General features: G+C 37.3%; 2 protein-coding genes across 9 annotated transcripts; one reads left to right on the top strand and one right to left on the bottom strand.

Moving 5' to 3' along the window:
* Nucleotides 1–24,272: 24,272 nt before the first annotated feature.
* Nucleotides 24,273–143,809, bottom strand: LOC150084520 (transmembrane protein 216-like). Of its 6 annotated transcripts, none has more exons than XM_090375276.1 (6): nt 143,723–143,755; nt 113,341–113,357; nt 95,538–95,631; nt 73,475–73,567; nt 60,804–61,005; nt 24,273–24,337 (listed from the first exon to the last, which is right to left on the bottom strand). In XM_090375276.1, the coding sequence occupies exons 1-6, from the start codon at nt 143,739–143,741 to the stop codon at nt 24,328–24,330; spliced, it is 435 nt and encodes a 144-aa protein (XP_090231402.1). In that variant the 5' UTR covers nt 143,742–143,755; the 3' UTR covers nt 24,273–24,327. The 6 variants fall into 6 exon arrangements, with proteins under 6 accessions (XP_090231402.1, XP_090231401.1, XP_090231400.1 ...); XM_090375275.1 differs by lacking the exon at nt 24,273–24,337 and adding an exon at nt 34,022–34,482; XM_090375274.1 differs by lacking the exon at nt 24,273–24,337 and adding an exon at nt 35,020–35,418.
* Nucleotides 143,810–144,078: 269 nt separating this feature from the next.
* On the top strand, nt 144,079–457,667 carry LOC150084519 (staphylococcal nuclease domain-containing protein 1-like). Of its 3 annotated transcripts, none has more exons than XM_090376405.1 (18): nt 144,079–144,466; nt 178,945–179,094; nt 179,275–179,398; nt 217,847–217,925; nt 228,210–228,459; nt 261,211–261,366; nt 264,687–264,793; nt 288,063–288,242; nt 295,972–296,175; nt 315,123–315,306; nt 341,062–341,203; nt 353,278–353,387; nt 378,113–378,301; nt 391,631–391,766; nt 403,231–403,421; nt 419,556–419,663; nt 428,048–428,296; nt 457,157–457,667. In XM_090376405.1, exons 1-18 carry the CDS (start codon nt 144,419–144,421, stop codon nt 457,220–457,222), a joined length of 2,673 nt encoding a protein of 890 aa, XP_090232531.1. In that variant the 5' UTR covers nt 144,079–144,418; the 3' UTR covers nt 457,223–457,667. The 3 variants fall into 3 exon arrangements, with proteins under 3 accessions (XP_090232531.1, XP_090232532.1, XP_090232529.1); XM_090376406.1 differs by having other exon boundaries at nt 295,969–296,175; nt 403,231–403,367; XM_090376403.1 differs by having other exon boundaries at nt 295,969–296,175.
* Nucleotides 457,668–460,643: the final 2,976 nt, after the last annotated feature.

Below are 460,643 nucleotides of genomic sequence, written 5' to 3'. Positions count from 1 at the left end.
CTAGTTCCTCTTTTTAGGAACCAGCCATCACATTAACATTTTAACCACCCCTTGGTACCCTTTTTTTTTTTCACTTCTTTTATATCATAATGGAATCTTCCCTCTCCCCTGCTCTTCACTTTAACTACCAAAAGTATCTGGGAAATAGTTGATGAGAGTGCAAGAAGTGTACTTTAACACTCATATTGTAGCTTTGTCTTTCGAACTTCATCAGCATGTCACTCATGATTGTCTCATAACTTAGGTGTTTATTATTTTCCAAAAAAATGTGTACTACATTTTTGAAGCTAGTACAAGCATCTCTCAGTTTGGTTTATGGATTCTTCAAAAAGAGTAGTAGCAGCCTGCAGATTTGAAATCCAGCAAAAAATTCCTGATTTAATTTTTATCATATATAAGCAATGGGCATTTAGTGTAAACATACTTGAAACAATTTTTCTCTTTATTCAGAGATTGGACAAACTGTTTCATTAAACCTAGCTTTATACACAAAGTAGGTCACAGTACTTTGTTTTGATCTACTAGTTGCTCATCTTTAATATTCTTTAAACCTGGTGTTAGAAACTTCCTCAGTGGCCACACCTTCCTTCCCCAGTGTTCGCTTCTTGCACAACCATTTCACTCGCAGAGAAATCAAGGTATTTTTGTGAAACCAAGTTTTTAGTTGAGTAGCAGACCAATAACTAAAATCTTCACACACTAACCAACCATGATCCTTTTACTAAATTTTTTTCCCAAAAGAAACAACATTTTTTCAGTTTTCTTTTAAGCATACTGAATGGGAAACAGGAATGGATGCATGCTTGTTTCCATTAATGAGAATAATAAACAGCCCTCAGGTTGAAAATGTTTTGATGCCACAGCTAATCGAAGACCACAAAGGTGGTTCCATAAAAAATCCAAAAAAAGTTTTTTGGAATTTTTTAGAAAATCCAAAAAAGATCATAACTGCAGTAATTTTATTGCAATACATCATTGAACCTTCATAAAAATGGAAAACCAATTTCACAATATCTACACCAAAAAAACTTGCGGGATCCAGCACATCCTTTGATTTCAGTCTTGACTCTACAAATCCTTTTGGTAGAATTTCTTCATCACAATAATTTATATCATCCTCTAGATCACAAACAGCAGATTTGGGATCTGTTGGATATGTTCAAGAATAACTGGAGGAGGTGGTACGGATAGTTAAGTCCATGGGATCTCAACCATACAGCTGAAGTAATGCTGTTGGTACACAATGCTCTGCATATTCTTTGCATTATAACTTGCTCCATTAAGGAACAAAAGTTGCAGTCAGTAATATGATCCCAAGGTTCCCTCCACACACCATGCAAATGTTATGGCTTTCATTTTTCCATAATCACAAGTCCTCCATACGTGTACAGCACACTTTATGGTGGAGCTCAAGATTTATCTTGGTTACCTAATTTAATTTCAAAATAAGCAGCATATACAGTAAACCCGACAGGGTTACGTTCCTGAGAAATGCCGCAAATACCGAAAACGCAAATACTAAGTTATAGCTCCCATAGTAATAAAGGGGTTCCATTCCAAAGTATGAAATATATAAGAAAAACTAGTCTAAAATTTTGTCTATATATATATTATATGTACCTTCATAATATTACATAGTGAAATGCAAGCATATTTTTCTTCCAGCTCATGTATTAATGATCTTGGCAAAACACCTCCCACCATTCCCAACACGCTCCATTCAATGCCTCCTGTGGTCTTCCATCAAAAGGATATCAGAAGGATTTTGATGAATCTTGATGCTAAGAAAGCTCCAGGTCCTGATGGTATTTCTCCACTTGTTCTCAAAACCTGTGCTCTTGAACTTACTCCCATTCTTTGCTGCCTTTTTTCACTTTCTTATTCGAAAGGTTTTTCCTTCTGCTTGGAAATTTGCTCATATTCAGCCAGTTCCTAAAAAGGGTGACAAATCCCTCCCATCAAATTATTGTCCCATTGCAATTACTTCTACTCTTTCTAAAGTAATGGAGAAATCAATTAACCGCCAACTCTTAAACTACCTAGAAACCTTCCGTCTGATCAACGATCACCAGTATGGATTCCGTCAATGTCGATCCACTGGTGATATTCTGGCTTATGTTACCCATTTATGGACTAATTCAATGGAAAGGTTCGGTGAAACACAAGTAGTTGCTCTTGACATCTCAAAGGCTTTTGATCGTGTTTGGCATAAAGGTCTTCTCTAAACAAGCTTCCATCTTATGGTTTGCGAACTGTTTTTTGTAACTGGTTATCCAGTTTTCTCTCTGATCGCTCACTGAGGGTGATGGTAGATGGCTCTCTGTCTTCTAACTTCTCCACTAATGCCGGTGTCCCCCAAGGTTCAGTTCTTTCCCCCACTCTTTTCCTCTTGTATATTAATGACCTTCTTCCATTGACTGGAAATCCTATCCATAGTTTTGCCGATGATAGCACATTGCATTCCACTTTCCATTTTGTCCTGCTCAATCAGCTTCAACTTCTCGAAAATCTGCTATCAATTCCTTAAATGCCGATCTTCAGGTAATTCTCCAGTGGGGCAAAGACAACTTAGTTGATTTTAACCCTTCTAAAACTCAGTCTTGCCTTATATCTTGCAAAAAGGATTCTTCTGCTCCTATGCTTATTTTTAGTGACACTCCGATTTCTAGGCAAAATGATATATCTCTTTCGGGGATTACCCTGACTTCTAATCTCTCTTGGCACAAGCACATTACAAATATTGCTTCCTCTGCATCTAAAAAACTTGGTTTTCTCTTTCGCTCTAGGTGTTACTTTTCTTCCAAACAGCTGCTCACTCTGTATAAATTGCAAATCCACCCTGCCATGGAATATTGTTCCCACATCTGGGGTAGTGCCCCCAAAACCTCTCTCAGGCTTCTTGATTCCATTCAGAAGAGGGCAGTTAGGTTAATTAATGATTCATCTCTAACAGAGTCTCTCCACTTGCTTTCTCATAGATGTACTGTTTCTGCTGCATGCCTCTTCTACAGATACTTCCATGGGCACTGTTCTTCTGCATTGGCTTCAATAATTCCCACTCTCTCTTTCAAAACAATCCGAACAAGCGCCGCCACCAGCCAACATCCATTTACTGTTCAACTTCAAACCCACAGAACCAACTTTTCATCTTCCTCGTTTATTCATTCAACTGCCGTTTTCTGGAACAACCTTCCTTCATACGTATTTCCTGAAAATTACAATCTACAGAAATTCAAGTCCAGTGTCAACAAATATCTTCTTTCATCTTCTCAACCTCCAACCCAAGCACAGTACTAAGTACTACAGGTTCAAATACCTCTCGTGTTTAGGGTTCACATAAAAAAATAAAAAAAAAATATGGCATTGAAATGAAAATAAGAAACAATTTAATATTAAATGTAATATTTATTAGAAATTTCAAACAAAAATCTTTCAAACCAGCACCTTTGCTAGCTAAAAAAAGTTATCCCGCCAGTGTTATCACCAGTTTTGCAAAAGTGTTGATAAAGGAGTTTTGCCTTTTCACGAATGATGAGTGAACTTAACGGAATTTTATTTTGAGTTCGGTCTTCTATCCACAGATTTAAAGCTTTTTCCATTTATTCTAATTTAACATCATGAGTTGCAGAGCAAATTTTTGAAGCAATTAGCGTGATTTCACGGACACTACAGCGGGTTTTGTCTTCCGATTTTTTGATTGATTGTACCGTTGACTCATTGATTTTATAATGTTTTGCCACTGAGGAGACACTTTCACCATTAGAAATTTTGTCTCATAACTCAATTTTATTTGCTAATGTCATCACCTTTGATCTTTTCACATTTACCTTGTTATTCGTAGCCATATTTTTGTACAGGTTAGAAAGAACTTGTCCACAATAAAGTCACTTTCTTCCGTTAACACACTCGAAAAAGTCTGTTTTATACTGCAAAATGGTAGATTTATCACTTTTGTAAGCATATCAATTTATATATTGATAAATTTATTCAATTTATAAGCATATAAATTAAAATCAAAAGACGAAACCTTCCATGACAAGCGCATAACGCATACTGCACAAAGATCAGCGAGAAACATCCAACCTCGCGATTTTGTCACTCCTCTCCCCCCCACCGAGCGCTGTTTTGACCGAGAAAGATGATTTTAGCCACGCCTATGTTTTTTTATGGCGGGAAAATGTTCATGGCGCTTCAAAATTCACATTTTTTTAGGTTTCATTTTATATTAAATCAGTGACCGTGAATAGCAGGGGTTTACTATATATATATATATTTTTTTTTTTTTTTTTTTTTTTCACAAATGATGTTATACTGTGCTTTTGTTTGGCCACAACACAGTTACGGCAAATATAACAAAATATATTTGGATTATTCACACAACCAGAAGTTTCCACTGTCAAGGAAACTTCTGGTTGTGTGAATATGAAAATTATGACTGAAATAGATTCAGTTAGTACGATTACAATAGAAAACAACCGAATGCAGAAAAACCTTGCAGGTCTCAACATGTGGAGGCAATATGCATACTATTTACATAGTATACACATATTGCACATGGAATATGAATCTAAGAAAACAATTCTTATTGTTTGTAAAAAGCTGAACGTGATAGGTAAAAGTTTTGATTTTTAATTAGTATTAAAAGTACACAGAGAAACACTAATTTTTCAAATGCCAAAATCTGTGCAGACCACTTATTTATTTGGCTGAATGTCAATTTGCATTATTGTTCAGGCTGAAACAACCTGGAATAATGCATGGGAGACTATTTCCTGTAACAGAGATTGGCTAACTACAACCTCAGTTGAAGAAGACTAAAAATTTCTTCTATTATAAGGAATCAAACTCAGAACTCTCCAAATAAGTAGCGGAATAATGTCTCATAATAATTAAACTGACACAGAGGACTGGTTCTCAGTCACAGGTATATTACACAAACGAAAAAACCAAGTTATATCAAAAATATCAAGTTATTCATATATATATATACACACACACTGAGTGATCACTGAATTATGACCACCTCTATGAAAACTGAATGCAGCCCACTGACCTTGTGAGATACGAGAGTGCGGAGGTCGACCTATGTAGCATAGATCAGGTGTCAGTGGTTCAGTAGGTAGTAAAATTCCGAGCATGATGGGTAAAAGTAAGGATTTCTCACTGATAAAGGGCAGATTGTGGGTGCCCGACAAGCTGGTGCCTTGATTTCCCAAACGGCTGAACTGGTGGGGTGTTCAAGAGCTGCCGTACTTAAAGTGTACCAGGACTGGCGTCAAAATGGTCAAACAACGACCCGATGGAAAAACTGCAAAGGTCCGCGAAAGGTTGATGTTAGAGGTGAGCGCCGGGTCCCACAACTCATACAGGCAAACATGCACAGTACTGTTCAAGAGTTGACTACCCAATACAACATGGGCCAACCCAGAACAATATCTGGCATGACCATGCATTGCACATATGGGCTATACCAGCAGGCAACCCCTATGGCATCCTCTCCTAACCAAGGTTCATCAGTGTAAAAGAGTTGCCTGGTGCAAAGAGCAAGCAAGTTGGACAAGCAAGACTGGAAGGTGTGCTGGTCTGATGAGTCATGTTATTTACTCCACACCGTGGATGGTCATGTACGGATTTGGTGTCAACAACATGAGGCTCTTGATCCATCATGCATGGTATCAAAAGTGCAAGCCGGCGGAGCCAGTTGTAAGGTGTGGGTCATGTTTCACTGGCAGAACTTGGACCCCTGGTGCATGTGGATCGTATCAGTGGTCTCCGCTAATGTCACCTGCTTGCTGGCTGTGTACACCCTGCTATGTTACACTTTTTCCTGAATGGTGATGGTGTTTTCCAAGATGACAATGCACCGAGACATTGGGCATTTGTTGTGGAATCGTTTGAGGAACACAGTTTTGACTTCCAGCATATCGATTGGCCTCCGAACTCCCCCGATATCAATCCCATAGAGCACTGTGGGACACTATGGAAAGGATATCAGGCATCTGGATACACCAACACCTCCATACCTGTATTACTGACCGCATTGCACACAGCTTGGTTGGCCATATCTCCCGAACGCTTGCAACATCTTGATGAATCAATTCCACGTCGGATAGCTGCTGTACTGAAGGCAAAAGAAGAACCTACTAAGTATTAGGTAGGTGGTCATAATTTATTGATCACTCTGTGTGTATATATATATATATCTGAATTGTCGAAAATTCTATTTGCAGGAGTGTTCAGAATGAATTGGTAAAATGGCAAATGCACAGAAAAAAAATGAAAAATTCTTTAAGTACTGTGCATATTGAAACTATTTGAAGAGCTTTGAATTTCCTAATAGGGTTGCCAGGTCCTACTTTTTTCCTGTAAGCTGTATGTTTTTTGGTTGATTTTACTATTTACATTTTTAATTTTCCTGTAAGTAGGTTTCTTCCTTATTTTTCTGTTTAGGATGAAAATCATGTTTTAAACATCCCAGTAAATATAGTTAAAAGTTGGTTGCTAATACAACCATCAGATGTTGCTGCAACTATTCAAAAACTATTGGCAACAACATTTTTTCAACAGTTGCCTACCATGAGAGAGATGGAAGAAGAAGTCGTAGAACACATTGTTCTTTCGCTTTCATTGTCCATCATGTGGGAGAAGGATGCAATGTAGTTTATCACATGTTGAAATGTGAAGTTGTTAATAAGTTAAAGTAAGGAATATTGAACTTTATAAAAATTTAATGTACAGTGTACGCTACTACTGGTATTTTTAAATATAAAAACACTTGTGAGCATTATTCCTTCTTAATAGTTCTTTCTCAAAATGGGAGCAAGATCCTAGGAAAGAGGTGGGCTTTCGATTATTTGTTGATGAGGTAAAATAAACAAATTATTATATACTGTTAATTTAATTCTCTTCACATTTGAAATACATTGTCAAGCTGACAGACAATATTTGATATTTGTGCAACTTTTACTATTAAATATTTTTTATTTTAATTATTGTTTTCAGATTACCATTGAATAAATTTTGATAGAATGAATAAAGAATCACAGTCCATTAGTTCTCTCAAGAAAAAGAAGAAATTGCAGTATAAGCAAGTCTACTTAAAGAAGTGGGAAAAAACTTTTGCATGGGTGGCTCCAGCTTCTTCAGGGGATCGTGCCTACTGCAAATTGCTATCAGTTTTCTATCAGTAGTCATTTTTCTATCAGTATCATTTTTCTATCAGTGGTGGTGTTGTGCAATGGCACACAACAATCAACACAATGCACTAAAACAAACTAAACATTTGGTCTCTTTTTTTTTTTTTTTTTGAGCAGTGGGTTGCAAAATAATTGGCACACTAATCTCCCAATGACGGCTTATAACGCCACTTCTTGTTGCTTATTTACGACTTGCAAAACATCTGTTTATACCTATTCTGGTTATTACTTGAATTTTATGATTTTTGGTCAATTTATTTATTTTTTTAATTGGAGTCTTTAAGTGTCCCAGTTAATCCACTTCCCAGTTAATCCAATCCCGGTTAATTGAGAGTCTGTTTAGTACCCTGGGGTGGGGCAATACTATTGCCTTTGGATTCCTTAAATTATATAAAGAATTCCTTTGCTCATTTTGTTCTTCAAGAATATTGTTCAAATTATTAATAACTAAATTTAACTTCAGTTTCTGAACCAGATAAAGCATATTATAATTTAACAAAAATTGCCTTCTCTTACACAAGTCATTCCAAATATCCTTTTCCATTATATGTTTCAAAATTCCATTAATTAAATTATTTACCACCCTTACTTCAGATAAATTTGATCTTGCCCATACATTAATTTCTGAGGATCGTGCCTACAGCAAATTGTGCAACAGGAACTTTTTTATCGGTAGTCACGGTGGTCAATTTGACATTAAGCAGCATGCACAATACAAAGGGCATCAGCAAAAAGAAAAGGGAAATGTGGGTGTAAGCAAGATATCAAGCTATTTTGTTAATTTTAAAAAACCAAAATGTGACAGCATGTGAACTAGGGTTAATATAATACAATATGAAACATAATCATAGTTATAATAGTTTGGACTGTGGTAACAAACCGGCATCATTCTTATTCCATGATTCTGATATTGCAACAAAATTGTGTTGTGGAAGAACTAAATCAGAACTATTAGTTAAAAATGTTCTAGCTCCTAAAAGTGTAGAAGACTTTGTGGACATTCTTAATGATCCAACTAAATGCCGTCAGTTCTTTTGTGTTGCTACAGATTCTTCAAACAAGGACAACAGAACGCTTTTTCCCATATGCATTAGATATTTTGAACCTACTAAAGGTATAGAAAATAAATTGTTAGGTGTTGTTGAAAGGGCTGATGAAACAGCTATTTCTATATCTGAAATGTTGTTAGAAAAGCTTGAGGGTTTTCACCTTAACCCAAAATATATTTCTGCGTACAATGCTGATAATGCAATGTAAATTTTGGAAAATATCACTCTGTTTTTCAGTTGTTAAGGGCAAGTAATGCCAATATTGTTAAAGCTAATTGTGCTAACCATATATTGCATAATTCCATGAAATATGCCTGTGACAGTTTTGAAGTAGATATAGAAAACATTGTACTGAAAACTTGCAATTTATTTTCTGTATCAGCTAAAAGAAGGAAAAACTTAGAATCATTTTTTGATTTTGTGGAGCTGGACTGGTCTGAATCGGTACGCCATATACCAACGAGATGGTTGTCCTTAACACCAGCTGTCAAAAGATTACTTCAAAACTAGCCTGCTATTAAGAACTATTTCCAAAGTATTAATGATTGCCCCAAATTTTTCTCCAAATTATTTCAGAGTGAGAATACTGATTCAGAAATAAAATTGCAAGTGGTTTTTAACTTTTTTGTCAATGTTGGAGAATTGCTAGATGTTACTACTAAAATTCTTCAGAAAAGTGACTTGAGTATTATGGATTCATACAAATCAATGACAATGATCAGAAATAAAATAAATCAATGAATGGTCAATACTTCGGAAATTCCACAAAGAAATTTTTGAAAAAGTTACCACAATGCAAACAGAAAAAGATTGTTGATGAATGTTGTGACTTATATTCAAATCTATTGCAATACCTAGAAAAAAACTGACTTCAGTGAGAAAAATAAGAGTTCTAAGTTAATCAACTTTTCTCTGGAAACAAGAAATTAAGTATCAAGATTTTGAAATGGCAATTGATATTTTTCAACTCCAAGAATGTGTAAAACTGGACATGTTGTATGAAGAATTTTGTGAGAATACGCTTAGGCTGACGTTGCTGGGAAGTGTAAGTGTACAGGAAGTGAAGTGCACAAATGGCTTGATATTTTTTCCAAAGTTCCTAAAGAAAATGTACCCAATATCAGGTTTTTTTTTTTTTTTTTTTGTAGTTGTTGGCACATCGGCTTCTGTGGCCATAATGCACCTCCCAAGGTTTTTGCAGTACTTTGATCCAAGCCTGAGGCAGGATTCGAACCCACGACCTTTGGGTTGCCAGGCAGGCACTTTACCCACCCGGCTAGCCCGGTCGGCCCCAATATCAGTAGAACAGTAGGATATTTGTTAAGTGTTCCTCGCCCAAATGCTGTAGTAGAAAGCGTATTTTCATTAATGAAATTAGCATTAGCATAGGTACATGATGCAAGAAAGCAAGCTTATATAGCATCACCCAAAAAAAAAAAAAAAAAAAACCCTTATTTCACCCATCCACTTTGCTCCAAATGCTTGTCAAGTTCTGCCTTGAATCTATTTAAGCTATCAACTTCTACAACAGATGGAAGTTTGTTCCAGCACTCAACCACCCGCTGGCTAAAGGCAAACTTCCGCACATCTATCCTACAACCATCTTCCCATAAATTCAATCTATGCCGTCTCAGGCGATTATTCTAAGCAAGAGGAAGAATCCCATCAGCATTAACTGTGCTCAAACCATTTAAGGCTTTATACACCTCAATCAGATCACCTTGCAGGTGCCTAGTCTCCAGACACTGTAATTTGCAAAACTTAAGCCTTTCTTCGTAAGAGCAACCCTTTGTTCCATTCACTAATCTTGTTGCCCTTCTCTGTACTTTCCAACAGCTCTACATCCTTTTTAAAATGAGGCCTCCAGACCTGTATACAGCACTCAAGGTGTGATCTGACCATTGCCTTATACAAGGGACATTGCCTTATTCTATACAGTGGGACCAACTGATGATGTTACCAACAGCAAACTCAAAATGGGAAGCATTCAAGGAACTAATCTTGGAGGCTACCAGGCTTTACATACCATCTAAGAAATATTGTTCAAGGTTTAGGCCTAAATGGTTGTCAGATGAACTAATGAGACATGTGGCAGAGAAGAAAAATGCATGGGATACATACAAATTAATGGGTGACATGGAAGCCTATGATAGATATAAGTTGGTCTGTAACCAAGTCACAAAGGAGATTAGGCAGGCAAAGGCAGACTACAAAAAATCCTTGGCAAAGGATGCAAAGAAAAACAGAAAAGAGTTCTTTACCTATTTAAACTCAAGAAGGAAAGGGATGAATCAGATTGGTCCACTGGATATTGATGGCTCAACAGTTGAGGATCCTGCTCAGGTGGCTAACAATCTAAACGAGTATTTTGTATCTACATTCACGCATGAGGAGTTATTCAGGAAGGAGAATGATGTAGGTAAAGTAAACATTGGCAGTGAGCTGGATGATTTTGTAATAACTGAAAGGAAAGTGGAGGAGAGATTGTTGAGGATAAACATAAAAAAGGCACCTGGGGTGGATGGAATCTATCCAGTTATATTAAAGGAGGCAGCAAAGGAAGTAAGCAAACCCTTAGCCATAATTATGAGAGCTTCTTTGGACTCAGGGGAGGTACCCATAGACTGGAGTTATGCAAATGTAACCCCAATTCACAACGGAGGATCAAAGGCTGACACAAGTAATTATAGACCTGTTAGTTTAACTTCTGTTCCAGGTAAATTAATGGAGGCACTGGTTAAAGAAGCACTGCAGGATCATCTAGACAAGAATTCAGTTATAGCTCAGACGCAGCATGGTTTTCTTAAGGGCAGGTCTTGCCTGACCAATTTGATTGGATACTATGATGTAGTCACAAAAGAACTGGATGCAGGGAATAACTTTGATATTATATATTTGGATCTTAGAAAGGCTTTTGATACTGTTACACATGGAAGACTGCTGCACAAATTGGAGCAGTGTGGCATTGGAGGCAAATTGCTGCTATGGATAAGGGGATGGTTGAGTGGCAGAAGATAGAGAGTGGTAATCAATGGACACTGCTCAACGTGGACTAATGTTATTAGTGGAGTTCCTCAGGGTTCAGTGTTGGGTCCGTTGTTGTTTTCGGTGTTTATGAATGATATTGATGATGGGATATCAAGTTTAATGTCCAAGTTTGCAGATGATACAAAGGTTGGCAGGGTTGTTAAGGACACCACTGATGCTATGCTGCTGCAACAGGATCTGGAAAGGTTGAACAGATGGGCTGAGAGGTGGCAAATGAAGTTTAACACTGACAAATGTAAAGTACTACATATGGGAAACAGTAACCCCAGAGCAACGTATCAACTCTGCAGTACTGACAGTGGTGGAGAATGAAAAGGACCTGGGGGTAATTGCGCAGGCAGATATGAAGTTCTCTGAGCAGTGCAGACGAGCTGCAAGAGTAGCTCATGGCATCTTGTCAATGATATACAGGAATTTTTCTAGCAGGGATAAGGAGATGATTATTCCCTTGTATAAGGCAATGGTTAGGCCACATCTTGAGTACTGTATACAGGTCTGGAGGCCTCATTTCAAGAAGGATGTAGAGCTGCTGGAACGGGTACAGAGAAGGGCAACAAGATTAGTGAATGGAACAAAGGGTTGCTCTTACGAAGAAAGGCTTAAGTTTTGCAAATTACAGAGTCTGGAGACTAGGCACCGGCGAGGTGATCTGATAGAGGTGTATAAGGCTTTGAATGGTTTGAGCATGCTCAATGCCAATGGGATTCTTCATCTTGCTCAGAATAATCAGCTCAGAGGGCATAAATTCAAATTGAGGAAGGATGTATGTCGGATAGATGTGCGGAAATTTGCCTTTGACCAGCGGGTGGTTGGTTGGTGGAACCAACTTCCATCACTTGTTGTTGAAGTTGATAGCCTAAACAAATTTAAGGTTCAACTGGACATGTATTTCGAGCTAACGGAGGGGTGAAATGGGAGTGGTGTGTTTTTTTTTTTTTTTTTTGGCTGATGCTGAATAAGCTTGCTTTCTTGCATCATATGCCTCTACTAATGCTAATCCCTGCTAGAAAAATTACTGTATATCATTGACAAGACACCATGAGCGACTCTTGCAGACCGTCTGCACTGCTCACAGAACTTCATATTTGACTGCACAATTACCCCCAGGTCCTTTTCATTCTCTACCACTGTCAGCGTGGTACCATAGAGTTGATACGTTACTCTGGAATTACTGCTTCCCATATGTAGTACTTTACATTTGCCAATGTTAAACTTCATTTTCCACCTCTCAGCCCATCGGCTCAACGTTTCTAGATCCTGCTGCAGCAGTGTACTGTCATTAACAACCCTGTCAACCTTTGTATCGTCTGCAAACTTGGACATTAAGCCTGATATACCATCATCAATATCATTTATAAATACAGAAAACAACAATGGACCCAACACCGAACCCTCAGGGACTCCACTAATAACATTAGTCCACGAAGAGCAGTGTCCATTGATTACCACTCTGTCTTCTCCAACTCAATCATCCTTTTATCCATAGCAGCAATTTACCTCCAATGCCACACTGCTCCGATTTGTTCAGCAGTCTTCTATGTGCAACAGTATCAAAGGCTTTTCTGAAATCCAAGTATATGATATCCAAGTTATTCTTTGCATCAAGGTCCTTTGTAACTACATCATAGTATCCAATCAAATTAGTCAGACAAAACTAATTTGATTGGATATTATCCCTTAAAAAACCCACGCTGTGTCCAAGCTATAACTGAAGTCTTGTCTAGAAGATCCTGCAATGCTACTTTAACCAGTGCCTCCATTAATTTCCCTGGAACAGAAGCTAAACTAACAGGTCTGTAATTACCTGTCTCTCTCTCTTTGATCCTCATTTGTAGATTGGAGTCACATTTGCACATCTCCAGTCCATGGGTACCTCCCCTAAGTCCAGGGAAGCTTTCATAATTATGGCTAAGGGTTTGCTTAGTTCCTCTGCTGCCTCCTTTAATATAACTGGATAGATCCCATCCACCCCTGGTGCTTTCTTGTGTTTATCTTCAACAAATTCTCCTCCACTTTACTCTCAATTATTACAAGATTATCTAGCTTACTGCCAGAGTTGAATACACCTCTGGCATTCCCCTCCCTGAATAACTCCTCATGTGTGAATGTTGATGCAAAATATTCATTTAGTTTGTTAGCTACCTGAGCAGGATCATCAACAGTTGAACCATCGATATCAAGTGGACCAATCTGATTCATCCCCTTCCTTCTAGAGTTTACACATTAAACAAGTAAAGAACTCTTTGCTGTTTTTCTTTGCATCCTTTGCCAAAGATTTCTCATAATCTCCCTTCGCCTGCCTAACGTCCTTTGTAACTTGGTTACAGACCAGCTTATATCTATCATAGGCTTTTGTGTCACATGTTAATTTATATGTATCCCATGCATTTTTCTTCTCTGTCACATGTCTAATTAGTTCATCTGACATCCATAGGCCTAAATCTTAAACAATATTTCTTTGTTGGTATGAAAAGCCTAGTAGCTTCCAAGATTAATTCTTTGAATGCTTCCCATTTTGAATTTGCTGTTGGTAACATCATCAGTTGGTTCCACTGTATAGAATTTAAATACTATCTCAGACCACCGTAGTCACCATTACAAAAGCAAAAACCCTTCCATTAACCTGAAGTGGGATTTACTCAGAGGTAATTACCTCTGTGTAAATTCCACTTCAGCACACTGCCACCTAGTGGTTCCTTTATCTGCAGATTCTTGATGCATGAAAAATCATTACTGATAATCAGATCAAGAGTATTACTCCCTCTAATTGCCTCCCGAACACGCTGCTATAGAAAACAATCATCCAATAAATCCACAAAAGCCTTGCTAGTGTGTGAGTGACCAACCCACAAATTCCAGTCAGTATCCGGGAAATTAAAATCCCCCATTATAAGACACTAATTTACTGCCCCACTCTATTTCTCTGCATAATTGCTCATTATACTCACAGATTCATTAGGCCTATAACACACACCTACTCTCATTTTTCCTTTCTCAGTGCTTATGCCGTACAAAACAGATTCAACATTGTATTGCCCAACAACATCAATTGGATGCACTTTCTTAGATTTTGTGTGTTTCTTAATTAACAGCATAACCCCTCCTCCCTTCTTGTCCTGTCTATCCTTTCTGTACACATTGTACTCCCCAAATTCCAGTTCTGCACCGCTTATGTCTGTGTGACACCATGTCTCTGATATCCCAACAATATCTGCCTTTAATGTCTTGACTAGCATTTCAAGTTCATTGAATTTATTAACGTTGAATTATAAATTTATAAATTTATTAAAATTTATTAACTAGCATTGGTGTACATGCACCTGTTTCTATTCTTAGTTACCCAAACACAGCCCATGTATTTTCTTGTTCCACTATGACTCCCAGCAGTCCTGAAAATTCCCATTGCCTTGCCTTCCAGGCTGCTGCTCAATTGCATTTCAATAGAAGTAGTGCAAGAATCACTTTTACCTCTGCCAGCAGCTACTGTTAATCTATCAGTCCGTGTATCCCCCCAAGCTAGCAGTTTTCCGACCCACCTAACTCTGCCTCGATAGCATCGGCAAATATTCTTGCACCCTTTCTATATAAGTGTATTCCATCCCTGTAGAAGCAGTCTTTCCTGTTAACAAGCACAGAGCAGGCTGAGAAAAATTCTACCCCTTGAGCCTTGCACAATCTCTCCAGGGCCGAATTGATCAACAAGGCTCTCATCATATACTCCCTCCTATCATGTCTGAACTGCAGACACTTTCAAATTCAACCCTAACTCACGGTTTTTTTTCAGCATTGTCTTGTACTTGTGAAGTAAAAAATTTATGTGGACACATGTCAGAAACAGAAGTCACTGAGAATTAATCGAGGCAGAGTTGCAGATTGTAACGAATTTTTCTTTACATGTAAAGAGTTCCTTCAGTATGTAAAACAAGATAAAGAATTGGTTAAAAAGAGCAAAATGTCAAAATAAGTACAATTTGAATATTCTTGTATTTTTTACAACTAATTTTATCGACAAACATCTTCCTTTTTTTTTTTTAGGAAAACCTGACATCCCTATTTCCTAAATATATAAATAACAAATTATCATTATTTAAATAATTATAATTTTAAATTAAAAATTATTAAAGCTTAAGAGGAAATAAAATACATTACAGAAAATTCAGTGAATGTTGAGGAATGTTTGCTAAAGTGAAAATAATTACATTTTATATATTAGACATTACAATATTTGCAGACCATAAGATTGAGAATTTTATTTTCTGTAAAATGTTGGCTAGGTATTTAGTGATATATATATATATATATTTTTTTAAATCATATTGCATATTACAGGTGGTGTGTTTAACCCTGTGGTTCACATGCAGTCCTTGTACATACTCAAACTAAGAAAAGCACAGAAAATGTCAGCCATGTGCAAAAACAAAATTTTGCTATTCCAGAAAGTTACAGTTAATGCTAGGAAGAAATTGAGCTTGGGTTTTGAACTTGGACAGTAGTAGGTAAAACAGACAAAGTTCCCCAAACTTTTCATGTTTCATCAAACAAGACCAGGAGCATTAAGGATGCTAACACTGTCATGATTTAAACTTTTAGCAATGCGAAAACCCACTACTCCACTATGTTATTTTGGAGTGTTGTGTCAATGGCACAAAACTCTCTCCCTTTTTAATATTCAAAAGGATGATTAAATTTCAAGAAATTTTCATCCACATTCACTATAAAGGATGGACAGAAAAATGGAATGAAGTTGTGGCTGGAGTATGATTGAGACAGCAGGATTCTGGCAGCCTTACGAAAAAATGCCAACTCTTAGTTTATGATTAGTTCAGATCACACATAACAGAGGCAATCCCAGGAGGAATCACAGCTAACTACGATTCCAACAGGTTTCACTTCATCCAGTGAATGTCAAATGGTAATTTTATGGCATAAAACTACAATCTGATGCTAACAAGACAAAGCATCTAACCTTTGATCTACGAAAACTCCAGTGTTGATTATCCTTAAAAGGGTCTGGTCCAAGGAGATTAAAAATTCGATAAGTACACCTATTAGATTGTGTTTTGGAGAGGTTATTTAACATATAATTTCTAATACTTCTGGCCAGGACCCAAGCTATAGTGCCCACAATAAGATGTGTCCCTTATACAGGTGTCTGTTAAGGGAGGTTTCACTGTATTTTACAGCACAACACCTGTTGGTGAATTATACAATGTAAAATGGAAATTTACCACCAAGTTATTCATTTAATTTCCCTACTGCGCAATTTTTAGACCCATTCATAGCAGGAACTATGCTGGTTATCAAACATTTATTTAGTGAAGTTTATATCTGCTTAGTATAGTATCTACCTCCTCGAAAATTTCAATTGTCATCCCATTCATTGGCATTAGCTAGAAAACTTCTTCCGTTGCTACAAAATTCTGGCATTAAGGGCAAGTTGCTGCTATGGATGAAGGAATGGTTGAGTGGGAGAAGACAGAGAGTGATAATCAATGGACACTGCTCTTCATGGACTAATGTTATTAGTGGAACTCCCAGGGTTCGATGTTCGGCCCATTACTGTTTTCTATATTTATCAATGATATAGATGAAGGTATAACAGGCTTAATGTCCAAGTTTTCAGATGATACAAAGGTTGGCAGGGTTGTTAATGACAGTATGCTACTACAACAGGATCTAGAAAAGTTGGGCAGATGGGCCGATAAGTGGCAACCGAAGTTTAACATTGACAAATGCAAAGTGTTGCATATGGACAGCAGTAACCTCATTCTGAGATTACTGCTACCCATACCAACTGTGAGATACAACACTTAGCTAGTGGAGAATGAAAACGACCTGGGGGTAATTGTGCAGTCATATATGAAGTTTTCTGGGAAGTGCTGCCAGGCAGCTCATGGGGTCCTTTCAATGATATACAGGAATTCTGCTAGCAGCGATAAGGAGGCGATTATTCCTTTGGAGAAGGTAATGGTCAGGCCACACCTTGAGTACTGCATACAGGTCCGGAGGCCTCATTTTAGGAAGGATGTAGAGCTGCTGGAATGAGTACAGAGAAGGGCAATGAGATTGGTGAGGGGAACAAAGGGTTACTTTTACCAAATAAGGCTTAAGTTCTGCAAATTGCAGTGTCTGCAGACTAGGCACCTTTGAGGTCATATAATTGAGGTGTATAAGGCCTTGAATAGTTTGAGCAAGCTCAATGCTGATGGAATTCTTCCTCTTGCGATCACACACCTGAGGGGCATAAATTGAAATAAAAGAAAAACAGTTATAGAACAGATGTGCAGAAATTTGTCTTTAGCCAACAGGTGGTTGATTGCTGGAGCAAACTTCCATCTGTCGTGGAAGTTGATAGCTTAAATAAATTCAAGGAAGAACGGGACAGATTTTTGGAGTGAATGGATGGGTAAAATGGGAAGATTTTTTTTTTTTCGCTGATACTGTATAAGCTTGCTTCCTTGCATCATTTGCCTCTACTAATGCTAATTCATGATGCAACCACAAAAAAAAAATAAGCGCAAGCTAAGCTACATCTTTGGTATCTATGCTTTTTTTTCAATAGCCATCAGGTAAGCTATAAAATCTGTACTAATAGCACCTTAATTGTCTCTTAATTAAGATCATTAACTATGTCACTGATAAGTTCAGCTATTGAGTCTATAATAAGATTAATGGTTTTGAAAATACGTTTTTAAGCAAATCATTTTTACTGTCTCAGTCAAAGATTTTTGAAATTGGTCATTTGTGAAAAGTTATGAATGAGTTTCAGTTAAATTTTCCAAAGCGTAACTCGGTTTTATTACTTATTCTATTACATAAAACTGATTCTTCAATTTTATGTAATAGAATATTTTGTTGCCTGTGAGGAAATGCTTAAATTCATGTAATTTATCAGCTCTAAACATACCCATGAACAAGTTGAGTCTTCCCCTTGTGAGTTTCACAATAATGCCTAATGATGTACTGCTACCCATACCAACTGAGATACAACACTCAGCTAGTGGAGAATGAAAACGACCTGGGGGTCATTTTCATTCTCCACTGTTTACAAATCAAACAACAATAGTGTGTTTTGTTTGTGTACAGAAGTACATTCAGTGCTCGTATAACACGGTAGTTGTGTTCCTAGAAACCATTGTGCAATATAAATAATAGGCTTTACTTTATGGGAAAAATAGGGTTAGGTACCGACCACCCAAGATTGAACACACATTTGTAATCAAAACGTTACCAAATGCAATAAACAGTCATAATAAAATACATATTTTATTACAATTTTTACGTAATAATAAAATATTGCTAATGCTTTTATCATAAGCAAACTTGTTCTTGATCTCTTCTACAAAGAAGAGATCAGAGATTTGATCTTCTATCCAAACAGATAACAGAAGTTCCATCTGTTACAATTCTTTGTGTCTTGATATAATGTCTTTTATTACACTTTGAGTTGTTTCTACTATAAAAGTTGCTTTTATTTTCTCTGCATTCTTTCTAATTGTTCTCAGCGGTTAAGTTATGTTATTTCCTAACCTAACTTTAAAGGTTAAGTTAGTCTAATTGTTCTCAGCGGTTAAGTTATGTTATTTCCTAACCTAACTTTAAAGGTTAAGTTAGGAAATAAGGTTTCCTAACTTTGTCTGTCATGCTGACATGTCAATCAATATATCATTCATTCTTGACTTCTGCTGCCACTACCAATAACATGCATTGTCTGTTTACCGAGAATGCAGGAAGAAACTGCAGTAGCGGAAAACCAGTTTGTCCAGCAGTTACCCATAGTTTTCTGTGGTTCTTATGTTGGCTTTCTTTACCTTAGCTGCTTTTCTTTTTCTCTCTCTGAACCTGCGGTATCTTCACCAGCACGCTTCCTTTTTTACACCATTTTCAAATATTTTACTCATTTTTAGGGAATAAAGCACAATTACAGTATAAAAAGAACAAAAATAAGGAGGCATGTTTGATACACACAAACAAAGTAGCACGTGTTGCAACTGAGTAAAGGACACAGTAAGTGCTGCGTTCAGCTGTTGTGATTCCACTGCTTTCAACTGCCATTTCTTGTAAATGCAAAGCCAAATCGTGCATAAGCGAATTCGGTTTGTATTATATGTGACATCATTCCCCTATTTATAAATCATGTATGATCGAATTTGTGTAGTGTAAATGCGTGTTATACAAGGACTGATGTAGTCCTCTTCCCCCACATCACTCGAAGTACAAATCCCTCATCTTGTATCTTGCACTTTCTGTGACAGTTTACTTTGATTCAAACGTTTTTAAGGGTTAATACACAAATAACTTTGAACATGCAAATTTAAAACACTTGAATACTGAAAAACTTTACCGTTTGCAAAGGTTTAACAATAAGCCCATACTCCATATTACTGACCATGACTGTAACTAGAGTTATACACAATTGTATGGAAATTTAAAGTACATCTTTTCATTACCAAAAGTTTATTATTATGAATGTTAATTTTACATTGTGACTTGTTTTCTGCATATTGATCACACAATACCTGCTCCTCTGAATGGCACCGTTACTGACAAAAATATATTATAATGTAAAACAAATTTCAAAATGCAGTTTAAATTCAGTTGTCCCTGCTTATTTAGTAAATAGTTCTCTGATGAAGAGATTAAATATTTTTGAATATTTAATTTCTTTGGGTTAGAGAAAGTAAAACAATTTTCAGGTTAATGTGAATGGGTGGTTTTATTTTAATGTTTATCCATATGGTAGAACAATGTCAGTTTAATGTGACGTATGGCAGGTGGTCAAATTTCACACTTGTAGTGGGGTGGGAGCAATATAGTATTCCTTGAACACGTAATACTATATTGCTCAAGTAAAACCTTAACCTTATACACAGGTAATATGTTTATACAAGTAAATTGTTTCCTGGCAAACTAATTTTCTGATGGTTGCTCACTGGAAACTTTGACATGACTTGCGAACCAACTAATTAAACGCTTTAATGCATGATAAAAAATTAATGAAGCACTCTGATGCGTGATTTAACCCTGATAGATATGTTTTTTATTTTTTTATTTATTTTTTGATGGTTTGGAAGGTATTCTCAGATGACTATACTATACAGGCAACCCCCATATAACACGGTACTTCTACAACACGGTTTTGCTCTAACACGATTGATAAATTGCAGCAATCTTCGCACAACACGGTTTCGTTCTTTTATGCTATTATGTTAGTTGTTGTTATTTGGTTTTTAGGAGCATTAGCAACTAAGGCCGTATTGCTCTGGGGATATGCAGTGGTCATTCCGTGATCTTTCCGCATCCTCCATATTTGGTGATCACGGGCTTGAACCCCGGTCTAATTAAGAAGTGTGTGCTATGCACTGCTACTCCTGCCCACCTGGCTACGGATGCACCAATATTATGTTAGATGTAATTTTCAACGTTTCCATTCCCTTTTGTGAATCCCTGCTGTTGACTTGCTAGTAGTTATCGCCTTCATGATATTTTTCTAAAGCCCATTTCTGGAGGTCACTACCATAAAACAATAAAAACAATTTGCAGTTTCTGGTTTATTGGTCTTTTCTGTTAGTGTAATCAATTATAAACGGATAGTAAACTCAATCTTCTTGCATTTGCTATTGTACCAATAGTTGGGAATTCTGCGGGTTTTTCATGTAATAACATTTCACCATAATAATGGTGAAATGTGTTTCCCTTTCCATGAAATATTCAATAATATAAAAAAACATAAATAAATTTCAGAAACTCTGTATCTCACTTGTGAGTATCATGTTTGTTGCAACTTGTGCGTGCCCTTGTTCTTTGTTATTAATTGCTTATAATTTTTACTGGTTTAAATTTTACAAAAAAAAAAAAAAAAAAAAAATGCCAGTGAACAGAAATATCAGTGTTAGTACGTATAAATTAAGCTATGTATGTAAGCGTAATTTATTTTTATTTTGCTAACTGGAAAATACAGGCATACCTCGGTTAACGTTACCTCTGATAACGAAGCTTCGATATAACGAAGTCCGCAATTTCAAGCCCTATTTAACATAAAAAAAATATTCCAGTTTAATCACCTGAAATCTAAACAAACTGAAGAAATTACGGAAACCTTTGGGGCTTCTCGTGGTTGGTTCGAGAAATTTATAAAACGGGCCAGGATTCATAGTGTAAAATTAACAGAAGCTGGAAATAAGTTTCCAGGAAAACTAAAGGAAATAATTGAACGTGAAAATTTTCCACCAAATTTGGTGTTCAGTGTTGACGAAAGCGGTTTGTTCTGGAAACGGCTACCAACAAAAAGCTTCATTTCTATTGAAGAAAAATGAGCTGCTGGGTTCAAAGCAGCCAAAGACCGTTTAACGTTGCTCTTTGGATCAAATGCCTCTGGCGATTATAAATTAAAATTGTTATTAGTTTACCATTCAGAAAATCCGAGGGCGTTAAAAGGTAACATAAAAATAAATTTACCTGTAATATGGAAAGCAAATAGAAAAGCGTGGGTTACCAAGGAGTTATTTACTGATTGGTTTGTTAACCACTTTTGTCCTGAAGTAAAACGGTATTGTCAAAAAAACAACTTTGAAGAAAAGCTCTTCAAAGTTGTTCCGGGACATCATACTGATCTTAACACGTTGGACACATGCATTCCTGTCAAAGTTGTGTTTCTTCCAGCAAACACAACTTCCCTGATTCAACCATTGGATCAGGGAGTAATAGCATCATTTAAAGCTTATTATCTGCGTCGAATATTAAGCAATTTAACTGAACTAGAGGATAAAGAGGAAATGACAGTTAAAACTTTTTGGAAAAACTACACCATTAAAAACGCAATTGAAAACATTGATAGTTCTTGGAAAGAAGTCACTAAGAAATGCTTAAATGGAGTTTGGCGCAAAATATGGCCAGAAGTTGTACTAGAAGAAGAAAATAACATCCAAGAAATTAGAAATGAAGTTATCCATATGGCTCAACCAATAGGTTTCGAAAATGTCGATGAAGAGGATGTTAGAAATTTATTGAATGCAGAAGATGATGGTTTTTCAGTGGAAGATTTAGAAAACCTTGTTAGCAACGAAGACAAAGATAATGAAGACGAAGTTAAAGAAGTTCCTGCCGAAAAAGTGTTAACCAAAGATTTAAAAAGGTGCTTAAATGACATTGAAAACGTTTTAAAATTTTTTAGTGAATATGATCCTGATTTAGGAAGAAGTTTTATTGTTAAGCGATCAGTGTTAAATGCAATAACTCCTATAGGCAATTGTTAAAAGAAAGAGAAAAAAAGCATAAGCAATCAACTTTAGACTCATATTTTAAAATGTGATTTCACTTTGTATGTAAGTTGACTGTTTATTTAATAAAACTTTTCTTAGTTCGAAAAAAAAGCTTTTCATTTTCGTTACGTAGGAACGTATCCCTATTCCGGCCATAGTATTTTTACCTCTGAAAACGAAGTTTCGCTTAACGAAGTAATTTCGTGGAACGCATCCTATTCGTTATTCGAGGTATGCCTGTATTTCGATTTTCACATATCATTTAACTTTGTTAATTGGTAAGGTAATAAAGTTAAATTTGTGCTTTATATCTTTGAAGTGGGGGTCCACTGTATTTTGCTGGGAGATCCCTGGGTTAGGTTCTGTGCTATCAAATTTGTGTTTGTTTGAGACCATAAAAAATTGTGACTTCGAAGCTTGCAGATTGTGAATTTGATTGATAGAGAGCAGACAGTACACGAAATCTAGATGCTGCAGAAGAGATTGCGCTTAGCAGCGATGAAGAGGAAGAAAATTAAATGAACATACATTATCTAACATATATCACAGTTTGTAAAGTAAGACATTTGTTCACTTATTACTATTTAAATTACTACTATTATAATAATAAAGTTAAAATATTAGGTTATTACTACTATAAAATTAAGTTTCTGATAGTTATAAAAAAAATGGCATACTTTTGGAATGTAACCCCCCCCCCCCCGCTTTTTGTACTGGTTCTTAAGTCGCGTATAACATGGTTTTGCATTACACGACATTTTGTATGAACTAAACTACCATGTTATGCGAGGGTTAACTGTATTTATATAATTTCCGTGCATTGCTAATCACAGCAGTGATCTGCCAGTGTGGGGAAGGGTATCTGGTGGCTCTGATTTCGTATGGATCACATATGGAATTCGTTGAGCAATCTCGCGGGGATGGTATTTATAGTTTTGCCACTGAATCACAGGATCAGATTTGGTGAAATCTATAACTTCGAAGAATGAAATTATACATTTAGGAGACTTGCGCCAAAGCGCTTTGCACGAGTAATGATGCCAACAAGTGCTCTGCTTTTTTTTTTTTTTTTTTAATTTATACTCCAGCACAACCACTAGGCCAGAGAATTTACAATTTCGACAATGAAAACAATCATTAACCACATTTAGCAGTCATATGAGTTTGAGCCATGATCTACTCAATACTGCACTAATGTGCTTCACCACGTTTTGATAATTTTGTAGTGTTAATCCTGACAAAAGAATGTAAAGTGCCTGAACAACTCTTGTATATGAGTTGTTCAGAAATTTTGTCCTGTGAAATTTTGAAATCCATTGCATTACTTTTAGAATATGAAAGTATTTATAATTTTGCTTTCTCGGCAGTCATGTTAATCACTCATGTCTGCAACCTGCTAACCTTAAAGTAGGTGCTTGGCCTGTCACCAGCACTCCATACAATTTCTGTGCTAAGATTTAAACAGCAATTGCTGCAATTTATTTTCACCTAACTCTTTGCAGTACTCCGATTTAACATGAGCTTCCTGCTGAATCAACTTTTATCTGGATATCCACCTGCATTCTTAAATTTGCACACACTTACGGTTGCCTGCTTTGAAAATCCCTGCTGTCAGAATTTGCACCACTTCAGTCCCCTTTTTTCCTGCTAACCAGTAGCTACATCTTGGGCAAAAAAAATTTGAAGTCTCTTTTGATTTTCTTCCCTCTTGACATTCTTAACCACACCTTGAATATTTAGTGCATGATACTTATCACTTACTCATAGGGTTTGTCAGGTTTCCCTAAAAAAAAAAAAAGGAAGATTTTTTGTCGATAAAATTAGTTTTAAAAAATACAAAAAAATTTAAATTGTCTGATATTTTAATTGTACTTATTTTGACATTTTGCCCTTTTTAACAATTGTTTATCCTGTTTTACAAATAAGAATTAGTAAAAAATTCCAGAGCTGCAAGGCTCAACTTCCACGATTTTTCAATATATTAAAAAAAGTAAGAGATTATCTGAATCTTTTTCGTGGAATGCTTCCAGTCAATTCTCTCCAAATGTAATGAATAAAATAAGATGAAAAAACGAATTAATGAATTCCCTCACTCATAGAGATCCGACAAAATTCGACGCGTGACGAAGCCCCAATCCGACCCCAAAATACATCAAACTACCGCAGCAAGACATTGTGAGAAGTGTGAGAAGACATTGTGTCAAAAATTCAGTGTTTTCACACTTATACAACATCATTAAACCATTTTAGATGGTTGATAAAGTTTGGCATAAAAAATTATGACCCTTTTTTTAATAGTATTAAAGCTTGGCGTTCATGATAAATTATTTTTGTTAGATGTTACCTCCTTGTACACCAATGTAAATGTAAACTATGCTCTCAATGTAGTTTGGGAACTGTTAAATAACGATACTATCATGATAAATTACGCTAAATTACCCAAAAAAAAAATTTTTAAATTAATCAAGCTTCTTCTTGAAGCTAACTATTTCGCGTTTAAAGATACTATATACAAACAGGTTTTCGGTTTACCGATGGGTTCGAACCTGAGCAGTCTTATAGCAGAAATCTATCTTGCCAATACTGAGGACATTCATTTAAAACTGTTTCTCCCCACGCATTACTTACTATGGGAGATATATTGACGATATACTTGTTTGATTTGATTTTATTGGCGCAAAAACGACTGTGGTTATACTGCGCCATGATATACTTGTTATAACAGATCATAACACTACTCGGGTCATTCTACTGGTATTCAACAATATTCACACAAGACTACATTTTACACTGGAGGAAGAACAGATAGAAACAAAAGCCCTGAATTTCTTAAATTTCATTCTACACGTGACATGCAAAAAATCCAATTTAGCATTACTGAAACCCCACCAATTCGGGGATGCACCCGCATTACTAGAGTTATCATCCATTCACGTATAAGAGATCCATTACGTTTAACCAGTTTTTCAACGTTTACAAATATTCCACCTCTGAACCCACCTTACACTTTGAAATTGTGTAAGTTTCAAATTGTGTAAATCTCACTCCGTTATAAATCAAATCAGATTACAGGCTAAAAATAAAACAGCGAATACGATACTCATTAATAAAACCAATAAAAAACACTATTTACATACCGTACATCGAACAATGGTACAGGCAGTTCAATAAACTCTTTAGAAATACTGAATTCAAAATTATAACCAGGCCCATGCAGAAGCTCCATAATATATTAAAAAAAATCACACAGTTCTTCCTTCTTGCTCGGCACAGGTAAATGATCTTGTATACAAGATTTCGTGTAGTCAGTGTGATTCATCATACGAGGGGTCCACTCACTATAATTTAGATTTACGTGTCAAGCAACATGCTGCTTCCCGCCGCACATTGCACACAAACACGTCAGAGTTGGCCTTTCATGCGTTCAATGATGGTCACGTATTCCTATTCAATGAAGCAGAAATTTTAAACATACAACACAATTACATAAAATTATTGATTGATGAAACGCTTGAAATAAAATTACATGAAAAGTCTATCAATGTACGATGTCCTTACCTAATTTCGGATTTTTGGTCTTTTTTACACATGCCTCAATACAAATAATCTATCTATTTTATGAGCCACACACAAACACCTCGCGATATTCCCATCCTGTGAACACGGCGATCGGCTGAAAAGCATGGTCTGCTTAAGGAAGGGAAACAGCTGGGCATTTCGTTTAATTTGAGTGTTCATCCAAATTTTAATAGTGATTTTAATATGTTTAATCATGATTTTAATTATTTATTATCTTAAACAGTTTTAATTATTTATTCTGACACAATGTCTTCTCACACTCATGGTCTTGCTGCGCTGGTTTGATGTGTTCGGGATCGGGTTGGGGCTCTCGGCTTTTGATTCCATTGCGTGTTCAATCTCTATGAGTGAGTGAATCCACTTCATTTTTTCATCTTATTTTATTCGTTACATTTGGAGAGAATTGACTGGAAGCATTCCATGAAAAAGATTGAGGTAATCTCTTACTTTTTTTAATATCCTGTTTTACATATTGAAGGAACTCTTTACATGTAAAAGAGAAATTCATTGCAATCTGCAACTCTGCTTCGATTAATTCTTGGTGACTTCTGTTTCTGATATCTGTCCACTTCAATTTCATTAATGAAAATGCCCTTTTTACTACAGCAGTTGAGCCAGGAAAACTTAACAAATATCTAATTTTCTAACGTTTCAGATATAGAAATAGCTGTTTCATCAGCCCTTTCAACAACACCTAACAATTTATTTTCTATACCTTTAGTAGATTCAAAATATCTAATGCATATGGGAAAAAGCGTTCTGTTGTCCTTGTTTGAAGAATCTGTAGCAACACAAAAGAACTGACGGCATTTAGTTGGATCATTACGAATGTACACAAAGTCTTCTACACTTTTAGGAGCTAGAACATTTTTAACTAATGGTTCTGATTTAGTTCTTCCACAACACAATTTTGTTGCAATATCAGAATCATGGAATAAGAATGATGCTGGTTTGTTACCACAGTCCAAACTATTATAACTATGATTATGTTTCACATTGTATTATATTAACCCTAGTTCACATGCTGTCACACTGTCATATTTTCGTTTTTTAAAATTAACAAAATAGCTTGATATCTTGTTTACACCCACATTTCCCTTTTCTTTTTGCTGATGCCCTTTGTATTGTGCATGCTGCTTAATGTCGAATTGACCACTGTGACTACTGATAAAAAAGTTCCTGTTGCACAATTTGCTGTAGGCACGATCCTCAGAAATTAATGTATGGGCAAGATCAAATTTATCTGAAGTAAGGGTGGTAAATAATTTAATTAATGGAATTTTGAAACATATAATGGAAAAGGATATTTGGAATGACTTGTGTAAGAGAAGGCAATTTTTGTTAAATTATAATATGCTTTATCTGGTTCAGAAACTGAAGTTAAATTTAGTTATTAATAATTTGAACAATATTCTTGAAGAACAAAATGAGCAAAGGAATTCTTTATATAATTTAAGGAATCCAAAGGCAATAGTATTGCCCCACCCCAGGGTACTAAACAGACTCTCAATTAACCGGGATTGGATTAACTGGGAAGTGGATTAACTGGGACACTTAAAGACTCCAATTAAAAAAAATAAATAAATTGACCAAAAATCATAAAATTCAAGTAATAACCAGAATAGGTATAAACAGATGTTTTGCAAGTCGTAAATAAGCAACAAGAAGTGGCGTTATAAGCCGTCATTGGGAGATTAGTGTGCCACTTATTTTGCAACCCGCTGCTCAACAAAAAAAAAAAAAAAAAAAAGAGACCAAATGTTTAGTTTGTTTTAGTGCATTGTGTCGATTGTTGTGTGCCATTGCACAACAAAAGGACAAATTTTGTCTCTTTATTTATGTCAGTGAGGTCGGATGCTTTTTTCTTTATAGTAACTATATATTTTTTTTCTATTTAGAAATCGCGAAAATGATGGGAAAATGCAAGAGTTGTGCTTTCAATTAAACAAAAACTTGAAATTACTCAAAAGTTTGAAAACTGTGCATCTGTTAAACCTCTAAGGAACCATTATAATGTTGGTGACCAAACCATACGCGACATCGTAAAAAATAAAGGAAAGCTATTAGATTTAAAATCAACATTGTAAAAAATAAAGGGAAGCATCATATTGGACATGTGGATAGTGCGTGGTAAGTTTTGTCGTTTTTTATTTATCACCATACTTTTTAAGTAGGTTGCTGAACATTTTTTGATACGGTAAATCCTCGACTTACGTAGCTTCAGACTTACGTTACGTTATTTATATATTTTTTATATGACTGAAGATTTGGGGAGTACAATGTGTACAGACAGGACAGGACAGGAAGGGAGGAGGGGTTATGCTGTTAGCTAAGAAACACATAAAATCTAAGGAAGTGCATCGAACTGATGTTGGTGGACAATGCAATGTTGAGTCTGTTTGTTGTAACATTAGCACTGGAAAAGGAAAAATGAGAGTAGGTGTGTGTTATAGGCCTAATGAATATGATGAGTATAATGAGCAATTGTGCAGCGAAATAGAGTGGGCCAGTAAATCAGAGTGTCTTATAATGGGGGATTTAATTTCCCAGAGATTGACTGGAAATTGTGGGTTGGTCACTCACACACTAGCAAGGCTTTTGTGGATTTATTGGATGATTGTTTTCTACAGCAGCATGTTTGGCAGGCAACTAGAGGGAGTACTACTCTTGATCTGATTATCAGTAGGTGATTCTTCATGCATCAAGATTCTGCAGATAAAGGAACCACTAGGTGGCAGTGATCACAGTGTGCTGAAGTGAGATTTACTCAAAGAGGTAACTACCATGAAGGGGAAAGAGAAAGGTTTTTACTTTCATAAAGGTGACTACGGTGGTCTGAGACAGAATTAAAATCTATATGGTGGGACGAACTGATGATGTTACCAACAGCAAATTCAAAATGGGAAGCATTCAATGAATTAATCTTGGGAACTAATAGGCTTTTCATACCAACTAAGAAATATCGTTCAAGATTTAGGCCTATATGGATATCAGATGAACTAATTAGACGTGACAGAGAAGAAAAATGCATTGGATGCATATAAAATAACAGGTGACACAGAAGCCTATGAATTACAAGTTATAAATGAAGCCTCATTTATAACTTGTAACCAAGTTATAAATGAATTTAGGCAGATTACGAGGAATCTTTGGCAAAGGATGAAAAGAAAAACAGCAAAGATTTCTTTACTTATGTAAACTCTAGAAGGAAGGGAATGAATCAGATTGGTCCACTTAATAACAATGGTTCAACTGCTGATGATCTTTCTCAGGTAGTAGTAGTAGTGGCATGTGATGCAAGAAAGCAAATGTATGGAGCTTATGCAGCATCAGCCAAAAAAAAAAAAAAAAAAAAAACACACCATTCCCTCCAAATGCCTGTCCAGTTCCTCCTTAAATTTATTCAACCTATCAACTTCCACAACGACAGATGGAAGTTTGTTCCAGCAATTAACCACCCGCTGGCTAAAGGCAAATTTTCGCACATCTATTCTACATCTGTCCTTTCTTAATTTGAATTTATGCCCCCTTAGGTTCGTAATCTGAACAAGTGGAAGGATCCCATCAGAATTCAGCGTGCTGAACCAATTCAAGGCCTTATACACCTCAATCAGATCACCGCACAGGTGCCTAGTCTCCAGCCACTGCAATTTCCAGAACTTAAGCCTCTCTTGATAAGAGGATCTCTTCATTCCCCTCACCAATCTTGTTGCACTTCTCTGTACACGCTCAAGTAAATCTACATCCTTCCTAAAATGAGGCCTCCAGAGCTGTACGCAGTCCTCAAGGCGTGGCCTGACCATTGCCTTATACAGAGGGATAATCACCTCCTTTTCCCTGCTAGCAAAATTCATATATATCATTGACAGAACCCCATGACCTGCCCTGGCAGCCTGTAAGCATTGCTCAGAAAACTTCATATCTGCCTGCACAATTATTCCCAGGTCTTTTTCATTTTCTACCACCTTAAGTGTAGTACCACACAGTTGGTACGTTCCTCTGGGGTTACTTCTACCCATATGCATTACTTTGTATTTGTCAAGGTTAAACTTCAGTTGCCACTTCTTAGCCCATCTGCCCAAATTATCTAGATCCTGTTGCAGTAGCACACTGCCATTACTGTGATTAACAACTATGCCGACCTTTGTATCATCTGCAAACTTCGACACTAAGCCTGATATACCTTCATCAATATCATTGATAAATATACAAAACAACAGTGGACCCAACACCGAACCCTGTGGAACTGCACTAATAACATTAGTCCAAGAAGAGCAGCACCCATTGATTACCACCCTCTGTCTTCTCACACTTAACCATCCTTTTATCCATTGTAGCAACTTACCCTTAATACCATTCTGCTCCAATTTGTACAATAGTCTTCCATGCGCAACAGTGTCAAAAGCTTTCCTGAAATCCAAATATATGATATCAAAATTATTTTTTGCATCCAGTTCCTTTGTAACCACATCATAATATCCTATCAAATTTGTCAGACAAGACTTTCCCTTAACAAACCCATTCTGTGTCTGAATTATTGCTGCAGTCTTGTCTAGATGATCCTGCAATGCATCTTTAACCAGCAACTCCATTATTTTACCCGGAACAGAAGTTCAACTAACTGGTCTGTAATTACTCGTGTCACCCTTCGATCCCCCTTTGTGAATTGGGGATACATTTGCACATCTCCAGTCCGTGGGAACCTCCCCCGAGTCCAAGGATGCTCTCATAATTATGGCTAAGGGTTTGCTTAGTTGCTTTGCCGCCTCCTTTAATATAACTGGATAGATCCCATCCACCCCAGGTGCTTTTCTTACATTTAACTTCAACAGTTTCTCTTCCACTTTGCTCTCAGTTATTACAAAATCATTAAGTATCCTGCTACAATTTGATAACCTTCTGCCATTTTCAAACCTTAATAATTCCTCACGTGTGAATGTAGATGCAAAATACTCAAGGTAGCTAATAAACTAAATGAATATTTTGCATCTACATTCACACATGAGGAGTTATTCAGGGAGGGGAATGCCAGAGGTGTATAAACTCTGGCAGTAAGCTAGATAATCTTGTAATAAGTGAGAGTAAAGTGGAATATAAATTGTTGAAGATAAACATAAGAAAGGCACCTGGGGTGGATGGAATCTATCCAGTTATATTAAAGGAGGTGGCAAAGGAAGTAAGCAAACCCTTAGCCCTAATTAAGAGAGCTTCCCTGGACTCAGGGAAGGTACCCATGGACTGGAGATGTGCAAAAGTCACCCCAATCCACAAAGCAAGATCAAATGGAGACGCAGGTAATTACAGAACTTTTAGTTTAACTTCTGTTCCAGGAAAATTAATAGAGACACTGGTAAAACAAGCATTGCAGGATCATCTAGACAAGAATTCGGTTATAGCTCGGACACAGCATGGGTTTTTAATGTCTTGTCTGACCAATTTGATTGGATACTATGATGTAGTCAGAAAGGAATTGGATGCAAAGAATAACTTTTGAAATCATATATTTGGATCTTAGAAATGCGTTGGATTCTGTTGCAAATGGAAGACTGCTGCACAAATTGGAGCAGTGTGGCATTGGAGGCAAATTGCTGCTATGGATAATGGGATGGTTGAGTGGGAGAAGACAGAGAGTAGTAATCAATGGACACTTCTCTTCGTGGAATAATGTTATTAGTGGAGTCCCTCAGTGTTGGGTCCATTGTTGTTTTCTGTATTTATAAACGATATTGATGATGGTATATCAGGCTCAATGTCCAAGTTTGCAGATGATACGAAGGTTGGCAGGGTTGTTAATGACACTAATGACAGTACGCTGCTGCAACAGGATCTAGAAAAGTTGAGCACATGGGCTGAGAGGTGGCAAACAAAGTTTAATATTGACCCCAGCAGTAACCCCCAGAGTAACGTATCAACTCTATGGTACTACACTGGCAGTGGTAGAGAATGAAAAGGACCTGGAGGTAATTGTGCAGGGAGATATGAAGTTTTCTGAGCAGTGTAGACAGTCGGCAATAGTAGCTCATGGTGTCTTGTCAATGATACATAGGACTGTTTCTAGCAGGGATAAGGAGGTAATTATCCCCTTGTATAAGGCAATTGTCAGTCCACACCTTGAGTATTGTATACAGGTCTGGAGGCCTCATTTTAAGAAGGATGTAGAGCTGTTGGAATGAGTACAGAGAAGGGCAACAAGATTATTGAATGGAACAAAGTGTTGCTCTTATGTAGAAAGTCTTAAGTTTTGCAAATTACCGTGTCTGCAGACAAGGCACCAGCGCGGTGATCTGATTGAGGTGTATAAAGCCTTGAATGGTTTGAGCATGCTCAATGCTGATGGGATTTCTTCTCTTGCTCAGAATAATCGCCTGAGAGGGCATAAATTCAAATTGAGGAAAGACATTTGTAGGATAGATGTGCGGAAGTTCACCTTTAGCCAGGGGGTGGTTGATTGCTGGAACAACTTCCATCTGTTGTTGTAGAAGTTGATAGCTTAAATAAATTCAAGGCAGAACTATACAAACATTTGGAACTAGTGGATGGGTGAAATAAAGGTTTTTTTTTTGGCTGATGCTATTATAAGCTTGCATCATGTGCCTTTGATAATGCTAATGCTAATTTCAGTGAAGGGAACACACATTTCAGCATAATAAGATAAAAACCCACTGAATTCCAGCTATTGGTATTATTGCAAATGCAATGAAATTGAGTTTACTACCCGTTTAGAATAGATTGCATTAACAAAAAAGCCCAGTATCCCGCAAAATGCAAATTGTTTTTATTGTTTTATGGTAGTGACCTCTAGAAATGAGCTTTAGTAAAATGTGAGCTCGCGTGGGGTGATAATAGTGAGTTTTCCTTAACCCTGTGAAAATCATCATTGTCCTCTTTTTTGGTGATTCCCTTCTACTCTCTCTCTCTCTCTCTCTCTCTCTCTCTCTCTCTCTCTCTCTCTCTCTCTCTCTCTCTCTCTTGAGGGTACTCAAATTTTCTTTTTGCCTGGTGCAGCATAAGCCTCTAGCTTCCTTGCACCATAAGGCTAATAATAAGTGAAAGTGCTACTAGTAAAAATTTCTCAAGAAAGGAAAGCGATCGATTTGGATCAGAAAATTAAAATAATAAGGATGTATGAAAATGGCCAAACGTTAACAAGTATTGTGCGGTATTCAGATTTGTCAGTAGCAACGGTGAACACACGGTAAAGCAATCAGCACTAATGAGGTCAACAAATAATAAGGGCTACGGAAAGACATATCAGATTTTACCGTACAATAACATGCGTTTTTACTTCCTTTTATGTTTTCTTTTCTTATGTGCCATTCTGGCTGTTTCACCGTTGTCCCCAGATAAAGTTTTTAATAGAACTAATTAAAAATATATAATTATTTTTCTTCATTCTTCTGGGGATATTACGTAGTTTTTGTAATTTTGGCATATAAGGGATATGGTTGCAATATTTTATTAGTCATTCCCGAGTTACGTAAAACTCAACTTATGTAGAAGTCCTGGAACATATGTCGAGAAGACTGTATTTTTGGAAAAACCAGGAAGTTTTTTTTACCATCTATACCGGAAAATCGATAGTCTACTGTACTTACAAATTCAAATATTTAATTAGATTTTTGATTTTCAATGATCCAGTAGATTAGATTAAATTTACATATTTATTATACTATGTTTACAGTGTGGAATGTATTACGTGTAATAATTTCATTTCTTTCTTTATTATTTTATGTTTGGAAAAATGTTTAAATTTGTTGAATTCTAACTTGTTGGAAAGGAATTTAATTTTCTTAACAAGTTTATTTATTGTAAACAAAAACCTTTGAAGAAGAAATTGTATTGTATTGTACTGTATTATTACTATCCAGGAAAAATAAGTTTAAATAAATGAATAAGTAACACAGTGTGACTTTTATATATGGATAAGAAAATACATCTTTGGTAGGAAAAAATAAATGCCACAGTTAACTGATCATAAAACACACACACAAATTTAACCCTCTGGTGTGATCTCTATTTCCTTTAAGGGTCACTCAAGCACCCAGAAAGAATAACCAAATTTACATCATTAAAAATCAGCAAGAAATATTCAAATCTTTCACTTTTTTGATGCCACCTTTATCAATTGGTTGTGAACACAATTCTGAAAAATCGAATTTTTTACAGAGAAAACTTATATTTTTAAAATATTTTTTTTAAAAATAAAACTTATCTGGCATGCTTTAGACATGTAAGATTAACTGTTCTTTATCACTACTGCCCACATTTGGGCATTAATCTGCATTGTTGCTATGTGAAGAAGAATGCTTTGCTATGACTAGCATCACTCCCGATCCCTAAGAACATAACCTGTAAAATGAAAAGCCCATGAGTTTAAACAATTGGGCATCTGGCTGTGTCCAATAAACCAGTATACTTTTACAATTACAATTGAAGACACTGCTATGAAATGTCAAGCTAAATTGCTTCAATTATTCTGGCTGTGAGAGATACCAATAATTTTAAATTCTCATTTTATAATAATTATCAAGAATAGGTTTAAAAATGCATACTGTTTTATTTTTTATGACCTGACTTCTTCAATAAGAAAACAAATAATAATGTAGATCAAAAGTCAAACCAATAATGAAGGCAAACTACAATTATCATTGATATCACTTTAAATTGGATTCAAACTTCTATCATATTGTGGAAATGGGTAGTTGAAATAATTTTAAGGGCGAAGTGGACAAATTCTTAGAAGCAATGGATAGGTGGGCTTTTTTTTTTTTTTTTTTTTGCTATGCTGTATAAGCTTACTTTCTAAGAAAAAATATTTATAATTTTTTTAAAATTAATATTTTATTTTTAAATTTAACTCATTTTGGTAGACATCACTGTGCAGCTAGAGGGTTAAATATATGAGATGTTAAAAAAAAATTAATAATAAAATAACTATCTGAACAAGATACAGTGATTCAGTGGGAATCCACCAAATGTTTCCAGCAACAAAAATTTTGAATTTAAAATACAAAAATAAGCTTTATTATAACAAGTTCTGAATTCCCTTCACACATGTTATCATACGTGTTGCTTGACATAACATGGGTCACTCCATCTGGAAGAAGCTGTATCAGGGTAACTTGATATGTATCTTTTTGATTCTGTTATTTTTATATGGAGGAAGAAAGAATATATATTTACTTGCAGCAAACCTTATTCGTCCAGGCCTCATAATTTTGTTTACACCAGTCATATCAATTCATGAAGATGCGCAAATATATTTATCATCTTAAATATGGTGCTCTGTGTGGGACAATAAATCACATATTATTCAATACTACCAAACCCTTTTTCAGTCATTTTACTCCTTAACTGGTATGCAGTCTCTCAGACTGTGAGAGATTTAAATTTTCCACTCATGTCAGTTTTATTTTACTCATAATAATAAGCATTTTGGTCCATATTTACCATATATTCAAAAGTATTTTTAAAAATTTGTAACCTGCTGACACATTTCTGTTTTGTATAATCAATTTTTAAATTTTGCTGGCAGTCTGATAGCCTGCACCATTTACATGACATTTTTGAATATGTAATAATTAAGAATGTAATTAATTTTTTAATTTGTAAATAATTTTTTCTTATTACATATATTTCTGTTTCTTTCATTTTTAAAAAAACTGGTAATATTCTTTTAAGTTTCAATAAAATTAGTAAAATTTCAGAATATTTTAATTTTTTCATCCTTTATTAACACTTTCTGTAAAAAGAAATAAAAAGTTTCTATAAAAAATATTCAGTGTCATTTTATATTGTTGAAAATATAGGCTGTCCCAAAAGTCACCATCTATTAGGCTAAATAAAGCCAAATTTCAAAAAAATGTTTTAATGCCAATATTATATGTATATTTGTATAGATAATACAGAAAATGAAATGAAAAAATCATTACATATGTACATAGCTCAAAACTTGAATTATTACATTCTGCATGTGTACCATTGGTGTCTCTATAAATCTCAAACCAGTCAGCTGCATTGCAAAACACATTTACAAGCATTTCGGGGGTCATTTTTGAAATTAATTTCCTGCATAATACGATTTCTAAGATCTGGTATATCCATAATTCTTCCTTTGTAAACATTCAATTTAATGAAGTCCCATGCAAAGAAATCTAATGGTGTTAAATCAGAAGACCATACTGCCCATGGCCGAGGTCCTCCACGCCCAATCCACCAGTTGGGAAAACGATTGCTGAGGGTAGTAGTCTTGAACAATGGCATGGTGCCCCATCCTGCTGAAATACTACAGTTCTGAAAATACCATCCTGTTGAAGTTTGGATTCAAGGAATTGTTGGAGCATGTCAAGGTAAATGGTTCCTGTAACTGTAGCCTCTGCAAAGAAAAAAGCCCCATAGACTTTTTGATTTAGCCATACCAAGCTACACATTCACTCTCAGTGAGTCTCTTTCCCATTCAATGACTTCAGTTGGTTTCTCCTCTGACCAGATTCAACAGTTATGTCGTTTGACCTTGCCACAGGTGTGAAAGGTCACCTCATCACTGAACAGAACGTTGTCCATTAGATTCTCATTTTCAATTAGATCGCAAAGATTGGCACACATTGTTGCTCTTTGTGGATAGTCCTCCTCATGCAAGTTGTGAAAAATTTGAACATGGTAAGGCTTTTTATGCAGGTTAGAATGCAAGCTTGTGTGAACTGTTGTTTTTGGAATGCCCAATCTGCACGATGCATCCCGAATGAATAATTGTTGATTCTCCTCAAAGACATGCTGTATAGGTTCAATGCTTGCACGGGGTCTTCCTGGGCTGTCCCAGATCTTATGGTGTTGTGCACAGATCTAGTTCGCTTAAACTTGACCAGGAGGTCAGAAATTGCTTTGTCTGTAGGATCCATTTTGTGAAACTTTCTTGCAAACTTCTTCCTAATTTCATTACATCATTCCTCTTATCCTACATGTTACTACATAAATACATTCTTGCACAATCATCACGAATGCTATGGATCTGGAAAGAAAAAATAATTCATAAATTATGAAAAGTTGTAGAAGAATGTAAATACCTATATTTTGTATAAAAATATGCATATAATCATGTCATTTGGACATTTTTATGAAATTCATCTTATTTAGCCAAATAGATAGTAACTTTTTGGGCACCCTGTATATTACTATTGTACCAAAATTTTTTTAAACAAAAACCTGAAAGTATCAGATATAAAAATCTACAGCAGTCTATAAACTGTGCCATGGAACAGAAATCTGGGTTAAATAAATTTAACTAATACTTGTACTGATATTAATTATATTGATATTAATTACACTAGCCAATAAAAAAATATTTTTGTCATACTTCCAATAATGAAAATATGTGATTCTGGAGGAAATAAATGTACTGATTCAGAAAATCACCATAAAAAGTTTCTATCACATCTACATCAAAAGATTTATCAAAGTTTAAATTTAAAATAAAGGGATATATATATATATATATATATATATATGTATAATTCAAGTTTGTAATACAAGTGAAAAAAAATATACATTCTCTCTAACTCATTTAACTTTGGAAAAAAAAATATTGCAAAAATCATTGCGAAATATTATAGTTCAGTAATATGTGATCAGCATACCTGTAATTGTCCTTAAAAATGTTTGCTACTAAGGGATTTTCTCTTGTATTCCTGCTTACTCCCCTCACAAGGAACCAGCAGTAATCCTCCATCGACCAAGATCCCAGCGACCTTGGTACCGCTTTTCCAGTGAGGAAATATCTTGGTGAAACTGCTCTCCTTGTTCATCACTCACATCTCCCAGATTTTCAGGATAAAATTTGAGATGGGAAGGGAGAAAATGAATTTTCAACAACCCACATTTTTGGAACACTTGAGTAAATTACACACCAACATTTCATAGTTTTTTTCTTTCCTATTACCCAAAAAATCACGTACTACTGCCTTAAATGATTGCCAAGCTTCCAATTCAACCTCCTTTAACTGGGTTTCAAACGCATCGTCTTTCAGGAATTTCCTAATTTGGGGTCCTATAAAAATTCCTTCCTTTAAGTTTGGCATATGTTAAATTAGGAAACACTTCTCAAGTATACAAAATCCATTACCTTTTTTATCTAGTCCCTTCACAAAATTTTTCTTCAATCCAAGTGTGATGTGCAGGGGTGGAAGAAAACCCTGTTTGATTGCACTAAAGGAATATATTTGACATTACATTTTCCTGGTATGAACTTGCCCTGCTTGTCCAATGTTTCACAACCTAATGTTCTTCTGTCCCATAAACACAAAAAAACGTTTTGTGAATCCCCCCCCCCCCCCCGCAAACCAATAATCTTAAGATCACTCCATATGTTCCAATCATAATCCTGGTATTTTATAGCATTTAGAACCTTTGACATGCTTTCATAACTTTCTTTAAGTCCAACAGAAAAACACAGGAACTGATGGAAATTTGTTGCAATTATGAAACAAAACTTCTTTTAAACTTAATTTTGAGGGATCTGTAAATAAACACCATTCATCTGACTTGTGCACGACACCTAGTTCTTTCAGAAGTCCAATAATGTCTTTGCAAAAACACATACTGTACTCCATAGCAAAATATTTCAAAAACTTTCCATGTCTTTTATGAAACTGAAATCTTTGTTTCTGCTGCTAGTATATTCCACTGCTGTAACCTGGAACAGGCACCTCCGTAGCCAGGTGGGCAGGAGCAGCAGTGCGTAGCACACGCTTCTTGATTAGACCGGGGTTCGAGCCTGTGACCACCAAATACGGAGGATGCAGAAAGGTCAGGGAATGACCACCGCATATCTCTCGAGCAATATGGCCTTAGTTGCTAATGCTCCTTAAAACCAAATAACAAACAAACAAGTAACCTAGAACCTAACAGTTCAGCTTGTTCTTTCAGCAAATTTAAATCTCAAACCAAATCATTCGACTCATCTTGTTTTATTAAATGTACCTCACTACCTGAACTTACTGGCTGATAGTCAACATCTTGTGAAGTGGTAGGAGAGCCACACCCTCCTACTCTCGAGGGGCTGTTTATGTTTGGAGGATAGATTTACAACCTCAAAAACACATCACGATCAGTTAATACTTGGAAAACCTTGGCACAGCCTAAAAATAACCTCACCAAAAATGCTAAGTGTGCTTTCTTCAAATTGTAAATTATTGCATTGGAATTTGAACCTAAGAACCACAGGTAGAAGTCTGATTATGTTTATCACAAGAAAACCAAAGCCAGAATCGACTGCTAAAATTCAGAGAATTAGCTTACATCTCTTAAAATAAATCAGTATGTCATACATTACTGGCTAGATCAGTGGTCTCCAAACTTTTTTGGTCGTGCATTCCTTATTTTACTTTAAAGGACTAGCATGCACCCTGGAATAAACAATTAAATACATAAGTTTAATATATTTTTTTATTTATAAATCATTTACATGGCAGGCATTATATCTAAAATCAAATATAATTTTAAAAGATTACAAATAAAAATATACAAAATAAAATTAAATCGAAGTTCAAGCACAAAATGCATGTCCTTAAATGTTCATAATCGATGGCATTATCAAATAAAGCCACGTGATCAAACAAAGTCGCACATTGAAGTATTAAAAAAATATTTATTTATAATTTTTATTTTCAATTACGTTTCGAAAAACTAAAGTTTTCATAATTAATAAATATTGGTTGCGGATTATCTTGTGCACCCCTAAGGGTGTGCACACCCAACTTTGGAGACCACTGGGCTAGATTATGCGAAATTGGTATATTTTGATAAAACGTAACTACCTCTATATTTAATAACTGTGACATAATGTGTGATGGTGATTTTTGAAATCTACACATAAAAATTGGTTAAAAACAGCATTTAAATTCTTTGAGGTAAAAATCACGTTGGCTATTGTTATCAATACAATTAATACTTGTATTAATAATTAATATAACTGTGTTAATTATTAATTATATTAATAATTAACATAAGTTACATTAATACAAGTTAACTAATACATGTTATTAATGCAGTCCCCCCCTAGGTTCAGTGCTGGGTCCATCGTTGTGATCAGTATTCATTAATGATATTGATGAAGGTACATTAGGGTGGTGACAGTAATCAGGGTGAGATACTGTAACACGATCAAGGAAAAATTAGGCCTAAGAAATGGGAGCTGAAGTTTATTTGATAACTGTGACAAGTTATTAAATAAACTCCAGCGTGAAAATAAACTCCAGTGTGAAATTAGGGCTAAGAAATGGCAGCTGGAGTTTATTTAATAACTGTGACATGATGTGTGATGGTGATTTTTGAAATCTACACATAAAAATTGGTTAAAAACAGCATTTAAATTCTTTAAGGTAAAACATTGACAAATGCAAGAAATCCCAGATCAACATACTAACCGTGTACATTCGGTACTACACTCAGAGTAGTGGAAAATGAAAAAGACCCTGGGGGGGGGGGTCAATTGTGCAGTCAGATATGTTCTCTGAGCAGCGTAGACAGGCTGCCAGGACAGCTCATGGGGTTTTTGTCAATGACATACAGAAACTTTGCAAGCTGGGATAAGGAGGTAATTATCTCTTTGTACAGGATCATGGTTAGGCCACATCTTGAGTAATGAATACAGATTTGAAAGCCTCACTTTAGGAAGGATGTAGATCTGCTGGAATGGTGCAAAGAAGGGCACCCAGATTGGTGAAGAGAACAAAGGGTGCTCTTACCAAGAAAGGCTTCAGTTCTTTGAATTGCAGAGTCTGGAGACTAGGCACCAGAGGGGAAAATCTGATTGAGGTGTTTAAGCCCTTGAATGGACTGAGTAAGCTAAATGTTGATGGCATTCTTCCTCTTGCTGAGACTACACACACATGGGGGCATAAATTAAAACTGAGGAAGGATGCATGGAAGTTTGCCTTCAGGCAGCAGGTTGTTGATTGTTGGAAAAAACTTCCATCTGTTGTTGTAGAGGTGGGTGGTTTGAAATTCAAAGAAGAACTAGACAAATTCTTGGAGGATACGGATGGGTGAAATGTGTAGGCTTTTTTTTTTTTTTTTTTGGCTGTGCTTTATAAGCTTGCTTTCTTGCATCATTTGCCACTATTAATACTAATACAGGCAATCCCCGTATAACACAGTACTTCTATAACACGGTTTCGCTCTAACATGATTGATAAATTGTGGCAATCCTCACCCAACACATTACTTATATAACAAGGTTTCGCTTTAACACAGTTTGAGAATTGTGGAAATCTTGCATAACACAGTACTTTTCAGCTTTTGTGCTGGGAAAGCCCTGCTATAATGTTAGATGTAATTTTCAACGTTTCCCTTCCTTTTTGTGAATCCCTGCTGTTCACATGCTAGTTGTTATTGCCTTCGTGATATTTTTCTAAAGCACATTTCTGGAGGTCACTACCATAAAACAATTCGCAGTATCCGGTTATTGGTCTTTTCTGTTAGTGTAAACAATTATAAATGAGTAGTAAACTCGATCTTCTTGCATTTGATATAGTGCTGATAGCTGGAATTCTGTAGGTTTTCATGGTTTCCCCTTCCATGAAATATTCACTCATATAAAAAACATAAATAAATGCTCAGAAACTGATTACTCCATATCTCACTTGTGTGTATCATGTTTGTTGCAACTTGTGCGTATCGTTCTTTAATTAAATGAACGTACATTATCTGAAATATAAGTATCACAGTTTGTAAGGTAAGAAGTTTGTTCAGTTATATTACTAATTAAGTTACTACTATTATAAAAATAAAGTTAAAATTTTCAGTTATTACTATAAAAATTAAGTTTCTGATAGTTATAAAAAAAAATGGTGTATTTTTGTAAACTTTTGGAACGAAACCCCCCCTTTTGTACTGGTTCTTGATATAACACAGTGTCACATTATACAAGATTTTGTAGGAACCAAACTATTGTGTTATACGAGGATTACCTGTACTAATACTAACATCATCCACAGATATTTGTAAATCTCTTTCTCTGTCATGGCTTCAATCTCTTCACTGGTCTTCAGTTGGTAGTTTTGGACAACTGGATGTCCTTGATGCAATCCATGGGTCTTGCATTTATCTAGGCCAAATTGCATCCTGATATCAGTGAAGAACTTTTCGGTGACCCACAGTAGCTGTTGGAGTCGATTCTCAGTTGTAGCATAGAGTTTGATATCATCCATGAACATCGGGTGAGAGAGGGTGCACAGATTCTTCCTTCTTTTATGGCATATCCATACTTGCTGTTATTGAGCATGGTAGATAGTGGGTTGAGTGCTAGTCAGAACCATAGTAGGCTCAGGACATTTTCCTGGAAGACAGTAAGTACTCGTTTAAGTTCCTATAAGTACTCGTTTCAAATGTTAGAATATTGTTGGGAAGAGGGAGGTCATTGATGGTGATCAACATGGATTGGGATGAGCGTAGAGTGTGTTTAGTGTCAAACAGCACCAGGGGTTCCCTTATCTCCGTGTACTATACATTGTGGGTGTGAAACAGAACACTGTCTATGCAAGAAGTTTAAAGGTGTATGGATTTTGTATATGTGTAGTGTCGTGTACTGTTGTTCCTCTGGTCATTTAGCCACTGAGCCCCTAATGGGGCCCAATGTTGTCCACACTCTGCCCCGCGGAGGCAGACCAGGTACACCAGTATTATAGTTATTTACTCTGGCAGGTCCCCAAAATCAGTGGAGCTGGCCCATGCCCCACCAGGGGGAAAAGAGGGGTAGCAAGGGGAGCCTCCCCCTTCTGCCCGGGGAGTGGAAGCAAAGGACTATGCAAGGGAACATGGCTAGGAAGGCCTAATGGCAGCAGCTGAGCTGTGCTGGTGGTTGAGGTAAAGTTCGTTGCCTGGCAAAAAGGTCTTGGCAAACTTGGAAAAGGTGCAGTAGTGTTGCTCATTCCAGAAGATGGTTTTCTTGATCCTGCAGAAGGTAATGAATCTGTGTAATGAGAATGCGTCGGAGATCTTCATAAAGTGGGCAGTGGTACATATGGCAGTCCCAGGTTACCTGGGATCCACAGTTACACAGAGGGTTGTCCATTATATGGAAGGAAGTCAGTTTTGCATGAATGGAACCGTGTCCTGTGAGAAGGAAGGTGGTTTGTAGGCCCGGGAAGAACCATGTCGGGCATTTGGGATAAAGTGTTTGGATTTCTGGAAGAAATGTTCAAGTTATGGTCCCCTTTGTAGACTCCATCCACCTAGTCTGCCAGACCTGTGTTAAATGGGCGATAAGTCTCTTCTTCTGCAGTCCTGTTGTTGAGTAGATCAGAGGTGAAGTCTAATATGTCTGATTTTCCTTTGGAGAGTTGATAGAGTAGACCTGTGCAGACAATTTCTAGGTCTAAAGGTAGTACACCTGCTATTACTTGCAGGGCATGGTTGAGATTGTGTGACAAGCTCATGTTATTGTTAGGAGGATAGAGCGCTGGATGGTTTCTAGCTTTCGGTGATGGTCTGCATCTTTGCAAACCATATCCCGGAGGCATAAGTGATGGCAGGGATGAAAACTGCCTTATAGAAGAGCGCCAGGGTGCGCTCTTTGAGGGCCCCAGTCCCGCCGAGTTACCTTGGCCACTAGGGCAGTGTAGTTTGTGATTTCTTACATAGGTTGACAAGATGCAGTAGGAAAGATAGATTTTTGCCGGTGATTACTCCAAGGTATTTCATTTGGGCTTGCAGTTGGTAGTTTGCAGTTTAATGGTAGTGCCATAGGTCTTTATCTGAAGTGGTCTGGTTGGTGCAAGCGTGCCCCTCAGTAAGACAGAGCAGGTCTTAGCAGGTGAGATGTTCAGTTGGTTATGAGTAGCCCATTCTTGAAGCACTGTCAGCGCACGATTTGCATAGGTCTCTAAGAGAGAGAGCCCTGGAGTTTGCCCCTAGCATCAAGATCAGGTCATCCGCGTATGCTTATGATTGGACTTCTCCAAGGTCGATGTTCAAGAAGTCATCCAGCCAGGACATAGTTCCAGAGCAGGGGCCCTAGAACAGAACCCTGCGGGCAGCTTTAGTATATATATGTCTTGAAATGTGACTGTAGGGGGTCTTCATCATAATGTTTCTATCTGAAAGATAGCTACCGATGCAGTTATATAGGTTCTCGGAGATCTTGTGTCATCTGAGTCGACCCAGGACTCTTGGCCACCACAAAGCGTCAAATGCCCCAGCCAAGTCCACGTATATTGCCAAGAAGTATTTATTGTTGCAGTTTGTGGCTGTGACTATAATATTTACCAGTGCATCAACGGTTGATTTTCCTGGCTTGAAACCAAATTGGTTTGGAGCAGCCAGCCCTGCGGTTTCGTAGTGGGTTTCTAATCTCTGGTGAAGAAGCTGCTCAAACAATTTTCCGCAGGATGCACAACAGAGCAATAGGCCTATAGGATTCTGGCAGTTCTAGTGGTTTGGACGGATTCTTGAGTATTAGACAGACTAATGCAGTTTTCCAATCTGTGGGGAATGCCCCACGTTTCAGGCAGTCGTTATAAAGGTTTAGAATGACATCGGGTTCACACTCAATAACTTTTTTTGGCAATTAGGTCTTTTCCGGGAGATTTCTTATTTCTGATTTTGTATGCTACAGCAGTGAGCTTCTGAATAGTGAAGGGTGGTTCTACCACTGTGGTGTGATACTGAGCATTCTCCCTCTCCAGTTGAAGTTGTACAGGGATATCTGGGTATAGTTGCCTAAAGGTGACGTCCAAGATATTACAGATTAGCATTAGCATTAGTAGAGGCATTTGATGCAAGAAAGCAAGCTTATGCAGCATCAGCCAAAAAAAAAAAAAAAAAAAAAACCCACTTCCACTTCACCCCTCTGTTCGTTCCAAATACCTGTCCAGCTGAGCCTTAAACTTATTTAGGCTATCAACCTCCACCACAAGGGATGGAAGTCTGTTCCACCAACCAACCACCCGCTGGCTAAAGGCAAATTTCCTCACGTCTATCCTACATCTGTCTTTCCTCAATTTGAATTTATGCCCTCTCAGGTGATTTTTCTGAGCTAGAGGAAGAATCCCATCAGCATTGAGCTTGCTTAAACCATTCAAGGCTTTATACACCTCTATCAGATCACCTCGCTGGTGCCTCGTCTCCAGACATTGTAACTTGCAAAACTTAAGCCTTTCTTCGTAAGAGCACCCCTTTGTTCCATTCACTAATCTTGTTGCCCCTCTCTGTACTCGTTCCAGCAGCTCTACATCCTTCTTGAAATGAGGCCTCCAGACCTGTATACAGTACTCTAGGTGTGGCCTGACCATTGCCTTATACAATGGAATAATCACCTCCTTATGAAATGAATGAAATTATGAAATTATTTTGAAATTATGAAATTTCAATTTAAACTCCTTATGAAATTATGAGATGAAATGCTGCCATGTCACTGTCACCTGTCCTTGAGGTGTCTTCATGGAGGGAATGACCTCTCCCCTAGTGAGTTTTCTAGTTGTTATCCTATAAACAATCTCCCATGGGTCAGTTGCCCACAGCGCAGACAAAGTGCTCCCAGGACAGTTTTTTCCTCTGCCTGATCATTACGATATAGGAATTCCTTGCCTCGCTGTATTGGTTCCTGAGGTATTCTACTTCTGCAGCAGGCCAGGACCTCCTGGCTCTCTGAAAGATATGCCTCTTTTCTAAGGGTTTGCAGCTCCCGGGACCACCATGGCACTGCACCTGGTACTGGGTTTTTCCGCTTAATGGCGACATTGGCTGCATTAACTATAGTATCAGTGATTTTATGCTGGTGGGAGTCGAAGTTAGAATTCATCAGAGTGACAGTTTGGAGGGCTCTGGCATAATTGCGTAGGGTGTCCTTGAACAGTGGAAAATCCACCTCCTGCACTGAGTAATGGTGAAGTATCTGCCTGGAAGAGGTTGTACAATGTAATGTTCTGACCGTGTTGAACGTAATGGTGTGGTGGTCAGAAGTTGTCCATCCGTCATGAACGGTCCAGTTTGTGATGTATCCCATGAAGGATCTGGTGGCGAGGGTAACATCTATTGTCGCCTCCCAAAGCATACTGGAAAGGCGGGAAGATTATTAGGTCTGTTAAGGACTGTGAGGTTGCTATTGGCCAGGAACTCCTCGAGTCTGTGTCCATTTCGGGCTCCTCTAAGTTTGGATGTTTTGATGTGCCAAATGGGGGAGAGCAACAGTTTACATCAGATCCTAACAAAATTTTTGCTCCATGGAGCACCATGCTGAGATTGTGCAGGTACTGGATGGCAGGGGTGATATTATCTCCTGGGCGACAATATAAGGAGATCACATAGAACTCACCCAAAGAGCTAATTATTTGGGTGCAGGCCACCCAGGCCAAGCAGAGATGGGAAATTTTTGTCACTGTGAGGTTGGGGTTATGCACAACTACTGCGGCCCAGAGGGTTTCTCCAGCTGTTTGAACTACCTTATAGATTAGGGGATAACCCTGCACCTCATTAGCATAAGTGTAGGGCTGTTGAATGAGAAGTATGTCATAGTTTTCTTCCTTAATCTTTTTTCTTATCTGTTCAGTGACGGCTTTGGCTCTGTGCATTAATTTTCAGGGAATTTTATCTTGTGATTATACCGCTTAATTTGTGTTCCCATAACTGAGTGTCATCTGGAGTGGACACTTTCCGTCAGGTATTCAATGGGTATGTTCCATTTCCTGACTCCTACATTACACACAAACTGGTTCTGATGTTTTGTTGGGACATGCATTATAGCTGTGGCACTTTTTTTGGCACTGTACCCACATGTCTACTCAGTCTGGATTGGAGGTATAGGAGGTGTGTCCAAACCTGCAAAACTTAAAAAACTTTGGCACTGGAATATGCTCCCTGCATCTGTGGCATCCCCAGCCTATTGAATGAGTGTAGCCTTGTGCAGGCAAAGTTTTTACGGCTCAGGAAAATAGAGAAGTTTTTTCTGTTTTATTAACTTAAATTGGCATATTAACTTATTTTCTAGAGTAGCTTTATATTCCTAGTTACGATACTTAGTTCAAATTTTAACTTAGAGATTTTGTAGGTTATTACTTAGTATCGGTAAGGGTATCCAATCCATGTGTTTTACAAATTTTGCAGAGCTGGCGAATGGGAAGTTTTCTGGCTATATTTAGCTGCTTTATGACTAATTGTTATATTAAATTATTTTCTATAAGTAGCTTATAGACCTAGTTAAGATCCTTGGTTTATTCTGAATCGAGACAGCAAAATTTTGGAAGTTAATTAATACTTAAGTGTCCAGAGATTTACCGTTCGTAACTTGCCGCCATTGTTATACAATGCAACGTATTATCCCGAACTAGATAGCGTCAGCTTAGTATAGTATAGTATATAATATTATCAATTAGTCAGTAAAATTTATTAATCTTGTTGAACTTCATTGTCAATTGAACCATAAATTGTCAAACTAACAGAGCAAGCTTATCTGCAAAAAAATCTATACCTCACAAACACTTCCTAATTCATTTCACAAATATATGTGGTCGCAATTCTAATCTCAACGATGTCCATTTCCAATTGCAGTCTGCCAAACCCCATGTACTTTTTCTAACAGAATCTCAGTTATCGGTTAATTCAACTACTGCTCATCTCAGTGGCCCAAATTATTCACTGTATGATTCCTTTTGCCTCAAAGGTGGTACTTGTGCATATGTCCATTCTGATATTCCCTGTCAGATAGAGGAGATTCCAAATTTGGCAATTTGGAATCTCCTCTCTTTGATCTTCTCTGGCTTAAAATCTCCCTACCTCATTGTGTCAAATTCATCTGTTGTCTCTACCGTTCTCCCAACAACACTAATCACTTGGAGCTCTTTGACTTCCTCTCTTTGCAACTTCACTTTCTCCAGTCCAACTTTCCTAACAGTGAGGTAATTTTCCTTGGTGATTTTAATGTTCACAACTCGAGCTGGCTTCTGTTTTCTAGTCACACCGACCCAGCTGGTCAAGATGCTGAGGCTTTTGCTATTACTAATGACCTAGCACAGATTGTTCATATACCTACAAGAATACCGGACAATCCTAATCATATGGCCAGCACGCTTGATCTTTTTCTCACAAACAACCCTTTTAAGTACACGGTCGAAGTGAGGTCCTTTAGGCACTTCAGATCACAACTTGGTGATTGTCTCTTCTCCAATGGAGCCTTTATCTCATGTCTATTCCCAACCTCGTGTTGTTTGGCATTACAAGAATGCAAAATGGGATGACCTGCAAGATTACTTTTCTTCTTTCATTGGTCGGATTACTGTCAAAACTTCTGATGTCAACGTTTGCTCAGATCATGTAGTGAAAGTATTCTTGCAGGAATGGAATCCTTTATCCCACACTCCACTTTAAAATCTCGTCCTTTATCTAAACCTTGGTTTTCAAATAAATGTGCTAAGGCTGTTCAAGAGAAGAATGTTGCATATCGTAATTGGCTTGTTTCTAATTCCTCAGTTTCATTTTCTGCCTACACCAAAGCTCGCAAAAATGGTAAAGCAGTTATTAATGAGTTCAAACTAGAGTTTGAACAGGCTAAGAGTAGAAAATTTGCTTCTTGCCCTAATGGTAGCCGAGCATTCTGGTCTCTTGCCAAAGCTATTGGCCGCAACTTTTGCCCATCTCTGCTCCCACCTCTGTCCAAACCAGATGGTTCTGTTGTCACTTCAGCCAAGCATAAAGCTGACCTGCTAGCATCCCATTTTTCTTCAAGCTCATGTATTAATGATCTTGGTAAAACACCTTCCACCATTCCCAACACGCTCCATTCAATGCCTCCTGTGGTCTTCCATCAAAAGGATGTTAGAAAGATTTTGACAAATCTTGATGCTAAGAAAGCTCCAGGTCCTGATGGTATTTCTCCACTTGTTCTCAAAACCTGTGCTCCTGAACTTACTCCTATTCTTTGCTGTCTTTTTTCACTTTCCTATTTCAAAGGTGTTTTTCCTTCTGCTTGGAAATTTGCTCATATCCAGCCAGTTCCTAATAAGGGTGACAAATCCCTCCCATCCAATTATCATCCCATTGCAATTACTTCTACTCTTTCTAAAGTAATGGAGAAATCAATTAACCGCCAACTCTTAAACTACTTAGAAACCTTCTGTCTGATCAACGATCGCCAGTATGGATTCCGTCAGTGTCGATCCACTGGTGATATTCTGGCTTATGTTACCCATTTATGGACTAATTCAATGGAAAGGTTCAGTGAAACACAAGTAGTTGCTGTTGACATCTCAAAGGCTTTCGATCGTGTTTGGCATAAAGGTCTTCTAAACAAGCTTCCATTTTATGGTTCGCCAACTGTTTTTAGTAATTGGTTATCCAGTTTTCTCTCTGATCGCTCACTGAGGGTGATAGTAGATGGCTCTCTGTCTTCTACCTTCTCCACTAATGCCGGTGTCCCCCAAGGTTCAGTTCTTTCCCCCCCACCCTTTTCCTCTTGTATATTAATGACCTTCTTCCATTGACTGGAAATCCTATCCATAGTTTTGCCGATGATAGCACATTGCATTCTACTTTCCATTTTGAGAAACTTTGCCCTGCTCAATCAGCTTCAAGTTCTCGAAAATCTGCTGCCAATTCCTTAAATGCCGATCTTCACGTAATTCTCCAGTGGGGCAAAGACAACTTAGTTGATTTAAACCCTTCTAAAACTCAGTCTTGTCTTATATCTTGCACAAAGGATTCTTCTACTCCTAAGCTTATCTTTAGTGACACTCCGATTTCCAGGCAAAATGATATATCTCTTTTGGAGATTACCCTGATTTCTAATCTCTCTTGGCACATGCACATTACAAATATTGCTTCCTCTGCATCTAAAAAACTTGGTTTTCTCTTTCGCTCTCGGCGTTACTTTTCTTCCAAACAGCTGCTCACTCTGTATAAATCACAAATCCGCCCTGCCAAGCAATATTGTTCCCACATCTGGGGTGGTGCCCTCAAAACCTCTCTCAGGCTTCTTGATTCTATTCAGAAGAGGGCAGTTACGTTAATTAATGATTCATCTCTAACAGAGTCTCTCCACTCGCTGTTTCATAGACGTAGCATTTCTGCTGCATGCCTCTTCTACAGATACTTCCATGGGCACTGTTCTTCTGAATTGGCTTCTATAATTCCCGCTCTCTCTTTCAAAACAGTCCGAACATGTGCCGCCACCAGCCAACATCCATTTACTGTCCAACTTCAAACTCACAGAACCAACTTTTCATCTTCCGCGTTTATTCATTCAACTGCCGTTTTCTGGAACAACCTTCCTTCATACGTATTTCCTGAAAATTACAATCTACAGAAATTCAAGTCCAGTGTCAACAAATATCCTCTTTCGTCTTCTCAACCTCACACCCAAGAACAGTACTAAGTATTATAGGTTCTAATACCTCTCGTGTTTGGGGTTTACATAAAAAAAAAATAAATAAAATAAATTTTACTTTTTAACTAAATACACATAACGACTTAGATTTTACAGACGTAACATAATTAATGAATACATAACTTGATATGGATGTTATATAAAGAAACTCGAAGATAATACTTGACACTGAAAAAAAATATATAGATATATAATGTTATAACTGCGTTGGGATACAAGTTAGGGTTATAATTTTGTACTGAAATTGAAATTTTATTGAAATTGAATCGAAATCATGACTCAGACCAAAGCAGAGCAGCAAAGCAAAAGGCTCAAGCTAAATAGAGTGCTGTGGCTCAGGGGAGAACTGACGGGACAGTTGCCCTCTGAATCACAGTCTTTTAAAATGTACTGCTTGCTTGATGTTTGTGGAACAATGAGGTAGGGACATCATATTGCCAAGGGGGATGGATGTCTTTGTGTGTGTGTGTGTGCGATGTAAGGAGTGTTGGGAAGTGAGCCAACAACTCAGCATTGTTATGGGCCTATATGAGAGCTTGAAGGACAGGGTGGATGCCCTCGAAGGATCTAAAGGGGTCCATCAAGCTCTCAGCTGCCCACATCAACACCACAGCTTGCACTTGATCATCACGCAACACAGCGGCAACCTCCAAGGCAGAATGCGCTGGTCCCAAAGGAACTAGTAGTTGTTGGTGATTCTATTGTCAGGGAAATGGGGAACATGCTATGTAAAAAGGATAGGTGGAACAGAACCAGGGTATGTCTGCCAGGGGCAAAGGTTATTGACGTTCTAGAGCGGATATCAGCTTTTAAGGGCACAAAAGGTGATATTGTTGTACACGTTGGCACTAATGATATTAAGAGTGGGAGACTGGCGGAATTACTTAACAAGTACAGGACACTGTTGAAAAAAAGCGTGAATTAGGGTTGAATTTGATAGTGTCTGCAATTCTGTCCAGACACTATAGGAGGGAGTATATGATGAGAGCCTTGTCAATCAATTTGGCACTGGAAAGATTGTGCAAGGCTCAAGGGGTAGAATTTTTTTCAGGTTGGTCTGTACTTGTTAACAAGAGAGAGAGCTTCTACAGGGATGGGATACACTTAAATAGAAAGGGTGCAAGAATATTTTCTGACATTATCAAGGCAGTGTTAGGTAGGTCGGAAAACTGCTACCTTTGGGGGGGATACACAGACTAAAAGATTAACAGTAGCCACTAGCAGAGGTGAAAGTGATTCTTGCACTGCATCTATTGGAATGAGCAGCAGCCTCAAAAACAAGATGCAGGGTATTTTAGAGACTGCTGGGAGTCACTGCAGTACAAGTAAACACATGGGTTGTGTTAGGGTAGCTAAGAATAGGAACAGGTGCATGTATACTTGCATGTACACCAATGCTAGGAGTTTGGTAAATAGATTTGATGAATTTGAGGTATTGCTCAAAACATCAAAGGCAGATGTTGGGAAATCAGAGACGTGGTGTCACACAGATATAACGAATGCAGAACTGGAATTTGGAGAGTACAATGTGTATAGGAATGATAGACAGGATAGGAATGGAGGTGGGTTTATGCTATTAGTTAAGAAACACATAAAATCCACGGAAGTGAAGCCAGTCAACATTGCTATACAGTGCAGCGTCGAGTCAATTTGGTGTGATATAAGCATTGGGAGATCAAAATTGAGAGTACGAGTGTGCTATAGGCCTAATACTCTGATGAGTATAATAAGAAACTGTACAGGGAAATAGAGTGGGCCAGTAAATCAGAGAGTCATATAATGGGTGATTTTAATTCCCCAGATATTGACTGTAATTTGTGGGTTGGTCACTCACAAACTAGCAAGGCACTCACAAACTGCAGTTATGGAACCACTAGGTGGCAGTGATCACAGTGTGCTGAATTGTGATTTACTTAAAGAGGTAACTACCATCAGGAGTAAAGGGAAGGGTTTTTGCTTTCGAAAAGGTGTAGATTCTATACGGTGGGACCAACTAATGATGTTACCAACAGCAAATTCAAAATGGGAAGCATTCAAAGAATTTATCTTGGAAGCAACTAGGCTTTACTAAGAAATATTGTTCACGGTTTAGGCCTAAATGGATGTCAGATAAACTAATGAGATATATGGCAGAGAATAAAAATGCATGGGATACATATAAATTAATGGGTGACATGGAAGCCTACAATAGACATAAGCTGGTCTGTAACCAAGTCACAAAAGAGATTAGCCAGGCAAAGGCAGATTATGAGAAATCTTTGGCAAAGGATGCAAAAAAAACAACAAAGTGTTCTTTGCCTATGCAAACTTTAGAAGGAAAGGGATGAATATGATTGGTCCACTGGATACTGAAGGTTCAACTGTTGATGATCCTGCTCAGGTGGCTAACAAACTAAATAAGTATTCTGCATCTACATTCACACATGAGGAGTTATTCAGGGAGGAGAATGCCAGAGGTTAACTAAACTCTGGTGGTGATCTAGATGATTTTGTAATAACTTAGAGGAAAGTAGAGTACAATATATTGAAGATAAATATAAAAAAGGCACCAGTTATATTAAAGGACGCAGCAAAAGAAGTAAGCAAACCCTTAGCCATAATTATGAGTGCTTCTTTTGACTCAGGGGAGGTACCCATGGAGTAGAGAAGTGCAAATGTGACCCCAATTCACAAAGGAGGATCAAAGGGCGACAAAAGTAATTATATACCTGTTAGTTTAAGTTCTGTTCCAGGGAAATTAATGGAGGCACTGATTAAAGAAGCACTGCAGGATCATCTAGACAAGACTTCAGTTATAGCTCAGACACAGCATGGTTTTGTTAAGGGAAAGTCTTGCCTGACCAATTTGATTGGATACTATGATGTGTTCACAAAGGAACTGGATGCAGGGAATAACTTTGATATCATATATTTGGATCTTAGAAAGGCTTTTGATACCGTTGGACACGGAAGACTGCTGAACAAATCGGAGCAGTGTGGCATTGGAGGCAAATTGCTGCTATGGATAAAGGGATGGTTGAGTGGAGAAGACAGAGTGGTAATCAATGGCCACTGCTCATCGTGGACTAATGTTATTAGTGCAGCCCCTCAGAGTTTAGTGTTGGGTCCATTGTTGTTTTCTGTATTGATAAATAATATTGATGATGGAATATCAAGCTTAATATCCAAGTTTTCAGACGATACGAAGGTTGGCAGGGTTGTTTAGGATGTGGTTACAAAGGAACTGGATACAAAAAATAATTTTGATATCATATATTTGGATTTCAGGAAAGCTTTTGACACTGTTGCGCATGGAAGACTATTGTACAAATTGGAGCAGAATGGTATTAAGGGTAAGTTTCTACAATGGATAAAAGGATGGTTAAGTGCGAGAAGACAGAGAGTGGTAATCAATGGGTGCTGCTCTTCGTGGACTAATGGTATTAGTGGAGTCCCACAGGGTTCGGTGTTGGTCCACTGTTGTTTTGTATATTTATCAATGATATTGATGAAGGTATATCAGGCTTAGTTTCAAAGTTTGCAGACAATACAAAGGTTGGCAGGGTTGTTAATGACAGTAATGGCAGTTTGCTACTGCAACAGGATCTAGAAAATTTGGGCAGATGGGCTAAGAAGTGGCAACTTTTACCTTGACAAATGCAAAGTACTGCATATGGGTAGAAGTAACCCGAGAGAAAAGTACCAATTGTGTGGTACTACACTTAAGGTGGTAGAAAATGAAAAAGATCTGGGAGTAATTGTGCAGTCAGATATGAAGTTTTCTGAGTATTGAAGACAGGCTGCCAGGGCAGGTCATGCGGTTTTGTCAATGATATATAGGAATTTTTCTAGCAGGGAAAAGGAGGCAATTGTCCCTCTGTACAAGGCAATGGTCAGGCCATGCCTTGAGTACTGCGTACAGGTCTGGAGGCCTCATTTTAGGATGGATGTTGATTTCCTTGAGCATGTACAGAGAAGGGCGACAAGATTGGTGAGGGGAATGAAGGGATCCTCTTACCAAGAGAGGCTTAAGTTCTGCAAATTGTAGTGGCTGGAGACTAGGCACCTGCGCAGGGATCTCACTGAGGTGTATAAGGCCTTGAATAGGTTAAGCACGCTGAATTCTGATGGGATCCTTCCACTTGTTCAGATTACGAACCTAAGGGTGCATGCGGAAATTTGCCTTCAGCCAGCGGGTGGTTAATTGATGGAACAAATTTCCATCTGTCGTTGTGGAATTTGATAGGTTGAATAAATTTAAGGTAGAACTGGATAGGCATTTGGAGGGAATGGTGTGATTTTTTTTTTATTGGCTGATGCTGCATAAGCTCATACACTTCCTTTCTTACATCACATGCCACTACTACTACTACTAATGACAGTACGCTGCTGCAACAGGATCTAGAAATGTTGAGCAGATGGGCTGAGAGGTGGCAAATGAAGTTTAACATTGACAAATGTAAAGTACTACATATGGGAAGCAGTAACCCCAGAGTGACGTATCAACTCTGTGGTACTACACTGACACTGGTAGAGAACGAAAAGGACCTGGGGGTAATTGTGCAAACAGATATGAAGTTTTCTGACAGTGCAGACTGCAAGAGTAGCTCATGCTGTCTTGTCAATGATATACAGGAATTTTTCTAGCAGAGATAAGGAGGTGATTATCCCCTTGTCTAAGGCAATGGTCAGGCCACACCTTGAGTACTGTACACAGGTCTTTAGGCCTCATTTTAAGAAGGATGTAGAGCTGTTGGAATGAGGACAGAGAAGGGCAACAAGATTCGTGAATGGAACAAAGAGTTGCTCTTACGAAGAAAGGCCTTAATTTTGCAAATTACAGTGTCTGGAGACTATGCACCTGCGAGGTGATCTGATTGAGGTGTATAAAGCCTTGAATGGTTTGAGCATGCTCAATGTTGACGGGACTCTTCCTCTTGCTCAGAATAATCACCTGAGATGGCATAAATTCAAATTGAGGAAAGACAGATGTAGGATAGATGTGCGGAAGTTTGCCTTTAGCTAGCGGGTAGTTGGTTGGTAGAACAGACTTCCATCCTTTGTTGTTGAAATTGATAGCCTAAATAAAATTAAAGCTGGGCTGGACAGGTATTTGGACCAACGGAGGGGTGAAATGGGAGCGTTTTTTTTTTTTTTTGTTTTTTTTTGCTGATGCTGTATAAGCTTGCTTTCTTGCATCATATGCCTCTACTAATGCTAATGCTATGTAAACTCTGTCTTGACTGGCAATGGACTTCCAGCAGATGGGGCCAGTTCCACAACTCAATTGGTCATGTGTCTGGCTTTGAAACTTGACTGATATTTGGGGAAAATTAGGTCTGATGGTTCATTATCTGGGAAGTCCTGAAGGTTACAGAGGAAGTTCACCTCGGTTGCAGCAGGGTTAAGATCCTTTGACACATCATAAATCTGGAAAGAGGGTCCTCTGTTTTTTGGGGTTTCACTAGTAGCCCTTAGCTAGGTATCTTTGAGTTGTTTAGTATATTGTTTGCCTCCTCATCCGTCTCTGTCTCTGTCTCTATTATCACACTCATGTTGTACATTTTCCTAATAGAATTAATTCTTGTGGATTTAAAGTCCTCACTCAGTGAAGTGACAACTGTGTTCTTTATTTCCTCGCTGGTTTTCGTGGCATCCAGTGTGGCTGGCTTCAAAATGAAAAAGTGGGACTTCTGCAGAAGCATTTTGACATTTGGTTTGTGTTAGCTTCTGGTTGATTGGGCACTTGCTGTATTCCATTCCTCAGTGCATCTGCAAAGGAGGTGATGCACTGTTGCGTTTGGTTGCCCCTCTCATCTAGATAGGCATCAAGCTTTGCGACGACAGCCTTTTCTCTTTCCAGGTTGGCGTTCATCAAAAGATGCTTCATTTTCACCAAGATGGTGACTATTTCTCCCTTAAGTGCCGTTGCAGTTCTACTGCTGGATTTCACCATCAGAGCTTCCAGGCTCATCCTTAGCATATCCTTTATTAAATTGGGTGGAATACATGCTGCAGTGGGAAAGGTGGCATTAAGTGGGAGTCAAGCAGCAGTTTGGGAGGGGAACTCAAGGTTGGGTGGGAAGGGCTCCCTTGCCCATTCTCCGGCTTTTTTCGGCAACAGTATGCAATGAATTTCGCATGGGCTGTGCTTGATAATTTTTTCAGGCTTATGTGGGAAAGGCCTGAGCAGCTCTGGCAAAGTTGAAATTTGCATTTGGAACTTTTAATGCATACACCTTTGTTTTCTTTGTTAATTTCTTTTTTGCATAATCTGATGATATCTGTACTTTTAAAACGAGTCACCCCTTGCATAATTAACAAAATAAATGAAAGTGAAGACTACATATTTGGTGGCCACACCAAACTTAACACTGTTAGTCACTGCTGCAAAACAAAGCTTTCTCCAAATGTGCATGGGACCTCCTGCTGTAGAGTGATTGCTACAGACAGGAAGGTGACATGAAATGGAGAGAGAGTGAAGGGAAATGTTATTGGTCAGCAAAGCTAGTGTCCGCTAACTGCCATTATGCTATACAAGAATAACTACAAGCTAGCATCCATCTTGGAGAAGTGCACTGTCACAAGCCAAAAGGAGAAATATACAAAATACTTAACTTTTGCTGGAGCAATGCAGCTGAAAATTCATGCACCAGTAGACGGGCATTTACCAATGGTTACTGGATCACTAGAATGGTCGAGCATTTAATATAATTCACATAAATTACTTTTGATTAAGAGCACTAAACGCACACGGTATACTACTAGGCACTACTTGGCGATTTCCCCAGATTGGGATGAATGGTCTCATTACCTTTGACTTATAATGTTTCCAGCAACTGATTTTGGATAGTATCTTTCATGTTATCAATTTTGCTATTTATACCACGTAAAAAGACCCTGAGTCCTTTTCTCATCCCATTCTGGTTCATCTACCTGTCACTGAGTGTGCAAGCCCTTTCACATTCTACTTTTAACTGATACTACCATCTACATATTATGTGACTTCTGGGATTAACTTTACTTCTCAAGGTTGAGTTGTCCCGATACATGCTGGGGTATAGGTGTATATACTGTATATATTGAAATAAAACATACAAAAGTCAGAACTTAGCATGTATACTAATACGGCGTAAGTATCTGAAACTGCAAGTGATCTCAAATGCCATTATAATATTTAAACACTACATACACGATCATTAATTAATAAAATAATTTTTGTGGAAGATAATTATCTAAGTAAAATCAGAAACATGCCAGAAGATAATCATAGTTACACTTGTGGGAACAACATATAATTTGTTGATGTGAAACCTGTTTTTGAGGTTAATAAGAGATAATAGGGTGGTTGAGGGGGAGAAGACAGAGTGGTAATCAATGGACACTGGTCATCGTGGACTAATGTTATTAGTGGAGTCCCTCAGGGTTCAGTGTTGGGTCCATTATTATTTTCTGTATTTATAAATAATATTGATGATGGTATATCAAGCTTAATGTCCAAGTTTGCAGACGATACAAAGGTTGCCAGGGTTGTTAAGGACACTACTGATGCTATGCTGCTGCAACAGGATCTGGAAAGGTTGAGCAGATGGGCTGAGGGGTAGCATATGAAGTTTAACATTGACAAATGTAAAGTACTACATATGGGAAACAGCAACCCCAGAGCAAGGTATCAACTCGGTGGTACTACACTGACAGTGGTAGAGAATGAAAATGACCTGGGGGTAATTGTGCAGGCAGATATGAAGTTCTCTGAGCAGTGCAGATGGGCTGCAAGAATAGCTCATGGCGTCTTGTCAATGATACACAGGAATTTTTCTAGCAGGGATAAGGAGGTGATTATTCCCTTGTATAAGACAATGGTCAGGCCACACCTTGAGTACTGTATACAGGTCTGGAGGCCTCATTTCAAGAAGGATGTAGAGCTGCTGGAACGAGTACAGAGAAGGGCAACAAGATTAGTGAATGGAACAAAGGGTTGCTCTTATGAAGAAAAGGCTTAAGTTTTGCAAATTACAGTGTCTGGAGACTAGGCACCGGCGAGGTGATCTGATAGAGGTGTATAAAGCCTTGAATGGTTTGAGCATGCTCAATACTGATGGGATTCTTCCTCTTGCTTAGAATAATCCCCTGAGAGGGCATAAATTCAAATTGAGGAAAGACAGTTGTAGGATAGATGTGTGGAAATTTGCCTTTAGCCAGCGGGTAGTTGGTTGGTGGAACAGACTTCCATCCCTTGTTGTGGAAGTTGATAGCCTAAATAAATTTAAGGCTCAGCTGGACAGGTATTTCGAACAAACGGAGGGGTGAAGTGGAAGTTTTTTTTTTTTTTTTTGGCTAATGCTGCATAAGCTTGCTTTCTTGCATCATATGCCTCTGCTAATGCTAATGGAATGACAAGAAATAATGGAAGTACACAACATTCTGTGTTAAAAATGAATGAACAGCAACACATGGAATGAAAATCTTAAATTGTATGTTCTTCATAAGATTAAATGTGGTTATACCTAAATTAAGTGGAACTACATTTAACCTTGTGAAGATATGTCAAGAGTGAAAACATGAGAAAGAATATGGGTAACGAAAAAAAAAGCTACATATGATTGAAGTCCGCTGAATTCCATAAAAGTTGGTCTATGGTGTTATACTGAATTGTAGAATCATCAATCCTATTTTTACAGAAACAGTTAATGCCCATGATATCTGGAAATGTTTGAAAGGTTCACAGACAAAGTGACAATGGGAACACTGGGAAGGATATTTTCAACAGGCTGATACAATTGCATACACATCTGCAGTGGCATTGCAGAGAGTGAAATCTGTCTGAAGATCATGTAATCTCATTAGGAATTCATTATATTTTACTTTTCTGATTTTTTTTTTTTTTTCTGTGGTGATATATTTTAGAGGGCAATTGTGAACAATTTACACTCAACTGAATTAATATCACCACAAGTACATATGCAACTGTATGACATATGAGACATATGCAACTGTATGGGTTTGGCAACATTATAAAACACTGTGTGTGTGTGTGTGTGTGTGTGTGTGTGTGTGTGTGTGTGTGTGTGTGTGTGTGTGCGTGCGTGCGTGCGTGCGCGCGCGCGCGCGCGCGCATGTGTGCGTGCGTGTGTGTGTGTGTGCGCGCATGTGTGTGTGTGTAGTTCTAAATTGCATTATTACTTCCAAATATATAGTATGCAATGAACTGCATGATTAACTATTAACATGTCTCAGTATCCTTGGATAAAGGGATGGTTGAGTGGGAGAAGATAGAGAATGGTAATCAATGGACACTGCTCTTCATGGACTAATGTTATTAGTGGAGTCCCTCAGGGTTCGGTGTTGAGTCCATTGTTGTTTTCTGTATTTAAAAACGATATTGATGATGGTATATTAGGCTTAATATCCAAGTTTGCAGACGGTACAAAGGTTGGCAGGGTTGCTAATGACACTATGCTGCTGCAACAGGATCTAGAAAAGTTGAGCATATGGAGTGAGAGGTGGCAAATGAAGTTTAACATTGACAAATGTAAAGTACTCCATGTGGGAAGTAGTAATTCCAGAGTAACGTATCAACTCTGTGGTACCACACTGACAGTGGTAGAGAATGAAAAGGACCTGGGGGTAATTGTGCAGGCAGATATGAAGTTTTCTGAGCAGTGCAGACAGTCTGCAAGAGTAGCTCATGGTGTCTTGTCAATGATATACAGGAATTTTTCTAGCAGGGATAAGGTGATTATCCCTTTGTATAAGGCAATGGTCAGGCCACACCTTGAGTACTGTATACAGGTCTGGAGGCCTCATTTTAAGAAGGATGTAGAGCTGTTGAAACGAGTACAGAGAAGAGCAACAAGATTAATGAACAGAAGAAAGGATTGCTCTTACGAAGAAAGGCTTAAGTTTTGCAAATTACAGTGTCTGGAGACTAGGCACCTGCAAGGTGATCTGATTGAGGTGTATAAAGCCTTGAATGGTTTGAGCATGCTCAATGCTGATGGAATTCTTCCTCTTGCTCAGAATAATCACCTGAGTGGGCATAAATTTAAATTGAGGAAAGACGGTTGTAGGATAGATGTGCGGAAGTTTGCCTTTAGCCAGCGGGTGGTTGATTGCTGAAACAACTTCCATCTGTTGTTGTTGAAGTTGATAGCTTAAAAAGCAGAACTTGACAAACATTTGGAGCGAGGGGATGGGTGAAATAAGGGTTTGTTTTTGGTTGATGCTATATAAGCTTGCTTTCTTGCATCGTGTCCCCTTGCTAATGCTATCACAGACAATGCAATTTATGACTGGTACAACATCTAAAACATGTTCTTACCTTACAAAAGTGACTATACTGAAGGCACCAAAAAGAATTTCCAAACCCTGGAAAAGTAACTGTATGACACTCAAGATAACTTCAATTCTCAATACATAAGTTTGCCACAAAAGAAAATAGACAACTCCAATGACAGCTGGAACTGACAGACAATTCGATAAGATGATTGGCATTGTACGCTCTGTTAAGTTACCTTTCTGGCCTTTAAAATAAAAGATACAAGAATAAAAATTATACTGTATAATATATAAACAATAATTTTAACATCATTTCAGAAGTTATTCAAGTTAGTTGAATTTTTCCATATATTTTTAAATTATCTATAAGTAGCAAGATATATCTTAAATGTTCTGAGCTGGATATCATCATTCTTCTCCTTCTTGATGAATCCTTTCTACTTTTGATTTTTTCTCTCTCTCTCAGGGTAACTCGGGAATTTTTTTTTTGCTGGTGCAGTATAAGCTTCAGGCTTCCTTGAACCATATGGCTAATAATAACAATAAAAATACAGTGTGTCCACAGAACTTTAAATCTCGATTCTATGACAGTAAAATGTCGTTACAATAAATGTCACTTTAATGAAAATACAAATGGAACTGTGGAGCCCATACTGGACATGGAAACAATTCCTTAAAGAAAAAAAAAAAAAAAATGGAAATTTTAAAAGATGAGGCAAAAGAATTCATTAACACATTTTCCACCTTTTTGAATAACTATTTTTTTTCTCCTAACTCACATGTTTAACCACATATTTCTGATTGCACAAACTAAATTTTTGGTATTAATGAGGGGAGAAAAAAAATTAAAAATGAAAAACTAAACTAGTGTATCATTAAGTGAAAAGTAACAATAAGTTACATCTGCTGTTCTATATTTCTGAATGTGTGGCATTGCTTATGTCTTATAAATGAAATAGGCTTTTAAAATGACATTCACTGAGCAAAATATTTTTGCTTTTGTAGTATATGTATTATCATTATTTATAATTGATTTTAAATTTGGTATTTAAGTAAAATACAATTAAAAAAAAACCAGTTATATAATATATATATAGAGGGAGTCCCCGATATCCGAGTCCCCTCAGTTATGAGGATTTGAAAATTGAAGAATTAAAGCTTTTTTCTTTGAGAAAATTGACCAAGCACTTGAATATTTTTTGTGACAACGATCTTCATGATCGTGCAACAAATGTTAAGTGCAAAGTTAAAGACATCACTAAATGCTACGACACAATTTTATCTGAAAAAATACAAGAAAAAAAAAAAAAAACAACAACGAATGACTCTGGATTCATTCTTTTCATACAACTGAAAAATAGCGTAACTTCAATAAACTTTACTTAACCTTACATTGTGTAACATATTATAATAAAAAATGTCTAATAAAATAATTTTCTCACTTTTCAGTTCCTTCATCCATTTTTTTACTATGTAAAAGTATAATAAACATTACTATATAATATCGGTGTAGATATACCATATCTACTCATCCTTCACAAGGAGTTGCCGATGTATGGCACTATCTCGAATAAGTAACACTTCACTTGCAATACCAGAGTACCTGGCCACCTGCCGATGAAAAGCCAACTAGATTTGAAACAGTGCTGTCTGGGTGTTGGCGCCCACCGAGAATAAGTAACAATAGTCTTCTCTAATAGTGAAACATTACTTATTCGAGGCAGTGCAATTCGTGGGCAACTCGTTGTGAAGAATGAGCACAATATGAGATACAGATGAAATGATGCTTTTCACACTACTATCATAGTTGTCTATGTTGTATCTACACCGATATTATATAGATATAGAATCTTAAACTCTTAAAATATTATGCCTAGTTGCACTTAGTTTTATTTAAATAATAAGCATTAGGAAAATTGGTCCCCGTTTTAAGCGGAATTTTCTGGAACCGATTATCCTCGGATAATGAGGATCCCCTGTATAAGTACAGGGGATAAATAAAGTCTACAAGTACAATAGACTTTATTTATACAAACAATGACTCTTTTGAAAAAAATTTAATGATATTCATTAGAACAAAATGATTTGTGCATCCCCAAGAAGTTCAATGTAACAGAACTTTTCTTGATGACTTTTTCTTAATTTTTCATGACAATTCCCTTTACACCATTTTTCTGTCGTAACCTATAATTTAAATTTACCATTTTCCTTGATTTGTGACCAAAGTACAAAAACTCTGCAACTTTGTGGAATGTGTGCACACAGGTGTGTGTGTGTGTGTGTGTGTGTGTGTGTGTGTGTGTGTGTGTGTGTGTGTGTGTGTTTTAAAATTAAGACTTGACAAAAATTTAAAGCTTTTTTTTTTTGGTGAACTGCATATGTTGTATACACACAAGCACCTATGTTGTTACAAACCTGTCCTCACTTCCTGTAGTGATGTGAACAGAGAATTGTACTAAAGAACTCATCATTCCAATGGGACTGAACTGCAAAGGGAAAATCTTCCTTGTGTTCTGCAAACCACTCTTTCACATGTTTAGCTTAGTGGAAGGTTGCAGTGTTATCTTGAAACCACACAGAATATTGGAATCATACATTTCATACTGACAGTGCATGCTGTAGAAGGAGATGTAGTGGTTTTTTCCACATATGCACTCTTCCATTGGTGTCAAAAAACAAACTGGTCATCAGATCACATGACTTGCTTCCACATCTATCCTTTGTGTTCCTAGTTCCAATGCATTAATCTTTTCTAGCTGTTGTCAAAGTTCAATGATTTTCATGAAGTTCTCCTACTTCTACAGCATTATTTACAAACTGACGCCTACTATTTACAAACTACTTATTTACAAACTGGGTACTGACACCTTGTGTTCCTACATTAAATGCAGAGATTAACTGTTCCATCATATGGTTATGATTATATCCAATAATCTGCCACAGATATCAAGCATCTTGCTCTGTCACCTAACATTTTTGGTTACAGTTGCACCTGATTGCAAATGTTTTCTGGGAATTTTTACATTTACTGAAGACACAAATGACAATGATCTTTGAACACTTAACAAGTGCAACTGTCTTCTGTGCTTTAACACCTAGTAAATAAGCATCAACAATGATACTTCTTTGGAAGCAAGTGAGATCCATTCCATCTTCCACTGCTGGCAAATCAGTTTGGGCACTAGTTAGGTCACATAGATTAATAGCATTCCCAGCATGTATGACTCACAATGCAATGTCATCAATTTACAAATTTTATGCAGACTGCTGCATGCAGCTCAAATCTCCATTATCCTAATAAAGTGGCCAGACAGCACAGTATTAAATTAGTTAATTTTTAAAATATTTTCGAATATATTCAGCAGCTGAAAAACAGTTTCAAAACAGAATGGAATCGTAGGCAAAAACTATATAGGGCAATATCTTTTTTTAGCAGATTCTTTTCTATGACACATGACAGCATAATAGGATGAAAGCTGATATCAGATCAGATCCTGCTGGCTCAGTTTAGGTTCCAATGGTTGGTTTGTTGTGTGTGTGTGTGTGTGTGTGTGTGTGTACGTGTAAAGTAGAAAAAAATGAGGGAGACAGACAGTGATAGAAGTGAGATAGAAGGTAATAAAAAAATATATACATATACAGGCATGCCTCGACTTTATGTAAGCTTTTGCTGGCCAGTGAAAACTTAAAATCGTGGAAACGTATTTTGCATCCATAAGAATAAATGGAGGTATCATGAAAATATCATATTGTTTTTCTTTTTTTTTTTTTCGGTATTTCGTTCCAAAACCTTGGAAGTTAAAATTTTCACCATATAACTAAACTGTTTATCTCTCTAAAAGATCATTTTTACAATGGAAATTGCGCTACACTTTCATCGTTTTCATATGCCTTTGTGATAATTTTCTAAAGCACATTTCTGGATGTCACAATCATAAAACAATAAAAACAATTTGCACTTTCCAGTTTATTGGGCTTTTCTGTTGGTGAAATCTATTATAAATGGGTAGTAAACTCAATCTTATTGCATTTACAATAATACCAACAACTGCAATTGTATGGGTTTTTACGTTATTATGGTGAAATGTGTTTCCCCTTCACTGAATTCTTCAATCATATAAAAAACATAAATTTTCAGAATCTTCTCTTCATTCCTATTTACTTATTACAATGATGAAGGGAAAGTGACCAATGGAAAATCCAAGTGGTGGCAGTGCTAGGAAACCAAAAAAAATTGATTTAGAAATGAAGATGAAAATGATTAAGAAGTACGAAGCAGGAAAAAGTTTGTTATCTATTGCACAGGAATTAGGTCTCCCTACTTCAACAGTGAATGCTATTTCAAAGGACAGTGAGCGTATAAAAGAACATGTTAAAGGATCAACACATTAAAGATCATCAACAGTGATCACAATGCAGTGTTCAGGTGCCATATTGAAGATGGAAAAGCTATTAATAATATGGACAGAAAATCGTATTCAGAAGCGAGTGCCCCTGAATCTAAGGCAAACCCCAAGCCAAGTTCATGGCAAGCAATAGGTGGTTTAATAGGTTCAAGCACTGCGCTAGTTTCCACAACATTAAAGTATGTGGTGAAGTCGCCAGTGACAATTCTGCGGCTGTAGAGAAATTTTGTGATATGTTGAGAAAAAAACCCCTTCTAAATCTCCATAGCCCTCAACTTCCACAGTGGTGTAATTATCAGCTGGGGAGTTATTTTGGCAGCGATGCTTGAAAGGTAAAACTTTCTAATGTTATTTATATCTGTCTCCTCTCTCTTTTTGTAATTTTGAAATATTTGTGATTTTGTACACTTTTATAATTTTTCCTACACACGAGATAAAAAAATTGAATAATTTCACGAACATTTATTTTTTGCTTCAATCAAATTCAGCATGCATAGTTGTGAGTGCTGCATAAGCATTTAGGGAAATTCCGACTTACGTAAATTCGACTTATGTAGAGTTCTGTGGAATGCAACCCTTAAGTAAGTCGGTGAGTGATGTATATATATATATATATATATATCTCTCAGGACCACCGCTGTTCAATTCCCTGCATTGGCGGTTCGATCTGGGGATCGGTGTGCCGGACTGATCTTACGATCGATTCTCCTTTGCGGCGATTTGTTTAGAGTTCGAAATACAGAGATTCCCTGACCATCATTGGCCTTGTGGTCCTCTGTCGAAATGGGGCATAATGGTCAGTTTTTTTTGTCTATTTTTGTTTCGTTTTATTGTAGTGGTTTAAATCTCTGTTTGGTGATATTTCACATAAATTGGACCTGGTGCTTGTCAAAGGGGGCACAGTTAAATTTCTATTAATTGGCTTTTAAATTTCAAAGAATTATTATTCGTACATTTAGATTTTCTAAATTAATTTAGAGTTTCTGCTGCAATATTTTTACTCTTGTTACCCATCTCTTCCCTCCCTACTTATTTGAATTTAGTTTTAATTTCGTCTTTTCGCTCTTGTCTTGCCGTACTGCTGGCATTATTTTATTTTTATTTTAATCCTTATTCTAATTTATATGGTTATATATATATATATATATATATATATATATATATAGAATATCATTAGAAAAAGTAAATCAATCCAATAATAAGAATACCATCAAGGACTTAAGAAAACGCAAAAAAAAAAAAAAAAAAAATTATTATTATCGCTTTTTACCGACAATCTAGATGACTTCAACTGGGGCCAACCACCCAGAATGAAGGCAAAAAACGACAAGAAGTTCTCTGTTTCTGTGATGATCAATATATGCTAAGTAATTTAAATCTAAACCAAATATAAACCAGTATAGGCCGAACATAAATCGAATATAAATAAATCGAATGAAGATAATTAATTAAGAAAAATTTTGAAATATTAGAATCAAAGGTAAGAAATATAAGTAAAATATAAATGTAAGCATATATTAATCATCGTTGACCCGACAGAGAACGTAATTTAAGGATTAAAACAAGATTAAATATATAATACATACTACATTTGACCGTATCTAGGACATAATGTAATAGTTGTCAAAATAATATGTGGTGCCCCCTATGTGATGGATACGGTAAAAATAAATAATTAAATTAAATTAACGCAAAGAGAAACATGCAGATAGTAAGAAGAAAAACTAAGTTAGTTTTTCTAACGCAAAGAGAAACATGCAGATAGTAAGAAGAAAAACTAAGTTAGTTTTTCTTCTTACTATCTGCATGTTTCTCTTTGTGTTAATTTAATTTAATTATTTATTTTTACCGTATCCATCACATAGGGGGCACCACATATTATTTTGACGACTATTACATTATGTCCTAGATACGGTCAAATGTAGTATGTATTATATATTTAATCTTGTTTTAATCCTTAAATTACGTTCTCTGTCGGGTCAACGATGATTAATATATGCTTACATTTATATTTTACTTATATTTCTTACCTTTGATTCTAATATTTCAAAATTTTTCTTAATTAATTATCTTCATTCGATTTATTTATATTCGATTTATGTTCGGCCTATACTGGTTTATATTTGGTTTAGATTTAAATTACTTAGCATATATTGATCATCACAGAAACAGAGAACTTCTTGTCATTTTTTGCCTTCATTCTGGGTGGTTGGCCCCAGTTGAAGTCATCTAGATTGTCGGTAAAAAGCGATAATAATAATTTTTTTTTTTTTTTTTTTTTTTTTGCGTTTTCTTAAGTCCTTGATGGTATTCTTATTATTGGATTGATTTACTTTTTCTAATGATATTCTATAGACATTGTGGGTGTATTGCATGATTGCTTGCAACTGCATTAACCCATAAATATTAGTTATTGTCTTTTAACTTTCTTGCTTTGCTTTATTTCTTGCTTTCCTTTTATCACTAATATAACTATTAATATATATATATATAAATATATATATATAATAAGAGGAAAATAATTAGAAAATTGTAAATTTGACTGCATTAGACTACTTCCACTTTTTTCCATTTTTCTGCCTTTTTGTTATTTTATATATATATATACACACACACAGTCGGACCTCTCTTTAACGAATTTCCATATAGTGAATTTTTCTATGTAGTGAACTGTTTTGATTTCCCCTTGGTCATTGCATTGAAAAAAAGGTTCTGTATAACGAAGAAATTTCCATCTAACAAACTGATTTCGAGAGACCTGCGTACGCATTGTTCACACAGCTGGCCTTTAGACAATAAAGCTGATGCTGTAGAAAGCACGAATTAAGAGCTAAAAGGATTAAGAATTACTCCCTTTAGCTCTTAAAAGCTAAAGGGATTAATTCTGCGAATTAAGAGCTAAAGCATTCTACAATTCAGTGGTGCCCGTAAAACCCTGCAGGAGGAAACTGGCCTACCACGGCACGGGATAGAAACAGTTGTAGGGTTTTGGGAGAGGCCTTTGCCCAGCAGGGGGTCAGCAATGGCTAAAAAGAAGTAAAACAATCCCTGATGGTCAACTGCTATCTATGAGTCCACAGTCATTGGAAAAGATTAAGACATATTCCTGATGCAGACATTGGCTCTGGTCAACCTATTTTCTACTGTAAGCATCCTATTACAGAATTAAGACAGAGTGATTTTCCTTTATCCTGGAAATTTATCTGATGTTTTGAAGAAATTAGTCATCCACACTTTCACTAAATTTCCTGTCTCCATTTACAAGTGGTTCCTAAATCAGTTTTGTTTTAGCTGCTGTGCAAGTAACCCTTACAATGTCTAAGAGGAAATCCTCAAGTGTAGTGTGAAAGTGCTTAATAGTGTAGATCGGGGCATTAAAAAAAAAGAAAAAGAAATTGCTTTACAATTTGGTAATCCTGCCAATAGTGTGTTAACCCTTCTGAAAAACCGTGTTTCGATTTTCAAACTGTTTGAGGAAATGGGACCCAGTCGGAAGCTTGTGAAATTATGCCTTTGTGAAGATATAGATGAAGCAGTTTTTAAATGGATGAAGTAGATTCAAGACCAAAATGTACCAATATCAGGGCCATTAATAAAAGAAAAGGCTATGTAGTGTGCATCTTTTCTGAGGCATAAACCATTCCAAGCCAGTTCTGATTGGCTGGGCAAATGTTGACTCACTAGTTGTTATCACCTTCGTGATATTTTTCTAAAGCACATTTCTGGAGGTCACTACCATAAAACAATAAAAGAAATTAAGTATATTAACACAGTTCATTAAGCATAAATTTATTATTCAAGTATATAAAAAAATAAGTAAAATGTGAGTAAAATAAGTAAAAATAATTTCATAATACAGGTTTTGTAGAATATTCCAAATTTTTATTAAGTTCTCATCCAATACCCTATGCTGACTTCTTTTCCTGCTCTTTGTATCGGTTGCTGAATGACGTTTCCGAAGCAGCCACAAATCGACATATTTTGCTCGATCACAGCAGGTCAGCAGACAGCCCACAATTTTAAGTAACAGTACAGAAGAAACTGTTTTTGTGATCAATGAAGCGCTGGTTGGTGCTCAGATTTATTTCTGAAAATCCTCACTCACATTCACTTGGTGAAACTGGTATCGTACTCAGAGCGTTCATCAAATAGTTCAATTCTTCGGAAACCTTCTTATCAATTAGGTATCCACGAATTGCATTTAACTCTAATTAACAATTTTCTAACTTCATTTTCACCAAATACCAAAAATTCATGTTTAGAAGGTTTAATACCTTCGTTGTCCTCATTTTCCTTCTCTCGTAATCGGTATTGTCACTAGTTCTTAAATTTAAATGTTTTTATTTTCTTTCTTTTTTTTTTTGAAACTGTCCAAAATATCGATATCATTCAGATATTCAGGTAAAGTAAAGTGTAAACAGAGATAGGGAAAATTTTCAGAAAAATGTGGATAATGCACTTCCGCGAAATAACAGATGATTATTTATGGGGTAAAAGAAAATCACTTTTCTAATTCTCGAACAGGGCACTTACAGTTGATTCACAGAGGTGTCCAACCTACGACTCGCGAAGAAAGTGAACTTAAATAGCATTTTAAATTTTATTTGTCAAAAAATTTTTCTCATTAAATGTTTTGTTCAGTAAATGTAATTGTGTATTGTACTTAATTAAATTTTTTGATATTTTCAATTTTACTTTTACATGCAATAAGATATCAAAAATGTAACACACTAAAGAAACTTTGAATTTTTTTGAATATGGCCCTGGTACTGGAAAAGGTTGGACATCACTGCAGTAGAAGGTGGGCCAGAGCCCATTGGGAATACCCCCCTGATCTGCTCACTCTTGACCAGTGCGACTTCTCCGTATGTGGGGCAGGTGGTCGGATAGGTTTTATCAGGTACTGCTAAGTTATACAATACTAATACTAATCACTTTAGCTCTCCTAATTCGTGCAGCAGCACTAATTGCCTGAAGGCTAGAAATGTGAACAGGCCGTACCAAGTTAATTCTCTCCTAATCCATTCGCTATATGAAAATTTTATTCCCTCAACCGAAACTATTTTAAATGTAACTTCCAAGAGGAATTCAAAATAATTAAACAGAGGTCCGACTGAGTAATTTAGAATTATAAAAATGGTTATACAGTTTTATATAGAAAATATCTTAGCAATAGACAGTAAAAAAATGCAAATTTAGTTAAATCATTTTAAGCTTATTTGAATAGTAAGTAAACATGTGAAAAAATTTACGGAATATTATAAATTTCGAAGTGCACTGCATCCAAACGTCACACGTCACTGTTAATAAAGGTGCTGGTATGCCGTACCATTGCGTACCGTCACAAAAAAAGCACTGAGTGTAATCAATTATAAATGGGTAGTAAACTCGATCTTACTGCATTTGCGATAATACCTATAGCTGGAATTCTGTGGTTTGTATGTTATCATGATGAAATGTGTTTTTCCTTCCATGAAATATTCAATCATAAATAAATTTTCAGAAGCTCATTACTCCAATCTCACTTATGGTTACTGTGTTTGTTGAAACTTGTGCATGGTTGTTCTTTGTTATTAATTGCTTATTATTTTTACTGTTTTTAATTTTACAACTGAAAAAAAAAAAAAAAAAAAAAAGTCAGTGAACAGATTATTACATGTTGTCGTTATTTGGTTTTTTAGGAGCATTAGCAACTAAGGCCATATTGCTCCAGGAATATGTGGTGGTCATTCCCTGACCTCTACCGCATCCTCCGTATTTGGTTGTGACGGGCTCGAACCCCTGTCTAATCAAGAAGCATGTGCTACGCACTCCTGCTCCTTCCCACCTGGCTACGGAGGCACCCAGATTAGTACATACCAACTAATTGATAGAAATATCAATTAGTTAGTATGTACATATTACCGTACATATTAATTAAGCTATGTATGTAAGCATATTCTTTTTATTTTTCTAACTGGAAAATATCTTCCGATTTTCATGTATCATTCAACTTGGTTAATTGGTAAGGTAGGTGCCTCCGTAGCCAGGTGGGAAGGAGCAGCAGTGCATAGCACATGCTTCTTGATTAGACAGGGGTTCGAGCCCATCACCACCAAATACGGAGGATGTGGAAAGGTCAGGGAATGACCACCGCATATCCCGGAGCAATATGGGCGTAGTTGCTAATGCTCCTAAAAACAACAATTGGTAAGGTAAATTTGTGCTTTATATCTTTAAACCGGGGGTCCACAGTATTTTGTTGGGAGATCCCTGGGTTAGGTTCTATGCTATTGAACTTGTGCATGTTATGCATAAGTTCAATAGCATAGAACCTCGAAGTCACAATTTTTTATGAGACCATAAAAAATTGTGACTTCGAGGGTTACAGATTGTGACTTTGATTGTGACAGAGAACAGAAGATACACAAAATCTAGATGCTGCAGAAGAGATTGTGTTTAGCAGCGATGAAAAAGAAGAAAATTAAATGAATGTACCATATAAGTATCACAGTCTGTAAGGTAAGACGTTTGTTCAGTTATTACTATTAAATTACTACTATTATAAAAATAAAGTTGAAATATTAAGATTAAGTTATTATTACTATAAAAATTAAGTTTCTGATAGTTATTTAAAAAAATGGTGTATTTTTTAGCTTTTGGAATGTAACCCCCCTTTTTGACTGGTTCTTAGTCCCGTATAACACGAGTTTGCATTACACGAGATTTTGTAGGAACCAAAATACCGTGTTATACGAGGGTTACCCATACTTGTATTGTTGCAATCATATTTACTGCTACAGTAACTTCAGGAAGTAGGATTGTAATGTCATACTATTCAAAAATTCTAAAATGTTAGAACTGGAGACACTATCGTATCCAGGTATCAGATACGATACCTGGATACGATAAACACTCAGAAACACTCAAAAACCTGGCCAGATGGCCAGGTTTTTGAGTGTTTTTTTTAGATAGACCTAGGAACATTATATGCACAGTTAAGGGAGGAATAAGCCCCATCTGCACCCTGAATTCGCCCCTGACTCAAGCTATCATACCAGTCACGAAAAATGCATCATGCACTCTAATCACACTACTAGTGAATGTTCAGCACAGACTACAGTGTGAGCACAGGAACGTGCCTCCAGTGGAATCCATTGATGACGTATCACTTCTGTGACCAATCACATTTACTCAGTAGGAATCCCCAAAGATGTTTCACATCAAAAAGTCAGCAAAACTGCGAGCCCATTGTTAAAATATTCACATCTTACCACTGTATAAATCACACTTCACCACTACTATGGAGATGTGTTACTTATTCAAAGTATAAGAGAAAGGTAACTAACTGTTTAGGATTTAGGATGTTTAGGATTGCACCCTTTCTATTTAAGCATATCCCATCCCTGTAGAAGCAGTCTCTCCTGTTAATAAGTACAGACTAGGCTGAAAAACATGTACATCTACAGAAAGGATAGACAGGATAGGAAGGGAGGAGGGGTAATGCTAATGCTAATTTCAGAATATGAAATGTTACAGTAATGATGCCTAATGTAAAAACTTTGGTTTGTCTTAAAATTCAAAACACCCTAAAATTTTATTAGTCTATGTTAAACCTCAAATGCATTTTCTGGCCCATTTGACTAATATATAACCTTCTTTAATATATAAGAAATCATAGAATTATCAGAAGAAGCACAAGGTGCTAGCTGAGAAGATCCACCTCTTCCCCTCAGAAAATGATTCTGAGAGCTCTCTTTAAGAAGCCTGTAGGGAGAGAGAGGGGGCTCATCTACTGACTTTGCACCCCGAGTCCCTTATAGCCTAAATTCATCTCCCCCCCCCCCAAATCACTACTAATACACTTCAAACAGAGTTGTAATCGTCAAAACAGCAAGGTTATTGACTATCTGATCTGGAAGCTTCCTAAAGTATTCCCAATAATTTCTGTCCTGCATACTATGTAGTTGCTAACCTGTGATTCCATTCAAAGTCTATAACTTTAAAATATGAGGACTGTTGAATCGCACCATAGTGCAGTGAATCTTAAAAGACACAGCTCTTATTACATGGTAATAAGAGTCATATCTCATCCACAACCTAAGGAAGTAGGAAAAAATATGTTAACAGTGTTATTAAATTTCTATTATAATATTTAGGATATTCAACACATGAACCCTAAAATTTCATTACATTTTGGAGGTAGCAAAGGGGTAGATGTAATTAATCTTTGAATCTATCCAAGCGAAAATGTAGCAAACTTCCAATGTCACAAAAGTGCTATACATTATGTCATATCTTTAACTTTTTTAGTGATACAGAATCTTACCTAGAAATGTTCTGACATGTTCCACAAAACTCAAAAAGCAGAGCAATATGAATTCTGAAACTATATTTCCTTTTGGATAAGGAAACACAATTCCTGAAAAATATAAAAGAAAAATACTTCATAATCCTATTACTCCTATCATTCATAGCTCATTAAACTACTTGGCTAATGAGAAAACAATTTCAGCTGCTTCATTTTTGCCACTTATATATATATACATATATATATATATATATATTAAGGATTTTCAATGTAACTCTTTAAAAGAAAAGTTTAAAGAGTCACATAGAAAAGAGGTAAACAGTAGATGAAATAGTTTCGGTGAAAGCAAGATTAATAAATTAGGTATGACAGATGCACCTAAAAGTGCAAAGCAGCATTAAAGGATGCAAGAGCATATGTAATTTGTATTAATATTAAATTAAATTAAGTAAGTATAAATGGATGTGAAAGTTAACTATAAGGGTGAAGAAAGTAGAAATTAAAAAGTACAAATTATATATATACACAATACATACACACACATACAGTGGATTCTGGTTATTTCGGCCACTGGTTAATTAGGGTGGCTGTTTATTTGGAACAATTCTTAAAGAACAGAACCTAATTGAAAAAATAGCCCGGGTTTTCTTCGCTTAATTGGGAAAACATTCTGTTTAATCGGGATAGGAGACTGCAGCAGTCGAGATTACCCTATGATTGTCTCCGACCATACCATGTGGTCCGGTCAGATTTCTGGAGGTCAAAACAATAAAAACAATTAGCAGTTTCTGGTTTATTGAACTTTTCTGTTAGTGCAATCTATTATAAACAGATAGTAAACGTGATCTTATTGAATTTGTGATAATTATACTGACACCTGGAATTCTGTGGGTTTTTACTTTATTATGGTAAAATGTGTTTCCCCTTCCATGAAATCTTCAATCATATAAAAAACATAAATAAATTTTCAGAATCTTCTCTTCATTCCTATTTTTTAATATCCATAACTTGTTATTCCATTCACACTTGCGTGTAATCATGTTAGTTGCAATTTGTGCGTGCCATGTTCTTTGTTATTAATTGCTTATCTTTTTTTTACTGTTTTAAATTTTAACCTCCCACCCAAATGTCAGCAATAGAAACATCAACTAATTAGTACGTACATATTACAGTATGTATTGAGGTGCCTCAGTAGCCAGGTGGGCAGGAGCAGCAGTGCGTAGCACACGCTTCTTGATTGACCAGGGTTTGAGCCCGTGACCACCAAATACAGAGGATGCGGAAAGGTCAGGAAATGACCACTGCATATCCCCGGAACAATATGGCCTTAGTTGCTAATGCTCCTAAAAAAAAAAAACAAATAAATAATAACAGTATGTATTTATTAACCTATGCACATAAACGTAAATTTATTTGTATTTTGCTAAACTGTGGAAAATATTCTTCCGATTTTCACGTATCATTTAATTTTTTAATTGGTAAGGTAATAAAGTGCAAATTTGTGCTTAATATATCTCTACTTTTATAGCCTGTGGATAATATTCCTCATATTTTCCCTTATTAGAATTGCTGTTTAAAAGAATTAAAATTCAATTCACAAACATGATCACAATGACAAGCGCTTACTACATATCATATAGTGAATGTACTTTACAATGGTGAGTCCATCATAATGTGATTTGATCGTACAGAGAATCAATCGTAAAAAATGGCTCCACTGTATTTTTAACTATTTATGTGAAGCTTCACATAATTGGGGCAGCCACTTAATAGGGCCAAAATGCACTATCCCGACGTGTCCCAAATAACCGGAATCCACTGTATTATATATAAGCTTTATAAGTGTATTAATAACTGTTTATGCATTGTCAAATGTACTTCAGTTTCAATGCTGATAACAGGTCTTAACATCAGACTTAAAACTTTCACATATATAATTTATTTCACTGAATTTTTTAAGTTATAAATGCAAAGTATTCTTTCATAATGAGAAAACCAAACCAAAGCAAAAATCATCAGTACTCTGATTAGACTTTAAATATGTACTGTTCTAAATGGAAAGTTTTTCAGGCAGTAATAAAGCCAATACAACCTTCTAAAGAGGATTCTGAAAGCTTACACATGAATGAGATGTAATATGTGAGCATGCTTATACAGAAAAGCATTACCAGGGAAAATGGAATTCAAGTATGTTATGTGACCAAAAGTATTCAGAAACCACTTCATGAATATTGCATATTCTGCCAGTAGTCCCCACACATGAATATCAGCTCAAGTATACCAACATAAGGTATACTAATATCTTGTGGATCTGCCTGGAATTTACATATGTTCAACAAGGGATGTTAGCTGAATAGCATTTCAGTACCCTGCCTGTATGCAAAACTCTGACTCATTTGTATCTCTAAAATCTATGACAGTAAATGTTATGCAAACATAGAAAATCATATGTGATATCTCAATTAATATATGTGTGAAAGCCTGACAAATTATATCATCTGTGGAATACAGGCAGTACTCGCTTTATGAGTTCCCGGGTTTACGAGCTTTTTTTTTTTTTTTTTTCCCAAGTATCAATAAAATTGAAAATATGAACATTAATTGCAAAAAAAAAAAAAAAAAAAAAAGAAAAAAAGAAGAATGTTAAACATTCATAAATACCGCATTTCAAACCATGCTCGTAGCTATACAATACAGTGTACCCGCTTTACGATATCAATCCGTTCCATAGACACCATCGTATCGTGAAAATATCGTAATGCAAACCAATAACACATTGTTTTTTGGTAATTCGTACCACGACCTTGGAAATTGAAATTTTCTAATATGAAATTATATAACTGTCTAAAAAGTTGCTTTTTTAGTGTAAATTGTATTAGTTACCAATTCAAATCACTAAAATGCACTACACTTTCATCGTTATCATATGTTCTGTTATAAAAAACAATTTTGAACGGCTTTGTGATATTTTTCTAAAGCACATTTCTGGAGGTCACTACCAGAAAACAATTTGCACTTTCCAGTTTATTGGGCTTTTCTGTTAGTGCATCTAATTATAAGCAGGTAGTAAACTCAATGTTATTGCATTTGCAAAAATACTGATAGCTGGAGTTGTGTGATTTTTTACGTTAATATGGTGAAATGTGTTTCCCCTTTACTGAAATCTTCAATCGTATGAAAAACATAAATAAAATTTCAGAATCTTCTCTTCATTCCTTTTTTTTTAAGCTTTGTAAACTTGCTATTCCATGCAAATTGTGTTATTTCAATTTGTGCGTTCTGTTAAAAAATGCTTATGCATGCTATTGAAATTTATTAAGAAAAGAGAAGATTATCTTGGAAACAAATGCCTCTTGAAGCATTTCTGAAGCAGACGACTCCAACAAACCAACGAGTGCCAAACCAATAATGAGTGATCAACGAGTGTGCATTTAGTCGATGATAATAATGATATGACTTACAAATGTTAACCCCTTCATGGATTATCCCGAGATATCTCATTTTTAGTTTTAAAAGTTATTTGGAACCACACAAAATATCTCAGGATACAATAATACCCAAAGCAAACAATAATACCACCAAATTTAGGACTGAAATGTATTTTCTCGGGAATTTATCTTGCTAATTTTGCATTAGCCAGATATATCCCGAGACTTCTCAGGATTTTCTTACATCTGGCAGCAGATGGCTGGCTTTCATTTTACTTATATTTACTTATTGTACAGCAATGTCAGAACAGTAGCGCATGTTCCTATGTATTGCCAGTAAGCAAAATAAAATTTGCCGTCCTAAAAGCTGAATACTGATAAGCATTAACCAATTAGAAAACTACATCAAAAAATATTTCGGTGCCCTCTTGAACTGCTGCCCATAAGTGACACTTGCCTCGCCTATCCACTTGCGGTGGCCATGTGTAAGAATGTAGTTATTTCATGATTATTGCTTGTGGTGGGAAGTTACTGCTTGTGTGTTCCACTTGATTTTTAAAATTTATTTATATAATGATTAGTGAAGAGTGTTTTTCTGCTCCTTTCTTTTATCTGAAGCGCTAATTTATTAAAAAAATCTGTATAATTTGCAAACTTTTTGGAATATACAAGATAACTCAGGATAGCCCAAATGGGTTAATTACTCCCATGTATTTTCTACTAAAATTTTTATAAAAAACACAAAAAAATATATAATGAGTATTTGCATGATGCATACTTTTAATCTGTAAAATAAAAAAAGTCGATCCGTTACGGCACATTTTCCGTAAAAAAATGTTCTGGGAAGGGGTTAAAGAATGTTTGAATGTTTATTCAAACATTCAAAGACTTTTATTCAGACGTTTATTCAAAAGACGTTTATTCAGACATTCAAACACTCAAAGGTTAAAGAATGTTTGAATGTTTATTCAAACATTCTTTAACATTTGTAAGTCATAAATAATTTCTTTATTATTATAATTTGCTTTATTTCTTTATTATTATAATTTGCTTGATTTTACAAGCTACGATTTCATTTCTTTGTATAAATCAATCATTGTTTAAACATAAACTAATTTCATTGTTGAGAACGTAACCCCTATTTTTAACATTATGTCTATGGGAAATAAATTCCAGCTTTACTAGTTCTCACTTTACGGGTGCACGCTAGGAACGAATTAACTCGTAAAGTCGAGAACTACCTGTACATCATGGAGCATGTCCAAGCGTCCAGAAGAATATTCATTAGTATGTCAACCATTCACAGGGAGTTACACAGCCTTAACATAAATGACAGGACAGCTGCACATAATCACTAATGAGGAACATTTTTTTCCAAAGCCTTCTTTTTATATGCAGAGTAAAGAGCATTATAGGGGAGTGAACAGTTTTAGTCCAATATAGATTGCAAATGTTTTTGTAAAGGACAATACTGCCAATCTGTGCTGTGACTCTTTTTGTGTGTTCATAGAAAATTTGGTTTGTAACTATATTCTTCTCCTTTATAGAAGTTAAAGTCGTTGAAGCGTGAATGAAGTGGAAGATGAATGAAGATAGCCACTGTTGAGAGAATCAAGCATTGTGAAGTCATTGAGTACCTTCATTTAAAGGGAATGTTATCAAAAGATATTATTCATGATAATATGCAGCAATAATTAGGGGAATCTTGTTCTTCATACACCATGATCAAACACTGGGATGCAGAATTTAAGCATGGATGAGACAGTGTTGAAGATGCACCCCACAGTGGGAGGGCCTGTTACTGTGTTGACACCTGAAAATGTGAAGGCTATATGTTATCTGATCATGCAAGGTTGCAAAATAACCTCAAAGCACATTGAGACGATATTCAACATCTCCCTATGTAAGCTCATAATATTGTGGTGAATGTTTAGGAATGAAGGAGGTTTCTTCGTGGTGGGTCCAGAAAGAAGCACTAAATGCAGATCAGAAGCAGGGAAGGAGTGAGTGTGAGGTGTTGTCAAGAGATTCTGCAATATTTTGAAGCGCAGGTGCTTCACTTCAACCTTGAAACAAATGAACAATAGAAACAATGGAAGCATCCCTCTTCTACCCTCTGCTCCTAAAGTATGAGTACAGAAGTCAGCTGGGAAAGTCACGGCATCTGTCTTCTGTGATGCAAAAGGAGTTTTTTTTTGGTTGATTTCCTAGAACAAAGTGCCGCTATCAATGCCTGAGCATTATTCTGACCTTCTAGGACATTTTCATGAAGAATTGAAGCTCAAGAGGCACTAGAAATTGGCCAAAGGAATCATAATACATAAATGCACCAGCACACACAGTGTTTGTGACTCCCGTAACACTGTAGGATGTGGATTCGAGCTATTACAGCATCTGCCCTGCTCATCAGATTTGGCTTTACTGGACTATTTTCTATTGAAATAATATTGCATCGACTGATGAACAGATAAATAAGAGAGGTTTACTAAAATAAAGTAATACAAATAAAAATTAGTATAATAAAAATAGACAATCATACAAGGAAAGGAGGGGGTAAAGGGTTGAAATATATAACTGAATAAAAGCAATAAAATAAATAAATCCACAAAAAGTAAGTAACTTTCAAAGTGATGTGCCTCTTTGTCAACTTAATGATGTTTACGACAGTAGGTTAAAATATAATGCAAAAGTAAAGTTTTGTGTACAACTTGCACTATGACTAACTAGTTGCAGATTGCAGTCAATGAAAAAGGGAGAGAGAAAGTATGAGTATAGGAAGAGGACATCAACCATCAGACTCTTGTGTTATTGTTGCAACTTATGTCAGACACATTATTAGTTCGCCACTTGTCATCCCAACATAAAATAAACAGCCTGCATATGGGGGTTCCAGAAAATGATTAATGGTGAAAACCCACCACAGCTATATGGAAGGCCTCCAACCACAACAGATGGTGAGGATTATGTGCCTGATCTATTATCTCAATGTTGGGACACAGTTTGTACCTGAAGTGCTGTTCATTCCAATAATGCTCAGAGATGGCTTAATCAGCATGAAGGATAGCCACTTCAGACATGAGGAGGGACTATTTGTCATGCTTCCATGCTTCAATATTTTAAAGTAATTTTCCAACTCTTTGAGAGTCGGAAAACTGCTAGCTTGTGGGGGGGGGGATTCACTGACTAAAAGGTTAAAAGTAGCCGAAGACAGAGGTAGTATTAGTAGTGGCATGTGATGCAAGAAAGCAAGTGTATGAGCTAATGCAACATCAGCCAAAAAAAAAGGATTACAAAACAATTCCCTCTAAATGTTTGTCCAGTTCCTGCTTAAATTTATTTAACCTATCAACTTCCACAACGACAGATGGAAGTTTGCTCCAGCAATTAACCACCCGCTGTCTAAAGGCAAATTTCCACACATCTATTCTACATCTGTCTTTCCTCAATTTGAATTTATGTCCCCTTAGGTTCATAATCTGAACAAGTGGAAGAATCCCATCAAAATTCAGCATGCTCAACACATTCAAGGCCTTATACACCTCAATCAGATCACTGCGCAGGTGCCTAGTCTCCAGTCGCTGCAATTTTCAGAACTTAAGCTTCTTTAGGTAAGAGGATCCCTTCATTCAACTCACCAATCGCGTTGCCCTTCTCTGTACATGGTCAAGCAAATCTACATCCTTGCTAAAATGAGGCCTCTAGACCTGTATGCAGTACTCAAGGCGTGGCCTAACCATTGCCTTATACAAAGGGACAATTACCTCCTTTACCCTGCTAGGAAAATTCCTGTGTATCATTGACAAAACCCCATGACCTGCCCTGGCAGCCTGTCTGCATTGATCAGAAAACTTCATATCTGACTGCACAATATGCAGTCAGATATGAAGGTCAGATACTCCCAGGTCTTTTTCATTTTCTACCACCTTAAGTGTAGTACCACACAGTTGGTACGTTTCTCTCGGGTTACTTCTACCCATATGCAGTACTTTGCATTTGTCAATATTAAACTTCAGTTGCCACTTCTCAGCCCATCTTCCCAAATCTTCTAGATCCTGTTGCAGTAGCACACTACCACTACTGTCATTAACAACCCTGCCAACCTTTATATCATCTGCAAACTTCGACACTAAGCCTGATATACCTTTATAAATATCATTGATAAATATACAAAACAACAGAGGACCCAAGACCGAACTCTGTGCGACTCCACTAATAACATTAGTCCACGAAGAGCAGCACACATTAATTACCACACTCTGTCTTCTTCCACTCAACCATCCTTTTATCCATTGTAGCAACTTACCCTTAATACCATTCTGCTCCAATTTGTACAACAGTCTTCCATGCGCAACAGTGTCAAAAGCTTTCCTGAAATCCAAATATATGATATCAAAATTATTTTTTGCATCAAGTTCCTTTGTAACCACATCATAATATCCTATCAAATTTGTCAGACAAGACTTTCCCTTAACAAACCCATGCTGTGTCTGAATTATTGCTGCAGTCTTGTCTATATGATCCTGCAATGAATCTTTAACCAGTGACTCCATTATTTTACCAGGAACAGAAGTTAAATTAACCGGTCTGTAATTACTCGTGTAACCTTCGATCCCCCTTTGTGAATTGGGGATACATTTGCAAATCTCCAGTCCATGGGGACTTCCCGAGTCCAAGGATGGTCTCATAATTATGGCTAAGGGTTTGCTTACTTCCTTTGTCACCTCCTTTAATATAACTGGATAATAAATCCCATCCACCACAGGTGCCTTTCTTATGTTTAACTTCAACAATTTCTCCTCCACTTTGCTCTCAGTTATTACAAAATCATTAAGCACCCTGCTACAATTTGAAACCTTCTGGCATTTTCAAACCTTAATAACTCCTCATGTGTGAATGTAGATGCAAAATACTCATTCAGTTTGTTTGCTATCTGAGCAGGATCATCAACAGTCGAACCATTGATATCAAGTGGACCAATCTGATTTATCCCCTTCCTTTTAGAGTTTATATAAGTAAAGAAATCCTTGCGGTTTTCTTAGCATCCTTTGCCATAGATTTCTCGTAATCTGCCTTTGCCTGCCTAACCTCCTTTGTGACTTGATTACAGACTAGCTTATATCTGCCATAGGCTTTTGTGTCGCCTGATAATTTATATGCATCCCATGCATTTTTCTTCTCTACCACGAGTCTCATTAGTTCATTTGACAACCATTTAGGTCTAAACCTTGAACAATATTCCTTAATAGGTATGAAACTTTTAGTAGCTTCCACAATTAATTCCTTGAATGCTTCCCACTTAGAATTTGCTGTTAGTAACATCATCAGTTGATCCCACTGTACAAAATTTAAAAACTGTCTGAGAGCACTGTAGTCACCTTTACAGATGCAAAAACCCTTTGCTTAACCCCTGATGGTAATTATATCTTAAGTAAGTGTCAGTGAAATTATTCTTGCAGGAATCCTTTATCCCACACTCCACTTTAAACTGTCGTCCTTTATCTAAACCTTGGTTTTCCAATAGATGTGTTAAGGCTGTTCAAGAGAAGAATGTTGCATATCGTAATTGGCTTGATTCTAATTCTCCAGTTGCATTTTCTGCCTACACCAAAGCTCGCAACAATTGTAAAGCAGTTATTAATCAGTCCAAACTAGAGTTTGAACAGGCTAAGAGTAGAAAACTTGCTTCTTGCCCTAATGGTAGCCAAGCATTCTGGTCGTTGCCAAAGCTATTGGCCGCAACTTTTGCCCATCTCTGCTCCCACCTCTGTCCAAACCAGATGGTTCTGTTGTCACTTCAGCCAAGCATAAAGCTAACCTGCAAGCATCCCATTTTTCTTCCAAATCATGTATTAATGATCTTGGTAAAACAATTCCCACCATTCCCAACACACTCCATTCAATGTCCCCTGTGGTCTTCCACCAAAAGGATGTCAGAAGGATTTTGACGAATCTCAATGCTAAGAAAGCTCCAGGTCCCGATGGTATTTCTCCACTTGTTCTCAAAACCTGTGCTCCTGAACTTACTCCTATTCTTTGCTGCCTTTTTTCACTTTCTTATTCGAAAGGTGTTTTTACTTCTGCTTGGAAATTTGCTCATATCCAGCCAGTTCCTAAAAAGGGTGACAAATCCCACCCATCCAATTATCGTCCCATTGCAATTACTTCTACTCCTTCTAAAGTAATGGAGAAATCAATTAACCGCCAACTCTTAAACTACCTATAAACCTTCCATCTGATCAACGATCGCCAGTATGGATTCCGTTAGTGTCAATCCACTGGTGACATGTTACCCATTTATGGACTAATTCAATGGAAAAGTTCGGTGAAACACAAGCAATTGTTCTTGACATCTCAAAGGCTTTCGATCGTGTTTGGCATAAAGGTCTTCTAAACAAGCTTCCATCTTAGGGTTTCCCAACTGTTTTTAGTAATTGGTTATCCAGTTTTCTCTCTAATCGCTCACTGCGGGTGATGGTAGATGGCTCTTTGTCTTCTAAATTCTCCACTAATGCCGGTGTCCCATCAAGGTTCAGTTCTTTCCCCCACTCTTTTCCTCTTCTATATTAATGACCTTCTTCCATTGACTGGAAATCCTATCCATAGTTTTGCAGATGATAGCACATTGCATTCCACTTTCCATTTTGAGAAACCTTGTCCTGCTCAATCAGCTTCAACTTCTCGAAAATCTGCTATCAATTCCTTAAATGTCGATCTTCAGGTAATTCTCCCGTGGGGCAAACAGAATTTAGTTGATTTCAACTCTTCTAAAACTCAGTCTTGTCTTATATCTCACAAAAGGATTCTTCGGCTCCTATGCTTATCTTTAGTGACACCCCGATTTCTAGGCAAAATGATATATCTCTTTTGGGGATTACCCTGACTTCTCATCTCTCCTGGCACAAGCACATTACAAATATTGCTTCCTCTGCATCTAAAAAACTTGGTTTTCTCTTTCGCTCTCGGCGTTACTTTTCTTCCAAACAGCTGCTCACTCTGTATAAATTGCAAATCCACCCTGCCATGGAATATTGTTCCCACATCTAGGGTGGTGTCCCCAAAACCTCTCTCAGGCTTCTCGATTCCATTCAGAAGAGGGCAGTTAGGTTAATTAATGATTCATCTTTAACAAAGTCTCTCCACTTGCTGTCTCATAGACGTACTGTTTCTGCTGCATGCCTCTCCTACAGATATTTCCATGGGCACTGTTCTTCTGAATTGACTTCTATAATTCCCACTCTCTCTTTCAAAATAGTCCGAACACGTGCCGCCACCAGCCAACATCCATTTACTGTCCAACTTTGAACCCCACAGAACCAACTTTTCATCTTCCTCGTTTATTCATTCAACTGCTGCTTTCTGGAACAACCTTCCTTCATGCGTATTTCCTGAAAATTACAGTCTACAGAAGTTCAAGTCCAATGTCAACAAATATCTTCTTTCGTCTTCTCAACCTCCAACCCAAGAACGGTACTAAGTACTATAGGTTCTAATACCTCTCGTGTTTGGGGTTTACATAAAAAAAAAAAAAAAAAAAAAGAAAGAAAAAAGTAAATCCCACAACAGTACACTCTGATCAGTGCCACTTAGTGGTTAATTTACCTGCAAATTCTTAATAACGAATGATCACTGCTGATAACCAGATCATGAGGATTACCCTCTCTGGTTGCCTCTCGAACATGCTGCTACAGAAAACAATCATCCGATAAATCTAGAAAAGTCTTACTAGTGTGTGAGTGACCAACCACAAGTTCCGTCAATATCTGGGAAGTTAAAATACCCCATTATAAGACATTCTGATTTACTAGCCCACTCTATTTCTCTGTACAATTGTTCACTGTACTCATTCAAGTCATTAGGCCTATATCACCATCCTACTGTTATTTTTGCTATCGCAGTGCGTATGTCACACCAAACCGACTCAACATTCATCTGTATCAACTGGATGCACTTCTTTTGATTTTATGTTTTTCTTAATTAACAGCATAACAACTCCTATTTCCTATCCTGTCTATCCTTTCTATACATATTGTGCTCCCCAAATTCCAATTCTGCATCCCTAATATCTGTGTGACACTACGTCTCTGATATCCAAACAATATCCGCCTTTGATGTCTTGACCAACACTTCAAATTCATCAAATTTATTCACTATACTTCTAGTTGGTATACATGCAAGTATACACGCATTCTTATTCTTAGTTACCCTAACACATCCCATATACCAACAGTTTCACAATGACTGCCATCAGTCCCTGAAACCCCTAGAACCCCTCACTCCAGGCTGGTGCTTATTCTAATAAAAGTAGTGCAGGAATCATCTTCACCTCTGCCTCTGGCTACTTTTAACCTTTTAGTCTGTGAATCCCCCCAAGCTAGCAGTTTTAAGACCCACCTAACACTGCCTCGATAGCATCAGTAATATTCTTGCACCCTTTCTATTTAAGTGTATCCCATCCCTGTAGAAGCAGTCTCTCCTGTTAACAAGCACAGACCACGCTGAAAAAAATTCCACCCCTTGAGCCTCAAACATTCCCTCCAGGGCTGAATTGATTGACAAGGCTCTCATCATGTACTCCCTCCTATAGTGTCTGGGCAGAATTGTAGACACTTCAAATTTAACCCTAACTCAAGACTTGTTTTTTTTTTTTGCAACATTGACCTGTACTTGTTAAGTAAATCTGCAGATCTCCTACTCTTAATGCCATTGGTGCCTATGTGTACAACAGTATCACTCTTTGTACCCTTAAAAGATAATATATACTTCACAATGTCATCAACTTTTGTCCCTGGCAGACACACCCTGGTCCTATTTCATCTATCCTTTTTACACAATATATTCCCCGTCTCCCTGACAATAGAGTCACCAACAATAACTAACTACTGTGGGACCAGCGCATTCTGCCTTGGAGATTGCCACTGTGTTGCCTGATGCCAGGAGTGAGCTCTGGCATTGAGTTGGGCAGCTGACAGCTTGAAAGGACCCTCATATTAATTTCTTCGAGGGCATCTACCCTACACCTCAAGCTCTCATAGACGCCCATTAGAACACTGAGTTGATGCCTAATTTCTAGACACTCTCTGCATCTGGCACACACAAAGACATCCTCCTTGACTAAATCATGTTTTGTTCCAGAGAGTGCGGCAAACATTTCACAAGTTGCACATTTTTTTAGGCTGTGATGTGTTGGAGAATCTCCCCCGAGTCACACCACTCCTGCCACTTTGTGCTTGTTGCTTTGCTGCTGTAGTCTGGGGCATAATATTTTAAATTAATAAGATCAATAAATTTAATTAATTAATTGTCAATACTACACTAACTAATAGAATCCTAAATGCATTGATGCGTATTACGGTATATATTTTTAAGTTAGAGCTACCTAGTTACCACAATTAAAAATTTGAATTCCCTACCACTCTATACAAAAACAATGGTTGCAAGATTCGAACGAAACAACGGTTTTACGTATATTAAGTAGTAATCCACAAAATCTCTTATCTAAATTAAAAATAAAAATAACCAACATAACTAGAACTATAAGGCTACTTATAAAGTACAATATAAAATAACAATTAAATAAAATGGCAAACACATTGCTTTTACTGAGCTTGTAATTCACAGTTGTAATTTTTAGAGAGTCAGCGCCTTCTCTTTTAATGTGAAGGTGATTTTTGCACTATTTCTATTAGAATAAGCAGCGGCATGGAGCGAGGGGTGCTGGGAGGTTTCAGGGACTGATGGTAGCCATCATGAAACAAATAAATACATCAGATGTTAGGGTAACTAAGAATAAGAATAGGTGCATGTATACTTCCATGTATACCAATGCTAGAAGTAAGGTAAATAAATTTGATGAATTTGAAGTGTTGGTCAAGACATCAAAGGCTGATATTTTTGGGATATCAGAGACATGGTGTCACACAGATGTTAGGAATGCAGAATTGGAATTTGGAGGGTACAGTTTGCACAGAAAGGATAGGAAGGAAGAAGGGGTTATGCTATTAATTAAGAAAAACATAAAATCAAAGGAAGTGCATTCAGTTGCATAGATGGACAGTGCAATGTTGAGTCAGTGTGGTGTGACATGTATACTTGCATGTATACCAATGCTAGAAGTATAGTAAATAAATTTGATGATATTTTTGGGATATCAGAGACGTGGTGTCGCTGGGAAAGCAAAAACAACAGTAGGAGTGTGTTATAGGCCTAATGACTCTAATGAGCACAACGAACAATTGTACAGAGAAAAGAGAGTGGGCTAGTAAATCAGAATGTCTTATAATGGGGGATTTTAACTTCCCAGATATTGACTGGAACTTGTGGTTGGTCTCTCGCACACTAGCAAGACTTTTGTGGATTTACTGGATGATTGTTTTCTGCAGCAGCATGTTCGAGAGGCAACCAGAGAGGGTAACATTCTTGATCTGCTTATCATCAGTGATCATTCGTGTATTAGGAATTTGCAGATAAAGGAACCACTAGGTGGCAGTGATCACAGTGACTGATGTGGGATTTACTTAAAGAAATAATTACCATCAGGAGTAAAGGAAAGGGTTTTTGCTTCCGTAAAGGTAACTACAGTGGTCTCAGACAGTTTAAATTCTGTACAGTGGGACCAACTGACGATGTTACCAAAAGCAAATTCTAAGTGGGAAGCATTCAAGGAATTAATCGTGGAAGTTACTAGACAATTCATACCTATTAAGAAATATTGTTCAAGGGTTAAGTCTAAATAGTTGTCAAATGAACTAATGAGACTCGTGGCAGAGAAGAAAAATGCATGGGATGCATATAAATTATCAGGCGACACAGAATCCTATGGCAGATATAAGCTAGTCTGTAATAAAGTCACAAAGGAGATTATGCAAGTGAAGGCAGATTATAAGAAACCTTTGGCAAAGGATGCTAAAAAACAGCAAGGATTTCTTTACTTATATAAACTCTAAAAGAAAGGGGATGAATCAGTTTGGTCCACTTGATATCCATGGTTCAACTATTGATGATCCTGCTCAGATAGCAAACAAACTGAATGAGTATTTTGCATCTAGATTCACACATGAGGTGTTATTAAGGTTTGAAAATAAAAGATTATCAAATTGTAGAAGGGTGCTTAATGATTTTGTAATAACTGAGAACAAAGTGGAGGAGAAATTGTTGAAGTTAAACATAAGAAGGGCACCTGGGGTGGATGGGATCTATCCAGATATATTAAAGGAGGCAGCAAAGGAAGTAAGCAAACCCTTAGCCATAATTATGGCTAAGGGTTTGCAGGAATTTTGCTAGAAGGAAAAAGGAGGTGATTATCCCTTTGTACAAGGCAATGGTCAGGCCACACCTGGAGTACTGTGTACAGGTCTGAAGGCCTCATTTTAGGAAGGATGTAGAGTTGCTAGAATGAGTACAGAGAAGAGCAACAAGATTGTTGGGAGGAACAAAGGGGTGCTCTTACCAAGAGAGGCTTACGTTGTGCAAGTTACATCATCTGGAGACTAGTCACCTGCAAAGTGATCTGACTGAGGTGTATAAGGCTTTGAATGGTTTGAGCAGGCTCAATACTGATGGGATACTTCTGCTTGCTCAGATTAAGAACCTGAGGGGGAATAGATTTTAAGGTGAAGGTGATTCTTGCACTGCTTCTATTAGAATAAGCAGTGTGGTGTGACATAAGCACTGGGAAAGCAAAAATAACAGTAGGAGTGTGTTATAGGCCTAATGACTCAAATGACTCATTAGGCCTATAAAGGAAAGACAGGTGTAGAATAGGTTTGCGGAATTCTGACGTTAGCCAGCGGGTAGTTGATTGCTGGAAGACTTCCATCTGTTGTTGTGGAAGTTGATAGCTTAAATAAATTTAAGGCTGAACTAGACAAATATTTGGAGTGAATGGATGGGTGAGATGGAAAGGTTTTTTTTTTTTGGCTGATGCTAAATAAAATGCTGCTTTCTTGCATCATATGCCTCAACTAATGCTATCCATCTCCAAGGATCAAAATATAAAAATTTTAACAATTATAACAGTTTTTGTGAGTGACCAAAGAAGGAAAAAATGTGAAAATGGCACAATGGAAATGGACACAAACACATGTAATGTTAATTTCCGACCAGCACATACCATCAGGAAAAAGGTTTATTATATTTTATTGTTGCAGCGAAATGAAATTCATATTCCCTGCAACAAACTCAAATTTACCACACTTTCGGCCAATTTCCCACTTATGATGAATAACGATAAATTCACCAGTATACTGTGTACCCCACCCTGGGTACACGGTACACAGGTGAATTTATAAATTTCATCAATTTGTAAATTGTAGGCAATTGTTAATTTATATTTGTAATTTGTTAATTGATACATTCCCATCTACAATCACTCTTTAACAGTAACAAATATATGTGAAGTGGTGAGGTGTGATCAAAAAGTTATTCCAGTTTACTTTATCTTCTACTGGACCAAATTTAATGAAATTTTGCACAGAGCTTCACCTTATCTCTATACTACAGGAAAAAACTTTCAAACCTCTGAAATTTGCAGTAGTTTTCTGATTTGAATTCTTCTCGCAGCTTTCTGTCACTGTTTGGTAAACTATGGAAACGGCCCCTGCTTGATGCAGCTGTTTCATCACAAAAGGGGATGGAATGGGGATGCTGGGAATGTGCCATTAAAAGAAAGGGTGATTGTTTATGGGGGAGAGAACACTGTCGTCTGGTTGTGTATCACTCTAAAATAGCTCATCTCAAAAAATATTAAATGACTTCACATTTCCTTTGAGATGTCATCAAAATGTTGTGTGTCACGTCTGATTTAAAATAAAGTCTAGTTGATCTCACATGAAAGAAACTTTCTCGTTTTGTCCTTTTATCGCCACTCAGCCATGCTTTCGTTTTTTTTCTTTACAATTAAACTCTGAGGCTGGAAAAGAGTTCTGCACATTTATTTTGAAAAACATCCTACTTTAGTCATCACAGACCAATACTTTCAGTAACCGATGTGTAATTATTATTAATAAAATAAAAACATTATTATATTATTATCCATGAATTTTATTAATATCTGAAAATTAAAATGTTTTTAATGCCTGCATATGACTCGTAAATGTAAAACACGTTAAATATGCTAGCAGCAGGACAAATTATGTACCTGGTACAGAATTTTTTTTAAAGTTTAATTATATAAGCCTTTTTAAAACCGACCTTTGCCAATTTCACAAGCCTGGGTTTGGGCAACCTATCTTCAGCTCCATGATTTTCTATATTATTTTATTATTTTTGATATGTAAACATCTACGTTAGCACTAGAGTAAAATTGATTGGTAACAAAATTTTCTTGTAATGGAAATGATGCAATTGATTGGTAATGAAGAAAACTGAGATCGCATTTAGATTTTAAATTATGCAAATGATGCCACTTCCTAAATGGTGCTAACGATGCCAACTCAGTCACTAACATTGATTCGGTAGGGTAAGTAGCTGATTCAGTAGAGTAAGTTCATACTAAGATATGGAAATGACATCACTTCCTAAAGGTCACTAACTCAGTCACTAAGGTTGATCCGGTAGAGTAAGCAGCAGGTAGTAATATTATGCAAAAATAAAAGCTTCAAAGCCAGCGAAGAAGCCTCTTGTGTCGAAAAGGAACGAGTTCAAAAACATGGAGAACAAAAAAAATGCAGACCTTAATAAAATCTGCAGATTTTATTAAAGGATATTCTTCCAAGAATATTCTTTCACACAAGACCATTTCATTGCTTAAAATTTAAAAGCTTTAATTCAAGAATGCAACAATAAAACAATCACTTCAACAAACTTCTTGCAGTAGTTTTTGGTTATGATATCATACTAGTCTACAAATGAATTTCGCTAACTATTGAATTGTAAAAATACATATAAAAGTATTTTAAAGATGGTTAAAACTCCAGCTGAGGGAAATTGAGAAGTATGCAAGAATAAAAGCTTCAAAGCTACTGTAGAAGCTTCCCATGTTGACGAAAGAATGCGTTGAAAAACATATAGAATGAAAAAAAATGCAGAGCTTAATAAAATCTGCTTCTCAAGATTTTAATCAACATCAATTTCTCATCAAGAAGCTGGAGTGTTGACATCACAAAATTATATTCAAGATCTTCCTGAAGATTTCAATCCAGAAGATTTGAGTTCAAATGAATTACCTGAGGATTTTCAATTGATTCCTATACCAGCTAGACAGGGTATACTGCAACACAACTAGCTTCGACTTTGAGGTGACCTGCTAGAACAAAGGTGTGTTGGTTTTCTATGGCTAGAGAAATCGATTTAGAAGCTGTACCGATCGCAAGAAGAAGTACGAGTGTTTCATTGAATAACAACAGAACGAGCTTGGCTAAAAAAAATCATTTCCCACTAATACTGGCTTGTGCTATTACCATCCATGAATCTCAGGGAGGTACTTGTGATTCTGTAGTTTATTAATGCGAGAAATGTCATGAACAACAACTAGTTTATGTTGCATTATCTCAAGTTACCGATATCAATGATCTTTACATTATTGCTGCAAATAGAGAAAATAAATTTTATCATGGACCGAGAAACACTACATCCACTCTTGCATTTCAAGCTGAAATGACCACGTTGTCGAGTAATCCTCTATTTACGATGCAAGATACTTTATACCAGTTCATCAGTAAACGACAAGATCTTTCCATTCTAACGTTAATTGTCAAAGTTTACGTGCTCACAGTGACGATCTCACTGATGCAGCCACACAACAATCCAATTTACTTCTACTTTCTGAAATGTGGCTAAATAACAAAGAAGAAGTAAGCATACCTAACTTCGACTGTGTCGTTCAATTCAAATGAGAAGATCAACAAACTGGTGGTGTAGCAGTTTATCATAAGAGAGAGAAAATTGTACTCGCGTTGTTGCTTCTCATATGGAAGTGATTTATTGGCAAAATGTTGGCAAATCCATGAGTGTTAAAGACCTGTTAGAGACATTTGTGCAGCTGAATGCCTTCTTCCTGATGGTCAAATAATATTGTTGGTAGTCATTTACATTTCACCTAACCAAAAGATCAAACATATCAACGAATTCATCCATTTCATTTTACTTCCTTACATGATTGAAGGAGCTGTTTTCTACAACAATTTTCTCACAAGAAATGTGACCAAATACCAATGATACTTAGTGGAGATTTCAACGTTAATTTTACAAATACTCAATCCAAACCTTTGACTGATTTCTTAGAAAATAAATTTGAACTAATGTTATTTGGTTTTTAGGAGCATTAGCAACTAAAGCCATATTGTTCAGAGATATGCGGCGGTCATTCCCTGACCTTTCCGCATCCTCCGTATTTGGTGGTGACGAGCTCGAACCATAGTCTAATCAAGAAGCATGTGCTATGCACTGCTGCTGCTCCTTCCCACCTGGCTACGGAGGCGCCTTGGACTAATGTTAAATGCTTCTAGATCTGTATCGACTACTAATCATGGAACTATAATTGATGCTCTGTTTCAAAGACATTTACACTCTTTACAATCTCAAGTGTATGTATCATATTTTAGCTATCACAAACCCGTTGTAAGTAAATTACCTATTGAACATGTATTGCAACTTCAAATTCATGAAACTGTTGAAAAAAATTATCAATTATCACTTCTCTCACTTGTATGTCCTCATAAATAGCTTATAAGGATGAAACATTAGACTCAAGCATTTAGGGCATAAGCCTCAAGCTATGAAAGAGTCTAGACTATGTATAAATATAGTGCAAATGCATCAGAAATACATAGCTATATCTGAATAGATCAGAATATTGGTAAAACGGCATCGTTTTAAGTTATATCTCATATTGTGAATACCTTCACAACGAGTTGCCATGATATTGCACTACTTCGAATAAGTAACGCTTCACCTAAGGAGAAGACTAATGTTACTTATTCTCAGATGGATACCACCACCCAGACGGCACCGTTTCAGAGCTATTTGGCCCTTCTTCGGTGGGTGGGTAGGTACCCGAGTGATGCAACGATGGCAAAACAGTTATGAAGTATAACTCCACAATATGAGAGATGCCTGATGGTGTATCATGTATTTAGACTCAAGCATTTAGGGCATAAGCCTCAAGCTATGAAAGAGTCTAGACTATGTATAAATATAGTGCAAATGCATCAGAAATACATAGCTATATCTGAATAGATCAGAATATTGGTAAAACGGCATCGTTTTAAGTTATATCTCATATTGTGAATACCTTCACAACGAGTTGCCATGATATTGCACTACTTCGAATAAGTAACGCTTCACCTAAGGAGAAGACTAATGTTACTTATTCTCAGATGGATACCACCACCCAGACGGCACCGTTTCAGAGCTATTTGGCCCTTCTTCGGTGGGTGGGTAGGTACCCGAGTGATGCAACGATGGCAAAACAGTTATGAAGTATAACTCCACAATATGAGAGATGCCTGATGGTGTATCATGTATTTAGACTCAAGCATTTAGGGCATAAGCCTCAAGCTATGAAAGAGTCTAGACTATGTATAAATATAGTGCAAATGCATCAGAAATACATAGCTATATCTGAATAGATCAGAATATTGGTAAAACGGCATCGTTTTAAGTTATATCTCATATTGTGAATACCTTCACTCGGGTACCTACCCACCCACCGAAGAAGGGCCAAATAGCTCTGAAACGGTGCCGTCTGGGTGGTGGTATCCATCTGAGAATAAGTAACATTAGTCTTCTCCTTAGGTGAAGCGTTACTTATTCGAAGTAGTGCAATATCATGGCAACTCGTTGTGAAGGTATTCACAATATGAGATATAACTTAAAACGATGCCGTTTTACCAATATTCTGATCTATTCAGATATAGCTATGTATTTCTGATGCATTTGCACTATATTTATACATAGTCTAGACTCTTTCATAGCTTGAGGCTTATGCCCTAAATGCTTGAGTCTAAATACATGATACACCATCAGGCATCTCTCATATTGTGGAGTTATACTTCATAACTGTTTTGCCATCGTTGCATCACTCGGGTACCTACCCACCCACCCACCGAAGAAGGGCCAAATAGCTCTGAAACGGTGCCGTCTGGGTGGTGGTATCCATCTGAGAATAAGTAACATTAGTCTTCTCCTTAGGTGAAGCGTTACTTATTCGAAGTAGTGCAATATCATGGCAACTCGTTGTGAAGGTATTCACAATATGAGATATAACTTAAAACGATGCCGTTTTACCAATATTCTGATCTATTCAGATATAGCTATGTATTTCTGATGCATTTGCACTATATTTATACATAGTCTAGACTCTTTCATAGCTTGAGGCTTATGCCCTAAATGCTTGAGTCTAAATACATGATACACCATCAGGCATCTCTCATATTGTGGAGTTATACTTCATAACTGTTTTGCCATCGTTGCATCACTCGGGTACCTACCCACCCACCCACCGAAGAAGGGCCAAATAGCTCTGAAACGGTGCCGTCTGGGTGGTGGTATCCATCTGAGAATAAGTAACATTAGTCTTCTCCTTAGGTGAAGCGTTACTTATTCGAAGTAGTGCAATATCATGGCAACTCGTTGTGAAGGTATTCACAATATGAGATATAACTTAAAACGATGCCGTTTTACCAATATTCTGATCTATTCAGATATAGCTATGTATTTCTGATGCATTTGCACTATATTTATACATAGTCTAGACTCTTTCATAGCTTGAGGCTTATGCCCTAAATGCTTGAGTCTAAATACATGATACACCATCAGGCATCTCTCATATTGTGGAGTTATACTTCATAACTGTTTTGCCATCGTTGCATCACTCGGGTACCTACCCACCCACCGAAGAAGGGCCAAATAGCTCTGAAACGGTGCCGTCTGGGTGGTGGTATCCATCTGAGAATAAGTAACATTAGTCTTCTCCTTAGGTGAAGCGTTACTTATTCGAAGTAGTGCAATATCATGGCAACTCGTTGTGAAGGTATTCACAATATGAGATATAACTTAAAACGATGCCGTTTTACCAATATTCTGATCTATTCAGATATAGCTATGTATTTCTGATGCATTTGCACTATATTTATACATAGGATGAAACATTATTAAAAAAAAAAAACTTGGCTAGATTATTTATTAGCCAGGAGCAAAAAGTTGTGCCAAGGTTTAAGAAATCTGAAGAACGTTTAACTCTTTTTCTAAGAAAAAATGTTGCAGGAGATTTTAAACTTAGAATAATGCTAGTTTACTACTCCCATTAAAAGGGCTATCTGGGAACAAGTTTGTTCTTTGGAAAATAAAGTAAGAATCAGACAATTTTTAAGAATGGCATGTGTGAAATATGCTTCAGATTTTAAATATTTATTTTAAAAATTTCCATTATCTTGCCTCCCTCTAAATTATTACTAAATAATTTGTTATACATTAATTTTACCAAGAATTTCTGTATTTCAGTTAACATTCATATAAAAAAGGTAATGTCATTTTTGATTCCCCCAAATCAAGTGTTGCCAACAGAGGGTTTCATGTAGAACATTAATAAGTTTTTAACTTGGTAAGAAGGACATTAAGACCATTTTAAGTAGATGGCAACACCCCATGTGAATATTTAGCAAAAAATAACTGCATTTTTACTTATTACATTCAGTTTGGTCCAAATACTTCCTTACCTTTAAATATGATGAGAAAAACTTCCATCACAGCATAAAACATGTAATAATATCCTCCAAAGATCAGAAGTATTTGATAGCTGAGAGAAGAAAGCTGAATTCACGTTAGGGATAAATGGGAATAAACTATTTACTGCACTTTCACATATTCTCTACATCACATTTAGTTTGAATATTTGGGGGGAAAAATATACATTTAACTGAACATTTGGCAAAAATATTGAGACAAATAAATTCAATTATAAAACATTTTAATGAGCTGCTGACGGTTATTCCTTTTCAACATAACCTCAATATAGTTCAATACAATTAACTCATCTCTCTAATCATTTCAGAGAAGCCGTTCTTTGAGAGAGAAAAAACTTGAGTGACATTTATTAGCTCAATGTCCTATTAGAGATAGTGACCTCTTAGCTCACCCTTGAGACTACAAATATAAAAAAAAAAAAAAAAAAAAATCAAAAGGGATAAAATCTAGACAACAGGAAGGGCAAGCAACTGTTCTGATGAGTACCCATGTAGCATTTCCTTCACAAATGAGTCTGACTGCACTTGATGCAATGCAATAACATTGTGATGAACCAGCTATCTGCTGCCAACATTTTCAAATCAAGTAATTTCTGGTACTTTCTAAATGAATCTCTTCAGAACTTTGCTATACATAGCACATTTTTCCACAATATGACTATAACCAAAAAGGCTTTTCATAATGAAAAACAGTGATGATCACATGCTTGCCAGTAAACTTCTTGAACAGTACCTTCTATAGAGGTTAAGATATTACACTTCAACTGTGAATTTTGCTGTTTTGATTTAGGATCATAGTGATCGAACCATGATCATCAACAATGTTTGTTCTGTTTAAAATACAATTTTTCAAACATTTTATGGTAAATGTTTTGAGGTGAATGCAGATGTCAACTCTAACTTGCCTTTGTTCAGGAATAAGAAGTTAAGAAACTCAAGATGTAAAAAACATGCGCCATTCCAAAATGTTCTTTATAACTAATAGCCACAAGTTTTAAAATTTTAATTCACTTGTCTTCAAGGATAATAGTAAATCTTACACAATTGTCACATCAGTTATTGATGCCGGTGGATATCCTGGAATAGGAACATGTTCTGAGCTAGTTCACCCATCTCTAAACCACCTCTGCCATCTAATTACAATAGATCTGAGTGCAGCAGTACCTCCTGTAAGCGTTTTGCAAAAGTTCTAAAGTTTCCGTTGGTGTTTTGTTTAACAGGACACGGAATTTCATATTGGCTTGCTGTTGAATCTTTGTTTTCCTTGCAAATATATTATCCTTGTTCAAGTTTTATACTGATTTTCAAAAATTATTGCAACATATGATAGGTTTATTGCATACAGCTTTCATTAATAAATGTACTACATTTTGTGTAGTAAAATTACTCAATCTTTTTCTGATCAGCCTTCACTCTTGACCAAATATGGTTTCTGATGGCCAATAAGCCTCAAATCGCATATTATAAAATAACTGATTTACACTCCATTAACAGAAAGATATATCACTTGTATTAAAATAATATTTATAGTTTGTTAGTTAGCTTGTTTCATTATATGTGATACTTAAAACAAGAAGATATGTACTTAGATATACGAAATGGGATCAAAAAGTTTGGCGACTGCTTTTGTATTTTGAAACTGTGCACTATAGCAAGTTGCGACCTGTCACAACATGTCTGGTGACTCATATAGATGTAGCAATGCATGATTTGCCAATTTATTTAGTCTGACTGAATTTCTGATACTATCAGCAGTTCACAGTGAAAATTTATTTCATGTTCTAAAGGATTGTATCCAGCACTACTTGGTATTGTAGGTGATCCAGGATGAGCAACTGCAGATGACACCTCGAAGCAAGATGGATAGGTACCAGTGGCAAGTCTTTCAAGTGTTCACTGCTAACATAGCAAAGTGGCAAGTCAACAACACTCCAACAGAATCAAACATAATATATGCACAAACTACAACTACTACTAGTTGTTCAGGCATACAACTACTAGTTGTAATCTAGTTTTCTGCATAATACCCTACACAAAATATATTTACATATTCTCTAATTCTGTAAATTTCAGATTTCAACATTCAGAGCTACTTCAGGAAAATGCATGTAATTAGCTCACTTGAGACAGTTGTGTCATATACAGAATTCTGAATTCATATTAATGTAATCTTCTGAAAGAAGCTAAAAACAATTCAGTATATGACTCTGTTAACTACAACAAAAGTCGGCCACATAATTTAAACTCCTGCCATCCAAGTCCTTGTGGCAATCCTCCCACTGGATTTAAAAGTCATCTATAGTGTTCTTTCCTACCATCTGCGCAAGAGCATTCCACCTCTTGCACAGATGGTAAGAAAGGACTCATATCTATGGTGATATCCAGGATATCACCACAGATATGAGATCCAACATATTAGCATTAGAATTAGTTAATAGAGGCATACAATGCAAGAAAGCAAGCGTATGCAGCATCAGCCAAAAAAAATCTCCCGTTTCACCTCTCCATTTGTTCCAAATGCCTGTCCAGCTTAGCCTTAAATTTATTTAAGCTATCAACTTCCACAACAAAACATGGAAGTCTGTTCCACCAATCAACTACACGTTGGCTAAAGGCAAATTTCCACACATCTATTCTACAACTGTCTTTCTTCAATTTGAATCTGTGCTCCCTCAGGTTCTTAAACTGAGCAGGAGGAAGAATCCCATCAGCATTCAGCTTGCTCAACCCATTCAAGACCTTATACACCTCAATCAGATCACCTCGCAGGTGCCTACTCTCCAGGTGCTGCAATTTACAGAACTTAAGACTTTCGTGGTAAGAGCATCCCTTTGTTCCCCTCACCAATCTTGTTACCCTTATTATTATTATTATTATTATTAGCCATATAGTGCAAGGAAGCCTGAGGCTTATGCTGCACCAGCCAAAAAAATAAAAAAAAATTCCCAAGTTACCCTGAGAGAGAGAAGTAGAAAGGAATCACAAAGAAAGAGAAGAATGATGATGTCCAGCTCAGAACCCTGGGTTTGCCAAGCCCATACTCAAAAGCTGTGAGCCCCTGATGTTCTCTGTACTCATTCTATCAACTCTATATCCTTCTAAAATGAGGCCTACAGATCTCTACACAGAACTCTAGGTGTGGCCTGACCATTGCCTTGTATAACAGGATAATCACCTCCCTGTCCCTGCTAGCAAAATTCCAATATATCACTAACAAGGCTCCATGACCTGCCCTGGCAGCCCATCTACACTGCTCAACCAACTTCATATTTGACTGCAGAATTACCCCCAGTCTTTTTCACTTTCCACTTCCCTGAGTGTAGTACCACACAGTTGGTATGTTTCTCTTCAGTTATTGCTATGCATATGCAGTACTTTGCATTTGTCAGTGTTAAACTTCAGTTTCCACTTCGCCCATTTGCCCAACTTATCTAGATCCAGTTGGAGTCTTTACTGTCGTTAACAACCCTGCCAACCTTTGTATCATCTGCAAACTTGGACATTAAACCTGATATACCTTCATCAATATCATCGATAAATATACAAAACAACAATGGGCCCAACACCGAACCCTGGGGAACTCCACTAATAACATTTGTCCACGGAGAGCAGTGTCCACTGATTACCACTCTCTGTCGTCTCCCACTCAACCATCCCTTTATCCATTGTAGCAACTTACCCTTAATGTCGTAGCTCTCCAATTTGTACAGCAGTCTTCCATGTGTGCAACAGTTTCAAAAGCTTTCCTGAAATCCAAGTATATGATATCAAAATTATTTTTGGCATTCAGTTCCTTTGTGACCACTTCATAGTATCCAATCAAATTGGTCAAACAAGACCTCTTACTGCAGTCTTGTCTAGATGATCCTGGAATGCTTCTGTAACCAGTAATTACATTATTTTCCCCAGAACACAAATGGTCCTTGAGGTTGTCACAGACATTCTCTCAGATATGCCGGACAAGCTGTACTTTACTGTCTTTTTACGTGGGAGTCTAAAACGCTGATGGAACTGATATTCGGGTGACAATGAAGTCAAGTGGACACAATTTCGGCGAAGTCTAGACGGTCTGTGACAGCCAAATCCTCTGCTTGCACCTTCACAATGGTGGGACTGTTAGTAATCCTGGGTATAACCTCCATGCACAAGTACATGGTGGGTGACCGCCCAGGTGTGAACCAACGTAAGCAGGGGTCGAGGTGTGGCACCCACACTACATGGTGGAACGCCACCCCTCTATGTCACCAGGCAGTACTAAGTGGTAGATGACTCTCATCAACTGGTGAAATACCACCACTTTGCTTATTGGAAGCTTGAAGTGGTGGAAACCATGCTTTATCTCTAGAGCAAAGTTCCGGTCAACCCTTCCATATCTCTTCCATCATGCAGTATGATTGATGACTTTTGAGGTTATGATGAACGTCGTGGCGAAATCCAATATTCCTTACATTTCGAGGGTACAGCACTAAAACGCTGTTCGCAGGCCGGCCACTAGTTAGTACACCGGACTGAACCTATTGGCAACTTTATAGGAGGCTTCCGGATCAGCTAGTGTATAATCTTGCTACCTCTACTCTGCCAGATAGTGATTGGAGGGAGTCCGAGTAGTGTGTATGCGGGGAGCATTGTCGAGGCCACGTTATGTCAAGGATCAGGGTATATTCTTACCACATGTACGCCATATCCAAAAATTTCTTTACTTCATACAGCATGTCCCACCCACTTTTTCTTACTATTGAATACACCATGAATTGTCAAACTAATAGAGCAAGCTTATCTGTGAAAAGATCTAAACCTCCCAAGGACTTCCTAATTCATTTCACAAATATACGTGGTCACAATTCTAATCTCAATGATGTCCATTTCCACTTTCAGTCTGCCAAACTCCATGTACTTTTTCTGACAAAATCTCAGTTATCGGTTGATTCTACTACTGCTCATCTCAGATGCCCAAATTATTCGCTGTATGATTCGTTTCGCCTCAAAGGTGGTACTTGTGCATATGTCCATTCTGATATTCCCTGTCAGAGACTTGACAATTTGGAATCTCCTCTCTTTGATCTTCTCTGGCTTAAAATCTCTCTACCTCATTGTGTCAAATTCATCTGTTGTCTCTACTGTTCTCCCAACTCCACTAATCACTTGGAACTCTTTGACTTCCTCTCTTTGCAACCTGACTTTCTCCGGTCCAACTTTTCTAACAGTGAGGTAATTTTCCTTGGTGATTTTAAATGTTCATCACTCCAGCTGGCTTCCGTTTTCTAGTCACACCGACCCAGCAGGTCGAGATGCTGAGGCTTTTGCTATTACTAATGACCTAGCACAGATTGTTCATTTACCTACAAGAATACCGGACAATCCTAATCATACAGCCAATACGCTTGATCTTTTTCTCACAAACAACCCTTCTAAGTACACGGTCGAAGTGAGTGGTCCTTTAGGCACTTCAGATCACAACTTGGTGATTGTCTCTTCTCCAATGGAACCTTTATCTCATGGCTCTTCCCAACCTCGTGTTGTTTGGCATTACAAGAATGTAAAATGGGGTGACCTGCGAGACTTCTTTTCTTCTTTTCCTTGGTCGGATTACTGTTTCAAAACTTCTGAGGCACTGACACGATCTGAGCAAACGTTGTTTGCTCAGATCGTGTCAGTGAAATTATTCTTGCAGGAATGGAATCCTTTATCCCACACTCCACTTTAAAATCTCATCTTTATCTAAACCTTGGTTTTCCAATAAATGTGCTAAGGCTGTCCAAGAGAAGAATGTTGCATATCTTAATTGGCTTGTTTCTAATTCTTCACTTTCATTTTCTACCTACACCAAAGCTCGCAACAATTGTAAAGCAGTTATTAATCAGTCCAAACTACAGTTTGAACAGGCTAAGAGTAGAAAACCTGCTTCTTGTCCTAATGGTAGCCGAGCATTCTGGTCTCTTGCCAAAGCTATTGGTCGCAACTTTTGCCCATCTCTGCTCCCACCTCTGTCCAAACCAGATGGTTCTGTTGTCACTTCAGCCAAGGATAAAGCTGACCTGCTAGCATCCCATTTTTCTTCCAGCTCATGTATTAATGATCTTGGTAAAACACCTTCCACCATTCCCAACATGCTCCATTCAATGCCTCCTGTGGTCTTCCATCAAAAGGATGTTAGAAAGATTTTGACAAATCTTGATGCTAAGAAAGCTCCAGGTCCTGATGGTATTTCTCCACTTGTTCTCAAAACCTGTGCTCCTGAACTTACTCCTATTCTTTGCTGCCTTTTTTCACTTTCTTATTCCAATGGTGTTTTTCCTTCTGCTTGGAAATTTGCTCATATCCAGCCAGTTCCTAAAAAGGGTGACAAATCCCTCGCATCCAATTATCGTCCCGTTGCAATTACTTCTACTCTTTCTAAAGTAATGGAGAAATCAATTAACCGCCAAATCTTAAACTACCTAGAAACCTTCCGTCTGATCAACAATCGCCAGTATGGATTCTGTCAGTGTCGATCCACTGGTGATATTCTGGCTTATGTTACCAGGACTAATTCAATGGAAAGGTTCGGTGAAACACAAGTAGTTGCTCTTGACATCTCAAAGGCTTTTGAACATGTTTGGCATAAAGGTCTTCTAAACAAGCTTCCATCTTATGGTTTCCCAACTGTTTTTAGTAGTTGGTTATCCAGTTTTCTCTCTGATCGCTCACTGAGGGTGATGGTAGATGGCTCTCTGTCTTCTAACTTCTCCACTAATGCCGGTGTTCCCCAAGGTTCAGTTCTTTCCCCCACTCTTTTCCTCTTGTATATCAATGATCGTCTTTCATTGACTTGAAATCCTATACCTAGTTTTGCCGATGATAGCACATTGCATTCAACTTTCCATTTTGAGAAACCTTGTCCTGTTCAATCAGCTTCAACTTCTCGAAAATCTGCTACCAATTCCTTAAATGCCGATCTTCAGGTAATTCTCCAGTGGGGCAAAGACAACTTAGTTGATTTCAACCCTTCTAAAACTCAGTCTTGTCTTATATCTCGCAAAAAGGATTCTTCTGCTCCTATGCTTATCTTTAGTGACACTCCGATTTCTAGGCAAAATGATATATCACTTTTGGGGATTACCCTGACTTCTAATCTCTCTTGGCACAAGCACATTACAAATATTGCTTTCTCTGCATCTAAAAAACTTGGTTTTCTCTTTCGCTCTCGGCGTTACTTTTCTTCCAAACAGCTGCTAACTCTGTATAAATCGCAAATACGCCCTGCCATGGAGTATTGTTCCCACATCTGGGGTGGTGCCCCCAAAACCTCTCTCAGGCTTCTTGATTCCATTCAGAAGAGGGCAGTTAGGTTAATTAATGATTTATCTCTAACAGAGTCTCTCCACTCGCTTTCTCATAGACGCACTGTTTCTGCTGCATGCCTCCTCTACAGATACTTCCATGGGCACTGTTCTTCTGAATTGGCTTCTATAATTCCTGCTCTCTCTTTCAAAACAGTCCAAACACATGCCGCCACCAGCCAATATCCATTTACTGTCCAACTTCGAACACACAGAACCAACTTTTCATCTTCCTCATTTATTCATTCAACTGCCATTTTATGGAACAACCTTCCTTCATACGTATTTCCTGAAAATTACAATCTACAGAAGTTCAAGTCCAATGTCAACAAATATCTTCTTTCGTCTTCTCAACCTCCAACCCAAGCACGGTACTAAGTACTATAGGTTTTAATACCTCTCGTGTTTGGGGTTCACATAAAAAAAAAAACAAAAAAAAAACTAACAGGTCTATAGTTACTTGTGTCCCCTTTTGAACCTCCTTTCTAAATTGGTGATACATTTTCACACCTCCAGTCCATGGGGATCTCTCCTGAGTCCTAGGAAACTCATAATTATGGCTAAGGGTTTGCTTACTTCCTTTGCTACCTCCTTTAATATAACTGGATAGATCCCATCTACTCCAGGTGTCTTTTTTATGTTTCTCCTCCACTTTGCTCCCAGTTATTACAAAATCACTTAGCTACCTGTTAGTTTGATAAACTTCTGGCACTTCCCTCACTGAATAATTCCTCATGTGTGAATGTAGATGCAAAATACTCATTCAGTTTATCAGCTACCTGAGCATGATCATCAATATTCAACCCATCTATGTTAAGTGATCCAATCTGATTTAACCCTTTCCTTCTGGAGTTTACATAAATAAAGAACTCTTTGCTGTTTTTCTTTGCATTCTTTGCCACGGATTTCTAGTAATCTCGTATATCTAGAAAGAAGAAGGTTATCCAAGCTATGGTACAGCAGAGGATGCAGTCATGAGGAAATTTCTGCCTGACGTTTGTTTTAACAACAGCAGACTAGAGCAGCAAAGCAACAAACACAAAGTAGCGGTAGTACTGTGGCTCGGGAGAGAATCTAAGGAGATGATTCTCCAATGCATCACAGTCTAAAAAATGTGCGAAATGTCAAATGTTTGCAGAACTGTCTAGAACAGGACATGATCTAGCCAAGGAGGATGCCTTTGTGTGTGCTAGTTTCAGAGATTGTGAAGAAATTGGGCACCAACTCAGCATTCTGATAGGTTTCTATGATAGTCTGAGGTTTAGCTACATGAGGTGTAGGGTACATTCTCTAGAAGAAATTAATATGAGGGGGCCCATGAAGCTCTCAGCTGCCCAACTTAATGCTAGAGCTCACTCCTGTGCATCAGCCAACACAGCAGCAATCTCCAAGGCAGAATGTGCTGGTCCCACAGGAGCTAGTTATTGTCGGTGACTCTATTGTTAGGGAGACCGGGAATATATTATGCAAAAACGATAGGTGGAACAGGATCAGGGTATGCATGCCAGGGGCAAAAGTTGATGATATTGTAGAGCAGATATCATCCTTTGATTCCGTTTAAGTACAATTTAATTAACAATGAAATTTAATAAGATTAATAAATTTTACTGATTAATTGATAATACTATACTATACTAAACTAACAGATCTCTAATACAGTGCTACGTGTTTCGCTATCTAGTTTTGCGTTAAACTTTACATTATCTAGTTCGGGATAGACGTCGTATCGTATAACAATGGCAGCAAGTTACGAACGGTAATTCTACGGACGCTAAGTATTAACTTTCAAAATCGCTATCTAAATTCAAAATAAACCAAGGAGCTTGTCTAGGCCTATAAGCTACTTACAGAAAATAATTTAATATAACAATTAAATCAATAAAATGGCTAAATATAATTAAAAACTTAACGTTCGCCGGAGCTGCAAAATCTTGTCCAACATGTGGATACCCTTAGCGATACTAAGTAATAACCTACAAAATCTCTAAGTTCAAAATAAACTAAGTATCGTAACTAGGAATACAAAGCTACTTCTAGAAAATAAATTAATGACAATTTAAGTCAATAAAACAGCAAAAATTTAAGAAAAACTTCTCTATTTGCTGGAGCTGTAAAAAACTTCGCCCACACGGAGCTACTCTCGTTCCCCTTTTCCCAGTATTTTAGCATAATTCTGCATTTTACTTTTATTTATTTATTTTTGAATTATATTCTTGTTATTCCTTCCTTTTTGGCCTCTGTCGGGTCAGCTATGATGAATACTTTTCGTATGTATACATCAGAAACAGAGACCTTGCTTATTGCTGTGGTTCCTTCAGTTTTGGCTGCTGACCCTATGAAGACATAGTTAAAATCTTAGTACCTACAGCATTAAATATTATTTTATTACCTTCATGTTATTTTTATGTTAATCTTAATTTTATTATTTATTTTCAGGTAAGCTACTTTTACTTTGCAGGAGTTCCTAATTTATTCCCTTGTAATTACATTTAACAGGTTAGCAACCCTACTCTACTCAATACTCTGATCAAATACATTTTTCTATATATACCCTCTGGAATTCATTTTTCTATATATACCCTCTGGAATAAGCCTGATATGCACAGTATACTCTGCTTTTCATAACATTCACAGAATATACCTTCTGCTAATTTTACAATTACAGCACTATTCTCTACCACCCAGAATGTAGTACCACACAGTTGGTACATTTCTCTGGGGTTACTTCTACTCATGTTTGTAATCTTAGCAAGAGGAAGGATTCCATCAGCACTGAGTTGACTCAATTCACTTAAAGCCTTAAACACCTCAATCAGATCTCCTCACAGTTGTATGGTTTCCACATGCTGTAATTTTCAGTACTGAAGCATTTCCTGGTAAGTGCACTCTTTTGTTCCCCTCACTAATCTCGTTGCTCTTCTATACACCCTTCAAACACATCTACATCATTGCCTTATACAATGGGATAATCACTTCCTTATCACCACTAGCAAAATCCTGATATCACTGACAAAATCCCATGAGCTGTCCTGGCAGCCTGTCTGCACTGCTCTAAGGACTTAATATCTGACTGCACAATTACCCCCCCCCCCAGATCTTTTTCATTTTTCTCTACCCTGAGTATGGTACTACTCATAGTAGAGAAAAATGGTATGTTAATCTGGGATTTCTGCTCCTCCATACGAATTACCTTGCATTCATCAATATTAAATTTCAGTTGCCACTTCTCAGGCATCTGCCTAATTTGTCTAGATCTTGTTCAGTTGCATACCCTGATTACTGTGATTAACCACCCTGCCAACCTTCATCAATATCATTAAAAAATATAGAAAACAACAATGGACTCAGCACTGAGCCCCGAGGAATGCCAGTAATAATATTATTTTTTTGGAATGAGAGCACGTTTTTAAACAGATTTGTGGATTCCTGACAACAAATGTGATTGCAGATACGAATGCTAGAATCCTTTCTTATTATTTTTGAATTGTAAAATGTTTTTTTTTTTTTTTTTTTTGTAACGCATGCTGGATTTTAGTTTCTAATATAACAAAATATCTTAAGTTTTATACAGTTTTCATTCACCTTACATATAATCTTCAAGTATATATTTGTAGTTGGAATGAGCACTGAAAATGAAGATTATTCTTCTTTGCTGCAAGAAATATGTACTTAGAAATATGTTCTTCTTTGCTGTTAACATCTTCCTCTGAAGAAGAAGATGCCTATAAAGATGGTGATCTTTATTAACAGAATTCTTTAAAGCCTTAGATGAAAATTTTTTTATCATTGTTGTAATCTGGAAAGGGTTCTTCCAAAGGCAGAAAATTTCACTATCAGACAGATTCATATTTCTGCCCATAATTACTATGAACAAAACATAAAAATAAAATAAAAGCAAACAAAATATTTCTTGAAAAACAAAAAATACTCTTACTTCCAAAAAAAGAAAACAAGTTTTTTTTTTGGCTGATATATAAGCTTGCTTTCTTGCATCGTATACCTCTACTAGTGCTAATGCTAATTTAAATTCTATTAGGGTGCAATGGACAACAAACTGCATCTAACAAGAGAAGAATAAACATTGCAAATGAGAAAGCAGCACACCAAGAGTTGAATCTTCAATACTTCTAATACCCAGATACAGAATGTGGTCTGACTAAAACTTAATATTACAAGCAAAGAAGAAACTGCTGGAGTATGACAGATCCCCAATGAATTAGGGGGTTAAGATTGTTTTATCCTTTACATCAAAATCTAAATAATGTTGGTGAAGATATACCATAGATAATTCTTAAGAAACTATGATAGTAGTGTGGGAGGCATCATTTGCTCTATATCTCATATTGTGCTCTTCCTTCACAATAAGTATTCAATGTATTGCACTACCTCGAATAAGTAACATTTCACTAATAGAGAAGACTGTTGTTTATTTTCAGTGAGTACCACCACCCAGATGGCACCGTTGCCACCTGAGCGGTGGTAGTTTAATAGATTTAAGCATAGAAGCAAACTCCTTAACATTAAAGTTCAAGGTGAAGCTGCCAGTGCAGTTACAGCAGCTACACTTAATTTTCCTGATGAGCTAGCCAAGATCACTGTTGAGGGAGATTATTCTGAAATGCAGATTTTTTATGTTGATAAAACCGGCCTCTACTGTAAAAAATGCTTTCAAGAACATTTATAGCAATGGAAGAGATGTCAATGCCAGGATTTAAAGTAGCAAAAGATAGGCAGCCCTTTTGTTAGGTTCCAATGCTGCAGGTGATTTGAAATTAAAGCCTATGCTAATTTATCATTCAGAAAACCCAAGAGCTTTAAAGAATTATGCAAAATCCAGTCTTCCTGTTCATTGGAAATCAAATTCAAAAGCATGTGTTCCTGCATCACTTTTTGAAGAGTGGTTTTCACATTACTTTGTGTCTGCAGTTAAGGAATACTGTAAGAAAAGAAAATTCCCTTCAAAATTTTACTTCTTTTGGATAATGCACCTGCCCACCTTAAATCATTAGATGACCTTAACTAATTAACTAAAAAAATTAATTTTTCCTCCCTGCAATTCATTGCTTCAACCAATTAGAAACCAACTGTTATAAAACAGGCCTTGTGCGTCGGGTTGCATTATATCATAAAAGTTTCTTGCGACAACTGACTAACTGGTTAAAATAAATATAATAAAAGCGTTAAAATACATAGATAGTAGCTTTCAAAACGGAGTGCCTCATGAATCCTTGTGAATTGGACGAGGGAAGTACACTTACACCCTATTATAGTACTGTATTGCAGTGCAATGAGCGCTGGCGATCATCACGTGTACGTAATTCTGCTTTATCGACACCAGACTCGTGATACATGATCATGCCCAGCTGACTTGTGCTACTGTAACCATTAATATATACTGAAGTACACCATTCACACACTAGCTGATGAAGAGGCACTCTGCTTCGAAAGCTACTATCTACGTATTTAATGCTTTTATTATATATATTTTAACTCTCTTATCTTGTTGTATTTTAATGCTTTTATCTTATTTTATTTCTGTTTTATCTTATGTATATATCATTTTTATTTTAATAAAATTTATTTTAACCAGTTAGTCGGTTGTCACAAGAAACTTTTTTATTATTATTATTATTAGCTACATGGTGCAAGGAAGCCTGAGGCTTATACTGCAACAGCTAAAAAAAAAAAAAAAAAAAAAAATCCCTAGTTACCCTGAGAGAGAGAGAGAGAGAGAGAAGAATGATGATATCCAGCTCAGGACCCTGGGTGTGCCAAGCCCATACTCACCAGATGTGAGCCCCCGGGGTTAAACTTTGATGATATAATGGACCAAGGTATTTGCTAAGGCTGTAGCTGCAATAGACAGTGAATCTGAAAGTATGCCTAGAGCAAATGTAGTAAAAGAATTCTGGAAAGGCTTCACGTTCTTGGATGGCATCAAGACTATTAAGGATGCATGAGATGAAGTGAAACAGTCAACCCTTAAAGGTGTTTGGAAGAAGTTGTGTCTCCAGTTTACTACTGATGATTTTGAAGGATTTGAAAATCATGTTGAATAGGCTACTACAAATATGGAAAGGCAGTTAGAGCTAGAAGTGGGGGTCTGACAATGTTACTGAACTGCTTGGGTCACATTCACAGCCCCTAAGTAATGAAGATCTTCTAGAACTTGAAGAGCTTAGAAGGAATGAAGAGGATTCTCATCCTGAAGACATACAGAATCACATTCCTAAAGAACTAACTTGCAAGAAATTTTCAAATGCATTCAGGCTTTTAGAAGGAGCTATGTCCATTTTTGGAAAGGTGGATCCCAATTTTGAAAGACGTTCCAAAGTAAATGCTGGGATTTTAGATCAATATGCCTGTTATAGGGAAATTGACAGAGAAAAGAAGAGCCACAATTCAAACTTCATTGGATTTCTACATTCATAAAAGACCAGCATCCTCTCAAATCTTAGATCAGCCTTCAATATCAACTGAAAATCCTTCTCAAGCATCAATCAGGCTTACAAAACGTCCAAATTGACTGCAAGAAAGCACTTAGCTGTAGAAGAAGATCCAGATGATGATAGAATTTGTGCTATCCCCTTCAGATTTACTTCAATAAATTTATACTCTACACCTAGTAGAGTGTACAGACAGTGAATGTATTGAGATCATTTATTTTGTCAAAAGTAAGGTTTTAAAATGATCAATCGCTCTAATCGTATCTGCAACCTCCTATTTTTAAAATTTTCCTATCTTTTACTCTTACTCATTTTATCCCTTTAATGCTGCCAAACATAGTGTTTACATTTTATGTCTGAAGGTCATAAGCCTTTATGTAAATGCAGAGTGGAGGGATTTTCTTTCACAATTTTGCAAGTTGTTGCATTAATATTTATTTGCAGTGTTAATGGTAAATGCTATGCTTAATTTTGTGCGACTTTCGATCATCACATGCATCTGTGAGTAAAAAAAAGGTAGCAATCCACTTTACGACAAAAAGCCCAGAAAAAAATTACCTGTCGTAACTGCAGAAGAATTAAAACTTACCTGTCTTAACTGCAGAGTACGCCTGCATTATAGTTTAATTTTGTTACATTATTCCCTACTACTCATATTTAGGTAAACAGGTGATGACATCATTTTTTTCTAATGTATCCCTCCCTCTCCACAAATGAGTTGCATATAGATAATAAAAACATGTAAGAATTTAAAAGGAAACCCCCCTCCTACAATAAATTAATGTAAATGGAAAAAATGTTCACTTCACAATCTCACTAGTGAAAATTTTTGATACTGTAATTTTCAGAAGTTAGTAGTAGTAGTAGCATGTGATGCAAGAAAGCAAGTGTATGAGCTTACGCAACATCAGCCAAAAAAAAAAAAAAAAAAAAATCACACCATTCCCTCCAAATGCCAGATCCTCCTTAGATTTATTTAACCTATCAACTTCCACAACGACAGATGGAAGTTTGTTCCAGCAATTAACCACCCGCTGGCTAATGTCATTTTTCCGCACATCTATTCTACATCTGTCTTTTCTTAATTTGAACTTATTCCCCCTCAAGTTCGCAATCTGAACAAGTGTAAGGATCGCATCAGAATTCAGCATGCTCAACCCATTCAAGGCCTTATACACCTCAATCAGATCACCGCGCAGGTGCCCAGTCTCCAGCCACTGCAATTTGTTCACACTCAAGCAAATCTAGAACCTTCCTAAAATGAGGAGGCATTAGCATTAGTAGAGGCATATGATGCAAGAAAGCAAGCTTATGCAGCATCAGCCAAAAAAAAAAAAAAAAAAAACCCCTTCCACTTCACCCCTCCATTCGTTCGAAATACCTGTCCAGCTGAGCCTTAAATTTATTTAGGCTATCAACTTCCACAACGAGGGATGGAAGGCTGTTCCACCAACCAACTACTCGCTGGCTAAAGGCAAATTTCCGCACATCTATCCTACATCTGTCTTTCCTCAATTTGATCACCTCGCCGGTGCCTAGTCTCCAGACACTGTAATTTGCAAAACTTAAGCTTTTCTTCGTAAGAGCAACCCTTCGTTCCGTTCACTAACCTTGTTGCCCTTCTCTGTATTCGTTCCAGCAGCTCTACATCCTTTTTGAAATGAGGCCTCCAGACCTGTATACAGTACTCAAGGTACAGCCTGACCATTGCCTTATACAAGGGAATAATCACCTCCCTATCCTGCTATAAAAATTCCTGTATATCATTGACAAAACACAATGAGCTACTCTTGCAGCCCATCTGCACTGCTCAGAGAACTTCATATCTGCCTGCACAATTACCCCCAGGTCCTTTTCATTCTCTACCACTGTCAGTGTAATAACCACAGAGTTGATACACTGCTCTGGGGTTGCTGTTTCCCATATATAGTACTTTACATTTGTCAATGTTAAACTTCATTTGCACCTCTCAGCCCATCTGCTCAACCTTTCCAGATCCTGTTGCAGCAGCATGGACTCAGTAGTGTCCTTAGCAGCCCTGCCAACCTTTGTATCATCTGCAAACTTGAACATTAAGCTTGATATACCATCATCAATATTATTTATAAATACAGAAAACAACAATGGACCCAAAACTGAACCCTGAGGGACTCCACTAATAACATTAGTCCACGATGAGCAGTGTCCATCAATTACCACACTCTGTCTGCCACTCAACCATCCTTTATCCATAGCAACAATTTGCCACCAATGCCACCACTGCTCAAATTTGTGCAGCAGTATTCCATGTGCAACAGTATCAAATGCCTTTCTAAGATCCAAAATATATAATATCAAAGTTATTCCCTGCATCCAATTTCTTTTGTGACTACATCATAGTATCCAATCAAATTGGTTAGGCAAGACCTTCCCTTAACAAAACCATGCTGTGTCTGAGCTATATCTGAATTCTTGTCTAGATGATCCTGCAGTGCTTCTTTAACCAGTGCCTCCATAATTTTCCGGAAACAGAAGTTAAACTAACAGGTCTATAATTACTTGTTTCAGCCTTTGATCCTTCTTTGTGAATTGGGGTTATATTTGCATATCTCCAGTCTGTGGGTACCTCCCTTGAGTCCAAGCAAGCTCTCATAATTATGGCTAATGGATTGCTTACTTCCTTTGCTGCCTTTCTTGTATTCTATATTCAACAATTTCTCCTCCACTTACTCTCAATTATTACAAGATCATCTAGCTCACTGCCAGTGTTTACTTCATGTATGGCATTCCCCTTCCCGAATAACTTTTCATGTGTGAATGTAGATGCAAAATATTCATTTAGTTTGTTAGCTACCTGAGCAGGATCATCAACAGTTGAACCATCGATATCAAGTGGACCAATCTGATTCATCCCCTTCCTTCTATACATAGGTAAAGAACTCTTTGCTCTTTTTCTTTGCATCCCTTGCCAAAGATTACTCGTAATCTGCCTTCGCCTGCCTAATCTCCTTTGTAACTTGGTTACAGATCAATTATATCTATCATGGGCTTCTGTATCACATTTTAATTTATATGTATCCCATGCATTTTTCTTCTCTGCCATATATCTCATTAGTTCATCTGACATCCATTTAGGCCTGAACCTTGAACAATATTTCTTAGTTGGTATGTAAAGCCTAGTAGCTTCCAAGATAAGTTCTTTGAATGCTTCCCATTTTGAATTTGCTGTTGGTAACATCATCAGTTGGTCCCACTTATAGAATTTAAATACTGTCTCAGTCCATCATAGTCGCCTTTATGAAAGCAATAACCCTTCCCTTTACCCCTGATTGTAGTTACCTCTTTGAGTAAATCCCACTTCGGCACATTGTGATCACTGCCACCTAGTGGTTCATTTACCTGCTCCCTCTTGTGTGAGTGACCAGCCCCCCCAAATTCCAGTCAATATCTGAGAAATTAAAATCTCCCATTATAAGACTCTCTGATTTACTGGCCCACTCTATTTCCCTGTACAGTTTCTTATTATACTCATCAGAGTCATTAGGCCTATATTACACTCGTACTCTCAATTTTGATCTCCCAATGCTTATGTCACACCAAACTGACTCGACAGTGCGCTGTCCAGCGATGTTGACTGGCTTCACTTCCTTGGATTTTATGTGTTTCTTAACTAATAGCATAACCCCTCCTCCCTTCCAATTATGTCTATCCTTTCTGTAGACGTTGTAAGTTGACAACCCTATAAGTTACCCAGAATATTCTGATTTGTGATTTTGACACTATTTTCAGTTACCTTAATATTTTTCATTTCATTTCTTCTTTTTTGTATTAGAATTCCATATGAAAATGAATGGAAATTTATGCATCTAGGCTCTGTGGATTACGTCAAGACCTAGCTTTGCAATTAGAAATTTTGGTATTTTATAAGCTATTTGATAAGAAATAAACAATCTGTGAATTAAAAAAATAAATAACCTTAAGTAACAAAGTACAAAAAGTGTTATACCTTTCTATTATACTCTAAAAGGATACGGTTTTCTCATTTTCCTCTGAAAAAAAAAAAAATTACATTACTGCTATATAATTGTATATAAAAATTTTTATGAAATCATCAGATTATTTTAAAATTTCTAGAATGAATAGTTTTTTCCTCAGCTATAATATTTAATCTTGTTGGGGGCTATTCTCCCTCCAGAGACCAGTCATAAAGAGATGGCGGATGTGGTGTGGGACTAGACAAACATTTTTTTTATTTGGCTGATGATGTATAAATAAGCTTGTTTTCTTGCATTGTATGCGTCCATTAATGCTAACGCTTCTGTTATTTTATTCAGTTGAGCTGCATGACTGCTAGCATACTCTTCAATTCTCATATTATAAACCTTAACTGATCAATATGACATCAAGGGGCTAAGTAATGATAACAATAAGATAACAGTTTCCTTCTTTCACTTGTTTCTTAACTACTTTTATCAACAATCTATTCTTTCACTAAAAATATATTAGTTAATATATAATACATATTAGTTAGCATTAGCAAGGGCGCATGATGCAAGAAAGCAAGCTTATACAGCATCAGCCAAAAAAAACCCCTTATTTCACCCATCCCCTCGCTTCAAATGTTTGTCAAGTTCTGCCTTGAATCTATTTAAGCTATCAACTTCTACGACAGATGGAAGTTTGTTCCAGCAATCAACTACCCACTGGCTAAAGGCAAACTTCATCACATCTATCCTACAACCGTCTTTCCTCAATTTGAATTTATGCCCCCTCAGGCGATTATTCTGAGCAAGTTTTGATTGATTGATTGATTGATTGATTGAGTTTTATTGGCGCATCAGATTCTGAGCAAGAGGAAGAATCTCATCAGCATTGAGCATGCTCAAACCATTCAATGCTTTATACACCTCAATCAGATCACCATGCAGGTGCATAGTCTCCAGACACTGTAATTTGCAAAACTTAAGCCTTTCTTTGTAAGAGCAACCATTTGTTCTGTTCACTAATCTTGCTGCCCTTCTCTGTACTCGTTCCAACAGCTCTACATCCTTCTTAAAATGAGGCCTCCAGACCAGTATACAGTACTTAAGGTGTGGCCTGACCATTGCCTTATACAAGGGGATAATCACCTCCTTATCCCTGCTAGAAAAATTCCTGTATATCATTGACAAGACACCATGAACTATTCTTGCAGACAGTCTGCACTGCTCAGAAAACTTCATATCTGCCTGCACAATTACCCCCAAGCATGGGCTTCCACAGAAAATTTTCTGGGGGGGGGGGAGAAAGCTTGGAGACAAATAATTACATCAATAAATTTTTATTTAATTTTTTAAATAATTATTTAATTAAATAAGTAGATTATAGAATACAGTACTGCATCAATACAAAAACACATACATAATGTATTTAAATTTACAATATAAAGGAAACAAGAATTAATATATATAATAGTTTTTATATTTAATTACAATACCAACTAGATAAATTGGGGAATTTAGCATAAAAGTATTAGGGATGCAAACAGAAACCTTCAGCTAATTATTGATGGGATATACTGAGTGGAGCTAGCCTTAACGTTCCATTCAATGTATCCATATATCTATAATTAGCTATATTATCATTTTAATTTTACTATTTTATATTATTTTATTTTATGTGTTTATTTATTGGGTACAACAAAGAAGTCCAACTTAGGTTACCTAAACTTGGCCACTTGAACTAATGAGTATAGTTTGCACCCCTAATATATTTATGCTAAATTCTCCAATTTATCTAGTTGGTATTACAATTAAGTAAAAAATTGTTACATACAGACAGATGTAATTGTACAATCATAAATTTGATGGCATTAATCCGTTCCGTCACTCTTTCTCCTTTTCTATTTCTTATATTCTTTTACATAACTTCACATATATATAGATAATAATAATTTCAATAATCACATATCGTATAAGAATTGAATTCCCCATCAATCACTTAATGACATTTTCAATAAATTTCTTCCTGTGCACACTAATCATACCTAAACCTTATAGGCGAGTTTCTGAGATAGTGGACACCTTAACCATGTTTTCACACATCTCAAGGTGCTGAAACTTCTTTCAATGATACAGGTCGTAACAGGTAATGTCATACCAATAGTTATTGCCGAATTAATAGAAGGGAAATAGTCACAATGTTCCAAAACTTATGGTAAAGTTTGGGGAATATCAGTCGATGAACCAAAAACAGGAACTCTGTTTTATTGCTGCAATAGCTGAAACACATGTTTTATGGTTACCCCACTGAGGGCCGAAACTGGCCAACCAGTAATAAAATTTTAAGGCAGACAAAACATCCCATGGCCGAGGGTGTAAAGTTACATATCTCAATCACTTTTACGATTATAATTTGTGGAATTTTTTACTCGATCCCAGGGAGGGACAAGTGCCCCGTTTGCCCACCTCTGGGGACGCCCATGCCCCCAGGTCCTTTTCATTCTCTACCACTGTCAGTGTGGTACCACAGAGTTGATATGTTACTCTGGGATTACTGCTTCCCATATGTAGTACTTTACATTTGTCAATGTTAAACTTCATCTGCCACCTCTCAGCCCATCTGCTCAACTTTTCTAGATCCTGTTGCAGTAGTGTACTGTCATTAGTGTCATTAACAACCCTGCCAACCTTCATATCTTCTGCAAACTTGGACATTAAGGCTGATATATTATCTTCAACATCGTTTATAAATACAGAAAACAACAATGGACCCAACACTGAACCCTGAGAGGCTCCACTAATAACATTAGTCCATGATGAACAGTATCCATTGATTGCCACTCTCGGTCTTCAATCACTCAACCATCCCTTTATCCATAAAAGCAATTTGCCTGCAATGCCACACTGCTCCAATTTGTGCAGTAGTCTTCCATGTGCAACAGTATCAAAGGCCTTTCTAAGATCCAAATATATGATATCAAAGTTATTCTTTCCATCCAGTTCCTTTGTGACTACATCATAGTATCCAATCAAATTAGTCAGACAGGACTTCCCCTTAACAAACCCATGCTGTGTCCGACCTAAAACTGAAGTCTTGTCTAGATGATCCTGCAATGCTTCTTTAACCAGTGCCTCCATTAATTTCCCTGGAACAGAAGTTAAACTAACAGTCTGTAATTACTTGTGTCTCCTTTTGATCCTCCTTTGTGGATTGGGGTCACATTTCCACATCTCCAGTCCATGGGTACCTTCCCTGAGTCCAGGCAAGCTCTCATAATTATGGCTAAGGGTTTGCTTACTTCCTTTGCCGCCTCCTTTAATATAACTGGATAGATTCCATCCACCCCAGGTGCCTTTCTTATGTTTATCTTCAACAATTTCTCCTCCACTTTACTCTCAGTTATTACAAGATTATCTAGCTTGCTGCCAGAGTTTAATACACCGCTGGCATTCCCCACCTTGAATAACTCCTCATGTGTGAATGTAGATGCAAAATATTCATTTAGTTTGTTAGTTACTTGAGCAGGATCATCAACAGTTGAACCATCGATATCAAGTGGACCAATCTGAATCATTCCCTTCCTTCTAGAGTTTACATAAGTAAAGAAATCTTTGCTGTTTTTCTTTGTATCCTTTGCCAAAGATTTCTCGTAATCTGCCTTTGCCTGCCTAACCTCCTTTGTAACTTGGTTACAGACCAGCTTATATCTATTACAGAGTTCTGTGTCACATGTTAATTTATATGTATCCCATGCATTTTTCTTCTCTGTCAGATGTCTAATTAGTTCATCTGACATCCATTTAGGCCTAAATCTTGAACACTATTTCTTTGTTGGTATGAAAAGCCTAGTAGCTTTCAAGATTAATTCCTTGAATGCTTCCCATTTTGAATTTGCTGTTGGTAACATCATCAGTTGGTCCCACTGTACAGAATTTAAATACTGTCTCAGACCACCGTGGTCACCTTTACGAAAGCAAAAACCCTTACCTTTACCCTTGATGGTAGTCACCTCTTTGAGTAAATCCCACTTCAGCACACAGTGATCACTGCCACCTAGTGGTTCCTTTATCTGCAGATTCTTGATGCATGAAGAATCATTATTGATAATCAGATCGAGAGTATTACTCCCTCTAGTTGCCTCCTGAACATGCTGCTGTAGAAAACAATCATCCAATAAATCAACAAAAGCCTTGCTAATGTGTGTGTGTGACCAACCCACAAATTCCAGTCAATCTCTGGGAAATTAAAATCCCCATTATAAGACACTCTGATTTACTGGTCCACTCTATTTCTCTGCACAATTGCTCAGTATACTCATCAGATTCATTTGGCCTATAACACACACCTACTCTGATTTTTCCTTTCCCAGTGTTTGTCACACCAAACAGACTCAACATTGCATTGTACACCAACATCAATTGGATGCACCTCCTTAGATTTTATGTTTCTTAACTAACAGCATAACCCCCACCTCCCTTTCTGTCCACATTGTACTCCCCAAATTCCAGTTCTGCACTGCTTATGTCTGTGTGACGCCATGCCTCTGATATCCCAACAATATCTGCCTTTGATGTCTTGACTAGCACTTCAAGCTCATTGAATTTATTAACTATACTCCTAGCATTGGTGTACATGCAAGTATACATTCACCTGTTTCTACTCTTAGTTACCCTAACACAGCCCATGTATTTACTTTTTCCACCATGACTCCAAGCAGTCCTGGAATTCCCCATTGCCTTATTTTCCAGGCTGCTGCTCAATTGCATTTCAACAGAAGTAGTGCAAGAATCACTTTTACCTCTGCCAGCAGCTCCTGTTAATCTGCCAGTATGTGCATCTCCCCAAGCTAGCAGTTTTCCGACCCATCTAACTGTATATATTAACATATTAGTTAATATATATATATTAACTAGTTTCTTTACTTTTTTATCAATAATTATAAATATATTAACTAATATATATACATATATGCATCCTGCTTGATATGCTCTGCAAGGTGCATTATGAGAATATTCTCTAATTCAGTTGTCAATTCAATGACACTCACTGAATTGACAACTCCCATTTTAACTGGACCCAATTATCTTGTTAAAAAAATCCATTTACAGTGGTACCTTGGTTTGCGAGCATAATTCGTTCCGGAAACGTGCTCGTAATCCAATGCACTCGTATATCAAAGCGAATTTCCCCATAAGAAATAATGGAAACCCAGATGATTTGTTCCAAAACTCAAAAATATTCATATACTGTAAAAATGATTAATACAAAATACATACCTTTTTATATTTTTAATATTTAAATTTAATATACATAAAGCAATCGAATTTATTAATTATTGGGTAGGACGACTTTCACTGTCTCTAACGGAATCACTGCTATCTGTTGATTTTTTCTTTTTGTGCGACTTTAACAAGGAATCTTTCCAATGACACTTGCTTTTGCCTCCTTTTGAGGATTTCACGGAAATCACATTCATCGCTCGCCCTATTACAAAACGAGGAGGCACGCTTGATACACATAAACAAAGCTGCGCGCGTGTAGCAACTGAATAAACAACACCATAAAGGCAGAGATACACTATTAACACCTCACATTTTACTAAAGCACATTTCTAGGGGTTACTACCATAAAACAATAAAAACAATTTCCAGTTGCGTTCCTGCTAGTGGAATCTGTTATAAACTGGTAGTAAACTCGATCTAATTGCATTTGCGGTTATACCGATAGCTGGAATTGTTGGTTTTTACGTTATTATGGTGAAATGTGTTTCCCCTTCACTGATATAAAAAACCATAAATACATTTTCAAAATCTTCTCTTCATTCCTATCGGGTTGCGTTCGGTTGGGGTGATTCTGCGTTCGACTGCCATTTCTTGTAAACACAAAGGCTAATTGTGCATAAGTGAATTCGGTTCGTGTTATATAAGATAACGTTCCCCTATTTATAAATCGTGTATGATCGAATTCGTGTAGTTTAAACACGTGTTATACGAGGACTGACTGTACTCGTATTGCAAGACCTCGCTCGTTTATCAAGTTAAAATTTATTAAAAATTTTTGCTCGTCTTGCAAAACACTCGCATACCAAGTTACTCGTAATCCAAGGTACCACTGTATACTTCTCTATTGCACTAAGAGAACAGAGCAGTTCCCAACAACATAGCAACTGCTTTACTGCAGCTGATATATGCACAACACTACAAGCTGTACATTTTTTGTAGTAGAATATGGGCTTGCTACCACAGCCAGCATCCTATAAAGTTAATCCAAGATAGTAAAAAATTTAACTGTTGCAATGTTTTTTTTAACACACGTCTTCAATTGCCAAAAGCAACTATCCATTGTCTATGATCAGAAGATTACTCATGGCCACTAACAGCGCTACTTTCACATTTCCAGTCATTGAATGCATCTCTTCTCCAAGTTTTCTTGGGAGTGCTGTGGCTTGGGGAAGAACCGAAAGGGGCAATTCGCCAATGCATCACAGCCTAAAAAAATGTGCAACTTCTAAAATTTTTGTGAACCTTTCTGGAATGGGACATGATATTGCTCTTTGTGTGTGCTCAATGTAAGCAGTGTGAAGAAGTTAGGGGCCAACTCAGCTTTGTTATGGGCCTTTATGAGAGCTTGAAGAACAGGGTAGATGCCCTCGTAGGACTTAAGCTGGGGGGGGGACATATCAAGCTCTCAGTTGCCCACATCAATACCAAAGCTTGCTGCACTTAATCATCAAGCAACACCAGCAACATTCAGGGCAGAATGTACTGGTCCCACATGAGCTAGTTATTGTCGGTGACTCTATTGTCAGGGAGACATTGTGCAAAAAGGATAGGTGGAATAGGACCATGGTATATCTGCCAGGAGCAAAAGTTGATGCCGTTGTAGAGCAGATATCTTTTAACGGCAAAAAGGGTGATATTGTTGTACACTGGCACTAATGAAATTAAAAATAGGAGATCTGAGGACTTACTTAATAAGTATGGGTCAATGTTGAAAAAAAAATCTTGAGTTAAAGATAATTTGAAAGTGTGCAATTATGCCCAGACACAAAAGGAGAAGGTATATGAGGAGAACCTTGGAGAGTATGTGCAAGGCTGAAGGGAAGAATTTTTCTCAGTGCAGTCTGTGCTTGTTAACATAAGAGACTGTTTCTACAGGGAGGGGATACACTTAAATAGAAAGGGTGCAAGAATATTTGCTGATGTTATCGAGGCAGTATTATGTGGGTCAAAAAACTGCTAGCTTGGGGGATTCACAGACTAATAGATTAATAGTAGCCACAGGCAGAGGTGAAAGTGATTCTTGCAAAGCTTCTACTGGAATGAGCAGCAGCCTGGAAAATGAGGTACTTGGGATTTCAAGGACTGCTGGGAATCATCACGGTACAAGTAAATACATGGGTTGTATAAGGGTAACTAAGAGTAACAATAGGTGTATGTATACTTGCATGTACAGCAATGCTAGGAGTATAGTAAACATATCTGATGAATTTGAGGTGCCAGTGAAGACATCAAATGCTCATATTGTTGGGATATCAGAGACATGGTGTCACACAGGGATAAGGAATGCAGAATTGGAATTTGGGGAGTACAATGTGTACAGAAAGGATAGACAGGGAGGAGGGGGTGATACTGTTAGTTATGAAACACAAAATCTAAGGAAGTACATCCAGTTAACATGAGTGGACAGTGCAGTGTTGAGTCAGTTTGGTGTGGGAAAACTGACTCAAAACCAAGCACTGGGAAAACCAAGTTGAGAGTAGAAGTGTGTTATAGGCCTAATGACGCTGATGAGTACAATAAACAACTGTACAGGGAAATAAAGTGGGCCAGTAAATCAGACTGTCTTATAATGAGGAATTTTAACTTCACAGATATAGATTGGATATTGTGGATTGGTCACTCACACACTAGCATTACTGTGGATTTATTGGATGATTGTCTTCTACAGCAGCATGCTCGAGAGGCAACCAGAAAGAGTAATACTCTTGGTCTGGTTATTAGCAGTGATTCTTCATGCATTAAGAATCTGCAGATAAAGGAACCACTAGGTGACAGTGATCACAGTGTACTGATGTGCGATTTATTAAAGATGTAACTACCATCAGGGTCAAAGGGAAAGGTTTTTGCTTTTGTAAAGGTGACTACAGTGGTCTCAGAAATTTTTTCAATTTTATAGAGTGGGACCAACTGATGATGTTACCAACAGCAAATTCTAAATGGGAAGCATTCAAAGAATTAATCTTGGAAGCTACTAGGCTTTTTGTGCCAACTAAGAAATACTGTTCAAAGTTTAGGCCTAAATGGATGTGAAATGAACTAATGAGGCTCACGGCAGAGAAGAAAAATGCATGGGATGCATGTAAATTATCAGGAGACAGACTGTTGTTGTCGTTGTTGTTATTTGGTTTTTAGGAGCATTAGCAACTAAGGCCATATTGCTCAGGGGATATGCGGTGGTCATTCCCTGACCTTTCCGCATCCTCCATATTTGGTGGTCACGGGCTCAAATCCCAGTCTAATCAAGAAGCATGTGCTACGCACTGCTGCTCCTTCCCACCTGGCTATGGAGGGGCCAGGAGACAGATGTCTGTGATCAAGTCACAAAGGACGTTACGGAAGCAAACACAGATTATGAGAAATCTTTGCCAAACAATGCAAAGAAAAACAGTAAAGACTGCTTTACTTATGTAAACTCTAGAGTGAATCACATAGGTCCACTTAAAATTGACATTTCAATTTTTGATGAACCTGCTGAGGTAGTTGACAAACTGAATGAGTATTTTGTATCTACATTCACACGAGGAAGTCTGTCGGGAAGTGGAGGCCAGAAACATATTATACTCTGGCAGGGCACTAAATGATTTTGTAATAACTAAGAGCAAGGTGAGGAGAAATTTTTGGTCTGGTTATATTATCTGGTTATATTATATTCTTATGTTTAATTTTGAAATTAAACATAAGAAAAGCACATAAGACATAAGAAAGGGGTGGATGGCATCTATCCAGTTATATTAAAGGAAGCAGCAAAGGAAGTAAGCAAACCCTTAGCCATAATTATGAAGGCTTCTTTGGACTCAGGGAAGGTCCCCATGAACTGGAGACGTGCAAATGTGTCCCCAATTCACAAAGAAGAATCAAAGGTGACAAGTAATTAAAAACCTATTAGTGTAACTTCTGTTCCAGGGAAAATAATGGAGTCACTGGTTAAGGAAGCGATGCATGATCATCAAAACAAGACTGCAGTTATTATTATTAGCCATATGGTCAAAGGAAGCCTGAAGCTTTTGCTGCACCAGCCAAAAAAAAATTTGGAGTTACCATGAGGAAGGAAGGGAAAAAACAAGAGCCAGAAGTAGAAGGGAATCAACAAGAATGATGATATCCAGCTCAAGACGCCGAGTGTGCCAAGCCCATACTCACCAGATGTGAGCCCCTCGAGTTATTGTTCAGACACAGCATGGGTTGGTTAAGAGAAAGTCTTGTCTGTCAAACTTGATTGGATACTATGATGTGATCACAAAGGAACTAGATGCAAAAAATAATTTTGATACATACTTGGATTTTAGAAAAGCTTTCGATACTGTGGCAAACGGAAGAATACTGTACAAATTGAAGCAGTATGCCATTAAGGGCAAGTTGCTACAATGGATAAAAGGATGCTTGAGTGAGAGAAGACAGAGTGATTGATTATCAATGGATCCTGCTCTTTGTGGACTAATGTTATTAGTGAAGACCCCCAGGGTTCGGTGTTGGGTCCATTGTTGTTTTCGGTATTTATCAATGGTATTGATGAAGGTATATCAAGCTACAGGCCTCCGTAGCCGAGTGGTCAGGAGCAGGAGTGCAGTAACACATGCTCACTGAGTAGACCGGGGTTCAAGCCCCTGATTGCAAAATAGGGTCGATCTGCCAACCCGCACTGGACCAGCATGGCAGATTATGGTCCATTTCCATCAACATGAATTGTTGAATAGGCTTCCATCCTGCAGTGGGTTGATAATGGCTGCAGGTTTTTTTTTTTTATATATCAAGCTTAATGTCAAAGTTTTCAGATGATAAAGGTTGGCAGGGTTGTTAATAATAGTAATGACAGTATGCTGCTGCAAGAGGATCTGGAAAAGCTGGGTAGATGGCTGAGAGGTGACAACTAGTTTGACACTGACAAATGTAAAGTACTTCATATGGGTAGCAGTAACCCAAGGGTAACATATCAACTGGGTGGTACTACACCCAGGGTAGTGGAGAATAAAAAGGACCCTAGGGGAAATTGAGCAGTCAGATATGAAGTTTTCTGAGCAGTGCAGACAGGCTGCAAGAGTAGCTCATGGTGTCTTGTCAATGATATAAGGGAATTTTGCTAGCAGCGATAAGGGGGTGATTGTCCCCTTGTATAAGGCAATGGTCAGGCCACACCTTGAGTACTGCATACAGGTGTGGATGCCTCATTTTCGGAAAGATGTAGAGCTGCTGAAACAAGTACAGAGAAGGGAAACGAGATTGATCAGCGGAACAAAGGATTGGTGTTACCAAGAAAGGCATAAGTCCTGCAAATTGCAGCTTCTAGAGACTAGGCACCTGCAAGGTGATCTAGCCGCTTGATTGAATATTTTTTACATCGAATTATTTCTGTAAGTAGCTTATAGACCTAGTAAGGATCATTAGTTTATTCTGAATTAAGACAGCGAGATTTGAAAGTTAATTAATAGTTAAGTGTCCGTAGATATAAAGTTCGTAAGTTCCCGCCTTTGTGATACGATAGTTATATACCGTACTAGATAGCGTTAGTTGAGCTTCGTTAGCAGTTAAATTGTACTTTTAAATAAATACATATAACAACTTAGATTACAAACGTAACATAATTAATTATATTTAACATAATTAATAACATAACATAATTAATTATAATTAATTAATAAATTAACAGAATCATGACTCAGACCAGAGCAGCAAAGCAAAAGGCTCAAGTTAATAGAAGTGCTGTGGCTCAGAGCAGAACTGAGGGGGGCAGTTGTCCTCTGACTCACAGCCTTATAAAATGCACTGTTTGCTTGATGTTTGCAGAGCAATCGGGTACGGGACATGATACTGCCAAGGGGAATGTCTTTGTGTGTGTGCGATGCAAGGAGTGTATCGATATCAGGCAACAACTCAGCATTCTTGTGGGCCTATATGAGAGCTTGAAGGACAGGGTGGATGCCCTTGAAGAAACTAAATTGAGGGGCCCATCAAGCTCTCAGCTGCCCACATCAACGCCAGAGCTTGCACTTGGGCATCACATGACACAGAGGCAACCCCCAAGGCAGAATGCACTGGTCCCGAAGGAACTAGTAGTTCTTGGTGACTCTATTGTCAGGGAAACGGGGAACATGCTTTGTAAAAAGGATAGGTGGAACAGGACCAGGGTATGTCTGCCAGGGGCAAAGGTTGATGACGTTGCAGAGCGAATATCATCTTTTAAGGGCACAAAAGGTGATATAGTTGTACACGTTGGCACTAATGATATTAAGAGAAGGAGACCGGCAGAATTACTTAAGAAGTACAGGTCACTGTTGAACAAAAGCCGAGAATTAGGATTGAATTTGAAAGTGTCTGCAATTCTGCCAAGACACGATAGGAGGGAGTATATGATGAGAGCCTTGTTGATCAATTCGGCCCTGGAAAGATTGTGCAAGGCTCAAGGGGTAGAATTTTTTTCAGCCTGGACTGTACTTGTTAACAGGAGAGATTGCTTCTACAGAGATGGGATACACTTAAATAGAAAGGGTGCAAGAATATTTGCTGATGCTATCGAGGCAGTGTTAGGTGGGTCGGAAAACTGCTAGCTTGGGGGGAGACAAAGACCAATAGATTGACAGTAGCCACTGGCAGAGGTGAAAGAGATTCTTGCACTGCTTCTATTAGAATGAGCAGAAGCCTGAAAAACAAGATGCATGATATTTCAGAGACTGCTGGGAGCCATTGCGGTACAAGTAAACACATGGGTTGTGTTAGGGTAGCTAAGAATAGAAACAGGTGCAGGTATACTTCCGTGTACACCAATGCTAGGAGTTTAGTAAACAAATTTGATGAATTTGAGGTATTGCTCAAAACATCAAAGGCAGATATTGTTGGGATATCAGAGACGTGGTGTCACACAGATATAAGGGATGCAGAACTGCAATTTGGGGAGTACAACATCTACAGAAAGGATAGACAGGATAGGAAGGGGGGAGGATTTATGCTGTTAGTTAAGAAACACATAAAAACCAAGGAAGTGAAGCCAGTCGACATCGCTGGACAGTGCAGTGTTGAGTCAGTTTGGTGTGACATAAGCATTGAGAGATCAAAATTGAGAGCAGGAGTGTGCTATAGGCCTAATGACTCTGATGAGTATAATAAGAAACTGTACAGGGAAACAGAGTGGACCAGTAAATCAGAGAGTCTTATAATGGGAGATTTTAATTTCCCAGATATTGACTGGAATTTGGGGGCTGGTCACTCACACACTAGCAGGGCTTTTGTGGATTTATTGGATGATTGTTTTCTACATCAGCATGTTCGGGAGGCAACTAGAGGGAGAAATACTCTTGATTTGATTATCAGCAGTGATTCCTCATGCATTAAGAATCTGCAGATAAATGAACCACTAGGTGGCAGTGATCACAGTGTGCTGAAGGGGGATTTACTCAAAGAGGTAACTACCATCAAGGGTAAAGGGAAGGGCTATTGCTTCCGTAAAGGCGACTACGATGGACTGAGACAGTATTTAAATTCTATACAGTGGGACCAACTGATGATGTTACCAACAGCAAATTCAAAATGGGAAGCATTCAAAGAACTTATCCTGGAAGCTACTAGGCTTTACATACCAACTAAGAAATATTGTTCAAGGTTCAGGCCAAAATGGATGTCAGATGAACTAATGAGGCATATGGCAGAGAAGAAAAATGCATGGGATACTTACAAATTAACACATGACACAGAAGCCTATGATAGATACAAGTTGATATGCAACCAAGTTACAAAGGAGGTTAGGCAGGCGAAGGCATATTACGAGAAATCCTTGGCAAGGGATGCAAAGAAAAACAGCAAAGAGTTCTTTACTTATGTAAACTCTAGAAGGAAGGGGATGAATCAGATTGGTACACTTGATATTGATGGGTCAACTGTTGATGATCCTGCTCAGGTAGCAAACAAACTAAATGAATATTTTGCATCGACATTCACACATGAGGAGTTATTCAGCGAGGGGAATGCCAGAGGTGTATTCAACTCTAGCAGTAAGCTACAGAATCTTGAAATAACTGGGAGTAAAGTGGAGGAGAAATTGTTGAAGATAAACACAAGAAAGGCACCCGGGGTGGATGGGATCTATCCAGTTATATTAAAGGAGGCAGCAAAGGAAGTAAGCAAACCCTTAGCCATAATTATGAGAGCTTCCTTGGACTCAGGAGAGGTACCCATAGACTGGAAATGTGCAAATGTGACCCCACTTCACAAAGGAGGATCAAAGGCTGACACAAGTAATTATAGACCTGTGAGCTTAACTTCTGTTCCAGGAAAATTAATGGAGGCACTGGTTAAAGAAGCACTGCAGGATCATTTAGAAAAGCCTTCAGTTATAGCTCGGACACAGCATGGTTTTGTTAAGGGGAAGTCTTGCCTGACCAATTTGATTGGATACTATGATGCAGTCACAAAAGAACTGGATGCAGGGAATAGCTTTGATATTATATACTTGGATCTTAGAAAGGCTTTTGATACTGTTGCATATGGAAGACTGCTACACAAATTGGAGCAGTGTGACATTGGAGGCAAATTGCTGCTATGGATAAAGGGGTGGTTGAGGGGGAGAAGACAGAGAGTGGTAATCAATGGATACTGCTCATCGTGGACTAATGTTATTAGTGGAGTCCCTCAGGGCTCAGTGTTGGGTCCATTATTGTTTTCTGTATTTATAAATGATATTGATGATGGTATATCAAGCTTAATGTCCAAGTTTGCAGACGATACAAAGGTTGGCAGGGTTGTCAAGGACACTACTGACACTATGCTGCTGCAACAGGATCTGGAAAGGTTGAGCAGATGGGCTGAGAGGTGGCAAATGAAGTTTAACATTGACAAATGTAAAGTACTACACATGGGAAACAGCAACCCCAGAGCAACGTTATTGTTTTCTGTATTTATAAATGATATTGATGATGGTATATCAAGCTTAATGTCCAAGTTTGCAGACGATACAAAGGTTGGCAGGGTTGTCAAGGACACTACTGACACTATGCTGCTGCAACAGGATCTGGAAAGGTTGAGCAGATGGGCTGAGAGGTGGCAAATGAAGTTTAACATTGACAAATGTAAAGTACTACACATGGGAAACAGCAACCCCAGAGCAACGTATCAACTCTGTGGTACTACACTGACAGTGTTAGAGAATGAAAGGGACTTGGGGGTGGTTATGCAGGCAGATACGAAGTTCTCTGAGCAGTGCAGATGGGCTGCAAGAGTAGCTCATGGAGTATTGTCAATGATATACAGGAATTTTTCCAGCAGGGATAAGGAGGTGGTTATTCCCTTGTATAAGGCAATGGTCAGGCCACACCTACAGTACTGTATACAGGTCTGGAGGCTTCATTTCAAGAAGGATGTACAGCTGCTGGAACAAGTACAGAGAAGGGCAACAAGATTAGTGAATGGAACAAAGGGGTGTTCTTACGAAGAAAGGCTTAAGTTTTGCAAATTACAGTGTCTGGAGACTAGGCACCAGCGAGGTGATCTGATAGAGGTGTATAAAGCCTTGAATGGTTTGAGCATGCTCAATGCTGATGGGATTCTTCCTCTAGCTCAGAATAATCACCTGAGAGGGCATAAATTCAAATTGAGGAAAGACAGATGTAGCATAGACGTGCGGAAATTTGCCTTTAGCCAGCGGGTGGTTGGTTGGTGGAACAGACTTCCATCCCTTGTCGTGGAGGTTGATAGCCTAAATAAGTTTAAGGCTCAGCTGGACAGGTATTTTGAACGAACAGAGGGGTGAAGTGGAAGTGGGTTTTTTTTTTTTTTTTTTTTGGCTGATGCTGCTTAAGCTTGCTTTCTTGCATCAAATGCCTCTACTAATGCTAATGCTAATTGAGGTGTATATGGTCTTGAATGGTTTGAGCAAGTTGTCTTTACAATTGTCTTTCATCAATTTGATGAAAGACTATTCTACAATTGTCTTTCATTAAATTGATGAAAGACAATTGTAGAATAGATATGCAGAATTTTGCCTTTAGCCAGCGGGTCGTTGATAGTTGGAACAAACTTCCATCGGTTGTAGTTGAGGTGAACAACTTAAATAAATTCAAGGCAGAACTGGACAAACATTTGGAGTGAATGGGTGGAATGGGAGGGTTTTTTTTTTTTTTGGCTGATGCTATATAAGCTTGCTTTCTTGCATCATATGCCTGCACTAATGCTAACACTAATTTTACAAATGAGTTTTCAAACATCTGGTTATTAATTAAAAAATTAGCAATACCCATTCTTTGCACTTGGCCACAGGGAAACTTTAAAAGGAACTATCCTTCTGAAAAGCATTCTTGTCTTATCAGTATACATCTGAGACAGTTTGGAAAAGTATACATTTAGATCTATGAAATGTGGAGGAGTAATAAACAGAAATTATAAATGTACTTATTTCACACATTACAATCACAGTTGATTTTGAAAATATATTTTGAAAAGCACCATAAAAATTCACATACTTGCTGAGAAAGTGTAGCCTCCTTTGCAATTGATGCTTCAATCACACAGGGCAGGAAAGTTTGTAAAGGAAATAAATTTGAGTGGACCATGGCTCAAGCCCATATAACTGCTAAATATATTTATATTTAGCAGTTATAATAAATATATTCATTGCTAATAAATATATTCATTGTCAAAATGATTAATTATGAACTCCGCTGATCTAGCACTCATATTAAAATGTATACTAAACTTTTTTTTTTTTTTGGAAGAATACACCGTATGCATTACCAGAGTAATTTTAAACCCCCACCAGAATTTTGAAATTATACCGTGCCATATTTTTTGTTCCTTATCTTTAGTTGAGAGTAAATGCAACATCCTTTGTTTCAAGCTAAAAACATGTAAAGAAGAGAGAGTGCAATACTAAGCACAAGCTTAACTAAGAGCTTTTTAAAATTGACTCGGTAAGTTTAGTATCAGATTAGTAAAAGTAAATATGCAAGGAAGCAAGTTTATGCGGCATCAACCAAAAAAAAAAGAAACCTACCCACTCCACTGTCCATCCATCCAATAATTTGTCTGATACTTCCTTAAATTTAATCAAACAATCCACTTTCGTAACACCAGATCGAAATTTGTTCCAAAGATCCATTACCCTTTGGCTGAAAGCAAATTTACACACAGCTATCCTGCAGCCATTCTTTTTCAATTTCCCCTTATACATGTTGTCTGACAAAGAGTAACAATTATGCATCAGCATTTAGTTCATTCAACCAATTTAAAGCCTTAAATATTTCAAGTGAGGTCTCTTCACAGGCCCCTAGTTTCCAAGTGAAACAATTCCCAGAACTGAAATATTTTATGGTAGGAGCTCCCTTTGAGTCCTTAAATAATCTTCTCTGTACCTGTTCCAAGAGACTGGCATCCTTCTTAAAATGAAGCTTCCAGAGCTGTATGCAGTACTTAAGATGGCCTAATCATTGCCTTATACAAAGAATAATCATCTTGTTCCTGCTCACAAAATTCCCATATATCATTGATAGAATCCTCTGCATTATCCTAGCACCTGTATCCACTGCCCACAGAATTTCATATCACACTACAATTATCTCTAGGTCTCTGCCACCATGACTGTGGTGCCACTTAAATGTATGCTATTTTGGGATTACTGCTGCTCATATGCGTATTTCAGTATTAAACTTCATTTACCACTTCTTATCCCTCTGCCTAATTTTTCTCTAGGTTGTGCTTGTCTGTAGTATGCCTTGATGCCTGTCATTAACCACCCTGCCATCATTTGTACCATCTGAAACTTAGTCAATGAGCTTGATGTGGCATCATCAGAGAAGGGCAACAAGACTGGTGAGGGGAATGAAGGGATCCTCTTACCAAGAGAGGCTTAAGTTCTGCAAATTGCAGCGGCTGGAGACTAGGCACCCGTGCGGTCATCTGATTGAGTTATACAGGGTGTTTCAGTTAAACGTTTCAGAACTTCTAAGAGGGGTAGGGTACATCCTGACAACTCGAAATCATATAGAAATGTGGGGTCGGAAATGCTTTCCTGAAGCGGTGTTGTACACAGAAGCACCATAAAAAGAAAAGAGACCGTAAGTGAGAAATCGTTTTAATAATACATGAAAAGAAGCAAAAGGTACATGGATTAAAGTAAGTGTTCGAAGTTTCTTCCACGGGCTACAATGCACGCCTCACATCTCCGACGCATGGACATCCGAACATTCTGGAATACTCCAGGCGAATTTCGAATTTCTTCGGCAGCTACTGCGATTCTTGCAACCAGTTCCTCAGCATTGTCAACAGGGGTGTCATAAACTAGCTATTTCATATGACCCCAGAAATAAAAATCAAGACATGATAGGTCGGGTGACCGAGCAGGCCAACGCACGGACCACCACGTCCGATCCACTGTTGACCAAATGTGACATCCAGGTAGTTACGAACATCTCCGCTATAATGGGCAGGGGCTCCATCGTGTTGGAACCACATTGTCTGTTGCATCGATGCAGAAATCTGTTCATCTCTCAAAAGTTGTGGCAATACTTGCTGCAGAAAGATCAAGTAGATAGGTCCGGTTAGACGACACGGTAACAGGTAAGGTCCGATGAGGTGATCTCCCATAATACCGGCCCATACATTGACCGAAAATCGAATCTGTGCTGCACGACGTCGTATTGCATGCGGGTTCTCGACCGCCCAGATATGGTCGTTATGCGTGTTGAAAATTCCTTCCCTTGTGAAGGATGCCTCATCGGAAAACAAACTTCAGCAGGAAAAAGGGGATTTGTAGCACATTTTCCAAGGTACCACTGTGCGAAAGCAATACGAGGTTGAAGAAACTTCGAACGCTTACTTTAATCCATGTACCTTTTGCTTCTTTTCATGTATTATTAAAACGATTTCTCACTTACGGTCTCTTTTCTTTATGGTGCTTCTGCGTACAACACCGCTTCAGGAAAGCATTTCCGACCCCACATTGCTATATGATTTCGAGTTGTCAGGATGTACCCTACCCCTCTTAGAAGTTCTGAAACGTTTAACTGAAACACCCTATATAAGGCCTTGAATGGGTTGAGCATGCTGAATTCTGATGGGATCCTTCCACTTGTTCAGATTACGAACCTAAGGGGGCATAAATTCAAATTAAGAAAAGACAGATGTAGAATAGATGTACGGAAATTTGCCTTTAGCCAGTGGGTGGTTAATTGCTGGAACAAACTTCCATCTGTCTTTGTGGAAGTTGATAGGTTGAACAAATTTAAGGAGGAACTGGACAGGCATTTGGAGGGAATGGTGTGATTTTTTTTTTTTTTTTTTTTTGGCTGATGCTGCATAAGCTCATACATTTGCTTTCTTGCATCACATGCCACTACTACTACTACTACTATTAACCCTCAGTAACTCCACTGACATTAGTCCAAGATTGAAGGTGTCCATTTATAACCACCTTCTTTCTGCTGCCCTTTATCCACAGCAGTAATTTGCTCCTAAAAAATAAATTTTCTCTTTATACTCAGGGATGACCACACGGTCAGATGAGTTCACAAGGTAGAGAGAATACAAGAAATAGCACCGTATTCAGCAGTCATGGACTTGAACCCGGGTCGCTCAAGGCACGTGTACTTATGCACTCGCGCATTTAACCACTCGGCTACAGCAGCCTCACTGTTCCAATTTGTATAGTAGTCGTGCATGTGGAACAGTGTCAAAAGCTTTACTGAACAAGTATATGTCAAAATTATTTTTTGCATCCAGTTCCTGTGTTATTGCACAATAGTACATAATCAGATTAGACCTCCTCATAACAAATCCATGCTGTAATTTCCACGTAACTCCACTCCTGCCAAAAAGATCCTGCAATACTTATTTAATCACAGCCTCCATTATCTTCCTTGGAACAGTGGTCAAGTTTCATCATCATCAGCCATTTTCAATCCACTGCAGGATGAAGGCCTCTCTATAAAATTCACAGTTCCTTCTGTTTTGTGCAATGGCCATCCATTTACTATGCACAAACTCATGAATTTCATCTGTCCATCCCTGTTGTTGTCTTCCAGATTTTCTCTTAGCTCCTCTTAGGTACCATTCTGTTATTTTCTTAGTCCATCTGTCACCATATCTTCGAGCATGTGTCCTGCTCAAGACCACTTCTTTAGTTTTGATAAGAATGTCCTTTACTTGAGTTTGCTGCCTAATCCACGTTTCTCTTCTTATCTAACAGTCTGATTCCCAATATAATTCTTTCCATTCTTCGCTGTGTAGTTCTCAGCTTCTCTTCCATTCTTTTGGTGAGTGCCCAAGTTGGTTGTTATTTGGTTTTTAGGAGCATTAGCAACTAAGGCCATATTGCTTCGGGGATGTGTGGTGGTCATTCCCTGACCTTTCCGCATCCTCCATATTTGGTGGTCATGGGCTCGAAACCCAGTCTAATCAAGAAGCATGTGCTACACACTCCTGCTCCTGCCCACCTGGCTATGGAGGGCCAGAAAGTTTCACTTCCATAAGTCATGGTGGGGAGTATACATTGGTTCATTATTTTATGTTTCAGACAAATTGAGATATTGCTCCTCAGTATGTGACTATATTTCCTGAATGCTATCCATCCAAAATTTATTCTTTTCTTGACTTCCATCCATTTATCATTATTACAGCTAATGACTTGTCCTAGATAAGTATATGACTCCACCTTTTCAATTACTGCTCCTTCAATCATTATATCCCTTTCTGTGGAATACTTGTTCATCATTACTTTTGTTTTAGCCATATTCATCTTTAGTCCAAAATCCTTACTAACTCTGCATAACTGATTAAGATTTTCCTCTAATTCTTTGGGATCATGGCTTATGACCACAATGTCATCTACAAATCACAAATGGTTTAGGTCCTCTCCATTCACATTGACTCCTTTCTGCGCCCAGTCTAATCTTCTGAAAGCTTGCTCAAGGGCAGCAGTAAACAACTTCGGAGATATTGTGTCTCCTTGTCAAACTCCTTTCTCAATTTTAAATTTATTACTGTCTTTCTTTTGATTTCTTCAAAATTGTAATATATAGGGTATCTATGCCTTGTCTTTCCAGTGCCCGAAACATTGCCTTATGCTGTATGAAGTCAAATGCCTTTTCATAATTCACAAATGCCAGGCATAATGGTGTTTTATATTCATTTGCCTTCTCCATTAGCTGTGACATTACATGAAGGTGATCCCTAGTTGAGAATCCTGTCTTAAAGCAAGCTTCACAAGCAATTAAATTGATACACCATCCGTATTGTATTAAAATAATAATTTAATACTGCAAAATAAATGTAAATAACATAGATATTTATTAAAACAATTAAAAATATTTACAATAAAATAATACAAATAAAATAAAATAAAAGCGATAAAAGCATTATAAAACATTAAAATATGTTAAAATACGTAAGCTTTCCGAGGCTGTTGTTTGTTTGTTTGTTTGTTATTTGGTTTTTAGGAGCATTAGCAACTAAGGCCATATTGCTCCGGGAATATGCAGTGGTCATTCTCTTGACCTTTCCGCATCCTCCGTATTTGGTGATGACGGGCTCGAACCCAGGTCTAATCAAGAAGCGTGTGCTACGCACTGCTGCTCCTTCCTACCTGGCTACGGAGACGCCTGCTTTCAGAGGCATCCGCCTCCTTTCTCAACAGTACATTTTTAATTGTAACACATCCTTAAATAGCAGGTTCACGGCTCATGTGGTTCCACAGGCACATGGGCAGTATTCCCCTCATGCGTACTAGAACCGGAAATGGCTCGGGAGCGTGCTAGGCGGAATCGATCATCCCGTCCGAGTACTACAGCCCCAAGGAGGGGATGCATACAAACTCCCCTGTATCTGTTAATGGTATTGTTCTCGGATGAACAAATTCGTAAGCTCTAAAGCCATTTGCGGTCTCAAAATCTATGAGCACGGTCGACGATGACAGCCTCGTCTGAGGAGATCTGATGATGCTTCTCCCAAAAATGTTCTGCCACAGCAGATTTCCCATAATCTGCGGTCTTTATGGCATTCATATATTCCCCCAGACGGTCCTTGAACCGGCGCCTTGTTTCACCAACAAACATAACACTCCCCACAATCTGGGCACTTAATCTCATAGACTACCCCACTACTACAATCTTTTGTTATGGGTTCCTTAACCTGGGACACCACTGTGTGCAGCCTCCGTCACTATTATTTTAATACAACACGGTTGGTGTATCAATTTAATTGCTTGTGAATATGAATTCTCCAAACCTCATAGGCCTATTTGAAGAAGTTAAAGCAAGCTTGCCCTTTCGGTTGATTCTCATCAAGTATTCTTTCTAATCTGTTAGTAATGACCCTTGTGAACATCTTGTAGATGTGGGATAACAAGCTAATTGGTCTATAATTTTCCAATTTGTGATTTATCTCCTTTCTTATGCAGCAAAACTATGACTGCATTATTCCACTCCTTAGGCACCACACCTTTTCTAATGTATTTTGTGAAGAGTCTTGCCAGGTTTTGTGTCATGTCTCTTCCTCCCAATTTTAAAAAATCTACAATAAATTCATCTTCCCCTGGAGCCTTCTGATTCTTCATTTTCTTCAACACATGTTCTACCTCAGCAGGAAGGATATCAGTTATGTTGTATGTGTTAATAATTTGCGATCCATCTTCCCCACTGCTGGCATCATTCCTTCGCTCCTTGTAAAACTCTTTATAATAGTCTTCTGTTATTTCAATTATGCCTTCTCTGCTATTCATAAGTACACCATCGCTATTCTTCAGTTACAGTATCATTTGTCTTTCTGTATTACTGCTCATGACTGCTGAGTTAAATCCTTTGTTTTCCCTTAATGCTTGTTCTACTTTTCTTGTGTTAAATTTTCTTATGTCCTCTCTGAGTCTCTCTCTAATAGCTATGCATAACTCAGTGTACTCAATTTTCTTCCTTTCAGTGTTTTTCTTGCTCTTCATTTGTCGTCTTTGGTTCATCATGACAAGTGTTTCTTGACTGATTTTTTCTTCTTTGGATTTCTTTTTCCCTATAGGTTTCTTGGGCTTTATCACTTTCAAAAAGTTGTAATATTCCTAGTCGATATCTTGGTCCTCAGCAGTCTGCAGAAGCTCAAACTTGTTCTTAAGTTGCAGTACATACTGCTTTTTCTCCTCTTCTGTTATCTCAAAGACCTTTGTACTATTTACTCGAGTCAGTTTTTTCCTTTCTTTTCTTACATCTATATCAATTGTGCATCTTACCATTCTGTGATCACTTCCAACATTTACCTTGTTCAGGACATTCACAATATATCTTCTGTTAGTGAGAATGAAGTCAATTTCATTAGTTGTTAATCCATTTGGGCTCTTCCATGTCCACTTTCTGTTCACCCTTTTCTTGAAAAAAGTGTTCATTACTGAAATTCCTCTAGATTCTGCAAATTCCACAAGTTTACAAGTCTCTAAATACTCACTTTGCTACATGATCCATCCTTTGTGAATAGGAGAGACATTTGTACATTTCCAAACCATAGGGACCTCCCCAGAATTAAAGGATGCTCTCATAATTTGGACAACAGTTTACATACCTCTTTTGCTGCTTCTTTTAATATAATTGAATAGATTCCATCAGGTCATATACAGTGGATCAATGCGGTTAAATAAAGAATTATTTGCTACTTTTCTTTGAATTCTTAACCAAAGACTTCTCATAATCTGCCCTACCATGCCTAATCTCCTAGTGACTTGACTGCAGTTATAATCATCTCACACATTTATTTTTCTTCTATGCCACTGGTCTTATCACTTTATATTATTATTATATTTAGTCATACGGTGTAAGGAACCCCGAGGCTATTGCTGCACCACCAAAAAATTAAAAAAAATTTCTGCGTTACCCTGAGAGACAGAGAGGAACAAGAGTAAAAATAGAAGGGAATCACATACAAAAAATGATTGTTGTTGTTATTTCGTTTTTAGGAGCATTAGCAACTAAGGCCATATTGCTCTGGGAATATGCGGTGGTCATTCCCCGACCTTTCCGCATCCTCCATATTTGTGACGGGCTCGAACCCCGGTCTAATCAATAAGCATGTGCTACGCACTACTGCTCCTTCCCACCTGGCTACGGAGGCGCCTAGAAAAAATGAAGAATGATGATATCCAGCTCAGGACCCTAGGTGTGCCAAGCCCATACTCACCCTGGGGTAATATGACATCTATTTAAGTCTAAACTTTGATCAATATCTCTTAGTTGGTATACAAGCTTTTTAGTAGCCTCCTATTTAGAATTTACAGTTGATAACACCATCAGTTGGTCCCAATGAAAAGAATTTAAAAACTGTCCAAGACCCTTCTAATCACTTTTACAAAAGCAAAATCAACTCTCTTTATCCTTGGTAGTTATATCCTTAAGTAAATCTCCCCTGAATATATTATGATCATGCTAGTTGATGATTCTTTATCTGGAGATTCTTACAGCAGTTATGAGCTTTCAAAGAGAAAGGAAATGTCCAGAGCTCACTGATGTGGCCAGGGGTTCACAGGCCTACAAGTATGAAATATTTGAAAAAATTATTATTATTATTTTTTTTAAATAACCCTTTTTCAACGGTGTACATTTTCAATTTTTGGCTTAATTTTTTTAAAGCATATTATGAATATAGTTTTAAGGTGCTTATTTTTTTACTCCTATCTTTAGTACCAATACAAATGTATCGTGTCCAGATCCAGGTTTTTAAAATTCAGGCTTTTCGGAATAACTTCAATTTTCATTATTTTAATTGGCATCCTCCGGGTGCCAATTAAAATTTGGCACTCCCCTTTAAAATTTTCTTCATGTGTATGTAAGTTCTTACGAAGAAAGGCTTAAGTTTTGCAGACGGAGGTGTATAAAGCCTTGAATGGTTTGAGCATGCACAATGCTGATGGGATTCTTCTTCTTGCTCAGAATAATCACCTGGGAGGGTGTAAATTGAAATTAAGGAAAGACAGTTTATTATTATTATTAGCCATATGGTATAAGGAAGCCTGAAGCTTATGCTGCACCAGCCAAAAAAAAAAAATTTCTGAGTTACCCTGAGAGAGAAAGAAAAGCAGAAGGCAATCACAAAGAAAGAGAAGAATGATGATATCCAGCTGAAGACCCAGATATGAGCCCCTGGGGTTAAATTTGAAGGATAGATGTGTGCGGAAGTTTGCCTTTAGCCAGCGGATAGTTGATTGGTGGAACAAACTTCCATCTTTTGTTGTGGAAGTTGATAGCCTAAATAAATTTAAGGTTGAGCTGGACAGGTATTTTAAACGAACTGAGGGGTGAAATTAACATTAGCATAGGCACACGATGCAAGAAAGGAAGCTTATGCAGCATCAGCCAAAAAAGAAACAGTTCCGATTTCATGCCTCCATTCGTTCCAAATACCTGTCCAGGTCAGCCTTAAATTTATTTAGGCTATCAACTTCCACTCACAGACATTCTCTCAGATATGCCAGACAAGCTGTACTTGCTACCTGGCAATCTAAAACGCTGATGGAACTGATATTCGGGTGACACTCAAGTTAAGTGGACCCAATTTCGGCGAAGTCCGGACGGTCTATGACAGCCAAATCCTCTGCTTGCACCTTCACGATGGTGGGACTGTTAGTAATCCTGGGTATAACCTCCATGCATAAGTACATGGTGGGTGACCACCCAGGTGTGAACCAACGTAAGCAGGGGTCGAGGTGTGGCGCCCACACCACATGGAGGAACGCCGCCCCTCTATGTTACCAGGCAGCACTAGGTAGTAGATGACTCTCATCAACCGGTGAAATACCACCACTTTGCTTATTGGAGGCTTGAAGTGGTGGAACCCATGTTTAGTCTCTAGAGCTAAGTTCCGGTCAACCCTTCCCTATCTCTTCCATCATGCAGTATGATTGATGACTTTTGAGATTATGATGAATGTCGGGGCGAGATCCAATATTCCTTACATTTCGAGGGTACAGCTCTAAAACGGTGTTTGCAGGCCGGCCGCTAGTTAGTACACCGGACTGAACCTATTGGTAACTCTCTAGGAAGCTTCCGGATTAGCTAGTGTATAATCTTGCTACCTCTACTCTGCCAGATAGTGACTGGAGGGAGTCCGAGTAGTGTGTATGAGGGGAGCATTGTCGAGGCCACGTTATGTCAAGGATCTGGGTATATTCTTACCACATGTACGCCATATCCAAAAATTTCATTACTTCATATAGCATGTCCCACCTACTTTTTCTTACTATTGAATACACCATGAATTGTCAAACTAATAGAGCAAGCTTATCTGCGAAAAGATCTAAACCTCCCAAGGACTTCCTAATTCATTTCACAAATATACGTGGTCTCAATTCTAATCTCAACAATGTCCATTTCCACTTGCAGTCTGCCAAACCCCATGTACTTTTTCTGACAGAATCTCAGTTATCAGTTGATTCTTCTACTGTTCATCTCAGATGCCAAAATTATTCGCTGAATGATTCGTTTCGCCTCAAAGGTGGTACTTGTGCATATGTCTGTTCTGATATTCCCTGTCAGAGACTTGGCAATTTGGAATCTCCTCTCTTTGATCTTCTCTGGCTTAAAATCTCTCTACCTCATTGTGTCAAATTCATCTGTTGTCTCTACCGTTCTCCCAACTCCACTAATCACTTGGAGCACTTTGACTTTCTCCAGTCCAACTTTCCTAACAGTGAAGTAATTTTCCTTGGTGATTTTAATGTTCACAACTCCAGCTGGCTTCCGTTTTCTAGTCACACCGACCCAGCAGGTCGAGATGCTGAGGCTTTTGCAATTACTAATGACCTAGCACAGATTGTTCATTTACCTACAAGAATACCAGACAATCCTAATCATACAGCCAATACGCTTGATCTTTTTCTCACAAACAACCCTTCTAAGTACACAGTTGAAGTGAGAGGTCCTTTAGGCACTTCAGATCACAAATTGGTGATTGTCACTTCTCCAATGGAACCTTTATCTCATGGCTATTCCCAACCACATGTTGTTTGGCATTACAAGAATGCAAAAATGGGATGACCTGCGAGACTTCTTTTCTTCTTTTCCTTGGTTGGATTACTGTTTCAAAACTTCTGATGTCAACGTTTGCTCAGATCGTGTCAGTGAAATTATTCTTGCAGGAATGGAATCCCTTATCCCACACTCCACTTTAAAATCTCATCCTTTATCTAAACCTTGGTTTTCCAATAAATGTGCTAAGGCTGTCCAAGAGAAGAATGTTGCATATCGTAATTGGCTTGTTTCTAATTCTTCAGTTTCATTTTCTGCCTACACCAAAGCTCGCAACAGTTGTAAAGCAGTTATTAATCAGTCCAAACTAGAGTTTGAACAGGCTAAGAGTAGAAAACCTGCTTCTTGCCCTAATGGTAGCCGAGCATTCTGGTCTCTTGACAAAGCTAGTGGCCGCAACTTTTGCCCATCTTTGCTCCCACCTCTGTCCAAACCAGATGGTTCTGTTGCCACTTCAGCAAAGGATAAAGCTGACCTGCTAGCATCCCATTTTTCTTCCAGCTCATGTATTAATGATCTTGGTAAAACACCTCCCACCATTCCCAACACGCTCCATTCAATGCCTCCTGTGGTCTTCCATCAAAAGGATGTTAGAAAGATTTTGACAAATCTTGATGCTAAGAAAGCTCCAGGTCCTGATGGTATTTCTCCACTTGTTCTCAAAACCTGTGTTCCTGAACTTACTCCTATTCTTTGCCGCCTTTTTTCACTTTCTTATTCCAAAGGTGTTTTTCCTTCTGCTTGGAAATTTGCTCATATCCAGCCAGTTCCTAAAAAGGGTGACAAATCCCTCGCATCCAATTATCGTCCCATAGCAATTACTTCTACTCTTTCTAAAGTAATGGAGAAATCAATTAACCGCCAACTCTTAAATTACCTAGAAACCTTCCGTCTGATCAACGATCACCAGTATGGAATCTGTCAGTGTCGATCCACTGGAGATATTCTGGCTTATGTTACCCATTTATGGACTAATTCAATGGAAAGGTTCGGTGAAACACAAGTAGTTGCTCTCGACATCTCAAAGGCTTTTGATCGTGTTTGGCATAAAGGTCTTCTAAACAAGCTTCCATCTTATGGTTTGCCAACTGTTTTTAGTAATTGGTTATCCAGTTTTCTCTCTGATCGCTCACTGAGGGTGATGGTAGATGGCTCTCTGTCTTCTAACTTCTCCACTAATGCCGGTGTCCCCCAAGGTTCAGTTCTTTCCCCCACTCTTTTCCTCTTGTATATCAATGACCTTCTTCCATTGACTGGAAATCCTGTCCATAGTTTTGCCGATGATAGCACATTGCATTCAACTTTCCATTTTGAGAAACCTTGTCCTGCTCAATCAGCTTCAACTTCTCGAAAATCTGCTACCAATTCCTTAAATGCCGATCTTCAGGTAATTCTCCAGTGGGGAAAAGTCAACTTAGTTGATTTCAAACCTTCTAAAACTCAGTCTTGTCTTATATCTCGCAAAAAGGATTCTTCTGCTCCTATGCTTATCTTTAGTGACACTCCGATTTCTAGGCAAAATGATATATCTCTTTTGGGGAGTACCCTGACTTCTAATCTCTCTTGGCACAAGCACATTACAAATATTGCTTCCTCTGCATCAAAAAAACTTGGTTTTCTCTTTCGCTCTCGGCGTTACTTTTCTTCCAAACAGCTGCTCACTCTGTATAAATCGCAAATCTGCCCTGCCATGGAATATTGTTCTCACATCTGGGGTGGTGCCCCCAAAACCTCTCTCAGGTTTCTTGATTCTATTCAGAAGAGGGCAGTTAGGTTAATTAATGATTCATCTCTAACAGAGTCTCTCCACTCGCTGTCTCATAGACGTACTGTTTCTGCTGCATGCCTCTTCTACAGATACTTCCATGGGCACAGTTCTTCTGAGTTGGCTTCTATAATTCCTACTCTCTCTTTCAAAACAGTCCGAACACGTGCCGCCACTAGCCAACATCCATTTACTGTCCAACTTCAAACCCACAGAACCGACTTTTCATCTTTCTCATTTATTCATTCAACTGCCGTTTTCTGGAACAACCTTCCTTCATACGCATTTCCTGAAAATTACAATCTACAGAAGTTCAAGTCCAATGTCAACAAATATCTTCTTTCGTCTTCTTAACCTCAAACCCAAGCACAGTACTAAGTACTATAGGTTCTTATACCTCTCGTGTTTGGGGTTCACATAAAAAAAAAAAAACTACCCGCTGGCTAAAGGCAAACTTCTGCACATCTATCCTACAACTGTCTTTCTTCAATTTGAATTTATGCCCTCTCAGGTGATTGTTCTGAGCAAGAGGAAGAATCCCATCAGCATTAGGCATGCTCAAACCATTCAAGGCTTTATACACCTCAATCAGATCATCTCGCAGGTGCCTAGTCTCCAAACACTGTAATCTGCAAAAATTAAGCCTTTCTCTGTAAGATCAACCCTTTGTTCCATTCACTAATCTTGTTGCCCTTCTCTGTACTTGTTCCAACAGCTTTACATCGTTCTTAAAATGAGGCCTCCAGACCGGTTTACGGTACTCAAGGTGTGGCCTGACCATTGCCTCATACAAGGGGATAATCACCTCCTTATCCCTGCTAGAAAAATTCCTGTATATCATTGACAAGACACCATGAGCTATTTTTGCAGATCGTTTGCACTGTTCTGAAAACTTCATATCTGCTTGCACAATTACCCCCAGGTTCTTTTCATTCTCTACCACTGTCAGTGTAGTACCAGAGTCGATATGTTACTCTGGGGTTACTGCTTCCCATGTAAACTTCATTTGCCACTTCTCAACTTTTCTGGATCCTGTTGCAGCAGCATACTGTCATTAACTCTGCCAATCTTTGTATCTTCTGCAAACTTGGACATTAAGTCTGATATACCATCATCAATACCATTTATAAATATAGAAACAACAATGGACCCAACAGTGAACCCTGAGGGACTCCACTAATAACATTAATCTGCAAAGAGCAATGTCCATTGATTACCACTCTCTATCTTCTCCCACTCAACCATCCCTTTATCTATAGCAGCAATTTGCTTCCAATGCTGCTCTGCTCCAATTTGTGCAGCAGTGATCCATGTGCAACAGTATCAAAACCCTTTATAAGATCCAAATATATGACATCAAAGTTATTCCCTGCATCCAGTTCCTTTGTGACCACATCATAGTATCCAATGAAATTGGTCAGACAAGACTTCCCCCTTAACAAACCCATGCTCTGTCCGAGCTATAACTGAAGTCTCATCTAGATGATCCTACAGTGCTTCTTTAACCAGTGCCTCCATTCATTTCCCTGGAACAGAAGTTAAAATAACAGGTCTATAATTACTTGTGTCGCCCTTTGATCCTCCTTTGTGAATTGGGGTCACATTTGCACATCTCCACTCCATGGGTACCTTCCCTGTCCAAGGAAACTCATAATTATGGCTAAGGGTTTGCTTACTTCCTTGGCTGCCTCCTTTAATATAACTGGATAGATCCCATCCACCCCCAGTGCCTTTCTTATGTTTATCTTCAACAATTTCTCCTCCACTTGCTTCTCAGTTATTACAAAATCATCTTCAGATATTACAAAATCAAAGCGTTTTTTTTTTTTTTTTTTGGCTGATGCCGCATAAGCTTGCTTTCTTGCATCGTATGCCTCTACTAATGCTAAAGTTTCAGGTGTATCTTGAACGTTGGCGCCCGGGTGAAGTTCACCCCTTCCACCCTCGAGACCGCTCTCCCCTGAACTCCACAACAGTAGTTAAGTTGCTTGAGAGAAAAAAAAAAAAAACTTGAAGGTTAATTAAGCACACATAAACCAGAACTCCATGACCAAAGTAGCTCACGAGCCAAAAAACAGCCATTCGTTATAGTATCAATAAATAGCTTCTACATTTTGACTTGTGAACGTATAAATTACATACGTTTCGGAAATAGATGTTCAACGTAATATACTTTTACTATCTGCTATTTTAAAATCTATTTTTTTCCTTGGTCGTTATAAAGGCGGTTCAGGAATTGGTGTATGCTCATGAACAGCGATTGAAAATCAGTGCTCTACCTTGATTTTACTTTCAGTGATTTATCTGATTTAGTGCTATTTTGACGAATGACTAATCCCTAAGGTTAAAATGTATTTACTAGTTTCACAGTTTTGTAGCAAAAACCATTACAACAATCAGGTCAATTCCACGCTGCTCACCTGTCCTATTCGCAGCCATAATAAAAGACCACGCTGCTCACCTGTCCTATTCGCAGCCATAATAAAAGACCACGCTGCTCACTCGTCCTATTTGTAGCCATAATAAAAGACCAGGCTAATTTATTCTTCCTTGTTTATTATCGTATATAGCGGGTTTGTTTTTTTTTTTTCTCTACTTGAAATGATAGTTCATAGCTTATTAATTTTAAGTATATAGATTTACCAATCAGATAAATTCTTTTTTGTTATTGTAAAAGAGCAATTTATGCCGTTTAAAATATACTTCCTTTACGAATATTGGCCTGTATTTAATCTTTCGACTGAAAAGATTTCATCAATTGCCACATCACGCTCTCCGTCTGGAGTGGGGTTATAAAGCGTGGCAGGTTGGAAACAGTGATACTGATGTGCATGACCACAGCTAACGAATTTGGTATTTTGTGGAATTTGTATTGTGGGATTATAAATGCACAGCCGCGGGTGAATTCATGGAGAAAAATATGATATAATGGTTATTTAACAATATTATTTTATGTTCATTGATACTTAAACCTACCCAGGATTATCAAATTGTGTGACATTTTTTCGTTATTATAATTAAACTCTTCATTGGTATCTTTAATATTAGTTTCAGTAAATCACACGTTTCATCCTCCGTGTTTTCTAGCTTGTTATTTCGTACTCATTTCAAGAAATATGTCATCCCAACAACAGCCGGTGGTCCATCGTGGTATAGTCAAACAAGTAAGTGGGTCCCCCCCCCCATATGTTATATTAATCATTTTATTGCTAGCATTAGTGCATGTATTTAAAAACAAAAATATCTATATATTAATCACCTTTTAAGTCGCAAGAGGTGTTAATTTATTATCACATTTTCATTTTACGGCTTTTCAGTTCATGATAACGAAGAGAACTGAAATAGAATAGTTTATTCATTATTTGACCTATAGTTTCCCCTTTTGGCAATTTAAGATTACTTTTCATAGTTAATTTGTGTAATATTTAAACATGATAATGTATAGTTTTATTATTGTTTGTTGCTGTCAGTGTTTTTTTTTTTTTATTTATTATATGGAACTTTGGATTTATACATTTGCCCTCCAAGGTTATTTATAGAAATAAAATTTAAATCTAAGTTTATTCAAAACTTTTTTATTTCAAGAACTTGCTCTCCTCCATTTCTTGTTATTCCAACTCTTACTCTTTAACATTTGCACTACCAGTATATGTATTTAATTCATTGTGCTTATTGATGAACATCAACTTGATAGTATTCAGCTCCTATATTTAGTTGATAGTGGTAGTATTGATCAATGTATATGGGGTAAGTTAGAATTATGTATGAATGCTTTAAATATCATATATTGTAGAACAGAATAAACAGTATGAAAAAAAAAAATTTACAGTTAAATAAAAAATTTAGATTTTAAGAAGTCATGTTTCATCCGTGATCAACTGGTGACCCATTGAGTATGGAGAATAATCAACTAACATTTGAAGAAAATTTTCACATAAAAAAAAACAACAAATTATTATTTACCAGAGCTTGGCACTCGTATCTATATATACATTTATCTATAGATAAATGTATATACAGATACATTTAGATATAAATGTATGTATATACCAAACATTTATGTGTTCATAGGCCTATTTGAATGTGTGTTTATAGGGCTATTTGTATGTTTTACAGGCTAGAAAACTCAATTGCTCATTAAATTGCTCAATTGCCTTACTCCACTTTAGATTCGCTAACTAAAGTCTTGATGGAAGAGAACTTAAATTCTTCCATTTGCTGATAGAAATCAAATGCAGACCTCACCAGGTGATGGGCAGGTGGTGATGAATCCTGCCAACTAGCCACAGAGGTTAACATTTGAAGAAAGAACTGTTCTTAAATGGACCCACAGTGAGAAAACTTTTAAGGGGGTTCATGTGTGTGGGAATATCAATATGGGACAAAGGTACCAAAGAGCATAACAATCCCCCCGCCCAACATGAACTATTCATGAAGCATTGATAAGGAAAACTGGAAAAATACAAGATAATCACAACTGCCAAAACATCCAAACCATTGCAAGTGCATATAAAACAGGCCTCCGTAGCCGAGTGGGCAGGAGCGGGAGTGCAGTAGCACACGCTCTTTGCGTAGACCGGGGTTCAAGCCCCTGACTGCTGAATACGGTCGATCTGCCAACCCGCACTGGACCAGCGTGGCAGATTATGGTCCATTTCCCTCAACATGAATTGTTGAGGAGGCTTCCATCCTGCAGTGGGTTGATAATGGCTGCACTTTACTTTTTTTTTATAACCAGTCATCAAAAAAGTAAAAAAAAAAAAAAAATGATATTCCTGAGAGCTGCATTACAAAAATCTTAACAGACGTGAAGTTTAGCCCTTTTGTATCTTCCTAGTTGTGTATTTGCTCAGATTTTCATCCAAAATTATTGGTTTGTTGTGGAGCTGGCTGGATTAAGCTGAGGGGCCAAGCATGAGAGTGCAAAGGGTGTGCATTTGGGCAGAACATGGTTCAAGCTTACACGACTACTAAATATGTTGTATTCATTTTCGAATGTGTCAAAGGCTAAATGAAACTTTATTTTTATTTGTTTTACTTTTTTCTACTCGTTGGTGCTGAAATCTTGTACTGTTTCAAAGATCTTTCTTAGAATCTTGTTTTCAAAGCTTCCTCAGATTTAGTTGTATTCCATGATTACACTGAATAGAAAGATGTTCTGAGTATTGTTCTATAGATATCAAGCTTTGATCTGTATAATTGCAATGTAAATGAGGTATTTCATTGCAAGGTGCCTCCGTAATTGTGGGAAGGAGCAGCAGTGCGTAGCACACGCTTCTTGATTGGACCGGGGTTCGAGCCCGTCGCCACCAAATACGGAGGATGCGGAAAGGTCAGGGAATGACCACCGCATATCCCGGAGCAATATGGCCTTAGTTGCTAATGTTCCTAAAAACCAAATAACAAACAACAATTACATTGCAAAATAGAATTAGCATCCTGTTCTGTTCTAGCATTAATTTCTGTCCTCGTGTAATCATCGGTTATTTATTATAGGGCCAAAATATTTGAACTGAGCAGATCACTTGAATGTCATGTTATTGAGAGAACAGATGACTTTTTTTCTTTTTTGTTAATGACCAGTTTTACCTTCTTTTCAGAAAAACCCCATGGAGGTTAGAAAATGCTTCATAAGCTTTTAACCTCTTGTCTCCAAATATCAGTATCATCTGCATATCCCAAAATAAGAATTAAGCTCTCTGCTTCTCATCCCACTTTTTTTTACTGTCAAAAAACATTACTAGCAGGAATGAAATACAGTATTAGTAGTTGCAGATGATACCCAAAGAAGCAAGCTTATGCAGCATCAGCCAAAAAAACAAAACTGCCCACCTCATCTGCCCATCCTTTCTAATAATTTGGGTACTTCTTTTTTCTATTTATTTAAACCACAACACTAGATGGATGTTTGTTTCAACAATCAATCACTCCACTCTGATTGAAAGAAAGTTTTTGCACGTCTATCTTGTAACCATCCTTTTTCAATTTAAGTTTACTCAATCCATTTAAAGCCTGAAACACTTCAATTAGGTATCCTCACTTGCACTAGTTTCTAAATGCTGCAATTTGCAGAACTAAAGTCTTCTGTTTTAACTGTAATCTTTTATGATCTTTAATCTTTTCCTTCCCAGAAAAAGGCCAGTATATTATTGTCCAAACCCTATAAGCCACCCAACCAGCCTGTCTACACTACTCATAGAACTGTCAGACTATACAAGCATTGAGAATAAAACAAATGCTGGTTTTTTAATCTATTAAAATAATATATAATTATGTTAAGCATAAGCATTCAGCAATTTACTTAACAAGGTAATGTCAAGAAATGTCTGAGAGTTAGGGATGAGTTAGTGCCCGAGCTTTTGCCATGGCATGATAGGAGGGAGTTTGATGAGAGCCTTGTCATTTAATTCGGCCCCAGATGTATAAAGACTCATGGGGTAGAATTTTTTTCAGCATGGCCAGTGCTTGGTTAACAGATTTTATAGAGATGGGATATGCTACAGATGAGGTACAAGAATATTTGTTGATGTTATCAAGGTAGTGCCAAGTGGGTCAGAAATCTCTTAGTTTGGTGGATGCTAGCAGGGTTGTTAATAACACTGACAGTATGCTACTGCAACAGGATCTAGAAAAGTTGAGCAGATGGGCTGAGAGGTGGCAAATGAAGTTTAACATTGACAAATGTAAAGTATTGCATATGGGTAGCAGTAACCTTGGAGTAACATGTCAATTGTGTGGTACTACACTCAGGGTAGTAGAGAATGAAAAAGACCTGGGAGTAATTGTGCAGTCAGATATGAAGTTTTCTTAGCAACGACAGTCTGCAAGAATAGTTCATGGTGTCTTTGTCAATGATATACAGCAATTTTTCCAGCAGGTTTAAGGAGGTGATTATCCCCTTGTATAAGGCAGTGGTCAGACTCACACCTTGTGAATACTGTATACAGGTCATTTTATGAAGGATGTGGAACTGCTCGAACGAGTACAGAGAAGGGCGGAAATTTGCCTTTAGCCAGCGGATGGTTGATTGCTGGAACAAACTTCCATCTGGTTGTAGAAGTTGACAGCTTAAATAAATTCAAGGCAGAACTAGACAAACATTTGGAGTTAATGGATAGGTGAAATGGGACGGGGTGTGTGTGTGTGTGTGTGTGTGTGTGTGTGTGTGTTTGGCTGATGCTGTATAAGCTTGCTTTCTTGCATCATATGCCTAATGCAGGGACTAATAATTTAAACAGTCATAAGTATAGGTGGAATTGATAACTTTTTTGATATACAGTAGCAGTAACTGGAAAAGCGGATGGGCATTGCAGGGCCTAATGACGGTCCACATGAGACTAGCAACTACATGGACTGTGTAAGAGTTGCTAAAAATATAAACAAGCACACATTTACTTGCATTATACACAATGCTACAAGTATAGTAAATAAACTGATGAGTTTGAAGTATCTTTGTTAAGTCATCAAATACTGACAATTTTACTGTAACAGAAACATGGCGTCACCATTGATAGAGGGGATACAGAATTCCAATATGGTGATTACAATGTATGTAGATGGGGCAGACACAACAGTAGGAAAGAAGAGTGATTATTTTGGTTAAGAAACATAGATTCTAAAATGGTATAATGTGTAGTACAGGTGGCCAGTATAATATTGAATCAGTCTGTGACATAAATACTGGAAATACAAAAAATGAGATTAGAAGTGTGTTTATGTTAAGTGACTGTGGTAATTATAATGAACAGCTTTTCAGATATTGATTGGAACTTGGTTGGTATTGCTCTCGGTATCAAACATTTCTTGAGTTGCTTGATGACTGCTTTCTACACCAATATGTTAGGGAAGCAACAAGAGAAAGTGATATTTTTGATTTGGTTATCAGCAATGATTCATTATGTATCTTCAGGCTAAGGAACCTTTAGATGGCAGTGACCATGTGCTATTGATGTGGGAGTTATTCAAAGAAATAACTGCCAAGGGTAAAAACAAAGGATTTTCATTTTGGAAAGTGATCATAATAGGCTCAAACATTTCATAAACTCTTTTCAGTGGGACCAACTGATTATAAAAAATGCAAATGCGAAATGGGAAGTGTTCAGAGAGGTACATAATCATAAAGGTAACTAATCATTTTATATGAACTTAGAGGTATTGTTGAAGAATCAGACAAAATGCCTGTCAGATGAACTGAAGAGCTTAGTGACCGAGAAGAAAATTGCATGGAATCATTATAAATATTAAGTACAAACTAGTTTGTACAGGTTGCTGATAAACTGAATAAATATTTTGGATCAATATTTATGCAGTAGAAGTCTATTTATTGTTTAACTCTTGTTTCAGAGTTAAACAATTTTATAATAAAAGAAAGTAAAGTGTAAGAGAAATTTCTGCGGCTAAAGACAGAACAAGAACCTTGGGGGCTGATAAAATGTATTAAAAGAAGAAACTGAACCTTTATCCATAATAATGTAAACATCCCTCGAGGTACTTGCTAATTGGAAATGTTAAAATGTCTCTTCTGTTCGGAGGGGTGATTCAAATGAAGTGGGTAACTACCGACCTCTATAAGACCTCAATGTCAGAAAAAATAATTGTAGTTCGTAGTTAAAGTAGTGTTTCAGAATCCACTTGATAGCAGTGGAGCCATAAGCAGAGTTCTTTACTTATGTAAACTCTAGAAGGAAAAGGATGAATCAGATTGGACCACTTAACATAGATGGGTTGACTATTGATGATCATGCTCAGTCAGCTGATAAACTGAATGAAGTATTTTGCATCTACATTTACACATGAGGAGTTATTCAATGAAGGGAATGCCAGAAGTTTATCAAACTCTAACAGGGAGCTAACTGATTTAGTAATAACTGAGAGCAAAGTGGAGGAGAAATTGTTGAAGTTAAACATAAAAAAGGCACCTGGGGTGAATAGGATCTATTCAGTTATATTAAAGGAGGCAGCAAAGGAAGTAAGCAAACCCTTAGCCATAATTATGAGAGCTTCCTTGGACTCAGGGGAGGTCCTCATGGACTGCAGGTGTGCAAATGTATCACCAATTCACAAAGGGGGTTCAAAAGGTGACATGTAACTATAGACCTGTTAGTTTAACTTGTGTTCCGGGGAAAATAATTGAATCACTGGTTAAAGAAGCGTTGCAGGATCATCTAGACAAGACTGTAGTAATAGTTAAGACACAGCATGGGTTTGTTAAGGAGTAGTCTTATCTGAAAAATTTGATTGGATACTATGATGTGGTCACAAAGGAACTGGATACAAAGAATAATTTTGATATCATATACTTGGATTTTAGGAAGGCTTTTGATACTGTGGCACATGGAAGACTATAGGACAAATTGGAGCAGTATTGCATTAAGGGTAAGTTGCTACAACGGGTAAAAGGATGGTTGAGTGGGAGAAGACAGAGTGGTTATCAATGGACACTGCTCTTCTTGGATTAATGTTATTAGTGGAGTCCCCAAGGGTTCGGTGTTGGGCCAATTGTTGTTTTCGGAATTTTTTGATATTAATGAAGGTATATGAGGTTTAATGTTCAAGTTTGCAGATGATACAAAGGTTGGTAGGGTTATTAACGACAGTAAAGACAGTATGCTACTCCAAATAGATCTAGATGAGTTGGGCAAATGGAATGAGAAGTGGCAACTGAAGTTTAACATTGACAAAATGTAAAGTACTGCATATGGGTAGCAGTAACCAAAGAGAAATGTACCAGCTGTGTGGTACTACACTCAGGGAAGTGGAAAGTGAAAAAGACCTGGGGGGTAATTGTGCAGTTGAATATAAAGTTCGCTGAGCAGTGCAGATGGGCTGCTTGGGGAGGTCATGGAGTCTTGTCAATGATATATATAGAAATTTTGCTAGCAGGCACAGGGAGGTGATTATCCCGTTATACAAGACAATGGTCAGGCCACACCTAGAGTACTGTGTACAGGTCTGGGGTTCTCATTTTATGAAGGATGTAGAGTTGCTAGAACAAGTACAAAGGGCAGCAACAAGATTGGTGAGAGGAACAAAGGGGTGCGTTTACCAAGAAAGGCTGAAGTTCTGCAAATTGCAGAGTAGGCATCTGTGAGGTGATCTGATTGAGTGTATAAGGCCTTGAATGGGTTGAGCAATCTGAATACTGATAGGATTCTTTCTCAGATTAAGAACTTCAGGGAGCTTAGATTCAAATTGCAGAAAGACAGTTGTAGAATAGATGTGTGGAAATTTGCCTTTAGCCAATGGGTAGTTGATTAGTAGAACAGATGTCCATATTTTGTTGTGTAAGTTGATAGTCTAAATAAATTTAAGGCTGAGCTGGACAGGCATTTGGAACAAATGGAGGAATGAAATGGTTTTTTTTTTTTGGCTGATGTGCATATGCTTGCTTTCTTGCATCGTATGCCTCTGCTAATGTTAAAGAAAACGAAGTGAAGCCAAGGAAGTGAAGCCAGTCGACATCGCTGGACAGTGCAGTGTTGAGTCAGTTTGGTGTGACATAAGCATTGGGAGATCAAAATTGAGAGTAGGAGTGTGCTATAGGCCTAATGACTCTGATGAGTATAATAAGGAACTGTACAGGGAAATAGAGTGGGCTAGTAAATCAGAGAGTCTTATAATGGGAGATTTTAATTTCCCAGCTATTGACTGGAATTTGTGGGCTGGTCACTCACACACTAGCAGGGCTTTTGTGGATTTATTGGATGATTGTTTTCTACATCAGCATGTTCAGGAGGCAACTAGAGGGAGTAATACTCTTGATTTGATTATCAGCAGTGATTCTTCATGCATTAAGAATCTGCAGATAAATGAACCACTAGGTGGCAGTGATCAGTGTGCTGAAGTGGGATTTACTGAAAGAGGTAACTACCATTAGGGGTAAAGGGAAGGGTTATTGCTTCCGTAATGGCGACTACGATGGACTGAGACAGTATTTAAATTCTATAGAGTGGGACCAACTGATGATGTTACCAACAGCAAATTCAAAATGGGAAGCATTCAAAGATCGTATCTTGGAAGCTACTAGGCTTTACATACCAACTAAGAAATATTGTTCAAGGTTTAGGCCAAAATGGATGTCAGATGAACTAATGAGGCATATGGCAGAGAAGAAAAATGCATGGGATACTTACAAATTAACACATGACACAGAAGCCTATGATAGATACAAGTTGATATGCAACCAAGTTACAAAGGAGGTTAGGCAGGCGAAGGCAGATTACGAGAAATCCTTGGCAAGGGATGCAAAGAAAAACAGCAAAGAGTTCTTTACTTATGTAAACTCTAGAAGGAAGGGGATGAATCAGATTGGTCCACTTGATATTGATGGTTCAACTGTTGATGATCCTGCTCAGGTAGCTAACAAACTAAATGAATATTTTGCATCGACATTCACACATGAGGAGTTATTCAGCAAGGGGAATGCCAGAGGTGTATTCAACTCTAGCAGTAAGCTACAGAATCTTGAAATAACTGGGAGTAAAGTGGAGGAGAAACTGTTGAAGATAAACACAAGAAAGGCACCCGGGGTGGATGGGATCTATCCAGTTATATTAAAGGAGGCAGCAAAGGAAGTAAGCAAACCCTTAGCCATAATTATGAGAGCTTCCTTGGACTCAGGGGAGGTACCCATAGCCTGGAAATGTGCAAATGTGACCCCAATTCACAAAGGAGGATCAAAGGCTGACACAAGTAACTATAGACCTGTGAGCTTAACTTCTGTTCCAGGAAAATTAATGGAGGCACTGGTTAAAGAAGCACTGCAGGATCATTTAGACAAGACTTCAGTTATAGCTCAGACACAGCATGGTTTTGTTAAGGGGAAGTCTTGCCTGACCAACTTGATTGGATACTATGATGCAGTCACAAAGGAACTGGATGCAAACAATAACTTTGATATCATATATTTGGATCTTAGAAAAGCCTTTGATACTGTTGCACATGGAAGACTGCTACACAAATTGGAGCAGTGTGACATTGGAGGCAAATTGCTGCTATGGATAAAGGGGTGGTTGAGTGGGAGAAGACAGAGAGTGGTAATCAATGGACACTGCTCATCGTGGACTAATGTTATTAGTGGAGTCCCTCAGGGCTCAGTGTTGGGTCCATTATTGTTTTCTGTATTTATAAATGATATTGATGATGGTATATCAAGCTTAATGTCCAAGTTTGCAGATGATACAAAGGTTGGCAGGGTTGTCAAGGACACTACTGACACTACACTGCTGCAACAGGATCTGGAAAGGTTGAGCAGATGGGCTGAGAGGTGGCAAATGAAGTTTAACATTGACAAATGTAAAATACTACACATGGGAAACAGCAACCCCAGAGCAACGTATCAACTCTGTGGTACTACACTGACAGTGGTAGAGAATGAAAGGGACTTGGGGGTGATTGTGCAGGCAGATATGAAGTTCTCTGAGCAGTGCAGACGAGCTGCAAGAGTAGCTCATGGAGTATTGTCAATGATATACAGGAATTTTTCCAGCAGGGATAAGGAGGTGATTATTCCATTGTACAAGGCAATGGTCAGGCCACACCTTGAGTACTGTATACAGGTCTGGAGGCCTCATTTCAAGAAGGATGTAGAGCTGCTGGAACGAGTACAGAGAAGGGCAACAAGATTAGTGAATGGAACAAAGGGGTGCTCTTACGAAGAAAGGCTTAAGTTTTGCAAATTACAGTGTCTGGAGACTAGGCGCCAGCGAGGTGATCTGATAGAGTTGTATAAAGCCTTGAATGGTTTAAGCATGCTCAATGCTGATGGGATTCTTCCTCTAGCTCAGAAAAATCACCTGAGAGGGCATAAATTCAAATTGAGGAAAGACAGATGTAGGATAGACGTGCGGAAATTTGCCTTTAGCCAGCAGGTGGTTGGTTGGTGGAACAGACTGCCATCCCTTGTGGTGGAGGTTGATAGCCTAAATAAGTTTAAGGCTCAGCTGGACAGGTATTTTGAACGAACAGAGGGGTGAAGTGGAAGTGGGTTTTTTTTTTTTTTTTTTTTTGGCTGATGCTGCATAAGCTTGCTTTCTTGCATCAAATGCCTCTACTAATGCTAAAAACACGGTACAAGTTAAAGGGAAATCATGCTTCACCAGTCTGATTAGCTATTTTGAGGTTGTGACGAGGGAAACTGGATGCATAGAATAATTTTTAAATTGTATATTTATTTGAGCATAGCATCTGATACTGTACCTAGTGCACAATTAGTGTATAAATTGGAGTAACGTGACATTAGGATAAAGTGACCAGATCCTTAGCATTCCAATTCAGGTCATCTGGTGGAATGGGATTTTCAACCCCCCCCCCCCCGAAACAATATGCACATTTTTTAAAATTTTTTATACATAAAAAATATTCACTTACAAAATATAAATTAAATATATTGACTTCTTTGAACTAAGCTTATTAAATAAAATATCAAACTTAACAAAACAAATAAAAAGAAAAAACAAAAGTCAAATTGCAGCTATTATTAACCCACTGCAGGATGGAAACCTCCTCAGCAATTCATGTTGAGGGAAAATGGACCATAATCTGCCACGCTGATCCCGTGCGGGTTGGCAGATCAACCGTATTTAGCAGTCAGGGGCTCGAACTCCGGTCTACTCAAGGAGCGTGTGCTACTGCACTTCCACTCCTAACCACTTGGCTACGGAGGTATATATTTATTTATTTTTTCACATAAAGGCTAAAATTCAGCTTAAGGTACCCCTTGTGTTGTTACGTAGATTATTTGGCTGCAGGACCCCTGGTGTGGACTTCACATAGCCAGCACACACTGCTAGGAGGTAGCCAGGCAGCTTATTATTCTCTGTCTTGTCTCCGCCAGATCTTCTGAGCTTCCTGGATGGGGACAAATAAAAAATAATAATAAAATTAAATAAAAAAGGAAGTAGTAAAGTTAGTGTGGGGAGGAAAGCAATCTAGAAATGGAAATAAATAAGAAGTATTGGGGATGTAGAGGAAGGAATCCCAAAAAAGATGGAGAGGACTCCATCAGGCAAGTTGGGTATAGGGATGGATAAGAAGAGTGGACAAGACTAGTTTGCCTGGTCCTAATTGGCAAGCAGGCTAGTGGCAGAACAAGCCTGTATGGATTCTCCAGGATGTACATCAGATCTTCTAAGCTTGTATCCTTCCTGGAATGGTTTACATTAGGAGATCTAATCACCTCATTAGTTGGGAAGATGTTGATGGTCGTGAAGAAAGGATCTTATCCTCATAATTCCTCTTGAATAGCTCTTGGGCAAAGCGCATGAAGACTTTATATTCTTCATTGCTATCCAAGAGGGTAGGCAAAGTCTGTGGTAAAGTTCATGAAGGTGATGTACCCATAGATAAAGATGATGGGTACATAGATGATGTACCCATAGTAAAGGAGCCCACGTTGGACCACCTGCAGTGCATGTGTACTTGCTGTACAGTAGGCTCGTGTGATGATGAGCAGGATGGTAGCTAGCTTTTCCTAATGGTTATGAGAGCAGATGGTACTAAATACTTGAGGCATAGGTTATTGCCTGTAGGAAGACTGTCCTGCAGAAGAGCGAGAACATGTGGCGGTTGAGGCTCCAATCCCTACACGTAACTCAGGCTACCAAGGCAGTGTAGTTTCTAATTTTAGATTGCAGGTATTTCAGATAGCCGACTGGGCTAGCCGGGTGGGTAAAGTGCCTGCCTGGCAACCCAAAGGTCGCGGGTTCGAATCCCGCCTCGGGCTTGGATCACAGTAGAAAATGCAAAAAACGTTGGGAAGTGCAATATGGCCACAGAAGCCGATGCGCCAACAACTACCAAAAAAAAAAAAAAAAAAAAAAAAAGTATTTCAGATGTGGTAGGAAGGTGAGACTGGAGTCCAGCACTATGCCAAGGTATTTTACCCCTGAGGTGAGCCTGATTGTAGTTCCATCAATCTTGATCTGTTGGGGGGGGGGGGTCTTCTCAGATTGAGCATTCCTTTTAGGAGAATGGAACTTGTCTTAGCTGGGGAATCCAGAGGTTATGGTGGTTAGCCCGTTCCTGCAGGAGTAGTAACTCCTGTTTGGTTAGTTCTCGAGCTGAGCCCTGGGCACATTGTGCCAGTTGAAACTGATTTGCACATTGGTGAGAAATTCTTCTAGCTGCTGGTCAGCAGTTCTGCTAAACCAAGCAGGCGATCTGCAATTAACATCAGCTCCTATAATGATCTTTTCATTGGGTAGCATTGCAAGGAAAATATACAGGTACCTTATGTAGAGTAGAATATCATCCCCCAGCCTGCATTATAAGGCTATGACATAGATGGGTCCAAGGGAGCTAATGATATGGGTGCACACAGGTCAGAGTTCCTCACCACAGTTGCTGCCCATGGTGTTTCCTCTTTGGTCTAGATGATCTTGTATGTCAATGGGGTAGCCCCTGACCTGCTTGGAATGGGTATAAGGTTCTGCAAGATTAGAAAGTCAATACTTTTTTCATTGGCCTTTATTCTAATCTGGTCTGCCACTGACTTAGCCCACTGTGTGTTTATTTGTAAGTACTTTATAACATCTGTATTAAATCGTTTAGGCCGTTGTTCCATAATCAATTCTGGTCTGGTGTAACCTCTTAGCTTTTATGTAAATCAGACATTTGTTGTCCTGGATTGAGTGATTGTATGGCATTTTTGGGGCCTTGCAGTTTGCACAGACAGACTGTTTTCTTGTTTCAGTACGAGTTTTATTCGGGGTCCTTTTCAGTTCAGTGGCCACATGTGGCAAGAGCCTGGGTGAGGTGTGTGCCCAAATCAGCAACACTTGAAACATTTTGGGACAGCCACTTGTTCCTTAAAGCAATGACTGTTGCAGTTTAGGTAGACTCTATTCTGATTGATGATTGTGTTCAAGGCAGTGGGTGCAATTACAATTACCCAGTTGACATTACTTCCACTTCTGGATTTCGTGTGATACTTGGGGTAACCAACTTGTCAGTATCGGGGAAGTTTCTTTGGAGGTTGCAGCCATACAGTTCTTCTCTAACTTGAGTCAAGCTTAGGTCTTTATACACATCAAAAACAATGATGGATGGTCCTTTCTTCTTCAGTGGCTCTTCTGTAAGCCCTAGATTAGAAATTGTTGGATTGTTAATTATTTCACTGGCTTCTTGGCTGGTCTCTATTTCTGTCACAACTCCCAGCGTTTTGGGTCTTTTGGATAGACTTAATTTTGGTCTTTTGTAGATTTATTGAGGTAGTAATAATGGTTTGTTTGACTTCTTCACTTGTCTGCAGGGCCTCTGGGTCAGTAAGTCACAAGATGACCAGGTGGGTCATCTTGAGACTTACTTGAGACAGAGTACTTAATGCTAAGAAGTTTTCTTCTTAGCATTAAGTACTCTGTTCTTGCATCTGGTTTTAGGATCCTCAGCATAGGAGAATGGGAGCCCTGTTGCATTTGTTTCCCATTCGTCTAGGCCACTAGCTCGGCAAGGACTTTATTTTCAATTTGGGTGTTCAATAGAATGAACTCTTTCTTGGTCCAGATTTAAATAATATCCCTTCTGAGAGCAGTTGTGATACGGTGATACCATGAGGGTCTCAACTCTGACCTGAGAGCCAGGGCGTGATCCATAATGGATCCCTGAGGCAGGGTGGATATGTCAAAAATAGTAGTTGATGCATTTGTCTCAGTTGGCTGACTTGCCATTTTCTGTGGGGAGGTGCATTGTCTTGCTGGAAGAGTCCATTGCTCTGTTGGGTGCATGATGATCATGAAGGGATGCAGATGGTCTGTGAGGAATCCAGTGGTGTAGGCTCTGCCAAGTCATTTGAGCTTGGAGCCTCCCTGTCAGATCTGGGGGACTGCTTTTTATTTTTTTTGGTACTTGTAGGTTCAGGTCTAATATTCTTGGGCTTTTCATTCTTTTCAGATGGTCCTTGGTTCACCTTGGTAAGCGACAGAGTAACGGCAAGCGTCTGTCCACACGATCTAGTTCTTCTTCTGCCCTATTTAATTGCAGTCAGAATATTCATTAAAGTTTGGATTATCGGTGTTATAGGATGTTAGTTTCATAGATCCAAGTTTTTCAAAATCAGTTTTCTTGTGTTCCAAATATGACAATTTAATTTTTTAATTAAAACATTGGGATAGTATGCATTATGGAAACTAATTTCTTAGTTGTTATGAAAAGTCTAGTAGCTTCTATGATTACTTCCCATTTAGAATTTTCTGTTGGTAACATCATCAGTTGGTCCAACTTCGTAGAACTTAAAAACTGTCTGAGACCACTGTAGTCACCCTTATGAAAGCAAAAGCCTTTACCCTTGACAGTAGTTATGTCTTTAATTAAATTCCATATTAGTACACTTTGGTCACTGCCATCCAGTGATCTTTTACCTGCAGATTCTTAATGCATGAAGAATCACTGCTGGCAACCAGATCAAGAATATTGCTTCCTCTTGTTGCCTCTCTAACATGTTGATGCAGAAAACAGTCATACAATAAATCTACAAGTCTTGCTAGTGTGTGAGTGACAAACCCCCAAAATTTTAGTCAACATGTGGAAAGTTAAAATCCCCCATTATATGACATTCTGATTTAGTGGCCCACTTTTTCTCTGTACAGCCACTCCCCGACTTATGTAAGGGTTGCGTTCTGCATAATGCTATGTAAGTCGAATTTTGCGTAAGTTGGAACTTCCCTAAATGCTTATGCAGCACTTATGAGCACTGAACTTGAAGCAAAAAAAAAAAAAAAAATGTTCGAACACATAACTAGAATTATGTGATTTTTTTTTTTTTTTTTTTTTTCTCTTTATCTCTTGCGCAGGAAAATTGACAAAAGTGTACAAAATTATAAAATTTTGAAATTTTGGAGGCGGAGGCATAACATCAGCAAGTTTTACATTTCGAGCATGTCAGAATTAACTCTCCAGCTGATAACACACTGCTGTGGAGATTTAGAAGGGGTTTTTTCCAACACATTGCAGAATTTCTCTGCAACTGCAGAATTAGCACTGGCGACTTCACCGCATGCTTTAATGTTTTGGAAACCAGTGCAATGCTTGAACCTATTAAACCACCCATTGTTGCCACAAACTTGGCTTGGGGTTTGCCATACTTATCCTTAATATCTTCAAAAATACTTCTTGCTTTTGCTTGAATGGCAGTTGGAGCCAGGGGCACTTGCTTCTGAATCTGATTTTCCATCCATATTATTAATAGCTTTTCCACCTTCGATATAGCACCTGAATGCTGTTTTGTGGTCACTGTTGATCTTAAATGCATTGATCTTTTAATATGTTCTTTTACACATGCACTGTCCTTTAAAATAGCATTCACTGTTGAAGCAGCAAGACCTAATTCTTAATTAATCATCTTCATTTCAAAATCAGTTTTGTTTCGTTTACTAGCCCTGGCACCACTTACACTTTCTGTTGGACCCTTTCCTTTCACCATTGTAATAAGTAAAAAGGAATGAAGAGAAGATTCTGAAATTTTATTTTTGTTTTTTATATGATTGAAGATTTCGGCGAAGGAGAAACATATTTCACCATAATACTGTAACATAAAAACCCACACAATTCCAGTTATCAGTATTATCACAAATGCAATAAGATCGCATTTACTACCCATTTGTAATTGCTAGCAGTAACAGGAATTTGGGGAGTACAATGTCTACAGATAGGAAGGGAGGAGGGGCTATGCTACTAGTTAAGAAACACAAAATCCAAGTGAAGCCAGTCGACATCACTGGACAGTGCAGTGTCGAGCCAGTTTGGTGTGACATAAGCATTGGGAGATCAAAATTGAGAGTAGGAGTGTGTTATAGGCCTAATGACTCTGATGAGTATAAAAAGAAACTGTACAGGGAAATAGTGGGCCAGTAAATCAGAGAGTCTTATAATAGGGGATTTTAATTTCCCAGATATTGACTGGAATTTGTGGGTTGGTCACTCACACACTAGTAAGGCTTTTGTGGATTTATTGGATGATTGTTTTCTACATCAGCATGTTCGGGAGGCAACTAGAGGGAGTAATACTCTTGATTTGATTATCAGTAGTGATTCTTCATGCATTAAGAATCTGCAGATAAATGAACCACTAGGTGGCAGTGATCACAGTGTGCTGAAGTGGGATTTACTCAAAGAGGTAACTACTATCAGGGGTAAAGGGAAGGGTTGTTGCTTTCGTAAAGGCGACTACGATGGTCTGAGACTATTTAAATTCTATACAGTGGGACCAACTGATGATGTTACCAACAGCAAATTCAAAATGGGAAGCATTCAAAGAACTTATCATGGAAGCTACTAGGCTTTACATACCAACTAAGAAATATTGTTCAAGTTTTAGGCTTAATGGATGTCAGATGAACTAATGAGACATATGGCAAAGAAGAAAAATGCATGGGATACATATAAATTAACGTGTGACACAGAAACCTATGATAGATATGTTGATCTGTAACCAAGTTACAAAGGAGGTTAGGCAGGCGAAGGCTGATTACGAGAAATCTTTGGCAAGGGATGCAAAGAAAAACAGCAAAAAATTATTCTTTACTTATGTATAGAAGGAAGGGGATGAATCAGATTGGTCCACTTGATATTGATGGTTCAACTGTTGATGATCCTGCTCAGGTAGCTAACAAACTAAATGAATATTTTGCATCGACATTCACACATGAGGAGTTCTTCAGCGAGGGGAATGCCAGAGGTGTATTCAACTCTGGCAGTAAGCTAGATAATCTCGTAATAACTGAGAGTAAAGTGGACGAGAAATTGTTGAAGATAAACAAAAGAAAGGCACCTGGGGTGGATGGGATCTATCCAGTTATATTAAAGGAGGCAGCAGAGGAAGTAAGCAAACCCTTTTCCATAATTATGAGAGCTTCCTTGGACTCAGGGGAGATACCCATAAACTGGAGATGTGCAAATGTGACTCCAATTCACAAAGGAGGATCAAAGGCTGACACAAGTAATTATAGACCTGTGAATTTAAATTCTGTTCCAGGAAAATTAATGGAGGCACTGGTTACAGAAGCACTGTAGTATCATCTAGACAAGACTTCAGTTATAGCTCGGACACAGCATGGGTTTGTTAAGGGGAAGTCTTGCCTGACTAATTTGATTGGATACTATGATGCAGTCACATAAGAACTGGATGCAGGGAATAGCTTTGATATTATATACTTGGATCTTAGAAAGGCTTTTGATACTGTTGCACATGGAAGACTGCTGCACAAATTGGAGCAGTGTGGCATTGGAGGCAAATTGCTGCTATGGATAAAGGGGTGTTTGAGGGGGAGAAGACAGAGAGTTGTAATCAGTGGACACTGCTCATCCTGGACTAATGTTATTAGTGGAGTCCCTCAGGGTTCAGTGTTGGGTCCATTATTGTTTTCTGTAATTATAAATAATATTGATGATGGTATATCAAGCTTAATGTTCAAGTTTGCAGACAATACAAAGGTTGGGGGTTGTTAAGGACACTACTAAGGCTATGCTGCTGCAACAGGATCTGGAAAGGTTGAGCAGATGGGCTGAGAGGTGGCAAATGAAGTTTAACATTGACAAACGTAAAGTACTACATATGGGAAACAGCAACCCCAGAGCAACGTATCAACACTGTGGTACTACACTGACAGTGGTAGTGAATGAAAAAGACCTGGGTGTAATTGTGCAGGCAGATATGAAGTTCTGTGAGCAGTGCAGACGGGCTGAAAGAGTAGCTCATGGTGTCTTATCAATGATATACAGGAATTTTTCTAACAGGGATAAGGAGGTGATTATTCCCTTTTATAAGGCAATGGTCAGGCCACACCTCGAGTACTGTATACAGGTCTGGAGGCCTCATTTCAAGGATGTGGAACTACTGGAATGAATACAGAGAAGGGCAACAAGATTAGTGAAGGAAACAAAGGGTTGCTCTTACGAAGAAAGGCTTAAGTTTTGCAAATTACAGTGTCTGGAGACTAGGCACTGGCGAGGTGATCTGTTAGAGGTGTATAAAGCCTTGAATGGTTTGAGCATGCTCAATGCTGATGGTATTCTGCCTCTTGCTCAGAATAATCACCTGAGCGGGCATAAATTCAAATTGAGGATAGACAGATGTAGGATAGATGTGTGGAAATTTGCCATTAGCCAGCTGGTAGTTGGTTGGTGGAACAGACTTCCATCCCTTGTTGTGGAATTTGATAGCCTAAATAAATTTAAGGCTCAGCTGGACAGGTATTTCAAACGAAAGGAGGGGTGAAGTGGAAGGTTTTTTTTTTTTTTGGCTGATGCTGCATAAGCTTGCTGTCTTGCCTCATATGCCTCTACTAATGCTGAACGCCCAATAAACCGGAAAGTGCAAATTGTTTTATGGTAGTGAACCTCCAAAAATGTGTTTTAGAAAAAATATCACAAAGGCGTTCAAAATTGATTCTTATAATGGAACATATGATAACAAAGAAAGTGTAGTGCAATTTCCATTATAAAAATGACCTTTTTGAGAGATAAATAGCTTAGTTATATAGTGAAAATTTCAACTTCCGAGGTCTGGAACGAATTACCAAGAAAAACATGTTATTGGGTTCGCATTACGATATTTTCACGATACCTCCATTTATTCCTACGGGATGCAAAATACGTTTCCACAATTTTTTTGTTTGCACTGGCTGGCAGAAACTTGCGTAAAGTCAAGTATTGCATAAGCCTGAGAATTCCTGTATACTTATTTGATATACTCGTCACAGTCATTAGGTCTATAGCACATTCCTACTCTCATTTTTGTTTTCCCAGTGTCACACCAAACTGACTCACCATTGCATTGGTCATTCATGTTGACTAATTTGGGGATTGGCACTGTATTACTGCACAAGTGTGAGCTCTGGCATTGAGTTGGGTAGCTGAGAGCTTGATGGGCCACCATTTTTTAAATTTTTGAGTGGCATTCATCCTACTCTTTAAGTTCTCCATAAACACATCCATCAGAATTCTGAGTTGGCATCTAATTTCCTAACACTCTGCACCAAATTTACACAACTTCCCCCTTAGCTGGACCACAGTGTTCCAGAAATCTGGAAACATTGCACATTTCATTAGGTCATTATTTGTAGGAAAATTGCAAGCCACAAGCACTCCCACTATTTTGTGCTCATTTCTTTGCTGCTCCAGTCTGGGGCATGATTTCCATTTAAATGCAATATATACAATAATTAATTAACAATAAAAATTAATTGATACTACCACACTAAACTAATAAATTCCTAAATATGGAACAAAGGATTGCTCTTACGAAGAAAGTCCTAAGTTTTGCAAATTACAGTGTCTGGAGACTAGGCACCTACGAGGTGATCTGATTGAGGTGTATAAAGCCTTGAATTGTTTTAGCATGCTCAGTGCTGATGGGATTCTTCCTCTTATTCAGAATAATCGCCTGAGAAGGCATAAATTCAAATTGAGGAAAGATAGTTGTAGGATAGATGTGCGGAAGTTTGCCTTTAGCCAGTGGGTTGTTGATTACTGGAACAAACTTCCATCTGTTATTGTAGAAGTTAATAGCTTAAATAGATTCAAGGCAGAACTTGAAAAACATTTGGAGCGAGTGGATGGGTGAAATGAGGGTTTTTTTTGGCTGATGCTATATAAGCTTGCTTTCTTGCGTTATGTGCCTTTGCTAATGCTAAATGCAATGATACATATTTCGCTATCAAGTTTACATTATACCTTATGCAATTAAGTTATATGTTACATTATACCATTACATTCACAGTTTTAAATTAGTTATATCCTTACTAAAATTTCTTAGGGTTCTGCAGTTACATGCTACGATATTCATACCAACACAAACGCACTACAAACAGTAAGTTGTAACAAAATCTCTACTAAATTTAAAAATAAGTTGAGTGTGACTAAGACAATTAAACTATTTGTCAAATAGAATTTAATATGTTAATGAATTAAAGATGGTAAAAATTTCCAAAAAACTTATCCATTCCCATAAGTTAAACTCATTGTCTGCACACACTTTGTAATATCATCAGTGAGATCTACAGATTAGATGTGCAGAAATTTGCATCCAGCCTAACAATAGTCAGTTGTTGAAATAACCTTCCATCTAGCATTGTGTATGTGGATAGTTTAAGTAAATTCAAAGCAGTTTTGGAGACAAATTAATTGAATGTATGTGAAAATGAGTGGGTATTTTTGTTGTTGATGATGCTTTTAAGGTTGCTTTTTAGCATATTATTGGCAGTACTAATAGGTACTAAAGTTATTGCAGGGGAAAGATTCCAAATTAAAAAAAAAAAAGCCAATCCTGAATTAGGTTAATCAGTATGTTGCACTTTATATATAAATAACAAACAGTAAAGAAAGTAAACATTTCACTTGTGAAATTCTTTTATTTAATACAGTTGAAGCTCTATATAATGACTCCCCTAGGGGAAATGAGAAGAACAGGCTTTATATCGGAAGGGTGTTATATTGATCATTCATAAAATCAGCAGAAAACAAATAAAAGCTTAAACATTTAACGTAATTCTACTAATGCAGTATAGTGTAATGTTATTTATAATATGCACCACAGTATTAAACAAGAAAATTATAATTGGAAATTTGCATTGATTGTAGAGTGCAGTCAGGTTACAATTAAATTGTAAATTTCACTACATACCTATCAAGACCTAACAAGAGAATTGTTTCATACTTCATAAAATAATCTGTCAAAACACACTGTTTCAATCATAGAGCATGTTTTAAAAGAGAATTATTAAGGTGCATTATAGCAGTTTTTTTCACTTTTGCAGTTAGGATTCGCTTGAAAAAATCAACGTACAAGTTCTAATCCTTGATGAGCATCTTTCACTGAAACTTCTTGTTCAACCACAGTAGGTTCCTCATCTTCATCACTGCAAATTTCAAAAGATTCCATTAGACTGCAACGAGTTCCTCTTCTTTCGTGCATATCCTAAAACATTGTGTCCACATCCACTTCTGCATAATCTTTGAAGCGTAAGTTTAGGTGATGACACGCAAGCTCAAATATGTATTCCATGTTATTGGACAGTTCTTTGTAATTAATATAGGAAGAAGCATGCAAAACTTCACACATTGCATCATTTAAGGCAGTAAATCTGCATGTATGAAGCAGTTGGCAATCACTTTTTCATCTATGTCATCCAATGCTAAAACAAATAAATACATTTCCTGCATGATGTCGATTTTGCATTGAATTTTGCTTTTAGGACAGCACAATTTTGTTTAATAGCATTCTTTGGTAGTTTTTTTAAACACTGGATTACACCTTAATCAAGTGGCTGAAGAACTGATGTCATATTTGGTGGTAGGTACTTGACAGTGATTGCACGTAGGTCGTTTACTTGACAGTGAGGGATGCAGTTAACCCCAAACCATTGTTTCCAGACATCTTGGCCACCCCGATCACCGGACCTTACCACATGTGACTTTTGGTTGTGGGGTTTTTTGAAGAACCAGTTGTATCGGGAAGGATGTCAAACTCTGGCAGATCTGAAGGACAGCATTAGACGTCATGTGCTGGCTATTCCAGTTGACATTTTATGTTCTGCTGTAGAAAATGCTGTTCTTCAAATGGAAACTGTTATTGACCAAAATGGAGGACACACTAAACAATTGTAGTGCTCTTAGAGTGATTTGTATTGCCACGCACCATATAGTGACAAATTTTGTAACTAATTTTTTTTCCAATAAATGGCGAGCGCATTCTTTATTGTACCTGTTGTCCAAATTTCTCTTCGGTATGAGCCTTAGAACTCTCTCCAGAGCCCTCTACAAGGGATACTTTAATTTTAACAACCCTGTATTTGAAGCATTCTGTCATTTTTAAATAAGAATATTGCAACAGGATCTAGAACAGTTGAGCAGATGGGCTGAGAGGTGGCAAATGAAGTTTAACATTGACAAATGTAAAGTACTACATATGGGAAGCAGTAGTCCCAGAGTAACGTATCAACTCTGTGGTACCACACTAACAGTGGTAAAGAATGAAAAGGACCTGGTGGTAATTGTTCTGGCAGATATGAAGTTTTCTGAGCAGTGCAGACGGTCTGCAAGAGTAGCTCATTGTGTTTTGTCAATGATATACAGTAATTTTTCTAGAAGGGATAAGGTGATTATCCCCTTGTATAAGGCAATGGTCAGGCCACACCTTGAGTACTGTATACAGGTCTGGAGGCTTCATTTTAAGAAGGATGTAGAGCTGTTGGAACAAGTACAGAGAAGGGCGAGTGAATGGAACAAAGGTTTACGAAGAAAGGCTTAAGTTTTGCAAATTACAGTGTCTGGAGACTAGGCACCTGCGAGGTGATCTGATTGACGTGTATAAAGCCTTGAATGGCTTGAGCATGCTCAGTGTGGATGGAATTCTTCCTCTTGCTCAGAATAATCCCCTGAGAGGGCATAAATTCAAATTGAGGAAAGACGGTTGTAGGATAGATGTGCGGAAGTTTGCCTTTAGCCAGCGGGTGTTTGATTGCTGGAACAAACTTCCATCTGTCATAGAAGTTGATAGCTTAAATAGATTCAAGGCAGAACTTGACAAACGTTTGGAACGAGTGGATGGTTAAAATAAGGGGTTTTTTTTTTTTTTTGGCTGATGCTATATAAGCTTGCTTTCTTGCATCATGTGCCTATGCTAAATTCAGATTAAGAGGTAGAAATTTATGGTTGTTATAGAGAAATCCTTTTATTTTCAACCTCATTATACTGAATGTAAAATAGCATTAGGTTAATGAGAAATTGGCCAGGACCAACCTCGTAGGATGTTATAATGTTTCAGGACATTAGAAAGGGGGTCACTATAAAGAGCTTCAACCATATATTGTTAATCATTAACGTTTTTTTAGAATTTGGCAACAGGATGCACTTTAGTCCCAATTTCATTTTACTTCACTCTAGGATAAATACAGATCCTTTCCTATATAGTTTCCATTATGATATTATCAGCAGAATCATTTGCTTTCTGCCTCATAATTGCATTTCACTTAGTGACTGACAAGAGAAGTTGTCAATCAGTTGCTTGCAGGTGTCATCTTGGTTGCCTCAGGGTTTGACTCGTGGAAGGGATTCAGCAACAGATGTTGTGATATGCTGATCAGGTCTTTTTTTTTTTCCTTAATATTTTAAATCACATTTTGCACATTTTATTTTTAAATGTAATCAGAATGCTAACACAACTGATCAGAACAAAATCCTTTTGTTCAAAAATGATTTCAAAAATGCCCATATATTTTAGTACGTCATGGTACACACTGCATTTCCAATTTTGTGTGTAGTTTTACACTGTTCAAATGGAACATGCATGCTACATGCAGAATTTGAATGCTCCTATAGCATTATTCTTAGAAACATAAGACATATCAGCTTAGACTGGAAAACTTCAAGATAATTCATATGTAAACATATGAATTATCTTGAAGTTTTATTTTGAAATTTAATTGAAATGACCTTGAAAAATGTATATGTAGTGACAAAAGATGCAAGAATGCAAGTTTATACAGCAATATTAATCAGCTGAAAAGAAAAGGAAAAATTCCAACTCCCTCTTATTTGTCTAGTCCTTCCTTAAATTTAGCCAAACTATCTATTTCAAGAACACCAGATGGAAAGTTATTCAACAATCAATTATCCACTTGCTGAAAGTGAATTTCTGAACATCTGTACTGTAACTGTCCTTCCTCTTTTTAAATTTATTTCCCCTCATGTGTGCTGTCTCAAGGGTAAGGATACCATCAACATAGAGCATACTTACATACTCATTCCATTCAAAGCCATATACACTTCATTCAGATATACCTGAAGGCCCCTAGTTTCTAAACATTGCAATTTGTTGCAATGTTTAAAAAACTAATCTTATTTCAAGCTTCCAGACCCGTGTACAGTACCCAAAATGTGGCCTAAAAATTAGCTTATTAGCATTAGTAAAGGCACATGATGCAAGAAAGCAAGCTTATATTGCATGTCAAAGAAAAAAAAAAAAAAAAAAACCCTTATTTCACTCATCCACTCACTCAAAATGTTTTTCAAGTTCTGCCTTGAATCTGTTTAAGCTATCAACTTCTACAATGACAGATGGAAGTTTGTTCCACCAATCAACCACCTGCTGGCTAAAGGCAAACTTCCGCACATCTATCCTACAACCGTCTTTCCTCAATTGGAATTTATGCCTTCTCAGGCGATTATTCTGAGCAAGAGGAAGAATCCCAACCGCATTGCGCATGCTCAAACCATTCAAAGACTTTATACACCTCAATCAGATCACCTCGCAGGTGCCTAGCCTCCAGACACTGTAATTTATAAAACTTAAGCCTTTCTTCATAAGAGCAACCCTTTATTCCATTCACTAATCTTGTTGCCCTTCTCTGTACTTGTTCCAACAGCTCTACATCCTTCTTAAAATGAGGCCTCCAGACTTGTATACAGTACTCAAGGTGTGGCCTGACTGTTGCCTTATACAAGGAGATAATCACCTCCTTATCCCTGCTAGAAAAATTCCTGTATATCATTAACAAGACACCATGAGCTGCTATTGCAGACTGTCTGCACTGCTCAGAAAACTTCATATCTGCCTGCACAATTACCCCCAGGTCCTTTTCATTCTCTACCACTGTCAGTGTGGTACCACACAGTTGATACATTACTCTGGGATTACTGCTTTCCCATATGTAGTACTTTACGTTTGTCAATGTTAAACTTCATTTGCCACCTCTCAGCCCATCTACTCAACCTTTCTAGATCCTGTTGCAGCAGAGTATTGTCATTAATAATCCTGCCAACCTTCGTATTGTCTACAAACTTGGACATTAAGCCTGATATACCATCATTAATATCATTTATAAATACAGAAAACAACAATGGACCCAACACTGAACCCTGAGGGACTCCACTAATAACATTAGTCCACGAAGAGCAGTGTCCATTGATTACCACTCTGTCTTCTCCCACTCAACCATCCCTTTATTCATAGCAGCAATTTGCCTCCAATGCCACACTGCTCCAAATTGTGCAGCAGTCTTCCATGTGCAACAGTATCAAAGGCTTTTCTAAGATCCAAATATATGATATCAAAGTTATTGTTTGCATCCAGTTCCTTTGTGACTACATCATAGTATCCAATCAAGTTAGTCCTACAAGACTTTCCATTAACAAACCCATGCTGTGTCTGAGCTAAAACTGAAGTCTTGTCTAGATGATCCTGCAATGTTTCTTTAACCAGTGCCTCCATTAATTTCCCTGGAATAGAAGTTAAACTAACATGTCTGTAATTACCTGTCTCCGTTTGATCCTACTTTGTGGATTGGGGTCACATTTGCACATCTCCACTGCATGGGTACCACCCTTGAGTCCAGGGAAGCTCTCATAATTACGACTAAGGGTTTGCTTACTTCCGTTGCCGCTTCTTTTAATATAGCTAGATAGATTCCATCAACCCCAGGTGCCTTCCTTGTATTTATCTTCAACAATTGCTCCTCCACTTTACTCTCAGTTATTACAAGATTATCTAGCTTACTGCCAGAGTTGAATGCACCTCTGACATTCCCCTCCATAAATAACTCCTCATGTGTGAATGTCAATGCAAAATATTCATTTAATTTGTTAGCTACCTGAACAGGATCATCAACAGTTGAACCATTGATATCAAGTGGACCAATCTTATTCATCCCCTTCCTTCTAGAGTTTACATAATATGGAATAATCATTTCTTATCCCTGTTTGCAGAATTACTGATTAACATCCACCCCCCACCCCCATTGTCTTCAACCTCTGCTAGATATTCATTCTTAAGTTTGCATATAGTAGATATCTAATGTTTTACATGGGTTCACTTTCCATAATGTACTATCACTTTCACATTAGATTTTGACTCATATTAATTATTTTGCAAACTATTTGTATTTTGGTCATTTATACCTTAAATCTTATCTACAGGTGCGTTAACCCTGTGTTGTCTCTGTGTATAACTAAAATGATATCCATGCACCTATAGTTGATATTTGTTTTTTTTGGGGGGGTGGGGTGGATGTCATATATAGGTGTGTATATATACACTGTGATTCACTACCAGTGCGCCAAACTTGCAGGAGGTGTAGGGGGCACAAAGACGAATCGGAATCGCATAGCATTGGAGGGTCCGAAATGCCTTCGTCATGCGGTAGAGGACGTTGAACAGGAGGTCGCGTGAACAGCGATCCTACTGGAAGTCAGCATTTGCAAACTGGTTCCCGAGGCAGTAGGATGGACGAGTATTCAAACGTTGAACTGGCCGACATGCACATCGCGCATGGAGCTGCGGACTGTAACAGGCACACCGCTCTGCACTTGTACCAGGAACGTTTCCCGCACAGGCGTGCTCCTCATCATACGATTTTCACACGTGTGCACAGAAGGTACGTGAGACTGGTTGTTTCACGAGAGGTACTATGAATCAAGAGCGAACGACGAGGACGCCAGACAATGAGGAGAATGCCCTACATCTTGCAGAAGGCAATCTGAGTAAGAGTACTTGAGCGATAGGCCAACAATTGGTATTTCCCAATCCACTGTGTGGAGGATACTGTCAACAAACCAAATGAGTTCATACCATCTGCAATGCGTCAAATCATTGGAGCCTGCCGATTATCCACTCCGGAGGACTTTTGCTACTTGGTTTCTTTAACAGAAACGGTTCGCAAATGCTGACTTCAAGTGGGATCGCTGTTCAAGCAACGTCCCGTTCAACGTCCTCTACCGCATGACGAAGGCATTTCGGACTCTGCAATGCTATGTGATTCCGATTCGTCTTTGTGCCCCCTACACCACCTGCAAGTTTGTCGCACTCGTAGTGAATCACCATATATGTGTGTATATATGTACACACACACAGGCGACCCCCGATTAACAAGGTACTTCTACAACACTTTCGCCCTAACACAATTGATGAATTGCGGCAAACCTCTTATAACACGGTGTTTTTGAGCAATTGTGCAGAGAAAACCCTATTATTGTGTTGACTGCAATTTTTCAACATTTCCATTCTTTTTTTGTGAATCCCTGCTGTTGGCTCATTAGTCGTTATTCAAAAATATACTGTATATTGGGAAATTGCTGTATTTTGTTTCTGTGCTATTCAACTTATGCTTGTTCAAGACCACAAAAAAAAAAAAAAAAATTGACTTTGAAGCATTACTAAACTTTTTATTCTTAAGAACCACATTGGAATGATTTCTTTGTTGTGAATTAAATTCCAGCCCTAAATTATTCCTAAGGAACTTAGGCATAATTTAGATAACTGTTGATTTATTTAAAGAATGGTTTCTAAGTTGTTTTGTGCCAGCTGTGGAAAACTATTTAAAGCTGAAAAATCTTTAATGAGGTGTATAAAGCCTTGAATGATTTGAGCATGCTCAGTGCTGATGGGATTCTTCTTCTTGCTCAGAATAATCACCTGAGAGGGCATAAATTCAAATTGAGGAAAGACACATGTAGGATAGATTTGCGGAAATTTGCCTTTAGCCAGTAGGTAGTTGGTTAGTGCAACAGACTTCTATCCCTTGTTGTAGTAGTAGTAGTGGCATGTGATGCAAGAAAGCAAGTGTATGAGCTTATGCAGCATCAGCCAAAAAAAAAAAAAATCACACTATTCCCTCCAAATGCCTGTCCAGTTCCTCCTTAAATTTATTTAACCTATCAACTTCCGCAACGACAGATGGAAATTTGTTCCAGCAATTAATCACCCGCTGGCTAAAGGCAAATTTCCACACATCTATTCTACATCTATCTTTTCTTAATTTGAATTTATGCCCCCTTAGGTTCGTAATCTGAACAAGTGGAAGGATCCCATCAGAATTCAGCGTGCTCAATCCATTCAAGGCCTTATACACCTCAATCAGATCACAGCGCAGGTGCCTAGTCTGCAGCCTCTGCAATTTGCAGAACTTAAGCCTCTCTTGGTAAGAGGATCCCTTCATTCTCCTCACCAATCTTGTTGCCCTTCTCTGCACACGCTCAAGCAAATCTACATACTAAAATGAGGCCTCCAGACCTGTATGCAGTACTCAAGGCGTGGCCTGATCATTGCCTTATATGGAGGGACAATCACCTCCTTTTCCCTGCTAACAAAATTCCTATATATCATCGACAAAACCCCGTGACCTGCCCTGGCAGCTTGTCTGCATTGCAAAGAAAACTTCATATCTGACTGCACAATTACTCCCAGGTCTTTTTCATTTTCTACCACCTTAAGTGTAGTACCGCACAGTTGGTACGTTTCTCTGGGGTTACATCTACCCACATGCAGCACCCTGCATTTGTCAAGGTTGCCACTTCTTAGCCCATCTGCCCAAATTATCTAGATCCTGTTGCAGTAGCACACTGCCATTACTGTCATTAACAATGCTGCCAACCTTTGTATCATTTGCAAACTTTGACACTAAGCCTGATATACCTTAATCAATATCATTGATAAATATACAAAACAACAGAGGACCCAAGACCGAACCCTCTGGGATTCCACTAATAACATTAGTCCACGAAGAGCAGCACCCATTAATTACCACCCTCTGTCTTCTCCCACTCAACCATCCTTTTATCCATTGTAGCAACTTATCCTTAATACCATTCTGTCCCAATTTGTACAATAGTCTTCCATGCGCAACAGTGTCAAAAGCTTTCCTGAAGTCCAAATATATGATATCAAAATTATTTTTTGCATCCAGTTCCTTTGTAACCACATCATAATATCCTATCAAATTTGTCAGACAAGACTTTCCCTTAACAAACCCATGCTGTTTCTGACTTATTGCTGCAGTCTTGTCTAGATGATCCTGCAATGCATCTTTAACCAGTGACTCCATTATTTTACCCGGAACAAAAGTTAAACTAACTGGTCTGTAATTACTCGTGTCACTCTTCGATCCCCCATTGTGAATTGGGGATACATTTGCACATCTCCAGTCAGTGGGGACCTCCCCTGAGTCGAAAGATGCTCTCAAAATTATGGCTAAGGGTTTGCTTAGTTGCTTTGCTGCCTCCTTTAATATAACTGGATAGTTATATTCAGCCCAGGTGCCTTTCTTATGTTTAACTTCAACAATTTCTCGTCCACTTTGCTCTCAGTTATTACAAAATCATTAAGCACCCTGCTACAATTTGATAACCTTCTGCCATTTTCAAACCTTAATAACTCCTCACGTGTGAATGTAGATGCAAAATACTCATTCAGTTTGTTTGCTATCTGAGCAGGATCATCAAAAGTCGAACCATCAATATCAAGTGGACCAATCGGATTCATCCCCTTCGTTTTAGTGTTTACCGTATTTCCCCATGTATAGGACGCACCTTTTTTCGAAAAATTTGGGGTCTAAAAATTAGGTGCGTCTTATACAGTGTTTGTAGATTTTTTTTTTTTACTTGCATTTCCTGCTTTTTAACGCTTGTTGTCTTTGCACTCGTTGTTTCGCACTTGTTACCGGTATATTAGGTTAGGTTTTGCCACGTTCTGCCCAGAAATGGCTCAGAAAAGATTTTCATACAGTGCTGAATTCAAGTTATGAGGAGTTGTATGAATTTTATGATGAATAAAACTTGTTCAATAACTTTATGTAATACATTTTTTTGAAATTTCGGGCCCCAAAATTAAGGTGCGTCTTATACATGGGAGCATCTTATACATGGGGAAATACGGTATATAAGTAAAGAAATCCTTGCTGTTTTTCTTAGCATCTTTTGCCAAAGATTTCTCGTAATCTGCCTTCGCCTGCCTAACCTCCTTTGTGACCTGATTACAGACTAGCTTATATCTGCCATAGGCTTCTGAATCACTTGATAATTTATATGCATCCCATTCATTTTTCTTCTCTGTCACGAGTCTCATTAGTTTATTTGATAACCATTTAGGCCTAATACCTTGAACAGTATTTCTTAATAGGTATGAAACTTTTAGTAACTTCCATGATTAATTCGTTTAATGCTTCCCACCTAGAATTTACTGTAGGTAACATTAGTTGATCCCACTGTACAGAATTTAAAAATTGTCTGAGACCACTGTACTCACCCTTATGGAAGCAAAAACTCTTTCCTTTACCCCTGATGGTAATTATATCTTTAAGTAAATCCCACATCAGTACACTGTGATCACTGCCACCTAGTGGTTCCTTTATCTGCAAATTCTTAATACCCGAATGATCACTGCTGATAACCAGATCAAGAGTATTACCCTCTCTGGTTGCATCTTGAACATGCTGCTGCAGAAAACAATCATCCAATAAATCCACAAAAGTCTTACTAGTGTGTGAGTGACCAACCCACAAGTTCCAGTCAATATCTGGGAAGTTAAAATCCCCCATTATAAGACATTCTGATTTACTAGCCCACTCTATTTCTCTGTACAATTGTTCATTGTACTCATTCGAGTTATTAGGCCTATAACACACTCCTACTGTTATTTTTGCTTTCGCAGTGCTTATGTCACACCAAACTTACTCAACAGTGCACTGTTCATCTATTAAACTAATAATATATATTTAACTAATAACAACATTGGTAGATTCTTTTAACAGAACAGCAGTACACACTGCATAAGTAATTAACAACATTCTACTTCATTTATATGAAGATTGTAAGCAGTATAGTTTTGAATGATGTGGTCTCCCTCTGCCCCAGTACAAGTTTTTAACCAACATAATAAATTAGAATTAACATTCTCTAGGATAATGCTGTTAATTTCAGCACATGCATTACTTACTCTCCTTTTGGGATGGTCTGAATTGCCTGTGAGTCATATGTACACTTTTGCTTTAATAAAACCACAAAAGAAAAACCTAAGGGGTGATATTAGGTGAAAGCGGTGGCCAATCCACATCACCTCCATATCCTATGCACTGCTGTTTATATATGCATCATATCTAATGTTGTACTGCTGCAGTTTTGGGCACTGGGGGTGCACTCTTGCCGGAACCAAAGATGTTGTTGGGCTTCAATGTTTGCGGAAATTTTTAACCAATCAAATACATTAATGTGAAATAATTTGTATTAGTCAAGGCATATGATGATGCAAGAAAGCAAGCTTATACAGCATCAGCCAAAAAAAAAAAAAAAATCCTTCCCATTTCACCCATCCATTCATTCCAAATTTTGTCCAGTTCTGCCTTGAATTTATTTAAGCTATCAACTTCTACAACGACACATGGAAGTTTGTTCCAGCAATAAACTACCTGCTGGTTAAAGGCAAATTTCTGCACATCTGTTCGACAACTGTCTTTCCTTGGTTTCAGTTTATACTGCCTCAGGTTTGTAATCTGAGTAAGAGGAAGAATCCCTTCAGAATTGAGCCTGTCAATCCATTGAAAGCCTTATACACGTCAATCAGATCACCTCACAGGTGCCTAGTCTCCAGAAGCTGCAATTTGCAGAACTTAAGCCTTTCTTCATAAGAGCACCCCTTTGTTCCCTTCACCAGTCTTGTTGCCCTTCTCTGTACTGTTCTAGCAACTCTACATCCTTCCTAAAATGAAGCTTCCAGAACTGTATGCCATACTCAGGGTGTGGCCTGACCATTGCCTTATACAAGGGGATAGTCATCTACTTATTCCTACTCTCAAAATTCCTGTATATCAGTGCAAGACCCCACGACCTCCTCTGGCAGCCTGTCTGCACTGCTCAGAAAACTTCCCATCCGACTGCACAATTACCCCCAGGTCTCTTTCATTCTCCACTACCCTGAGTGTAACACCACAAAATTAGTACATTTCTCTGGGGTTACTGCTATCCATATGCAGCATTGCATTTGTCAATGTTAAACTTCGGTTGCCAATTCTCAGCCCATCTGACCAAATTCTCCAGATCCTGTTGCAGCAACAAACTGTCATTACTGATATTAACAACCCTGCCAACCTTTGTATCATCTGCAAACTTTGACATTGAGCTTGATATACCTTTGTCAATATCATTGATAAATACACAAATACAAAAAACAACAATGGGCCCAACACCAAACCCTGGGGGACTCCACTAATAACTTTAGTCCGCAAAGAGCAGTGTCCATTGCTTATCACTCTGGCTTCTCCAACTCAACCATCCTTTTATCCATTGTAGTGACTTGATTAGACTGGGCGATCCCGTCACCACCAAATACAGAGGATGCGGAAAGGTCAGGCAATGACCACCGCATATTCCCGGAGCAATATGGCCTTAGTTGCTAATGCTCCTAATAACAAACCAAATAACAAACAAACAAACATTGTAGTGACTTTCCCTTAATGCCATACTGCTCCAATTTGTACAATAGTGTTCCATGTGCATCAAAAGCTTTCCTGAAATCCAAGTATACGATATCAAAATTATTTTTTGCATCCAGTTCCTTTGTGACTACATTTTAGTATTCAACCAAATTGGTCAGACAAGACTTCTCTTTAACAATTCCTTACTGTGTCTGAATTATTGCTGTAGTCTTGGCACCTCCGTAGCCAGGTGGGCAGGAGCGGCAGTCCATAGCACACACTTCTTGATTTGACTGGGGTTTGAACTCGTGACCACAAAACACAGACGATGTGGAAAGGTCAGGGAATGACCACCACATATCCCCGGAGCAATATGGCCTTAGTTGCTAATGCTCCTAAAAACCAAATAGTTAATTAACTAACTTAACTTCCTCTTAGAGTTTGATAAACATCTGGTCCTCTTCTCTTTGAATAATTCTTCATGTGTGAATGTAGATGGAAAATACTCATTTAGTTTCTCAGTTATCTGAGAATGATCATCTACAATCAAACCATTGATATCAAGTGGACAAATCTGATTCATTGCCTTCCTTTTAGAATTTATATAAGTCATCAGAGTCATTAGGCCTATAACAAACTCCTACCTTCATTTTTGCTTTCCCAGTGCTTATGTCACACCAGACTGATTCAACATTGCACTGTCCAGCTGGATACACTTCCTTGGATTTTTTGTTTCTTAACTAACACCACCAGCATAACGCCTCCTCCCTTCCTATCCTGTCTGTCCTTTCTGTACACATTGTACTCCCCAAATTCCAATTCTGCATTCCTTATATCTGTATGACACCATGTCTCTGATATCCCAACAATATCTGCCTTTGATGTGTTGACCAGTACTTCAAATACATCAAATTTATTTACTATGCTCCTAGCATTGATGTATATGTGCACATGTTCTTACTCTTAGTTACCCTAACACATTCCATGTGTTTACTTGTTTCATGGCTCTCAGCAGCTACTTGCTTTCTGGACTGCTGCTCATTCCAATAGAAGCAGTGCAAGGATGATTTCCACCTCTGCCTGCAGCTACTGTTAATCTATTAGCCTGTGAATCCTCCCAAGCTAGCAGTTTTCTGACCCACCTAACATTGCCACAATAGCATCAGCAAATATTCTTGCACCCTATCCCTGTATCCCATCCCTGCTTCTACAGGGCTGGTTAACTAGTTAACCAGCCTTGCAATTAGGTTATCTTACAGTTTTTTGTAGTGATCGTGCACAAAGAAATGAGTCACTGTGACACCATATCAGAATCTTCCTTGCCCATTGAAAAGCAGGGTTCCCTGAATCTTTACTTGCATAGTACCTGATATATCTCAGACTCATCACTGTCTTTGAATTACTCATTCTCAGATTGCCAGTAACATTTTAAAATTGCTTGTTTTGCATTGTTCAAACATCAAGCATCTAACTACTGTGTTGTTTATGCTCTTCACTATGGGTGTCATTTTGCTTTTGTTCTAAGAATGTAATGGTTCCTTCCCCCAGCAAATCATGCTAATTAAAGGAAGACGAAAATGACATTCTCAGATTCTCTAGTCTCTCCATTTTGTATGTCTTGTCAGCTAATACTAATTAGGATATATAGTTTGTGGGGATATGCCAAAAGAAATGCTGGATTTTGAAGTCTAGTAAATAATTGATCTCAAAATTTGAAATGAAGTACTCTGCTGGAATAAGCCATATTGAAGGATAGAATAGGATCTGTGTGTAGAAAGAATTTATGTAGAGAAAGAAGGGAATTAATGGAAACAGTCAGTGTCAGTTTCAGAAAAATACTAACAACATGAAGGTTCATCTCCAGATTTTATTGATTGATAATCCTGAGTATCAACCACTGAAATCTGGAGAAATCATGTTATTACCCTGAATATATCTACTGAACCTGACTCAGTTTCTGTTAATTCCCATTGTTTTCTTTATAGTATAGGTTGGTCTTTTGCTAAAAATTTGGGAAAAGTGACAAAGCATACATATTTCTGTTTAACTGAATAGAAAATGGTCAAACATTTGACACTGGTATGTTCGTGTTAGGCATAGGAATTGCAGTACTTAAGCCAAGAATTCTTAGTTCTGACAGCATTGTTGATCAGGACAAAGAAGACATCACTGCAATAGTTACTAGTAATTATTAGGCATAATTTATCTGCCTAGAGATAGACTATCAGTTAGATAATTGATTTATAATTGCAAGCAGTTCTTTTTTGAGGCTACTGATAATGCTTAGCATATCGAATCATCAGAGATGTTAACATTTAATTCCCTTGTTAAGCAGAAGCTAGAATAGGTGGGATACTTTAAATTTCTGTATTGCTTTTAATTGAGAAATGTAAGAAATATTCTTGGGTTTTTTTGTAATTCTAAATATCTCATCATTGAAAGGAAATGGATTGATTGTACATTCATTTTAGGTTTTGTCTGGTGATGCCATTGTAGTTAGAGGACAGCCAAGAGGTGGACCCCCACCAGAAAGACAAGTATGCTTGTCTAGTATTATTGCACCAAAGTTAGCCCGTCGAGCAAATCCTAATATAGAAGGTTCTCAAGACGTTAAAGAGGAGGTAGTGTGTTTTTGATATTTTAAATTAAAGATGTTTATTTTAGTTTTATTTTGTTTTATATAATAAAGCCTGATTTATATAATAATAATAAAGTCTGTTTTTTATAATAATAATTGCCATTGTTTTCATTTAAAAAAAAATTTAAAATAAAGAAGTTTAAGTTTATCTTTTAATGTTTAGGCATATGCATGGGAGGCAAGAGAATTTCTGAGGAAAAAATTAATTGGAAAAGAAGTGTGTTTTATAGTTGAACATAAAAATCCTACAACAGGAAGAGAATTTGGTACTGTCTTTCTTGGCAAAGGTAATGGTTTTTTTTTTAAATCCATAATTAAAATGCAATTTCAGTACAATACAGTCTCTGTTTTATATTATTCTGTATATTAATAAAATAAATGATTACATTAGTTAATGAAATAAAGGGAAGTTCAGATTCTTATGCTTGAAATATAGATATCCATTATTGATCATGGTTTTGCTTACCCAGATTTTCTTACTTTAACTCACTAGTGAACTTGTTTGAAAACTGATTTTTTTATTGTAGAAAATGCCAAACTGATATTCAGGATTATTTGACATTGGCAAAATGATGCAAGACAGCATCATCAAAAAAAAGTATTTCTGTATTTCTCTTCTAATAATTTGCCCAGCTTAAATTTATTAACTTGCTACTTCCACAACACTGGCGGGAAGTTAATTTCCTACAAACAGTTATCCTGAAGGCAGATCTCCAGATCTCTGTCATCGAACATCCTTATTCAATTTAAATTTATGCACCCATGTATTACTTTTTAGTTTAGTGTATACTCAGCACTTTTAAGTCCTTAGGCATCCACACTTTGGTCTCTGTGCATGTCCTAATTTCCACACTGCAGTTTACAGTCTTTTGTGCCTTTGACTAATCTTGTTGCTTTTCTCTGCACCTGTTATATCTTTCCTAAAGTGATACTTTCAAGCCTGTCGAGTATTTGAGGTAAAACCAAACCATTGTGAAACAAACAAGATAATCACATATTTGTTGCTGGAAAAAATTCCTGTTTATCATAGGAAAAACACTCAGCTGTCCTAGTAGCCATTGAACTTCATCAGACTCTAAAATTACTGCCGGGTCATTATTAACTATCTAGAGCAGGAGTTCTTAACCTGGTGCTCACGAGCACCATTGTGCTCTTTAAAAAATAAATTTTGCTGACTACCAATCCTAAAATCAGTGCTCACAAGCACCTTTGCTTAAGCTAAAAAATTTATATATAAATCTTTGTATTTAAAAAAAGGTGCTTTCTGTTTCTCAACTTTCTGCGATAATTTACAAAAATCCATCCAATCTTCGCTAGAAAATCCTTTCTTTTGTTAGTGATTGGAGGAAAATTATATATTTCGCGACGTTTTAATCCCAAAAACGGTCAAGGTTTGACACTTTGACGGTATTCTTAAATTTTTTCTTATTAATTATTGTTAATTTGACATTCATTTAGTAAGAAAATTTTTTACAAAATACTTTGTTGAGAGTATGATAATTTTTTCCGTAGTGTTGCTACACACTGGGAATACTCCCTCATGCAATTCTCAATTTACTAGTTTTAACAGGTTTCTTCTAGGTTTCACTCAGTTGCATTGCTGCAGTAGGTACTTTAATGTATATTCCTGCATTTAAAGGTGATGAAAGTGTTATGGTAATAAATCTTTTGATTTTGTGTGTAAATGCTTAAATGTATTTTCTTTTAACAGATTTAACTAAAGTTACGAAACCCTTTCAAAATGGATAAGGTTTTAAAAAGAAACCGAAATGAACATGATAAGAGGGGGGAAAATGATGCATTAACACTACCTTCTCAGTCGTCTGATGTAGACCTACATGTTTCAAATGCAAAGAAATAAAAAATGGAAAAGTATGCATTTCAATCCTCTTGGGAATATGATTATTTGGTAATAGATAATAGCAGTGGAACTGGTGTAATTTGCTTATTATGTCAGGCTTGTTTGGCCGGCTATCGGAAGTTGAATTGCGAAAGATATTACTAAACATGCCATAGGAATTTTCATGAAGCTTTTCCCAAATTTAGTGATACTAGAAAAGCTAAACTTCCAGAAGGAAAAAAAAAAAAAACTTGAAAGACAAAAATATTTTAAATTTAGGTCAAGCTAATATTAGTAAAGTGTTAGCGAATCAAGTTTCATTTATTTATCAAATATAATTACCGATAATTCATTGCCTTAATCTAGTGGAGAAATAAAAAAAATTGTGTAGTGTCATCATTAGAAGTGCTTGCCAGAGTGTTTCCAGAAAAACAGAAAACTACTTTGATTAGCTAAACCAAAAATATTCCTTTCAGTAATGATATAGTTTCAAATACAGTTCATAAAATGGCAGATGTAATATTCAATGAATTCTTAGGTAGAATCCAAAGTTGTGTTTTTTTCACTGGCACTTGATGAGTTGACTGATGTTTCGGGCATATCACAACTCGTGGGCTTTGTTCGTTTGATTCAATACAATGGCAGGGGGGAAGCTCCGATTTCACCCCTCCATTCGTTCCAAATACATGTTTAGCTCAGCCTTAAATTTATTTAGGCTATCGACTTCCACAACAAAAGATGGAAGTCTGTTCCACCAATCAACTACCTGCTGACTAAAGGCAAACTTCCGTACATCTATCCTACAACTTTTCTTTCCTCAATTTGAATTTATGCCTTCTCAGGAGGTGATTATTCTGAGTAAGAGGAAGAATCCCATCAGCATTGAGCATACTGAAACCATTCAAGGCTTATACACCTCAATCAGATCAACTCGCAGGTGCCTAGTCTCCAAACACAGTAATCTGCAAAAATTAAGCCTTTCTTCGTAAGAGCAACCCTTTGTTCCATTCACTAATCTTGTTGCCCTTCTCTGTACTCATTCCAACAGCTCCACATCCTTCTTAAAATGAGGCCTCCAGACCTATATACAGTAATCAAGATGTGGCCTGACCATCACCTTATAGATGGGGATAATCACCTCCTTATCCCTGCTAGAAAAATTCCTGTATATCATTGACAAGACACCATGGTCTACTTTTGCAGACCGTCTGCACTGCTCAGAAAACTTCATATCTGCCAGCACAATTATCCCCAGGCCCTTTTCATTCTCTACCACTGTCAGTGTAGTACCACAGTGTTGATTCGTTACTCTGGGGTTACTGATTCCCATATGTAGTATTTTACATTTGTCAATGTTAAACTTCATTTTCCACCTCTCAGCCCATCTGCTCAACTTTTCTAGATCCTGTTGCAGTAGCATACTGTCATTAGTGTCATTAACAACTCTGCCAACCTTTGTATCATCTGCAAACTTCGACATTAAGCCTGATATACCATCATCAGTATCATTTATAAATACAGAAAACAACAATGGACCCAACACTGAACCCTGAGGGACTCCACCAATAACATAAGTCCATGAAGAGCAGTGGCCATTGATTACCACTCTGTGTTCTCCCACTCAACCATCCCTTTATCCATAGCAGCAATTTGCCTCCAATGCCACACTGCTCCAATTTTTGCAGCAGTATTTCATTTTAAAGGCTTTTAAAATCCAAATATCATATATTTGGATTTTAAAAGCCTTTTTAAAATCCAAATATACGATATCAAAGTTATTCCCTGCATCCAGTTGCTTTGTGACCACATCATAGTATTCGATCAGATTGGTCAGACAAGACTTCCCCTTAACAAATCCATGCTGTGTCCGAGCTATAACTGAAATCTTGTCTAGATGATCCTGCAGTGCTTCTTTAACCAGTGCCTCCATTCATTTCCCTGGAACAGAAGTTAAACTAACAGGTCTATAATTACTCATGTCGTCCTTTGATCCTCCTTTGTGAATTGGGGTCACATTTGCACATCTCCAGTCCATGGGTACCTCCGCTGAGTCCAAGGAAGAAGCTCTCATAATTATGACTAAGGGTTTGCTTACTTACTTTTCTGCCTCCTTTAATATTGCTGGATAGATCCCATCCACCCCAGGTTCCTTTCTTATGTTTATCTTGAACAATTTCTTCTCCACTTTCCTCTCAGTAAATACAAAATCATCTAGCTCACTGCCAGAGTTTAGTTCACCTCTGGCATTCCCCTCCCTGAATAACTCCATGTGTGAATCGAAATGCAGAATACTCATTTAGACTGTTAGCCATCTGAGCAGGATCATCAACAGTTGAACTGTAAATATCCAGTGGACCAATCTGATTCATCACCTTCCTTCTGAGTTTACATATGTAAAGAACTCTTTGTTATTTTTCTTTGCATCCTTTGCCAAATATTTCTCATAATCTGCCTTTGCTTGCCTAACCACCTTTGTCACTTGGTTACAGATCAGCTTATATCTATTTTAGGCTTCCATGTCACCCATTAATTTATATGTATCCCATGCATTTTTCTTCTCTGCCACATGTCTCAGTTTATCTGACATCCATTTAGGCCTAAACCTTGAACAATATTTCTTAGTTGGTATGTAAAGCCTAGTAGCATCCAAGATTAATTCTTAGAATGCTTCCCGTTTTGAATTTCCTGTTGGTAACATCATCAGTTTGTTCCACTGTATAAAATTTAAATGCTGTCTCAGACCTCTGTAGTCGCCTATACGAAAGCAAAAACTCTTCCCTTTACCCTTGATGGTAGTTACCTCTTTGATTAAATCCCACTTCAGCACAATGTGACCACTGTCACCAAGTAGTTCCTTTATCTGCAGATTCTTAATGCATGAAGAATCACTACTGATAATCAGATCAAGAGTATTACTCCGTCTAGTTGCCTCGCAAACATGCTGATGTTGAAAACAGTCATCCAATAAATCCACAAAAGCCTTGCTAGTGTGTGAGTGACCAACCCACAAATTCCAGTCAATATCTGGGAAATTAAAATCCCCCATTATAAGACTCTCTGATTTACTGGCCCACTCACTCTTTCCCTGTACAGTTTTTTTTTTTTTTTTTTTTTTTATACTCATCAGAGTCATTAGTCCTATAATTTCCTAGTGCTTATGTCACACCAAACTGACTCGACACTGCACTGCACTGTCCAGCGATGTCGACTGGCTTCACTTCCTTGGTTTTTATGTGTTTCTTAACTAATAGCATAACCCCTCCCCCCCTTCCTACCCTGTCTATCCTTTCTGTAGACGTACTCCCCAAATTGCAGTTCTGCATCCCTTATATCTGTGTGACACCACGTCTCTGATATCCCAACAATATCTGCCTTTGATGTTTTGAGCAATACCTCAAATTCATCAAATTTGTTTACTAAACTCCTAGCATTGGTGTACACGCAAGTATACCTGCACCTGTTTCTATTCTTAGCTACCCTAACACAACCCATGTGTTTACTTGTACCACAATGACTCACAGCAGTTTCTGAAATCCCCTGTATCTTGTTTTCCAGGCTGCTGCTCATTCCAATAGATGCAGTGCAAGAGTCACTTTCACCTCTGCCAGCGGCTACTGTTAATCTTTTTGTCTGTGTATCCCCCCCTCCCCCAATCTAGCAGTTTTCCGACCCACCTAACACTGCCTTGATAGCATCAGCAAATATTCTTGCACCCTTTTTATTTAAGTGTATCCCATCCCTTTAGAAGCAGTCTCTCCTGTTAACAAGCAAAGACCAGGCTGCGAAAAATTCTACCCCTTGAGCCTTGCACAATCTCTCCAGGGCCGAATTGATTGATAAGGCTCTCATCATATACATTCTCCTATCATGTGTAGGCAGAATTGGAGACACTTTCAAATACAACACTAATTCACGCCGTTTTTTTCAATAGTGACCTGTACTTGTTTGATAATTCCGCCCGTCTCCTCTTAATATCATTAGTGCCAACGTGTACAATACGATCACCTTTTGTACCCTTAAAAGATGATATCTGCTCTACAACATCATCGACCATTGCTCCTGCAGACATACCCTGGTCCTGTTCCACCTATCCTTTTTACACAATATGTTTCCCTGACAATAGAGTCACTGATAACTACTAGTTCCTATGGGACCAGCGCATTCTGCCTTGGGTGTTGTCGCTGTGTTGCGTAATGTTCAAGTGCAAGCTGTGGAATTGATGTGGGTAGCTGAAAGCTTGATGAGTCCCTCAATTTAGATCCTTCGAGAGTATCCACCCTGTCCTGCTCTCATATAGGCCCATAACAACTCTGAGTTTTCGCCTGATTTCCTCACACTCTTAACATCGCGCACACACAAAGACATTCCACTTGGCAATATCATGTCCCATACCTGATTGCTCCACAAACGTCAAGCGAGCAGTGCATTTTAAAAGGCTGTGATTCAGAGGGCAACTGCTCCCCTCAGTTCTCCCATGAGTCGCAGCACTTCCATTAGCTTGAGCCTTTTTATTTGCTGCGCTGGTCTGAGTCATGATTTAATTTCATTTCAATAAAATTCAATTTCAGTACAAAATTATAACCCAATGCAGTTATAACACTATATATATATATTTTATTATATATTTTTTTTCAGTATCGAGTATTATCTCAGAATTTCTTTATGTAACATCTGTATCAAGTTTTGTAACATTATTAATTAATGTTACAAACGTAACATTAATTAATAATGTTACGTTTGTAAAATCTAAGTCGTTATTTAGTGAAAAAAGTACAATTTAATTGATAATGAAGTTTAACAAGATTAATAAATTTTACTGATTAATCGATAATACTATATACAGGTGACCCCCGCTTAACGCTGATCATTCGTTCCGGAAAAACAGAGCGCTAAGTGAATCCGCGCTAAGCGAGCGCCGCTTTCCCATAAGGTAACATGTATCTGTGAGTTGCAGTCAGTGCCATAGGATATTTCCTAATCAATAATAAACAGTAATGAAAAGATGCACAAACGTCGGTCAAAATATTTAATATTCAAATATTTGCACATATAAAATATTCTGCATTACATACGTATAATTATATGGTAACTACTTGCGTATCAAAAGTAAACTTAAAATTCTAATTAAAATAATGAATTTAATTGATTTAATTTAATGGATGAATTTAATCATGAAAAATGTGTGGGTTTGAGTTGAACTTTGGCCCTCTTCCAAATAAACTAAAAGGGGTATTAATTTTAAATGGCCCGCAGCGTTACCACCCAACAATAAAGTCAACTGATCCTTCGCCGCTTTGAAACATGGCATGTTTTTTGTTCTTTCAATATGAAACTTCTTTTAGGCATTCGTTTCCACAAAAGTCCCGCTTCATCTATGTTAAAAACTTGTTGAGAAGTATAACACACATAATACCCCTTTTCAATAATTTTAACAAGTTCTTTTTTGAAAGTTTCGGCTCCTTGATCTGCACTAGCGGCTTCTCCCTGGATTTTAAATCTATTCTACCAGCCCTTACCAGTTTTAAATGGTTCCAATTTTTTTTTTTTTTTTTTTTTTTTAAGGCGAGTTTTCTTCAGATCATCATATTGGCTAATCTCTCTCTCTCTCTCTCTCTCTCTCTCTCTCTCTCTCTCTCTTTCTCTTTTTTTTAAAAAATATTTAACTTAACTGAATTCTGCATTGGAATATTATCTTCAATAAAATTAATCTTTCCATTTCAATCCTAATAGCCGGCCTAGTCCTAGTTGCTTGCAGTGGAACAGCTATCTTTCCCGCTGCTAAAATTAATTCTTTATTTTTTTATAATTGTTCTTACAGTTAAAGTTGCAAGTCCTAAATTATGGCACACATCCGCTTGTCGTTGACCGGAATCGATTCGCTTCAAAACGTCTAATTTAATTTTCAAATTCAGTCTTTTTCTTATATTTATAGTCTTCGTACTGCGCCCAGACGTTGTTGCTTTTTCATTCCTGTCGGTCATTATTAGCTTTTCGAAAATATAACTGCGTTGGCTGAATTAATTATGATCCAATGTTCAAGTAAACTTTCCGTTACGCACGATGTCTAATACTGTACTGAGCGATGACTAGACTTCGGATAAATGCATGTAACGCAAATATTACAAACAATATATTTGATCATTTTTTAAAATTTTGATCTCAGAACTACGTAACAAGTGACTGTACTGCAATTAAATTAGCGTGAGAGAAAATTTCACTGAGCGTGGGAAAATTCCTCAAGTCGGCGTGGGAAATGTTTTAATGCTGTTTTGCTATTCATTTTCAAGCTATCGACTCCATCAAATGAAACGATTTCGTTAAATATGTCAAAGTGTAATCTGTAAAAGAGCGTTATAGTGATCTGTGACAGCGTTATAGTCAGATACGGGTTATAATATAAGAACAGCGCTATAACGGGGGCCTGCTGTACAGTCCATTCCGGTTATTTGGACACATCGGGACTAGTGCATTTTGGCCCGATTAAGCGGCTACCCCAATTATCCGAAGTTTCACATAAATAGTTAAAAATACAATGGACCCCTCCCCTTTACAATTGGTTCACTGTACAATCAAATCACGTTACGACAAACTCGCCATAATAAAATACCGTCCACTATACAATGTGTAGTAAGCACCGGTCATTGTGATCACGTTTATGAATTGAATTTTAATTCTATTAAACAGCGATTCTAAGCTGTTTAATAGAATTAAAATTAAAGCTTAGAGAAAACAGGAGGAATATTATCCACAGGCTATAAAAGTAAAGATATATTAAGCACAAATTTACCCTTTATTACCTTACCAATTAAAAAATTAAATGATATGTGAAAATCAGAAGAATATAAGTGATAATTGGAATAATTAATACGTACTGTAATATGTACATACTAACTAGTTGACATTTCTGTTCACTGACATTTGTGGGTGGAGGTTAAAATTTAAAACAGTAAAAAGATAAGCAATCAATAACAAAGGATGCGGCACACACGAATTCACGATACGCGCAAGTGAGAACGGAGTAACGAGTTACAAAGCTTTAAAAATAGGAATTAAAAGAAGATCTGAAAATTAATTTGTTTATATGATTGAAGATTTCATGGAAGTGTAAACACATTTTACCATAATAACCCACAGAATTCCAGCTGTTGGTATTATTGCAAATTCAGTAAGATCGAGTTTACTGACTGTTTTATAACAGATTTCACTAACAGAAAAGCCCAATAAACAGGTAACTGCTAATTGTTTTATGGTTGTGACCTCCAGAATTTCGACCGAACCATGTTGTACCATTGGAGACAATCGTAGGGTAATCTCCAGTGCTGCGGTCTCCTGCCCCGATTAAACGGCATGCTGTCCCAATTAAGCGAAGTAAACCCTGGCTGTTTTCTCGATTGGGTTCTGTTTTTTTAAGATTTTCCCGAAATAAATGGCTGCCCAAATAACCGGAATCCACTGTATTATACTAAGCTAACACTATCTAGTGTGAAGATATAACGTATTTTATAACTATGGCAGCAAGTTACGAACGGTAAATCTACGGACACTTAAGTATTAATTAACTTCCAAAACTTCGCTATCTAAATTCAGAATAAACTACGTATAGAAAATAATTTAATATAACAATTAAGTCAATAAAGCGGCTAAATATAGCTAAAAACTTGCATTCACCAGAGCTGCAAAACTTGTAAAACACATGGATTGAATACTCGTACCGATACTAAGTAATAACTTACTTAGTATCGGTAAGATACTAAGAATTAAATTGAGAGTAGGAGTGTGCTATAGGCCTAATGACCCTGATGAGTATAATAAGATATTGTACAGGGAAATAGAGTGGGCCAGTAAATCAGAGAGTCTTATAATGGGGGATTTTAATTTCCCAGATATTGACTGGAATTTGTGGGTTGGTCACTCGCACACTAGCAAGGCTTTTGTGGATTTATTGGATGATTGTTTTCTACATCAGCATGTTTGTGAGGCAACAAGAGGGAGCAATACTCTTGATCTGATTATCAGTAGTGATTCTTCATGCATTAAGAATCTGCAGATAAATGAACCACCAGGTGGCAGTGATCACAGTGTGTTGAAGTTGGATTTACTCAAGGAGGTAACTACCATCAGAGGTAAAGGGAAGGGTTTTTGTTTTCGTAAAGGCGACTATGATGGTCTGAGACAGTATTTAAATTCTATACAGTGGGACCAACTGATGATGTTACCAACAGCAAACTCAAAATGGGAAGCATTCAAGAAACTAATCTTGGAGGCTACCAGGCTTTACATACCAACTAAGAAATATTGTTCAAGGTTTAGGCCTAAATGGTTGTCAGATGAACTAATGAGACATGTGGCAGAGAAGAAAAATGCATGGGATACATACAAATTAATGGGTGACATGGAAGCCTATGATAGATATAAGTTGGTCTGTAACCAAGTCACAAAGGAGATTAGGCAGGCAAAGGCAGACTACGAAAAATCCTTGGCAAAGGATGCAAAGAAAAGCAGAAAAGAGTTCTTTACCTATTTAAACTCAAGAAGGCAAGGGATGAATCAGATTGGTCCACTGGATATTGATGGTTCAACAGTTGAGGATCCTGCTCAGGTGGCTAACAATCTAAACGAGTATTTTGCATCTACATTCACACATGAGGAGTTATTCAGGAAGGAGAATGATGTAGGTAAAGTAAACATTGGCAGTGAGCTGGATGATTTTGTAATAACTGAGAGGAAAGTGGAGGAGAGATTGTTGAGGATAAACATAAAAAAGGCACCTGGGGTGGATTGGATCTATCCAGTTATATTAAAGGAGGCAGCAAAGGAAGTAAGCAAACCCCTAGCCATAATTATGAGAGCTTCTTTGGACTCAAGGGAGGTACCCATAGACTGGAGATGTGCAAATGTAACCCCAATTCACAAAGGAGGATCAAAGGCTGACACAAGTAATTATAGACCTGTTAGTTTAACTTCTGTTCCAGATAAATTAATGGAGGCACTGGTTAAAGAAGCACTGCAGGATCATCTAGACAAGAATTCAGTTATAGCTCAGACGCAGCATGGTTTTGTTAAGGGCAGGTCTTGCCTGACCAATTTGATTGGATACTATGATGTAGTCACAAAAGAACTGGATGCAGGGAATAACTTTGATATTATATATTTGGATCTTAGAAAGGCTTTTGATACTGTTGCACATGGAAGACTGCTGCACAAATTGTAGCAGTGTGCCATTGGAGGCAAATTGCTGCTATGGATAAGGGGATGGTTGAGTGGCAGAAGACAGAGAGTGGTAATCAATGGACACTGCTCAACGTGGACTAATGTTATTAGTGGAGTTCCTCAGGGTTCAGTGTTGGGTCCGTTGTTGTTTTCGGTATTTATGAATGATATTGATGATGGGATATCAAGTTTAATGTCCAAGTTTGCAGATGATACAAAGGTTGGAAGGGTTGTTAAGGACACCACTGACGCTATGCTGCTGCAACAGGATCTGGAAAGGTTGAACAGATGGGCTGAGAGGTGGCAAATGAAGTTTAACATTGACAAATGTAAAGTACTACATATGGGAAACAGTAACCCCAGAGCAACGTATCAACTCTGCGGTACTACACTGACAGTGATGGAGAATGAATAGGACCTGGGGGTAATCTGCAAGAGTAGCTCATGGTGTCTTGTCAATGATATACAGGAATTTTTCTAGCAGGGATAAGGAGGTGATTATTCCCTTGTATAAGGCAATGGTTAGGCCACATCTTGAGTACTGTATACAGGTCTGGAGGCCTCATTTCAAGAAGGATGTAGAGCTGCTGGAACGGGTATAGAGAAGGGCAACAAGATTAGTGAATGGAACAAAGGGTTGCTCTTACGAAGAAAGGCTTAAGTTTTGCAAATTACAGAGTCTGGAGACTAGGCACCGGCGAGATGATCTGATAGAGGTGTATAAGGCTTTGAATGGTTTGAGCATGCTGAATGCCAATGGGATTCTTCATCTTGCTCAGAATAATCAGCTGAGAGGGCATAAATTCAAATTGAGGAAGGACGGATGTCGGATAGATGTGCGGAAATTTGCCTTTGGCCAGCGGGTGGTTGGTTGTTGGAACCGACTTCCATCACTTGTTGTTGAAGTTGATAGCCTAAACAAATTTAAGGCTCAACTGGACAGGTATTTCGAGCGGACGGAGGGGTGAAATGGGAGTGGTGTTTTTTTCTTTTTTTTTTGGCTGATGCTGAATAAGCTTGCTTTCTTGCATCATATGCCTCTACTAATGCTAATGCTTACACAATCTCTATCGAAGTTAAAAATTAAACTAAGTATCGTAACTAGAAATATAAAGCTACTCTAGAAAATAAATTAATATGCCAATTTAAGTCAATAAAACAGCAAAAGTTTAAAAAAAAAACTTCTCTATTTCCGGAGCCGTAAAACCTTTGCCTGCACAGGCTACTCTTCATCAAATAACTCGCCATCTTCATTATTCATTTTTCGTTTATTTGAAATAAAAGAAACGCTCTCCTCAACCTCATTCACAATGGAATTTCTCACAAAAGGATCCATTGAAATACTTCCATTTCTAGGAAGGCCCCCATCGATTCAAATAGTCATTGCAGATTTGTTAAAATGATTTAACTGATCCCTTAAATAATTTTACCTCAACCTTGTTTTATTTTTCTTCTAATTCTGAAATGATTTTCTTAATTTTCATTGGTAAAAATTCTTGATGAGTTCCTTCACTCAACTTTAATTTCAATTAATTTAAATTGACAAAAGTTTCACACAGAAATATCTTGAGATTCAATTTTAGAATATGTTTTATGAAAAGCTGACGCTTGACTATGAATGAAAAATAACCACAATTCAGCTAACGGATCATTAAAAAAGTTTTGAAAACTGTGGGACATCTTTCTTGTTCCAAAAAATACAAATTTAGCGGCTTAAAAAGTTTCAAAATCCCTTCTAAAGACGGTAGAAGAGTCAACCATCGTTTTGCTGTAACCTAGTAGTTTTTTATACATCACATATTTCCTTAAATTTTTCAATTCTAATTGTGTAGATGTAAAAGTATGAATAAATTTTCACTAATACAACTTCAATATCAACTGGGAGGCATTCTACACCAATACTAATGCAGTTGTTGCATACATGGCTGACACAATTGACACTAATCAACTTATTGCCAAAGGTTCTTTGAATTTTATGGAAAACGTTTTTGCCTTTTATTTGGGGACCACCAAAATTACAATTGATATTGTCCACACATAAAGCAATTAAATTTTCAGTAGTTTCATATCTGTCCAGTGATTTGTTGATGCAAGTTGTTATTATGTCAGAATTTTCACCTGGTAGTTGCTTTACACACAAAACCTTAACTTTAACACCTTGGTTTGGTAAAAAATTACCTTACAAGAATCGAGCACAACTTTATATTACCATGATTAGAACAGTCTGAATAAATGGTAACATCATTTACGTTAGATAAATCAGCTTTGACTAAAGTAACAGAGTATGGACCAAAAACATTTTGAACAATAACTTCCATTTTTACCCTAACACAAGAATATTTTTCATCAAAACATTTTTGATTAATTTTGAAGGGCAGTCATTTGAACGAAATGTATGATTATGTTGCACTGAGTGATAACACCAAGTTGCTTCTTTAAGGGCCACTTTGTCATCAAAAGTTTTGCTTCTGAAGGATAAGGTTATCAGTTTACTTGATGAAGCCCTAACATCAGCTTCTTTGTGTTTTGTTGTGTGTAAATGCTGTATAATTGCTGTTTTGCCACTATTTCCGATACTAAAATTAGCTGAACATTTCTCACACCTGACATAACTTTGCACACTATCTTTTTCAATGAAAGGAAACTTTTCCTGCAACTTTTTGTTGAAATCGCATTTTCTTTTAGATGCCATATGGATAAAAAATTAAAAATTAATTTAATCAAATCTCATGATAAGAGTATCACATTGCAAAAGTACCTAATTATACATTAGCAACACTCTTACCCCAAATTCTAATTGTTTAAGCTTTGCATGTACTTTTTACAATAGCAAAAGCAGAATAGATATTTTCAGCAGCAGATAACTAACTCAAAAGTCTTTTCCACGAGAATATTCTCTCTACATCAGGTCTTCCCCAAAACACTTGTGTCGTAAATATACTATAAAACACCAATGCATTTTAAGTGAGCCATGATGTTATAAGAAGCAAATATTAGTAAAGATTTTGTGCAATCAGACCATGTATTAAGTGGTTCCATTCGTACAATAAAAATTAAATGACTAAACGAAAATAAAGGACAAAAGTGGGTGTTTTCTTGAAATAAAGGACTGTTCTTTATAACAAAGGATGTCTGATCACCATACCTATAGTAGTAATTTGACTCTAATGTAACACTATTTGTGGGAACCTGAGTGAGGTCTAAGGTTCTGAGAGGGGATAGTAAAATGAAACCAGATAATTTTCACTTTTATAAATGATCCCAGAACAGCCATAAATGCAAATTAAGGGCAAAGAAGTTTTGACTGGATTAGCGAAGGAGTTGTAACCTATTATTAGCAAAATGATGCAAGGAAGCAAAGCTTATGCAGCAGAGCCAAGTGTGTGCGCGTGCGCACACGCACACACATTCCCCTATTCCTTACAATAATTGTTCCAGCTGTTTCTGGAGCCGGTCATGGGATTTTTGAGCCCTGCACGATTTCAACAATTTCATGCTCTTTTCTACTTGGTCACACACAGGGGAAACTCCCAATATTGAAAATTCAATAAATCTCTGTTGGTTATCATGCAAATGAAAAACGCAGGATCAAATTAAGTGTATTCTCAAAATTTATACACATGTTGAAAATCTGCATCATCTGTCACATCCATGCATTGAAACGTACATGCCACTTCTTTATGGCAACATATCCAATTGTGCCATTCTCATGGAAAAGTGTATAGCATCCAATTTTTTGGAGCACACTGGTTTTTCAATTGACATTTAGTATTAATAGTGGCAAGTGATGTAATAATGAAGTAAACTGGTATAGCATCAGCCAAAAAAAATAAATAATAAAACCACAACTTATTTATCCCCACTGATAATTGGTCTAATTCTTCCTTAAATTAATTAAAGCTGCCCAATTCACAATCCTAGATGGAAGTTAATTCCAACAGTGAACTACCCTCTGACTGATCTGAAAGAAAATTTCCACACATCTATCCTGCAACCATCCTTCCTCAATTTAAATTTATGCCTCTTTATGTAGTAGTAGTAGAGCGGCATGTGATGCAAGAAAGCAAGTGTGTGAGTTTATGCAGCATCAGCCAAAAAACAAAAAAAAAAAAAAAAAATCACACCATTCCCTCCAAATGCCTGTCCAGTTCCTCCTTAAATTTATTCAACCTATCAACTTCCACAATGACAGATGGAAGTTTGTTCCAGCAATTAACCACTCGCTGGCTAAAGGCAAATTTCTGCACATCTACCCTACATCCTTTTCTTAATTTGAATTTATGCCCCCTTAGGTTCATAATCTGAACAAGTGGAAGGATCCCATCAGAATTCAGCGTGCTCAACCCATTCAAGGCCTTATACACCTCAATCAGATCACAGCGCAGGTGCCTAGTCTCCAGCCTCTGCAATTTGCAGAACTTAAGCCTCTCTTGGTAAGAGGATCCCTTCATTCCCCTCACCAATCTTGTTGCCCTTCTCTGTACACACTCAAGTAAATCTACATACTTCCTAAAATGAGGCCTCCAGACCTGTATGCAGTACTCAAGGCGTGGCCTGACCATTGCCTTATACAGAGGGACAATCACCTACTCCCTGCTAGCAAAATTCCTATATATCATTGACAAAACCCCATGACCTGCCCTGGCAGCCTGTCTGCATTGCTCAGAAAACTTCATATCTGACTGCACAATTACTCCCAGGTCTTTTTCATTTTCTACCACCTTAAGTGTAGTACCACACAGTTGGTACGTTTCTCTGGGGTTACTTCTACCCATATGCAGTACTTTGCATTTGTCAAGGTTAAACTTCAGTTGCCACTTCTTAGCCCATCTGCCCAAATTATCTAGATCCTGTTGCAGTAGCACACTACCATTACTGTCATTAGCAACCCTGCCAACCTTTGTATCATCTGCAAACTTCGACATTAAGCCTGATATACCTTCATCAGTATCATTGATAAATATACATGGACCTAACACCGAATCCTGTGGGACATCACTAATAACATTAGTCCACGAAGAGCAGCACCCATTGATTACCACCTTCTATCTTCTCCCACTTAACCATCCTTTTATCCATTGTAGCAACTTACCCTTAATACCATTCTGCTCCAATTTGTACAATAGTCTTCAATGCGCAACAGTTTCAAAAGCTTTCCTGAAATCCAAATATATGATATCAAAATTATTTTTTGCATCCAGTTCCTTTGTAACCACATCATAATATCCTATCAAATTTGTCAGACAAGACTTTCCCTTAACAAACCCATGCTGTGTCTGAATTATTTCTGCTGTCTTGTCTAGATGATCCTGCAATGCATCTTTAACCAGTGACTCCATTATTTTACCCAGAACAAAAGTTTAACTAACTGGTCCGTAATTACTCGTGTCACCCTTCGATCCCCCTTTGTGAATTGGGGGATACATTTGCACATCTCCAGTCCGTGGGAACCTCCCCCGAGTCCAAGGATGCTCTCATAATTATGGCTAAGGGTTTGCTTAGTTGCTTTGCCGCCTCCTTTAATATAACTGGATAGATCCCATCCACCCCAGGTGCTTTTCTTATGTTTAACTTCAACAATTTCTCCTCCATTTCACAATTCACAATCCTAGATGGAAGTTAATTTCAACAGTCAACTACCCTCTGACTGATCTGAAAGAAAATTTCCACACATCTATCCTGCAACCATCCTTCCTCAATTTAAATTTATGCCTCCTTATGTGTATTGTCTCAGCACGATATGGATGCCATCAACATTTAGTTTTCTCAGTCCATTGAAAGGCATAATCAAATGCCTCAATCAGATCTCCTTGAAGGTGCCTAATTTACAAACGTTTCAATTTGCAGAACTGAAGTCTTTCTTCATGAGATTACCCTTTTATTTCCCACACTAACCTTGTTACTATTCTCTGCTGTTTTTTTTTTTTTTTTTTTTTAGCAATGATGGATATGTTCCAACAGATCCGTCATTCTTAAAGTGAGGCTTCCAGACCGTATGCAGTACTCAAGATGTGGCATAACAATTACCTTATACAGCAGCAGCATAATTATCTCTATTTCTGTTGGCAAAATTCCTGTATATCATTGGCAAAACCCCACACGCTATCCTAGCACCCATCTACACTGCTCAGAACTTCATCTCTGATAGCACATTTACCCACAGGTCTTTTTTCTTCTCCACTACAATGAGGGTGATATTACACAGTTAATATTACTCCTGGATTACTAATACCCATATCTTTGTAGTGCCATACCTTGAGTATTATTATTAGCCACCCTGTCAGCAGGATATGCCTTCATCACTATCATTAATAAATATTTGAAACAATAATGGACCCAGCACTTGAACTCTGGGGGGGACTCTACTAATAACTTAGTCCAAGAAGATTAGTGCCCATTAACTCACTGTCTTCTTCCAATCAGCTATCCCTTTATCCATAGCAGTAACTTGGTCCTAATGCCACTGCTCCAATTTGTCTTTCATGTGGAACAATATCAAAAGATTTTCTGAAATCTCAGTTTATGATGCCAGAATTGCTGTTTACAACCAGTTATTTTGTTGCTGCATCATAGTACCTAGTCTTCTTGGTCAAGAAAGATCTTCCCTTAATAAATCCATTCTGTGATTGCTGTATAACTGTATTCCTGTCTAGATGCTCCGGGATTACTTTTTTAACTAGGGATTCCATTATTTTCCCTGGATCAGAAATAAAGCTAATAGGTACTTAATTACTGATTAAAACTTTTGATACTGATTTAAACTTTTGATAACCATTTGTGAATTGGAGAGATATTCACACCTTTTATGAATGCTTGCATAAATGTCTAGAATTTTGCTTACGTCTCTTATATAATTGGATAGATCCTACCCACTCTAGGAACCTTATTTACTTTTAGCTTTACCAGCTTCTCTTCCACTTGTTCCTTCTTCTGGCATTCCCATCCATGAAAAGTTTGTAACATATGAATATAGACTCGGATTACAGGCAACTCTAGGTTTGAACGAGTTCTGTTCCAAGATGTTCATTATACATTTTGTTCGTTATGTGTATCTTGCATCTTTTTACAATACATATCTTATACATTAGCAGCCATTTTAAAGCATTAAAACCATGTACTAAACGTCGAATGGTCTATACAATATGTTTTATTATAATGTACGTATGCATTATGGTTTATTGTATATGATATGTAATGTAAAATAAAGTATGAAAATAATAAAAAACAAGATATAGTACTTGTTAATTTTAATTAAAAACATAGAGTTACAAAATAGAAATAAAGAAAATGAGTACAGTACTAATATAATATATGTACTGTACATACATATGTATTCAACTTTTATTCGTCAATATCTTCATCAGAGTTCAATATTCTCCACGTAAGTGACACTAGGTGCAAATGAGGTAGATGGAAGGACATCTGATAATGAAGAAACAGCTGGGTTTTGTACTCTTTTAAAATGTTTTTATAGAAGATTGCACAGTTACTTTTTTTTTTTTTCTTCAAAAATCTCACTGTAGCATGCTATAGACAGTCATAAATGCTTCTTTCATTTTTGCAATTCTTTCCATATTTGCGTCGTCTTCTTCAAAGATTGCCATTTCCTCAGAAATTTATTTAAAAGCTGCAGTCATTTTCTGCCCTGTAAATGTTTTGGGAAGCTTTGGAATATCAGGTTCTTCTGTTACTTCAGAATTTTGATGTCTCTATTTCAATTATTTCATCGGTTGTTAATTCCTCAAAATGTGAGTCCAAAAGCTCTCTCACATCGGTCACATCAAGTGGTCACATATGTATTCAACTTTTATTCGTCAATATCTTCATCAGAGTTCAATATTCTCCACGTAAGTGACACTAGGTGCAAATGAGGTAGATGGAAGGACATCTGATAATGAAGAAACAGCTGGGTTTTGTACTCTTTTAAAATGTTTTTATAGAAGATTGCACAGTTACTTTTTTTTTTTTTCTTCAAAAATCTCACTGTAGCATGCTATAGACAGTCATAAATGCTTCTTTCATTTTTGCAATTCTTTCCATATTTGCGTCGTCTTCTTCAAAGATTGCCATTTCCTCAGAAATTTATTTAAAAGCTGCAGTCATTTTCTGCCCTGTAAATGTTTTGGGAAGCTTTGGAATATCAGGTTCTTCTGTTACTTCAGAATTTTGATGTCTCTATTTCAATTATTTCATCGGTTGTTAATTCCTCAAAATGTGAGTCCAAAAGCTCTCTCACATCGGTCACATCAAGTGGTCACATATGTATTCAACTTTTATTCGTCAATATCTTCATCAGAGTTCAATATTCTCCACGTAAGTGACACTAGGTGCAAATGAGGTAGATGGAAGGACATCTGATAATGAAGAAACAGCTGGGTTTTGTACTCTTTTAAAATGTTTTTATAGAAGATTGCACAATTACTTTTTTTTTTTTTTCTTCAAAAATCTCACTGTAGCATGCTATAGACAGTCATAAATGCTTCTTTCATTTTTGCAATTCTTTCCATATTTGCGTCGTCTTCTTCAAAGATTGCCATTCCCTCAGAAATTTATTTAAAAGCTGCAGTCATTTTCTGCCCTGTAAATGTTTTGGGAAGCTTTGGAATATCAGGTTCTTCTGTTACTTCAGAATTTTGATGTCTCTATTTCAATTATTTCATCGGTTGTTAATTCCTCAAAATGTGAGTCCAAAAGCTCTCTCACATCGGTCACATCAAGGTAGAGAGGTCCATAAAATGGACCTCTACCTTGATGTGACCTCTACATTTTATTGTCCAATTCAACAATTTCCTGATAATTGAAAATTGATACTGTTTGCACCTGGAAGACTACTGTACAAATTGGAGCAGTATGGCATTAAGGGCAAGTTGCTACAATCGATAAAAGGATGGTGGAGTAGGTGGGAAGTTTTCTGAGCAGTGCAGACAGGGAGAAGACAGAGAGCGGTAATCAATGGGTACTGCTTTATGTGGACTAATGTTATTAGTGGTGTCCGTCAGGGATCAGTGTTGGGCCCATTTTTGTTTTGTATATTTATCAATGATATTGATGAAGGTATATCAAGCTTAATGTCAAAGTTTGCAGATGATACGAAGCTTGGCAGGGTTGTTAATAGCAGTAATGACAGTATGCTGCTGCAACAGGATCTGAAAAAGTTGGGTAGATGGACTGAAAAGTGGCAACTGAAGTTTAACATTGATAAATGCAAAATACTGCATGAGGGTAGCAGTAACCACAGAGAAATGTACCAACTATGTGGTGTTACACTCAGGGTAGTGGAGAATGAAAAAGATCTGGAGGTAATTGTGCAGTTAGGTGGGAAGTTTTCTGAGCAGTGCAGTCAGGATGCCAGAGTAGGTCATGGGGTCTTGTCAATGATATACAGGAATTTTGCTAGTAGGGATAAGTAGGTGATTATCTCCTTGTATAAGGCAATGGTTAGGCCACACCTTGAGTACTGTGTACAGTTCTGGAAGCCTCATTTTAGGAAGAATGTAGAGTTGCTAGAATGAGTATAGAGTAGGGCAACAAGACTGGTGAAGGGAACAAAGGGGTGCTCTTATGAAGAAAGGCTTAAGTTCTGCAAATTGCAACTTCTGGAGACTAGGCACCTGCGAGGCAATCTGATTGAGATTTATAAGGCCTTGAATGGATTGAGCAGGCTCAATGCTGATGGGATTCTTGCTCAGAATACAAACCTGAGGGGGCATAGATTCAAATTGAGGAAAGACAGTTGTAGAATAGATGTGCAGAAGTTTGCCTTTAGCCAGCAGGTAGTTGATTACTGAAACAAACTTCTGTTGTTGTGCAAGTTGATAGCTTAAATAAATTCAAGGCTGAACTAGACAAACATTTGGAATGAATGGATCAGTGAAATGAGATTTTTTTTTTTTTTTTTTTTTTTTGGCTGATGCTGTATAAGCTTGCTTTCTTAGATTGTGTGCCTCTACTAATGCTAAAAAAAAAATTATTGCAATAAATAAATTTTTCAAAAGTTTATTTATTTAAATCTTAGTTATGTTCACTGTATGTTTGGCATTTTGTTTTTTAAGGAACTCTGTCTATTAGCGACTAAGAAATTTTGAATGAATTGCGACGTTCCTTATAGCGAATGTTCATAAATCGAATGTTTCTAAACTGAGAGTTGTCTGTAACTGTTCATCTGATAAGCAACCTGAACAAGGTCATTCAGCAGTTATACCATTCATATCTAATGGGCCAATGGATTCATCTCTTTTCTCCTAGTGTTCACATAAGTAAAAATTGTTTGGCACTTTCCTTTGACAACAATTTCTGCCTAAGCTTCCCCCCACCCCCGAATTGATTGCAAACCAATGTATACTTTGCCGACCGGGCTAGCCGGGTGGGTAAAGTGCCTGCCTGGCAACCCAAAGGTCGCGGGTTCGAATCCCGCCTCGGGCTTGGATCAAAGTACTGCAAAAAACCTTGGGAGGTGCATTATGGCCACAGAAGCCGATGCGCCAACAACTACAAAAAAAAAAAAAAAAAAAATGTATACTTTCTGTATGTTTTTGTATCCTCTGATACACATACCACATATTTTTTTTTCTCTGTTACTAGTCTCATCAGTTCATCTGACATCCATATAAGTTTAAACCTTGAACAGTATCCTTCAGTTGGTTTAAAAAGCCTAGTTGCTTCTGTGATTACTTCCCTAAATGCTTCCTGTTTTAGAATTAACAGTTGGTAATTTTCTGAAGGGATTGTTGTTGGACTATCCCCCCCCCCCCAATGAAAATATTATTTTAAACAGCTGCTTATCACTCTTACAAAATTTAAAATGTAGGAGACTGACAGTTTCATCCTTGCATAAAATGTGGACATTGTAGGGTTATCAGAGATATGGTGTCAGTCAGACGTAAGGGATGCAGAACTTGAATATGGTGAATACAGTACTTCATTCAAAATTGTGTCGAGTGCAATGTTGAGTCAGTTTGATGCAACAACGGAAGCAGTGGGAAAACAAAAATGTGTATGGGAGTCTGTTATAGGCAAGTAGTAGTGGCAAATGATGCAAGAAAGCAAGTTTATATAGCATCAGCCAAAAAAAAAAAATCCGACACACCTAACCTATCCATGCCCTCCAAGAATTTTTCTAACTCTTCCTTGAATTTATTGAAACCACCCCTTTCCACAACAGTTGGAAGCTTGTTCCAACAACCAACCACCTGCTGGCTGAAGGCAAACTTTTGCGCACATATCTTGCAAACATCCTTCCTCAACATGAATTTATGCCCCCTCGTGTGTAGTCTCAGAAAGAGAAAGAATGCTGTCAACATTTAGCTTACTCAATCCATGGCACCTCCGTAGCCAGGTGGTAAGGAGCAGCAGTGCATAGCACATGCTTCTTGATTAGACCGGGGTTCGAGCCCGTCACTACCAAATACGGAGGGTGCGGAAAGGTCAGGGAATGACCACCGCATATCCCGGAGCAATATGGCCCTAGTTGCTAATGCTCCTAAAAACCAAATAACTAACAAACAAACTCAATCCATTCAAGGCCTTAAACCCCTCAATCAGATCTCCCCACAGGTGCTATCTCCAGATGCTGCAATTTGCAGAACGGAAGCCTTTCTTGGTAAGAGCACCCTTTTGTTCCCTTCATCAATCTGGTTGCCCTAAGTGACTGTGATGAGTTTAATAAATAACTATACAGACAAATAGATGTATACCAGTCAATCAGATTTACTTTATTTAATTTGTTCAAAAGTGATGACTGTAGTCCATGTTAATGAAGAATTGATTATTACTAAGTCTTATACTGAGGGATTTTAACTTGTTAAGTAAAACCCTCAAAGTCTATGGTTAACCATACAGTGCTGGTGCCCATGTTATAACAGCTGGTGGCAGTTCTGCTAGATGATTGGTATACTCTAAACACATTTCAAAACCCGAAAAACAATTTTGTTTACAGTTAAAAAAATAAAATTACAGTCATAAAATATAAAGATGAAATTGTTAGTCTCCTATGTTTTAAATCTTGTAACAGTGATGAGTAGCCATCTAAAATAACATTTGCATTGAGGGATAAGAATTGTCCAACAACCCCTTCAGCAAAGTCTGAATGAAATAATACTTGGAAAGTTTACTTCCTTTTCAATTTATAAATTCTGAGAGGCCCAATAAATAATTGCCTCTCAATATGCTCATTGGCTTTGACAATTGCCTCAGTGGGCAAATTTAATTGTATTATATTTACCGGGCTTTCAAATTAGCAAATTTTATTCAGAAGCTTAAATTTTCAGGATGGAAAATTTACGTTACAGAATTGCATCACAAGAAAAATTTGTATTTACTCACTTGGAAGGTTTGTAGATTCTTGGGGGTTTGGTTTAGAGCATACCTGAACACAACATTTTCTATTTAATCTGAATGCAACTTTTATATCTAGTAAGATCAACTTTGTCTCCTCTGAAACTTAATTATTTGATAGGTGTCATATTTTGAGAGCAGTGGATAGTCAGAATAATTCAGCCATTCTCTTCTAATGATGTCACACTTGATTGTTTTTAATATAAATTTACTATTGGAAATTATGTCAGCAATGATACACATTTTTCTTGCAACAATATTAAAAAAATAAATAAATAAATAAAAATAATATATATGTATAATAAGAATATTAAGGTTGTTCTGTTTGAAGGATTCTATTTTCTATCAAATTTCTTTACTGCAGTGATCTGTGTTGTTGTGATAATACTGCTTGTTGAGAAATATTCATGTATTTTTTACAAGGCCTTTTCCATCAAAAACTTCAGAACTTGAATTGTGTAATTGGCAGTTTGTCCTTGCAGAATGAATTTGAGTGGGCAATATATATACAGTAAGACCCCCCCCCCCCGTATCCGCGGGAGATACGTTCCAAGCCCTACTGTAGATGGCTGGAACTGCAGATATAAGCGAACATCTTCTGACTCCATATGTAACATAACTTGATTTTCTTGTACATACATATGCATAATACAGTTTAATTGATAAATTAAACACACAGTAAGGCATTACCAACATTAAATACGGTAATAATAAAGTACAGCAGACTCTCGATTTACTGGGACTGGATTAACTGGAACACTTCAATACTCCAAATTAAAAAAAAAAAAAAAAAAAAAAAAACAGAAATCATAAAATTCAAGTAATATCTAGAATTGGTATAAACAGATATTTTGCAAGTTTTAAATAAGCAACAAGAACCGGCATTATAAGTCGTTATTGGGAGATTAGTGTACCTATTGTCTTGCAACCCCCACTGTCTTCACACCTACTGCTCAAAACAAAAAAGCGACCAAATGTTTAATTTGATTTAGTGCATCGCATTGATTGTTGTGTTCCGTTGCACCGCAAAAGGACAAATTTTGTTTCGTGATTTACATCAGGAATGTCGGATTTTTTTTTTTTTTTTTTTTTTCCCCTGCTTGGAAATCGCTAAAATGATGGGCAAAATCGACATTGTAAAAAATAAAGGGAAGCATGGTTACTGGACACGCGAGTAGTAAGTGTTAAGTTTTTTTTTTTTTTTTTTTTTTTTCTGTGGTTAACCGTGGGTAACTGAATCAGTGAATACCGAATCAGTGGTTATGGGGGGGCACAACTATATATATATTACATAAGCTCAATTTTTTTCTACGTTTTATTAATGTTTTAGAAATAAACAAGGAGCTACCTTTTTATTCAATCAATAGGATTTCTTCTTTACCAATTCTCCTTATGTGAATAAATTACGAAATAATATATATATATTATTTATTTATTTATTTATATATTTTTTTTTTTTTTTTGTCTTGAAAATCAGCCTTCCGCTGTGCCCAGTTTTCTTTGGATTATACTAAATATCCATGTTTCACCTTCTGATGGAGTTATCCAAAAGGTTTGGTTTTGGTTTGAATTTACTCCAGAAGGTGTAAAAAAATTCAAAACCTGTTCTTGTCTCAGTCATTCATGAGTAGGGTTGGGAAAAGTTGATACATATTAGAACTTTTGAATTATTTTATTTATTCACCCTTCAATTTTGCTTACATATGGACTCGAATATACAGAAACTAAAAATTCATTGCTCTCCAAATGTTAATCTTTATCTGAAACTGTTAGTAACTAAAATGCATTATTGTTATCATTTTTATGATATTACTATATTTACTGGTAAATATAGTATCTGAACTGATTCGCATGTTTTAGGATTAAATGTATTTGTTTATTTATGCTTAAGCATTGTTGCTCTGGCAAACAATTGCTTTTGCATGTGTAAGATTGTAATATGCATGAATCATAAGGTAGAGAGAGAGAGAGAGAGAGAGAGAGAGAGAGAGAGAGAGAGAGAGAGAGAGATACAGTTGGCTTCGAAGAGAGATGAATACATATCATTAAAACAAACTGAAAAAGAATCGGTGCCCTTTTCGAAGATGAATTGATTTCTCTTTAATACCAGAAAAACAAAAAAGATGGAGTATATCCAGAGAGTGATTATCAAAATGTTAGTATCTAATATAGTAAAAAATTTCCCAAGAGTTCACTGAAGAAAGAGTAGATAGGACCGAAACTGAATTTTTTAAAAGAAATTGGCAGTATATTGTCAGAATTGTTATGGTTTACTGAAAGAACTATTTAAATAGATTATTTAAACTATTTAAATTAATTTGTAACTTAGTTAAAAAGAAAAATGTTTTTAAGTGACTTTCAAAATAATTGTAAAAAAAAAAAAAATTCTCCTTATGCGAATAAATTACTAAATGATACGTTAAAACCAGATTACATAATTTAAAACTCATAATAGGTTCCTCACTAGTAAGGAACCCATTATGAGTTGATACATATTAGAACTTTTGCTTATAATGTATGCTTATAACAGCATAGTGTTTAAGTGTAAGGGCCATCAGTAGAGTAAAAAATTCAGTTTCTTTAAGAAATCTATGTTTATGCATTTTGCTTGTACCATTTTCAGGTTCTTGCCTTGTAAATGTTGTGGACAGAAATATATCTTACTTTAAATTTTTCAAGCTTTCATTGTTAAGTTTAAAAAAACAAAAATTAGTCCACATTTAATTAATAAGGCCCTTTTCGAGCAAAAACATATTCCTCAACTTATGCAATAATTGAGAGAAACCAGACTTTGCTGTACATAACTTTCTGTATATTTAAATTTTTAGAAATACCTTTTCCTTACTATAAGTTTAAAGGGGTGCAGTTCTTGGGGAATGAAAATTGTGAAATTTTTAAAAACAAGTGCCACATTTTTATATGGTTCCTTGTAAAGTACAACTCGAAAGAATTTTTATTTATGCAAATTAAAACCAGAAGAAACCACACAGTTACCAGACATCCAGAAAAATTTGGACATCTCCAGCTTTTCTTTTTGGGAAATGCATTGCTGGTACCATTCTTAATAATACACAAATAAGGAAAGGAGCCATTAAACACTTTCTTCAATATGACTGAAAAGCAGATACAAAGGTAACCAAGTTTCCTTAACAATTGCTTCCTTTCACTCCAAAATTTCTATGCAAATTATGCCAACAATTAAGAGCCAATTCCTAATGCAATGGTAGGAATGAACACTCGGAGCTGCTTCTATGTTGGTTGCTTGTCCACTTGACAGTGAAAGAAATCAGTTCAATGTAACTGAAAAGCAAATATGAAGGTAGCCAAGCTTCCACAATAGTTGCTTCCTTTCACTCCAAAATTTCTATACATGGTATACCAACCATTGAGAGCCAATTCCTAATGGGATGGTAGGAATAAATACTCAGAGTTGCTTCTGTGTTGGTTGCCTGTCCACTTGACAGTGAAAGAAATCAGTTCATCAAGAAAATAAACCTTCTGATTACTGGAGTTTAAAAAATTATTTACCGGAAATTTTTAATAATTGAACTTTTATTTTTGTTCTTTCTATGGCATAAGTTTTTTTTTTTTTTTTTTTTTTTATCACTTTGCATTTTCCTGCAAAAATGAAGGAAAGAAAAGTATAGGGAAGGGAACCATTCATGATTACTCAACATTTTAAAAGTCAGGATTTACTAAACACCAATTTACAAATAATATAGCCAAGTAATTGTAAAAAAATTGTGTAAAATGTTTTGGTAATGCTGACCAAACAGGAAATGAAATTTGAAAAGGTTAACTGAGATAGTGTCTCCTTATGTCAATTTAAAGTTTGACAACAATAATAATAATTTTAAGGAAAGCAAACAGTCTACCTATATATAAAGTATATAGGATAAATGGAAGAGCCTTCAGAAATGGGGATGGAAGTAAATTGGTGGTGTTGGTGTGCTGTGCCATATATAAAAGATATTCCATTTGAACTAACAGAGCAACCAACCAGGACCAAATTTCCTACTCGGTAGGCCCCCCCTCTCCAAAGAAGAATTGGCAGTCCAATTCTTCTCTTCATGGGGGATACTACAAGGCACTACAGCCGGTGGACAGAAGTGCACAGCAGCATAATGTTTCAATGCCCGCACAGTTGGTGTGCCATATATAAAAGTAAATGTTATATAAAACATAAATAGAAATGCCTGTTAAAAAAGTACAATAAGAAATTTGACTGTGTATTATTATTATTATCCATATGGTGTAAGGAAGACTGAGGCTTATGCTGCATTGGCCAAAAAAAAATTTCCAAGTTACCCTGAGAGAGAGAAGTAGAAAGGAATCACCAAGAAAGAGAAGAATGATGATATCCAGCTCAAGGCCCTGGGTGTGTGCCAAGCCCATACTCACCAGATGTGAGCCCCTGGGGCAAAATTCGCCATCTCTTCAAGGAAAAAGCTACAAGGCGGATGAATGTAATGTAGTTTCCACTGACATGCCAGAAACTAGACATAATTTAGACACTTACAAACATATAAGCATAAAGAAAATGCACACAGCATAGAAAGAAATGCCAAAATAGACTTCCCATTTTACAGTGAAGGTGATCTCTCATGCAGCTGTACTTTTATTCACATTGTTTATCACAGAATGAAAGATGATACAACTCCAAGGTGGAATGTAAAAATCTTCCTTAGAGTTGTACTGATTATGCCAGTGCAATGTTCAGAAGTAGCAGTTATAAAAGCGAATCCATCTTCATCCCAGTTTTATGACCGTTCCTTTAAAATAAAAAAATAACTTTTATTAAAAGTTGCTTGCTTTACAGGGTATAAATAACATTGAACATTTTCTTCTGAACAGCCTGAAAGCATGTAGGATTTTTTTCAAAAATCTGTCTCTGTTGATAATGCCCTTATTAGAACAGAGTTATTAAAAAAGGAAATTAAGTGTTTGGTAGTAATAGGCTGCCCTTGTCATCCCAATTAATTTGTGTTGAAAATGGGTTTACATGCATTCCTGTGAAAGTGAATGTATATTTAATAGTCATCCTTTAACATAGCTGCCAACTCCTAGGATTTACAACAGAAAACCAGTGTTTGCATCCTTCACCCTTTCTCCATCTTACTGAAATTGGTACCACAGAGATTCAGTCCTTTTGGAAAAAAAGGTTTTATGTCTTTTCTGCAAAAAAAAAGACAAAACCTTGTTAAAATCAGAATTTTTAAAATTGTGTAAATTTTTTTTCCTTTAATTTCATAAAGAATATGACCATGGTAAACAACTTAGAATAGTTTGCAGTAATTGTTCAGTTAGCCATAAAATATTAAAAAAAAACGTTATTTTGCAGGCTTTCATTTCCAATTTGAAGTTTATTAAGAACTAGTATAATTAAGGGTTTATTTTCAATGAAAATAATTAGGAGTTTTCTACATGTAACTTGAGTTGCTAATGGTCTCGAAATAAGAGCTAACGCACCTATCTCCCCTGTAGTAAAATCTACCTTCCTCATCATTACAGTAACAAACCACTACTGGGAGACAAGTGCAGAGATATTATGCCATGAACATCAAAACAAGTTGACATGATGAAACTTTAATCTAAGCTATGTTATATATGTGGTAGGGGGAAAAAAATGTTAATGTTAGTTTACATGATGCACTATTGAGGTGATTTGTATACTTATATAATCCAGTGGAGTATTACAACTTCAAATGTTTAATACATTCATGGCAGAAGCTTTTTGGTAAATTGCAGACTTAGTTTGGCAGCCAGCAACTTTCTATTATGAATTTTGTAGACCAAAGCATATTTCCTTATGCCAAGTGAAAGTCTGCTAACTCCAGACAGAATTCTTATATAGCAAGTTGTTCAGTTGAGTTATCAGAAGTGTTAAGTTAAATATTGTTTAACTTGTTAAGTTAAATTAATAAGTTAAATATTAAATTAAATATAATTTATTTTGAAAACCAATTTATCATTCAATAGCCCCTTCAGACAAATTTTTTACAAGTTGATTTCACAAAAAAAGTTGCTAGTATTTCTCAATATCACTTGAAGGTGAAGAAATATTTTGCAGATCAGTTCTGTGAATTTCGATGTGAGAGTGTACCAGATGCTTATGAAAGAAGAAAGAATTGATGTACAGTGGTCCTTGGTCAGGGAACTGACAAGTGCACAAGGGTAAATAAAAAATATAAGGTGTTATTCCAAGTCTTTCTTAGCATCGTAATAATTCCTTACAGCACTGCTGAGGGTCAGAGAATACTCAACCAGGTTTCAAAAAAAATAAATAAATAAAATTTCAGATCTCTTTCTAGTATACTTTTAGGAATTCTCTTGATAGCTAAGTCTGAATGAATAGCAATGCTATTGTTATAAACAAAACTTTGACTCAACATTTCTGATGCAGTATCATCCATGAAAAATTCATGATCAGTTGATGTCTAAAAACAATCCAGACAAGAAATCCATAACAGAGAAACTAATGTTTAAAGTCATATTGTACTGATAAACAATCTTATTACTGTATTTTAATGTCAGTGAAATTTAATTTTAGTGCTGTGTATACTTTAAAAAAAAAAAAGCCTTTTTTGAGAAATGTCCTGTTTTGAAAGAACTGCATTTGAAAAACCTCCCACCTAGAAATACGTAATCTCCAGCTTTTTGAAAGTCAAAAGTTGGCAGCTATGCTCTACTGAAAAGAGGTGCTAAAAGGAAAGATTTATGTAGTTTCAATTCAATTCATACATGTCACCAAAGTAAAAAAAAAAAAAAGAGTGAGGCATGTGCATGCATTGCACACAGACTTGCTTTGGGTAATTATTTAACTTAACTGGTGGACAAGTGGCAGCCCAATTTAAAAAAGTTTAGGGGTAGCGAGAAAAGCCATGTGGGCACTTTCAGATATACCAAAATTAAGGTACAAATGATTGCCAGTGAGTGGTACTGACTCGTGTCCAAGTCCAGTTCAGGAACTTTTGAAAGATGATAAATTAATGAACTCCTTTAGGGAAAAAAAACTTCTGAATCAAACTTCTTGTGAACACTATCCTAAACATGGCAAGAAAACTGATAATCAGGATGACAGAATGAATGAGCATGAATAGATCTTCTGCATGAATGAAATTCATGCAGAAAATCTGTTCATATTCCTCTATTCTGGTTTGAATAAAGCAATTAGCTTGTTTATTTTAAATGTTGTTAACCTTTGAAAATCCAGACATCAATCTAATGTACCTCATATCCATGTACAAAGGTCATTATTCCTGTGTATCTCGAATAATTTGATGTGTAAATTTGTAATACCAAAAGTTTAGTCATGTTTGTATATACAGGGTTTCTCAAAAATATTGGTACAAACGTTTAGGGGAGGAAGATAACATCTAAAGGAATGTGAATCGCATAGTAACCCATAACCGGAAACATCACCGTAAGTTGGTAGACAGCGTTGTTCATCAGTTCGCGGGAGGGAAAATTTCTGGTTTACTCATTCAAGCAGTAGTCTCCGCACGAAGAGCATGCATCAATATATGAACTGTGAGCTGGCAGACATGCACCTAGTGTATGGATTAGCAGAGGGCAATGGACGAGCCGCTCAACGAATTTATGGAAAACACTTCCCAGACAGACATGTACCGGACCACAGTTTGTTTGCGCGTGTGCATCAAAATTTGTGCGATTATGGGTCATTTAGAGGTAACAGGAGTAGTGCGGGCAGACCACGTTCGACGTGAATTTCCCGCCATGGGAGAAAATGTGTTGAATACCGTCCAGAATAATCCTACTACCAGCACACGTGCCATTGCCTCTATCTTAGGAGTGTCTCATTGCAGTGTACAGAGTGTCTGGCACGATGATTCCTTACACCCCTTTCATCTCCAAAGGGTTCAGTTTCTGCTCCCCCAAGATCATCCTGCACGTGTGGCTTTTGCGCAGTGGTTTCTCCAAGAAAGTGTTCAACAAGACCTGAATTTTGCAGCCTATGTTTTGTTCATGGACGAGGCTTATTTCACTCAGGCATTCACATTCAATCAGCACAATGCTCATGTGTGGGCTCACAGCAACCCACACGGTGTGCGTCCCCATGCGGCACAACATCGCTTTGCAATAAATGTGTGAGCAGGTATGGTCGGTGACTGCTTAGTCAGCCCATACCTGTTACCATCCCGCATGAACTCCGCTAAATATTGTCTCTTTCTTGAACAAGTTCTACCAGGGTTACTTGACGATGTGGGCGCCTCCGTAGCCAGATGGGAAGGAGCAGCAGTGCGTAGCACACACTTCTTGGTTAGACCGGGGTTCGAGCCCTTCACCACCAAATACAGAGGATGCGGAAAGGTCAGGGAATGACCACTGCATATCACTGGAGCAATATGGTCTTAGTTGCTAATGCTTCCTAAAAACCAAATAACTAACTAACTAGCTAACTTGACGATGTTCCATCAAATGTGAGACACAACATTTGGTTTCAACATGACAGAGCACTTGCCCATTATGGAAGGTGTGTTCGTGACCATTTGAACAGGGGTTTTGGGCGTCAATGGATTGGCCTTGGTGGACCCGTTGCTTGGCCCCCATGCTCACCTGATTTATCGAGCCTTGATTTCTTTCTGTGGGGGCCCTCAAATCTATCATGTATGAATCACCTGTGGAGATGGAAATGGATCTTGTGGCGAGACTCGTCTGCGCTGCTGCTACTGTCAAAGAAACTCCAGGTGTGTTCGACCGTGTCCACCAATCCATGCTGCGTCGGTGTCACGCATGCATTGCGTCTCATGGTGAAACCTTCGAGCATCTGTTGTAACATCATGAAATGCATCCATCTTGTACTCCATTGTTAATATTATGTCAAATAAATGTTTGCCACTAATTATTATTATTATTATTATTATTATTATTATTATTAGCCACATGGTACAAGGAAGCCTGAGGCTTATGCTGCACCAGGCAAAAAAAAAAAAAAAAAAAAATTCCCGAGTTACCCTGAGAGAGAGAGAGAGAGAGAGAGAGAGAGAGAGAGAGAGAGAGAGAGAGAGAGAGAGAGAGAGAGAGAGAGAAGTAGAAAGGAATCACCAAGAAAGAGAAGAACGATGATATCCAGCTCAGGACCCTGGGTTTGCCAAGCCCATACTCACCTGATGTGAGCCCCCGGGGTTAAATTACTTGTCATTTCTTGTGTCATTTCTGTTTCTTGTGCCTCTGCTACTACTTTCCTGTGACGTTTCCAGTTATGGGTTCCTATGATTCACATTCCTTTAGTTGTTACCTACCTCCCCTAAACGTTTGTATCAATATTTTTGAGACACACTGTATATATGTGATGTGCCTATTGTTTTTGCCATGTCTATCCATCCGCTTGTAATAACCTAGTGGATCGATTTTCACGCATTCTTATATTTGAGCCTTATAAAGAGATTTGTCGAATTATCCGAATTATTTGTCGAATTTATTTTTAATTTAGATAAAGAGTTTTTGTGGATTTTACTTACAATAGGTAAAACCGTTATTTCGTTCCATTTTTGTAGCCATTGTTTTTGGATATAGTGGTAGGGAATTCAAATTTTTTAATTGAGGTAGCTAGGTAGCTCTAATGCATAATTATATAGTAATACGCTTCACTGTTTCTATTTAATAGTTTCTATTCAAATACTATTGACATTTAATTTATTGATTTTATTAATTTAAACTACCATGCCCCAAACTAGAGCAGCAAAGCAACGGGCACAAAGTGGCAGGAGTGCTGTGACTCGGGGGAGAACTGAGGGGGGCAATTCTCCAACGCATCACAGCCTAAAAAAATGTGCAACTTGTGAAATGTTTGCCGAACTCTCTGGAACGGAACATGATATTGCCATGGGGGATGTCTTTGTGTGTGCGCGATGTAAGGAGTGTAAGGAAATCAGGCGACAACTCAGCGTTGTTATGGGCCTATATGAGAGTTTGAAGGACAGGGTGGATGCCCTCGAAAGATCTAAATTGAGGGGCCCATCAGGCTCTCAGCTGCCCACATCAACGCCAGAGCTTGCACTTGGTCATCACGCAACACAGCGGCAACCCCTAAGGCAGAATGCGCTGGTCCCACAGGAACTAGTAGTTGTTGGTGACTCTATTGTCAGGGAAACGGGGAACATCCTTTATAAAAAGGATAGGTGGAACAGGACCAGGGTATGTCTGCCAGGGGCAAAGGTTGATGACGTTGTAGAGCGGATATCATCTTTCAAGGGCACAAAAGGTGATATAGTTGTACACGTTGGCACTAATGATATTAAGAGTAGGAGACCGGCGGAATTACTCAACAAGTACAGGTCACTGTTGAAAAAAAGCCGTGAAATAGGGTTGAATTTGAAAGTGTCTGCAATTCTGCCCAGACACGATAGGAGGGAGTACATGATGAGAGCCTTGTCGATCAATTCGGCCCTGGAAAGATTGTGCAAGGCTCAAGGGGTAGAATTTTTTTCAGCCTGGACTGTACTTGTTAACAGGAGAGATTGCTTCTACAGGGATGGGATACACTTAAATAGAAAGGGTGCAAGAATATTTGCTGATGCTATCGAGGCAGTGTTAGGTGGGTCGGAAAACTGCTAGTTTGGGGGGATACAAAGACTAATAGTTTAACAGTAACCGCAGGCAGAGGTGAAGGTGATTCTTGCACAACTTCTATTAGAATAAGAAGCGACCTGGAGCGAGGGGTGTTGGGGGTTTCAGGGACGGATGGCAGTCATCATGGAATAGTTGGGTATATGGGATGTGTTAGGGTAACAAGGAATAGGCATAGGAGCATGTATGCTTGCATGTATACCAATGCTAGAAGTATAGTAAATAAATTTGATGAATTTGAAGTGTTGGTCAAGACATCAAAGGCGGATATTGTTGGGATAGCAGAGACGTGGTGTCACAAAGATATAAGGAATGCAGAACTGGAATTTGGGGCGTACAATGTGTACAGAAAGGATAGACAGGACAGAAAGGGAGGGGGTGTTATGCTGTTAATTAAGAAAAACATAAAATCAAAGGAAGTGCACCCAGTTAATATAGATGAACAGTGCTCTGTTGAGTCAGTTTGGTGTGAGATAAGCACTGCGAAAGGAAAAATAAGAGTAGGAGTGTGTTATAGGCCTAATGACTTGAATGAGTACAATGAACAATTGTACAGAGAAATAGAGTGGGCCAGTAAATCAGAATGTCTTATAATGGGGGATTTTAACTTCCCAGATATTGACTGGAACTTGTGGGTTGGGCACTCACACACTAGTCAGACTTTTGTGGATTTATTGGATGATTGTTTTCTGCAGCAGCATGTTCGAGAGGCAACCAGAGAAAGTAACACTCTTGATCTGGTTATCAGCAGTGATCATTCGTGTATTAAGAATTTGCAGATAAAGGAACCACTAGGTAGCAGTGATCACAGTGTGCTGAAGTGGGATTTACTCAAAGAGGTAACTACCGTCGGGGGTAAAGGAAAGGGTTTTTGCTTCCGTAAAGGGGAGTACAGTGGTCTCAGACAGTTTTTAAATTCTGTACAGTGGGATCAACTGACGATGTTACAAACAGTAAATTCTAAGTGGGAAGCATTCAAGGAATTAATCGTGGAAGCTACTAGACTTTATATACCGATTAAGAAATATCGTTCAAGGTTTAGGCCTAAATGGTTATCAAATGAACTAATGAGACTCTTGACAGAGAAGAAAAATGCATGGGATGCATATAAATTATCAGGTGACGCAGAAGCCTGTGGCAGATATAAGCTAGTCTGTAATCAGGTCACAAAGGAGGTTCGGCAGGCGAAGGTGGATTACGAGAAATCTTTGGCAAAAGATGCTAAGAAAAACAGCAAGGATTTCTTTACTTATATAAACTCTAAAAGGAAGGGGATGAATATGATTGGTCCACTTGACATCAATGGTTCGACTGTTGATGATCCTGCTCAGATAGCAAACAAACTGAATGAGTATTTTGCATCTACATTCACACGTGAGGAATTATTACAGTTTGAAAATGGAAGAAGGTTATCAAATTGTAGCAGCGTGCTTAATGATTTTGTAATAACTGAGAGCAAAGTGGAGGAGAAATTGTTGAAGTTAAACATAAGAAAGGCGCCTGGGGTGGATGGGATCTATCCAGTTATTTTAAAGGAGGCGGCAAAGCAACTAAGCAAACCCTTAGCCATAATTATGAGAGCATCCTTGGACTCAGGGGAGGTTCCCACGGACTGGAGATGTGCAAATGTGTCCCCAATTCACAAAGGTGGATCGAAGGGTGACACGAGTAATTACAGACCAGTTAGTTTAACTTCTGTTCCGGGTAAAATAATGGAGTCACTGGTTAAAGATGCATTGCAGGATCATCTAGACAAGACTGCAGCAATAATTCAAACACAGCATGGGTTTGTTAAGGGAAAGTCTTGTCTGACAAATTTGATTGGTTATTATGATATGGTCACAAAGGAACTGGATGCAAAAAATAATTTTGATATCATATACTTGGATTTCAGGAAAGCTTTTGACACTGTTGCGCATGGAAGACTACTGTACAAATTGGAGCAGAATGGTATTAAGGGTAAGTTGCTACAATGGATAAAAGGATGGTTAAGTGGGAGAAGACAGAGGGTGGTAATCAATGGGTGCTGCTCTTCTTGGACTAATGTTATTAGTGGAGTCCCACAGGGTTCGGTGTTGGGTCCACTGTTGTTTTGTGTATTTATCAATGATATTGATGAAGTCAGGCTTAATGTCGAAGTTTGCAGATGACACAAAGGTTGGCAGGGTTGTTAATGACAGTAATGGCAGTGTGCTACTGCAACAGGATCTAGATAATTTGGGCAGATGGGCTAAGAAGTGGCAACTGAAGTTCAACCTTGACAAATGCAAAGTACTGCATATGGGTAGAAGTAACCCCAGAGAAACGTACCAACTGTGTGGTACCACACTTAAGGTGGTAGAAAATGAAAAAGACCTGGGAGTAATTGTGCAGTCAGATATGAAGTTTTCTGAGCAATGCAGACAGGCTGCTAGGGCAGGTCATGGGGTTTTGTCAATGATATATAGGAATTTTGCTAGCAGGGAAAAGGAGGTGATTGTCCCTCTGTATAAGGCAATGGTCAGGCCACGCCTTGAGTACTGCGTACAGGTACAGGTCTGGAGGCCTCATTTTAGGAAGGATGTAGATTTGCTTGAGCGTGTACAGAGAAGAGCAACACAATTGGTAAGGGGAATGAAGGGATTCTCTTACGAAGAGAGGCTTAAGTTCTGCAAATTGCAGTGGCTGGAGACTAGGCACCTGCGCGGTGATCTGATTGAGGTCTATAAGGCCTTGAATGGGTTGAGCACGCTGAATTCTGATGGGATCCTTCCACTTGTTCAGATTACGAACCTACGGGGACATAAGTTCAAATTAAGAAAGGATAGATGTAGAATAGATGTGCGGAAATTTGCCTTTAGCCAGCGGGTGGTTAATTGCTGGAACAAACTTCCATCTGTCGTTGTGGAAGTGATAGATTAAATAACTGGACAGGCATTTGGAGGGAATGGTGTGTTGTTTTTTTTTTTTTTTTTTTTTTGGCTGATGCTGCATAAGCTCCTACACTTGCTTTCTTGCATCATGTGCCACTACTACTACTATCCCAAATTTCATTAAAATTGGACCAGAGTGATCCTACAATTATTTTCTTTGTTCATTTGCATGTAATAACTCAATTTCTAATGGATGGATTTTCATGAAATTTTATATTTGAGACTTTTAGAAAGATTTGTCAAGGCATTCCAAATTTTGTTAAAATCGGACCAATAGCAATCTGGAAATTATTTGTCTGTCCATCTTTCTGTCTGCATGTAATAACTCAACTCCCAATAGATTACTTTCATGAAATTTTATATTTTGCCCTTTTAGAATGATTTCTCAAGACTTTTTAAATTTCATTAAAATTGGACCAAATAGAAATTCAGCAATTACTATGTATTTTATTTTATTTTTTCATATCTATTATAAAGGCTATTCACATACCATATATTGTAGTTGAAGCACTGAATGTTAATTGCCATGCATTAAATGGAGGAATGAATGGCAGATGCACAGGAGCAAAACTGTTCTTGGTTCATATATAGAAGTAGTTGGATTTTGTTGCTTTTTTGTTTGTTTGTTTTTGTGAATAATGAATTATTTCTGTTTGCTAACACACCTGAAATGTAACACTGGTATACATTAACTTGTTCTTTAAATCTTCCACTTCCATTTGGAAGTACATTTTCCAAACTAGACAAAAATAAATTGATTGTGACTTAGTCATAGGAATTTCTACTACCACTGTATGGAGAGTCTAAAACATGAGATTTCATTCAGTGAGGAAGTTCTTTATTGCTACATGATGTGTAAGTTCCCTTTGAAAAAAGTTGTTATAAATGCCAGGCATAAATTAATTGACAGTACAGTGTCAATTAATTATTAGAACTTTTACACAAAAAAATTCAATACTCCTCAATATCATCATTAAGGATAAAGAAATTGATGAAGTATCAGTTCTACCAATTTCATATTAGAGCCTACCAGATGCCATTATGAAAGAAGGAATTGGTGTACAGTAGTCCTTGGTTGGGGAACTAAGTGCACAAGGAAGCTTGCAATATAACAGATTATCCCAAGCCATGCTTGGCATTTTAACAATTCGTTAGAACAATGCTGAGTGTGAGAGGATTTTCAGCTAGCTGAGAAAAACAAAAACCGAGTTTGTATCTTCTCTTTTTGTTGAAGCTTTGGAAATGCTCTTGATATCAAAGTCTACATAGCAGGTCATTATTAAAAACAACTTTTACTCAACATTTCTGATGAGGGCCAAGTCTGCAATAGTATCTTTCTTGAAGCCATCATAATCATTTGATGTCTAACAGATAATCTAAACAGAAATCCATAGACAGAAAAATCGTAGGTAGGCTATTGTTCGAAAGCATACTACAATAATAAACAGTGCTATGGTTTTATTATAATGTAAATTCCGTATATTTTCAGTGAAATTTAATTTGAAGTCTGGAAGCCCTCTGCAATTTTCCAAAAATCTGCAGATTTTTTCTGAAAAAGCTCCTTTTTTTTGTCCAAAAAATTTTCTTCTCTCTTACAGTTTACCCAATCTCCTGCCTTTCCAACATCAGAAGGTGGTACCTATTTTTCTGTAGGTTTTTTGTGGTCGGAGGCAAGTGAAATCTTCACATTACATTTAAGGATAAATATGTATTATTAGAAGAATGGCAGCTGCCACTTTTGCAATAATATATTACTTTTTTTTCACAAGGTTTATTTTTTTAATATATCTGAAATTTTACTTTACATGCCATGTGAAATTCCTTTTCTCAATTCTGAATTTTTCTTTTAGATACAAGTGGAGAGAATATTACAGAATCTATTGTGGCAGAAGGATTAGCAACCGTTCGAACAGGAGTCAAGTCAAATGAGTAAGTTAGAAACTAACAGTGCAAATTCTCTTGCTTAGCAGCGTTGGTTTCATCCATGTTAACTAGATTTCAACTAAATAAAAGAGACACGTTAACAAATTGAATACTTTATTGGGAGGGTCAAGACACGTTCATACGAGTTCTAACACATTGTCACAAGCTTGCGACCAAATGCATAAGAGTTGTGTGATAAACCTCCCCCCCCCCACAAACACACACACATATTCACAACGGTCTACCGCAGAAACTTCAGCTAGTTTGCAAACACCTCCTCATTCAACAAACCGACATATCAACAATTTTATCCAAAGGATTAAATTACAATTTACTACCTCAAAAACTACCTAAAAAACAATGTGTAATTGATATTGAATTTGGACTTTGTAATGTTCCACAAAAAGATTTATTTATTCAACAAGTTAACTAGGTGGTCAATAACATAAAAGAAATTAGACTTCCTAAATTGAATACATGTGACAGTTCGGCTTTACCCCCAGGGGCTCACATCTGGTGAGTATGGGCTTGGCACACCCAGGGTCCTGAGCTGGATATCATCATCCTTCTCTTTCTTGGTGATTCCCTTCTACTTGTGATTCTTCTTTTCTCTCTCTCTCTCTCTCTTTTTATCAGGGTACAGAATTTAATTTTTTTGGCTAGTGCAACATAAGCCTCAGGCTTCCTTGCACCATATGGCTAATAATAATAATAATAACTTCGGGAAAATAAAGACATTATTCAGAGAGCTGATAAAGGAGATACAGTGGTAATACTCAATAAATCTGATTATGTTAATAAGTTAGTCAGTTGCATCAGATACCTCCACTTATCTTGAAGTAGACCCTTCACTATTTACCAATTTGGTCAATCAGTACAATAAAATGTTAACCACATATCGAAAAAGCGACACGCATTACTATGACACAGTCAAAGGAATTGAAGGCCAGAACATACAATATTCCTCTACTTTTCAGTCGGGTAAAATTACATACGATCGGATTTCCTATTCAGCCTATTGGCGGTAATGAGAAAATCTATTCTCACTAGATGTTACCTCGTTATATACAAATGTAAACTTTGAATACACATTAGGTATTTTTGGGATGTGTTAAATAATAACTTGATACCGATTAATTATACAAAGCTTCCCATTAAGGAAATTTTTCACTTAATTATACTCTTAGTTGAAGTCAACTATATCACCTTTTGAGACAAAATATACAAACAAATTTTTGGTTTGCCAATGGGATTAAGCCTGAGCAACCTAATATCAGAGATCTATCTCTCAACTATGGAACGTATACATTTGATGCCTTTTCTACCCCGTATCACATTGGGAGGTATTTAGACTATGTTCTAGTCATTACCTATAGTAGCACTATCCAAGACATTTTACATCGTTTAATAATATTCATTCTAGACTGAAATTTACATTGGAGAGGGAGAATATGGATACTAAGTCATTAAATTTTCTAAATTTAACGCTTACTCGGGATGCAAATAAATCCAATATAACATCTATCGAAAACCTACAAACACCAGTATGCTTCTACATTATAACAGCTATCAGCCATTCGCCTACAAAAGATCGATTATCTTTAAGTAAATGCCTACAAATATTCAATGAAGGAATCTGCTTTGGGCTCAGAAATACAAATAGTAACCAGCAGATTCTTAAACAGAGGTTATCCCCTTGCTACAATAGACAGAATTAGGGTACAAGCTAAGGATAGAATACAGAAAAATACACCAACCAACAATAGTAATATCAAAAAATACTTTATTTCTGTCCCATATGTTGAACAGTGGTACAAACAACTTACTAGATTCTTTAAAGATACTGAATTTAAAATTGTAGCCAGGCCAATATGGAAATTACACACTATACTGAACAATCACTGTCCTTCCCTCATTTGCAACACAAATAAATGACCTAGTATGCAACATTTCTTGCAACGATTGTGATTTGTCTTATCAGGGTTTTACGTGATTTCCTCTAAATTTCCATGTTAATCAACACACAGCCACAGTTCGTGCTTCTCGTTTAGCAGCATCAGGATTAGCCTTTCATGCCGTAAATAAAAACTTTTTTCTTTAATGAGTCCAAAATACTTAGTGTCCAACGTAATTATACAAGACTATTAATTGCAGAAACCATCGAAATTAAATTACATGAGAAATCTGTTAATGTTTGCCGGCCATATCTAATCTTTGATTCATGGTCATTTATACACATGCCCGAAGACATATAATCCCTATTTAAGTTCCATGCTCACCCCTATTTGGTCATTTTCATTCCTGTGATCACGACATATAGTTGAAAAGCATTGTCAGCTTCGCGAAGGAAAATCGTTTTGCAATTTTTTTTTTTTGTTAAATTAATTTTTTACTTAATTTAATCATGTTAAGTTGATTTTTAATTGTGTTCATGTGAATTTTAATTACTGTTAATTATTTCTTACTGTAATGTAAGATTTTAAATTTTTTAATTGTTTCATTTTAATTTCTGGAGAGTATCATATGGAAGTGTTCTACATATCATATTGAAGTAAACTTCTCTTATTCTTTTTACGAATATTGATATCAGTGTAGAACTTATTGAGCATTATAGCTCTGGTTCCATACTATCAAAAGGAATTGTTAATGTAAACATTTCTAGAACAACTTATTAGCATTAGTAGAGGCATACAATGCAAGAAAGCAAGCTTATGCAGCATCAGCCAAAAAAAAAAAAAAAAAACTCATTTTACCCCTCCATTCGTCGTTCCAAATGCCGGTCCAGCTCAGCCTTAAATTTATTTAGGTTATCAACTTCCACAACAAAAGATGGAAGTCTGTTCCACCAATCATCTACCCACTGGCTAAAGGCAAATTTCCGCACATCTATTCTACAACTGTCTTTCCTCAATTTGAATCCATGCCCCCCTCACGTTCTTAATCTGAGCAAGGGGAAGAAACTCATCAGCATTCAGCTTGCTCAACCTATTCAAGTCCTTATACACCTGAATAAGATCACCTCACAGGTGCCTACTCTCCAGGTTCTGCAATTTACAGAACTTAACCCTTTCTTGGTAAGAACACCCCTTTGTTCCGCTCACCACTCTTGTTGCCCTTCTTTGTACTCGTTCTAGCAACTCTACATCCTTCCTAAAATGAGACCTCCGGACCTGTACACAGTACTCTAGGTAGGGCCTGACCATTGCATTGTACAACGGGATAATCACTTCCCTGTCCCTGTTAGCAAATTCCTATGTATCATTGACAAGACTCCATGACCTGCACTGCTCAGTGAACTTCATATTTGACTGCACAATTACCCCCAAGTCTTTTTCACTTTCCACTTCACTGAGTGTAGTACTACATAGTTGGTATGTTTCCCTTGGGTTATTGCTACCCATGTGCAGTACTTTGCATTTGTCAATGTTAAACTTCAGTTGCCACTTCTCAGCTGATTTGCCCAACTTATCTACATCCAGTTGGAGTAGCATACTGTCTTTACTGTTGTTAACAACCCTGCCAACCTTTGTATCATCTGCAAACTTGGACATTAATCCTGATATACCTTCATCAATATCATTGATAAATATACAAAACAACAATGGGCCCTACACCAAATCCTGAGGAACTCCACTAATAGCATTAGTCCACGAAGAGCAGTGTCCATTGATTACCACTCTTTGTCTTCTCCCACTCAGCCATCCTTTTATCCCTTGTAGCAACTTGCCCTTAATACCATACTGCTCCAATTTGTACAGTAGCCTTCCATGTGCAACAGTATCAAAAACTTTCCTGAAATCCAAGTATATGATATCAAAATTATTTTTGACATTCAGTTCCTTTGTGACCACATCCTAGTATCCAATCAAATTGGTCAGACAAGACATCCCTTTAACAAACCCATGCTGTTTTAACTATTATTGAAGTCTTGTCTCGATGATCCTGCAATGCTTCTTTAACCAGTGACTCCATTATTTTAGCCGGAACAGAAGTTAAACTAACAGGTTTATAGTTACTTGTGTCATCTTTTGAACCCCCTTTATGGATTGGTGATACATTTGCACACCTTCAGTCCATGTGGACCTCCCTTGACTTCAAGGAAGCTCTCATAATTATAGGGTTTGGTTATTTCCTTTGCTGCCTCCTTTAATATAACTGGATAGATCCCATCCACCCCTGGCGCCTTCCTTATGTTTAACTTCAACAATTTCTCCTCCACTTTGCTCTCAGTTATCACAAAATCAATTAGCTCACTGTTAGTATTTGATAAACTTCTGTCATTCCCCTCATTGAATAACTGCTTGTGTGAATGTAGAAGCAAAATACTCATTCAGTTTATCAGCTACCTGAGCATGATCATCATTAGTCAACCCATCTATGTTAAGTGGTCCAATCTGATTCATCCCTTTCCTTCTAGAGTTTACATAAGTAAAGAACTCTTTGCTGTTTTTCTTTGCATCCTTTGCCAAAGATTTCTCATAATCTGCCTAACCTCCTTTGTGATTTGATTACAGACAAGCTTATATCTGCCATAGACTTCTGTGTCACCTGATAATTTATATGTATCCCGTGCATTTTTCTTCTCTGCCACAAGCCTCATTATTCAAGGAGCGAGGCGATGGAGAAGTTATTAATGCTCTGGATAGATGATATGAACCAAAATAAGATTCCTGTAACACATGCAGTGGTTATGGACAAGGCTAGGAGCTTGTTTAATGAAATTAATGAGGAACTGGAAGGGACTGAATCATTTTTGGCTACAGGGGCTGGTTTTCCTGATTCAAAAACGGGACCAGAATTCACAATGTAAAAATTACTGGTAAGGTGGCTAGCACTGACACTGCAGGTGCTAAGGAATATTCTCCCATATTACAAAAGTTAATGGATAAAGGCTGCTACACTTCAGACTTCATCTTTAATGTTGATGAAACTGGGTTGTACTGGAAGAAGATGCCTGGTAGGACATATATAGCCTGTGAAAAGAGGTGTGCCCCTGGTTGTGAAGCTGGAAAAGATTGGCTTACATTAATTCTGGGTGGTAATGCTTCAGTCACTTTTAAGTTAAAACCGATGTTGATGTACCATTTGGAGAGTTCACATGTTATGAAGGGCATTGCGAAGGCTCGACTTGCTGTTTCTGCTGCTCTAATAAGAAGGCATGGGTGACCTAGACCCTTTTTAATGAATGATACACTTCATAATTTTGTGCAGAAAACAACTTGCTCAAAAGCATTATTCTAGTCCTCCACAATGCTCCAGGATATCCAGCCAACCTTGAAGGTATCTCTAACTACGTTCTAAATGTGAAGGTCGTTTATTTGCCACCCAACACAACCTTACTGTTGCAGCCAGTGGATCAGGGCATTATTACAACCTTCGAGGCATACTATTTACATACTACCTTCAAAGGGATTCTTGAGGCAATGCAGGCATCTAACTCAATGACTGTGAGGGACTACTGGGCGGTGGTCCAACATCCTTAAGGCCATAAGTAACATTGCTGCATCCTGGAAAGAAGCATTGCAATCATACATGAATAGTATTTGGAGGAAATTGTGGCCTGATGCAGTCTCATACTTCCTTGAGTTTGAGCCAGTTTCAGCACTGGCTGAAGATGTCACTCAGATGGCTTAGGATGTTGGTCTTCACAAAGTTCATGTTGATGATGTCAACTAGTTGCTTCAAAGTCATGATTGAGCCTCTTTCAAAGAAGGACTTAGAGGAGCTGGCTGCACAACTGGCTAAACCGAATTCTTAAGAGGAGGAGGAAGAGCAGGAGATTGTGCCAATTAGGACCCTCACCACAAAGACACTTTAAATCAGCTTTGGCACAAATACAAACAGGCTGTGAAACTCTGTGTAATAATGACCCAGACTGGGAATGCAGCTCTTCCATCCAAAGAACTGTTATTAACATATTGAAAGCCTACTACAATAATTTGTTAGAAGAGAGAAAATGAAAGACTCAACAGATGTCATTGCTTCAGTTCTTTTCTAAGGCCAAAGAACCTGCAGAACTGGTCAACCCTCCATGCATGTTGTGCATGGAGGTTATACCCAGGGTCCCTAACAGTCCCACCATCATGAAGGTGCAAGCAGAGGATTTGGCTGTCACAGACCATCCAGACTTCGCCGAAATTGGGTCCACTTGACTTGAATGTCACCCAAATAATAGTTCCCGCAGCATTTTAGACTCCCTAGTAGCAAGTACAGCTTGTCTGGCATATCTGAGAGAATGTCTGTGATAACCTCAAGGACCAGGATTAATCTGTGACTGAACTAGAGCCTTGTTTTAATTTTAGTTCTTTGTATTATATTAACTTTGATTTAGTTTGAATTAATACAGTGCTGAACCTGTGCACGCTTTTATCTTTGGTCACTTATTCACATATAGAAAAGACAATCTGTATTAATGAATTACGTAGTCTTATTTTTTTGACCATAGTAGAACAAATCTATTTTGCACATTCTTTTATTTATTTTATTATTATTATTTTGTTCTGTTTTGTATATGCTCAGTTGTTCTAATAAATTAAGAGCCTGTGCAATGTACATATGACTTTAAATTTTTGTGTTTATAAAGGCTGGTATGATATCAAATAAACATGATCATAACTTGAAACACATTGTGTAAGTGGCATGTTAAAGCAGATTAGCTGTGTAGAACTGATTTAAAATCAGAAATGAAGACAAGCACATGCAGTTTGAATTCTGTTTTTGTGAGAAATTAAAACCTGCATATGAATCACAATTACCTTGATGGGAACTTCATATTTACACCTTTTAGCATTTAGTTTAGTGCAGATACAGCACTTATGAGGAAAGTTCAAAAAAGATTTGTATTCACCCAGAAGTAGTTGTTGATAGAAGGTTGAAACAAACACTATGTATTACACTTTTTGAACATAATCACTCACCGGAAGAAATTACATATTTTTGCCACCTCTCATTGCATTCTGCAGGCCAATTTTGTAGAAATTATTTGATTGTCCTTCAAACCACAATTTAGCAGCAGAAATCACCTCATCAGCAGCAGCAGAGTGTTTTTCACAAAGAAATTACTTCAGAGCAGGAAAGAAGAAGAAATTTGAGGGTGCAAGTTCAGGGAAATAAGCAGGATTTGGCAATCTTTCAAACCCACATTCATGGGCACACCTAACTGCAACATGTGAGGAATGTGTAGGGACAGTATCATGGAGCAGGCACACACCTTTTTCTTCTATAGCAGCATGTAGCTTTATGAGGAGGTTGGAATAATATTTTATTGTCATAGTTTAGCCCTTTTTAGGTATTCTGTTAGGTATTACACCATGCTGATCTCAAGAAACTGAAAGCACCGTGCCAGCAATTGGTTGCCACCTTTCTTTGCCTTTTTGGGGAGGGTGGCGATTCTGCATGCTTCCATTGTTTTGACATTTGTTTAGTTTTGGGATCATAGTGATGGATCCAAGTTTCATCCATGGTCACTAGCCTTGAAAAAAATTTCTATTACTTTTCCTGGCACATTGACATTTCATGTGCATATCCTCCTTTCCTCCTCCTGGTAAGGGGTCAGAAGTCTGGGAACCCATCTAGCACACACTTTACTTATATGCAACTGTTGATGGATGATGTTCTCCACAGACCCTACACTAATTTGGAACTCTACAACTAGTGTTTGATGCTAATACAGCAATCTTCCAGAATTAATGCCTCAATTTTTACAACACTCTTTCGTTGCAGCAGTTGCTGGATGATGCACTGAGATTCTTCCACATTTTATTTATACCAATGTGTAACCTGCACTGTCTTCTTCATAAACATTGGCCACTTCTTCGTGGGTTGTTTACCCTTTCAGAAAAAGGAACCACATCACAGATCTGTATTCCACTTTATCCATTGTGACACTTCACTTTGTTCGGTGCTGCAAAGAAAAAAAAAATTAATTGCCAGATTGAAACCAAATTTGTGGTTGTTATAGAGATTTCAAGGTACCAATCCTATGTTGAATCCTATAATTAAATGGGTTGAGCAAACTGAATTCTTCTTTCTCAGATTAAGAACCTGAGGGGGCACAGTTTCAAATTGAAGAAAGACAGTTGTAGAATAGATGTGCAGAAATTTGCCTTTAGCCAGCGGGTAGTTGATTGGTGGAACAGACTTCCATCTTTTGCTGTGGAAGTCGATAGCCTAAATAAATTTAAGGCTGAGCTGGACAGGCATTTGGTACGAATGGAGGGGTGAAATGGGAGTGAGTTTTTTTGATTTTTTTTTTGGCCGATGCTGCATAAGCTTGTTTTCTTGCATCTTATGCTTCTACTAATGCTAATTCTAATGTTACATTTATTTTTAAATATAAAAATGTTTTCAGAATTTTATTATTTCAAGGGCATAGCATGAAATTCTTTTAGCAAAAATATTGTGGTACCAAGATCTTTGGGGGGGAGAGGGTTAGGTATTGATTCTTTTAAGAGCCTTAACCATAAAGTTTATATGTGGAATTTTTTTATATATATAAATAAAAAAGCAGTAACCAAAGTCTTAAATGGAGTGCAACTTTTTTTTTTTTTTTTTTTAATTTTGTTGATCAATATAGGAGTGAATACACGGTATGCATCAGAAGTGGAATAGTATGTTAACATCTAAAAACCGAAAGCTTATAGATATATATATTATGATTAAGTAAATGAATTGAATTGGAACTTTTAGTTCCAATTCCATTCATTCCTATTTAATTTTTAACGTATCCACAATTCTAATTCTGTTCTAAAGAAACCACAATTTCATTGGAATAGAAGCCATATTATATTGTTAGACTAGTATTATAATTTGTTTTATTTTATTGTAAACTGAGTTAAATCATTATGATGTATTCAATGAATTTCATTTCTTGATATAAAAAAATTATTTTCTTTACGCATTTTTCATCATTCTCTCTCTCTCTCTTTGTGTATGTGTTTCTGTGATGTCCTCAACTTCGTTTATTTCCTGCTACTGCCATAAACAGTTATAGTTTTCATAAAAACTTACTTCTTACAGCCATCTGTATTCTTGAGATAGAGTAAATTCAAAAAAAATGCCTAGTATTCAAGAACATTTAATAGACTAGAAGGGTAATATGAATCAGAGCTGTAATACTCAATATGTTCTACATTGATAATAATATTAGTAAAATAATAAGAGGAGTATACCTCAATATAGTACGTAGAAACTTCCGTATGATACCCTCCAGAAATTAAAACGGAAAAACCGAAAAAAAAAATCGACAACTTACCGGTACATTAGAGTAAAATATAAATAATTAAATAATCAATTCAAATCAATTTAAAACAATTAAAAAAATTGTTTTTAATTGTTTTAAATTGATTTGAATTGATTATTTAATTATTTATATTTTACTCTAATGTACCGGTAAGTTGTCGGTTTTTTTTTTTTTTTTTCGGTTTTTCTGTTTTAATTTCTGGAGGGTATCATACGGAAGTGTTCTACGTACTATATTGAGGTATACTCCTCTTATTATTTTACTAGAAGGGTAAAAAAAGATGAGATATTTAGGTTGTTTCTAGTTGTTTTATAGTGCATTAGCAGCTTTGGCTGTAGAATGCCACTTGTGTGGTGATTCTTTCTAGTAAGGGTGTTATTGATTACCAAAGCCTGGCGTAAAAAGATATGATGAGAGATAAATTTAGTATTGTTACTGCACTTGAGAAATAGGTTCTTGGTGTGTGTTGACTCCATCTGCAAGAACCAGTGACTTTTCTGCAGTCAAAAACTGCTTCAGATATAAAAACTGGTATATACCAACATTGTTTGATTGGGACAGTGTAGTTACTTGAAAGTATTACAGGACCATCTTTGTAAATCTCTTCTGTCAGTAACTAAGCCTAATTCCTGCCTAATTCCTAAGTAACTAATTCCTGCATCAGGCTCTAATTCGGACTCATCAGACACTAATCAGTAAAAAAGAAACCATTCTGGAGAATATCACAGGACAACATTGTGCAAGAATGACTAAGCAGAATGTTAGATTTGAGTTGGATGATGAGGAATTACATAAGTGATAAAAAAAAAAAAAACCTTTGTGAAAACAAACATTTCTGCTTTAAAAAGAAATAAAAAAATACTTTCCAGTACTCCTAATATCCTAGGTTATTATAAAAATTGGTGTTTAATTTTTATTATCTCCTTAATTTAAAACTTTACTATGCATGAGAAATCCCAACAATAGAGAAAAAGGAGTTATATTCTAAATAAAACTTTTCAATGGTTATTTTTTTTAATAATAAATTTTTTAAAAATTAAATTTTACAGGAGTTTACAAAAACTAATAGAACTGCAAGATTTGGCAAAAGCAGCAAGTAAAGGTAAATGGGCAGCCAATTCAGAACAGGATCATATTCGAGATGTAAAATGGACCATAGACAATCCTCATAATTTTATGGATTCTCTCCATCATAAGCCAGTTAAGGCTATTGTTGACCATGTGAGAGATGGGAGTACCGTGAGAGTGATTCTCTTACCAGATTTTTATAATATTACAGTTATGCTTTCAGGAATCCGGGTAAGTAAATGGATTGCATAGTTGTATCTATCTATTTATGCATGCACATGTTTAATCTGGTAGTTTAAGTAAAGATTTGAGTTACTGATTGAATGTTACTTTATACGGCAGTTTAACATAATAGCATTTAATCACTGTTGGTATTCATCATCATCGTCATCTTAAATCAGCTATTTTCAATCCACAGCAGGATGAAGGCCTCTTCAGCAGCTTTCCAGTTCCTTCTGTTTCGTGCAATGACCATCCATTTACTACCACAAACTCATGAATTTCATCTGTCCATCTCTGTAGTTTTCTTCTAGCCCCTCCTAGGTATCAATCTGTCATTTTCTTAGTCCATCTGTCATCACGTCTTCAAGCTACGTGTTCTGCCCAAGACCATTTTAGTTCTTTGGTTTTGATAAGAATGTCCTTTACTTGAGTTTGCTGCCTAATCCACGTGTTTCTCTTCTTATCTAACAGTCTGATTTCCAATATAATTTGTTCCATTCTTTGCTGTGCAGTTCTCAGCTTCTCTTCCATTCTTTTGGTGAGTGCCCAAGTTTCACTGCCATAAGTCATGGTGGGGAGTATACATTGGTTCATTATTTTACGTTTCAGACAAATTGGGATATTGCTCCTCAGCATGATGTTTAATTTTTATTAAATTAAATAGGATATCAGATGACTATATTTTCTGAAAGCTATCCATCCAAATTTTATTCTTCTCTTGACTTCCAGCCATTTATCATTATTATAGCTAATGACTTGTCCCAGATAAGTATATGACTCCACCTTTTCAATTACTGCTCCTTCAATCATTGTATCCCTTTCTGTGGAATACTTGTTCATCATTACTTTTGTTTTAGCCATATTCATATTTAGTCCAAAATCCTTACTAACTCTGCATAACTGATTAAGATTTTCCTCTAATTCTTTGGGATCATGGCTTATGACCATGATCCCAAAGTCATCTGCAATTTGTAAATGGTTTAGGTACTCTCCATTCACATTGACTCCTTTCTGTTACCAGTCTAACCTTCTGAAAGCTTCCTCAAGGACAGCAGTAAACAACTACGGAGATATTGTCTCCTTGTCGAACTCCTTTCTCAATTTTAAATTTACTACTGTCTTTGTCTAGTCTAATAAAGGAGGTAGCATTCTCATATATTTTCTTCAAAATCATAATATATGGGGTATCTATGACTTGTCTTTCCAGTGCCCAAAACATTGCCTTATGCTGTATGGAGTCAAATGCCTTTTCATAATCCACAGATGCCAGACATAATGATGTTTTATATTCATTTGCTTTCTCCATTAGCTGTGACATTACACGAAGGTGATCCATGGTTGAGAATCCTGTCCAAAAGCCAGCTTGCTCTTTCGGTTGATTCTCATCAAGTATTCTTTTTAATCTGTTAGTAATGACCCTTGTGAACAACTTGTAGATGTGGGATAACAAGCTAATTGGTCTATAATTTCCAGTTTCTGATTTATCTCCTTTCTTATGAAGCAAAACTATGATTGCATTATTCCACTGCTTAGGCGTCACACCTTTTCTAATGCACTTTGCCAAGAGCCTTGCCAGTTTTTGTGTTATGTCTCTTCCTCCCAATTGTAACAACTCTACAGTAACTTCATCTTACCCTGGGGCTTTCTGATTCTTCATTTTCTTCAATGCATGTTCTACCTCATCAGGAAGAATACTGGGTATGTCGTATGTGTTGCTACTTTGCAATCCATCTTCCCCACTGCTAGCATCATTCCCCTGCTCCTTGTATAGTAGTCTTTTGCTATTTGAATTATGCCTTCTCTGCTGTTTATAGGTACACCATCCCTGTTCTTCAGTTTCAGTATCATTTGTCTTTCTGTATTGCTGCTTATGGCTGCTGATTTAAATTCTCTGCTTTCCCTTAATGCTTGTTCTACTTTTCCTGTGTTAAATCTTCTTATATCCTCTCTGAGTCTCTTTCTAATGGCTTTGCATAACTCAGTATACTCAATTTTCTTCTTGTCTGTTTTTCTTGCTCTTCATTTGTCATCTTCGGTTCATCATGACAAGTGTTTCTTGACTAATTTTTTCTTCTTTGGATTTCTTTTTACCTATAGGTGTCTTGGGCTTTATCTCTTTCAGAAAGTTTTTTAATATTCCTCATCGATATCTTGTTCCTGAGCAGTCTGCAGAAGCTCAAACTTGTTAAGTTCCAGTACATACTGCTTTTTCCTCCTCTTCTGTTATCTCAGAGACCTTTGTATTATTTACTAGAGTTTTTCCTTTCTTTTCTTACATCTATATCAAGTGTGCATCTTACCATTCTGTGATCACTTCCAACATTTACCTTGTTCAGGACAGTAACATCATTCACAATATATCTTGTGTTAGTGGTATATCTTCTGCTGGTATTACACCTCATCAAGTAGTGAAGCTCCTCAGGCTTACTGCTATTTTGTATTTTTGCTATTGACCTTCAAACTTGCCTTATTATGTGCATATTTGTAATCCTAGTAGTTAAACTCACCTATACAGGTGAGTTTAACTACTTAATCATCATATAGTTTATTTCTCATGAAATGCCCTTAAAATGCATTGTTCCAAACTCATACTTGAGCAGTTACCACAAATAATTGATATTAGTAGTGACAAAGGATGCAAGGAAGCAATCTTTAATCAGCCAAAAAAATAAAAAGAACCACCCGCCCCAACTGTTCATTCCCACTAATAATTTGTGTAATCCTTCCTTAAATTTATTCTGATTAACCCACTCTTAAATTAAGAGATGAAAATTTTTCCAATAGTCAATTATTCTGGCTAAAAGCAAATTTCCACCTATGTATCTTGCAACTGTCCTTGTTCAATTTAAATTTGTCCTCTTATGTGTGTTACTTGAGAGAGAGTAAGGCTGACACCAGTATTTAGATTACTCAATTCAGTTAAAGCTCTAACACTTCAGTCAGTTCTCTTCTCAAGTGCCTAGTTTCCAAGGCAAGTTATCTCATTGCATAAGGCAACAAGATAATGATCTTTCCCTGCTGTCAAAGTTTCTGTATACCTTTGTCAGAACCCGAGAGGTTGTTCTTAACAGCCTGTTTGTATTGTCAGAGAATTTCATATCAGACTGTATTACCCCTTGGTCTCTTTCCATATTAATTATATTGAGTTTGGTGCTACCAGGGTACCACATTATTATGAGATTACTTTGAAATTACTGCCTACTGAAATGTAATGCCCTGCATATAATAATGTTAAATTTTAGTTGTTACTTTTCAGCTGCAACTGTTGTTTAATTTTTCTAGATTTCTTGAAGAAGCATACCCTGATTATCCATTAACCATTGTGCCCACCTTTGTATCATGAGAAAATTCAAGACATAGAGCTTGAAATACCTTCATAAATATTAAAAAACAGTAAGGGGTACTGTACTTGTTACATGAGTCCACAGAAAGCAGTAGCCATTTATAATCACTCTTTGTCACTTACCATTTAACCTTCCCTTTATCCATAATAGTAACTCGTCCCTAATTCCACATTGCTTCAATTTATGAAAGAATTGTATATGTGTGCTACAGTTTCAAATGCTTTATTGAAATTTAAGTATATGATGTTAAAATTATTCTTTGCATCCAATTCTTTTTTGACAACCTCACAATAGCTATGTAGATTGGTCAGTCATGATCTACTTTTAAAAATCTGTGCTTTATTATTGCCTTATGGCTCCACCTTTATATGAACTTGTATTACTTGTATAACTTTTGATTCCCTAGCAAAGAAGTAAAACTTAAAATCTGTTCACAAGATTGGTTCAAAGGGTGAAGTTACCCTTTTCACCCTTTAGATAGGAGAAATATTTGCACATTTCAGTCTGTAGCAACTTTTGAATCTAAGGATTCTCTCGTTATGGCCAAAGGCTTAACTAACAAACTACCTGTTTTGCAGCGTCTGTTAATATAATTAGATAGATTCCATTAGTTTCAGTGCCTTGTTCGTGTTTCTCTTCCACCTTCCTTTTTGTTGTGAAATGATTTAACTCCCAATCCATATTCTGCCAACTCTGTCTCTAAATTTCATGTGTGAGTATAGTGTTTATTCAGTTTATCAGCAATATGTACAGAATTATCAATAGTTATGCCATCTACATCACTAGATGAATGAGATTCAATCCCTTATAGTTTCATATAGAATAGCAAAGAATTTTGTTACTTTCCTCTTCATTCTTAAAAGATTTCATGGATTGCCTAACCTGCTGAGTAACTTGATTACGAACTAGTATATACTTGCCATAGGGTTCTGTATACCCTGACAACTTATTATCATCCTATACATTTTTCTTCTCTGCCACTAAGCCCATCAGTTCATTCTGGTCTAAATCTTGAACTGCATCTCTTTGTATGTAACATTTAGTGACCTCTGAACAGTTTCCATTCGGCATTTACACTTTCCAAGAACATTAGTTTTTTCCATGGAAAAGAGTAAAAAAAAAAAGTCTGAGCCCATTATAATGATCTTTGTAAAAATAATCTCCCTTCCCTTTACCATTGACAGTAGTTATTTCTTTGAATGATCCCCACATCAATAAGTTATGAGCACTGCCAACTAAAAATGAACCTTGGAATTGTTTGTTTCTAGTTCACATTAATTGAAACCAATGATTTGGAATGATTCCAACAGTCATAAATTACATTTTTGAAAGATCCATTATCATTTTTGAATAATAAACATGAAAACACGGAAATCAATATTCACTTAGGAAGGACAGAGAGTTGGCAACGTGTTAATATTCAAGTTTAACACTCCTCACAAGTGCACCAAATTCAGAGCATTTTGAAAAAAATTAAAATGAAAAGGAATAATTATATCTAACACAAAATATTTTAAAATTGTTTTTAAAACTTTATACATTTAATAAGCAGAAATATAGGCTGTTCTCGCTTTACGAGTTCCCTGGTTTACGAGTTTTTTTTTTTTCCTCAAGTATCCACAAAATCGAAAATATGAACATTATTTGCAAAAAATGAATGTTAAACATTCATAAATACCACATTCCAAACCACGTGCGTCGCAATACAATACAGTGTACCCCGGTTTACGATATTAATCAATTCCAGAGACATCATCATATCATTAAAATATCGTAATGTGAACCCAATAACACATTGTTTTTTGGTAATTCATTTCAAGATCTTGGAAGTTGAAATTTTTGCTGTATAACTAAGCTATTTATCTCTAAAATGTCATTTTTAAGATCACGAGTGTGACCTTAAGGCCATATAAAAGGTCATGAGCGTGGCTTGTAAATTGTATTAGTTAACAGTTCAAATCATGCACTACACTTTCATCATTATCATATGTTCCATTATAAGAATCAGTTTTTAAATGCCGTTGTGAAATTTTTCTAAAGCACATTTCTGGAGGTCACGACCATAAAACAATAAAAACAATTTGCACTTTCCGGTTTATTTGGCTTTTCTGTTACTGCAAGCAGTTATAAACAGGTAGTAAACTTGATTTCCTTGCATTTGCAAAAATACTGATAGCTGGAATTGTGTGGTTTTTTACGTTATTATGGTGAAATGTGTTTCCCCTTTATTAAATCTTCAGTATTAAAAACATAAATAAATTTTCAGAATATTCTCTTCATTCCTTTTTTTTTTTTTAAGCTTCGTAAACTTGTTACGCTGCGCAAATCGTGTTAGTTGCAATTTGTATGTGCCGTTAAAAAATGCTTATGCATGCAATCATGAAATTTATAATTAAAAGAGATTATCTTGGAAGCAAATGCCTCTTGAAAATTTCTGAAGAAGACGACTCCTTGGGCAACAAACCAACGAGTGCCAAGCCAATAATGAGTGATCAACGAGTGTGCATTTAGTCGAATGATGAAGAATAAAGATTCTTTAACATTTAAGTCTTAAATAATTTCTCTATTATTATAATTTGCTTGATTTTACAGGCTACGTTTTCATTTCTTTCAAAAAATCAAACATTATTTAAACAAACTAATTAGCTAACTAATTTCATTGTTGAGAATGTAATCCCTATTTTTAACCTTATGTCTATGGGAAATAAATTCCCGCTTTACGAGCATGCACTAGGAACGAATTAACTCGTAAAGTTGAGAAATACCCGTATGTGCACATGCACATATTTTAAAGGCGCCTCCGTAGCCAGGTGGGAAGGAGCAGCAGTGCGTAGCACATGCTTCTTGATTAGACCGGGGTTCGAGCCCATCACCACCAAATACGGAGGATGCGGAAAGGTCAGGGAATGACCACCGCATATCCCGGAGCAATATGGCCTTAGTTGCTAATGCTCCTAAAAACCAAATAACAAACAAACAAGCACATATTTTAAATTATGTGCATTTAACTAGTTTTTTAGCTGGAAAATGGAAGCAGCTAATAGCTTAAACTTTATTATGTCTAAAATGTTTTTTAAATTTTCAGCAAATTAATAATTTTTTATGTTTGCAAAAATAAGTTGTGAAAAATTTTTTATATTTAATTTTTTCTATTAAGAAACTAAAATTACATACAGTAAGTTTTGTAATCCATTAAGAAAAGATGAAATATTAGTATACTCCAAGCAGAATTTAAAAAAAAAAAAAAAAACTTTCTGAAATTGAAAAAGTTTACACCTCTCTTGATTACTACCACTATTTATGTTACAACTGGGAGTCCACCGATGGAGTGCAATATCATTAGTCATCGCATGAATAATAATGCTTTCTTTTCATGCCCACCCCAAAGCTGGCAGTAACTAGTAAGTAACATCTATTAGTAACATTGTCATTTGTGAGTCCCAGCAAATACACCTTGGTTGGACTCCACCTGTCCTTATTTATTTATTATTTATTTTTTTTTTTTTGGGAGATTTCATTGTCAGGTTTTCCTGACTGTGCAACCATCCAGCAAAACTAAATCCTTATTAGACAGCACAGTATACACTTGATTGTTCTGTTTTGAGGTCCAACTCAGGGGCCCGTCCACTGGCAGGTCACTAGATACTTTAGTTTCTGGGGGTTGTCAGTTTTATTTGTTTTTAGGTATCCATCTGTTTCTTCAGTGACTGAATTTCATCTAGTAAGGAACAAAGTTTTAATTCAAGATTCTTATATTGGGAAGAACAAAGTAAAGAATGATTAGTTAAACTAGAATTATTTACTAGACTGGTATACAAGTGATAAACTCATGACTTCCACATGAATTGCATATGCCATTCTCCTCCAAGTTATATCTTCAGACAAAGTTGGTCTTATAGTAACAATTATTAAGATAAGAATTAACTTTAAGTATTACAGTAATTAAACAGATACCAAAAATTTATCAACTAGCTTACTTAAGAATATAAACTTGCAATATACCAAAAAGAATTAGTTGTTCAAGAGGTAAGATTAAATTTACAAAATATCACAGAAAATAACTTTAAAAATTACCAAAATTACATTTATATAATTACAGAAATTAAATATAGAATATACTGAATTATTTTTTGAAATCTCTGACCCCATCAGGTGCTTTTTGAAGTGCATCATCCCTCTGCGACTTCCCACTCTATCATTATATTGTATATCAGTTCTATAATGATGTAGTCATTATGCTTTTCTTGTTTCATTATGCTCCTTTCACATGAACTGGTGGCTGTCTTTATGCTGAAATATGGTGTTTGTAATTAAGAGTGCATAGTTTGCACACAATTTTATTAGCCTTTTCTAATTTTGCTAGTATATTACCTGATTACCTGTTGAGAAACAGAGTGCTTCCAGAACAGACTGTGCTGGAAGCACTCTGTCTTTTTCTCAAGTCAGCATAATTAATTTAAAGTGGTGAAGTTGAAGCCACATCAAAGAAGACCCTGCAGAACTGAAGTCTTGTATGGGACTTGGATCTGCTGAAGAATTCAGCATAGCTCTTTTTCTCCAGTTTCAGTGAAAGGAAATTGGCACTTAATTCGTTTTGTATTAGTAGAGAGAAAAACAATTCATTCCCTTTTCCCTAAGAAAGGAGCTCTTGTTTTCATTACTGACAAATAGTTTAATCAATGCACTGAGTGTTGATGATCCATTGGAATCAAGATTCTTTACTGCCAGCTTGATAGGAGTTGAACTACGCAGTGGGAACATATTACCCTAATTTCCGGTCACCTGTTACTTGCACTAAAAGTAACTTACGATGGTCTCAAATTCTTGAGGGAAATAAAAGATTGTAGTATGGTGGACCCCCGCTTTACACTATTAATCCATTCCAGAGACACCATTGTATCATAAAAATATCGTAATATGAACCCAATAATACATTGTTTTTTTTTTTGGTAATTTGTTCCAAGACCTCGGAAGTTTTAAATTTTCACTATATAACTAAGCTATTTATCTCTGTAAAAGGTGATTTTTATGATGAAAATTGTACATATTGATTAAAACTAATATATTGATTAAAGCACAACACAGAAAATCACTTCAACTAAAGGATGCAAAAACAAAACACGCAACCAACACACTTACAAATGCTGCTATTGGCTGAGAGGAAAGACCAGGTGGTCCGCCGGAGACAATCATAAGCACATCCATCATAAAGTGAAATACGTAGGCACCAGCTAACATGATCACTGGTTAGTGGAATCACCTAGGCAGATATGAAGTTTTCTGAGCAATACAGACAGGCTGCCGGGGAAGGTCATGGGGTTTTGTCAATGATATATAGGAATTTTTCTAGCAGGGAAAAGGAGGTGATTATCCCTCTATATAAGGCAATGGTCAGGCCATGCCTTGAGTACTGCGTACAGGTCTGGAGGCCTCATTTTAGGAAGGATGTAGATTTACTTGAGCGTGTACAGAAAAGGGCAACAAGATTGGTGAAGGGAATGAAGGGATCCTCTTACCAAGAGAGGCTTAAGTTCTGCAAATTGCAGTGGCTGGAGACTAGGCACCTGCGCGGTGATCTGATTGAGGTGTATAAGGCTTTGAATGGCTTGAGCATGCTGAATTCTGATGGGATCCTTCCACTTGTTCAGATTACGAACCTAAGGGGACAAATGTAGAATAGATGTGCGGAAATTTGCTTTTAGCCAGCAGGTGGTTTTGCTGGAACAAACTTTCATCTGTCGTTGTGGAAGTTGATAGGTTGAATAAATTTAAGGAGGAACTGGACAGACATTTGGAGGGAATGGTGTGTTTTTTTTTTTTTTTTTTTTTTGGCTGATGCTGCATAAGCTCATACACATGCTTTCTTGCATCACATGCCACTACTACTACTACTACCTGCTTTAATTTCAAGCAACCCATTCAAATCAATAAAATGCACTACACTTTCATCATTATCCTATGCGAATGTAAGAATCAATTCTGTGAACAACTTTGTGATATTTTTCTGAAGCACATTTCTGGAGATCATTACTATAAAACAGTTTGCAGTTTCCCATTTACTGGGCTTTTCTGTTAGTGCAGTGTATTATAAATGGGTAGTAACCTTGATCTTATTGCATTTTCAATAATACCAAATGCTGGATTCTGTGGATTTTTACGTTATTATGGTGAAATGTTTCCCCTTCCATGAAATCTTCAGTCATATAAAAAACAAATACATTTTCAAAATCTTTCCATTTCTAATTTTTAAGATTCAGAAACTTGTTACTTCTTATCTTACTTGTGTGTATTGTGTTAGTTGCAATTTGTGTGCTATATTTTTTGTTATTGATTGCTTATCTTTTTTGCTGCTTTAAATTTTACACCCCTCCCACCCAAATGTCAGTGAACAGAAATATCAACTAGTTATAGGTGGTAGATGACTTTCATCAACTGGTGAAATACCACCACTTTGCTTATTGGAAGCTTAAAGTGGTGAAACCCATGTTTGTCTCTAGAGCAAAGTTTCCAGCATCAACCTCCCCCCCATACTTCCCCTTCAACCCATGCATGGTACTAAGTACTATAGGTTTTTTGATACCTTTCGTTGTTTGGGGTTTTCATAAAAAAAAAAAAAAAAAAGTTAGTACGTACACATTACAGTACATATTAATTAAGCTATGTAGGTTAGTGTAAATTTTTTTTTATTTTGCTAACCTGTGGAAAGTATTTTTCTGATTTTCACGTATCATTTAATTTTGTTAATTGGCAATGTAATAAAGTGTAAATTTGTGATCTTTACTTTTATAGCCTGTGGATAATATTTCTCCTATTTTTGTTTATTAGAATCACCATTTAATAAAATTAAAAATTCGATTCTTAACATGATTACAATGACCAGCACTTACCACATATCGTATAGTGAAAAATATTTATTATGGAGAGTTCATCATAAAGTGATTTGATTATACAGTGAACCAATCATAAAGTTTTTTTTTTTTTTTTTTATTATGTGAACCCCAAACACAAGAGGTATTTGAACTTATAGTACTTAGTACCGTGCTTGGAGGTTGAGAAGACGAAAGAAGATATTTGTTGACATTGGACTTGAACTTCTGTAGATTGTAATTTTCAGGAAATACATATGAAGGAAGGTTGTTCCAGAAAACGGCAGTTGAATGAATAAATGAGGAAGATGAAAAGTTGGTTCTGTGGGTTTGAAGTTGGACAGTAAATGGATGTTGGCTGGTGGTGGCACGTGTTCGGACTGTTTTGAAAGAGAGAGCACTAATTATAGAAGCCAATTCAGAAGAACAGTGCCCATGGAAGTATCTGTTGAAGAGGCATGCAGCAGAAACAGTACATCTATGAGAAAGCGAGTGGAGAGACACTGTTAAAGATGAATCATTAATTAACCTAACTGCCCTCTTCTGAATGGAATCAAGAAGCCTGAGAGAGGTTTGGGGGCACCACCCCAGATGTGGAAACAATATTTCATGGCAGGGCGGATTTGCGATTTATACCGAGTGAGCAGCTGTTTGGAAGAAAAGTAAAGCCGAGAGCGAAAGAGAAAACCCAGTTTTTTAAATGCAGAGGAAGCAATATTTGTAATGTGCTTGTGCCAAGAGAGATTAGAAGTCAGGGTAACCCCCAAAAGTGATATATCACTTTGCCTAGAAATCGGAGTGTCACTAAAGATAAGCATAGGAGCAGAAGAATCCTTTTTGCGAGATATAAGACAAGACTGAGTTTTAGAAGGGTTGAAATCAACTAAGTTGTCTTTGCCCCACTGGAGAATTACCTGAAGATCGGCATTTAAAGAATTGGTAGCAGATTTTCGAGAAGTTGAAACTAATTAAGCAGGAGAAGGTTTCTCAAAATGGAAAGTGGAATGCAATGTGCTATCATTGGTAACACTATGGACAGGATTTCCAGTCAATGGAAGAAGGCCATTAATATACAAGAGGAAAAGAGTGGGGGAAAGAACTGAACCTTGGGGGACACCAGCATTAGTGGAGAAGTTAGAAGACAGAGAGCCATCTACCATCACCCTCAGTGAGCGATCAGAGAGAAAACTGGATAACCAATTACTAAAAACAGTTGGCAAACCATAAGATGGAAGCTTGTTTAGAAGACCTTTCCATTGAATTAGTCCATAAATGGATAACATAAGCCAGAACATCACCAGTGGATCGCCACTGACGGAATCCATACTGGCGATCGTTGATCACACTGAAGGTTTCTAGGTAGTTTAAGAGTTGGCGGTTAATTGATTTCTCCATTACTTTAGAAAAAGTAGAAGTAATTTGAATAGGACGATAGTTGGATGGGAGGGATTTGTTAGCCTTTTTACAAACTGGCTGGATATGAGCAAATTTCCAAGCAGAAGGAAATAGACCTTTGTAATAAGAAAGTGAACAAAGGCGGCAAAGAATAGGAGTAAGTTCAGGAGCACAGGTTTTGAGAACAAGTGAAGAAATACCATCAGGACCTGGAGCTTTCTTAGTATCAAGATTCATCAAAATACTTCTGATATCCTTTTGACGGAAGACCACAAGAGTCATTGAATGGAGCATGTTGGGAATGGTGGGAGCTGTTTTACCAAGATCATTAATACATGAGCTGGAAAAAAAATGGGATGCTAGCAGGTCAGTTTTATCCTTGGCTGAAGTGACATCAGAACCATCTGATTTGGACAGAGGTGGGATCAGAGATGGGCAAAAGTTGTCGGCCAATAGCTTTGGCAAGAGACCAGAATGCTCGGCTACCATTAGGGCAAGAAGCAAGTTTTCTACTCTTAGGCTGATTAATAACTGCTTTACAATTGTTGCGAGCGTTGGTGTAGGCAGAAAATGAAACTGAAGAATTAGAAACAAGCCAATTACGATATGCAACATTCTTCTCTTGAACAGCTTTAGCATATTTATTGGAAAACCAAGATTTAGATAAAGGATGAGATTTTAAAGTGGAGTGTGGGATAAAGGATTCCATTCCTGCAAGAATAATTTCACTGACACGATCTGAGCAAACTTTGACATCAGAAGTTTTGAAACAGTAATCAGACCAAGGAAAAGAAGAAAAGAAGTCTCGCAGGTCATCCCATTTCGCATTCTTGTAATGCCAAACAAGACAAGGTTGGAAATAGCCATCAGATAAAGGTTCCATTGGAGAAGAGACAATCACCAAGTTGCGATTTGAAGTGCCTAAAGGACCTCTCACTTCAACCGTGTACTTAGAAGGGTTGTTTGTGAGAAAAAGATCAAGCGTATTGGCTGTATGATTAGGATTGTCCGGTATTCTTGTAGGTAAATGAACAATCTGTGCTATGTCGTTAGTAATTGCAAAAGCCTCAGCATCTCGACCTGCTGGGTCAGTGTGACTAGAAAACTTGTGAACATTAAAATCACCAAGGAAAATTACCTCACTGTTAGGAAAGTTGGACTGGAGAAAGTCAAGTTGCATAGAGAGGAAGTCAAAGAGCTCCAAGTGATTAGTGGAGTTGGGAGAACGGTAGAGACAACAGATGAATTTGACACAATGAGGTAGAGAGATTTTAAGCCAGAGAAGATCAAAGAGAGGAGATTCCAAATTGCCAAGTCTCTGACAGGGAAGATCAGAACGGACATATGCACAAGTACCACCTTTGAGGCGAAAGGAATCATACAGCGAATAATTTGGGCATATGAGATGAGCAGTAGTTGAATCAACCGATAACTGAGATTCTGTCAGAAAAAGTAACTGGGGTTTGGCAGACTGCAAGTGGAAATGGACATCGTTGAGATTAGAATTGAAACCACGTATATTTGTGAAATGAATTAGGAAGTGCTTGGGAGGTTTAGATCTTTTTGCAGATAAGCTTGCTCTATTAGTTTGACAATTCATGGTGTATTGAATAGTAAGAAAAAGTTGGTGGGACATGCTGTATGAAGTAATGAAATTTTTGAATATGGCGTACACGTGGTAAGAATATACCCAGATCCTTGACATAACGTGGCCTTGACAATGCTCCCCGCTCGGACTCCCTCCATTCACTATCTGGCAGAGTAGAGGTAGCAACATTATACACTAGCTGATCTGGAAGTCTCCTAGAGAGTTACCAATAGGTTTGGTCCAGTGTACTAACTAGCGGCCGGCCTGCGAACACCGTTTTAGAGCTGTACCCTCGAAATGTAAGGAATATTGGATCTCGCCACGACGTTCATCATAACCTCAAAAGTCATCAGTCATACTGCATGATGGAAGAGATAGGGAAGGGTTGACTGGAACTTAGCTCTAGAGACTAAACATGGGTTCCACCACTTCAAGCCTCCAATAAGCAAAGTGGTGGTATTTCACCGGTTGATGAGTCATCTACCACCTAGTACTGCGGCGAGAGGGGCGCCGTTCTTCCATGTGGTGTGGGTGCCACACCTCGACCCCTGCTTACGTTGGTTCACACCTGGGTGGTCACCCACCATGTACTTGTGCATGGAGGTTATACCCAGGATTAGTAACAGTTCCACCATCGTGAAGGTGCAAGCAGAGGATTTGGCTGTCACAGACCGTCTGGACTTCGCTGAAATTGGGTCCACTTGAATTGAGTGTCACCCGAATATTAGTTCCATCAGCGTTTTAGACTCCCAGGTAGCAAATACAGATTGTCTGGCATATCTGAGAGAATGTCTGTGACAACCTCAAGGGACCATCTTACTTTTATAATACATATATTGCTGTTAACCAGCGTTGTGGAGGGATATATCAGTGTGAGAAAAAATTGCATTATCTGGCCGTCTAGGATATTAAAATGGAACATGTAAAATAGTGGCTTTATTTAAAGGTTTTAAATTTAATTCAAATGTTAATCACTGCATTTATTGTCATTATGATTTACATGTATATTGATGGTAGGTAAAATGAAAAATAATTGATAAATTTTGTATAGCCAGTAAAGGTCGATGTGAGGTTGCAGTTTTTTTAAAAACATGGCTGCAACTATGAAGATGATATTTCAAAAGTTCACTATCTCTGGTATTTTTAATTTTGATAAAAAATCAAGTGGATAAAAAATATTTGGAAAATATGTGTAAAATACTCATGTACTGCTTTCTCATCAGATGACAGGAACAATACCAACATAGTTGATGATCCTTCTCCAACTTACATATTTACTTTACTGATGTCAAGATTTTGCCACATTCCTTTTTCCACAAGTATTATCTATAATTTCACTTTCTTTTTTATGCGCATTCATGGACCAGTCTGGGAATCTGCATCTGTTAGTCAACATTTCATTCACATATCAACTTCAGACTTGCTAACTTTCCTTCATTTATGCTTTTTTACTTCTGTTGTTTGGGAAATATTTCTCATTATACATTTTCTGAAACCCTTTGTAGAAGTTCATTTAATGTGATTAAATATCTTTGGTCTTTTCAACACATTAATACCACTGTTGATTCTAATACCATAACTCTTGTGTTTTCTAGTTATCGTTAAAAACAAAGAATAAGGAATACAGTCAAGTCTACTAAATTGACAATGCTGACCAGCAGATGTATCTTTCAACAGACTCTGTGAAGCAGTGAGATCTTTTGAAGTACAGGCAATCCCCATATCACTCGGTACTCATAACTATCTCCCATAGGAGTTAGTTATTGTCGGTGACTGTGTTGTCAGGGAGATGGGTAATATATTGTGTAAAAAGGATAGGTGGAATAGGACCAGGGTATGTCTGCCAGGGGCAAAAGTTGAAGATGTCGTAGAACAGATATCATCTTTTAAGGGCACAAAGTTGTACACGTTGGCACTAATGACATTAAGAGTAAGAAATCTGCGGATTTAATAAGTATAGGTCAATGCTGAAAAAAATCGTGAATTAGGGTTAAATCTGAAAGTGTCTGCAATTCTTCCCTTTGTTCGGCTCTGGAGAGATTGTGCAAGGCTCATGGGGTAGAATTTTTTTCAGCGTGGTCTGTGCTTGTTAAAAGCAGAGATTGTTTATACAGGGATGGGATACACTTAAATAGAAGGGGTGCAAGAGTGTTTGCTGATGTTATCGAGGCAGTGTTAGGTGGGTTGTAAGACTGCTAGCTTGGGGGGGATTCACAGACTAAAAAGTTAAAAGTAGCCGCTGGTAGAGGTGAAAGTGATTCTTGCACTGCTTCTATTAGAATGAACAATGGCTTGGAGGGCTGGGTGGTGGGGAGTTTCAGGGACTGATTAGCATTAGTAGTAGTAGTAGTAGTGGCACATGATGCAAGAAAGCAAGTGTAGGAGCTTATGCAGCATCAGCCAAAAAAAAAAAAAAAAAAAAAATCATCACACCATTCCCTCCAAATGCCTGTCCAGTTCCTCCTTAAATTTATTTAACCTATCAACTTCCACAACGACAGATGGAAGTTTGTTCCAGCAATTAACCACCCGCTGGCTAAAGGCAAATTTCCGCACATCTATTCTACATCTGTCCTTTCTTAATTTGAACTTATGTCCCCATAGGTTCGTAATCTGAACAAGTGGAAGGATCCCATCAGAATTCAGCGTGCTCAACCCATTCAAGGCCTTATAGACCTCAATCAGATCACCGCGCAGGTGCCTAGTCTCCAGCCACTGCAATTTGCAGAACTTAAGCCTCTCTTGGTAAGAGAATCCTTTCATTCCCCTCACCAATCGTGTTGCTCTTCTCTGTACACGCTCAAGCAAATCTACATCCTTCCTAAAATGAGGCCTCCAGACCTGTACCTGTACGCAGTACTCAAGGCGTGGCCTGACCATTGCCTTATACAGAGGGACAATCACCTCCTTTTCCCTGCTAGCAAAATTCCTATATATCATTGACAAAACCCCATGACCTGCCCTAGCAGCCTGTCTGCATTGCTCAGAAAACTTCATATCTGACTGCACAATTACTCCCAGGTCTTTTTCATTTTCTACCACCTTAAGTGTAGTACCACACAGTTGGTACGTTTCTCTGGGGTTACTTCTACCCATATGCAGTACTTTGCATTTGTCAAGGTTGAACTTCAGTTGCCACTTCTTAGCCCATCTGCCCAAATTATCTAGATCCTGTTGCAGTAGCACACTGCCATTACTGTCATTAACAACCCTGCCAACCTTTGTGTCATCTGCAAACTTCGACATTAAGCCTGATATACCTTCATCAATATCATTGATAAATACACAAAACAACAGTGGACCCAACACCGAACCCTGTGGGACTCCACTAATAACATTAGTCCATGAAGAGCAGCACCCATTGATTACCACCCTCTGTCTTCTCCCACTTAACCATCCTTTTATCCATTGTAGCAACTTACCCTTAATACCATTCTGCTCCAATTTGTACAGTAGTCTTCCATGCGCAACAGTGTCAAAAGCTTTCCTGAAATCCAAGTATATGATATCAAAATTATTTTTCGCATCCAGTTCCTTTGTGACCACATCATAATAACCAATCAAATTTGTCAGACAAGACTTTCCCTTAACAAACCCATGCTGTGTTTGAATTATTGCTGCAGTCTTGTCTAGATGATCCTGCAATGCATCTTTAACCAGTGACTCCATTATTTTACCCGGAACAGAAGTTAAACTAACTGGTCTGTAATTACTCGTGTCACCCTTCGATCCACCTTTGTGAATTGGGGACACATTTGCACATCTCCAGTCCGTGGGAACCTCCCCTGAGTCCAAGGATGCTCTCATAATTATGGCTAAGGGTTTGCTTAGTTGCTTTGCCGCCTCCTTTAAAATAACTGGATAGATCCCATCCACCCCAGGTGCCTTTCTTATGTTTAACTTCAACAATTTCTCCTCCACTTTGCTCTCAGTTATTACAAAATCATTAAGCACACTGCTACAATTTGATAACCTTCTTCCATTTTCAAACTGTAATAATTCCTCACGTGTGAATGTAGATGCAAAATACTCATTCAGTTTGTTTGCTATCTGAGCAGGATCATCAACAGTCGAACCATCGATGTCAAGTGGACCAATCATATTCATCCCCTTCCTTTTAGAGTTTATATAAGTAAAGAAATCCTTGCTGTTTTTCTTAGCATCCTTTGCCAAAGATTTCTCGTAATCCGCCTTCGCCTGCCGAACCTCCTTTGTGACCTGATTACAGACTAGCTTATATCTGCCACAGGCTTCTGCGTCACCTGATAATTTATATGCATCCCATGCATTTTTCTTCTCTGTCACGAGTCTCATTAGTTCATTTGATAACCATTTAGGCCTAAACCTTGAACGATATTTCTTAATCGGTATATAAAGTCTAGTAGCTTCCACGATTAATTCCTTGAATGCTTCCCACTTAGAATTTACTGTTGGTAACATCGTCAGTTGATCCCAATGTACAGAATTTAAAAACTGTCTGAGACCACTGTACTCCCCTTTACGGAAGCAAAAACCCTTTCCTTTACCCCTGACGGTAGTTACCTCTTTGAGTAAATCCCACTTCAGCACACTGTGATCACTGCCACCTAGTGGTTCCTTTATCTGCAAATTCTTAATACACGAATGATCACTGCTGATAACCAGATCAAGAGTATTACTTTCTCTGGTTGCCTCTCGAACATGCTGCTGCAGAAAACAATCATCCAATAAATCCACAAAAGTCTGACTGGTGTGTGAGTGACCAACCCACAAGTTCCAGTCAATATCTGGGAAGTTAAAATCCCCCATTATAAGACATTCAGATTTACTGGCCCACTCTATTTCTCTGTACAATTGTTCATTGTACTCATTCAAGTCATTAGGCTTATAACACACTCCTACCCTTATTTTTCCTTTCGCAGTGCTTATCTCGCACCAAACTGACTCAACAGAGCACTGTTCATCTATATTAACTGGGTGCACTTCCTTTGATTTTATGTTTTTCTTAATTAACAGCATAACACCCCCTCCCTTTCTGTCCTGTCTATCCTTTCTGTACACATTGTACTCCCCAAATTCCAGTTCTGCATGCCTTATATCTTTGTGACACCACATCTCTGCTATCCCAACAATATCCGCCTTTGATGTCTTGACCAACACTTCAAATTCATCAAATTTATTTACTATACTTCTAGCATTGGTATACATGCAAGCATACATGCTCCTATGTAGAGGCATTTGATGCAAGAAAGCAAGCTTATGCCGCATCAGCCAAAAAAAAAAAAAAAAAAAACCACTTCCACTTCACCCCTCTGTTCGTTCAAAATACCTGTCCAGCTGAGCCTTAAATTTATTTAGGCTATCAACCTCCACGACAAGGGATGGAAGTGTTCCACCAACCAACCACCCGCTGGATAAAGGCAAATTTCCGCACGTCTATCCTACATCTGTCTTTCCTCAATTTGAATTTATGCCCTCTCAGGTGATTATTCTGAGCTAGAGGAAGAATCCCATCAGCATTGAGCATGCTCAAACCATTCAAGGCTTTATACACCTCTATCAGCTCACCTCGCTGGTGCCTAGTCTCCAGACACTGTAATTTGCAAAACTTAAGCCTTTCTTCGTAAGAGCACCCCTTTGTTCCATTCACTAATCTTGTTGCCCTTCTCTGTACTCGTTCCAGCAGCTCTACATCCTTCTTGAAATGAGGCCTCCAGACCTGTATACAGTACTCTAGGTGTGGCCTGACCATTGCCTTATACAAGGGAATAATCACCTCCTTATCCCTGCTAAAAAAATTCCTGTATATCATTGACAATACTCCATGAGCTACTCTTGCAGCCCGTCTGCACTGCTCAGAGAACTTCATATCTGCCTGCACAACCACCACCAAGTCCCTTCATATCTGCCTGCACAACCACCACCAGTGTAGTACCACAGAGTTGATACGTTGCTCTGGGGTTGCTGTTTCCCATGTGTAGTACTTTACATTTGTCAATGTTAAACTTCATTTGCCACCTCTCAGCCCATCTGCTCAACCTTTCCAGATCCTGTTGCAGTAGCATAGTGTCAGTAGTGTCCTTGACAACCCTGCCAACCTTTGTATCGTGTGCAAACTTGGACATTAAGCTTGATATACCATCATCAATATCATTTATAAATACAGAAAACAATAATGGACCCAACACTGAGCCCTGAGGGACTCCACTAATAACATTAGTCCACGATGAGCAGTGTCCATTGATTACCACTCTCTGTCTTCTCCCCGTCAACCACCCCTTTATCCATAGCAGCAATTTGCCTCCAATGTCACACTGCTCCAATTTGTGTAGCAGTCTTCCATGTGCAACATTATCAAAAGCCTTTCTAAGATCCAAGTATATAATATCAAAGCTATTCCCTGCATCCAGTTCTTTTGTGACTGCATCATAGTATCCAATCAAGTTGGTCAGGCAAGACTTCCCCTTAACAAAACCATGCTGTGTCCGAACTATAACTGAAGTCTTGTCTAAATGATCCTGCAGTGCTTCTTTAACCAGTGCCTCCATTAATTTTCCTGGAACAGAAGTTAAGCTCACAGGTCTCTAATTACTTGTGTCAGCCTTTGATCCTCCTTTGTGAATTGGGGTCACATTTGCACATTTCCAGTCTATGGGTACCTCCCCTGAGTCCAAGGAAGCTCTCATAATTATGGCTAATGGTTTGCTTACTTCCTTTGCTGCCTCCTTTAATATAACTAGATAGATCCCATCCACCCCGGTTGCCTTTCTTGTGTTTATCTTCAACAATTTCTCCTCCACTTTACTCCCAGTTATTTCAAAAATGGGGGTCATGAAACAAATAAATACATGGGCTGTGTTAGGGTGAATAAGAATAAGTGCATGTATACTTGCACGTGCACCAGTGCTAGAAGTATAGTTTTTAAATTTGATGAATTTGAAGTGCTGGTCAAGACAACAAACACAGATATTGTTGGGATATATCAGAGACGTAGTGTCACACAGATATTAGGAATGCAGAATTGGAATATGGGAGGACAATGTCTATAGAAAGGATAAACATGATAGGAAGGGAGGAGGGGGTTATGCTGTTAATTAAGAAAAACAAAATCTAAGGAACTGCATCCAGTTGACATAGAGGTACGGTACCATGTTGAGTCAGTTTGACGTGACATAAGTACTGGAAAAGCAAAAATGAGAGTAGTAGTGTGTTATGTAGTGTATTGTCTTCTGCAGCGGATTGTTCAAGAGGTAACCAGAGAGCGTAATACTCTTGATCTGGTTATCAGCAGTGATTATTTGTGCATTAAAAATTTGCAGATAAAGGAACCACTAGGTGGCAGTGATCACAGTGTACTGATGTGAGATTTATTAAAGATGTAAATACCATGAGGGGTAAAGGGAAGGATTTTTGCTTCCATAAAGGTAGCAACAGTGGTCTCAGGCAGTTTTTTTTTTTTTAATCTGTACAGTTGAGACCAACTGATGATGTCACCAACAACAAATTCTAAATAGAACTTGTCTTGGAAGATACTACGCTTTTCATACCGAATAAGAATTATTGTTCCAAGTTTAGGCCTAAATGGATGTCAGATGAACTGATGAGACTCATGGCAGAGAAGAAAAATGCATGGGATGCATATAAATTATCAGGTGACACAAAATCCTATGGCAGATATAAGCTAGTCTGTAATCAGATCAGAGGAGAAAATAGGCAAGCGAGGGTAGATTATGAGAAATCTCTGGTAAAGGATGCTAAGAAAAACAGCAAGGACTTCTTTACTTATATTAACTCTTAGAAGGAAGGGATGAACCAGATTGGTCCACTTCTTGTCAGTGGTTTGACTGTTGATGATCCTGCTAAGATATCTGATAATCTGAATGAGTATTTCACATCTATATTCACACATCATTAAGGGAGGAAAATGCCGGAAGTTTATCGAACTGTTCTAGGAGCTTAATGATTTTGTAATAACTGAGAGCAAAGTGGAGGAGGAATTGTTGAAGTTAAACATAAGAAAGGCACCTTGGATGGATGGGATCTATCCAGTTATTAAAGGAGGCAGCAAAGGAAGTGAGCAAACCCTTAGCCATAATTATGAGAGCAGCCTTGGACTCGGGTGAAATCTCTTTCTTATGTTAAGGGGCTTAGAGGGGAACAGGTATCCTGTGTGTTATCAGACACTCAGCCTAAAACACTGATGGATCCAATATCTCTATTACAGAAGATTTAGGAGAAGTCCGGTTGGCCTGCCTCCCTAAAATCCATTCATGCACACCTTCTCGATGGTAAGCCCTGTTACGTCACTTAGGTGGCAACGAACGTGTAGAGTGGTTCTCTTCAAGACGCCTGGTCAGCGTGAAGAGGAAAAGACCAAACCCTCCAGCATATGAAAGCACGACGAAACAAATGGCCCTCAGTCCCCAGCAGCTTTCACTCTCCCTCTTACAGCAGCGAGAGGATCAGAGTGGAAGCAGAGGGTGCTAAGAATCTCTGGGTACGACCAGACTGCCATGCACGGAAACTGAACTTGGCCTGTTATAACCTAAGATCACTCATCGGTGAAGACAGGATATTAGAGCTGGAAAAGGAATTAGAAAATGTGAATTGGAATATCATCGGTTTGGCTGAAACAAGAAGAAGAAATGAATCCCTTAAGTTTATCAAGTGGAAATCTGCTGTACACCAATGGAAACAGTGAAAGGAGTGAAGGTGGAGTTGGGTTTCTGGTCAATAAATATTTTAAAAACAACATTTTGGAATTCAAAAGTACATCACCAAGAGTGTCAAGACTAATACTCAAGATTTCTAAGAGGTACAAACTAAAGATTATAATGATTTATGCACCAACATCGAGCCATGATGATGAAGAGGTTGAAGAAATGTAGACCGAAATTGTCTTCTAGATGAGCAGAAAACCCATTACACTATTACTATGGAAGACTTCAATGCTAAGGTTGGAAAAAGACAAAACAGCGCAGAAAGGGGAACTATAGGAAATTTTGGAATTGATGAAAGAGGTGAAAGACTTGTGGATTTGCAGAATCAAGGACTGTCAGTAATGAACACTTTTTTCAAGAAAAGGGTGAACAGAAAGTGGACATGGAAGAGTCCAAATGGATTAACTACTAATGAAATAGACTTCATCCTCACTAACAGAAGATATATTGTGAATGATGTTACCGTCCTGAATAAGGTAAATATTGGAAGTGATCACAGAATGGTAAGATGTACACTTGATATAGATATAGGAAAGGAAAGGAAAAAACTGACTCGAGTAAATAATACAAAGGTCTTTGAGATAACAGAAGAGGAGAAAAAGCAGTATGTACTGGAACTTAAGAACAAGTTTGAGCTTCTGCAGACTGCTGAGGACCAAGATATCGACTAGGAATATTACAACTTTTTGAAAGTGATAAAGCCCAAGAAACCTATAGGGAAAAAGAAATCCAAAGAAGAAAAAATTAGTCAAGAAACAATTGTCATGGTGAACCGAAGACAACAAATGAAAAGCAAGAAAAACACTGACAGGCAGAAAATTGAGTATACTGAGTTATGCAAAGCCATTAGAAAGAGACTCAGAGAGGACATTAGAAGATTTAACACAAGAAAAGTAGAACAAGCATTAAGGGAAAACAAAGGATTTAAATCAGCAGCCATGAGCAGTAATACAGAAAGACAAATGATACCGAAACTGAAGAATAGGGATGGTGCACTTATAAACAGCAGAGAAGGCATAATTCAAATAGCAAAAGACTACTATAGAGAATTATACAAGGAGCAGGGGAATGATGCTGGCAGTGGGGAAGATGGATTGCAAAGTAGCAACACATACGACATACCCAGTATTCTTCCTGATGAGTTAGAACATGCATTGAAGAAAATTTGATACTAGAAAGCTATTACGTGCTCGATAATTCCTATATTCTATTATATTATGAATCAACAGGGGCTTACCTTTATTTTTTGATATAGGAAGCTTCTTTTCCAACTCTCCTTGTCCAACTCGCTAATAATTCATGGGGAAGGCGATATCAATTTTGCAAAACATTGTCATAAAGTTAGATTTTGGGCTAATAATTAAGGATCGATTTTTCTTTTTGGTCCTGTGGCTGGAATTTTGAGTTAAATTTAGGGGTCTAATAATTATTATTAGACTAATATAATTATTAGGTCTAATAATTATTACACCCCTAATTATTATTTTGAGTTAAATTTAGGGGTCTAATAATTATTAGACCCCTAAATTTAACTCAAAATTCCAGCCACAGGACCAAAAAGAATAATCGATCCTTAATTATTAGCCCAAAATCTAACTTTATGACAATGTTTTGCAAAATTGATATCGCCTTCCCCATGAATTATTAGCGAGTTGGACAAGGAGAGTTGGAAAAGAAGCTTCCTATATCAAAAAATAAAGGTAAGCCCTGTTGATTCATAATTGAAGAAAATGAAGAATCAGAAAGCCCCGAGGTAAGATGAAGTTACTGTAGAGTTGTAAAAATTGGGAGGAAGAGACATAACACAAAAACTGGCAAGGCTCTTTGCAAAGTGCATTAGAAAAGGTGTGACGCCTAAGCAGTGGAATAATGCAATCATAGTTTTGCTGCATAAGAAAGGAGATAAATCAGAAATTGGAAATTATAGACCAATTAGCTTGTTATCCCACATCTACAAGTTGTTCACAAGGGTCATTACTAACAGATTAGAAAGAATACTTGATGAGAATCAACCGAAAGAGCCAGCTGGCTTTAGGACAGGATTCTCACCTATGGATCACCTTCACATAATATCACAGCTAATGGAGAAAGGAAATGAATATAAAACACCATTATGCCTGGCATTTGTGGATTATGAAAAGGCATTTGACTCCATACAGCATAAGGCAATGTTTCTAAGCACTGGAAAGACAAGGCATTGATACCCCATATATTATGATTTTGAAGAAAATATATGAGAGTGCTACCTCCTTTATTAGACTAGACAAAGACAGTAGGAAATTTAAAATTGAGAAAGGAGTTCGACAAGGAGACACTATCTCCGAAGCTGTTTACTGCTGCCCTTGAGGAAGCTTTCAGAAGATTAGACTGGTCGCAGAAAGGAGTCAATGTGAACGGATAGTACCTAAACCATTTACGATTTGCAGATGACATTGTAGTCATAACCCACGATCCCAAAGAAATAGAGGAAAATCTTAATCAGTTATGCACAGCTAGTAAGGATTTTGGACTAAAGATGAATATGGCTAAAAAAAAAGTAATGATGAACAAGTATGCCACAGAAAGGGAAATAATGATTGAAGGAGCAGTAATTGAAAAGGTGGAGTTATATACTTATCTGGGACAAGTTATTAGCTGTAATAATGATAAATGGCTGGAAGTCAAGAGAAGAATAAATTTTGGATGGATAGCATTCAGGAAATATAGTCACATACTGAAGAGCAATATCCCAGTTTGTCTGAAACGTAAAATAATGAACCAATGTATACTCCTCACCATGACTTATGGAAGTGAAACTTGGGCACTCACCAAAAGAATGGAAGAGAAGCTGAGAACTACACAGCGAAGAATGGAACGAATCATATTGGGAATCAGACTGTTAGATAAGAAGAGAAACACATGGATTAGGCAACAAACTCAAGTAAAGGACATTCTTATCAAAACTAAAGAACTAAAATGGTCTTGGGCAGGACACAGCTTGAAGACGTGATGACAGATGGACTAAGAAAATAACAGAATGGTATCCAAGAGGAGCTAGAAGAAAACCTGGAAGACAAAGGCGGAGATGGATAGATGAAATTCATGAGTTTGTGGGTAGTAAATGGATGGCCAGTGCTCAAAACAGAAGGAACTGGAAAGTTGCTGGAGAGGCCTTCATCCTGCAGTGGATTGAAAATGGCTGATGATGATGATGAAATCTCCATGGACTGGGGATATGCAAATGTATCCCCAATTCACAAAGGGAGAACTAAAGGTGACATGAGTAATTACAGACCAGTTAGTTTAACTTCTGTTCCGGGGAAAATAATGGAGTCGCTGATTAAAGATGCATTGCAGGATCATCTAGACAAGACTGCAGTAATAATTCAGACAAAGCATGGGTTTGTTACGGAAAGTCTTCTGACAAATTTGATTGAATACTATGATATGGTTACAAAGGAACTGGATGCAAAGAATAATTTTGATAACATATACTTGAATTTCACAAAAACATTTGACGCTGTTGCTCATGGAAGACTAGTGTACAAATTGGAGCTGTATGGTATTATGGTTAAGTTGCTACAATGGATAAAAGGGTCATTGAGCGGGAGAAGACAGTGGTAATCAGTGGATGCTGCTCTTTGTGGGCTAATGTTATTAGTGGAGTCCCTCAGGGTTCGGTTTTTGTTGTTTTGTATATTTATCAATGATATTGATAAGGGTATATCAGGCTTAATGTCAAAGTTTGCAGATGATACAAAGGTTGGCTGTGTTGTTAATGACAGTAATGGCAGTGTGCTACTGCAACAGGATCTAGAAAATTTGGGTAGATCAGCTGAGAAGCGGCAACTGAACTTTATCATTGACAAATGTAAAGTACTGCATATGGGTACAATTAACCCCAGAGAAATGCACAACTGTGTGGTACTACACTTAGGGTGGTAGAAAATGAAAAAGACCTGAGAGTGCAGCCAGATATGAAGTTTTCTGAGCAATGCAGATAGGCTGCCAGAGGAGGTTATGAGGGTTTTGTCAATGATATATATTTAGGAATTTTGCTAGTAGGGAAAAGGAGGTGATTATCACTTTGTACAAGGTAATGGTTAGGCCACACCTTGAGTACTGCATACAGGTATGAAAGCCTCATTTTAGGAATGTAGAGTTGCTTGCGTGTGTACAGTGAAGGGCAACAAGATTAGTGAGGGGGAATGAAGGGGTCCTCTTCCAAAGAAAGGCTTAGTTCTGAAAATTGCAGCAGCTGGAGACTGCACCTGTGAGGTGATCTGATTGAGGTGTGTGTAAGGCCTTGAATGGGTTGAGCATGCATAATTCTGATGGGATTCTTTTTCTTGCTCAGATTACAAACCTGAGGGGGGCATAAATCCAAATTGAAGAAAGACAGTTGTAGAATAGATGTGCCGAAATTTGCATTTAGCCAGCTGATGGTTAATTGCTAGAAAAACTTCCATCTATCATTGTGTAAGTTGATAGCTTAAATAAATTCAAGGATCACGACAAATTTTTACAAGGAATGGATGTTTTTTTTTGTGTGTGCTGATGCTACATATGCCTGCTTTCTTGCATCACATGCCTCCATTACTACTACAACGACTTCTATAACACGATTGATAAATTGCAGCGATCCTCACTCTAACACAGAGAATTGTGGCAAACCTCGCATAAAACTATTTTTGAGCTTTTGTGTGGGGAAAACCCCTGCTACGTTGGATGTAATTTTTCAGCATTTACATTCTTTTTCTGAATCCCCATTATGCAAAATAAAATGGGAAATCCCCATATTTTATTTAGTTGGGAAATCCTTGTGTTAGGTTCTGTGCTATTGAACTTGTGCTTGTTTGAGACCATAAAAATTTGCAACTTTGAAGCATGTAGTTCATGACTTGTAAGGTTATTTTGGTTTTTATTTGATTGTTTATAAATTTTTGCGGTTCTTTGTTCTTAAGAACTGTATTGGAATGATTTCTTTGTTGTGAATTAAATCCCAACCCTAAATTATGCCTTAGGAAATGAAAAAGTGCTGCTCAAAAGAACAGAATCAAAGATACAAATTGTGGAACGTCTTGAAAAAGGAGTAAGGTATCATTAGAAAATTAGAACTGTTGTTGCAGCAGAATCTTTAATTCCAGACTTGATTCCAAACTTGCTAACTTTTCTTTATTTATCTTCTCTACTTTTGCTGTTAAAGGTATGTTACCCTGTGCACTTAAAGTTATATGAGAGTAGTCTTGAAGTGGGTAGCATGGCAACACAATTCAAATTTTGAGCAAAATGAATTTTTGTCTTTAGTTTTATAGTGATTTATTTTAAAACACCCAAATAAGGTTAAAGGGGGGGAATAATAAACAAGTTCCTTACACTTGTGATAAGTTTTTTGATGTATAAAATGTATATCAGAATGCCATTAAATAAACAGCCACTTTAGAAGAAATGAAGGAGCAACTTATTGAATTTTTACCTAATAGTGTACTAAAATTGCAAGGCATGGGTCTTGGTGACACTAGTTTTCTCGCAGATAATAAAGGAGGAATATATAAACAACTGAGTAATGCTCCTCACAGAACTCCCATTTTCATCAGCATGTTTTACTTGAACAGACGGCACCTCCATAGCCAGGTGGGCAGGAGCAGCAGTGCGTAGCACACGCTTCTTGATTAGACCAGGGTTTGAGCCCATGCCCACCAAATACGGAGGATGCAGAAAGGTCAGTGAATGACCACCACATATCCCCGGAGCAATATGGCCTTAGTTGCTAATGCTCCTAAAAACCAAATAATAACAATAATAACTTGAACAGACTTTTCTGTTATGATGGAATTAAAAAATCATCTCTAAATTCAATTTAGCAATTAATTATTATTATTTTTTGCAATTTTATCAATTGCTCTTCATTTATATTTGTATAAAAATATATTTATGTATAATTAATATATGAAGAAAAATTGGATTACTTGTATTTTGTTTCATCTAATGTGTTTGTTTATCCCATTTGCTCAGTCATAAATGCAATGGCAAGTTTATTTCCTATAGGCAACTTTTTCTAGCTAACCAGCTACAGTTAAGTTGTTTAAAACTTAAACATGGTTTAGCAATAGAACAAAAAAAAAAAAAAAAAAAAAAGTCTCAAAATTGCAAGTACCATATTTGCGGGATGATAAGATGCACTGAACCATAAGACATATTCAGATTTTAGGAGATTGGGAGGGATGCAGGGTGGTCCATAAGTATGGAAACGTGTTTGACTATATTTTAATTAATGTTAGCACAATAGAAAGGGCAAATATAAACTTGCAAAAACCAAAAAAAAATTAACCATCAGTTTTCAATTTCATGTTCCACAAAGCAAACACATTCACTTATAAAATTAAATACCAAACTCCTCAGGTTGGATTTTTTTTTTTTTTTTTTTTAATGCCTGGTTCCTTTAAACATCTGGCCAATCAGAAATGAGTTCTCTGTATTGTACTTCTTGTATTCGTCAAGATATCTCCTAATATTTAAAACCCTTATTTTCTGTGCAAACACTACATAACATGGTAATTGACAATGTGCTTATGAAAAGATTAGTCGTCTTCTTGCCCCATTACATTTATGGAGTCACAGTATTCAGTTTTATATTTTTTTTACCAATTGGCAAGTTTTGATACCTCATTAAGAGGCGTGTTGTACAAAGCAAACAAATTCACTTATGAAATTAGTGATTAGCTGTCATTTAATTAATTAATTAATTAATTAGCTGTCAACAGGACCTTTCAGCTAAACAAATATATTGGATAAACTCTTTCAAGAGTGTGTTCAACTCTTTTCAGCTGTTTTCCTCCAGTATATCAAATCCATGTACAGTGGTACCTTGGTTTGCGAGCATAATTCGTTCCGGAAACATGCTCGTAATCCAAAGCACTCGTATATCAAAGCGAATTTCCCCATAAGAAATAATGGAAACTCAGATGATTTGTTCCAAAACTCAAAAATATTCACATACTGTAAAAATGATTAATACAAAATACATACATACCTTTTTATATTTTTAAAAGCAATCGAATTTATTAATTATTGGGTAGAACGACTTTCACTGTCACTAACAGAATCACTACTATCTGTTGACTTTTTCTTTTTGTGTGACTTTAACAAAGAACCTCTCCAATGACACTTGCTTTTGCCTCCTTTTGAGGATTTCGCGGAAATATGACATTGCATTGTCGTTAAACAGATTCATCGCTTGCACTGCCACAGCCTTATTCGGGTGGTGCTTTTCTACAAAATTTTGCACTGTTCCCCACATTTTACACACCTCCCTAATCTCATTTGAAGAGAGGGATGTCTCCATTTTTTTCTCCTCCTCCTCAGACGAGATCTCCTCCATCACCCCTTGCTGTTGCTCGCGATGCAGATCCATCAGTTCGTCGGTGGTAAACTCCTGGTCATATTCCTCCACCAGCTCATGAATGTCGTCCTTATTCACCTCCAGTCCCATGGTCGTCCCCAAGGACACAATTTCATCGACAACTGGCAGCTCCTGTTCATGAGCAAACCGCTCAACGCAATCAGACCACAGTTTTTTCCAAGCAGAATTGAGGGTTCTCTTGGTGACCCCATCCCAGGCTTTATCGATGATTTTGAGGCAGTTTACGATGTGGAAATGATTTTTCCAAAACTCTCTGAGGGTAAGGTTAGTTCCTTCGGTCACCTCGAAGCATCGCTGAAATAGTGCCTTGATGTAAAGCTTTTTAAAGTTCTAAATGACCTGCTGATCCATGGGCTGGAGTAATGGAGTGGTGTTGGGAGGAAGGAACTGGACCTTAATGAATTCCAATTCTTCCAGTAAGTCGTTCTCAAGGTCTGGAGGATGAGCAGGAGCATTATCCATAACCAGCAAGACTTTGAGTGGCAGTTTTTTTTCTAAAAGGTATTTCTTTACTGCAGGACCGAAGACCTCATTGATCCACTCAACGAACAAGATACGAGTGACCCAAGCCTTGCTGTTGGACCTCCACATAACATTTAACTGGCTCTTCTGCACCTTGCATTTCTTGAAGGCTCGTGGATTCTCAGAATGATACACGAGCAGGGGCTTGACTTTGAAATCACCGCTTGCATTAGCGCACAGCAAGAGGGTGAGACGGTCTTTCATGGGCTTGTGACCGAGCATTGCATTCTCTTCTGCTGTAATGTAGGTCCTCTTTGGCATCTTTTTCCAAAAAAGCCCCGTTTCATCGCAATTAAAAACTTGCTGCGGCAGGTAACACTCGGAAACCATGAGCTTCTGGAACTCGGCAACGAACGCCTCAGCTGCCTTAGCGTCCGAACTCGCAGCCTCTCCGTGCCTCACAACACTATGGATGCCACTTCTCCTCTTAAAGTTATCAAACCATCCCCTGCTCGCCTTGAAGCCTTCTTCGTTTTCTGTAGACGTACCTGGCTGTTTACTGACGAGGTCGGCGTACAAGGCCTTTCCCTTCTCACAGATCAAGTTCTCGGTCACAGTATCACCTGCTAGTTGCTTCTCATTTATCCACACCAAAAGCAACTTTTCAACATCTTCCAGAATACGTGGCCGTTGCTTTGATATTCTCGTGACTCCTTTTGCTACATCTAGTCCCCTTAGTTCTTCTTTAATATTGTGCAAATTGTTGACGTAGACTTCTTATAAAATCTTGCGATGGCGGCCACTTTCATACCTTGTTCGTGCTTCTCGATGATTTCCTTCTTAATTTCTACCGTAATCATCTCCTTCTTCTTACCGCCTTCCTTTTCAACCCTCTTCTTCATTGGGGCCATTTTCGTAGTGTACAGTTAATAAATAACAGTCACTAAATTTGAACACAAAAAAAAAAAAAAAATTGCTTTACGCACATACACGTGGTCACAACGCTAGCACAAATGTTCACTACAATGTTGACTGTATACGAGTGAGGTATGCCGACTGAGACCGAACATGCGAGACGATTAACCACAATCCCGAGCAGCACGTGATCACGTGACGCTCGGTAGGCAATTTTTAGGAAATAAAGCACAATTACAAAATGAGGAGGCACCCTTGATACACATAAACAAAGCGTGTAGCAACTGAATAAACAACACCATAAAGGCAGAGATACACTATTAACACCTCACATTTTCCTAAAGCACATTTCAAGGGGTTGCTACAATAAAACAATAAAAACAATTTCCAGTTGCGTTTCTGCTAGTGGAATCTGTTATAAACTGGTAGTAAACTCGGTCTAATTGCATTTGCGATTACTGTATACCGATAGCTGGAATTGTGTTGGTTTTTACGTTATTATGGTGAAATGTGTTTCCCCTTCACTGATATAAAACACATAAATACATTTTCGGAATCTTCTCTTCATTCCCATATTCCCATCGTGTTGCGTTCATTTGGGGTGATTCTGAGTTCAACTGCCATTTCTTGTAAACACAAAGGCGAATCGTGCATAAGCGAATTCGGTTCGTGTTATATAAGATATCGTTCCCCTATTTATAAATCGTATATGATCGAATTCGTGTAGTGTAAACACGTGTTATACGAGGACTGACTGTACTCGTATTGCAAGACCTCGCTCGTTTATCAAGTTAAAATTTATTAAAAATTTTTGCTCGTCTTGCAAAACACTCGCAGACCAAGTTACTCGTAATCCAAGGTACCACTGTACTTATTTTCACAAATACAGCATACATACTGGAAACAGAATTACAGAACTTACTATATATGCACATAAACCACAGGTAGATCATGCCAAAATCCAAATCCTAATTGCACTATAGAAGCATGCATTATAATGAAATAGAATATTCATACCCGTTAAATACCAGATTCCTCAGGTTGGTTTTTTTTTTTTTTTTTTAATGCCTGGTTCCTTTAAATATCTGGCCAATCAGAAATGAGTTCTCTGTATTGTACTTCTTGTATTCATCAAGATATCTCCTAATATTTAAAACCCTTATTTTCTGTACACACACTACATAATATGGTAATTGACAATGTGCTTATGAAAAGATTAGCCGTCTTCTTGCCATTACGTTAATGGAGTAAAAATATTCAGTTTTATATATTTTTTACCAATTGGCAAGTTTTGAATAAGAAGTGTGTTGTTTTTGAAGCTGTTCTAAATCATTACTACTACTAGTCATAATATGAATTAACAAAAATTTCATGTTGAAGTATTCACATGTGGCAACAATCAGTATGTATGGCCAAAAAAAAAAAAAAAAAAAAAAAAAATAGAATATTGGTCGCAAATTTAAAAAAGAAACTACTGCCTAAACAGTTACCGTATTCAAACCTGTCCAATGCTATTAACAGTTTAATTTGGTATATTTTTTTTTATCACCAAGTATGGCAGTGCTTGTGTTAAAAAAAATTCTTGTTGATGCTGGCAAGTTAATAAGCCTCAGTCCAGTTTTAGTGGACTGAGGTTTATGCATTTTTGTACATTTGAAATAAAATTTTATCTTTAACCTTTGATTTTTTTTACATACTGCTTGGAATAATATTTTTAATACTCTAGTATGGTGAATTTCATAGTTTGGTTAAAACTGGATTTCTTGAAATTCACAAGAGCTAATATTTCATTATAACATTGCACCTATCAAAATTATTATTTGTGTAGCATTGATTAACATAATGCACAAGTTCTCGAGGAACATCATATAAATAAGACCCATGATCAAATATAGGAACATTATACAAATAAGAACAATGATCACATTTGTCAAGTAATCTTGAATTTGGGTAGGTTGAACCTTTTGTCGCATTGAAATTAGATTGACCATTAGCTTTTCAAACATTTGCATAGAAATTTAATCAAATATACTTTGTGTGTGTTGATGCTTTTATGTGAAATGTTTATTTAAATTTATCTTCTTTCTAGTGCCCAACCTTTAAAACTGAAGATAAGGTCACCACTGCTGAGCCATTTGCAGAGGAAGCAAAATTTTTTACAGAAAGTCGCCTGCTCCAAAGGGAGGTGGAAGTAATTTTGGAGAGTGTATCAAATCAGAATTTTTTGGGAACAGTGTTGCATCCTGTAAGTACTATTATTTTGTAAGCATCATGGGTGTAAATTAATATATACTTTACAAGCTAATGCTTCTTTAAATTATAAATTCAAGTAAGTGTAACAATACCCTTGCATGGTATACTTTTTAGGGTGTACTCTTTTATACATTTGCTATTAATAAGTAGTGCTCAGGCTAGCACAGTGGCAATAATTGCTGTTTTTCCACACACACACCATTTTGAAAAGGAATGGGCTTGGTTCCCCCCCTCCCCCACACAGTGTGGGGGAGGGGGGAATCAAATTAGTTTGTGTCAGGTAAGGATAGCAATCCCCTTTCTCTGAAGCATTTTTATAATGCAAGCTACTAATAAATCTTAATCATAGTAAAATTATTGGTGCTGATAAGCAGGTCATATTTTTCTTTAATTACATTTTATTACTTTCGGACAACACTGTATAATGATGATTTACTACTGTTGGTCACTTATTTGGAAAGGTCAACATTCAGATCCTGCCAGAAGCTAGAGGAATTCTTAAAGGCCAGTTCATTTTGGGCTATAAGTTAGATGATCTCAGGAGGAGGGAGTAAGGCCCTTCCGCCAACAACACAAGCTATTCTATGTTTGTTTCTCAGCCTGCACAACATACAGACCAACCTGATGACAAATTTGTACAGATATAATACATTGACATAACGTAGCCTAAGATACATAAGCATCTCAGGCCATATGAAAACAATAAATATATATACGATATTAATTTGTTAAATATATATATTATTTTATGGGGAAAATTATCATGAAAGACATACATACCTGGATAAATTGGAGGGTGCATAGGTGAAGTATGTTGCATATATGCAAATGATAATATACAAAAACTTATCGCTATATAGCTACAATTTGAGTGACTTCTAGTTTATATATATGTAGCTGTAACCAATATGAGAAATAGTTTGGTGCTTTGCTGTTTTTATGACAGTGCAACTTCAAGATAAAAATAAGTGATTACCTTAGTATTAATTATTAATATTATTATTTTCATTAATTTTGTTGACAACTTCAGTTATTGGGCTAGTTTATATTAAAGATTAAAAATTCAGGTTATTGAAAACCAAAAAAGTAATAACGATTTAAGAAAATTATTAGGTAAACCATCTTATTTTTAACGTTATAGCCAATGCGAAACATGATTGCTAGACTCTGTTAATAATAAATAGATTTTAAATCCTACGCTGTTGAAGTTCTTTTATTTCAAGAGATTTTTTGAGGATAACCTATGCCACATGCTGTTCGAATGTTATATTAACTGTTTTATATTTGTCCGAATACGTGGGTGACAAAAAATTAAGTGCATCAATTATCATTTCAGTAGTGATTTATTAAACAATTTAATAAATGTACAACTTAGTAATACTGAACCCCCCCCTCTTCCCACTCAGAGGGATGTGGTTTGATAATCAAACGTACCTGAAATGCAACTGCTTGTGTTGCCTAACCCGAACCCATCTCTTTTGATTGATTTATTTTTACTTATATATATATTGTGTGTGTGTGTGTGTGTGTGTGTGTGTGTGTGTGTGTGTGTGTGTGTGTGTGTGTGTGTGTGTGTGTGTGTGTGTGTGTGTGTGTGTGTGTGTGATAAGAATAATAGGATAAATTATAATTATTAAACTGGGTTATGGATCCGGTGTATCTCTACTAGTTAGTAGAGATACCCAGTTGTCTAATTATAGTAGAGATACTGCTTTAGGTACCATTGTTATTATCACCATTATTATTTTTATGTTAATCTAATTTAATTTCAGGTTATCTCTTTTACCTTGCAGGCATTCCCAATTTTTTTCATGGCAATTACAATTGACAAATCAGCACCCCTACCCAATACACTGAAAATAAACATTTGTCTATTTATTTATTTATCCCATTGAAAGATAAGCACAACTAGCTGCAGATAAAATTTGAAAAATTGATAGACATAGGTGTTTTAAATGTTTCTGTGTTTAAGTACATATAATATATGTTATTCGTGCCACCTTGGAAAATGCATGATCCATTAACCTATGCTGCATGTAAATAAACTATGAACATTTTTTAAAGAATGAGAAGTTTACCTCGATATGATACTTAGAATACTTCCCTTTACTGGAGAGTATCATACGGAAGTGTTCTGCATATCATATTGAGGTAAACTTCTCTTATTCTTTTACAAATATTGATATCAACGTAGAACATATTGAGCATTAGAGCTCTGGTTCATATATAAACTATTAACCAACAAGTGCTTTCATCCTGTGAATATAACCCATACATATAACATTTAGTTTCTCTGTGGTCCCTGGGACCATCAAATTTATATACATCGAGTAAAAATGTGACCTAATGGAAGTGTCATCTGTCGACCTTCATCCCAATCTGCTAAGTAATATTTGTGTATAGTAGTCTAAGGCTACGATCACACTGCTAGAGATTTTGATGAATTTCTCATCATTCTATGTCTTGTGACAGTGACTGAACTTGAGGCTATAGCACTGCAAGCAGTCAATCACTGTTTTAATCACAGCTCTAGGTCATTTTCCACACAGTAAATGTCCTTTTGACAGAAGGACAGAAGCTTATTTGGCAGGTATAGAAAGAAAAGTCAGAGGAAGATTCATTACATCAATTTTTACAAATCCCTGGAAAATGGATAACTAAAATTGCCCAAAATGCAAGGCTTCCTCGTAGTTGACTGATTACAAAATTCTGTTACTTCTTTATATGTATACAAATAACAATATGCACAGATATAATTATGTGCATTGTTTCTGAATAAATATTTATTTAATAAATTCTACACTACTTCAAATGTTCTGGTAACTTTTCATATTTTGATCTCGCAAAGCTCTTCCTTCTAAAACAAGATTAATCAGCTTATCAGTATTTGTAGTTCATGCAATCAGAAACGAACCAGTCTGAACAATTAGCAATATACTGAATAAACTTGCTTACACTGACCAGTTAACAGCTTTTCATGATATCTGGAGACTTCACCATTGAAAAATTACCAGAAAATGCTTACAGGGTGACTGCAGCCTATTGTTGTTTTTGTTTTTACTGACAACAGTACTTTTCAGGAGTTCTACTGAAAAAATTTTAAAAGGTTCTTGTGTGCTCCATAAGTAATGCTTCCACATTTACTTATCAGATGCATAACGTGCTGGCAATTGTCATTCTATAAATAGTGTAGGGTTAAGCAGTTGCAATTTTATTCAAATATAATGAATTGTGTCAGCAAATGGCCTAGAAAGATAATTAAATCAAACTTTTAGTATGAGTTGTTATTAAATCACATACTTTTTTGTCTAGAATGGGAACATAACAGAGTTACTTCTAAAAGAAGGCTTTGCAAGATGTGTTGATTGGAGTATTACATTTGTTTCTATGGGAGCTGAAAAATTAAGGGCTGCTGAAAGGTACGAATTATCAGTTTAGAGGAAACTCATTCTTAATATTTGGTAAATTTCTTTTGGTAATCAAATATTTTGTGTTATGAACTGTAAATCAAATAATAGCAAACTTAAGGAAATGCAGATCAAACATAGTTTTTAACAAGGTAATATTTGAATTAAGAGTCATTATCACAGTTTACTTTGTTGGCCCAAGTATTCATCTAAATTCATATATGATCAATAATCCAGTCTGTAACTTAACAGATATCTGAAATGCAGATGGAGCTACTTTCTGGTGCTGTGCAAGAAAAATTTTGGCAATCTAGATAGTTTCATAGCAGTAACAAGCTCTGTTTACACTTGCATATTCAATCTGTCAACATCCTTTCATTTACTAAAATTCTGTTTCTATGGGAGCTGAAAAATTAAGGGCTGCTGAAAGGTACGAATTATCAGAACAGTCACAACATTGCAGAATTTCAAAAACAGATGCACAGGTTTAACAAGAACAGGCTTGCCAAAGTATGCCCGAGAGCAGAGAAACGACAAACTACAAGCAACAGACAAGCATAGCAAATAAGTCCAGATAGAACCATGGAACAGCAGTAGAGAGCTAATAGAAACAGTAGTAAGGGAAAAAAATAATCAAATTATAAACAAAAAAAAGATTAAAAAAATAAGATAAATTGTACTAGCACCCAAAGAGAAGACAACTTTATATATAAATGCCTATATGAAAATTTTCTAAATAACTTGAGTATATAGTAAGATTAATGAAAATTGGCCTAAAGAATGAAATCAGGATGAAGGGAGAGCAAGAATAGAATCACCATAAATAAAAATAAATAATAAATAAATTAGCATTAGTAGAGGCATTTGATGCAAGAAAGCAAGCTTATGCAGCATCAGCCAAAAAAAAACAAAAAACCCACTTCCACTTCACCCCTCTGTTCGTTCAAAATACCTGTCCAGCTGAACCTTAAACTTATTTAGGCTATCAACCTCCACCACAAGGGATGGGAGTCTGTTCCACCAACCAACCACCCGCTGGCTAAAGGCAAATTTCCGCAAGTCTATCCTACATCTGTCTTTTCTCAATTTGAATTTATGCCCTCTCAGGTGATTTTTCTGAGCTAGAGGAAGAATCCCATCAGCATTGAGCATGCTTAAACCATTCAAGGCTTCATACACCTCTATCAGATCACCTCGCTGGTGCCTAGTCTCCAGACACTGTAATTTGCAAAACTTAAGCCTTTCTTCGTAAGAGCACCCCTTTGTTCCATTCACTAATCTTGTTGCCCTTCTCTGTACTCGTTCCAGCAGCTCTACATCCTTCTTGAAATGAATCCTCCAGACCTGTATACAGTACTCTAGGTGTGGCCTGACCATTGCCTTATACAATGGAATAATCACCTCCTTATCCCTGCTGGAAAAATTCCTGTATATCATTGACAATACTCCATGAGCTACTCTTGCAGCCCGTCTGCACTGCTCAGAGAACTTCATATCTGCCTGCACAACCACCCCCAAGTCCCTTTCATTCTCTACCACTGTCAGTGTAGTACCACAACGTTGCTCTGGGGTTGCTGTTGCCCATGTGTAGTACTTTACATTTGTCAATGTTAAACTTCATTTGCCACCTCTCAACCCATCTGCTCAACCTTTCCAGATCCTGTTGCAGCAGCATAGTGTCAGTGGTGTCCTTGACAACCCTGCCAACCTTTGTATCATCTGCAAACTTGGACATTAAGCTTGATATACCATCATCAATATCATTTATAAATATAGAAAACAATAATGGACCCAACACTGAGCCCTGAGGGACTCCACTAATAACATTAGTCCACGATGAGCAGTGTCCATTGATTACCACTCTCTGTCTTCTCTCCCTCAACCACCCCTTTATCCATAGCAGCAATTTGCCTCCAATGTCACACTGTTCCAATTTGTGTAGCAGTCTTCCATGTGCAACAGTATCAAAAGCCTTTCTAAGATCCAAGTATATAATATCAAAGTTATTCCTGCATCCAGTTCTTTTGTGACTGCATCATAGTATCCAATCAAGTTGGTCAGGCAAGACTTCCCCTTAACAAAACCATGCTGTGTCTGAGCTATAACTGAATTCTTGTCTAAATGATCCTGCAGTGCTTCTTTAACCAGTGCCTCCATTAATTTTCCTGGAACAGAAGTTAAGCTCACAGGTCTATAATTACTTGTGTCAGCCTTTGATCCTCCTTTGTGAATTGGGGTCACATTTGCACATTTCCAGTCTATGTGTACCTCCCCTGAGTCCAAGGAAGCTCTCATAATTATGGCTAAAAGTTTGCTTACTTCCTTTGCTGCCTCCTTTAATATAACTGGATAGATCCCATCCACCCCGGGTGCCTTTCTTGTGTTTATCTTCAACAGTTTCTCCTCCACTTTACTCCCAGTTATTTCAAGATTCTGTAGCTTACTGCTAGAGATGAATACACCTCTGGCATTCCCCTTGCTGAATAACTCCTCATGTGTGAATGTCGATGCAAAATATTCATTTAGTTTGTTAGCTACCTGAGCAGGTTCATCAACAGTTGACCCATCAATATCAAGTGGACCAATCTGATTCATCCCCTTCCTTCTAGAGTTTACATAAGTAAAGACCTCTTTGCTGTTTTTCTTTGCATCCCTTGCCAAAGAATTCTCGTAATCTGCCTTCGCCTGCCTAACCTCCTTTGTAACTTGGTTGCATATCAACTTGTATCTATCATAGGCTTCTGTGTCATGTGTTAATTTGTAAGTATCCCATGCATTTTTCTTCTCTGCCATATGCCTCATTAGTTCATCTGACATCCATTTTGGCCTAAACCTTGAACAATATTTCTTAGTTGGTATGTAAAGCCTAGTAGCTTCCAAGATAAGTTCTTTGAATGCTTCCCATTTTGAATTTGCTGTTGGTAACATCATCAGTTGGTCCCACTGTATAGAATTTAAATACTGTCTCAGTCCATCGTAGTCGCCTTTACGTAAATCCCACTTCAGCACACTGTGATCACTGCCACCTAGTGGTTCATTTATCTGCAGATTCTTAATGCATGAAGAATTACTGCTGATAATCAAATCAAGAGTATTCCTCCCTCTAGTTGCCTCCCGAACATGCTGATGTAGAAAACAGTCATCCAATAAATCCACAAAAGCCCTGCTAGTGTGTGAGTAACCAGCCCCCAAATTCCAGTCAATATCTGGGAAATTAAAATCTCCCATTATAAGACTCTCTGATTTACTGGCCCACTCTATTTCCCTGTACAGTTCCTTATTACACTCATCAGAGTCATTAGGCCTATAGCACACTCCTACTCTCAATTTTGATCTCCCAATGCTTATGTCACACCAAACTGACTCAACACTGCACTGTCCAGCGATGTCGACTGGCTTCACTTCCTTGGTTTTTATGTGTTTCTTAACTAATAGCATAACCCCTCCCCCCTTCCTATCCTTTCTGTAGACGTACTCCCCATATTGCAGTTCTGCATCCCTTATATCTGTGTGACACCACGTCTCTGATATCCCAACAATATCTGCCTTTGATGTTTTGAGCAATACCTCAAATTCATCAAATTTATTTACTAAACTCCTAGCATTGGTGTACACGCAAGTATACCTGCACCTGTTTCTATTTTAGCTACCCTAATACAACCCATGTGTTTACTTGTACCGCAATGGCTCCCAGCAGTCTCTGAAATACCATGCATCTTGTTTTTCAGGCTTCTGCTCATTCTAATAGAAGCAGTGCAAGAATCTCTTTCACCTCTGCCAGTGGCTACTGTCAATCTATTGGTCCTTGTCTCCCCCCAAGCTAGCAGTTTTCCGACCCACCTTCCACTGCCTCGATAGCATCAGCAAATATTCTTGCACCCTTTCTATTTAAGTGTATCCCGTCCCTGTAGAAGCAATCTCTCCTGTTAACAAGTACAGTCCAGGCTGAAAAAAATTCTACCCCTTGAGCCTTGCACAATATTTCCAGGGCCGAATCGATCGACAAGGCTCTCATCATATACTCCCTCCTATCGTGTCTGGACAGAATTGCAGACACTTTCAAATTCAACCCTAATTCTTGGCTTTTGTTCAACAGTGACCTGTACTTGTTAAGTAATTCTGCCGGTCTCCTACTCTTAATATTATTAGTGCCAACGTGTACAACTATATCACCTTTTGTGCCCTTAAAAGATGATATTCGCTCTACAACGTCATCAACCTTTGCCCCTGGCAGACATACCCTGGTCCTGTTCCACCTATCTTTTTTACAAAGCATGTTCCCCGTTTCCCTGACAATTGAGTCACCAACAACTACTAGTTCCTTCGGGACCAGCGCATTCTGCCTTGGGGGTTGTCTCTGTGTCACGCGATGCCCAAGTGCAAGCTCTGGCGTTGATGTGGGCAGCTGAGAGCTTGATGGGCCCCTCAATTTAGTTTCTTCGAGGGCATCCACCCTGTCCTTCAAGCTCTCATATAGGCCCACAAGAACGCCGAGTTGTTGCCTGATATCGATACACTCCTTGCATCGCGCACACACAAAGACATCCCCCTTGGCAGTATCATGTCCCATACCTGATTGCTCTGCATTTAGGATCCTTTCCTGGCTTGGGAAATGCAAGTATAGTTGCTTTGTGCCATGTATCCGGAAAATGCTCTTCAAGAAAGATTCTGTTGTAGAGGAAGAGCAGATAGTCCATGGATTCTTGTGAAAGATGTTTTATCATTTCATAATGGATTTTGTCTGGTTCAACAGCGGTAGCCTTTGTACAGGCAAGTGCTGTTTTCAGCTTGTGGTTAGTAAATGGCCCATTACACGTGTGGGAACCCTTCGATGTGAACTTAAGGGTCTGTTTCTCACTGTTGTGCTTTAAGACCAGAAACTCTGGGGAGTAAGATGATGTTGCAGAGATCTTAGAAAAAGTTTCCCAAGAGCATTGGCTATTGCAGTAGATTCTGCAATAGTACATTCATTATATTCCAGGACTGATGAAGGGTGTGCTATATATTTCCCCTTCATTTTCCGAATTTTTTCCCAGACCAAGTTAGTACTAGTAGACTGAGTAATTGATGAAGTAAAGCGGATCCACGATTCCTTTCGACTCTGATGGCGGATATAGCGTGCTTTGGCTCGTGCTCGTTTAAAGGCTATAAGGTTGGTAGTGGTAGGATATTAGCGAAATATCCCCCACGCTTTATTTTGAGCCTTTATTGCTTCTGTGTATTGTGAATTCCACCATGGTTTTGGAAACGAAGGAAACCAGGTGGATGTTTTTGGAATTGTAGTTGTAGCTGCATGGACAATATTTTCTGTTATGTACATGACTGCATCATTGATAGGCTCCTGACTGCAGAGATGTCAAAATTTGCCAGGTGTTTAAAGGCATTCCAGTCAGCCTGATCAAACTTCCACCGTAGTAACCTGAAAAGAAGACACGGTCTCCCACTGTAATTACAGACCAGTTAGTTTAACTTCTGTTCCGGGTAAAATAATGGAGTCACTGGTTAAAGATGCATTGCAGGATCATCTAGACAAGACTGCAGCAATAATTCAGACACAGCATGGGTTTGTTAAGGGAAAGTCTTGTCTGACAAATTTGATAGGATATTATGATGTGGTTACAAAGGAACTGGATGCGAAAAATAATTTTGATATCATAAATTTGGATTTCAGGAAAGCTTTTGACACAGTTGTGCATGGAAGACTATTGTACAAATTGGAGCAGAATGGTATTAAGGGTAAGTTGCTACAATGGATAAAAGGATGGTTAAGTGCTAGAAGACAGAGGGTGGTAATCAATGGGTGCTGCTCTTCTTGGACTAATGTTATTAGTGGAGTCCCACAGGGTTCGGTGTTAGGTCCACTGTTGTTTTGTATATTTATCAATGATATTGATGAAGGTATGCGCCTCCGTAGCCAGGTGGGAAGGAGCAGCAGTGCGTAGCACACGCTTCTTGATTAAACCGGGGTTCGATCCCGTCACCACCAAATACGGAGGATGCGGAAAGGTTAAGGAATGACCACCGCATATCCTGGAGCAATATAGCCTTAGTTGCTAATGCTCCTAAAAACCAAACAACAACAACAACGATGAAGGTATATCAGGCTTAATGTCGAAGTTTGCAGATGATACAAAGGTTGGCAGGGTTGTTAATGACAGTAATGGCAGTGTGCTACTGCAACAGGATCTAGATAATTTGGGCAGATGGGCTAAGATGTGGCAACTGAAGTTTAACCTTGACAAATGTAAAGTACTACATATGGGTAGAAGTAACCCCAGAGAAACGTACGAACTGTGTGGTACTACACTTAAGGTGGTAGAAAATGAAAAAGACCTGGGAGTAATTGTACAGGCAGATATGAAGTTTTCTGAGCAATGCAGACAGGCTGCCAGGGCAGGTCATGGGGTTTTGTCAAATATATATAGGAATTTTGCTAGCAAGGAAAAGGAGGTGATTATCCCTCTGTATAAGGCAATGGTCAGGCCACGCCTTGAGTACTGCGTACAGGTCTCGAGGCATTTTAGGAAGGATGTAGATTTACTTGAGCGTGTACAGAGAAGGGCAACAAGATTGGTGAGGGGAATGAAGGGATCCTCTTACCAAGAGAGGCTTAAGTTCTGCAAATTGTAGTGGCTGGAGGCTAGGCACCTGTGTGGTGATCTGATTGAGGTGTATAAGGCCTTGAATGGGTTGAGCAAGCTGAATTCTGTTGGTATCCTTCCACTTGTTCAGATTACGAACCTAAGGGGGCATAAATTCAAATTAAGAAAGGACAGATGTAGAATAGATGTGCGGAAATTTGCCTTTAGCCAGCGGGTGGTTAATTGCTGGAACAAACTTCCATCTGTCGTTGTGGAAGTTGATAGGTTGAATAAATTTAAGGAGGAACTGGACAGGCATTTGGAGGGAATGGTGTGATATATTTTTTTTTGTTTTTTGGCTGATGCTGCATAAGCTCATACATTTGCTTTCTTGCATCACATGCCACTACTACTACTACTGTGTAACGAGGTTATCACGGGAAAGTGATCACTTCCATATGGGTTCTCCTCCACTTCCCAAGTGAGCAAAGGGAGTAGAGAAGGGGAGCAGATAGAGAGATCAATGGCAGAAAACGTACGGGTAGGCATGTGGAAGAATGTGCTTGTTCCAATATTTAGAAGGGAGAGGTCATTGTCATTTAGCATACACTCTATGATTCTTCCCCTTCCGTTAATGCTAGCACTACCCCAGAGAGTATTATGTCCATTGAAATCCCCGAGAAGTAAGAAAGGGGGAGGCAACTGCGTTAGAAGATCATCAAGGTCTTCATGGGAGATGTCAGTCCCAGGTGGCAAATAAATAGAGCACACAGTTAATAGGGATCCCACTGTAGGGCAAATTGCAACAGCCTCTATGCTGGTTGTAATTAGCAAGAGATGAACAGGAGTCTGGCTGCCCACAAGGATAGCGACTCCTCCACGAGCAGGACCATCTGCAATTCTATCCTTACGAAAAATTGTTGTTATGTTGTTGTTATTTGGTTTTTTAGGAGCATTAGTAACTAAGGCCATATTGCTCCGGGATATGCGGTGGTCATTTCCTGACCTTTCCGCATCCTCCGTATTTGATGGTGACAGGCTCGAACCCTGGTCTAATCAAGAAGCGTGTGCTGCGCACTACTGCTCCTTCCCACCTGGCTACGAAGGTGCCTCAACGAACGAACGAAAAATTGTGATGTTAAGCATTGTGGGATAATCATTTTCCTTTAGGTAAGTCTCCTGCAAGCAAAAGCAAATGGGCTCGTGCTTTTGCAGGAGGGCCTTGATGTCATCAGTATTTTGCGGGAATCCACAACAATTCCATTGTAGGAATTTGGCCATTATTTTGGCTTGGTGGGTCCATCAGGCGGCTTCCAAGTTGCTGAGGGCTTACTTTTATCAGTCTTGGGTTTATCTCTTTTGGGGAAGTATGGACGCTGTCCGGTATCCATTTCTTCCTCCACAAAGAGTTCCAAGACTGATTCGTCCGATACCTCCTTGTCCTCTACATTCATTGTTTCTGTTATTATTGGTTGCTCTTTTTCATCACTTGGTTTTGGTAGTGGTGGAGCACTAGGAGGTACGGATATAGGAATGGCAGCTGGTTGTTTTTTTGGGGGGCTTTTGTGAACTCAATAAATAGCGTGCAATCGGAGTGAATGACTCTTGGTGGTAAAGTCATCACTGTTTGTGTACCAATAGTTCACTTCGCAGAAGCCTTCTGAGCATATAAAGGCTTCCTGCTATTTATTGGTTGTATGCGTTTTCTAGCCTCTGGGTAGATGTTCAGCTCCTTTTTAATTTTTGGATCTCCTTTTCGTCCTTCCACCACTGGCATGCTCGAGAGTATGCAGGGTGCTCTCCTTGGCAGTTAGTACAATTAGGCTTAGGAGCTATACATTCCTTGCTCTCGTGATCTTTAGCACCACATCGAGCACAGGCAGGGTTGCCATGACAAGCTGTTTGTGAGTGGCCATACTTTTGACATTTAAAACACCTCAGTGGGTTTGGAATGTAAATCCTCACTGGGCAGTTTAAGTACCCTGCCTTGATGGAACTTGGAGGCCGTGGGGTGTTAAATGTTAGGATGAGAACTCGGGTAGAGACGAGATTCCCATCTTTACGGATGGATATTCGCTTGACAGCTGTTACTCCTTGTTCTTTTAATTCAGAGCAGATCTCTTCTTCAGAAACGTGAAGGAGATCTCACTCTGATATGACACCTCGTGAAGAGTTCAAAGTTTTGTGAGGGGTTATGATGATGGGTATACCCCCTATAGGTGTGGCTTTCAAAATTTTTTCGGCTTGATTTGTATTTGAAGCTTCAATTAAAATATCTCCAGAATGCAGCTGTTTTACGGATTTGGTTGAACCTGCCATCCCTTCTAATCCTTTCTGGATAAAGAAGGTGACATTTTTCCAATTGACTGCTCTCCGGTGGAATGGAGAACGAGGAAAAGAGGTGTCACAGATGGTGTTTTCTCCTCAGTTCTGGCTCTTTTAGCAGAATTTCTCTCACTATCATCAGACGATCGATTAGGTAAGGGCCTTGTTGGGGCCCCAGAAGAAGAAGGATTTAAATTACCCATAGGAGTAAGATAAAAATTTCAGATGCCCTAAGTACCTCACCCACCATGGAGCCCTACGAGGGGACGCCCACTCGTGAACTAGCAGGTACTGTGTACACGAATGGGATGCCAAGTTAGCTTAGAGGCACCGTACCCACGTTTCCAATAAGCCTTGATCCCGTCCCAGGACCAAAGGGAGGGAGACTTATTGGAATGCAGTTGACCCTAGCAGTAAGAACCACCCGCCAATTGATCCCAGTCGGGCTGGTCCGGGACCACCCATCTTGTCAAAGAAGGGGCCAAAGTGGTGTATTAAGGCTGGGCCCCTCAACCACCAGGATCCCTTTCCGAATTCCATGGGTCGCTGCGCACGGTTGCACACACCGGATTCCAAAGATGCAACTCTGGAACCAAGGTATGGGCATTAGATCCCAGTGATGCTAATCTGGAAACCCAGCAGCATCGCTGGGAGGTCCCCTCACCATGTACAGGTGCCCATGTCGAGGGGCTTCATACGCTAAGACAGTTTATTAACATGGCAGTAGCAGCAGAGCACTTGACACATACCCCTCAAAAATTACATTTTCACGTAAACCGTTAATCAATGATTAAAAGTCAATTTTTTTTCTATCTTCCTAAACATAGTTAAAACCCTTACTTCTATAGTTTCTGTAGTAGTTTTAATATTGTTTTCTTACAGAAATTGGGTGCAAGAACATGTCAGGTTGCCCACCACCATTTTTGCACCCTTTTTTTGGATTTTGTTTGAAGAATGCCACAGCATGGGAAAGTGCCAATGCTGTATTTGCTTATGGTTTCAGTTGTTTTTCCTCTCCCACTATGTCAATAAACTTCTTACCCAGTTGTTTGTGAAAGATTTATTATTGTTTTCACAGCATAGGGATAACATGAAAATCAGTATTCTCTCAAAATGACACTACTCAGCAGGAAGCAACATACCGGTATGTTCACATTTTACATGCTGTGAAGGGCACCAAATTTGAAATAAGCCTGAAAATGGAAGTAACTGATAGTATCAAATATACACAAGTTTTTTTTTTTTTTTTTTAATTTATTAATATTTATGTACATAATACATGGAAATATATGGGCATGTGCAGTAGAAAATTTAACACACTTAATGGTCTTTTAAACTGGAAAATGGAAGAGACTAAGATCTTGATGTTTCTATTTTATGTCTAATAGTTTGTAATTTTTTGCAATAGTTTTAAAAACTTAAATTTGCATACAATAAGCATTGCAACCCCTTAAGAAAAGGTAAAATACTGGCACAAAAAGAAAGAAAAAAAGTTCCAAAAACTAAAAAGAAAATGGGCATTTGTCAGGTATCCTGCCACCATTTTTGCTACAAATGTGACATTTAATAACGCTGTTATTAAACTGTAAGAGGCAGTTTAATAATCTATCATAAGGCATGAAAAAGCAGCTCTGGTCACTAGGAAAATGAACAAAGTTTTAAACAACTTAATAACCAAGCTTATGAAGCTGATGGTGTAATAAGGGCAGCAAAATCTGCCATTAAAGAAATTAGAGAAGAGCCTAACAGTTATCTGTATTCTTAAAAGAATACAGATAACTGTTAGGTACAGATAAATAATATACTTTTATTTTTCTCCATAGGGTATTCTTTGCATAATACGCTCCTTGATGTTCCTACGTTAAATGTGTAAGTTAATTACATCATTTAGTAATGATTAAACTTACTAATCTGCTCCAAACATCAATCACCTAGCTCAATCTTACTTACTTTTTCTTTTTTTTTTGAGCACAGTTGTGCCCAAAAAAAGAAAAAAAAAGTAAGGTGGTTGAGCACAGCTATCCTCTCTGCTGCAGAACCTGCTCAATGCAGGTTCTGCAGAAGAGAGAGAGATCATATCTCCATGGAAGTCTGTGAGATCACTTGCACTCCATTGTGGGTAACTGATTTGGTCTCCTGGTAAGCTCACTCTACATTATAATAGTTTCTGGCTCACATCACACATGTGGCCTTATCAATTTTTACATATTTTTGTACAGTGTTGGTAGTTCAAATACTCAGTATCCTAACGAAATGGTCAAGCAACGTGTATTATACAGTCAACTAAATACATAAAAAGGTATCTATATAATATCAGTGTTTTGATACACCACAGACACTTAAAAAACTGCAAAGTAGTTGTTGTGGGCATCATTTGCTCTTTCTCATATTGTGCTCTGCCTTCACGACGAGTTGCCATGATACTGCACTACCTCAAATAAGTAACGCTTCACTAATAGAGAAGACTATTGTTACTTATTCTCAGTGAGTACCACCACCCAGACATGTTTCAAGGCTATTGGCCTATCATCAGTGGGTGGGCAGGTACCCTAGTATTGCAGACATGACGACCCAGTTGTGAAGTTAATCACACAATATGAGAGATGCCAAAAGGTGTATAAGATAATATTTAAAATAATTAAATGCACTTGGCATAATACTTTAAGAGTTTAATATCTATATAATATCGGTGTTTTGATACACCATAGACACTCTTAAAAAACTACAAAGTAGTTGTTGTGGGCATCATTTGCACCCACTGATGGTAGGTTGTGGGCACCCACTGATGATAGGCCAATAGCCTTGAAACATGTCTGGGTGGTGGTACTCACTGAGAATAAGTAACAATAGTCTTCTCTATTAGTGAAGCGTTACTTATTTGAGGTAGTGCAGTATCATGGCAACTCGTCGTGAATGCAGAACACAATATGAGAAAGAGCAAATGATGCCCACAACAACTACTTTGTAGTTTTTTAAGCGTGTCTATGGTGTATCAAAACACTGATATTATATAGATATTAAACTCTTAAAGTATTATGCCAAGTGCATTTAATTATTTTAAATAAAAAGGTATTAATAAACATTAATACATAAAAATACATAAAGCTTTTAATCTCTCTCATGTACATACCAAATTTAGAAAACTAGTGCAACAACACTAAATAATAATTTCATTATTGTTAGTTCACAGTGTGCTGAAGTGGGATTTACTCAAAGAGGTAACTACCATTAGGGGTAAAGGGAAGGGTTATTGCTTCCGTAAAGGCGACTATGATGGACTGAGACAGTATTTAAATTCTATACAGTGGGACCAACTGATGATGTTACCAACAGCAAATTCAAAATGGGAAGCATTCAAAGAACTTATCTTGGAAGCTACTAGGCTTTACATACCAACTAAGAAATATTGTTCAAGGTTTAGGCCAAAATGGATGTCAGATGAACTAATGAGGCATATGGCAGAGAAGAAAAATGCATGGGATACTTACAAATTAACACATGACACAGAAGCCTATGATAGATACAAGCTGATATGCAACCAAGTTACAAAGGAGGTTAGGCAGGCGAAGGCAGATTACGAGAAATCTTTGGCAAGGGATGCAAAGAAAAACAGCAAAGAGTTCCTTACTTATGTAAACTCTAGAAGGAAGGGGATGAATCAGATTGGTCCACTTGATATTGATGGGTCAACTGTTGATGATCCTGCTCAGGTAGCTAACAAACTAAATGAATATTTTGCATCGACATTCACACATGAGGAGTTATTCAGCAAGGGGAATGCCAGAGGTGTATTCAACTCTAGCAGTAAGCTACAGAATCTTGAAATAACTGGGAGTAAAGTGGAGGAGAAACTGTTGAAGATAAACACAAGAAAGGCACCCGGGGTGGATGGGATCTATCCAGTTATATTAAAGGAGGCAGCAAAGGAAGTAAGCAAACCATTAGCCATAATTATGAGAGCTTCCTTGGACTCAGGGGAGGTACCCATAGACTGGAAATGTGCAAATGTGACCCCAATTCACAAAGGAGGATCAAAGGCTGACACAAGTAATTAGAGACCTGTGAGCTTAACTTCTGTTCCAGGAAAATTAATGGAGGCACTGGTTAAAGAAGCACTGCAGGATCATTTAGACAAGACTTCAGTTATAGCTCAGACACAGCATGGTTTTGTTAAGGGGAAGTCTTGCCTGACCAACTTGATTGGATACTATGATGCAGTCACAAAAGAACTGGATGCAGGGAATAACTTTGATATTATATACTTGGATCTTAGAAAGGCTTTTGATACTGTTGCACATGGAAGACTGCTACACAAATTGGAGCAGTGTGACATTGGAGGCAAATTGCTGCTATGGATAAAGGGGTGGTTGACGGGGAGAAGACAGAGTGGTAATCAATGGACACTGCTCATCGTGGACTAATGTTATTAGTGGAGTCCCTCAGGGCTCAGTGTTGGGTCCATTATTGTTTTCTGTATTTATAAATGATATTGATGATGGTATATCAAGCTTAATGTCCAAGTTTGCAGATGATACAAAGGTTGGCAGGGTTGTCAAGGACACTATGCTGCTGCAACAGGATCTGGAAAGGTTGACAGATGGGCTGAGAGGTGGCAAATGAAGTTTAACATTGACAAATGTAAAGTACTACACATGGGAAACAGCAACCCCAGAGCAACGTATCAACTCTGTGGTACTACACTGACAGTGGTAGAGAATGAAAGGGACTTGGGGGTGGTTGTGCAGGCAGATATGAAGTTCTCTGAGCAGTGCAGACGGGCTGCAAGAGTAGCTCATGGAGTATTGTCAATGATATACAGGAATTTTTCCAGCAGGGATAAGGAGGTGATTATTCCATTGTATAAGGCAATGGTCAGGCCACACCTAGAGTACTGTATACAGGTCTGGAGGCCTCATTTCAAGAAGGATGTAGAGCTGCTGGAACGAGTACAGAGAAGGGCAACAAGATTAGTGAATGGAACAAAGGGGTACTCTTACGAAGAAAGGCTTAAGTTTTGCAAATTACAGTGTCTGGAGACTAGGCACCAGCGAGGTGATCTGATAGAGGTGTATAAAGCCTTGAATGGTTTAAGCATGCTCAATGCTGATGGAATTCTTCCTCTAGCTCAGGAAAATCACCTGAGAGGGCATAAATTCAAATTGAGGAAAGACAGATGTAGGATAGACGTGCGGAAATTTGCCTTTAGCCAGCGGGTGGTTGGTTGGTGGAACAGACTCCCATCCCTTAAATAAGTTTAAGGCTCAGCTGGACAGGTATTTTGAACGAACAGAGGGGTGAAGTGGAGTGGGTTTTTTTTTTTTTTTTTTGGCTGATGCTGCATAAGCTTGCATTTCTTGCATCAAATGCCTCTGCTAATGCTAAATGTCCAAAAAACTATCGTCCTATTCCTCTGACCAGCTGTCTGTGCAAAATATTGGAGTGAATGGTCAATGCTCATCTCTTATGGTATTTAGAATCGAATGACCTTCTCTCCTGCTTTCAGTGCAGCTTCCGAAGAACCCCTCGACGTGGGCACCTGTACGTGGTGAGGGGACCTCCCAGTGACGCTGCTGGACTTCCAGACTAGCGTCACTGGGATCCAACGCCCACAGCCTAGGTTCCGGGCTTACATCAATGGAATCCGGCGTGTTTGCCGTGCGCTGCGACCCGTGGAAACTCGGAAAGGGGGATCCTGGTGGTTGAGGGGCCCAGCTTCAATACACCACTTTGGCCCCTGCTTCGACAAGACGGGTGGTCCTGGAAGGCCCGGCTAGGATCAATCGGCTAGTAGGTTCGCCTGCGAGGGTCAACCGTGTCAATGCCACGCCCCTACCCTCATGGTCCGAGGGACAGGATTCAGGCTGGCGGCGGTGCGGGTATAGTGTCTGGGTAGCCCTGGCGTCCCACTCCCGAGCGCATTTATTGCATGCCGGGTAGTGGGCGTCCCTTTGGGCTCCGTGGTGGGTGGGGAGCCCGGGCACTGAAAAATTTATAAATCTCTATGAATCCTGATAAACATACTCCTTCAGGGGCCCCAACCCGGTCCCTATCAGAAAACATTGACACAGATACAGAGAGCAGTATTGCTAAAAAGAGGCAGCGAACCGAAGTAACATCAGGGCCAATCCCTCGGTTCTTAATCATGCACTCGACAAGTGAAAAACCGATTGGAAAAATGTCACCCTTCTTTATCCAAAAAGGGTTGGATGGGTTAGCAGGTTCACCTAAGTCAGTTAAGAGGCTCCGTTCTGGAGACCTCTTAATTGAAACTAAAAATGACAGGCAATCAGAACACCTACTCCGAACAACATCAATCGGAGGAATCCCTATAACAGTGACACCACACAGAACACTCAATTCATCTAGAGGTGTCATTTCGGAGTGGGACCTTCTCGACGTATACGAGGAGGAAATCTGCTCCGAATTAAAACCACAGGGAGTCATTGCCGTCAAGAGAATCACTGCGCGAAGGGATGGAAAAATTGTTAAAACCAGGAGCGTTATCCTGACTTTTAACACTCCTAAACCTCCTGATGAGATTAAAGCTGGATATATCAACTGTTCAGTGCGTCCATACATACCAAATCCTTTACGGTGTTTTAAATGCCAAAAGTATGGACATTCCCAAATGGCCTGCCGTGGAGTCCTTGCATGCGCTCGATGCGGTGCAAAGGACCACGAAACATCAGCATGTTCAGCCGCAAAACCCACCTGTATTAATTGTGAGGGCGAACACCCGGCCTACTCACGAGCATGCCAGAGGTGGAAAGAAGAAAAAGAGATTCAACGGCTGAAGGCAGAGCTTAACATATCATACCAGGAGGCAAGGAAATCGGTCAAACCCCTGAATATCAACAAACCTACCTACGCCCAGAAGGTAGCAGGGAGATGTTCCGTCGGAACTCAGACGGACATGACCATTCCTCCAAAGGAGTCTTTCACTCCCATCGCGCGGTATCTCTTAAGCTCTCAAAAACCTGCACAAAAGGACCAATCAGCTGCCACTCCTATATCGGTACCTCCTAATGCTCCACAAGTTCCAAAGGTAATTATGAAAGAAAAGAATACGAAAGGGGAAGTCCCTCCTAGTATCCAAGAAAAGATGGATGTCGAGCAGAAGGAGGTACCCGAAGATTCAGTCTTGGAACTCTTTGCGGAGGAGGAAATGGACACGGGACAGCGTCCATTCTTCCCCAAAAAAGATAAATCCAAGACTGATAAAAGTAAGCCCTCAGCACCTCGGAAGCCGCCTGATGGACCCAGCAAGCCAAAATAATGGCTAAATTCCTACAATGGAATTGTCGTGGATTCCGGCGAAATATTGATGACATCAAGGCCCTCCTGCAAAAGCACGAGCCAGTTTGCTTTTGCTTGCAGGAGTCATATCTAAAGGCAAATGATGATCCCACGGTGCATAACACCACAATTTATCGTAAGGACAGAATTGCGGATGGCTCTGTGCATGGGGGAGTGGCTATCCTTGTGGGTAACCATACCCCAGTGCAGCCCTTGCTAATTACAACCAGCATAGAGGCTGTTGCAATTCGCCTTTCAGTGGGATTCTTATTAACTGTATGCTCTATTTATTTGCCACCTGGGACTGACATCTCCCAGGCAGACCTTGATGATCTTCTAACGCAGCTGCCTCCCCCTTTCTTACTTCTTGGGGATTTTAATGGACATAACACCCTGTGGGGTAGTGCTAACATCAATGGAAGGGGACGAGTCATAGAACATATGCTCAATGACAATGACCTTTCCCTTCTAAATACTGGAACAAACACCTTTTTCCACATGCCTACCCGTACTTTTTCTGCCATTGATCTCTCTATCTGCTCCCCTTCTCTACTCCCTTCACTCACCTGGGAAGTGGAGGAGAATCCATACGGTAGTGATCACTTCCCCGTGATAACCTTGCTACACAGTGGGAGACCATGTCTTCCATTCAGGCTACCACGGTGGAAGATTGATCAGGCTGACTGGACTGCCTTCCAACACCAGGCAAATTTTGCTCTTAGTACAGTCAGTCAAGAGCCTATCAATGATGCAGTTAAGAACATCACAGACAGTATTGTCCAAGCAGCTGCTAATGCTGTCCCAAAAACATCAGCCCGGTTTCCACCATTTCCTAAACCTTGGTGGAATTCACAATGCACAGCAGCAAAAAAGGCTCAAAACAGCGTGGGGGATATTTCGCCGATATCCTACCACGAACAACCTTATAGCCTTCAAACGTGCACGAGCCAAAGCACGTTACATCCGTCGTCAGAGTCAAAAGGAATCGTGGATCCGTTTTACATCAACTATTAACCAGTCTACCAACTCTAAGGTAGTCTGGGATAAAATCCGGAAAATGAAGGGAAAATATACATCCCACCCTTCTTCAATCCTAGATTATAATGGATGCGCTATTGCAGATCCCACTGCAATAGCTAATGCTCTTGGGGAAACATTCTCTAACATCTCTGCAACATCTTCGTATTCCCCAGAGTTCCTGGTCCTGAAACATAAACTGGAAAGGCAAGCACTTAATTTTAAGACCAAGGGCCTCTATCCCTACAACGGGGCATTCACTATAGAGGAACTGAAAAGAGCCCTCACTCTTTCCAAAGCAAGTGCTGTTGGACCAGATGGCATCCATTATGAAATGATTAAACATCTTTCACCAAAATCTATGGATTGTCTGCTCCTTCTGTATAACAGAATCTTTACTGAAGGGCAGTTTCCGGACTCCTGGCGAAAGGCAATCGTTCTAGCCTTTCCTAAGTCAGGAAAGGATCCAAAAGTCACCACCAATTATCGTCCTATTGCTCTGACTAGCTGTCTGTGCAAAATCCTGGAGAGAATGGTCAATTCTCGTTTAATATGGTATTTAGAATCAAATGACCTTCTCTCCAACATCCAGTGCGGCTTCCGCAGGAACCGGTCCACTTTGGACCATCTTATTAGATTGGAAGCATCCATCCGGGATGCTTTCCTAAAACGCGAACACTTGGTGTCGGTGTTCTTCGACATGGAAAAAGTGTATGACACAACTTGGAGATTTGGCATTTTAAAAGATTTACATAACCTTGGCCTTAGAGGGCATCTCCCCCTTTTTATCCAAACGTTTTTAGCCAATCGATCGTTCCAAGTTCGTATGGGATCCTTACTCTCTCGCTCCTTTAGCCAAGAGGAGGGAGTACCACAAGGATCAGTATTAAGTGTCACGCTTTTTGCCATCAAAATTAATTCCATCACAGAACAACTTCCTCCAACCGTAAACAGTGCCCTCTATGTTGATGACTTTAGCATTTTTTGCCAGTCGTGCAACATGAGGGTTATTGAAAGACAACTGCAGAAAGCCATTGATAGTCTAAATTCCTGGGCACTTGCTAATGGCTTCAGGTTCTCGCCGGAGAAGACCGTTTGCGTACATTTTTGTCGCAAGCGTAATCTTCATCCTGAACCTGAATTAAGGCTCGGACAAAATGCTATTCCAGTAGCAGCGAATACAAAATTCTTGGGACTCATCTTCGATAAAAAATTGAACTTTTTGGATCATATCCGTCAACTACGCACAAAGTGCACACATGGGCTTAATATTCTCCGCTCGCTCTCCTCTACATCTTGGGGAGCAGACAGATGTATCCTTCTTCGGCTCTACCGTGCACTTGTGCGATCCAAACTAGATTATGGGTCCCAGGTATATTCCTCAGCCAGAGACAGTGTCCTGCGATGGCTGGACCCCGTCCATCATCAGGCCCTACGTATTGCTACTGGAGCATATCGCACATCTCCTGTCCAGAGCTTATACGTCGAAGCAAACGAACCACCGTTATCACTTCGACGTAAGCAGTTGTCTTTAAAGTATGCTTTAAAATTGAAATCCCTGCCAGACCATCCTACGTGGCCCTTCGTTTTTGAGCCACGATGGGAAAATTTATACAATACTCGTAAGACTGCCAATCGTCCTTTTGGTATTCGTTTCCAAGAGCTACTCAAAGAACTTAATATCAAGGTAGACAAGGTTGCCCAAACATCAAAGCAACCCTTTCCACCCTGGCTTGCTCGTGTCCCGGCATGCGACTTGTCGCTTAGAAACTGGGGAAAGTTCGACACGCCATCATGTGTCTACCTGCAGCTTCATTCAGCACACCGAACTGAATATTCCGAATTCGCGCCAGTCTACACAGACGGTTCGAAGTCGGAATCATATGTGGGATCTGCTGCTGTCTTCACAGACACCACTATATCAGAGCAGATTCCATCTGATTGCAGCATATTTACTGCAGAGCTGCACGCTGTAGAGTTAGCCTTGGATCATATTAGTAAATGCGAATACCAACGGTTCATTTTATACTCCGACTCTCTTAGCATGTTACAGGCTTTAATATCTGTCAGGTATAATCCTCATCCAGTTCTGTCTAGCATTCAGCAGAAGATTCACGTTCTCCATGAACGTGAATATGACATCCGCTTCTGCTGGATTCCCAGCCACATTGGGATTAGGGGAAATGATTTGGCTGACGCCGCAGCCAAATCAGCAATTCCCAATAATAACCGCTGCCTGTTAGTCCCCTATACAGACTACAGGCAAATAGTACATCAAAAGGTACATTCCCAATGGCAGGATTCGTGGAATAGACAGACTGCGAATAAATTATATCGTATAAAGCCTGTAATTGAACCGTGGCAGTCTAGTCTGCGCAGGAATCGTAAGGAGGAAGTTGTTCTAGCTCGTCTCCGCATAGGACACAGTCATCTTACACATTCTTTTCTGCTGAGGGCAGATGACTGTCCTATGTGCGAGCAATGCGACACCATTTTATCTATTCATCACATTTTAACCGTATGTCCACGTTTTAGACACGAACGTGATTTATACTTTACCGTTTTTAGTCATCTGGCTGAGCCTTATACACTCAGTCAGATTTTATCTGACAATGACCATGTGTCTGCTGTTTTTAGCTTTTTAAAATCAATAAACATTTTTACTGCCATATAAAATTTACATTTTATTGTTCTTTTCTATTGATTTATCTTTTATACTTTTGTTATTATTTATTTTGACATGGTGACCTAACTAGTTAGGTCACTGAAAGTTTAAATTTTTATTAATGACATGGTCTTGGCGCATTATAGCCTTAGTAGCTAATGCGCCAATAAAACCAAAACAAACAAACAAACAAACAAGCTTCCGAAGAAACAGGTCCACATTGGACCACTTAATTAGACTGGGAACATCTATCCGAGATGCTTTCCTAAAAAGAGAACATTTGGTGTCCATCTTCTTTGACATGGAAAAAGCATACAACACAACTTGGAGATTTGGTATTTTTAAAGACCTTTACAATCTCGGTCTAAGAGGTCACCATCCCGTTTTTATTAAAAAAATTTTATCCTTCCATTATTTCCATGTTCGTGTAGGATCCTCCCTTTTGCCAAGAGGAGGGGGTACCACAAGGATCTGTCTTAAGTGTCACGCTTTTTGCCATTAAAATAAATTCTATTTCTGAACAACTTCCTCCAACTATAAACAGTGCACTCTATGTCGATGACTTCAGCATATTCTATCAATCATGCAATATGAGGATTATTGAGAGACAACTGCAACAAGCTATTGACAGTCTTAACTCCTGGGCCACAGCCAATGGTTTCAGGTTCTAACCGGAGAAGACTGTTTGCCTACATTTTTGTCGCAAACATAACCTCCACCCGGAGCCTGAATTACGACTTGGACAAAGCACCATTCCAGTTGTATCAGAGGCGAAATTCCTGGGACTCGTTTTTGACAAAAAGCTGACATTTTTTAGCTATGCACAAAGTGCACGAGAGGGCTTTACGTTCTCTGCTTTCTCTCTTCTACCTCTTGGGGTGCAGACCGATGCATTCTACAACGTCTATACCGTGCACTTGTACGCTCAAAATTAGATTATGGGTCTCAGGTATATGCATCTGCCAGAAATAGCGCTGTTCGTTGGCTTGATCCCATCCATTATCAAGCCATTCATATTGCTATTGGTGCATTCAGAACATCACCTGTCCAAAGTCTCTATGTCGAAGCAAATGAACCATCCTTGTCGCTTCGACGAATGCAGTTGTCTCTACAATATGCCTTCAAGCCGAAGTCCCTGTCAGACCATCCCATGTGGACATCCGTTTTCGAGCCACAATGGGAAAATCTTTATAACACACGACGCACCGCCAATCGCCCATTCGTCATTCGTGTTCAAGAGCTACTCAATGAGCATAACATCTCGGTAGACAAGGTTGCTTGATCACCAAAGGAGTTCCTTCCACCCTGGCATGCACAAACACCAGCATGTGACTTCTCGCTCAAGATTGCGACGAAGTCTAAAACTCCGTCTTCTGTGTCTACCTGCAGCTCTATTCACAACACCGTGCAGAACATTTTGACTTCTTGCCAGTTTACACAGATGGCTCGAAGTCAGAATCGTATGTAGGATCTGCTGCTGTTTTTCCATATCATAGCAGATACCCCTTGATTGCAGCATTTACACTGCAGAGCTGCATGCTATAGAATTAGCTCTAGTTCACATAAGAAAACACAGATACCAACGGTGTATTATATATGCCGATTCAGTGAGTGCACTGCAGGCTTTATCAGCAGTGTCACGCACTAATCATCCGACCCTGTCCCGAATTCAGCAGATAATATACTGCCTCTATTTAGGTGAATTCAGTATTCGCTTCTGCTGGATCCCCAGTCACATTGGAAATGATTTGGCTGACATTGCGGCCAAATCAGCACCCCTGACGGATAATCTTGACCTGTTAGTCCCATATATAGACTACAGGCAAGTGATCCGTAGTAACCTACAATCTCAGTGGCAAGATTCGTGGCATTGCCTGGTTAGTACAAACAAACTATGTCGAATTAAGCCTGTGATCCATCCTTGGTGGTCCAGCTTACGCAGGGATCGCAAAGAGGAAGTTGTTCTTTCTCGGCTCCGCATAGGACACTGTCATGTGACACACTCCTTTTTTGCTGAGAGCTGATGACCCTCCTATGTGCGAGCAATGCGACACCATTTTATCCATTGAACATGTTTTATGTGATTGTACCAGCTTTAGAAATGCTCGTTTTACCGCTTTTAACCATCTGACTGAGCCGTATACACTTTGTCAGATTTTATCTGACAATGACCATGTGTCTGCTAATTTTAGCTTTCTAAAATCAGTAAACCTTTTTACTCACATTTAAAAAATCTACCTTATTATTGTTACTTGTTTACTGATATTTGTCTTTTACAGTTTATACTTGTTTTTATACCCTGACTTAGTGACCTAATTCATTAGGTCACTGAAAGTTTTACTTTTTTATGACAAGGTTTTGGCACATTATAGCCTTAGTTGCTAATGCACCAATAAAACCCAACCAACCTACCTAGCGTATGAAGCTGGTGGCGTAATAAGTATAGCAATTTGGTCACACAGGAAGTGTCACAAAACATCTGGGGATTATTTTTGTTCATTTAAAAATTGAAGAGAGATTGACTCAATGCAAGTTGAAGTTCTTAGATTTTTGCTTTCCTCCATATTGATTTACCCATGTACCATGCCAGTAAAAAGGGGAGAGAGGAAATCAGCAAAGAGAACCCTACAGAGAATGCACTGCAAGTGTAGGAAACCTTCACTGAAGCCACTGATGTTAAAAATAAATATGGCTGCATTGATACTGTTTGACACAGGACTGAAAGCAAATCATGCATGTATTGAGGAAACTGCACAAGGCACTGGGATTGTCCTGTTATTAGCTGTTATGCAGCTGTTGGAACAGATGTAATGATGTGGAGGGTGTTTTTTTTGCATTCTTATTCATGTCAATGTGGCGCCTCCGTAGCCAGGTGGGAAGGAGCAGCAGTGCATAGCACACGCTTCTTGATTAGACCGGGGTTCGAGCCCGTCACCACCAAATACGGAGAATGCGGAAAGGTCAGGGAATGACCACCGCATATCCCGGAGCAATATGGCCTTAGTTGCTAATGCTCCTAAAAACCAAATAACAATCAATCATGTCAATGTGCAAAAAAGTGGTTTGGAGAACACCTTGAGCATTTTCACTGGCCATTCTTTCCCTCATCTTAATCCCATTGAGCATCTGTGGGAATAAACTGCAAAGAAGAAGAGTACATCAGTGCAGTCCTCTGCCTTTATCACTCCAGGAATTGAGGACAGTTTTGTTCATGAATGGTTCTTATTTCTTTTCTCATCTTTTAACAAATTGTTGACTCCATGTTGCATAGTAGGAGAGATTTTGGGCCAACAGCAGTCCAACATACTATTAGTTCATGGCCCTAATAAAGTTGCTTAAAAATTGTGTATGCATGTGTGTATAATTTGTTTTATTTATATATATATATTTTTTAAAGGCTAGCTAAAGAAAAACGCTTACGGATTTGGAAAGATTATACACCAGGACCGTCTGTCAGTGCTAAAGACAAAGAATTTCAAGGAAAGGTTATAGAAGTAGTATATGCTGATGCACTTGTTTTGAAACTGGCAGATGGCACATTAAAAAAAATATTTTTAGCAAGCATCAGACCACCACGGTAAGTTGATTATTGTCAGTTTTAATTGTTAATGGTATTAATATATTTTACTCATTTTTAAATATTCTCTTTATGCTTTGGTGCCTCCACTTGTTATAATTTCTGTATGACTGTCGACATGAAAGTTGACATGACTGTTGACATACAGTTGAAATGAAAAGCATAGTAGCTTCCAAAATTAATTCTTTGAATGCTTCCCATTTTGAATTTGCTGTTGGTAACATCATCAGTTGGTCCCACTATATAGAATTTACTGTCTCAGACCACCGTAGTCACCTTTACGAAAGTAAAAACCCTTCCCTTTACCCCTGATGGTAGTTACCTCTTTGAGTAAATCCCCCTTTAGCACACTGTGACCACTGCTACCTATTGGTTCCTTTATCTGCAGATTTTTAATGCATAAAGAATCACTACTGATAATCAAATCAAGAGTATTATTCCCCTTCTAGTTAAGGCGCCTCCGTAGCCAGGTGGGAAGGAGCAGCAGCGCGTAGCACACGCTTCTTGATTAGATCGGGGTTCGAGCCCATCACCACCAAATACGGAGGATGCGGAAAGGTCAGGGAATGACCACCGCATATCCCGGAGCAATATGGCCTTAGTTGCTAATGCTCCTAAAAACCAAATAACAACAACAACTTCTGAGCCCATCTGCCCAACTTTTATAGATTCTGTAGCAGTAGCACAATGCCATTACTGTCATTAACAACCCAGCCAGCCTTTTTATCATCTGGAAACTTGGACATTAAGCCTGATATACCTTCATCACTATCATTGATAATTACAAAACAACAGCGAACAAGGGGGGGGGGGACTCCAGGAAGAGCAGCATCCAAAGAACTCTCTGTCATCTCCCACTCAACCACCCTTTTATCCATTGTAGCAACTTGCCCTTAATACCATTCTTCTATAATTTGTACAGTACTCTTCCATGCACAACAACAGTATCAAAAGCTTTCCTGAAATCCAAGTATATGATATCAAAATTATTTTTTGCATCTAGGTCCTTTGTAACTACATAGTATCCAATGAAATTGGTCAGACAATACTTTCCCTTAACAAACCCATGCTGTGTCTGAATTGTTACTGGAGTTTTGTTTGTTTGTGTGGTTTTTAGGAGCATTAGCAGCTAAGGCCATATTGCTCCGTGGATATGCGGTGTTCCGCATCCTCCGTATTTGGTGGTCACAGGCTCGAACCCCGGTCTAATCAAGAAGTGTGTGCTACGCACTGCTGCACCTGGCTACCGAGGTGCCGGAATCTTGTCTAGATGATTCTGCAGTGCTATTTTCCCCAGAACAGAAGTTAGACTAACAGATCTGTACTTACTGGTGTCATCCTTTGATTCCCTTTTGGGAATTGGAGATACATTTGCACATCTCCAGTCCATTAGGACTTCCCATGAGTCCAAGGATGCTCTCATAATTATGGCTAATGGTTTGCTTACTTCCTTTGCAATCTCCTTTAATATATCTGGATAGTTATATTAATGAGTACAGATAGTTACTTCCTTTTGTGTGAGTAATGACACGACTAACCATATGAATATGAAGCAACATCAATAACTAGCCATGCAACGCATCAAAGTTAAAGAACAAATCAGAATGCTATGTAATCACTTCCGCTGCACATGTGTGAATCTCTAAGGCAGAAAAATAATAAAAATACCGTAATGCTGATTACAATAATAGTTTTTTACTATGTACTAGAATACATCTGATTGGGACTTAATAAAATTAGTAACATTACACAAATGATAACGTCGTCCATGATTGCAATAAGCTGCATGCACTTTATATACATTTCCCTGTCAAAACATAATCACCTGTTGCAGTATGTCTTCCTGTTGCTGTCAGTACCACTGTCAAGCAGTAAAGCACAGACTTTAGGAGGCCTATGAAAATTGCAAGAGGTACATTATTACCATGTTGTCGGGGTTGTCCCTTAGATCAGGCATTTGGATCTTCCAATGCAGATCTATCAATCTGCAAAATCACAGAGATGTTCTCGTGAATTCAACAACCAAGGTTGCAGCTGGAAGTAACTTTCCTGTTCAGCAAACCATTCTCAAACATTTCAAATTAAGTTTATTACGGAAGAGTGAATGCAGAAACCTACACCTTGGAGGAGTGCCTGAAACCCTGTTATTAGGATCACCACACAGACATCCAAAACTGAATTTTTCAACAGAACTCGGAAACTCTGCCACACAGCAAAATTGGTTAAGTTTTATGTTATTTAGATTTAATGATGAGTTTGTCTTCTTGTCTCACAAGGCTTAAAACATACTTACACTGTTTTCCCTCATTTTTCTCCCTTAAGGTGCAGTCATACCTCAGAAATGCTGGCATTACAGTGTTGGACTGGCCGGGCCAGTCCAACACTGTAATGCCAGCCCAACAGCCCAGATAGATTTGAACCCTTTTGAAAATTGCTGGTACATAATGTCGTCTAAAATTGCTCAGAAGAAGCCAACAAGTAAGATTCAGCTGCAGGAGAGCATTGTAAAGGTCTGGTACCACAAAATTTGGCAACCGTATATCCATGTGGTGAATGTCTTCCAATATGCAATATTGTAAGACGTATTGTGGTGACTGTCTTCCAATATGCAATATTGTAAGACGTATTGTGGTGACTGTCTTCCAATATGCAATATTGTAAGACGTATTGTGGTGACTGTCTTCCAATATGCAATATTATATGACGTATTGTGGTGACTGTCTTCCAATATGCAATATTGGAAGACAGTCACCACAATGGGATGTACCTGATCAGCCACAATATATAGGTAGTTTTTAGCATTGACTGCAATCTATAGTACAGTGGCTTGAAGAGATTCTCAGGTAAACGTTACCCATACCAAAATACTGCTGCCACCTGCCTGTTTGTTGGACCAGGCTGTCTTTTTCCTCTCTGCAGTTTTTACCACACCCTCCAACTAGCATCTACACGGCATTGCAGAAAATGATTCTTTGGAAAAGGCTCCCCCCCCACAGTTATTAATAGTCCAATAATATCATTCAGATGCAAACTTTAGGTATCAGCAATAGATGGCTGTAAGCAAGTTTGACCTAGTAAAGTGTTTATTGTCTAATGGCCCCAGGGGTTTCCCCCATCTTCGTGTTGTGTACTCTGTGAAACACAGAACACTGAAGGCCAGAGATTTTAAAAAGTGTAAGGTACATGTTTATGTTGTGTTGTTCCTCCGACCTTTTAGCCGTTGGGCCCCTAGTGGGACCCCCCCCCCCGTTGCCCACACTTAGCCCCAAGGAGGCAGGTCAAGCATAGAGGGATCGCATTAGAAGTAAATACTCTGTCAGGCCCTGCCACCTAATTTCCTAAGATTTCAGTGGCAAGGGCCTTAAAAAAAATAAATAAAATAATAAAATGCATATTCAGTTAGAGTAGGGGGTGAAGACTAAAGAGTGGGGGACAGATAGAAATATGGGGATGATAGGGAAGGCAACCCCAGAAAGGTCAGTGGGGACTGGCCCCACCAGGAGAAAAAGGAGAGGGCAGGAGACACAGAAACATGTCCCCTCCCTCTCACTACCAGGGGAGGGGGGGTTAAAGTGAACCAAGTTAGGGTACACGGTTCAGAATGCTAGTTGGCCAAGAAAAGCAGTTGACATCTAATGGCACGCTGGTGGCATTGTCAGTCTTCATCGAGGAGATTGTCTTGTTGGTCACATCCATGAAAGTCGAAGTCCAGTAGTATACGAACCTTTTGTCTTTCTTAGATTGTCTTAATTTGTGGGTTGTCTCTATTCAAAGGTTCTTCACTTGGTAGTTATCTTTGGTGGGTGACATCTTCACACCAATGATGGTAATGCTGGTTTGACCTGGTACGTGGAAACTCATATGGAGGTGGGTTCATTGGATCATCTCCTTGGGAATGCTGCTGGTCCCCCCCCCTCTGGTTAAAGTCCATATCAGCCATTCCACTGTTTTCTGTTTATCAGCTCGCACAAGGCAGAACAGCCTATGTTCACCCTTGACCAATGATGAGCAATGTGTGCCCGTCATTGGACCAATGATTGCTGCTCTTTCCACTGCACTCACTCTTGGAACACCTTAATTACAGCACTCTAGTAACAATCCACAAGATAGGCAGTTTCCATAATACTGCTATCCTTCAATTGGTACACCCTTCATTCCTTTTCAAAGGCCATCAGTTTACATCCTTGGGCCATGTCGATAAAGTACCTTGAATGGACCACATGCCGTGAACCTGCGGTTTCACATTTACCAGTTCTCAGCAATTGCTAAAGCACTGGGGTGGTCATAATGTTGTGTGTGTTTTAAGATATAATTGTAGTCTGTATTATGTATATATAATATTAATTTGTCATAAAATGGAAAACAAAGTAGATTCAATAGCTGAAACATGAGAAGAAATGCAGTGACCACGAAATGAAAAGTATTTCCTATCTTCATATTTTATGATATAAAAACTGCTACAATTCAGACAAGTTATAGTTGCTTGCATACAAAATACTGCTTGCCAGCTGTGGGACTGACAGTTTTCTGAGGAGCACACACTACCACAGTTGACTTTCTTTTTTACTTACTTTTCAGTTTTCATTATCACTGTTGGATAATTAGCAGTATTTCATCATTTAGACCTCGGCATACAATGATGTTTCAGTCCTGGCATCGTTATTGCTGGTAAAATTTGTATTTATTTTGACATCTATTCATTCAGCCTTATTAGGTTCTTATTTAATTTTTCTGAATTTATTTAGCCACAGTTTATTTCTGTTTGCTTTTACCTATCTTTTTCTGTAGTTACGGTTTCCCACACATAGCTTAATATAGTTTAACTGTTGATGGTATTTTACAGTACAGGTAACCCCGATGATAATTCGTTCCGGAAAAACAGAGCGCTAAGTGAATCCGCGCTAAGCGAGTGCCGCATTCCCATAAGGTAACATATGTATTTGTAAGTTGCTGTCATTGCCATAGGATATTTCCTAATCAATAATAAACGGTAGTGAAAAGATGCACAAATGTCGGTCAAAATATTTAATATTCAAATATTTGTACATATAAAATATTCTGCATTACATACGTATATAATTATGTGGTAACTACTTACGTATCAAAATTAAACTTAAAATTCCAATTAAAATCATTAATTTAATTGATCTAAATTGATTTAATTTAATTGATGAATTTAATCATGAAAAATGTGTCGATTTTGGGTTGCACTTTGGCCCTCTTCCAAATAAATAAACTAAAAGGAGTATTAATTTTAAATCCCCTGCTGCGTTACCATCCAACAATAAAGTCAACCGATCCTTCCCCGCTTTGAAACCTGGCATGTTTTTTTTTTTTTTTTTTTTTTTGTTTTGTTTTCTTTCGATATAAAACTTCTTTTGGGCATTCGTTTCCACAAAAGTCCTGCTTCATCTATGTTAAAAACTTGTTGAGAAGTATAACACATAATACCCCTCTTCAATAATTTCAGCGAGTTCTTTTTTGAAAGTTTCGGCTCCTTCATTTGCACTTGCGGCTTCTCCCTGGATTTTAAATCTATTCAACCAGCCCTGGTAAGGGCTGGTTGAATAGATTTTAAATGGTTCCACATTTTTTCTTTTTTTTTTTTTTTTTAGTTGTGTTTTCTTCAGATCATCATATTAGCTAATCTCTCTCTCTTTTATAATATTTAACTTAACTGAATTCTGCATTGGATATTATCTTCAATAAAATTAGTTGAAGTCTTTCAATTTCAATCTTAATAGTTGGCCTAGCCCCAGTTGCTTGCAGTGAAATAGATATCTTTCCCGCTGCTAAAATTAATTCTTTATTTTTTTATAATTGTTCTTACAGTTAAACTTGCAAGTCCTAAATTATGGCACACATCTGCTTATCGTTGACCGGAATCAATTCGTTTCAAAATGTCTAATTTAATTTTCAAATTCAGTCTTTTTCTTACATTTATAGTCTTTGTACTGCGCCCAGACGTTGTTGCTTTTTCATTCTTATCGGCCATTATTAATTCTTCGAAAATGTAACTGCATTGGTTGCATTAATTACGATACAATGTTCAAGTAAACTGTCCGTTACACACGATGTCTAATACTGTACTGAGTGATGACTAGACTTCAGATAAATGCATATAACGCAAATATTACAAGCAATATACTTGATCGTTTTTTAAAATGTTGATCTCGGAACTACGTAATAAGTCACTGTACTGCAATTAATTCAGCGTGCGAGAAAATTTCACTGAGCGTGAGAAAATTTCTCAAGTCAGCGTGGGAAATGTTTTAATGCTGTTTTGATATTAATTTTCAAGCTATCGACTCCATCAAATGAAACGATTTCGTTAAATATGCCAAATATGCAATCTATAAAAGAACGTTATAGTGATCTGTGACAGCGCTATAGCGAATCAGCTTAAAGTGAACCGCGTTATAATGGGGGCCTGCTGTATTCGAATTCAAATCTGCCAATCAGTCTGTTTTTCAGTAGCTTCTATATTTCGTAAGGTCTTATTTGGTTTTTTTTCAGTCATTTGTCAAATATAAACAGAAATTTGTTAATATTTCTGTGTAAATTTTGCAGGTTCATGATGACTATATTGCTGTTCTAACTTACGCGCGTGCACACACACACACACACACACACACACACACACACACACACACACACACACACACACACACACACACACACACACATGGTTCAATTAAACACATCAAATTGTATCTTGGTAATTTTAAGTTTAGGCTATTTGTTATTTACCTTTTTTTTGTCATACTTGGGCTGAAATTTTTGAAATTTGATGTTGAAATTTTGCTGTTTTCAGTGGGAAAGGTGTTCCCAGTCTTCGGTTTAGTCTAAAACAGTCATCTCTTGAAATGAAGTTTGACTAATTTTATTTAAGTAAATTTGAAAAAATTAACAATAGTTCTATCATATTTGCTCCTCGGCATACATATCTTAAATGAACCTGAAGCATCTTCATGCCTCAGGTTCATTTAAGTTACCTTCAGTTCATTACACCTGAACTGTATAAACATTTGATTTATTGTATGGTATAGACCAATTTTCTTATATATGTTCACTTTGGTTTTGATTCCTTTTAGTAAAGTTACCTTCAGTTCATTACACCTGAACTGTATAAACATTTGATTTATTGTATGGTATAGACCAATTTTCTTATATATGTTCACTTTGGTTTTGATTCCTTTTAGTAACTATTATAACTATTTTTCTTAATTCTTCTGAGGATATTATGTGGTTTTTGTAATTTGGACATATCAGGGATATAGTAGCAATATTTTACTAGTCATTCCTGAGTTAAGTAAAAATCGACTTATGTAAGAAGTCCTGGAACATATCTCTTACGTATGTCAGGGACAGACTGTATATATGTATATATTAATTATATCTTTTTAGAATATAATTAACAAATATAATTTAGGAAAGATATAATTATCTTGTCATTAAATAAAATGCGATTCATCAGTAAAACTCAGCATCTTGCTTTTTTTAATGTTTGAAAATAATCTAAACCAAGATTTATATAATATCAAAATGATTGCATTCTTGTACAAGTTTATATACATATCTGTTTGGTGCTTTGAGTGTCAATTGCCATCTTGAGCGTGAACTCCTATATATGCGGTTATATAATAAGGGAAAATTAATTTAAAAACTGGTCTTTGAGTTTGTTTTTTGGAAGGAGAATTTAAATATTATTCTGTCTTTTGATTAGCAGTTCTGATGACAAGCAGTCAGATCCAAAAGACAATAAAGGGAGAGCTTTTCGAGCATTGTATGGAATTCCCTATATGTATGAAGCCCGTGAGTTTCTTCGAAAAAAATTAATTGGAAAAAAAGTTCATGTTGTGGTTGACTACATTCAGCCAGCCTCAAATGCCTTTCCAGAGAAAACATGTTGCACTATAACCATTGGTGGAGTGTAAGTATTTTTTAATTCTTTATAGTATGTGAAAAATGTGGTTTGTTAATCATTGTCTTTTCTGAGTTTGTAATGTGATAGTTTGAATAGGTTTTTGTTTTACCTTGCCCACCTAAGTGATCATGACCTACTTCCAAAAGAAGTTCAATATTTAAAAATGTTAGTATTCATATAGCAGGAAACATAATTGGAAATGTCTCTCAAAGTATTTCATACTTGAAGGAGAAGATTTTTATCTGCTCCAAGAACAACAGTGCTCAGTGGTATTTATTATTTTTTGCAACACTAATATAACTTTGGATTTTGAAGTACATTATCACTTTTTTGACACTGCCTTACTAAATTTGGGTGTGAAAAATTCAAGCTGCTCTGTAGTATTTTAATGGTTAATATAAAAGGCTGTTTTGAATGCAAATCTTTTAAGTATGGTGCTTATCAATCAATGGGTTTTAGCCTATGCAAAATTAATAATAATGTATTGGAGCTTCCAGCTCCAATCTAATCCCACTCTATAGTCATCCCGATTGTTTGCTTTCTTGAATGTTTTCGCTCTATGGCAGGATGATGGCTGTCTCGCTCTCAGCCATTTGGAAAAGACTTAAGCTTGAATATAATTGTTTAAATTTTGAATGTAGTATTTCAAATTTTTTGGGTTTTGCCATCTCATAAACAAACTGACCAGAGAACACATACAGTTTCCAGAAACAATATCCTGGTGGTTCTGAACTAGAATTGTGTTGATGCTATGTTTCTCCATTTTTACTCATGGGCTTCTAATAATTTCACATTTTTGGTAGTGGTGGTTTGTCATATTTCAGAACTGCATTGTGAATCTTGCTTTCCATAGTTATGTGACTGTCACCCCTCAAGTATCTACCATCTTTCCATCCCTGATGGCACCTCCGTAGCCAGGTGGGGCAGGAGCAGCAGTGCGTAGCACACGCTTCTTGATTAGACGGGGGGTTCGAGCCTGTGACCACCAAATACGGAGGTTGCGGAAAGGTCAGGAAATGACCACCGCATATTCCCGGAGCAATATGACCTTAGTTGCTAATGCTCCTAAAAACCAAATAACAACAACAACCATCCCTGACTCACCATTGTGTTCAAACATTAACATATATCAAGTGTGTGGAGTGCTTGAATGCCTAAACACTGTGATTTGGTGGTTACATGTTCCTGCAGATTGACTGTGCCCACTTGTACTTTTGCCACACCCTCTGAGAAGATTGCCTGTTTCTTTTGTTGATTCTAGATTTGATCTTGCCATACTTGTTCATTAATTTAATGATACACTGTTCCTTTGAACAGCTGATGTGTTAAATTAAGTGCTGTAGTATTGCATTAGAAAAAAGTTTAGAATTAACAGTATAGTTATTGCCCATTTAAGTAAAACAAAAAAAAAATTCTGTTTGAGGTGTAATAAAATTAAAGCCTGTTATTTTAAATCTTAATTATGTAATATATATTTGAAAACCACTTTTCTTCCTTACAGCAAATATGATGAAATTCAAATTAATATTATATACAGTTGAAACTCAATAGAGCAACCCTTCCTCCAGGAAGGAGAAAAACATTTGATATATCTAAAGGATGTTATTTCAGTAGTTTATAAAATCAGCAAAAGAACAAAACATTTGAACATTTAACATAATTCTACTAATAGATTGTGATGCTTATTCAGCTTGCTTTCTTGCAAGCTTATACAGCATCAGCCAAAAAAAAAACAATTTCACATCTATTCACCCAGTTCCTCATTGAATTTATTTAAGCTATCAACTTTTCCACAATGACAGATGGAAGTTTGTTCCAGCAATCAACTACCTGCTGGCTAAAGGAAAATTTCCGCACATCTATTCTACGGTTTATGCCCCCTCAGATTGATAATCTGAGGAAGAGGAAGAATCCCATCAGCATTGAGCCTGCTCAACCCATTCAAGGCCTTATACACCTCATTTGGATTACCTTGCAGATGCCTAGTCTCCATATACTGCAATTTGCAGGACTTAAGCCTTTTTTGCTACCCCCCCCTTGTTCCACTCACCAATCTTGTTGCCCTTCTCTGTACTCGTTCTAGCAACTCTACATACTTCCTAAAATGAGACATCCTGACCTGTATGCAGTACTCAAGGCATGGCCTGACAATTGCCTTATACAAAGGGATAATCACCTCCTAATCCCTACTAGCAAAATTCCTGTATATCATTGACAAGACCCCCATGGCCTGCTCTGGCAGCCTATCTGCCCTCTCAGAAAACTAAATTTCATATCTGACTGCACAATTACCCCTAGGTGTTTTTCATTCTCCACCACACTGAGTGTATTACCACACAGTTGGTTTGTGTTTCTGGGGTTAATTCTATCCATATGCAGCACTTTGTATTTGTCGGTGTTAGACTTCAGTTGCCACTTCTCAGCCCATCTGCCCAACTTTCTAGATCCTGTTTCAGTAGCATACTGTCATTAACAACCCTGCCAACCTTTGTATCATAAGCAAACTTGGACATTAAGTTTGATATACCTTCATCAATAATACCGATAAATGTACAAAACAACAAGCCGAACACCAAACCCTGGGGAACTTCTCTAATAACATTAGTCCACGAACAGCAGTGTCCATCGATTACCACTGTGTCTTCTCCCACTGAACCATCCCTTTTATCCATTGTAGCAACTTGCCATTAATGCCATGCCATATAATCTAATTCAGAATATATATATTATAGTATTAAATAAGGAAATGACATTTTAGATTTTGCATTGATTACACTCAGCAAAAAGAAAACATTCTTTTGGTCCCTGTTAAAATTTAGTGTTTGTTGTGGATTATCACTGAAATCAAATATGGCAATGGTATTGCTGTTTACACTCCCCAATTTAAAGAGAGAAGGGATTAAAGTCGAAAACTGTTTCTAGTAAAAAAGATATTTGATGAACATTTAAGAAAATGTTACATACAGGACTAAATATTGGACAACAGATCTGTTAACTTTATTCTATTTGTAAAAAAATGTTTATCTGGTAACTAAACACTTTTATATTTTTTTTTTTTTTTTATATAATCATCCATTGGTGTCTCCCATATGAGATTCCAACAATAGTTTGCCAGCATATTTGTACTCCATTTTCCTTGGTATCTTTTTCCATTTGTGAAATATCTTGGTCAAACTTTTCACCATGTTCATCAGAGGCCACTCCAAAGTTCTCAGGAAAAGGGTCTAAATGGGAATGTAGGAAATGAAGCTGAAACAACATGTTGCATCCCAACTCTCTGTACACTAAAATCAGCTCATCCAGAATTTCACCACAATTTTGTGATTTCTCATTGCCTATAAAGTTCCGGGAGACATTTTTGAATGCCTTCCAGGCTTTTATTTCTCTAGCATTTAATTTTGTAGTGAATTCCTCATCTTGGAATAATGGTTTGATTTGAGGACCCACAGAAATTCCCTCTTATCTTGGCTTCGCTGATTCGAGGAAACTTTTGCCTCGGACAGAAAGATCCTTTTTTTTTTTTTTTTTTTTTTTTCCCATTGCTTTTACAAATATTTTAATCAAATATAGATTGATATGCAATGGAAGTAAATGGATTTTTGATTTATCCACCAAAGAAGGATGGGCTAAATTTTTCTGGCCTGGTGTAGTTTCTGAACTGTCTGGCCATGGCCTTTTTTTTTTTTTTTACCCTGTAGCATTTTTTTTAGCATTTAGCATTAGTAGAGGCATTTGATGCAAGAAAGCAAGCTTATGCAGCATCATCCAAAAAAAAAAAAAAAAAAAAAAACACTTCCACTTCACCCCTCTGTTCGTTCAAAATACCTGTCCAGCTGAGCCTTAAACTTATTTAGGCTATCAACCTCCACCACAAGGGATGGAAGTCTGTTCCACCAACCAACCAACCACCCGCTGGCTAAAGGCAAATTTCCGCACGTCTATCCTACATCTGTCTTTCCTCAATTTGAATTTATAGTGGCAAACTTTGCTCCTGTGTCCCACTCGCATAAAAAGCAGCAGTATTTAGTATATCCACCTTGCAATCCAGTCAGCATAACTACCATATTCCATTTGTATTCTTGATGGCATGTTTTTTGCAAAAGAACCTGTAGGTTCTCGTACATTTCCTTCATGTGAACTTTTCGATTTCCTTCCAGTGGTATAGATGGATTCTTATTTCCATTATGGATTAAAACTACTTTCAAACTGCCTTTGGATGAAATGAAAAGTCTCCACTGCTCGGAGATGTGCTCGAGTTGTAACTCTTTCTCTAATTCCTGGACATTTGCTTGTGATAAATCAAAGTACCATCCATGTAGTAATAATAGGTTGTAATGTTACCTTGCCTCTTTCTATAAAACGACACCCTTTTCAAGAAGATTCCACTGCTGAAACCGTGATCTTAGTAATTGAGCCTTGGTTTTGGAGAGGTCTAAATCTCTGACCAAATCATTCAATTCTGCCTGAATGATTAGATATGGATTTACAGTATCAAAAGTTGAAAAGTCTAGATCTGTACTCGTTCTGGGTTCTGCATCTTCTGGAGACTCATCTTTCGATCTTGAATCAGATTCAAGTCCATAAGTTTCTGGTGGCTTTGGCACTGGTATTGTATCATAGTGAGAAACCAGCCATACAGCAGAAGGTATATAGGGGTACTTTACTTTATGCTTGGATTTCCCAGAAAACAAGAAATATTGGTCATGCAAAAGTAACAATCGTTTGTGGTCTTGAGGTTACCGCCATATCACCAGAACAGCAAACGGAATTGATTTATCACTACCTCTAAGCCAACCTGTTTTATGTCCTTAAACATGAGGTACAGGAAATCTTTGGAGCCCATACTTTATCTTTGTCTCTGACCTTACATCCAAAATAGTTTGTCGGCTTTCCTGGAAGTTGTGACAGTGGCTTTCACTGCGATTTTAATACTTCTCTGCAAATGTAGCAAAAGCTATCAGGCTTATTTTGGCAAGAATGTGACATATTTCATGTTCGGTTGAGATACACATACATAAGAACACAATTAAGAAATTGTAGATTTTTATTTCTAAATGAAATACAGTTCAAGATTTATGCTAATGCACACCAGCACTTGTTTAAATAAACTAATTCACTAAAATGCTTGTTCACTTTGTTCTCCAGTCGCTCTCTGAGACACAGACACTTTTTGAAATACGAAAATGCTTGCTTGGTGTGGAACCCACTCGTATGTATACCAGCAGAGAAGTTTCTAGAAGGCTCACAGCATTTCTAGAGAACTCCTTGGAAAGTTCTAGAACCTTACAGAAACATCCCGATCTTTCTTCCACATGTAACAATATTCTAGTACATTGCGGAACATTCTCAAATGTTGTAGAAATCTCCCGAATGTTTTAGGGAAAAAATAAATAGATAGAAAAGATGATTAAACCAACTACAGGTCTTGGTTTTCGGTCATTAACCAACAATATTTGAAAACTGAGGGTGATGAGAACTTATGAGTTTTCGAACATATTTCAACAGATTTTCTCGTAGGAAATTATTTCAGGGAGGAAATTGATGAAGACCAGTGTTACATGGTGTAAAAAAAAAATTGTAATTTAACTGTAGATACATAATTACTTCATATGTTCAGTAATCACTGAATTTGAACACCTACCTAATACCGTGTTAGGCCACTGTTTACCTAGGCATTGACTCCACTAGCTGTCTGAAGATACCCATAGAGCACCGTGGAAAATCTCCCTACCTGTAAGGCTTTCCACAGTGTCAGAATAAATGATGGTTGCATGTCTTTATGCAAACATCTTACAGGTACTCAATTGGCTTGAAGTTTAGCGAATTGGCAGCCAATCAAGATGGACGATAATGTCACTGTGTTCCTCAAATCACTGATGCACAGTGAGGGCCTGATGACACAGTGCATTATCGTCTTGGAAGATCCCATTTCTGTCTGAGAAACATGCAACATAGTAGGGTGTACATAGTTTCCTAAGAGCTGCCAGTAGACCTCACCACTATCACCTGAGAATTGGAAATCCAGAAGAAATAAATCCAAAGAAATAAATAAATTTCTTTGGACCTGACTGTTGCACCGGCAACTGAATTGAGGAGGATCCGTGACCAGTTTGTCCAAATTTGGCAGCAGAACTGGAACAATTGGTAGAGCCACATTCCACTTCATCCCTTCAGTCAGGGAGCTTAATAAACATTTCCTCTCCTGGTTCAACCCAGGACTTTATGCGACGTACATCCTCACTGGACATGGTAACCTGAATGCCAAGCTGTATAGCTTCCACCTCTCTCAAATCCCCTATTGCACAGTGGTTCCCAGAGCACATACTATTAGAATGTCCACACTATGCTGATCTTTGGCAACCTCTTCAGTTGCTAACTGAAGTTTATTCACTTCAAGAAGCACACCTCTTTGTTAGACTCCAGGGAAAACTACGATGCTTTCTCTCACTATGCCAACAAAGTCTTCAAAAAAAGAAGAAATTATCTGATGCTGAACAATACCACATAACCCTGAATGAATTCTCCTGGATATTCCGTCTTTACAGAGGATATACATGCCTTCTCACACAGATGTAACACTATCTGAAGAGACCCACCTGAACTGGATTACATCTGACAAACTTCAATACCCACATAGACCAGCAGACTCCACTACAAACATTGATCCAAAACGATACTGACCTGAGACTTCACCACCTGTAATGGCACACCCCGACTGACTGCTCACTGGACTGAAATTTTTATCCACTTCAGATCACACGGACTTGTCAACTGCTGACCCCTACCTCCACAGGTGGGAACTCTCTCCTGCTAATCCAGCTGGGTTTTGATCTTTGCTAGTTTTGATGCTCAGCTCAGAGCAGGAAGATAGACAATCCTCTTAGAGACTAGCTGACCTTGGTAGCCTAATACGGGACCCTTCTGCTGCCCCCTTTGGGGGCGAGATTAATGAACGCCACTGTTCAGACTTTTTTTCCTTTTACTTTCCTTCATTAATCTTGTAACTTCTATTTTTCTTAGGGATGTCTCCTACTTTCTCGCCACACCCATGTTTTTTTATGGCAGAAAATGTTCACGATGCTTTAAAATTCACATTTTTTAGGTTTCATTTTATATTAAATCAGCGACCGTGAATAGTGGGGGTTTACTGTATACCTATATAATAATTTTATTCTTTATATAGAGGTACTAAATAAAGATCAATTATAGATCACCAAAAGATTAAAAAGATATGGTACAATGGATATTGTACCGTACCCTTTCTATAATGAAATAAATATATAAATTTCAAAAAAAATAAATAACAATAATAATAACTTTTATTATTACATGGCACCCCAAGAATGTTGTTGCAGCACCCTAGTGTGCTGCGGCACCCCAGTTGAAAACAACTGGTCTAAAATCATCAAAATGTTCCTTTTTTTTTCTAAAGCCATTCTGCTGTCCAATTTTGATAACCAAGACTGAAACATTTTGACTGTAAGCCAAGCACTTCTATTGGCCTTATAATCACAGGGAAGTTGGTTAACTGCTTTAAAACATCTTGGCTTGGAAAACTTACCAATCACAAGTGGGCGTAGTTTTGTACTGCCATCTGAATTACAGCATAACAGAACAGTGAGTCTTTGTTTACTTAATTTTCCACCATGACAAGACTCTCCTCGAACAGCAAATGTTTTGTTTGGCAGAAAATAAGAAAATAAACCTGTCTCGTCAAGATTAAAAATATCTTTTGCCTCATATTTTTCAAGGGTGGACCATACAGAACACAACCTTTTCTTTGTCTACTAATCTAGACTTGATGCAAACATTTTGCAAAACCAAGTTATTCCTGCCTTTAAATCTTTGGAGCCAGCCACTGTTGCATTTGAAGTCACTAATTCCATGTTGCCGAGCTAGATAATTTGCTCTTTCTTGCAAAATCAGTCCTGATATTGGGAAATTAGATACACACACTTGTTGGTACCACTCAAAGTTTTGTTTCAAGCTCCTCATGTTTTGAACCAGGAATTAGTTTCATGTTTTTTTATCGCTGCTCCAGTATTGAGCACTTCAAAGTTTTCTTCATTTTTCAGTATTTTTGATAAAGTAGGTAAAGGGATGTTGTATTTCTTTGCAAAGTCCGTTTTACTTTGTTCCATCCTATCAGCCTCTTGTATAATTTTCAGTTTAATTTTCAAGGCACCTCCGTAGCCAGTTGGGAAGGAGCAGCAGTGCATAGCACACGCTTCTTGATTAGACCGGGGTTCGAGCCCGTCACCACCAAGTACGGAGGATGCGGAAAGGTCAGAGAATGACCATCGCATATCCTGGAGGAATATGGCCTTAGTTGCTAATGCTCCCCAAACCAAAATAACAAATAATCAGTTTAATTTCCTGGCTTAATTCTGTCCGTCTACGTTTTGTCGCCATAACACTGCTAGATAAGATTAATATAAACAAATTTTAAATTAATTTAGACAAGTTCCGAAAAAGACATCAGCTCAGATAAAATGACACAAAAAATAGATTGCTGTATATGATAGCAAAAGACTCTTTGAACTGGGGTAACAATTGCAACTGACTTTATTTCCGTGGAGGGCGAGGGAGTGCATGTAAACAACTTAGAAAAACTTTTTATTCTTTTGTTAATTAACAACTCATCCTTCAGAAAGATGTTTTTCAGAGTGCACTTGATGTTTTAGTTACCATAAACTGCTTTTGTTTATACAAAACTAATTTCTAACAAGTCAGTGCCATCCTTCGGAAATTAGGGAGCCAGGTGGCCAGGGGCAATAATTGGATCGCTCTGCCGAGATTTGTATTAAACATACAAAATGACAATATTTATTTCTCATGGGGTGAAAAAGAACTTTGTAATGCATATTAATCGAATTTTGTAATAAATGAATATATTTACATAGAAAAGCCTATCCTTTCGCAAGGGAATGGCATGTGCTTCATATAAATGAGTACTTTGTATAAACCGAGTTTGTATTAAAGAGATTTTACTGTAATTACATTAGTCCACAAAGAACAGTGCCCATTGATAACTGCCATCTGTCTTCTCCCACTCAACCAACCCTTTATCTATAACAGTAACTTGCCCTTAATTCCACTTACCATCTTGCTCCAATTTGTGTAGTACTTTTATGTCAAAAGTCATGAAAAGCCTTCCAGAAATCCAAGTACAGTCGAACTTGGTTATAACGAGCATCAAGGGACAGACAATTTCCTTGTAACCATTGCTCACTATATCAGTGATAGCGGAGATGGGGAATCCCATGGGCCGTTAAACAATAAACACTATCAATGCATTAAATCTACCTCCTATTTTTTTAAATTCTCAATAACTTGATAAAAAGATAGATTCAAAAAACAAAAGAAATATTAGAGAGAAAAAAATAATAAGTATATCTACGTATTATTTGTATTAATATGCTTGTATAAATTGTAGTACACTTAATATTAAACACAATTTATTTGTCTATGACTTTAAAACCATACACTTAATAATAAACACGATTTCAGTTAGTCTTTATTTATGAATATTAATATTTGTCTTTAAAGATTTTACTTTGATATTTCTTAAGTTTCCCCTTAAAACACTCGATGCGTTAAGTCTCATTACTTGCCTCAGTTCCTACAGAAAAATTTACTAATGTGTCAAATTACACCTTGAGCTTGTGAGATTGTAGGCACTGATTTTGATTCACTTTCAGTTGTCATCATATCTACAATGTCACTCCGTAGGAAGACCACTAGTTAATAAGTTGCATCGACTGAATTTGTATTGTCATCAACAATACAAATTCATCTGTGTTATCTGTATTAAAACCTACAACATTGTTACATAGCAACCATTCCGATAATGGTAAGTTGTTTTCTTTGTTTCCATCTTCATCTACAATTGAAATTTCATTTGAATTTAATTTCGATTTCTTGAAGCAATTCAATATGGTTGTCAAAGTAACGTTCTATGCATCATTCAATAAATTTATAGCATCCAATATCGATATAGACTCGGAAAGTTTCTGTTCTCTTTGACTGATCAGATGTAGAACTGGAAATATCTTATAAAATCCTTTCAAATTCTTGATTACACTTATGTTCATTGGTTATAAAATTGATGTCGCATTGGGAGACAAAAACGCTAGCTTAATATTGTACAAACTTTGAATCTAGGGATCTGCAAGACAGTTATCATCTAACAATAAAATGTTTTTCTTCTTTTTGAATAGCTCCTTATTCCACTCATTTTATGTATTGCCGAAAAAATTCGAAGTCATCCAAGCTTTCTTGCGTGTTTTTTTTTTTTTTTTTATGTAAATGCCAAACACGAGAGGTATTAGAACCTATAGTACTTAGTATCGTGCTTGGGTTGGAGATTGAGAAGACGAAAGAAGATATTCGTTGACATTGGACTTGAACTTCTGTAGACTGTAATTTCCAGGAAATATGTACGAAGGAAGGTTGTTCCAGAAAACGGCAGTTGAATGAATAAACGAGGAAGATGAAAAGTTGGTTCTGTGAGTTTGAAGTTGGACAGTAAATGGATGTTGGCTTGTGGCAGCACATGTTCAGACTGTTTTGAAAGAGAGCGAGAATTATAGAAGCCAATTCAGAAGAACAGTGCCCATGGAAGTATCTGTAGAAGAGGCAACTTGAGGTGATACATCGGGATGGAAACTAAATCCTTATTGATTGGAATGACGAACCTACTGTGTTAGAAATCGTAAATAGTGTTTATAGTATGTCGTTTGACTCTATTTCTAGTGTATTTCTAGTGCTTCAGCTGTGCCATGCCATTGAATACCTATCTAACAATGAAATTAAGCGATTGCTGCAACTACCGAACCTTCTTCTGGTCCGTTGTAGAGTTCTGATATGCCTTTGTTCTAACAGGATTTCCTATCAAACGATGGGAGTGCCAAAGAAATCTTCAACGTTGAAAGAGCTACCCTTGAAACTGAAGGATCTATTGAGGATGCGCCTCGACATCTCCTAATCCTGCTCACAGGATAGGAACTGCTAATCCTAAATTAGGATAGGATTGCACCGCGACATGTGGCTACTACAAAGGCTGAAAATTGCCTCCCTTTTTTTTTTTTTTTTTTTTCTCTCACTTTTATCTTTTCTCAATTTCTCTTAACTTCCTTTTATTACGGCGGGGCCCTTCTCTGACCCCCCACTGCTCTTCTTTACTTCCGCACCACCCTAACTTTTCCAGGTATTTTTATTTATTTTATTATTTTTGTTTTGTTTTATTTTATTATTATTATTATTATTTTATTTATTATTATTATTATTATTATTATTTTATTTATTATTATTATTTATTATTATTTTTTATTTATTTTTTATTTTTTTTTATTTATTTTTTTATTTATTTATTTATTTATTATTTTTATTTTTTTTAATTTTTTTTTTATTTTTTTTAATTTTTTTTTTTTTTTTTTTTATTATTTTCTTTTTTATTTTTTATTTATTTATTTTTTTTTTTCCGAATTTTGCCTATCCTGGAACTTTGTTCCGGTATAGACTAGCATGAAGGTAGTAGATCCTGGCCACCTCCACGTGGCGGGGATGGGGGGTGGGAAGCTGTGACCAGGTGTTGCTGCTTCCCACTTGCTAAGAGCCAGGTACCGGCCGACTACATAACAACAGAACACATCATAACATTTACACACCCAACACACTACATACAAATGGCCGGTTCTGGCGTGAACCTCAAAACAAGAAGTAGTAGCGGCTAATGGGGGAAACCCTGGGGTCCGCCACAACAACACATGAATATCCCCTGAATATCCCCCCTGTAGAAGAGGCATGCAGCAGAAACAGTACGTCTATGAGACAGCGGGTGGAGAGACTCTGTTAGAGATGAATCATCAATTAACCTAACTGCCCTCTTCTGAATGGAATCAAGAAGCCGGAGAGAGGTTTTGGGGGCACCACCCCAGATGTAGGAACAATATTCCACGGCAGGGCGGATTAGCAATTTATACAGAGTGAGCAGCTGTTTGGAAGAAAAGTAATGCCGAGATCGAAAGAGAAAAACCAAGTTTTTTAGATGGAGAGGAAGCAATATTTGTAATGTGCTTGTGCCAAGAGAGATTAGAAGTCAGGGTAATCCCCAAAAGAGATAGTGGTTCCTCGGTATACATCTGTGATCCGTTCCAGATCCTTGGACTTATACCAAACGAATTTTTTCCATAAGAAATAAAGGGAAAATGATTAATCCGTTACCATGAAAAAGTCCTATTGTTATCGGCATATTATACATTGATGGGGTTGTATAAAATAATTTAAACATTGCTTAATACTAAAATACATAAATACAAAAGCAATTACTGTAGATGAAATAAATGAAAATTTAACAAACTTTAACTTTCTCTTTTCTGTCTCTTTTGCCTACATGTACTTGGACCTGGTTGAGGATCACCAGGTTTGATGGTTACTAAAAATCTGTCCAAATAACAGGATGTTTCAGAAATGTGACATTGTCTGGTCATTCCAGACAATGCTATTATGGCTTGTTTGGGCTTTGTTGAGGTGGGACTTCTCTGCAAAGTTTTTGACATCCATCCATTTGGCAAAGATTTCCTTAATTAATGAAGTAGGGGCTTCCTCTATCTCCTCCTCCAAGCCTGAAGAGAGTGTATCCATCATAGTCTTGTGCTCCTCCTTCTCAAGTTCCTGCAGCTCCTCAGTACCACCTAGTACTGCCTGGTAACGGAGTGGCAGCATTCCTCCATGTGGTGTAGGTGCCACATCTCGACCCCGCTTACATTGGTTCACACCTGGGCGGTCACCCACCATGTACTTGTGCATGGAGGTTATATCCAGTATTACTAACAGTCCAACCATCGTGAAGGTGCAAGCAGAGGATTTGGCTGTCACAGACTGTCTGGCCTTCACCAAAGTTGGGTCCACTTGAATTGAGTGTCACCTGAATATCAGTTCCATCAGCGTTTTAGACTCCCAGGTAGCAAGTATAGCTTGTCTGGCATATCTGAGAGAATATCTGTGACAACTTCAAGGACCAAAGTTTGCAGTGTAATCCATGGGAAGGTTCCTTACATTTTTGAAACACTGAGATTTTAAGGATTTTCTTATAACAAACTTTTTTTTTTTTTTTTTTTATCAATTCCTGTCATATTTACGCATACGAGCAGTGTCAAGAGTCTGATTTTTTTTTCCACCAACACAATTTACCCTTTAAATTAGCATTAGCATTAGTAGAGGCATATGATGCAAGAAAGCAAGCTTATTCAGAATCAGCCAAAAAAAAAAAAAAAAAAAGAAGCACAACCACTACTCCCATTTCACCCCTCCGTTCGTTCGAAATACCTGTCCAGCTGAGCCTTAAATTTGTTTAGGCTATCAACTTCAACAACAAGTGATGGAAGTCTATTCCACAAACCAACTGCCCGCTGGCTAAAGGCAAATTTCCATACCTCTATCTGACATCTGTCCTTCCTCAATTTCAATTTATGCCCTCTCAGGTGATTATTCTGAGCAAGAGGAAGAATCCCATCCACACTGAGCATGCTCAAGCCATTCAAAGCCTTATACGCCTCTACCAGATCACCTCGCCGATGCCTCCAGACTCTGTAATTTGCAAAACTTAAGCCTTTCTTCGTAAGAGCAACCCTTTGTTCCATTCACTAATCTTGTTGCCCTTCTCTGTACTCGTTCCAGCAGCTCTGCATCCTTCTTGAAATGAGGCCTCCAGACCTGTATACAGTACTCAAGGTGTGGCCTGACCAATGCCTTATACAAGGGAATAATCACATCCCTATCCCTGCTAGAAAAATTCCTGTATATCATTGACAAGACACCATGAGCTACTCTTGCAGCTCGTCTGCACTGCTCAGAGAATTTCATATCTGCCTGCACAATTACCCCCAGATCCTTTTCATTCTCCACCACTGTCAGCGTAGTACCACAGAGTTGATAAGTTGATCTGGGGTTACTGTTTCCCATATGTAGTACTTTACATTTGTCAATGTTAAACTTCATTTGGCACATCTCAGCCCATCTGCTCAACCTTTCCAGATCCTGTTGCAGCAGCATAGCATCAGTAGTGTCCTTAACAACCCTGACAGCCTTCGTATCGTCTGCAAACTTGGACATTAAGCTTGATATACCATCATCTCTATTCATCTATATCATTTATAAATACAGAAAACAACAATGGACCCAACACTGAACCCTGAGGAACTCCACTAATAACATTAGTCCACGTTGAGCAGTGTCCATTGATTACCACTCTCTGTCTTCTGCCACTCAGCCATCCCTTTATCCATAGCAGCAATTTGCCTCCAATGCCACACTGCTCCAATTTGTGCAGCACTCTTCCATGCACAACAGTATCAAAAGCCTTTCTAAGATCCAAATATATAATATCAAAGTTATTCCCTGCATCCAGTTCTTTTGTGACTACATCATAGTATCCAATCAAATTGGTTAGACAAGAGCTGCCCTTAACAAAACCATGCTGTGTCTGAGTTATAACTGAATTCTTGTCCAGATGATCCTGCAGTGCTTCTTTAACCAGTGCCTCCATTAATTTTCCTGGAACCAAAGTTAAACTAACAGGTCTATAATTACTTGTGTCAGGCTAGCCGAGTGGGCAGGAGCGAGACTGCAGTAGCACACGCTCTTTGAGTAGACTGGGGTTCAAGCCCCTGACTGCTGAATACGGTCGATCTGCCAACCCGCACTGGACCAGCGTGGCAGATTATGGTCCATTTCCCTCAACATGAATTGTTGAGGAGCCTTCCATCCTGCAGTGGGTGGATAATGGCTGCACTTTACTTTACTTTACTTGATCCTCCTTTGTGAATTGGGATTACATTTGCACATCTCCAGTCTATGGGTACCTCCCCTGAGTCCCAAGAAGCTCTCATAATTATGGCTAGGGGTTTGCTTACTTCCTTTGCTGCCTCCTTTAATATAACTGGATAGATCCCATCCACCCCGGGTGCCTTTTTTATGTTTATCCTCAACAATTTCTCCTCCACTTTCCTCTCAGTTATTAGAAAATCATCTAGCTCTCTGCCAATGTTTACTTCACCTACGGCATTCCTCTTCCTGAATAACTCCTCACGTGTGAATGTAGATGCAAAATACTCGTTTAGATTGTTACCCACCTGAGCCAACTGTTGAACCATCAACATCCAGTGGACCAATCTGATTCATCCCTTTCCTTCTTGAGTTTAAATAGGTGAAGAACTCTTTTCTGTTTTTCTTTGCATCCCTTGCCAAGGATTTCTCATAATCTGCCTTTGCCTGCCTAATCTCCTTTGTGACTTGGTTACAGACCAACTTATATCTATCATAGGCTTCCATGTCACCCATTAATTTGTATGTATCCCATGCATTTTTCTTCTCTGCCATATGTCTCATTAGTTCATCTGACAACCATTTAGGCCTGAACCTTAAACAATATTTCTTGGTTGGTATGTAAAGCCTAGTAGCTTCCAAGATTAGTTCCTTGAATGCTTCCCATTTTGAATTTGCTGTTGGTAACATCATCAGTTGGTCCCACTGTATAGAATTTAAATACTGTCTCAGCCCATCATAGTCGCCTTTACGAAAGCAAAAACCCTTCCCTTTTCCTCTGATGGTAGTTACCTAATTGAGTAAATCCCACTTCAGCACACTGTGATCACTGCCACCTAGTGGTTCCTTTAACTGCAGATTCTTAATGCATGAAGAATCACTACTGATAATCAGATCAAGAGTATTACTCCCTCTAGTTGCCTCCCGAACATTGCTGCTGTAGAAAAACAATCATCCAATAAATCCACAAAAGCCTTGCTAGTGTGTGAGTGACCAACCCACAAATTCCAGTCAATATCTGGGAAATTAAAATCCTCCATTATAAGACTCTGATTTACTGGCCCATTCTATTTTCCTTTACAGTATCTTATTATACTCATCAGAGTCGTTAGGCCTATAGCACACTCCTACTCTCCTTTCTGTAGACGTTGTACTCCCCAAATTCCAGTTCTGCATTACTTTTATCTGTGTGACACCACGTCTCTGATATCCCAACAATATCTGCCTTTGATGTTTTGAGCAAAACCTCAAATTCATCAAATTTATTTACTAAACTCCTAGCATTGGTGTACACGCAAGTATACATGCACCTGTTTCTATTCTTAGCTACCCTAACACAACCCATGTGTTTACTTTTACCGCAATGACTTCCAGCAGTCTCTGAAATATCCTGCGTATTGTTTTTCATGCTTCTGCTCATTCCAATAGAAGCAGTGCAAGAATCTCTTTCACCTCTGCCAGTGGCTACTCTTAATCTATTTGTCTTTGTCTCCCCCCAAGCTAGCAGTTTTCCGACCCACCAACACTGCCTCAAAGACAAATAGATTAAGAGTAGTAATTTTTTTCAGCCTGGACTGTACTTGTTAACAGGAGAGACTGCTTCTACAGGGATGCGATACACTTAAATAGAAAGGGTGCAAGAATATTTGCTGAATCGCATCCCTGTAGAAGCAGTCTCTCCTGTTAACAAGTACAGTCCAGGCTGAAAAAAATTCTACCCCTTGAGCCTTGCACAATCTTTCCAGGGCCGAATTGATCGACAAGGCTCTCATCATATACTCCCTCCTATCGTGTCTGGGCAGAATTGCAGTCACTTTCAAATTCAACCCTACTTCACAGCTTTTTGTTAACAGTGACCTGTACTTGTTAAGTAATTCCGCTGGTCTCCTACTCTTAATATCATTTGTGCCAACGCGTACAACTATATCACCTTTTGTGCCCTTAAAAGATGATATCCGCTCTACAACGTCATCAACCTTTGCCCCTGGCAGACATACCCTAGTCCTGTTCCACCTATCCTTTTTACAAAGCATGTTCCCCGTTTCCCTGACAATTTAAATTTAATTGAAAATTAAATTTAAATGTATTGTCAGGTGTCAAATTATAAAAAGTGGTCCTGTTTCATCGGCATTTTAGATTCCTTCGTCATTGAAATCTCTCCTGATTTCCACCCAAACATGGTCAATTCATTCATTTGGCATTATTGCATCTGCAGATCAAGATTCTCCACTAATTTTTACATAAACAGTGTTATGTCGGTTTTTAAATTGATCCAGCCAACCGTTGTTACACACAAAATCGTCACATCCAAATTGTTTATCAAAAATCGTCACATCCAAATTGTTTAGCAAATTTTTCTCCTTGAGCCTTCAAGATCAGACCGTCTATTGAAAATCCAGCACTTCTTTGTGTGGTGAACCATTGAAACGATGCTTCATTAACATGTTTGTAACCTCACACTTGCAAAAAAAAAATTTTTTTTTTTCCGGTTATGTTCTTTTCCAGTGCCGATATGTGAAGATCTTTATTCTTCCACAATGTCAATACACTTGAAGAGGACAAAGAAAACTTTTTACACACTTCAACATTTTGTGCACCACATTCTAACTCATGAATAATTTAGACTTTTTCGCTAAATCAAGAGACATTTTCTTTTGTTAGTAGACATGTTTCCAAAGGAAGGGTTCGTTTCTAACTGATTTTACTTTAAAATGATAAAGTGATCTGCATAAAAAGTTCTTAGAAGCCCGAAATGCATACAAAGTTCTTAGAAGTCCTAAAATAAATTTATCGTTCAGTGAATATAAGTCAGTCTGTAAATAGGGTAATGTGACAAGCAGAATATCAATGTGCTATTGTATAGCCCTCGAAGGACAAGGTCGTAAACTAGCCAATAATCTGATGCAGGTGGTCATAAAGCTAAGTCACCCTTTTCATTTTCGTCTATTCCAGGAATTGGGTTTTTTCGACTACCCGTGCAGTTAAGAATGTTTGCATACTTACCAAAATTTGTTCGGTATATCTGTGTAGAATGTTTGTTATAACAGTGAGTGATTGTATGAGAATATGCGTAAATTAAAATCATTATGACTTTGCTCATTACAGCCATGATCTCATCATTTCCGTGCTCGTTATAACTAAGTTCAATTGAATAGTATACCAAAATTATTTTTTGCATTTTTGTTCATTGGTCATTGTATCATAGTATCCAGTCAGATTGGTCAGACAAATCCATGCTATGACTGCACTAGAATTACATTCGTGCCCAGATGGTCCTATATTACTTCTTTTAACTGGTATTTTGCCATTGTTTAGCCAATATACTGCGTTATTATTATTTTTTTTTATTTTTTGTAACTGATGTTAAGCTAATACGTCTGTAATTACTCGTGTCACCTTTTGATCCTTTGGGAATTGGGAATACATTTGCACATCTCCATTTCATAGGGATACTTTGAATTCAGGGATACTCCCCTGAATCTGAGAATGCTTGCATAATTGTGACTAAGGGTTTGGTTACCTACTTTGCGGCCTCCCATAATATAATTGTATAGATTCTATCTGCCCCAGTTGCCTCTTGTGTTTGTTTCTAGCATCCCCAAGAGTTTCAGATGATGCATTATGCCTGTATCTCTGCATTTAACTTGTCCAAAGTAACATATGTCACATATGTAACCATTTGTTTAAAATTTTTTTATCAAGCAGCTCACAACCTGTCTTGAACATGGTGCACAATTGGAGATTATGCACAGCTTTAAATTTGCACACCTGCTTGCTTTGTATTGATCTTGTACAAAATAGTATTTTACTAACTCATCATGTTATAGTTTTGCTGATGTTACCATAACTCGGCAAAATTTTTTTTTTTTTTTTCTGTTTTTTTTTTCACTTCAAAGTATCAAGTTGGTGTCTGATGGATGGGCCATCAGATGCAGATACTCAACTCTGTAAGAATTTCCCAGAAGAAATGCTGTTGTCACTGGATATAAAAAATATACTTAATTTCTATTATTCTGACAGGTTGACCGTATTTTATCTTATTTCAGAACTTGCTATTATGGTATCAGTTTAAACAAAATTTGAAATAATTAATTTAAGAAATATTCTATTCCATATTTTTGATATAGGAATGTAGCTGAGGCTTTAGTCAGCAAAGGTTTAGCAACAGTAGTGAGATATCGCCAAGATGATGATCAGAGATCAGCACATTATGATGAACTTCTTGCTGCCGAAGTGAAAGCACAAAAAACAGGAAAAGGACTTCATAGTAAAAAAGAAATGCCTATTCACAGAGTTGTTGATTTATCTGGGGTAAGTTATACTTACAACTTACATAGAGAATGCAAAGTTTAATGACTATCTGATTGAACGGTAAAACTGAAATGTATTATACACATACCAAAATCCCCCACACTTATTTTTTCTTGATTACTTTTTATCTGGAAGAAAATAGCTTGAGTGTTATTTGTAACTTGTGGAATAATTGTCTTTCACTTGACAAGTGAAAGTAGTTCTGAAAGTAATTTATACTTGGTACTTCTACAGGCCCCTAAGTGTGGAAGATTAGTGACCAAAATGATTTCTCTTAGTGATTTACCTTTTTTAATCTGTGTTTGACGCCAATGAAAAAGGCCCAGGAACTCCTCACACAAACAAATTTGATAATATATTAATTATGCCCTGCTCCCATTTGTAATACATCACACTTCTTTTTGTTTTTGTTTTTTTGCCAGTATAGCAAATGTAAATTTTATAAAGAAATTAAAAAAAAAATAATAAACATTTATATTATTACACTATTTTGATCGGTATGAAATTACAAAAAAAAAAAGAATGAGCTATTTTGAATGCAGTACTAAAACACAATGAACTACAATGTACAATAAAATGCTTGCAGACTCACTACTTGTGATTTAGCAGCTTTTCTGAATTTTTTTATTTACTGCCTCCCTTTTGTTTTTTTTAGTTTACTTAACATCCTTTCTCTGGCATGTGAAGAACATTACTAGTCTTTGTTTTGACTTTATTATATAAATTAAAATATCAATTCCAGAATTGTTTAAAATACTTCAATAAAATCTCAGCAAATTCCAAAGGAATGGGACACTAAAATAGTAATAAAAATCCATTAAAAAAAAAAAGGAATAAGTAAATGTGAAAGCTGTAGTATCATAACACTCTTGACAACAGCCTCTAGATTATATGCAGATATTTTAAAGAATAAAATAATTACATTCACAGAAATTTATATAGAATAATGTGAATTCGGCAGAGGCCACACATTCCATTTTTACAATTCAAAACAAATTATGGAAAAAAGAAAAGAATTTAACATTGCCCACTTTGATTTTATTTTAATAGCTATGAAAAAGGCATATGACAACCATGTTCATAAAATACTCTAGAAAATTCTGCAAGAAGACAGTAGACTACCATAAGTAATAGAAGCAATAAAAATCTTATACAAAGATGTCATAGAGCCAATTTACAACAGAGGTGTAAGACGGGGCTGTGGACTCCACTGTTTTCTCTCTCTTTAACATTTATATAAACAGAATCCTAGAAAAATGGAAATCATTGTAAAGAATGGAATCCAGTTAACAAAGGATCTAGAATTAAATACGTATGCAGATAATTTATTAAATCGCTTTACTTTGATGATGATTAATTAAAAAAGTAGATCAAGTATTAAATACGTATGTAGATGATGAAGTTTTAATTTCTACATCAGAAGATGAACTTCAAATTGCAGTGAATCACTTGAACAAACTAGCTAAGAACTATAAAACGAAAATATCTAAGACAAAGACAAAAGCAGTGGTAATTTGTGGAAATAATGTAGATAGAAAGATAAAACTTAATTATAGCACGTTTCAGAATTTAAGTACCTTGGAAACATACTATAAGAACGATTTAGAATCGAAAATGCAACATTACCATAGAACTAATGGGATAATCAGGCAACATTTTGAGAAAAACAAATGACTAGAGAAACTCTGCTAAGGCTTACATCAAAAGCAGCTCTAAATACAGAAGCAAAAATTGGGGTTTTGAATCAAAGAGATAAGAGAGACTTGAAGCAACACAGATGAAATTCTTATGACCCTCTTCTGGATATAACAAGGCTATATATATTGCTGTTATTTGTTTTTTTAGGAACATTAGCAACTAAGGCCATATTGCTCCGGGGATATGCGGTGGTCATTCCCTGACCTTTCCGCATCCTCCATATTTGGTGGTCATGGGCTCGAACCCAGGTCTAATCAAGAAGCGTTTGCTACGCACTGCTGCTCCTGCCAACCTGGCTACGGAGGCGCCAAACTATATATATAGAAAGAAAAACAGAGACATAAGAAAACAACTAAATATGACCAATAAAATAAATGAAATAGAAAATTATCAGAATTGACTTAACTACTTGGAAAGAATGAATAAAAATATACTTCATCGACAAGGTTATAAACTTGCAGGAAGAGACCAGATAACCAAGGCGATTAGCATTAGTAAAGGCACATGATACAAGAAAGCAAGCTTATATAGCATCGGCCAAAAAAATCTGCTACCCATCCACTCATTCCAAATGTTTGTCTAGTTCTGCCTTGAATCTATTTAAGCTATCAACTTCTACAACAACACATGGAAGTTTGTTCTAGCAATCAACCACACACTGGCTAAAGGCAAACTTCTGCACATCTATCCTATAACTGTCTTTCCTCAATTTGAATTTATGCCCTCTCAGGCGATTATTCTGAGCAAGAGGATGAATCCCATCAGAATTGAGTATGCTCAAACCATTCCGGGCTTTATACAGCTCAATCAGATCACCCCGGAGGTGCCTAGTCTCCAGACACTGTAAATTGCAAAACTTAAGCCTTTCTTCGTAAGAGCAACCCTTCGTTCCATTTGCTAATCTTGTTGCCCTTCTCTGCACTTGCTCCAGCAGCTCTACATCCTTCTTAAAATGAGGCCTCCAGACCTGTATACAGTACTCAATGTGTTTCCTGACAATTGTCTTATACAAGGGGATAATAACCTCCTTATCCCTGCTAGAAAAATTCCTGTATATCATTGACAAGACACCATGAGGTACTTTTGCAGACTGTCTGCACTGCTCAGAAAACTTCATATCTGCCTGCACAATTACCCCCAGGTCCTTGTCATTCTCTACCACTGTCAGTATAGTTGATACATTACCACACAGTTGATACATTACTCTCGGGTTGCTGCTACCCATGTGCAGTAATTTATATTTGTTAATGTTAAACTTCAGTTGCCACCTCTCAGCCCCCCCCCCCCCTCAAATAGGCCTCTGAGGTTGGGTATATTCATATTACGTTCTTAGCGTTTTTTCACCAACCTTTCATGGAGTAAAATAAAATTAAAATAAAATAAAACAAAACAAATCTTGATAACTATATTTACAATAACCTGTATTTACAAAATTAATATACGTATTACAATATTAAAAGTATTAAAACACAAGATTAAAATGCATTAAAATATACTAAGTTAAAAGCGATAAAATCCCGTAGCTTTTAAAGGCTCCAGCCTTCTTCTTCAGCAGTACTCTCTATTATTCAGTACACCTTTAAATATCAGCAGGGTAATGGTAGGCATCACATGTTTCCATTCTCACGTGTTCCGCTCTCTTGCATTGTGGAACCGGAAGTGGCTCGAACGGAAGTCGTACGGAACCGTTCATCCTTTTTTAGGATAATAGTCTCTAAAAGGGGGTGAATCCGTACACCCCTATCCCTATTAATGTTGGTTGTAGAGCTGATCCGCAAACTCTCGAGCCACTTACGGTCCCAGAACCTATGCGCCCGATCGGTGATAGTGGCATCGTCTGGGGAGATCTGGTGCTGCTTCTCCCAAAAATGTTCGGCCACGGTGGACTTGTCATATTCCGCATTTCTTATTGCTTTTTTGTGTTCCCCCAGACGATCTTTGAGACGACGACATACCCTGGAAAAGGTATGTGGATGATACGTTTACATTTGTTCGGAAGGGGAGTGAAGATCATGTGTTGAATATCTTAAATGGCTTCTCCCAATTCATACAATTTACATCGGAAGTTGAAGATGGAGGAGTTCTGCCGTTCCTGGATGTGTTGGTCTGTAGGGAAGACCAGCAGTTAAAGACAAAAGTCTTTAGAAAAACGATGTGTAAAGGGCAATATACGCATTATAATTCAGCCCTGACCAGCCATCATAGGAACAGTCTGATAAGAACGCTAATTAATAGAGCGAAATCACATTGCAGTAACTCCGATGATAGGAAAGCAGAGTATGAACGTGTCACGGCGGATCTTACTAAATGTGGTTACCCCCAGAGGATTATAGATAAATTTATTAATGAAAATCAGAGGAGAGATGAATCTTTTATACCAGTATCTACTGCATACATTCCCTATTATCCGGGCTTGACGGATTATATAACTAGAGTATTAAGAAAATATCAGACACGCTGTGTGCAGCTTCCGGGACGAAGACTGCGCACAGTTGTGTCTCAAGTTAAGGACCCCATTCAAAAAGAGGATGCTAGTGGGGTCGTAGATAATATTAGATGCCCGGATTGTGGGGAATGTTATGTAGGGAGACAAAACGTCGTCTCAAAGATCGTCTGGGGGAACACAAAAAAGCAATAAGAAATGCGGAATATGACTAGTCCGCCGTGGCCGAACATTTTTGGGAGAAGCAGCACCAGATCTCCCCAGACGATGCCACTATCACCGATCGGGCGCATAGGTTCTGGGACCGTAAGTGGCTCGAGAGTTTGCGGATCAGCTCTACAACCAACATTAATAGGGATAGGGGTGTACGGATTCACCCCCTTTTAGAGACTATTATCCTAAAAAAGGATGAACGGTTCCGTACGACTTCCGTTCGAGCCACTTCCGGTTCCACAATGGCAAGAGAGCGGAACACGTGAGAATGGAAACATGTGATGCCTACCATTACCCTGCTGATATTTAAAGGTGTACTGAATAATAGAGAGTACTGCTGAAGAAGAAGGCTGGAGCCTTTGAAAGCTACGGGATTTTATCGCTTTTAACTTAGTATATTTTAATGCATTTTAATCTTGTGTTTTAATACTTTTAATATTGTAATACGTATATTAATTTTGTAAATACAGGTTATTGTAAATATAGTTATCAAGATTTGTTTTGTTTTATTTTATTTTAATTTTATTTTACTCCATGAAAGGTTGGTGAAAAAACGCTAAGAACGTAATACCTCTCAGCCCATCTGCTCAACTTTTCTAGATCTTGATGCAGCAGCATAGTGTCATTAACAACCATGCCAACCTTCGTATCATCTACAAACTTGCACATTAAGCCTGATATACCATCATCAATATCATTAGTAAATACAGAAAACAACAATGGACCAACACTGAACTCTGAGGAACTCCACTAATAACATTAGTCCACGTTGAGCAGTGTCCATTGATTACCACTCTCTGTCTTCTGCCACTCAACCATCCCTTTATCCATAGCAGCAATTTGCCTCCAATGCCATACTGCTCCAATGTGCAGCAGTCTTCCATGCACAACAGTATCAAAAGCCTTTCTAAGATCCAAATATATAATATCAAAGTTATTCCCTGCATCCAGTTCTTTTGTGACTACATCATAGTATCCAATCAAATTGGTCAGACAAGACCTGCCCTTAACAAAACCATGCTGTGTCTGAGCTATAACTGAATTCTTGTCCAGATGATCCTGCAGTGCTTCTTTAACCAGTGCCTCCATTAATTTTCCTGGAACCGAAGTTAAACTAACAGGTCTATAATTACTTGTGTCACCCTTTGATTTTCCTTTGTGAATTGGGGTCATGTTTGCACTTCTCCAGTCCATGGGTACCTCCCCTGATTCCAAGGAAGTTCTCATAATTATGGCTAAGGGTTTGCTCCCTCCTCTAATATAACTGGATAGATCCCATCCACCCCAGGTGCCTTATGTTTATCTTCAACAATTTCTCCTCCACTTTGCTCTCAGTTATAAAATCAACTAGCTCACTGCCAGAGTTGAATTCACCTCTGGCATTCCCCTCCTGAATAACTCCTCATGTGTGAATGTAAATGCAAAATACTCATTTAGTTTGTTAGCTACCTGAGCAGGATCATAAACAGTTGAACCATCAGTTACCAGTGGACCAATCTGATTCATCCCCTTCCATCTAGATTTTACATAAGTAAAGAACTCTTTGCTGTATTTCTTTGCATCCTTGTGAAAGATTTCTCGTAATCTGTCTTTGCCTGCTTAATCTCCTTTGTGACTTGGTTACAGACTAACTTATATCTATCATAGGCTTCCATGTCACCCATTAATTTATATGTATCTCATGCATTTTTCTTCTCTGCCACATGTCTCATATTGGCCGACCGGGCTAGCCAGAGTGGGTAAAGTGCCAGCCTCGCAACCCAAAGGTCGCGGGTTCGAATCCCGCCTCGGGCTTGGATCAGAGTAGTTGCAAAAACCTTGGGAGGTGCACTATGGCCACAGAAGCCGATGTGCCAACAACTACCACAAAAAAAAAAAAAAAAAAAAACATGTCTCATTAAAATATCTGACATCCATTTTAGGCCTTGAACATATTTCTTAGTTGGTATGAAAAGCCTAATATCTTCCAAGATTAATTCTTTGAATGCTTCCCATTTTGAATTTGCTGTTGGTAACATCATCAGTTGGTCCCACCGTATAGAATTTAAATACTGTCTCAGACCTCCATAGTCGACTTTAACCCTGACGGTAGTTGCCTCTTTGAGTAAATCCCACTTCAGCACACTGTGATCTCTTCCACCTAGTGGTTCCTTTATCTGCAGATTCTTAATGCATGAAGAATCACTACTGGTAATCAGAACAACAGTATTACTCCCTGTAGTTGCCTCCCGAACATGCTGCTGTAGAAAACAATCATCCAATAAATCCACAAAAACCTTGCTAGTGTGTGAGTGATGAACCCACAAATTCCAGTCAATATCTGAGTAATTAAAATTCCCCATTACAAGACTCTGATTTACTGGCCCACTCTATTTCCCTGTACAATTGTTTATTATACTCATCTGAGTCATTAGGCCTATAACACACTCCTACTCTCAATTTTGATTTCCCAGTGTGTACGTCACACCAAACTGACTTAACACTGCACTGTAAAGCCATGTCAGCTTGCTTTACTTCCTTGGATTTTATGTTTCTTAATTAATAACATAATCCCTCCTCCTTTCCTATCCTTTCTATCCTCCTTCCTGTACACAGTGTACTCCTCAAATTCCATTTCTGTATTCCTTATATATGTGTGACACCATGTCTCTGATATCCCAAGAATATCTGCCTTTGATGTTTTGACCAACACCTCAAATTCATTAAATTTATTTACCAAACTTCTGGCATTGGTGTACACTCAAGTATACATGCACTTGTTCCTATTCTTAGCTACGTTAACACTTGTACTGCAATGACGCCCAGCAGTCTCTGAAATTCCCTACATCTTGTTTTTCGGATGCTGCTCATTCCAAGTAGAAGCAGTGCAAGAATTACTTTCACCTCTGCCAGCTACTGTTAATCTGTTTATCCCCCTCCCCCAAGCTAGCAGTTTTCCAACCAACCTAATACTGCCTCGATAGCATGAGCAAATATTCATCACCCTTTCTATTTAAGTATATCCCATCCCTGTAGAAGCACTCTCTCCTGTTAACAAACACAGACCAGGCTGAGAAAAATTCTACCCCTTGATCTTTGCACAATCTCTCCAGGACCAAATTGATTGCCAAGGCTCTCATCATATACTCCCTCCTATCATGTCTGTGCAGAATTGCAGACACCTTCAAATTCAACCCTAATTCACGGCTTTTTTTTTTTTTTTTTTTTTTTTCTTTCAACAGTGCCCTGTACTTGTTAAGTAATTCCGCTGTGCTCCTACTCTTAATATCATTAATGCCAATGCGTACAAGAATAAAATTAATTGACTTAACTACTTGGAAAAGAGTGAATAAAAATAGACTTCCACGATAAGGTTGTAAACTTGCAGGAAGAAGAGACCAGATAACCAAGAAGATGTAACACCAACTTCATCTTGAGAGCTAAGAATGGACTTTCTGAATCTTAACCCTAAACCGTTGGAAGGAAAAAGGATGCGCAATGTTTATTTCAACAGAAAAATCCCATTCTTCAACAAACCATATTATCAGTTAAATACCACAGAAATAAAAATTAAAGTGAAAAAATTAACTATATAACTAGTCCTTGGGGTTGTCACAGACATTCCCTCAGATAGGCCAGACAAGCTGTACTTGCTTACTGGGAGTCTAAAAGGCTGATGGAAACTGATATTCGGGTGACACTCAAGTCAAGTGGACCCAATTTCGGTGAGTAGCCGGACAGTCTGTGACAGCCAAATCCTCTGCTTTCACCTTCACGATGGTGGGAATGTTAGTAATCCTGGGTATCACTTCCATGCACGAGTACATGGTGGGTGACCACCCAGTTGTAAACCAACGTGAGCAGGGGTCGAGGTGTGGCGCCAACACCACATGGAGGAATGCCACCCCTCTATGTTACTAGGTGGTAGATGACTCTCATCAACTCGTGAAATACCACCACTTCGCTTATTTGAGGCCTGAAGTGGTGGAACCCATGTTTAGTCTCTAGAGCTAAGTTCCGGTCAACCCTTCCCTATCTCTTCCATCATGCAGTATGATTGATGACTATTGAGGTTATGATGAACATCGTGGGCTAGATCCAATATTCCTTACATTTCGAGGCTACAGCTCTAAAACAGTGTTCGCAGGCTGGCTGTTAGTTAGTACACCAGACCGAACCTATTGGTAACTCTCTAGGAGGCTTCTGGATCAACTAGTGTATAATCTTGCTACCTGTATTTTGCCAGATAATGAATGGAGGGAGTAAGAGTAGTGTGTATACGGGGATCATTGTCGAGGCCACGTTATGTCAAGGATCTCGGTATATTCTTACCATGTGTACACCATATCCAAAAATTTCATTAATTCATACAGCATGTCCCACCCACTTTTTCTTACTATTGAATACACCATGAATTGTCAAACTAATAGAGCAAGCTTATCTGCAAAAAGATCTACACCTCCCAAGCACTTCCTAATTCATTTCACAAATATATGTGGTCTCAGTTTTAATCTCAACGATGTCCATTTCAACTTGCAGTCTGCCAAACCCCATGTACTTTTTCTGACTGCATCTCAGTTATCGGTTGATTCTAACTACTGCTCATCTCAGGTGCCAAGATTATTCGCTGTATGATTCCTTTCACCTCAAAGGTAGTACTTGTGTATATATCCATTCTGATATTCCCTGTCAGAGACTTGGCAATTTGAAATCTACTCTCTGATCTTCTCTGTCTTAAAATCTCTCTACCTCATTGTGTCAAATTCATCTGTTGTCTCTACCATTCTCTCAACTCAATCTCAATCACTTGGAGCTCTTTGACTTCCTCTCTTTGCAACTTCGCTTTCTACAGTCCAACTTTCCTAACAGTGAGGTAATTTTCCTTAGTGATTTTAATTTTCACAACTCCAGCTGGCTTCCGTTTTCTAGTCACACCGTCCCAGCTGGTGGCAATGCTGATGTTTTTGCAATTACTAATGACCTTGCATGGATTGTTCATTTACCTAGAAGAATACCAGACAATCCTAATCATACAGCCAATATGCTTGATCTTTTTCTCCCAAACAACCCTTCTGAGTACACGGTCGAAGTGAGAGGTCCTTTAGGCACTTCAGATCACAACTTGGTGATTCTCTTCTCCAATGGAGCCTTATCTCTCTCATGGCTATTCCCAACCTCGTGTTGTTTGGCATTACAAGAATGCAAAATGGGATGACCTGCAAGGTTTCTTTTCTTCTTTTGCTTGGTTGGATTACTGTTTCATAACTTTTGATGTCAACGTTTGCTCAGATTGTGTCAGTGAAATTATTTTTGCAGTAATGGAATCCTTTATCCCACATTCCAAATTATAATCTTGTCATTTATCTAAACCTTGGTTTTCCAATGAATGTGCTAAGGCTGTTCAAGAGAAGAATGTTGCATATCCTAATTGGCTTGTTTCTAATTCTTCAGTTTCATTTTCTGCCTACACCAAAGCTCGCAACAATTGTAAAGCAGTTATTAATCAGTACAAACTAGAGTTTGAACAGGCAAAGAGTAGAAAACTTGCTTCTTGCCCTAATGGTAGCCGAGCATTCTGGTCTCTTGCCAAAGTTATTGGCCGCAACTTTACTTATCTCTGCTCCCACCTCTGTCCAAACTAAATGGTTCTGTAGTCACTTCAGCCAAGGATAAAGCTGACCTGCTAGCATCCCATTTTTCTTCCAACTCATGTATTAATGATCTTGGTAAAACACCTCCCACCATTCCCAGCACTCTCCATTCGATGGCTCCTGTGGTCTTCCGTCAAAAGGAAGTCAGAAGGATTTTGACAAATCTGGATGCTAAGAAAGCTCCAGGTCCCGATGTTATTTCTCCACTTGTTCTCAAAACCTGTGCTCCTGAACTTACTCCTATTCTTTGCCGCCTTTTTTCACTTTCTTATTCTAAAGGTTTTTCCTTCTGCTTGAAAATTTGCTCATATCCAGCCAGTTCCTAAAAAGGGTAACAAATCCTTCCCATCCAATTATCGTCCCATTGCAATTACTTCTACTCTTTCTAAAGTAATGGAGAAATCAATTAACTGCCAAATCTTAAACTACCTAGAAACCTTCCATCTGATCAACCATCGCCAGTATGGATTCCGTCAGTGTCGATCCACTGGTGATATTCTGGCTTATGTTACTGATTGAGGGGCCCCTCAAATAAATTGAGGGGCCCATCAAGCTCTCAGCTGCCCACATCAACGCCAGAGCTTGCACTTGGTCATCAGGCAACACAGGGGCAGCCCCCTAGGCAGAATGCGCTGGTCCCACAGGAACTAGTAGTTGTTGGTGACTCTATTGTCAGGGAAACGGGGAACATGCTTTGTAAAAAGGATAGGTGGAATAGGACCAGGGTATGTCTGCCAGGGGCAAAGGTTGATGACGTTGTAGAGCGGATATCATCTTTTAAGGGCACAAAAGGTGATATAGTTGTACACGTTGGCACTAATGATATTAAGAGTAGGAGACCGGCGGAATTACTTAGCAAGTACAGGTCACTGTTGAAAAAAAGCCGTGAATTAGGGTTGAACTTGAAAGTGTCTGCAATTCTGCCCAGACACGATAGGAGGGAGTATATGATGAGAGCCTTGTCGATCAATTCGGCCCTGGAGGGATTGTGCAAGGCTCAAGGGGTAGAATTTTTTTCAGCCTGGACTGTACTTGTTAACAGGAGAGATTGCTTCTACAGGGATGGGATACACTTAAATAGAAAGGGTGCAAGAATTTTTGCTGATGCTGTCGAGGCAGTGTTAGGTGGGTCGGAAAACTGCTAGTTGGGGGGGATACAAGGACTAATAGATTAACAGTAGCCACTGGCAGAGGTGGAAGTGATTCTTGCACTGCTTCTATTCAAATGAGCAGAAGTCTGAAAAACAAGATGCAGGATATTTCAGAGACTGCTGGTAGTCATTGCGTTACAAGTAAACACATGGGTTGTGTTAGGGTAGCTAAGAATAGAAACAGGTGCATGTATACCTGCGTGTACACCAATGCTAGGAGTTTGGTAAATAAATTTGATGAATTTGAGGTATTGCTCAAAACATCAAAGGCAGATATTGTTGGGATATCAGAGACGTGGTGTCACACAGATATAAGTAATGCGGAACTGGAATTTGGGGAATACAATGTATATAGAAAGGATAGACAGGACAGGAGGGGAGGAGGGGTTATGCTATTAATTAAGAAACACATAAAGTCAAAGGAAGTGAAGCCAGTTGACATCGGTGGACAGGGCAGTGTCGAGTCAGTTTGGTGTGACATAAGCATAGGGAAATCAAAATTGAGAGTAGGAGTGTGCTATAGGCCTAATGACTCTGATGAGTATAATAATATATTGTACAGGGAAATAGAGTGGGCCAGTAAATCAGAGAGTCTTATAATGGGGGATTTTAATTTCCCAGATATTGACTGGAATTTGTGGGTTGGTCACTCGCACACTAGCAAGGCTTTTGTGGATTTATTGGATGATTGTTTTCTACATCAGCATGTTCGTGAGGCAACAAGAGGGAGCAATACTCTTGATCTGATTATCAGTAGTGATTCTTCATGCATTAAGAACCTGCAGATAAATGAACCACTAGGTGGCAGTGATCACAGTGTGTTGAAGTGGGATTTACTCAAGGAGGTAACTACCATCAGAGGTAAAGGGAAGGGTTTTTGTTTTCGTAAAGGCGACTATGATGGTCTGAGACTGTATTTAAATTCTATACAGTGGGACCAACTGATGATGTTACCAACAGCAAACTCAAAATGGGAAGCATTCAAGGAACTAATCTTGTTGGCTACCAGGCTTTACATACCAACTAAGAAATATTGTTCAAGGTTTAGGCCTAAATGGTTGTCAGATGGACTAATGAGACATGTGGCAGAGAAGAAAAATGCATGGGATACATCCAAATTAATGGGTGACATGGAAGCCTATGATAGATATAAGTTGGTCTGTAACCAAGTCACAAAGGAGATTAGGCAGGCAAAGGCAGACTACGAAAAATCCTTGGCAAAGGATGCAAAGAAAAACAGAAAGGAGTTCTTTACATACTTGAACTCGAGAAGGAAAGGGTTGAATCAGATTGGTCCACTGGATATTGATGGTTCAACAGTTGAGGATCCTGCTCAGGTGGCTAACAATCTAAACGAGTATTTTGCATCTGCATTCACGCATGAGGAGTTATTCAGGAAGGAGAATGATGTAGGTAAAGTAAACATTGGCAGTGAGCTGGATGATTTTGTAATAACTGAGAGGAAAGTGGAGGAGAGATTGTTGAGGATAAACATAAAAAAGGCACCTGGGGTGGATGGGATCTATCCAGTTATATTAAAGGAGGCAGCAAAGGAAGTATGCAAACCCCTAGCCATAATTATGAGAGCTTCTTTGGACTCAGGGGAGGTACCCATAGACTGGAGATGTGCAAATGTAACCCCAATTCACAAAGGAGGATCAAAGGCTGACACAAGTAATTATAGACCTGTTAGTTTAACTTCGGTTCCAGGAAAATTAATGGAGGCACTGGTTAAAGAAGCACTGCTGGATTATCTGGACAAGAATTCAGTTATAACTCAGACACAGCATGGTTTTGTTAAGGGCAGCTCTTGTCTAACCAATTTGATTGGATACTATGATGTAGTCACAAAAGAACTGGATGCAGGGAATAACTTTGATATTATATATTTGGATCTTAGAAAGGCTTTTGATACTGTTGTGCATGGAAGAGTGCTGCACAAATTGGAGCAGTGTGGCATTGGAGGCAAATTGCTGCTATGGATAAAGGGATGGCTGAGTGGCAGAAGACAGAGAGTGGTAATCAATGGACACTGCTCAACATGGACTAATGTTATTAGTGGAGTTCCTCAGGGTTCAGTGTTGGGTCCATTGTTGTTTTCGGTGTTTATGAATGATATTGATGATGGGATATCAAGTTTAATGTCTAAGTTTGCAGATGATACAAAGGTTGGCAGGGTCGTTAAGGACACTACTGACGCTATGCTGCTGCAACAGGATCTGGAAAGGTTGAACAGATGGGCTGAGAGGTGGCAAATGAAGTTTAACATTGACAAATGTAAAGTACTACATATGGGTAACAGTAACCCCAGAGCAATGTATCAACTCTGCAGTACTACACTGACAGTGGTGGAGAATGAAAAGGACCTGGGGGTAATTGTGCAGGCAGATATGAAGTTCTCTGAGCAGTGCAGACGAGCTGCAAGAGTAGCTCATGGTGTCTTGTCAATGATATACAGGAATTTTTCTAGCAGGGATAAGGAGGTGATTATTCCCTTGTATAAGGCAATGGTTAGGCCACATCTTGAGTACTGTATACAGGTCTGGAGGCCTCATTTCAAGAAGGATGTAGAGCTGCTGGAACGGGTACAGAGAAGGGCAACAAGATTAGTAAATGGAACAAAGGGTTGCTCTTACGAAGAAAGGCTTAAGTTTTGCAAATTACAGAGTCTGGAGACTAGGCACCGGCGAGGTGATCTGATAGAGGTGTATAAGGCTTTGAATGGTTTGAGCATGCTCAATGCCAATGGGATTCTTCATCTTGCTCAGAATAATCAGCTGAGAGGGCATAAATTCAAATTGAGGAAGGACGGATGTCGGATAGATGTGCGGAAATTTGCCTTTGGCCAGCGGGTGGTTGGTTGGTTGGTGGAACCGACTTCCATCACTTGTTGTTGAAGTTGATAGCCTAAACAAATTTAAAGCTCAACTGGACAGGTATTTCGAACGAACGGAGCGGTGAAATGGGAGAGGTTTTTTTTTTTTTTTTGGCTGATGCTGAATAAGCTTGCTTTCTTGCATCATATGCCTCTACTAATGCTAATGATTTATGGACTAATTCAATAGAAAGGTACAGTGAAACACAAGTTTTTGACATCTCAAAGGCTTTCGATCGTGTTTGGCTTAAAGATCTTCTAAACAAGCTTCCGTTTTATGGTTTGCCAACTGTTTTTAGTAATTGGTTATCCAGTTTTCTCTCTGATCACTCACTGAGGGTGATGGTAGATGGCTCTCTGTGTTCTCACTTCTCCACTAATCCTGGTATCCTCCAAGGTTCAGTTCTTTCCCCTACTCTTTTCCTCTTGTATGTTAATGACCTTCCATTGACTGGAAATCCTATCCATAGTTTCGCCGATGATAGCACATTGCATTCTACTTTCCATTTTGAGAAACCTTGCTCTGCTCAATCAGCTTCAACTTCTCGAAAATCTGCTACCAATTCCTTAAATGCCGATCTTCAGGTAATTCTCTAGTGTGGCAAAGAAAACTTAGTTGATTTCACCCCTTCCGAAACTCAGTCTTCTCTTATATCTCGCAAAACGTTTCTTCTGGTCCTATGCTTATCTTTAGTGACACTCCGATTTCTAGGCAAAATGATATATCTCTTTTGGGGATTACCCTGACTTCTAATCTCTCTTGGCACAAGCACATTACAAATATTGCTTCCTCTGCATTAAAAAACTTGGTTTTCTCTTTTGCTCTCGGCGTTACTTTTCTTCCAAACAGCTGCTCACTCTTTATAAATCGCAAATCGGCCCTGCCGTGGAATATTGTTCCCACATCTGGGGTGGTGCCCCCAAAACAGCTTCTTGATTCCATTCAGAAGAGGGCAGTTAGGTTAATTAATGTTTCATCTCTAACAGAGTCTCTCCACTCGCTGTCTCATCGACGTACTGTTTCTGCTGCATGCCTCTTCTACAGATACTTCCATGGGCACTGTTCTTCTGAATTGGCTTCTATAATTCCTGCTCTCTCTTTCAAAACAATTCAAACACGTGTTGCCAACATCCAGCAACTTGGTTATCATTAATACTTTCAAGATTAGCTATCTTCATTCCTTTCGTGAGGTGAAGTGGTTCGGCCGTCAGATTAGCCATGAGAACTGAAACCTTCCCAACTAGACTTATTTTAGCCACTGAACATCTAAGTGCCAAATCTTCCCTACTTAGGTTAGAGTTAGGCTCTCTTAACCCAATTTGTTCAGTAGCAGCAGCAAAGTGATTGCAAAACGCTGTTACTACTCGCTCTGAAGACAATGCAATCAACTGCTTACTGGTTAATTTGGCTGCAGATGGTTTTGAGTTCAAATCCCGTTCCCTGACACCATCTTCCCTTAAGCAAATTTTCAATGGGACTGAGCGTATTATTCCTTTACGAATGAAAATCACCTTAAAACATTTAATCCTAATATCACATCATATTGCCTTTTAAAATTTTCTGAGGCTACCAGTACATCTCCTGAAAAATTGCATTATCTAATTTAAGATTCACTGAAACCGCAGTATGGATTGGGACTACGTAACCTGGGACACCAGTTACGGTCAAGTCTGGAAATTTCGGATTTAACGATTTATCATGCTTGATCTTATTAAATACATTAGTGGACATCATTGTCACACTAGCTCCTGTATCGATTAAGAACTTGGCCTCAATGTTCTGAACATAACCAGTAATTAATGGTAATTTTGCGTCATTATCTAGAAATATACTCTATTGTATATTTTTACCATTAGCATTTGATTTGCTAACTTTGTTCAAGTTTTTACAAGGGGAAGCAGTTCTACGATGATGATAACCTACGTTTATTCTGTCTCTGTCAGAAATACCTCTGTTTCATTTGCCACCAGCCTGATTTACTGGTCTTCCCAAAATCGGTTTAGGGTGTGTCTGATCACAAGCAGACTCATTTCTATATATTCCCCTTCTTTCCCTTGTATAGGAGTTTAAAATACTTCTGTTTCGTTCATTGTGATACGTTCTGTTTGCCTTATTATCTCGATTTCCCTTAAAATTACACTGTTGTCTGTTAGTATGGGGAGCCCAATTTTTTGGTGACGGCGTGTATTCGCACATTCCGCGACTCGGATATGGATAAGGAGAAGGATTTGGCATCTGCCAAGTGCTGCAGGAGTGGCTGCAACAGACGCTACCGTTTTCCCCACGCTCTGCACTATTAGCGGGGATTTCGCGTGCATATACCTCCTTGCATGACATGGAACAACAGGGCATCTACTAGAGAAGTCATTGTCCTCTGTTCTGACGTCACTGGCATAGCTTTGACTGTCAGACAGTGAATGCCGGATGGCGAGCACTTCTCGTGGGGGGGGAAAATGATTATCGCTCTGCCGCCGTCTTGTTACATTAACTGCCTCAACTTGCCCTTCTGAGCAATTACAGGTAGCAGTTCCTATCGTAAATGCATGGATGGATTGTTGTAAACCTTCAATCTGGTCTTGCAAAGGTTTTAAAATATTTCTAAAATAGTTTTCCTGCCGACTAAAGTCTTCGCTGCTGCGATTTTGACTAGATATAACGTTAATTGGTCTATAAGAAGATCGTTTGTTTCTTCTCGCCTTATGGTCTTAACTGCTTGAGAAAGGTTAAAGGGTTGTGAGAAAGAACCAATCTTCTAATTTTATTCGAAATTACCCTGAGAAACTGAGCCAGCATTGCTTGATCAAGAATATTTACTTTCCGTTTTAAAGGCCAAACGGGCTAAGTTCTGGACTCTAGTACTATAACTTGCTACTGTTTCTGCAGTCCCTTGAACAGCGGTTGAAACTGATGTAAACATGTTATAATTGGTTCTGTTTTCTCGAACTGAACCACGACTACATTTTTGAACAGGCTATAGTTCTTTTCTTTGCGTAATTCAGTCGATTTTGCAAGAAAATCTGCAGCGACAGAAGGGAATTTCACCCTACAGACCGCTATTAATTCTAGGTCTCGCCAAAATGCTAGTTCCCCTATGCTTTCCAAAGTTTCAAAAAAATATTGGACAGATGAGCTGTCATCCAGTTTGCCAAAGAAAACTGATACTAGTCCAAGGTAACCCACAACATTAGCCAAATGAGGCCTACTAGTTTCGGACAAAGACTGTGTCTCCTGGGTCCCAAAAAGTGGATCTGAATTTTCTAAACCTGTAGTCTGTGGACTCTGCCCCTCCATCCTGTATTTATTAATATCTTTGTAAGATTAATGTTCCCCAAAATGGCGTGAACTTACCTTTTCGTCGAGCTGCAACCAAATTATTAGTACTCAGCAATTCTAAAACAAAAAGTGTTTCAACACATAGCAACTCGTTTTCTTTTTAATTTTGATAAATTTTCTAGGTCAAAACGTTACAAGTTGCTGACTGTTGTTCGAAATGTGTGCTACTGAAGTCGTCTGTGTTATTTGTATTGCTGAAAAATAAAAAGAAATGCCTATAACTATTCTCTGCACACATAAAATATCACCGCAGTAAGCCCCTTAGTTTCGTGTTCTGTTCTCTGATTGATCCTACTGGCACTTTGCTATTCAGTCTACAACAATCAGGATCGTTCCTGGGCATTCATGAGAAATAGTTTTTCATCCCTCAAAAACATGCTTCAATCCTGGTCACGATTAGCACCAGTGTTCCGCAGGCTTTCTGTTATAGCGTGTGAGCTTACCCATGCTGCTGGTTCAATCTTGCCGTCAATCGAAGTTCTCTGTGAATTATACAACTGCCGGTAAGAATGCATGCTAATATGTGTATCCAGAAAACCTGGGTTTCATATGATAGTCCAGTAGTTTGGATTAAGACAAAAATCTTGTGCCCCCAAGACTCACTCAGATTGACACTGAGAGCAAGTTCGCAGCATCGAAGATTGCGCTGTGATTTCACTCAAAAATCTTCCTTTGTAATTGGATCTTTGAGCTTTGTAATTCTATCTTCTATTCAGTGAGTTATGTGTAGCAGAGAAATGTCACCAGGCAAAATGATCAACAAAACAAGGTTTATTACACATATTAATCATACAAATAGTTACAAAAGAACCGGTCAAAGTTTTAGCATAATTGGCAATTGATTGCTTGGAAACTAACTGAATAGCAGGTATAATCTTGCTGCTACTAGTATTACAATTTTACAGTGTTCTTCGTGTTTGCACTTCCACCATTACTCTCACGAGTATTCACAATGGCTGGTGTACAACTATTCTACTGATAGAATAGGGAAGTATGACAATTAAACAATTATAATTAGTATTTTTGACAACTAGGTCATTAAGTCTCATTACCTGTTAAATTCTAATTACTAAAAGTAGATAAACAATTGTCAGAATGTGTCTATGAGAAGAGAGGTCAATGGGTACGGATAAATTAAAAAAGAGGGGGGTGGATTAACTTTGAGTGGTCAGGTTTAGTTTGTTCTAAAAAATGCTAGTCAACTTACCCATAAATCGTCGTTCCTCTTCAGCACTTCTGGATTCGGCTCTTCGCTCCATAAGTATGGTTTTGGGGATATCTGCCCGATTGACATGATCTGCGATCTTCCTCGGTTTTCTTTATCTGGCGCTCTTTAAGGCTCTCTAGAAAAACTCTTCAAACTCGGTAAACTCTTGAATCTAATCAGCAACTTCCAAATCTCCTCTCACAACTCTGAATGCTCCAAAATCTACTCAAAGAAGCCTCGTTTTCTATCCCCTTTTCGAATATATACCCCATATATCCCCCTTCCTAAGTTTCCCATGACCTGTTCTGATTTCACGGGTTAATTATGTGGGGCAAAGAATTACACTTGGGGGCTGTCAACTTTTGGGATTTGACACTACTAAAAATGATATCTTATATGTAGAAGGGAAATATATTTGTGTAGGGCAGTTTCTTTTGTTTTACAATTGCTGTCATCGAACATAAATCGATACACTTTTACGTATGGAATTTTGAAATGACAATCAATGTGTTTTTTGCATTCAATTGCGTAAGATATCATGTCTCTTGTTCTGCTTAATCACCTTTCTCCGACAAAAGTCACATTCTCCCCCCCCCCCGTTCTTGGGGCTAATACGTGTTTGCTGCCTGCTATCGGGGGATGGACCTGACGTCACTAATTGACTGGACACTTAAAGGACGTATAATGTTTCAATGACAGCATCCCCTGGGGCGGTGCTGGTTGCACGTGTGGAAATGAAAGTGAAATGGAACTAATTCCGATGGAGTGACGCTACTTTAGTTATACAGGCCGCGGAAAAAGTATAGGGCACTATGAGGAATAAATGCTTCTTAAAATCAAGCGAAATGGATAAAAATGATAGCATTTTTACATAATTCTGTTTTACAGAATTACTAAATGTCTTCGGATTTTAGTTGGAGTAAATTGAAAGAGAATGATAATAAATTAGTATTAGTATTTCTTCACATCTATCCTGCACCATCTTTCCTGAACTTGAATTTATGCCCCCTCGTGTGTAGTCTCAGCAAGTGGAAGAAACCATTAACATTCCGCTTACTCTATCTATTCAAGGCTTTAAATACCTCAATCAGATCTCCCCACAGGTGCCTAGTCTCAAGACACTGCAATTTTTAGACCTGACGGCTTTCCCGGTAAGAGCACCCTTTTGTTTCCTTCACCCATCTGGATGTCCTTCCCTGCACTTGTTGGAGCAGATCCACATCCTTCCTAAAGTGAAGTCTCCAGACCTCTTTACCAGTGTTTCTCAACATTTTCGATGTTGTGGCACGCTTTTAAAGACTAAAATTTTACTACCCGCTACAATCACTACTATACTCATATATTCACAAAAAAGGAAGCTGTTAGGTATATTTAATAATACACTTATTATTTGTTTAGTATAGTCAACAGAGCTAGTACTAGGAATCAAAACGTGATGTCACATTGACCGCCGGAAGGCGCTTCATTCGGCACAACGTAAATAACCAAAATTTTTGTTTGAATTAATTTTTATTATTAAACATGTATTTATTAATTTTTTTCTAATTTGCATTTTCTGCGGCACACTTAAAGCATAACTGCGGCACACGGGTTGAGAAACACTGCTATATACTGTACTCAAGATGCATCCTAACCTTAAAAAATAATATATATATATATATTTTTTTTTTTTAAGGTTAGGTAAGAGCAGCTGTTAAGAGCACCCTTTTGAAGGAAACAAAAAGGTGCTCTTACCAGGAAAGCCTTCAGGTCTGCAAATTGCAGTGCCTTGAGACTATGCACCTGTGGGGAGATCTGATTGAGGTACAGTCTGTCCTCGTATAACACGTGTTTGCATTACACGAATTCGATCATACACGATTTATAAATAGGGGAACAATGTCACATATAACACGAACGTAATTCGCTTATGCACAATTCGCCTTTGTGTTTACAATAAATGACAGTCGAACGCGGCGAAATCACCACAACTGAAAACAACACAGTAGGAATGAAGAGACGATTCTGAAAATTTGTTTTTATGATTTCGTGGAAGGGGAAACACATTTAACATAATAACGTAAAAATCAACAGAATTTCAGCTACTGTATCGGTATTATTGCAAATGTAATTAGATCGACTTTTACTACCCGTTTATAACTACTCCACTAGCAGGAACCACCAATAAAAGGAAACTGCAAATTGTTTTTATTGTTTTATGGTAGTGACTTCCAGAAATGTGCTTTAGTAAAACATAAGCATGTAATATGTGAGAATAGTGTGTTTACGCCTTTACTGCATTTATTCAGTTGTACACGGGCGTCGTTTATTCAGTTGCTACTTGTTTATGTATATGAAGCTTGCCTCCTCATTTTTGTTCATTTTATAATTGTGCTCTATTCTCAAAAAAATGAGTAAAATACTTGAAAAAAGTATGAAAAGGAAGCGTTCTGGTGAAAATACTTCAGAGAGAAAAAGAAAAGCAATATCAATAGAAGAAAAATATGAAATTGTGAAACGCTTTGACCGGAATGAAAGAACATGCGATATTGTGCATGCTACAGGCCTAAATGAGGGAACGCTGAGAACAATTAGAAAGAATGCAGAAAAAATAAAAGCAACTTTCATAGCAGGAACAACACAAAGTGTAACAAAATCAGTTAGATCAAGACACAAAGAACTGGAAGAGATGGAACGTCTTTTTATCTGTTTGGATAGAAGATCAAACAAAGAAGAGATCAGGAACAAGTTTGCTTACGATAAAAGCAAAGGTATTGGCAATATTTGAAGACCTCAGAAATAAAGTTGAAAACCCTCAAGAAGTGCCTCCCTTTACTGCCAGTAGTGGCTGGTTCAACAATTTCAGGAAACGTCACGCTTTGCATAATGTGAAATTATCAGGTGAAGCTGCGAGTGCAGATGAAGCAGCAGCAAAGGCATTTCCGCCGATACTGAAAAAACTAATTGAGGAAGAGGGCTATACACTGGACCAAATTTTCAACTTTGATGAAACTGGACTGTATTGGAAAAAAATGCCATCACGAACATATCTCAAGAGAGGAAGCACGAGCTCCAGGCTTCAAGGCTGCTAAGGATAGGTTTACCATTATGTTAGGAGCAAATACAAGTGGCGACTTGAAACTGAAGCCTGTTATTGTTTATCATGCAGCTAATCCACGAGCGTTAAAAGGGATCACAAGGACTACCGCCGACCGGGCTAGCCGAGTGGGTAAAAGTACCTGCCCGGCAACCCAAAGGTCGCGGGTTCGATTCCCGCCTCGGGCTTGGATCAAAGTACTGCAAAAACCTTGTGAGGGTGCAATATGGCCACAGAAGCCGATGCGCCAACAACTACCAAATCAAAAAAAAAAAAAAAAACAAGGACTACCCTGGGTGTTTACTTTAGGAACAGCAGAAGAGGATGGATGACAGGGCAGATCTTCACTGAACTTCTACTACATGTGTTTGAGAATGTGTTTCGAAGCTACTGCAAAAAGAAAAATTTGAATTTTATGATTTTAATTATTTTGGACAATGCACCAAGTCACCCTCCAACCCTTGCTGAACTGTCACCAAACATCAAAATCCTGTTTTTACCGCCTAACACAACATCTCTTATCCAGCCACTTGACCAAGTAGTAATTGCTGTTTTTAAGCACTATTACACAAGACGGACATTTAAGATGCTGATAGCAGAAACAGAGGGCGAAAATGCACCAACAGTTAGACTTCTGGAAGCGATTCAACATTAAGAATGCAATTTACATAATTGTGGAGGCTTGGAACGAAGTGACAAAAGAATGCTTACATGGTGTTTGGCGGCTACCAGATTTTATTCGTGATTTTAAAGGCTTTGATCCTGTAAATGAGCTTCCTAAATTAAAAGCACATTGTGTTGCCCTCGCAAAGCAGGTTGGCTTTGAGGAATTGGAGGAAGATGATTTAGAAGAGTTGCTTCAGTCTCATGAAGAAGAACTTTCAACTGAAGAACTGCAACAACTTGTTGCTGGAGGGCAGGTGGAAGATGAGAAAGACGACGAAGTTGAATGCCTGAACACCACCATAAAACCGCTTTGTACTTCAGAGTTATCTTCAGTTTTAAATTCATTTGAGAAAAGTATGCAATGGCTAGAAGGTAACGATTATAATGCAGAAAGAAGCAGAAGAGCACTTTATACAATTCGGTCTGCTTTGGAGCCATATAAGCAGCTGCTTTGTGAAAGGAGGAAGACTGCGAAACAACAGAAACTAGATGTCTTTTTTATGAAAACACCCAAGAAAAATACAGAAAATGAGCCGCAGCCCTCTAGTTCTGGTGTGACCACATTTCGTCCAAAGTCTTCATCGGCATCTCCTCCACCTCCCAATTCCGATAATGATGACAACCTGCCGCCACTTTCCTCATAATTAAGCTGCTTCAACCCTTTCTCAAGCCCTTTCCCTCAAGCTGTCTTCATTTACTTTTAAGGTAAGAATCTAAATTCAAATGATTAAATTATTAATTTTACATTTTTCAACTGTAACTGTTTTATTACAATTATTTATTGTGTTTGGTAATGTTTTGGTTAAAAATGTGTGTCCAATCTTGGGTGGTCGGCACCTAACCCTATATTTTCCATAGGGCCTGTTGTTTATATTGCACGATTTTGCATTGCACGAGGATTTCTAGGAACGCAACTATCGTGTTATACGAGGACCGACTGTATTTAAAGCCTTGAATGATTGAGTACTGTACTCAAGATGCAGCCTAAACTTAAAAAAGGAGAAAATTTTTTTTTTTTTTTAAATTTTTTTATTTTATACACGACACACACAGTCGATTCCAGTTATTTGGGACACATCAGGACTAGTGCATTTTGACCCAATTAAGCAGCTGCCCCAATTATGCGAAGTTTCACGTAAATAGTTAAAAATACAATGGACCCTCGTTTTACAATTGGTTCACTGTACAATCAAATCACGTTACGATGGACTCACCATAGTAAAGTACCATTCTCTATATAATGTGTACTAAATGCCAGTCATTGTGATCACGTTTGTGAATTGAATTTTAATTCTATTAAACAGCAATTCTAATTAGCAAAAATAGGAGGAATATTATCTCCTACTGTTAGTTTTATAAATGCCTAACACAAGCTATCAAAGTAAAGATATATTAAGCACAAATTTACCTTTATTACCTTACCAATTAAAAAATTAAATGATACATGAAAATCAGAGGAATATACGTGATAATCGGAATAATTAATATGTACATACTAACTAGTTGACATTTCTGTTCACTGACATTTGTGGGTGGGTGTTAAAATTTAAAACAGTAAAAAGATAAGCAATCAATTACAAAGAACACGGCACACACAAATTGCAAGTAATACGATATGTGCAAGTGAGAACAGAGTAACAAATTACGAAGCTTTAAAAATAGGAATGAAGAAACGATTCTGAAAATTAATTTTTTTTTATGATTGAAGATTTCATGGAAGTGTAAACACATTTGACCATAATAACCCACAGAATTCCACTGTATTATCACAAATTCAATAAAATCGAGTTTACTATCCGTTTATGATAGATTGCACTAACAGAAAAGCTCAATAAACAGGCAACTGCTAATTTTTTTATGGTTGTGACCTCCAGAAATCCAACCAAACTTTGAGGTATGGTCCGAGATGATCATAGGGTAATCTCTAGTGCTGAGGTCTCCTTCCCCGATTAAACAGAATGTTGTCCCAATTAAGCAAAGTAAAACGTGGCTGTTTTCTCGATTGGGTTCTGTTCTTTAAGATTTGTCTCAAATAAACGGCTGCCCCGATTAACTGGTGGCCCAAATAACCGGAATCCACTGTATTTCATTTCAGTTGTTTGTTTGTTTGTTTGTTTGTTTTTGTTTTGGTTGGTTTTTAGGGGCATTAGCAACTAAGGCCATATTGCTCCGGGATATGCGGTGGTCATTCCTTGACCTTTCCGCATCCTCCGTATTTGGTGGTGACGGGCTCGAACCCCGGTCTAATCAAGAAGCGTGTGCTGCGCACTGCTGCTCCTTCCCACCTGGCTGCGGAGGCGCCTGTTTCAGTTGTCATTGATTTTATGATGGTGTAAGGCAAAGTAGTTAACCTGCATCATAAATACCATTTATATTCCACACAGATCTTGTTAGTGACATGCCTCCCAATGTGACAAAAAAAAAAATATATATATATATATATATATAAAATAATTAAACAAACTGATTTGAAAAATCAGAAATGTAGCTAGACATATACAAAAGTGGCTTCCAAAGAGGATGTCATCAGTTTTGTCATAACGTATTGATAATGATTTAATTATAGGAAAAATACTTGAAGCTCAGTGAGCTCTGAACATGTTCTTTTTCTGTGAAAGCTAATAAGTGACCTAGTCTATTTCAGATAGCTTAGTAATATCTCTCTCTCTCTCTCTCTCTCTCTCTCTGTTTCAACAAAGAAATTGTGTACTGTTCCATTTATCAAGGGAAAAAAAAAAAAAAGGTGGAGTGCTGAATTATTTTTGGCACATTGCATAAGTGTCATCATTTTGCCTCCAAAAATAGTTTGTAGAGCACTGACATGTTGTTTTAATTCCATTTTTATTGCAAAAAATTATGATCCAGGTTTTAGTGTGATTGGGACCTTTTTTATCTACTCATATTTACCATCTTTTAGCATTATTTAGCACAGGGACACTAGTGATCCTCTTGTTAGCAACTCTGCTACCAGTTTTATGAGGATGAACATTTATTCATTCACCTTTATTGAATTTATTTTAATAACATAAATTGTTTCAATTATTATTATTATTATTATTATAAACACTTTAGTGTAGAATTCATAGTTAAAAAAAAACATTTGGTGGAGTCAGACATATCATTGGGGAAGGGGGATATTGATTCCAGTACCTTCTGGATCCATCTCCTCGATGGCATGTGGTGTATTTCCAACATCTGTGACACACTGCAGGAAATGGTTAGCCACCCTTGATGTAAGACTATGTCAGGACTTAGTGCAAACAAGAAAATGCCACTCCTCCCCATTACATGAAATGGTTCTGATAATACTGTATTAATTTTGGCACTACCTGAATATTTTTGCCTGTTTGAATCATTTTGAGTCTTCCATCTTAATATGGACCTGTGATGAAGTACCCATATCTTAAGAATTTAGTCTATCAGTCTGCTACTATATTATAATGCAAGCTTCTTTTGTTACAGGACTTACCCAAAGCAAAACAGTTTCTTCCCTTCTTGCAGCGGGCAGGCCGTATGGAAGGAGTTGTTGAATTTGTTGCTAGTGGCTCTCGCTTACGGTTATATGTGCCTCGAGAAAATTGCCTTATTACATTCCTTTTAGCAGGTAAGGTTGATCCAGTGAAGTCCTTTCTTAGTTAACGTTTTTCCAAAGCTAAATGCCTTTGAGGCCTCAATGTAAAATTAGCCCAACCAAAAATTCTGATATTAAGAAGTTAATTCTGCTGAACTCATAATATGAAAAATGTTTTATTGAAATGTACAAAATTAAGAAAATTTTAATCTTATGCACAGTTTTTATTTTAGCAATAAACAGCAAAATGTTTATTATTCTCTTGGTCTTACTCTGTCTATAATCAGTATCGTGTGTCAATACTGATTATAGCCAGAGTAAGACCTTGTGGACTGAGTGCATACCTAGAGCAGTATGCACTCAGTCCACAAACTCCATAACACAAATTTGGTTTAACATGGTTTTTAAAGTTGGGCTAGTTTTCAACTAACACAACTGGGCATTTGGTTTAATACTATTTCTCCTTGACTTTTCCATAGCATAGAAAATGCTATGGAAAAGTCAAGAACCATTGTGCTTCTTCCACTGTGCATATTTGTTCATGTAGCTTCCCTTGCCTCTCACATTCCACAAGTCAATGCACCTCCCAGTGAGTCTTTGTCATCATGTAATTTAATTAAGAGTTGTAAGGATTTAGACACATGCCGAGTAAAGTAAGAATACCAGTGAAGTTAGAATGCTATAAGATTCCACCCACTGACATAATGTTGTTGTTATTTGGTTTTAGGAGCATTAGCAACTAAGGCCATATTTCTCCGGGGATATGCAGTGGTCATTCCCTGACCTTTCCGCATCCTCTGTATTTGGTGGTCACGGGCTCAAACCCCGGTCTAATCAAGAAGCGTGTGCTACGCACTGCTGCTCCTGCCCACCTGGCTACAGAGGTGCTGACTGACATAATGCCAAGATTAAGTCAAGGTGTGACTTTTCTAGATGCAAGCCAATATCACAGCAAAGCTCGTGATCATGTAAAATAATGTGTATGATCTGGATGAAAAATCTAGTGAGGAGGAATTCATTGACTGACCTCACTGCCTGTGAAGGCTTTAAAGTGTTTTTTTTTTTTTTTTTAAATTTGAAGAAAGATTACCGGGAGGAAATTAAGATGGAATACATGGCAAGCATTAGCCAAATGAATCACTCCTAAGGTTTGGCAACAGCTTTGCAACATATGGTTTTCAGTAGAAGCAGCTACTCAGATTGGCTGCAGAACAATTTCCTGAAAAATTAAAAAAATTTATTGAAGAAAGTAGTCATATATCAATGTGATGGACTTGTTTTAGGGAAATGCTTGTTTTGCTGAAAAGCCAAGGAAATAAAGTTCTTTCTCAAATCGCATCTTCCTATTCATTGGAGGTCTATGAAGAAGGGCTGGACTTCAAGACCAACATTTAGGGAATGGTTTACTGGACAATTACCAAGTGTGCAGAAATGCAGCAAAGCTGAAAATATGGATTTCAAGATTTTGTTAATGTTGAATAATACTCTAGAGCATCCTCCTGATGTGCAGTTGTTATCCAGACATATTAAAGTTGTTCCTACCACCAACATTGTTAATTCTTATTGGGGGCGAGGGTTCAGAAAGATTTGTAATCGCCCAAAAGTCGTGGTAGAAAGATGATTTTTTTTTTTTTTTAATTTGACACCTTGAAATCTCTATACCACACAAATTTTGGTTTTGTTGACATTTTATTTTTTTTTATTCTTTGCCGCACTGAATGAAGTGAACTGTCACAATGGATAAAGTGGAATATAGATCAGAGATTCATTCCTGTTTCTGCAAGAGGAAAACACCCAAAACAATCCACGAAAAAATGTTTCATCATTAGCATTAGTAGGGCATGTGATGCAAGAAAGCAAGCTTATGTAGCATCAGCCAAAAAAAAAAAAAAAAAAAAAAAACACTTCCCTTTTTGCCCATCCGGTCACTCCAAATGTTTCTCTAGTTCAGCCTTAAATTTATTTAAGCTATCAACTTCCACAATAACAGATGGAAGTCTGTTCCAGCAATCAACTACCTGCAAGCTAAAGACAAACTTCTGTGCAACTATCCTACAACTGTCTTACCTCAAAGTCTTTTCCCATCACCATTGAGCCTGCTCAAACCATTCAAGACCTCATACATCTCAATTAGGTGCCTAGTCTCCAGAAGCTGCAATTTGTAGAATTTAAGCCTTTCTTGGTAACACCAACCATTGTTCTACTCACCAATCTTGTTGCCCTTCTCTGTACTCATTCCAGCAGCTCTACATCCTTCCTAAAATGGGGCTTCCAGACCTGTATACAGTACGCAAGGTGTAGCCTGACCATTGTGTTCTACAAGGGAAAAAATCACCCCCTTATCTCTGCTAGCAAAATTCTTGTATATCATTGACAAGACACCATGAGCTACCCTTGTAGCCTTTTTTGCACTGTTCAGAAAACTTTATATCTGACTGCACAATTACCCCCAGATCCTTTTCATTCTCCACTACCTCGAGTTCAGTACCACCCAGTTGATACGATTCTCTGGGGTTACTGCTACCCATATGCAGTACTTTACATTTGTCAATGTTAAACTTCAGTTGACACCTCTCAGCCCATCTGCTCAGCTTTTCCAGATCCTGTTGCAGTAGCGTACTATCATTACTGTCGTTAACAACCCTACCAACCCTACCTTCATATCATCTCCAAACTCAGACATTAAACCTGATATACCTTCATCGATATCATTGATAAATTCCAAAAACAACAATGGTTCCAACACCAAACCTTGGGGGACTCCATTAATAACATTAGTACATGAAGAGCAGTGTCCATTGATAACCACTCTGTCTTCTCCCACTCAACCATCCTTTTATCCATTGTAGCAACTTGCCCTTAATATCATACTGCTCCAATTTGTATAGTAGTCTTCCATGTGCCACGCTATCAAAAGCTTTCCTAAAATCCAAGTATATGATATCAAAATTATTCTTTGTATCCGGTTCCTTTGTGACCAAATCATAGTATCCAATCAAATTAGTCAGACAAGACTTGCCCTTATGTGTGAATGTAGATGCAAAATACTCATTCAGTTTATCAGCTACCTGAGCATGATCATCAATAGTCAAACCATTTTTGTTAAGTGGACCAATCTGATTCATTCTTTTCCTTCTAGAGTTTACTTAAGTAAAGGACTCTTTGCTGTTTTTCTTTGCATCCTTTGCTAAAGATTTCTCATAATCTGCTGTTGCGTGCCTAATCTCCTTTGTGGCCTAATTACAGACTAGCTTATATCTGCTGTAGATTTCTGTGTTGCCTGATAATTTCTATACATCCCATGCATTTTCTTTTTTACCACAAGGGGCATTAATTTATCTGATATCCATTTCGGCCTAAACCTTGAACAGTATTTTTTAGTTGGTATGAAAAACCTGTAACCTCAAGGCTTCCCATTGAGAAAATCATCAGTTGATCCCACTGTTTAGAATTTAAAAACTCTCTAAAACCACTGTAGAAAACTGCCCAGGTTACAGTGGTGTTACACATTGGTATAAACAATTCAAACCTGAAGAATCTCAGTGCATCATGAAAAAATCACAGGATGCCTAGTAGCTCATGGTGTCTTGACAATGATATACAGGAATTTTTCTAGTAGAGATAGGGATGTGATTATTCCCTTGTATAAGGCATTGGTCAGGCCACACCTTGAGTACTGTATACAGGCCTGGAGACCTCATTTCAAGAAGGATGTAGAGCTGCTGGAATGAGTACAGAGGAGGGCAACAAGATTAGTGAATGGAACAAAGTGTTGCTCTTACGAAGAAAGGCTTAAGTATTTTTTCAAATTACAGAGTCTGGAGACTAGGCATCGGCGAGGTGATCTGATAGAGGTGTATAAGGCTTTGAATGGCTTGAGCATGCTCAATGCCGATGGGATTCTTCCTCTTGCTCAGAATAATCACCTGAGAGGGCATAAATTCAAATTGAGGAAGGACAGATGTCGGATAGATGTGTGGAAATTTGCCTTTAGCAAACGGGCAGTTGGTTTGTGGAATAGACTTCCATCACTTGTTGTTGAAGTTGATAGCCTAAACAAATTTAAGGCTCAGCTGGACAGGTATTTCGAACAAACGGAGGGGTGAAATGGGAGTAGTGGTTGTGTTTTTTTTTTTTTTTTTTTGGCTGATGCTGAATAAGCTTGCTTTCTTGCATCATATGCCTCTACTAATGCTAATGCTAACTGTTGTCACAGAAGAGTCTTGCAAAAATAGCATTAGCAGAGGTATATGATGCAAGAAAGCAAGCTTATATAGCATCAGCAAACAAAAAAAAAAAAAAAAAACCCCTTCCAATTTCATCTATCCATTCACTACAAATGTTTATATAGTTCTGTCTTGAACTTATTTAAGTTCTCCACAACAGATGGAGGTTTGTTCCAACTATTAACCACCTAAAGGCACATTTCTGCACATCTTTTCTACAATTGTCTTTCCCCAATTCGAATTTATGTTCCATCAGGTGAGTAACCTGAGGAAGAATCCCATTACCATTGAGCTTGCTCAACCCATTCAAGACCTTATACACCTCAATTAGATTACTTTGCAGGTGCCTAGTCTCCAGAAGCTTCAATTTGCAGAACTTGAGCCTTTCTTGGTAACAGCAACCCATTGTTCCACTCACTAACCTCTTTGCCCTTCTCTGTACTTCTTCCAGCAGCTCTACACCCTTCCTAAAAAGGGGCCTCCAGACCTGTATGCAGTACTCAAGGCGAGGTATGGCACAACCATTGCCTTATAGAAGGGGACAATCACCTTCTTATCCCAGTTAGCAAAATTCTTGTATATCATTGACAAGACACCATGAGCTACTCTAGCAGACTGTCTGTACTGCTCAGAAAACTTCATATGTGACTGCATAATTACCCCCAGGTCTCTTTCATTCTCCACTACACTGAGTGTAGTAAGAACCTGTGAGGGGGCACAGTTTCAAATTGAGGAAAGACAGTTGTAGAATAGATGTGCAGAAATTTGCCTTTAGCCAGCAGGTATTTGGTTGGTGGAACAGACTTCCATCGCTTGTTGTGGAAGTTGATAGCCTAAATAAATTTAAGGCTCAGCTGGACAGGTATTTCAAATGAACAGAGGGGTGAAGTGGAAGGTGTTTTTTTTTTTTTTTTTTTTGGCTGATGCTGCATAAGCTTGCTTTCTTGCATCATATGCCTCTACTAATGCTAAGTCAGACTTGCTCTTTACAAACCCATGCTGTGTCTGAACTGTAACTGTAGCCTTGTCTAGATGATCCTGCATTGCTTCTTTTGATCCCCCTTTGTGAATTGGAGAAAAATTTGGACACCTCCAGTCCATGGGAACCTTCCCTGAGACCAAGGAAGCTTTCATAATTATGACTAAGGGTTTGTTTACTTCCTTTGCTGTTTCCTTTAATATACTCGATAGATCCCATCCACCCCAGGTGCCTTTTTTTAAATTTAACTTCAACAATTTCTCCTCCACTTTGCTCTCAGTTATTACAAAATCACTTAGCTCCCTGTTAGTTTGATAAGCTTCTGGCCTCCTCTTCCTTACAGACATTCCTCCTGTGTGAATGTAGATGCAAAATACTCATTCAGTTTGTCAGCTACCTCAGAGGTTCATCAACAATTGAACCGTCGATGTCAAGTGGGCAATCTGATTCATTCCCTATCTTCTAGAGTTTACATAGGTAAATAACTCTTTACTGTTTTTCTTTTCATCCTTTGCTAAAGATTTCTCATCTGCCTTTGCTTACCTAACATCCTTTGTGACTTGTTTACAGGCTATCTTATATCTACCATGGGCGTCTGTCTTCTGATAATTTCTATGCATCCGATGCATTTTTCTTCTCTGCCATGAGTCTCATTAGTTCATCTGACATTCATTTAGGCCTAAACCTCAAACAGTATTTCTTAGTTTGTATGAAAAGCCTAGTAACTTCCAAAATTAATTCCTTGAATGTTTCCTATTTGCACTGAAAGGACAGAATTCATGAGATACCTGGCTCCTGTGCAACGCGTTTTTTTTTTTTTTTTTTTAAGCTGTTGGCACATCGGATTCTGTGGCCATAATGCACCTCCCAAAGCTTTTGCATTTTACTATGATCCCTGCCCGAGGTGGGATTCAAACCCGCGACCTTTGGGTTGCTAGGCGGGCACTTTACCCACCTGACCAGCCCAGTCGGCTGTGCGATATGATGCTGTCACCAGTCTTGCTAGTGCACGAACCCACCGCTTGGCAGGTATATAGGTACACTGCATCAATGAATTCGTGTAGATGGTAATTCGATGTCAGTATGGATAAACATCGTAAGTTAACCGACTTTGAAAGAGGGATGATAGCGGGTTCTCGACACATCGGTCACTGTTGCAGAAGTGGTACAGAAATTGCATTATTCCCGTTCAACGGTATCAATTGTGCGTGAGTGTGTGTTGGCGTGTTCCTGACACACTCTTGATACTATCCTTGTTCAACAGCATCAAGAGTGTGTCGGGAATACACCATTTCCAGAATAACATCTCATTGTGGACATCACTGTGGGTGGATGAACATGGTTGTCGGTGTATGTCTCGCATTGTTACAGCCAACCGAGGAGTGACAATGGCACAAATCATCGCGGACTTCAATGTAGGAGGTGCCAGAAACGTCTCCACCAAGACCATCAGGCGATCATTAGCCAGAATAGGTTATTGGGAGCTGCCGACCCTCCAGATTCCCATTGCTAACACCATGACACAGGACTCTACACCTCAACTGTTCAAAGCAACATCAGCACTGGACCTTGGATGATTGGCGGTGGGTCTCCTGGTCTGATTAGTCCCGTTTTCAGTTATTTCAAGTGGATGGGAGGGGTGCCTATCTGGCAGAAACCACACGAAGCTACGCACCCTTCATTTCAACAAGGAACTGTTCAGGTAGGTGGACGGTCGGTAATGGTTTGGAGCATATTCAGCTGGCACATGTTTGGACCTCTGGTATGTGTAAACACATCTCTGAATGGTTCAGGTTATGTGTCCATCCTTGCATCCCTTTGTGGTCATCATGCACCCACAGGGCAATGAACTCTTCCAGAAGGACAGTGTGCTTCAACACAGAGCCATGGTGACTAGAACATGGTTTGAAAAGCATTCTACAGATTTTACCACCATGGAATGGCCCCCCCACAGAGGGACAATCACCTCCTTCTTCCTGCTAGCAAAATTCCTATATATCATTGACAAAACCCCATGACCTGCCCTGGCAGCCTGTCTGCATTGTTCAGAAAACTTCATATCTGACTGCACAATTACTCCCAGGTCTTTTTCGTTTTCTACCACCTTAAGTGTAGTACCACACAGTTGGTACGTTTCTATGGGGTTACTACTACCCATATGCAGTACTTTGCATTTGTCAAGGTTAAACTTCAGTTGCCACATCTTAGCCCATCTGCCCAAATTATCTAGATCCTGTTGCAGTAGCACACTGCCATTACTGTCATTAATAACCCTGCCAACCTTTGTATCATCTGCAAACTTCGACATTAAGCCTGATATACCTTCATCAATATCATTGATAAATATACAAAACAACAGTGGACCCAACACCGAACCCTGTGGGACTCCACTAATAACATTGGTCCACGAAGAGCAGCACCCATTGATTACCACCCTCTGTCTTCTCCCACTTAACCATCTTTTTATCCATTGTAGCAACTTACCCTTAATACCATTCTGCTCCAATTTGTACAATAGTCTTCCATGCACAACAGTGTCAAAAGCTTTCCTGAAATCCAAATATTTGATATCATATATTTGATATCATAATGGGTGACATGAATAATTACAGACTGTTAGCTAGACTTACTTTCCAGGAAAATAATGAATCACTGGTTAAGAAGTAATGCAAGACCATTTAAACAGGAATGTAATTATACTAATTACTGTCACAGCATGAATTTATTAAGGGACAATCTTCTCTGACCAGTCTGGTTGGATACTATGACACAGGGATAAAGAAACTGGTGCAAAAAATTTTTACATCATGTATTTAGATTTCAGAATAGCTTTTGATGCTGTTGCACATAAAAGACTGCTTTATGAGTTGGAACAGTGTGGCATTAAAATCAAGTTGCTGCTATGGATAAAGGATTGGTTGAGTGGGAAAAGACAAAGTGGTTATCAGTGGACACTACTCTTCATTGATTAATGTTATTAGTGGAGTGTCCCAGGGTTTGGTGCTGGGCACATTGTTGTTTCCTATATTTATTAATGATTATTGATGAAGGCATATCAGGCATAATGTCTGAGTTTTCAGATTATACAAAGGATGACAGGAAAGTTAATGACAATAATCACAGTATGTTATTGCAAGATCTAGAAAAATTAGGCATATGGGCTGAGAAATGCAATTAAAATTTAACATTAACAATTGCAAATGACTGCATATGCATAGCAGTAATCTCAGAATAATATGCCAACTGTGGTTCCATACTCCGCATAGTGGAAAATGAGAGAGACGATGTAATTGTGCAGTTGGACCTGGAGTTATCTAAGCGGTGCAGAAGCAGAATTCTCTATTCAGTGCATACAGGCTGTTGGGCAGCTCATGAGACCTTGTCAGTGATATATACAGGAATTTTGCCAGCAAGGAGGTTATTATTCCATTGTATAAGGCTGTGGTTAGGCCATATCTTGAGTAGTGCATACAGGTCTGGGGGTGTTATTTTAGGAAATATGTGGATCTGTTAGAACAGATGGAGGGAAGAGTAATGAGATTAGTGAGGAGAAAAAAAGTATTATCTTACCAGAAATGTTTCAGTTCTGCAAATTGCAGTGTCTGGTGATTAGCCACCTGTGAGGTGATCTGATTGAGGTGTTTAAGGTGTTGAATTGATTGAGAGCTTAATGCAGGAGAGATGTGTGGAAATTTGCCAGCAGCTGGTTGATTGTTGGAACTAACTTCTATCTGGTGTTACAGAAGTAGATAGTTTGAGTATTAGTAGTGGCAAATGATGCAAGGAAGCAAGCTCCATACGGCTCAGCCAAAAAAAAACCGTTACTACCCATATCATATTTTCATCCCCTGTAACAGTTTGTCTAGTTCTTCCTAGAACTTATGGTCAGTATTAAACTTCAATTGCCAGTTCTCAGCCTATTTTGTCTAGATCTTGTTGTAGTATCATACTGTAACAAGATCATAATGATTATACTTTGTATTATTGTATTATCTGCAAATTTACATATTATGCCTAAATGTCTTGATCAATATTTCTCATCCCCTGCCAGCAGCAGGCGATGAGAAATATTGATCAAGAACTCCACTAATAATATTAGTCCAAGAAGAGCAGTGCTCATTGATAACCATCCAATGTCTTTTCACACTTAGTCATCCCATTATCCATAGCAGTAAGTTGCCCGTAACACCACACTGCTTCAATTTGTACAGTAGTCTTTTATGTGCAACACTATCAAAAGTTTTCCTGAAATCCAAGTATATGATATCAAAATTATTTTTTGTATCTAATTTATGTACTCCATGATAGTATACAATCAGATTGGTCAGACAAGATGACCCTTAACAAATCCATTCTGTGACTGCAGTATAACTGCATTCCTGTCTAAATAGCCCTGCATTCCTTCTTTAACCAGTGACTCCATTTTTTTATCCCTGGAACAGATGTCAAGCTAACAGGGCTGTAGTTACTGACGTTACCCTTTGTCCTTCCCTGAATCCAAACATGCTCTCATAATTATGGTTATAGGTTTGCACTCTTTTGCTGCTTCCTTTAATATAATTGGTTAGATTTGATCCACCCCAGGTGTCTTTTTAACATTTAGCTTTAAAGATTTCTTTTCCACTTTACTCTTAATTGTCACAAAATCATTCGGCTCTCTCTTAGAATTTTATACCCTTCTGGTATCCTCATCCCTAAAAAATTTCCTGATGTGTGAATATAGATTCAAAATACGTGTTAAGTTTGTCAGCAACCTGAGCAGGGTCTTGAATAATTAAACAATTCATAGCTAGTGGACCAGTATGATTCATTCCCATCCTGCTGTTTACATAACTAGCTTTTGCTTTCTATATTTATATTCATTGCCAGAGACATCTTGTAATCTGCTTAACTTGCCTAACCTCTCCTTTGTGAATTCGTTGCAAATTAGTTTACATCTACTGTGGACATCTGTATCATGATAATTTATATGCATCCCATGCAGTTTTCTTCTCTGTCAAAATTCTTATTAATATTAAAAGCCTATTAGCCTCTGTGATTACTTCCCTGAATGTTTCCCATTTAAAATTGCTATTGGTAACTTCATATTGTGTGAGGCAACTTTAGTCACTTTTATGAAAGCAAAGGCCTTTTTTTTTTTTTTTTTTGGCTTTTGCAGTTGTTACATCTCTGACTAAATCCCCACTTCAAGATAATCATCCAATAAATCCAGAAAAATTTTGCTTCTACATGAATGATCAACCCACAAGGTCCATTCATTATCTGGAAGTTCCTTGTTATATATGGCATTCTGATTTACTGGCACATACTCTGTATGTCTGTACAGTTGTTCATTATACTCATCAAATTCATTAGGCCTACAACACACTCTTACTCTCATTTTTGTGTTCTCAGTGCTTATGTCACACCATACTGAATGAACATTGCTCTCTCCACCCATATCCACTAGATGCCACTATCTTAGATTTTGGGCTTTTTAACTAAGACAACTCCCCACATCCTGTCTCTCCTTTCTGTGCATGTCATATATTCCATTTTCAAATTCTGAATCTTTATCTGAGTGACACCATTTCTCTTATATCCTCACAATGCCTGTATTTGATGAATTGACCAGTATTTCACATTCATCAGATTTATTTTCTATGCTCTTGGCATTAGTGTACATGCAAGTATACATGCATCTGTTGTTACTTTTAGTAACCTTACCACTGCCCATATATTTGCTTGTTCTGTTAGGACTCCCAGCAGATCTTAATCTCAGGCAACTTGCTCTCCAGGCTGCTATATGTTCCAATAGAAGCAGTTCAAGATACACTTACACCTCTGCCTATAGCTTCTGTTAATGTGTTATTTTGTGTGCCCCCTCACCCCCAAGCTATCAGTCTTCTAACCCACCTACCACTGCTTCAGCGCCTCCGTAGCCAGGTGGGCAGGAGCAGCAGTGCGTAGCACACGCTTCTTGATTAGACCGGGGTTCGAACCCATGACCACCAAATACGGAGAATGCGGAAAGGTCAGGGAATGACCACTGCATATCCCCGGAGCAATGTGGCCTTAGTTGCTAATGCTCCTAAAAACCAAAAAATAACAATAACAATAACCACTGCTTCAATAGCATCAGCAATTTCTTGTACCTCTTCTATTTAAGTGTATCCCATTTCTATAAAAGCAATCTCTTTTGTTAACAAGCGCTGACCACATAAGGGGAAAATTTATTGAGAGGGTTTTCATCATGCAATCCCTTCTATCATATCTGGGCAGAATTGCAGACAGTTTTAATTTCATTGTTAATTTGGAAATTTTTCTCATTATTGTTCTGAACTTGTTAATTAAATCCTCAGATATCCTCCTCTTTATTGTTATTAGTTCCAGTATGTACCACATTGAATGAAGAGCTAGACATACTATTAGAGGGGAGTTCAAACTATTAGATTATGTGGTTTTTTTTTTTTTTTTTTTATGGCTGGTGCTGCATAAGCTTGCATTGTTGACCGGGCTAGCCGGGTGGTTAAAGTGCCTGCATGGCAACTCAACGGTCGCGGGTTCAAATCCCGCCTCAGGCTTGGATCAAAGTACTGCAAAAACCTTGGGAGGCGCATTATGGCCACAGAAGCCGATGTGCCAAAAACTACCAAAATATAAAAATAAAAAATAAGCTTGCATTCTTGCAGAAAAAAATTGTCTCTACTAATACTGTTCTGTGTGTTACTGCCATGAAGATTTGTTTTCTAATTTTTAATTTGAATAATTTTCTTGTAGTAGAACAGTTGTCTTTAATATGCTTGCTTTGTAAATAAGTTAGCCTCTATTTTTAATGATCAACTGCAATTGGCATTTAAAGTTTTGCTTAAATATTATTATTTCTTTTGTATGCATTGCCATTTGATTATACAATTCCACAGGAATTAGCTGTCCTAGAGCCACAAGAGCTGGTGTTGGAGGTGTATTAGAAGGTGAGCCTTGGGGTGAAGAAGCTTTACAATTCACTAAAGAACTTTGTTTACAAAGAGAGGTGAGTTTACTGTTTAGTCAGTTATAATATGTAGATTACTTCTTCATTTGAGAGAGAGAATTTGTTTTTATTGTTGGTATATTTATACCTTTATTGCAATAAAGATTTCTTATTGTAGGGCTGCTACAATGCAGGAACAGAATCTGTTGAAGTCAGATATAACTAGCTAGACAGCACTAAGATATTTCCAGTTTAAATATTTTCTGATTCTTCTATTTATATATACAGCCAAACTCAAAGCAACATCAGAAATGACATCCCAGCTATACCATCACAATTAAATGAGTCAAGAAAAATCTCAGTATAAATTGTACCATTTTATCTTAGTTACAATGTTTCAAATTTTGGTACATCAGCTATATTATCAAACTTCCAGTGAAGTGACCAGAAATATGTATTGCTGTATATAAGTTAACACCTCCCCTTTTTGTTACAGTCACACTTTTGCATCTCACATAGTTATGCGTTTCTCAATAAAATCTGTATTGAGAACCACTATCTACTTTCATTTAGTTATTTTTAGTTATTTCTGTGCTTTTAAAAGTTTATATTGTGACATTTATTATATTTCACAGTAAACTATGAAGGAAGCAGGAAGTATATGCAGCTTCTTTATGTAATAGATCATGAAATCAAAACATCACATCACAATGTGACAACACTCTTATTGATTTGTGTGTATGTGGCAGGCTTTAATTATGTAACTGAGCCATTCTTTATGGCTTTGTCAGTATTGTGCTGAAAATTGGTTTCTCTGTAAATAGTACCTCATTATGGAATATGGAAATGCATTTGCTATTAGTAATAGTGCACGCGATTTATAATTCATAATAAAAAAATTAGTCGTTTTGTAGCAAAGTGACACACACACACACACACCAAATGTTCTGATGTTGAAAAGACATTTTTAAAGTGTTTCAGGGGAGGTACCCATGGACTGGAGATGTTCAAATGTGACTGCAATTCACAAAGGAGGATCAAAGGGCAACACAAGTAATTATAGACCTGTTAGTTTAACTTCTGTTCCAGGAAAATTAATGGAGGCACTGGTTAAAGAAGCACTGCAGGATCATCTAGACAAGACTTCAGTTATAGCTCGGACACAGCATGGTTTTGTTAAGGGAAATTTGATTGGATACTATGATGTGGTCACAAAGGAACTGAATGCAGAGATTAACTTTGATATCATATATTTGGATCTGAAAGGCTTTTGATACTGTTGCACATGGAAGACTGTTGCACAAATTGGAGTAGTGTGGCATTGGAGGCAAATTGCTGCAATGGATAAAGGGATTGTTGAGTAGGAGAAGACAGAGAGTGGTAATCAATGGACACTGCTCATCATGGACTAATGTTATTAGTGGAGTCCCTCAGGGTTCAGTGTTGGGTCCATTGTTGTTTTCTGTATTTATAAATGATATTGATGATGGTGTATCAAACTTAATGTCCAAGTTGGCAGGGTTGTTAAGGACACTAATGACAGTACGCTGTTGCAACAGGATCTAGAAAAGTTGAGCAGATGGGCTGAGAGGTAGCAAATGAAGTTTAACACCGATAAATGTAAAGTACTACATATGGGAAGCAGTAACCCCAGAGTGACGTATCAACTCTGTGGTACTACACTGACAGTGGTAGCGAACGAAAAGGACCTGGGGGTAATTGTGCAGTCAGATATGTAGTTTTCTGAGCAGTGCAGACGGTCTGCAAGAGTAGCTCATAGTGTCTTGTCAATGATATACAGGAATTTTTCTAGCAGGGATAAGGAGGTGATTATCCCCTTATATAAGGCAATGTTCAGGCCACACCTTGAGTACTGTATACAGGTCTGGAGGCCTCATTTTAACACTGTTGGAACGAGTACAGAGAAGAGCAACAAGATTAGTGAATGGAACAAAGGGTTGCTCTTACGAAGAAAGGCTTAAATTTTGCAAATTACAGTGTCTGGAGACTAGGAACGTGCGAGATGATTTGATTGAGGTGTATAAAGCCTTGAATGGTTTGAGCATGCTCAATGCTGATGGAATTTTTCCTCTTGCTCTGAATAATCATTTGAGAGGGCATAAATTCAAATTGAGGAAAGACAGATGTATGATAGATATGCAGAAGTTTGCCTTTAGGCAGCGGGTGGTTGGTTGGTGGAACATACTTCCATCTTTTGTTGTGGAAGTTGATAGCCTAAATAAATTTAAGGCTGAGCTGGACAGGTACTTGGAACAAATGGAGGGGTGAAATGGGAGTGGTGTTTTTTTTGGCTGATGCTGCATAAGCTTGCTTTCTTGCATCATATGCTAATCCAAAGGAGTAAAAATGTTCAGGTAAGTGGTCCACTTTTAATGATTAAAGCCAAACATTTTTACAAGTTATTTGGAATCAAAAACTTTGTGATCCACTGGTTGGATGGATAACTTGAAGTTGCATCACAATATATGTTTTAAAAAAATTATGGGTGAATCAAAAGATGTGAAATATGACCATTCTGTAGTGGTTAACTTAATATGGTTCAAAGTGCATGAATGATAGGCTGACAAAGACATTTTTAATGCAAATAGGACTGCCGACAGACATTAAAATTCAAAGATTAAAAGTATGTAGCTGTGTAACTATCAAGAGATTGTATCATAGTTCTCATTCATGCTAATTTGAATAACACAAAATAATGTTTGCCAGAGGAAAACCAAAAAATGTAATGTTTCAAAAAAAAGTAAGTTACTTGTTCAATATAATGCAAATAACAGAAAGATTGAATGACATCAGCCTTCTTTGAATTTGAACTGCTCTGTTGGGATTGTGAGTTGGAGACCTAATTGAAAAATTCTCCTTTTGGACAATTGCACAGCATTCAAAGTGAATGAAATCAAGGTAATAAAGAAAAGAAAAACTTGTTTCTTTCTGCACACACAACAAGCATCTTGCAACCCATGGATCAAGGAGTAATACAGAATTTCCAATCTCAATTTTGAAGTTTATATTGAAAAATAAATTTTTAAGGAGAAAAGCTGCAAAATAACATTACTGGGTGCAGTATAACATGTAGAAAAAGCATAGAACAATATCTTAGAAAATCATCTGTATTATCTTCTTGGATGCCAAATTTTGAAACTGATACTAGCAAGGAAGACATTGTTTATCAGAATGGATTTGCAAAACAAATAATTTATTTAAATCAGCAGTTCCCAACCTTTTTTGACTCGCAAACCCCTTTCAACATAATATTTTTATTGCGAACCCTTAAGCCTATATTTTCTGAAATCGTATAAAAGTATTGAATTTTGATTATAAAATATTTCCAGCATTACATTTTTATAAACGACATTGCGTAATAAAAATTAAGTATTATTTATACTTTGTAAAGCAGTTATTAATCACTCCAAACTAGATTTTCAACAGGCTAAGAGTAGAAAACTTGCTTCTTGTCCAAATGGTAGCCGAGCATTCTGGTTTCCATAGCTATTGGCCGCAATGTTTGCCCATCTCTGTTCTCATCTCTGTTAAAACCAGATGGTTCTATTGCCACATCAGCTAAAGATAAAACTGACCTACTCACAACCTATTTTTCTTCCAACTCATGTATTGATGATCTTAGTAAATCACCTCAAACTGTTCCCAGTACACTCCATTCAATGAATCCGGTGGTTTTCCGTCATAAGGATTTTGATGAATGTGATGCTACGAAAGCTTCAGGTCCTGGTCATATTTCTCCACTTGGTTCTCAAAACCAGTGCCCGTGAACTTACTCCTGTTTTGTGTCATCTTGCTTCACTTTCCTATTTCAAAGGTGTTTTTGCTTCTGCTTAGAAATTTGCTCATATCCAGCCAGTTCCTAAAAAGGGCAACAAATCCCTTCCATCCAATTATCGTCCCATTGCAATTACTTCTACTCTTTCCAAAGTAGTGGAGAAATAAATTAACTGCCAACTCTTAAACTATCTGGAAATCTTTCATCTGGTCAACGATCGCCAGCATGGATTCCGTCAGTGTCGTTCCACTGGCGATATTCTGGCTTATGTACATCTAAGCAAGAACTTCTAGAAGAGACAGAAAACGGAATGAAGACATAAGAGAGAAAATGGAAGTGAAAAAGAATATTGACACTATCAAAGAAAAGCATTTCACATGGTATGGATATGTAAAATGGATGCAAGAACCCAGATATCCAAAGGCTATCCTGGAAGAAGGAGAAGAGGAAGACCTAGGAGGACATGGATGGATGGAGAATGGGAATGCATGACAGCCCGAGGTTTAACTGACCAAGACACCTTGAACCGCACTTTATAGCGGGAAATATTTCCTACCAAAAATAACTTGTAGGCTAAGGAAACCCATTGTAAATGGAAATGCTCCTCTTGAAGAAGATGTACATCTATAGACAAATTGAATGGAAAAGTTTTTGGCAAAACTCAAACCATTGCTCTCGACATTTCAAAGACTTTTGATAGTGTTTGGCATAAGCTTCCATCCCATGGTTTGTGAGATTTGTAATTGGGTATCCAGTTTTTTCTCTGACTGTGGGTGATGGTAAATGGCTCTGTCTTCTTACTTCTCCACTAATGCTGGTGTCCCCCGAGGTTCAGTTCTTTCCACCACTCTTTTCCTCTTGTATATTAATGACCTTCTTCCATTAACTGGAAATCCTATCCATAGTTTTGCTGGTGATAGCACATTACCTTTCAGTTTGAGTAACCCTGCCCTGCTGGAACAGCAACTTCTGGAGTATCCACTGCCAAATCCTTAAATGATGATCTCCAGAAATTCTTCAGTGGGGCAAAGAAAATTTAATTTCAATCCTTCTAAAACTCAGTCCTGTCTTATATCTCGCAAAACTGATTCTTCTGCTCCTATGCTTATCTTTGATGACACTCCGATTTCTTGGCAAGATTTTGGGATTACCGTGACTTCTAATCTCTCTTGGCACAAGCACATTACTCTGCATCTAAAAAAACTTGGTTTTCTCTTTCACTCTCGGCGTTACTTTTCTTCCAAACAGCTGTTCACTCTGTACATATCGCAAATCCACCCTACCATGGAATATTGTTCCCATATCTGGGGCAATGCCCCCCAAACCTCTCTCAGGCTTCCAGATTCCATTCAAAAGAGGGCAGTTAGGTTAATTAATGACTCATCTCTAACAGAGTCTCTCCACTCTGTCTCTTAGATGTTCTGTTTCTGCCGCATCGCTTTTCTATTGATGGATGCTTCCATGGGCACTGTTTTTCTGAATTGGCTTCTATAATTCCTGCTCTCTCTTTCAAAACAGTCTGAACACATGATGTAACCAGTGAACATCCTTTTACTGTCCAAATTCAAACTCACAGGACCAACTTTTCTTCTTCCTCATTTATTCATTCAACTTCTGCTTTCTGGAACAACCTTCCTTCATACGTATTTCTTGAAGATTACAATCAACAGAAGTTCAAGCCTAATGTCAACAAATATCTTCTTTCATCTTTTCAACCCATGCACGGTACTAAGTACTATAGGTTCTAAAAAAAAAGTACCTATATGTAACAATAATCCTTAAGAATGGAAAAAAAAAAAAAAAACTAGTATGGAAAACTTTTTTATTTAAAAAAGGTTGTTTAGGCATGGATAATGCACTTTCATAATTTCTGCTACCATCCAGGTAGTATGAATGCATCGTTTATTCATATTGTGAATGAACCTTACGAATGAGTGGCCGAGGTATTGCGCTGCTTTGAATAAGTAACTTCACCAGACTAATGTTACTTATTCTCGACAGATATCACTATCCAGATGGCACTGTTTCGAAGCTTGTTGGCTTACTCATTGGTGGGTGGTCAGGTCATAACTGGGTTGTCGCAATAGCGACATATTGTGGAGTTACGAAGTATAACTCCACAATATGAGAGATACTTGATGGTGTGCATGATTTAATCTTAAACTATTTCTTGGCTAAACATCCAAGAGTATGAAAAAGGTTTTTTATGCATGGGTAATGCACTTCCATCATTTCTACTACCCAGGTTGTATGCTTGCATCTAATTATATCTCGCATTACCCATGCATAAACAACCTTTTTCATACTTTAAGACATTAAGTCAAGAAATAATTTTAGATATTTATTTAATATGATATACTGTAAGATAGTAAAGTAATTATAAGGAATTGTGGGAGATTTCTTTGGCAGTTCTTTACTTTTTATTTAATTTTAGTTTATTTTATTGTTTATTATTAGTTATATTTTGTAGTTTACAATAATATATCTATGTAAATCTAAGCAGACGCCATTATGGAATTTTTAGTGCGAATCCCCAGGGGTTCGCAAATCACCGGTTGGGAACCGCTGATTTAAATCATCAGTATGAGTTAAACGTTTATGCTATGGTTGATGACAACATTGTTGATGAAGTGAGGAATCAAATGGATGAGCAAGATGGAGATAAAAATGAAGGTGTAGCAAGTTCTAATTTTTAGCAAAGCATTACAAACAGCGGCTTTTCGACTGTGTTTATGAATACACACAGATCTAATTATCATATTTCACAAATTGAAAATTTAATATAATTTGGAAAAAAATTCTTCTGATTGGGGTGGGGGGGAAATAAAAAAATCAGATTATTTCTGTTAGATAATATGGTATTAGTAAATATGCAATACCTTATTATTTAGTATAGCTGAGGCCATAACTGTTTTATGATATGTATGCATTATATATCTCAATTAAATTTTATTATTCTAATTTCAGTATAATTTTAAAAATGTCAACCTTGGTTATAATACCAAGAATATTGCAGTTCACTCAGTGATACCATAACCAAGTTTGACTGCATATATTTTTATAATCACCCTGAGTTAACTGGGTTGCGACTGACTTGGGAAGCTAAAATAAATTTATTAAAGAGTTTTCTTGAATTTTTTTTTTTAGATATATGACATCTGTAATAATGTCATATTGTTGCCATTAATCAAACATTTGAAACAAATAAGCATAAGAACAATGTGCAGTGCTGAGAAAATAATGTAACACCTTAAAGTGAAGATGGTAATGTCAGTATGTGCCAAATGCTTATTCACATCATTTATCATAGTCTGTAATCCTCTGAGTTATATACAGGGCCAGCTGTTTTTTAGTTTTTTAGCACTCTTGGCAAAAAAAATTCGCAGGACCTTTCGTTTAAAAAAAAAAAAAAACCCTATCCCAATTAACAAATATATTTTTTCAATATGCTGTATATACTTAATTATTTATGTTATTACAAGTTCTTAAATACAGATAAACATTACCATCTGTAACTCTTCTTTTTTTTTTTTTTTTTTGTACTAAATTTTCTATATCTCAAAAAGTGGAATTTCTTGTGAAAACTCATTTTCTATAAGAGAGCACTGCAGGACTCATTTATTCTTAGCAGATCATTGAACAAATAATTTAATGAGGTTTAACTTTGAGAAACATCATTCAGCTTAAGTAACAATTGCTGGAGTTAACTTTATCCTTAGTAGATTTGAATACAGGTCTTGATTAGATTTGATTAGAGGAAATTGTTTTAAAACATACTTCTACTCCATGTTTGGCAGGAACAGTATTGTAAACAGTTTCAATTCCTCAAGAAAATAATTTATTTCAATTTTTTCAATGTTTAGCATTAATGATTAGCATTATTTGCATTTTTAAAATCTATGTTAAAATTCAGAAATATTCACCAATTGTTTAAAATTCTGAAAATGTCAAATTTTTTATAAAACTAACTATTTTTTTTTTTTTTACTGAAAAGGATGCATCTAATAATTTTTAAATTTAAATAATCTGTTTTGAATAATCATTTGCATCAGTATTAATTTTATTGGTGGTTTCATATATGAATATTTTTCCTTTTCTCTGAATAATCATTTTAAAGATCTAAATTCTGGATTTATATTCATTGCCATGATGTTTTATGTGGAGTATTTTTGAAATTCATTTGAGTGATATTTGATAATAGAAGAAACAAGACCTTAAATGCCTTAGCACCACGTCTATGTAAATTTTTTTAACACTTTTGTCATTATCTTTTTTTTTTTTTTTTTTTATGAAAACCCCAAATACAAAAAAGTATTAGAACCTAGAGTACTTAGTACTATATATGAATTTTAGGTTGAGAAGAGAAGATACTTGTTGATATATCTTTTGGCAGTCTACGTATACTTAAATTCTAAAGGTAGTTTTTTAAGTTTTGAGGTTGCTTACACTTTCAAAAATGTCCATGAGATATGCTATTGAAAGCTGAAACGTTTGGTTCATAAATGTAGTTATGTCTCTTTTAAATTCTGTTGCTTGAGGAAAATTTCCACTTCATCTTTTAGTTTGAATAATCTTGAAAGTATGTTCCTGCTCTTGAAAGTATGTTTTTGCTTCTCTTCGTGTTTGCAAGCTATCCTATGTCTGTGTGAAACAGAAGTGCTTGCAAACACGAAGAGCAGAAAAATTATCATATTTAGAGACCATTTCTTAATATAATGGGCAACTTTGATGGCCAAATTCATTGAATTGCCTGGGTCCACTAGACAAGATTACTAGCTAACACTAGTATCTGTGTGTGAAACAGTAAGTCATGTTATGGCTGGATCCCCCCCCCCCTTCTCTTTTATGAATTTCACAAATCGTGGGTTAAAAGCCAAGTATCTTTGGAGAACAATCTGTGCCATACACCAATCATTCCCCCCCCACCCCACCCCCCCACACACACATACACACACACACACAAAAGTTCATTCTGATGTTTCCAAAAAAAAAAAAAAATTTTTTTTTCCTTTCACAGTTACATTATTAATGAATCAAAGATAGACAGCATTGTGCTACATCAGTAAGTGAGATGTATCGCATAATTGTCAGAAAGTGAAATGTATGGTGGTTACTTTCTGTTTTGATACCAAACAGAATATTGATTGCTTTCAGTAAACAAAGCTTTACAAGAATTTCTGTGTGTGTGTGTGTGTGTGTGTGTGTGTGTGTGTGTGTGTGTGTGTGTGTGTGTGTGTGTGTGTGTGTGTGTGTGTGGGAGGGCAGGCGGTGTTATTGGCTTCCGCCGTGAGCAATGACATGAGCATTTGTTTTTCAAAGTGCCAGGGTTCTTCATCAAGGTTCATTCAAAATGAAAAAGTCTCAAGGCATACTATGCATAGAGGATGATTGATTCTGTTTTTTCTATGACATGGAAGCCGTACTTACACGAAGAGTAATAACTTTAACTTCAAAAGTACTTCCTTCTCTTAATTGTGGCTATAATATATTAATAAAAAAAAAATAAAAAAAATTCTGATCTGTGACTAAATTTAAGGGACAACTTAACTAGATAAGTAATTGTAAATGTTTATTTATAATTACTATTATGTACAATCTGATTCTGCTTTATGTACACCCCATCATATAATAACTCACTGTGATACAAGAGAAAGTTTGAAAGCCTTACTTATCATTCTTTGGCTTCCCCTTCTTACCATATTGGTATCCCTAATCATTAGGGGGGGGTCAGATCATACCATAAGAAACTTTTAAATTCTAAGGGGAGTGTGCTTCCCCCCCAAAGAAGTTCTAAAAGGAAGGATGGATTGAAATAGTTTCAGTAATGCATGTACACATTAATTATCTTTGGGTATATGTTTAACTAAACTGGTAGAACAGTGGAAAGTCTATTTTAAGAAGAGATTAGAATAGTGAGAAAAGTTATGAGCTTTTTAAAGTTATCAAATTGAAAATGACTACAAGCAGTGAATAGTTAGTGGCAACGACCAATGTCCAAATCCTGATCATGACCCAAAAGAAGTTCTGAAGACAAATTACCAAACTTCTCGAGTAAAAGCAAGCTAATAACTGTATGCAGGATCTCCTATAGAGAGCAAAACCAGCTTTGGAGGGATATCAGTAGTAAGTACACCCCACATATTCTTTCAGAGCACAAAATAGTTCAAACTAATCAGAGGAGTAATCTTCTAGTGGGACCTCCAGAATGTGCTAGAAAATAAAATTCTAACATACATGTTCTGGTTTCCGTTTAACGTTAAACCAAGGTGATAAACTGAAACATGCACACACAAAGAGACTATTCATTCATTCCACATTCATATTTTTTAATTAACTAGATATAACAATATATTATATCTAAAAACATTCTTACAATTTATATAACTATTGTTTTCTTTACTCAGGTGGTTTTTTTTTTTTTTTTTTTTTTTTTTTTTTTTTTTTAACATATAATAACTCACTGTCACAAGAGAATTTCCTAAAAGAAAAGGAACTGCAAACATCTTGTCTCAAATTAGCAACAACATGCATCTGAAGCTCAAAAGGAATATAGGCTCTCAAGCTGTATAATTTCTTACAGCAAAGAATAAAAAGGTTCACAATAAGAAAACTACCTCAATCAAATGTTTAGGCTTGCTTTGTGTAACTGCATTTCAGCAAATTTTCTGTAGATCAGTGAGATGTAATAAAAGTTTACTTACTTTTTTTTTTTTTTTTTTTTTTTGTTCTTTGTTTCCTTAATTATAAAGCAGTAGTTGCATGTGTGAAGAACTTCATTTAATTACCTGTATATATATATTAATCTTCTCTGCCATGTGGTTCATTTGAATGATAATAAATGAATTTCGACAAAATTCACCACAATCACAGCTGTTCTCCTGTATATGTTTACACTTCACTACGAACCCATAGGTAGTTATTTCCTAATCTCCTTGTATCCTTTTTTTTTTTTTTATATATATAATAACATGCAAACCAGTGTTGTTTTTGCGACAATCGTGTGTTCTCCCTCCCTTACTTAAGACTTGTACCAGAAAAGTTTAGTTTCCCAGTGAACTTTTGTTACAATGAGAGCATATTTCCTTTTTACAACAAGCACATTTTTGAAAAAAATCTTTGAAAAAGGATTAAACATAACTGTCTTATAAGTATAATTTTAATATAAGAATACATATTATTCTTTTGTTTAGTGATATTAATTTCACATTATAATCAACAACTAAACTGCTATCTTCACGTAATGCAACGAAACAAGACAATGCATAACAATAAATTGCCATTTTTAACTTGTGGAAGAAATTATTTTTAGCTTGAAATGTAACATTCAGTAACTGAAGTTAAGAATTCATTTGTTCCACAAAATAAAAAGAAATTAGAAACATAGGGAACGATAGATCTAAGAAGACTCACAATTTAGGTGAGATGGAAACATTGCAACAAAAAAACAGTGAAAAGCAAGCCTACTAAACTACCACATATGTGCCTGCACATCCAGCCCACTTTGATGTTTCAAATGCTAATGTTTATTCCCTCATAAACAGCATGAAGAAGCATGCATATGCTTTACTAGCATGGTCTGAAAAAAATCAGACTGACTGCTTAGTTAACAGGCCACAATGCTCCAAATGTAAAGGGCAGCATCCACTTACTCAAAAAACATGCAACAAATAGAAACAAGAAAAACTTGTCAAAGTATGATATCAAACACAAAACTTCTAAAATCAATAGAAGTGCAGACAAACCTATCCACATCCTAATGACTCATTTGCTCTACAGGAAGTCTGTTTTCGTTTCAACTGAATGTAGAAATATGACGAAACAGTAAAATATCAAACACAGAAATAACATACTACAGAAAAAAAATGGAAATAGGAAAGTTGAACACAACAGTTGACACCATTATAGAGATAGTTGCAGAAGAGGAAATTTGGGCTTTCCTTCAATACAAAAAAAAAAAAGGAGAACTCTCAGACAGATAAAAACACCAACCCTCTGGATTTATGGCCGCGTATCCATATTTTTGACTTCTCCATCTTACCATAGTAAAATAGGTTTTTTCCCTATCCCCCTGCAAAGAAATTCCAAATGCCACCTCAGGATTTTGAAAAAATTCCGAATAACAGTTTTAGTTAATGCCACCAAAGTAAAAACAGATTTTGTAGCATGAGTGTATATGTGTTTTCTGTATTTGGTTAGATCAGAGCTTTCTGAAGTGTGTTACATTACATCCCAAAGGGTGACATCAAATTTTTGCATTATATCAGCATTTTCTTTCACTCTTACTTTCTTTCACTGCATATTCTGATGTAATTAAGTGATTAAAATATTATTATTGAGTAATACATTAGAAATATGCAACCTTTATTTCTATACATGCTTTTTACTCAGCTGCCAGTGGAATCTGGACATTTTCTTTCTCTTTGAAAGCTAATATAGTCAATTTCACAGCTTGTGTTTAGTACTGCATGTATTTTGTTTCTGTCTCTTGTGTTTACGTTTTTTGCCCAGAACATAGGAAGTGATATATAACTTTCTTGAATTTACCATCAACTTATTAAGGATGAATGGAGGGGTCAAATAATTGCAAAATTCTGGGTAGGGTTGTGAATTATTTTTGGTACATATATAGTGTCAGCATCAAAAAAGTTTAGACAGAACTGGAGTAAATGTTTAAATAGGATCATAGAACTGTGGTAATCTCTGACAGATCTATTTAAAAGAGAGGCTAGAAGTGATGAGAAAAGCCATATGAACCCTTTTAAGAGTTACCAAATTGGTGTTCTCACTGGTGCTATTGACTCACATCCAAGTCCAGTTCATGATCCAAAATAAGTCTTGAAAGAAGACAAATTAATGAACTTCAAGAAAAAAAAAACTGAATTTGCAAACTTGTGGCAAAAATAATCCTGAAAAGGCCAAGCAAGCAAGCCACTAGTTCTAGCCATGTTATCCTCATGCTTAACATAACATTTAAAAGAAGGGAAAAAAAGCAAATCGCTTTATTCAAGCTAGAAGAGAGAAAGATAAGCAGATATACCAACCTTTTAAAATCTGAACGTAGCCTTTGAATCCAACGTACCTCATCCATTTGCTGAAGTCAGTTACACCTAGATATGTTGAAGGATGTGATGTGTAACATTCTTATATCAACAATTTTTAATTCTTCCATTTCTGTTTTGAAAGTACAAATTTGTAGATTCCTACACTAGCCAGAAGCAGAAGGATGATTCTGTCTAGTTTGTAATCTAGATAGAATCATCCTTCTGAATAGCTTCAGTGCTTTAGAAGTGCTCTTGACAGCCATACCTAGACAGCAACACCATTGTTATAACCCCTACGCTGGGTAACTTAAAAAGAGTAAACAACATATCATGCTCAAAATCAGCAGGAATAAATTCATAGAACTGTGAAAAATCAGTAACTTCATGGAAATCAGTGCAGTAGTCATAATTGTAACATATGTCAAGGTTACCCCATTTTTTTCTGGAATTGTCTGTTTTGGATATTTCTCATTATCCACAGAAAAAGTTTTGGAATGCTGATTTATTTCTTTTTTTCGTGCAAGGCTATTTTTCTGAATTAGATGTATGGTTAAAATTGATACTTAATTTTTAACATTACCATAATAAACAGCAATGCACATAATTTTACATCTAACATTGAGCCAAAGTACAAGGACATAGTAAAGCTTCAATGCAAACTATGTTCACTTGCTCATGCACTATTTAATGACATCATATTTTACCTTTTTCAAGAATAATCATAGTCAAACAGAAGCATTCTATGATTATTGTAATGAAAATAAAATAGATCATTGAATATTCCATTTTCTTCCCATTCTTTTATAATAAAGAATGTTATTTCTGTGCTATCCTTTTGGACATTATTCTCCTGATGGAACTCTAATAGGAGGAATTTAAAAATATATATATATCTTTCAGGGAAAGGTAAATGGTAAACTGAAGCCATTATCAATCCACTGCAGGATGGAAACCTGCTCAGTGATTCATGTTAAGAGAAATGGACCATAATCTGCCACACTGGTCCAGTGCCGATATTTAGCAGTCAGGGGCTTGAGCTCTTGGTCTACTCAAAGTGCAGGTGCTATTTCACTCCCACTCCTGACCACTCGGCTGTTTTGGCCATGAAAGAGGGGATTGGAGCCAATGTAAGCAATCACAAATCAGCAAAAAATTTTTTTCAATTTAATGTTTTGATTGTGGTTTAAAGGCCATTTTAGTAATACTTTTTACATAGTTGATTGTCTGCTTGCAGTCATGGTGCACCATAGCTTTAGTCGCTTTTGCACCAATAAAATCAAAATCCAACCAACCAAGTTCTCTGCTTATACCATTAGTGTTGTCAAACTGTGTTGTCACATTCAAAAACACGCTGGATTTTAATATATTCAGATCCTTGCAGGTAGCATAGTAGTTACAGTTATTGTCATTCTACACTTTGAGGCCTGGAAAACCTTTGAAACTCATTCAAGACGTGTGTGTGTTTTTCTTTTTGCGGCCTTTGTTTGAGACATTGTGGTTAGTTTATCTCAGGCAAGGATTGCACTGTTTTCTCTCCCAGAAACTATTCAAGTGCATTCACATATTTATGTGCATAAGTGCTTACTATCTTCACCATGTCCATCCATATGCAACACACATCTTAGTCGACTGACTTTCATGAAATTTTATATTTGGTTCTTTTAGAAAGACTGCCTGCTTTACTGATGGAAAAATGGTTAATTTATGATGATAGGGTACAATTTACATTGTGTGTGCGTGAGTTTTTTTTTTTTTTTGCATAAAGACAAAACAGCCATTTTTGCAGCATAAAGTGCTCTTTGCTGTTTCACAAATTTAGCATTTTTTTAAAGTCAGAATTTTTATCTGGTGTCTCTTGTTAAAATAAGAACATAGTATTATTAGTGGCAGCTGATGCAAGGAAACAAGCTTATACAGTGTCAACCAAAAAAAAAAAAAAAAAAAAACTACTACTCATCTCAGCTGCCCATCCCCTCTCATAATTTGTTTAATCCTTCCTTAAATTTATTCAGACTACCCACAGCCATAGCAACAGATGGATTTTTTAGTTCCAACAACTAATTACTCTCTTGCGGAAAGCAAATTTTGGTACATCTATATGTATGCGCGCGCGCGCACACACACACACACTCTTTCAGACTTGTGTGGAGTACTCAAAACCTAGTTGACTTGCCTTGTACAACAGGATACCACCTTGTACCTGTCAGCAAATTTCCCATATATATTACTGGCAGATCTTCATCAGTTTTCCTAGTAGCCAGTTCACTGCTTAGAGAACTTCATGTCAGATTGTTCAATTAACTCTAGACCTTTTTTCTCCCCATCACTTTTGAATGTGGTATTAGTAATGACCCTATGGTTCAAGGAAGCCCAAGGCTTACGCTGAACCAGCCAAAAAAAAAAAAAAAAAAAAAAGAGTAAAATAATAATAAAAGAAAAGAAAATAGACAAAATAGACAACCTATGCATTTCCCTCCTCTCATAGGTGGTGCCTCCGTAGCCAGGTGGGAAGGAGCAGCAGTGCATAGCACACGCTTCTTGATTAGACCGGGGTTTGAGCCCATCACCACCAAATACGGAGGATGCGGAAAGGTCAGGGAATGACCACCGCATATTCCCAGAGCAATATGGCCTTAGTTGCTAATGCTCCTAAAAACCAAATAACAAATGAACATTCTCTCGTAGGTAGACATTTGAATTTCCCCAAACTGCCAGCCTCTACCACCTGTGTAGATAACTTATTCCTGTAATTTATAACTCTCTGCATAAAATAAAACTTCCTGCAAGCCATTCTAAACATCTCTCCCCTTAACTTGAATTTATGGCTCATAGTTCTAGAATCATTTAAAACCGTGAAAATTTCATCCTCATTCATAGGATTTTTCCTATGTTTCCAACCTGTTCCAGCCTATAAAGTAATCGCTCATGTGAGACTGAGTCAAGTGTTTGTTGAAATCTAAATAATTTTTTTTTTTTGGCTGATGCTGCATAAGCTTGCTTACTTGCATCACGTGCCTCTGCTAATGTCAAAATTATTCCTTAAAATCCAGCTCATGAGTGACCCTGTCAAAATAGCTGACTAGATTTGTTAAACATGATTTTTTCCTTTCAAAACCATGTTGGGTAATTTATTTTTTTGATAATTTATTTATCCCTATTTTGTGTTACAATTGTTGGGAGATAACAGCAAGAAGGGAGGGAGAACACATAAGCCAGAGGCTTTTTAGGTGGTGTTCCCTTTGAAAAAGATAACAATAAAAACAGATACATCATGAATCGGACATGTTTCTACATTCCATTACAGAGACTACGTAAACCAACCACACATGTCGCGTGGTTAACAACAGTACTTATAATTACATTGTGAGTACTTTTACAATAAGAAGTATGAAAGAAAAAAATATGAAATAATTGCGTAGAGTGTTACAAGCTTTTTGACAGCTATTCCTTCAACTTGTGATTTGGGTATCTTTTAGAATTCCATTTCTATCAAAACAATCCTGAATTCCACCCTTGATCATTGCCTCCCATGATTTTCCCTACTAATGAAGTTAGACTGACCAGTTGGTAATTTCCCATACACTCTTAGAACCACCTTTATGTATTGACACTTTTCCAGTCCAACAGAATCCCAAGTCCAGCAATGCTCTCATAATTAGGTTCAATGCACTCACTTGCTGTCTCCCTTAAAATTATAGGGTATGTGCCATCAACCCCAGGAACCTTACTTACAAACATTTTTTATTAAATAATCATGTGAAATTTCAACATCATTAATTACATATTTTTAAACTTCACTCCCATAATTTCTTATTGACATAAGGATTTTTTTTTTTCTGTAAATATCAATATAAAATAACTGCTGAGTTCAGCTGGGGTATTTGATACTATCCCATGTCCATTAAATAAGGGTACAATCTGATTTTTCCTTCTCTTCTTTACATTTATATATGTGAAGAATTCCTAATCCCCACTCTTTACCAGTGATTTCTCATAATTTGCTTTTGCTAGCCTAACCTTTTCTGTGGCACTATTCCAGATCAGTTTGTAGCTGTTATAAGCTTCAATACTTTTTATTACTCTAACTTTTCCATTCTGTCTTTCTCTGCTCAATGTAATTTGGCAACTTCATTATTCATCTAACTTGGAATCCTCCTCGTGAAGTATTTTTTTAATGGTATATAGGCATTCAAGGCTTCTCTGATTAATGTTTTAAAGGTATACCATAATTCAATTGTATTTGCTCTCTGTGAGATATTTACTCAGTTAATTGAGACCATGTAGCACCTTAAACCATCATAATTTCCTTTCCTGAAATTATAACTCATTCCTTTGCCTTTAACTAACTGCAACCCCCCCCCCCCCTCTCTTCATCATCTACCATAGAACTCCATGATCACTTCTTGCTACTGGTTCCTGTACTGTCAGCCCCATTATGTCATCTGGTTCATGGGTGATGATCAGGTTTAGAATATTCGTTTTTCCCCTAGTACTTTCTCTGACATCATACAAATAACAATCATCTAGTTGTTTTAAAAATTGTCTATTTCAAATTTTCTTCCCATTTGTCCAATCAATTAGTGGCAAATTAAAATCACCCATAATATGGCATTCACACTTACTTGCCCATTCCATTTGCTCTCATCATAATCTTCACAATCACCTTCCCTATAGATTACTCCCACTCTCATTATACCTTTGCCTCCACCTCTCTCACACTATATAAATTCTATACTAGCATTTGAAAATTCTGAATCCAGGAAAGCTTTAGTCATGCTCAGTCTGCTTTTGATAAGAAGCATGACACCACCACCCTTCTATCTGCCATATCCTTCCTAAATACATTGTACATACCATATTGAAACTCTTCACCCCCCCTACTTCCGGGTGGCACCACGTTTCCGTGAGCCCCATTATGTCAGCGTTACTTGTACTAACTAGCAGTTTGTATTCACTCATGTTTTTGACACTTCTGGCATTACTGTATAAACAATTAAGACAGTGTTCTTCTATAGTTAACTACCCTGACACATTAAACTTGCTTCCCTAGCATTAGCTACCTGCTCATTTGAAACATTTCTGCCCTCAGAACATCCTGTTAATGTGATCTGTTGCAGTAACAAACTTCAAGTTGAAGATTGAAGTTTGTGGATCAGAATGACCCACAAATGAAACATTACCCAGTTGGTATTATTCTAGGTTTTCTGCTACCCATATGGAGTATCTTGCATTTATGAATTTTAAATCTCATTTGCACTTCTCACCCTACTGCCTAATTTTTCTAGGTCTTGAATGTAATATGCCATGTTTCCTGTCACCCTTTGTATCATCTGCAATATAGTGAAAAAGTCTGAGCGTTAGGAATATTTTGTGTTCCTATAAGGCAGGTGGTGGGTAACCTTTATAAATGGAGGGCCAAATAAAATGTCTGTGAGGTACACGTGGATCAAATTTTTTTTAGCTTTTCACGATTTTTAGGATTATTAAAATGGTATATAATGAAAGAATTGTCATAAACAGTTTTATGTTATTAATTGTAATATTTATACGTACACATACATATACAGGGGATTCTTGTTATCCAAGGATAATTGGTTCCAGAAAATTCCACTTAAAACAGGGACCAAATTTTCATGTTTATTATTTAAATAAAACTAAATGCAACTAGGCATAATATTTTAAGAGTTTAAGATTCTGTCTATATAATATAGGTGTAGATACACCATGGAGGCACCTCCGTAGCCAAGTGGGCAGAAGCAGCAGTGCATAGCACATGCTTCTTGATTAGACCGGGGTTCGAGCCCATGAGCCACCAAATACTGACGATGTGGAAAGGTCAGGGAATGACCACCACATATCCCTGGAGCAATATGGCCTTAGTTGCTGATGCTCCTAGAAATCAAATAAAAACAACAATACACCATGGACAACTCTTGAAGTAAAACTATGGTAGTAGCATGAAAGGCATTTCATCCACATCTCATATTGTGCTCGTCCTTCACGAGTTTCCCATGTACTGAACTACCTTAAATAGTAATGCCTCACTAATAGAGAAGACTATTGTTACTTATCCTCAGTGGACACCACCAGGGCAGTGCAAAGTTACTTGGGGTCCTGGATGCAAAAGGGGTTAAGGGGACCTCGTTTATGTATGTTGAAAGTTTGATGGCTGCCTAGATTGGGGGGCCCTGGTTCGGGGCATCCAATGTATCCCCTATTTGCATGGCCCTGGGCACCACCGCCACCCAGATGACAACGTTTCAAAGCTAGGTGGCTTTTCATCGGTGGGTGAAAAGCCAACTGACTTTGAAACCGTGCCATCTGGGTGGTGGTGCCCACCAAGAATAAGTAACAAGAGTCTTCTCTATTTATCATCATCAGCCATTTTAAATCCACTGCAGGATGAAGGCCTCTGCAGCAACTTTCCAGTTCCTTCTGTTTTGTGCAATGGCCATCCATTTACTACCCACAAACTCTTCAATTTCATCTGTCCATCTCTCTGTTGTTGTCTTCCAGGTTTTCTCTTAGCTCCTCTCCTCTTGGGTACTATTCTGTTATTTTCTTAGTCCATCTGTGATCATGTCTTCGAGCTATGTCCTGCCAAAGACCATTTTAGTTCTTTAGTTTTGATAAGAATGTCCTTTAATTGAGTTTGCTGCCTAATCCATGTGTTTCTCTTCTTATCTAACAGTCTGATTCCCAATATGATTCGTTCCATTCTTCGCTGTGTAGTTCTCAGCTTCTCTTCCATTCTTTTGGTGAGTGCCCAAGTTTCACTTCCATAAGTCATGGTGGGGAGTATACATTGGTTCACTATTTTACATTTCAGACGAATTGGGATGTTGCTCCTCAGTATGTGACTATATTTCCTGAATGCTATCCATCCAAAATTTATTCTTCTCTTGACTTCCAGCCATTTATCATTATTACAGCTAATGACTTGTCCCAGATAAGTATATGACTTCACCTTTTCAATTACTGCCACTTCAATCATTATATCCCTTTCTGTGGCATACTTGTTCATCATTACTTTTGTTTTAGCCATATTCATCTTTAGTCCAAAATCCTTACTAACTCTGCATAACTGATTCAGATTTTTCTCTAATTCTTTGGGATCGTGGATTATGACCACAATGTCAACTGCAAATTGTAAATGGTTTAGGTACTCTCCATTCATATTGACTCCTTTCTGCGACCAGTCTAATCTTCTGAAAGCTTTCTCAAGGATAGCATAAACAACTTCGGAGATATTGTGCCTCCTTGTGGAACTCCTTTCTCAATTTTAAATTTACTACTGTCTTTGTCTAGTCTAATAAAGGAGGTAGCATTCTCATATTTTTTCTTCAAAATCATAATATATGGGGTATCTATGCCTTGTCTTTCCAGTGCCCGAAACATTGCCTTATGCTGTATGGAGTCAAATGTCTTTTCATAATCCACAAATGCCAGGCATAGTGGTGTTTTATATTCATTTCTTTTCTCTATTAGCTGTGACATTACGTGGTGATCCATAGTTGAGAATCATGTCCTAAAGCCAGCTTGCTCTTTCAGTTGATTATTATCAAGTATTCTTTCTAATCTGTTAGTAATGATCCTTGTGAACAACTTGTAGATGTGGGATAACAAGCTAATTGGTCTATAATTTCCGATTTCTGATTTATCTCCTTTCTTATGCAGCAAAACTATGATTGCATTATTCCACTCCTTAGGCATCACACCTATTCTAATGCATTTTGTGAAGTCTTGCCGCCAGTTTTTTGAGTCATGTCTCTTCCTCCCAATGTTAACAACTCTACTGTAACTTCATCTTCCCCCTGGGCTTTCTGATTCTTCATTTTCTTTAACACATGTTCTACCTCATCAGGAAGGATATCGGGCATGTTGTATGTGTTACTAATTTGCAATCCATCTTCCCCACTGCTGGCATCATTCCTTTGCTCCTTGTATAACTCTTTATAGTAGTCTTCTGCTATTTGAATTATGCTTCTCTGCTATTAATAAGTACATCATCACTATTCTTCAGTTTCAGTATCATTTGTCTTTCTGTATTACTGCTCATGGCTGCTGATTTAAATCCTTTGTTTTCCCTTAATACTTGTTCTACTTTTCTTGTGTTAAATTTTCTTATGTCCTCTCTGAGTCTCTTTCTAATAGCTTTGCATAACTCAGTATACCCAATTTTCTCCCTGTCAGTGTTTTTCTTGCTCTTTATTTGCCATGACAAGTGTTTCTTGACTGATTTTTTTTCTTCTTTGGATTTCTTTTTACCTATAGATTTCTTGGGCTTTATGACTTTCAGAAAGTTGTAATATTTGTCATCAATATCTTGTCAGTCCTGAGCTCTGCAGAAGCTAAAACCTTTTCTTAAGTTCCAGTACATACTGCTTTTCCTCCTCTTCTGTTATCTGAAAGACCTTTGTATTATTTAATCGAGTCAGTTTTTTCCTTTCTTTTCTTACATCTATATCATGTATGCATGTTACCATTCTGTGATCACTTCCAACATTTACCTTGTTCAGGACAGTAACATCATCCACAATATATCTTGTGTTAGTGAGGATGAAGTCGATTTCATTAGTTGTTAATCCATTTGGGCTCTTCCATATCCACTTTCTGTTCACCCTTTTTTTGAAAAAAGTGTTCATTACTGAAATTCCTCGAGATTTTGTAAATTCCATAAGTCTTTCACCTCTCTTATTTCTTTCACCAATTCCAAAATTTCCTATAGTTCCCCTTTAGGTACTGTTTTGTTTCTTTCCAACCTTAGTATGAAGTCCCCCATAATGATAGTGTAGTGAGTTTTCTGTTCATCTAGAAGACTCAATTTCGGTGTACATTTCTTCAACCTCTTAATCATCACGGCTCGATGTTGGTGCGTAAATCATTATAACCTTCAGCTTATACCTCTTAGAATAAGTGCTTGCCTGGCAACCCAAAGGTTGTGGGTTCGAACCCTGCCTCGGGCTTGGATCAGAGTACAAAATGCAAAACCATTTGGAGGTGCAGGATGGCCACAAAAGCCGATGCGCCAACAACTAACAAAAAAAAAAAAAAAAAATCCTCTTAGAAATCCTGAGTAGCAGTCTTGAAACTACTCAGGATTTCTAAGAGGTCTTGACACCCTTGATGATGTTCTTTTGAATTCCAAAATGTTTTTTTATATCTTTATGGACCAGAAAGCTAACTCTCTTCTCTATTATGAAGCGTTACTTATTCAAGGTAGTGCAATATATGTTAACTCATGAAGGATGAGGATCATGAAGCATTGCCTATTTGGGGGGTTTGTGAGTGGTTTAGTTCAGTGAGTGAGTAGTAGTAACTGTCCCTTTCCTCTTTCTACAGCATCTCTTCCTCTCCTACTATCACTTTCCTACACCTTTTTGCTTTCCTAAGTCTAATAGGAATAGTATGTGGATAATAACAGTTTCTTATCCCATACCATTTTGCAAGTGGTGCCATCTGGGTGGCCACACTACTACTATAGTTTTTCTTTAAGATTTCCTATGGTGTATCTACACTGATATTATATAGTAATGTTTATTATGTACTTGTACATAGTAAAAAATGAATGAAGGAACTGAAAAATGAGAAAATTATTTTATTAGACTTTTTTTTTTTTTATTATATGTTGCACAATGTAAGGTTAAGTAAAGCTTATTGAAGTTACACTATTTTTCAGTTGTACAAATAAAGAATGAATCCAGAGCTGTTTGTGGTTTTTTTTTTTTGCCTTATTTTTTCAGATAAAATTGTGCCATAGCATTTAGTTACGTCTTTAACTTCGTGCTTAACTTTTGTTGCATGATTATGAAGATCGTTCTTACAAAAAATATTTCAGTGCCTGGTCAATTTTCTCAAAGGAAAAAGCTTTAATTCTTTAATTTTCAAATCCTCATAAATGCAGGGACTCAGATACTGGGGACCACCTGTAATTAATTTTATTAATAAGAAAAACGAAATATAAATTCGAAATAAAATTACAGAAATGCAATTCCAGTAATAAAAATTGCAATAATTTATTTTTATAATATTTAATGAGAGAATACTGTTTATTTTTATCAGTGAACCGATATCTGGATCAATATTTGTCACAGCAATGTGCAGAGTATTTTCTAAATTTACATCAAAAATTCCATTTATTCAAAAATACATATAATAAATGGCCCGCCATTTGTTATATATATTTTCAAAACCATTGTGGGCCAGATTACTCATATTTGCAATCCAGAGGTTGCTCATCCCTGCTATAAGGCTGTATATTAGGTCCTAAAAATCAGGACATTGTGGGGACATAGGTAAGTCCCTACAATTTGTTTAATTTTTTTTTTTTTTTTTTATCATTCCCGAAAATCTGGTCACCCTACATGTGGTCGGCCCTACTAATTCGTCATGTCAGCTGATATTTTACATCCCTTTTAAAGGTTTGTAATATATCCAGTACTTACAATTGAAAGAATAAGGTATGTTCATAAACAACAGTAGTGTGTGTTGTTGTTGTTTTTTTTTTTTTTTCACATTAAACTTTTGTTGTAAAATTTATAAAAAAAAAAAAAAAGCTGCTGCATGGCATGTGAATCTTTACCTGTATAATGGGGACATCTACACACCAAAGATGGTGTGTATATATCCCCCCCCACCCAAGACAAACAATTAGCAACATCTTAAGAAAAGTTTACTTAGTAAACTATAACACAAGTAACCCACCCAAAACCTGTGACTTAGACAATAGTTTAAAAATGAACTTTATTGGGCATCTGATATGGTTTTTAATACAGGCTTCAAATGCCTGCAAATAAAAAGATTTATAAATTTTTAAAGAGGGATACAAGTATTAAAAAATTCATCTTTGACCTAAACTCCATACTCTCTCTCTCTCTCGAAAATGAAAGTAATACTTGTTTCACCAGAGTCAAGCACTTCATTTTTGTGCAACAAAGGCAGTTTTTACACTTTGGAATGTCATAACCCTCCTATTTGCTAATAGTAATAATAAATCTTCATTATAATCTAAGGGTTGAAGATTAAGTGGGATTACATAAGGTGATTGTTTAATGCAGTGCTTTGTTCTCAATTCTGAAAGGAATTTAGGAATGCATCAACGAGTCAGTTTGGTTTGCTGAACCTGCTTATCTCTTTTGCCACTCATGTACATTCTAAGAGTGCAGTTTTGTAAAATAAAACTGAGTAATAAAACCGGTAGAGTACTTACCAGGATGAATACGTGAAAGTCAAAAGTAAAACTGAAATAAAGTATTGACGCTGTTCACATTATTTGATAACAGAGGCATCCTTGACCATGGGAGTGGTTTTATTTACAACATAACTTTTATCATGTTATACAGATTTGTATAACAAATCTTTTTTTTAAACATGTTCTTTTTAAACATAAAACATCTATGAAGCACATATTGTGGAACACAACAGTTGTTGCATTACTCATTTGCCATAATGTGATATTTGCACCATACTGATCAGTCATTACAGGTGAGAAGTGTTGTTATTCTAATTACTTTTCAAACACCCCTTGTACCTTTTGTAGTACCCTCTTGGTATAGCAAAATTACTGTGTTTGCAGGTGAAATGTTTCCTAAAACTGGAGGTGTGATATTTGAATGTATACCTTTACACCCTATTTTACTATGGAGGTTGTAGTAGAGACAATCAGAAGTTGAAGAGGACTGAGTCAGGAAACAATATTTATGCAGTCCGTTTCTCTTGATGTTTTTAATTTATAAATGTGATACATATTTCATTTCAATTCTAGAGAATATGTATATTTGCTGTTGGGGGTGGGTGGGGGGGGGGTTCTGGCATATTTCCTATACAATAAATTAAAAAAAGCAGAACTCCATAAAAATAATTGTTATCCCTTAGTCAGTTACTTTCCCTTCTCATTTTATGTATAGTACTGTGCCCATTAATTCAACACTTTTTTTTTTTATATTTAGGTTGAAATAGAAGTTGAAAGCATGGACAAAGCTGGGAACTTCATTGGTTGGTTATGGGTTGAAGGAAATAATCTATCAGTTGCACTTGTACAGGAAGGAATTGCAAGTGTCCACTTCACAGCTGAACGTAGTCTTTACGCCAGACCTCTACAAATAGCAGAAGATTCTGCAAAGAAGCAAAGAGATAAAGTTAGTAAATATAAATAAAATATTATTTCAAAGTTGGAGGTAGAAATAACAATTTTATGTATGTATGTCTGCTTAAATTTATAAATAAATCAAATATGTTAAGTGTGTAAAATATTAAATAATTACAAGGTTTACAAAAAAAAAAAAAAAAAAAACACTTTTTTTACTTAGTAACTCAACAAAGTTTAAGGCACAGTAGCTAAAAATTATCAGTTTGCAATATGCACACGTATACTATATTATAATGAAGAGTTACTGATTTGTAAAAATCATCTGTCTGTATAGTGTGCTCATCATTTTTTACTCATTTTAAAAGGTCTGGGTTCAAATCTCATCGAAGACTGGAGGAATTCTTAATAGCCTTTTAATGATCTCCCATAGCAGTACTGTCTTTGTGAGAGTTCTACACATTTTCATCTAGAGCTTTGACATTACTTTGTGTGAGTGATTAAGTTGAAAGAATGCTACTCAAGTTAATTTTAACAAAAATAATAATGGCGTTGCCATTTTTATTTTTGTAAAAAATTTTAAAAGTCACTTCATAGTTGTTGACTTTATTTCTTTGTTCATGTGAATCATCTATTCACGTCACTTAGTGGCTTTGGCATTATTTAGTTTAAGAGAAAAATTTCTACAACACATTATAAATATAATTATCGGTTAGTACTCTGTGGCTCTTCTATACCTGATATAATTATAGTACTTTTATGTGTTCTGTAAAAAGGGGTAATGATCTACACATAGAAGGTAAGAAACAGAATGGTTGTTTACAAAATTGTGCCTTGTGGGATGGCTAGTGAGTGCCTCACATCAATGAATAGAGTTACAGCCACTTCACCTTTGTGCTGATATTTATAGCAGACATACAAGTTCTCCAGTTGCAACAACAAAATGGTCATATCCAATTACATACATCATCCCCACCTTCAAAATTTATGAAAAGTTCCACTCTGATTCTGCATAGTGTATTTTTTTTAAAATAGAGAATTGTAGAACATTCAGAACTGTTGAAATATAACTGCATTTGAATTTTTGGCATTTTTGTTGACATGAAAATCCACTAAATTGGTGGGGGAGGAATCATTCATCTAACCCAGACTTTTCATATTAGCCCAAAACAGATTTTTCTTAGTTGCAACTCCAGTTATAAGTGAGGGAATTTTCTTAAAACGTAGCAGGTTTATCAGTTATAGTGTCTAAGTTACATTCCTTAATTCGAATCTAATAATGTTTTCCTTTTATTTTTATAAATGTTAATAGTAGTTTATTTTTTATGTTATTTAGTCTCTCATTGTACTGTGTTCACTGTCTGTGTAGTGATTGTTATCTTCATAATTTAAGATGTAATTTTAAAAAGAAACTACCTCAAAATGTAAAAATTATATTTTCTTAAATTGCAACTCTCTGTACTTCAAGGTCTACAGTGACCCAACAAAAGATAAAATTAATTATGTTGGTTTTTGTGTGAGATGTGGACTGCTACACATACATGTGCTAATGTTTCTATTTTCCGTGGTGTCCTGTTTTGCATTTTATTTCTTCCATTGCATGTACATAGAAGAAATAAAATGCTTCAGAGTCACTGCTCTTCATAAATTGTGGACTTGGTTCTAAATGATCACCATTTTCTATCTGTATAACTGCCTAATTTATTTTTTGTTAGAAATCTATAACATCATTGCTGTTTTCAAAATCATGTTTAATTAAAATAAAACTGTAGTGGGATGAGATACCAAATTTATATACAGTGAAAAGAATATATCCTGTCAGTTTATCAACAAGGGATTTGCTCAAAAATTTAATTTAAGAGTTATCCCAACACAATAACATGTCTTAACTTTTTTTTTAACAAAGGTGTGGATAATTGCCAAAAATTTAACAAGGAGCTTGTATAAGTCCCTTCCCTCACATCCTGGAGTTCACTTAAAATGATTTGTCAGATATTTTTTATTACAGCAAAGGTGTTACACCTTGGGTTGCCAGGGGATCTCCTCAGAAAAATCAGATAGTTATCTTTAACACATATTTGCAGCTTCCAATTTTACACATTCATGTATTATTTCAAAGTAGGCTTGTCTGATAATTTCCACAAAAATAAAATCATTGGAAGGGGTTTATTATAGTTATATATTACTAAGCTAAAATAAAATGGAACTTTAAAATTGAAACTTTAACCAAAATAAGCTACAGCTTATAATTTAATGTAGTAAGTAAAATGATGCATGATTCTAAATTTGATATACACGCAGTTATTGAATATTGCAAATGTTACTAATCACTTTAAACACTTGAACAGATAAGACTTGAAAATATCATTTCTGCTAAACAAATATGATATTGATCCAATTTTTCTGGACATGAGTAATGTCCAAAAGAGAATAAAAAAAGAAATTATGATTGTGAACCATATGTTGATGATCCCAAAAAAATTGATTTTATTTTATCTGTAAGATAATAGACATGACAATAACATCTCTCACTGAAGATTTTGGTTGTCAAAAGAACACATTGAAATATTGAACATTTCTAACATAAATTAAGAGTGGGATAAAATAAAATATTAAGGTGCACTATAAAGATTTGCATTTCAAATTGACTAATGATAAAAATGAAAAAGTGATATACACAACATGACTGTTTTGTTAACTGAAAATGTTTCTCATACAACAAGATATGAGTCCAAGCAAAGTTTTGAATTTTATATGTAAAAATAACCCGACAGGTTTGTTTTTATTTACACCAGTTGCTTGACAATCTTATTTAATACTGCTTGTGCCGGTAGCTTCAGGAGTACAAAGTTATTTCAAAATTAAATTATTAAAAAGTATTTAAGGTCCATGTCTCAAGGACACATGCCAAATCTGTAAATGATATCATTTGAAGATATTATGGGTAGTGATGATTTAATTAAAACTTTTGCAGCATTAAACATTAGAAGAGTAAAGATCTGGTTATTTTATGATTTTATTTAATTAGATATACAATAACTTTAGTTATAAGAATTATGAGTGATAACACAGGTCGGCAAGTATTTTTTATTGGACAAAAGTATGGACCAATTACATGAACATGATGAGACTGATTATATTACTCACATACCTGTTCAGCCAATCTATATGAGTATAATTATTATTTATTTATATGCTATTACTATTTATATATTTATGTAATTGTTTGAATATGTATCTATATCCCTGATATTTCATAATTTAATTATTTGAATATAAATAGTTTCAGGTAATATCCGGTGACTTAACAAAACACATTCATCATTGTGCATTGAAAGTGTAAAAATAAGGGGGAGACAGTATAATATGAACACTCAAAGCAGTTCAATACAACACTCATCATTCTCTGCATTGTTTTTTTAATTCTGTCCCAAAAGTCATTGCTATATTAATGGGCATTTAAGGAAGGCGCAATAAAATGTTGCTTCCTATGCCTGTGGGACAGCTGTTCTGCCACAGATCATTACATCAGATGTAACTAGTGTAAAAGAAGCACATATGAGCCAGGAACACGTAGTGTGCAATATGTTCCATTAGTTGATCCAATGAAGGTTTTCCTTCCACCTCTCCAAATTAAACTTGGCCTGATGAAGTTTTGTGAGAGTAGTGGAATAAGATGAATTCAAGAGGTTTTCACTACTTAAGTGAGAAATTTCCCAAAAGCAAAAGAGGGAATCTTTTTTGTGGGCCCATTGACTGCATTAAATTCTCTGGAACAGACACAGAGTTTACAAATCTGTAATTTACTCACTTCTCTTCTTATTCACCTTTATGAATAAGAAGAGACATTTGCACATTTCCAATTTATGGAAACCTCTCCTGATTCCACAGATCTGTCATAATTATGGCTGAAGGTCTGCTTACATCCTTTGCTGCTGCTTTCAGTATACTTGGATTCAAAAGCCTTAAGCTATGAAAGCTATAATAAGTCATTATACATGTAGGAGAGCCTCTTTCTGCTTCACTTACTGCATCATATCACAAATATATTTGGGTCTTCATAATGCCTTTCTGCCTTTGATCAAAACCTAGTTTGGGTAGTGGCATATACTTTCAATAAAAAGCAATATACTTCTCTATTGAAAGGGTCTTTTATTTAGATAAATAAAACAAACAAACCCAGTTTGCTCATTGCTATGTACAGAAAGAGGCTTTGCCCTCTTTCCTCTCAGTTATTAGAAAATCATTTGGTCCCTAGTTAGAAATAGGTATACTTCCTCATCTCTAAAAATATTCATTGCATATGAATGTAGATGCAGTATATTCATTTGGTTTGTCAGAAATCTGAAGAGGATTATCAGTAGCTATGTCGTTCATATGGTGAACAAATATGGTTCTCCCTTTCCTTCTAATGTTAACATAAGCAAAGAATTTCCTACTTTTCTTGGCTTTCTTAGCCAAAAACTTTGCATAAACTGCCTTAGTTTGACTAATCTCCTTACTGACTTGATTGCAGACTAGTTCATACTTAGTGTGGGCTTCTGTGTCCCATCATAATCCCATTCATTTTTCTCTTCTGCAACTAGTCTCTTTGCATCTGACATTCATTTAGAACATTCTGAGTGAATCTCTTTTCATTTAAGTCTAAATGAACTGTATGATCCTTGAGATTGTCCAGATATTCTCTCGGAAATGTCAAGCTGGGTTTGCTACCTGAGAGTCTAAAATGCCGATGGAACTAATATTCAGGTGACAATCGAGTGGACTGAATTTCAGTGCAGTCCAGTTGTTCTGTGACAACCAAATCCTTTGCATGCATCTTCACGATGGTAGCACTTTTGGTAACGGTGGGCATAACCCCCATGTTTAAGTCCCAAAATACGGCACCTAGTATACTGGAGGTAACCACCCAAGTGCAGACCAACATAATTATTATTATTAGCATGTGGTACAAGGAAGCCTAAGACTTATACTGCACCAGCTTAAAAAAAAAAAAAAAAATTCTAAATTATCCTGAGAGAGAATAAGAATCAAAAGGGAATCACCAAGAAAGAGAAGAATGATGATATCCAGCTCAAAACCCTGGGTGTGCCAAGCCCATACTCACCAGATGTGAGCCCCTGGGGTTCATGTGTTACATCCATACCACTCTGTGTTACCAGGCAATGTTTAGTCTCCAGAGCAAAGCTCCAGAGACATAGACAATGATCTAAACTTTTTCACCACAAATATACATGGTCTCAGTTCCAATCTCAATGATGTCTCTTTCCACTTACTGTCTGCCAAACCCCACATACTTTTTTCTGACAGAATTCCAATTATCGGTTGATTCAACCACTGCTCATCTCAGTTGTCCTAATTATTTGCTGTATGACTCCTTTTGCTTCAAAGGTGGTACTGTGCATATGTCCACTCTGATATTCCCTGTCAGAGACTCAGTAATTTGGAATCTTCTCTTTTCGATTACACCACACTGAGTCAGTGTAATGTAAGCTACCGAGGCAGTTATCCCCATCTCAACTAGGTGAACCCATCCTTGACTTTCTATTTCTACCACTTCTTTTAAAATAAATAAATAAATAGTCAAAAAACTTTTTTTTTTTTTTTTTTTTTCCATCAAACTGCTGTATAATTACAAACTTGCTATAAACCTTATGAAATATTGTTCTTCGCAGTATTTTATTAGTTAGGTAAAAACCATCTTGATTTTTGTCCCACATAGGACTACAAGAGGATTTTTCTCTAAGTGTAGCCCATTAGTGATTGAAAAATACTTTTTAATATATTGCAAGGTGGTGGTCATTTTTCATATATATATATATATATATATATATACAGGCATACCTCTGATAACGAAGCCTCGATATAATGAAGTCCGCAATTTCAAGCCCCATTTAACATAAAAAAATATTCCAATTTAAGACCAAAGCCCGACAATCATTCGATTGGTGACTGACGGCGACTCGTTACGTATTCCCGAGCTGCGGGCGTGTCTGTTATAACAGTTTTGCGCGTCAATCACATAATTTAGTTCTTGTTTACATGATTGACGTTGTTTCAGTGTGGCGCATTGCAATAATCGACGTAGGTTCTTTGTAGCATTACATAACGTAGATTTTGTAAATTTTAATAGAAATATTTTTGTTTTAGTTAATTAAAATGTCAGAATCAAAGAAAAGAAAAGCAATTTCTTTGGAAACTAAACTAAATATCGTACGATGTGTTGAAAGCGGCGAAAGAAAATCCGATGTGGCACATTCTTTAGGATTAGCGCAATCAACTTTAACAACCATACTAAGTCAATCAGAAAAAATAAAACAGTCTGCTCAGAATTGTACAGATGTTACAGTGGCAAAATTAACTCGCTTAAGGAATCCAATTTTAGAAAAAATGAGAAAATGTTAAGTTTGTGGATAGATGATATGTCACAACGTCATATGCCTTTAAGTCAAATGGTGATTCAAGAAAAAGCATTATTTTTCTTTAATCACCTGAAATCTAAACAAACTGAAGAAATTACGGAAACCTTTGGGGCTTCTCGTGGTTGGTTCGAGAAATTTAAAAAACGGGCCAGGATTCATAGTGTAAAATTAATAGGAGAAGCTACAAGTGCAGATGTTGAAGCTGCAAATAAGTTTCCAGAAAAACTAAAGGAAATAATTGAACGTGAAAATTTTCCACCAAATTTGGTGTTCAATGTTGACGAAAGCGGTTTGTTCTGGAAACGGCTACCAACAAAAAGTTTCATTTCTATTGAAGAAAAATCAGCTTCTGGGTTCAAAGCAGCCAAAGACCGTTTAACGTTACTCTTTGCATCAAATGCCTCTGGCGATTATAAATTAAAATTGTTATTAGTTTACCATTCAGAAAATCCGAGGGCGTTAAAAGGTAACATAAAAATGAATTTACCTGTAATATGGAAAGCAAATAGAAAAGCGTGGGTTACCAAGGAGTTATTTACTGATTGGTTTGTTAACCACTTTTGTCCTGGAGTAAAACAGTATTGTCAAAAAAACAACTTTGAAGAAAAAGCTCTTTTGTTGTTAGACAATGCTCCAGGACATCCTACTGATCTTAACACGTTGGACACATGCATTCCTGTCAAAGTTGTGTTTCTTCCAGCAAACACAACTTCCCTGATTCAACCATTGGATCAGGGAGTAATAGCATCATTTAAAGCTTATTATCTGCATCGAATTTTAAGCAATTTAACTGAACTAGAGGATAAAGAGGAAATGACAGTTAAAACTTTTTGGAAAAACTACACCATTAAAAATGCGATTGATAACATTGATAGTTCTTGAAAAGAAGTCACTAAGAAATGCTTAAATGGAGTTTGGCACAAAATATGGCCAGAAGTTGTACTAGAAGAAGAAAATAACATCCAAGAAATTAGAAATGAAGTTATCCAGATGGCTCAATCAATAGGTTTCGAAAATGTCGATGAAGAGGATGTTAGAAATTTATTTAATGCAGAAGATGATGGTTTTTCAGTGGAAGATTTAGAAAACCTTGTTAGCGACAAAGATAATGAAGGCGAAGTTAAATAAGTTCCTGCCGAAAAAGTGTTAACACCAAAGATTTAAAAAGGTGCTTAAATGACATTGAAAACGTTTTAAATTTTTTTAGTGAAAATGATCCTGATTTAGGAAGAAGTGTTATAGTTAAGCGATCAGTGTTAAATGCAATAACTCCGTATAGGCAATTGTTAAATGAAAGAGAAAAAAAGCATAAACAATCAACTTTAACCTCATATTTTAAAATGTGATTTCACTTTGTATGTAAGTTGACTGTTTATTTAATAAAACTTTTCTTTGTTCGAAAAAAAGCTTTTCATTTTCTTTACGTAGGAACGTATCCCTATTCTGGCCATAGTATTTTTACCTCTGAAAACGAAGTTTCGCTTAACGAAGTAATTTCGTGGAACGCATCCTATTCGTTAATCAAGGTATGCCTGTATAAGTTGGTAGAAAGTGAGAAAGAGAACGGGAACGAGCTAACAAAACCAGTAATCGAAACTATGGAAAAGCCAGAAGGTATATAAAAAATAGAAAGAAGTGCTTAATGCTAAAGATCCCATGATTGCAACACTGGGTTCATTCTACTGTAGAGTGCAGTGTCCCTGGTCCATAAACCATCTAAATAAATTTATTGTAACCATGCTCTACAACCTCTTATTAATACATTTTATATATATATATATATATATAGTGGATATGGCCAAAGGTTACAGCTATAAACGTAAGATAATTAAATTTAATGGTAATACGGTCAGTGAAAACCTAAACTCAGAACTTGACAAGGTAGGGAAGAGCTGATTAATGCCATCAATGTCTAGATTAAACATTACATCAGTCTTAATATCTATGAATGTTTAGTGAAAGAGCAGGTGATAACTAAGTGCTATGATAGCTGTCATAGCTGTCTCTGGTCCATGGTGCTAACCTGGTAGGGAAACATAATGGTTATATGCAAAAATGAAACATATATATATATATAAGGATAATTACTAAATAACTAAGTCGAGCCAATTGTAGTAAAGATAGATCACACATTGCAAAGGACTTTATCGAGGGCTAATCCTTACAATGTGTCCACTACATTTGGCGAGCTATCAGTTTCTGTTGTCATCTGCATGTTATACCTGACATGCAGATGACAGGTGACATTTAAGTTGACATTTAAGTTAAGGTGACATTTAAGTTAAGTTAAGATTATACTAAATATAGTGGTTGATAGCATATAATTAGTTAGGGAGGTGAAACGAATTAAGGTGGTTAACAAGCTAGATGACTTTAGCCCGACCGATAGCCCAGACGACGACATCAAAGTAAAAAGCAAAAATGGTGATAGAAAGGAACCAATACTACTATATAACAAGTTACTGGATGACATAAGATAGTCAGCTGTTGCTAAATAAGGAGAACGGATATTAAGTGATAGAAAAGTAATAGTACCTCAATCCCCCTCGAATTGCTCTAATAGTTCTTGAGGTATGAAAAGTAGAAACAGATAGCAAATAGATAAAGTGAAGGAAGAGTAGTAAGGCCAAATTACGTCGGAAAATACCGGGAGCGTAACTTCCCGTCCCTCTTAGTAAGAGAACCTGGTATTGTAATAGAATTAAACATCCAAAATTTGGAAAGTATGAATAAAATATCTTCTTGCATGAAGAAGAAGGAATGGCCAGTTCCTGATTACTTACGGCGTAGTATAACGTGTAAGGCAAACTTACCACAAAGACGAGACGCGGGAAAAATACCACGTTGTGGCGTACGTGTTAAAATATATAGGTATAGTATATGGTGCCAGCGCCCTCTTACTGGCGAAAGGTTAGATGTTAAAATTAATATTATATTTTAAACCGAGATAGCCCAAAGGCCAACAGTATGTTATGCTAGTAGTAAAGGATCTCATGAAAAATGAAGGAAGAGTGAGGCAAGAAGGAAGCTAAGAATTGATTCCTACCTTAGTAGCAAATACAGGTACAACTTTTTCAATGAGCGTAAGCTGTATTAAATATGCTACTAAGGCAGTGCCTAGTTATGTACATATATACAGGCTCTGTATAAACCGTCAATCTGATAAATCCAGTGGGAGAAGATTTACTTTCTCAAAACAGTAGTTATAATATGGTGGTGGTCAAGATTATTATGATATTTTTTTATAGCTATCAACATAGCAGTATGTAGGTTTATATTTATGAAGCATTTTGGGAATCCATTCACTGATAATTTATGCTTAAAGTCTGTAAGAGTGCTAATTATATAGCTAGCGCTATTGCATATTTTAACTAATCTCATACTTTGCGACAATATTAAATTTTTTTGAATTCTTATAGATATATTAGAATGCCAGTTTGTGAGGCTAATGGTGTTAAAGCCAAACGTGTTACGTTTGTCGTAAACGAATGTCTCTAACTTGTTATTGTTGAACTGTATATCAATATCCAAGTAATTGGCAGATTTGGTGTTATCTATGTTGGTAGCCACTATTTCTAAATCCGATGGGTAGACAACTCCATAATCAGTGAGAAAGTTGGGATGGTTGAAGACGATTAAGTCGTCAATATATCTGTAAAAGGTTATTTCTTTATTAATATTAACTTCAAAGTGATGAAGGTATAGATTTGCCACCAGGCTAGAACTGCATGCTCCCATGGCAATTCCAGTTTTTTGTTTGATATATATATATATATATATATATATATATATATGAAATATGAAAACGAAGAAGTGGAAAAAAAGGAAAAACAGGAAAAACAGTACGTGTACCTGAATGCACAAAGCAGCAAAACAGGATACATGTATATAAATAAGTGTCATCGATGAAAGTAAAATAAAATAAAAATAAAAATAAATATAGATGGAGAAGTTATTAAGCACAAAATGTCGAGCCTAGTTGAAGAAAAAAAGAATGTTAAGAACCTATATAAAATTAAGTAGAATTAAATCTGAATTAATGCCGAATTAACAGGCCAATCATATGTACAAAAGCTGAAAGAAAAAGAGGGGAGGGTAATAGAGATAAAAATTATAAAATAAAAATTAAAGAATTAAAAATTAAAAATTGGTACATAGATCAGGTATTTCATCAGGGGGGCTACACCTGATCATGTACCAAACACTGTTTCTATGCAAACTCATGCTGATGGAGAAGCTGTAGAAATGAAATGGATATAAAAAAAAAAAAAAAAAAAAAAAAATTAAATGGATATAAAAATAATTTTTTAAGACTCCACAAACATGAGTGAGGTAGCCCCAACGCAGTGTATTTAGATTAATAAATTATGTAACATAGTGTATTTAGAAATAAATTGAGTTGATAGTATGTAAGAATGCAAACGCAGTGTGTTTAGTAAATTAAGTGTGTAAGAACGTAAGTTTAAATCAAAAGTATGTAAGTTAAATAATAATGAATAACAAGATAACAAGAAAGCGGTATAGAAAAAGGAAGTAATGCAAGGTAGGGGAGGGAAAAGAAGTTAAAAATATAGAGGCGAAGATAGTGAGAATAAGAAAAGTGAGAATGTCCGAATCACCCTCGTATTACACTAATAGTTCAACGGACGGAAAAACGAAGAGTAGAATGTAGAAAGAAGTAAAGAGAAGGAAAAGAGTTTAAAGGATACTAGGCAAGCCGGGTGTGTAAGTACCCAACCTCATAGAGAAGGCCTTGGCTGTGAGAGTGTTAGTAGAAGTGGAAATTAATACCGCTAGCTTGTAGTGTATGTTTTGAGTGATAGACATGAAATATAATAAAAAATATGAAGAGGAGAGAAATTAAAAATATGAAGAGGAGAAAAATTAAATACCTATGATATTTGGCAGAAATAAGTTGAGTGAGATATAATCAAGAAATGAAGATACAAATTTGCGATCATGATTAATAAGATACAATTATGCGAATATGATTAATAAGAATGGAATGTACACAGAGGGAAAACTATGACAACGATGGTGGAGTTGCTCAGAAGAGAAGAACTGTGGGAGCCCTCTGTGGTTAAAATAGAGAAAATAAGATTGGACATAAATAAATACTGATATTAAATTACGAAAAATGAAAAGAAAAACTTAGGAAGTGAAAGAACACGAACATCGTTCTAATAGAAGTCATAATGTGTGATCACTTTCCAAGCAGTGGAAATACCACCATTCAAATGTACAACTATACAACTATACAGGTATCGAATTAACCCTAATCAAGGTGGAGCAAGGTGAAACCGAATTTTTCTTTAATGAAATCAGAGAGATTTTTTATAATAAAATTTAAAAAATTAATGGGAATGTCATTATTGCGAAGTTTGGTATAAAGATCATTTAAAGCACCAGCGAAAAGTGATTGATTGCTACTAATATTAGCCAAACGGATAATTTGTGTGTAGATTATATTTTTATGAACCTTAATCGAAATGTTCGAGTTCCAATTTGTTAAATAGATAATATTAAAATTAAATTCGCTTCTTTTGTCGAATAGTTCCAAATTGTGACGAAGAGGAGGACTATTTAGAGTAATACTTAAATCTAGAAAATTTGCATGTTGGTTGCCAAGGTTTTCTTTATTGAGAGTGAGTTCAGTTGGATATATGGATTTAGCAATCAGTTGGATATATGGATTCAGTTGGATATATGGATTTCTTCATTATTACGAACATCTATATATGCATAACAATCCGAACCTTAATTTTTATGCATTCCGCTATGTTGATGACATTCTTATTCTCAACATTCATTTTGAAAATATTGCTAAATCCATATATCCAACTGAACTCACTCTCAATAAAGAAAACCTTGGCAACCAACATGCAAATTTTCTAGATTTAAGTATTACTCTAAATAGTCCTCCTCTTCGTCACAATTTGGAACTATTCGACAAAAGAAGCGAATTTAATTTTAATATTATCTATTTAACAAATTGGAACTCGAACATTTCGATTAAGGTTCATAAAAATATAATCTACACACAAATTATCCGTAGACACTGAAAACACTTACACTTACCCATCCCCTATTTCTCTTTATTCGGATGGACTGCCTTCTCTATCTGTCCACTTTAGCTTGTTCTTCACATTCAGACCCCCTTCCTCTTGTTCCCCAAGCCTTCTCTTCTCTTCTCTTCTCTCTTTTTTTTTTTTTTTTTTAACTTGGTCTTCGTCCAGGACGCTCAGGCGACCCTGGCGGAGACCAGCCAGAGAATAAAGGGCAGCCTGGCTACCTCCTAGCAGTGTGTGCGGGCAACGTGAGGTCCCACCAGGGGCCCTGCGGCCAAATGCCAGGACACCCAACAGAACCTAACGCAATATGTCATATACAACAGACAACACTTTTCTGGCATTTACAGTAGTTCTGTATTTCTTCACAGCGTACATATGGCACAGATGTGAGAAATCACAGGTGGTGCCTGACCCTAACACTATGCACACCCTAACACTATGTATATATAATTAGCATCAGTTGTGCTTCAGAATTTAGGGTAAGCAGATATAACTTAATATGTAGAGGGCACATGATGAGTTACTTCCTGTTTAATTGAGGATTTTAGTCACAGACGTTTACATATACTTTTCATTTCCATTGTAGTACAATGGTTGCTGAACTGTGGGCCATAGTCCTCTGTGACTGGAGGTATTGCAAAGGGTCTGCAAAGTAAAAATAAAAGTGGTCCTTGTGCTAAAAGGTTGGGAACACTATTCTAGTACAGTTACTTTAAAATTCATTGTCACTAGTATATTTTAAATGCCATAAATATGAATAATTACAAATTAGAGGAAGGATTCCTCTAATTAGTAATACCTTGTTGTAGAGCATTTATATATATATTGCTTCACAATGCAATATCTGTACATAATAAAGAATTATTTTTTACTCCACTCTTATTTAAGATTTGGGCAGATTATGAAGAACCAAAAGAGCAAGAAATGAAGGAAGAAACTGTTGAACGTAAAGTGAATTACAAGTCTGTAGTAGTGACGGAGGTTCGGTCTGACTTAACATTTTATGCGCAGCATGTGGAAGATGGTAATTTACTTTTTATTTAACATTGTAATATAAAATTAATTATTATAATATTACTATAAAAATAATTTGCTATGTATAAAATTAATTATGAATAACATAAATGTCTCACTGTGAAAAAACAAAATTTTATATAATATATATGTTTTATATATTTGTAAATCTTTATAGTCCTTAAATGTTTTTAAAGAAATAAAATCCATATAAGTTATTACTTTTATTTACAAAATATAGAAGAAAAGTTTCAAAAAATTTCTTATGTGTGATAAAAACACTCATAATTTTAAATATGATTTTATTTGTATCTATTACCAACATTGAAGACTTTAGGAACTTCACCAACAAGCTTTAGTTATATGGCATGTATATTTTATACTTTACATTGACCAGACTTCCCATTTTTGACAGAGGACTTTCATTGTCCCGACAAAAATAAAAATTTGGGCAGTAAATTGGACCATTTATTCCAACAGTATCATTTTATAATACATTTATTGGGACCATATCACTTATGATCTACAAGGGATCCTTGTTATCCGAGGATAATTGGTTCCAGAAAATTCCACTTAAAACGGGGGGACCAAATTTTCATAATGTTTATTATTTAAATAAATGAAACTAGGCATAATATTTTAAGAGTTTAAGATTCTATATCTATATAATATCAGTGTAGATACACCATAGACAGCTCTTAAAGAAAAACTATAGTAGTAGTGTGAAAGGCTTCATTTCATCTGTATCTCATTTATTGTGCTCATCCTTCACAATGAGTTGCCCATGTATTGCACTACCTCGAATAAGTAACACTTCACTAATAGAGAAGACTGTTGTTACTTATTCTCGGTGGGCACCCACCCAGGTGGCACTGTTTCAAAGCTAGTTGGCTGTTCGTCGGTGGGTGAAAAGCCAACTAGCTTTGAAACAGTGTCATCTGGGTGGGTGTCCACCGAGAATAAGTAACAACACTCTTCTCTATTAGTGAAGTGTTACTTATTCGAGGAAGTGCAATACATGTTAATCCATTGTGAAGGATGGAGAAGCGTTGCCTATTCGGGAGATTTGTGAAAGATTTAGTTCAGTCAGTGAGTGGGAGTAACTGTCCCTTTCTTCTTCTTTCGCCAACATTTCTTCCTCTCCTACACCTTTTTGCTTTCCTAAATCTAATATGGATAGTATGTGGATAACAGAGTATCTTATCCTATACCATTTTGCACACCATGCCCACTGAGAATAAGTAGCAATAGTCTTCTCTAAGTGAAGCATTACTTACTTGAGGTAGTGCAGCACATGGTAACTCGTGAAGGAGGAACACAATATAAGATACGGATGAAATGATGCTTTTCACACTACTACCGTAGTTTTCTTTAAGAGTTGTCTATGGTATATCTACACCGATATTATATAGTAATGTTTATTATGTATTTTTACATAGTAAAAAAATGGATGAAGGAACTGGAAAATGAGAAAATTATTTTATTAGACATTTTTTATTATAATATGTTGCATAATGTAAGGTTAAGTAAAGTTTATTGAAGTTACACAGTTGTACAAATAAAGAATGAATCTGGAGTTGTTTGTGTTTTTTTTTTTTTTTTTTGCTATATTTTTTTCAGATAAAATTGTGATGTCTTTGTACTTAACTTTTGTTGCACGATCATGAAGAAGATCATTCTTACAAAAAATATTCAAGTGCTTGGTCAATTTTCTCAAGACAAAAAGCTTTAATACTTTAATTTTCAAATCCTCTTAACTGCGAGGACTTGGTTAATGAATACTCAGATTCCCAGGACCCCCTGTATAATATCTGTAACATTGTTCTATAATACCTATTATATAGGTAATGTTACCAGTTAAAAGTATTTAAAGAAAAGAAGTCATAATAAATTTTATTATAATTGATATTTATTAATGTTTTATTACATTAATTATTTCCTATTCCAGAAGCAAATGAAATTGTAAACCAGAAGTAAATTGATTTCAGGAAAGCTTTTGATATTGTTGCACATGGTAGACTACTGTACATATTGGAGCAGTATGGCATTAAGGCAAGTTGCTACAATGGATAAAAGGATGGTTGATTTGGAGAAGACAGAGCATGGCAATCAATGGATACTGCTGTTCTTCCATTAATAACATTAGTCTTCACGGACTAACATTATTAGTGGAGTCCCCCAGGGTTTGGGGCTATTCCCATTGTTGTTTTGCATATTTATCAATAATATTGATAAATATGCATTAATGTATATCAGGTAATAATTAATGTAATGTCCAATATACATTAATGTATATTGGACATTAAGCCTGATATGTATATCAGGCTTAATGTCCAAGTTCACAGATGATACAAAGGTTGGCAGGGTTGTTATGACAGTATGCTACTGCAACAGGATCTAGAAAAGTTGGGCAGATGGGCTGAGAAGTGACAACTGAAGTTTTAACATTGACAAATGCAAAGTACTTCATATGGATAGCAATAACCCCCGTATAAAACAGACTTGGGGGTAATTGCACAGTCAGATATGAAGTTTTCTGAGCAGTGCAAAAAGGCTGCTAAAGCAGGTCGTGGGATCTTGTCAATGAATTTTGCTAGTAGGGATAAGGTGGTGATTATCCCCTTGTATAAGGCAATGGTGAGGCCACACCTTGAGTATTACAGGTCTGGAGGCTTCATTTTAGGAAGGATATAGAGTTGCTGGAACAAGTACAGTGCAACATAATGGGAACAAAGGGGTCCTCTTACTAAGAAAGGCTTAATTTCTGCAATTGCAGAATCTGGAGACATAGGCACCTGCATGGTGATCTGGTTGAGGTGTATAAGGCCTTGAATAGGTTGAGCAAACTCAGTGCTTATGGGATTCTCCCCTTGCACAGATTACCAACCTGAGGGAGCATAAATTCAAATTGAGAAAAGGCAGTTGTAGAATAGATGTGTGGAAATTTGCCTTTAGTCGGTGGTTATTTGATTGCTGGAACAAACTTCCATCTGTCATTGTGGAATTGGATAGCTTAAATAAATTCAAGGAAGAAGTAGAGAAACATTTGCAGTGAATGGATGGGTGAAATTGGAAAGGGTTTTTTTTTTTTTTTTTTTTTCTGATGCTGTATAAGCTTGCTTTCTTGCATCATATGCCTCTGCTAATGCCAGTGCTAACCTAGCTGATGAATTGAATGGGTACTTGGCATCACTTTCTTTACAGATAAAAGTCTCTTCCTGATGAGAAGAAACTGTGATAGCGAATGTGAGCACATCAGCAGTACAGAAATTATAGAGGATTGTTTACTGAAAATACTTGGAATATGAAAGCAAGAGCCCTAGTTTGTACTCCATGATAAATTCCAGTTATTTTAAAGGAAGTATTTAGGGATGCATTAAACCATTGAGGTTAATTATAAGGGCTTAATATATTTTAGGGGCAATTCCCTTGTATTGGAAAAGTAACATTGTAATACCAATCCAAAAAACCCAAAAAAAATCCAATGAAAAAAACAACTGTACTTCAAATCAATTGTTGAAGCTTTGGAAATGCTCTTGACAGACAAGTCTAGACAGAGCCATTGTTATGAACAAAACTAACTCAGCATTTCTGAAGAGGGAAAAGTCTAATAGAATCTTCCTTGAAGCAATCATATTCAGTTGATCCCTAACATAATTCAAATGCAAATCCATAGGCATTAAATTCATGGATGAGCTAATGTTTGAAAGCATAGTCATGAGAGTGCATCACTGTACTGACAAACAGCCCTGTTTGCCGTATCTTAATATAAAATGGTTACATTGCCAAGGAAACTATAAATTATTTAAGGGCAAGAGCCTCATGCTATGAGATAGATTGACTAACGTATGGGTAAGTGTGAAAGCATCAATTAACATAGCTGTATACTAAAGTAGTTAAATTGGAATCGTTTTGTGATTATATCTCATATTGTGAATACCTTCAATACAAGTGAATATAAGTTTCCATGGTATTGTACTACCTTGAATAAGTAACACTTTGGCAATGGAGAAGACTACTGTTACTTATTCTTGGCAGATGCCACCACCACCCAGATGGCACCATTTCAAAGCTGTTGCCTTCTCTTTGGTGGGTGGGTAGGCAGGTATCCTGGTGTTGCAATAATAACAACCCAGTTATGAAGTATAACTTCACAATATGAGAGATGCCGAAGGCGTGCAGTAGTATAAACTATAAATTATTTAAGGGCAAGAGCCTCATGCTATGAGATAGAATGACTAACATATGGGTAAGTGCAAAAGCATCAATTAACGTAGCTATCTACTGAAGTAGTTAAGTTAAATGTGGGTGGTGGTATCTGCCAAGAATGAGTAACAGTTGTTGTTAGGTTTTCAGGAGCATTAGCAACTAAGGCCATATTGCTCCAGGGATATGCGGTGGTCATTCCCTGACCTTTCTGCAATCCTCCGTATTTTGTGGTCATGGGCTTGAATCCCGGTCTAATCAAGAAGTGTGTGCTACGCACTGCTGCTCCTGCCCACCTGGCTACAGAGGCGCCATGAGTAACAGTAGCCTTCTCTATTGGCGAAGTGTTACTTATTCAAAGTTGTACAATACCATGGCAACTCATTGTGAAGGTATTCACAATATGAGATATAGTCAAAACAATGCCAATTCAACAGCTACTTCAGTAGATAGCTACATTAATTGTTGCTTTCGCACTTGCCCATACAATTGTCAAGGAAATTAATTTCAAGCCTAAAATCTGGATTAAAAAAAAAAAAAAAAAACCTTGTGCTTTCCTCCTTCTTACAATTCCCAAGTGTCCAGCTTTTTGAAAGTTGACTGCTGAGATTAATGTATGTACCACAGCACACTGAACAAATGTCTACATATGCATTGTTACAAGTGGTTCTGAAACTTTATTACAGATAATGGAGACAGTATTTTAGTTGTTATTTTCTTCCCACTTCATTTTTATTCTCTCTTAATAGCCAAAATACCTGCATGTAATCAGCTGAAAATCTTCCATGACTCAGGGTAGATTTTCTACCCCGAGACACATCACTCCATGATCTAATTCATCTGCATGATGTGCTTTTCCCAATATATTTTTGAGAGACAAATGTGAAAATCTATTGTGATTCCATTGTTTTTACCTCTTCGTTGGATGGATGAATAAGGATGAAATTAGCAATGCCTATTTCTTATTTGACAATGAGAAATATGAGAACCATCTAAAAAGGTTGTTCAAGACTAAGGACTGAATGTTGAATTTAAATTTTAAGGTTAGTTAATATTGATCTTGTAATTGTTTACCAAAATTTTATGGCTTTCCTAATATCTCTCTATTAAGCATTTTTGTACAGAGCAGTAAGCCTGCTGTAATTTATTTTTGCAGCAGAGATGCAAGGTTTAAAAACTGATTTAATAAACATAGTGAGAATTTAAACAATTTTAGCAATTTAATTTATTCCTTAATGTAGAAACATGCCTTAAAGGTTGGTAATTATCTGGTGACTTGGATGTTTCTGCTCTTAACAAATTATTGTGGGACAAGAGTAGATTAATTTTTACACCTTATATCTGACATTTATAGCACTGCTGGAGAAAGGGCATTTCAGTCCTTGGGGACTGTGTTGAGAAGAGTGGAGGAGGGATTAAGTTTATATCTTTATTTTAGTCATCGCTGATTTGAAAAAAAATTAAATATTCATAAGCTTCAAGCTAAAATAAATGTCTACACACTATCACTCACATTTTTTTCAGAATTAACATGCTTGCTGATAGAGTGATTAATGCTTATGCAAGTTAGTTTCAGTGTTATTAAAAGAAATAGTTTCTAATAGTGAAATTATAGTAATCTTATAATACCGTGATAAATCTGACTAAAAAATGAATAGCAAATGCTTAAAAAATGGTACTCACCTTGTATAAATCTGCAATATATTTATTGGTAGATGGTGGCTAAATTTAGGTTGGAAGAAGCATTAAAAAGAACTAAGGTGGAGAATGGGGTAAAAATATTTTAAACAGATTTTAAAATGTGTGCAAGGAAGTAGAAGTGCAGATCTCCAATCCTTGGTTGTCATAAAGAAGTTAAAGGACGTGAATGAAAAAATGAAAATATGAGAAAAAGAGAAGACCGGTGGTGCCAGTAGTCGTTACGAGGGACGTTCATTGAATAAACCATCATCAGTTGGCAAATGGGAGAGAAGTAAGCGCGTGTTGTATTTAAAGTTTATCTATACTCTCATGGTGCTCTTTTTGACATGTGAGAACTTTAGCCGCGAGAGGTTCCAAGCTGGTGAGAGGTTGAAGGGAAGTTTATCGTTAATAATATTGAGATCGGAATGGTGTCGGTACCATTCGATGGTGAGGGCTTCATATTGAAGTATTCTGTAGCCCGATCTAAGTTTAATAATGGTGATGGCAGAGTCAACAAGGGGGGGGGGGGGTTGAGCTTGGGTTGTTAACTCAGTGCAGGATTGACTTGTCCTGAAACTGTTGAAGTGTTAGTATGCACGGGTATTGGAAGTTGTGGAGGAACTGAATTTGGTGGTAGTGCTGCCGATGTAACAGGTGTCGCAGTTTGGTTGGCATTTTATGAGATATAATATATTATTGAGATCATTAATGGGATATTTGTGTGTATCTTTATAAGAATCTTTGAATATACGCCGGAACTGTGCTGCGTGTTCACTATGGTAAGGGAGAACTATGCAAGTATTTGTCTTGTTACTGTGTCTGATGGGGTTATTAATGCTGTTTTTAACGGTGGATATTGTGTGTTGCATGAGTTGAGGGGGGGGGGGTAGCTCCTGGCTATGAATTTATCAGTAAGGTATTGAAGTTTGTTGTGTAGAACATTTTGTGAAGAGCTGAATTTGATAGCGTTGTAGATTTGGTTGTGTAGGACGGCTTTTTTTTGGTACTAAGGGGATGATGTGAAGTCATCATCCCCTTAGTCGGCTAAAATTAATTCCATTTTTTCTGTGTAGGTGTTCTTGTCCAGGATAACGATTGTGTCTCCTTTGTCAGCTTTTTGGATGATGATATTTGAGATTTTGCTTAGTCTTTGTAAATCAGAGTTGTTATTTTTTTATGTTAGGGAGAGATGTGAGTTTAGAATTTATTATCCTGTTAGACTGGTATATAAGTCGCCACTTATCAGGATGTTGATCAAGTTTAGACTGGAGTTCGATTATACAATCATTTTTTGGATTGTGTTGTTCTTTAATGGCAAAATTGAAACCAAATTCTAGGCTGGAGAGTTCGGAAGAGGTGAAGGATTTTGAAGAGAGGTTAGTGGTGGAGATTTTTTGTGGGGGGGGGGTTGAATGTGAGTGTGTTCCATTTTTTGGTGTGTTTTTGTGCTATGTGTTGGATGGTGGCATTGATATGTATTTTGTTGTGGTTAATATATTCAATCTAGACGTGCAGTAGCATGTCTCTTTTGAGAAATAATTGTAATTGGTGTATACAGTTTAAAAGCTGGTGTTTTTTGTTAAATCTTTTCTTAAGTTCTTCACGTATGATCGCGATGGACGTGCAGTGTATCATATGTGGGTATTTTTTACAGTTATTTTTGGGGAAAATGCAGGCGAATTTGGGGATGACGTTGTGATATAAGCATTTTTGTAGGAAAGCTATTTGTAATTTGTTGGAGAGTTGTATTTTCCTATCAGGCATGTCTAAGAGTATCAGTGATGAGATTAGAAATATATAAAAGGTATTGACCCAGTGCAGATAAGGTGATATAAGCATTTTTGCAGGAAAGCTATTTGTAATTTGTTGGAGAGTTGTATTTTCCTATCAGGCATGTCTAAGAGTATCAGAGATGAGATTAGAAATATATAAAAGGTATTGACCCGGTGCAGATAAGGTGTTGATTAAGACGTTAAAATATCTTATAAGTTTGACAATAGTGAAATTATAGTAATCTTATAATACCGTGATAAATCTGACTAAAATATGAATAGCAAATGCTTAAAAAATGGTAATCACCTTATATATAACCGGAATAAATTTATTGGTAGATGGTGGCTAAATTTAGGTTGGAAGAAGCATTAAAAAGAACTAAGGCAGGGAATGGGGTGAAAATATTTTAAACAGAAATTAAAATGAGCGCAAGGAAGTAGAAGTGCAGATCTCCAATCCTTGGTTGTCATAAAGAGGTTAAAGGACGCGAATGAAAAAAAAATAAATCTGCAATAAATTTATTGCAGATTTATACAAGGTGACTACCATTTTTTAAGCATTTGCTATTCATTTTTTAGTCAGATTTATCATGGTATTATAAGATTACAATAATTTCACTATTGTCAAACTTATAAGATATTTTAACATCATAATCAACACCTTATCTGCACCAGGTCAATACCTTTTATATATTTCTAATCTCATGTCTGATGCTCTTGGCACCTCCGTAGCCAGGTGGGAAGGAGCAGCAATGCATAGCACATGCTTCTTGATTAGACCGGGGTTCGAGCCCGTCACCACCAAATACGGAGGATGAGGAAAGGTCAGGGAATGACCACTGCATATTCCCAGAGCAATATGGTCTTAGTTGCTAATGCTCCTAAAAACCAAATAACAACAACAACAAACTGATGCTCTTAGACATGCCTGATAGGAAAATACAACTCTCCAAAGCACTTATCAAATATTTCTCCAACAAATTACACATAGCTTTCCTACAAAAATGCTTATATCACAACGTCATCCCCAAATTCGCCCTCATTTTCCCCAAAAATAACTGTAAAAAATATCCACATATCATCATACACTGCATGTACATCATGATCATACAGGAAGAACTTAAGAAAAGATTTAACAAAAAACACCAACTTTTAAACGGTATACACCAATTACGATTCTTTCTCAAAAGAGACATGCTACCACACACCTGGATTGAATATATTAACCACAACAATATACATATCAATGCCACCATCCAACACATAGCACAAAAACACACCAATCACAAAAAAAATCTCTACTGTTAACCTCTCTTCAAAATCCTTCACCTCTTCCGAACTCTCCAGCCTAGAATTTGGCTTCATTTTGCCATTAAAGAACAACACTATCCAATAAATGATTATATAGTCGAACTCCAGTCTAACAGGATAATAAATTCCAAACTCACATCTCTCCCTAACATAAAAAAACAACAACTCTCGGATTTACAAAGACTAAGCAAAACCCCAAATATCATCATCCAAAAAAGCTAACAAAGTAGACACAATCGTTATCCTGGACAAGAACCACCCACACAGAAAAAATGGAATTAATTTTAGCCGACCAAGATACATATACGAATGACAGCAACCACAACATTACAAAACTTCAAAATAAACTTGACACAATTCTCAGAAAACTCAGACAGAACAAAGAAATCAACCTCTTTACATTACAACAGATAGGTATTCGCAACAACATTCTGCCCCATGTTTGGAATAACCAAGTTACAGAAACCTGGCCACCCACTAAGACCTATCGTTTCTTTTAGTAGATCAGCTTTTGCTAATTTATCCACCTTCCTTGTCAAAATTATATCCCCACTCACTCGATTCTCTACATTCAAAATTAATAATACCAACCAAGCCTTCCGAAAAATCAGTAACACCACCATATCCAACAGAGACGTATTAGCTTCTTTTGACGTCATATCCCTATACACCAATGTGCATATTCCTTTCACCCTACAAGCATTACGCGTACTTCTAACAGCTGATGACATTTTAACAAAACGTACCTCTCTTTCAGTTGACCACATCCTTGAACTTACCACTCTTTTACTAGACGCTAGATATTTTAGATTTAATAATAAAATTTATCGACAAACATTCAGTTTACCAATGGGTTTAGGAATTTCTGTTCTCCTTTCTGAAATTTATCTCACCACTATTGAAAATCAAATTTTACAACATTTCCCTTCTGAAATTAAATTATACCTACGCTACGCCAATGATAACCTAATAATAGGCAACAGAACAACCATAGACAATCTCTTTTTAAAATTCAATGCAATACATGACAGGCTAAACCTTACCCTCGAAATCGCAACGGACAACCAGATTCATTTTCTTTATCTCACTATTTATACAACAGACAAATTTAAATACAAGGATTTTCAGAAAAAACACACACACTGGTAAATATCTACATTTCACTTCACATCATCCCCTTAGTACCAAAAAAGCCATCCTACACAACCAAATCTACAACGCTATCAAATTCAGCTCTTCAAAAAACGATCTACACAATGAACTTCAATACCTTACTGATAAATTCAAATCATCCAACACACAATATCCACCATTAAAAACAGTATTAATAACCCCACCAGACACAGTAACAAGACAAATACTCGCATAGTTCTCCCTTACCATAGTGAACTCGCAGCACAGTTCCTGCGTATATTCAAAGATACCGACATCTTCCTCACCTTCTCTACTTACAATAAACTGGGTTCCCTATTTAATTCTTTTAAAGATACACACCAATATCCCATTGATGATCTCAATAATATATCTCATAAAATGCCAACCAAACTGCGACACCTGCTACATCGGCAGCACTACCACCAAATTGAGTTCTTTCACAATTTCCAATACCCGCGCATACTACCACTTCAACAGTTTCAAGACAAGTCAATCCTGCATTGAGTTAACAACCCACGCTCAAACCCACAACCACACCCCCCTTGTTGACTCTGCCATCACCATTATTAAACTTAGATCGAGCTACAGAATTCTTCAATATGAAGCCCTCTCCATCGAATGGTACCAACACCATTCCGATCTCAATATTATTAACACTAAACTTCCCTTCAACCTCTCACCTGCTTGGAACCTCTCGCAGCTAAAGTTCCCACGTGTCAAAAAGAGCATCACAAGAATATAGATAAACTTTAAATAAATACAACACATGCTCTCTTCTTTCCCCTTTGCCAACTGATGTCGCTTTATTCAACGAAAGTCCCTCGTAATGGCTATTGGCACCACTGGTCTTCCCTTTTTTTCTTTTTTTTTTTTTCTTTTTTTCATTTGTGTCCTTTAACCTCTTTATGACAACCAAGGATTGGAGATCTGCACTTCTACTTCCTTGCACTCATTTTAAAATCTGTTTAAAATATTTTCGCCCCATTCTCCACCTTAGTTCTTTTTAATGCTTCTTCCAACCTAAATTTAGCCACCATCTACCAATAAATTTATTGCAGATTTATACAAGGTGAGTACCATTTTTTAAGCATTTGCTATTCATTTTTTAGTAGTTTCTAATATATTGGGACCATTTGTTAATCCATCTGGTGTTTTGTCAGCTAGTCATTGTAATTAAATTCTACATCACTATTTTAGTATTGTGGCTGTACTTAGAAATGCTACTTTTTTTTTTTTTATAAGTTGGCATTTAACATAACCCTGATATTATTTTACTTTGTTATGAAATGCATGTCCTAAGTTTGAATATTATGAAAGAAACTTAAATGCATTTTTCTCTACACATAGGACCAAAATTAGAGGAAATGATGGAACAAATGAGGCAGGAACTTCAAACTAATCCTCCTTTGCCTGGCGCTTATACTCCTAAGAAAGGTGAATGGTGTGCTGCACTGTTCACAGATAATCAGTGGTACAGGGCAAAGGTAGAGAAGACTGCAGGGGACACTGTACATCTTCTATATATTGATTATGGGAACGTTAGTAAAGATTATTTCTTTTTCATTATCAGTTTCACTCATATTTAACCAGTTACTTAATCTGAATTAGTCTTTACCTTTAATTTGAAAGAATGATATTGTTATTGATATTGTAATGAATCCCTAGGTAAGTGCGTGCACGCACTTGCGCACGCACAGACACACACACACACCAACTGATGTTACAATGCAGTTAATACCAAACAAAATGCAAATTAAAATGAATAAAAACAATTATATCAGAATACTTCTCTTAATGTATCTTTGCCTTGCCTAACCTTGACAGTAGTTACACTTTTAAGTAAATCTCATATAAATACTCTATGATCACTGCCACCTAGTGGTTCTTTTATCTGCAGATTGTTATTATATGAAGAGTTACTGTTGATAATCAGATCAATATTGTGGCCTTCTCTCATGGCCTCGCTAACGTGCTGGTGTAGAAAATAGTCATCCAGTAAATCCGCAAAAGCCTTACTACTGTGTTCGTGCGTAAATTGGTCACCCACCCACGTTTGGGTGGGTGGGTGACCAATTTACAGGTACCAATCATTATCAGATAAGACAATCATACAATGCATACTTTCTGTATGCATTGTATTCTTCTTCTTCAAGAGGAGTGTTTCCATTTACAATGGGTTTCCTCAGCCTACAAGTTATTTCTTGTTAGGAATTTTTTCCAGCCATAAAGTGCAGTTCAAGGTATCTTGCTCGGTTAAGCCTTGGGCTGTCATGCACTCCCATACTCCATCCATCCATGTCGTCCTAGGTCTTCCTCTTCTCCTTCTTCCAGGAGGTATCCATTCCAGGATAGCCTTTGGATATCTGTTTTCTTGCATCCGTTTTACATGTCCATACCATGTTAGATGCTTTTCTTTGATGCTGTCAATAATAGTCTTTTTCACTTCCATTTTTTCCCTTATGTCTTCATTCCGTTTTCTGTCTCTTCTAGAAGTTCCTGCTGAGCGTCTCCAAAAATCCATTTCTGTGGAAAGAAATTTGTTTTCCGCTTGCCTATTCAATGTCCAGGTTTCCCTCCCTACAATAGAAGACTTTGTACAATCGTTTGAAATATAACTTTCTTTGTTTTATTTAGGATATTTTTGCTCCACAGAACAGAGTTTAACATGCTGATAGCCTTTCTGCCGTCTGTAATTCTCTTATTGATCTCTGCTCGGGATGATCCATCACTTTGTAAGATTGATCCCAAATATTTGAATTTATCGACTTGTTTGATTTTAAAACCTGCAATATTTAGAACGTGTCCTGGCCCTGAAGACAACATTTCAGTCTTGCTAAAATTGATTTTTAGACCCCATTGTTTATATTCCTCAAATAATTGACGACATGCATACTTTGCATCTTCTAAGTCTTGTGCTATCACCACGTGATCATCTGCAAAAAGTAAATTGTGAATATAGGTGTTCTTATTAATCTGCAATCCCATTTTATTACATTTTTTTGACCAGGATCTTAGGCAGATGTCAATATAAATTTTGAAAAGTGTTGGTGACATGCAACAACCTTGTAATAAGCCTTTTGAAGTGTAGAATTCAGGTGACAAAGCTGATCCCAGTTTAATTCTGCATCTATTATTCCTGTAAATTTCCTTAATAATGTTAATCAGTTGTCCATCAATATTTGCCTCTTTCAGTCCTTCCCATAAGAGTTTTCTTGGAACACTGTCATATGCCTTTTCAAGGTCAATGAAAATCATAAAGATTTTTTTTTCCTTTTGATTGGCATTTTTCAATGATCTGTCTTACTGTTGAGATATGATCTATACATGACCTCCCAACTGAAAAACCACTTTGTTCTTCTGATACCTCGATTTGGGCTTCTAAATGGTTCCTGATCCATTTTCCAAGGATTTTTAACAGCAGGTTCAGGATGCATATTCCTCTGTAATTTGAACAGCTTTTCCGATCGCCCTTCTTATAAATTGATGTAATATATCCTGTTATCATTTCTTTCGGTATTTCTTCTCCTCTCAGTATACTATTTAACAGTTTTTGTATCAGAACAGTCACTCCTCTTCCTCCATATTTCAGAAATTCCATGTAAACTCCTCCAGTTCCAGCTGATTTGCCACTCCTTCCTTCCTTTGGCAGGAGTTCCACTTCCCTAACAGAAACTTTTAAGCCCGAGTCTTCTACACCAAAATCCTCCATCGTCTTGAACTCTTCCCAGTCTTCTTTTAAAAGTCCTTCATAGTACTCCGTCCAGTCTTTCAAAGGTATTAATTGCAAACCAGCATTGTGTTTATTCTGTTTTCTCAAGTCTTTAAGTACCTTCCACGATTTCGCTGATTGCTTGAAGCCCAATTTGCTATTAATAGTTGCGCATTTCCTTTCCCATTCTTCATTTTTCGCTTCTACTACCAACCGATTGGCTATTTTCTTTTTTTCAACATAAATGTTCCTATATGTATCATTCCTATCACCCAGCCATTTCTGATATGCAAGTTTCTTTTCCTCTACAGCAGCTCTTACTTTCTCTGTAATCCAGGTCTTTTTTGGTCCTTGGCTCTTCTTTTTGCCTAGGATTTCATGAGCTATTTTTTTAACAGTATTTTTAAAATATTCGTAGATTTCTTCAGTATTACCTTTTATCTCTGTGTTAATTGCAGCATCCGGTCTTTGGGTGAAGTTGTTTCTAATGCTGTCACCCTGGAGTAGGTCAATGTTAAATTGATCCACTTGTAGCATTTCTCCTTCCCTGCATTGTTGGTTGTCCACACATATTTTCTTAATCCAGTTCCACCTCAGTGTTGTTTTAACAAGAAAATTGTCAGATCCACATTCAGCTCCTCTATAAACTCTGACATCTTTCAAAAAAAAAATACATATGTCCCTGAATGTGACCTTTTGAACAAAATTCAGTGCGGCTTCCGAAGGAATCATTCCACTTTGGACCATTTAATCCGACTGGAAACAGCGATTCGCGATGCGTTTTTAAAGCGTGAGCACTTGGTATCAGTCTTCTTTGACATGGAAAAAGCTTATGACACAACCTGGAGGTACGGTGTTTTAAAAGACCTCTATTCTTTTGGTCTGAGAGGCCACCTCCCTATTTTTATCAGAAATTTTTTATCTAAACGACTCTTCCAGGTTCGTGTTAAATCCAGTGTGTCTCGCCTTTTTTGTCAAGAGGAAGGAGTTCCCCAAGGCTCTGTCCTCAGTGTTACGCTGTTTGCAGTCAAAGTTAACTCCATTACAAAACAGCTTCCTCCTTCAGTAAATAGTGCCTTGTACGTTGATGATTTTAGTATTTTCTGTCACTCCTGTAACATGAGAGTTATTGAACAACAATTGCAACAAGCACTCAATTACCTTAGTTCCTGGGCTTTAACCAATGGGTTTACGTTTTCTGCTCAAAAGACCGTTTGCATACACTTCTGCCGCAAACGGAATCTACATCCTGACCCGGAACTTAGACTGGGACAAAACCCAATTCCTGTGGTAGCAGAAACAAAATTTTTGGGACTTATCTTTGATAAAAAACTGACATTCCTACACCATGTCCGTCAGCTTAGAGCAAAATGCATGAGGGGTTTGAACATGCTCAGTGCTATCTCCTCCAACTTTTGGGGAGCAGATAGAAGCACATTATTGTGTCTATACCGCACTTGTTCGCTCTAAACTTGACTACGGCTCCCAAGCTTACTCTTCTGCTAGAATTTCTGTACTCCGATGGCTTGACCCAATCCACCATAAAGCCATTCGGATTGCCACAGGGGCTTTCCGTACTTCGCCTGTCCAAAGTCTATACGTTGAAGCCAATGAACCACCATTGATGCTTCGACGTCAGCAATTGTCGTTACAATATGCTATAAAAATAAAATCCCTGCCTGACCATCCTACGTGGACATCGATTTATATGCCACGGTGGGAAAATCTATATAATTCGCGTAAAACTGCCAGTCGGCCTTTTGGTATCAGGATTCAAGAGCTGGTTCATGATATTGGCTTCACGTTGGATAATATATCAACGTCAGTCAAGCAAGGTCTTCCCCCTTGGAATATACGATCTCCGTCTTGTGACTTCAGTCTTAGGAGTTGGCTGAAAGCTAACACATCGCCATGTATATATCGGCAACTCTTTGCAGCACACCTTGCCGAACACTCTGAATTCTTGCCGGTATATACAGATGGCTCGAAATCTGAAGAGTTTGTGGGATCTGCTTGTGTCTTTCCAAGCAAAACAATCTGTAATCGTATTCCAAGTGAATGTAGCATATACACTGCAGAGCTACACGCAGTAGAACTGGCCTTGGATCATATAAAAACCCACCACTACCAAAAGTGCATGCTATATATGGACTCTCTAAGCGTATTACAGTCCTTATCCACTGTGAGAAGCACTCACCCAGTGTTATGTCGGGTGCAGCAAATATTACACTCCCTCTTAGAGTTAAATTTTGATATTCGCTTTTGCTGGATCCCTAGCCATGTTGGTATCAGAGGCAATGACTTAGCTGATGCAGCAGCAAAATCAGCAACGCCACAAAGTCGCATCCGTTTGTCAGTCCCCTATACAGACTGTAAGCAACTTATCTACAAAAAATTATGCGTGCGTTGGCAAGAAGCTTGGAATGCATGCCCTACCAACAAACTGAATGAAATTAAGCCTGAAATAATGCTTTGGCATTCTAGTCAGCACAGGGTCCGACGGGAGGAAGTAATTCTTGCTCGGCTACGCATAGGACATTCTCACCTGACGCATTTGTATTTGCTGAGGGCTGATGATTGTCCTGTGTGTAGACATTGTAAAGCAATTTTAAGTATCTGTCATATTTTAGTCGAATGTACATATTTTAATAATGAACGCCGTTCATGTTATTATTATTATTATTATTATTACTAGCCATATAGTGCAAGGAAGCCTGAGGCTTATGTTGCACCAGCTAAAAAAAAATTTCCGAGTTACCCTGAGAGAGAGAGAAGTAGAAAGGAATCACCAAGAAAGAGAAGAATGATGATATCTAGCTCATGACCCTGGGTGGGCAATTAGGTCCACTTGACTTGAGTGTCACCCGAATATTAGTTCCATTAGTTCCATTTGACTCCCAGGTAGCAAGTAAAGCTTGTCTGGCACATATGAGAGAATGTCTGCGACAGCCTCAAGGACCAAATATATTTGAAAGCCACCAACAGAGTCTCTCATTCTCAATATCATTATCTTCATTGCTACATAAAGGAGATATGCAGTAACACATCAATCAGATCATCTGAGCTCGCTCGTTGCCATCATGAACAGAGTCACATATAAATTCTTTCTTGTCCAAGATAAATGCTGTGAAAGGACAATTCCTCTGCATGCTCATCAAACAGTAAGCTCTGTGGTACGTTAGTTTCTAATGAGGCAATTCTAAGATATTCATCATCACTCCACAATGTTTGCAGTTGGACGATGAGACTTTCCTCGATCAGAACTGCTTCGCTTATGTCATGTTTAGCCAAATTAATTTCCATGTGACCGTCATTTGATACAATTGATAGAGGCGGGTCAACCATTGAAGCCACGCTTAAACCACTCACTTTCATTCTAACACAACCAAATAGCTGGACTTGTGCATTTTCTTGCATTTTATATGCACGTTAATATACTGATTGTCGTAAATCTCCCTTGGCAAGTGATGGACCATTGTGTTGACTGAAACAAGCACATTGATCACTTGAGCCAGAATGCGTATTGTCCATATGTGTGTCTCAGGTGCTTTATTAGCATGAACAGTGAGGAGAAATAAGCCTCTCTGTCACTAAATCCAACTTCGGTAAATGCAATGGAATTTCTGGGTAGACAAAGCTGTTCCGACTTACATAGCGCTAGAATGGTGTTGTTCTTAAGTGATCCTCTGCAGCTATTATAACATACAAGAATCCCATCGACATCAACATCTGGAAATGCAGTGCATATCAATTGTACATCTATAGCAACTGGTTTCTTAGTGTCGTTTTTGAACCATATATGATCGCATATGTAGCATACAGAACAGAAATCATTTCTCACAAATATTCTTTCAAATTCTTGATGTGTGTTCTTATGTAAATAGTAGTGGTGTAAGAAAAAGGAGCTTGATCATTTAAACTCATCTGCTCTGCAATTGAAGAAATACTCCATTGTATATAATTAATACTCACTGTTTAGGGCTCAGACAGATGTTTTAACCATCTGTCTGAGCCCTATACACTCAGGCAGATTTTATCCGACGATGACAATGTGTCAGATGTATTCAGGTTTTTAGAACTGATTAATCTACATAGTTTTATTTAGACTGCCCTCATGTTTAGCATATTGTAAATGGTCTATGCCATATTTTTGTGTATAATATATTAACTAGATATGCTATTTTATATTTTATTACCCTAGACTTGGCGCATGATAGCCTTAGTTGCTGATGCGCCATTAAACGTCCAATAACCAACCAACCAACCAGTCCCTGAATGTTTTGAAATAATGTAATCTATAACTGATCTAATTTGTCTTGTCTCCTGTGACCAAGTATATTTATGGATATCCTTGTGTTGGAAAAATGTGTTGTTTATTCTCAAGTCGAACTGTTCACAAAGATTGCATAGTCTATCTCTGTTGTCATTCCTCTCTTTCTCTCCAAATCTTCCAATAATTTTGCTATTTTGTTCAGTTCCTACTCTTGCATTGAAATCTCCCATTAGAAATATATCTTTGTTCTTAGGAATTTTTTAGGACACCCCAGGGTAGGAGAAATCCTGAAAGACCTCTTGATTAAAGGCTGTGATTAGCCAATCCAGACAGAAGATTATGCCCACTTCCTTCTGATTGTTTATACAAGATTCTTCAGCCCAAACAGTATTACATAAATCATGTTACATAAAAGAACAGGCAAGTCCAAATCTGATTGTTAATTGACATGCTCACAACACCAATTAAAAAGCTGTCAACTTTCATAATAGCAGATGGAAGTTTCTTCCAGCAATCAACCACCCATAAAGGCAAATTTCCACATATCTGTTCTACAACCGTCTTTCCTCAATTTGAATTTGTCCCATCAGCATTGAGTTTGCTCAACCCATTCAAGGCCTTATACAGCTCAATCAGATCACCTCGCAGGTGCCTAGTCTCCAGATTCTACAATTTGCAGAAGTTAAGCCTGTCTTTGTAACAGCAACACTTTGTTCCACTCACTAACCTCGTTGCCTTTTTCTGTACCCATTCTAGTAGCTCAACACCTTTCCTAAAATGAGACATCTAGACCTGTATGCGTAGTATTCAAGGTGAGGCCTGACCATTGCCTTATACAAGGAGATAATCACCTCCTTATCCCTGCAAGAAAAATTCCTGTAAATCGTTGATAAGACACTGAGCTACTCTTACAGCCTGTCTGCACTGCTCAGAAAACTTCAAATCTGACTGCACAATTACCCCAGGTCTTTTTCATTCTCCACTACACTGAGTGTAGCGCCACACAAATTGGTACATTTCTCTTGGGTTACTGCTACCCATATGCAGTACTCTGCATTTGTCAAAGTTAAACTTCTGTTACCACTTCTCAGCCCATCTTCCCAACTTCTCCAGATCCTATTGCAGCAGTATACTGTCATTACTGTTATTAACAACCCTGCCAACCTTATTATCATCTGCAAACTTTGATATTAAGCTTGATATACCTTCATCAATATCATTGATAAATACAGAAAACAACAATGGGCCCAAAATGGACCCCTGGGGAACTCCACTAATAACATTATTTCATGAAGAGCAGTGTTCATTGATTACCACTCTCTGTCTTCCACTCAACCATCCTTTTATCCATTGTAGCAACTTGCCCTTAATGCCATACTACTCCAACTTGTACAGTAGTGTTCCATGTGCAACAATATCAAAAGCTTTCCTGAAATCCAAGTACAGCAGACTCTCAATTAATCGGGACACTTCAACTCCAAATTTAAAAAAAAAAAAAAAAAAAAATCAACCAGAAATCAAAAAATTCAAGTAATAACTAGAATAGGTATAAACGGATATTTTTGTAAGTCGTAAATAAGCAACAAGCGACATTACAAGTCGTCATTGGGTGATTAGTGTACCTATTATCTTGCAATCTCCGCTGTCTTCACATCTGCTGCTCAAAAAAAAAGAGACAAGTGTTTAGTTTGTTTTAGGGCGTCACATCAGTTGTTGTGTTCCATTGCAGCGCAAATGGACAAATTTTGTTTCATTTTGTCAGGGATGTCAGAATTTTTTTTATAGTAGGGTTCCCCCCCCCTCAGAAGTCGCAAAAATGATGGGTAAACGCAAAAGAGTTGCATTGCAGTTAAACAAAAACTTTAAATTATTCAAAAGTTTGAAATGGTGCATCTGTTAAATCTCTAAGGAATCATTATAATAAGGATGTATCAAAATGGCCAAACATTAACAAGTATTGGTCGGAATTAAGATTTCTCAATAATAATATAGTTGTTGTTTGGTTTTTAGGAGCATTAGCAACTAAGGCCATATGGTTGGGGGGATATGTGGTGGTTATTCCCTGACCTTTCCGCATCCTCTGTATTTGGTGGTCACGGGCTCAAACCCCAGTCTGATCAAGAAGCGTGTGCTACACACTGCTGCTTCTGGCTACGGAGGTGCCAATAATATAGTAGCAATACATTATTAGTCATTCTTGAGTTATGTAAAACTCAATGAAGTAAGAAGTCCTGGAATGTATCCTTACATATGTCGTGGAGTTTTGTATTTTTGGATTAACCAGGAAATCGATTATCTGGGATTTGTTTTTTATATCTATCCCGGAAAATTGAAAGTCTACTGTATATAATATCAAAATTATTTTTTGAATCCCGTTCCATTGTGAACACATCATAGTATCCAATCAAATTGGTCAGACATGACTTCCCATTAGCAAAACCATGCTGTGTCTGAACTATAACTGCAATCTTGTCTAAATGACACTGCAGTGCTTCTTTAACCAGTGACTCCTTTATTTTCCCTGGAACAGAAGTTAAACTAACTGATCTGAAATTTAGTTACTTGTGTCATGTGTCAATCCCCTGTTGTGAATTAGGGAAACGTTGCACATCTCCAGTCTGTGAGGACCTCCACTGAATCCAAGGATGCCCTCATAATCATGTATAAGGGACCTGCTTACTTTCTTTTCTGCCTCCTTTAATATAACTGGATAGATCCCATCCACTCCAGGTGCTTTCCTTCAGCAATTTCTCCTCCACTTTGCTCTCAGTTATTACAAAATCACTGAGCTCCCTGTTAGCGTTTGATAAATTTCTGGCACTCCCCTCATTGAATGATTCTTCATGTATGAATGTAGATGCAGAATACTCATTCAGTTTGTCAGCTACTTGAGCAGAACCATCAGCAATGGAACCATCAATATCAAGTGGACCAATCTGATTCATCCCCTTCCTTCTAGATTTTACATAAGTAAAGAAGTCTTTACTGTTTTTCTTTGCATCCTTTGCCTAAGATTTCTCGTAACCTGCCTTTATCTTGCCTAACATCCTTTGTCACTTGATTACAAACTGTCTTATATCTACCTGATAATTTATATGCTTCCTATACATTTTTCTTCTCTGTCATGAATCTCATTAGTCCATCTGACATCAATCTAAGCATAAACCTTGAAGAGTATTTCTTAGTTGGCATGAAAAGCTTAGTAGCTTCCAAGATTAATTCCTTGAATGCTTCCCATTTAGAATTTGCTGTTGGTAACATAATCAGTTGGTTCCATTATATAGAATTTAAAAACTGTCTGACACCAATGTAGTCACCTTTATGAAAGAAAAAACCCTTCCGATTATCCCTGATGGTAATTACATCTTTCAGTAAATTCCACATCAGTACTCTGTGATCACTGCCACCTAGTGGTTCTTTATCTGCAGATTCTTAATGCATGAATAATCACTGTTGATAATGAAATCAAGAATATTGCCCTCTCTGATTGCCTCTCAAACATGCTGCTGTAGAAAGAAATTGTCCGATAAATACACAAGTCTTGCTAGTGTGTGAGTTACCAACCCACAAGTTCCAGTCTGTATCTGGGAAGTTAAAATCCCCCATTATAAGCCAATCTCATTTACTGGCCCACTCTATTTCCCTGTAGAGTTGTTCATTGTACTCATCAAAGTCATTAGGCCTGTAACACACTCCTACTCTCAACTTTGCTTTCCCAGTGCTTATGTCACACCAAAGTGACTCAACACTGCACTGTCCACCCATGTCATCTGGATGCATTTCCTTAGATTTTATGTGTTTCTTAACTAACTGCAGGACCCCTCCCTTTCTATCCTGTCTATCCTTTCTGTACACATTGTACTCACCAAATTCCAATTCTGTGCTCCTTATCTCTGTGTGACACCACATCTCTGATATCCCAACGATATCTGCTTTTGATGTCTTGACCAGCGCTTCAAATTCATCAAATTTATTTACTATATTCCTAGGATTGGTGTACACACAAGTATACATCGCACCTATTCTTACTCTTAGTTATCCCTACACAACACATGTATATTTACTTGTTCCATGATGATTCCCAGCAGTCCTTGAAATCTCCAGCACCTCGCTTTCTTGGCTGCTGCTCATTCAAGTAGAAGCAGTGCAAGAATCACTTTCATCTCTGCCTGTGGCTACTAGTAATCAATTAGTCTGTGAATTCCCCCCCCCGGTAGCAATTTTCTGACCCACCTAATACTGCCTCGATTGCATCAGCAAATATTCTTGCACCATTTATATTTAAGTGTATCCTATCCCTGTAGAAACAATCTCTCCTGTTAACAAACACAAACCATGCTGAAAAAAATTCTACCCCTTGAGCCTTGCACAATCTTTCCAGGGCCGAATTGATTGACAAGACTTTCATCATATACTCCATCCTATCGTGTCTGGGCAGAATTGCAGACACTTTCAAATTTAACCCTAACTTACGACATTTTTTCAACATTGGCTTGTACTTGTTAAGTCAGTCCACAGATCTCCTACTCTTAATGCCATTAATGTGTACAACAATATCACCCTTTGTGCCCTTAAAAGATATCTGCTCTACAGCATCATCATCTTTTGCCCCTGGCAGCCATACTTTTGTTTATTGTTTCCCACATGATTTTCCTTATTGCTGAAAGCAGACAGACTGGTCAGTAATCACTCACTTCACTCTTAGATTAATTATGAGAGTATTGCTAGACTTCTGATTAGTGATGACCTCATTATTAACCTCAATTGTTCAATGCATTATCTTATCACTTCCCACAAAATGGGTATATTCCATTGACTCCAGGCAAAAGTTTTCCTAATAAATTATTTGAAATTTCATTTTTGAAATTGCTAATTTTGTGTTTTCCAGCTTCACTTTCTCCTCACATTTAGGATCTTCTGTAAATATCAATGCAAAGTATCTGTTTACTATGCAACATAAGCAGTGCTATCTGTAACTTTGCCACACCATTAATCAAGCATTCATTCTTTTCTAAGTATTCACAAACTTGAAAAACTCCTTGTCTCTTCTCCTTGTTTTTTTATTTTATTTTTTTTTTATTTTTGCTGCTCTCTTAGTCAATGATTTCTCATAATCTTTCTTTGCCAGGTTTACTGTTTCTGTGGTATTATTACAGATCAGTTTATAGCTCTTATAGGTACTTTTTATCACTCTGTAACTTTTTCCATGCCATCTTTTTTCTGCTCTGTTAAACTGGCTAGTTCATTATACATCCATCTCAGAATCCTCCTTGTGCTGTGTTTTCTTAAAGGTGTATGCTTTCTCCAAGTCTCCTTTTCTACAAATCTCCTTTAACTATAGGTTTAAAGTTATACCATAATTCTAATGCATTCATTCTATGGTGCCTCCATAGCCAGGTGGGAAGGAGCAGCAGTGCTTAGTACACGCTTCTTGATTAGACCAGGGTTCGAGCCCAACACCACCAAATACTGAGGATGCGGAAAGGTCAGGGAATGACCACCACATGTTGCCTGAGCAATATGGCCTTAGTTCGGGGGTGGGCAACAGCCGGCCCGCGGGCCACATCTGGCCCGTGACGATGTTGAATCCGGACCCCTCGGTAAATGCATAAATATAGAAAATCCATACCTGACTACACTTGCCGTAAACGTTCGGCTTAATTCGGTTCAATCGGGAATCGCGGCCAGTACAACAGTAACCAAGTGATTCTACGCAGCGTCAAAGAATTATTTCCTAATTATTATTGTAGCATCGATCGAACGAAGTTCCTTTGGATTTGACTTCTTATTGAAAAAAATAATATTGGTGCGAGATATTTTATGTTTTATGCCTTTTCTAATTATTACAATTTTTAATTTAATATAATTTATAGCCCATAAAATGAGCCAATTAAAAAAAAAAGAAAAATTGATGCTGAATGCCGCATTTTCAATGATAATTGGACATTCAGATATTTTTTTTAAAAATACATTAATAATTTGGTAATTCAAGTAATATAACATTTTTTAGGTTCTGATTTTTTTTATTAAATCGTTCAATCTATTCCGGCCCGCATCATGATGCGAAAATTTCATTCGGCCCGCTGATGAAAAAAGTTGCCCACCCCTGCCTTAGTTGCTAATGCTCCTAAAAAAACAAATAACAACGATAACAGCATTCACTCTGTCAGCAACTCCTCAGTTGACAGAAGCTATGTAGCACCTTAAGTTGTCTCCTTTCCTGAAATTGAAACCTATTCCTTTCCAATAACAACTGCTACTCTCTCCTTGTCATCCAACTTAGAATTTTGTGATTACTCCCTGCTAGTGGTTCTTGTACTGCCAGTCCTGTGATGTTATCCAGTTCATGAGAGATTAGTATTATTATGTGACTGGTACCGAGGTGTAAGAAAGCAAGCTTATATAGCATCAGCCAGAAAAAAAATAACTTCCAATATCACCTGTCCATCCGATATGATAATTTGCTTAGTTCTTATTTGAATTTATTCAAACTACCCACTGGCTGAAGCAAACTTCAGCACATCTGTCCTACAACTATTCCTCAATTTGCATTTATGCCATCTCATTTATAAAGTGATCAAGAGGATGGATACCATCAGAATTAGATTTATTCAATCCCTGCATAGTCTCCAGGCTCTGCAATTTTCAGAAATGAAGCCTTTCTTGGTAAGAGCACAAATTTTGTTCACTTCACTAATCTCCTGCTCTTCTCCTCTTGTGTTCTTTCATGTCATCTTCAAGTGCTCAAGGTGTGTCCTTATCATTACCCTATGCAGTGGGATAATCACCTCCTTATCCCTGATGGCAAAATTCCTGGATATCATTGACAAAATCCCATGAGCTGTCCTAGCAGCCCATCTGCATTCTCAGAGAACTTCATGCCCAATTACCCCCACCAGATCTTTTTCATTCTCCACTACCCCAAGTGTGGTGCCACACAGTTGGATGTTATTCTGGGATTACTGCTACCATTATGCAGTACCTTCCATTTGTCAATGTTAACTTCAATTGCCATTTCTTAAGCCATCTGCCTAATTTTTCTAAATCTTCCTGCAGTAGCTTACCCTGATTACTGTCATTAACCTCTCTGCCAACCTTTGTATTATCTGCATACTTAAACATTATGCCTGATATGCTTTCATCAGTAATCATTAATAGATATAGAAAACAGCACCAGGCCCAGAACTGACCCTGGGGAGCTCCACTAATAACATTAGTCCATGAAGAGCAGTCTCCATTGATAACCTCTCTCTCACGCTCTCTCTCTCTCCCCACTTATCCATAGCGTTAACTTGGTTCTAATGCCAGTGCTCCATTTTTTTTTTTTTTTTTTCAGCTGTATGTAGAACAGTGTTAAAATCTTTTTGGCAACCTAAGTATACAATGTCAAGGGGTAGGTTTTTTTTTTTTTTTTTTGCATCCAGTTGCTTTGTTACTGCATCATAGTATCCAATCATACTATGATTGGATACTATATACTCCTTAACAGGAGTTTGTGCAGACAAGATTGCCCCTTAACAAATCTTTGCTGTGACTACAGTATGCAAGGTACATTTGACAGGTTCATGATTAAGTATGAACGGTTTACATGAGAAGTCTATTAGCATGTTACTTTTAAACATATTCCCATCTAGAGTCAATACAGTTTTGCTATTGATCCTCAGTATATTGATTCCAACAGCAAAGAAACTTTTCTCTTCAGCCTCCAGGAATGCATTTGCTACATCAGTGATGTCATTGTCATGGGAAAATGGATGTCAGTCAGAAATTTTTCAAATTAGGAAATATATGAAAATCTGACAGCACTAGATCTGGTGAATATGGAGGATGGTCCAAGATTTCAAAGCTGCACTCGTGCAGTGCAGCCATAGCAGTGGTAGACTTATGAGTAGGCATGTTGTCCTGGTGGAACAAGACTGCTTTTCAGAGTTTTCTTTGGCATTTCTCTTTGATTTTTCATGCAAATGCCTCAAGTTCTGTTTAATATTTCCCACAACTGTCTGGCCTTTCTAAAGGTAATCCACTGTCAGCATCCCAAAAAATCTATGCCATCACCTTGCCAATAGAAGGAATCGACTTGGTTTTCCACTTTCCAAAAGCTGTGGACTCAGCTGTCCAAACAGCTGTGTTTCCACTGTTTAGACACAGTCCAAACAGTGGAAACACATGTATTCTTTTGTCTCTGGCTGAAACTGATGGAACCACATCTAATCTGAAACTGATGGAACCATGGTCATAAACCTTGCAAAGAAATTTGCTGGATCTATTTAAAAGCGATGCATATTTTTACTTGACTAGATTTTGTGCGTTTTGATCTGCTGTCAGAAACTTTGGGACATCCTTGTTCTGACACCTTTTTCTTAGCTAGAACCACTGTTATTATGTGGTATGCACATTCAGATGAGATGCCTAAGATGCTGGCAATCTAATGAACTGTCGCTCTTCAATCACTCACCATCATATCATTCACACTGTCAATAAGAAGTGTCTACATGTGCTCATTTTCATTAGTTAACTTTAATACACCCATTGTATAACCTTAAATGCATTAAGGGGTACTTGCTTTCAGTCTGTCATAGAGAGTGGTTGATTGGTTTTTTTTTTTTTTTTGGAGCATTAGCAACTGAGGCCATATTGCTCCGGGATATGTGGTGGTCATTCCCTGACCTTTCCGCATCCTCCGTATTTGGTGATGACGGGCTCGAATCCCTGTCTAATCAAGAAGTGTGTGCTACGCACTGCTGCTCCTTCCCACCTGGCTACAGAGGCGCCCATAGAGAGTGGTGAAAGGCCCAGTTCTAATGGTTGTATTTTTTTTTTTTTTTTTCCTGGAATAATTTGTAGGTTTTTTGGTTTTATTCAACTGGTATTGCATGATGATATATTGCATAATGTCTGGTATAAATGTGGTTGAGTCAGTGTAGTATAGATTTTACGGTGTCATTAGCAAACTCTTGAGTACTACTCTTAATAAATTAAAATTCTCACAAAAAATAAGTTGTCTGTAATCAAATGAGTATTTGATTTGAAACACTATAAACAAGTAAAAAATCCCCATTTTTAAGCATTGCATTCTATGTAAAAGAATTTCTAAATCTGAGATTCAATCAATAGCATAGGATAAGGATTCTGACTGGCATTTCTTTCTCTCTGAGGAGCTCTTTTTTGACATTCAAGAAATGATTGAGCACCAGATTGCAATATTGAACTTGCGACATTACTAATAATTTGTTAGGCTATCTCCATCAGTCTTTGCTTTCTTTCAGGAAAGTCACTGCTTTATTTTTTAGCTTATATAAAACCATAACAAGGGTGATGATTATTGGGTTTCCAGATCACATCCTCTTTTCTTAGTGTAAAATGCACAAATGTACAGTAGTGGTTGTCACATTTGGCAGTACTTTTCAATGAATTTACAAATTGCTTTATTCATCACAGCTCTGTGATCGTCAGATAGATTAATGGAAATTGCTCTGATATCTGGACTTTCAATGTGTCATCAAGGTACTGTCAGTTTCATAATTTAAGCTGATCAGAATTGGGGAGGGGGAAAGATTTTGGTAAATTTCTAAAAAACAGTAGTAATACCATTTCCATTGTTTGTTTTCTTATAGAAGTGTATTATGTGCAATCAGTATATTGAATTATTTCACAATACAGTACAAAACAAATATTTGTTTTTATTCCCAGAGAGAAGTAAGTGACAAAACAAAGTTAGCTGCACTTCCATCTGCCTACAGGAATCTTTCTGCAACTGCTCATGAATATGGTCTTGCATGTATCAAGCCACCAAAAGATGTAATTATTATTTAATTTTATTTTATTTTATTTATTTAAGGATAACCAAATGTACTTTAAAGCAACAAACAGTCCACGTATATATATAGAAACCCTTCTTTGTTGTACCCTATGGGGTGCAACAAAGAAGAACCAAGTATTTATATTTGGCCCTTTGAACTAATGAGTATAGTTTTCACCCCTAATACTTTTATTCTAAATTCTCCAATTTATCCTGTTGGTATATAGCGCCTCCGTAGCCAGGTGGGAAGGAGCAGCAATGCGTAGCACATGCTTCTTGATTAGACTGGGGTTTGGGCCCGTCACCACCAAATACGGAGGATGCGGAAAGGTTAGGGAATGACCACTGCATATCCCGGAGCTATATGGCCTTAGTTGCTAATGCTCCTAAAAAACCAAATAACAACCTGTTGGTATTATTATTAAAAAATGTTATATATATATACTTATATTTGAATAATGTTTGAAATAATTGAAAACTTAATCTTACATAAAAGGGGGGGGGGATAAAGCATACATCAGAGGCAGCAAAAAGCGTTTTCCTCTACATGACACTTGAGATATAAATTTAAGTGAGACTAGTGATAAAAATAAAATAAATAAAAATGCCAGCAGCATGGCAAGACAGAAGAGCGAAAATTGTGAAATTATACATAACAATCAAACCAGCAGGGAGGGAAGAGAATAAAATTATTGTAGCAGAAACACTCGAAGATAATTTGGAAGTCTAAATACAAAGATAATAAAATATAATCAATTAAATTTTGAATTGCCAATTAAATGAAATTTAATGGCACCCCCTTTGACGGGCACCAGGTCCAAATTTATGTGAAATATCACGAGCAGAGATGTGAACAACTACAATAAAATAAAATATAACAAAAACAAAAATAGACTGACCATCATGCCCCATCTCAACAGAGGACCACAAGGCCACTAATGGTCAGGGAATCGCTGCATTTCAATCACTAGACAAATTGCCGCAAAGGTGAATCAATCAAAAGATCAGTCCGCCATCCGATCCCCAGATCGAACTGCCAATGCAGAGGACTTCAATAGCGGTGGTCCTGATGCAGCGAAGATTAAAAATAGGACAGATACAAGCACTCAAATGCAAAGCCATGCCACTGACGAAAGTAATTTTAACCAGATTATATAGGCAAAACATGAACTATGTATTTTTATTTTTTATTTTAATCACTATTCTCACTTAAATTTATATATATATATATATATATATATATATAATAAAGATTGAAATCAGAATGAATTAATAAATATTCATAAAGGTGGAGCAGTATAGAACACAAGGTGCCGAGGCTAATAGAAGAAGAAAAGTTAGAAAAAGGAAAGAATGAGACATAAAAAAAAAGAAAAATAATTTTAAGAACTTAAAAGAATTACTAAATTATCTGAAATTAAAGGCTGAATCAAAGAGCCAAATTAGAAGTAGAGAAACTGAAAAGGAAAGTAAAATATATGATTAATCAGTAAAGAAAAATAGTGAGCATCAAATTGAGGGTAGAAAGATAATAAAATAACTAAGGGAAAGAAAAAGTTTGATACAAACTAAAGAAGGTTAGTACATAGATCAGATATTTCATCAGGGTACTATACCTGACTATGTACCAAATTTCTGTTTTTCTATACATACTTATTGTTATGTTATGGATTAAAAATTATGGAGGGGAAAAATCAATATTGTAAGCACATCCCAAGAGCTTACAATATTGCTAAAATTATGCCGAATATGCCTATTATGGTAGAACTTTTTATTACCACGCAGGGTCTTTGTTTGGTAGGCTTTAGAAAATGACTTAGATGAAATAATTTGTAAATACAATGGTTAGTGTTTAAACAACCATTACTTAACAGGATTTTGTTAAAAAAAATTGTTATTGAGACCATATGGGTATAATGACTTAGGTACACACATATATAAATTTTTGTAATATTCACGAAGGATATTATCATTAATAATAGCAGTGATTTTAATTTTGACATTGGTAAAACCATGGTAGTGAAAATGCAAAAGTTCTAAATTGGTATCATTATTTCTGCCTAAGGAAAGGTTTTTGCTTTTGGATCTATGTCCATTAATTTTAATATTGAGAGAGTTAGAGGTTTGCCCAACATATTTAATATTAGATTCAAAAAGTTACGCCATAACAGGCATATTCTGCATAATTTTAGCAATATTGTAAACTCTTGGGATGACATATTCTCAATGTACGTATTATCAGTCTTTTTCTTTTCAGCATTAAAAACTCTGTGCTTAAGGCATTAACTTCTTTTATTTATAATTTTACTTCAGGAATATCCAGCTTAAACATATCATTCAAGATATCTCTCTTTTTATAATAGGTAATATCACTACATGCAGTAACGAATATTACAATATTTAATTTGTACATAGATGGTTTGATAAAGTTCCTTGGCATTCTTTACTCAATAAGCACAGTAGTTTTCTTCCCTCTAATAGTAATTATTATTATAATTTCACTATTCATCATTGTTTTAGCTATGAAACTCCTGTTGGACTCAAAATTTGCAACTATAAACCATTAGCTACTAACTTAGGCAATTTGAAACTCTCAAACCTACCATGTCACTGGAATAATCCTATATATGCTTCTTTTGCGGCTCAGTATTATGGCCACATTATCACAAGCAACCTTGATATTGTCAATAACAACTTACTTAAGGCTTGCATGGAAAAATATCTAGAAAATAAACTCATACACCGACCATTGAACAAAATTTACTGTAACTAAAATTTTACAAATAGTATAAAAACAAATTATTTATAATAAACTAATAATTGTATATTACGGAATACTAAAAACTGTAATAAAAGATCGTTTACCATAAAATAAGCTAAAATATAAAATTAAAAGCGCTAAATATATTTTATCTTATTTTATGGTAAACGGTCGTTTATTACAGTTTTTAGTATTCCGCAATATACAATTATTAGTTTATTGTAAATAATTTGTTTTTATACTATTTGTAAAATTTTAGTTACAGTAAATTTTGTTCAATGGTCGGTGTATGAGTTTATTTTCTAGATATGAGTTTTCCTGACCTCGGAGGCCTCTTTCAGGATATTGCATGGAAAAAGTTTTTAAATTTAGACATCCATAAAGCCTCTCTGAAAAACATCTACAGTATAGAGATCTGTATCTTAGTCTCTTGCATTTTTGCAATAAGTTAACTTGCAATGCAATATGTGGATGTTATAGTACAATATTTCAATCTTAAGAAACTTATTTTGGAACTACAGCAGAACATCACCACAGTGGATAAAGCCTCAAATAACTTTGCTATTTTCTGTAAACAGTTCTAATGAAATTGAAAGTAGCACTACTTTTTCACGTTGTAATCTTTGCCTTAATACAACTATTACAAAAATTATGGCCCTACATAAAAAGTTGCATGGTAAAATCCATAACTCTCCACTACCTTTTTTGTATATGATAGCCAAATTCCATAAGCAGCCTGTTGGCTTCAGATTTATCACTAGTGCTAAAAATAGTGATTGTTATCTCCCAGGTAAGCAGTTTTTTAAATTACTAAGCTTTATTTTCAGTAATCTTCCATCTGCCTGTTTCATTAACAATAACCAAAATGTTATCAAACCTTTGAATCTAATATTGACATTTTTAGCATTGAAACTTATAATTTTTCTAATTTCTTCATGATGCCCAGCAATTGGAATTTATTGGTGGGTAAATGCTAATCTGCAATTAATTCCATTAATACTGTTCAGCGATGAAGCTACTTTCGCCGTTACTGTATCAACAACACTCGTAACTCTCCTAGGTGGTCAGACAAAAATCCACATGCCACGGTAGAAACATATTTTCAACATCAGTTCTCTGTAAATGTGTGTTACAGAATCGTCTTACAGGGTCCATTTAACTTAGAATTTCTGCAAAACAAACTGCCACTACTGTTGGAGGAAGTTCCCTTGGCTGCAAGGATTGGTATATACCAGGGGTGGCCAACAAGTCGATCGCGGCTTTAATTTCGGTCGATCACGACGAATTTTAAATATATATAAAAAGTAGATTGGTCAAAATCTAAATATTATTATTATTATTATGTGCTTCACTGCGTACGCTAATTACAAATCCGTTGAACTACGTAACTACTCTTTTTGCCACACAGCCACTAGGCTTGTCTAATGAAAATTCACGCAGTTACATGGTAGAGAGCATAGTGTGTGTGTGTGTGTCGAATTCTTATTTAGCTTAATATTAATAATTGGACAGTACTTATACATTAATTTAATAACCTTTGATTTAAAATGAATACTATGAAACTCACCCAGACTGAGTACACTCATAGACACAGCCAGGTTAGCCACAATAATACATCAGAAGCTAGCAAGGAAATAGAGCAAAACGTATCATCAGGAGTGGGAACTAGAATACTTTTTTTTTGTAATGATAAAAAAAAAATGCTGTTGTTTGATTTGTAATGCTTCTGTGGCTGTACCCAAAAAAAGGAAATTTAGAAAGGCACTTCAACGCACTGATTAGTAGTATTTTTGCATATAATTATCAGTTTTTGGCAATGGCTAAGGATCTCAAAGGGAAAAAATTCCAATCATTTTGCAAATATGCAAGATGAATTGCAAAAATATCCTGTTTTTGAATTTAATAGTGAGAAATATGTTTCCAAAATTGTAGATGATTTTTAAACCATATTCAATGATCTTGTCTTGTCTTCCTTCACAGATTAGACGATCTGCCTGTTCTTAAAGAGGTCTGCCCATCTTTTCTTCGGTCTTCCTCTGTCTCTTTTTCCAGATCCAGTGATTTTAAAACAATTGAAGACATTGTCAATATATTTCTTATCCATTGAATGTCGACTTAGATACAAAACAAATTGCAAAAAATAAAATATAACAAAAACAAAAATAGACTGACCATCATGCCCCATCTCAACAGAGGGGACCACAAGGCCAATAATGGTCAGGGAATCGCTGCATTTCAATCACTAGACAAATTGCCGCAAAGGCGAATCGATCGAAAGATCAGTCCACCATCCGATCCCCAGATCGAACCGCCAATGCAGAGGACTTGAATAGCGGTGGTCCTGATGCAGCGAAAATTAAAAATAGGACAGATACAAGCATTCAAATGCAAAGCCACGCCACTGACAAAAGTAATTTTAACCAGATTATATAGGCAAAACATGAACTATGCATTTTTATTTTTATTTTTTATTTTAATCACTATTCTCACTTAATTTATATATATAATAAAGATTGAAATCAGAATGAATTAATAAATATTCATAAAGGTGGAGCAGTATAGAACACAAGGTCCGAGGCTAATAGAAGAATGGAGAAAATATTACTTGAAAATGAAATTATATTGCATTGCGAAACGATATCTTCCTAAAAGCCAGATCATCAGAAGAAGACTTTTGAAAATAAGTTTGCCGAGAAAAGTACCCAAATGTTAAAAAAAAATGCAGTGAACTTTTAAATTCCTGTTTTGGTTCCACATATCTATGTGAATCGGCCTTTATGTATTTGAAACAAACAAAGATGAAGAATCGCTCTAATCTTATGGACTTGCATACAGAACATTTTTACGGTTGGCCTTGTCACGGTATATCCCCGATTTTGAAAGCTTGGCAGATGACAACGAAAACAAACTTCACATAAATTAAAATTTTAAATATGTGTGAATTTAAAATAAGAATTCTGAATTGTATTTAATTTTCAAATTTATAAACAACATTTTTCAATATGTGTTGATTAACTTTTTTAACCATGTGCAATAAAATTCTTGAGATGGTAGATCGCGGCACATTTTGAAGAAAAAAAGTAGATCGCATCACAAATTAAGTTGGCCACCCCCTGGTATATACTTTCAGCATGATGGAGCTCCTGCACATTATACTCTTCTGGTGATACAATATCTAAATCTAACTTTCCCTGAATGATGGATCAGCCGCAGTGGTCCCTTTCATTTGGCCACCGATATCTCCAGACCTGTTAGATTTTTGTTTGTGGAGTTGGATGAAAAGCACAGTATACAAAGAAAAGGTGAATACAAGAGACGAATTGCTCACTCGCATTTTGGATACTGCTGCCCTCATAAAGGAACACCAAGACGACCTTACAAGAACAACACGTCATATTACCACAAGAGTTGCAAAGTACATTGAGATTGGTGGTGGGATTTTCGAACATTTATTGTGAACTGTAAAAAATTTGTCAATTATTATTAATGTTTTGTATCATTCAAAAAGTCAATAAATACAAACAATAAGTCATTTATCATTCTTTAATATCTCTCATAATGACTTTGTGTGTGCCAGTTTCTAACAGTTGTATCTCCGTATCCATTGAGAATTGGACACAGTTTTATATGAACTTTTTTTTACTCAGAATAATTGATACTATAACCTCCCAAAATATTTACTATTCCTCCTGAATCGCCCTGTATATTTATATATATATATACAGGAACTTCCCAGTTTATGTAAAACGTGACTTACAGAAATTTGACTTTACGTAAGTTTTTGCCAGCCGGCGCAAACTTAAAAACAGAAAGGTATTTTGCATCCTGTAGAAATAAATGGAGGTATTGTGAAAATATCGTAATGTGAATTTATGTCCCCTCAGGTGAGTAATCTGAGCAAGAGGAAAAATCCCATCAGCATTGAGCTTGCTCAAACCCATTCGAGGCCTTATTCACCTCAATTAGATCACCTCGTAGTGATCTATACTTTTACATTGTTTAAACTTAAGTCATTTAGTTTAATTACAATTGTATAATGTTTATTTCAGTTCACATTATTATTATATTTTATATACTTTGTCTTTTCTCTCTCTCTCTCTCTCTCTGTCTGTCTGTCTCTAAACTATGCATTCATGGGCCTTACATAGCAATATACATGAAGTGTGCACTGTCTAAAGCTACAGTGCTGCATTAAAACCACATTTAAAATATAAATTTCTTTTTTTCATACAAACTATGGAAAAAGAAATAATAATTGCTAGTTTATTATTTCTTTATTGTCTTTACTATGTGTGTTCATCTACATGGATGGACAGACATGGCAAAGACAATAATGCTTATATATATATATATATATATATATATATATATATATATACACACAGGGTGTCTCAAAAATATTGGTACAAACGTTTAGGGGAGGTAGGTAACATCTAAAGGATTGTGAATCGCATAGGAACCCATAACCATAAACGTCACGGGAAAGTAGCAGAAGCACAAGAAGCAGAAATGACACAAGACAGTAATTAGTGGCAAACATTTATGGATGCATTTCGTGATGTTACAACAGATGCTCGAAGGTTCCACCAAGAGACGCAATGCATGCATTACACCGATGCAGCATGGATTGGCGTACACTGTCGAACACACCTGGAGTTTCTTTGACAGTAGCAGCAGCGCAGACGAGTCTCGCCACGAGGTCCATTTCCGTCTCCACGGGCGATTCATACACAATAGATTTGAGGGCCCCCCACAGAAAGAAATCAAGGCTCGATAAATCAGGTAAGCGTGGGGGCCAGGCAACAAGTCCATCACGGCCAATCCATCGATGCCCAAAACGCTTGTTCAAATGGTCACAAACACATTTTCCATAATGGGCAGGTGCCCCCCCCCCCGTCATGTTGAAACCAAATGTTGCATCTCACATTTGCCGGAACATCGTCAAGTAACCCTGGTAGAACTTGTTCGAAAAAGATCCGATATTTAGGAGAGTTCATGCAGAATGGTAACAGGTATGGGCTGACTAAGCAGTCACCAACCATACCTGCCCACACATTTATTGCGAAGCGATGTTGTGCCACATGGGGGTGCACACCGTGTGAGCCCTCTGCTAATCTATACACTAGGTGCATGTCTGCCAGCTCACAGTTTGTATATCGATGCATGCTCTTCATGCGGGCAGGTATGGTCAGTATGAGTAAACCAGAAATTTTTCCTCTCGCTAACTGATGAACAGTGCTGTGTACCAACTTATGGTGACGTTTCCAGTTATGGGTTCCTATGCGATTCACATTCCTTTAGATGTTACCTACCTCCCCTAAACGTTTGTACCAATATTTTTGAGACACCCTGTATATATGCACCTAAAAACAAATTTTCAAACAAAAGGGAAGAAAAGTCACTTCATTATAGAAATATTACTTATAATTGTGTGATTAATAATTATTTATTAAATGTGAGGTACAACCAATTTTTAGAGTTTCAAATATCCTGTGATATCCAAAAGTTTCCTTGTCATTTCTGTAAAATATTTATTTAGTGTTAATCTGTTTCTAGATACTGTCAAGATACAGTATGAATCCAAAGTTGATCCTTTGTTCATTGTACTTTTTTCTTGCACAGATGGATTTTACAGAAGATGCCAGAAGTTCATTCTTTCAAGAAACAGATAATCGTGTTCTCCTCTTAAATGTAGAATATAGATCTGGTTCAGTAGAATATGTAACACTTTTAACTTCTGATGAAAAGGATGATGTTGGCAAAATTCTCATTGGTGAGGGCTTGGTGTTAGTGGAAAACAGAAAGGAAAAGCGACTTCAAAAAATTATTTCAGATTATAAAACAGCTGAGGAATCAGCAAGGCGTAAGAGAGTAAGTGTTCATTTCCCTTTCATTTTTGTGTGTCAGTTATCAAGAATTGATCAGTTTTGTATATATTTTTATTCCATAAGTTTAATTTGATATGAAATGCAGATATATATTTTAGATTCACTTGAAACTCTTGATTCCATTTAAATTGTGGCCTTGCAGATTGACAATCATGCATGGACTAGATCAGTAGCCTATATTTATGGGTGTCAGCATTAAGCTCATCTGTGGGAAATAATTAAACTTCTGTATTATACCCTTCAAATTCTGCCAAAATTCATTTTGTGCTTCCTAATGGAGACCTCCATTTATACTAACAAAAATGTAGGTAGCATCTGTTTCTACTAAGAACACATGGCATACCAACAGAAATTTGTTTCACGATTTTAAAAACAAAGTTTTTTTTAAAACAGCTTTTGCATAATTTATATCTGGATCCGTCCAGATATAACAATACCTTGTTATATCTGGATGGAGTGGCATCTGAAAGGGCCAGACTTTTCAGAGTACTGTTAGCAATAGCATTAGTAGAAGCATATGAAGCAAGAAAGCATGCTTATACAGCATCACCCAAAAAGAAATCCCATATCGCACATCCATTCACTGCAAAAGTTTGTCCACTTCTTCCTTGAATTTACTTAAGCTATCAACTTCCACAACAACAGATGGAATTTTTTTCCAGCAATCAAATTACCTGCTGGTTAAAGGCAAATTTCCGCACATCTGTTCTACAACTGCCTTTCTTCAATTTGAATTTATTCCCCTCAGGTTGGTAATCCGAGCAAGAGGAAGAATCCCATCGGCATTGAGTCTGCTCAACCCATTCAAGACTTTATTCACCTCACAGGTGCCTAGTCTCCAGAAGTTGCAATTTGCAGAAATTAAGCCTTTCTTCTTCAAAGGACCCTTTGTTCCTATCTCCAATCTTGTTGCCCTTCTCTGTACTTGTTCTATCAGCTCTACAGCCTTATTTATCCCTACTAGCAAAATTCCTGTATATCATTGACAAGACCCCGTGACCTGCTCTGGCAGCCTGTCTTCACTACTCAGAAAACTTCATCTGACTGCATATATGACTGCACAATTACTCCCAGGTCTTTTTCATTTTCTACCATCCTAAGTGTAGTACTACCACACAGTTAGTATGTTATTCTGGGGTTACTTCTACTCATATGCATTACTTTGCATTTGTCGATGTTAAACTTCAGTTGCCACTTCTCAGTCCATATGCCCAACCTTTGTATCATCTGCAAATTTCAACATTGAGCTTGATATACCTTCATCAATATCATTGATAAATATACAAAACAACAGCAGGCCCAACACTGAACCCTGGGGGACTCCACTAATAACATTAATCCAGACGACTAATGTTATTAACGGAAGAAGAGCAGCATCCATTGATTACCACACTCTCTGTCTTCTTCTACTCAACTACCCTTTTATCCATTGTAGCAACTGCCCTTAATACCATACTGCTCCAATTTGTACAGTAATCTTCCATGCGTAAATGTATCAAAAGCTTTCCTGAAATCCAATATATGATATCAAAATTATTTTTTGTATTCAGTTCCTTTGTAACTACATATAGTATCCAATCAAATTTGTCAGGCAAGACCTTCCCTTAACAAAACCATGCTGTGTCTGAATTATTACTGCAGTTTTGTCTAGATGATCCTGCAATGCATCTTTAACCAGTGACTCCATTATTTTCCCCAGAACAGAAGTTAAACTAACTGGTCTGTAATACTCATGTCACCCTTTGTGAATTGGCGATACATTTGCACATCTCCAGTCCATGGGGACTTCCCCTGAGTCCAAGGATGCTCTCATAATTATGGCTAAGGGTTTGCTTGCTACCTTTCCTGCCTCCTTTAATATAACTGGATAGATTCCATCCACCTCGGGTGCCTTTCTTATGTTTAACTTCACAGTTTCTCCTCCACTTTGCTTTCAGGTATTAGAAAACCATTCAGCACCCTGTTACAGTTTGATAAACTTCTGGCATTCTCCTCCCTTAATAACTCCTCATGTGTGAATGTAGATACAAAATACTCATTCAGTTTGTCAGCTATCTTAGCAGGATCATCAACAGTCGAACCATCAATATCAAGTGAACCAAACTGATTCATCCCCTTCCTTCTAGAGGCGCCTCCGTAGCCAGGTGGGAAGGAGCAGCAGTGCGTAGCACACGCTTCTTGATTAGACCGAGGTTCGAGCCCGTCACCACCAAATACGGAGGATGCGGAAAGGTCAGGGAATGACCACCGCATATCCCGGAGCAATATGGCCTTAGTTGCTAATGCTCCTAAAAACCAAATAACCCTTCCTTCTATAGTTTATATAACTATAGCAGTCCTTGCTGCTTTTCTTAGCATCCTTTGCCATGTAACAGCATTTAATCCTGTTTCCATTGTAATAGAGAATTTTTCTTAGAAATGTTTTGTGTGACTATGTCATACAAATCAAAGAAAGATTTTGTATCAGTACAGTTTCAAACAACAACAACAATAACCCATTATTAGTAGCATCCTTTTTTCTTTTGCACATGAAGTAACAACATTGCCGACAGATTTTTTTTTTTTTTAAATTTTGTTTACAAGATTAAGTATAAATCCTAGAACAGTACTGTAGCAATATCATTTTCAAAAAACAAATCTGTAATCTTATTTTTTGTGTAGTGGGCAATGTGAAGTTTTCTATTTAACACCAGTTTTTGTAATATGTTATGAGGCTGCCAGCAAATTTCCTTGAAATTTTGTTAGTATATGCCACGGGTGGGCAACCTTCTGCCCGCGAACGTGCATAATCAGACTCTTGGTAGTTTTAAAAATTTATATAATAAATGGCCCCCCATTTATTATGTATATTTTTGAATTAATGAAATTTTTGATGTAAATACTCTGCTAGTATTTACTCTGTAAATACTCTACAGCCTATTGTAGGTAGCACAGCAATATCATCACTGTCCTTCCCATACCGGGTGGAAAAGACCTGGGTTCGAATCCCGTTGATGAAGCAAGGAACTTTAATGGGCTTTTTTCACACCATGACTAAGTTAGTCGGTCTCAGGCACAGATAGTAAGAGGGTTTTTTTTTTTTTTCCCCCTGTCCAGCAAACCAGGCAAATGGACCAGAGAACACACACATTTACAGACAGCGCCTCCATAGCCAGGTGGGCAGGAGCAGCAGTGCATAATACACGCTTCTTGATTAGACCGGGGTTCGAGCCTATGCCCACAAAATACGGAGGATACAGAAAGGTCAGGGAATGACCACGGCATATCCCCGGAGCAACATGGCCTTAGTTGCTAATGCTCCTAAAAACCAAATAACAAACAATAAACAGCATTTAGAGACACAAATATCAGTATAGGTAAGAAATTACTGGGTGACCCTAGTTTGGAGTTTTTTTTGCTAGTATTTTTTATAACGGGTATTTACATGAATTTTTCTATATAGCAAACTTTTTTGATTTCCCTTTGGTCATTACATTGAAAATAGTTTCCTTATAACGAAGAAAATTTCCATATAACATATTAATTTCGAGAGACCTGAGTACGCATTGTTCGCACCTCTGACTTAGCAATAGAACTTGACTCTGTAGAAAGCAATTAAGAGCTAAAGGGACTAAGAATTAATCATATAGCTTTTAATAGCTAAATGGTTTAATTCTTAAGAGCATTCCAAAATTTAGTGTTGCCCGTAAAGCATTTACTGTACCAAGAAGTTGTGCCAGGAAACTGTTATCTATGTGTCCATTGGCAAAGATTGTCATATTCCCGACATGGACATTGTCTCTGGTCAACCTGTTTTCTATTGCAATCACCCTATTAGAGAATTAGGAGAGAGTGATTTTCCTTTATCCCAGAAATTCATGTGTTGTTTCACAGAAATGAGTCATCCATACTTTCACTAAATTTCACCTATCTCTGTATGGTAGGAACAAGTGGTCCGTAACTCAGTTTTGTTTGCTGCTGTACGAGTAACCGCACAATCTCTAAGAGGAAATCCTTGAGTCTGGTGGAAAAAGTGGAAGTGCTTAATAGTGTAGATTGGGGAATTATAAAAAAAGAAATTGCTTTAAAATTCTGTATCCCTGCCAGTGGTGTGTCAACCATTCTGAAAAACCGTGTTTCGATTCTCAAACTGTTTGAGAAAACAGGACCCATTTGAAAGAGTGTGAAATAATGCCTGTATGAAGATGTGGATGAAGCAGTTTTTAAGTGGGTGAAGTTGATTCGAGACCAAAACATGCCGATGTCAGGGCCATTAATAAAAGAAAATGTTACAGAGTACGCATCTTTTCTGGGGCATAAAACTTTCCAAGCCAGTTGTGGTTGACTGGACATATTTAAAAAGCACCATGGCTTACTCGAATAAGTTGTTTCTGGTGAAAGTGGGATTGTAATTGAAGAAGACTGTACCCATTGGAAAGAAACATTTTGAAAAAAATTATGGAGGACTTCAAGCCCAGAGACATATTCAACGTTGATGAAACGGATCTATTTTTGAAATGTTTGCTGAATAGGACACTGACTTTTAAAGGTGACAAATGTGTAGGTCGCAAAAATAGTAAGGAAAGAATTACAGTCTTGATTGGTGCAAATATGGCTGGTAATGAAAAACTGAAGCTTTTGGTAATAGGCAAAAGTAAACCACCCCGATGTTTCAAAGGAGTAAAGTTGCTAGATTTGGACTACAACAAAAAAGCTTGGATGACAAGTGAAATTTTTGAACAGTGGATTTTAAATTTCGATAGAAAGATGACGAAAGAAAACAGAAAAATAGCGTTAATTGTCTACAACTACCCTGCCCACCTTCACTCGGTAATTTCGAAACTTACAAGTGTGAAGCTTGTTTTCTTCCCTCCGAATACTTCATCTAAACTGCAGCCAATGAACCAGGGCATTATCAAGAATTTGCAAATGCACTACCGAAGGTGCATACTGAAAAAAATTATACTGAGAATAGAAACCAACCAACCTATAGATTCTGTTATAGATTTGCAGATGTGCATATCAGAGTTGGTGAAAGTGTGGAGTCAAAATGTGATGGAAACAAAGATTAAGAATTGTTTCACAAAAGCAGGTTTTGCTAAAACGCCAATTAACAGCGATGAGAAGGATGAACTGCTACAAGACATTGAGCAGTCTTGGGACGAACTCCAAGCGAGAGGTTTGATCAGTGCAGAAATTGTTCTCGAAGAATTTTTAGGAGTTGATAACAATGTCATAGTAGCTGAATATCCGAGTGACTCCAACATTTTGGAGAGCATTCAAAGAAATAGTGACAATATCGATGATGAGTTGGATGAAAATGAGGGCAACGAAGGCAGTGAGTGCAATATTAAACCTTCCAAACATGAAATGCTGGCAGTATTTTAAACTTTGCGTCAAGGCCTTCAGTGTGAAGAAAATGTGCCAGAAAATATATTTGAGTGCTTAAACAAATGCGAACATTTTTATGAACGATGTACAATAAAATCCAGTGTACAACAAATATTTTGCGACACAATTCTTAAGTGTACTTATATATTGTGTGTATTATGTAATTATTCATTTCTTAATATGTGTATTAATAAATTAATTGTTTTGAAATGTTAGATAATTTATTCATTCCCACTTATTTCTGATTTATTTTCCATATTTCTGAGTTGAATTACAGTATTTTTCATTGTTGAAAAGGTCACATTTCTTTATAATGAAATTTCTGTATAATGAATTTTTTCAAGAAAACGATCGATTTCATTATATGGAGATCTGACTGTATTTAGAAAATACTCTGCTGATTGCTACGACAAATATCGATCCAGATTCACACACAAAAATAAACGGTATCAAAATTCACACATAAAAATAAACGGTATCAAATCTCTTACTAAACATTATTTTAAAAGAAAAATTGCATTTTTTGTTACTGGAATTGTACTTATATTTTGTTACTATAATTGTATTTTTGTAATTTTATCTTGAATTTGTATTTCATTTATCTTATTAATAAAATTAATTATGTGTATGTATAAATATTACAATAAATAACATAAAACTGTTTATGATAAAAATCCCAAAAATCATGGAAAGCTAAAAATATTTTGCCCGCGTGTACTACACAGACATTGTATTTGGCCCACCATTTATAAAGGTTGCCCCTGGTATTTGCAATACACTGAAGAAAGAAAGGATTTTTTTTTTTTTTTTTTTGAAAATTTTTTGTGCATCTTGCAAACTTTTATTTTTCTTCGCATACAAAGAAACTAGTATAGTGTAGTTTCTTTTCTGACCTAAACAAGTGCGAGTACACATGCATCTCAGCTGTGCAGACCAGGTACAGCTACCACATGCTAGCTAATTTCTCATTTGTTGTGATAAGTACACAAACCACTGATGCTTAAAATATTCCATGTCAGTTTACTGAGGACCACACTCACTTGCTTATTTCAGAAATAAACTAAAAAAGGCTTAAAAGCATTTTTGTACATGATTCCTACCTTTTTTTCTGTTTACTTGATAACTTATGTAGTTGTGTGGAATTTTAAATGGGGAAATCAAAGAAAGCAATTTTGTTGAAAGGTAGTGGGAGTTTCAGCTGTGTGGACAGAGTAGAAATAATTGCACAAAATCACCAAAAGTTGATCTGGGACGAATAGACTCTGGTGATTTCTAAAAAGTGAAGGTGTTTCACTATGTCTAGGTTTCCTCTTGACATTTTCTTACATTTGTTGGAAATCTTAGTTATGGACAAACTATGGGCAAAGTTTTCTCCAACAACCAGTCATAGTGGATTGCTTGATATCTTTATAGTCCTAGTCAAGCTCCTTGGTTTATTTTGAATTTAGATAGTGATTTTGAAAGTTAATACTTAAGTGTCCGTAAATTTTACTGTTCGTAACGTGCCGCCATTGTTATACGATACATAATGTATATCCCAAACTTTATAGCATAAAGTTTAACATAAAACTAGATAGTTGTAAAAGAATAAGAGACGTTTACCTCAACATGATACTCTCCAGAAATTAAAACGAAAACAATTTTTAAAAAAATCGAAAATCTCACATTACAGTAAGAAATAATTAACAATAATTAAAAATCAATTTAATACAATTAAAAATTATGTAAAAATTTAATTTAACGGAAAAAAAGTCTGAGAATAGGTTGAGGTTGTTTCGGCTCCAAGGCCTCTAATCATTTGCTTTACCGGATGAGATGCAAAACGATTTACCTTCCTGAAGTTGACAATGCTTCAGGAAGGAAAATTGTTTTGCATTTTTTTTGTTAAATTAAATTTTTACATAATTTTTATTTGTATTAAATTGATTTTTAATTGTATTCATTTGATTTTTAATTATTGTTAATTGTTTCTTACTATAACGTAAGATTTTAGATTTTTTAAAAAATTGTTTTCGCTTTAATTTCTGGAGCGAATCATACGGAAGTGTTCTACGTATCAGTACAGTTTCAAACAACAACAATAACCCATTATTAGTAGCATCCTTATCACTCCTGTTTACCTCAGTACAATTTAATCAATTAAATTGTACTGAGGTAAACTTCTGTTATTTTTTTGCAAATATTGATACCAACATAGAACATATCGAGCATTATAGCTCTGGTTCATAATTTCAAAACTAAATAGTGAAATACGTAGCACTGCATTAGAAATCTGTTAGCTTAGTTTAGTATTATCAGTTAATCAATTAAATTGTACATAAACAGAACCATGACCTAGACTAAAGCAGCAAAGCAACGAGCACAAAGTAGCAGTAGTACTGTGGCTTGGGGGAGAGTCGAAGGGGCGATCACAGTCTAAAAAAATGTATGAAATGTGAAATGTTTGCTGACCTTCTAAAACAGGACATGATCTAGCCAAGTAGGATGTCTTTGTGCTTGGTGCAGAGACTGAAGAAATTAGCTGCCAACTCAGTGTTCTGATGGGCGTATAGGAGAGTTTGAGGTGTAGAGTAGATGTACTCGAAGAAATTAATATGAGGGGCCTATCAAGCTCTCAACACCAGAGCTCACTCCTGTGCATCAGGTAACATAGCGGCAATCTCCAAGGCAGAATGCACTGGTCCCACAAGAGATAGTTATTTTCTGTGACTGTTGTCAGGAAGACAGGGAATACATTATGCAAAAAGGATATGTGGTACTGGACCAGGGTATGTCTTCCAGGGGCAAAAGTTGATGACATCGCAGAGCAGATATCTTTTAAGGGCACAAAAGGTGATATTGTCGTACACGTTGCCACTAATGACCTTAGGGGTAAGAGATCTGCAGATTTACTTAACAAGTATAAGTCAATGTAGAAAAAAGTTTGCAAGTTAGGGTTAAATTTGAAAGTGTCTGCAATTCTGCCCAGACATGATGGGAGGAAGTATATGATGAGAGCCTTGTCAATCAGTAAGCTCTGGGGAGATTGCACAAGGCTCATTGGGTAGAATTTTTTTCAGCATAGCCTGTGCTTGCTAACATGAGAGAGTGCTTCTACAGGGATGGGATACGCTTAAATAGAAAGGGTGCAAGAATATTTCCTGAAGCTATCAAGCTATGTTAGGTGGATAAGAAAACTGCTAGCTTGGGGGGGGGGGGATTCACAGACTAAAAGATTAACATTAGCTGCAAGCAGACGCAAAAGTGATTCTTGCACTACTTCTATTGTACTGAGCAGCAGCCCACAGAGCAAGTTTCTGGGGCTTTCAAGAGCTGCTGGGAGTCATCGTGGAACGAGTAAATACATGGGCTGCATTAGGGTAACTAAGAGTAACAGGTGAATGAGAGTAACCTGCGGGTACACCAATGCTAGAAGTATAGTAAATAAATTTGATGAATTTGAAGTGCTGATCAAGACATCAAAGGCAGGTATGGTTAGGATATCAGAGACATGGTGTCACTCAGATATAAGCAATGCAAAATTGGAATTTGGGCAGTACAATGTGAACAGAAAGGATAGACAGGGTAGGAAAGGAGGAGAGGTTATGCTGTTAGTAAAGAAACACATAAAATCTAAGGAAGTGCAACCAGATGACATGGGTGGACAGTACATTGTTGAGCAGGTTTGGTGTGACATAAACACTGGGAAAGGGAAAATGAGAGTAGGATTGTGTTATAAGCCTAATGACTCTGATGAGTACAATCAACAAGTTTTTGTTTTCGTAAAGGTGATTACGATGGTCTCAGACAGTTTTTAAATTCTATACAGTAGGATCAACTGATGATGTTAAAAACAGAATTCTAAATGGGAAGCCTTCAAGGAAATATCTTAGATGCTACTAGGCTTTTCATACCAACTAAGAAATACTGTTCAAGATTTAGACCTAAATGAATGTCAGATGAACTCATGAGGCTTGCAGCAGAGAAGAGAAATGCATGGGATGCAAATTATCAGGTGACAGAGAAGCTTATGGCAGATAAAAGCTAGTCTGTAATCAAGCTGCAAAGGAGGTTAGGCATGTGAAGGCTGATTACGAGAAATCTTTGGCAAAAGATGCAAAGAAAAACGCTAACGACTTCTTTACTTATGTAAACTGTGGAAAGAAGGGGATGAATTAGATTGGTCCACTTGATGTTGGTGGTTAGACTGTTCAGGATCCTGCTCAGATAGCTGAAAAACTAAACAAGTATTTTGTATCTACATTCACACATGAGGAATTCTGTAAGGAAGGGGAGAACAGAAGTTTACTAAACTGTGACAGGGAGCAAAATGATTTTGTAATAACGGAGAGCAAAGTGGGGGAGAAATCATCGAAGTTAAACATAAAAAAGGCCTCTCGGGCAGTGGAATCTATCCTGTTATATTGGAGGAGGCAGCAAGGGAAGTAAGCAAACCCTTAGCCGTAATTATGAGATCATCCTTAGATTCAGGGGTGGGCCACATGGACCGGAGAAGTGCAAATCCTGCTCAGATAGCTGAAAAACTAAACGAGTATTTTGTATCTACATTCACACATGAGGAATTCTGTAAGGAAGGGGAGAACAGAAGTTTACTAAACTGTGACAGGGAGCAAAATGATTTTGTAATAACGGAGAGCAAAGTGGGGGAGAAATCATCGAAGTTAAACATAAAAAAGGCCTCTCGGGCAGTGGAATCTATCCTGTTATATTGGAGGAGGCAGCAAGGGAAGTAAGCAAACCCTTAGCCGTAATTATGAGAGCATCCTTAGATTCAGGGGTGGGCCACATGGACCGGAGAAGTGCAAATGTATTACCAATTCAGAAAGTGGGTTTAAAGGATGACACAAATAATTATAGACCTGTTGGTTTACTTCTGTTCCAGGGAAAATAATGGAGTCACTGGTTAAAGAAGTGATGCAGGATCACCTAGACAAGACTGCTGTAATAGTTCCGACACAGCATGGGTTTGTTAAGGGGAAGTCTTGTCTAACCAGTTTGATTGGATATTACAATGTGGTCACAAAGGAACTGAACGCAAAAAAATAATTTTGATATCATATACTAGGATTTCAGGAAAGCTTTTGATACTCTTGCACATGGAAGACTGCTGTACAAATTTGAGCGGTATGGCATTAAGGGCAAGTTGCTGCAGTGGATAAAGGGATGGTTGAGTGGGAGATGGCAAAGAGTGGTAATAAATGGACACTGCTCTACATAGAACAATGTTATTAGTGGGGTCCCCCAGGGTTCGGTGCTGGGCCCATTGTTGTTTCGTGTATTTATCCAGTAAAGACAGTATGCTACTGCAACAGGATCTAGAAAAGTTAGGCAGATGGACTGAGAGGTGACAACTGAAGTTTAACATTTACAAATTAAAAGTACTGCATATGGGTAGCAGTAACCCAAGAGAAATGTACCAACTTTGTGGTACTACACTGAGGGAGGAGGAGAATGAAATATACCTGGGGGTAATTGTGCAGTCAGATATTAAGTTATCTGAGCAATGCAGATGGGCTGCCAGAGCAGGTCATGGAGTTTTTGTCAATGATATACAGGGATTTTTTCTAGCAGAGAGAAGGAGGTGATTATCTCCTTGTATAAGGCAGTGGTCAAGCCACCACGCCTTGAGTATTGCATACAGGTCTGGAGGCCTCATTTTAGGAAAGATGTTGAGCTACTAAAACAGTTACAAATAAAGGCAACGAGATTAGTGAGTGGAACAAAGTTTTGCTGTTATAAAGATAGGCTTAACGTCTGCAAATTGTAGCATTTGGAGACTAGATGCCTGAGAGGTGATCTGATTGCATTAGCATTAGCAAAGGCACATAATGCAAGAAAGCAAGCTTATATAGCATCAGCCAAAAAAAAAAAAAAAAAACCCTTATTTCACCCATCCACTCGCTCCAAATGTTTGTCAAGTTCTGCTTTGAATCTATTTAAGCTATCAACTTCTGCAATGACAAATGGAAGTTTGTTCCCCAATCAACCACCCACTGGCTAAAGGCAAACTTCCACACATCTATCCTACAACTGTTTTCCTCAATTTCAATTTATGCCATCTCAGGTGATTATTCTGAGTAACAGGAAGAATCGCATCCACATTGAGCATGCTGAAACCATTCAAGGCTTAATACACCTCAATCAGATCACCTTGCAGGTGCCTAGTCTCCAGACACTGTAATTTACAAAACTTAAGCCTTTCTTCGTAAGAGCAACCCTTTATTCCATTCACTAATCTTGTTGCCCTTCTCTGTACTCGTTCCAACAGCTCTACATCCTTCTTAAAATGAGGCCTCCAGACCTGTATACAGTACTCAAGGTGTGACCATTGCCACACCTTGAGTACTGTATACAGGCTGGAGGATAATAATAACACAAGGGGATAATAACCTCCTTATCCCTGCTAGAAAAATTCCTGTATATCATTGACAAGACACCATGAGCTACTCTTGCAGACAGTCTGAACTGCTCAGAAAACTTCATATCTGCTGCACAATTACCTCCAGGTCCTTTTCATTCTCTACCATTGTCAGTGTGGTACCACAGAGTAGATACGTTACTCTTGGATTACTGCTTCCCGTATATACTACTTTACATTTGTCAATGTTAAACTTCATTTGCCACTGCTTAGCCCATCTTCTCAACTTTTCTAGCTCCTGTTGCAGCAGCGCAGTGTCATTAAAAACCCTGCCAACCTTCGTATCGTCTGCAAACTTGAACATTAAGCCTAATATACCATCATCAATATCATTTATAAATACAGAAAACAACAATGGACCCAACACTGAACCCTGAGGGACTCCACTAATAACATTAGTCCACAATGAGCAGTGTCCATTGATTACCATTCTCTGTCTTCTCACACTCAACCGTCCCTTTATCCATAGCAGCAATTTGCCTCCAATGCCACGCTGCTCCAATTTGTGCAGCAGTCTTCCATGTCCAACAGTATCAAAGGCTTTTCTAAGATCCAAATATATGATATCAAAGTTATGCTTTGCATCCAATTCCTTTGTGACTACATCATAGTATCCAATCAGATTAGTCAGACAAGACTTCCCCTTAACAAACCCATGCTGTGTCCGAGCTATAACTGAAGTCTTGTCTCGATGATCCTGCAATGCTTCTTTAACCAGTGCTTCGATTAATTTCCCTGGAACCGAAGTTAAACTAACAGGTCTGTAATTAACTGTGTCTCCCTTTGATCCTCCTTTGTGGATTGGGCTCACATTTGCACATCTCCAGTCCATGGGTACCTTCCCTGAGTCCAGAGAAGCTCTCATAATTATGGCCAAGGGTTTGCTTACTTCCTTTGCTGCCTCCTTTAATATAACTGGATAGATTCTATCCACCCCAGGTGCCTTACTTGTGTTTATCTTCAACAATTTCTCCTCCACTTTACTCTCAGTTATTACAAAATTATCTAGCTTACTGTCACAGTTGAATACACCTCTGGCATTCCCCTCGCTGAATGACTCCTCATGTGTGAATGTCGATGCAAAATATTCATTTAGTTTGTTAGCTTCCTGAGCAGGATCATCAATAGTTGAAACATCGATATCAAGTGGACCAATCTGATTCATCCCCTTCCTTCTAGAGTTTACATAAGTAAAGAACTCTTTGCTGTTTTTCTTTGCATCCTTTGCCAAAGATTTCTCGTAATCTGCCTTCGCCTGCCTAACCTCCTTTGTAACTTGGTTACAAACCAGCTTATATCTATCATAGGCTTCCATGTCACCCATTAATTTATATGTATCCGATGTATTTTTCTTCTCTGCCACATGTCCCATTAGTTCATCTGACGTCCATTTAGGCCTAAACCTTGAACAGTATTTCTTTGTTGGTATGAAAGCCTAGTAGCTTCTAAGATTAATTCTTTGAATGCTTCCCATTTTGAATTTGCTGTTGGTAATATCATCAGTTGGTTCCACTGTATAGAATTTAAATACTGTCTCAGACCACCGTAGTCATCTTTATGAAAGCAAAAACCCTTCCCTTTACCCTTGATGGTAGTCACCTCTTTGAGTAAATCCCACTTCAGCAGGAGCAACAGTGCGTAGCACATGCTTCTTGATTACACCGGGGTTTGAGCCCGTGCCCACCAAATACGGAGGATGCGGAAAGGTCAGGGAATGACCACCGCATATCTCCAGAGCAATATGCCGTTAGTTGCTAATGCTCCTAAAAACCAAATAACAAACAAACAAATCACTTCAGCACACTGTGATCGCTGCCGCATAGTGTTTCATTTATCTGATTGAGCTGTATAAGTCCTTGAATTAGTTCTCACAATATTGGTCAAAATTTTAATACTGGTATTCCAAAAAAAAACATTTTTCGCAATAAATTTTGATGACAATTAGGTGCAATAAAGTTGGGAAAAAACAAGTAATTACTTGAATTCATGTTTTAAATCAAACTTTTATTACAATAATAAATATTCTAGCAAAAATTATTAAACATACAGTTATTCTAAAAACAGAAGAATAAGCATCCATGCTACCTGTCCTAATAAAGTGAGCTCTTAAGAAACTCAATAGTGTTAATCATTTAAACTGGATCTAATTTGGTACATATTTAATTAGCGGCAGAAAACATCCTTTTGGATTCTGTGCTGGTTGGTGCTTTGTACTGAGATAGTCCTAGATGAGTTGCAGTTTAACCCCCTTATTCCCTCATCTTCAGAAAGTCTTATTTCCTTTTTATCAAAAATAAAAAATATTTCCTTTTTGACTTTTTATGGCACTATATCCGTATTAACGAAAGAAGGGGACTGACGGTTAATCTTGGTGAGGAAACCAATTCTAAGTTGGTGGGGAGGGGTATTTATTTATTTATTAATTTTTTTATTTCCCTGTATCTTAGTATTGCCATCAGTGGCCATTTTTATATATTACCTGGTCTTGGCGCATTATAGCCTTAGTTGCTAATGCGCCAATAAAATCCAAATCAAATTCATATTCAAGCCATCAGTGGCCATTGTTATTATTTCATATAGCAGCTCCTCTCAAGCACTAAGCCACACAAGCTACCTGACTATATTAAAAAATGAGAATTTGCAGGTTCCTTCCATGGAGTGTGGTGATCTCTCTTCTTATTTGAACTCTGCATCTCTGCTGTATAGCTCTTCCAGTGCTGTCTTCTTTTGGGAACAGTTCCTTGTTAATACTGAAGGAAATTACCACAGCAGTAGTAGAAGTCAAGGCATTATCTGACTGGCTTGTTATTCAACTTCCGGATTAACTGCTAACACCAGAACGTGCCAGGTGGGGAACCCTTCACTATATAGCGGGACGCTCCCAGAACTGGACCTGAACTGAACCCAAAACTACCACTGGAAGTCTGCAAGTCCTCTGAGCAACAACCACAAACCCCTCTTTTGGTGTAGGCACCTTATTTATTGAATTGATTGCAAGTTACACTCGCCCCTTGTACTACTTTTTTTATACGCAAGCTTATGTGCAAACCCCAGCAGGGTTTGCACACATTTACCTATCTCCTCCTATCTAATTTAAACCCCACCCAATCACAGTGTTATTCTTTAAACTCACTCTTCTTCCTTTGGTAGGAAAAACAGAATATTTTTCCCATACAACGAAACGCTTTCATCTTTTACCTCAAGATCACCTGTTCACAAAACATTTGAACTGCTCCATACCGACACCCTTTCCCAAAATGCACTGAGTGTCGCATCATCAAGTGGCGGTGTAATAGAGGGATTAAACTATTGTTCAGAAGCTTTTAATTTTAACCCTTCCACACCTGCCTTACCACTGTTCACCAAATTCCTTATTTGCACTACCAGGCCTACTCCCACTAATGGAAATATTTCTGTAATGATGTTTTCGTTATTCCTTAAGTGCCTTATTTCCACACAGAAATACACTGGTGTGCAAAACTTAAGGACCAGTCAGATTTTCACCTGTAGCTTCTCATAGTGGTGGCCTGGATATGGGAAAAGCATACCTCGTGAGGTATAGAAATGATGAAGGAAACGACACCAACGCAACAGCGGAAACAAAACTGTACAAAGGGACTTGATTCAAAAATGGCAACGTAGCACTGGCTGCCATGATACAGATGCATCACCGCCAAAGATGGAACAAAAGGAAGAGGTGATCCTCAGTAGGAGATATGGCCCCCCCCTAATGTTGATGCAGGCTTTGCACTGCCTGTCCATACTTAGAACAATGTTGTTAATAAGTTATTGTGGTAACATCATCCATTCCTCTGTCATCGCCATCTTCAGCTGGTGAACATTTTCTGGTGGGTGTGGACGTGCCACTAGGCATCTCCCCAGAGCATCCTATATTTGTTCGATGGGATTTAGATCAGTGGAATAGGCAGGCCAAACTACGAAAAATGTCCTCACTTTCTAAAAGCATATCACAGCCGCAGTGCGATGGGGTTTGGGGTTATCATCCATAAACATGAACTCGGGGCCAATGGCACCTCGGAACAGATGCATATGGAGAAGGATTACCTCAGTACAGTAGCGTGCGCCGGTTACAGTACTGCCTTCCAGTATCTGGAGTTGTGTACGTCCATCCAAGATAACGCCTCCCCAGAAGAGAACACCTCGACCACCATATCAATCCCTTTCGGTGATGTTTGAGGGGGGGTGATACCATGTGCCAACGTATCGCCAGATTAGCTGACGTCCAGAATCGCTGCTGAGACTGAATCTACTCTCATCAGTAAAGAGTATCTTATCCTATTATGCTGCTGTCCAGTCCTTGTGTTCAATGCACCATGGTAAACGGTGTCTGATGGGCAGTGTTAAAAGGACACAGCGTACTGCAATCGGGTAAACAGTCCACTTTGTGGAGTCGCCTGGCCAAATAAAGCGCAATATCCTGCATCCTGTGCAACTGGTTTGCAATGGATCTTGCTGTCTGGTGTCGGTCTCATTGGGTCTCATTGTTTTTCGTGGACGACCACCCGCTGGTCCTTCGAATAATTGTACCTGTCATTCTGAAGGTCGGCCATGCACATGAGACGATGCTATGGGCGATACTGAACTCTGCAGCCACACTCCTCACACTTCGACCTTCCCAAGCTTCCCAATTATTCGACCCCGGGTAAAGTCATCCAGTTGTTGTCTGCAGCACTGTATGAAACTGCTGCTTTTATCTGTTTATGTGAGCCCTCTCATCACAATTCAAATTTTTACACGTGCACCAGCTATCTACTGAAAGGCTACAGTTATGTAGCTCGCTACAGGCTGTTTCATTTGATTTTGTGGTTGTAACCTTTAGAAACAGTGTTGGTCCTTAAGTTTTGCACACCAGTGTATATTTGTAAGATTTTGTCTTACAGTTTCATGACGTTTTCAGGTTTCCATTGCATTTGTACTCTGTATAACAATCCCTCATTTGCAAATTCAGCAGTATTAATGATTTATTGTCATCGATTTTATAACTTTATGCGAATAAATCAAATAATTATTTTTTAAATTAGTTCCGAAAAACCGGTATTTTTGTATCAATACTGGGGTTTGAATACCCGAAAAAAAATTACCGGGATCCCGGAATCTTGGTATTGTAAGCACTACCTTGAATGGTTTGAGCAAGCTCAACCCATTCAGTGGGGAGTAGAGGACAGATTCCTATCCATTCCTCCCCACTGCCCCCTATTTTTCCCTCTGGTGGGGTGTGGTCCCACTGATCTTGTTGGGGTTGCCTTCCCTATTGGCCCCATATTTCTGTCTTTCCCTCTCCCACTCTTCAGTCACCCCCTGCAATGTCTAAACCTCACAGCATATGTTCTACACCTGGTGTCAGAAACCTGTGGCTCTTTAACCTTTAGCCCACATTAAACACAATTTGAAATGGAATTAGAGGACTTAAAATTCAAGGACATTTGGAGAGGCAAAAGGCTGTCCTTGCAATTCTACACAAATGGACAGCAATAGATGAATTGAAAAAGCAAGACCAAATTGTGTTCAATACGTGGAGTAGTTTACCAGACACTTACATAAATTTAGAAATATTTGCGTTTGGACTTCTCTCAGTTTTTGGTTTGACTAATTTCTGCAGACAAATATTTTCGATGAACTTTATTTAAAGTAAATCAAGAACCATCTGAACAATGCGAATCTCTCAGCATGTTTAAAGGTGAAAATTATGGCATACTCTCCTGATGTTGCGAGACTCGCTCAAGAAGTTCAGCAGCAGAAGTCACATTAATTTGTACCTAATTGGATGTTTGTTACATTTTTTTCAGTATCAATAAATAATATTTCAAAATATATATATTTTTTTAATAAAACACATCGTTATATTCCATTTCTTAAAGAACTCCCTCACCCCTCACCCTCCTTCCAGCTTGAGCTGAGGTGTAGCTCTTCTGATTCTCTCTTTTTTTTTTTAATTAGACCAAAAATGACTCTTCACTCAAAATAGGTTGCTGACCCCACAATCAAAAATTTAACTGCCCAAATTGAAATGTGCACTAGCACTTACGGCCTGTAAACCCATCAGCACCTCATTCCTGAAAATGGGGTGTGTTTTTTTGGTTTTTTTTTAACATAAGCCCTAGCCACTGAAATCTCAGGAAATTTATTACTCTGGCAGGCCGCCAGAGTAATAAAATTCTAAACTACTGGGTACCTGTTCTGCCTCCACAGGCTGTGTGGGCAACGTTGGGCCTCAGCAGGGGTTCAGTGGCTAAAAAACCAGAAGAACAACAGTACACAACATTACACATATACACTTTTAAGTCTCTGGCCTTTCCAGCGAACTGGTACACCCACAATGAAAGCAACACAGAGATGGGGGGAACCCTGGTGCTGCTTGACACCAAATACACTCTACCATAATAGTGGAGATGGGGGAAACTCCTTGTGCCATTAGACAATTAACACGTACCATAAGGATGACACAGAGATGGGGGAAACCCCTGGTGCCCTTTGACCCTAAACTGGTCACTGGAAACAGACTTTTACACATTTTTGAAAGCCAATGAATTCTCCATATGATATTCTTATGTGGCTTTAATTTGAATTGACTAGTTACATTACCGCCAGTTAATGATATGAAAATAGTCTTTTGTAGTTTTGAAATCAGACAATTTCTTCTGGTAAATTGCAGTGTACGTACATGAGGGCAAGTTCTTCCGGAATAATCCTTTTTTGTCCATTTGATTTCCATTCATCCCCCCCCACCCAACTTTCCCCATAGTTTCTTCTGGATCTGCACTAGCAACTTCTGTCAGTTTTATATTATGCAATCCTGCACAAATATTGCGTTTCAAAACCATCCCCAGCTTAAATTGATCAGAGTTACTACATTTGCCATCACCTTCTCTTGAATCATTGCAAGGTTAACTGAAATTTGATGCATGTTTTTTTGCTAATTCTTAATTTTAAAAGTCTTTCCATTTCTTCTGTTATGCTATGGGATAAGTGGAATTAATTCATTGACTATTCAAACCCATTTTCACATGTTTTCTCTCTTTACCTTTGTTTTGGTTTAATTTTCAGTTTGTAAGGCACATTAGCTTCTATTGTCTTAAGTAAATCATCTGTTTTTTTACTCTGGGATGGTCACAGTTGTCATTTACAAGGACTACTGAAATTATAACATCTTTTCATGCCAAAGATGTGACACTTGTTATACTTATTGCATTGTAGGAACACTGTCAAACTTAATTTTTGTTTTCTCCTTAAGAAAATAAAGGCATAGAAAACTAATTAACCTTTGCAAGGCCTGGCAGTGTATTCGTAATGCTCTTTTTAATAGTGAGTTCTGTTTTTCTTAAGAAAAATCATCAGTGTTCATTTTCTAGATTAAGATTAATTTCTTAAAACTCTAAGTTGGTTGGTACTTTTCCCTGCAACAGATGTTATGTCAACAGATCTGCAATTCCTCATCACCTTTTGATCCCCCTTTATGAATTGGGAATATTCATACATTTTCAGTCCATAGTGACCCCTCCCTAAATCCAAGGATGCTTTCATAATTATGGCTAAGGGTTTGTTTGCTTGCCTCCTTTGCTGCCCCCCTCAATCTAATTGGATAGATTCCATCCACCCCAGGCATCTTTTTTATATTTAGCTTCAACAATTTCTCTTCTGCTTTTCTTTCAGTTATCACAAAATAATATAGAGTTTGATATATTTCTGGCACTCCCTCTCTTACAGACTAATTTATATGTACAATAGGTTCTGTATCACCTGATAATTTATATGCATCCGATGCATTTTCTTCTCTGCCTTTTGTGCTAATAGTTCATCTGACATCTATTTAGGTCTAAGCCTTGATCCGTATTTCTTTGTTGATACGAAAAGCCTAGTAGCTTTTATGTTAACTTCCTTGAATGCTTTCCATTTAGAATTTGCTGTTGGTAACATCATCAGTTGGTCCCACTGCATAAAATTTAAAAACTGTCTGAAACTTCTGTAGTCACTCTTACAAAAGCAAAAACCCTTCCCTTTACCCTTGACAGTAGTTAAGTCTTTTTTAATTAAATTCCACATTAGTACACTGTGATTGCTGCCACACAGTAGGTTTTTTACCTGCAAAAAAAATCACTGCTGATAACCAGATCAAGAGTATTATTTCCTCTTGTTTCCTCTCTAACATGTCGCTGTAGTAAAAAGTCATACAATAAATCTACAAAAGTCTTGCTAATGTGTGTGTGACCAGACCACAAATTTCAGGCAACATCTGAAAAGTTAAAATCTCCCATCATAAAACATTCTGATTTACTAGCCCACTCTCTTTCTCTGTATCCCTGTTTATTATGCTCATCACAGTCGTTATGTTACTCAACATTGTAAAAAAAAAAAAAAAAAAAAAAAAGGTAAAGTGCAGCCATTATCAACCCACTACAGGACGGAAGCCTCCTCAACAATTCATGCTGAGAGAAATGGACCATAATCTGCCATGCTGGTCCAGTGCGGGTTGCCAGATCGACCATATTCAGCAGTCAGGGGCTTGAACCCCAGTCTACTCAAAGAGCGTGTGCTACTGCACTCCCGCTCCTGACCACTCGGCTACGGAGGCCTACTGGTCCCCAACACCTTGCTTTCCACACTGCTGCATGTTCCACTGCCATAGATTTAATATGCTTCTTAACTAAGAGCATAATCCCTCCTCTCCTGTATACATTGTACTCTCCATGTTCAAATTCAGCATCACTTATGTCTGAGGGATACCATGTCTCTACTGTCCCTACAATATCTTCATTTGATAGCTTAATCATTACTTAAAATTCATAAGATTTATTTACATTGCTCCTAGCATTGATGTACATGCAATTATACATACACATGTTCTTTCCCTTAGTTACCCTAACACAGCCTATGCATTTACTTGTTCCACGATGACCCTGCAGCTCTAGTCAATCTAATAGACTGTTCCATCCCACCCCCAAGCTAACAATTTTCCGAATTTGCTATCACTGCCTCGAAAAACATTAGGAAATATTCTTGCATCTCTTCTATTTAAGTGTATCCCATCCCTGTAAAAGCAGTCTCTCCTGTTAACAAGCACAAACCATACTGAGAAAGTTTCTACTCCCATGAGCCTTGCGCATTCTTTTCACGACCAAATTGTTGACAAGGCTCTCGACAAGCACTCCCTCTTATCGCACCCAGGCAGAATTGCAGACACTTTCAAATTCAATTCGAACTCATGACTTTTTCCCAACATTGCCCAGTGCTTGTTAAGTAAGTCTTCAAATCTCCTACTCTTAATATCATTAGTGCCAACGTATTAAAAGCACAAAAGGTGCTCTTAAAAGTTGATATCTGCTCTACAACATGATCTACTTTTGTCCCTGGCAGATATACCCTGGTCCTATTCCAACTATCCTTCTTACACAAGGATAGTTCCCCATTTCTGTTGTCACTTCAGCCAAGGATAAAGCTGACCTGCTAGCATCCCATTTTTCTTCCAGCTCATGTATTAATGATCTTGGTAAAACACCTCCCACCATTCCCAACACGCTCCATTCAATGCCTCCTGTGGTCTTCCATCAGAAGGATTTTGATGAATTTTGATGCTAAGAAAGCTCCAGGTCCTGTTGGTATTTCTCCACTTGTTCTCAAAACCTGTGCTCCTGAACTTACTCCTATTCTTTGCCGCCTTTTTTCACTTTCTTATTCCAAAGGTGTTTTTCCTTCTGCTTGGAAATTTGCTCATATCCAGCCAGTTCCTAAAAAGGGTGACAAATCCCTCCCATCCAATTATCGTCCCATTGCAATTACTTCTACTCTTTCTAAAGTAATGGAGAAATCAATTAACCGCCAACTCTTAAACTACCTAGAAACCTTCCGTCTGATCAACGATCGCCAGTATGGATTCCGTCAGTGTCGATCCACTGGTGATATTCTGGCTTATGTTACCCATTTATAGACTAATTCAATTAGTAAATTAATAAGAGGAGTATACCTCAATATAGTACGTGGAACACTTCCGTATGATACCCTCCAGAAATTAAAACGGAAAAAACGAAAAAATCGACAACTTACCGGTACATTAAAGTAAAATATAAATAATTAAAGTAAAATATAAATAATCAATTTAACACAATTCAAAATCAATTCAAAACAATTAAAATTCAAATTAACGCAATTAAAAGAATCTAGCGAAAATATTCAAAACGATTTTCCTTCCTGAAGCTGACAATGCTTTTCGGCCGACTGTCGTGATCACAGGAATGAAAATTACCGAATCAGGCTAAACCTGCAACTTAAATAGTGATTATATGTCTTCGCGCATGCGCGTAAAGGTCCACGCATCGGAGATCAAATATGGCCGCCGAACATTAACAGAATTCTCGTGTAATTTAATTTCAACGGTTTCTGCAATTAATAGTCGCGTATAATTACGTTGAACGTTAAGTATTTTGGCCTCGTTAAATAAAAAAGTATGTTTTTCGTTAATGGCATGAAAGGCTAATTCTGATGCTGCTGAACGAGAAGCACGAACTGAGGCTTCGTGTTGATTTACACGAATATTAAGAGAAAACCGCGTCGAACCCTGGTGAGACGAGTCGCAATCACCGCAAGAAATGTTGTATACTAGATCATTAATTTGTGTTGCGAACGCGAAAAGAACCGAGCGATTGTTCAGTATAGTGTGTAACTTCCGTATAGGCCTAGCTATAATTTTAAATTCGGTGTCTTTAAAGAATCTGTTAAGTTTGTGCCACTGTTCAACATATGGGACAGAAATAAAGTATTTTTTGATATTACTATTGTTGATTGGTGTAGTATTTTTTATCCTATCCTTAGCTTGTACCCTAATTCGATTTATTGTGTTAATGGGATAACCCCTGTTCAAGAATCTGCTAGTTAATATTTGTATTTCTGAGTCCAAAGCAGAATCCGTCGTTGAATATTTATAGGCATTTAGAAATTGATTAAAGATAATCGATCTTTTGTAGGTGAACGGGTGGTAGCTATTATAATGAAGAAGCATACCGGTGTTTGTGGGTTTTCGATAGATGCTAAATTGTATTTTGTTCGAGTCACGGGTAAGCGTGAAATTTAGGAAGTTTAATGACTTAGTATCCGTATCTTCCCTTTCCAATGTAAATTTGAGTCTAGAATGAATATTATTAAACGAATGTAAAATGTCTTGGATAGTACTACTATCAGTAATAACTAGAACATCGTCTAAATACCTCCCATAGTATGTGATACGGGGACGAAAAGGTGTCAAATGTATCTGTTCAATCGTTGAGAGATAGATCTCTGACATTAAGCCACTCAAGCTCAAACCCATTGGTAATCCAAAAATTTGTTTGTACACCTTGTCTCGAAAGGTGATGTAGTTAGCCTCAGCTAATAGTTTAATTAAGTGAAAAATTTCCTTAATGGGCAGCTTCATATAATTAATCGGTGTCGAGTTTTTATTTAACATATCCCAAATAATATCTAATGTGTATTCAACGTTTACATTCGTATATAATGAGGTAACATCTAATGAGAATAAATTGTCATTGTCGCCGAGTCTACAGTCTTTAAGATTATTAAATAATGTATCGTAATTCTTAATCCCAAATTGTATAACCTGTCTAAAAGGTTTTATAATATTATATACATGTGTGGCTAAGGCTGAAAATGCCGAGGTCCTGTAGGAAACAATAGGTCGAATCGGAAATCCAGGCTTGTGTAATTTTACCTGACCAAAAAGTGCAGGAATATTGTATGTTCTGGACTTCAATTCCTTCAACTGAACCATAGTAATGTAGTCGTTTTTACGATATGTGGTTAACGTTTTATTGTATTGATTTACCAAATTGGTAAACAGTGCCGGGTCCACTTCACGATAAGTGGAGGTATCAGACACAACTGAATCTAACTTATTAATATAATCATGTTTATCTAGTATTACCACTGTATCTCCTTTATCTGCCCTCTGTATAATAATGTCCTTATTTTCTCGAAGTTCTCGTAAAGCTGAACTGTCATGTGTATTCAATTTAGGAAGTCGCGTTTCTTTTATGTTATTTACTACTTGGTTAACTTGTTGAATAAATACATCTTTTTGTGGAACACTACGAAGTCCAAATTCAATATCAATTACGCATTGTTTTTTTGGCAGCTTTCGAGGTGGTAAATTATAATTTAATCCTTTGGATAAAAGTGAAATCTGGTCTTGCGATAGTGTACACGAGGAAAGATTTGTAACCTGTTGATATGTTGGTTCATTGGATACTGGGTGAGGGGGTGTTCGTGAACTAGCCGACATATTCTGTGGTAGTGCGTTATGTGTCTGTGGGGGGGGGGGATGTCACCCAACTCGTGTGAACTTGGTCGCAAGCTCGCGACAATGTGTTAGAATTCGCATGAACGTGTCTTGAACTATTCGATAATGTTTGCAACTTATTAACGTGTCTGTGTTTTATTTCTGAGGCTTGTGCTTCCCGTCGCAAATCTATGGAGGTCTTCAATACAGACCAATCGTTCGGATGTAGATAATTTTTTAATTTATCGCGAAGCTTCCTAACCTGGGAAAGGTATTTTTGTTTATCCGAATATCGAGATTTTAAGGCAAGCTTAACAATATTACGTGATGTCGCCAGTGATAGTCGTTTTATGCCTGAAATTTTTTGATTTAAATTCACCCTGGCAAACTTCGGAACGATGTTGTTTTGAAGGCAATATTTTAGGAAAGAAATATGGTAACTTTGGGCCGAGTACCTTAGTGTAGATTTAATGTAATTTTGTACCAAGCCATTCAAAAAATCTCCCATAATTGTGTGTATCGATTGTATACTACTGGAGAGACAGGAAGTGAATGAAATAGTCAATAAGAGTTTGAAAATTAATTAGATAGTATGAATCAGAGCTGTAATACTCAATATGTTCTACGTTGATAATAATATTAGTAATATTTACTAATATTATTATCAACGTAGAACATATTGAGTATTACAGCTCTGATTCATACTATCAGACTAATTCAATGGAAAGTTTCGGTGAAACACAAGTAGTTGCTCTTGACATCTCAAAGGCTTTTGATCGTGTTTGGCATAAAGGTTTTCTAAACAAGTTTCCATCTTATGGTTTGCCAACTGTTTTTAGTAATTGGTTATCCAGTTTTCTCTCTGATCGCTCACTGAGGGTGATGGTAGATGACTCTCTGTCTTCTAACTTCTCCAATGCCAGTGTCCCCCAAGGTTCCGTTCTTTCCCCCCACTCTTTTCCTCTTGTATATTAATGACCTTCTCCATTGACTGGAAATCCTATCCAGTCTATGCTATCCTATCAATCAGCTTCAACTTCTATAAAATCTGCTACCAATTCCTTAAATGCCGATCTTCAGGTAATTCTCCAGTGGGGCAAAGACAACTTAATTGATTTCAACCCTTCTAAAACTCAGTCTTGTCTTATATCTCGCAAAAATGATTCTTCTGCTCCTATGCTTATCTTTAGTGACACTCCAATTTCTAGGCAAAATGATATATCTCTTTTGGGGATTACCCTGACTTCTAATCTCTCTTGGCACAACCACATTACAAATATTGCTTCCTCTGCATCTAAAAAACTTCATCTAAAAAACTCGGCGTTACTTTTCTTCCAAACAGCAGCTCACTCTGTATAAATCGCAAATCCGCCCTGCCATGGAATATTGTTCCCACATCTGGGGTGGTGCCCCCAAAATCTCTCTCAGGCTTCTTGATTCCATTCAGAAGAGGGCAGCTAGGTTAATTAATGATTCATCTCTAACAGAGTCTCTCCACTCGCTTTCTCATAGACGTACTGTTTCTGCTGCATGCCTCTTCTACAGATACTTCCATGGGCTATAATTCCCACTCTCTCTTTCAAAACAGTCCGAACAAGCGCCGCCACCAGCCAACATCCATTTACTGTCCAACTTCAAACCAACAGAACCAACTTTTCATCTTCCTCATTTATTCATTCAACTGCCGTTTTCTGGAACAACCCTTCTTCATACGTATTTCCTGAAAATTACAATCTATAGAAGTTCAAGTCCAATGTCAACAAATATCTTCTTTCGTCTTCTCAACCTCCAACCTAAGCACGGTACTAAGTACTATAGGTTGTAATACCTCTCGTGTTTGGGGTTCACATAAAAAATTTCCCTGACAATAGCTACCTCCTGTGGACCCGTGATTTCTGCCTTGGGGATTGCCATTGTGATGTCTGATGCGCAAGTGTGAGCTCTGTCGTTGAGATGGGCAGCTGAGAGCTTGATGAGCCCCCATTTTAAATCCTTCGAGAGCATCCACCTTCTCTTCAAACTCTCATAAATGCCCATCGGAACACTGAGTTAGTGCCTAATTTCTTTACACTCTCTGCACTGAACACACAAAGACTCGGTTGTTGTCATGTCTTATTTCTGTAAAATCTACAAACATTGCACAAGTTACACATTTAGTTAGGTCGTGATTCGTAGAATAATTCCCCCCCCCCCCAAGCCATTGCACTTCTACTTTGTGCCCATAGGACTGAAAACATCAAACAACTGGCCGAAATGATGAACACAGAATTGGCAATAATAAGTCCGTGTGGCTTAACTTCCCAATTACAGCTGGTAGATGTCAGCATCAATAAGCCTTTCAAGAATAACGTGCTAGAGCAATAGAATAAATGGATGATAGAGGGGGGAACCATGATATGATGCCTATGGGAAGGATGAAGCGTCCATCAATAGCAACAAGTGTGTGAATTGGTGCTGAAGTCATGGCATGATATTAAGACTGAAATTGCGGTTGTCCTTAAAAAAATGTGGTATAAGTAATGCAGTGGATAGCACTGAAGATCATTTATTGTATAAGAGTGACAGTGACACTAGTGAAGGGGATAATGATGATTATGATGATGTTGAAGATAATGATGACCAAGTCAGTAATGAATCTGAAGTTCAATAATACTAAAATAATAAGAGTAATAATCCTGTACCTTTCTTTATTGGCTTTTGGGTTTTATTTTTATTGAATTTTAAATTTGCCATTCCAAAATTAGGATGGGCCTTCCATGTCACAGCATTTTATAGGCCGGCAAATACAGTAATTAATTTACAGTGATACATATTATGCTATCAGGTGTACGTTATACAGCATGCTGATGCCTCCATAGCCAGATGGGCAAGAGCAGCAGTGCATAGCACATGGTTCTTGATTAGACCGGGGTTCGAGCCTGTGACCGCCAAATACAGAGGATATAGAAAGATCGGGGAATGACCACCCGGAGCAATATGGTCTTAGTCGCTAATGCTCCTAAAAACCAAATGACAAACAACAAACAAACATACCTCATGCTATCAAGTACAAGATAGAAGCCTGACGTAGCCGAGTGGTCAGGAGCCAGAGTGCATAGCACGCATTCCTTGAGTGGACCGGGGTTCAAGCCTGTGACTACTAAATACGATAAATATTTGTATTGTCGATTTATTGTAAACTCTACTGACTTAGTTGTTGTGCCGGAGTATAAACAGAAAATTTATTATTTATTATGCTGTAATATTATTTATTATTTATTATACTGAAAATTTATTATTTATTATGTTGTACCATTACATTTGCACAGTTTTAAATTGTTTATATCCTTACTAAAAATAAAATTCCTTAGTTAAAAACAACAAAAAAGAAAAAACATGTCAAACTATGTGATTAGAACATTCGAGGTATTTATTTAATGACAATTAAAACCCTACTATTCTACTGCACTACTAGTAATAACTGAAATAAAACTGTTTGTCAAATACAGTTTAATATGTTAATCTATCAAAAAGAAGGTAAAAATTTCCAAAAAACATATCCATTGCCATGAGCTCAAAATTCTTCGTCTGCACACTTTGTACACCCATACCCAAATAGGTATCCAATTCACTCCTGGAACTTTGTAATGTGCTATAGCAGCACTATGTTATTGCCATTTTAAAAATGAAGCACATTAGTAGTAAAAGAGTATTTGAGAAACTAATTACAGTGGATTCCGGTTATATGGGCCACCGGTTAATCTCGACAGCCGTTTATTTGGGGCAAATCTTAAACACAAAACCCAATCGAGAAAATAGCCAGGGTTTACTTCGCTTAATTGGGACAGCATACCATTTAATCGGGGCAGGAGACCGCGGCACTGGAGATTACCCTACGATTGTCTCCGACGGTACCACGTGGTTCAGTCGAAATTCTGGATATCACAACCATAAAACAATAAAAACAATTAGCAGTCACCTGTTTATTGGGCTTTTCTGTTAGTGAAATCTATCATAAACGGACAATAAACTCGATCTTACTGAATTTGCGATAATACCGACAGCTGGAATTCTGTGGGTTATTATGGTGAAATGTGTTTACACTTTCGTGAAATCTTCAATCATATAAAAAAATTAATTTTCTTATCTTTTCTTCATTCCTATTTTTAAAGCTTTGTAACTCGTTACTCCATTGTCACTTGCACGTATCGTGTTACTTGCAATTTGTGTATGCCGTGTTCTTTGTTATTGATTGCTTATCTTTTTACTGTTTTAAATTTTAACCCCTACCCACAAATGTCCGTGAACAGAAATGTTAACTAGTTAGTACGTCCATATTACAGTACGTATTAATTATTCCGATTTTTCATGTATCATTTAATTTTTTAATTGGTAAGGTAATAAAGGGTAAATTTGTGCTTAATATATCTTTACTTTTATAGCGTGTGGATAATATTCCTCCTATTTTCTCTAAATAGAATTAAAATTCAATTCACAAACGTGATCACAATGACCGGCGCTTACTGCACATTGTATAGTGAACAGTACTTTACTATGGTGAGTTCGTTGTAACGTGATTTGATTGTACAGTGAACCAATTGTAAAGGGGGGGGTCCGTTGTATTTTTAACTATTTACATGAAACTTCGGATAATTGGGGCAGCCGCTTAATCGAGCCAAAACGCACTAGTCCCGATGTGTCCCAAATAACCGGAATGGACTGTATTTTATTTATATACATAAAAAACATGCAAACTTTTATTTTCAAATATTTTCTGTTTTTTCATTTTATAGCTAAATGTATGGTGTTATGGTGACTTCACTGAAGATGATGCTAAAGAGTTTGGTTACCGACCATAAGTGCTACATTGATGCTCGAAACATTGGTGTGGGCCAGACTGTAAAAGGATCAGAGAAAAGTTTAAGTGATGGTTTTGAAATAAACTGTGAATTAGACTGCATAAAGATTAAATTTTCATATTAAATTTAAGGCTGTTTTAATGTTTAGATTTCTTAAAGAATCAATTCTTAGGATTGTTGTGGTAATAATGAATCATGCCTTCCAAAAATTAATCTGTGTTTTTAAGATTTCAGATTACACAGTTCTATAATGTATAAAATCTTTACGTATTATGGCTTAAATTTATTAATGGAGGTTAGCTACCTGTATCCAGTATTTAATTTTTTACAACTTTTCTAATAACTAAAAAGCTGTTTTATGATGGCAGTTGGCTGTGCTATATTGATATACATCTCTTGGTTACATTTCTACTCAACGAATTTACTACAAGGACATATATCTAAAAATCACTGAATTTTTTTTTTTTTTTTTGTAACCAGAGAATATTATATTTATAAGCATTGACCAACGTTAAAAGATTTTCACAATAAAACAATACAAATTTGCTTTGTTTATAGTGAATTATTGATATTTCTTCAAGTCCAGTGATCATCCATTGCTTTTATTTTTAAAGATTGTAAATTAGAAACTTCATGTTTTCAGTGGTAATATTTTTTCCCCCATTGTCAAATTGAACTATCTGAGATGCAAAGGTTGCTGTAGGTCAATTATAAGTATAGATCCTTATTCTAAAATTGTATAAATAAACAGCTGATGTTATTTTTTAATTTTTTGTTTTTGTTGAAATTTCAGTAAATTTATTATCAAAATTGTAAATTTTGTTGTCTTTAAGACAATTAAATTTTTGCAAGTGTTCTTTAATTACTAGGCAGTTTCCACTTCACTATTGTGTAGATACTGTATGCAGGTAAAACTTTGCACGTATGTAAAGAATGTATGTGACCAGAATATTTTGATTCCGTGCAGCTCTCCATAGAAACACATTTATCATCAGACAACTCCTGGTGATAGGAAATTATGTAAAATAATACTTTGCTAGATAAAATTGAATATACTGTAGAAAGGCTACCCATTGAATGAAATGCTATGCCTTTTAATAATAATAAATGATATAATATACTGGTGCTAAAACTGGTGTAGATGCAAGTTTCAATGAAAATAAATTAACATTGTTTAAAAACAATGTTTGCCTTTCTTCCATGAAGAATGTGACACTTTAAAAAATTGTCCAGTATAAAAAATTTTTAGTGATACATTGAATGCCATTACATTGTCATTAGACAAATTCAGAGAATGTGAGAAAATAATTATATAAATGTTTTTTTTTTTTAATTTCTAACAGGTTTCGTTTGTTTTGTAAGAATATTAAGCTGCAGCTACAGTACTACAACTACATTGTGGAGTACTGTCACTGAACTTTTAATTGTTTTTACTAATTCTATATGATACACAAACAGTTGTGCAGTTTAAAACTAAAAGCAGCATGTTTCATAGTTTCTGAAATAACTATAAAATATCACAGTATCTGACTTTACAGATGAGAGAAAACAGCAACACTAGAAAAGATTCCCTTTTCACATTTCTTTTTAAATGTTAATATCAAGGATTTTAACATTAACATTATTAGTGTTGATTTTTTTGACAATATGCCAGTAGTAAATGTATGATTTTATTTTAACTCAGGCATTGAAATATAATGATGAAATAATGGAACACAGTGTAGGTTAGTGTTATCATATTATGCCTGTAGTATTTCCTTATGCATGTAGATATTATTCTATTAATTTTGGTTACTTTTTTTTTTTTTTTGATTGTTAGCAATGAAGTGAAGTTAATGATATTTCTCATATTTTACAATAGCTTGATAAATAAGGAATATTTTATGAATATTTTAGTTCCATAGAGTTCTGATCATTTGTCAATTGTGCTTATGGCTTAAACAGATATTAGTTATAAGAATAAAGGCTATGTTTATTATTATCATAAAATATTGCAGTCCATAAATTTAGTTTCTTTAATCCCTAGTTTACTTTTATTTAACCTTCTAAGAAACATATTAAAACAGTTAGTCCTTTTTTTAGTTGCAGTTGGGAAATTTTAAAAATCTGTTCAAAATTCTAATTCTGATACTTTACTGGGTAATAAGATCAAAAATTATTTTTAGAAGCAACAGTCCCGTTATCCAAAAAATAAAAATAAAAAATTTGGATAATAAGACCATTCAGAAAAATTACACTTTTTTACTCCAGAATGGAGCCTTGAAGGATTTTTTTTTTTTTTTCAGCTCTATCAATAAAAAAATAATTAGTGGAGTGCTTTTGCTGTAGTTTAATAAGTATTTGAATATTTTGTTCAGTGATATCATCAACCTTGTGAATATTTGAAAACGTAAAAATTTTAGTATTTACTTAATAGTAAATACTAAAATTTTTGTTTTCAAATATTCACACAAAATTCACAAGGTTGATGATATCATTAAACGTGCCAGAACTTGAATTTCATTCCATTTTGAAATACAGGTCAAAAGTTTGCATAAATGAAACATATACCATTTATGCTTCATTTAGGCATGGCTAAGCATTGCTGGCTTATCTTACATTTCTGAAGTTCTCATCCTCAGCAGAGGGTTCTGCTGCCTTTTGAAATGCTTATTTAAACTTTGTAAAGTCATTTGTAAAAGTAACTTGATTTTCATGATACATATTTCATAATTATAAAGTGAGATATTTTAAACCTGCCTTAATTATTGATAAATGAAGCTGGTCAATTAATTTTTATTTTTTTTTTTTTTTTTTTTTCAAATTATTATTTTTTTTACTCCAAAATTTGACATTATAATATTGCTCTGTAATATTGATCTTGGTTCAGTTTTTCATGTTTTTATTCTCCATATATCCTACTCTTAATTATTTTAATTTCCGGTATAAATTTTGTCCCTCTTGAGTCCTTATTTCAGTAAAATGAGTAGAATACAAATGAAAATTGAATAGCATTGTTGCAAATTATGACTAAAAGGGGGATATAACCTTTTTATTCTGGTCAATGGAAATTGTAACAAAACCCAATCTAGATTATTCCTTCTTTAAAATAATACTTTGCATGCCTCATAATACTGCTTTTGAAATTAAAAATTGTAATTAATTTTAACACTGTCACAAAGCATTTCAGTATTATTTATCTTGTTTATTTTTTGGTATTATTGCTGTATTATTATAAAACAGTAAATTTAATATTTGCATTCAACCTCTTTTCTACTTCCTAAATCCCTTTACTTCTAAAATAGAATGTCTGACAGTGGCCTTGAGTTCATTCTCATGGTGGTTGTATGATACTTATGTTAATCTGTAGTGAAGAAATCAGAAGCTTTTTTTGAATTGCTGAAGTATTTTGTTGTCCCTAAAGCTTACATTTTCCTTTTTG

Source organism: Mastigoproctus giganteus, chromosome 6 (genome assembly GCF_048544385.1).
Source record: "Mastigoproctus giganteus isolate SK-2022 chromosome 6, ASM4854438v1, whole genome shotgun sequence".
Taxonomy (NCBI): domain Eukaryota; kingdom Metazoa; phylum Arthropoda; class Arachnida; order Uropygi; family Thelyphonidae; genus Mastigoproctus; species Mastigoproctus giganteus.
The sequence above is the reverse complement of the archived record's forward strand: the minus strand, read 5'-3'. Positions and strand labels throughout refer to the sequence as shown.

Bases quoted from the DNA above. Each gene is read 5' to 3' on its own strand.
- LOC150084520 (XM_090375273.1), bottom strand. The intron at 73,568-95,537 runs GTAAGGAAGTAT...TATATTTTTCAG, and splicing joins TTTTCTCATCATATTTAAAG to GAATTGTGTTTCCTTATCCA. The intron at 61,006-73,474 runs GTAAGATTCTGT...TTTATTTTAAAG, and splicing joins ACATGTCAGAACATTTCTAG to GCCAGAAAGGTAACTTAACA.
- LOC150084519 (XM_090376403.1), top strand. From the start codon at position 144,419: ATGTCATCCCAACAACAGCCGGTGGTCCATCGTGGTATAGTCAAACAA. The intron at 217,926-228,209 runs GTAAGTTAGAAA...TAAATTTTACAG, and splicing joins ACAGGAGTCAAGTCAAATGA to GAGTTTACAAAAACTAATAG. The intron at 264,794-288,062 runs GTACGAATTATC...TATTTTTTAAAG, and splicing joins AAATTAAGGGCTGCTGAAAG to GCTAGCTAAAGAAAAACGCT.